The sequence below is a fragment of the Trachypithecus francoisi genome, unplaced genomic scaffold (assembly GCF_009764315.1).
Source record: "Trachypithecus francoisi isolate TF-2019V2 unplaced genomic scaffold, Tfra_2.0 Contig01554, whole genome shotgun sequence".
Classification (NCBI taxonomy): Eukaryota; Metazoa; Chordata; class Mammalia; order Primates; family Cercopithecidae; genus Trachypithecus; species Trachypithecus francoisi.
The window spans coordinates 2,119,215-2,695,930 of NW_022681439.1; the positions used below are offsets into that span (position 1 = coordinate 2,119,215).

Consider the following 576,716-nt stretch of genomic DNA (forward strand, 5'->3'; position numbering starts at 1 on the left):
TCTGCAAAAATCCAGGATAAGGAATCTATTTCCTCCCATGTCAGACCCCAAAGCCCTCAGATTGCACTTTGAGAAGCTCTGATTTAGGGGAGCAGGAGACTCCTGGAGGCCTGGTAAGTGTGCGGGTTTGGGGTTTCATAAGCACAGTGACAGGGCCCTGCAGCCTTTGTTCTAGCACGGACTGTAGGAGCAAGGATAAAGGGTAGGTGTCGGGGCCTGGCATGGTGGCTCACGCCTGTAATCCCGGTGCTTTGGGAGGCAGAGGTGGGAGAATTACTTAAGGCCAGGAATTTGAGACCAGCCTGGGCAATATAGTGAGACTCTGTCTCTACAAAAAATTAAAAAATGTGCTGGGTGCAATGTTATATGCCTGTAGTTCCAGCTACTCTGGAGGCTGAGATGGGAGGATCGCTTGAGCTCAGTAGGTTGAGGATGCAGTGAGCTGTGATTGCGCCACTGCATTCCAGCCTGGGCAACAGAGTGACCGGTCTATTTAAAAAAAAAAAAAAAAGGTAGGTGAAGGAGAGTGATGAGAGGAGATTGGCACATTTGGGGGATTTTGTGAGATTTTCTAGGAGTAAGGTTATTTTATTTTACTAGTGTCTGTAGATTTAGGGAAACAAGGGGGATGGAGTGTTCTTGGTCTGGGGCAAATCTCTGGGTCTGCCCCTTTGCTCCAGGAGGTACAACCAAATCCAGGAATAGTGGCTACGGATTCAACCTGTATTTCGGATTATTTGTGACAGAAAATGTTTTTGGAATTGGGGGTTATCTGTGCTCCTGTCCCTGTAGCTCTAGTGAATCAGGAAGTCAACTGAGCTCGGAGGGAAACCTCCTGTGATCAATCAAAGCACTTCTCAGGAATCTTCTGTGATGCCCGATTGGAAGACTTTTTGATCCTGGGGGAAAAGTCTAGGCTGAATCACTGTGTTCAAAGTTAAATGAAGTTGTCATTCTTTTTTTTGAGACAGAGTCTCACACTGTCGCCCAGGTTGGAGTGCAATGGCATGAGCTTGGCTCACTGCAACCTCTGCCTCCGAGGTTCAAGCAATTCTCCTCCCTCAGCCTCCCAAATAGCTGGGATTACAGGTGCCCACCACCACGCCCAGCTGACTTTTTTTGTATTTTTAGTAGAGACAGGGTTTCCCTATGTTGGCCAGGCTGGTCTTGGACTCCTGACCTCGTGATCTGCCCACCTCGGCCTCCCAAAGTGCTGGGGTTTCAGGCACGAGCCACCACAACCGGCCCAAAGTTGTCATTCTTAACATAGGAAGTTTAGCCAAGATAGTGGCCAACTGCAGTGGCTACTGTGGCATTCCAGCAGATTCCCTTTGTGGGCCTCATGCACCCATCACCTGGCTCCTGGGAACATTGGCTGCAAGTGGCTCAGAGCTGGGATTTGCTCTTGGTAATGGGGAACTGCTTCTTCCAAGGCTGTTTCCTCACTCCCTCCCAGGGGGTGGTTTGACACGGACCAGCTGGTGCAGGAATACAGAGGCCTGGTCCCTTGCCTCCATCTGGGGCAACTCTGAGGGCCATCCCAGCACCAGAGCCTGGTAGGCGTGGTTGAGGTCCAGGTTGTATCTGCATACTAAGTCAGCTCCCTTCTTCCTGTTTTCTTGGTGACATCATGATATGAAATCAGACAATGAAATTAGCAATATTAGGTTTCCAGGAAGGTAGCATTCCCCTGAGGGAGGAGGGTGGCTCTATGAGACAAGGCTGCTGAGAGCTGCAGAACCCCTCTCCTAAGCCTCCGCCGTGCAAGGCAGCTTAGCCCTGTGCTCAGGGACAAATAGAAAAGTCTGAGCCAATGCGTGTAACATCGAATGTATATATACCCATGCACAATTCAAATATAACCATGCACCCCAATGAGTAGGCATTTGTCTTTGTGTACATCTTCCCCAGATCTAGTTTCTGTTCCGTCCCGATCTGCTTAGTCTCACTTCCCTCTGGTTCTTGGCTGTCTGATCAGCAAAGAACCCCAGCTGCTTTCTCTGTCACCTTGCCTCCTAACACTGCCATCTGTCTCAGCCTCCCCAGCGAGGGCCAGACCTTGGTGAAGCCTCTGACGTCTGCCGTGGGGATAGCCATGACAGCTCCAAGCTGGGCGACCTGACCACATGCCATAGGGGACAGGACTTGGTTTCCCCAGTGGCTGCCCGGAGGAGGTGGGGAACGCCGCTGGGAAGTGTAGGAAATTTTAACATCCCGTGGGGTGAATTTTGACTAAGAAGGGACAGGAGACAGGAGAGAGCCAGGAAATACATGACTCACTTTGTCTGGCTCTCCTGGGCTGTGCAAGGTGCCATGGCCGCATGCGGACTGTCTTAGTTGGTTTGGCTGCTATAACAAAATACCATAGTCTGAGTGGCTCATAAACAATGGAAATCTATTTCTCAGCTCTGGAGGCCGGAATCCAGGATTGAGGTTCTGGCAGATCCAGCGTTTGTGACAGCCTGCTTCCTGGTTCACAGATGGCTGTCCTGTCACTGTGTTCTCACATGGCAGAAGGGGCCAATGAGCTCTCTGGGGTATCTTATAAGGACACGAATCCCATTCTTGAGGGCCCCTCCCTCATGACCTAATCACCTCCCGAAAGGCCTCTTCACACCATCACCTTGGGGCTTAAGATGTCAACACATATTTTGGGGGGACACAAGCATTTAGACAACTGTGTGGTCTTTCTGGAGACTTCCCGTGTGACTAAGCAACTGGCTGTGTTTTTTTGTGACCCTGCAGCCACCTCGGTAACACACAACTTTGTATTTGTTTCTGTCCTTCCCTGCCTCGCTTCCCTTCCCCCACCTCACTGCTAAGGTTCTGGGAATAAATTATAGCAATGAGTTGGTATGAGATTTGCTTCAGGCTCGACATGGTGGCTCGTGCCTATAATCCCAGCGCTTTGGGAGGCTGAGGAGGGAGGATAGCTTGAAGCCAAGAGTTCAAGACCAGCCTGGGCAACATAGTGGGACTCTGTCTCTACCAAAAGAGGTTGACATCAAGCTCTGCTTTTTCAGGAGCCTGGAGTAAGATGCCGTCTGAGAACCTTTGTGTGCATTTAAATAACATTCTATATTTGAGTGATATGTTTAGCATCCTAACGTGTATGAAATACCTACATGTGTGTGTCTTTTGAACTGAATGAATGTGTGTGCTAACATCTAAGTGAATGTGAAGAGATCTAATAGTTGTCCACAGCTGGGGGGTCAATACATGTGAAAATCAGGATATTAGCTATCTATTGCTGCGTCAAAAATTACCCAAAATATAGCAGCTGAAAACAACAAACATTATCTCACAGTTTATAAGTGGGTCAGGTCGCTGGGGGCAGCTTAGTTGGTGAATCGGTCTCAAGGTCCCTCATGGGGCCTGCGGTCAGGGGGTCATGGTGTTGGCCAGGGGCTCATGGTCCAAAGCAGGTGGGTCTGCTTCTCTGCTCACTCTCCTGGCTGTTGGCAAGCCTCACGTTGTTGCCATGTGAGTCTCTCCACAGGGCTGCCTTGTGACGTGGTGGTTGCCTTGCTCTAGAGAGAGAGACATGAACCCCAGAAGGAAACAATGTTCCTTTTATTTTTTTGAGCCGGGGTCTTGCTATGTTACCAGGCTGGTCTCAAACTCCTGGCCTCAAACAGTCCTCCCACTTCAGCCTCCCAAAGTGCTGAAATTATAGGCGTGAGGCACTGCCCAGCCAATAGTCCCTTTTTTAACTTCTAAATTTTAAAAACACTTCTTTTTAGAGACAAGATCTCACTCTGTCAACCAGGCTATAGTGCAGTGGTGTGATCATAGCTCACTGCAGCCTTGACTTCCTGGGCTCTAGGGATCTTCCTGCCCTAGCCTCCCGAGTAGCTGGGACTATAGGCACGTACCACTGTGCCCAGCTAATTTTAATTTTTTTTTTTTTTTTGTAGAGATAGGGTTCTCATTATATTGTCCTGGCCTGGTTTTGAACCCCTGGGCTCAAGCAATCCTCCCACCTCAGCCTCCCAAAATGTTGGGATTATAGGAGTGAGCCACTCTACCTGGCCATGGTCTTTTTATAACTGACTCTTGGAAGTGACATACCATCACTTCTGCCATATTCTCTTCTTTAGAAGTGAGTCAATAAACCCAGCCCACACTCAAGGGGAGATAATTACATAAGGGTGTGAATACCAGGAGGTGGAGACATCTGGGGGCTGTTTTAGAGGCTGCCTGCTACAGTTGGCATATTGTTCCAATTGTAACCTATACCAACAGTCCCTTATTAGTCTTGGAAAAATCCCTTGTTTCATCCCACAATCCTCTTGCATATATTTCAGAAATTGTTCTGCTTTAGCAGAATAGGTAAGTGGAAGGGCCTTATAAACTGTAAAGTACTCTATAAATTGTAGTTGTTACTGGCCGGGCACGGTGGCTCATGCTTGTAATCCCAGCATTTTGGGAAGCTGAGGCGGGTGAATCACCTGAGGTCAGGAGTTCAAGACCAGCCTGGCTGGTGGAACCCCGTCTCTACTTAAAATACAAAAATTAACTGGGCATGGTGGCACGTGCCTGTAACCCCAGCTACTCAAGAGGCTGAGGCAGGAGAATCGCTTGAATCTGGGAGGCAGAGGTTGCAGCGAGCCAAGATCACACCATTGCACTACAGCCTGGGTGACAGAGTGAGACTCCCTCCCAGAAAAAAAAAAAAAAAGTTGTAGTTGTTACTGAAGAAGGCTCATCAGTAGGGAAGAGTCTCTTTCCATAAATGTGGTTCACAGCAACCTAGTGGGCTTACTCTAATTTATGAAAGCAAAGTGCAATAAGCAGAACACTGTGTTTAAAAGATGCATATTCACTCCTCATTCATCCCTACCCTCAGGCTCAAATGCTGTAACCAGATATGGACCTGAGGCCATGCCAAAATGAAGGAAAAAACCATCTGGTCAATTTAATCAATCCAATAAAAGCCTCCTTTTAAACTAGTCCAAAGATTTGGAGCCCAGACCTCTAGGTAAATGACTCGCTGAATTTTCGGATTCGACTGATAAGATGATTTGGGGTTGTGTAGACACTACTTAAGAGAGCAAGGGTCAAGTAGCAAATAGAGAATCTAATTGGGCTTAAAACTTGGAGTCCTCGCCTTGAGCCAGGCTGAGCTCACCGCCCGGCTCCTAGGAGGGGCTCTGAGTCTGTGGGTGGAACCCGGAGAGTCAGAGCGGGGAGAACTGCGAAGAGCTCATTGTTTCATTTTTCTGGTCACTCATCAGGGGGCTGCTTTCTGTCTGTCACTGTCCTCTGATTCTTCCCACCTCCATTTTAGATGTCATGGGTGATGGATCACTTCCTGAGGTTGCCTCTTCCTTAATGCATCCGTTCGCTGTTCTCTGGGGAAACTGCTCTTCCCTGCTCTTCTCCATGGACAATTCCGTTTGGGCCAAGGCACCAACCCACACCACCCTGGGGGCTCCTCAGCTTATTGGGAGTTCCACCAACCTCTTCTCTTTCCCAGAATCACTTTATGGACCGAGACCAAAGACAGGCTCAGAGGCCCTGAAGGGAATCTTAGGGAGGGGAAGCTGGGATGATTAGGGGGAAACTGAAAAAGGGAGGGGGAAACATTAAGAGACCTCTCTGTAGGACATTAGCTCAAGGAGGCGATACATGCAAAATGCTTAGGACAGTAGCTGGTGCACAGTAAACACTCAAGGTCTGTTAGCTGTTGTGATCATTACTATCCTCATTATCATCTGCATTTCTCAGGGCAATTTATTGCTTTTCACTTTGTAATAGTGATCTCTGAAATCCAAATGGGATGAACCCAAAGCTCCCAGCCCTGGGCTTGACAGGAAGTTAGTACTTAACAAAAGTTCTCATTTCTCTCAGTATCTGTTCTTTCAGGTTTCTCTGTGTCTCCCGCAGTACCTGGTAGAAAATTGATGTGAATTCAATCTGTTGACTGAATAAAGAAGCTTCATTTTATTAGCTATGCCAACAAGCAGGCTGTTCAGAAAAGGTTCTCAGCGAAGAGTACTTTTTGCCCAGGAAAGGGCACTGTGGCTATGCATGTCACCATGTGGAGGGGCAGAAGGGGCAGAAGGGCTTGCTTACCCCCTAGGCTGCAAAGACAGGCTGCCATTTTCTCCTTGCCATGAAATGCAGGTGGGTGGGCTGTGCCTGGATTTTTCAGTGAGATCACCGTCCCCTGAATTGCATCTGCCCCTACCAACCCTCTCCTCTAATGATCTGTTCCCCAAAATATTGGCTCTGGATTTCACTTGGAGACTTCATAATACCTGGGGGGTAAGCAAGATCCTGACTCCTTTTCACTAAGGTGCCCTTCCCAGATCTTCTTCATGCCTGCTTCCTTCCTTCCTGCCCATGGAAAGGACTCACAGTTTTGATGACATTTATATTGATGTGCCTTGCTGTAGCCTCAAAGTTTCTTTATAGACATTAGACATTCTTTATAGACATTAGCACCACATTGTGACCCAGAGTTTTGTTTGCTCTTCTCCTGCGGTGCCTATGGACTTCTCAGTGCTTCTCCTGGGATCTATGAGCCTGTGTGTCCTGTATCCTATGAGAACCATGCTGTGTGGCTTCACACCATCCCTACAAAATAAATGCTAGAATGACTGCATTTTACAGATGAGAAAGTAGCCTCATAGCAGTGATCATTTTTGTTTGTGGCAGATGCATTAAGTGGTTACATGAACCCCCTCGCCCCCCCATCTCTTTTAACTACAAAAGCTGGGAAATCTAAATATTCCCTCTCCCAGCTTCCTTTGCAGCTAGAAGTGGTCTTCTGACAGTACTAGCCACTAAGGCCCAATTGGAACTCTCTGGGCATTTCAAGGACTCATAAAATGGACAGATGTTGCTGGAATGACTTCCCTTCTCCCGTCGGTCTGTCTTTCCTAAATATGGATGTGGCATCTAGAGCAGGGTCAGCTGTCCTAAGACTGTTAGGTGACAAAAACCAATTAGCAAATGAAGGCACAGTGCAAAGACAGAAAGGCCTGGAGTTCCTTGTGGCATCACTGAGGTCTAAACCAGTGCACATAACCACCTGCCTCGACGCACCTCTCTCTCCTCAAAGCTATGTGGCTGTCCTTGGGGAAGGAAGCGTGAGACCCCTCTTTAAGATAAGGGTTACAGAACTTCTTTGCTCTGCCTCATGGCATAGTGAAAGGAGTGGCTGAGCGGACAACTAGGAAATTTGCTTCCCTCTCACGACCGACTGAGAGTTTTGAACAAATTTCTAGGAAAAGCGCAAGGATGGGTCTGCTAGGAGCTGTCCGCCAGGGTGGTGCTGATATGCACATTATGCCACCTAGCTGTTGAGGAGCCAGGAGTTGTCCCTGAAACAGCCACAGTGAACTGCTGCTTGACTCCGCTGCACAGCAAACAGAGGTCAAGGTGTGTGTGTGTGTGTGTGTGTGTGTGTGTGTGTGTGTGTATGCATATGTGCATGTGTGTGATTTGCATGTAATGTGGCTATTTCTATCATTCCAGTGAAAAGCCATCCCTGACAACTGGGAGAGCTCATGGGCTATGGTCTTTCAAAACATTCTTCACTAAGGGGAGAGCTGAGTCTGGTGAGGATGCAGGGCTGGGGTTCAAGTCAGCTATAAAAGAGCCTGAACTCTCTCCTAGTCTCTTTGGTCCAGGGGGAGGGCTTGTCTGGGAAATGTGGAATACAACAAAGGAGTCTGTGTAGACAACTTGCCTAGTTTGGTGCTGATTTTTAGGTAAGTGAGAAGTAAAACCTGCAAGTGCTTCTTTCCTGAAGCATCTCAAGGAAATGTCCCACCGAGGCCTTCTTCTGGGACGTACTCTCCTAAGAGCATTTCTGAACTCAGGGACAGCCTTCAGGCCTTAATTTTTCTTCTGAGAATCCCAAGGGTTGGATGTTTGGCTCATGCTTCTTGGTGTCCTGTCTTGATACAACCTTGCCAAACAGGACATAGCCCATAATTTTTATTCCTTGCTTCCCATCTCTCAGTAAATGCACAATTCTAAGCATTTTGTTGTTGTTATTGTTGCTGATAGTAACTACTGAGAAACTGACATGGGTAAAAACAAAAACAAAAAACAAACATAGGTCAGTTGCTAAGTTACATGCTATCTTAAAAGCTTTTGAGAAATAGCTGGTACTGATCTTGGTTGAAATCTAAATGGAGCTTCTTTTGACTCTACTTAACCCCTTTCTGACCCTTTCACTGGTCCATCTATTGGAGTTTTTCATCCCTTGATTTCTCTTTTGATTTCTTGGACCGGTGCTTCTGTATCTCCCACTTTTCTGAGACCTCCCAGCCTCTCTCTTCTGCGGGACCTGGTAAGGGGAAGAGGGGCAGACACAGCAGGAGGGCTGTGCAGATGACAGTCTCAGAGAAAGTGCTCTGGTCTGGTTCACCTCCACCTGTGAGGAAGCTACCAGGTATTTATCCTGTCCTTCAAATCACACATCACTCAGGAAGGCTTCTTTGGAAATCCCTCTATCTCTATGACCTTAGAAGGAGCCCACTGCAATGTTTAATAGCCCTGGGATCAAATATATTTTTGTTTTTGTTTATTGAGCAAGCTCTGTTGCCCAAGGTGGAGTGCAGTGGCATGATCTCGGCTCACTGCAACCTCTGCCTCTGGGTTCCAGCAATTCTCCTGCCTCAGCCTCCCAAGTAGCTGAGATTACAGGCATGTGCCCCCACACCCAGCTAATTTTTGTATTTTTAGTAGAGACAGGGTTTCACCATATTGGCCAGGCTGGTCTTGAACTCCTGACCTCAAGTGATCCACCCCCCTCGGCCTCCCAAAGTGCTGGGATTACAGGCATGAGCCACTGTGCCCAGCCCAACTAAATTTTTTTCTAATATCCGACTTACTTAAATTGGGATCTGCTTTTCTTTGACCTGCAGAACTATTTCTTAGCTTTTCTCCTAATCTTCCCATTCCATGCAAACTCTTTATGAAGGCAAAGTAGTAATTCTCAAACCTCCTGCCCCAATATTATTTGGGGCTCAATACATATTTATTGAACGAATGAACAGTTTCCTTCTCATTCAATCTTGGGATGTAGGCAGAGGGAGTCCTGTGTTATGGACAGTGTGAGTGGCTAAGGAGGATATGGTGATACTATATCCTACTGGGAAGTGGAACTGCTCGGTCCTCAGCTCCTCACCCTGAGTCTTTTCTTGGAGTCCCATTCCAGGCTTACGGTTGGACAGGTCTTTCTACTGGAGAGCCCATGACTTGTGTTTGGTAATTTAAAGAGAAGGTCTTATGTAGCTATGCCTCTGGCTTTAACTCTGATTTGCCTTTTCCTACCTCCCTTTCCCAATTACCAAACTTTCCCCATCTTTCAGTTTTCCATTTAAACTCCCTCTTTTCTGTGAGGGCGATCTAAGGAGGCCAGCAAGAAGGCTGTCCCCTTTGGTGCTTAGAGTCAAGGTATGCAAGATCACTCGATTAACACTAAATTACTTGTATATTACATTACACCCTACCAGAATGTTTCTCTAGTTAGTTAAGAACTCACAGATGCCACAAAGGTAACTGGATTAATAGTATTTTGAACCATTCTGGATATCGGCATTAGACATCCGGAGGTTACAGACAAGAAGGATTTAGTATTGGTAAGAGATGCTGTCACAAGAAAAAAAGAGAAGGTTTTAGTAATAATTCAAGTACAAGCTCCCTGTCCTCTGTGGTCATTCACTCTGCTGTCTATGTCCCATTGGCTACCCAGGAACTCATCTGCTGTCTCCTTACCAGCCCCCACTGCTCTGCTTGACCCTTGGGTCCCAGGTTCTGTTCTAGTCACCACGTTATGTGTTCTTTTCTCTCAATCTACTCGTTTTCTGCAATGACAGGACTCTATTTCTTTTTGAAGGTGGGTTTCCTAACAGAAGTTGGTTCTCTGGCACACAGACAAGTTGTACTCTACCAGATATCTGTGGGGTGATCTTTCCAGCAGTCAGTTTGGGAACTTTAGCTTCGTAGAACTCCAGATTTAACAAAAGCTTCATTAGTGGGTGATTATCCACTTTACAAAGGATTTCTTTAAATAGCAAATTCCCAGAATGGGCTTAAAATAGATTTAATTTAACCCAAGTCCAATTTGTACACCCTGTTCAATAACATGCTGATTGTTAGAGATGAGGTGTACGTGTGCTTATTTATAGACTGCTTGTTTGTTTTTTTAAACCCCCTACTTCTTACCCAGTAGACCACACTCCCTCTTTCAAATTCATCAAGATTCACTTCTAGGAGAAGCCTATTTTCTAATGAAAAAGAGAATCAGCTTGGTCCCATCAATATTATTGTCCATGATCAGAGAGAGGGGATTTTCTTCACTAAAGACTACCCCAAGACACACAGCCTCTTCCATTTCTCTTTTCAGATCTCTGTCTCTTTCTCTGTCTCTCAGAACACACAATCAGCAATTGTAAAGTTCACACTTGACTTTAGTCTCAGTCTCTGGGTCCCTATTATCAAGGCAGTGCCCACACCACTAATGGGTTTTGGGATAACAGAAGGAAAGACTATGGCCTCATTGCCTGTACCTATCATTAAAACTAGACAAAGAGACCTTCCCTCCCTTCTGTTGAATCTCTATCTGAAATTCTGCAATACATATTGCATAGTTCAGTACACATGACATGTGGTTCTCACGCTATGGCTATGTCTGTGGGATTCTTGCTAATATGGTGGAAAATGAAGGTAATTTAAGAAGAAAATTCAGCTTATCTATACAATTATTGCTTGAATGTTTTACTTATCAATGGGATATTTTGGAGGACATGGAGTCCTCATCCATATGTAATTGTTAAAGAACTGTTTAAAGAAAAGGTTTAACAAATTTTTGCCATGGTCTCCTTAATGGTCTTCCTAAAGTTTCACCTCTTTCTCATGAAAATTTATCCTTTCTTAACTGTGTCTCAAACTTTAAAGTACACGTGAATCATCTGGGGAGCTTGTTAAAGTATAGATTCTGATTTAGTATGTTTGAAATAGGGCTTGAGGTTTTTAGAATTTCTAACAAGCTCCTGGGCGATACTGATGGTGTTGGTCTATGAACCTTGAGTAGCAAGGCTCTCTAAAGTGCCAGAGTGGTCAGTCTAAATGTGAATATGATCATGTCACTTCCCTGCCTTATTTATATTTTATGAGACAGGGTCTTACTCTATCACCCAGGCTGGAATTCAGTGGCACGATTACGGATCACTGCAGCCTCAACCTCCTGGGCTTGGTGATCCTCCCGCCTCAGCCTCCTGAGTAGCTAGGACTATAGATGTGTGCCACCATACCCGGCTAATGATTTTGTACTTTTTCAGAGATAAGGATTTGCCTTGTTGCCCAGGCTAGTCTTGAACTCCAGGACTCAAGTGATCTGCCCTTCCGGTTAAGGTAAAAATCCTTCAGTGACATACAAGGGTCTTTATAATCAGGTTCTGCCTGCCTTTCCAGTGTCATCCATGGCACATGCTGTTCCCAGAACTGCTCAAGCTCTTCTCTGTCTTTGCCTGTGTGTTAGTCCCCCTTGGCCTGGCAGATTTCCACTTACCCTGCTAGAGTCAACTCATACATCTCCTCCTCCAGGAAGCCTCATCTGTCACCTCAAGGTCTCTGTGCTTCCCCCTTGGAAGGAAGTACTTGCTGTGTACCTTGATCACATATTGCATGGCTGGAAAGTTTTGTCTACATTTTCTTCTTTCCATTAGACTTTCAGTTCCTGCCTTGGTCATATTCGCATAATCTCAGGACCTCCAGCTCCTAGCCCTGTTCCTGGCACACTGAATACATATTTGAGTGAGTGTGGAAATGAGCTTGTAATTTTGTCTTTTTGCTCCCTACATGGTGCTTGCTCAGCTAAGGTCAATCTGTCTCTGATTGTTGTTTGCTAAGCCCTCGTTCTCGGAAACCCATGTTCAAGCTTCTATCTGGGGAGATGAGTCTGAAGTATGGGAGTCGTGTCTAATTCCATGGCCTGAACATTACCAGCAGTTAGTTAATTCATTGCTGTTGTTTGGAAAATGTTAATTAATCAACATGATTCTCCTGGTGCTCAAGGGAAAAAGTCTAACTGCTTTAAAAGCAGCATTTACTGCTTCAGGTAAGTAAACTCTGCTAACTAAGGCAACGTTCTCAGCCCAAGCTGCCCATTAGAACCACTTGGGAATCTTTTTAAAAATACTGGTGCTTGGGTCCTATCCTCAGGAATTCTGATGTAATTGGTCTGGGGTAGGATCTGGCATCAATATTTTAAATATCTACCCAGAGGATCCATTGAGGTCGACTTTACCAAGGCAAGCATCATGACTAGCAATCATGACTCTTTCCTAGTAATCAGTTGCCATTTATCTGATGATGGATTATCCAACTATTGTTCCTCCTTAAAAAATCTTGATTTAAATTTCTTCTCGGCCGGGCGCGGTGGCTCAAGCCTGTAATCCCAGCACTTTGGGAGGCCGAGACGGGCGGATCACGAGGTCAGGAGATCGAGACCATCCTGGCTAACACGGTGAAACCCCGTCTCTACTAAAAATACAAAAACTAGCCGGGCGAGGTGGCGGGCGCCTGTAGTCCCAGCTACTCGGGAGGCTGAGGCAGGAGAATGGCGTAAACCTGGGAGACGGAGCTTGCAGTGAGCTGAGATCCGGCCACTGCACTCCAGTCCGGGAGACAGAGCGAGACTCCGCCTCAAAAAAAAAAAAAATTTCTTCTCGACATAATTAGCAAAGGTGATGAAGTTCTTACATCAATGTATTGACTAGCTCTCATGTACAGATATGCTTCTATGCAGTCTTTAATTTTACTAAGAGGTCTTTTGAACTAAAACCCTTGTGTATCACCCCAACCAGGTTCAAATCAGAGAGAAGGAGAATCACCTTTGGATGGCTTTCCATCAATCCTGGATTGCTGCTTAGCTCTAGAATGGACACAGCTGCTTAGCTCTAGAATGGACACTGCTGTGGGAAGAGTTCAGGTCAGGGCAGGTGTGCAACTTTTTAGCTTTCTCTGGGTCAGTTTGAATAGAGTAATTTCTTTGAAGAATTGTGCAGTCTTAGAACTTGCTACCCCCAGGTAGTAATTTCTGGATTAATTATTTTGAAATAAAGCTGCTACTGATTTTCCTTCATCGGTGCAGCGAATTAGCAATAGTACTAACAAATGCTTAGCTCACAGAAACGTGAAGAATCAGATGTGCTTTCACTGCGGCTCATTTTCCCTTTAGAGGGGATGGGCTTTGCAAGAGCATGGTCCAAGTGTGTCAGAGGAGACTGACGTGATTTTCCTGCTCCCCTCTTGTTGGGCAGATAGATGGGAACAGAGTCCTGGGAGCTACTGTCCCATAAAAGGGAGTTTGACAAACAGAGGCCAATAGCACTGTTGCGCATTCCCTAAGGCTATAGTGCTTTCTGGCGTTAAATTCATTGGCACAAAGGGGTCAGTAGGATAAACAGGGCATAGGCTGGTAAACTTATGGTCAATTGATAGTTTAATGTCACTCATAGTCCCCAGTCTAGTTCAAAGGAGGTGTTTTCTGGCTTATACACGGTCTCAGTAGATTTCCCACCCACCTCCAACCTATAAAGGTGTCTCCCAAATAAGATCAAAAGTTTAAAGTGTCTTTAACACAGGTTGGTAATGCCTTGATAATCCTAGAAAAAAGCTGAGAATGTAGTTTCCTGATTGGTTTATAAGAAAGCTTTATTATTATTATTATTTATAATTTATTTTTATTTTTTCAACAAGATCTTACTCTGTCACCCAGGCTGCAGTGGCACGAGCATAGCTCACTGCAGCCTTGAACTCCTGGGCTCAAGCAATCCTCCCACCTCAACCTCCCAAGTAGCTGGTAGCTGGGACTACAGGCACACACCACCATACTCAGTTCATTTTTTATTTTTTGGAGAAACAGGTCTTGCTATGTTGCCCAGGCTGGTTTTGAATTCCAGGGCTCAAGTGATCCTCCCACCTCGGCCTCCCAAAAGTTTGGGATTACAGGTGTGAGCCACCATGCCTGACCTAGGAAAGCTTTAAAAGCATCCCCACTAGAGAGAATTTCCTTGAAGGCAGGGAGCTGTTTGTTCTCTTTTTTGTATTCTTCCCTCTGCCTCTTCCCCATGTTGCCTTCCATATTATGGATACTCACAAATGACAGTAAATAAATGTCATGAAAGATTTTAAGTGCTTATTACAGCCAAGTGCTTATACTTTATATACAATCTCTAATTAAATCTTCCCAGTAACTCTGAGAGGTAAGTAATATCATCACCCAGTTTTACAGATGGGACTACTAGGGCTCAGTTAAGTCAAATAACTTGTTCAAGACCATGCAACAAGTAAGTGCAGAAACAAGATTCGATCCAAGTTTGTGTGCTTACAAATCTTTGATCTACAGCCTCTCAGGAACATGCTTGTTGAATTGCTTTGCACATCAATCTGGCTTTCTTGGTGATTAGGGGTCTAAATCTTCATCTCACATAACTGTTGTCGAGATACCCCAAAATGGTTCGAACCTTTCACACCCAGACTTGCCTTAGCAACACCAGCTGTCTACACATCGAGAGGAGCTTTTAGGCCAGGCATGGGGGCTCATGCCTATAATTCCAGCACTTTGGGAGGCTGAGGCAGGATGATTGCTTGAGCCAAGGAGTTCAAGACCAGCCTGGGCAATGTAGTGAGACCCTGTCTCTACAAAAAAATTAGAAAATTACCTGAAGGTGGTGATCTGTGATCCCACTACTTGGGAGGCTGAGGTAGGAGGATTGCATTAGCCAGGGAGTTCGAAGCTGCAGTGAGCTGTGATCGCACCACTGCACTCCAGCCTTGGTGACAGAGTGAGACCCAGTCTCAAAAAAAACAAAAACAAAAAACAAAACATTTATTGTGCAGCACAAATATGCATTTTACTGCAGCCTCCTCCAAGGCAAGTGGCATCACCTGTTTCCTGGAGTGGCCCTCATTTTTTCTGTATCAGTATTAATGCACCAGTCACATACAGTGAACGCTCTTGAAATATACCAAGGACTCCCTCAGTACCCTCTGTCACTGTAAACTGTGCTCTGGTACATTTTCTCAAGTGAGGCACTTCTGCCAACCTTAAATGTTAATTCTGCATCACTCTATAAAGGCGTGGCTACGAAGTCTACGAATTCTGCATCACTCTATAAAGGCGTGGCTACGAAGTCTACGAATTCTGCATCACTCTATAAAGGCGTGGCTACGAAGTCTACGAATTCTGCATCACTCTATAAAGGCGTGGCTACGAAGTCAAAATAGTGGGTCTTACTATTTTGCCCAGGCTGGTCAGGTAATGTGGGCTTCTTCCTTCCTGTGAATTATAGAATGTGACTTTAGGAAGAAGCTTAGAGTCTGAACAGAAGTAAATTTTGAGGTGCTTCTACCTCCCACCTGTCCTGTGCCTGATGGAGGAGAATGGCTGTTCTTGTCCTCTCCATGAGGGGGCGCTCATCCTCTCCAGAGGCCGTGGCTGCCATTGTTTGACAGCTCCAATTACTCCTTCCAAAAAATTTTAAAACTGTGAGGCGCATCACACACATCAAAGAGTGAGTAAAATGCGTGTGTACAGTTGGAGGATGATAGTATTATAGAACGAACGTTTGTATATATTCCTCACCATGTTAAGGCATAGAATGCAAGCAGGCCTTTGACGCCTGGCACGCACACCTGTTACATCCCCTGCCTTCCTTCCTCCCACCAAAGTCTCCCTTCCAAAGTTCTGGTGTTAATCATTCCTTGATTTTCTTTGCATTTTGCCTCTAATATATGAATCAAGTTATCTCATATGTTTCATGGCAGAGGTTACCATCATGGACTCAAGAGCCAAACTGCCTGGATTCCCATCTCAGCCCTATGACTGACTGGTCGTGCAATACTAGGAAAGTAATTTCTCCTCTCTGTGACTCAGTTTCCTCATCTGTGAAATTGGAGTAATAATAGTTCTTACCTGAAGGTTGCTGTGAAAAGTAAATGAGTTTATATTGCAAGACTTTATAATGGGACCTGTACGTAATAAACATCATGACAACAATAGTTATTGTTATTTATATTAAGCTGACATCTACCTTCCTGTAGATCATTACTTCTCAGGTATCTGTGGTGAAATACCTTTAAAAAATATTTCTAATCCATTGTGGACTGATAATTTTTAAAGTACAATAACATTGAATAATTAGAAAAGTGAAATCGGCTGGGCACGGTGGCTCACACCTGTAATCCCAGCACTTTGGGAGGCTGAGACAGGTGGTGCACCTGAGGCTGAGAGTTCAGGACCAACCTGGCCACCATGATGAAACCCCGTCTCTGCTAAAGATACAAAAAACTAGCCAGGTGTGGTGGCGTGTGCTTGTAACCTCAGCTACTTGGGAGGCTGAAGCACGAGAATCACTTGAATCCGGGAGGCAGAGGTTGCAGTGAGCTGAGATCACACCACTGCACTCCAGCCTGGGTGTCAAGAGTGAAACTTCATCAAAAAAAAAAAAGAAAGAAAAGAAAAGAAAAGAAAAAGAAAAGACAGAAAAGTGAAATAAAAACTCAGAACACAGAATTCAAACTCAATTTTTTTACTGTAAGAGCCAACAGAAATAAATTACGATGTCAAAATGTTATAAGTGTTTTTCAATGATTATTTCCAATTTCTGTACTTACTTTTCATGAACTGATAGCCAACAGCTTGTGGACATCCATCAGCTCACAGATACACTAGTTTCTGGTGTTAAGGAATCTTCCGTGTAGAGACTAAAGAACTGCAGAACTGAGTTCTGATTTTTCTGAGTCAGGAATAACACAAGAACAAACTTCTAATTTTCTGAACCCTTTTTTCCTCTTTTAGAGACAGGGTCTTCCTCTGTCAGCCAGGCTGGACTGCCGTTGTGCAATCATAGCTCACTGCAGCCTCAAACTCCTGGGCTCAAGCGTTTGATCCTCCTGCCTCAACCTCCCAACTAGCTGGGACTACAGGTGTGCACCACCATGCCTAATGAGTTTTTTATTTTTTATAGAGACAGGGTCTTACTATTTTGCCCAGGCTGGTCTTGAACTCTTGGCTTCAAGTGATCCTCTTGCCTTGACCTCCTAAAGTGTTGGGATTACAGGTGTGAACCACGGTGCCTGGTCTGATTTTCTCAGTCTTGAATTAGATTGTGAGCTCTTTGAAGCTATCTCCTGCAACCTCTCCTCTCTCCAGCAGTGCTTTGAGTCCTCTAAGTGTAGCGGGCTATGGAGGGTTCAGAAGACAGCTGTAGGGAGACCCATGAATGTTAGGAGTTGAACCACATGAAGTTGCCAACATTCTACTCGTTTTGATTTATTTTATTTTATTTATTATTATTATTATTAGTAGTAGTAGTAGTATTTGAGATGGCGACTTGCTCTGTTGCCCAGGCTGGAGAGAAATGGTGTGATCTTGGCTCACTGCAACCTCCACCTCCTGAGTTCAAGCAATTCTCCTGCCTCAGCCTCCCAAGTAGCTGAGATTATGGGCACACGCCACCACACCCAATTTTTGTATTTTTAATAGAGATGGGGTTTTGCCATGTTGGCCAGGCTGGTCTCAAACTCCTTTCCTCAGATGATCCTCCCACCTCAGCCTCCCAAAGTGCTGGGATTGCAGGCGTGAGCCACCGCACCCAGCCATTTTGACTTTAAAACAGGCAATTTCATATGTTCCAATGTGCTATTTAGGTTTCCAGGTCTGCCCTGTTTGACCTGGGGCTGTATATTGCACTCTCCGCACAGATCTGTGGACTAATACTCATTAGGGACTGAAGTCTTCCCATTTCTAGGAGCTCACAGAACCTCAAGTGCTGGATGGGGAAGGATGGCCTGGGGATCTCCTCCTGCCTGTGTCCTAGCTTTCAGTTGCTACCAGAATCCAAGACCGAAGAGTGGCCTGCCCTGACCTCAAGGTATCTGTCAAGGAAGATCCTGTTGTGCCATTTGAAATGGATAAAACCTGGCTGAACATAACCCTGTGGGTTGAAGTCAGGACTCCCGGGTTCTTACTTAAGCTCTGTTATGCATTTGTAGCCTGGGTCATTCAGCCTTCTAAATACCCAATTTCTACCGTGACCCAAATGCATCCACATTGGACTCAAATCAGGATTGAAATAGCCGGAAGTTCAGAGCTGCTTCTGAATTAGAAAGTCTATTTATTTTACTATGTGTTTTTAAATTAGTAATATTCATACAAGACTAGGGGTCAGAGGCTCTGCTCACCTGATGCGAAAATTACTATTTTTAATTCTGACAACTGTAGGGGGAAAAGAATCACAATGTCTGCTTGAATTTCCATCAAAAATAGTCAATCTGGTGATCCTGGATTAACATGCATGTTTTCCAGAAAGCCCCAAGAGATGAGTTTTATAGTCATTCGATCTGAAAGAAGGAACATGTCAGTTTCTGCCTGCCTGAAATCTGCCTTACAAGATTCATGCCTGCCACTGGCCCTCAAATTAAGGGACAGGCTGCCAGCGGTGGTCACAGGTTACTGATCCTGCGTTTGGAGATGTGGGCCAGAGAGGGGAGCATGGCCACTTAATGACAGTGACCTCTGCCTCTGTCTTTCATGTCCCCTTTCTGTGCACTGTTATGAGCTCAGTTGTGTTCCCCTAGAATTTGTATGTTGAATTCCCAGCACCCAGTACTGTGACTGTATTTGGTGATAAGGAATTTAAAGAGGTGATCAAGTCAAAATGAGACCATTAGGGTGGACCCTCCCAATGCGACTGTGACCATATGGGAAGAGGAGATGGTAGGGGCACAGCACAGAGGGCAGACTGTGTGATGAGGCATCAAGGGCCTCGGATGAAACCAAACCTCCCAATACTTTAATCTCAGACCGCCAGCCTCCAGAACTGTGAGACAATACATTTCTGTTGTTTAAGTCACCAAGTCTGTGGCAGCCCAAGAAAACTAATGTATGCACACAACATGCTTAGATGCATGCATATAGCCACAGCCATAAAGGCACACACATAGAGACACAAACAGAGATCACCCACAAAACAGCCACGCACACCTGTGCTCACTGCCATACGCACTGCCATGCACTCCGCTGCTAGCAGGAAGGAAGTATAAATAGAGATTGCTAAACTCAGTCTTAGCCTAGTTAGTGGATAATATCTCACCAAGGCTAAAAGATCGGGAAAACAAGCACAAAGAATAGTGCAATTCAGAAAAGGGGCAGGAGGGCTGAAGTGTGAGATGGGGGAGTGGCCCAGGGTGGTGCACAGGAGAGTGATGAGTGATAAGTGCTTTGGTTCAGGTGGTAGACAGTCTGCCTCTCAAAGTAGCTCTGTGACTTTGGGAGGCTGGGCGTGGTGGTTCATGCCAGTAAGCCCAGCACTTTGGGAGGCTGAGACAGGTGGATCACTTGAGGTCAGGAGTTCAAGACCAGCCTGACCAACATGGTGAAACCCTTTCTCTACTAAAATATACAAAAAAATTAGCTGAGTGTTGTGGCATGCACCTGTAATCCCAGTTACCCGGGAGGCTGAAGCAGGAGAATAGCTTGAACCTGGGAGGCAGAGGTTGCAGTGAGCTGAGATCATGCCACTGGGTTACAGAGCGAGACTCTGTGTTTAAAAAAAAAGAAAGAAAAAAGAAAAAAAAAAAAGCTCTGTGACTTTGGGGAAATCTCTTTACCTCTCTGGGTCTTGATTCTTCTATTTGTAATAATGAGAGGGTTGGAGGAGCAAAGCGGTTCTTGAACTTTAGCTTGCATTGGAATTACCTAGGATGCTCATTAAAACACCAAGTGTTGGGCCCCCTCCCTGGAATTTCTGACTAAATGTATCTGGGGTGGGGCTCAATGCATTTCCAATAAGTTCCTAGGTGATGCTGATGCTGCTGGTCTGGGGACTACATTCTGAGAACCACAGGACTAGAGGAACCCTCCGGGCTGTATTAGATCTGAAATCCTGTAATGATGAGCAGACGTCAAGACTAAATATAACAGTGACTGCGGTTCTTGACGAAGGCGATTTTGCCCTGCAGGGACCATTTGGCAATATCTGGAGACATTTTTGATTGTCACGCCTGGGGGGGAGGTACTACTGGTATCTAAGTAAATAGAGGCCAGGGATGCTGCTGAACATCCTACTGTGCATAGGACAGCCCCCTGTGATGAAGAATTAAATGATCTGGTTTAAAACATCAATAGTGCCCAGGTTAAGAAATGCTGCTTTAAATGATCCAATTCATCTAGATTTGAGTTTGCAAGAGATTGGTAGATGTTGGAATATACCGGGTGGAAAGATAGATGCTGACTTTTCATTGCTCTGAAGGGAAAGATCTATATAAACGACGCAAGATTCTTTGAGCTAGATTCCTCTTTCCAGAGTTTTTGCTCTTTGCTCCAGGACCTCACTCAAGGCTGGACAGGGTGATTATGGTGCTTGAGAAGTTTGTAGATTTCAGATCCCAGGGAAGCTTCCTGACCAAACATAAGGGCTGGCTCCCAGCAGGGCGCATTCGCAAAGCAACATCCGTCTAGGACCGGGAAGGCCGGCTGGGTTCGAACTGGACCGGGTGTTGATTGCATTGCGTTTCCTTTCTCCACTTGCTTCCAATCCATGGGCTAGAGAACGAGGGCAGCCCTTGTGGACTCTGATTCGAAGCTTCACATATCAACTCCCTACATTTGCAGAACATTGTAAACCAGAAAGACATGTGGGTGTGTGTGTGGGTGTGTGTGTGAGAGGGAGAGAGAGACAGAAATTTTGCATTTTGTGTGTGTGTGCATGTGTGTATGGTGAGAACCACGTATTCAAACCATTCCCTATTTCTGCACCTCATCCTGCCAATTACAGTCTGCTTGGTGGTGTGAAACTGACAGCCGGCAGCAGTGATGGAGACAGGAGGAACGGTGAACAAGGGCTTTGTGCATTCTCAGCTTCAGAGAGAATGTTCAGTGGGGCGGACAGGCATGTAACTGGCAGGTTTAGGAATCAGTAAAAACCAAGAACTGGAAGTCCTAATTTATCGTCTGTTTCAATACAAGGCTAGACACAGGCTATTTAATATAATGCATTGTTTACAAGTGGAAGAGAGTGGGAGTTATTGATGCATTACAAATGCAGGCAAATGCATCTCATAAGCCGAGGGGTAGGTAATAACAATTGCAGAAGACTAAATTTGACTTTAATCCCCTGAAGAATGGCATGCATACAGCTTAAAATGATAAAAGCTAGAGGGGGTGAGGAGAGTGGGAAAGAAAGGAGGGAGAAAAGGAGGCAGAGTGAGACAGAGAGGTTGAGAGACAGACAGAGAGAAGAAGAGAAATGCGAGCTGATTTTCTCCTGGGATTATCTATTTCTTGATTAGGAAATAGAGTGGAAATTGAGAGAAAAGATTTTTGAAGACCTTGTTTTGATAAACAGCGTCATGCTTGGCAGGGTGTTTTCGGTAGCAGGTCTGGTGTCTGCGTGGTCAAGCAGCTTGGAACGATTTACAGACCTGCCAATCCCTTAGATAATCCCAAAGGCAGAAATAGAAAACAAGTCCTCGTTTGATTAGTGCACGTAGCCTGGTCTGTGTCCTTCTCCTGGGGTCTTTAGAGCAATGGCTACAGTGACCGGCTGTACACAAGCTTGCCTTGTCTTTGGGGTTAAAATTCCCCGACTGTTGACACAGTGCACGATGCTTTGGGCAGAGTAGGTGTCCTGTGAATGGGGGCAGTGTGAACATGGGGTGATGCAGGCACTCACGAAGAAAGGATGTGTCTGGACTCCATATTTCAGTCTCAGCTGTGAAAGTGACTTCAGAGTAAGCAAAAGAGAGTCAGCTCCCCACCCATGCTGAAATCTCTCTGCATTATTTATTGACAAAGGTGTCCAAATACTGGGTGGAAAACCACATGATAGGGCACCTCCTACCCCTGGTGCAGCCCACTCCTTTGCGGAACGGGACTTAAGAATGATCACCACGTATTGGGTGTGTGGACACCGCTGTGCTGAAATCGCTATGTGGCTTATCTCTCTTTATGCTTATATCCAGCTTAGGAGGTATTAATCATTATTCCCTTCTAAAGGATGTAGAAACTAAGACACAGAGAGGTTTCACAGCCGGTAACTGGTGGAGGAAGGAAGGACTCAAACCCAGGCAGACTGACTCTGCAAGCTGTGCTCTTAATCATCAAGGTCGTTCTTCCTTGAGTTGACCTGAAGTTTGCCTCTCCCACCTCCCTGCGGGATCTCATTGCAGCGGTTAGTCCCATGCGATGGTGTGCCCAGTGCTGGATTTCCATTATCATCATAAGTCACATTTGCCTGGTTTCTGGATGTGTTTGCAGGGCACCATCTGCCTTCTCTGGTGATCCAGTGGCAAACAGAGGGAGAAAGGAGATTGGCACTAGAAGATCTTCCTGTGACAGCTTTCTAACGGTGACAGCCAAGTGCACCCAGCCTGGGTCATGGAGCACAGAAAGTCCCTGGTCATAACTGCATGAAGTCACTATTTGTGGATCACTCTGAGATAAACAAATGAACTCACTCCGGAGAATAAACAGTGGTCTGGGTGACCCCATCTGTGTGCTTAGGCTGGTTGAATTCTGAGGACAGCCAGTAATCTCACCTCTCTAGGCTAACCCCAACATAGCAGGCTCTGAGCAAACATTTGTCAACTATCTGATCTGACAGCATTCCGGCTGAGAGCAATGCTGCCAGTCCATGTCCTCAGAAGGGCTGAGCCTGGAGAGAGAACACATTTTTATTTAGAAGCTTGATCTTGACCATTTGTCCATGTCTTTGGGGTAAATAGATTTCACAGCCTGGAGTCCTATTCCCTTGCAACTGGCATATATTTTTGTGCTTTGTCTCTTATGTATGTTTGCCTAGGAGGCGTGATGGGGCCATTGCTCCCTCCTGGTTTCCTATGGGAACTTGTGGACAGGTCACCTTCTCAATCTAGGATAGAAGTGCTCCCAGGATATTTCAAAGTGAGAAGCTAAACTAGTCCAGACAAAATACATGGCATGCCCCAAACCAAATGGATTATTTCCTTCTCTTTCTGAGTGCCATTTCTACTGAATTTCTACGATAATTTTCGCAGTCACACAAGCTTGAAAAATCAGAGACATCTTTGTCCTCTCTTGTGACTCTCACATCCAATTAGTTGCCCAGTCCTAGTTACTCTGTCCCTGGAATGTCTCCCCCTAAAAAGGCGTGTAGGTAGTTCAGGTCTTTTTAACATTCATTTGATCAACTGTAACAAACTACTAACTGGTTTCCTTGCCCCCAGCTATCAATTCACTTTGGATGCTCCTGATCCTGCACACAGGCAGAGAAAGAGCTTCCTAGTGCAGTGGTTTTCAAACTGAGCCCTAGGAGCCCTAGGGTTTCCCTGCCGTTTTAAGGCCTTTTCAATAAGCGAGGGACCAGGGCTCAGGTCTGCAGGAGTCTCTTGGGGCCCTCACTGCAATTCAACCAGTGTCAACTTCTAATTCAATTTCTAATTTTTTTGAGATCTGAAAAAAAGACTTAAAAAGTCATAAAAAACTCTACTTTTTTTTTTTTTTTTAATCTCTTTTAGGAGTTTGATGTGAGATTCCACTTAAGGAAATGTGTTGCTAAGGATTTTAAAAACTGTTGTCCAAAATACAAGACCCTACTGAAGAAGCTATGAGATAAAGTCTTTGTCTTGACTTGAAAGCGCTCCAGGCAGGGTTTGGGGAGCCATTTGCTCATGGGAAAGTTACCTCCTTGGTTCTCAAAGACCCAGAGACTAATGGGGACTGGGAAATTTAGGTTTCTTACAAACCAGGGGTAGGGGATAGTCAAGAGTGAGGGGAGTTGAAGGAATGATGGGTCAAGTTGGTTCACGCTCCAGTGTTTGTTATCAAATCACTGGAAAGGTAAAACTGGAAATGGTTTGAGCTGAAGCTGAAATCTAACAGGAGAACCATTGAGATACCCCCATTGCACACCAGCAAAGGACATTTCTTCCTCTGCGGTTGCCAGGGTGATGTGCATCTTTGGTAGTCTACAGAAGGAGATGATTCCCTTGAATTCTTGCCTCATTTGTATCTTACAAGCAGAACCAGAGAACAAAAACTCAGTTCAAAGTAGAACACAAGAAGTGCAGCATTTGGGGTCCAGCTTTCCTTCTGGTCTCTGAAATGGAGTGTGTGAGGTTTCTTAAAACTGGACTCAGGTATGCTCTGCCTCCAGCTTCAGCTAAAGAGTCAGCTCTTCCTTTCAAAAAGGGACAACTGATCCCTTGAGAAAGTTGTGGCCTTTGTTTAGGAGTCTTTTCTGATTTTGTCTGTCATGCACAAGATCAACACTGAGGCTGGGTGAATACTTGGAGCAAATGAGTCGTTATATGTGAAAGGAAATCTAACATTTACCAAATGCATCCTTTATGCGGGGATTCAAAGCAGGTCAGTCTGATGGCAAAGTGTATGTTCTAGCCACCATAGCATGCCATGGAGATAATTTAGACACTGTGAATTGCATATGAGTGTTCAGTATTATTATTATTGTTCTCTTAGTGTTTGAGAGGGCATAAAACTACGGTTCTCAGAGAAGAATGAGGCTGTATTTTAAAAATGATTTTACTATGCCTTCTCCAAAAGAGATTTAAATTGGTTCAGAATAAAAAACACAGAGCTAATAACACTCTGAACCATTAACCCAAGAGTGAGATGACAAGAACCAAGTCATAAAAGGGAGCCAGGAAGTATTTCTAAATCAGAAAATGTAGGCTAGATAGCCACTTGTCCTGACTCCCAAGAGTCCACTGCTAGTATCTTTTCCAAAGTCTGTGTTCAGCAATATAACATTAAAAGTGGCAATGGTGGGGCTATTTACACCGTAGAAATTGGCAAATGTTTCAAACTGGGAGCTTCTTTCTCCAGGTGAACTGGTTGTTAGACATTTGCCAGCACACCATTTGGCTAACAAATGCTACTACAAGCTAGTATGATGTGCTTTTGGCATTTGGCTCTGCTGTCCAAGGGGTGCTGGCTCCCAACTCCCTGCATTCAAGGGGAATGGGTTCCATTGTGATTGCTGGTGGCAATGGTAATGCCATCACCCAGTTGGGTGAGTAGCTAAGATGAGAAGCATTGTTTCAGGGACTCTTTGCTTTCAAGGAACACTGACTCCAAACTTAATGGAGTTAACTTACATTAACTCCATTCAAGTTAATTTAAGCAAAAAGAGAAAGTCATCAGAAGGATACGAGTGTCTCTCAAAGAACCCAAAGATACATTCCTGGGTCCTAGGAATGGCTGGAACCAGCAATTAGAAAGCCCTCAGACAGGAAGACTATCTCTCCACTCTCTCTCTCCCTCTCTCTCTGACCAATGCATATTCTCATCTGCTTCTCTCTGGGTATCTGCTTCATTTTTGCTTTCTGCAGACTCCATTTCTCAGTTCTACTTCCATGTGGACCCGATGTAGTCTTCCCAGTCTTGATCAGTTTCCAGCTTAAGTACTCCCAGGAGGCCAGCTAGAACTCCTGTATTTCAATAATCTCTTCTTAAAAAGAATCTGATTGGCCCAGCTTGGATCAGGTAGTCATCCCTGATCCAACCAGCTGGGGTTGAGGGGATAAGGTCTCTTGCAAGGACACTGAGAGAAGGCTCCCTGAGATAGGGCAGGGCGAGGCAGAAAGATGGGTTGACTAAGTATCTGCGATTAGCATGCATTCATTTCCCTTGGTAGTAGCACCAATGCTAAAGGATGAGGATACCAAGTTCTGGAAGACATGACACACCATATTTGTTATTCTCCTCTGAATATGCATAATCATTTCCTTGGATGAAGAATGACTTGTATTAAATAAGAACTCTGTTCTTTTTTTTTTTTTTTTAGATGGAGTCTCACTCTGTTGCCCAGGCTGGAGTGCAATGGTGCGATCTCAGCTCACTGCAATCTCTGCCTCCCGAGTTTAAGCAATTCTCCTGCCTCAGCCTCCTGAATAGCTGGGATTACAGGTTTGGACCACCATGCCTGGGTAATTTTTGTATTTTTAGTAGAGACGGGGTTTTTCCATGTTGTCCAGGATCATCTAGAACTCCTGGCCTCAAGTGATCCACCCACCTTGGCCTCCCAAAGTGCTGAGATTACAGGCTGAACTCTGTTCTTAAGCTTTAATGTTCATGTTTCTGGTTATATAGTCTATATGAAAGGAAAGAGAATAATAGTGGGAAATGGGGAGAAGAAAGAGAACCACAGCAGTGAGGAACCATGGCCATGCGGAGAAAATACCAAACAGTCCTGTGGCTTGTGGCTTGAGCGCTGTCTCTAGCGGGTCAGCATGGAATTTGGCCAAAACAGATATAAGTCAGATTTAGGTCTCAAGCATTGACGCCTGATGCAGCATTTATTTATTTATTTAGAGACAGGGTCTCTGACGCACAGACTGGAGTGCACTGCTGCAACCTCAGTTCACTGCAATCTCAGCCTCCTGGGCTCAAGCTATTCTCCCACCTCAACCTCATGAATAGCAGGGGCTACAGGCATGCACCACCACACCCAGCTAATTTTTTGTATTTTTAGTAGAGGCAGGGTTTTGCCGCATTGCCCAGGCTAGTCTTGAACTCCTGAGCTCAAGCAATCCACTTGCCGCAGCCTCCCAAAGTGCTGGGATTACAGGTGTGAGCCACTGCACCTGGCCTGAGGGCAACATTTACGGATGAGGAGACTCTCATTGTGATTGTGCTATTTGCCCAGTTTTCCACACTGATAAAATAGGCACTAGTTTAAGGAGAAAGAATCTGGGCCACCTTGGGTGTGCTGTCTCCTAGGACTCTGAGCAGAGCACCTTTTCCTGGGGAATGGTGGGGGAGGTGTGGTTGTGCTTAGCGGTGTAAAGGTATTGGTGTGTGACATACGCCACTATGTTTGCAATACAGACATCACGATCATTGATGTAATTTATTGCACACTGCTTCAAATGCTGTTCATACATAATTTCTAATCCTTGCTACAATCTTGCAGCATGGATGCCTGTGTTACCATCTTCAGATAGACAGCTGGGGGTCTCCAGAGAGCCAGAGCTGCTCAGTTGGCACACGGGAGGGCCAGGAATGGGATCTCTCTCTCTCTGGCTTTAAAACCCATCCTCCTCCTTTTTAAATTTTTTTATTTTTATTTTTTTGCCACATGACACCCCCAGAAACAGAGTCAGACATGAGAAAAGGGATCAAATGCATAGCCATCCACAGAGTTCCTGAAAAAAGAAAAGAAGGATTGTTTTAAGGACTTATTTTCATTAGGATTTCATTCATGACTTATTTTCATTTCAGCTTCTATGTGGTGATGAATATTTACCTTATTTGAAGCTGCTGTTGTCAAAAGTTATCTGGAACAGGTAATGTGAGTCCTTTGGAGATCTCTCTTTGAAAATGAAAATAGAAACAACACACACTGGGGCCTATAGGAGGGAGGAGGGAGAAGATCAGGAAAAATAACTAATGGGAACTGGCCTTAACACCTGGGTGACAAAATCATCTGCACAATGAACCTCCATGATACAAGTTTACCTGTGTAACAAACCTGCACATGTATCCCTGAACTTAAAATAAAAGTTAGAAAAAACGAAAAAATGGAAAATATATGTACATATATACTTTGTATCTTTGAGTAATTGGTTCCTAATGACAATCATTTCTTTCCTCCAATTCAGTTCAGTGGACAGGACATGTCTAGGCAGGAGAGCGGCAGACAGGGTGAAGGGGGCACCAGGTGGAGGAGCCCTGGGAAGTGCAGTGGTGAACAAAACCACTTCCAGGGTCATTGGCTGCAGGAGCAAAGCAAAGCAGAGTGTTCATTGTGATGTGTCCTGGAGAATGATTTGCTGTGCATTTTCCTTTTTAGCCTATCTACTTCCCCTGTGAGTAGAACTGCAAGACACACCTTTTTGGATTTTGAAGAACAGAGAAGCCTTTTAGGTGCGTTGCCCAGAAAACCAAGAAAAAGCTCTGGTGGTTTGTTGCTCTGAACTTTGAAATCTTCGAAGTTGGATGTCCCCATATTCTCATGTGTGTGAGAGTCTAGGTATTCTGTATATATTGTTAAGATCACAGGAGAACCAATCTGTGTAATTTGGAAGCCATTTCAACCAGAGTCAGATATTTTAGGAAATATTAAAACTCCTCACTTGGAAATGAATTTTTTTGTATCACGTTTAAAAAATTGTAGTAAATAGATATAACATAAAATCCACCATTTTAATCATTTCTAAGTGTACAGGTCAGTGGCACTGAGTACATTCATGTGGTTGTGCAACCATCACCCCCACAATATCTCCAGAACTTTTTTCATCTACCCAAACTGAAACTTGGTATTTCTTTTTCTTTTCTTTTCTTTTTTTTTTTTTTTTTTTTTTGAGATGGAGTCTTGCTTTTTTGCCCAGGCTGGAGTGCAGTGGCACATCAGCTCACTGCAAGCTGCACCTCCCGGGTTCACGCCATTCTCCTGCCTCAGCCTCCAGAGTAGCTGGGACTACAGGCAGCCACCACCACGCCCGGCTAATTTTTTGTATTTTTAGTACAGATGGGGTTTCACCGTGTTAGCCAGGATAGTCTCGATCTCCTGACCTCGTGATCTGCTCACCTCAGCCTCCCAAAGTGCTGGAATTACAGGTGTGAGCCGAAACTTGGTATTTCTTACAATAACTCGTTTTCTTTCCTTCCCTACAACCCCTGACAACCCCCATTCTTTTTTTTTTTTGTGAGATGGAGTGTTGCTCTGTCACCCAGGCTGAAGTTTAGTTGCATGGTCTTGGTTCACTGCAATCTCTGCCTCCCAGACTCAAGAGAGTCTCCTGCCTCAGCCTCCTGAGTAGTGGGGATTACAGGAGCTCGCCACCACAGCTGACTAATTTTTGTAATTTCTTAGTGGAGATGGGGTTTCACTGTGTTGGCCAGGCTGGTATGGAACTCCTGACCTCAGGTGATCCACCCACCTTGGCCTCCCGAAGTCCTGGAATTACAGGTGTGAGCCACCGTGCCCAGCCCTTGGCAACTACCATTCTACTTTCTTTCTTTTTAAAAAAAATTTTTTTTGAGATGGGGTCTCGCTCTGGCCCCCAGGCTGGAGTGCAGTGGCAGGATGTCAGCTCATTGCAATCTCTGCCTCCCAGGTTCGAGCAATCCTCCCACCTCAGCCTCAGTAACTGGGACCACAGGGACGTGCCACCATGCCTGGCTAATTTTTGTGTGTTTTTGTAAAGATGGGGTTTTACCATTTTGCCCAGGCTGGTCTTGAACTCCTAAGTTCAAGTCATCTGTCCACCTCAGCCTCCCAAAGTGCTGGGATTACAGGCGTTGAGCCACTGTGCCTGGCCTACTCGCTCTATGTGTAAATCTGACTACTCTAAGTATCTCATGTGGTATTTGTCCTTTTGTGACTGGCTTATTTCACTCAATGTCCTTAAGGTTTCCCCATGATATAGCATGGCTCAGAATTTCCTTCCTTTTTAAGGCTGAATAATGTTCCACAGTATGTATCTGCCACATTCTGTTTATCCATTCATGCAAAAATTGTCCAACGATATGAACATTTAGGTTGTTTCCACCTGGAAATACATTTCCATTTTATTTATTTATTTATTTATTTATTTTATTTTATTTTATTTTTGAGACCAAGTCTTGGTCTGTCGCCCAGGCTGGAGTGCAGTGGCACGATCTCGGCTCACTGCAACCTCCACCTCCCAGGTTCAAGTGATTCTCCTGCCTCAGTCTCCTAAGCAGCTGGGATTACAGGCATGCGCCACCACACCCAGCTAATTTTTGTATTTTTAATAGAGACAGGGTTTCACCATGTTGGTCAGGCTGGTCTCGAACTCCTGACCTCATGATCTGCCTGCCTCGGCCTCCCAAAGTGCTGAGATTACAGACGTGAGCCACCACACCCAGCCTCAAAATGTTTTACCTGAGAACAAATACTAATTACTGATTCATAGAGACAACCGTTTTAAGTTTGCATATAGGACTGTCAAATATAGTTTGATAGCAATGCTGTTTCATAGATTGAGGATCCAAACACCCCATATAGGATTGTAATCAGGTTCCTCATATCCAGATATCATATCTAGATCCAAAGCAAGTTGGGATAAAACATTCTATTGGAATAGATTCTGTCATTTAAATATATTTGATTGCTAATTACAGATTCTGCCTACAGTAACCAACCCTCTGCCAATTACTAGAAAGTAAAAGGTGTGTTATGGCAAAAACAGGATTGATGATCTAGGATCACGTATCCTTGAAACTTACATGGTTTAATTGAGTCTTTGACGCAATTACTCTGCTATACCAGAGTCAGGCTGCAAGAATAACTGACTGTGGTCAGGGGCACATTTGCCAAGTGTGTTCTAACACAACAGAGGGTGTTTTCGCTGTGTTGGGAAAGAGAAACAATTTCCATTTGGATTTGCAAATTGCTATTCCTGTCTAAAGGAGCAAACTGATAACACTCCTAATCTCCTTTTAGGAATTTTGGGGAACACAGAGCTCACAGGCAGAGGTACTCAGAGAGAGACACAAAGCCACAATCATGTAGAAGAAAACGCCAACCCTGAAATGGTAAATTATTGACAGCTGGGCATTCGGCGGAGCGCACTGAAAGGAAAGTAGGCACTCTGCTGTAACCACAACAGATGCAGCCTGTTTCTAAAATCCAAGGCCAGGAGGCAGGTATTTTCTGCAATTAATAATAATGACACTGATATCAGGAAGTAACCATTCTGGCACAGACTGGCAAGGAACAAGAACAGCCTGGGACACAGAGATCGCAGAGGCTGGATAATGTGAGAAGAAAATGAGTCCCTATGGGATGAGACAAAGGCAACTCCTTGTCACATTTGACTAAGGGGTTTCACCAGTTCCTTAATGCCGGGAGACTGGAAGTTAATATCAGAAGAAACCTGTACATACTTCTTATTGTTGTTTGTAGGATTATGTTCACGCTAACTGCATAATGAGGCATGTGTAACTGTCATTCTATGGCGCACAGTCATTGATTGGCAACCAATGTTTCTGTTGTCTTCATACTGCCCTGAGTTAGGGAGCCTCTTCAGGGGTTCCCGGAGACTGATCTGTGAAGCAGCTGGAATATCTGACTTCTGCAGGCCCCATTCTGGTTCCTGAACATTGTCCTAAGGAAAGACATTCCTAGCATGAAGTGCTCCTGTCTGCGTGTGCTACGTGTGACTCAGCTCTTGTTTTCAGAGTTGATAGTAGATCTAAGTTTACTGCCTTGATCTATTTATAGGTTCTATTATCCTTTTTGGTTTTTCCAGTGCTTTCTTGATGCTCCCACAGATCTCAGGAGATGTAACACAGGAGTGGGGAGACATACACAGTACCAAGAACTGAGTTCTTCCTGTGGCTTTTCTCTGAATAGAAAGAGAAGGGAAAGAAAACAAGAAGAGAGAAGGCATAGAAACATGTTTTTTGGCCAGGTGCAGTGGCTCACACCTGTAATCCGAGCACTTTAGGAGGCTGAGGCAGGTGGATCATGAGGTCAGGAGTTCAAGAGCAGCCTGGCCAAGATGGTGAAACTCCATCTCTACTAAAAATACAAAAATTAGCCAGGTGTGGTGGTGGGCGCCTGTAATCCCAGCTATTTGAGAGGCTGAGGCAGGAGAATTGCTTGAACCCAGGAGGCAGAGGTTGCAGTGAGCCAAGATTGCACCACTGCACTCCAGCCTGGGCTACAGAATGAGATTCTGTCTCATAAACAAACAAACAGAAAAAAAGAAACTTTTTTTTTTTTTCCCTAGGGAGCTAGGCTAGTCATGATTAGACTAGTGATGGGAGCTGAAGAGAGGCCATTCGCACTGCCTGGATACAGCAGCCTGGGCGCAGGGCCAGAGGGCACCCATCTGGCTGCAGGCCCGCAGGTGCCCCGTGAGGTTCGTCCCTTCAAGCTCAGTAAAGCATGTATTCTTTTGAATTGTCTAGATTCTCCCTCCAACGTTTACAGACCCTGGTGCAGAGAAATTGCTTTGCTAAGAGGACATGGATTACTTTTCTCTGCAAATTCTTATTTTGGGGGAATGAGAAGGGAGGGCTTAGGAAAGATGGGTAAGGTTAGGCTTATGTTCTGCAGAGTGACTGCTAACTGCCTTTTAGTTTTAGTTGATGGCTCTGGGGCCTGGCTTCTGAGACATGGTATCACTCTAGTTCCTCAAGTTCAGAGTCACCACTGGTTTTCTGGATCACTTCGGATGGGCCCTTTCTCTTAGCCTCGGTTTTGACATTGGTAAACTGGAAAATTCCAGGCCATTTCTTTGTGTGTTCTTCACGAGGATATAGGACAACCATTAAGGCTGTGTTCTAGAAAATAAAATACTTACTTTGGGTAAGAGAGTCTAGATTTAATTTTCTGTGATGATTTCATAGATTCAAAAGGCAACTTGAGAACATTTTTGCTTTGGTCCCCTCTATTCTGTATGACAGAACTCCCATCCAGAGTCAAGTCTCCCCAACCCCACCCCGTGACACTTGGCTGTTTCCATCAGCCTTTGTTGAAATATCTTGTCAAGTCTAAATCTTAGACCTTTAGGTTCTTGTGCACACCATTCAAAAATGATTCTATGTAGATGTGACTGTAATTAAACCTGCTTTTCCTTTACAATGTTGTGAGATTGACATCTGAGCAGCATAAGTCCTTATTTTTCCCTTGTCAGATTATTTTCTTTATTCAGATAAAGCCTGTGTTCTATTTTGAATGCTGGGAGAATGGAGATTTTCTTTTTTCCTTTGGAGTTTGAAGTAATTAGAGCCACAAATGAATTTTTCACATTAGGAGGGATGTTTTGTCTTCCAATCTGCACCTGCTCAACCCCATTTCCAGTTATTTGGAGATTGTTGCACTAAAGAAGAGGAAATACTTATGCTGGGATGGAGGGAATCACTAATGGCTAATCAATAACTGTGGAGTTTTTCAAAACTCTAAAGAGACGGCACAGTGTTGGGATAAACAGTGGGATCATTGAGTGGTGGTTTCCCTGGTGTGGGGTTCCTGGAAAGATCCAGAATTGATCATCAAACATCTCCACTTACATGTCTCTTAGTCATTTAAAATTCAATAACAAATGTATTATTCTCCGTCACCTCTCGGCCTGCCCCCAAACTTACTTCTTCTGTATCTCTTCCAGGCTTTGTTAAGGTTGTTTAACATCCACCGTCTCAGAGCCCGAGAGTCCTAGTCTCTCCTTCCTCACCCTCTAGCATGGACACGGGTTGGCTTCTTACCATTCCTTTCCTCTCCTATTGCTCACAGTGCCCGGATTTCAATTTGTAGAATTACTCCTCTCCCACCTGCCTCCCTGGGTATTTGCTACGCAGTTGTAGCAGAATTTACCCCTAGTCCACTTGGTGGACCCTGATTAGTCCAAGGCTTTTGAACAAATCCTTTAATGGTTTCATCTCTCTTGCCATGGAAATTGTCTTAGAGGTTGGCCCACATCATTCATTGTGTGGCCCTCCCCTGGCCCTGAGATTGGTTCTGACTGGTCCAAACAGAGTAAATGCATGGCTTTTGTGTGATGGTCGGAGAAAGGAAAACTTGTTTTTTTGCTTTGAAGAAGGTGGTGCACAAATATGAGGTTGGTTGACAAGCTCAGCCCTTTGACTACCGTGAATAAACCCAGTAGGAGGACACAGCCCATCACTGAGGGAGGCAGAGCCTAGTGCATCACAGAGAAAAAGAGTCAGCGCCCAAGGTCCCTCTCAGTGAAGCACATCTGAAGCCCACTTTACTGCTGCACTCTTCCCATCACATGAGCAAACCAGTTTTCTTTATTGCTTATGCCAGTTTGTATTGAATGTTCTGGTAACCCAAAGTATCCTTGGCTAATATATACCCTCGGTCATTTACAACAACCTCCCGATTTTGCTTCTTTCGTAAATCTCAAGTTCAACCTGTCTCTACTATCCTTAGTGTCACTAGATAGTCACTATCTTATTTATTGGGACCCAACTTAATTTTAAATAACAGCTTTACCATTGAGAAACTTTCTAAGAATACAGAAGCCCAATAATTCAGAGATTAGAAAGCTGACTGAGGACCCCCCAAATGATCACGTACGGGAGTGTTTTATATCCCGCGGGCAGGTCTTCTGTAAAGAAGGCCCTTCCAGGGCTCATTCTATGCTGGCTTCCCAGCATCATCCTCCCTGCCCCTTGCTTCATGCCACATGCTGCAGTCACACTGTGTTTTTTGCAGTTTCTCAAGTCCCACATTCTTTTAAGACTTGTTATTTTTTTTTTTATTCTGTTGTATATTCTTATTCTCATGTCTGGAAAGAAGTCCCTCCCTCTTCCACTGAAAAGAGTGCCAGTCATCCTGCATCCCCTGTGGGACCTGGGAGGCTTCAGGCTGCCAAACTGGGACAGATGATGCAATTGATAGGGCTGAGTAGGACCAGGGATGAGACTAAGCTAACTCTAAGCATAGCCCAAGCTGTTGAGTCAATGCACAGATTGATAGACAGGTGTAGACAGGGCTTGAGAGCCATCAGCAATCTAGACAGGCCAGGGGTCAGAGCCAGAGGGTCTAGCAGAGTGATATGGTTTGGCTGTGTTCCCACCCAAATCGCATCTTGAACTGTAGCTCCTACAATTCCCACATGTTGTGGGGTGGACCAAGTGGGAGGTAACTGAATCATGGGGGTGGGTCTTTCCCATGCTATTCTCATGAGAGTGAATAAGTCTCACGAGGTCTGATGGTTTTATAAAGGGGAGTTTCCCTGCACAAGTTCTCTTCTCTTATCTGCCGCCATGTAAGTAGTGCCTTTCACCTTCCACCATGATTGTGAGGCCTCCCCAGCCACATGGAACTGTGAGTCCATTAAACCTCTCTCTTTTGTAAATTGTCTTTATCAGCAGTGTGAGAACAGACTAATACACAGAGTCAACAGAAGTCATTCAACAGAAGCCTAGTTAATGGTGCTGCTGTACAGGAGATGCAAAACAGAGCCTGAATCCCAAAATTTCATGCTACAGGTGGGCAGCCCTGGGCCCAGCATGGTTAATTCTAAACAGGAGGCCAGGAGATAGGAAGAGAATCCTCTTCTTGATTGAGGGAGTGATAGGAAGATGCTGAAATGCATTTCAGCAGTCATCTTAACCCAGGGGATGAAGGGGATGGCTCGGAAATCAGAATTGCATGGGGAAGACTGCTCAGTTTTATTTCTTATTTTCAAAAGGAGTTTGTGAGACCACTGCAGGTACCTCCCTCCAAGGAATCCTAGGATCTGGCGATGAGGAGATGGGAATATGGGATGTGTGTGGGGTTTTTTTCTTTTTTTCTTTTTTTTTTTTTTTGAGACGGAGTCTCGCTCTGTCGCCCAGGCTGGAGTGCAGTGGCCAGATCTCAGCTCACTGCAAGCTCCACCTCCTGGGTTCACGCCATTCTCCTGCCTCAGCCTCCCGAGTAGCTGGGACTACAGGCGCCCGCCACCTCGCCCGGCTAGTTTTTTGTATTTTTTAGTAGAGACGGGGTTTCACCGTGTTAGCCAGGATGGTCTCGATCTCCTGACCTCGTGATCCGCCCGTCTCGGCCTCCCAAAGTGCTGGGATTACAGGCGTGAGCCACCGCGCCCGGCCTTTTTCTTTTTTTCAAAGACAGGTTCTGAGGTTCTGGTTCTGTGACCTGGACTGGAGTACAATGATATAGTCATAGCTCACTGGAACCTCAAACTCCTAGGCTCAAGCAGTCCTCCCACCTCAGCTCCCCAAGTAGCTGGGACTGCAGGCACACACCACCATGCCTGGGAAAGTTTTGTTTTGTTTTGTTTTGTTTTGTTTTGTTTTGAGAAAGAGTCTTGCTCTGTCACCCAGGCTGGAGTGCAGTGGTGTGATCTCGGCTCACTGCAACTTCTGTCTCCTGGGTTCAAGTGATTCTCCTGCCTCAGCCTCCTGAGTAGCTGGGACTACAGGTGCCTGCCACCATGCCCAGCTACCTTTTTTGTATTTTTAGTAGAGACAGAGTTTCACCGTGTTAGCCAGGATGGTCTTGATCTTCTGACCTCGTGATCTGCCCACCTTGGCCTTCCAAAGTGCTGGGATTACAGGGGTGAGCCACCATGCCCAGCCAATGCCTGGGAAATTTTTAAATGTTTTGTAGAGACAGCATCTTGCTATGTTGCCCAGGTTGTTCTCAAACTCTGGGCCTGAAGTGATCCTCCCACCTCAGCCCCCCAAAGCGCTGGGATTACAGGTGGTGTGTGCCAACATGCCTGGCCAGGATGTGTATATTTTAAATAAGCTCATCAAGTAATTCTGATGTTGCCTCTACTGCCCTTTGTGCTCCAGGATTGCCCTGGGGGGAGATCTTGCATCCGCTTGTATCTTTTTTATTTATATTTTTATTTATTTTTTTGAGACAGGGTCTCACTCTCACTCATGCTGGAGCGCAGTGGCATGATCTTGGCTCACTGTAGCCTCAACTGGGCTTAGGTGATTCTCCTACCTTGGCCTCCCAAGTAGCTGGAACTATAGGTGTGAGCTACCACGCCTGGCTAATTTTTTGTATTTTTTGTAGAGATGGAGTTTTGATATGTTGCCCAGGCTGGTCACAAATTCCTGGGCTCCACAATTTGCCTGCCTTAGTCTCTCAAAGTGTTGGCATCACATGTGTGAGCCACTGTGCCCCGCCGGCTTGTGTCTTTAGCTCTTCTGTCCCCATCTCCTCCCTATACTCATCTAACTATGCTCAGTCACTGCCTTTGCTTGTGCTATTTCAGAATGTTCTTTTCCATCGTGCCCTTCTGGTTACCCCATGCATCCTGCTCCTCCTTCCTAGCATCCACTAAAGCATTCTACTCTTAATTCCATCTCCAAACTTTCTCTCCACGCTTAACCCTGGGTTAAACTCCACACTCCTTTTTGTCACCACAATAACTTGACACTCCCTTTCAGAACTCATACTTAGCCTCGTTGTTATTGTTTGTTTGCTTCCCTTCTGAAACCTTGAAGAGCCAAGACTATGCTTTGTCATCTTAGGAGCCATAGCTGTGCCTGCTGCATAGCAGGCTCAATGGCTGTGGAAGTGCATGGATACCCGTAAACAAATGGAATCAAATGGCACGAAGGCCAGAAGGGTGATTTGTAATCCGCAAGGTGCAGTAAAGGCGTACCACATTATTATTATTGCTAGTCAATAAGACAGAAACCTCTAAAAGTCTTCAAGTTCTACTTCCTCTTGGATACCTATCTTGATTCTTCTCCAGACAGAATCAATGACTCCATTCTTGGAACTCCCTCAGTGTGCTGCATTAGGCAGTTTTTTTCCAGGATGCTTTATGCAAATTACCATTTATAGCTCATGTGCCAGGCTCCCTCACTAGACAGGAAAGTCCTTTAGGAGAGGGATGGGATGCATTAATCCTGGGGACCCTTCTCAGAACGCTCTTAAGTGCTTTGAACATTAATATTAGCTGACTTCCTGCCCTCTTCCCTCCCCAGGGCAAATATCTTCATGTGCACCCACCTTCTCCCCTTCCAGTCTCAGATGAAGCAGCCAGCCTCCTGTCTTCTATTCTCCTGTGCCCTGGGAAGTTGAAGATGAGAGTGGATCCTGTGCTCTCTTTAATCACTGGCAGCTAATGTGTCCGTGCAACGGATAAATGCGAGAAGTCTCTTCGCCTCCCTGAAAGAGGCCTTCATGCTCATGCTGTCTTAGTAAAAAGGATGTGGAGAAACTGGGGACCCATTAGTAGAAGCAGGACAGAGAAGAGAAAAGGGGCTGTATTGAGAAGAGCACTTCCAGAGTAGCCAAGGGAACTGAGGAAGGATTTGCTGGCATCTGTGCAGCCCCAGAAGCATGCCTGACTGAGAAAGGACTGGGCCTGGGATTGGGTGGATTTAATTAGAATGGGTACAGCCTTGCTGGAGCAACCTCTGATGCCGACCTCTGTATCTGGCCTGAGATTTGGTGCTTGCCTACACTTAAGTACAGATACCTTGGTTTTTGATCCTGTCTGCTTGTCGGGAGGTAGTGCTGTTTTCCTCAAGTGTTAGGCCTGTGTGGCTACGGAGAACTGGTGACTGTCCAGGGAGGAGGCAGTGGCTGGAGGGGAAGGGCCCCATTCCCAAGGCCTTTGTCACAAATAGAACCCAGAGCCTCCGGGACGGCAGGGGAGGCAGGAGTTGGCCGGCGCTGCAGGGCATCACAGGACTCTGGGGCAGGAAGGAACCTTAGAGCCTACACAGTACACTGTTTAATGGATAAGAACACTTCCAGGTGAGACCCGGAGAGCTTAAGTGATTCACCCAAAGTCATTCAGAGAAGCAGGACCTCAAGAAAAGACCCGGGCTCAGCCCACAGCTTGAGCTTTGCCCACACCACTGCAGCCCGGATATCTGTGTAGACAAATGCACTTCATGGAGGTCAACTCAAGGGCCTCCCTCCATCCTCGAGGGCCAAGAGTCCACATATGGGTCAGGGGAGAAGCTTACTTGGACCAGGAAGACATGAGGGTGGGTGGGGGAGGGGGTCACCCTTTGCTCCAGTGGGTTAGTACTCATCTATCTTATCCAGCAATTTATTAGCTGTTTTATTACCATGGGCTAATTGTCTACTCATGATGAGTAGGGCTGCTTTCCTCCTCTCCTCTGCCTGCCCCTTCCCTCCTCCCTCAATCCCTCCTCCCTTCCTTGTTTTCCCCCTCCCTCTCTGCCTCCCTCCTGGTTTCTTTCTTGAACACCACTTTTGTGGTGGACATTGTGCACTGTGGCTCCAGAGTTGAAAAAGATCCATTTCTGTTCTCCAGGAACACACAGTAAAGAGGGGAGGAAATGAGCAGGGGGTTGGGTGCTGTTCGGGGATGAATCTTGTACTCAGGGGTAATACAAGAGACTTTCTAAGATAGCTCGGGAAAGAAAACGAGATGCCCTTAAGGCCACCTTCACCGTTCACTGTGAGAACCGCATCCATATGGTGCCTGCACACATGGATATATTTTCCTCTCTTCGTTGATGCCTCCTTGAATTTATTTATTTTTGTTTGACCTTCCTCAAACTTTCATCTACATTCATGCCTTTTAACAAACAACAAGCAAGCTGAAAGACCATGCACACAGACACTCCCATGTGGAATGACCACCCCATGCGAATACATGTGACCCCATAAACATTCAAGAGTACAGATGTACACAAAGGATGGTCTGGATATGTACGCAAGTTGATGCTTGCACCTAGATATGAGCAGAACTACATAAACACACATGTAAATGCATGTATGAAAAAAGCTGTATCAATATGTGCTGAAAGATTTTTGACTTGAGGAAAGTCATTTCAGTGCTTTGTTAAAACAATGACAACAAAACAGAATTGAGGCAGCTCGGCCAGCTTTCGAGTGATTTAGAACTCTGATTGCCTTGACTTTGATGGCAGAGTTCATTCAGAGAAAACACTTGGGGAAAAGCAGGGGACATCAAAAAAAGCAGTAGACACCTGGTTGATCCTCTCAGAGTACATGGCTTCATCTGGGGTCCCTTGGTGCTTTGTGCAAATCTCTGCTAGAAACCCTTCTCGGTGTTGCAACCACTGGTTCATCAAATCGTTTTTCCCACTAGACTGCAGGCTCCTTAGAGGCAACCTCAGTGTGGGAGTCATCTTGATGTTCTCAGCCCTGAGCGCAGTTCCTGACAGTAGAGGTTCAATAAATGTTTGTTGACCTAGAGGATTAATTGCTCTAACTAAAATGAGTAGACAGGGAGCACACAAGGCCACTCCTTAATGTTGGTGTTTTTCCCTCTGTGTTAGTCTGTTTTGCACTACTATAAAGGAATACCTGGGTGATTTATAAAGAAAAATGGTTTCTTTGACTCATGGTTCTGCAGGCTGCAGGCATCTGCTTGGCCTTCGGTGAGGACCTGGGGAAGCTTTTACTCATGGCAGAAGGCAAAGGGAGCCAGTGTGTCACATGGCGAGAGAAGGCACAGGAGGTGGGGGGAGGTGTCATGCTCTGTTAAACAACTGGCTCTCATTGATCTAATAGAGTGAAAACTCACTCATTTCCCTGAGGATGACACTAAGATGTACATGAAGCATCTGCCCCTGTGACCCAAACACCTCCCACTAGGTCCCATCTCCAATAGTAGAAATCAAATTATGACATGAGATTTGAAAGGGAGAAATTTCCAAACCATATCTCCCTCTCTCTCAGTGTGGAAGGTAGCGTGGTTGGGATCCCTGAGCCTTTATTTCAACCTCTGTTCCTCTAGAGTCTCTATTACTCTAGAGTCTGGGAAGCTAAGAATGACACTCCCGAACTCCCTTGCAGCTACATCTCTGGTTGTGACGTACATGATATCAACCAGCTACACTAGGGGGAGACTTGAATTTGGAGCTGAGAAGGGTAGGGGACTGGATTGCAGCAATGCGGGGTGGCTTTGGATTCATTGGTTGTAGTGGTAGCTTCCTGATTGGACTAGGAATTTCCTGATTGTGGCAGGAAACTTAGTGGTACAGTTCTGTGCTGTAATTTTGGGAGTTGCTTCTGGTAGCTTAGTGATATGGTTTGGCTGTGTCCTCACTCAAATCTTGTCTTGAATTGTTGTTCCCATAATCCCCATGTGTCATGAGAGGGACCCAGTGGGGGTAATTTAATCATGGGGGCAGTTACCTCCATGTTGTTCTTATGGTAGTGAGTTCTCGCGAGATCTGATGGTTTTATAAGGGGCTTCCCCACACACACTTCACTCTGCACTTCTCCTTCCTGCCATCATGTGAAGAAGGATGTATTTGCTTCACCTTCCCATGATTGTAAGTTTCTTGAGGCCTCCCCAGCCCTGCTGAACTGTGAGTCAATTAAACCTCTTGCCTTTATAAATTATGCAGTCTCAGGTAAGTTTTTATTAGCATTATGAGAATGGACTAATACACTCAGTGTAGAGTCTGTCTTCAATACAGTGAGCCATGCATATGATTCCTTGTTGTAAATCCCTTCCTGTTAAAACTGGGGAAAGTAGATTGTGCCTTTTATGAATTATCCTGATGAATACACAATCACAGGACAGGTGCCATCAGTGCCTGCATTTTAGGGAAGCCAGAGTGTTCATGTATCCATTAGCCTTCTTATTAGTGTGTCCATGTGGAAACGTTATAAGAGGTACAAAGACCACCCTCTTCTTACATAATACAATCTGCCTTATGCTATTGGAGCTTCATCAATGAGAAAGACCAGTTTGCTTAAAGTCTGGAATTGGAGAGACAGCAAGAAAGCTAGCAGCTAGGATGCAGCCCCAGTATGACGCAACAGAAAATGGCAGCCAGCCACACAGTAGGAGCCACAGCAGGCAGGCATGCAAGAGAGTGGTTTGGACTGAATGTTTCCTCCCAAATTCACTTCCTGAGGCCCTAGTTCCCAAGGTGGTGGTGTTTGAAGATGGGGACTCTGGGAGGTAATTGGGTATGGAGGAGGTCATAGGGTAGAACCCCCATGGTAGGACTGGTGTCCTCATAAAGACATGACCTAACCAGAGCTCACTTGCTGCCTCTGCTCTGTGAGGATACAGAGAGAAGATGACTGCCTACAAGCCAGGAAGCAACCCTCACCAGACATTGGATCTGCCGGCACGTTGATCTTGGACTTCCCAGCCTCCAGAATTGGGAGTAGCAAATGTTTCTCACAGTATAAGGAGAATATGGACAGAAAACAAACAGACAATTAAATATATAATACATCAGGTCATTTCACTGATAGTTTAATAATGTACTTTTGCCTCCATTTTTCAGGGAGTTTGAAAGGACCTTGTGGGCAAAGGTCTACCATTTTGTGAACCTTATAATGACCAGCACTAGATGCACAGTAAATAATAGATCCATGCTTGTTTGCTTATTACTTGAGGTTGGCTGAATTTGCATGGCAAGATAGAGGGATACAAAACTTAGGCTTTGTTTACACAAACCCAAATGCTATGGACAACTGGTCTCTCACTGGGGTGGAAGTCATATCTCTAAGATTCCTTCCAGCACCAAGATCTATGATTTTTTTTCTTGTGAAGCACCATGATTGTTTTAAAAATCAAATGGTACAAATATAAGCTGAACATATATAACATTTATTTCATCATGACTTGGTTAAGGAACAATATAAAAAGGAAAGAGAAGAAATGTTATTAAAGTCTTATAAGCACTATCCCAAATGGACTACTCTAAGATGCTCTATTATTCCATACTCTCCCCTTTAAAATGGATTTTCCCCCTACAAACCTGCATAAATATTGTTTTATAGCCATTTTCTTTGTGTATGTGTGTGTGTGTATATATATATATATATATAATTTAAAACTTTATTGCTTTAATACAAAATTGTATGTTTCTTCTAATTACAACCAAGCAAAATTATGTGTGCACATGGACAAGGGCCAGAAGAGAAAAAGCAAAAGGGAAATCAGTTATTGGGTGAAGGTTGTGAGGCTAAGGGTAGTTCTTTTTTTCTCCTTTAGATGTTTCTTCAGTGTGATTATGTAACATTTAAACAAGACTATACCATACTATTGATTAGGTTTGAAAAAATAATAAAATGTTTCTCCAACAGAAAAGAATTCAAAACACAGCAGTATGACCCAGAGAACCCTGACCCATATGTCAAAATGCTGCTGGCCTCAATGACGCCAGCTGGAAGGTGTCCTTGTGCGCCTCTGCACACCTAGAAGACACAGGAAGGATTTGCCATGTCTTAGTCTCCCAGATCCAAGGTCCTGGCATCAGAAGGGCCTCAGAATTCCTTAACCCTGTCCACACTCAGAGAAAGCCCTGGGCAGGGAGGCCCCCCACGGAGACCCAGGTGTCAGTCATTGTCATTCAGGAAACCTTCCTATCCCTGTTTGTGCTTCTCATTCGATTCTGCAGTCCTGACCCTATCATTTTGCTATCATTTTTCTTCCTCCTCCCCAAAGACTCAACACAAGGAGCCAGGGACTGTGAACCCGGAGAAACCCAGCTTCCAGTCTTGGTTCTGCCACTCACCCTCAGAGTGTCCTCTGAGCAAACCACAGAAGCTCCCAGGGTCCCAGTTTCTCATGTGTAAAAATGGGGATGTTACACCAAGTGATCTCTAAACCCTTTCATTTCTGGTATTCCAGGACTCTATGATTCTAAAAATGGAAGAAGACAGCCATGCATTTTGTTCAACCAGCAGAACTTCGGGGCTCAATCCAAGAATATTCTTGTTGTGGCTACCAGAGAGGCTCCAAACCCAGGAACTTGACTGAGGCACACAATCTGGTCTCTTCAAATCATCAGTGCCTCCTTTTCTTTTCTTTTCTTTTCTTTTTTTTTTTTTTGAGACAGGGTCTCACTCCGACACCCAAGCTGGAGTACAGTGGCTTCATCATAGCTCAATGCAGCCTTGGCCTCCTGGGCTCAGGCGATTCTCTCACCTCAACCTCCAAGTAGCTGGCATTACAGGCACATGCCACCATGCCTGACTAATTTTTACATTTTTTAGAGACAGGATTTTGTCATGTTGCCTAGGATGGTCTTGAACTTCTGGGCTCAACCCATCCTCCCACCACGGCCTCCTCCTTGCTTTAAAAATTTTTTTACACCTGTAATCCCAGCACTTTGGGAGGACAAGGCAGGTGGATCACTTGATGTCAGGAGTTCGAGACCAGTCTGGCCAACATGGTGAAACCCTGTCTCTACTAAAAATAAGAAAAATTAAAAATAGCCAGGTGTGGTGGTGGATGCCTCTAATCCCAGCTACCCAGGAGGCTGAGGCAGGAGAATTGCTTGAGCCTGGGAGGCAGAGGTTGCAGTGAGCTGAGGTCACAGCACTGCAATCTAGCGAAGGCAGCAAAGAGAAACTCAGTCTCAAAAAAAAAATTATTGTTTATTTTTATTCCTGTTTAAAAACAGAGTCTTGCTCCATCATCCAGGCTAGAATGCAATGGTGAAATCACAGCTTACTACAGCCTCAAATTCCTGGCCTCAAGTGATCCGCCTGTCTCAGCCTTCAGAGTGGTTGGAAATGCAGGCATCTGCCATCATGTCCAGCTAATTAAACAAAAAATTTTAAAGACAGGGTCTCCACTATGTTGCTCAGGCTGGTCTCGAACTTCTGGACTCAAGTGATCCTCCCGCCTCAGCCTCCCAAGGTGTTGGGGTTTCAGGCATAAGCCACTGCACCTGGACTTCCTTACAGCATTGCTAGATAAACTTAGACTTATCCAATTAAATAATTCTACTATTAATTCGCATAGCTAGGAACTTTGAACTTCTTATGTAAACATATACACAAGGCATCTGGCAATGCAAGTTTGTAAAGATGAGAAGGCAAAGACCTTAACTGGAGGTGCGGTGGGAGGGAAAGGGGAGGAGTAGTTGCCATGTATTGGGCATTTTTAATGGCAAGTTCCAGAAACCCAATTCAAAAGCAGACTTTATTGGTTTACATAGTGAAAAATTAATTTCCGTATTCAGCTTGACCAAGGGATTTTAGCGATATCGTTGGATCTGGATTGGCCTCTTTTCTTGGTTTCCTGATCTTGGTTCCTTTGTCACCTTCACTCTTGGGCAGTCCTCCAATCATGGCAGCCTCACTCCCCAAAGATAAACACATTTTTCCCAACCATCCCTGTTTTGGTTCCTTTGGTTAGTCACTTTTATAGTCTCTAAAATAAACAACAATATAAACAACCTTCTATCCCTGCTTCTTGATGAATCAGTATAAGTTTCTTTCCATGATGGAAGAAGATCAGACCATTCATTTTCTGCCTGGCTCAGCAGAGTTCTATCACGATGCTTGGTTTCTTCTTCTCTGGGACACTTGTGCAGCCTGTAAAAACATCCTTACACTTCATGTCTTATTTTGTCCACTGTATCCTGATTCTTCACTCTGTAAGGCAAGGAATCTTCTGCTCACATCCTTCCTTCTGCCTCGCCCCATTCCTGCCACTTCAAGGTTGGTACCTCCTTCATTGTATTCTGTAACCATCATAGATTTGCCCAGGATTTCTCTATATGTGGATTTGATAAGCAATAAGCAACTGTTAGGCCAGGTGTAGTGGCTCATGCCTGTAATCCCAGCACTTTGGGAGACTGAAGTGGGTGGATCACCTGAGGTCAGGAGTTCGAGAACAGCCTGACCAATATGGTAAAACCCCATCTCTACTAAAAATACAAATATGAGCCGGGTGTGGTGGTGCATACCTATAGTCCCAGCTACTTGGGAGGCTGAGGCAGGAGAATCGCTTGAACCCAGGTGATGGAGGTTGCATTGAGCCAAGATTATGCCACTGCACTCCAGCCTGGGCAACAGAGTGAGACTCCACCTCAAAAAAAAAAAAAAAAAAGGAAGTATTATTTATATTACTATAAGCATGTAAATGTTGTTTACTGATGTGCACATTACTACACTAGGGTTTATTCTCTGTAGGTCTAATGTTATCACTACTCTGGCTTTCAATGGAGATTGTGCCTAACATTTAGTTCAAATAGATTTTTTTTAATACTCTAGTAATTGCCTTTATCAAAGCCTCAACTTTTTCTAACTTTAAATCAAACTTTTCTTGTTGCTGTTAATTCCCAGAACCATCTTTCTGTTCTAATCTAGATCTCTACTCACTGCTCTCTGGAATTGGATTTGGTTGGTCTCCTGGATCCATGACTTATTTCTTATTTTGTACTCTTATGTTATGTGGGCTGTAATTTCAGGTAACTCCCTAAAAAAGGAATTATGAGAGGTAAACTTTGGACTCCTTGCCTACTTTGAAGTGTCCATTTTACCTTCATCCTGGATATAGAATTCTAAGTTGGAAATAATTTTCCTTTAGAGCTTGCTCCCTTGCATCCCTGATTCACTGATGCTGATAAGTCTGATGCCAAGCGGACTTCGTTCTCTTTTAGGAAGAAACCTGTTTTTTTTCCTATCTTTTCTGTATATGTTTACTATCTCTTTATCCCTGGTATTCTGAAATTTCATCATGCCATATCTAGGTAGAAGTCTTTTTTAATCCTTTGAGCCTTTAATTAGAGAAATCTTTGTTAAGTCTTTTTTCATCCTTTGAGCCTTTAGTTAGAGGAATCTCTGTTTAACAATCTGTGTCCTTCTTCAACTCTGGTATATTCTTTCATATTATTTCCTTGCTAGTTTCTTCCTCTCTGCATCTCTTTCCAAAATCCCTGTTAATCTGATGTTGGACTACATGGATTGATTCCTTGCTCTTAAAGTTTCTCTCATATTTTTAAAATATTTTTTTCTTATATGCTAAGAGATACTCTCAAATTTATCTTTCAATCCTTCCATTGCATTCTTTAAATTTCTGCAATTGTACAGCCACTCATGCCTCTGGTTCCATCTCATCCTGACTCTCCCCTGCTTTACATATATCTTCCTTGTCCACCCTGCAGGACTCAAATCCCAGGATCAAGCACTAAGACGGCTTTTAAGAATAACTTTTTAAAAAAATCTTAAATTTCTTTATTTTTAAAAAAATTAAGAACATCTCCATCCATTATGATGATTACTATAGAAAATAATAAATGTTAGCAAGGATGTGGAGAAATTGGAATGCTTGTGCACTGTTGGTGAGGATATAAAATGGTTCAGCCACCATGAAAACCAGCATGGTGGTTCCTCAAAAAGCTAAACATAGAATTACCATATGATCCTGCAATTCCACCACTGGGTATATACTCACAAGATTTGAAAGCAGGATCTTGAAGAGATATTTGGATGCCCATGTTAATAACAGCATTATTCATAACAGCTAAAGTGTGGGAGCAACCCAGCTGTCCATCAATGGGTGAATGAGTAAGCAAAGTGTGATGTATACATACAATAAAATATTATTCAGCCCTAAAGGGGAAGAAACTTCTGCAATAGGCTATAACATGGATGAACCTTAAGAACTTGCTGCTCAGTGAAAGAAGTCAGTCACAAAAAGACAAATACTATATGATTCCACTTAGATGAGACACTTAGAGTTGTCAAAATCACAGAGACAGAAAGCAACTGGAGGGAGGGGGGAATGGGAAGTTATCGTTTAAAGGATATAGAGTTTTGGTTTTACAAGACTAAAAGAGTTAAGGAAACGGGTGGTGGTGACGGTTGCAACAACATTGTGAATGTATTATCTGGGTGTGGTGGCATGCATTTGTAGTCCTAGCTACTTGAGAGGCTGTGATGGGAGGTTCACTTGAGTCCAGGAGTTTGAGGCTATGGTGAGCTGTAATCCTCCCACTGCACTTCAGCCTGGGTGACAGAGAGACCCCATCTCAAAAAAAAAAAAAACCTGCAAAACACATTATGAATATATTTTAAAACACTGAACTGGGGTCAGGCGCAGTGACTCATGCAATTCCAGCACTTTGTGGGGCCGAGGATGGGAGATTGCTTGAGGCCAGGAGTTTGAGACCAGCTTGGACAACACAGCGAGATCCCATCTCCAGAAAAAAAAAAAAATTAGTCAGTCCTGGCGATGCACACTTGGAGTCCCAGCTACTTGGGAGACTGAGGTGAGAGGATTGCTTTAGCTGGGAGGTGGAGGCTACAGTGAGCTATGATTGTGCCACTGCACTAGGAGACAGAGCAAGACCCTGTCTTAAAAACAACCAAGAAACTCCCAAAACACTGACCTGCACAACTGAACTGCACATTTAAAAATAGTTAAGAATATAAATTTTATGTTATGTGTATTTTATCACAATAAAAAATAAACAAAAGAGAAAATCAACTGTCCTCAATTTTTGGCTGGGAGAAGTTCCTGGTTGCGGCAGATTTGTGCGGTGTGGTAGGGAGGAGTTAGGGGTTGGGCGGTCTATATGCTCCATCTGCAGGCCTTCAATTACTCCTCAGCACCACTTCTCACACCAGTGCCCCACGGTACCTGCTATCTCAGAGTATAGAGTTTTTTCAGGTTCTGCAGCCCCTTCATTTATATTCCAGGATGACTTTCCCTCTTTTCCCTTTATTTGTCATCATTCTTCCATCTGCTTTATGTCTTCTAGCAGTCCATTAAAACTCTTCACCTACTGTTAGCTCTCCTGCCATTCTCTTGGCTCTTGTGGGTTTATACCTTTTAAATTCTTTTTATCATCTTTTTCATGGGATCTCGGGAGGAGGGATGATACCCATGTGTGCTTGGCAGCTCGCCCTGAACTGTCCAACCAGCAGAGTTGTTAATTTTGTGTCGAGTGGACGAGTCTCTGGATTTTCTATTGATTATGGATGTAGAGAGACTCTGAGTTTACTTTAAAATGCTCTAGTTTAGGGTTGGAAGGAAACTTACACTTTAATAAATAAATCCCCATGTCTTAATTCAGGGCTGGATGGAAACGTGGACTTGAATAAATAAATCCCACGTCTTTCTTACATCAGTCATGGTTCTACTGGAGAAGCATGGCCACTAGGTATGCAATTATTTATTATTAATTATAGGGATTTGGCCTTACCCAGTTGTGAGAGGTGACTGGAAAATTCTCTCTATAGCTGTTTTCTTAGTGCTTGATCCTGGGGTTTGAGTCCTGCAGGGAGGACAAGGAAGATATATGTAAAGCAGGGGAGAGTGAGGATGAGACGTAACCAGAGGCATGAGTTGGAGTCCTTAAGGATGGATTGAACCTGTGTCAGTTCTTGTTGCCCTTGGCCTTGATGGTGTGGGTGTCCTGCAGGAGGAGCTGGCACACTTGATCACAGAGGTAAATACACACTTGGTTCGGGACTTGTAGAAGATGAATGGGGATGTGAGAGAAGGGGAAGCAGCTTGTGGACTGATTGCTGTCTCACGGGATCCAACTTAGCCAGCAGGTGAGTGACAACGTGTGGGAGCTGCCTAATCCCCTGCACCTACCCGCTGAGGGTGAGAACCACATGGCTGCAGCCTTACCTCTACCCTCCCAATCTCCGAGACCTGCCCTAGCTGGGAATTTACAAGGAAACGAATTTTAGGAACCAGTTCCCTCTTCTCAAGTTGACACATTACAAATCCACCACACTTTTGGAATAGAAAAATTAGGCTCAGAGAGATGACATGAATTATACAAAGCTTGATAATTCTTTTAAAACTTGGACTAGAAACCAGGACTTTTGATTTCCAATTCAAATACCTTTAAAAAATGTAGGCCACTGCACTCCAGCCAGGCGACAGAGCAAGACTCCGTCTCAAAAAAAAAAAAAAAAAAAAAAAATGTAGGCCGGGCGCGGTGGCTCATGCCTGTAATCCCAGCACTTTGGGAGGCCGAGGCGGGCGGATCACAAGGTCAGGAGATCGAGACCATCCTGGCTAACACGGTGAAACCCCGTCTCTACTAAAAATACAAAAAACTAGCCGGGCGCGGTTGCGGGCGCCTGTAGTCCCAGCTACTCAGGAGGCTGAGGCAGGAGAATGGCGTGAACCCGGGAGGCGGAGCTTGCAGTGAGCTGAGATCCGGCCACTGCACTCCAGCCAGGGCGACAGAGCAAGACTCCGTCTCAAAAAAAAAAAAAATGTCTCCACCTTACTATAGACATAACACATTCTTATTAGAGAAAATTTGAATAACATAAGAAACTTAAAGTAAGATAAAAGATCACCCATAGTTTCATCATTTAAACTCAAATCGTTAACATGTTAGTGTATTCCCTTTCATTTTTTTCTCTGCTTATCTACCTGTATTTCCATAATTATATGACACATGCATACATATATATTTTCTTATGCATTAAAATCTTTATCAGCATAATCAATAATAATTTATTCAACCATTTGTCTAAAAATAGATGTTAAGGCTATCACTTTTTTTTTTTGCTAATACAAATAACGATGAGCATCCTTGTGTATATATTTTTACTCTTATTTTATCCTTATGATAGTCTTAAAATTGGAAGTATATACACTGAAATTGCTTTCATCAAAGATCATTCCACTTTAGCAGAAGTGCGTGAGAATATCTGTCTTCCTAAGCCTTGATGGCATTGTTCACTATCTTTTAAATATCGTTGTTATCAACTTTTATCTTATCATTGTTTCCATTTACATTGCTTTGATTACTTGGCAGTGTGAACATTTCATCAGAGTTTGTTCATCATTTATAGTTATTTTTGGGGAATTGTTTATCCACTTATCAATGGAGGGTCTTCATGGTTTTTTCATGTGTTATATTTTACTATGTTAAATATATCAATTCCCTGCCATTTTGTTGCAGATACTTTCTTTTTCTTAAGCAATTCAGTGCTCTGAGTCATAACCATGTGGAATAATGGGCTCCTGGGAACAGAAGCAACAGCTGCGTGGAGGGTGAGGACAAGCTGACATTTATAAATATTCTGGTCAAGAGTTCCAATTGGTGTTTGTTTGCTGAGGGTGCTAGTGTGAGGCCCGGCTGAGTCATGAGGTTGAACAGATAGTCCAAGAGCGGCTGAACAAGGCCAGGTGGGGAAGGGCACATGCCCTGGGGCTCCCCGAGAATTGGAGAAAGAGACTGATGAAGTGGGTGTGATGGGAACAGTTAGAGAAAATGACGTCTTGGAGTTTATAGGCAAGGACCGTCCTTAGGCTTTGGGAAAGCTTAAGTTCAGGTAACAGATGGACGCAATTCCATACCCTAGGACCAAGGAAGATGCTCAAAAATATAACTCTGACAAACGCATGTAAGAGGATTCTAAAAACTTAAAACTTGGAGGAAAGCAGCCCAAATGTTTTGCTTTTCAATGTCCGGGAGCTGGAGGAAATATGTTTGGATGTGGATTTTATTCTTGAATAACCAAAAATTCTCTATGTGTTGAATGGGAATTCATATTCTCAGCTACATAGCTCATCTATATCACATATCTCAGATGTGTTGCAACTATCTAAGTTAGGACACAGTGATTAAGGTGGAGGCGCTACCCTCCCCTACCTGAAAAAGGTTTTATTTGTTTTGGAGGGGGCTGCTAAGGAGGGAGGGAGGTTCTGATCAGATTTGGACTGTGGGAGAATAGGACAGAAAAGAGATGAAAGGAGATTTTAATAAGTGTTACTGTTTATTATGTAAATGTCTAATATTCCAAGAAACACGAGTAGGAACAGTATCTCCTCTTATTCTCTATTGCCGATTGAGTTGTGCAGTAAAGCAGATTCCAAAAGTCTCATGAAATATGGTAAGTAGGATTAGAAAACAAAATGGTTTGGCTTTTTCTTAAGATAAAAAGCATGTCTTTTTTTTTTTTTGAGACAGAGTCTTGCTCTGTCACCCAGGCTGGAGTGTAATGGCTCAATCATAGCTTACTACAGCCTCCAACGCCTGGCCTCAAACAATCCTCCTGCCTCAGCCTCCCAAAGAGCTAGAATTACAGGCATGAGCCACCAGGCCAGGCCCCAAAAGCAAGGATATTAGTCTGAATTTGACCTTCCATCTTGGTGTATAGAAAACTCAGATAGGATGGTATATATTTTTGTATTCTCACATGCCTTTGTGTGTTCATTTATTCGTGTCTATTTCATTCCAACAAGGGTGTGAGCTTTCCTGTGTTTGTCCTGCTGCTTCCTTTCCCTTCTCTTCTCCATCAGGTGAGCTTTTACTCATACTGCAAAAGCCAATTCAATTACCAGCTGCTCTGTGAAACCTTCCCCAGCTCACCCAGGCAGGATGAATTTCAGCCTTCCTCATGCTTCTATGGTTATCCCATTTAGACTGTTAACAATGTCTACTAGATGATAAGCTCCCTGAGGCCTCATTTATCTCTACGTCCTCAGCATCAGCCCAGGCCCACCATGTGTACAGCATGAAGCACAGGAAGCCCTCTGTGCGTGTCCTTCCCATTTTCCTCTCTCTGTCTTTCTGGCTTCGCTCTGCCTTCCCGCCCAGGACTCCCAGGGGCTTGGGCTCCTTCCTTAGCCTGTCTCCAGTGTGCATGCAACTGGCCTTGGCTGGGTGGATCCGTTGAATTCTCGGCGAAGTGTGGAGGAGTTCAGGGGGCCTGTGATCTGAACCAGCTGCTATCCGTCATCCACCTGACTGTCGCCCTCAGTCTGACTAGCTCCGGTGCCTCACTCTCAACCGCTCCCTGACTCAGGAATGGAAGAGATGCATTATCTATTGCTCCCCTGCCAAGCTCCCAACATCTGACATTTGTACAGTGCTTTTCAGTTTACAAGGCACTTCCAATCCATTATTTCAAGGGCTGTAAATAAGGCAACAAAGTGCTGCCGGAGTATTGGGAGCCAGTGATTAATTTCAGTTGGGGAATCCACCGAATGCCTCATGAGGAACTGCGTGCTGGGGGAGCCTCATTCAGCACGGGAGTCAGGCTGAAGGGCTCTGAATTCTGCCCCTTCCAAGGCCTTGTAAAGAGAACAGAAGCAGCAGAGGCCATGCACACATTTCCAGCATTTGCTTCAACTACCCTCTGGTGTCCTTTTCTCACTCACTGCGCCTTCATGCATCTCCCCCTGATCTCTGACATCCGTGGGTAATGCGCTGGGGTTTCTAATTCTTACCACAAGAGGCCCTGGCTGTGTCAACCTGTTTGGACATGCTCCTGTGATATGACCTGGCGTCCTCTGTGGGTCAAGACCCCATCATCCTTTTCTGTGATCGCGCTTTGTGACCACCACTCCTTTCCTTGGTGTTGCCACCGTAGAATCAGCTCACACAGATGACAGCTTTGAGCTCTAATATTCTACGATCATTGGTCTTCATAACTTTAGAAGCAACTGGGTTTCTTTGCTTAGTCACAGCAAAGGCTCCATGATATCAGACATACTGTTACACGCGGGGCGCACACAGGGTGATTCCGCAGTCACCATCAGTTTTCCTAGGAGGCGGGTTCACCAGGAGGCGCTTCATGAATGTGGATGGGCTGAAAGGTACTTTGGAACAAACAGCTTCCACAAAAGTGCCAGATTCTAATTGACATTGTTTTTCAAAGTGTTAGAAGATACATTGAATTTCAAGGCAAAGGGAAAAAAATTAGAATAGGAAGTAAAGAAAGGGAATTGACAGGCAGAAATGAAATGAGTCAATCTAATTTCAAAACCCGTCCTGAACCAAGGGTAAAATAACATATAGGGTTTGTGAAAAAAGGAAATCTAATATTTATAAGGGGTTCAACATCTAAGGGATAATAAATTGCACTTGAGAGGAAATGCTGCATTAGATAAATTTTATCTTGACACTGAACCCTTTAAAATGCCTGTAAAGCTTGTCTTATACATCTGTTCTAGCCCACATACCAGTCTGTCCCTGGTAGTAACTGAAGGGTTATTTTGCTGAGAAAAATCTCTTTGACTTAGAAGCTGGAAGAAAGAAGAGGGAAGCTCAGAGATTGGAATCTAAATGAGTAATAGAAAAATTTCAAATGCCACCATGGCAGGGAAAAGATGAACTCAAGTCTGTGATAATTGACACTTCTTACATTCAATTCTATTCTATCTTCCCTCCAAACACACTCTTAGCCTGGTTTAACATCATTTAAGTCCGTTTGGAATTACAGTGGAGAAAGCGACAAAGGAAATTGAATCAGTAAAGTGCATTGTTGGCTGAAATTACCTGTGGAGATGGGACACTGGGTGGTCCTGAGTCACTGTGGCCTAAGCTCCCATGGCTCTCGATAACAGGTGCTGATGGTGTGGGAAGGACAGTGTCTCCAGTTAGGAGTGTATAGGTTTGGGTGGGTAGGCTGTGTGATGGTTGATTTCTATGTGTCAAGTCAACTGGGCCAAGGGATGCCCAGATAGCTGGTAACACATTGTTTCTGGGCATGTCTGTTGAGGGTGCTTCTGGAAGAGATTATCATTTTACTCAGTAGATGGAGTAAAGAAGACCCACCCACTGGATATGGGTGGTCTGTATCCAGTCTATTATGGGCTAAAATAGAACAAAAAGGCAGAGGAAGGAGGAAATCACTTTCTCTTCTGGACCTGGGACGTCCATCTCTTCCTGCCCCTGGCTATCAGCACTTCTGGTTTGGGGGTTTTCACACTCAGACTGGGACTTACACCGTCAGCTTCCTGGTTCTCAGCCTTTGTGCTTGGACTAGAAGGATACTACTGGCTTTCTTAGGCCTCCAGCTTGCAGATGGCAAATCATGGGACTTTTTGGCTTCCGTGATTATGTGAATCAAGCCCTCATAATAAATCTTTCTATAGATCTATAGATATTCTATTGGTTCAGTTTCTCTGAAGCCCTGATGAATACAGGGAGTAAGGGACTAAATGCAGTACACATGGAGTGTGTTGTGTATGCATGCACGTCCATATGTGTGCATGTGCACGTGTGTGTGATGCAGAGTAATGGTTGGGATCTAATGGATGGATGAGCCACCCATTAGCAGGTGAGGTTCCTGCTGGGAGTTTCTGCTGGAGCGTCTACTCCCTTGGTTTTGTGATTCAGCTCCTTTAGTTGGTGATTTACCTCATTCATCAAAGCTTCACAAGGGACTTGTAAAACAGTGGCAAATAATCCTGACTATGACTTTAGAATAATCCAGGAAAAAGGTGGATATTGTCCAGCATTTGTTCAATATCAAAGGTAATATGTTTTATACAAATGCACTTTCATTTTACATATGAATAATCAGATGATTGTGATATTCTCATACCTTATAAATATTTAGTGATGAGCATTCAATTTGACATTATGAATGTTAAATAAACCTGGATTCAAATGCAGTTTCCACCACTTACCTTAGAAACTTTGAGTTCTTTGAACCTAGTTTTGTGATTTCAAAAATGGGGATTAAATCCACTTTGAAGGCTTGTTTTGAGGATTAAGTGAGAACATTTTGTAAAGGGCCTAGAACACAATAGGTGCTCATTAAATTCCTCTTTCTTTCTGCATCCTGGACACATTTGATTTTTTTTAAAGAAGAAAAATGTATTATACTAGATGTTTATTTCAAAAAGTAATTTATCCTTAGACCTTAAATGTTTGATCAAGGCACTAATTCCCAAATCTTAAAAATAAAAGTGACCATAAATATCATATCATTCTTTTAAAAATATTTTATTTGGAAATAACTGAAAACCTGTAGAGAAGTTGCAAGTATAGGAATAGTGTCTCTCTCTCTCTCTCTGTATATATGAATACATAAATTCATAAAATTTTTCTGAACCATTTGAGAATGAGTGGCATCCAATTTAGCCCTTATCCATTAATATTTCAGTGTTTATTTCCTAAGAATAGGGATATTCTTTTACTATAACATAGTAATCAAGTTCAGCAAATTTCACATTGATAGAATATTTTTAGTCAAATTTACCATCCTTATTCCAATTTCATTAATCAGTCCAATAATGTGCTTTATAAAACATTTCTCTTTCTGCCAATACAGGATGCAGTATAGGACTGGGCATTTCATTGCCATGTCACCTTTAATCTGGATGAATGGAAACTGTATCTTACCATTTTTATAATCATTGATCCGTGAGGTACCTGTACATGGCTAGCTAGTGCACTTATAATTCAATTAAGAGGGCACTGGAATAACCACCTACTATTTACCTGGACATTCAATGGCTTCTGTCTGTAGCAAAAATTATAGACTCATCTCTGGGTTTCTAGTCCACTGTAATATACCCTGTGATGGTGAATTTTCTGTGTCACCTTTACTGGGCCGTGGGATGCCCAAACATCTGGTTAAAATTCTTTCTGGGTGTGTCCATGGGGGCGTTTCCAAAAGAGGTCAGCATTTAAATTGGTAGACTGAGGAAAGCAGTTAGCCCTCCCCAGTGCATGAACATCATCCAGTCTGTTGAAGGCTTGGAACAAAAAGGATAACGAAGGTTAAATTCATTCTCTGACTGCATGAGCTGGAACATTCATTTCTTCTTGCCTTTGGCACTCCTAGTTCTCAGGCCCTCAGACTTGGACTGGAGTCTGCAGCATTAGGGCTTTGGCTCTCAGGAGGCCTTCAAACTGCGTCACTGACTTTGCTAGGTCTCCAGCTGCAGATGGCAGATCATGGGACTTCTCGGCCTCTATAATCATGTGAGACAATACCTTATCATCTCTCTTTCTCTCTCTCTCTAGATATATGTATCTCCTATTGGTTCTGTTGGTTCTGTCTCTCTGAAGAACCCTAATATATGCTCTAATTGTTATACACTATTCCTCGTATGGAGTCGGCAACTCATAGATGGAGGAACCATAAGCTTGGTGCAGGCAGCTCTGAGTGTGGATTCTAGTTCTACTACTTGTTGACTGCATGGCCTCTAGCAAGTTTAACTTCTTCTAACTTCTTGTAAATAAAGTTATAACCACTCAATAAATAATTGTGGAATGGATACATATATCCACTTCATAGACTTGTTGGGAGGACTGTGTGCAATAATTTGCCTAAATGAGCCCACAAAGGTGCTTGGCACACAGCACATTCTCAAAAATGATTACTCCTTTGCCTTGCTTCTGTCAACCACTATGGACTCCAATAGGCCGAAGAAGAGACCTGGAGCCAGCATGGGACATGAGGTTTACTGAAGACTTACACATAGGCTGTCCAGTGTGGCAGGCTGGATAGGAGAACTGCTACTGCTTGTAGAAAGCATACAGTTTATATAGCAATTTTCACTCAGCACGTTTTACCTAGCAACCTACATTTAACCCCCCCCAAAAAAGGCTTCCATCCCCTGCATGGCCTGCCTTCCAAGGGATGGACTGGGTGTTTGGATGCCTTTCATAGAGATAGTGAATCTCCAGGTTGGCCACTCCCAGATTCCTTAGCTGGGAACTCTGAACAGACACTCTTCTCAGACCATAGGGTCATTCTTAGGGTGTGCTTCAGTTGTTGCTGTCAGGTGCATCTGCCATACAGCTTCTTGCTAGAGTCAGATTATCTGCTTCCTTAAACCATGTGATATGGTTTGGCTGTGTCCCCACCCAAATCTCATCTTGAATTGTAGCTCTCATAATTCCTACATGTTGTGGGAGGGATGCAGTGGGAGATCATTGAATCCCGGGGTGGTTTCCCCCATACTGTTCTCGTGGTAATGAATAAGTCTCATGAGATCTGATGGTTTGATAAGGGGTTTCCCCTTTCACTTGGCTCTCATTCTCTCTTGCCTGCTGCCATGTAAGACATGATTTCCGCCCTTTGCCATGATTGTGAGGCCTCCCCAGTCATGTAGAACTGTGAGTCTATTAAACACCTTTTTCTTTATAAATCACCCAGTCTCAGGTATGTCTTTATCAGCAGCATGAAAATGGACTGATACGCTAGGGAATGACACGTTCATTCCCACTCCTCAACTTTGCTCATGTAGGCCATAGCTCAACCTTGTTCTCTCCTTTCTTTGCAGCCTACCCAAAGCCTGAATATTTGTTAAGATTCAGCTCTGTTTTTTTACATCCTTCATAAAGCCCTCATTAATTTCATAATTCTCTTTCTCTCTACCTTCTATATCGCTACAATATCATGGATTCAGCAAAGGTTTTAGAAATGCTTAATGAATGAAATCCTAGAATGAATACTGAATGAATGAATTCTAAAATTTGTGGGCCCCATTATGGCTATAGATGTAGAAAATTTCTCATATAAAGAAGGGAGGAAGTTGGGTGCAGTGGCTCATGTCTGGAATCCCAGTGCTTTGGAAGGTCAAGTTGGGAGGATTGCTTGAATGCAGGAGTTCAAGACCAGCTGGGGCAACCAATTAGCTGGGCATGGTGGTGTGTGCCTGTAGTCCTAGCTACTCAGGAGGCTGAGGCAGGAGGAGCGCTTGAGCCTAGGAGTTCAGGGCTGCAGTGAATTATGATCATGATTGCACCACTGCACTCCAGCCTGGGAGATAGAGCAAGACTCTGTCTTTAAAAACAAACAAAAACAAAAGAAGGCAAGCGCACTAATAGTTACCCAGTACTGCTCAGTGCCCTGTGGTCTCCCTACACTACTACGTGAATCTCCAGGACAACCCCCAGGTCTTCCTAGCTCCATTTTGCTTATAAGAAACTTGAGGAACAAAGTCACAGAGCTGGAAAATGCAGAGCTAGATTCTGAACCCAGGGCTGGTTCCATACTTTTTTTTACACTGTATTGCCACATATGCTGAAATTTATGTTGAAAAATATCGACTTTGATTCATGGAAGACAGGTACATGTTAAGTTTTAGAGAAGCTAGAAGGGTAGTGGGACTTGGCGCAGCCAACCTCTTGCTCAACATAAGTTAACTTTCGTCCCCCTGCACCAGGGGCCTGTGCTGACTCAGTGTGACTCAAAATGACAGTTTTATAAGCTTCTGAGGGAAAACTGGTTGACTTAATAGGTAGTTCAAAAACCTTTCACACACAAAGAGCCCAATAATTTCCCATTTTTAAAGTGTCAGTTGCAGTTATCAGTTAATGACCGGCAATGGCTGCTCAACAAATAGACATTTATGATGAGTGCTTCAATGTGGGAAGTTGGACAAAATGACCTCTCAGGGCCTTCCCAATGGATTTAATCAGTCTAATCAAACCTTTAGACAGAGTCTGAGCCCAGAGTGGAGCATTTATCTCCTGTTTTGAACTGTTTTACACTGTTTTGGGCAAATACATCTTATCTCCCCAACTGGTAGATTCTGGAAGGTCAGAGACTGTCAAATACTTTTCGTTAGTCCTTCACGGCACTGAGTACAGAGCCTCTCCCATAGCACTGGGTGCAGAGTTGAGCACATAGTAGGTACCCAATGAATACTAATTTATTAATTCAAAATCTCGTAACTCCAGATACTTGTAAAACAAGGACACTTAGGGTTGGGCCAGATCAACAGAGGACTTTAAGTAATGATCCTTAAGAACTATTATAAAATGGATTGTGTGTACTCCTCAGGGGAGCTTCAAAGGCAACGTTCCAACATTCCGTATTGTTGTTAAGAATAGACTTAAGTAAATTCATATATTTCTTTTCTTAATTCATTCTATTTTGGTCTCAACCTGACAATATGTGATAGAGAAATGTGCCTGTATTTGTCTCTAATAGAGTTTCTATTAGAATAATAGGGTTAAAAACACTAATCAGTATTGGCAGGTTCTAGAGATGTGTGACCCAACATCAGAATGTTCATACTGGGGCTACGGGAGACATCTAAGTAAAGAAGGCCAAGTGAAACTGGATCGTAGAATCATCCTCCTACAATACCCAATGAAATTAACAACAATAAAAAATAAAAATAAGTAAAACAAACAAAAAATTTTATTACTAGCAGCATTTTATTTATTGAGACAGAGTCCTGCTCTGTCACCCAGGCTGGAGTGCAGTGGTGCGATCTTGGCTCACTGCAACCTCCACCTCCTGGGTTCAATCAATTCTTGTGCTTCAGGCTGCTGAGTAGCTGGCATTACAGGCGCCTGCCCATGCCTGAGACCAGCCTGGGCAACATGGTGAAACCCCGTCTCTACTAAAAATACAAAAATTAGCCAGGTATGAGGGGGGTGCCTGTAATCCCAGCTACTCAAGAGGCTAAGGCAGGAGAATCATTTGAACTTGGGAGGTGGAGTTTGCAGTGAGCCGAGATTGCACCACTGCACTCTACTCTGGACAACAGAATGAGACTCTTGTCTCCAAAAAAAAGTTAAAAAATAAAAATAAAATAATCAGGAATTGAATGTCGTATAGAGTAGGTGAGACTGAGATTCAATTATATTTTTTTAGATACCCAGTTGATCCACCATGCCACGGCTATTGTATTTCAAGAATCTATATACCCTATGTTAAGCTTTGCTCCTAACACTTTTTCTATTTCATTTTTAAATTGTCTACACCAATGCCAGTACTACATTCTTTTCATTACTCTAGCTTTGTGCTTGGTGACAATATTGTTTGGGCTAGCTCAGCATCTTAAGCATCTTCAAGAGTGTCTTGGTTATTTTTGGGATTCTGCTCTTCCATAAAAATTTTAGAATTGGATTATCAAATATATCAAAAAGCACTGTTGGGATTTTGATTGGAATTGCATTAAGTATATATGTCAATGTACAATAGTGAGTCTTCCTAATCATAAACATGGTATGTCCTGCATTTAGTTGAAAATTTTCATTAAATTTTTCTCTATAAAGTTGTTGCCTATCTTTTGTAGATGTATTTTTGTCATTGTGAATGGTATTTTTTCTTAAATCATCTTTCTGTTGTTGATACATAAAAATATGATTGATTTTTACATTCATCTTTTATTCCACCCTCTTACTAATTCTAATAATTTATTTGAATTATCTCTAACTTTAAGGGGTTTTATATATGAATAATCATATTTCTGAATAAAGATAAATTTGTTTCCCCCAATCCCATTTTCTCCTTCATTTGCCTATAGTGGCTAGAACTCCCTAGTAAAACCTTTAATGGAAGCGGGGATATTGGGCATTTTTAACTTATTCATAATTTTCAAGACAAAGTATTTAACATTTCATCATTAGCCATGATGTTTATTGAAGGATTTTGGTAATGATATCCTTTATCCAGAAAATCAAGTCTGTTCTGTTTCTGTTTTTCCGAAAGACTTTATCTTTTATGCATTCATGCAATAAATATTTATTGAGTACTTGTCTAAGCACCAGGGATTCCTCTCCAAACAAAACAGACAAAAAGTCCTGCCCTCATAGAGCTTGCAGTGTGGTGGAGGAAAATACAATAAATAAATATAGTGTACTAGCAGGTGATAAATGCTATGGAAAAAACTGAAGCAAGGGAAGGGGGTGGAAGTGCTGGGGCTGGGAGATGCAGTTTCAAATAGGGTGGCAAGGGTAGGTCTTGAGAAGGCAAGAGCTATTAGAGCAAATGCTCGAAGTAGCCAGAGAAGCAGGTTAGGCACATATGCATCAGGAAAGCATTCCAGACAGAGGGATAGCAGGTGCAAAGATGGAGGTGAGAATGTGCATGACTTAAGAAATAGCAACAAGACTAGCATGCCTGGAACTGAAGAAATCAGGGAAAGAGTAGCAGGAGATGGAGTTAGAGAGGTAATAAGGAGACTGATGTAGGTTACATTTTATCAAACTCTGTTTTTGCATCTACGGGGTGATTATGTGATTTTTTTCCCCTTTAATTTTGCAATGTAGGGATTATGTTTTTAGATTTCCCAAGTTAAGTGTCTTTATATTCCTGGGAGAAGCCAAAGTTGCTCATGGCATGTGATCTTTTTTATAAACTGTATTTAGCTTAGTAATATTTTGTTTGGTATGTCTGCAGCTGTATTCACGAAAGAGCTTGGCCTATAATTATTTTTTTTAAATTTTCATTGTAAAACAACACGTAGGCCGGGCGTGGTGGCTCACGCCTATAATCCCAGCACTTTGGAAGGCTGAGGCAGGCGGATCATGAGGTCAGGAGATTGAGACCATCCTGGCTAACAAGGTGAAACCCCATCTCTACTAAAAATACAAAAAAATTAGCTGGGCATGGTGGCGGGCGCCTGTAGTCCCAACTACTTGGGAGGCTAAGGCAGGAGAATGGCGTGAACCCATGAAGCTGAGCTTGCAGTGAGTCAAGATTGTGCCATTGCACTCCAGCTTGGATGACAGAGTGAGACTCCGTCTCAAAAAAAAAAAAAAGAATCCATAAAATTTTAGCATTTTTAAGTGTACAGTTCAGTAGTATGAACTATATTCATATATTTTGCAATGATCTCCAGAACTGTTTTCATCTTGCAAAACTGAAACTTTCTATCCATTGAACAACAACTCCCTTTTTGTCCTTCTCTTAGTTCCTGGAAAACAACCATTCTATTTTCTGTTTCTATGAATTCGACTACTTTAGACACTTCATATTATGCTTGTTTCATAATGTCCTAGGGTTCATCCATGTTCTAGCATGTGTCAGGATTTCTTTCTTTTTAAAGACAGAATAATATTCTACTGTATGGATAGACCATATTTTCTTTGTTCATTCATCTGCCAATGGATGTTTGGGTTGCTTCTACCTTTTGGCTATTGTGACTAATGCTGCAATGAACACAGGTGTGCAAATTCTTCTTTGAGATCCTACTTTCAGTTATTTCGGCTTTGCATGCAGTAGTGGGATTGCTGGATCATGTGGTAATTCTATGTTTTATTTTTTGAGGAGCCTCCATATTGTTTTTCATAGTGGCTACACCATCTTACATTCTCACCAACAGTGCATGAGTGTTCCAATTTCTCCACATCCTTATCAACACTCATTACTTTCTGTTTTTTTAATAGTGACCATCCTAATGAATGTGAGATGATATCTCATTATGGTTTTAATTTACATTTCTCTAATGATTAGTGATGTTGAACGTCTTTTGATTTACTCATTGGCCATTTGGAGAATTATCTATTCAAATCCTTTGCCCATGTTTAAATAGGATTATTTGTTGTTCAGTTGTAGGAGTTCTTTATATATTCTGGGTATTAATGCCTTATCAGATATATGATTTGAAAATATCTTCTCCCATGCTGTATATAGAGAGAGATTCTGTTGATTGTTTCCCTTGATGTGTAGAAGTTTTTAAGTTTGGGGTAGTCCCATTTGTCCATTTTTGCTTTTATAGCCTGTGCTTTTGGTGTCATATTCAAGAAATCATTGCTAGATCCAATGTCATGAAGCCTTTCCCTTATGTTTTATTTTCTTTATTCTCCCATGTTTTTTTCTGGGAGTTTTATAGTTTTAGATCTTACTTTTAATCTATTTTGAGTTAATTTTTGTACATGGTGTAAGGTAAGGGCCCAACTTCATTCTATTGCATGTGGATATCCAGGGTTCCCAATGCCATTTGTTGAAGAAACTATTCTTTTCTCACTGAGTGGTCTTGGCACCCTTGTCAAAAATTGTTTAATCACACACACGAGGATTTATTTCAGGTCTTTTGATTCTGTTCCATTGTTCTATATGCCTGTCTTTATGCCAATAACATATATTTTGATTATGGTAGCTCTATTTTGGAATCAGGAAGAGTGAGGTCTCCAACTTTGCTCTTTTTTTTTTTTTTTTTGAGACAGAGTCTCGCTCTGTCGCCCAGGCTGGAGTGCAGTGGCACAATCTCAGCTCACTGCAAGCTCTGCCTCCTGGGTTCACGTCATTCTCCTGCCTCAGCCTCCTGAGTATTTGGGACTACAGGCGCCAGCCACCACGCTCAGCTAATTTTTTTGTATTTTAGTAGAGACAGGGTTTCACCGTGTTAGCCAGGGTAGTCTCGATCTCCTGACCTTGTGATCCGCCTGCCTCGGCCTCCCAAAGTGCTGGGATTACAGGCATGAGCCACCGCACCCAGCCCAACTTTGCTCTTTTTCAGAATTATTTTGCTTATTCAGGGTCATTTGAGATTCCGTGTGACTTTTAGAATAGATTTTTCTATTTCTACAAAAATGGCATTAGGATATTGATAGGAATATAATTTTCTTTTTAATATTGCCCTTATCTGACATAGATATCAAGGTCATACCAGACTTCATAGATAAGTTGGGAAGTCTTCACTCATTTTTAATAGAAATTATTAGTTTAGGTTCACCTCTGTGTATATCAATTTCTTTGTTTTCCTTTTTTCCTTTCATCTCAAACTTCCCCCACTAGTGTCATTTTCCTTATTCCTAAAATTTATATTTTAGAAATCTCTTTAATAGAGGACTGCTGCTATAAAGTATCTCTTTTTTGTTTATTTGAAAGTGTCTTTATTGTACTCTCATTCTTGAAAGATAGTTTTGCTGGGTATATAGTTCTAAGTTGACAGTTGTTTTAATCTATCTTCAATTAATCTGACAGTTGTTTTAATGTGTCTTTAATCTGACAGTTGTTTAATCAGCACTTTGAAGGTATCAATAGTTGCCAAATTTCAAATATGATATGATTCCAGTTTTGTAAACGTGTGTATAAAAACAGATTGGAAATAAACACCTGAACAATTAATTGTGAACATTCTGCCCAGTACATTTGGAGTGATCTATCAATAAATAAATTTAAACACAGAACTAAGACCAAACAACTGTAAGAGTTATGATAACAGAGCAGAACATCAGTATTATTATATACACTTCCAATTAAAAGAAGAAGAATAGAGCTTACAAAAATGAGAAGGTAGGGGGCGGTTCCAAGATGGCCGAATAGGAACAGCTCCAGCCTCCAGCTCCCAGCGTGAGTGACACAGAAGATGAGTGATTTTCAACGGAGGTACTGGGTTCATCTCACTGGGGCGTGTCAGACAGTGGGTGCAGGACAGTGGGTGCAGCCCACTGAGTGAGAGCCGAAGCAGGGCAAGGCATCACCTCACCCGGGAAGTAAAAGGGGGAAAGGAATTCCCGTTCCTAGCCAAGGGAAACCATGACACATAACACCTGGAATATCAGGTCACTCCCACCCTAATACTGTGCTTTACCAGGGGTCTTAGCAAACGGCACACCAGAAGATCGTACCCCACGCCTGGCTCAGAGAGTCCCATGCCCACGGAGCCTCCCTCATTGCTAGCACAGCAGTCTGAGATCTAACTGCAAGGCGGCAGCGAGGCTGGGGGAGGGGAACCCACCATTGCTGAGACTTGAGTAGGTAAACAAAGAGGCCGGGAAGCTCAAACTGGGTGGAGCCCACCGCAGCTCAAGGAGGCCTGCCTGCCTCTGTAGACTCCACCTCTGGGGACAGGGTGTAGTCAAACAAAAGGCAGCAGAAACATCTGCAGATTTAAATGTCCCTGTCTGACAGCTTTGAAGAGAGTAGTGGTTCTCCCAGCATGGAGTTTGAGATCTGAGAATGGACAGACTGCCTGCTCAAGTGGGTCCCTGACCCCCAAGTAGCCTAACTGCGAAACACACCCACTAGGGGCAGACTGACACCTCACACCTCGCACGGCCAAGTACCCCTCTGAGACGAAGCTTCCAGAGGAACGATCAGGCAGCAACATTTGCTGTTCAGCAGTATTCACTCTTCTCCAGCCTCCACTGCTGATACCCAGGCAAACAGGGTCTGGAGTGGAACTCCAGCAAACTCCAACAGACCTGCAGCTGAGGGTCCTGACTGTTAGAAGGAAAACTAACAAACAGAAAGGAAATCTACACCAAAACCTCATCTGCACATCACCATCATCAAAGACCAAAGGTAGATAAAACCACAAAGATGGGGGAAAAACAGAGCAGAAAAGCTGAAAATTCTAAAAATCAGGGCGCCTCTCCCCATCCAAAGGAATGCAGCTCCTTGCCAGCAATGGAACAAAGCTGGACAGAGAATGACTTTGACGAGTTGAGAGAAAAAGGCTTCAGATGATCAAGCTTCTCCGAACTAAAGGAAGAATGATGAACCCAGCACAAAGAAACTAAAAACCTTGAAAAAAGATTTGATGAATGGCTAACTAGAACAGCCAATGTAGAGAAGTCCTTAAATGACCTGATAGAGATGAAAACTATGACACGAGAACTACGTGACAAAGGCACAAGCTTCAGTAACCAACTTGATCAACTGGAAGAAAGGGTATCAGTGATTGAAGACCAAATGAATAAATGAAGCGAGAAGAGAAGTTTAGAGAAAACAGAGTAAAAAGAAATGAACAAAGCCTCCAAGAAATATGGGACTATATGAAAAGACCAAATCTATGTCTGATTGGTGTACCTGAAAGTGACGGGGAGAATAGAACCAAGTTGGAAAACACTCTGAAGGATATTATCCAGGAGAACTTCCCCAACCTAGCAGGGCAGGCCAACATTGAAATTCAGGAAATACAGAGAACGCCACAAAGATATTCCTCGAGAAGAGCAACTCCAAGACATATAATTGTCAGATTCACCAAAGTTGAAATGAAGGAAAAAATGTTAAGGACAGCCAGAGAGAAAGGTCGGGTTCATCTCACAGGGGCGAGAGAAAGGAAAGCACATCAGACTAACAGTGGATCTCTCTGCAGAAACCCTACAAGCCACAAGAGAGTGAGTGCCAATATTCAACAATTCTTAAAGAAAAGAATTTTCAACCCAGAATTTCATATCCAGCCCAACTACGTTTCATAAGTGAAGGAGAAATAAAATCCTTTACAGACAAGCAAATGCTGAGAGATTTTGTCACCACCAGGCCTACTCTACAAGAGCTCCTGAAGGAAGCACTAAACATGGAAAGGAACAACTGGTACCAGCCACTGCAAAAACATGCCAAAATGTAAAGACCATCGATGCTAGGAAGAAACTGCATCAACTAATGAGCAAAATAAACAGTTAACATCATAATGACAGGATGAAGTTCACACATAACAATATTAAACTTAAATGTAAATGGGCTAAATGCTCCAATTAAAAGATACAGACTGGCAAATTGGATAAAGAGTCAAGACCCATCAGTTTGCTATATTCAGGAGACCCAGCTCATATGCAGAGACACACATAGGCTCAAAAGAAAGGGATGGAGGAAGATCTACCAAGCAAATGGAAAACAAACAAACAAAAAAAGTCAGAGGTTGCAATCCTAGTCTCTGATAAAACAGACTTTAAACCAACAAAGACCAAAAGAGACAAAGAAAGCCATTACATAATGGTAAAGGGATCAATTCAACAAGAAGAGCTAACTGTCCTAAATATATATGTACCCAATACAGGAGCACCCAGATTCATAAAGCAAGTGCTTAGAGACTTACAAAGAGACTTAGACTCCCATACAATAATAATGGGAGACTTTAACACCCCACTGTCAACATTAGACAGATCAACGGGACAAAAAGTTAACAAGGATATCCAGGACTTGAACTCAGCTCTGCACCAAGTGGACCTAACAGACATCTACAGAACTCTCCACCCCAAATCAACAGAATATACATTCTTCTCAGCACCACATCTCTCTTATTCCAAAATTGACCACATAGTTGGAAGTAAAGCACTCCTCAGCAAATGTAAAAGAACAGAAATTATAACAAACCGTCTCTCAGACCACAGTGCCATCGAACTAGAACTCAGGATTAAGAAACTCGCTCAAAACCGCTCAACTACATGGAAACCGAACAACCTGCTCCTGAATGACTACTGGGTACATAACAAAATGAAGACAGAAATAAAGATGTTCTTTGAAACCAATGAGAACAAAGATACAACATACCAGAATCTCTGGGACATATTTAAAGCAGTGTGTAGAGGGAAATTTATAGCACTAAATGCCCACAAGAAAAAGCAGGAAAGATCTAAAATTGACACCCTAACATCACAATTAAAAGAACTAGAGAAGCAAGAGCAAACACATTCAAAAGCTAGCAGAAGGCAAGAAATAACTAAGATCAGAGCAGAACTGAAGGAGATAGAGACACAAAAAACCCTTGAAAAAATCAATGAATCCAGGAGCTGGTTTTTTGAAAAGATCAACAAAATTGATAGATCGCTAGCAAGACTAATAAAGAAGAAAAGAGAGAAGAATCAAATAGACGCAATAAAAAATGATAAAGGGGATATCACCACCGACCCCACAGAAATACAAACTGCCATCAGAGAATACTATAAACACCTCTACGCAAATACACTAGAAAACCTAGAAGAAATGGATAAATTCCTGGACACATACACTCTCCCAAGACTAAACCAGGAAGAAGTTGAATCCCTGAACAGACCAATAACTGGCTCTGAAATTGAGGCAATAATTAATAGCCTACCAACCAAAAAAAGCTCAGGACCAGATGGATTCACAGCCAAATTCTACCAGAGGTACAAGGAGAAGTGATACCATTCTTTCTGAAACTATTCCAATCAATAGAAAAAGAAGGAATCCTCCCTACCTCATTTTATGAGGCCAACATCATCCTGATACCAAAGCCTGGAAGAAACACAACAAAGAAAGAGAATTTTAGACCAATATCCCTGATGGACATCGATGCAAAAATCCTCAATAAAATACTGGCAAACCGAATCCAGCAGCACATCAAAAAGCTTATCCACTATGATCAAGTGGGCTTCATCCCTGGGATGCAAGGCTGGTTCAATAAACGTAATCCAGCATATAAATAGAACCAAAGACAAAAACCACATGATTATCTCAATAGATGCAGAAAAGGCCTTTGACAAAATTCAACAGCCCTGCATGCTAAAAACTCTCAATAAATTCAGTATTGAACGTATCTCAAAATAATAAGAGCTATTTATGACAAACCCACAGCCAATATCATACTGAATGGGCAAAAACTGGAAGCATTCCCTTTGAAAACTGGCACAAGACAGGGATGCCCTCTCTCACCACTCCTATTCAACATACTGTTGGAAGTTCTGGCCAGGGCAATCAGGCAGAAGAAGGAAATAAAGGGTATTCAATTAGGAAAAAGAGGAAGTCAAATTGTCCCTGTTTGCAGATGACATGACTGTATATTTAGAAAACCCCATCGTCTCAGCCCAAAATCTCCTTAAGCTGATAAGCACTTCAGCAAAGTCTCAGGATACAAAATCAATGTGCAAAAATCACAAGCATTCTTATACACCAATAACAGACAAACAGAGAGCCAAATCATGAGTGAACTCCCATTCATATTGCTTCAAAGAGAATAAAATACCTAGGAATCCAACTTACAAGGGATGTGAAGGGCCTCTTCAAGGAGAACTACAAACCACTGCCCAATGAAATAAAAGAGGACACAAACAAATGGAAGAACATTCCATGCTCATGGATAGGAAGAATCAATATTATGAAAATGGCCATATTGCCCAAGGTAATTTATAGATTCAATGCCATCCCCATTAAGCTACCAATGACTTTCTTCACAGAATTGGCAAGAACTACTTTAAAGTTCATATGGAACCCAAAAAGAGCCTGCCAAGACAATCCTAAGCCAAAAGAACAAAGCTGGAGGCATCACGTTACCTGACTTCAAACTATACTACAAGGTAAAACAGCATGGTACCGGTACCAAAACAGACATATAGACCAATGGAACAGAACAGAGCCCTCAGAAATAATACCACACATCTACAACCATCTGATCTTTGACAAACCTGACAAAAGCTAGAAATGGGGAAAGGATTCCCTATTTAATAAATGGTGCTGGGAAAACTGACTAGTCATAAGTAGAAAGCTGAAACTGGATCCCTTCCTTACACCTTATACAAAAATTAATTCAAGATGGATTAGAGACTTAAATGTTAGACCTAAAACCATAAAAACCCTAGGAGAAAACCTAGGCAATACCATTCAGGACATAGGCATGGGCAAGGACTTCATGTCTAAAACACCAAAAGCAATGGCAACAAAAGCCAAAATGGACAAATGGGATCTAATTAAACTAAAGAGCTTCTGCACAGCAAAAGAAACTGCCATCAGAGTGAACAGGCAACCTACAGAATGGGAGAAAATTTTTGCAATCTACTCATCTGACAAAGGGCTAATATCCAGAACCTACAAAGAACTCAAACAAATTTACAAGAAAAAAACAACCCCATCAAAAAGTGGGCAAAGCATATGAACAGACATTTCTCAAAAGAAGACATTTATGCAGCCAACAGACACATCAAAAAATGCTCATCATCACTGGCCATCAGAGAAATGCAAATCAAAACCACAATGAGATACCATCTCACACCAGTTAGAATGGCGATCATTAAAAAGTCAGGAAACAACAGCTGCTGGAGAGGTTGTGGAGAAATAGGAACACTTTTACACTGTTGGTGGGACTGTAAACTAGTTCAGCCAGTGTGGAAAACAGTGTGGTGATTCCTCAAGGATCTAGAACGAGAAATACCATTTGACCTAGCCATCCCATTACTGGGTATATAGCCCAAGGACTATAAAGCATGCTGCTATAAAGACACATGTACACGTATGTTTACTGCGGCACTATTCACAATAGCAAAGACTTGGAACCAACCCAAATGTCCATCAATGACAGACTGTATTAAGAAAATGTGGCACATATACACCAAGGAATACTATGCAGCCATAAGAAAGGACGAGTTCATGTCTTTTGTAGGGACATGGATGCAGCTGGAAACCATCATTCTTAGCCAACTATCGCAAGAACAGAAAACCAAACACCATATGTTCTCACTCATAGGTGGGAATTGAACAATGAGATCACTTGGACACAGGAACGGGAACATCACACATGGGGGCCTGTTGTGGGTAGGGGGAGTGGGGAGGGATAGCATTAGGAGATATACCTAATGTAAATGACGAGTTAATGGGTGCAGCACACCAACATGGCACATGTATACATATGTAACAAACCTGCACATTGTGCACATGTACCCTAGAACATAAAGTATAACAATAATAAAGAAATGAGAAGGTAAAAGGAAATATAAGAGTGCTAGTTCCTTATGTTTCATTACAGACAGTATTGATACTGTCTAAAATTAAAGCACGTACTATCTTAAACTAAATGACTCCAATCTTCTTTTACTTTAACCTTGGAGGGATATTTTATTAAATATTACCTCTGGTGGTAAAAAAAAAAATTTATCTAGATTTCAGCAATTTCTTTAGTTTCACTTTATTTGCTATTCCTTCTGTTAAAGTAAAATTAAATGCAATACTTTTCAATAAAAATAGAAGTCATATTATAATCCTATTTTTATAAAGGTGTTTCTCCAGCTGGTCTATATATGCATATATGCATGGAGAACTGCCTGGAATGAAGTGCACTTTAATATGAATAATAACTTATTTCACTGAGCATGGTGGCTCACGCCTGTAATCCCAACACTTTGGGAGGTCAAGGAGGGAGGATCCCTTAAGCCCAAGAGTTTGAGACCAGCCTGGGCAAAATGGCAAACCCCTGTCTCTATAAAAAAAATACAAAAATTATCCAGACATAGTGGCACATGCCTGGAGTCCCAGCTATCTGGGAGCCTGGAAGCCTGAGGTGAGAGGATTGCTTGAGCCCGGGAGGTGGAGGCTGTGGTGAGCTGAGATTGTGCCACCGCACTCTAACCTAGGTGAGAGAGCCAGACTCTGTCTCAAACAAACAAACAAACAAACAACAACAACAAAAAACTTTATGTGGTGGTCTTCAGGCTAAATTCTAAATTTTTATTTTGTATTTTCTATATTACTTCAATTCTTTATTATGGGTATGTATAATTTAAAAGTCAATATATTTTTGAATGCGGTGTCAGCAACAAATCAGGACAACTTGCTCCTTCTCATCTCCTCCTGTACCCTGATCTTAACCCTCGGTTTCATCTTTTCTCTTGCCCTGGAGACCAGTGAATGAATGTATGCACAGCCAGTGCTAGCTGTTGAATTTCTTGTCCTCGGAGTTCTGCCCTAGGATGGCTCGTCTGTCCTGGGGTGGCCTTATGGTCACATTTTCTTAATGAATCATGGCAGGTTAAAATTGCCATCCTTAGCAGAATCTAATGGTGGCAATTTTAACTGGCCATGATTATTCTTCTACATAAATCTTTGTTCATATCTTTGATTACTTTTTAGGATAAATACTTAGAAGTAAGGTCAAAGCGTATAACAGTCTTTCGAAAGCTCATAATATTACATGGTCAAATTGATTTTCAAAAAGCCTGTTCTAATTGATGCTTTCACTAGAGGTATTTATAAATATGCCTCTTCCATAACTCCCTTGTCAGCACTAATCATTTTTTGTTTGACATTTGTGACCATTTGATAAGCAAAAATGATATTTAATTGCTATTTTAATTAGCATTTTTATTATTAGTGAGGTTGAATGTTTTTCATATTAGTATTGAATTTAAAAAATTTCAGTGACATTTTATAAGTGAGCAGATGACATGATCATATTTATTTTTCAGCACTTAGGTTCAGGCAAGAGTGTTGAAAGTAGGTGGCTGCCTGAGGTCAGGAGTTCAAGATCAGCCTGACCAATATGGTAAAACCCTATCTCTACCAAAAATACAAAAATCAGCTGGGCATGGTGGTGGGCGTCTGTAGTCCCAGCTACTCGGGAGGCTGAGACAGGAGGCAGAGGTTGCAGTGAGCTGAGATTGTGCCACTGCACTACAGCCTGGGTGACAGAGCAAGACTCTGTCTCAAAAAAAAGAAAAGAAAAGAAAGTAGGTGGCTGGAAGGGCCCAAAGTCAGGAAGAAGTGAGAGGACCTTGGCGGCAGTCTTGGTGACATATGATGAGGTTCTGGACAGGGCAGGGTGGGGCTGGGGGGCAGTGGTGGGTAGAGGAGAGGGGCCTGGGGTTGGGGTGGTGGTGGAAGTAAGATCTGATAACATTCTCTCTTCATCTCTTTTTTCCTGCCTTCTTGATTTCCACTTTCTACTTTGAAAAATTAGCACAGCAATAACACTTTGCCCCAATTAATCTTGTGATGTTCCTAATCTATTTAAATTTGGGGGAGATTGTATCATTCTTCAGAGAGGTCAGTTTCTACATTTGCAATCTAGAAAATCAGTACTTCTGAGGAGAATCTGGCTGCAAGACTATGGATTTTGTTCCCCTATGACTCCCGTGTGGGGAAAAGTGGAAATGGATCCTTTAGAGGTAAATATTCTGAAGAAATACACCGACCTGCTGGCTTTTGCTAGTATTAGTTAGTCGCTTGGCTTTTACCTTGAAGTCTTTATATGTCATATTTTAAAAATAAAGAAATGAAACACACAGAGTCAGGTTTTAGCCAAAGCAAACCCTAATGAGAAACGACCAACCCTCTGTAATTCTGAGCTGAATTGTAATTCTTTGTTCTCTGTAGCCTTCAGATAAAAGGATTCATGTGGGATGGTAGATAGGGCGGTTTTAATTTGAATCAACTGGACGTACTGCTGGATTTTACACCAGCCTGCTGTGAGGCAAGTTCTTTGTTTTCGGCAATTATCAAACTAAGCCTAATTAAACTTGCTTTGCTTTGATGTACTGTAATGTTTTCCATAATTTCATATTCTGAACCATTTTCCTAAGTCCTGGTTTGAATCAACAGTATGGATTCATTCTGTATCTGTCATGTCATGATTTAGCATGTGTCTAATCAGGTTTTAAGAAGCTTAGCTTTGGTTGATATAATACAACATTATTATTATTGTGATTTTGCAATTTGGACCTGTGGAATTGTTTTAAAATACTACATGCTCTGGATATTTGTGGAAGGAAAGTGCAAACACTTCCAATCGTACCAATTAAATATCGATCTTAAACTATAGAAAACCATCTTCTATTTTGTAAAATTCCATTGATTTCCCTTTCGGTTGTGTTGCTCCTTAAGGAGATGTTCTTTTACAAAGCTAATTTGCCACAATTGATTCCATGTATATTTCTTTTGTGTAGATGTATTACACAAGGTGTTTCAGAGTCTCTTTTGTATCTGCAAGTTGTTCATTTCCCACCTGATCGTGCATCCATCCGTTAGATCTCTCTTGCTTTCTGGGTGCTAGACTACATGAAGTGAGTGTTTTTTAAACTACATTTTTCTCCACCATCAAATAGAAATAATTTAAAAATACATTTACTTCATTCAGCTAGCACCCTACTTGGAGTTCCTGTTAGTCACATACCCTTTGCTCCCTTTAAAAATGGGCTCAAATGTTTTCAGTATTTTAGCCTAATTTCCTGTGGCTTTTAACCTATCACTGGGAGTGGTGCAGGATACAAAACCAAATCAATTATGTTGCAGATTCCTCTTTCAGCTAAGATGTCAAGGGAACTTAGCTATGGAGACCCTTGTAAGCATTTTGAACAAAATAATGTCTCCTTTTGACACTGGCCATCAAGAATTGTTATTCCTAGGTGTTTCTATGAAAAATCTGGAAAACTGAGAGCTCGGTTATTATCAATATTATAAAAACTTTGTTTTGGTGGGCACCTTTTGATCACATTTTTACAAACTCTTTGTTGAAGTATAATATACATAGAGACACATACATATATTAGGTGTACAGTTCAATGAATTTTCACATGCTGTGCATATCCATTTAAACCAGCATTCAGATGAAGAACAAAAACATCACCAGTGCCTCGGGCCCCCTCACCTCATGCTCCTAACCAGGCACTGTTCTCCCTACCCTACTCCCAGAGTAACCACTTTCCTGACTTCTACCAAGACAGCTTAGCCCTGCCTGCTTTTGTGCACTCTGTGCATTAAGCATGAGTTACGCAGTATGCACCCCTTAATGTCCGGCGTCTTTTGTTCAACATTGTGTGTGTGAGAGTCATCTGTGTTGCTGAGTGTAGTTGTAAATTCTTCATTCGTATTTCTTTCTGATTTCCTATTGTATAAATATATCACAATTTACTTATTTATTTTACAGTTGAAGGGGAGCTTGACATGGTGGGGGCATGGGGAAAAGGTGCAGAGTGGAGGGGCCAAATGCCTTCACATTTTATACCTGGCACCAGGACTCTGTAAGCAGGAACTGTAAGCAAACTAAATAGACTCGGCCCTAACCTTTAAGTACTTGTTCGTTCTGGATAGTAAATACTTTGAGGACAGGGGCTGGCTTTGTTTCTCTTTCCCTTCTCCACTAACTCCATGACTCCTACAAGGGCACTCAAAGGAATGTTGGTATGATTCAAAATAGGTTGTCTAAATGGAGAAATAATAAAATGCAATTAAGAGAATGCAAAACATGAGGCATGAGAAAAAGCCCAGGACTTTCCAGATGAAAAAGAGACAGCTAATGGGCAGAGAAAGGGGAGAAGAAGTAACATAAAGCAGCACAGAACAATACTTATTTATCTTGCTATCATGTAAATGAGTCTAATTAAAGAGCATTTGTAGGGCACTAGTAAATCCTCTGATAAAATGCATAAATAAAACAGTACTTTGGTTTGCTATTTTCTTGTTCGCTGCACAGTAACTTCCCTTGGTCTCTCATTTTTGATCATTTTAGATATATTTTGTTCCATTCACATGATTTTTTCCCATCCCTGAAGCAGCAACTGAACTGAATAAACCAATAATTGTATAAAGTTGACATTCATCACAGTCATGTAAAGGTTTGGTATTTCAGCCAATTTTGCTTTCCTAGTTTTTTCCTTTGTATCACTGTGGATTCTGCATATTCTAGTTTGTGTGTGTGTGTGTGTGTGTGTGTGTGTGTAGAACACATAACTTCTATTATTTTTAAATTTAATGACTTCAAGTTGCTCCACCATCTCAATAATCAGTGTGTTAATATATTAATAATTGTTGCTATGTCCCAGAAAGTGGTAGTAAAAGCACTGTCGAGCTAATACCAGTGCAACACATAAATTATTCATTGAAATATATCATGCCTATTTGACTATATTGCTGTATTCTACTAGCAAAGTATCTCATGCTTTATTATAGACTCTCATTTTGATAAAAAAAAATAAGAAGGCCCATTCATTCTGGTGGATTCAAAGAGCTAATAATTTGGCTGCTCTAGAAATTGACCTCAAGGGAATGGGAATGAGTATAAAACCTGAAAGGGAGTCAGCGTAGGATTTGGTTTGCTTGCTTTCTGATCTATCCCTGCTTATTAGTCAGTGAGGACTGCCATAACAGGGTAACAGTTTGGTTGGTTTAAACAACAACTATCTATTGTCTTATGGTTCTGGTGGCTTGAAGTCCAAGATCAGGCTGTTGGCAGGGTTGATTTCTCCTGAGGCCTCTCTCTTTGCCATTTAGATAGTTGTCTTCTTCCTTCTCACACAGTCCTTCCTGTGTGTGTATCTGTGTCCTAATCTTCTCTTCTTAGAAAGACCCAGTCATATTGGTTTAGGATCCACCTGAATGACTTTGTTTTACTTTAATTACCTCTTTAAAGGCCCTATCTTTATACAAATACAGTCCCATTCCAAGGTAGTGGGAGTTATGGCTTAAACACATGCATTTTAAGGGGACCCTATTCATCCCGTAACACCCTGCCCCCCAAAACAATCTTTGACACTGTGACATGAGATCCTTGGAGCCAGCACATCTCACACGTCTTCTGGATTCTGATGATGCCTGTTCTGTGCTGGCTGCTGCTCTGGCCTTCCTCATCTCCTTGGGACTGCACAGCTCTACTGCCTGGAGATCACCAGTTGGAGGGGGCACTGCGCAGCCAGACGAACCAGTCTCTATCCCCACGCTTCTGGCCTTTCCCCTTCCTTAAGAACTTGGGGGAGATGCCACAGGGTGGGGCATGGGACTACATTTCTAGAGCAGCAGTCAAGAGCAGCCACATGACGCAACTCAGAAATGTCTCCATGGGGCAAACTTTGGCAAATGGAACTAGGATATGGGAAGGAGCTGGGTAAAGAAATTCTTGCTTCTTGCTTCGTCCCATAGCTGGTCCCCAGACACAACTTCTCTGTATAGCCTATCTAGACATGTGTGGCTCCATGGGTGTCGTCACAGCTTGTTATGAGGCCTGGCCAGTGCTGTAGCATGCAAGAGCTTGCATTGCTTTCCTTCCTTCCTGGACTCATTTCCTTCCTCTTGCACTCTCACTGCTCTGGGACTGCACCTGCCAAGTGAAGCATCAAAACTCAATCCTTGCCTCAGGCTCTGCTTTCTAGGGAATCAGGACTAAGACAATATTTTACCCATTATAGAAGTTTTGCCCTAACTACAGAGGTGGCAATAAAATTGAATAATAGCACATAGATAAGTATTATTCTTCAATATTTATTATAGAGCATTTAATCATTTTTCTCAAGTTATTGCTAGCAAGGGCAGGGCAATAAAGTCATGACAAACTGCAGTAAACATTGATAAATATCAACCCAGTAGCACTCCTAGACTGATATGGATTCAAGTGGACTCATCTGCAGGGCTAAATCACTTTTTATTTTAATGTTCATGAGCAAATGTGTTTAGACGTTAAACAAGATTATTTCTTAAACTGTTAACTTTATCTGTCACAAAGAATGTATTTTCTTCTTCTAGAAGATTCCACGTTGTCATCTATGAGGCCATTTCATAACGGAGGAGGTCCGGCAACAAAACTTCTTGAACTATTCAGAAAAAACTCATCAACAAATTTTATCATCTTCGACATCCCAAATGTTGAAATATAATGTCTATTTTGGAAAATTACTAAGTAGTACGAATATTTGACCACTTGAAAGAATTTTCTGCAAAGCCTAGTTTCCAGCAAGTCATTTCCCAATCCAGTGAATCCCTTAGATATGCAGTGTGTAGTAAGATCAGAGTCTACCTAGTTATAGGCAAATGAAGTTCCACTGAACAGAGTTAGACTTTTGTGCAAGCTCTAGGATGTATTGTCATTAATAAATGGGCAGGAAATAGCATTTCCAAATTCCTGACAGATATTAATATTCAGGATTCAAGAATGAGCAATTGGAATCCCTGGCAATACCCAGGAATTCTTCAAATCATAACTTATTCTGTAAGTTTTATAATACTTTATTTATGAATTTAAAAATAATGACTGATGATAACAATATATTGTGAATCTACTTGCAATAGAGTTATACAAAGGTTTTCCGTATAGAGAAGTCTATGCTATGTAATATATGCTTAGTTTATATTAACTGATACATCATGAAAATATTATGTTTAAATAACAGGTAAAAATGTTGTTTACTTGATATGAACAGTTGATAATAGGAAATACTACTAAAGCAGGTACCATTAGCATCAAATAAATGTAATTTAGTGTAAAATAGTGTAATCAAATAATCAAATGTAATCAAATAAAAATGATTCTAAAAATGGAAAGATACTACCAATATTCAATATTTAAAAGTTACCATTCTCCAGTGGAAATTTTAGAGAACAGTAAACATTCACTGCCCCATCCAATAGTTGGGATCTCTGTTTCCTGACAAACATTTTAGATGTAGACAGATTTCTTTCACTTTGTGTTGACATGGGTTGCATTGTGAAAAGTGCACCCAAAAACAGTTTCAAGTGGATCTTAGGGTTCATGCAGCTCCATTTAAGCTCCTTTCCTTTTTTATTTTTTTATTTTTGAGATGGAGTCTCGCTCCATCTCCCAAGTTGGAGTGCAGTGGTGCAATCTTGGCACTGCAACCTCCACCTCCTGGGTTCAGGTGATTCTCCTGCCTCAGCCTCCCAAGTAGCTGGGATTACAGGTGTGCCCCACCATGCCTGGCTAATTTTTTTTATTTTTAGTAGAGATGGGGTTTCACCATGTCGGCCAGGCTGGCCTCGAACTCCTGACCTCAAGTGATCTGCCCGACTTGGCCTCCCAAACTGCTGGCATTACAGGTGTGAGTCACCATGCTCAGCCTAATTTCCTTTTTTGTAATGATAAAAATATTTTGTTTTCTTGTCCTGACTTTGCTTTTGCTGTTGAAATCAACATTGCTTATGCTGACAGTTTTTAGATCAATTTCTAGTTTTATATTGAAGCATTCCATGACAGTATTCATGTCATATTCTCTTTGCATTTTTTTCTGGTAAAATGTTTATAAGAAATTATAGTCTACGGAGAATATTCAAATACTGGAAAACACCAGTAAATGTTACTAGGTAGTATTCAAATACTGTAACATTTGGTTACTAGTAAACTTTACTAGCAAGGAGTAAGTTTACCATCAAGGAGATCTTACCCTGATCTTACTAGCATGCAGCAGGATCGACTTAAATATCTATTTTACTTTCAAAACTTGTTATCTCTTGAAACGTCACTTAGAGGACTCATATAATATATTCCGTGCATAAAACTTAGTACTATTTATTTTATTTGTGCAATGATTTTCTGTTAGCAGCAGACTGGCCCCATGAACACTCACTTATGCCAGGGCAGCTATAAGCAAGACTGATGATGCTGCAGCCACCCACCTCCTGTGTGTCCACCTTGTTCTGGGCTCCACTTGCCAGCATTTCCTGCTGTTGCTTTTAGCTTAGTGTCAATGGATTCCTTCAAACTGATGCCACCGTCTGATGATTGTGATGCCACCATCTGATGATTGTGAAGCACTAATTCTCACAGGAGAATTGTATTTTCCCATTTTCTTGCCTTCTTGATTGATTTTTCTTGGGATTAAGAGAAATATAAATTTTCTGAGAAATGCTGGGAAGGAATCCCTGTGTGGAAATACTGGTAGGAGAAAATGGGCCTTCCATAAAATAGTCCTTTATCACTGCAGTGATGGCTAGTCCCACCTTGAATATCTTGAATGCAGATACTCTTGGAGACTAACTTGAGCCTAAATTGAGTCCCTCCTGGGAAGCAGACATATCCAGAGGCCCAGGAATTTTTAAATTTTTTTGGTCTAACCTTGTTACACATATTTTATTATTTTATTTGAATATTTTTTATTGTAGTTAAATATACATAACCTAAAATACACCACTTAAACCACTTTTAAGTGTTCAGTGACATCAAGTATATTCACACCATTATACAACCATCACCACCATCATTTCCAGAACTCTTTTCATCTTGCAAAACTGAAACTCTGTACCCATTATATAACAACTTCTCATCCCCCACAACTCCCCCAGCCAGCCCCTGGCAAACATATATACACATTGTCTTAGTCTATTCAGGCTGCTATAAAAAAAATACCAGGCCGGGCGCGGTGGCTCAAGCCTGTAATCCCAGCACTTTGGGAGGCCGAGACGGGCGGATCACGAGGTCAGGAGATCGAGACCATCCTGGCTAACACGGTGAAACCCCGTCTCTAGTAAAAATACAGAAAAAAAAAACTAGCCGGGCGAGGTGGCGGCGCCTGTAGTCCCAGCTACTCGGGAGGCTGAGGCAGGAGAATGGCGTGAACCCGGGAGGCGGAGCTTGCAGTGAGCCGAGATTGCGCCACTGCACTCCAGCCTGGGCGACAGAGCGAGACTCTGCCTCAAAAAAAAAAAAAATACCAGAGACTGGGTGGCTCATAAACAACAGACATTTCTTTCTCACAATTCTGGAGGCTGGGAAGTCTAAGATCAAGGCAACAGTGGATTTGGAGTCTGCTGAGGACCTGCTGTATTAGAGATGGCTGTTTTCTCACTGTAACCTCACATGGGGCAGAAGTTGAAAGAGATCTCTCTGGAGGGTTTGTTGTTGTTGTTGTTGTTTTTTAAGACAGAGTCTTGCTCTGTCACCCGGGCTGGAAGTACAGTGGTATGATCTTGGCTCACTGCAATATTTGCCGCTCAGGTTCAAGCAATTCTCCTGCCTCAGCCTTCTGAGTAGCTTGGACTATAGATGCTCACCACCACACCCAGCTAACTTTTGTATTTTTAGTAGAGACAGGGTTTCGCCATGTTGGCCAGGCTGGTCTTGAACTCCTGACCTCAGGTGATCCACATACCTTGGCCTCCCAAAGTGCTGGGATTACAGGTATGAGCTGCCATGCCTGGCCTTGGGGTCTCTTCTTATAAGGGCACTACTCTTTCATGAGGACTCTATCCTAATGAACTGGTTACCTCCCAAAGGCCCCACTTCCTACTGTTATTATCTTTCAGGTTAGGATTTCAACATTTACATTTTGGAGGAATACAAATATTCAGACCATAGCATGCAGAATTCATTCTTTAGCATATATGAGGTGTCTTCTGGCAATTCCTAGAAATAGCTGAGGACATTTTGAAAGGTATTTGAGGTTTTATAGTAGAGGGTGAGAGAAAGAGGCGAAAATAATATTACTATGAATGTGGTCATTCATCATCCCCAGTCTGATTTAGCTTGAGGAAACAGGTGTCCCCATAGCAAAATGTGACTCAGGAAGCAGAAAAAGAACATATCACACATAATGAATAACAGTGATCCTTGGCTCTTTTCTCCCTATGCTAATGGAAGAATTTATTCAGCAAGTGGCTATCACTTTTGGAGACCATCTCTATGCTATCACATGTTGTGGGTATAGAAATGCTAGAAGATTCCATTTGTATGTCTTCCATGTCCAGAGAAGGATTGACTGCTTCCTTCAAAGATTTGAGATGAGACTTGCAGCACTTTGCATCATTACAAGAAGTCTATGATAGTCTGGAAAGACTTTTAAGATAAGACTGTAAAATACTTGAGGACACTTGATCAAGATTTTCATGTAACTTCTTAAGAAAGCATTAGTGCCCATCAAGGATTATGTCAAATGGTCTACCACATTCTATAGCTTTGTTTAGCATTCGGTTATGAGAGTTAGTTTCAGGGCAGTTAACATAGTTTCTAGCCTCTGACTTCATTAGAACTACTATCAGATATGCTATACATAATGTAAGCAAGATAATGGAGACCTGTTTCAGGAATGATAGCATGATCACCTCAGACAATGGTTGAGATGTCACGTAAAAAGCTTGCCTCTGGTATAATTTCCTTAAGCAATTTCTCATAAGGCATTCATCATTGTTATTCCTCACCCTCCCATCCTTCAGGCTTCATCAACCTGAAGAGTAAAATAATCTGCAGAGGTGATACAGGATAAGCCAGGGTATTCAGTAGTAGATGGCTCAAGCCATTCAAGTGCATGATACTGTAGGCAAGCAGACAGAACTAACTACTGAACAAATGTCTCACCACTGCACATGTAACCCACACATGTAAGAAGGCAGAAAGGAAAGTAGTTAAACCCCACGGGCCAGCAGGTGGCTGCTTTTAACTCTCACTGCAGCAAGGGAAGGGGCTAGGGCTAGGGAGTGAGGGAAGTTTCATAGTAGGAGACAGGGCATAATTACAGGAAAAATGACTTCTGTGTGATGGTAGAGTCTTTCAGGCAGCATTTGGAATTAAAAGCCATTACATCATCTGAGGACGCTCAGAGATTGTGCAGAATGAGGACCAGTAATAGAGTCCTTTGCTGTTGGAGGGGAATTACTTCCACACCATTTCCTATATTTCGTGGTTTTGTGAAAGGCAGAGTCAGAAATCACTGAGAAATAAAAATGCTCTTAATGTTTTTGAGGCAGAAAGCAGGTAGAGAGAATTTTGAGCAGGTACAGACAGCATCTGGGAGCATTAGGAAAGCAGAAAGCTAGTGGACCACTGTAGGGCGGGCAGCAAAAGCATCTCTGTACCCTCAGCCATCAAGCCAGACCCAGAGAAGTCATCCTTGACTCTTTCCATTTCCTGCTGGCACCTCCAGAGTTTTTTCTCTTAAGAACAATGTTGCTATGAATATTTCCTACATGTTTCCTGGTGCATATAAGCAAGAATTTCATAAGTTAATGCCAAATTGTACTCAAAATTGGTTGAGCCAACATAACCTGATACAAAGCATGAATCTTGTTATTAGGAAAAAAACTGTAAAAGACACATTTGTAACAATTGGAGAAGTTTGAATACAGAATGAATATTGGGTAATACTATGTGATTATTGTTAATTTAAAACATGTGAATGGTGTCACAGTTAGTATGAACATGTCCTTTTTTATTCTTATTCTCTTAAGAGTAATTTAGAAGTGCCAAGATATCTACAGTTCATTTTCAAATGGCTCAGCAAAACTGTGACTATGTGGAGAAACCGCTAAAGAGAGAAAGGAGAGAGAGAGAAGATGAGAGAGAGCACCAATGTGACAAAATGTTGGAGGAAAATGTGTGTTTAAATTTTTTTCAGGATTAAAAACTGTGAAAAGAAAAAAATGGTTGAACCACTAAGGGTTGAAACCACTCTAGGTATTTCAAACAGAGGGACTTTAATACAAGAAATTGGTTTCAAAGATATTGGCTGGGTATGGTGGCTCATGCCTGTAATCCCAGCGCTTTGGGAGGATGAGTGTGGAAGGATCGCTTGAGGTCAGGAGTTTCAGACCAGCCTGGCCAACGTGGCGAAACCCCATCTCTACTAAAAATACAAAAATTAGTCAGGCATGCTGGCGCCTGCCTATAGTCCCAGCTACTCAGGAGGCTGAGACATGACAATCACTTAAACCTGAGAGGCAGATGTTGCAGTGAGCCAAGACTGCACAGTTGTGCACTGCAGTCTGGGTGACAGAGTGAGACTCCATCTCAAAAATAAATACATACACACATACATAAAAAATAAAAATAAACAAAAATATTAAGAAGGTTAGAAGAGTAAAAGGAAGGAAATGGGACTGGAGGATCCAAAAGGAAGAAGCTATGATCCTTGGAAATCAGAAGCTGTTAGTGCCCTTGAGCTCAGTTCCGGAGCCTGTGCTTACTGCAATTGGTTCCAGATCCATGGAAGAGATGCTGCCTCAGTCTGGGCAGGGACTGCTGAAAGAGGTGCTGTCTGCTCAGGCTGCTGGCTCTTAGCTGCCCCCTTCCATTGCCAGCTTCATCAGTAACTACCATCAAGAGTCAGAGCCAGCAGCAGAAAGCTTTCCTCTTCTCCTGCCTTCTAATATCCACGAGCGCCTTTTACTGCAGAAACTCACAGGAAACCACCAGGCAGGGCATCCTGGGAAATGCAGTTTGCAGAGTCCAAACCCTAGCAATGCAGAGAGTAGGGAAAGAGGATGTGGCACTCAGAGACACAGGGTAGCAGCAGATACATACTCCCACCAGCAGTGGGCAAGCGTGCTCTCTGCACCACATTTTGCTACGTCTGACTATTTATCTTTTGAATCTGGTTGGAGTTAAGTGCTTTGAGTGTGTATTTTGATAGTTTTAATTTGTATTTTGATTCATCCTTTATGTCCAGCTTATATGTTTCCTCTTTGGAGAAGCTACCTCTGACTATATCTAATGAACATCTCCTGCTGTACTCTGTCATTGTACTCTGGACTTCTTTGACATTGCACCTACCTCCATTAGAAATGATATGTTTGTGAGATTATTTGATTAATATCAGTCTACTCCACCAGCATGTAGATTCTACAAGGGCACAACGGGTCTCTTGTTTTCTGCTCTATTACTAGTACCCAGCAAACAGCCAGGCACATAGTAAGCATGCAATTTACACAGTGAATGGATGAATGAAGAGGGACCAACTATAACACCAACCTCATGTGATGCAAGAAGACAACCTGGATTGGGCTGAGAAGAGGAACATCCCCCAGTCACTCCTATTAAGAACTACATAAATTATATGGTGGTTAATGTCAGAACCCCAAGGGGTTATGCCATTCTTTATAACTTGATATATACACATATATATTTATAATTTGTTATAAGTACTATTTTTACTTTATTTCTTATGGACAGGGGTTTGCTCTTACCTCCAGGTTGGACAGCGGTGGCACAAAAATAGCTCACTGCAGCCTTGAACTCCCAGGCTCAAATGATCCTCCTGCCTCAGTCTCCTGAGTGGCTGAGACTACAGGCATATACTACCACATTCGGCTATTTTTGTATTTTTGTAGAGACAGGGTCTTTCTATTGTTGCCCAGGCTGGTCTTGAACTCCTGGGCTCAAGTGATTCTCCCGCCTTGGCCTCCCAAAGGGCTAGGATTACAGGCATAAGCCACTGTGCCTGGCCCAGTGTTAACTGTTAACAAAGTGCATGTAATTTCTTCAGAGGTAGACACTCGTTCACAATCAATGACTTATGAACTCTAGAACAAAAACAAGGTTTCCAGATAGTTGGGTAAAGAGAGCTACCTGAACTGACTGGTGCCAAGTGCATGGTGACTGACAGACCATCCTACTTTCTGGTTTGTCCAGGACTGAGGGGTTTCTCAGGACAAGGGACTTTCAGTGCTAAAACCAGGCAACTCCTGGGCAAACATGGGACTAAGCTGGTTTCCCTAGCCAAAAGACATTTGCAGTCACCATCTTGGGCCCCACCTAAGAAGTCCGGAAGGTCTCACCTGATATAGTACAGGATATACCCTTACATAAGCACATTAATTTTTACATAGAACCGGTGATGTTGTCAAAGATGGAGGCTAATTTTAAGAGGCCTAAGTTCACAGTGGGTAATGTCAGGTTTGTGTCTGTGCACATTTTGAAGGAATTTTTAAAATTGATCTTTTAATATTTGTAGGTGATGTGACTGAATCAATCAATAGTTTTTAATGAATAACACTAAGTATGTCAGAGGAGAAGTAAAAACTTCCCTAAAAAAAGAAATGCAGCCAATAATAAATAAATAAAGGATAAAGGATGGCCACAGAGAAGGTTTTGGCCAATTTGTGTGTGGGTGGCCCTGTAGTTGTGCATGCTCTTGGCAGGACACGGGTCTCTGTTATCGAGAGGCCAACCCCATCTCTAACACCAGATTGCTCGTGACACACAGCACTTATGCTCATTGGCATGTGCCAACATGGACCAAGGAGTCAGTAATGACTTGTTTCCAGAAAGCAGCTTCAGGCTCCGGAGTTGACCTCTTGCCTGCCAACTCCATTGGGCTGCATTTTGTGGTGGGAAAATCCAAGGCCTTTGGGAGACAATTTTGTGATGTTGCATTTATGGATTTTGTAGAGCATCCAGCTGACTTCATGGACAACGATTTATTAGTGTGGTAGCAAATACTGCAGTGTTCGGTGTTCTGTCCCCTTTGTGAAATTCTCTCTTCTATGGACTTCTGTTAACACCCCTCCTTCCTTCCTGGTGGTAGTTCTCCTTCTCTGGTTACTTGTTTGTTTTTTCGATTATATGCATTTTATTGTGGTGAGAAACACATCACATGAGATGCACTCTCAACAATCTTTTAAGTATACAGTAATGTATCGGTAACTATAATTTACGCAGTGTTACACAGCAGATCTCTAGAACATCTGCATTTTGCAGGACTGAAGCTCCATACCCACTGAACAGCAATCCCCATTTCTGTCTTTCCCAGCCCCTGACAGTCACCATCCTACTTTCCATGTGTCCTTTGGGCTTCATTTCGTCCCCAGGGGCCTGTCCTTGTCTTCGGGGCCACTGTGTCCCTGCTCGTCCTCTTCTCTCTGAACACATTCCTGCCAGGTAACCTTGTCATTGTATTGTTTCTAATAGGTTCAACAGTACAGGATTGGTTACATATGTTTTTTTTTAAGGGACTACTACGCATCATTTGATGAAAATCGCACTGTACGTTTGTTGACATAGAGATGTTCATGATATTGCTTAGTTAATAAACCATGTTATAACGTTGCATGTAAAATGTGATCCTATCTGTGTGAAAAATAGATAAATACACAGTGACGTCTGAATGAATGTTCACCCCAAATATTAACAGTATTTATCTCCAGGTGGTGGAATTATGTGTGACTTAAGCATTATTTCTATTTGTCAGCAATTTCGAGGTTTTCTACAACAAACATATTTTTAGTGTAGTGAAAAAAAAAATACAGGTTGTAAGAAAAAAGATTCTCTTAGGATATGGATCCCAGTCAGTCAGTTGACTGTGTACAACTCTGCAGTAAATACCCAACCAGGCCAGGTGCAGTGGCTCACGCCTGTAATCTCAGCAGTTTGGGAGGCTGAGAAGGGAAAATTGCTTGAGCTCAGTTCAAGACCAGCCAAGTACGTAACATATAGAGACCCCCATCTCTTAATTTTTTTTTTTTTAATTAGACTGGGTATGGTGGCTCAGGCCTGTAATCCCCGCACTTTGGGAGGCTGAAGTGGGCAGATCACTTGAGGTCAGGAGTTAGAGACCAGCCTGGCCAACATAGTGAAACTCCATCTCTACTAAAAATACAAAAACTTAGCCAGGCGTGGTTGCAGGTGTCTGTAATCCCAGCTACTTGGGAGGCTGAGACAGGAGAATTGTGTAAACCCAGGAGGTGGAGGTTGCAGTGAGCTGAGATTGTGCCACTGTACTTCAGCCTGGGCTACAGAGTGAGATGCTGTCTCAAATAAATACATAAATAAATAAAATGAGCCAGGCGTGGTGGCACACCTGTGGTCCCAGCTACTCGGGAGTCTGTGGTGGGAGGATTGCTTAAGCCTGGGAGGTTGAGGCCACAGTGAGCCATGACTGTGTCACTGCACTCCAGCCTAGGCTGGATGGAGATCTCTTCTAAATAAATAAATAATAAATAAATAAAAATCTCTGGCTTTTTAAAGGTCCTCACCACAAAAAAAAAAAAAGTATGTGAGGCAATGCATATGTTAAGTAGCTCAATTTAGCCTTTCCACAATGTTTACATATGTCAGAATATGGACACAATAAATATCTAAAATTTTTATGTGTCAAAATAAATAAATTACTTAGGAAAAAAAATCCCCTCTTTTGAATTAGAGCCATTGGGCTCCATGACGTTGGACTCATTACTTAACCTTTTTAAGTCTCAATTCCACGTCTCTGGAGTGGGTCTTAGACCAACTTTATTAGATCGTTTTGAGGATTCAGTGATTGGGCACCCAGGTCATAAATCTCTCCCCTCCCCTGGCCTCTGACGTCATTCTTCATGGAGGATAAGCCCTGAGAGTCCCCATCCTGTCAAGTAGTTTTGTTCTTTAAATGGCTGATTAACTCACAGGGGTAGTATCTTTTAATGCAAGTTCTCTACATGAAATGAGGTGCCAAGTTAACAACCCAGGAAAACAGAAGGCTTATGTTTTTCCACATAATAAACTGTGAAGAAATGAGTAGGGCAAGCTTTCCAGCCTCTCTATTAGAGCTACATGCCTATAAAATACAAAATGTACACACACATCTTTGAGCCACTGTGTTGCTCTGGCTAAGCAATGGAATGCTAACGATTATTCAGGAATTCTCTTGATCCTGTTTGATAGAGTTAAAAAAATTTTTTTTTCTGTAACCTGTAGCTAAACTTTAAAATAGCCAGGTCTTGGCTGAGTGTGGTGGCTCATGCCTATAATTCCAGCACGTTGGGAGGGCCAGGCGGGTGGATCACCTGTCAGGAGTTTGAGACCAGCCTGGCCAACATGGTGAAACCCTGTCTCTACTAAAAATACAAAAATTAGCCAGGCATGGTGGTGCACGCCTGTAATCCCAACTACTCAGGAGGCTGAGGCCAGAGAATCACTTGAGCCCAGGAGGTGGAGGTTGCAGTGAGCCGAGATATGGCATTGAACTCCAGCCTGGGCAACAGAGCAAGACTCTGTCTCAAAAAAAAAAACAACAACAACAACAAAAAACAGGCCTGTTCACTTTAGCACTTGCACAGAATCCTGTTACGTACCAAACACTGGGTATTGGGGGTTTGGAAGTAAGTGAGACAGATAAATAAATAAGACTCTCTTCTGTCTGGGTAGTCTCAGGGGATGATAGAAGCACAAGTAGCTCCCTCTAATAGTCTGTGGCAGAGACGGGGTAGAGGTTTGCTCAGAGGATTCCCATACAGAAGAGCGGGGCTGAGAAATGTCAAGGCCATCAACAGCAGCACAGGCCCCAATGAAGCTCCCAAGCAGGCTTCAAGAATACCATGCAGACAGGATGGGGAACAAAAGAATCCTTATTTCTCCAGAGTATTAGCCCCATTTCCCACCTCCCATTTGTGTGTCAAAGTTGCTGCCCAGCCAACACAGGGCTAGGGGACAGCTCTGTGGCCTTTGCGACTGTAAGAATTAAAGAAAGAGGAAAGAAACACAAAAAGCAGCTCAACAGTCAAAGAACAGGTTTATTTTGGAGAAATAAACCTGAGAGGGACTTCTGGCCCATTTCAGTCGGGAGCACATTCTCTTACAGACTAAGAGTATATATTGGTTTTATGGTGAGGGGGCTTATCACAAGCTTGGAATGTTTCTGTGTAGGGGAGAAGTTTATGATGGCGTTGGAATGTCTCTGGTCGGAGGGGAGGTTATTTTGGGGCTGACGTGTCTCTGGTTGGGGAGGAGTTCGGAATGTTTCTGATCGGAGATATTATTTGTGGTTTATGGTCATGATGACTTTAGCCATTAGGCTGATGCCCTTTGGATTTAGGTGGTTTTTCATCAAGGTGAACTTTAGAAGGCGGCGCTTGTCCAAGATGGCGATGCTCTTGCTCTGTCAGTGACTAAATGGCTTCACTTCCTCTGGGGCTCTTAGGACTAAAGAAAGGGCTGGCTTCCTCTGGAGTCCCTCACTCTATAAGACAGACACTATAGCGGAAAAATGAGCCAGGCAATGCCTCTGTCTTCCAAAACCTTAGAGTCTGGTAAAATCCTTCTTGCCTCTCTCCTACTTCAGGGATAACCAGCAATCCTCGACACTCGTTGGCTTGCAGCTGTACAACTCCAGTCTCTGCCTCCCTCCTCACATGGCCTTCTCCCCACCATGTCCTTCTATCATCCTCCTAGGAGGTTACCACTCATACTGGTAAAAAGGCCCACTCTGCTCCAGTGTGACCTCATCTTGACTAATTATGTCTGCAACAACCTTATTGCCAAACAAGGCCGCATTCTGATATGTGGGGATGAGGACTCCCACATATCCTTTTGGAACTGTAACAGGGAGATGAGGCAGTTATCTACAGCGCCTTCAGTCCCCGACTGCATGGGCCAATGGGAAAGTTCCCCTGAGGCCTTGGAAGGTTCACCGAAGAATCAGTGTGTAAAAGGCAGATTAACTGGAGAAAAGGCACACAAATGTATTGAATGTGTATATACGGAGCCTCCAGACTGAAGACCCAGAGACTGTCCATTTTTATTCTCAGGTTCAACAAAGTATGGACAGCTGTGTTTGTCTAGATTCTTCCTGGCCTCTCTGTGCAGCACTCCTTCCTTCTGGGTATGAGGCAAGGCCCTTTCTGCAATAGGGGCCTTATGACCTACCGTCAAACACTGTAGGTCAGATCATTTCTTTATGGCCAGTTTTTACATAGAAAGGCAGAGTCATACTTTTAGGTTTTATCGCTGGCTTTGGGGAAAAGGGTTTCTAATTTCTAAGACTTACCATCGGGAGGAGGGATTCTAGTTTCTGTGGCTAGCCTTGAGGGAGAGTGGGACTGAGAGACAGGAGAGAAGGACAAAGTCAGAAAAACTTTTGCTCCTGAGCCTGCTTCTGAGGCCTTCATTTTGGGATATTATTTTCTGAGCCGAACAGTACTACTGGAATCCATCGTACTGTCAGAGGCATTTGAACCAGAGCAACTCCATCTTGAATAGGGGCTGGGAAATACAAGGCTGAGACCTGCTGGGCTGCATTCCTGGGAGGTGTGGCATTCTTAGTCACAGGATGATACAGGAGGTCAGCACAAGACACAGGTCATAAAGACTCTGCTGATAAAACAGGATGCAATAAAGAAGCCGGCCCAAAGCCACCAAAACCAAGATGGTGACAAAAGTGACCTCTGGTCGTCCTCATTGCTCTTTATGCATTAATTATGATGCACTAGCTGCTCAAAGACACTCCCACCAATGCCATGACAGTTTACAAATGCCTTAGCAATGCCTGGAAATTACCTGATATGATCTACAAGGGGGAAGAACCCTCAGTTCCAGGAAATCCCTGCCCCTTTCCCAGAAAACTCATGAATAATCTACCCCGTTTAGCATATAATCAAGAAATAACCGTAAGTATGCTCAATCAAGCAGCCCATGCTGCTGCTCTCTGCCTGTGGAGTAGCCAATCTCTTGTTTCTTTATGTTTCTAGTAAACTTGCTTTCACTCTACTTTATGGACTTGCCCCAAATTCTTTCTTGTGTGAAATCTAAGAAGCCTCTCTTGGGGTCTAGATCAGGACCCTTTCTGGTAACAAAGGCATGTGGTGAAAAGAGCCTGGAGGTTGAGATGGCAAAGCCTGGGATCCTTCCTCACTCTTGGGCCTGTGTTCGCACCAGTGAAATGAGGTACTTGGGGTTTCTTGCCTTCTATCGTGTTCTGACAGTCTTGATGAACTCTGGTCCCACATTTGAACCAAGGCCTTGGCACATGCAGCAGAAATATTGCATTGAGCAATCTTTTTGTCTTGTGGACAGCAAATTGTGCTACTTTTGAAAAGTCACGGTGTTTATCAAGTTTGTCTTCCAGCCTTATCTCTCTCTATGCTTCCCCACACCACATACACATTTTAGTAACTCCTCTTCCAGTTGGAACCAGGAAGAATCATTTAGAACTGTTGATTACTCTTTAGGGTGAAGGAATTTAGCTTAATTATTCATTCCAGACATTTGAAAGTAAAACTCTCTTGAAGGAATTTAAAGCATCTGCAAGCAAAGAGGAATGTTCTTTATTTTAATTCAGGAGATTAGTCATTATTTCTAAAGTCACACTTTGATGATCATCAGGAAAGCATGAAGTTACTCCTGACTTAAGCCTACTGGGATGTATGGAGTTAGGTGAGGAGGGATGGTCTCTACCCACCGCCTGTATGGAGGTTGTGAGTTGCTGCACCTTTGGTGGCCTGGAGCCCAGACACCTGCTGTCAGGGAGAGGGGCAAGCAAGTGTGACAACTCTAGGGCCCAGAGCTCCTCTCACTTGGGCTTAGGATGGCTGGGCAGCCCTCTCTGTCTGAAGCCTCCCTTGCCTCAGTCCCTGTTCCTGTCTGAGCTTCGGAACAGAGTCGCTCCTTTCTCAACATCTCTAGATTCTCTGATTCCAGGAATGCAGACGGGGCCTTTCCTGGAAGTGCCCTCTTCCCCTACCCCATGCCACTGAAGCTGGGTAATGGTACTTGCAATTTCTGGGGAGACCACTCATGCAGCTTCCCAGTCCCAAGTTTCTGGGGTCTCAAGTCCCAGGACACTCAGGATACCACGGACAGGAAGCAGGGAGAAGCTGACTCTGCTGCTATGGACATCTCAGGAAAGAAGGCAGCCTAGGCAGGTGCAGAAGTGTCAGAGGCATTTGAACTAGAGCAACTCCATCTTGAACAGGAGCTGGGCAAAATGAGACTGAGACCTACTGGGCTGCATTCCCAGACGGTTAAGGCATTCTAAGTCACAGGATGAGACAGGAGGTCGGCACAAAATATAGGTCATAAAGACCTTGCTGATAAAACAGTTTGCAGTAAAGAAGCCAGTCAAAACCCACCAAAACCAAGATGGCGATGACAGTGACCTCTGGTGGTCCTCACTGCTACACACCCACCACTAGCACCATGACAGTTTACAAATGCCATGGCAACGTCAGGAAGTTATCCTATATGGTCTAGAAAGGGGAGGCATGAATAATCCACCCCTCGATTAGCATATTATTAAGAAATCACCATAAAAATGGTCAACCAGCAGTCCTCAGGGCTGCTCTTTCTATGGAGTAGGCGTTCTTTTATTCCCTTACTTTCTTAATCAACTTGCTTTTGCTTTGCACTGTGGACTTGCCCTGAATTCTTTCTTGCGCAAGAACCTTCTCTTGGGGTCTGGATTAGGACCCCTTTCCTGTAAGAGATGGAGCCTAGATTCTGAGCAACTCTGGAGGCGACACCGTATCAGAGCCAAATCCTGTACTTCCTAGGAGTAAGAGTTCTCGACATTGATGCTGACTGTACTTGCAATAAAGTGAGGAGATGACAATGATAAAAATGTGTGCTGACTGGAAAAATAATCCAATTCACAGCCATTTATGTTCCTATTGCTCTAGTTATGCCAAAATGCCATACGACATAATACTTATGCATATTTTTAAGTGTTTTAGATTAATGTGACTTATATTTTATATATATCTACTTAGCTTTGTTTCTATTTAATTTTTTTCTAGATTCATTGAAGTATAATTTACATACAATAACATTCCCCCAAGATATTGAGCATTTTTATTACTCAAAAATGTTTTCTCCAAGCCCCATCCCTAACCTCTGACTCAAGGCAACCACTGACCTGCTTTCTGTTACTTAAAGTTTTGCTGTTTCTAGCATATCATATAATTGGAATAATACAGTATTGAGTCTTTGTGTCCCACTTATTTAGTAGAAGGGTTTGAGACTTATCTATCCATGCTGTATGATTTAATATTTTGTTCCTTTTTATTGCTAAGTAGTAGTTCATTTTATGAATATAATACAATGTATTAATCCATTTATCAGTTGATGCATATTTGGGTTGCTTCCAGTTTTCAGTTCTATGAGTAATGCAGATGTACACATTGTCTCAGTTTATTTGGGCTTCTAAAACAAATACCAGAGACTGGGTGGCTTATCAACAACATTTATTTCTCACAGTTCTGGAGGCTGGAAGTCCAAGATCAAGGTGCTAGCAGATTTGCTGTCTGGTGAGAAGCCACTTTCTGCTTCACAGATGGTACCTTCTCACTATATCCTCACAAGGTGGGCAGACTGAGAGAGTCCCCTTGGATCTATTTCACCACATTGATCTCCCTCGTGAGAGTTCTGCTCTCATGACCTATTCACCTCTCGATAGCCCCCATTTCCTAATACCATCACCTTGATGGTTAGGATTTCAACATATGAATTTTGGGGAGACACAAACGAGTAATACAGACACAATGTATTTCTGCATTACTCAGGGAACCACAGACCATAGCATTCCATCCCTGACCCACCAAAATTCACACCCTTCTCACACGCACAATACATTCACCATAATACCCTCCAAAGTCTTTTTTTTTTTTTTTTGAGACGGAGTCTCGCTCTGTCTCCCAGGCTGGAGTGCAGTGGCCAGATCTCAGCTCACTGCAAGCTCCGCCTCCCGGGTTCCCGCCATTCTCCTGCCTCAGCCTCCCGAGTAGCTGGGACTACAGGCGCCACCACCACGCCCGGCTAATTTTTTGTATTTTTAGTAGAGACGGGGTTTCATGGTGTTAGCCAGGATGGTCTCGATCTCCTGACCTCGTGATCCGCCCGTCTCGGCCTCCCAAAGTGCTGGGATTACAGGCTTGAGCCACCGCGCCCGGCCCCAAAGTCTTAACTCATTCCAGCATCAACTGAAAACTCTGAAGTCCAGAGTCTCATTTAAACATCATCTAAAACAGATATGGGTAGGACTCAAGGTACAATTCATTTACAGGCAAGTTGCTCTGCAGTTGTGAACCCATGAAAGCAAACGTGTTACTGTTTGGACAAACGGAGGCAGGATGGCGCACTTCTGGGTTTTTCATCATCAACTTTTCCCGTGTGTGCGAAAATGCAGCCGGCGCCCAGGAAGGTGCAGACCAACCGGGCATGCGCCAGGTGATGTCAATCCGAAGAGACCAAGATTTCCCTGGTGGCACCTGTGGAGCCCCTCCCCCTCCCCGACACGTCCGTGCCCCGCCTATTGCCCGTCCACTCCCAGAAAAGCTGCTCCCGGCAGACGCGCGCGGGCTTCCTCAGCCCGCATTCTTGTCGGGACTGCATCAGGAACTCTGCCCAAGAGCTCTACTGGGCGACTCTCTCGGCCTCCTTTGCCGGAGGCCGATAGACTTCACCCCCAAACCTTTTTCCTTGGAGCTAGATGACCAAAGAATAAATTTGCAGTTTTGCTTTTAGCCTTGCCTACTCGCTAGTTCTTTTGTGCTCGCTCTGGTGGTCTTAGAAAAACAAATCAGTTACATGCTTCCAAAATACAATAGTGGGACAGGTACAGGATAGACATTCTCATCCAAAAAGGGAAAAATAGAAAAGAAGGGCTAATATGTTCCAAGTAAGTTCAAAACCTTAAGGCTCAGAAACAACCTTCTTTGACTGAAGCCTCTGCCCTCTAGGCCCACTGGGTTGGAGGGTTCCATTTCTGCAGGTTTGCTGGGCAGGGGTTGGGCTACCAAGTCTCCTGGAGGCCCTGTCCCCATGGCTTTGCTGGGCACAGCTCCAACCACAGTTGTCATGAGTTGGAGCCTCCTATCTTTGGCTATCCTGGGCTGGAATTATATGCTAGTAACTCTACCAGTCTGGGATGCCCCCCCTCCCCCACCCACAGAGCACTGCCTCAGTGGGGACTCTCTGAGGTGGCCCACCCTCATGGTGGCCTGGGTTGGGTACTCAATACTCTGAATGGCTTTTTCTTTCAAAATCTAGGTGAAATAGCCATGACCCATGCCTCATGCACCCTGTGTTCTGTAGAGATGGTGCCTTACTGAGGCTGCCATGGTTTCCTGTCTGTACTTTCTGAAAGGACAGCTACCACAGCGTATGCCACCCTTGGGCCCACTGGAGCCACACCTGGGGCAGTCAAGGAATGCTGTGTAGTATGCAGGGAGCAGAGCCTTGACATTGTTCTGAAACCCAGGCACTTGTGTTCTGGGCCTGTGACGAGAGGGGCAGCACCAATAATCTCCAAAATACTTTTTGGGTCATTCATTCATTGTCATCATGAATAGCACGTGGTTTCCACTGGGATACCAGATCTATACTAATTTCCTCATCCAACAGTCACTTGGTTACACTCTTGCTCTCTCGAACATGCTTTTTCATTCCTTACGATATGAATAGGCTGAGAATTTTCCAAAATTTAATGTTTTGCTTTCCTTTTGATTAAAAAGTAATCCATGTTTACATAGTTTATCTCTTGTTGTATTTTACTATAAGCAATGAAGAGAAACCAAGCAGCATCTTCAACATCTTACTTACAAATTTCATGAGGGAAGTCCCAGCCAGAGCAATCAGGCAAGAGAAAGAAATAAAGGACACCCAAATTGGAAAAGAGGGAGTCAAACTGTCTCTGCTTGCTGATGACATAATCTTAGAAAATCCTCAAGGCTTCTCCAATAGACTTCTACATTTGATAAACAAATTCAGTAAAGTCTCAGGTTACAAAATCAGCATACACAAATCAGTAGCACTACTAAAGCCACCAAGCTGATTATCAAATCAAGAACCCAATCCCCTTTACAATAGCTGCAAAAATAAAATAAAATACTTAGGAATATATTTAACCAAGGAGATGAAGGATTTCATTTTTCTTCCCTCCCTCCCTCTCTCCTTCCTTCCCTTCCTTTCCTTCTTCCCTCGCTGCCTCCCTCCCTCCCTTCCCTTCTTCCCTCTCTCCCTCCATTCCTTCGCTTCCTTCCTTCGCTTCCTTCCTTCTTTCCTTCCCCTTCCCTTCCCTTCTGTTCTCTCTTTTTCTTTCTTTCTGAGACAGTGTCTGGCTCTGTCACCCAGGCTGGAGTGTAATGGCATGATTTCAGCTGATTGCAAACTCCACCTCCTGGGCTCAAGCTATCCTCCCACCTCAGCCTCCTGAGTAGTTGGGACTATAGGTGTGTACCACCACACCTGGATAGTTTTTGTATTTTTTGTAGAGACAGGGTTTTGTCATGTTTCCCAGGCTGATCTAGAACTCCTAGGCTCAAGCAATCTGCCCCCTAGACCCCCCAAAGACTGGGATTACAGGCATGAGCCACAGACCTGGTGAGGTGAAGGATTTCTACATGGAGAACTACAAAACACTGCTGAAAGAAATCACATGTTCATGGATTGAAAGAATCAATATTGTGAAAATGACCACGCTACCCAAAGCAGTCTACACATTCAATGCACTTTCTATCAAAATGCCAATGTCATTTCTCATGGAATTAGAAAAAACAATGCTAAAGTTCATATGAAACTGAGAAAGTGCCCAAATAGCCAAAGCAATCCTAAGCAAAAAGAACAACTCTGGAGGCATCACATTACTCACCTTTATATTATACTATAAGGCTATAGCAGCCTAAGAGCATGGTACTGGTATAAAAGTTGATACACAGACCAATGGAACAGAATAGAGAACCAGAAATAAAGCGAAATGCTTACAACCAAGTGATCTTTGATAAAGCATGAAAAAAAAAAAAAAAACTGGGGAGAAGACTCTATTCAATAATGCTGCTGGGAAAATTGGATAGCCACATGTAGAAGAATATAAATGGATCCCTATCTCTCATTATACAAAAAAAAAAAAAAAAATCAACTCAAGATGGACTAAAAACTTAAATCTAAGACCTGAAATTATTTAAAAAATATAGAAGAAAACCTAGGAACAAAGCTCTTCTAGATATTAACAGGTAAATAATTTATGACGAAGACCCCAAAAGCAAAGGCAACAACAACAAAAAATAGACAAATCAGTTCTAATTAAACTAAGAAAAGCTTCTACACACAGCCAAAAGAAATAATCAGAGTAAACAGACAACCTATACAGTTGGAGAAAGTATTTGCAAACTATGCAACCAACAAAGGACTAGTATTCAGAATCTACAAGGAACTCAGATCAGAAAGAATAAAACAAATAATCTTGTTAAAAAGTAGGCAGGCTGGGTACAGTGGCTCATGCCTGTAATCCCAGCAGTTTGGAAGGCCAAGATGGGAGGATTGCTTGAGCTCAGGAATTCAAGGCCAGCCTGGGGAATACAGGTAGACACTATCGCTAAAAAAATAAAAATAAAAAAATTACTGGACATGGTGGCATGTGTTTGTGGTCTCAGTGACTTGGGAGGATCACTTGAGCCCAGGAGGTCAAGGTTGCAATGAGCTGTGACTGTGCCACTGCACTGTAGCCTGGGTGACAAAGTGAGACCCTATCTCAGAAAAAAAAAGAGGGGGTGGGGTGAGAGTGGGCAAATGACATGAATAGGCATTTCTCAAAAGAAGATGTGCAAATGGCCAAATAACGTTTTTAAAATGTTCAATATCACGAATCACTGGGGAAATGCTAGGCAGAACCACAGTGAGATACTGCCTCACCCCAGCCAGAATTGCCATTAAAGAAAAGTCAAAAAACAATAGATGGCATGGATGTGGTGAAAATGGAACACTTATACACTGCTGGTAGGAATGTAAATTAATACAACCTCTATGGAAAACAGTATGGAGGTTTCTCAAAGAACCATTCAATCTAGCAATCTCACTACAAGGTATGTACCCAAAGGGGAAAAATAATATATCATTACATCAAAAAGACACTAGCATGTATATGTTTATCGTAGCAGAATTCACAATTGCAAAAATATGGAATCAACCTAAGTGCCCATCAACTTATTAGTAAATAAAGAAAATGTGGTATATATTCCATGGAATACTACTCAGCTATTAAAAAAAAAAAAAAAGTGAAATAATGTCTTTGGCAGTAACTTGGATGGAACTAGAGACCATTATTCTAAGTGAAATAACTCAGGAATGGAAAACCAAATACTGTATGTTCTCACTTGTAAGTGGGAGTTAAGCTATGGGTATACAAAGCCAGACAGTGGTATAATGGACACTGGAGATTCAGAAGGGTGAAGGGTAGAAGGGAAGATGAGGAACGAAAAAACTACCTATTGGGTATAACTTACATTACTTGGGTGATGAGTTCACTAAAACTCCAGAATTCACTACTATATGATTCATCCATGTAACCAGAAACCACATGTACTCCTAAAGCTATTGAAAGAACCAAATTTAAATAAAAGAGTCAGATCACATGATGTATACGACTTCATAACTTCTTTGATATTTACCATTCATTTTTTTTCCCTCTCCATGTTTTTACTTTTGCTGGCTTAGTCATTGTTTTCTCTCCTTTTTAGCTAATTGTAAGCTTGGAAGTTGTATTATACTTTTAAGTTTTGAAAAATATATGAACCCATGTAATCACCACAATAAAGACACAGAACATTTCCATCACCACCTCCATCCCAAAAAGAAATTTCATCAGCCAAATATCCAATTTTATTGCTCACAAGTTCCACCTTTTACAAAACACTAGGACATGAACACAGTTCCACCAAATTCTTTGCCTCCTTATAACAAAGACTGCTTGTCCTCCAGTTTCCAATAATATGTCCTTCATTTCCATCTGAGACCTTGATATGGTTTGGCTCTATGTCTCCACCCAAATCTCATCTTTAATCATACTCACATAACTCCCATGTCTTGTGGGAGAGACCTGGTGGGAGATAACTGAATCATGGGGTGGTTTCTCCCATACTATTCTTGTGGTAGTGAATAAGTCTCATGAAATCTAATGGTTAAATAAGGGGAAACCCATTTTGCTTGGCTCTCATCTCCCTCTTACGCTGCCATGTAAGAAATATGCCTTTTGCCTTCCAACATGATTCTCTCTCTTGCCACCACCATGTAAGAAGTGCCTTTTGCCTTCTGCCATGATTATGGCAGGCCTCCCTAGCCACGTGGAACTGTGAGCCCATTCCCAGTCTTGGGTATGTCTTTATCAGCAGCATGAAAACTAACTAATACAAATCTCATCAGAATGGACTTCAGTGTCCACATTTCTACCAACATTCTGCCTAGGATTACTCAGGTGCCTCTGTGAAGATTGAGGCTCTCCCTACAGCTCTCCTCTTCCAAACCTTCACCAAAATCACATTTAAAGGTCTCTTCATGGCAATGTGGGCTTTTTCCAGCATGTACCTAAAAACTCTCCCAGCCTCTATCCATTCCCCAGTTACAAAGCTACTTCTACATTTCTAGGAATTTGTTACAACAGTACTGCATTTCTCAGTACCGATTTCTGTATCAGTCTGTTCAGGTTGCTATAACAAAATACCATGGACTGGGTGGCTTATAAATAACAAACGTATTTCTCACAGTTCCAGAGGCTGGAAAGTCCAGGATCAAGGTGCCAGCAGACATGGTGTCTGGTGAAAGCCTGCTTCCTCATAGATAGCTGTCTTCTGACTGTAACTTCTCATGGCAGAAGAGGTAAGAGATCTCTCTGGGGTCTCTTCTAAGAGTTCTATTCATGAGAACCCTATCCTTATGATCTAATCACCTTCCAAAGTCCCCACCTCCTAATAGTATCGCCTTTTGGGTTAGGATTTCAATACATGAATTTTGAGGGGACACAAACATTCGGACTATATCATGCATTCACATAAAAATCTTTGTGTTGCCGGGCATGGTGGCTCATGCCTATAACTCCAGCACTTTTGCGAGGCCGAGGCGGAAGGATTGCTTGAGCCCAGGAGTTTGAGACCAGCCTGGACAACAAGTCAAAACCCTGTCTCTACAAAAAATACAAAAATTAGCAGGTCATTGTGGTACGTGCCTGTTGTCCCAGTTACTCAGGAGGTTGAGGCGGGAGGATCACTTGAGCCCAGGGAGGTCGAGGCTGCAGTGAGCCATGATCGCAGCAGTGCTTTACAGCCTGGGCAACAGAGTGAGGTCCTGTTGTGAAAAAAATATCTTTGTGTGGGAATATGTTATCATTTCTGTTGGGTAGATATAGGACTGGCTTCTTGTGTAATGTGTGCATTACACACAGGGCTCAACTCAGAAAGACCCTGTGCTTGGTTTAATGTGACTGTCTTGAAATTCTCAGTAATTGTTGAATAAGGAGCCCCTTATTTTCATTTTATACTGGGCACACAAATTATACAGCCAGTCCTGGTTAAATACCCACCAGTGGGATTGTTGGGTGGTATGATAAATGTATATTTAACTTTATAAGATAATTTCAAACTGTTTTCCAAAGCGGTTGTACTATTTTGCATTCCCAACAATGTATGAGAATTCCAGTTGTTCTACATCCTCATCGGTTTCTGTTCTTTTCTACAACAGTTATATCTTCACACCTTTTAAAACTAGAGGGAGGATTAGTATGTTATGAGGGTCTTCATGCTTATCCATTAATAACCTTCTCGGCCCCTGTTCCTTTCCACATCACTTCTTTGGGCGTTGGTTGCCCTGTGTTAATAAAATGTTAAATAAACAGGTAGAAACAGCAATAGCAGAATTCAGAGGATCATGAAGTGATACAATGATGATTCCTTCTTTGTTCTCAAGCAATATTGTGTCTAGTCTCTACCATTGTAGGTTGGGAATTCAGGCAAATGTTTTCCAACCTAAAAGATGGAGAGAATTAAACTACTCTTTGCTAGGACTCACAGCAACTCTAGAAAAAAAAGCTACTTGAGTTCTCCTGTAAGATGTGTGTTTGCCATAAAGGCTGGTTTTCTTTTAATTTAATAAAAATAAACACAGAGTTGAAAAGACAGCCTCTTTTCAAGTGCAACTTCTCCATCAACAATGCAGCCAGCACCAGACTATGTTGACTCCATTCTTTGTGGCAGAATGATATTCATTAGAATAAAACCTTGCTGAACTTCAGATATTTCACATATAATTCTTCGCCTTTATCTAAAAGTCAGCTATCCTGCTCTTGAGGAAATTAGATTGATCTGACAGGCTGTGCTCTTCCAAAAATCCAAATTTGCTGCAGTCACACTGTGATTTGGTAGGTATTTCCATAAAGCAACCAAAATATAATTTATAAGATGAGCCATTTCTTCATAACAATAGATGGGGACTACATTTTCCTCTGTTTCATGTTATCTCTCAAAATACCATAGTGGAATAATTTGCATTCCTTGAGTGTCCTGATAAATATGACACTCTGGCTTGTACTTTTTGGACACACTGTAAGTACGGCAAGCTGTTATAAAGTAACAAAGAGTGAACTTAAGAAACATGCAGACCTACATAAACAAAATGCTAAAATTCACTGAGGTGAGGGAAAAAAAAGACTTGAGCAAGCAGACACACAGCACATTCACCAATAGGAAGACTAAAGATGTCCGTTTTCTCCAGCTTATGACATAGCTATAAGACGATTCCAATCAAAACCCCAAAGGATTTTTGGGGGAAATTGACAAATTCACTAAAAAGTCTATCAACAAGAATGAACAGGGAGGAAGGACCAAAATAATTTTGACAAAGCATATTAACAAAGGAATGCTTACCTCATTAGATGTCAAAATATTGTGCAGAAAGCGCTCAGTTTCATTTGGGAAATCCCTATCTTTCATCCTACTACCTAGGCTTAGGTAGAGACAACAAAAAATGTTTGAGCAGAAATGAGGTGAAATAGGAATATCTTTATTTTTTACTTTTGGACATCTCAATAAGGAAAAGTGAACCATAGCTGGCTTCTGACTGGGCTGAGATTTTTTTCCTGCAAGGGTAAGGTTCATTTGAATACTCTCCCTGTGTGGACGTCATACTGTCCTTTAGGATGGTCCTTACCGATTCCATGAAAGTGACATGGAGCTTTTAATACTAATAAAGGAGCTCAGTATCTTTCCATTAGTACATGCTTTATAATGCTAGGGTGTTCAGATTGGTTCCAAGAGCAGATGGATACTGAGCATTTAAATGACAGGAAAATAAGTGTATTGTTGATACCCAGAGTAATGGACAGACTCAGTGAATCATTAGAGCTGCTTCCACACGCATCCTTCATAATTTCTGGCTTCTCATTTTCATATTAACTGGAATGAATTTCTTCTAAAACATAATAGGAAAGGAGAGGGGGAAAATGGACTTACTGACGTAAGGGGAAACAATCCCCTCCCCAGAAGAATTGGGTAGCCTTTTAATTTAGAGTTCCAGTAGGCGAATACTGTTGATATTTCCCCAGGGTGACTGTGATTGGAATTTCCATTCCGTCTGATATCACATTTTTCATAGCTCTGTACCTGCGAGCGCCCTCGCCCCGCTTCACTCTCCATCCCATTGAGCTGGTCGGGTCCAGGGCTCTGTGCTCCAATCAAGGCTGAAGATAAGGAGTGATGGCTAGCTCTGGACAAGGATGACACAACACTATACCTTCAGTTATAAGAAATAAATGCAGCTAGACACACACTCAGAAAATACTTATTTTTATAACTATCCATAATATCTTTGTGACACCAGATCCTTACCCTCTCTGGGCCTCCACTCACCCCACCCCAACCTCATTTCCAGGCTCTACAGAAAATGCGAGGCAGGCTTCTTTCTGGCCCTCCTGCCAGGTTATCTGTATATTCTTGGGTGTATATAAGAATGCATATTTATCCATTTGACGTATATTTAACACATGGCTTCCGAGTGCAGGTATCCTAACATCTTGGTCAGGAATGATATCTTCCTCCGCCATAGCACTGATGTGGATGGATCCCAAATTCACATCTTCTGCCCTGACCTCCACTGTGTTTCAGACCTGAACAGCCTGCGGCCTAAGGAATATCAGTCCCACCCCATAGGAACCCAAATGTGAATGTTTCCAAAACCAAATTCATTATGTTTGCTGCTTCCTAGCTGCTTTCCCTCCTCTGCGGTCTACCTCAGTGAGACACTCAGCGAATCTCAGGGACACCTGCCCCCAGCTTTATAAGCCAGAAACCTGTGAATTATCCTAAACTCCTCTGTATGTATAAGCTTTTATATCCAAGTCACAAAGACCTGTGTATCATACCTGCTCAGTATTTCTCAATCCCATGCCCACTTCTCCATCTTTGTTGCCACTAGTTTCATCTGCAAACCCTTGTAATGTCTTATCTGGAATATATGACCAGCCACCTAACTCATCTTCTAGTTCTTGTTGTCCATCCTTTCAACTAGATAACTTCTTTTGTTTTATTTTTTAAGATGGAGTCTTACTCTATTGCCCAGACTGGAGTGCTCACTTCAACCTCCGCCTTCCGGGTTCAAGTATTTCTCGTGCCTCGGCCTCCCAAGTAGCTGGGATCACAGGCATGCGCCACCATGCCCTGCTAATTTTTTTTTTTTTTTTGTATTTTTAGTAGAGACAGGGTTTCACCATGTTGGTCAGGCTGGTCTCGAACTCCTGACCTCAATGACCCATCCTCCTCGGTCTCCCAAAGTGCTGGGATTACAGACGGGAACCATTGTGCTCAGTCCTGATATCAATCCTGCTTCCAGGATGGTTCCCCTAAAATAAAGTGATTTTATATCATTGCCCTATTAAAATCCTTCAGTGGCCCCATTATCAGCAGGGCAAAAGTCCCAACCCCTGGGCTTGCCATGCACATCTCACCCTGAGCGGGCTCTTGCCCACCTTCTCAGCTGTAGCTTCCCCCACTTTGCATTCACAACGTCCTTTCTGCACATGCAGAATTACCCACAGGTCCCCAAATCAGCCTTGCATTGTTTATACTTTACACTTGCATGTGTCCCCATTAAATGGAATGTCCTTGCCCTCACCTATCCGGTGAATTCCTGTCTACTCTTCACCTTCAGCTCAAACACCACAGCCTCTCAGAAGCCTTCTCTGCCCTTCCAAGACAGAATGTACTCTTCCTTCTCTTTGTCTACTAACACTTTGTCATTCAGGGTGCTGGTAGATGCAGAATGGGCATATGTGCAGCCAGGCAAGCAGGCTTTTTATCCTCTTTGCTGTCCTACTTCCTCCAACAGCCAGGCTGGAGGGGGCATTTGGCTAAGTTGGATAGGCACCTGGGAGCTTATCTACTGACCTTGGGGCCCCTGGTTCCCCAGTTGTGATCCAGCTTGGAGTAACATGACCTTGAGGATTATGCATTACACAAAGATGCGACTATTCCCAGCTTTTGCAGAAGGTAGGATACTGACTTACATACCACATTTACAGCTGCATCATCATGTGAGCTGACTCCAAAAATGAATTTTGACTTTATTTTTGGGTATGTTGCAAACCTCAAGAGGAACTAGTGGTCATTCTCTGGTTTTCAATCTGGGGTAAAATTCAAGCGTTTCCCCATCGCTACCTTGACAGGTCTATTATAATACTTACCCTGTTATATTTATCATTTTGCCGGTATTCCTTAAGAACATGGGCTCTTGCATATTAATTTTTATAGCCCCCAAAATTAGGTACACTGCCTGGCATGTTAAAGGATGTTCAACAAGTATTGTATTATATAATCGTAATAAATTAATGTGATTTTTCTTACCCCATCATTGACAGCCTTTACTATGTTGCTCTTGATATTAAAGTAGCCCTGAGGTTAGAACCATAAAGATTTCTCTTGGATTTCTAATATCTCCATATTACTTGGGTATCACCTCATCGTAACACGTCTTGTAGGAGACACTGAGAAAATGACAGAATCCATGCGTATCCGGCATATATGAAAATTCTGATTGGCCACTAGTTGATGTTGTAGTTACAAGTAAAAGCCACCAGATGGCTTAAGGAAATGAATTTATTTCCAATCGAGGTTTTAAGCTTGGAAATCTGGGACCAAAAAAAGCAGTGATTGGAAAGGAACTAAACGGCTCTCTGGTGAGCCCCACATAACTAACAAAACCCACTTATCAGTATCACCTGACTTCAGCAATGCGCTTGTAGAGGTTTGGCAACCTTCAAAGTGCAAACACTAAACGGTGTATTATCCTTCTACCTTCCAGTATCTACATGCTTTAAGATTACGGAATAATTACTGAAATTCAATTCAATTCCACAAATATTTATTGAGTTAAATTAAACCTTATGAGAGGCTTACAGAAGCATACGCAGCACGAAGCACAGCTTACTAAGCATGGAAAAATGTATGGTAGCCTGGAAGTAAAGATGAACTTCTTTCCTCTTTGTGTGCACTGGAGCTGGTTACCATTTCAAGGAGAAGTTCTGATGAAAAAATAATTGTGACCTAGAAAATTTCTGCATAATATCTGCAGGCAGAACGGGTAAAAGATGAAATAAAACAAAGCAAACCTAAACAGCTATATAGTGTTTATGAATCAAAATGTATTTTATATGGCATTTACATATGAAAACCAGAGTCGAAATTATCAGATTAGATTTGAGTTTTAATGAGGTGACTTAAAAATAAACCTATGTAGAAAAAGATGTGAGGGATACACCCCACTGGGAGGATATATTCAAGCGGCTCTTTTGTTTTTTTACTCTAGATGCTTTGTACTGGGAGAAATTTTTAGAATATGCCTATGTTTATTATTTTGGAATGTAAAGAGTGGAATGTAAACCTAGTTAAAGATATACGCACTCATTTATTTGACACATATACTAGGGGTAGGTACCCCTAGCTCAAAGATAGAGCCATGATTTAGAGATCCTGATTTTGAATTCTGTTAACATTGAGCCTTTTTAGTAAATTAAAAAATTAGGTCAAGCTGTAGTGCTTGCTTTAAAAAATATATACTAAAGAGGCCTTTACAAATACTCAATATCAGATCATTTTTAAACCTCTGATTAAAGATTGAAATCAGCTGGGCATGGTAGTGCATGCCTGTAGGCCCAGCACTTTGGGAGGCTGAGACGGGTGGATCACTTGAGGTCAGGAGTTCGAGACCAGCCTGACCGAAATGGTGAAACCCCCATCTCTACTAAAAATACAAAAATTAGCCAGGCATGGTGGCACGTGCCTGTAATCCCAGCTACTTGTGGGGCTGACGCAGGAGAATTGCTTGATCCCGGAAGGTGGAGGTTGCAGTGAGGTGGGATCATGCCACTGCAGTCTAGCCTGGGCTACACAGCCAGACTCCACCTCCAAAAACAAACAAACAAAAAAACAAGTTGAAGTCAGTATAAATGAATGCAGAAAACCTTCCTCCACAATGTGGAGGGCATAACACATTTTATAATTACTAGCTAGCAATTCAAAAATATTTATTTGCTAATGAGAATTTAAGAAAAGAAACTCAATAAATAGAGTACCAGCCCTCTTTTCAACATAACCTAAAATTGGATAATTAACTTTTTTTTTTTTTTTTTTGAGGCGGAGTCTCGCTCTGTCACCCGGACTGGAGCGCAGTGGCCAGATCTCAGCTCACTGCAAGCTCCGCCTCCCGGGTTTACGCCATTCTCCTGCCTCAGCCTCCTGAGTAGCTGGGACTACAGGCGCCCGCCACCTCGCCCGGCTAGTTTTTTTGTATTTTTAGTAGAGATGGGGTTTCACCGTGTTAGCCAGGATGGTCTCGATCTCCTGACCTCGTGATCCGCCCGTCTCGGCCTCCCAAAGTGCTGGGATTACAGGCTTGAGCCACCACGCCCGGCCGATTAACTTTTAAAAGCACTAATTTCTTCTGAAGGTGTAGAAAGAAAGTTTTCTTTGATAAAATAGAAATTTTTTCTTTCTTTTTGGGGCATGAATAAATTAAAGAAGACAAAATGTAGCTTAATGGGGTAACCCAATATTTGAGATTAAAATTAAAAAGTTGTACAGGTTAAGATAGCCTAATTACTTTTTCTTTTTACCAACCTACAGCTCATGTTTACACTATTTTTTGTTCAATACAACTGTTTACATCTGGGCACTGTGGCTCACACCTATAATCCCAGCACTTTGGGAGGCTGAGCAGGGAGGATCACTTGACCCCAGGAGTTTGAGAACAGCTTGGACAACATAATAAGACCCCCATCCCTATAAAAAATAAGATTATCTGGGCATGGTGGTGCACACTTATAGTCTCAGGTACTGGGGGGATGAGGTGGGAGGATCACTTGAGTCCTGGAGACAGAGATTGCAATAAGCTGAAATTGGATCAATGCAGTTCAGTCTGGGCAACAGAACAAGACTCTGTCTCAAAAAAAAAAAAAAAAAAACCAAAATAAACAAACAAAAACATGATTACATGTTCACTCTAGAAAATTTTAGAATATATTTTAAAATAGAAGAGAATAATTTTAACATTTTCAACACAAATAGAAATGTTTGAGGTGATAGCCCAATTACCCTGATTTGATTATTACAAATTATATACAAGTATTAAAATATCACATGAAACCCCAAAATACATACAACTATTATATATAAATAATTAATTTTACAAAAGAGAAAATTTGAAAGTAAAAAAAGTAATGGGAAAAATAAAAATTACTCTCAATCTCATTAGATAACCACTGCTGACATTTTGGGTTCTTTTCTTTTTTTTTTTTTTAGACAAGGGTTTCACTTTGTTGCCTAGGCTGGTAAGTACTGGCACAATCATGGCTCACTGTAGCCTCAAATTTCTGGGCTCAAGCAATCCTCCCACCTCAGCCTCCTGAGTAGCTGGGACTATAGGTGTGCACCACCATGCCTGGCCAACTTTATTTTTTCTAGAAGTGGAATCTTGCTATGTTGCCCTGGTTGGTCTTGAACTCCTGGCCCCAAGCAATCCTCCCATCTCAGCTTCCCAAATCACTGCATTACAGGCAGGAGTCACCACGCTTAGCTGGGTTATTTGCTTTCCTTTTGTTGCCCATCAATCTGAATATGATATTTATATAACTATGTTGAGGGAAATTTCACCTGTTTCCCTAAAGTGGGCAAAAAGGACCCAATGCTTAGGGCTGAGAGACATCAGTTACCCCAAGTCAAAAGAGATCTTCAAACAATTCTGGTCTAACTGCTCAGAGTTGATCGAGAAGTGGTCAAATCTCTCCAGTGTGTATAAGCAAAAGGCTGATGGCTGGGGAGCAGGAGGCGCATTGGAATCTCAAATGGCCTGCCCGCTCCTCCGAAGCCAAAGGAACTAGAATTGCCCACAGATGGGGCAGGTCTGCAAGAATGAGGAATCAGTATTTTTCCCCAGGGGAAACTTCTACTGAAACCCTGTACCCCGTAGGTCTGCTCTGTGCTTTTCTTAGCAGGGAAAAAGAGAATGGAGACGAAAGAGGAGTGGTCCCACTGCTTGGCAAGGTGAGCAGGTATAAGCTCCCCTGGAACTAAAGGACTGGAAGCTACGGTAGCTTAGCTCAATTTAGCTTGCCTCTATAATGCTCATGAACTCAGGATTCCTGGGGCGAGGGGTTTCAAGCAGCCAGACACTGTGGACCGTGCCTCTGGAGCAGAAGCTGCAGAACCTCTGGAGGAGGTTTCCTGGAGGTGGAGCTTCCATGTCAAGGTGCCATGCACGGGGAGACTCGCTTGGGTGTTCACACACCCCACGTGGACGGCTCCCATGCCAGTGGCTGTGAACCTGAGAAGCCAGCAGAGTAACCCACAGGGAAGCACACTGGTGGGCCAGTTAAGGAAAAGCCTGTTCCATTTCTTCCATCCCCCTTCCCAGGCCCCTATCCTAAAAGAGCTTGATCCCAGGGAGAAGAAAGAAGGAAAATTTGTGTCTTTTGGTAGGGAAGCTGGATCTATGCTGGGCTGGGAGTGGGGAAGGGTCGAGTATTAAGGCAGACCCGAGTGAAGTCTCTAAGTACAGACCAAACTGGACTGTGCTTCTCATCACTGGAAATGAGCAGGAAGCTTGGGGAACCCTCCATACATCTGGAAGGGGTGGGACAGGAGGTCTGATCTACTACACTAGAAGCTTGTTGATGTTTTCTTCTTTATACTTAAAGTGTTCTCAAAGAATTATATTATTTTCAAAATTAGAAAGCAAAAGATTTAATTAACTGGCTTATATGTCCTGAGTCCAGGCTATTTCATAAATGAATTATGAAACTTTATTTTTTTTTCTGAATTGAAAAATAAATGCTTATTATAAAAGAAAAAAATTAAGAAAAAAGTGAAAGTTATCTATATTTCTACCATCAGAGATAACTGCTGTTAAGAGCCTGGATATACTCTTTCAGGCTTTTTCTATTCTCTTTTACACACACACACACGTGTGCACGCACACTTAATAAGACCCTAAACTAACTGCATTTTGTTAAAGTAACATGTTGAAGGAAAAAAGTCTACTGTATGTGTACTCTGGGGGCAAACATGTCTCCAAGAAAGATATGATTAACAGATGGAGTTATTTTTGTGCAGGTAGTTAATTGAATTATCATTGATAAATATTAGTGAAATAAGTTATCTGATAATTAAGTTTTAAACGAATCAACATAAAGCAGTTTTAAATGAGATAATCCCATACCACTCACTGCTTCATTCATTCAACCCCCAGCTTACTGAGAGTCTACTGTGTGTCTAGCGGTATTGTTTTCTGCATTAAGAATCAGCCTAATTTATCAAAGCTGGATGACTTTGCAATACACCTTTAGACTCTGAGTGAAGTTGATGTACAACCTATTAACTGACAGATCTGCCAAATGCCCTCTCAGCTTAAAAAGTTGGTGATTCACGCCAGACACGGTGGCCCACATCTGTAACCTCAGCACTTTGGGAGGCCAACGCGGGAGGGTTGCTTGAGGCCTGGAGTTTGAGACCAGCCTGGGCAATGTAGTGAGACTCTGTCTCTTTAAATGAAATAAAATACCTGGTGAATCAAGGAATTTAGAGAATTTCTGATTTTTTCCTTGCTGCTGCCTCAATTTCACAGAAGAGAAAAACAGACAGAAAATAACTTGTCAAAGGTCACAGAACTGGTTAATCCAAAACTAGATTACAATCCAGGTCAACTCTTGGATACTCATTCACCTCACCATTTGTTCATTTACTGAACAAATGTTTCTTATGTCCTCCAATGGAAGTCCAGTGCTCTTGGCTTGTCATGTCTTTATAATAAAGACAATTATCATCATCATAGCTGATATTAGGCAGTATGTTAAGTGTATTCACTTGGATTACCATGTTTCATGATCACACATTTTTAGTAAGTAGTTAGAAAAGATAATGCTGACAAATAACAGTATTTACAAAACTCAATTCCACCTGCGTCCTTCGTGGGAGTGGAGAGGGGGAGGTCTCTGTATGTCTGAAACTTGTGTATGTATAAAGTGTAATTCCTATACTAACCAGAGAACACTTAGATAACAAAATAAGAGAATACGAATCCAATTCGCATAGAGGCCACTGGACATCCTGGAGAATGGATGAGGAAGACTTAGGGCCTTCAGTGACTCATGCACCCACCCAGCCAGCACTGAATGAATGCTTACTACTGGGATACAATAATAAGCAAAATATGGACAAAATTCCTTCCGCATAGAGCTTACTGTCCAGAGGAGGAGATGGATTTCAAACAATCACACGAATAATTGTGTATTATAATCCTAGCTAACATGCACCAAGGGCTTCCAATGTGTCCGGCGCTTTTCTAGGCACTTTCCCCACATTAACTCATTTAATCCTCGCAAAGAAAAGAACGAAAAGAAAAAACCTGTGAGGTTGGTGCTACTATTATTATCCCCAGTGATGTTTCTTTTTTTTTTTTTTCAGACCGAGTCTCACTGTTGCCAGGCTGGAGTGCAGTGGCACGATCTTGGCTCATTGCAACCTCTGCCTCCCAGGTTCAAGCGATCCTCCTGCCTCAGCCTCTCAAGTAGCTGGGACTACAGGCTCCTGCCACCACACGCAGCTAATTTTTGTATTTTTAGTAGAGACACGGTTTCACCACGTTGGCCAGGATGGTCTCTATCTCTTGACCTAGTGATCCACCCGCCTTGACCTCCCAAAGTGTTGGGATTACAGGTGTCAGCCACAGCGCCTGGCCCCCCAGTGATGTTTCTGATGAGAGCTCTGAAGGAAAGATTCATGGGGATAGGAAGTCATTTGTTGCGGGAGTCTAATCTAGCCTGGGGCGGAGGAAGACAGAGACAGAGACACCCTCTCTAACAAGGGTGATGAAGGTTGTCAAGGACTGCCCCATCTTCCGAGGTAGGCAGGGTACTCACCTAACAGCAGGGAGGTGCTGAAAGCCTATTGATTGGGGCACTGTGGAGTCATTAGTAGTAGGCAAGACAGTGAAAAAGGAATTAAGTACTTACTACTACCTCTATGCCAGTCTGTGCAGTGCCGAACCCTGCCCCTAAATTATTTTCTCACAGGAAGACTCAGAGAGAAAATGCACCAGGCTACCTGTGGGGGAGTCTGATTAAAGCAGGGGGACCCTGGACCCCAGGGAATGGCCGCAGCATGGAGTCAGCAGTGCCAGGCACTCTGATGGGCGCAGTGCAGGGACACTGGTGACAGCTGAGGCAAGCTCATCAGGCACACAGGAAGGATGTGTAGAGCTGTCTCTCACTGGACACCTCCAAAGGCCTTGGGCTTTTTTTCTAATTTTCAAAACATATTTTCTTTCTTTATGTATTTTGCAACATTTCCAAGGTAAACATTAGCTTCATGTACAGAAAAGAGTTCTTTAAGAACTGGCACTGAATTCATCACAAGAACGATCAAATGATAATGGGAAACAGACTTGCCTATTACCGAGGCTAATGAGCTGAAGTGAGGAGCTGCCTTTACAAAGTTCCCTCTCACGGAGCCCCCTGCCCTGCAGCTGACTCAAGCCATCATCACATACGTACATGTATAAGAAAGGGCACTGGCACAGTACAGCAGCTTTGCAACCTCTAAAACTATTTCAGTTTTAGTTCCCAGGAGTACGTGCATCTTCCACAGGTATTTGGTGCTTTGCACTATGGACTTTGATGGGTCAGTTTTGAAGTTTGATTAAGAACCCATTCTCTTGGAGATATATTTTACATAAATCTTGTAATATGCTAACTTTTCAAATTGTTAATGGTACTAAATATGCAAAGACATCATGTTGCATAGGCTCTACATGTCTGCATCATCATTTTTCAGCTTACACACTTGAAAGTTTTCCTGTACATTCTCCTACAGCAACTTTGATATTTTTTGGTTTCCAAATAGTCTGCTTGTCACCACCTGTGTGTACTGACTGCTGAGCACTGCTACCCCTCAAAATGTTGAGATTCCCCTGTGAGGGTTTTCGTTTCTGCTTTACCCTCTCCACAGCTTTTGATCTGATTCAATAACATGCTTGGTCTATGCAGAGGAATGACTAAATAATAATAATAATCAGAGCTTAATGTGACTTAGATTTAAAAAATGTTAAAGTTTTAGTTGTCATTTCTGAAAATCATAGATTATGGCAAAGAGAAGTTTTAAAATTATTTAGGTTCTGGAATCTAGATTTTGAGGGTCCAACAGATTCTATCAGATGCTGTCGAATATCCTGTATTTCCTAGCTCTTCCCATGGTTTCTGGTATGTTCCAAATTTCTTTATATTCAGCAATGATAGCTTTAACAGTGAGCTAAGTTTTAGTTTTGGATTCAGTGTGCAACCTGGAATGGGTGAAGGCAGCTGAGATCAATCACAGATTCTGGGGCTCTAGAGGCATGTTTATTGGGGGCCAGGATATTGGGTGTGGGTTCCACCAGAACAATAAATCTCAAAGTTTGCTGCCTGAACCAGCAGTGTTAGCATCACCTGGGAATTTGTCAGAAATGCCAAGTTTCAGGGCTAACTCAAACTACTGGATCAGAAACTCTAGGTTGGGGCCGGGCAATCTAGTTTAATAAACCCTCCATGTGATTCTGGTGTATGCTGATGTCTAAGAACCACTGAGCCACTCAAAACCATAGTGGCTTAAACATAGTAACAGTTCACTTTCTTACTGTCTTAGTCTATCGGGCTGCTATAACAGACTACCATAGACTGGGCAGTTTAGAAACAACAAGAGTTGAGAAGTTTAGCAGCCACTGAACTGCCTTTGCACCTTGGTTGAAAATCAACTGACTATGGATGTGTAAGGTTTTGTTTTGTTTTTTTGGACTATTTTGCTCCATTAATGTATTTGTGTCTTTTGTGGTCAACACCACACTTTCCTGGATATTGTAGCTTTATAGTAAATCTTGAACTCAGGAAGCCTCCTGCTGTCTTATGGAGGTGGAGGAGGGGAGGATGGGAAGACCTATGAGTACTGAGTCAGTGGAGAAATGTCCTAACAACTCTCCTGCACCCTGACCCCCAGTACAGAGGCCTCCAAATGGAGGTTTCTGGGCTCAAAATGCAGATATAAATTATAAGCATGGCTGGCCTGGGGTAAGGCCTGAGTCCTTGACTGCAACTTCCTTCAGAGACTGCAGTTCACTGCCTGTGCTCTACATCTGGTGTGAGTACGGCAGCTTTCCCCTCTAAGGTCTGCTAGGCAAAGCTTTGCAATTGCCATGGTCAGGCCTGATTTTGGCCTGGAACTGGACTTCTCAGTTTTTGGCTATAGTAGGTCCTCTGCATTTGCACTTGAGTTTTAGAATAAGCTTGCCAATTGTTGAATCTATAGATCATTTTGGAGAGAACCGGCATTTAAAAATACTGAGGCTTTGGATCCACCAACATAGTTAGCTCCACATTTAATTAGGTCTTTTACATTTCCCGAATAGCAATGTTTTACAGTTTTGACGTGCAGGTCTAACATATCTTTAGTCAGACACAAATTTTAAATATTTTTGATGATAATAAATAAGTAGTATTTTTAAAATATTGATTTCCATTTTTTGTCTTATAGAAATACGATTTTTGCATATAGATTTTGTAGCTGCAATGTTGCTAAACTAATATTAGCTCCAGATTTTCTGTAGAGACCATGACATTAACTTAAATTATGTGATATTAATTTAACTGACAGGCAGCACAGGTATTATAGGTGAAAAGCTGGTGACCACCCCCCTCCTTTTTTTTTTTTCCTACCACAAGATATTTGATAAAACTGTCAACTCAATACCTTAGCAGGCAGACTACCTGCTCTTTGAATCTGTATTAGCAGGGAAAATGGTTGGGAGTGAATCTCTGGGTGAGAAAGCACTGACTTCTTCCTGTCTCTTTAGCAAAGTACTTTGAGAAAGATGAACTCAGGTAAAAACCACTCATTTTGTTGAACAGAGCTGGAAGGAAATAAAGCTATGCTAAGATTGGAGTTCTCTGCCTGTAGTCTGCAATACAAATTGACTGAGTGGTGATTTCAAGCCTTCTAGTATTGATAAAGCCAAGAGCTATAACACTTCCGATAGCAGAAGATAAAACTGTGACCCAAGGCACTTCTCAAAGGCCATCAGCAAAGTGTTCTCTGCTGGACAATGGAAGCCAGACAAGCAGTAGGGATCATATTAAGGGCACTGCCTTCCTAACCATGCCTGCTGCTTTTGCTGGCTGCAAGTGTATAGCCATTAAGTTAGTAGGTACAGGAGATATGAGAGTCTCGTAAAAAAAAGATGAAGAGTAGTTAGGCATAAGAAATATGACTAATTGAGATCTGTATCTGTGGTTATTTGTAAAAGAACTATACAAGGAACAACTAGGTAAGAAATCCATTCAGTATCTTTTAAAAATTGGATTGACAAAGAAGCTATTAAGCCTAGCTTGCCAATGCCTGTGTCTATCTGACCCTACTAAAGTAACCCGCAGTCCCTCAAAGTGCACCAGTAAGAAACTGGATATAAAAAGATGTGTAGCCTGTCATTGAGCACACTCTTCAGCATGCCCTTCAGATGGAACCATGGATCATGGGTAAGAACCTCCCAGTGGGTAAAGACTGCACATGCTACTAAAGACCTTCAGATGCAACAAATGAGAGTTCCTCCTGGAAAACAGAACTGGCGTCTAACCAAGAATTTGCTTCACTACCTTTGCAGTCTAATCTCTCTTCACATTTGCTTAGACAAAGAACTACTATTTTGTCCTCACTCTTCTTCTAAATTAGTTTTCGTGCCCTACTTCAACACTGCATACTGGCTGTGTGGGGAAGGGAAAGGGGAATAAATAACAATTTACTCTGTAGCTCAATGGAGTTATATCAGACTTGTAAGGGACTGTTACATCTTTAGATCATGGATGCTGAGCTGGGATGCAGTAACTGCTTAGAACTTTGGGTTTTCTCTCTTCAAACAGGGTGTGTTCTATGTGTCACAAGGGTATCCATGGATATTTGAGGGGCCAGAGGAGTAGATTGTCACACAGTTGTCCAAAAAACACTCTTGTTTTATTATTAGAACTGCCAACTATCCAAATATTCGTTGGATCTATATCACTGTGCAAGAAAACCTCATCTCCCACCTTCCCAAGTTAGATGTGGCTGTCAGATCAACAGCAGCATTAGATTCTCATCGGAGGACAAACCCTATCGTGAACTGTGCATGTGAGGGATCTAGGCTGCACACACCTTCAGAGAAGCTCACTAATGCCTGATGATCTGAGGTGGAACAGTTTCACCCCCACACCATCCCCCATCTCCTCGTCCCCATCTGTGGAAAAACTGTCTTTCACGAAACTCGTCCCTGGTGCCAAAAAGGTTGGGAACTGCTGGATGAGGTGGAATGTCTGAAGAAAAGAAGTCCTGGTGCTGAAAAAGGCATGACTGAAGGCAAAAATGTTCAATCCTTTCCTCAGAAAACCAAAGAAACTCAACGTAGCTTTGCTTGCAGCTATTCTGCTAAATGAAAAACACTTGTTTTTGAAATAAGATGTATCTGCTCTTTAAAAATGCTTATTCTTTTCTAATTATAAAAGTAACAGCCATTGGAACACTTGAGAATGCCGTAACAACACAAAACCCTTAAAAAAGTTTAAAGACAAGGAAAATCAGTAGAATCCCACTATCCTGAACAACAAAAAAATTGTGTTTTTTTCCAGTTGTTCAGTGGGTGCGCAACTGGAAGTGCATGCATTTTCATACATACTACATGTATACACACACACACACTGCATTTGTTTTACTTTTTCATTTAACATCAAAATTGTCTCAGGTTTTTTTTTGTTTTTGTTTTTGTTTTGAGACAGGGTCTTGCTCTGCTGCCCGGGCTGGAGCACAGTGGTGTGATCACAGCTCACCGCAGCCTCTACCTCTCTGGCTCCCGTGTTCCTCCTGCCGCAGCCTCCCAAGTAGTTGGGACCACAGGTGTGCGCTGCCACACCACCATGCCCAGTTACTTAAAAACATTTTTTTTTTCAGTAAAGATGGTGTCTCGAACTCCTGGCCTCCAGCAATCCTCCTGCCTCAGCCTCCCAAAGTGTTGGGATTACAGGCATGAGCCATCATGCCAAATAAATATTTCTTCACACTAAACATTCTTCAGCTCTTAGTTGCAGAGTATTTCTAGCATGTGAAACTGCATACCATCAACCACAAAACACAGAAAAATCAGCATGTATCAAAAAGAAATAACTGAAAAACACAAAATATTGTCTTTGACAGAACGACTATTTTTTCAGACCGTTAACTGTGACCAGGCCTTCACAAGCCTAGAAAGGACTCCTGGGGGTGTTTTCATAAAAGGCCTGTGGAACCGACTTGGTATAGCCTCATAGCAATAACAAACAGTTTAGGGATGATTTTGCCCAGGGGAAATACAAATTACAAAATCAAAGCTAGAACCTTTTTAGTGTTGCATGCCTGGCAACACACTGCAACTTAGCACTGCTAAGCCTCCTGCCCTCCTTACAGTCCAGATCACATGAAAACAAAGTGTTAACTAAATCCATGCAGGAAGCTGGGTGAAAGCTTCCTTTCTCTGGGTGCTAATCTTAAGTTCCTTCCCTTATCTGAGACGACCTACCCATTTTGGCAGAACATATGTTAAACCAAAATCTCACACAGATTAACTCCCAAGTCACTCACCTGGCTCCAACTACTTTACATTTAGTTTGAGAATTTGTCACAGGAACAAACAAACGATTTGAGAAACAAGAACGATACACCACCACCATTAAGTCCACCTACACTGCCTTAATGGTGCTGTTGGTGCCTTGCTCTCGCATTTCGGCCCCTGCAAAATGGGCTTAAATATATTTGTAAATACATAACTTAATATTGAATTCATCTTCCCTATTCCGCGCACTTTGAGAACTGTGCTTAGTTTTCACTTTGGACGAACAGGAACCCTTCTGATGACCGTTATGACAATATCTCCAATAAAAACGGACAGTCTAGCTGGCTGCAAGGCAGGTCCTCTTCTGTCTTACTGGGCACTGCTGAACTGCGAGGTCGGGGCGACAGGGGAGGCACTTTAAAATCAAACCCCATCCCCAAGGGCTCGGCGCTGCTTTTTGGCCTCTACCGCTTCACGTACTTGGTGCGACAGGAGTGCACTAGTTCTCTGCCCGAGAACTTCGTCCCGAGAGCAGAACCTCTGGAACTCGCCGGGCCACACCCCCGTCCGGGGAAGGAACACGCCCCCGGTGACATCCTGTACGGTCCCGGCCTTGGGCAACCTCGATTACGGGCGGCCGCCAACTCCGCCAGCAGCGCCCCGCGCCCGCCCGCGCCCCTGCCGCCCCCCGGTTCCGGCCGCGGACCCCACTCTCTGCCGTTCCGGCGGCGGCTCAGCCGCCGGTAGGGCCGTCCCCGGCGACTGCCTCTCGGCTGGCGCCCTCCCATGCTCTCGGCCACCCGGAGGGCTCGCCAGCTCCTCCTCCTCCACAGTCTCTTTCCCGTCCCAAGGATGGGCAACTCGGCCTCGAACATCGTCAGCCCCCAGGAGGCCTTGCCGGGCCGGAAGGAACAGACCCCTGTAGCGGGTAAGCACGGGCCACACGGAGGGCGCGGGCGGCGATGCTGCGCATGCGCGCCCGTGCCCGGCGGCAGCGCGCCCTCCGTTGCCCAGAAGGAAGCCGCGGGCTGGCCTCTGGCGGGTCGCCGGGCGGGGGTCTGCGCAGGCGCGAAGGGGCGCCGGCCGTGGCCGGGGCGACGCTGAGGTCTAGTGACGCCCCTTTGTCTTTGTTTGGCTTCTCATCGTCTGGAGCTAAACTGGGCACTTCGAAGGAGCCTAGTGCGTCGGTCTCACTTACCCGAAGTGCATACCGTGGCGGCCCCAAGTTTTGGGCAGGAAATGTGCCGCTGGGGTCTGCCTTTGCTCGCGGGCGTCCGCGGCGCTGTGCCGGCATCCTCCTTTCTTGTCTCCTCTGCGCCGGCCGCCGGGACCCAGGGCACTTGCAGCGGGGCTGGTGCGAGTGTTGTCTCGGGAAACGCCGGAATGAGAGGAGACGATGAAAACCTTAAGTGTGGAGCTGCGTCTTAGGCCAGTGTTCGGGCTGCAAGAGTCATCCCTAGTGCCCCCTCGGGCCCTAGGTTGGCCGGGCTGTCGCCAGGGGCCAGGAGCTGCCGTGTGCTGGGTCGGCTTAAAGCGATACTTCTCAAACTTGGAAAACTTTCTAGTCGTTCTCACACCAGTACTTTGGGAAAATACAATAAGAGTGAAATACTAGAAAAATGTTCACGTGCTTCGATGCCATGTAATGGTAAACTGCTATAAAAGTTATCAAAATCTTTCAATTTCTGCTTTAGACAGCAGAAATTTCCCAGTACGAGAGCCACACTTTAGTATTTAGTGCAGCGCTTCTCAAAGTGCCTGCACCTGCAGCAGCAGCAGCAGCAGCAGCAGCAGCAGCATCACCTGGGGTGGCCTTGCCCCATTACTGAATTGGAGACCCTGGGGGTGGAGCCCAACAAGCGCTAAAACAAGCGCTCCAGGTGATTCTAATGTACCCTGAAGCTTGTAAACCACTGCCTTAGAGCTGTTGGAGGATTAAGTGATGTTTAATCTTCTACACGTGGCTCAATGCCAGAGAAATTCAGCCTTTAAAACATTTCCTAGGAAGTTTCTTTTTCTTTTCCTTCAAGAATTGTTGAGGATAGGAGGAGGTCATATTGAGAGTTTGTCATCTCGTAGAATAATCGGTATGAGATTAGAAAAGGTAGAGGTTTTTTGGATTAGAGGCAGTTTAGAAATTGTGTGACTGGCTTATTAATCGAATTAGCAGTTTCTGTTTCCTGGTTTCCCCATCATTTCACCTCCGACTCAGCAGTAAAAATTTATTTTTGATTCAAATGTAGAGATTGGGTTTTGAAACAAATCTAGATTAGTAAACATCTATACTTATATATATAAAATATAACCAGATTATCTAAACCTTATAAATGTATCTTAAAAATTTTTCATTCTTTTACGGGCAGGTATTTATAAGTGCATGTTTAAGGGCAATACTTTTCAAATGTGAAACTTCCTCAGCTTGTGCTATACTTGCCGTTCACACACTACCGTATCTTTGCTATGCCTCCCATACACCAAAAAAACCAAATAATCAAAAAACTCTTGTTCAGATTTCCAAACTGGTTCAAGGTCAAGATGGACCAAAATTTACTTTGACTTTATCTTAAGCAAAGCCTTCCCAGTTTCCCAATATGTAAATGACATTTTTGGTAAAAGATTAGCAAACATTTCAGAAATGAGGCAACAACTTTTTTCATATCCCCATCATAACTTTTAACTGCAAAACCTCAGGACCTGGTTCCTTTCCAGGCTCCGCTGTCTTCATATAGCTGTGAGTGTTTTTGGTACACCGACACATCTCTGTATCTGGGCCAGCAAACTTTTTTTTTTTTTTTTTTGGTGTAGGGCCAAGCCTACAGTGCATATGTCCTTATTGTTCATCTGTTGTAACTTTTTCCACAAAAAGTGTGTGAAATTTAGATTGTGAACGTTCCAGTCTCCACTCCTGAGCCTTGACAGGTTGCTGAAAGCCCTGACTGGCTCCAGAAATGGGCAGTGTTATCTCTTCAGTGGGTTTCAGTGGCTGTAAACTTGAAACTTAAGGATTTAGTATTGTTCTGAATTCACCTCCACTGCAACCTGCATCCTGTTTAACAACTCCTCCCTTGTCCACATTGCCTCCATCTATGTCTGTTGTTATTTGTACCCTGACTCTCAAAAGTTGCGTGACAAAAGCATCACCTTTTGACTTCAGAAGGCCTGTTTCTTTAGTGCCTTTAGATCAGCCTAGTATCAGGTGTGTACCATTACCAAATACTTGTGGTGTTAAGGATTATCATCTTAGCATTCATCCTACCATTTTTATATTCTTAAGGACAATTCCACCCTTTTACAAACTGTGGCCAAGTTTTCCACCTTGTGAGAAGGAGTCAAACCTGCAAACTTTTTCAATGTCTAATTTATCCCAGGCTACCTAAAATGGATCAAAACATGAACAGGCCTACTTGGGTGAGTGGTGAAAACTGAACCTGCCCTGGACCGCCTCATTTGCAGCCTTCTCTGTTCAGGTTAGGGGGCGTCTGGGCAGCGCTGGCTGGCTGGTAGGGCACACAGCAGTGTGTCTGCCCTATATGTGGAGATGGTCTCATTCTGCTTCAGTGCTTGACCACCAAGCAATACTCTGAGAACTTGGGACTGAGGGACAAGGGGAATTCATTCTTGTTGAACTGTATTGGTATTAATATCGTTCAAAATAGGCTGCAGGTAGAAGGCTCGTAATTAAAACCTCAGAGTGCCTTCCATTTTGTTAAGATGTGGGTTCCTTGCAGTCAGAACTGATCTTATTTCTGGTGAATTATTATAATTATTGTAAAAGTCCAATATGGTTTGATTCTGTGTCCTCACCTAAATCTCATTTCGAGTTATAATTCCCACGTGTTGGAGGAGGGGCCTGGTGGGAGGTGATTGAAACATGGGGAGTGGACTTTCCCCTTGCTGTTCTCGTGAAGGTGAATGAGTTCTCACGAGATCTGATTATTTAAAAGTGTGTAGCTTCCCCCTTTGCACGCTCTTTCTTTCTCCTGCTGCCTTGTGTGAAGAGGTGCCGGCTTCCCCTTCTGCCATGATTGTAAGTTTCCTGAGGCCTCCCTGGTCATGCTTTCTGTACAGCCTGTGAAACTGTGAGCCAATTAAACCTCTTTTCTTTATAAGTAACCCAGTCTCAGATAGTTCTTTATGGCAGTGTGAGAATGGACTAACACAAAGCCCAACTTTTATGTAGAACTTGTTTTTGCATATTGGAAACATTGCTAATCTGTGTTTGGGAATGAATCTTACCTTATAGAGTATCAGTGGGATCAGGTGTTTGGGATTTGGAGCTGTCGTTTAAAATAACTGACAAGTTCGATTCTATCTTGGCTTTCTTTCGTTTACATTCTTAGTGTTCATTGTATTTTTTTGGTACAGTGCTTTTTTGGGCACTAATAGATGTTAAAAACAGATGTAGAGCACCAACAGAAGGTATCCTTTTTTAAGAACTTTAAATAGAAAAAAACAGTAGAACAATGTATTAATCCAAAAGATGGCTCTTTGAAAAAAAATTGGAGTACACCAATAACATTTATAAACTGTTTTCTCAAGAAAAATAAGAAAGTACAAATATACAAAATAAGACTTGAGATCGTAAAAACAGATAATTGGAAGAATAATAGGAGACTACCTGAACTCTTTGAAAATAAATTTTAAAACTTTGATGAAAGTGATAATTTTTAGGAAAATATAATTAATCCTGATTGACCCGAGAACAGGTAGAAAATTTAAGCAGGTTGATTTTTATAGAAGAAATAAAGCTATTAAAGAGTTATCTCCTCCCAAAGCGTTATGTCCAGTTTCACCAAGAGTACCTACCGAATATTTAAAGAGCAGATAATTCCAGAGTAGGAATAAATTGCTATTTCCTTAACATGATAATGCATCTATTTCAACCCAAAAGCCCACTTTAGGCTTAATGAAGAAATATTGAGATTTCCACTGTTGTTCAGACCAAGACGAGGAGTGAGCACAGCCTAGTACCTTTTACCAGGTGTGCACTGTTAGCAATTTTTTTGGTGTTATCTTAGTTTTAATCCCACCTTTAAAAATAAATCATACCTTTTTTGTATTAAGGAAACTTCCACCTTTTTATTAAGTGTGATCTAGTCGTTGATTTATACTTTGTAAGAAGGTAAGATTCAAACCTTTAAACTTTTTATTGTTTTATGTCTCCCAGGCTACCTAAATTGGATTATAACGTGAACTGGCCTACTTTGAGTGATTGGTTATTATTTTACATTGTAGGTACAGCCAATGTGGTCAGACAAAGCAATTCGAGAAGTACAAAAAAGGAAAAAAGATCAGAAGTTCTTAAATACATAAGGGAATGTAGCATTTGATAAAGGTGGTATCTCAAGTCAGTGGGGAAAAGGGGAAATATTCAATAAATGATGTTGGGACAACTGGGTAGCCATATGGAAAAAAAGGTTGGCTCTCTACACTGTAAGACGGGATAAATTTTAATGTTTGATGGAATAAATTCCAGATACATAATAGCTCACACTTGTTAAGTGTCTTATATACCAGGCATTGTAGTAATTTACTAATACATTTAATCCTCACAGTAACCCAAAGAAGTAGTAACTATTATCACCACTGATAGATGTGGAAACTGAGACCCATAGATGTTAGGCAGTTTAAACAACGTACATTGCTAATAAGTAGTGGAGCTGGGGTATGAACCTATCAGTTTGGCTATAGAGTTTCTGGCCTTAACTCCTATACTCTTTTTCCATTTAGATAATTGTAAAAAATGAAACAAAGTATGAGAATAGAATGTTTTTATAATCCGGGTGTGAGGAAAGCCATGACCTAACCATGACTTGGAAATCAGAAAACGTAAAAGACTGATAAATTAGATGATATCACAGTAAAATCTTCTGCATGGCAAAAATCACCATAAGCAAAGCCAAAAGACAAGCTATGGTAAATAGTTGCAATTCATATCATAGATGAAGGACCAATCTTTTTAGTTATATAAGAAGCTTCTAGAAATAAGAAAAACACCAACATCCATTAGAAAGATAGACATCAGGTTATGAACAGACCTTTTACAGAAAAGTACAGTTGACTCTTAAGCATATAAAAAGATGCTCAGCTTCACTTATAATGAGAATGCAAATATCATTTTCATTTTTCAGATTGGGAAAAATCCAGAACTTTGACGATACACTGTGTTGGTAAATTTTTAAGGAAAAAGACACTCATACATTGCTGGCAAGAGTATAAATTGGCTCAACTCTTATGGAAGGCAGTTTGGTTGTATCTATGAAATTTACATACATATACCTTTTGACCCAGGAATTCAATTTCTGGGAATTTATCCTCTGAACGTAACTTCCATGCATGCCAAATGATGACTGTACCAGGTTATTCACTGCAGCTTTGTTTGCAGTAGCACAGGACTGGAAACAACCCAGATGCCTATCAATAGTGGCTAGTTAAATAAATTATGGTTCATTGTCACAATGGATACGCAGCTGTAAAAAAGAATGTGGAACATCTGTATGAATGGGTATGGAGGGATTGCCAAGATGTAGCGTTAAGTGAAAAAAGCAAGGTCTTAACAGTGTGTATATAGAGAGTATTCTAATTTTTCTGTGAACAGAAGGGAAAATAATATGTCTAGAGAAACTTTGAAAGGATAGCTAAGAAATTAATAGTTAGGGAGGGGGCTGTGTAATGAGATGAGAGTCGATGGAAGCATAGACTTTTTACTTAATACTTCTTTTGTAACTTGCTTCTTGTAATGTGACTGCATTTGTGAATTAACTCCACTTGGAAGATGATCTGTCTTGCTGTTTTTAGTCTAATTGACCACCTTTCTGTCATCTTTTGTCATACTTATTTCAAGTTTTTTTTTTCCCCAATTTTGCTCTCTTTTTCTTGTCAAGTACATCTTTTTTCTCCAACTTGCTTTTGTAATCAAAATCTACATTTTGGCGTGATTTAAAAATCTAAATTTAGAGAGTGAAATCGGAATAAGTTAATCCAAGTCATTTTACATTTCATAAATATTCATTTATATTGAAGCATCAATGGTGGTGGCATCATTTATACAAAGAACAGATCTTTGGGGACAAATTCCTTCCACTATTATGTAGAAAGCATTATGTGTATTTCTTTTATTGTGAGTGATGTACATTGATTTTTAAAAGAAAATGATAGAAAACAGTTTTCCTTTTAGAGAAGTTTTCCCCAATGTGTGATTAATTTCTGAATTGTAGGATACAGAACTGTTATTTCCCCTCTTTGCATCCTGCCCAGAGCTCTTTGATTTTACAAGCTGTTCCAGAACGTTTTGTGTTTCCCTGAAGTCCCTGGGATGAGGGTATTCAGTACCTCCCACAATGTGATCCTTACCTACTTTCCCAGTCTTTTTCTCCACTGTGTCCCCATAGAACCCCATCTCCTGCCTAATGTGTTTTACTGTTCTGCCTCTGTATTGCTCACACGACCATACCCATAGTGTGGATTGCACACTTGGATCTTTTTACTTATTCATTCATTAAATGTCTATTAAAGGCCTGCTTAGGAAAGACCTGTGTTGTCCATATATCCTTATCATCAAGGAAGCATCCTTGAAATTTTCCCTGCCCTAATTCCATTTCTCCCAGAAATCCATCCCTTTTCTCTCCAACTTAAGTGATCCCTTTCTTATCTACTGGACAAATAGCTATGTACTACTTTATGAATCCTTTCTATGGCATCTTGCATTGCTAATTAGATGTTTTATTGCACAGAACTTGCACAATCTGTCTCACCTCCCCACGTGGTAAGCTTACAGCACTTCCCCAAGAGTGCTGCCCACACCAGGCAGTCAATAGTGGTTTATGGACTTTGGGAAGAATATGGTTAATGCCTGAGAACAAAGACCAGAAATGTGGTCTTTTTGTGTGACCACGATGGTACAGAGAAGTTAACAGAGCTGCCACCATGGTCCATGGGGCATGTTCTGAGTTCTTTCAGTAGTGGTGATGGATTTTTGCTGATTTCTCTGAACTTTTCCCTGAGTTATTTTTGTGACTTTGGCCAGGATGAAGGGTGGGGAACCCCTCATCTTTAGATCTCTGAGTGGAGACTTGTTAGGCATCTGCAGCAGTGGTGGAGAAAAGGTCATCAAGCTCAGTGCAGTCCACGTGGGGCCTTGGCCTGCGACCCTCAGGCTCAGGAGTCACTGTGAGCCCCTGCCTTGGGTGGCGGGTGGAGGAGAGGAAGACAGCTGACCCAAGGAGTGGGAGGCTGGTTAGGTGAGGAGACATCAGCCTGGGGCATGGGTTTCATGAGTGTGAGTGGCCACCAGGCCCTCAGGAAGGACCAGAGTGGAGGCCTCTTTGCTAAGCTTGGTGTGGCTCCTGCATGGGTCCCAGCAGCCTGCCTGCCATTGATCACCCCTTACTCCTTGGCAGATGGCCAGGCCGCTTCCCGTGCAGCAGCAGCAGCAGCAGCTGACTGGCCCTGCCCTCCTGTGCTAGCTGACATCACCAACCCTCTGGGGATGTATGGAAGACTGAATTCTGCAAGGGATGCTTTCAGGGTGTTAGTGCATGATGAATGGAAGTTGTAGATCTTCTACAGGCTGCTCTTATCTTTCTCACATCATAAACTCCAAGTTTGAGAGCATCACAATATTCATTGATATGTGTAGCACTACATAGTGAACTGAGGGCAGGAACTGACTTATTCTTTGTGCCTGGAACACAGTAAGCTGATGATAAATACTTGTTGGAAGACTGTAGCATATAACCTGTTGAGTTCTTTGGGAGGCCAGGGTTCCTCTGAGCAGTATCATGCCAACAGACACACGCATGTTATGTATTATGGCACGTAATCGGTAAGGCCATAAGTATTTGAGTAATGGGGAGGAGTACAGTGCATTGAAGGATACAGGAAGCATCCGGGTTTGGGGGCTCAGGCCTGCCATTTGTGGTTATGTTATTGGTTTTTCCTATCACATCAGAAAACTTTATTTGCTGGATGGAATTTCTGCAGCCAAATGAAAATGTATGTGATAGGAGTGGATCGTGTTAGCCAAGTCAGATTTCTAATGAGGCCCTGAGTTGTTATAAGGTAGCAATTCCACTACTTCCACTGGTGTCTGTCTCCTTACCACATTTTAAGCTAAAAGAGGTTAAGAAGTCAGGAGGGTAAGAGTCTGGCCATGGCTTTGCTTTCTTCTCTTGCTTCCAACCACCCTTGTCTGAAATCTACATTTCACCTTGGGAAAGTTCTGCCTTTCTGTTTCCAAATACTTTTGAGATGCTGTAACCCTGAACTCAGATCTAAAACCAGACTTACCATTTGCTTCCAAAAGATTGACTGCATATTTTAATTTCCCAACCTCTCTCAATGGCACTGCTGTCCTCTCAAATCCCAGAAGCCGCAGTCAGGGTCATCTTTGAGCCTTACCTCTGCATTTGAGTTATCCTTCCTCCCATGAGTCCCGATGACTTCTTTCCTTCATTGGTCTCTGATCTGTCTTCACTTTCCCCTGCCTGAGCTGTTCAGAGCATTATCAACATCTACCTAAAATTTGAATTTCATTCTCTCACTGCTTAGGGAACAGCAGCGACTCTGACCTGTCCAATGACACTCTTCAGTGGTGGACACTTTCTGTGATTTGCTGCTGGCCTCAGTGTTCCAGCTCTCCACTCCACTTCCACCCTGAGGCTGGCTCCTGCTCTGAGCTCCTTCCTCCCAGGTTGCTGTGGTCTGAATGCATATGTGCCCCTACTGTAATTCACGTTAGAATCCTCACCTGCCAGGTGATGGGATTAGGAAGTGGGGGCTTTGGGAGGTGAAGTCATGAGGGTGGAACCTGCAGGAATGGGATTAGTGCCCTTATAAAAGAGACCCCAGAGAACTAACTAGTCTCTTCGGCTGTGTGAGGACACTGTGAGAAGGCACTTCCGTGAACCAGAATTTGGGCTCTCACCAGACACCGAACCTGCCAGCGCTTTGGTCTTGGACTTCCAGTCTCCAGTGCTGTGAGAAAGAAGTTTCTATTGTTGATAAGCTGCCAGGTTATGGTAAATTGTTACAGCAGCCTGACGGACTGAGACACAGGATGTTTTCTGTTTTTCTTGCAGCCTTGTCTAAAACATCTTGGGACTTTCAAGGCTAAAGTTGGCTTCTTCCACTTCTCTGCCGCCCCCTGGAGCTGTTTCAGCTTAGATTGCTCTTAGAGTTGGAGATGGAACTAGGGCTTTGGGACTCTGTTTTGTGCTTTCATTTCAGTGTCTCTCCTTGGGGAGGTGGAGGTAGAATCCCTTTGGTGCTTGGTGATAGTCGTTTTCCCTCCTGTGTTTTCTGAACTCCTAGCCTGGTTATGGAAGCTGCTGGCATGATCAGAGTTCTCAGATTCCAGCTGCTCTCTCCTGGATATCCTATCAAAATGCTCTCGCCGTTCAGTGAGATACTCAATGAATGACTTTGACTCATGATGCCAAATGCTTGATTTTTTCCTTCACCAGAGGCCTGCGTGTCCTCTGGGTTAGCTGGTACCTCTTCTGTAAGCTGGGCCTCTTATGAAAGGGGACATAGACTATTGCCCAATGTTTAAAAAAAACAAAAAGGTATGGTTACTTGTATTTCTGTAGGAATTTTGTATCCTTTCATGGAAGTGCTTCTATAGTGTTTCTCAGCAGGGTGTATTTCTGATCCACTAACTTGTTGAACAAGTGTATTAAATTTGCATCATAATACAGCAAAGGCTAGTAGTAATGAAACTGGAAGAAATGTGGTGACAATATATTTAGATGATTATATTATAATTACATTAAAGTATAACATTGAGGAGCATCGGATGTCTTCCCAGAGCATGTTTATAAAATGAATTCTTTCAAAGATGTTACCATTGGAAAGTAATATTACTGTTGAATTTTCCTTTAAAAAGTTTTCATGTTTTACCTTTGATTTAGAAAAATTAGTTTGCCATTAGATATTTTATACTTTGCGTAGGTCAAAAGTTATGTGCAAAATTAAAAAGCATTGTTCAGATGAGGGTACAGATTATTCTTTGGCCTGCTGAAAAGATCTGATATTTTAACAGATTGTACCCAAAAGAGAAGAGGCATGAAAATGAAATACTTTGGGGGAATTCATAGCTTTCCAGCTGGGGAAAATGAGACCTGAAGTAAAAAATGTTGAATGCACTGTCGTTAGCAGATGAAAAGAAAACCGCGTAAGAGTTTGCGGAATGGAATAGCCGGCTGCCACAGAGCCCCCGAGAAAGCACTGCGTTGCTGAGAACTCCATTGCCTTACCTCTTTCGGGGAGACGGTTTATAAAGAGCCACCTCATCTACCAGTGGGACTTCTGCTGGTCCCTGGGGTGTCTGGCTTACCATTCAGCATTCCTTGCACCCTGAGATGTGTGCATCAGCATGAAGGAGTGCTTCTCAGAGCCCCAGGGTGTCTGAGTGGTCCTGATAACAGGACGCTTAGGCAGTCTGTCCCTGACCAGCCAACCCATTTGACCCTCCTTGCTTAGGAATTGCTAGCATTTATTTTCTTTACTACTCATTTGGTATGCAGTCATATTATTTGAAGACTTCATAGATTGTCTTTTTATTGTTTAAGTTTATGATAGTGATTAATGTATTTCTCTTTTCTCTATAATGGCGTTGCAAATCTAATGAGAGCTTATTTACTTATGTGGATCCCTCCCACACCTACGCATGTCTGTTACATGATAACCGTTAGTTAAATGAACTAAAGAATGATTGAGCTTATACTCTGTGGTATTGTATTTGGAAGCTGTGTGTTCAATAAAACTCTTTTAGTATAAGTCAGGCCAATAGGTATTAATATTAATGAATCTCAATAAATGGAAGCTATGTTTTTACCTTCTAGCACAAACCATTCATCTTCAGAAATTTTGTTATGATTGTGTGTGTGCGTGTCCAATGGCTGACTTTCCAAGCAGTTATTAGAAGAGATCTGAGTTTTTAGTTTCTGCATTACGATTCATGTTCAATATTTATGGAAGAGGAGTCTTTCTACAAATATGTAAAAATATTGGTGAGTGAAGGAAATGGCTCCCAGTATGACAGAAGAAAATATCCTAGAGCGATCCACAGTTATCTTCAGTTTCCCCAAGGTTGTGTTTACATAAAAAAGACACTGTTTTATGTTCTAGCATCAAGAGATGATTTTATGATCTAACAGATTCCACGAAGAACTCTCGTAAGGTGGTTCTTAGTCCCGACATAACTGCTTCAGAGATCCCAGAGCAATATTGGTCTCTGGATTTATTGGTTTTGCTGCATTCTGTTAGCATCATTCATATTTTTCTCCCAAGGGTACCACTTTCCTCCCTTTTGCTAATACCAAGATATGGAAACTCATTTATGCCGTGGAGTGTGATGCTGGGAAATGAAGGCTTGCTTATTACCTCTCCACAGGACCTTTCGTGACCATACTTCGATGTCTGCCGCCTCAGTATAAATAGGCACATTCAGAAATGTGTTCTCTAGTGAAGGACATGTTGGCTTGGTGGAAAGCTCAGGGACTTCACGTTTGGACTGTGAGTTGGAGCTGCACGTCATGTGCTTACTGGCTGTGTGACCTTGGATAAATTTGCCTCAGTTTTCTCATTTGTAAAACAGACAGTGGCTATTTCTGGGAATAGATGAGATAATAGGGAAAGAGCCTAGAATGGTACCTGGCTCCTGCCAGATGCACAGAATGTTTGTTTTGCGGTGTGATGGGTCCAGTAGGGACACTTAGGGAACAGTGTACTGTCATGCTGTTGCCCTGTTTTGTAAGAGTGACTGATGGCTACGTGACATCACCACACTTCCTGCAAGAGCTGCGGTGTATGGCAGGCAGCTAAGCTGTAGGCGCACACGGCCTTTAGCTCCACTTGAGCTCCAACCTTCCTTTTCGGAGGACTGGCCTCTGGGTCCACCTGTGAAGCAGGAAGGTTGATTATTAAACCCATAGTCCTGTAACCTCTTGGGAAAAGATTCTCTCAAAATGACTCTTGATGGTCAACATGGGTATGCATTTATGCAGCTTCCATTCCCATTGCTTCCTGCAGGCAGTGTTGTTCCTGATTGCCCCAGTCTAGTTTATCACAAGGGAATTGCTTTGCAGGGCAGTGAGCTCCCTTTTGGCAGAAGAGTCAAACAGAGGCTGGGTTCCCTTACACACAGTGGTGGCTGGCTTTGGAGTGCCTCCCAGCTCTGGATTCTACTTTCCTAGTCTCCTGCCTTTCCGCAAGTGTCTCCACCCAGCTCTGACAGAGTGGGTAGCATCAGGAGAAGGGAGTGCAGGGATGAGTGTTGTGGGATCTCAACATTTAAGAGCAGACGATGGGGGATGGGGGAAGATCATACACTGGGGCCGGGTAGGGGGAGGGAGAACAGTAGAAAAAGAAAAGCTAATGCCTGCTGGGCTTAATCCGTAGGTGATGTGTTGATGGGTAAATGTGTGCCATGGTTTGCTGCACCTATGTAATAAACCTGCACATTCTGTACATGTATGTCAGAACTTAAGAGCAGAGGACAAGGAGCCTCCAGGTTCATGTGGAAAAAGTAGTTAGAAAAGCAAAGAGTACTCAGGAAACCAAGAGAAATGAGAACATCAGGAAGAAATGGATGGTTGGCCACAGTCATTGCATTTGGCAACCAAAAGCTTTTGCCAGCAGTGATGGGCGAAGACAGGGAGGGCAGGAGCCAGGCACCATGGCCAGGTGGGAAGTGTGGAGACCTACAGATCCTGGCTTCTCTTTCAACAGCTTGGCTGGAAATAAGGTAGCAAGTTCAAAAGGGGTAGGGTTTTTAAAGGTGGGAGAGACTAAAAAATGTGTGTATTCTAAAGGGGGAAGATGGGGAAGATGTTGAAGAAAATCTAAATTTTGTACTACTGTTTGTCATTTTATACACGAATTCTTTTTGACTACCTATCTCCCCCCTTTTTTTTTTTTTTTTTTTTGTAGAGACAGGGTCTCCCTATGTTGCCCAGGCTGGTCTTCAACTGCTGAGATCAAGTGATCCTCCCTCCTCAGTCTCCCTGAGTGTTGGGATTACAGCCATGAGCCACCAGGGTTGGACCCCTTTTGTTTTTTTAATTCATAGTTATTTTTCTGCTCTTTCTCTTCTCAGCCTCCCCCACTACCTCCCTCCTTCGCTTGCTTTCTGAGGCTTCTGACAGCTCATCTGTTAATGAGTTTTTTACAGTCCTGTCCTTCTGGAGGCCCTCAGTGCTGCATGGAATCTGGACCTGGCGACTTATTGTCCATTTAGGAGACTCTTGGTGTCCATTGGTCCAATTGACTCATCCTGGGCCGTATGTTAGCCCTCTGTAATTCTCTGCGTTGTTGCTACAGTATTTATGTGTCAAGATGTATCTCACAGCATCTTATTCACCCTAATATTAGTGACAATATTCACTAATATTTTCACTTCTGTGCTTAATTCCTTGAAGGTTTTGGGATTTAAGCCCAACCAATTTCTGTGGAGAGCAGTAGCATAGGAAATTAAACACACAAAATAAAAGTTTGATTTAGAACTGCTATAAAGCCAAATTGGGAAAATGTAGTCGCTGTTTTCCAGTAAGTACACAGTAACGGGTGTTTTGGATGGGGAGTGGTGAGTACTATAAAGATGTCTCTACAGTTTTGAAATTTCCTTTTCTGTTCTTTCTTTCCCTTTTCTTCCTCCTCCTTACCCTCCTCCTCCTCCCTTCCTCAGCCGGTTTGCTATCCAGTGTAATACCCATGGTGGAGCCCAGGATGGAAGCTGAAACGTGAGAGGTGTGTGTGGACGGTTGGTGTGGGCATATGTTCACATTCATAGGTGGAGCCTGGTGTGATGGAGGTGGGTCCTGTAGGCTCACTGGGGACCCTCGGCCCAGCCCCCTTCACATGGCTCCTGTGGTGCTGGACTGGCCACTGAGACTCTGCCCTCAGGTACCAGTGACCCCTGGGGTGGGTCATCTGACCCTGTCTGGACAGCGTCTCCTGCCTGCAGCTTGTGTGCCTGTTTTCCAGAGAATGGGAGCTGTAAACTGTGAAGCTCTAGGGCTGGCAGCCGCCATGGTGCTGCACCCTGGACAAGATCTGCTTCCAGCAGGAGAGGTTGGGGCCCATGGGAGGAGGCAGAAATGGTAGCTGGTCCCGGTGCCTCCAGGCTCCTGAGCTCTCGCCACGCCCCTGCCCTTCCCGTGGCTTCACTCTTCAGCATTGCCTTGGATTCTTTGACCAAAAACAACCAGTCCATCTCCCTGTTTCTCTTTACCTCTCTTTCCTGAAGCCACTCCAAGTTGGAATTTTTTCACCTGCAAGTGATTGAACATAGATGTCTTCTTATCCTTAACAAGGTTTGTCTCGAATGGAAAATAAACGAGGATCACATTTGGAGCCAGTGGTCCCTTGCTAGCTTTTCACACGAGCCACGCTTAGAAGCTGTGCTAGGGCCGCAGGCATGCTGGATGTTTGTGTTGTTCCAGTGTTCACTGCTGTGTCCTGAGACTCGGCCACTGGCAGGATCCTACCTGTGAGGTTCTGGGGACTGCTTCCCCATCCCGCAGAGTTTAGCGTTGCCCCCAGGCTCGCAGGTTTCAAGAACCAGGTGAGAGATAGCACCTGGCTCAGCGTATGATCTGGTACTTTTAAAAATTTTTTTAAGGCAGGGTCTCACTCTGTGGCCCAGGCTGGAGTGCAGTGGCACAATCTTGGCTCACTGTAGCCTCAACCTCCTGGGCTTAGGTGATCCTCCCATCTCAGCCTCCCAAGTAGCTGGGACTAACAGGCATGTGCCACCATGCCTGGCTAAGTATTTTTTGTAGAGACAGGGTCTCGCAATGTTGCCCAGGCTTGTCTCGAACTCATGGGCTCAAGCAGTCTGCCTGCCTAGGCCTCCCAAAGTGCTGGGCTTACAGGTGTGAGCCACCACATTCGACCATGTTTGTTCTAGAAAAATAAAGCTCTTTAATTACAGGAACATCACAGCTTACCACCTTTCTCACTAGCAGCCATAACGTGAGCTCCTGGTAGAAATGAATAGCTCCCTTATGAAACCTGACTGTTCTTAAGTGTCACATCATGAAGCTTTGGATCTCCTTCCTTCCCCGCAGTGTCCCTCCCTGCACAATTTAAGGAAAACCTTTCCTAGTCGTTCATATTTGGTGCTTGGGTGCTAAGCATTACAGGGCTCTTGGCTATCCAGCCATGCCCATGAGCCACAAAGTGTTTCCCCCTCAGCTGGGCGTGTTCTTTCATCAGAGCCAAGGTGAGAAGCCACTGTGGCCCCACAGAAGGATCACTGAGGGTGGGCTCAGGAATTCTGGGTTTTGGCTTGCTATTAATTTGCTGTGCAGCTTTGAGCAATTTACCTAACTTCTCTGGTCACAAATTCACTTACTAATGAAAAGTGCTTGAAAGCAAAGTTCCTGGAGGCTCTTCTTTCCTCCTGACCTGTGGTGATTTTAAGTGCTTTCCTGTGTTATGCTTAGCACTTTCTCTCTTCCTGTCAGAATTAATCTCCTTTCCTCGGAAGCTGATGGATTGGAACTCTAAGCCACACATCTTTCTTGCATGGTCTCGATTGCTGCTTTCCCCCCTCTTTTTCTGTTTTTCCCCTTGAGGCAAAGGCAGAGAAAGAAGATGGAGGCCTAGCAGCCTGGTTGCTAATACAGTTATGACATTCTTCTCAGGCTAGGGGAAGTTACTCTGGCAATTATGAATCCATATCCCTGCCTCGGAACTAACTTTATCCCCCCTTATTATTGTTTCATTTCAATGGGATGGCTTCTTGCAGATTTTTTTTTTAAGTCTTTTTTTTTTTTTTCCCTGAAATTTCCTACAGAGACCAACCCTGTTTTCTCTGAATATTTGAAAGTATAGTTGAAACTCAGGCAGTTTGGAAGCAGAACCATGCTGTGATTTCCTCCAGGAGCCGAGGTTCTTTGCACATGGACTGCACACGGGCCTTGTGCTTTGTGAACGGTCAGTTCTGTGCCAGCCTGCATCTGTCTCTTTTTTTTGTTGTTGTGTTTTTTAGAGAAGTTCTCACTCTGGAGTGGAGGCTGGAGTGCAGTCGTGCAATCCCAGCTTACTGCAATATGCAGCCTTGAACTCCTTGGCTCAAGCAATCCTCCCACCTCAGCCTCCCGAGTGGCTGGGACTGCAGGCTTGCATTACCATGCCTAGCTAATTTTTTTTTTTTTTAATTTCTAGTAGAGATGAGGTCTTGCTATGCTGCCCAGGCTAGTCTTGTGCTCCTGAACTCAAGCCATCCTCCTGCCTCGGCCTCCCAAAGTGCTGGGATTATAGGTGTGAGCCACTCTGCCTGGCCTTGGCAGCTTCATCTTCAGTGTGAAATTTATTTACAGGTTTTCTTCCTAAAGACTAGTCTTTCCTAATTACTACGTGCAGTGTCTTCCGTACTGCTGAAGGCTGTTGAGCCTTGACAGAGAAGTAGCAAATGGGAAACAGGCTGAGGTTGGATGCTGGGGAGATGCCTGGGCAGGATGTCACAATATGGATTAAAATGGAGGTGGGGCAGGGCAAGGCCAGAGGCTAAGCCAGCACAGCAAGGGGTAGCAGGCCTGTCTGGGCTGCACACAAGGTTCAGTTGGAGGGCTGTCCACAGCGACAGCAGGAAGGGGTTGATCAGGAGGCGTCATATAAGAACTAGGCAGACAGGGCAGTGGAGGATTCCATGTGGAGGGGCCTGCTCTGAGGCTGCTGGTGCTCCTTTGGTGGTCTAAAGCTGGCATCGTGTAGCTGACTTCCATAACCCACTTGGCATTTGGGCCTCCTGCTCCTTGGCTTAGTCCCTAGTTCCTTGCCATGGGAACGTGAAGCACTCCTTAACATTTCTCTAAATTCCGGAGTGTGTGTGTGACTAGGGGGGTTTGTGTTCTCACGATTACTTCTGCCTCAAGGTTCGGGCATCCCCAGATGCGCTCTCCTTTTCACACTGAATTGACTCCTTTATTTTCATTTATTTATTTATTTATTTATTTTGAGATGGAGTCTTACTCTGTCACCCACGCTGGAGTGCAGTGGGCGTGATCTTGGCTCACTGTAATCTCCGCCTCCCGGGTTCAAGCAGTTCTCCTGTCTTGGTCTCCCGAGTAGGTGGGCTTACAGGCACCCACCACCACTCCTGACAAATCTTTGTATTTTTAGTAGAGATGGGGTTTCACCATATTGGCCAGGCTGGTCTCGAACTCTGACCTCAGGTGATCTGCCTGCCTCAGCCTCCCAAAGTGCTGGGAGCTGGGATAAGTGTGAGCCACTGCACCTGGCCAACATAAAGGAAATTGAGGGGGTACCTGGATTTGAACTGGGGACCTCTTGATCTGCAGTCAGATGTTCTACCACTGAACTCTACCCCCTCTGCTGACTCCTGTCTAATTTTCTATCAAAACCTCACCCATGGCTTTGGTGGCTGATGCCTGCACCCCAGCACCGTGAGGGCCAAGGCAAGAGGATTGCTTGAAGCCCAGAGTTTGAGACTAGACTGGACAACAAAGTGAGACCCCCCCCAACTGTACAAAAATATATTTAAAAAATTTCCTGGATGTGGTGGTGTGCACCTGTAGTCCCAGCTACTTAGGAGGCTGAGGCAGGAAGATTGCTTGAGCACAGGAGGTCAAGACTGAGTGAGCTGTGATGGTGCCACTGCATTCCAGCCTGGGTGATGGTGTGAAACCCTGCTGCTAAAAAAACCAAAAAGCCAAACAAAACAAAGCAAACCCAACAAAACCTGACCCATAACACAGGTGAGAATGTCCTAGATTTTCTTGAAGACCGGAAGGAGTGATGGGGGAGGGGCCACACCACACACACCACGGAAGGGGGCCTGGGGGGCCTCTAACCCTGGTTACTCCTGCTGCCAAGATGGCCTCATTCACAGCTTCTCGTTGCTTGAGGGCGAAGCTGCCCACCTTCCTTCCCAGCCCTCCTTTCGCCCTCCTAGGAGAATGTATGTCATCTTTTCTCCCACAAAACAGATGGAGCACTTCTATTTGGCTTGGGTTCTCACTAACATCCGTGCGCTAAGGGTCTCGTCTTTTACTGCCAAATCTTACCAAGTTGTTTTCTCAAGCAAAGATGGGACTTGATAAACACTGACCTGGGATTCAATTGTGTTACCTTGGAGCTTGAACCGCATGTCGAACCAAATAGGCAAGAGGAGGTGGTGGCGGGGCTTGAGGGATCCCTCTCTGTGGTCTCCATTCCAGCGTGCTGTGACCCCCTTTGCCCATCACACGGCTGCGTTTTATTCCACCCGCTCCTCCTGTGAAGGGGACTGCGTTCACTCTATCACCTTATCCCTGGAGCACCGACCAAAGTGCCGTGAACAGAGTAGGAATTCAATCAATATTTACCGAACGACTAGATGTGCTCAGCACGGTGCTAATGGATGATTAGAAAAGTTAATAATCTCAGCTCTTAAGGAGTTTGTAGTCTAGTCAGGAAGCCAAAAATAACACAGATGAGAATAATTAAGCCTCCAAGCTGATGGCACTGACTGGGGGTGCATTTATCAAGAATTTGGAAGCACGTAACCATACTTACGTTCTTTGTTGCATACATAACATTTAAATTGTGACTCCCATCCAACTTATCACTCATTCAGATATGTTTCTTTTTCTGTGTTAAAAATATAAAGCCATATTTCCAGAGATTTTTAAAGGGCCCAAAAGATTATGAATTTGATCTTAACAGCAAATGACAATGTAGTTTTAACAAGTTACTTTGAATTAGTCGAATCTAAAACTCACTTTAGATTTGTTTTCTGGCTAATATTCTAATTGAGAGACATTTCCATGGAGGTATTAGGATAAAATACTGTTTTTAGATATGTGACATTTCCCTGTATCTTAGAAATCTCTTGGGTATCTCAAGAGAAATTTAATCCATCTGATTTTGATCCAAATATAATTTACTCACAATGATGGAGAAATGGTTGATATCCAGAGAAATCTATTGATGCACTTAAAGCTTTTCTCTGGGGAAATAACAAATCACATTTTTTTCCCGGGGTGAATCAGAAACCTACAATGTCTAATTTTTCTGCTTATTTAACAAAACCTGAGTTAAGTATCAAATTGGGCAGTTCCAAATCAGTTTTTGAGTTTTTGAGTCTTTTAAACTATGCAAAGGAAATTTTCTTCAAAGAGGTTTTCTTTTCTTATTCTGACAGTTTCATCTGCTATCCTGTTTTTTCCCCAAACAATGATTTTTGAAGATTTAAGGTAATAACACAATTTTGATGTCTGTAAATTAATGGTGTCTGTATTCATGATGTTTCAGACCTGTCAGAGCTTGGAAATAGCATTTAAATGTATTGCTTAATTTTAATTTTAAAATACTTTCTCTGAGAATTAGATCCCAGTCCTAAGTGATTACTTTGAATTTCAAAGAGGGGATTTAGGCCAAGGTACAGCTAAATTTTGTGCTCTTGAAAGACCTGAAATCCATTTACAAATAAAATTGAAGTCTTCGTATCAATATTACGTTTGGAAGTGAAATGTGCAAGGACTTGGGCAGTGTCACATCGTAAGAGGCTGTTGGGTGCCATCGGGAGTCGAGGCAGGGCCTGGCATTTCAGCGACCCTGCTACTCTGGATGCTGGATATGGAGTACCCTCTGACTTCTCCCTGTGACTTGTCCACGCTTCCAAGTTCTGACTTCTGGCCGCCTGAGGATGATGGTGTTCTAGCTCTTCTCTTTCACAGTAGGTTTTGCATTTCTGACCTGGGCCTTAGCCTCGTTCTTTATGGTTTGTCTTCTGGCCAGAGCCCTGGGCAGGGGCCCAGCTCCTGCTCTGCAGCCCTCTGCTGCCTGCAGCTAACAGCAGTGACCCCTGCCCGGCTCCACTGGCTCATGGGATCTGATGCCTGGATCATTGCAATAGTCTTCTGGTCTCTTCTTTTAGTTCATCAAATAGATCTTAACCATGTAAACCTTCCTAAATATTATTTCACATGAGGATTGGCTCAATTGTAGTGGGTAGGTATACAAACTGGAGACAGACTACCTGGGTTTAGTCCCAACCCTGAAATTTGTTACTCTATGACCTTGAGCAAGTTGCATGACCTTGGTCAAGCTAGTTAAGGTCTCTGTGCCTTAATTTTTCCTAGGCTGAAAAATGGGGTTGATGATAGCCTGATGAGATAGGTATTATTACTGTGAAGATTAAATGACACAAAAGGAGAAGTGTTTAGAACAGTGTGTGGCTATAGTAAGTGCTAAATAAAATTAGTTATTACATTTATTGCCCTATCCTTTTAGAATTTGCTGTTTTAGAATTTTAGAATGTTTTTAATCTTCAATACTCGCTATCTTTTTTAATAGAAGTAGGTCTCAAGTTTAGAGATAGCTATAGGCTTTGCGAATTCAATAACTTTCTTTTATTTAAAAAAATTTATTTTTGCAAATGATGCTGGTTCCCCTTTATATTTAATATAAAATTTCCTTTAAAAATCTAGGTAAAAAGTGAGTTTAAAACATATCGAGTAAATCATAAATTAATTGTACTGTAGTTTTAAATATGGCAAAAATCATGAACACAGTGCTCAAAGGCCTGAAGTTTGAGGAAAATCTGTGAGGAGTGGATGCTTCGGGCCTCTGGCGGCTCTTAGCTGGCCTGGGGCTCTTTCTGTCCTCTGTGGGCCTCTGTTTTAGTCAGACAGCCACTGATCACTGCCACACCCTGAGCATTCCTGCCTTTGGGCTTTTTCTTGAGAATATCCACTCTGTTCCTCGTTTCTGATTTCCACTCATCCTCACGGCTCTGTTTGAGATGAACATCATCTGTAAGGCCTCCCCAGTGCCTGCCTCCAGGCCCCCTTCTTCCTCCAAACTTTCTTGTGCTATTGTATGTGTTTGGCAGTCATTTCTTGGCACGTGATATCTAATAATTTCCATGGATCTGTCCTGTTTCTGCAACTGGAAGATGAGTGGAAGCTTTTTTAGATGGGGCAGTATTTTAGTTATCTCAATATTCCATTGAAGGCCCGATACAGTACCTTGGATGCTATGTTAATATTTTCTGTTCTGTGTCCATATTGAGGTATCATTTATGTATCACAAAATTCACCTCTTCTAAAGTAGTGGAGTTTCTTTTTAACAAGTTTGTACACTTGTGAAACCATCAATGCTGTCCAGTTTTAGAACACTGCCGTCACCCCCACAAGTTCTCTCCTGCCTCTTTGCAGTCAGTCTGCGCTCCTGCCTCCAGCTAACAATTGATCTGCTTTCTGTCTCTATAGTTCTCTTTTTGAAAAGAAACTTCATAGAAAAGGAATCATCCAACATGCAGTCTTTTCTATCTGGACTTTTCTACCTAGCGTAATGTTCCTGTGGTTCTTCCATGTTGTTGCACTTACTAGTAATTGTTTCATTTTATTCCTTAGTGGCAATAGACCGTGCTGCTGGGCATTCGGATTGTTTCCAGTTTTGAGGTATGATGAATAATTCTTCTATGAAGGTACAGGTCTTTTTGTGGACACATTTTCATTTCTCATGGATAGATTTTGGAGTGGAAATGACTGGTTCCTGTGATCAGTGTAACTTTTTAAGAAACTGCTAAACTGTTTACCATTTTATATTCCCACCGGCAGCATATGAGGATTCGCTTCTGTATATACTTGCCACGCTTGGTATTGTCTATCTTTATCCTAATAGCCTTTCTAGCGGGTGATGAGGCATGAACTGAGGATGACTCTTGGGTTTTTAGGTTGAGCAGTTGGATGTTGGTGCTACCGTTTAATGGAAGGTTGAAATAGGAATGAAGTTTTTTGAGAAAAAACCAAGAATTCTGGTTAGGCCAAATTGAGTTTGAGATGCCAATTAGCCTTTCAAGAAGTACTTTTAAGTAGGAAGTTGAATGTATGAGGTCACCTATGTTAATTTCAGCTTTGTGAATTCATTCAATAATGAAACCTGGGATGGTTGCTTTAAATTTTTGTACCCTAGAAATGAATCTGATGGTCTGGACAAGTCACATAATTTCGGATACCAGTTTCCTCATCCATAAAGTAATACCTATTTTCCTCCAAAGCTTAGGTGAGGAGTGAATGAGTTAAAGAGTGCATCTTACTGTGGTGGTTATTCTTTTTTTTTTTTTTTTTTTTTTTTGAGACGGAGTCTCGCTCTGTCGCCCAGGCTGAGTGCAGTGGCCAGATCTCAGCTCACTGCAAGCTCCGCCTCCCGGGTTCCCGCCATTCTCCTGCCTCAGCCTCCCAAGTAGCTGGGACTACAGGCGCCCGCCACTGCGCCCGGCTAGTTTTTTGTATTTTTTTAGTAGAGACGGGGTTTCACCGTATTAGCCAGGATGGTCTCGATCTCCTGACCTCGTGATCCGCCCGTCTCGGCCTCCCAAAGTGCTGGGATTACAGGCTTGAGCCACCGCGCCCGGCCGGTGGTTATTCTTAATACATGATTTCACCTTTCATTTATTTCATTTTTATGTCCATTGTGGCTTCTAACCTCATATTTCACACATAACAGGTACTCAGTAAATAGTGACTTAATGAGTCAATGAATGCAAGTCATGACTAGATAGTGGTGGAGAAGGAAGGAGGGAGAGGGAAAGGAGAGGAGAGGTGAGGTGAAGAGAGTTGGGCCAGTGAGAGGAGAGAGAGAGAGAGAGAGAGAGAGAGAGAGAATGGCTATAATTTGGATTGGCCTTAGGAAGGAGGGCCCTCAGAATTCCACACTGGAGCTTTGTGGAAAGGAAGTTTATCTTCTATGGCACCAGGGAGGCAACATGGAGAACATTATTTTGGGAGATGTTTCAATGATTAGACTTGTCACGTGTAAAGCATGGTTGTGTTTGCAAAGTGTCTTATCTTCCTACTAGACTTTAAGCGTCTTGAGGGTTGGAACCTTTCTGATGTGCCTCTGTGTTTCCCAGAGCTTTACTAATTTCAGCATACTATAAATACAATAAATACCTATGAAATGAGTATGTTTTTAGAACTTCTTTCTTAAGTGAAATGATATACATTTGGTTGGTTGGTGGATGACTCATGAACAGGTTGTTTCCTTCCTGTGTCCCTGGGAGAGCATGTCTGTGCTTCTGCCACAGCTCATGCATGGCCTGTATTTATAATTATTTGTTTGTACATCTGTCTGTCTTGAGCTCCATGATGGCAGGGGCTCCTTATCCCTTGGCTCATGCCCTGCAAGCAGTGGTCGTTCAGACAGTGCTGGAGAGAGTTGTTTGAGTGAATGGATGTGTCTAACACTTAAGGAATAGCGGGGAAAGGAGACCAGATCTGTGCTCTTTGGGGTTTCAGACTGTAGCTTTAAGGATCTAAATTTCCAGAGGGAAAGTAGGGAAATGGTCCATAACTCAGTTGTCTTCCATTTTCTGTCCTATGGGCTAGGTAGGTCTGTTCTTGATATGGTTGGTGGAGTGGCTGCCTGTCCCCGTCTTTAATCTCAGATGACAATATTAGCTTACGTTGTAAATATTCTGAGAGTGCCATACCCTCGAGGTTTCTTGTTAGGTTATTTCGTTAGGGAATGTTTTCCGAGATTGGCTTAAAGCAAAGGATTTTAAACTTTTTCTAAGAGAGACATGTTTATTTTAATTTTCATGGGTTTTGGCCGGGCGCGGTGGCTCAAGCCTGTAATCCCAGTACTTTGGGAGGCCGAGGCGGGCGGATCACGAGGTCAAGAGATCGAGACCATCCTGGCTAACACGGGGAAACCCCGTCTCTACTAAAAAAATACAAAAAGCTAGCCGGGCGAGGTGGCGGGCGCCTGTAGTCCCAGCTACTTGGGAGGCTGAGGCAGGAGAATGGCGTGAACCCGGGAGGCGGAGCTTGCAGTGAGCTGAGATCCGGCCACTGCACTCCAGCCGGGCGACAGAGCGAGACTCCGTCTCAAAAAAAAAAAAAAAAAAAAAAAAAAAATTTTCATGGGTTCTGCAAATGCAGTAGACTTTCTGACAAAATCTGTGGTAAACCTCATACATATAAATCACAGAAATGGAGGAATTAGGTAGGTGCAAAAGTAATTGCGGGTGTTGCCATTACTTTTAATGGCAAATACTTCAGTTAATGCAGGGGTGATCTAGAACCTCACCTGCTTATCATTTCTTTGTCCACTGTCAAAGCCCTGAAGCATCTGGGGGACTTTAGGGCTCCCTGGAAGGAAGTTTGAAAAACCCCAGGTGTAGAGGAAGTCTGTTCATTTTGACTTCCTGTTTCTTCCGCCACTCGCAAGAGACTTCTGGTAAGCCTGTTGAAAGACTTCCCGGTGCTGCCATTTGTAACCACCAACTGTGGGAACCCTAGTTCACTGTTGGTGGGGATGGATTTTGGTATAGCCGTTATGGAAAACAGGGTGAAGGTTCCTAAAGAAGTTAGAAATAGGACTTCCGTATGACCCAGTCATTCCTCTTCTGGGAATATACCAAAAGGAGATGAAATCAGTACCTTGTAAAGATGTCTGCCCTCCATTGTCTGCTGCAGCATTATTCACAATAGCTGAGATGTGGAAACAGATGTCTACCGAGGGAGGAGTTGGCCAGGCATGGTGGCTCACACCTGTAATCCCAGCATTTCTGGAGGCTGAAGTGGGCAGCTCACTTGAGGTCAGGAGTTTGAGACCAGCCCAGCCAACATGGTGAAACCTCATCTCTACTAAACATATAAAAATTAGCTGAGTGTGGTGGCTGCAAGCCTGCAGTCCCAGCTACTCTAGAGGCTGAGGCAGGAGAATTGCTTGAACCCGGGAGGATGAGGTTGCAGTAAGCTGAGATCACACTACTGTGCTCCAGCCTGGGCAACAGAGTGAGACTTCATCTCAAAAAAAAAAAAAAAAAAAAAAAAAGTCTATCAAGGGAGGAATAAGGACCATGTGGTATATGTATACAATGGCGTATTAGCCTTAAGAAAGAAGATCTTGCCATTTGCCACAGCATGGACAGACCTAAAGGATGTTATGCTAAGTGACATAAGCCACAGAGAAATATTACATAATCTCACTTATATGAAATATTTTTTAAAAAGATCTCAAATATTAATACACAGAGAATAAAGCAGCAGTTTCCATGGGTTGCAGGTAGGGAGAGGAATTGGGGAGATGTAGATCAAAGGATTAAAAAAAAAGCAGATATGTTGGACAAATGAGAGATCTAATGTACAACATGAGGACTAAAGTTATTAAAATTGTATTGTATTAGGGATTTTTGTTAAATAAGTAAATTTTAGCTGCTTTTGTCACACACATACACAGTAACCCTGAGATGATGGATTTGTTAGTCTGCTTCACTGTAGTAACCATTTTACTGTCTATATGTATCCCATAACATCACGTTGTAAAACTCAAATATACACAGTAAAATTTATTTTTTTTAAAAACAAAACTTCTAAGAATCACCTCCTTTTATGTTTCCCTTTTGTGTTCATTTTGACCTCCTCTTTGAGCTTGAATCAAAAGGTTTTGAGGCCACCAGTAAATCAGGTAAACAGTACAAACTGGAGGGAAAATGCCCCATATTTGTGAATTTGCCATTGCACATTCCCATGGACAGCGTCTGATGCGGGTGTAGAAAGCAGCATCCTGTCCAAGGACGTGGCTAGGAGGGGAAACCACAGCAGGTAGAAGATAGGTAGGTATTTGTCTTAGTCCGTTTTGTGTTGCTATAAAGGAATTTACTTGAGGCTGTGTAATTTATACAGAAAAGAAGTGTTCTTCGTTCACAGTTCTGCAGGCTGTATAAGAAATACGGCACTAGCATCTGCTGACCTCCGGTGAGGACCTTTGTGCTGCATCAAAACTTGGTGGAGAAGGTCAAAGGAGAAGCGAGCACCTGCGAAGAAGGACCAAACCCAAGGGGCGTCCTGGCTTTGTAACAACCTACTCTCAGGGAACAAGTCTATTTCTTTAGAAACAGTCTCATTTCATGAGAGTGAGAACTCACTTGATCCCTTGGGAATGGCACAAATCCGTTCCTGTGGGATATGCCCCTATGACCCAAATACCTCCCAGGAGGCCCCACCTCCCAATACCATCACACTGGGTATCAAATTTCAACTTGAGACTTGGTGAGAACAAGCAAACCACATCCAAACCACAGCCGCATGAAAGGAGATGAGTCAGATCTTGGGTTAGTACTGAAAAGGTCTGTGTGTGCCTGCTGGGATTCGTAGTGCACATAGAGAGCAAAGTGAGTCCTGGGAAGCAGAGACTGAACATGCAGAGGGGGCTAGGGCGTGTTAAAATTTGGAATTCCCTAGGGCCTGGCAGTGTGAGTTGGAAGACAAAAATGACTGGGTGCCTCTGGGAGGGCATAGCTGTCCAGGAGAGCAGAAGCTCTCAGAGCCAGAACCAAGGGAGCTGGCAGAGGGAGTGGTGTTTGGAAGGAACCAGGAATGCTGGAGTTGGCTGGGATGGAACCAAGAAGTCAAAACAGAGTAAGGCACTAGAGTTAGCTGGGCAGATTCCCGAAGCAGATTGAGGTGGATAAGCGTTTAGCTAATGTATAGTATTGCCTCTGTGTAAGAGGCTATAAAGGATTTTTGTGAGCTTACTTCGGGTTGTAACACCTGTAAATACTGGAGAGATGGACTGCAACTTTAAAAAAGTTGATAAAATTCACATACCATAAAACTTGTCATTTTATTATGTACAATCCAGTGGTTTTTCATGCATTCACTTTGTTGTGCAGACATCACCATTAAACCATAAAAATGTTTGGTTCACTCCAAAAAGAAACCCCATCGTCACTGGCAGTCACTTCCCGTTCTTCCTCTGCCCAGGCGCTGGCAACCAATAAGCTACGTTCTGTGTCGATGGACTTGTTTCTGCCGAACCTTTCATATATATGGAATCATACAATATGCGGACTTTTGTGTCTGGCTCTTTCATTTAGCGTACTTTTCCCAAGGCCCGTCCATGCTGTAGCATGTCAGTGCTTCCTTGCTTTGTGCTGTTGAGTAATATTCCAATGTATGGTCCAACAACCTTGTATCTCTTCACTAGCTGCTGGACATGGAGATTGTTTGCATTTTGGGTTATTCTGTGAACAGCACTTCTGCGGGCATTTGTGTATGCATTTTTGTCAAATGCTTTTCTGTGTGGAGATGATCATATGGGTTCTGTACATGGTTCTATTAGCATGGTATTTTACATCGATTGAGTTTCATATGTTGGACCGGTCTTGTATTCCTGGGATAAATCACACTTGGTCATGGCTTATAATCCTTTTTATATGTTGCTGTGTTCAGTCTGATAGTTTTTTATTCAGAATTTTTTCATCTATATTCATAAGGAATATTGGTCTGTAGTGTTTTAAATTTTTACTTAATGTTCATTATTCATTTTTAAAACCTGACAGAATTGTATATATGCTATAAAATATATTTTGAAATATGTATACATTGTAGAATAGCTAAATCAAGCCAATTATGTGCATTGCCTCACGTATTCTTTTTGTGATGTCCCATATTGCAGAGTCTTATTTTTTTTTTTTTTTTTTTTTTTTTTTTTTGAGACGGAGTCTCGCTCTGTCGCCCAGGCTGGAGTGCAGTGGCCGGATCTCAGCTCACTGCAAGCTCCGCCTCCCGGGTTTACGCCATTCTCTCGCCTCAGCCTCCCGAGTAGCTGGGACTACAGGCGCCCGCCATCTCGCCCGGCTAATTTTTTGTATTTTTTTAGTAGAGACGGGGTTTCACCGTGTTAGCCAGGATGGTCTCGATCTCCTGACCTCGTGATCCGCCCGTCTCGGCCTCCCAAAGTGCTGGGATTACAGGCTTGAGCCACCGCGCCCGGCCGAGTCTTATTTTTAAAGGCCAAATAGTATTCCATTTGCCATATGTATTTTCTTCGTTTATCTGTTGATGGACACTGAGGCTGATTTCATGTCTTGGCTATTATGAATAATGCTGCAGTGAACATGGGAGTGCAGATTGTCTTCAGTATACTGATTTCATTTTCTTTGGGTATATACTCAGAAGTGAGATTGCTGGATTATATGGCAGTTGTAGTTTTTTTTGAGGTGGAGTTTTGCTCTTGTCACCCAGGCTGGAGTGCAATGGTGTGATCTCGGCTCACTGCAACCTCCGCCTCCCAGGTTCAAGTGATTCTCCTGCCTCAGCCTCCCAAGTAGCTGGGATTAAAGGTGCATGCCACCACGCCCGGCTAACTTTTGTGTTTTTAGTAGAGATGGGGTTTTGCCATGTTGGCCAGGCTGGTCTCGAACTCCTGTCCTCAGGCAGTCTGCTTGCCTCAGCCTCCCAAAGTGTTGGGATTACAGGTGTGAGCCACTGTGCCCGGCCGGTAGTTCTATTTTTAATTTTTGAGGAACCTCCATACTGTTTTCCATAGTGGCTGTATTAATTCATATTCCTTTCAATGGTGTAGATGGTTCCCTCTTCTCCACATTCTTGCCAATACTTGTTTTTGTTGATCTTTTTCATAATAGCCATTCTAATAGATGTGAGGTAAAGGGTCTGTAGTAGTCTTGCAGTGTCTTTGCTGATATTCTGTATTTGTTTTCTTGTTCTTTATTTCATTTATCTCCACTCTAGTCTTTATTATTTCTTCATTATTTAGGAATGTTATTTAATTTCCATATATTTGTGATTTTTCCTTTCTTTTTTTTTTTTTGTCTGTATTGAGTTCTACTTTTATTTCATTGTGGTTGGAAAACACACTTTGACTCAATCATTTTAAATTTATTGAGGTTCATTTTATAACCTTAAACATGTTGTCTGCTGGAGGAAGTTCCATGTGTCATTAAGCATGTACATTCTGACCGGGCACGGTGGCTCATGCCTGTAATCCCAGCACTTTGGGAGGTCGAGGTGGGCAGATCACGAGGTCAAGAGATCGAGACCATCCTGGCCAACACAGTGAAACCCCATCTCTACTAAAAATACAAAAATTAGCTAGGCATGGTGGTGGCTGCCTTTAGTCCCAGCTACTTGGGAGGCTGAGGCAGGAGAATCGCTTGAACCTAGGAGGTGGAGGTTGCAGTGAGCTGAGATCGTGCCACTGCACTCAGCCTGGTGACAGAGTGAGACTCCCTCTCCAAAAAAAAAAAAATTCTGCTGTTGGGTATATTGCTCGGTAGATGTCTGTTGGTACTAGTTGATTTATAGTGTTGGTCAAGTTTTCTATTTCCTTGCTGATCTTTTTTCTAGCAGTTGTGGAATGAAAGGTATTGAAGTCTCCAACTATCATTGTTGAATTACCTATTTTTCCCTTCAATTATTTTAGATTTTGCTTTGTGTATTTTGGGGCTCTGTTCTTACGTATGTTTATATTGGTTGTCTCTTCTTGATGAATTAACCCTGTTAGCATTTTAAAATGTCCTTCTTTATCTCTAGTAGCAAGAGTTTTCTTAAAGTCTGTTTTGCCTGTTAGTATAACTATTCCAGCTCTCTCTGGGTTTCTGTTTGCATGGTATATAAACCTTTTTGTGTCTTTGAGTATAAAATGTGTCTTTTGTAGACAGCATATAGTTGAATTATGTTTTAAAATTTTAATCCATTCTACCAATCTGTGTCTTTTAATTGGAATGTTTAATTCATTTAAGTTTAATGCAATTACTGATGAGATAGGATTTATTTATGCTATTTGGCTATATTCAATGTATCTCTGTCTTTTTTGTTCTTCTATTACTGCCTTATTTTATGTTAAAATATTTTCTCAAGTAACATTTTAATTTCCTTGCCATTTATTTTCCTCTATATTGTTGAGTTATTTGCTTAGTGGTTGCCCTGGGGATTACAGTTAACATCTTAATTTATAACAATCTAATTCAGATTAATGCCAACTTAATAATATACAAAAACTTTGCTCCTATATAGCTCTGTTCTATTCCTTCTTTACTCTTATTGTCACATATTACCTCTTTATACATTGTGTGCTTTTCAACATAGGTTTATAACAACAGTTTTATGCTTTTGTCATTTAAATCAGACAGAAAAGAGTACATTTACCCCATTTTAAATATTTTAGAAATGTTTAAGAATATTAAAAAATATAAACTATATTGCATGTTTTTAAAATACATTTATTTGTATTTTAAAATAATTTGTATTTGTATTACTATTTGTAAAATATTCACTTCTGCAGTTACCTTTATACTTACTCCTATATTTCTTCATTGATTTGATTTACTGTCTAGTGTCTTTTCATTTCAGCTTGGTGGAAACGTTCCTGTATTTCTTGTAGAGCAAGTCTGCTAGTAATGAACTCTGTTTTTATCTGGAATGTCTTAATGTCTCCTTCATTTTCGAAGAATAGTTTTGCTGACATAGAATTCTTAGTTGACAGTTATTTTCCTTTCAGCTCTTTGACTATGTTATCCCACTGCTTTCTGGTCTCCATGGTTTTCAATGACAAATCGGCTGTTAATCTTACCGAGGATTCCTTGCACATGATGAGTCACTTCTCCCATGCTGCTTTCAAGAGTCTCTTTAGTCTTTGGCTACTAACAGGTTATTGGTTTTGAACTACAAATTCACTGTTAGCCTGCCCACGTTTCATCATCCCTATTTGAAAGGACAGCACAGGATGCTTTTGTCAGTGCTTTAGTTCAACCCTTATGATACCTCTGTAGCATTTTTTTGATCTACCAACTTTATGGCTTAGTAATATGTGGTTTTGTTTTTCACTGTCATTCAGAGTAATATTTATGTGATCTGTTCCCATAACTTATTCACTTAATAGGTTTGAACACCTGTATATGGAAGGCTCTATGCAAGACTTTATTTTCTTAGATAAGTGACACATAATCCTAATTGTGAGGATGACACATTTGATTGGCAAAGCACACATACTTAACTAATGACTATGCAGTTAGGATGAAGGTGTACTATGTGCATAAACATAGTAGTTTGGGAGCAGAGAGTAGGAAGTCACTGATTTTCATATTTGGTAGATGAGCATACTGAGGAGATTACATAGATTAGCAATTTGAGACCTTGAGTTATTTAAATTTGAAAGTGACAGAATCAAAGACTAGAAGTCACTCTTCTGGGTTCTTTCTATGAAACAATGATGATTCTAGAATGTGGCTATTTTCTATGTTCAAGCCTCACAGGTAAAAGTGATTTCTTAAACCAGGTAAGTGTGTGAACCACAGACTGGCTGTTTTGCTTCAAAAGGTGTTTATGGTAAAAATAAAAGCAAACAGTACTTATTTAATCTTATTATATTGTATTAATATGAATTAAGTAAACAAGTGACTATGTTAGAACCTGAGGTGTCAAAATATGAAAAGATACCTACTCTTATTAAATTTACCCTAGATGTTTTATTTTTCTTTTTTATTGTTATTTGTTTTGTCAGAAGAACTCCTCTCCTCCCTCCATCTGTAGTAAAATTTTGAATAGGTACAGTTTGTATTAGAGCCTCCTTAAAAATAAAGTTACAGATCAATCAAAACTATATTCATTCTCCATAGGATAAAGCATGACATTTCTGGGCATACAGTTTTAATTTTAATCTGCTTGCCTCCGTTTCTATTCTCCCATGAGTCTTTGCAGCAGGACAAGGAAAAGCAAGTCTTATAAAAAGAAATACAGTATGTGGTGCTTATTAAAGTTACATACATCTCTTCTCACAGGAGAAATGTGATTTATTGCAGGTTGTGCATATGTCGCATATGGACATTTCTAGGGAACAGATTCCTTATTGCTGAGCAGTGAATGGCTTCTAGTACTCCATTATTGCTCCGGGAACATGTTAGTAATAATTATGAAAGGTAGAATACCATGAAATCTGTAAGGTGATTTGGCAGAAGTCGATGCTGTTGGTGCCAGGATTTGGGTACCGTACCACGGTTTCCTGTTTTAAAATGTATTAATTGATCCGCAAAGGACATCTTTTGGAGACAAGAATTCAGACAGACTGGCACAGCCTGGACCTCCGCCAAGACTGCTCGGAAGGTTGCCATACTGGGAGCAAAAGAGTGAGAGAGAAAAAGAGGGAGAGAGAGAGGCAGAGGGAGAGCTGAGGAAAGAAAAAAAGGCAAGACTTGGCACAGCTCAGTCAAATCAGCTTCTTTTGTCTGCTTTCTCGGCTTGAGCTTCAGGAAAGAAAACCGTCCTGGGGTACAGAAAAACTCAGAACTTTTTGGTTTTCAAACTTAGAAGGCTTTTTAAGTCTCTTGGGCTATTTGAAAGTGTTGGTACATACAATGACGTTTAGTCACCAGTATTAAGGGAAATAAAAGCCTTTTTCAAAACGAAGCTTCCACAGTGTCCATGCATTTGGGAAATACCATATTTGATTTTTTGCATGTATGATTATACCATGAGAGACAGGATTAATATAGAAGATGGCAAGGCAAATTTCTAATAGAGGGAATATTAATTTTCTACAAAATAAAGTTTGTTCATCAACACAAACCTGCTTTCAAATCAAATCAGAAAGACATCCTTCGGAATGTGTTCAGAACGTAAGTTTTTAGATTTTATTTTATTTTATTTTTAGACATTTATAGATATTAACTTTTCAAGGAGCCTTTCTAAGATTTTCTGCAGCCCAGCCAGGAAGTCAGAGTAAAAGTTGTTTTATCCATGTGTTTAAGAAAACGTTTTCTTAAAGCAACAGCTTTTATTTCTGCTGCTTCATGCTGTCCTAAACTACATCCCCCAGCAATTAGTGACAACACTGAAGACCAGAAAGGCAAGCTGAAGACACCAGACTTCGCTTGAAGGGCAAACAAGAAATGTGAGCTTGGTCATTATTTTTTTGTGTGTCTTTGCTCTGAACCATTTTTGGGAGGTGGGTGGGGAGGTGTCTATGTCTAAGAGATGTATGCGATTAGTGAATTCTCATTGTGAGAAGGAAATGATGAAAGGTGATTTTTATGATGTTGGCAGAAATGGCTGGGAATGGTAGAGAATAGAAATTTAAATCTTTTGGAGAAGAAGTGGTGAGCTGTCTTTGCAATACTTGGAGAAAAATTCCTTAATTTTGGTTGATTAGATTTTATAATTAAACGATTCTGGTTCTCTCAAAATGTTTTAAGTAGAAGGAAAATTTAGAAAGTTTACCGATTTTCTTTTTAATACTACCTGGTGTTTTACTTAGATATATACTTTATATCTAATTTCTGAACAATAAATCCTTCCTATTAGGCCTGATTGTGGTTGGATTGTGATAGTTCTGTTCTTAAAAATCAGCATTATTGTAAGAGAGGTTAACTGTAAGGCATGTGTTACTGTGGACCACCCTCATTGTAAGTATTCTGTTTTTAAAGAGAGTTTGAGTTGTAGGATTAGGTTATGACTTCCTATAATCATGTATTTTCTTTTTATTTTATATGCTGAAAGAATACAGGAAAATTGTATCTGTTCACATAAGTACTCATCATTTTGGGCAGTATGAAAGACTGCCCCTGGATCTGTGCTTTTGTTTTGAGTATGTAATCATTGATTTGTTAATCCTTTGACAATAAAAACCTGTCTATAGCTTTCCATTATTGCGCGCCTTAAATGATCAATTGTTTCAGATGTTTTTTATAAAATTATAGTGACACATCAGCAATCCTGAAAATGGCATTTAATATATAAATATGATTGAAAAATATATGAAATCAGAGGAGTTTGAACAGTTAAGCTTAAGTATATTCTTCAACTTTTTAATTAATCAACATTTTGATTTTCAGTAAAATGAAATCACTTAACGTTTATGTGTGTTGCCAAAATGACAACCTTTGTTTAATAAGCTCCTTTATACACTACCTCGCTGATACTCCTAAAATGGACGCCAAGACATGAAAGACATGCTGATAGGCACTGGGAAGGAAATGTTTGCCTGACTGCAGTCTTCCTTTTTGAATTGATTACAGGATCATTCATGCCTATACTAAAAACAACAATATATGAAACAAAAAGAAAGTTCAGTAAATAAGTTTAAATGAGAGCTTCATTTCAATACTGACCGTCTTATTGCCGATTTAGATGTACTTCCATTTACTTCTTAAACATTTAACATAACTTCTTGCCTCTTAGGTTTACTAAATATATAACTTATTTAATTTTTTAAGGCCATTTTTTCTTGAAGTTAAAATAATTTTGCCAGCTGATTTCTTAACTTCTTTGCAGCGAACTCAGAACAAACTTATATCCAAACTATTTCATGTCCAATTATTTTCTAACAGTATGATCAAAAGTAGGTGAATTAAAAGACAAATATGTCAGAATATGCCTTAAGAAATGTTAAATTTTTCAATACTGGTAAAACTACATTTTACAGAGTGTATTAAACTTAAAATTTGATAAATATTAGTTATTATAGTCACTGAAGTTTCCTACCAGTAGATTCTCTCTGGCCTACTCATTACATAGCTTTAAAATGAAAGAAAATCTCCTATAAAGATGTTCCTTGTAAACCGGGTGTAATAGACATGTCTTTGTGCAAGCTTTTGTTTTTAAAAAATATAATTAAGAAGTTGCGTTGATTACATTTTTTTAAAAAGACATTTAGTTGTAGCATAATGCATGCTTTTTTTCTTTTAGACCTTTTGTACTGCAAACACATTGACATTTAGGTTATTAACTATTTCCACATTAGTATTAATATTTCAAATCTTATTTTAAAGTATATAAATACTAGTGGTTTGATTGTAAATGCACTCTATCTCAGCTCATATTTATTGTTGTTTGAATTGTATAATATTGCGAAGTAAAATTATTAAGGCAGAAATGCATTAATATTTAACTGCTACTTGATGCCTATTATTAAATTCCATTTTGATGTATGTACCTGAACATGCAAGCACATTATTCTACAAATTAATGCCAACTTCTCAGGGAGCGTTAGTCCAGTATTTTATAATTACTGACTCATTTATTCATTTAATTAACAAATGTTTATTGAGCACTCAAATATGCTAATATTTTATTGATAAAGTTATTTTGGGTAACGGGGATGGAAGAGGGAATAGATTTAAAATAAAGTTTAAACGCCTAGATAGAAAAAGGCAGTACTATAATGAGATTTATTTCAACAAAATATGTTCACTTTTCTTGCACAATACACATATTGTAGAGTGTGATTATAAAAAATCAGGAGATTAATTGTATTACACGTAGCTGTAAGAATCTTGTTTTATGACTATTTTGGTTGTTACATTTTATTGGCCAAAAAACTTGAGTTGTTCAAGTCTTCTGACAGACGTGTAAAATAAGCAATTCAAATCTGGGAGGAAGAAACTAAGATTGAGCCACTGCTCATATGCTGGATCTTACATATGTCAAAGCAGGTGTAATTGAACCTTCCAAGATGTGGCTACAATGTAAACAACAGTGGCCTGTTTATGTGGGATTTTTTCTTTCCTTTGTTTTCTGTGGTGAGACAAAGGAGGAAGATAAGGCCCAGCCCACATCCTGAGGCCAGCATGGCCCTTCGAAAGAAAGTTGGCTAGGGGTGGTGTGTTTTAAATGGACCGATCAGTTCACTTTCTATATTCTAGTGGTTTGCGTGTGTGTGAATGTGTGTGTGAGAGAGAGAGTGCATTTAACTCAGTGGCCTAACTTTATTCCATGCAGTTGTTCTCTGATACAAAAAGGAGGCATAGGTTCATCTTTGAAGAGGAGATAAAAGTCACGTGATCCGAGGAGATGTGCTTGTAGGCTGCTTTGGTCGCCCAGGCGTGAGGCAGAGCTGCTGGCCCATGGAATGGAGATGAGAAGTGTCTCGGCCGCGGGTATACACTGCTGAGGTTATTCAGCAGATGCTCCCAGAGGACTTGCTCTGTGCCAGGCAAAAGGTAGAATAGCTGCCCACAGGAATTCCTGATGTAGTTGGGTAGAGGAGAGGATAGGAATAATTGATGAAGGCGGATACCTTTTCAGGTTACCAAATACCTTCGCCTGTTATTCTGTGTAATCCAAGCAGCCATGCTGGGCACGGACTGGTACGCAATGGCCACTTAATAAATATGTATTCAAGAAATAAACTGAGTGGTGAACTAGAGTAGTATCTTCTTGAGTCTTATTTGACGAAGAGAGAGTTTTTTCCTTCATGGATGGGAAAACAAAAATTGCTCTGCTTTCTTTCTTGTTTCTCTGTTGCTGGTTATGGGTTTAGAGGGGTGCCGCAGAGGGCCACGTGATTTGTGACCATGTTAGGCTCTCTTGCGGTGGCCATTGGAGAAGATATAAAACAAGGACTGGCCTGGTGTGGGGTGGACCTGGACACTTGTTTCTCTCTGGCCAGCTGTCCGTTGTCTTGCATTCCCTGTGTCCTCATTTTCCCAAAGGATCCCATACTGTACCTTAGGACTTGGTGGTGTGGCCCGAGCATGCAGCCTGCCAGTGGAATGCCCAGTGAGTTTAAAGTGTTTCTTTTGAGGGCAGGACAAAGGCAGAGGAGATTGAGACAGAGAAGGTGGTGAGGGCAGTTGCGCAGAGCTGAGGGCGCTGCCCAGCAAGCAGCTTCAGTCCTGTTGTAGATGCAGCACCAGGGGGCTGTGAGGGAGCGAGGATGAGTGTGGGGTCCTGAGTTAGACTGCAGTATCAGCAACTGCAGGCGTTGAGAGGGCATAACGTGTTATTGGGGGGGCTGCCTGAGGGGATGTAAATGGGTTGCTGAGGCCAGTTCATGTCGAACAGCATCTTTCTGGGTCTTTCTCCAGGGAGATTCTGATGCCCAGGAGAGGGAGAGGCAGGAGTCAGGGTCATTGTGTCCAGTTCTGTGTCCAAGGCAGTGAGGAGCTGGAATTTAGTCTCTGCTTTGCTGCCCAAGCCCTGTGCCTTGATCTGCTGCAGGAAGGTCCCAAGTCCCCATTGTGCTTGTGGAGGTTCTGGGGTGCATACACGCTTGTGATTGGAATAGCAGGTATTGGGAGAAGGTCAAAGGTCTGTGACCAGGGAGGGTGATGTTCCAGTATCTGACCATGGAGTTGAGTCTAGGGGGTGAGGGGATGTGATCAGAAGTGTTCTAGAGAACATGGTGAAACAGGGAAGGATGAGTAAGTAGAAATTTAGATCAAGTGAAAGAAAAGATTCTGAGAGTACTGGAGTTAGGAGTTTATTCTGAAACTCATCAGGTTATGAATAATTGTACCACCTCTGCAAGGCTCAACTTAAAAGTTTGGCCATTATTTTATTTCTCAGACTATTTTATTTCTCCAAAAGCAAGCAGAAAGTGAAAAAAGTTACCTGTGTGTGTTCTGTATTTCACATTGTCAGAGGAGATGAACATTTTCTCCTCTTACAGTTAAGACTCTTAGTCCTATACAATTAGAATACCCCTTATGTATGAATCTGGAGATTTTGTGCAAAATGTTGAAGAATTAGTCCCTCTGGAGTGATGCCATTCTTTTATCCTTGTCTATCAATATCATTTGTATCTCTTTTCCTATTAGCCCTTCTAAATTATTGTACCTTATCTGAAAAGATCAACGTGTTCTCAAAGACCTAGGAGTGTTTCACCTCAGCTGTATTCATGGGAAAGCTGCCTTTGAAACAAATAGTCCTTTACCATCATGAGTTAGAGATAATGTTTCTCAGCATCTCCCCAACTTGAGTTTGAATTTTGACTCAATTTTTTGGTTGCGGGACTTTGGCCAAGTTATAGAAACCCGATTTCTTCATCTGTAGAACAGGGATCATGGTATTTCCCTCACAAGATTTTGGGAGGAGAAATAAGGAAATACATGCAAAGCTCTTAGCATAGTGTCTGGTATGTAGTAAATACTTAAAAAATTGTAGATATTATTAAAAAAATTTTTTTTTAATTTTTAGAAATTGATAAAATTTGCATAACGTGTATTTTACTGTCTTAACCATTTTTCAGTGGTATCAGGTACATTCACATTGTTATGCTACCATTGCCGTCATCAAGCCACAGAAGTCTTTTCATCTTGCAAAACCAAAATTCTGTACCCATGAACAATCACTTTCTATTCTTCCCTTCCCCAAACCCCCCAACAGAGTCGTGGCAACCACAATTCTGTTTTCTGTCTCTATGAATTTGACTACTTCAGGTACCTCGTATAAGTGGAATCATGCAGTGTTTGTCTTTTTGTGACTGGCTTCTTTCACTTAGCATAATGTCCTCAGGATTCATCCATGTTTTAGCACGTGTTAGAATTTCCTTCTTTTATAAGGCTGAATAATAGTCTATTGTATGGACAGACCTCATTTTCTTTCTCCGTTCATCTGCGGTGGAAACTGGGGTTGCTTCCACCTTTTGGCTATTGTGAATAATGGTGCTATGAACATGAGTGCACAGGTATCTCTTTGAGCTCCTGTTTCTAATTCTTTTGGGTGTATCCGCAAAAGTGGAATTCTGGGTTGACAGTTTCTTTTCTTCAGCACAGCTTCCGTTGTACCCCCTTCTTTTGCCTTTGTGGTTTCTGATGAGAAATGTGTCATTTGAATTGTTTTGACCTTCAGCTAAGATGTCCTTTTTCTCTCACTACTTTCACAATCTTGCTCTGTCCTTAGTTTTCAAGGGGTGTGTTATGTTGTGCCTTTTTGTGGATTTCTTTGGGTGTATGCTGTTTGGGGATCATTCACCTTCTCGAATATGTAGGTTTATGTCTTTTGCTAAATTGGGGAAGTTTTCAGGCGTTATTTCTTTGAGTACTTCTCCAGGTGTGCCCTTTTTCTCCTTTCCTTCCAAGACTTGGAGGATGTGAATGTTAAAACTTTGTTATAATTCTACCAGGGCTTGATACTGATTATTTTTTAAGTCTATTTTCTCTTTACTGTTCAGATTGGGTAATTTCTATTGTTCTTACCTTCAGATTCACCTATTCTTTCCTTTATCATCTTCATTCTGCTGTTTAGCTCACCTAGTGAGTTTTAATTTCAGTTATTGTATTTTATCTGCTGTGTCTTTACTGAGACTGTTTTTAAAATTTTTTTCCTGCCCATTTTTGATTGTTTGTTGAAACATGTTTATAATGGCTACTTTCAAATCCTTGTCAGATAATTCCAACATCTGTGCCATCTCAGTGTTGGCATCTGTTGACTAGCTTTTCTCATTTAAATTGAGATTTTCCTGGTTCTTGGTATGATAAATGATTTTGATTATATCCAGGCATGTTAGGTACTGTGCTATGAGACTGGATTTTATTTAAGCCTTCTGTGTTAACAAACCTTCTCCGACACTGTGCTAGCAGGGGAAAGGGGGGCACTCTCATTTTGTGAGGTGGGGGAGTAGGAGGGTACCTTATTATTGCTAGGTGAGAGTGGAATTCAGGCTACCTATAGTTGATGCTGTTATTTTTATTGATAGGTTTGTACTTAGTGCAGTAACCTGGACGGTGTCTGAGCTGTGTATTCCTTAAATTTAGTTTATGTTGTTGGTGCTACTTGTGTTTGATAACTTGTTTAATGATAGTTACATTCTCAAATTAGGGACTGAGGCTTCTTTAATCACTAGCTACCCAGAGATTAGTATGTGTTTGCCACTAGCACATTGAATAAAAGAGTATAAGAGATGACATTATAGTTTCTATTTTATTAATTTAGAAAATTTATTTTTAAAATGAGAGAATACCCTACCTGGGTAGGATGTCCATTTTTTTTTTTTTTTGGTATTAACATGCGAGGTTTTATCAGACTTTTGCAACTTATTTTTAGAAGAGGTCGATATATTAAAAATAGTCAGAAGAAGCAGATTTGACTGAAGGCTTTAAAAATGTCAGTGATAAAGTATTCTATTTCATTTGTGAATTCAAACCTGTAGCTTCAGGTCAGTAACACAGATCTTAAAGATGATGCATATAACTTTGGAATAATACATTGTCAGGGTTCTTACTGGTCATCTGTGCTGTAACATTGACAGTGTGAGATCCCAGTTGTGCATCCCTTACTAACTGGATAATCTTGGGAAAATCTCCAGAACTCTAAAGGTTGACTTTTCCTATAAGTGAAATGGCTGTCATAATACCAATATCAAAGGGTTGTTCAGAATATTAAATGAGATAATGTGCCTGAAAGCAATTTAGCTGATAGGTATCACAAACATGGGAGATAATTACCTAGTTTAGTTACTACAGACACATGAGGGTGATAGATAATGTACCTAATTCTGTATGCTTTTCAACTCTGCATTCCAATAGACTGTTATATATGTATATATTTAAAACGCTTTAAAATTATTTAAATATGGAAGACCTTCAAACATATAGCAAATTATTAAATACAATAAATACACATATACCCATTATCCAGAAGTGACAAATGCCATATTTATTTTCCTCAGATGTTAAAAAAACACATTAACGATATAACTAAAGCCTTATTCTCTCACTTCTGAAGTTGGTGTAGAACACTTTCATGTGCATTTTTGTGGAATTACTGCATATACATGTAGCCATAAACAATCTATTTTACATGTTTAAAAACTTAGAATATTTTATACTGTTGCTATCCTTTTGCAGTTGAAATTAGATATTTCTGAGCGTTATCTCTATTGCTAATGCAGGTATAAGGCTGTAGAGTGTCTCATTTTAGTGTAGCCATTCTTCTGTGGATGGGCATTTAGAGATCTACCTTGTGCTCCCCATGCTGTCATGACCCTCCTACACATCTAGGTGATCTCTAAGGGAGGACTTAGAAATGGAGCCCAGTTTCTGAATATTTCAGCTTTACTCGGTAATGCCACACCATTCTCCCAACCATTTGTACTGTGAACCCAAAAGTGTTTGAGACAGGTCTCAATCAATTTAGAAAGTTTATTTTGCCAAGGTTAAGGATGCATCTGTGATAGCCTCAGGACGTCCTGACATGTGCCCAGGGTGGTTGGGGTGCAGTTTGGTTTTATACCTTTTAGGGAGACATATAACACATCAATCAATACCTGCAAGTTGCACACTGGTTTGATCTGGAAGGGCAGGACAACTTGAAGCAGGGGCTTCTAGGGCATAGGTAGATTTAAAAATTTTGATTGGCAGCTGATTGAAAAAATTATCCTCAATAAGAAGGAATGTCTGGGTTATGATAAGGGGTTGTGAGGACCAAGGTTTTATCATGCAGATGAAACCTCCTGGTAGCAGGTTTCAGAGAGAATAGATTATTAATGTTTCTTATCAGACTTAAGGTCTGTGTTGATATTAATGCTGGTCTGCTTTTCCTGAATTCCAAAAGGGAGAAGGATATAATGAGGCATGTCTATCTCCCCTTCACATCATAGCCTGAACTGGTTTTTCAGGTTGACTTTGGAATGCCCTTGGCCAAGGGGAGAGGTCCATTCAGATGGTTGAGGGGGGCTTAGAATTTTATTTTTGGTTTACAGTACCCGTTTATATTCCTGTATTAGGGCATCAAAGTTCTTGTCTCACTGTATCTTCACCAACAGTTGGTAGTAACAGACTTTAAAATTTTTGTCAATCTCATGGGCAAGAAATATTTTGCTGTTATTTTTATAGCTGATTACTTAGTGAGATTGAGCATCTTTTTATATTGGCAATTTAGATTTCCTTTTCTGTGCATTCTCTATTCATATCCTTTGCACAGTATTCTTTTGAGTTGTTTTATTCTTACTAATTTGTTGCATATTAACTAATCCTTTGTTATGCTGATTGAAAATACCTTCTCAATCTTTTTTTTTTTTTTTTCATTTTCCTTATGGCAACTTTGGAAGTGAACTATGGAATATGTTTGAAAAATTAGAATGATTTTGTTTTTCATTTTCAAAAGTGATTTTAGTGATAATACATACTTACAACCCATGCTTTCCGATGAGGCAGAGAGGGCTAATGGGACTAATTTCTTAGAATGCTTCAGAATTTTATCTTCTTAATTAACATCTAGAGGAAAAAGTTTCTTATTTTCCATGTAGACTTTTGGTCAACTTGACATCTCAGGCAGATTCTTAGTTCCCAGGCATCAATCATTGAATTGAAGACTGTTGTGGAGTTTTACTCTGTTTTTTGCAGGGACTGCTATAGCACACCGATAATATAGGCACATTTCCATTGCATCTGCAACGTTACCAAATAGGAGTTCTAGGGCCCTTAGAAAGAATGTTCTGTTGATCCGATTATAATGCTTTCTATACAGTGAATAATCTCGGTGCAATAAGCACTTTCTCCTTCTCCTAACCAGTAGTCTTGCTAACAAAATAACTTAATTGAGAAATGCACACTGTTGGGGCAAGTGGATTGAGTTGTGGCTGAGGCTCCTTGTGTATCTTTTGTTGTGCAATCAAGTAGCACTTATTCACCGACTTTGCTCATGCTGTCCCGTCTAAACAAAACCCACCTAATCTCCCAAATCACTTTGCAAAACAAAAGAACACCCAGAAGATACAGAAACCAGGAGGACGGGGAGGCTGTGGAGTATTTTAGGCAGCACTCCCTCTTTCCCTGCTAGTCACCATGTATATGAAACTGCTTTGGTAATTATACATCTGTTTTAAAATTGGAATGGGAAAGGATACTCTCTTCACAATCCTATAGGAACCCTCCTTGGTTGTTCAGACATTTGCCACCACTGCGTGTCTGCTGATGGTTTGCCACAGTCATAGGTGAGGTTCTAGGCAGATATTAACAGCTGATAGAAGAGTGGGCTTGCAAACCCAAACGTGGAAGTCAGGCCTCGAGGTCTGGATCTCACAGACTTGCCTTTCTTAAGGAAGTGGCCATACGCTTTGCTAAGTCAATTCCAGTTGGCCTTGCTGTACTCATTTGCCATTTACTGCAGGGTGTGTGCCTCCTTTCAGCATGTAAGGAACCAGTGAAGTGACCTCTCATTGGCTAGCTTTGATGTTTTCTTCTTTCTCCACTTACTGAATTCTTCCCTGGAATCAGCATTTGGCTCCAGTCACCATCTCTGCACCATTCCTCTACTGTTTAAAAGTTTTAAGGAAAATTTTAATAAAGAGTGTATGAAAATGACTGTTGTGTAATTACAAACTCTGTTTTCTCTGTTATCTAAGTCAGTGCAACTCAGAGAGACTGGCAGACACACACACCACACACGTTTCAGGTGAGGAAGTAGAGACCCAGAGAAGTGAAGTGTCTAGCCTTGTTAGTAGCAATGCTAGGGCTCAAATCAAGTCCTCTGCTTCCAGATTTGTTGTGCTTCTCATGATTTCACATTTGTTCACTCTGTGATGGGACCACCAGGAGAACAGCAAGTTGCTACTTTTATAGTAGCCCCTCCATACACCCTTGGGACGGTGTCCTTAGGTCAGTCCTTCTGTCCACCACCTACACACCCACTCACCCACCCACCTATCCACCGACCCGTCCCCCCACCCACTTACCCCTCCACCTACCCCATCCATTCACCCTCCCACCCACCTACCTACCCACCTACCCCATCCATCCAGCCAGCCAGCAGTCAGTCCATTATTCATTTAGCCTCTGAGTCTCTCAGTGCTGAGTGATGAGGCCACATCATGGATAGAACACAGATAACTCCTGCCATCACCCAGCTGATGGTACAGTGGTGAAGGACTACAGACCAGTAAACGTGGCCAAGCGCAGTGACTGTTAGGACAGGAGAAAGGATCCTGCTTTTCCTCAGCTTCCTGTCTCTCTGCAACTCAGAGGGAGAATCAAAATTCATATTTTTTAGAGAACATGGATCTCTCAGAATATCAGAGTTTGATGAATGTTTTTTAAAATTGAACACTTTGAGTATAGAGCTCTGAAAAATAAATACTCTAGAGTTTTAGTGTCTTAGAGGTCGTTTAGTTTGCCTCCTTGTAACCAAACTGATGAGAATCTTTTTTGACCTCCTGAGAAGCAGGTGCTAGCATCTCTAGCCAGCAGTTTCCATGGTACTCGTCCTCAGTGCCTAGCAAAGAGGTACATAGTGAGGTATTCTGTGCATCTCTGACTCAGAACATTCCTACTTCATCTTCCACCTGGTTTCCTTCTAATGCTTTGCAATAACAGATCAGTGTAGATGAGTTTTGTTTAGCTATTTCTGGATGTAAGCATTTTAAAAAAAGGAAAAAGAAGCAAAAGAACCACAAAAACCCAACATGCTGTTTAAATAAAGAAAAATGAGTTTTACTTCCAAGAGAGCTTTTGCCATTTTCTTAATGCTTATTCTCCTTCTGAGAGGTCGTTATGGAACAGAGTGTGACTGAGTTTACCGTGGTAAGCTTATCTTGTCCAGGCCAGGGGATGAATTAGAGTGCTGAAAAAGGCCAGAGGAGCGGGCAGAACTGTACCTAAATTATCCCTGGATATTGCTAAGTGATTCTACTTTTTAAAAGACCTCCAGAGAGAGCATCCCTAATCCCCTTTGGTTTGCCTTTACAGTGTTTAATAACCTTTGCTGTCAGGAAATTCTTCCTCATATTTAACCCAACTGTCCCTTGCCACCAATCACTCCCATTTCTCTTGTTATCTTTGGTGGTGACAGAATATAGGGGTCATTGTCTTCTCAATAATATCCTTAATGTTTCTGAAGGGTATCAGGAAGGCCTCCCTAAGCCCAGACTTCTGCAAGTCAGAGAAATACAATTTTTTTCTCCTCTACACTCCCATTCTCAGTGGGTCCTATTTGGACATATAATTTCTGACATTTATTCTTAAGTCTCTGTTGCAAACATTCACATCAGGCCTGTCTGGAGATACCCATTGGTTCCATTTTCACTCACAGGGCAAGATCCTTTCATGATTTCCCTGGCTGTTGATTCAGTCACATTAACTCCTGTTTGTTGAGCTCTCACTAGGTGGGAGGTGCCACCCTAGTGGCTGGTGGGACTCCCACTGACTTGCACCTAGAAGGAGGATCCTGAATGTCACCTGCCAGTTACAGTCCTTGTGATAGTCTCTGGCTTAGAACCACTGGTTTCTCTTTTCCGCAAAGACATTTTTTTTTTTTCTGATTTATATTTTGGTACCTTTAGAGTTTACATTTACCCCATCCTCAGAAAGTTAAGGCACTATCATGTTATTCATGCCTTCTTTACTCTTGATTCATTTTATGAATGCCCCAAGGAAGTTTGCACATAGAAACTTTGGCCTGTGAGCGATTGGTGAGGCTGTTTCCCATTAGATTCTGGACGATCCTCACGAGGGGGTGTGATGGGTCTTTGCAGGTCTCCAGCACTTATCAGAAATGCCTGGCACATTTTAAACAAACTAATGACTGGTGGTTGGTTGTCAAATGAGTTGTTGGGAAATTTTTTTTTTAGTTCTCTGCCTCTCCCCTCCTTTCACCTCAACATAAAAGCAGCCCAGAGCTTCTGCCTGGCTGCCAGTGTAGGCAGCCCTCCCACCTCGGCTGCCAAGCTCCTAGCAGATGAAATAAAAATCTATTTATAACTGGTCTCTGATGGATTTCCTCCCTACCTGGGCCAGTGTTCCATCAGCAGGTGTACTGAACAGATGGAGAAGGGTTTTAAGTTTTTCAGTTCAATTAGATCAACTCTCTAGGTTCAGGCCAGCACATCCCCTTTCTCACTTAGTGTCTTCTTCTTGGCATTAAAATTGTTGAGCATAGCAAAACACAAATTAAGTCCAGGAGATAAAATGCATATAGTGCCTGCCTTTTAAAAAAAGCACTTTGGCACAGGAACCATATTTGACATCGTATGCTAAATCTGTCTTAACCCTTTTCTCCCTAATGCTTAATTTTAATGTGATTTAAATCAGTATTTGGAGTACTAAGATGCTAAAGAGCACAAATGCTTTCTCTTTTTCCTTTTCTTTTTCTTTCTTTCTTTTTTTTTTTTTTTGAGATGGGGTCTCACTCTGTCACCCAGGCTGGAGTACAGAGGTGCAATCTTGGCTCACTGCAACCTCCATCTCCCAGGCTCAAACGGTCCTCCCACCTCAGCCTCTCAATTAACTGGGACAACAGGTACACACCTACCACACTCAGCTAATTATTTGTATTTTTGGTAGAGACAAGGTTTTACCATGTTGCCCAGGCTGGTCTTGAATTCCTGAACTCAAGTGATCCACCCACCTTGGCCTCCCAAAGTGCTAGAGTTACAGGTATGCACCACTGTGCCCAGTCTTTTTTCTTATGATGTGTTTTTAGCATTGGAATTTAAGTGTTTTGAAAGTATATCACAGATTTTGAAGAAACTTTATCTCTGATAGTAGTTCAGTTTATATGATGAAGCATTTTAATGAGGAGATGAAGTCATTCAGTTCATGATAGTTATTTGATGTCTTTTTTTCAGTTTGTTGAACTGTCCAGGATAGCGATCAAGTGATACCACGCACTGGTCCAAAACCAGTCTGAATGTGGCCTTACCTAGCTCTGGGTTTTAAGACCGCTAGTCTGTGAAAGATCAGTTGCCATAGTTTTTGGTTTCCACTTATGTAAAGATTCATTATAATTACCAAATCCACCCTTAGTAGGCTGTATCATCTCTTGTTCCCCAGATCCCAGATTTTGGTCTGTCCCTGACTCTCAGATGGGAGGCCCACGCTGATGGCAGCCCCAGTTCATGCCCCACACAGACATTCCCTGAGCCTCTGCCCAGCGTTCCGACACAGCCTTCCACGAGGCTCATATCTGGATTCTTTGTCCATGCTAACACCATCACATTTAATTAATATCTTTGTGAAGCTGGGTTTGAAACAAAGGTTTGGCCTACTTCAGTGGATGTTTTGTTCCCTTAACTGGAACAGGTTTTCTTTGCTGGTTTTATTTTGCCCCATTCTTTATTATTTCTGGATATTTTCAAGAGTGTGGATTATCCAGATTTGTGGCTTATTCTCCAGCCTCCCTCCCATTTTGTCACCCACTAAGATGCGTATTGTGGTTGTCGGGGGCCAAAGGAAATTCCACCAAGTCAGCCTCACTACTGGCTGGAAGTGGGGTGCATGATTTAAGTTGGAGAAACAGTGCAAACAAGACCACCACTTCCTATTTGTGTCATTGTCTGGCAAGTGCCTTTGAAGATTTTCTCTCGTTTTCTGTACTTTTTCACAGACTCTCGTATTTGGAGGATCAGTTAAATATTACCTAGAAAGTCACTTCTGATCCTCCATCTCCTTGGCAGGATCTATGTCAAGTGCTTTGATTTTCACAGTAGTGATGGTGCTTTCTCTCAGGCTGGCTGACCTGTGCTGTCTTTGGTAAGTTATTCTATTGAGTTGTGGTGCTGTGATCTTTCTACCCATTACTTTCATCTGTGGATTCTCCTTTAACCTTTTGGGGTCATACAACACAAAATCTAATTTTGACACGTGGCAGCCTTTCACGTATGTGAAAAATGACCCTTCTGTAATCCACCAATCAGACAGGACGTGCATGGTTCAGTTACATGGTTTTTCTCCGAACCATCTCCCGTCTAGCAATTTCTTTATTGTGGAGTGGCATGCAAAAAGGAAAGTCACATTTTTATCTAGGTTCTGTCTGACAAGTGTGGAACCATCACCGATCTAGTTGGAGGTCAAGCAAGTGTGAGAACTTCCCGTGTGCTTGATTTGACCAAGTGTAGCATCTTAGTCTCCCAGTAGGACAAAAGGGTTTCTGTGGTATCTAGGGACGGGTTGGATCGACTTTGATCATTTGGACCCGGCTTTGGTCATTTCTTGGTACCCACTGCATGGCTGGCTGATGGCAGTGCATGAATGTGTGGAAAATGATGTCAAACAGGGCGCTGGATGACAAGTTCGGGCCTCCAGAGCACTTATGTGGGCTGTGAACATAAATCATTCCATTCAATCAAACCTCCACCCTTGCCCCCTCTCCCTCATTGAGTTGCTACACCACTGTGTTTTCTCTCGGGGCCACTTATTCTTGTCTTGTTTGTAAAAGCCAAAACAATAGGATGCTAGGTTCTCGGGGCAGATTAAAATAGATTCCCAGGTTAACTCTATTTATGATTTGTCTATCTCTTCCCCTCTCCACTCCTGCAGGGAGGGAATTATCATAGGGAGGGACCATCAGACAGTCTTTTTTGGGGATTTTTTCTTACATAGTATTAACACATTTATTTCCAAGAGGTTTTAAAGGCAAAACATATGAATGCCTAGGTATGTTGAGATCTTTCAGAACATAGAAAGAATGGAAATGTCCTTGTTCACATTATTAGGCTAGTATCACATGATAAGGGCAGTCAAAAGCCCAAAGGAAATTTTAGCAGATTTAGAGAGAACTTCTTTTGGTTCGCCTGGGTAACTGGCACCATGCTATGTGCTGTGAGATGGTCACACACACCATCTCATGTAGGCTTCACACAACCGCCCTGTGAGGCTCATGTTCTGTCATTAACAGAGGAGGACGGTGACACTCAAGTGGGGACCAGCTGGTCCTTGTGGTAGCCAAAGTCATAGCCACTTATTCCTACTGTTGGGTTTTGGTGGCTGCTCTTGGTCAGATTTACCAGAAGTTTGTCTTCTTTATTTTTCTTTTTAAGACTCAGTTCTTAATTCCATTTGTTAATCCTAATAGATAATGTCTTTGTTCTCTAATTTTGTAGTCAGCTCTGACACCCAAGTCCCAGCTTTTATCCATAGTCCTGCACTGCCTCCCTATTTTAAAAGAACAACTCACCACAATCAAGTAAGGTTTATTCCAGAAACAAAAGAATAGTTCTTAGGAAAGCTACTAGTGTAATACAGCCTGTTAATTCATTAGAGAAGAGACTGTGTGACCATCTTGATAGATACGCAAAAGCTATTTGATTTGATTCAACACCTACTTTTTCTTAAAGAAATAAAAGCTGTTGGTAAATGAGATATAGAAGGTTACCTCTCTTACATAATAGAGAATTTCTAGGAAAAGCCATTAACATTCTTACTAAAGTCATGGCCAGTTAAAAATGCCTGCGACATCACAATTCTTCCACCTTGTTTTGGAAATTGTAGCTGATGCCATTGAACAATATAAAGAAATAAGAAATTCAAATACTGGAAAAAGGCAAGAGCCATTATCGTCAGATGCTGTGACTACCTGGAATACTCAGGAAAGGATATTTCTTGAGCACGTACTATGTGCTAAGCTCCCTGTCTTGTAAAACTTATATTAGGGAAGACATTCAATAAAATATGCAACTCTAATGTGGTGATATAAATTATATGACAGAAAAAAACACAGAGAGCTATGGGAACCTGATAGCCATGGCTTTCTGAGCCCTGCAGGGGTGGGGTTGGAGAAGTTTTTCTCTTCTTCAAACTTGCCAAGTTCATGCTGGTCTCAAGGCCCATTGCTGCAGCCATTCCCTGTCTGAAGAGCTCTCACCCTTGAACTTTTATGGCTGCCTCCTTTGACTCAGGGGGTCTGGGCTCAATTGTCTCCTTTTCAGGAGAGGTCATTCCTGATCACCCCATCTAACACGGCTCCTTACCCCTGCTGGTCCCTAACAGTGTCACCCCTGCAGTGACCTCTGTTGGCTGCTTGCATATTCTCTGTCTGCATGCCATCACCTCACAGGTCTCCTCCAAGAGTGTAGGGCTTGTCAGTCTTGTTCACGGTTTTATCCTCAGGGTAGAGAACTGTGTCTTCCCCCAGTGGGTGCTCACTAAATAATTGTTGTGTGAATGTGCTGGAAGAGAGGAAGTGGAGACAGGAGATGGTGTTTGCAGACGGCCCCTTTGGGAGGAAGCCAAGGATGGAGTCTGGCCTGGGCTGGGGAGGCATGGCTTTGATGAAGACAGGTTTTGTTTGTTTGTTTGTTTTTGAGGTGTGTGTTTAAATGCTGAGCAAAAGGTTGATTTGGGAGATCTAGAAGAGGAGAGAAGGGAGGCTATATGGCAGACTGGGAAAAAGGGCACAGGCGTTAGCTTGAAAAAGTAGGGGAAACAGCCCTTCCTTGTCATGGGAGGGTAGGAGGAGGGGATTGTGCAGAACTGATGTTCATGGGTCTGGTGATGGGACATTGGGGGAGTTTTGTTCTTTGAATGATGCCATTGTGGACAGTGAGAAGTGGTGGGCTTGGAAATTTGAATAAAGTAGGTAATAAAATGTGTACTGGCCATGAAGAAGAAAGAATGAGACAGCAGACTGGGAAATGTGGGAGGCTTTTTGGGTACCCAGTTAAAGGTGAAAGACTGAATTTATGGTGATACCAATCTGTGAGTTCAGGAGATTCTCCATGGAAGCCTTAAGCAGCCCAGTATATGCATGTTTTTTTTTTTTGAAAATATTTATTTATTATTTATTGAGATATAATTCACATACTGTAAAATTCTCCATTTTATAATATACAATTCAGTGGTGTTTAGCATATTCACAAAATTGTGTGGCCATCACCACTGTCTAATTACAGAACATTTTTATTATCCCCCAAAGAAATTCCATACCCTTTAGCACTCACTCCTCATTCTCCTCTTCCCCCTGCCCTTGGCAGTTACTAGTTCACTTTTGTGTCTATGGATCTGTCTATTCCGGACCTTTCATATAGATAGAATCATGTAATAGGTGGTGCTGGTCGTTGGCATCTGGCTTCTTTTGCTTGGCATGATGTTTTCAAGGTTCATCTGTGTTGCAGCGTGTATCAGTATTTCATTCCTTTTTGTGACTGAATAATCCATTTTATTGACATACCATCTTTTGACATTTTGTTTATCATTCATCAGTTGATGGACATTTGGGTTCTTTTTACTATTGGGTTCTTTTGACTATTTGGCTATCTCAAATAATGCTGCTGTGAACATTGGTGGACAAGCTTTTGTGTGAATCTATGTTTTCAATTATCTGGGGGCCAGACCTAAGAGTGGAAGTCTTGGGCCATTTGGCAACCTATGTTTAACTTTTTGAAGAATGTCCAAACTGTTTTTCACAATAGCTGCGTCATTTCACATTGCCACCAGTAACGTGTGTGCATTCCGATTTCTCTACATCCTTGCCAACACTTGTTATTGTTTTTTTCTTTTAATTACAGCCATGCTAGTGGGTGTGAAGCGGTGTCTCATTCCAAGTGTGTGCATATTGAAGATGCACTTAGATGGATCAATGGTTGAGATTTTGCTAGAAGGCTCTATGGAAAAAGAGAGGCCTTATGTAGTTGAGGATGGTGGCAAGTGGATAATTGAAGCGACGGGTCAGGGATTAAATTAAAGAAATTTTCTGGGCCAAGGAAAGCAAACCACAAAAATGTACTACAGGGAAGAAAGGAAGCCTTAAATTAATGAAAGACTCAATATTGTAAAGATGTCAATTCTCTCAAAATCTCATTTGTAAGTGTAATATAATTCCAGCAGAAATCCCAATGAAAAATTTTTGAGGGATTTGCTAAAATGGTATTAAGTTCAACTGGAATGTTTAAATACATGAAAACACTCAAGATGTATTTGGGGGAAAAACAATAACAATGATAGGGACTTATTTACCAGATATTAAAACATACTATAAAATTAGTTATTAAACAGTGTAGTTTTAGCAATGGATTGCTGGAACAAAAGAAAAGTCCCAGGTTAACATGAACATGTATTATAAGATAAAGATGACTGCCTCGTCAGAAGTGAAAGGATAATTTTGTAAATGGCATTGGGCAACTCGATTACTATGTCAAAAATGTAGAGTTATGTCCCTGTTTCACATCTGACAGCACAATAATTTTGAAGTTAAATATTTGTGAAGAAAAATATATTCATAGAACACTAGAAGAGAGACTGCCAGTCATAGGGGTTAGATTTTGTGCAATGGAAGAGAGACCAGCCTCACAGCAAAGAGGCCATTGAAGACTTGGGCAGAGCTGGGAGTGATGCAGCCACAGCCAGGAACAGCAGGAGTTGCAGGGGCCACTAGAAGCTGGAGAAGGCAAGGAAAGGTCCTCTCCTAGCACCTTCAGAGGGAGCAGGGCCCCTCCAGCACCTTGATGTTTGGACTTCTGGCTTCCAGAACTAGGAGAAAATCAATTTCTGTGTCTAAGCCCCAGGTCTGTGGTAATTTGTTTCTGCAGCCCTAGGGAACAATGCAGTGACTCTCAGACAGGATTTGATGGAGAGAGTGGTCAGAACCAGCGGAGCTTTCTAAAAGATGGATGCCACGAGCTATGTTTGTCTAGTCTGGGCAGACAAGAGATTTCCATTCATGATTAAGGAGGGCCCACGGATCTGCGTGACGAATTTGAGGAGGGTACACTGGTCCCGCAGGGCAAGGACGTCATCTTAGTCACTGCCGTATCCCCAGCATTTAGAAGAGTTAGAACAGAACACAGTCCACACTCAATAACTCTTCAATGGATTAATAAATAGAAAACACACAAAAATGTTAAGCAGTATCCATTTTTAAAACAAGATATTAATTTTTGAATAAAACCGGGTTGTGGTGGGGACCACAGGACCAGAATAGTTGCCATTCCCTTCACCTCCCACTTCATTCACCTATGGTGGCTCGAGGGGACAGAGGTGCGAGATCATGGCTGGAACCACCGCTCTGACTTGGAGCTGCTGAAATGGTAGACTGGCGGTCTGCCCTCATGGTGCATGGTTTCAAGCTACGTGTCAGAAGAAAGCACCATCCTTGCAACTAATTACACTAAAACTCAAGTTAGATTATGGCAAGCTTGTCCAACCCATGGGCCACATGCGACCCAGGATGGCGCTGAGTGCAGCCTAACACATATTCATAAACTTTCTTAAAACATTGATTTTAAAAAAATTTTAAGTTCATTAGCTATCATTGGTGTATTTTATATGTGGCCCAAGACAATTCTTCCAGTATGGCCCAGGGAAGCCCAAAGATCGGACACCCCTGTACTATAGTATTAATGCAATGCTTGGTTCATTCTTTTCACATATTGAGTACAAAGTAATTCATTGGCCGGTCGCGGTGGCTCAAGCCTGTCATCCCAGCACTTTGGGAGGCCGAGACGGGCAGATCACGAGGTCAGGAGATCGAGACCATCCTGGCTAACACGGTGAAACCCCGTCTCTACTAAAAAATACAAAAAACTAGCCTGGCGAGGTGGCGGGTGCCTGTAGTCCCAGCTACTTGGGAGGCTGAGGCAGGAGAATGGCGTAAACCTGGGAGGTGGAGCTTGCAGCGAGTGGCGATCCGGCCACTGCACTCCAGCCTGGGCGACGGAGCGAGACTCTGTCTCAAAAAAAAAAAAAAAGTAATTCATTTGATGAGCAATCCTTGAGCACCTCCTGTGTGCTGAATGCCATGCTATGATCTGGGGTATGGAGAACAAAGAGGTGATCCTTACCCTTGAGGCTTATACAGGTTATTGTAGGCTGATAGCCATCTAGATAAGTAGACAAATCACCTGGATTTCGTGTGATAACATACATGTCATCGATAGACACCTAGGATGCCTCAGAAGCACGGAGCAGGGTCTGCCAACACACTGGGCATCGTAGATTTTACAAAAGATGGAGTTTTGGCCGGGCACTGTGGCTCATGCCTGTAATCTCAGCACTTTGGGAGGCTGAGGCAGGTGGATCACCTGAGGTCGAGAGTTTGAGACCAGCCTGACCAACATGGAGAAGCCCTGTCTCTACTAAAAATGCAAAATTAGTTGGGTGTGGTGGCATATGCCTGTAATCCTAGCTACTCGGGAGGTGAGTCAGGAGAATCACTTGAACCCGGGAAGCAGAGGTTGCAGTGAGCCAAGATCACGCCATTGCACTCCAGCCTGGCCACCAAGAGCAAAACTCCATCTCAAAAAAAAAAAAAAAATTTTATTTGGGCTGTATTGAGGCAGAGGCTCGGACATAGGTGAAATGGTTGGTTTTCTGTGTGGAATAATGTGAGGGGAGCTGAAAATGCATCCACCCAGAGCGACTTTGCAGGAGGATGCCCGAAATGCCACCTTGTATTTCTTGGCCTTACGCTTTCTAGGAGTCCTCTCCTAAAACTCAGATGCCTCTGTCAGATTCCTAGAGTCATTCTAAGTAGGCATGCCTACTTTGTTGACTTCCTAGGTTGATTTTTGAGGGAAGAGAAGTCACAGAGGATGGAACATGGGATGGGGGAGGAGAGGTTGGAGCAGAGCACGGGGCACTTAGAAGAATCGTGACGGTAGAGTTCCTAGAAGGGGCAACAAAGACAGCCTCAAAAATCCACAGCTGCGCCCTAGCCTGGGTCTGCCAGGTGGTCTGACCCAGCTCTCTGGTCAGCTGCAGGGTGCATAGAAGGGGGAGCAGGGCTGGTCTTGTCCCCACGGAAGTGTGAACTCAGGGCTCGTCTTTTGGGAGCAGAGAAAAATACTGGCTTGATATACATGTAAGTTTCTATGTGGGGTATTAGAATAATCTTAGCTGTTGGGACCATGTCTTTTACTAATCAAACAAAGTACCTTTTATATACATATATGTGTGTGTGTATATATATAGGGATAGTCTGTAATTTGATGGTACTGATGAGTGAAAACAATATGTGGACTTGCCCATTTACTGAAAGATCAAGCAAATACACTTCAGGCTCTTTTTGATGATAGCTGTGAGTATTACAGTATTACTTGCTAGTATTAACGTATTTTAATTTTCAAGAACTTGGACTCTGTTTCCTTTGAAGAACCAGTTAGGAAATGTTGTCAGAGAAACCCTAAATTTACCCTTATTTTCAGTCATGAATGAATCCCTGATTACTGTGATGAAGAAAAATCCTGGGTCTCTACTTCTTTGCCCAAATTAACTCAAATGTAACCTTCCTTCTTGATCAGGAGATGCTGAAGGTAGAACATAAACAAAAATATAAGAAACTGCTCATCACTCTGAGAGAGGTTTGATTTTCATCAGCCAGGAAAGATACACCAAATCAAAGGTGTTGATAGGATTTCAGTGTAAGTTTTTTTGCGATTTTTCTTTTCCCTGGGTGTTCATTCTCCCCTTGGGCTAATGCTGGTTGGCAGAGCTGGAGCATTCACCGTGTCTTTTCTGATTTCTCTTTCCCATGTTGGAGTAATGTTTTAACTTCATTGCCCATATAGCCTTGGCAGCTATAATCAGTCACTGGAGTACATCCTTGATTGTAGGAGAGACTTGATAATAATGACTCTTTTATTCATTTATTCCACAAACATCCCCTGGGTGTTAGCTGCGTGCAGTGAACCGTGGGAAGTGCTATGGGGAAGCACGCTACGTAAATCATGGCTCCAACTATGTGCAAAGGCCCCATGACATAAATAAGCACGGAAGACGTATCTGTCCCTCTGTATCTGCTTTCTAACCTCCCCGAGGAAATGCTAGAGGCCTGATCCGTCTCTCCCCTGTTTAGAGACTATCAGGGGCTCTCTTTCCCCCACCACAGAGTCCAAACTCAAGCCTAGTACCCAACGTTCTTCAGGACCTAACCCCAGGCTATCCTGGTGTCCTCATCTCCCACTGCCCACCCCACACCCTGGGCTCCAGCGTTTTGCTCTTCCCCAGTGTGCCATGTGCTTCTTGCCTCTGCTCCTGGCCTTGACACTTTCTGTTCTCTGAGGTCACCCGGCCTCATCTTCAATAGCTGGCGGACTTCTACACATCCCTCAAAACCAGCTCCTCTATTCCCTTCAATGTGACACTCTTTTGTAAGCTACCCCAACTCCTACCCAAGGCAGAAATGGTCTCTAGGCTTGTGCTGGAACATTGAGGATACAGGAGTTCTTTGGGAAGAGGACATTGGGAAGGCATATGGGAATATGGAATATGGGAAGACAACAATTCTTGGCTTTCCTGGTCTAGCCCGGGCTGGTCTGGCCCCCTCCAGATGATCTCCGCATTCATGAAGGCAGGTCCTGGAGACTCGGGAGGAGGGACCCCTCTCCTCTTAGGACCTGGAATACCCTGTGAGCAGGATGGATCTGGGGTATGCATTTTAGCCTTCTGTATATCTGCATAGACTTTTGTTCTGCCTTCTCATAGTTCATAGCTTGTGTCTACACAAGAACTCTCTAAACATGTGATAGTGAATTAAAGCCATTAACTCCATGGAGATCCTTTATCTTGGATATTGTTTCAGGTATACTTTAATATTGCTATATAATTTGTCCATAAAAGGCATATCTTCATAATGAAACATGAATGGGTCTTCATCAAAGACAGACGACTTTTGATGAACGAGATGATGGCAGAATACTGTAGGATCCTGCTAGTTGAGTCTTGTTGGAATCACATTCCTTAGCATCTAGAGGAGGTAACACAGGTCATGTGGATGTGCTTTCTGCTGGTGATTAAGTCCCAGACTTGGGAGTGGCTGGCAGCAGGCTGACGATTGAAGTCTGGGGTGATTCTAGCCCAGAAAAGCAACCAGGGCAAGGTATTTCTGTGTGTATTTGTTTCGTTGATCAACACTTGGGTTACCAAGATGATTAAAGCACAGCCTTACCCTTTGGGAGAGAAAACCATTCAAAGAAATGCTGTGACAAAAGAAACAAGCATCGAGTGATCGAGTACAGCATGAGCATGATTATTGGAGAGCACCAGGTTGTCAGTGAAGACGGTCATAAGGGAGGAGAAGAGATGAGGTGGAGGGGAGACGTTATAATCAGAGTACTGAGAATAATGCTGGGACTATCTCTCTGTGCGGTGGACAAAGGGACTACTTTAGTCAGGCTCCTGGCAGAAATGTACCTAAGAGGGATAATTGGAGAAAGTTGAAGGAAGACACTGTTTACAAAGGTGTGGTCAGGATTCAGAGAAACCATTAAGAGCTGGCAGAGAGCCCTGGAGCTTTACCATGCCTAGACCCAAAAGGGGGCAAGAAGAGAGCCATGATAAGCATTGAACCATGATGTAGGAGAGGGTTGCCCTGTAGGAACTGTGCCCTTCCTACACAATTGTGCCCTTCCTACACAAAGTAGAGGAACTCAGCCACTGCCAAACTGTGGAAAGAGGGCTGGGGGAAGAAATACCCAGTCTCCCATCCATGTATGCCATTGGCCAAGTCCAACACAAACCAGAGTTCAAGGGAGCCCATTGATACAGGTCATGCAACAGGATGGAGAGAGGTCCCAGCAGAGCACACAGAAACTGTCCTGCAGAAAGACCAAGTCCTGCAGTACACAGGCGAGAGTTGTACTCAGTCACGTTGAGGGCCCTGCTGAGCTTGGAAACAATGACTTTGTGATTGTACCAAATAGGAAGGATACGGGAGTCTCATTGGGTGAGCAGCAAGTGCTCTTTCTGTTATTTGGAAGAGGTGTCACTCTGAGACCTGTAATTTGCCATCCGTGTCTGGTTTCTGACACTGGCACCCCGGAACATGTACAAAAGGGTAGTGACACCACGAGTAAAGGACTCGCTCTTTGTGTATGGCTCAGTCACTTCCAAAATACAGCTAAAATGTGTTGGATTCTTATGTTTTATCCACCATTACCTCACGCCAATTCAGTTCAATTAAATTTGGATATTTGCTGAACATCTAGAATTTCCTGGAACTCTGCTGGATGTGCTCAGGATACCCAGATGAGAAGGCATGGAGTTAGAATACAGTAGGAGAGATGATCATGTAAACAAATCATATAATTAAAGCGAAGCATGGTGAATATAAAACGGGGTGGTGGAAGCTCTTAACTGACCTGCCCCTGCAGACTCACTGTGTTAATTTGGAAGCCTTGTTCTCTCTCCAAACGCTATGGCTGCTGGGCTGGCTAGCTTGCATGCTTTCAGCTAGTTGGCTATGTCTCTGTGCACCTGTACACGTCCATGATTTACCAAGAGTCTCCGGTGTGTGTTCCCAAATCATTTTATGTCAGTTGTGCTTGTAATTGAGTTTATACAATTTAATTACATTTTAAGTGAACCAGTGAAATATAGGTGCAAAATAAAAAGCTTTTGTTTGCGTTAAAATTAAGTCAAACATTTCAGAAAAAGTTAAAGGCTAGTCACTTAAAAAATGCCGTTGAAATGGGTACAGACAAGACAGCCCCTCATCCCTTGAACCTGGCAGTAAGGATGATCTTGACAACAAGTTTGTCGATGGTAGGCAAAAAATTAAGACTGTATCTTGATGGTTTCTCCCTTTTTCTGTGAGGGAAGAATGAGCAGTGAAATGATGGGGTGGGAGCCCGAGGACCGTGAAGACAGCTTGAAATAGATGACATGGGGAGGGGGAGGGAGAGGGAGCTGGCTAGGGCCTGGAGAAGGGCTTGTGGGCAGCACTGACGGTGCCTCCACCTGATGCTGGAGATTGTGATTTTTGTCGTGGCCCCCACCCACCTAAACAGCTATGCGACTTTCTCTTAACAGTACTTGGCAGGCTGATGTAGAAGTGCAAAAATAGTTGCTTAGCGCGATCCAGGGTGGGGATTTTGTGGGGCAGGTGTGGCAGGGGTTTAAGGGGAAACGAAAGTTGAGTTTGGGCAAGAATGATTTAAAAGTGAGTTAAGCCTTTTGGCCAGAATTGCCATTTTTCATTAATTTGCCTACATGATGAACATGAAGGGAAAGAGGAGAGGCACCTGCTGTATGTTTTCTTTCTCTCTCTCTCTCAGACAGAATCTTGCTCTATTTGTCTAGACTTGCATGCAATGGTATGATCATAGCTTACTGCAGCTTCAGACTCCTAGGCTCAAGCGATCCTCCCACTTCAGCCTCCCAAGTAGCTGGAACTACAGGTGCACGCCACCACACCCAGCTAATTTTTAATATTTTTTTTCATAGAAACAGGGTCTCATTATGTTGCCCAGACTGGTCTCAAACTCCTGGCCTCAAGTGATCCTCCCTCCTTGGGCTTCTAAAGTACTGGGGTTACAGGCGTGAGCCACTGTGTAAATGTTTTCTAGGACTTTTAGAAAACATGGGGTTGTGCCTTTGGCCATGTGCGTGTTTGTGGATCTACAAGAACAGTGGTCCTGTAGCTCTTCAGGGAAGGGGCACCACATGTCTGTCCATCACTATGGCAAAGCCGGAAGGGTCTGCCGAGGTACCCAGCATGCTGCTGGTGCTGTTGTAAGCAAGCAGAGGGCAAGACTCTCACCATGAGAACTGACGTCTATGTCTAGCATGTGAAGCATCCTAAGGACTCCTGAAACCCGTGAAGAGAAGGGCACCAGGCTCAGCGGGAGCACCCACCTGGAGAAGCATATTTGGTGAGGATCAGCAGAAAGGAGCCTGAGTGTGGAGGCTGTCCCCAAGTCATGGCATAAAAGTATCAAAAAGAAAGGACTTCTGGATCGTTTTTTAAAAAACAAAACTGTGCTGTCAATGATGAATTGTGCTCTGTGGTCTGATTAGGAATGTAAGTGGATCCAGAGTACAGTGGGGCTGAGGCAATGGAAGTATTTTTTTTTTTTTTAACTTTTAGGTTCAGGGATACATGTACATGTTTGTTGAATAGGTAAACTTGTGTCACAGGAGTTCATTGTACAGATTATTTTGTCACCCAGGTACTAAGCCTAGTACCCCAATAGTTATGTTTTTCTGCTCTTCTCCCTCCTCCTGCCGTCTACACTCAAGCAGGCCCCAGTGTCTGTTGTTGCCCTCTTTGTGCCCTTGTGTTCGCATCATTTAGCTCCCACTTCTAAGTAAAAACTTGAGGTGTTTGGTTTTCTGTTCCTGTGTTAGTTTGCTAAGGATAATGGCTGCCAGCTCCATCCATGTTCCTGCAAAAGACATGATCTCATTCTTTCTTATGGTAGCATAATATTCCATGGTGTATACGTACCACATTTTCTTTATCCATTCTGTCATTGGGCATTAGGTTGATTCTATATCTTTGCTATTGTGAATAGTGCTGCGGTGAACATGTATGTGCATGTGTGTCTATAGTAGAGTGATTTCTATTCCTTGGAGTATATACCCAATCATGGGACTGCTCTGTCAAATGGCAGTTCTGTTTTTAGCTCTTCGAGGAATTGCCACACTGCTTTACCCGGTGGTTGAACTAATTCCCACCAACAGTGTATAAGTGTTTCCTTCTCTTCACAATCTCGCCAGCATCTGTTATGTTTTGACTTTTTAGTGATAGCCATTCTTACTGGTGTGAGATGGTATCTCATTGTGGTTTTGATTTGCATTTCTCTCATCATCAGTGATGTCGAGCTTTTTTTTTTATATGATTCTTGGCTGCATATATGTTGTCTTTTGAAAAGTGTCTCTTCATGCCCTTTGTCCACTTTTTAATGGGGTTTTGTTTTTTCTTATAAATTTGTTTGAGTTTCTTATTAGATACTAGACCTTTGTCAAATGCATAGTTTGCAAAAATTTTTTCCCATTCTGTAGGTTGTCTGTTTACTCTGTTGATAGTTTCTTTTGCTGTGCAGAAGCTCTTTAGTTTAATTAGATCCCATTTGTCAATTTTTTCTTTTGTTGCCATTGCTTTTGGCATCTTCTTTATGAAATCTCTGCCCATTCCTATGTCCAGAACAGTATAGATTGTCTTCCAGAGTTTTTATAGTTTTGAGGTTTACATTGAAGTATTTAATCCATGTTGAGTTGACTTTTTCTATATGATGTAGTGAGTCCGGTTTCAATCTTCAGCATATGGCCAGCCAGTTATCCCGGCACCATTTATTGAATAGGAGTCCTTTCCTCATTGCTTGTTTTTGTTAGTTTTGTTGAAGATTAGATTGTTGTAGGTGTGCAACCTTATTTCTGGGCTCTCTATTCCAATCTATTGGTCTATGTTTTTGGTTTTTTTTTTCTTCTTCTTTTGAGATAGGGTCTGTCTCTGTCACCCAGGCTAGAGTGCAGTGGTGCAATTGCAGCTCACTGCAGCCTCAAGTGGAAGTCTTGATGAGATCAGGGAGGAGCAGTGAAGACAGTAGAAGTTCTGGGAGGCTGAGGTTGGGGAATGGCCCTTTGACCTGGGGATTGCAGAGGTTGAGGGGCTTCTGGTGTGGGTGGGGCTGCAGCCTTGGGTGGTGTAAGTGAAGTGGTAAAGACTACTGGATCAGAAGACATCTAGAAACATAGAGGCAAATGGGTTTCAAGACCTTCTTTGGGGACATTGAGACCACCCCAAACTGCCAAGATTTGGGATGGATAAGTGGACAGGGAGATCATGGGCAAAGCCATTGATAAATATGCTCCAAGAAGATTGGTAGGTGAGAGAGACTGAGGAGTGAGTGTGGTATAATGGCATGGGCCTCAAAGGACTTTTCACTAAGGAGAGGAGAATGGTGGTTTTCCCCTGTATGATTTCTTTAGGGCAAACCAGACCCCTTTTTCTGTAAGCACAAAATTTGTGCTTTTGATTGGCAGAATATGTGCTCCCATTTGAGGAGGCATCTGCCTGCTATCCGTGTGACTCTTATGAAAAATCTTAAAATGATTTTGGTGCCATAATTGGAGCGAGGACTCACTTCTTGCTCCTGTGATTCTACTTTGATATTAAATAAGTTTCCTTTATGAGACACCAGTCAGTAAATAGAACAGGATGTATGGTTAAATAGCTAAAATTATTGTCATCATTGCAATTATAATATGCCTTGCCATTTCAAACCAAATATCCGCTTATCTTTCCTGAAATTTTGCAAGAAATCTATTATTCAAGGATGCAGAGATGATGTTTTTGGTTGAGTTAAACATTTTTATGGATTAGATATGAATTCAGTAAAAATAATTGAATTAAATTGGGTGGTATGAATAATTCATGACATGTAATTTCACATCAGTTCTAGCTTAAAAATAAAGCTATTGGTTTATGTACTGGGAAGATGTATTTTATTATTTAGAAAGGTAGTGAACATTATTTTGGAATATAACTCACTTTATGATTAAATAGATATATTAAATTGTAAGATTGAAAGAAAGTACAAAATTCAAACTGAGATGCTTTGATACAATTCACCTCTTCCATCTTGATGACGCACTAGTTGATGCATGTCTGTCATTAGTGATTCCGCAAGTCATGTGATTGACTCCCAGATTTTGAGGATCAGTCCAGTAATTGTGCCGGAACATTCTAGGGGATGTGAAGCCTGCCAGGTGCCTCCTTTGGGGAGTAGGGGACAACTTTCTGGCTGGGTCATTCTTTCCAAAAACATGTACTGTCTGCTTCCTCTGTGTGTAGCCCAGCATACTGGGACATCCGTATGACTAAGGCTTGAGGAGTTACTTGCGGAGTGGCGTGGTGGCACAGATCAAAATTTTAGTAGAAAAGTGAACCCAGGTAGTCAAAGGCTTGACCCGAGCCTAGAAGGAGGAGTTAGGAGTTAGCTACGCAAAAGGAGAGGGGAGAGAAGGGGGACACTCAGGAGTGAGAATCACCTGTGCAGTGGTTCCAGGGCCAGAGGGAGTCAGTTTGGACCTGCTGGCTGCGACTAGAGGGAAGCAGCACACGGACTATGGTGGGAGATGAGGCTGAGAGCATTCAGGGCCAGGCTCATGAACTGGGCTAAGGAGCTTGAACCTTATCCTGCAGGTATAGCGGGAAGCACTGAGCAGCGCTGATGACAGAGATGTTCTGTGTTGGTGCCGCAGTCAGCCAAAAGTCTCTTTTGAAAGTTTTCCCTCTTAAACATTTGTAGTGGTGGTTCAAAATACAATTGGTCCACAAAGGTATTGCATAATAGAAGATGCAGTATCTTAACCTCTGCTGTCATTTGTTAATGACCAGAAGTTTGCTCACAGAAATTGATACCAATACCCACTGTTACTCACAACAATGCATCATCCTTTGTTAGGCTCCTAGTGCCTTTTGGCCATTTTACACTAAGACAAAACCACCAACTCCTTTAAAAGGCCTTGGTCACAGCTTGTACGATTTGAGATTAATCAAAGGCACTGAAGGTCAGAGTTTCCTATAGAACTCAGCCAACTTTTGGAGCAAGGCTCTGTACTTCTCCATCTTTAGAAGGAAAGCAAGGAAAACCATGGAAATCGTGCTACTTTCATTCTCTTCTTTGGAGCACTATCCCTGGATAAAAATTTAAGGTTCTTCTAATGAATACATTGTAACTAACACATGAATAAATACTGCCTGGTGAGACGAGTTGTATCTTAGGTCACAGTTGTTGAAGGCAGACGAGTGAAAGAAGATGATGGGCAGAACGGATGGCTCTAGCTGCTGCTTTTTTAAATACCATATTGTTTTTGTTAAGTGATACAAGCTTTCTGTGAATGAAGTAAAATAGTACCTGAAATGCAAAGGAGGTAAAAATCACCCCAAAATTCCATCCTCTAGAGCAGCAGTTCCCAGCCTCTGTGGCACCAGGGACTGGTTTTGTGGAAGAGAGTTTTTCCACAGACTGGGGCCAGGGGCAATGGTTTCAGGATGCAGCTATTCTACTTAAGATCATCAGGCATTAGTTAGATTTCCTTTCTTTCTTTCGTTCTTTCGTTCTTTCTTTTCTTTGTCTTGTTCTGTCGCTCAGGGTGGAGTGCAGTGGCGCGATCTCTGCTCATCACAACCTCTGCCTCCTGGGTTCAAGCAATTCTTGTTCCTCAGCCTCACAAGTAGATGGGATTATAGGCGCCTGCCACCACGCCCAGCTAATTTTTGTATTTTTTAGTAGAGATGGGATTTTGCCATGTTGGCCAGGCTGGTCTCGAACTCCTGAGCTCAAGTGATCCATTCGCCTTGGCCTCCCAAAGTGCTGGGATTACAGGCATGAGCCACCATGCCCAGCCTAAATTTTCATAAGGAGTGCACACATGCTTAGATCTCTTGCACGTGCAGTTCACAATAGGGTTCGCACTCCTATGAGAATCTAATGCCGCTACTGCTCTGTCAGGAGGGGGAGCTCAGGCAGTAATGCTCGCTCACCTGCCGCTCACCTCCTGCTGTGCGGCCCGGTTCCCAACAGGCCACAGACTGGTCCACTAGCTAGGGGTTGGGGACCTCTGCTCTAGAGTTAACTACAGATGATATTCTGGTGAACATACTGCCAGACATTACTCTAGAATTCATAACTTTGTATTCTTAGTCCTTCTTGCAAACTCTGGTGTGCTTGGTCCTCTCTGTAGGGTATCTGTTGAGATTGCCTAGAATTTTTTTTTCTTTACTCTTCACATTTCTTAATTTATGCCAAGTGTTCCATTATTGGAACGCTAAGCATGTGGGAGTTGTTTATATCCTACTCAAGGTCATCGCCAAGGTCTGATTGCAAAAATTCAAAAAATTGCAACCTCAGGCATAAATGGGTAGGGACTATGTTCAGTTTTGTTTCTTTTTACAGTGTGTGGCTTGTTTTGTAAACAAATGAATACATAAATAAAATATATATGGAGTACAAAGGCATGAAGGAGAAACAGATTCTGAGCTGTTTGTAACAATCCTTGTTTGGATAACCTACTTTTTGAATTTGGTTCAGAGATCCTGCTGGTGGTCATCTTACTGGTCAGCTTTGTCTCACTGAACTAGAGTCACCCAGATGAAATGAATGGAGGGTGATACATTAATGTTTTCCAGAGATCCTTCCTGTAGCTTACTGTTTAACATCAAATCAATCAATGAATATTTGATATTGGGATTAAGGTACCAGTTACATTTATGGATAAAAGAGAATTGGGTTACCTTAGCTAACTTCATGAAAATTCGAATGGTTGTGGTTAAGTAGAATAAATAGGTAATTTAAAAATGCCATAGTTTGAATAAGTACAAATAAAGGCATGCAGATATGAAAGCCTCATCCTTTTATCTTGATGGTGTTGTGGAACTTCAGGCATTTTTCTTTTTTCAGACCTCCAGAAAGAATGGATTTTTTATTGCCTTCACGTTGGATGGTTTCTTTGTGTACATGAATGTGCCACCAGGGCAGTCTTTTCTCCTGGGGCAGTGTTTCAAACTGGGGCAAGTTGTGGACCCACCTGTGACCCTGGTGCATTTCCAGAGAGGAGAACTGCAGATCTTGTGCATTCTCTGTGTCTCATTATATTTTTCAAGAGATCCTTAGAAAGCTTCTGTCTAGACCGGTCGCGGTGGCTCACACCTGTAATCCCAGCACTTGGGGAGGCCGAGGCGGGTGGATCACCCGAGATCAGGAGTTCGAGACCAGCCTGGCCAACATGATGAAACCCCATCTCTACTAAAAATTCAAAACATTAGCCAAGATGGTGGTGGAGGCCTGTAATCCCAGCTACTCAGGAGGCTGAGGCAGGAGAATTGCTTGAACCTGGGAGGTGGAGGTTGCGGTGAGCCGAGATTGCATCATAGCACTCCAGCCTGGGCAACAAGAGCAAAACTCTTTCTCAAAACAAACAAACAAACAAAAAAAAAAACAAAAAAAAAACAAAACAAAAAAAAGGTTTCTGTCTAAATTCCAATGATGATCAGAGGTGAGCATAAATACATTCAGGATCATGCACATTGCTGGATTTGCCATATCTGATTTTGACTGTTTCTAGGATATTCGAACTTCTGTGACTCCTATTAATGTATCATTCTCCTGGGGCATCACAGCTGAGGCTGGCGTAGGCTCACTAGTAGCTGAGCCTGGAAAACAAGCTACTCAGCACGCTCCTCTTAGCTTGGCTTTGTTGTGTGTGCACTTCATGAGGGTGATGCTGCCCATGTGATATTCCAGATGTAGGTGAGTCTCCAGAATGGACAGCAGCTACTGTAGTGTATCTTTTAAAGAGCGCGGAAGAGTTGCTTAAAACTTCTTTTTTATTCAACTCTTCATCAGAGGTACTCTTCGTGACCTCATCTATACATTCATGCAACAAATATTTACTAAATGTTTATGATGCAATGGACGTAGTAGAATGAATCATCAAAAGCTTGTTATTATATTTTAGATTGATTTTTTGCAGGACAGGAGTTTAGGAAGACATTCAGTCTCCTTGGTAAACTTGTGCATGCCTTTACTGTCAGCCCTACTTAAGCCTTTATGCTATATAATATGCTTTCTCTCTTAATTTTCTCACTAGTTTGCAAGCCCCTTGAAGGGTAAAGATGGTATCTCAACACTTCCCAGTTCTGTTTTACACACATAGAGGCAGTGGTGGCTAATTGACGATTCCATCATCCAGACTATCTTATCCCTCTAGCTTCTGACTGACAGAGACTCTTTTTTTTAACAGACGATCTGAAATGAGTTTGCTGTAGGTTCTTTCCTGTCTTGGACACCCCTGAGCATGACTGGTATTCTGCATGACTATCATTGGTAGTGGTGGTAGCATGGTATCGTAAAGGCAAGGATGTAAAGAGAAATAAACTCGGGCTTCAGGGTGAAAAGCTTTGGCTCTCCTACTTGGAAAATGTACTTGACCTGAAAAATGAGAATTGAAGTCCACATCTTTCAAGGTTATTCAGAAAGTTAAATGAAATAAAATAAATGTAAAGTGATGAGGTGAAAGAATTTCTTGGAATAATGACTTTCCTTGATTCATCCTTGAGCAGACACCTGTTCTCTTGCCCTGCAGCCTCTGATTCAGGGAAACTGAGAGCACCAAGCAGGACCTTGAGGAAGAGAAGGGGAAGACCAGCTCAGGAGGAGGCCTGATTCTCATGCAGGCTTAGAGCACAACATGCATGGGTTGGACTGTGCAGATCAGAAGGGGTAGGAATGCTGCTCTGACAGGTTTAGGTTTTCTCTCTTTATTCCTCCATCTGTGAGCCAGTGGAGGTTCAAAAAAGCAAATATACCAGTTATTAGGAAAAATAAAGACATTCTGTGTTTGTAAATGGCTGAGTTGAATCTGTGTCCAAACCTGGTTATACTTGTGCAAACTCTGTGTGTCTGGCTTGCACAGGGTTGACATTCAGCAAATAGTAGTTCCATTTCCCACATTTCTTTTGTGTGTCTCCATAATGATAAATATTAATACATACATATCTATATATAAAATCTGTGACCTATAATATATAGAGGCAACTTGGATATTAAAGTGTGTGTTTGTATGTGCACCTATCCCTATCCAGCCATATGCTAGCAGTACCTACATCCCTGGGGAGTAACTGGATAACCGGAGATACGGGTGGGATGTTGGAGAGGCTTTTCTGGTAATCTCAATGACTGGGAGTGCTACTGGCTTTATCAAGGACGCTAAACATTCATCAGAGTGTCAGGCAGTCCCTTATCCCCACCAATAGAGAATTGTTCTGCCCCAAATGCCAGTAGCACCTCCATTGAGAAATACTGTATATATTGACAGAGTGGAACATTTCTCAGCAGCTTTGTGAATTACAGACTGCTCATTATTCTATCATACAGGATAACAACTTTTCAGGGGAAGTTATCTTTAACTTCACCATGCCCCGACTAATGGTATTACTCGGTGAGAATGCTGACTGCATCTTGATCTCCACTGGGGGATTCTAGATATGTTAAGTTCTAACACATATGTGAATATTATTTCAAATCTTCGGGCATTGTGATCATTGTTCTCTTTCTGTTGGTGTGGATGAAATAAGAGTTGTTGCTGCTTGGATAGTTTCCCCTCAGACATTCTTTCATTGGGAAGCTATTAGACAAAAATGGTGTAGGCTTTGTGGACAAGACATTTCGCCGAAAAAAATAATCTTGGCGTCACTATGCATACACACAGACTGCACATACAAAGCAATTTTGGAGGGCTCTTTTAAAATTACATAGGGAAACCAACAGTGCCAGTAATAGCATGGGGCTCTATCTCTCACAGCGCTTTTGAAGGCATAGAAAGCAAATGACAATTCTGGCGGTGCTAAGATGTATTTTGTAGTGGCTGGAAAGAAACTGGCATTCTTAGAGGAGTCCAGCAAATTGTCTTTGAGCCTTTGAAGGCACACAGAAAGCTAATGACACCTCTGAGGAATAGCCTTCTCAGGTTTTAGATGCCACAGATGCTAAAGCCAGGATATAAAACCTTTCTTATAGGGCCTTTAAGAATCCTCAGTGTGCTTTTATTAGCAGGCTGAGTGTGTATATAGAGATGTTAATGGTCTGTGGAGCAAGCTCAGCTTGTTTTTGCAAACTACAGAACTATAAAAGTTATCAGAAAGGACACATTCTTGCTCATTCCTTTGTTTCTTTGCTTCTTATTTCTTTCTTTCTCTGTGGAATGTTAGGGCACTGATCGTGTGCCGGGTCCTGTGGGTACAAAGGTGAATCCGCTGTGGATTCTTCTCTCTGGAAGCTTGCCCTCCAGTATGGGAGAAATGTGCACGTTCATATCCACAGCGCACAGTATAGAAGGCAACGACAATGCAAATAGAGCCTAAATTAAATGGAAATTTAGCCGCAGAAGAAATTACTTCTGGCTAATAGGATCAAAGAAAGCTACATAGACAAAAGGGTGGAAATGGTATTTAACTATTTTCAAGGATATGTAGGATTTGGGCAGGTAGCAATTAGCTTGCAGGAAGAAAGAAAACGTATTGTAGGAGAGGGCAGCCCATGCCAGGACATGGCGTTCACAAAGGTTATGAGCATGAAGTGGGGATAGCTAAGTTTAGCAGGTTCGTAGGTGCGCACTCCTGACTGTTTAGAGAATGATCCTGGATTTAGTGCTCATTAATGAATGGTTCTAGCCTTCACACATTGATGAGCTACAGAAATCCCTAGGAAGCTTGTTAGAAATTTCTATTCCTGGGAACCTCTGTATACCCTGTGGTTAGAAGATCTCAGAGATCCTGCTGTCTCTCATTCCCTATGGCCAGTGTCCACCCTGCACCCAGTCACTGGGGACTCTGTTGCTGCCTGTTCCTGAGCTGAGAGGCAATGCTGGGATGCCAAGAACACACAGGAGGGAAATGGAGATCACTTTTCTCAGAAGTATAATCCCCAAATCTGCTCTTAAGCCAGTACAATAACATCTCATATTTTGTTTAATTTTCTTTTAATGGAAAAACCAGTTATACCAAATGAAAATAAATGACTGAAGAAGAACTGAATGATGTTTATAAGCCTTTTATATGATTTTTTAAATTGAGTTTTTGGTCTCCTAATTGATTAATAAAGGGAAAGACGAGAAGACTGACATGTGTTATCTTCTATCACAATTCAGATAGAGTGAAATTACTCCCACCTTGCCAATACAATTCTCAAGGTTGATTGCTATTTTTAATTTACCTGAACTGTGCTTTTCAGTGAAGTGATATTGGTCCTGATCATTCTGTAAATTGGAGATTTTGCCCAAGGAAGTTAATTCTCTCCTTTCACAAAACAAATTTGGACTTTCAGATGACTTATTTGACATTAGCAATGTTAGATTCATGCTCCACTGCAGCTCTGCCTGGCCACTCTCTGTTCTTTTTGTCACTGAATTCTCTGAAGCATGTTTGACTCTACCTAGGGGCCCCCCATCCCTAAGCCTGGGGTCTTAGGCAGTTTGGCTCCTTTAGCAGCATACCATAGGCTGGGTGGCTTCAACAACAAATTTATTTCCTCACCGTTCTAGAGGCTGGAGAAGCCCAAGATCAAGGCACTGGCAGATTTGGTGTCTGATGAGGGCTCTGCTTCCTGGTTTACAGATGTCACTTTCTTGCCGAGCAGAGAGAGAGAAAGCAGGCTCTCCTAGAAGGGCACTAATCCCATCCATGAGGGCTCCACCTGGAGTATTTAAAAGCCCAATGACAGTCCTGTGAGACATGTAATAGTAATAAGATACTAATGGCTGTTTATCAAATGCCCCTTATGTGCCAAGTACTGTGATAGGATCAGAAAGGTTGAACAGTTTACCCAAAGTCATAAAATAGGTGTTTAAAATAGTTGCAGAGTGGGTGAACAAAGATACGTTTTTTGCCTTTCAGTCTGGATGGACCCCATAATGCAGAAGAATGAGCCTTGACCATTTGCATACTGACGCTTGGGCTAGCAGGCCAGAAGGTTCTACAGTAGATCTGGCCTCATAGAAGTTGTATTTCACTTGTAATAAGCACCATATGGGGTCCTGTCTTAGAGCTGAGTCCTACAAGAGTGCCTAGAGTGCCTTTTAAAGGCCTGGAGCCATCCAACTCTTAGGGAAGGGAATCCGCATTGGACTTGGGTGCTCTGGGAAATGGTCTGGTTCCTGGATCCACTGTTGATGAGGTGTATACTTCAATCATGTTTTCCCATGGACTGTGGGGAAGGCGGAGAGGGTGGCTGGAGGCAGGGTTGGTTGGGGAGCGGGGGCTGCTGTTGGTTGGACATCAGTTACACAGAACTGCGTGCTGTAAATTCTGGCTCACTGAATCGTCACCACCACTCTGAGACTTGTATTATTAACATGTATTAGAAAGAGGACAGTCCACGAGGCACCCTGCCTCCTGGACTCCTCCGTCAGGAAGGTTCTTGGTTCAGGGCCAACCCCATCTTGGCTCCCGCCTCAGTGCTTCAGCAACAAGGACCAGGCCATGGGCACAAATAAGGTCTTAGGTCTCTCCTCTCTGGACATCCAGGAGAGAGATTTTAGAGACAGTTCCTACTGGCTTCATCACTCTTGGGTTTAAATCTGGGCTTTGCTGCCTAGCAGCCATGGGGCCCTTCCAGCGTGAACCTGTCCAGACCTCAGTTTTAGTGTACCTACAGTGGGGAACAAGGCCTACGTCACAGGTTATTGTCAGGCTTAAAGGAGGAGACGGACGCAAAGGTACTAAGCCTGTGGCCTGGCCCAGGGGAGGTGCTCAGGACGTGGTAGCGGCTGTTTCAGCTGTGGTACTTCGAGGCCGAACCTTCACAGGATATTATCCTGACCTGTCAGTTTACCTCTTGGGATCCTATGAGGTTTTCTTGTTGTTTGTTTGTTTTTTGAGATGGAGTCTCGCTCTCTCGCCCAGGCTGGAGTGCAGTGGCACAATCTCGGCTCACTGCGACCTCCGTCTCCTGGGTTCAAGTGATTCTCGTGCCTCAGTCTCCCGAGTAGCTGGGATTACAGGCACCCACCACCACACCTGGCTAATTTTTATATTTTTGGTAGAGAAGGGGTCTCACCATGTTGGCCAGCCTACTCTCCCAACTCCTGACCTCAGGCGATCTGCCCACCTCAGCCTCCCAAAGTGCTAGAATTACAGGTGTGAGCCACCGTGACCAGCCTGGATCCTATCTTAAAGGAATTTCTGTGGTGATAAATTATAAAATGCCTTTCCCGTGCCATCTGACCTCCTGTGTTCACTCTCTCCGCCTTTCTGTTGTTCCACTGGAGGTGTCATAATATTCCAGGTGCCCGTTGGTGGCTACTACCACGTAAGACAATGGGAAAAAAGAAGGCTCCCACTTCTGGGTGTTGACAGTTGGAAACACAGCACAACACTTGACGTTCTCAGTGCTGAGCTCCTGTGGAGGCAGCAGACGGACTACAGATACATGCCTCTCCTGCCCCACTAGCTGCTACGGAATGGGATTTCGGTTTATCCTTGTGTTGATGTTGCTCCCCAACTTGGTGACCATGTGGCACATCCATGCCTGTCTCACATACCAAGGTACTGCTGGCATGCGCTCCTGCTCCAGGACCCTTCGGCCAAGGGATTCGTCCTGCGGCACAGGCTCTCGTCCGAGTTTCCCCGTGGCCTGTGGTCATTTTGTGGACAGCAGACCAGGTATGACTGCATGCCTCGTATCAGAGCTCGGAAGCCTGGTGGTGACAGGAAACAGCCTGACTGCTTTAGAGAGGGATTAGTGAAATGTCTCGGAGGGCAGTCTTCTCCTGTGGCAGAACAGAGCAACTAGACCAAATGCTTGGTTGAATATATCTTTAATTCTTTGTTTAAACGTGCCATTGCATTTTCTGTTTAAATGTTGTTTTACAAGTTGTGTTCTGACTGCAGTGTAGGCTTCCTAAGAAATCAGTCCCAAAGAGCTCTTGCCCCGGAGTGTTCTGTAGCCTAGGTGGGCTGTAAAAGTTAGAGCTGTTGCTAAGGGAACCAACAGAGGAACGTGAATGTATACATCTCACAATTACATTCACATTTTGTGTAACATCTGACCTCAGCTTTACTTTAAGGTGAAGAGGAAGCTGGAGTAGGAACGATGCCAGTCAGAAATCAGTGAGAGAGACACCGTCATTTTAGAACTGGACACTTTGTCACCAGCATTTATATTGCACTCTTGTAATACACAATTCTCTATTTCTTTGTAAAAAGCCCTCGATAAGCAATACCTGCCATGGCAGCCCACTTTTCAGGCCATGCCCTCAGTGACACGGCGTTGCCTGTTTCATAGAGAGGCGGAGTGGTGAGAAAGTCATTCTGCACCTTCACCGTTGAAACCTAAATCTCTAAGGTGACAAAAGAAATCCCACCGTTTACTTGGCATGAGAGAGTTTTGCCAGTTCCATTCTACCTAAAATGCTCTTTTGCTCTGTTATATATGAGAGGAAGAAGTCGTTTTATTGTGCTGAAAAACAGCGGAAGTAATGTTACCAACGGGTAATATTAATGACTTCAATTCCTAATATTGGGATAATGACTAATGTGCCAGGTATTACATTAGGTATTTCAAATACATGACGACACTTAAATTTATACTATGGTCAGGCAAAGGTGTGATTCATGATCCCACGCATATAACATGCGCAGCAGCTGAATGTAAGATGAAAGCAACATTCTATGCATTTGCGTGTCCCCATGCTAAATATATTTAGGTTGACCCGTATGAGATTGCCATTTTTGTGAGCAAAGAGAGCCAAATATCGGCAGTTCCAAGTGGTTCAGCCTAGTGCATGTTTGCAAATACCCAGACTGGCAGAATTCTGGAATTTCGTTGAGACATCCCCGAAGTGTTTCACAGGCCTACAGACACGTGGGTCTTTACACAAAAGTGTAACGAAGCATGCGAAAAAGTAGAATTCCCAAATGCTTTATCTAATCATCACAGAGCTGAGAGCTGGAAGGATCCTTGGAGGCTGCCTGGTTGCACTGTGGTTGTTTAATAGCAATAGGCCCCATGAGGTGAGGGGACCTGCATGTCGGTGAGTTAGGGCTGAGTGTGAGGCTGGGGCGTAGGCCTGTGTGACATCTAGAACACTGTATTCTATTGATTTTAAATTTTAGGCCATCAAAGCAAGTAATACATGGGCTGTAACTTAGAAGTCAACTAAGTGATGAGGGCTTGTAGTCATGCTGGGCACAGGGGCTCCAGGCAGAGCAGAGCTCTGTGGTGCAGAGAGGCATGTTGGTGAAGGGAGCCAGGCATTCAGCCACAGGGTAAAGGAGGGTGTCCTTATCTATCTCAACTAGCTTCAGCGATCAGACTTTTGGGGACAAAGGGTTTGGTGTTCAAGGCCTACCGTTGCCTTTCCTCTCAGAAGACCTCGTTCGCGTTATGCGTCTTTGTTTGCCCTGAGCCCAGCAACCTCCGGGCTCCTCGTAGCCACCGTTCCTCTCTCAAGCACAAGAATCAAGTCCCACCTCATGAGCCCACAAGATCAAAAAGTGCAGATGCTCAGTAGCCCTATGGAACTCATATGTCTCGACGGGAGCTATGAACTTGTCCTCATTTTTAAATTTATAGCACTTTTAAAAATCACAAGTATGGGCCTGTACCTTGTAGTGTATCTCTTTTGACACAGTGGAAACCAGAGCCTTTCTGTCAAGGGGTACTGGATAGATTCAGGCCCACACCCTTCCAGAAGCTTCTGCAGTGACATCATTCCAGTTGCCTCTGAGGCGAGGCTGGAGCCCACTCGGGGGTTAGGGGTTCAATGTTGCGTCCCCTCCCTGCAGGACACGCTGCATTGCCATTGGGGGCTTCAGCTGTAGCTGTTTCTGGCCCTCTCTTTCCCCATTCTTGGTGTGTCTTTCTAAAATTAGAACTTGCATCTTCTTCCTTCCACATCCCTGTACTCAGTGTCCACCCTGCTGTCTGTCCAGCATGGACGGCAAATAGTCTGTCAAACACCTCTCTAGTCATTGTCCTCATGGGCCCAAAAAGATTGTTTGCCTCTTTACCGTATAGATAGATCAAATACATGTTTCTGTCGAATTCTGCAGTAACCTGTGATGTGCGTGGGCCTGAGACAAAAATTCACTCCCATGCTCAGATCCTTGTTGTGCTCTGAAGAGGGCACACATTTAACAGAACAAAGCTCGTCCGCTGCGCTGGGACCACGGGTGGCTCGCTCAGCAAATCATCATTGGAGCCTTCTTTATTTTGACACTAGTTTTCAAAAATAGCATGTCTGCTTTTATTTCTCGACTTAAAAAGCCTATTTCAAAAAATCGGTTTTCCGCATTTGTGTAATCACATACAGGAATGGTTTTATGGTTTTGTTTGACTTAGGAAAGTCTTGGTGCCTGCCAGTTTTCACGGCCATCATCTGAAGGGTCCTTTTCACATCCAGAAGTTGTTAACTGCCGTCTTTGAGAGCAAGCACAATAGGCTGCCTTAAATATACACCTGGAATCAGTATTTATTTCCTTATTCTGTGCCCTGTTTTGTTCCAAGATTGTGGTATACTGGGAAATAAGAGAACTCAATGAAAAGGCCTTCTAAAACAAACGAACTGACCATGAGCTTAGTAGGAATCAGTCATGGGATGTTGCAGCTAAAATAGCGAATGCCATGGTTTTCAAACTTGTCTGAAGTGGGAGAACCCACTTCCTAATGGCACTCTGATTTGGGACCTTGTACACAAAATGGGCAGTGGGAGTGGTGACTGGGGAGGTATAAGGAGCTTAGAGCCTGGATGGGTGCCTGCCCTGCGCCTTCCAGGCAACCCCCTGCACAGAAACTTGAAAACCATTATGTTAATAGATTAATGATATAGCTATAGGAATCCCTTAACTAAATATAAAGTTTTGTAACGGTAGAGGCATGTTTTTATACATTATTTTATTTGACCCCGAAGAAGAGACCGCAGAGACATTATCTCCAGTGTCTGTATTTTTCACAGAAGGAAACTGAAGATCAGGGAGATGAGGACCATGTTCGAGAGTACACAGGTAATATATAAGGCAGCAGGGATTGGAATGTGACTTAGTTTAGTGCTCATTTCAGTGGGTCACAGGCGTATATTGATGAAATAAGAGCCTTGGCTTTTTGGAACTGGTCAAACTCTTTCTGGATTGTTTTGTTCAGTGATGGGTGGTAAATTGGAGAATGTTGAGAGAGGCGTGACTGGGATGTATCCCTGTGCAGGACAGATAGAGGTGAAAGATTTTAAAATGGGTATCTCTTTGAGAGGTAATTCATTGGTGTGAGCTGGTTTCAGTAAAGGTGCTATCTACAGTAAAAGGTACTATCTACAGAAGAGCTTGAAGATGGGAGGCTGTGGGAGCCTCAGGACGTGGTATGGATGTCACAGTGAAGGGAGAAGGAGAAGAAAGGGAGGCCCAAGGCAGGGCAGAATCTTGCTTCAACTTCGATGTTGAGCATTCTGGCCCACGGGACACACACAGCCCACCAGTTTTCAAAATACAGCCTTTGTTCCTTTGCCAGGATAAGAAATCAGACGGCTGCTTTCATGTTTCTACTTCTCAAATATGTCAGTCTTTTCAGTGACATTCTTTTATTCAGTGTAGTGGGTAATCTGAATTGCAAGAATATTTCCTATTTTCCCATGGGACTAAATTAAGTTATTTGCATTTTGAATGGAATAAAAGACTCTGAACACATTTTTTTTTTTCCTTCCTGAATCTTCCTTGCAAAAAGAGGTTGCTCACTATTGATTTATTTCATAATTTTGTCTGGGTAAAAGCCACTTGCAAAAACACCACCTCTATCTTAGTACAACTGTGCTAGCACAGAACTAAGGCCAAAGGGTGGAAAATTCAGTGAGAGTGATTTGGATTCACTCTAGCAATGATAACAGCAGCAGCAGCAGCAGTAAGAGTCACAACAGCAGAGCTAGCTACCAGAAACAGGTGGCCTAGAGCTCCTTGTGCCCGGAAATGCACAGGTGGAGGCTGGGTGCTGTCAGTCCCAGTCCCTGAGGAGTAGGCCTCTGTGCTGGGTGTTACCTTAGGCCAGTCTGTTCTTTTGAGATCCAAGACTCTATTATTTTAAAGGCGTTCATTACTATCCCTTTAGAAGGATCAATTTGAATTTCTTGTATTGGAGTGGAAAATGCTGAAGAATACTGAGGTTTGAGTTTCTTCTGTTTTGTGAATTTTTCACTGTTGATATTTCATCAGAAAGAATCTGAGAATGTTATGATGTAAATTGGGCCAGATTTGCTAATATATTTTAAGAACATGTAATCTGTGAATAATAAAATAACTGATTTGAATATTGGAGTGATAAAACAATATTCTTAATTTAAAATGATTCTTGTTTTAAAAACAGCATTTTTTAAACCACGTCTCACCATCTTTATTTTTACTTATTTTTTGATAGTAAATTCGGGGGCGGGGGACAAGTGCAGTTTTGTTACGTGGATCTGTTGCGTAGTGGTGAAGCCTGGGCTTTAGTGTAGCCATCACCCAAACAGTGTACATTGTACCCATTAAGTAATTTCTCATCCCTCATCCTACTCCCACCCTCCCAAGTCTCCGATATCTGTTTTTCCATTCTCTGTGTCCATGCATACACATTATTTGGTTGCCACCTACACGTGAGAACATACAGTATTTGACCTTGTTTCTGAGTTACTTCACTTAAGGTAATGGCCTCCAGTTCCATTTATATTGCTTGATTTCATTCTTTTTTATGGCTGAGTAGTGGTTCACTGTATATGTATATACACCACGTTTTCTTTATCTAGTCATCTGTTGATGGACATTGAGGTTATTTCTATATCCTTGCTATTATGAATAGTGATGACTTTAAAAACAGTATTGTGGAGTCTTGGTGTGGCACAGGTGTTGCTCAAAGTGTCCCAGGTGTAAGAAGTAGAGAAGGATTGTTTTCCTGAGCGTTGTGTATAAAGTGCCCATATTTTATTTGTGTAGGGGAGAGACGATTTCTGTTCTTACCCATTGCGAGGTTCGTGGCTGAGGCATCTGTAACAAAAGATAGATGAACAGGAGAAAAGTATACACATTTATTTGATAAACGTTTTCTGCGACACGGGAGCCTTCCGAAATGAAGACCGAGGGAAACAGGGACACCTGTGTATTATATGTTTAGGTTTGATGAAGACAGGACAGGCATGGGGAAGTGTGGTGTGATTAGACAAAGAGAGAGTGAGCTAATGGTGATAAACAGGGGGACACTCAGCAAGACCTGTTGGTTCTGATTCTTCTCTGTGTCCCTGTGTGCTCAGAGATGAGGTTGTTCCTTCCTCAAGGTATAGGGAGGGCACTTCACCAACGAGGGTCTTAGGACCTGCCACAGGGGAGAAGGGCAAGAAAAGGGCACAGAGTAGCCTTCCTACTTCTGCTGTTTTCTTGAATGCCAAAGTGCCATATTTTGGAGTAGCGTGTCCTGAACCCCATCATTTGCACAGCTTCACAAGGATTTCCTATTTTTATTTTTGATTCATTTTCACATTTCAGGCATTTGCCATAAATGTTTAGCTTTACCTTGACCCTACCAGATTTGGAATTTGATGGTCTATAATAAATTCACGTTTTAGCATACCAAGGACCTGATATTACAAGCAAATGAACAAACATACAACCCGTACATGAACTGTTGTGTAATATGCATACTTTCTCAGTTTTTCTATTTTATAATTTGAATTTTTCTGCAGCGAAGATGGAGAGAGCACATTTTCTATCAGAAGTCACCAGTGCACAGGAAAAATGAGTCAAGATAACTAAGTAAAAAGAAACTTAATTCCTTTAAGAGAGAAGTATATTCTACTTTGCTTTAAAAAAAATAGGAATAGGGACATAACTCTATCTAATGGCTAAAAATAGAAATGAAGAGTGGTTGAGGATGAAAAAAAGAAGGAAAGAAAGATCACAGAAACACACACACGGAGACTTCACAATAGTAAAGAAAAAAATCAAAGACTCAGAGTGAGAGACAGACAAAATGAGCCATACACCTAAAGATGAATATATGCAAGGCAGGCAAATGGAAGTCCTTTTTGGGGGCTGTGCAGGTAATGATGTAACATAGGAAGAGGTGATGGGCAGATGCCGTGAGTTGTAGAGGGCCTGTTCTGTCCAAAGGCACTCAAATCCAACAAACCCTGCACTCACCAAAGGAAATCCATCTGTCGTCCACTGGCCACCAGCCTAGACCCCTGGGTTCTCAATACCCACAGAAATAGGAGTGGACGTTATATGGAGTGCTTACCCTGTGCCAGGCCTGGTTCTGTGTGCCTTGCCCTTCACGCCTTACAATCTTCACACCATCCTCTGGAGGCCCGTGCAACTGCCATTCTCCCATTTCAGAGGTGAGGAAGCAGACCTAGAGAAGTTTCCATGACTTGTGTGATAGCACACAGTTGATCAAGCATGAGCTGAGGTTTGAGCCCAAGGAGCCTGGCACCAGAAAGGAAAACCCACTCCAATGCACAAGACATGCATAGTCCCCCACGCAGGCCCAGCCGTCTCTCCTCCCGCTTCATCTAACCACATAGAAGTGCAGGGCTAGTTATGGCAGAGACAAAGAAACACACTCAGAGAACACACAGAAGCCTTAGAGCTAAGCGTGCATGGAGTCACATCCCAACCTTCTGACTTCTGCTGTGCATGTAATTTGTATCTTCATTTTAATGCAGTCAGTGCTGTTGTAGACCTCTGAAAGATACACAGATAAATGGGGCCAGAGTGAAGGAACTCACCCCTTGACGAATGCCTGCTTTTTTTTTAAATTTAGTTTGCTTTCTTGTTTTGACCTGGCATAAAATGCCCGTAAGAATTTGCTAGAAATAAAACTTGGCAGCAGGTTTTTTGCCAGGTGAAAATGGTGTTCTAGGATTACCGTGGTTGCATTGTGCCTAGCTGGTAGTAGGCACTCAGTCAGTGTTGATGCCTGGATCAGGAGATTTCGCAGTTGTTTAACAATCAGTCCTCTCCTTATTTTTAGGATTTGTTTTTTGAGATGGAGTTTCACTTGTGTCGCCCAGTCTGGAGTGCAATGGTGTGATCTTGGGTCACTGCAACCTCTGCCTCCTGGGTTCAAGCAATTCTCCTGCCTCAGGCTCCCGAGTAGCTGGGATTACAGGCATGCGCCACCACACCCAGCTAATTTTGTATTTTTAGTAGAGATGGGGTTTCTCCATGTTGGTCAGGCTGGACTTGAACTCCTGACCTCAGGTGATCCGCCCGTCTTGGCCTCCGAAGCTGCTGGGATTACAGGCGTGAGCCACCGCGCCTGGCCCTTATGTACGGTGTTTTCCTAGTTATCTCAGAAACTTCTCTAGGCCAACGAGGTAGGTAATAGGATTCCCATTTTCTAGGTGAGGAAACCAAGACCCAGAGGACTAACTGTCTGGACTGAGGTCTTAACAGCTGGCAAATGATGGAGACGGCACCTGAGGGCTTCTGCTTCTAACTTCATGCTCTGTCCTCTAGCTGCCCTGCCCTTCAGTGATTCAAATGGAAAGCCATGGCTCAATCTCTGGCTAGATGTGGTTTCCAGGGCTGTAGCCTTTCTGACAAAGGTGAAGGTCTGATTTTTCCCTTCTCCTGGAAGGAGAAATATTAAATATCTGCAGTGTCTAAATTTCTTTAACCTTCCTTCCAATCTTTAGTCTCTTTAGGAGGTTATTTAGAACTCTGATTTCTGTTTGTTTTTAATGTCCTCTGCAATTGAAAGAAGACATTGAGTATGATGCTTACATGTAGTAGATTTTTCCTGGACTGATAAGATCTGTTTTGTAAAGGAACTGCCAAAGTCAGTTGCGATAATAGCCATAATAGTTTTAAAGGGATGTTTGCCAATGCAGATTCACTTATTGCCTAGTTTTTGAAATTATTTTGAGTAAATATTAGAACATTTTAAACCATGTTTTTATTCCCAAAAATTTTAATTAAAAATTAAACATTCTTCAGAACAAAGAAAACACCTTCCCTTTCCCAATTCCCACCCTGATCCTTTATTTTTCTCCGTTTCCGCATAAATCCAGAGAACTTTGTTATATGGAGTAAGAGGTAGAATATTTCACTGGGGCATGCTTTGACTTCCCCAGTTCCCTCAATCAAAGAATTAAGCATGATTTTTATCAAAAGAGTGAGATGAAAGGAGGATTCCCAGCACCATCGTTTTGGTTTGTCCTCTTCTTTCGGGGGAAAGAGGAGCTGAAATGTGCTTAATTGTTTGCTGCGTTTCCTGTGCACATGTGCTTATCCCTCATATCACCCGAGACCGAGTGAAGAGGGAGTGTTTAGAAGAAAGAGAGGGAGGCTAATACCAGTTGAAAGTAAAATGCTGGCATCTTAATTTTAAGAGAACACAGAAAGCCAAATGCTTTCAGAAAAGGGTCCCTTCACGGAGTAATTTGCCTGGTATGGCATCCCAGTTTGTTGTATAATTTCAGCCCCGTTACTATGGTAACCTGCTTTAGTGTCGCAGCGATTGTTAATCAGGATTTGTCGTTATTCCCCTTTCATCACAAGGCTCTATATCCTTATGGATTAAATCACAGTTCTCATCGACAATGGCATAGATCAAACATTATTGCCAGACATAAAACCCCAGGTCGCTCCCTGTCATTTTCCCCGTTACCAGAAGCAGCAAATGCAAGCCAGAGTCTCACTTTTGCAAGGAAATCAGGGCTCCTTCTGGCTCCTCTGATATCTACCCTCATGACAGAATTCCAAGCAAGAGGGCCACTTTCGTTTCCAATCACCCTGTGCCCATGGGAAGGGCAAGCACCATTTCATGTCATTGCAAACCTGACTCTGCAGATACATATCCGGGCAAAAAGTTGTTTTAGTGTGACCTCTAATTCTTCCTCAAACCTTATTCTTACTCTTATTCTTGGAGCAGCCCACTTTTTCTTTCTTTCTCATCAGTTTTCTAGATTCTTGTCTGCTGCTTGTCTATAGGAAGACCGTGTCAAGAAGCAGGGGAGACCAAGACGCCACCCCAGTTGAGGATTTCGGTGGCGAATCACAGAGCCCTGTGAGGCTCGTGGGATGGTGGCTTGCTTTTCCCCTTTGTGAAGTCTGGTGGTAACAATACCCAGACAGGGAAGTGAGCAACCCTGTAGTGTAGTGACCGGATTTAGCAGGGCCGGATCGCCACCATCTTTAGGAAAGTCAGGTTAAAGGAGCATAGGGGCGGTGAAGTCCCGCGGTACCATGTTCTAGGTTAAGTGCACATCGCTAGTCGTGGTGTCTTCATATTGCTAATTGCTTTGTTTAGGAGCGAGAACTGTTAAACCACACTTGTTCATAGCCTCTGGAGCCAGTCTGCCTGGGTTCAGTGTTTGGCTCTGCCACCTCCTAGCTGTGTGACCTTGGCAAGTTTTTGAACCTCTCTGAGTTTCAGTGCCTAAAACCAGGGTAATAGTACTACCTACCTCAGAGTCCATGAGGATGACGTAAGTTAATATTTGTGAAGCACTTAGACTGGTGACTGGCACGCCATGAGTGTTGTATAGGTGTTTGTAAATAAATGAAAAAGAACCAACATTGCACGTACATGTATTCAAAATATATTCAAGATCAGATTATCCAAATACCAGTAAGGTGTTGAAAACAGCGCTTCCTCCCCCCTCCCCCTTTCCTCTCCCTGCTTTTTCTCCTTGATCTCTGCAATGTGCCCAACCCCCAAGTATAATTCTGATTGGCTAAATTAATTCTGCAGCATCCTGCTGTGAATAATTATGTTGATCCAGTGTGTATTCTGATGCCTTTTTTTTCCCTTTGCCTAAATTATAATGTGACAATTGCGGCTCACAGCTGGCTCATCAGAGGTGGGCAGTTGGGGGATTGGCACATCTGACTGTGCTTCTCTGTTAACTCTGTGCCTTGATTGCTTAAGACAAGACATATGTAAACCCCATGATTATTGCCATTTTTTGGACTTTGCAAGGAGTCTGCCTTCAAACATAAAGCTGCTGGGCTCGTTTTGGGGGAGGGGGCATGTAGGAGTCTCCTTTCCCCTCCCCCCGCCTCTCCCTGCTTTTCCTTTCAGACAATAAATAGCTGTCAGGCTTATGTCAAGGATGAAATTATAGGTGCACATGAGGCCTTGATTACATTGTTTTGGAGAGATTGCTATTAGCATACTGAAATGAAGTCTAATTTTTCACTGGCGGAGCTGAGTCAAACTCCCGGGACAGGCAGGGCCCATGCAGTGTGAGGCGAGAACCATCCGATTGGAGTACCTGTTCTAGGTGGGGATCAGCTTTTCCTTTCTTAAACAATAGGAATAAATTCATACGAAGAATAGCTTCGCTTTGGAAAAGAAAGACCAATTGATAAAGGATGGAGTAAGACATTTCGGTTAGATAAGGCTCTTTGTGAAACGACCCTGTATGATTTTCAAGTGTGTTTAATCCATGTTAAGTCAGCGTCTTGCATATTGATTAAGCCTGTGTTTTAGGCTGAAGAGTGCACCGTCTGATTTCGTAGGTTGCTTGCCACCTGCACAATTCATTTGATACTGTCCGGCCCCGCAAGCAGGCATCCTCTGAAGAGGGTGTTTGTGAGCACTCCATCCGCAGGGCGGGTGGCCTTCTCGTACTTTTGATGTTTATACATTCTGATGATGTGACCATGTGGCCTGTTCACTTTCAGAATCCTTCAATATAAAAATTATTCTAATGGTGCCTCCCGAATGATGGTGGATTAATAATTGTATGTGGCTTATTCTAACTGTCCTGGCTCACTGTGGTGAAAATTTAAAAATGACACACATACACACACAGATATACGTATACCCACTTCTGCGTGCGTGTGTGTGTGTGTGTAATGATTTTGGCATTGTAACTTGAAAGCTTATTCAGTATCATTGTTTCATCATTACTATATATTAAGGGAAAAAAATAAGGATTTGGTATGGGTGGAGAGGAGGGGAAGGTGTCCTCTAATTTGAAATCTGTAACAGTGGAGAAAATTTGTAAGCGGACCGTATTTTTATGTATTTGGAGTATATATTTTCAGTACCTACGACATGCAAGGCACTGTGCTGTAGTCACTGCAGATTCAGAGGTGAGTTAGAAATGGTTCCTGCTGTCCAGGAGTGTGTGGTTTGGACCAGAGCAAGACAAGCATGACCGCATAACCCTAGAGCAGCAAAGAATGGTGCGATCATAAAGGAAGAACCCATATTTGCTTTGGGGTTTTTCCCCCTAGCTATTTGGGTGATGTTAGGGTAAACTGAGGAAGGAGAGTGAAGATTTAATGGAGGCGGTTGTATTTGAAGTGTACTTTGCAGTGTGGAGAGAATTTTAAGCACATAAATAAAAGAAAGACATCTCCAGAAGGGGGAAACTGTAAGCAAAAGCACGGTGAGATCTGGTCTGGCCAGAGGTTCTCCCCCTGGGATGCTCTCCCATCAGTAGAGAACTGTGAGTAAAACAGCTGCTGCCTGAAATTCACAGACACAGGAAGCAGGTGAGTGGCGGCTGAGGGCTGAGGGCTGGGGATTTTGAGGAAATGAGGAGTGGCTGGATGTAGGTACAGGGGTATTTTGGGGGTGATGAAAATGTTCTAAAATGGAATGTGGTGGCAGTTGTACAACTTTGTGAATAGACTAAAAGTCATGGGATTGTATACTCTAAGTGGGTCAGTTGTATGGTATGTGAATTATATCTCAGTGATGGTGTTATTTAAAAAAAATACTGCTGCATACTGATGAAATCACACTTTCTGGGCATGGCGCTGGTCTGAGCCTCATTCGGAGCCCTGGGCTGGAGCAGAGGCTGGACATAGCGTTCAGGCTGGAAGGAGAAGTGGCGCTTTATCTTAGCCTGGAAGGGCTCGTTGAAAGCTTTGCAAAACCTACTTGCAAAAGGGAGCCATTGAAAGTTTTAAATAGGGTCTTGGCACATTCACATTGTTCTTTAAAAAGCTACTCATAGACGTGTAGTGGATGGTTTCTGGAAGCTGGGACGCCATCTGGAGCCTTGTTAGGTCACCGGCAGAGGCAAGGTGGCCCTTCCCAGATGCAGATGCGGGCTGGTTGCAGTGAGAGTGGAAATCAGGTGACAAATGTAAGGGACACAGAGAACAGAATGCCAGCAGGGCCTGGTGCTGCCTGTATATGGGGCAAATGGGAGAGAGGGTCTGAGGGGTCCTCAGGTTTGAGCCAGAGTAGATGAGAAGCAGCAGGCCTGGAAGAGGTGACGTGCTCAGTGTTGCATGTGTTGGATTCGAGGAACCAGCGATCTGTCCTGGAGCAAGATGGCAATGTGGCTCTGACCCCAGCAAAGGGGCTGGCTACCGAGCCTTAGGGAGTGTGCAGATGGGTGTGGAGGGTCAGCTTCCGCAGCGGCTCAGTCATCAGCTGTTGGCAGGAGGCCCCAGACCTTCACCACGTATGCCTCACCACTGCTGCCCTCATGTCCTCACAACGCGGCGGCTGACTTCCCCCAGGGAGAGTGGTCCAGGAGTGAGTGAAAGTCACAGTGTCTTTATAACCCTGCCTGAGAAGTGACACACTGTCTCTCCTATGGGTCACGCAGACCAACCCTGTACAGGGTAGAAGGGGTCACACAGGGCATGAGAACAGGAGGCAGGGGCCACGGGGGTTGTCCCGGGGACAGTCCACCACTTCTTGGCGCCCGGCACTGCTCTTGGCATGGCCATCTGCATGGAAAGACTGTAAGGAGAAGGGTCCTCAGCTACCAGCTCACAGGCAGGGAAGCCCATGCCGCCTGGAGGATTCCTGCATTCTCCTAACATCTGGGGCGCTCCCCCCGCCCATGAGCAGGACACCGTTTCTCTGGACTGTCCCTCCACGCGTTCACTGCCATTCGACTCTGAGCAGGGCAGAGACCCTGGACCACAACAACCGCCTTCCTCAGACTGTGATGCAAAACTCCAAAGAGAGGCAAAATGACTTTAGATGTACCGGAAAGGGAAGCGAGTCTCCCGTGGTTTGAGGTGTTGCTGCCAGTACCTGTGCACTTGGCCACAGTCCAGAGCGACTCCATTGTGGGCACAGCCGTGGGGCTGACATCAGACCCCAGCCTAGCAAAGCGAGCACTCGGAGGCAGTGGGCGGACAGGGCTCCTCTGGGCTCTGCAGCCGGAAGGGAGACGTCTTTTTAGATAACAGTTATAGATAATAGTCTATTTCTGGAAACACAAGGATGGATGGGATGAACCTTCTTAACTAGTGTGATCCATTCAGAAGTATGCTAAAATGTATCCCTTCATTTAATGTACCCTGTTTTAATTTTTAGGTCAGGGCTGAAGAGTTTTTCTTTTTTTTAAATGAGAAATGGAAACTGTTGTTTTTAAAATTAGGAACAGGAATTTACGCCAGGCACGGTGGCTCATGCCTGTAATCCCAGCACTTTGGAGGCTGGGGCAGGCAGATCATTTGAGGTCAAGAGTTCGAGACCAGCCTGGCCAACATAATGAAACCCCATCTCTACTAAAAAAACAAAAATTAGCCAGGCATGGTGGTGCACATCTGTAATCCCAGTGGCTTGGGAGTCTGAGGCAGGAGAATCTCTTGAACCTGGGAGGCAGAGATTGCAGTGAACTGAGATCGCACCGTTGTGCTTCAACCTGCGCAAGAGAGTGAGACTTTATCTCAAAAAAACAAAAACAAACAAATAAACCCAGGAATTTAGTTGTATTTAACAAGTAATCATTTTGGGAGGCCAAGGCAGGAAGATTGCTTGAGCACAGGAGGTCAAGGCTGCAGTGAGCCGAGATCGCATCACTGCTCTCCATCCTGAGTGACAGAGTGAGACCCTGTCTCAAAAAAAAAAATCATAACTTGTTAAGTTGAGAAGTAATTAAAGACATGCAGAACTGGAGAAGCTAGAACAACTCCGATGAGTCTGAATGAGGGGTGGAGGATCTGGTGAGTGTGTTTGTCTGTGGTAATTTTTTTTTTTTTTTTTTTGAGACAGAGTCTCGCTCTGTCACCTAGGCTGGAGAGCAATGGTGCAATCTTGACTTTACTGCAAACTCTGCCTCCCAGGTTCAAGTGATTCTCTTGCCTCAGCCTCCCAAGTAGCTGGGATTACAGGCACGTGTCACCACACCTGGCTAACTTTTTTTTTTTTTTTTTTGAGACGGAGTTTCGCCCTTGTCACCTGGGCTGGGGTGCAGTGGCGCAATCTCGGCTCACTGCAACTTCTGCCTCCTGGGTTCAAGCAATTCTTCTGCCTCAGCCTCCCGAGTATCTGGGATTACAGGTGCCCACCACCATGCCCAGCTAAGTTTTTGTATTTTTAGTAGAGATGGGGTTTCACTATGTTGTCCAGGCTGGTTTCAAACTCCCACTGGTCTCAAACTCCTGACCTCAGGGGATCCACCCACCTCGGCCTCCCAAAGTGCTGGAATTACAGGTGCGAGCCACCGTGGCTGGCTGACGAATTTCTTATCCAGCTTCTGTCCTGCTGCCCTCCCTGCCCAGGCCCCTCCAGTGCCTGTGCTGACTGAAGGGAGAAGTTCTCACCTTATCACGACTTACATCGCCACCTCTTGATACTTGCCAATTTCCCCTTTTTACAGAGAGGGAAGGGAAACGTTGGGCAGGCTAACGTTTTAACAACATTGTTTGGTTTTCACTGTATTAATTGTGTGTCTACCTTCTGTCTGTGGACAGTCACAGGCTGTCCATTTATGGTGGTGGTATGGAGTTCTCTTTGGAAAATAAATGCATATACATATAGTGTTTTCCATGAAATACATAAATAATAGCACAGTTGGCAGAAACCACAAAGGTCATGTGGAAAGGACTAATATTTGAGAAGCACTACTTTGTGGCACATGGGACAATATATTTGTGCTGTAGGCCCCAGCGCTCTGAGCTCCCTGTCAGTAGTGCTGTGGTGGGCACCATCACATCCTAGGAGTGTGGCTCCTGGCAGATCATTCAGCCTCAGTTTCTACATCTCTAAAATGGGATGACAACACCCATCCTCCCTTTGCCAGGAGTGTCGTGAGGCCCAAATGAGATGATGTTTGTGCAGCCTGTGTCACTTAAGGCTGCCAACACGCCCTTCTATCAACTGAGCTTCCCCAGCCCCCCCAAAAATTGGACTTCCTTATATGCAAGACAATAAGCTATTTTACATTTCTGTAGAAGTTTAGCAAATACGAAAAAAATGCATTTTAGAATAAGATGAAACAAACCATAGTTTAGTTTTGTCTTCTTGCTTTTCAGTTGATGCTAGTGATCTCCAAGCCTGACTACCTTTTCATAAAAGTGAACCCCTCAGTTTTCTAAAGCTTCCTCTGCATCTGCCCAGTTGTGTTCCCTTGCCTCAGCCTTTAGATTTATTAACCTAGGAATTGAGTCATGTTGGCTCATCTGTTTTACTTTGATTTTGTGAGGTGAGTCCCAGTTTTGGGCGTCCTGGCAAGCCTGTGTTGTGGGCTTTGTTCTGGGGGCTGGGGGCTGGGGAAGGGGCAGCCCACCCTTTCCTCTGCTCTGGGGAGGCTGAGAGAGGAAGATGGGATGGCACCAGTTAACGGAGTCATTTCTTTCTTCTGGTGGTGCAGCTGCCTTTGAATTCCTACCCTGTGGCCAGAAGGGGGAAGTGGAGGCAGAGAGAAGGTTAGGGCAGAGGCATTTGAGGCACAGGAATAACCTCTTCAGCACCCACGAGTGGGGGGCCCCAGGCTGCTGTCTGCTCTTGCCCTATCCCTCTCTGGGATGTTTTATGTATTTGTGGGACCGCGTGGGAGATGGTGACAGGGTCCCAGGCCACAAGGGAAGCCTCAGTCTGTAACACAGCAACTTTGTTGATGACAAAGAGGCGGAACTTTTAAAATGGAGCCCATAATGTTCATGCTAGTTCTCATAAGCAGGATTTTTTGTTATTGTTGTTGTTAGGGGAGCAGATTTTATAACAGTGAGGTGGTTTTATGTTTGTTTGTTTTTTGTGGGTTTTTTTTGCCAACTTTATCTGTCAGTTTACAAATAGTTGATGGTAAGTGCTGTTTTTTCCTACTGATTTTAGTTAAACCACCAAGGGAGGCTTTCTCATACTGGGATTGCAATTGCTCTGTTGGGTTGAGGGGAAAAGTGTCCTAATGACCCAGGAACACTTTAATAAAAAGGTTCGGTTGAAACTACAGGAATGCTGAGAGCTGACTGAAAATGCAGAGAAATTCTAAGCGGGTAATCTGCAATGAGGGAAAAGTACGGCGCCTTGTGGCTTCTAGGATGTCCTTTGTCCTACCTTCTCAGTTCTTTTCAAATTGAAGGAAGTAGGTGAGAGAGATGCTACTAATTACATCTATGAATAAAGTGACACAGTGCACCGGCTCTGAGCAGAGACCAACACAAATCGAGAGAGAAAATCAGTCTGTCATATTTGTACAAATATGTGCACTTCGATGATAATTACCATAGTCATTGTTTACTATTGCTACATTAATTATCTATTCTGTGATATTAAATACATAACTCTAAACATCATCCCCAAACAAATTACCTTTTATCAATTGAAACAAACCAATTAAAAATTTCAAAATGCAACCATGTAATCAACAGCTTACTACATGATAATTATGACCAAAATGCCAATTAATGTGTTAATATATGACCTCAAATCTACAGAAACAAACAACAAAAAAAGCAGCCTCACATAGCAATTATGGCCTAGTTTGATCGACAGATATCTGTGAGTTTGTTTTTCTGTCTGACTCGCTAATTTGACTTCTATGAAAACAGCCGGCCTGTTCTCTCCCGTGTCCTGAAACCATTGTGTGAAAAGTGCGCAAGATTTAAAAGCACAGCCTTTTCTGTTCAGCTCCTGCATGTCTCTTCGCTGCACTGCCCAGTCGCATCCCTTTCCAGCATTGTTTCTGCTGCCCTTAAACCTGTGGAGTGGGAAGCATGACGGGGATCTCTCATTTTATGTATCAGTAAGGTGTGGCGTGGACAGGACTGTGTCGCTGCCTGGACACCACTGGTGGTGTTGATTTTATGGAGCCCAGGCTGGTGTGTGCTTGTGTATGTCAGGTGGGCGGTGATGGGGGGTGGGGATGAGGCATGGTCATAATTCACAACATGTCCTCTACCTAGTTGGGATCCATAAATAAGGAGGTTATGGGAGGGAGGAACCATGCCTACTTGTGGAGGGTCTCAAGAAGGGCTTCCTGGGGAGGTGCAGTGAGCTGAAATCGCGCCACTGCACTCCAGCCTGGGTGACAGAGCAAGACTGTCTCAAAAGGGAAAAAAAAAAAAAAAAAAAAAAAAAAAAAAGAAGGGCTTCCTGGAGGAATCTGAGTCAGTGGAAAGGATTTAGACAGGTAGGGACTGGGAATAGAGAACATTCTAGCAGGAGAAAGGGCATTGAGTGCTTGTGTTGGGTCAGGGCACAAGTTTGGCTAAAATTTAGAATCTTGAAGGGAATCAATGGTGAGGTTATTTAGACTGGGAAGATGAACCTGCCAACCTTATTTCTTATTCTGCATGTGTCACTTGATGAGAAGGCCATGTCTCCACCCTTTAGGAAAGGCCAAGGTCATTTAAAAGGTTACCTGGCCTTTTTAAGTGACTTGAAATGTTTAGCACAGTTTTAGAATGTCAGTGTCTCACTACCTGACCCTTATTTCCTTGGTTTATGATGGCCAGTTCATTGTGAGTCTGTTTTATTCAAAAGAAAACTGGGGGTGCTTCTAAAATAGTTTGTTATTTCAGTGTGTACATACCTCCACTCTGAAACATGACTCCCTTAACTGCACAGGCAGGTTTATCACACGGAGTTGTGAACATATATTTGTGTGTGTATTGCAGTGGAAAATCCCCTTGAAAAATCAGCAAATTGGACTTCAGCTTGAAGAGTATAGACAGAGAACAAAACTCTGTGTGCAAATATATATATGTGTGTGTATCTAAAAACATAAATAAGCACACGTAGGCCAGGCTCGGTGGCTCACGCCTGTAATCCCAACACTTTGGGAGGCCGAGGTGGGCAGATCACGAGGTCAGGAGATCGAGACCATCCTGGCTAACATAGTGAAACCCCGTCTCCACTAAAAACACAAAAAATTAGCCAGGCGTGGTGGCGGGTGCCTGTAGTCCCAGCTACTCGGGAGGCTGAGACAGGAGAATGGTGGGAACCCGGGAGGCGGAGCTTGCAGTGAGCCCGAGATCACACCACTGCACTCCAGCCTGGGTGACAGAGCAAGACTCTGTCTAAAAACAAAAACAAACAAAAAAAAACACATGTGTACGTATGTATATATAAATAAAATTGAACTGAGTCATGAAAGTATAAATATGTCCAATGTAAAATCTACTAGAGAAGGAGTTTGTTTTCATGACTCAGAGGATGTGTAATAAAGAGGTATTTTTAAGACCGAGAGCTAGTGTGTGTCAGTTTCTTTTTGCCCAATTCCTTGTGTCCTTAGCAGGAAGATGAGTCACTGGATCTGAATCACAAGGCGATTAAGAGCCCCAGGAAAGGCTGATTTCAGGACGGATATTTAGAAGCCTCAGCTAAATCAGGTCTTGGGTATCTAGGTGGGTTGGGGAATCAGTGAAACAAGTATTTCTCTTCATCTCTTCATTTCTTTCGATTCTGTGGATCTCTTGTTCAGTACAGAAGTACTTTTTTTTTCCCCAAAAATCATATGAAGAAAGAGGAAGTGCTGCCCATTCTGAAGGAGGAGGTTAAAAATGAGTAAAGCACACCTCATGTTCACAGCAGCAGTGTTCACAGTAGCTCCACGTGCCTGTCGACAGGTGAATGGGTAGACAGATTGTGGTCTCTCTGTACAATGGAATAGTATTCAGCCTTAAAAAGGAAGGAAATTCTGTCGCTTGCTACAACAGGGGTGAACCTTGAGGACATCATGCTATGAGAAATAAGCCAGCCACAAAGAGACGAATACTATGTAATTCCACTTAGTTGAGGTTCCTAGAGTAGTCAAATTAATAGAGGCAGAAAGTAGAACGGTGATTTCCAAGGGGTGAGGAGAAGAGGGGATGAAGAGCTGCTGTTGAAAGGATGCAGAGTTTCAGTTTTGCAAGATGAAAAAGCGCTGGAGATTGACGGTACATCAGTGTGAATGTGCTTACCGCTACTGAGTGGTACACTTCGAAGTGGTTGCAATGGTAAACGTAGTGTTAGGTGTCTTTCACCACAATTACAAAAGTGAAATGAGTGAAGCTTATTGTTAAGGATAGACAGCAGATGGCTGAGAAATTGGCATGGCTGGACCGTTGTCTGGTGAGAGCATGTGGATGTGGCATGAGGTGGGGAAAGAAGGCACCTGTCTTTCTTCCAGTTAATTGTTCTTTCCCCCATGCCTTCCACCTTCCTTTCCCTCCTGATGACTCATCCTGTCTCCCTCTCACGTGCCTGCTGCAGACTTTCTTCCTTTTCCCTGCTGGTCCACCCGACCTATTTTTACTCCCTCACATTTGGTTGTCTTTATCCTCAGAAGAGAATGCTCACACCAGCGTCTTTCTTCAGCACAGCTTTCTAGCTTCTTTTTTTCCATTTTAAGATGGACAGCGGCATAAGATCAATGGGTGAGGTAGAGATCTAGCTGATCTTTTTTTGGCGGTAGTTAGGGGTGTTGACATTGGCCACTTCCCCAAGCGACAGCAGCAGTAGCACAGATGAGGGTGTTGCCCACCGTACGAGAAGCCCACGAAGTACGTTGGCTGCTCTTCCATGTTGCCCCCTTCAGAATGAATTGTGTGCTATTACGTTACCAAATATGTTCCAGCAGGAAGCCATGCAACAGCTTTAGAAAAAAATTCTAGAACCAGAACATGCAGTTGGTTTTCAAATCTCATATTCTCAATTTCAGTCCTTTTATTTAGAATCCAGGCTTTAGGATGTCTCTCTCTCTCTCTGATATCACTAATTAAAAATTATCCAAATGTTTAACATTATATAGAAATAAACGTAATGGTGTATTTGACAAAATTTGACAATTTTCATGTGGATATTCAATGCCTTGTGGTCAAAGTTTAAGCCGAAACGAATGTGGTCTTGGCTTCAGGAATCTGTACCATCATAGATGGCAGTGGAGAAGAGGAAAAATAGTCTGGGACCCTTAACCCATTTATAGATTGTATTTGTTGAAAGAAGAACGCAAGGGTGGCAAAGGCCTGATCTTGTTAAGGGTTGGGAAATGGTCAAATGCAGTCACTAAATCTGTATGGTGGACGTGTGCTTGTAAAACTTGCAGAAGAGTATCCATTAAAAATACTTATAGTTCTTACCCAGGTTACGGCAGGCTTACCACCCAATAAGGTAGCACCCAAATCTGCTTCAGTAAGATGGAAGCCGCAAGGACACGTTTGTGTTTTATAGGAACAATAAATTTCCATTTTAAATGAAACAATTCTACTTTTTTCTTGTGAAATAATGTTGAAGTATAGATCAAATATATCAATTGTTTGAAGATCATGTAAAGAAAATCACACATGTATTGAAAAAGATTTTTTTCTTGGAAATAGTGATCTATTGTTTTTATGGAAAAGGGAAGTATAGTTTTTAAATGTTCTTTAATATTGATTTACAGAAGCTTAACATTGCCTTTTTAAATACCATAGGTACAGTAAAATTTAATGTGAAAGCTAATTTTTAATAGTTTGATATATGTGTGTATATATTATATATATATGTTTTACTTTGCATTCGCATTTTAAGAGAACAAGCTTATTTTATGATTAACAGAATCGTTACAAAAATTTTTATTGTAAGCTTGCCAGAGTCCTAGATTTAAAAAGTTATATCCACACCACATGTAGTCTAATGACGACAGTAAGGGTAAAGAAATACTGAACTTTTTTTAGTAGGCTTGTGTCAGTAGGGATAGTGATGACATTCTGAAATTATTTTGTGCTTATTTAGGAGACAGTAAATGAGCAACTAAGTTAATCGATGTGTTGGACACCAACATTTTCACTGTGGAAGGAGGCATAAATATGAGGAATGTGAAGTACTGGATTTGAGTTGAAAGTATCAGTATGAGCTCATGTTAAAATACACACACACTCTCTTCTCACTGTTCTAGTTGCATCAACTCAAGAGCCTGGAAGCTGTGCCATCCCAGACATTATGGGCATCTCTCACATTCAAATCTTGGTTTCTAAATTTCTCTTTCCACTAGAAGAAACCATGAGAGAAATGGGGAGCCTCAGATCCTTGATTGCACCAAAAGCAAGGAAGTATGGGAGGAGAACTGAGGGTTTGCCAGGACACTGGCTGACAGGGTCTCTCACTAGTCAAACTCAGGATGGTTGGAACATCAAAAAGAATATTAATGATCAGGATTATAAGTACATTAAAAAAAAAAAACCCATGTGAATCCACAGTGATGAGAGTTGGGCAGGATCGGGGAGGGGGGAAAGCTCTGCTTTATAGGAAAATGCCAGATAACAAATGTAGAAGGAGTTAGAGAATTAGAAACTCATCATGTTGTGACCTTAATGTAACCAACTGATTCAGGATGGATGTGAAAACTATTGGGTGAGAGGTTGTTGATGTTAGCACCGTATTCTCTGTGCTTTTGCAGTTGAGAGATTGGTTGTGACCTTAATGAAGTGGTCAGGTTCACCGTCACTAATAGTGGGAGTCCTGATGTGATGGGGTAATGGGGATGCCCGACGCCCCTGGGAAGACTGGCTTGGACGCTGCCAAGGAGAATGTCACGAAGTACAGAGGCAAGTGCAGGAACTGTTTCAGATTAGGGAGACCAAGCAGAAATAACAGCCAGTTGCAATGAATGAAACTTGGTTGAATTCGGTATCAAAACAAGCAAAACGGCGGGAAAGGACATCTCTGAGACAATTGGGGAGATGTGAGTATGGACTGTATGTTGGATGATGGTATTGAATCAGCCTTCCCTTTTTTAAAGGTGTGACCGGATAGGAGAAGGTGTTTATTCTTGAGAGGTGTGTGTTGGATTACTTAGGGTGAAATTTCACGAGGTCTTAAGCACATTTTTGGATAGTTTGGTAAAAGGAAAGCGGGTGTGTATGTGTGTGTGTATGAGAGAGAAGATTTGAGAAGATGTTAATTCTTGGTGAATCTAGGTGAAGAGTTATGAGTATTCAGTGCTATATTGCTTGTTTCTGTAGGTTTGACATTTTTCAAAATAAAAAATAAAACTAAGTGACATAGAAATTAATCTCTTCATATGGACACATAGAGACATGATGCTAGGATGGCCTCTGGGAAATAGTTTCTGCAAGATAAGCATATTCTTCCTCCACTACCCCCTCCGGAGAAATGTGAATGCTGATTCACTTCTGTTGACCAGTGGTGATGGAATAGAATTTTCCAGTCAGGCAGTTGTACTTATTTTCTTCTGGTTCTGCATCGATAAGCTTTGTTCTTTAGAAATTAGATTCTTGACATAATCAAGTCTGTAATCAAAATAGACTTTCCATGGTAAGTAAAGTATCATGGGAACTCGTAACAATGCCTGCCATTTATGTGCTTGGCGCTGTGCTTTTATTTAGATAGTCTCCATTCTTCATCATCCCCACATTACCACAAGGAGACAGGCTCAGGATGCTGAGTGGCTTTCACAAGGCCACTTGGTGAATATGTCGTAGATTTGAATTTAAACCCAATTCCGTCTCACTCTGGTTTACCTACATATTCATCCTCCAGCATCATGCTGCCTGTATGCCTAGAAATAAACCATTTTACATAGTTTCTAATGGGATTACATTTTTTTTTAAGGAAAGGTAGTAAAGATCTAGTTATCACTCCCTTGATGTATGGTATTTGAGTTTAAGTGTGAAAAGAAGACACTAGCAATGGACTTGTACTGAGATTCAGGAACCCTGGGCTCTGCTTCCAGTTCTCTCACTGTCTAGTGGTGTGATTTGAGGGCCTTATTCTTCTCAGATATAATCATTGGTTGGTCTGGTTGATATCTCAGTTAATTTGAGAAACTAAAATAGCATGACATTTTCAAAGAATTTTGAAAAAGATCTCAGTGGCAGAAGCAAGTTCCGGGGCTGAGGATGCATGAGGAGGGCTTGGGATAGTCAGAGGTGGCTGGAGTGGGGGCTGCGTATTAGGGGTCTTTAGGCAATGTTAGGGGTTCCAACTTTGGAAGGGCCAATGAAAGTTCTCATAGGTTTTTTTTCACTCTAAAATATGTAACAATAGTTCTTTAATATCAAATATGAGAGTCAGAGTCAAATTCCCCTCATTTATACTTTGTTCAAATCAGGACCTAAAGAAGGTTCACACGTTGCAATTGTTGATAGGTCTCTCTCCCCCTCTCTCTGCCTGCCCTCTTCTCTCTCTCTCTCTCTCCCCATCTCCCTGTCTCTCTCCTCCCTTCCCTCTCTCCATCCCTCTTTCTTCTAATAACAGCTGTATTGACATCTAACTTACATACTGTACAATTCATCTGTTTAATGTGTACAGTTCAATGGTGTCTTATTCCATTGGGCTACTGTAACAATGCCATATACTGGGTGGCTTATAAGCAGCAGAGATATGTTTCTTACAGTTCTGGAGATGGAGAGTCCAAGATCAAGGAGCCAGCAGGTTCGGTGTCTGATGAGGGCCCACTTCCTGCTTCATAGAGGGCACCTTCTTACTGTGTTCTCACATGCTGGAAAGGACTCTTTTGTAAGGGCACTAATCCCATTCATCAGGGCCCCATCCTCACGACTAATACCTCCCTAAGGCTCCACCTCCTAATACTGTCACATTGTGGGGAAAGATGTCAACATCTGGACTTCAAGAGGATGTAAACATTGAGACCATAGCAAATGGGTGTTAACTGCAGTTACACAGTTGTGCAACGGTCACCACAGTCAATTTTAAAACATTTCCATTACCTCAGAAAGAGGCCCCATTCCTGTCACCAGACATTCCTCACTTCTTCCCAACACTCCCCCAGCCACAGGCACACGAATCTACTTCCTGTGTCTATAGATTAGTCAATTTTGGATACTTTGTGTAGGTGGGATCAGATAATATGTGGCCTTTTGGCTTGTTTTACTAGCATAAGTTGTCAGGGCTCATCTGTGTTATAGCATGCATCAGTGCTTCACTCCCTTTGATTACTGATCATCTTCCATTGCGTGGATGTATCCATAATTGTATGGAGACACCACATTTTATGTATTCATCAGTTGACGGATGTTTGGGTTGTTTCTACTTTTTGTCTATTGTGAATAGTGATGCTGTGAACATTTGTGTACAGTTTTTTTTTGTGTAGAGACATTTTCCTTTCTCTGCGGTATATATTTAGGAATGGAATTGCTGGGTCGTATGGTGACTGCATTTAACATTTTGAGGAACTCCCACACTGTTTTCTAAAGTAGGTGCACTATTTTACAGTCCCATCTGCAGAGGATTCCAGTTTCTCCACATCCTCTCCAACACTTGCTGTTGTCTGTGTTTTTGATTATAGCCACCCCACTGGGTGTGAAATGTTATCTCATTGTAATTTTGATTTGTATTTCACCAATAGCCTTTGGAGGGTTTCAGGGATGAAATGGCATGATCTGATTTAGATTTTAGAAACATCCCTCTGACTATATCATAGAAGATGGATGAGAGAGGTACAGGCAGATTACCAGATACTAGATGATGGATGGCAGCAGACAGGCCAAGCTAGTGGTAGTGAGAATGGTGAGAAGTGAGTGGATTACAGGGGAATCTAGAAATACTGTCCGTAGGAATTTGTGATTGGTCAGATGTGGGGATTGGGGAGTGCTGCAACTGGATTTCCTGCCTGGGCACCTGCATGAGGCCATCCATTGACAGAAGGGATAGAGCAGGGTGGGGAGTAGAGTGCTGTGTGCAGATCTGGAGGGGTTGAGTTTGTGGTTATTATCAAGAGAGGAGATCATGAGTGCTGTCTGTGCTGGAGGCAGACATTCATATATCAGAAATAGCTCCAGAATTGGGAGTGGCTGAGGTTGGCGACTGAGAGGAAACCAGGATATTTGAGCTTTCCTCTTATTTCTGGAACTTTGTGATGCTTTTTCCCTTTTAGAAAAATGTATAGAAGTACAGTTTTTTATTCAATATAGAATACAGTTAAAGAACAACATTTCCTTCAATTTATTGAAATTTCCTGCAGGGTAACATCTCTGTCGAAGCACTTTACAAAGCTTTCTAATAAAGTAAATTTTTTGTGTATTGCGGTGGGGAGAGGGGAGGGGATTGCCTCTTGTAAGGCATAATTTGATTGGCACTATCTCTTAAAAGTCTTCATTTCCAGCAAAAATCTTAACATGCTGTTTAGATTTAAATGGTGGGTGGACCATATGTCATGAAGAGGTGCAGTGATAGAAAACAGTCTCTAAATATCTAACGCATTTAAGTGGTTCCTACAGGTTTTTATGTTTCTGAGATACATGCCTAATTTTGGAATATTAATTCTTACTGGAATTTTGACTGTTAAGTTTGGAAGACAGTGCTTATAAAGTTTCCTTTGGTTTTCCCCAGGAAGATACTTTTATAACGTGAAATCTTTAAAACCCTGTAGAAAAGTGGTCTATATAATTCTTAGCAGGGTGTTGAGATCAAGTGCTTTTCTTCTTTTCATTCTTTGCATTTTGTCAATTGAAGGTGTGCAAAGAAGTCCATTTGAAATTTCCCTCGGGCCACTTAATTCAGCTTCATTACAGAGGAAGTGGGTTAAAAATGGTATCATACAGCCCCAACAGGTGATTAGAAATACAGATAGGATAGGGCCGGGCGCGGTGGCTCACGCCTGTAATCTCAGCACTTCGGGAGGCTGAGGTGGGCAGATCATGAGGTCAGGAGATCAGAACCATCCTGGCTAACACAGTGAAACTCTGTGTCTACTAAAAATACAAAAAAAATAGCTGGACATAGTGGCAGGCACCTGTAGTCCCAGCTACTCGGGAGGGCTGAGGCAGGAGAATTGGTTGAACCCGGGAGGCGGAGCTTGCAGTGAGCTGCGATTGCGCCACTGCACTCTGGACTGGGCGACAGAGCAAGATGCCATCTCAATAAATAAATAAATAAATAAATATAGAAAAATCTATAGATATAGAGATATTATAGATAGGTAGGAAGAATCCATGGTACATCCTTAAAACAATTTCATTTTTCCATTTCATGAATTTAGCAGGAGGGTCCTTTTCTCACTGCAACCTCTGCCTCCCAGGTTCAAGTGATTCTCCCTCAGCCTCCCGAGTAACTGGGATTACAGGCACCCACCACCACACCTGGTTAATTTTTGTATTTTTAGTAGAGATAGGGTTTCACCATCTTGGCCAGGCAGTTCTTGAACTCCTGATCTCATGATCCACACCCCTTGGCCTCCCAAAGTGCTGGCATTATAGGCGTGAGCCACTGCACCTGGCCGAGATTTCATTTTTTAAAAACGTAAATCCAAGAAGTCACTTGAGTTCCAAATAAATTTATAAATTCACTTATGTTCTAGAATAAATGGAAGTAATTATGACTGCATTAGTGCAGCATTAATTAACATAGCTAATTCTTTGTAATTAGGCCAAATAATAACACTAATAAAATGTAAATATCAAATGAATAAGGGGAGAGCCTCCCCTTCTCTTTTTAAAGCCACTATATTACAGTGTCAGATTATGAACACACAATATCATCAAGCTTCCAGACATCCACTTTCCAAATACGGTCTGTGTGAATTCTAATGAAAACGTGAACTCTGTGGTATAAATCTCCTTTGCCGCCTGGTTCAATGAGGGGCTGCCCAGCAAGGCAATCATTCCATTCCTCAGAGCATTGCTGAGAATATTTATATAATTAAATATCATCTGTTTCCCCATTTAATTCCTGGTGGCTTTCCCCCCACCCCCTGGCTGTTTCTGCTATTTCCTTGGGCAGGAATGGCCCAATAAAGTTGCTGCAGTGCTGATGGATTATCTTCATTAGGTACTAGGGTGATGAGCCCCCAAGCACGGCTGAATTTGGTTTACCACGTGCAAAGGCCCAGCCTCCCGCAGAAGCGCTAAGTAGGGCAGGTTTGGTGCAGCTTTAACTGGTTGGTGTGAAGAAGAAGAAAATAAAGTTCTTCTAGAAAACAATTTTGGGGAATGCTTTGGTCTCTTAGGAGAGCCTCGTTTTACACAATCTCAACACATGGTGATACTGAAAGTCCTTTTTGGTAAGAAGAGGTGGATGAAGTGAGAACGTGGTGTGCCGGAGAGAATGCAGGAGACCCAGGTTCTGCATCTGGGGGCAGAGCTGAAGCCAGGCTGACCTTCCTCGGGTCTCGGCATCTGCATCTGGGCAGGGATGGAACCAGACTGTGGCTCTCCAAGGCCCTTTCAGCTTTGGAGTGGGACCTTTGTGAATCCCACCCCACCGTGCCCCACCCCCCGATAGCCATGGGCCCTGGGCAAGTGGCCCCATCTCCCCCAGCCTCTTTGTCTTTACAATGGGAACGCATCATTTGTTTTGCCAACTTGCCACTTGTTACAGGCTGGTCAGGAGATCTGAACACGAGAGGCGCTGCACGGGCCTGTGTGGAGCCTGGCTCGCAGCGGGCACCTACAGGACGCTGCCCTCCGCTTCCCTCCTGTCCTAGATTCTGTGAGACACAGCCCGTGACACTTTGAAGCAGGGATGTAGAACTTCCGATGGGAGGTGAATTGAAAGAATAAACAAATTGACGGAGCTGGGCCTGAGACAGGGAAGTGGTCTGTGGTGGAACAGTGCTGGAGTTACTCCTACTGCTCTGAGCCAAGGCTCTTATTTATTTTTATTTTGGACAGGGTACTTGCAGAATCAAGGCTTTGGGGGTCTGGCGAGTGGTCAGACCCTTCATGAATGGGATCGGTGGCCTTATAAAAGGGACTCCAGAGATGTCTCTTTCTCTCCTTGCACCATGGGAGGACAAAATGGGAGTTTGGCCATCTGTAGCCCAGAAAAAGGTTCTCACCAGAACCTGACCACTACCACGAAGGTGTTCAACCTCCACTGAGTGCCAACTGTACTTCTCCTTTAATTCAAAGCCTCTGATTTCTGGGGGTGTCTGTTCTGATGGCACTGATGGGCACACCCTGTTGAGTGGGGCTGGTGATGGGTGGAGGACTGGTAGCCATCAGTGGGTGCTACCATGGGAGTCCAGGGGGCCTGTCAAACTGTGGCACAGGGGAAACCTGTAGCTGTGTGCCTTACTTACCATCTCATTTAGTGCTCATGATTCCCTAAGAGGTAGGCACTGAACCCATTCCTATTTGTAGATGGGGAAACTAGGGGTCACAGAGGTGAAGTGACTTGCCCAAGGCCACACAGGTCATCGGTGGGAGAACTCACTGGAGCCCTCACCCCCTCAGCCACGACAGTCATGTGTGAGGGTGGGTTCACGGAATATCATGGGGCCTGCTGTGGTCTTAAAGTTTGCATCCCTGCAAATTCCTAGGTTGAAATCCTAGCCCACAAATTCCTAGGTTAGTATTTGGAGAGGGGGCTCTGGGAGGTGATTTGTCACAAGAATGCGACCCTTATGAATGGGACCAAGAGTCTTAGTGCCCGCCTGAAAGGGACCTCTTTGCACCATGTGAGGACACAATGGGAGGCTGACCGACTGCAGTCCAGAAGCGGGCTGGCACCAGAACTTGTCCATGCTGACACCTTGGTCTTTGACTTCCAGCCTCATGAGAACCTCATGAGAACCTCAGAACCATAAGAAATACACTTGTGTTGTTCATAAGCCACCCAGTCTGTGGTAATTCGTTATAGCAGCTCCCACGGACTCAGACCACGCTGTAGGATTGGGAGAAGGTGTGCTGTGAATGTAGGGTAGACACCTCATGGTGGCCGGTCACCTTCCATGGCTTCTCTTCGTAAACGGCACCCACCTTATGGGCTGCTATGAGAAGGAAATGAGGCCAGTGTATGGACTGGCTCACCCACTGTTAGGGAGCTGCCAATGCTTGGCCCATTTCATCTGTCCAGAGGCTGTTCCTCACTCACATCAGCTAGTCATTCTGCCCTTCACCTTGGGAGGGCATCACACCTTGTGCCTTTTTAGAGAAAAATTCCTGTTTCTGCCCCACGCTGGAAAATCAGATAAAGCCGGCACATATCTGGAAGGTGCAAGAGGAAGTGTGAAATCAGCATGGCGTTGGGTGGAAACAGAATTCTACTGCACGATAATGACGGCTGAGATCAAAGGAGCGTCTGTTTATCGATAAGAGTAAAGGAAGGATAACGTGGCAGCCAGAGGTGTGATCAAAGGGGAGGGTGACTGGGGTAAGACCCTCCAACGGGGCCATTGGCCCTACCCAGATGGACGTTGGATGCTGGTGTGGCGGCAGACAGCTCTTGGGACAAGGGCACAGAGCAGTGTGGCACCTCTGCCCTTTGCCCTAGTCAGTGTTGTTGACTGCCGCTCGCCCACAGCTGAACATGCTGGGTGTCATCCAGAACCAGCCTTTCTGTCTCCATATTCTGAGCCCACTAAGGGACACTAATAATGCTGAGCCCACCCCTGGAAATGTAAGAAGAAATTCTCTTAGCCTGTCTTATCTTATACTTGATTCTTTAGGTCCTTCTCTTAAGTTTTTCTTTTCTGTTCTCCTCTTAATACGTCCTGCCTTTCTTTTTAAAACCACAACTTACACAGCTAGCCTTTTATCACAGAAGAGTACTTTTAAGTGGACCTAAAGAGAAAAGTAAGTCTAAGGTGTTAGCAGGTATCATTCTCACCAGTCCTGAACGATTGCCATTCACAGTTTAGTGTAATCCTAGTCTTATCCGTCCTGACCTCGTTTCTTGATTAAAATGTTCCTGTTAAATTTCCTATAAATCCCTCCTAGGTGAAAAGTCCCTCCATGGGCTGCCTATGGCCTGGGGCTGTCGTGTGTTTTGGCAGCAGATCCCTTCTCTTGGCTGCTGGCTGGGTTTCTCCAGGCTAATGCTGTTTGGTGCCAAGGCCCTCATTGGCTTCCTGAGCTTTTTAGAAGTTTTAGGCTGTGCTGGTTTTGACCCCTTCCTTCCTCTTTAGGACTCCCCAATAGGCCAAAGAAAAAATGAAATATTTGATAAGCGACCCAGTGTCACAGAGAATGGGAAAACTCTTGGGATTACATACTTGTACCCCAATCCTAATAGACTTTTTATGCTTACAGTTAATAATATACTGTATTTGAAAGCAGAGTATAATGCCTAGGACATAGAAGGACATTAAAAAATGTTCGTTTCCTTTGCCTGTAGAATAGTCATCCTCAACCCTGGGCTGCACATACAGATCACCTGAGCGGTGGCTCACGCCTGTAATCCCAGCACTTTGGGAGGCCGAGGTGGGTGGATCACGAGGTCAGGAGTTTGAGACCAGCCTGACCAACATGGTGAAACCCCATCTTTACTAAAAATACAAAAATGAGCCTGGTGTTGTCGCGGACCCCTGTAATCCCAGCTACTCAGGAGGCTGAGGCAGGAGAATCGCTTGAACCCAGGAGGTGGAGGTTGCAGTGAGTCGCAATCACGCCATTTGCACTCCAGCCTGGGCGACAGAGTGAAAAACCAAAACAACCATACTGATGTCCGGCCCCCAACTGAGGCCAATTAAATCAGACTCTTGGAGAGGGAAGTCTAGGTGTTAATACTTTAAAAAGGCTCCCCAGGTAGTTCTAATGTGCAGCCTAGCTTGAGAAGATCAGCTCTTAGAAGAATGCAGCTGGCCTTCTTTTTGCTTTATATGTTTTGAGCTGCTGGCTTCTAATTAGAGTTAATATCATTATAATATAATACCTTTGTTTTACATTAAACTTAATAAGAACAGCCACTCTGCTCTCCAACAATATAGCTACTTTCTCTGGTTTAAGTGCTTTTATTTATTATTATTTTTTTAAACTAAACAAAACCAAACAAAACTGGGTTTCCAATTAAAAACCCAAGCTCAGACCAGAACAGAACTTTTGAACTGCATTCAAACAAAATTTTAGATCACTGATTTCTAATGGCTTCCTGACAAATGGAGACTAAAGGCAGGCAAGGGGGCTAAGACCAGGCCGGATGGGGAGACGGGACAGCAGCATGTTTGTGCCTGGGTCATCTGCCAGGAAATGAGTGGCAGCCTGTGCCCAGGTGGCTTCAGTTTCCTGATGAAAAAGCCATGATGTCTCTGTAGACCGAGTCTGCGTCCTAACCCCCAACTGAGGACACATAGTCTTGTAGGTGGACATTGTAGCTGGAATCTGAGCCTCAGTTTCCCCATCTGCAAATTGGAGGCATTGCACAGTCCTTCTCGGGATTGCAGTGGGGGGTGAAAAGCTTGCTGACAAATAAATGCTTGCTGTGTGTCAAACACCACTCTCAGTTTTAAAACGTGTTAGATAACTCTGTGAGCTGTTACCTTATCACCTCTCTCTTACTGAGGAGGAAATCGAGGCACAGAGAAACCAAGCAAACTGTCCTGGGATTCCAGGTGGGTCCCTGGAATAGCTGGGATTTGAACCTGGTAGTGATTCCAGAGTCTGAGCAGAAAACATCTGTGTCCAGTGCACAAGGGGCCCCAGACCGTGTGGGCACAGGACGGCCCCTCAGGCAGTGAATGAAACCCAGGGCTGGTGAGGTCAAAGGGATGTGAGCAGTGGTGGTCCCAGCTTCACTCCGGAGAGCCGGGACATGGTCCCAGCTTCACTCCGGAGAGCCAGGACAGTCTCACACTGGGTATGAGGTGGGTGGGTGGGTACGCTGGTGGTGATGGTGTTGGTGACAGGCTTCTTGAGAAGTTTTGGAGCTTTTGGTTTCTCAAGTAGCAGGGGAGAGTGAGCTCAGAATGTTATTAATTAATGAAATTATCTGTAAAAGGTTGAAATGTACAGGAATGCATTTTGGCATAATGGTGTGTATGCGCATGTGTGTTTTTGCTTGTATGTGTTTGCCTAACTGCATGCACGTGTATGCATTTGTATGATAGTGTGTGCTTTGTGTGTGTGTCTGCATGTGTGTGCATGTGTATGCATTTGTGTGACTACATGTGTATTTACATGACTACATGTGTGTGCATTCATGTGTGTCTATGTGCATTTGTATGTGTGTGCATGTGTGTGTGTACATGTGCATTTGTATGGGGTTGTGTGTGTGTGTGTGCATGTGTGTGTTTGTGTGTTGGGGAATTATATGAAAAGTGACTTTGTCTCATTCTTCAGCTTTGCATTCTGTGGGCTGGGGATCTGCATTTTTCCCTCCAGTCCCTTGTATTACCCCAGCTCACTCATTCACTTGATCATACTTTTACAGCTCAGTGACGGTTTCACCATCTCAGCTGGGCCCTTGCTTCATGATGGTTTTGCCCATTTCTACATGTGTGGCCTCCCTGGCTCTCATCTGTCAGCAGAGCCCATGGACTTACCCCGGAATTGCAACCCTGGAAGCATGTTAGCATCATCTGGGACTGATGCCCCCATACCCCTAATTAAATCAGGCCCTGCGTTCCCACTCGGGAGCCAGGATGGGTCTAGTGTGTTCCTAGGGTTGAGAAACAACTGGCTGTATTCACCCAACCTGTGAGAAGAGGATGAGATGACATGGAGGAGTCAGTTTGCAAGAGCTGGAGCGAAGTGTCGAGCCAAATATCTTGGCTCTGGGTTAATTATGCCTTTTTCATTCTCCCCCTCTCCTCCTTTCCTCCTCTCCATTCTCTCCCAGCACTGCCTCCCCAGGTCCCCTCTCCCATGCCAGGAATTAAAATGTTTTGTCTGGAAACAAGTGGGCTTGACTAACATGGCCGGGCTCCCTCTGCAGCTGAGTTTTGCGTGTTCTGATGTCAGTGGTGTGAGCTTTAACATGGAGATTGGTGTCCAAAGGCAGCTGATATTGCTCTGTCCATTTCTATTGTACCGAAAATCACATGGAAACCAATCACGTAATGATCTCGGGAATGAAATATTCAATGCGCAATGTTATTAACATGTAAAAGACTTACGGGCAAATCACTTTTAAGTATGACAAGGCTTCAAATGTGTTTGGTTTGAGTATAGGGAGAAAGATTTTGGGGGGTTGTTTATCAGCAGCGCCATGAGGGAGGCTTATTTCTTCCCTTTAAATCTGGCTGAATATGCATGTGTGCGCCGCATGATAATAACAATCACGCCAGCCAGGAGATTAGCTGAGCTTTTGCTCTAGTAATTCTAGCATGCAAATTCAAAGGACTGCAGAGGAGGCAGGGGAGGAGCATGCTTGGCATCTTTTGCTCCCCTACATCCTCACCTTGGTGCTGTGTCTTAGTTTCATGTTAGGGACGGCTGAACTTGGAACCTCCACGATGTCGAAAGCCTGGAGAGTTGGCTCCCTGCGTGGATGCCAATCCACTTTCTCTCGTAGTGAGATATACGAACAGAAGAGTACACAAAACTTAATAATTATAGAAATCCATGTAACTCCCTCTACCCCTAAGGAAAAGCACATTGCCAGTACCCTAGAAGGCCCTGTACCCTGATGTTATTTAAGAAAATGGGCCATGGAAGACAGGCACATGGGTGGCCAGGAATGGAGAAGGTCTGTTAGGACTTGGGCATGGCACTTCTTGACTGTCTCCGATCTTCATGAGGCAGTAGGGTTTCTGGAACCCAACAGTTTGGGTTGCAATCTTATCTATGTTACTTACCAGCTTTGTGTCCTTAGGCAAGTCTCTATGCACCTTGTGCCTTAGTTTTCCTATCTGTAAAATGGGGATAATAAAAGTATCTACCTTGTAGGATAATTGTGAGCGTATCAACTGTGTTAATACATGTAAAATCATTAAAACAGCATCAGGCACATACATGTTAACTACTATTACTTTATTAATCCTCTTGGTTCTAAAACCTTGTGTTGTTTTATGTGTGGAATTCCCAGTCTTGTAAACAGTATCTCTCTCTCTAGATTACTGTATTATCCTGGTCTTCCACATCGCTGGTGTGGTATCATTCCTGGCCAACTCAGATGTAACTGGGCATCTCCAGCACAGCCACTGTTTTCTCCTTCCACTCCATGCAGCCTGGGACACAAATAATTTTTAAGAAAATTTTAGTGTATAAATGTGGTTTTTTGAAAGTAAGGAGGAGGGAAGTAGCATTGATTTAATATTTAAACAGCACCATTTAAACCTAGTAGCAAAACTCCTATATGATAATGACTTGTAGTCTGTTTTACAGATCAAGAAAATGAAGCTCAGAGAAGGGAAGCAACTGGCCCAATGTCACATAGCTAGTAAGTGACTCAGCTGGGATTCGACCACACTCCTGTTTTCAGAAGTGTCCATCCCTTGCAGTGATTTGAGCTCTCACAGCCCAACTAGGACATCTTGAACATGCTAAATATGTATCAGTACACCTGATGTATTGTTTTCAGTCACAGATAATTCCAGTTGATTTTCAGGCATGTATAGATATTCATGACATAAAGATGGAGTTGTTATTAATCAGTGTGAGGCACGGGCAGGACTTGAGGTGGAACCTAATAAGGGGAATGTTATAAGTACTTCTGCATTCATATGATCTTCCCCATAACCTTCTCTCATGCTGGCAGGACATCACACTCTTTTCACAACTGTTGGCACAGTTGTGAAAACCTTCTAGGACATCAGTGTGGTGATACGCAGAGACGGGGCCGACTCCTGCTCTGTGGCTGTGCTGGGTACTCCCTCCCCCCTTCACCAGTCTAATGGGCCAACTGAAGAATTTACACAATAGGAAAACTGGCCAAAGCGTTCGCATTGTTATCAACCTGCATTCCTTCATGAAGAAAGCACAATACTTGCCTTAACTGAGGGAAGTTGGCAGGAAGGGGTATTCAGCTGTGTGAGTATGTGCTCTGATTCTTGCCTGTTTCTCAGTTTCCCGTGTGTTACTGCCACTTTCATTTATTACTGTTTGCTGATTTTAGAACTATGTACCTTGCACCTTATATGAAATTAACTCAAAGTGGATCATAAACCTAGGTGTAAAGCATAACACCATCAAACTTCGTGAAGAAAACATTGGCAAAAATCATTGTGACCTTGTGTTAAGCAAGTGATTCTTAGATAAGACACAAAAACCAGAAGCCATAAAAAGAAAACGATAGATTGGACTTCATAAAATGAAAATGTTATTCAAAAACATTGTTCAGAAAAATGAAAAGACAACTCTTGCACATGTTCATTCCCAAGCATTTCATTTTGTCTGATGCTATTGTAAATGATACCTTAAAAACTGAAAAATGTCTAACCATTCATCAGTAGTACATAACATTTGTTTTGAATAATTTTATCTTTTAATAATGTGTTTTAATACATTTTGTATGTTGACCTTGTATTCTGAGACCTGTTAAGTTCACTTATTTGTTCTTGTAACTTTTTTGCCCTTTCCTTGGTATATTGGTATTTTCTTTCTTTCTTTTTTTTTTTTTTGAGACAGAGTTTCACTCTTGTCACCCGGGCTAGGGTGCAGTGATGCAATCTTGGCTCCCTGCTACTTCCACCTCCTGGGCTCAAGTGCCTGCCACTAGACCTGGCTATTTTTTTTTTTTTTTTTTAAGTAGAGACAAGATTTCACCATGTTAGTCAAGCTAGTCTCGGAACTCCTGACCTCAGGTGATCTGCCCACCTTGGCCTCCCAAAGTGCTGGGATTACAGATGTGAGCCACTGTGCCGGGCCTTCCTTTTATTTTCTATATAGACAGTGCTTGTCTCCCTCCAAATTCATATGTAGAAGCCTAACCTCCAATGTGATGATACCAGGAAGTGGGGCCTTGGGAGATGATGAAGTCATGACAGTGGAGTCCTTATGCATGGAGTTAGTGCCCTTATCAAAAAGACTCCAGAGAGCTGCCTTGCCCCTTCTGTGATGTGAGAACACGGTGAGAAGACAGCCATCTGTGAATTAGGAAGCAGGTCCTCAGCAGACACTGAATCTGCTGGCGCCTTAGTTCTGGACTTCCCAGCCTCCAGAACTGTGAGAAATAAATGACTCTTGACCCTCCATGTCTGTGAGTTCTGCATCAGTGGATTCAACCACACTTGAATCAAAGATACTGTTTAAAAAGCCACAAAAATACAGTGGATCAACCATTTGCAAAGTATTTACATTATATTAGGTATTTTAAGTCATCTAGAGATGATTTAAAGTATATGGGAGGATGTGCATAGGTTACAAGCTTATACTGTGCCATTTTATGTCAGGGACTTGGGCATCCTCAGATTTTGCTACCTATGGGGTTTTGGAACCAACCCCTTGCAAGAACTGAGGGACAACTAGACTGTTGTTTATGAGCCATCCATTTTTATGGTATTCTGTCCAAGCAGCCCGAGTAGGCTAAGACATTGATGATCATGTCTTCTGTGAAGAATGACAGCTTTATTTCTTCCTTTGCAATCTCAGTAGTTTTATGTTTATTTCCTTTTCTTACTTTATTGTGCTAGCTGGGATCTCCAGCATGATGTTGCATAGGAGTGGTGAGAGTTGATATCCTCCCCTTGCTCTTGATCCTAGGGGGAAGGCATTCAGTTTTTCACCATGAAGAATGATGCCAACTGTAGGTCTTTTGAGAGCACTGTCATTTTTACTTTTCTTTTTGGCACATGGATGGGAAGGCTAAAGACTTGCAACCGACTTTCTGCCTATACCTTTAGCGTTTTGCTGAATGGTAGAGAAAGAGAAGCTGGGCCATATGTAGTCTGATTAGAAAGCTGCTGGTTAGGAGTGAGTTTGAATGTTTTAGAAATACTTTTTGTCTTTTTCTTCTATGTGCCATTCCTCTTAGTCTGTTCTTATTCCTCTGCACTCCCTAGCCCTGAAAAAAAGTATTGACAGACCTAACATTTTAAGAGCGCTATCCCAATTTAAACTGTACTTTTTTGTTTTTAAAGAGAGCTTTAAGGAAATGAATAACTCTCTACATTTTCTTGTATTTGTAGCAGGAATTCTAATCAAATTTTCACCTTTTGGTTTCCGTGAGAGAAAACAAGGGTCTTACACCCTTGTTGATAAGACATCAAATAACTGTTATTACTGAGTAATATGTAAGAAGAAATATACTTTTTAATTTGTCAGCATTGCCCTTCCGTCAGTGACCAAGTTGCTGCACATTTGATAGCACAGGCGGCCACAGCAAACGACTGATACGGACTTACCCAGTTAATTACCTAAAGATAATATTACTGGAAAAAGCTAAATCATCAACTCAACCTTGTGAAACACTTTGAACATCATCTTTAAAATGTCTTTGCAATTTGTTTAGCTGGTAGTGGAATTTGTGCAAAGTATAAGTCATTGTAATAGCATTCTAATAATTCTGTTAACAATTACTTGAAATCGGAAAGTATTATTTCTGTTGTTTAGATTTGCCCATCCGTTTCTTGCGTAATGTTATACGCTATTTATGTGTCTCTTAATAGATGAGAGAATGCAGTATGTGAAGTCTGAAGTGTCTGAGGTAGGTAATGGAACCAGAGGAACTTAGGTTACGAGATGGGGGTATATAGGCAATATCCCATATATCGTAGTAATAACAAAACACAGAAACTACTATACTCACTCCTAGATTTCCACGGGGACTAGGAGGAGTCTCTGCTGTGGCTGGGGTCAGGGATAGCAGGGTGGCAGAGCTACAGATGCATGCTCCCTCCATGCCAATGTGTGGAAAGGGGGTGACAGGGACAAAGGCAGTGGGATCTGGGCATGGGAGTATGGGGTGCCATGTGTCACCCTGCTTGGGAGATGATACTGGGCTGCTACAGGAGCTCATGGATTCCAGAACAGCAAAGGAATGTCATGTAGGAGGCCTTGGGAGGTGCTGATGGGGTTGGAGGGGTGGCAAAGGCCAGAAGAGGTGGGGCTGGTAGGAAGGATATGGCTCCTGGGCTTCATCCTGGGGCTGTCTCTGAAGCCCGAGCAGAAGAGTCCAGCTGTGGTCAGTGGAGGCAGTGGGGCAGGGGAGGGGGAGGCAAAGGGGAGGCCGGTTTCTAGCTTGGAACTCTGGCTGATGGCAGAGTATTAGCAGGGAGGCAGAGGTTAGGCAGTATGCCAATTAGACCAGTAATGGAAGGGAATATTTGACCTAAAAATAAAAGATGGACTTAGAACTCAGTCTTAAGGGGGCAAAAGAAATGGCTCTACTTGGTCTTGTAAATACCAATTGGAAGTTGGAGTGAACTTCTAAGAAGCTAGGGCCCAAACTCTCACATGATAGGGAGAGTGGACTCACCAGAGACGGGAGAGGAGGCCAGGTCACTGGGCAGCAGGGACTCAGGTTGCCTGTAGCTCACCTGTCACTTACTCGGATCTTGGTTCGTTTGTTGGGTCATACATACTAAGAACCGATTATGTGCCATGCATAGGTGGTGCGTTACAAAGATGAAAGTCAGTCTTAAAGAGGTTATGTGTGATAAGGGGACAGATGGGACCAGTCATTCTCAATATGACACCGAGTGGAAATAACCACGACACAGATCGGAGCAAAGTGAGGAGGTGAAGCGGGGAGAGGGCGGGGAAGGAAGAACATTCGAGGTGGAGAGAAAGAGAAAGCATGTATAAAGACCATTTAAAATAGCACACTTCTGGAGGGTCACCTTTTTCTCACAGCAATCTGTCTCTTATGAGCCCTTTTTCTGTTCAAAGTCTTCCTTAATACAAACTGTTTTATTTAAAATCTTAGTGCTTTTGGTTCGACTCTATGATCTTTAGCTTTTCAGTGAGAAGGCAGTTAAATGCCAGGGCCCCTCTGAGCCGAAGGCTCTCCGTGTCTGCCTGCAGCCTTTGTTCTCTGCCATGTAAAAGATGAAAAATGGTGTCAGCAATATCACACCCAGTTACTGTGAAATCAAGGAATCACTCTGGTGAAGAATCTGGGGGTGAAGACCAGACAAATCGAAACGGCTTAGCTTCATGGTTTAACTTTGTCAAGTCAAAGAGGGCTCGTGTTTCAGTAGTCAGCCTCACCTTGCATCTGTACTGGGCCAAGTCTTCTTTCCCCGAATCCTGAACCCTGGAAGAATCGGCCTCCTCTGGCTGGTTGTAGGCATTGCCCATAAATCGAGACTACAACTGTTCTCCAGGCATCTCCCTGACACCTCAAACGTATGCTCAGCACTCCTTGGGCCCCATGCCCAGGAATCTTTCCGCTTGTCTCTTTTCTGGGCTTGCAGCCAGGTTCAACTTTTCAAGATGTTGTCTTCCAAATCCTGCCTTGATTAACTCAATCTGCATCCCCTTCTTTGTCACTGTTTTCTTGTCACTCTTTTGGTTTCTCCTGCAGTCATCTGTGTGCCTAGTCTGTCCCATCTTAGGCATTTGCAATTGCAAATGACTACATTAACATTTAATTCACACCAGGCAGCTTTTGTCTGCTGCCTAAAGACACACCTGGACTGCACGGAAGACTGAGGACCTGGGCTAGTGGTCCCAGGGTGCTGTGGGTTTGGTTGGCTGAGGTCAGCATCCACATTGAGGTGGGTGGGGCTGGGCAGATTTCTAAGACAAGACAAGACAAGATGTGAGGACTTGTGTCTACATGGGTGTCTTCTAGCTTGGAACTCTGGCTGATGGCAGAGTATTAGCGGAGGGGCAGAGGTTAGGGAATGTGCCAATTAAACCAGTAATGGAGGGAAGGTTTCGGGGAAGGAAGTGAGAAGCAGCCTTAGCTGTCTGCACATTCCAAACAGGGATTTGAGTATTTGTTCCTGGATATTTTGGTGAGGATGTGGAGAGGTAGGAGAGGGAACCTGCATCCAACTTTGTAAAGAGAGAGAAGATATGAAGGACACAGAGGAGCTTGCTGACAGCTAGAAAGGAGAAGGTGGGTTGAGCACATGGTGTGTAGGTGAGTGAAGGCATGGCTAGGAGTGAACTCGGGATGGTGGAGCCAGGAGGCTTCCCGGGAGCAAGTCTGTGTGTTTGGTGTCACGCAACCATGCTTTTCCCACAACTCTTCTGTCTTGGGTCTTGGGACATTGTCTTGGTTCTCTTGCTGTGCCCACTGGAGGCCTCTTCTCCCGTGCTTTCCCAGCTCACCTCGCCTCTGTGAGCTCAGGCCCCAGCCTACAGTCCTACGTCCTTCCCCCTCTCTCAGCTTCCTCCCCTGAGCGCATCTGGGTGCCCAGTCTCTGCTTTCACCCCTGTGGAGCAGACTCCCCAGCCTCTGTCTGCAGTCTTGTCCTCGCCTACCTTCCTGCTCCGTCTTTCATTGCTAGTTAAACATGTCTACTGCTATCCTCTGTCACCTCCGGCTCAGAGTGCTGCACTCAGACATCCAACTGGAGGAGTCCATGAGCTGGCCTCAGAGATGCCCTCTGACACTGAGTTTCTATGTCAAAAAACAAACTCCTCCCTTTCACGTCTTCAAATGGCGTTTTCTTCTGTCTTCTGTTGTCTGTCAATAGATCTCGTCTCCCCATACTGGCTGCCTTCAGCTTCCCTTCACAGCCTTGCTGATCTTGCCCCTTTCCCTCTTAATCCACACAACCATCACTTCCGAACTTAATTCTTACAGCCCCTGCCCTTCTCTGACTCATTTGTCCCTTGTGATCTACCCGAACATGATTTACCATCCACGTGTCTGGTTCTACTCTACCTGTCTAGCCCCTTTCGAAACCACAACTTTTTTTTTTGCACTCACCTTCCTCTACTCTGGCCGTGCCGGTCACTTCACCATCTTGGAGCACCCGGCACTCATGAGATGCCACGATGGTCACACTCTATCCCTTCCCCGAAACCTTCCCAGCCTGTCTCGGACATTCCATTGTTTTCTTTGACTTCCTCTAGAATCAATCATCTCTGCTACACAATTTAGCATGTAACCATATATGCTCAGTGTTCCCTTTTTCATGTTAGTCGTATCTCCCCAATTGGAACATACACTGTTATCAAGTCACAATGATCATTATTTTTGCATTCCGCAAAGTGTCAAGAATGTAACACACGATCAACAAGTGTTGGCTCATTGATAACTGAGATTCTAGATTAAAGACAAATTTTAGTCTGATGATCTTAAAACTAATTATGCTGGGTGGGAAATACCCTCACTTTGGGTATCGTTAAAATGACTGTCTTGAATCTCTAGTGAAGAGGATAATGTCTCCTTAACTTTTGTACCGACAGCCCCTAGCAAGCAGCCTTACGTACTGGCTAGTGTGTTGAATGAATACCTGACTTATTTCAGCTTTTCACTTTGAAAATGTTTCCATCCAGTTCCAAGGACTGCATTTCCATCCAGTCCTTGTACATAGGGAAGCATTGTCATTGAGGACCAAAGGGTCTTCAAAACCTGTGATGCCATTTTACTTTCTCCTTTTGTCTGGGTAGCCACAACTCTATTCACCATTTTTGATATTTATTTTAGGCTTTATCACTCCATCAAGTTGTTTATTTTTTATTCATTCCTTACAATAGATGTAGCAGAATGGTATCAGGCAGCAGCATTTTCTTCCATTCCATTTTATCTTTTATCAGCATTTAGTTCTCATGTATAGCTTTTCCTGAGTCATCAGTATTGGGCTAATGGACTGGAACGGCCCAAGTTGAATGGTAATTACTTACTCTGTTGCTGATAGCCCAGATGAGAATAGGACTTATTAGATCTGTAATAATGGAAATCTGTGTTTAATGCAGATCTTTCAAGCAGTTTGAAACGATCTCAAATTCATCTCTCTTTGCCATATGTTAAAATGTCACATTATGGTTTTAAAATTCAGGATGAGAACTGAAGTTTCAGGAGAGCCTGCCTGTGGAAAAGTTCTCAAATCTGTCCTTTTTAAAATCAGAAGCATTTATTCATCTCAAATCAAGCCTCCTCAGAGATGCCAGCTCTGTCTGGGCAGTCCCTGCAGGCAGGGTGGGACGAAGAAGAATAGGGCTTAGTTCACAAGGATCTAGGACAGAAGGGACTGAGGGGATGTGAGGATAGTGGCCTTTGGGTGGTGCCAGGAGTCTTCCCAGAGGCTTGGGTCATGGATTGAGTGAATTCATTCAAGTCAGGAGCTCCTTTGCTTCAGTCTTCATGGTGGGGTCACGCTTGTGTATCATTAGCTCATTTCCTGTTTCAGCAACAGAAGACTTTAGCTTTTCCACAAATACTGCTTTCTTCTTTCCCCTTTTCTTGTGAAGAATAAAGGTACAGAAATTTGACCCAAGAGACTTCTGTGCAAAGGCCATCCTGTTCAGATTCTAGACCAGACTCATGAAGTGAAATGGTGTACACAGGTCATATGACAATCAGTGCTGGAATGGGGGCTCAGGGCAGAACCGAGTCCCCACCCTGGGCTCCTTCCATCACTCTCAAAAGTATGTTACAACTGGAACTTCTGGTCAGCAGGATCATTGTGTTTTCGAGTTATTTTCAATAACCTGTATCTTCTTGTCTGGGAAATGGCCTACATAATTTAGCTTCCTCTTAGTAGAGTCTTGTCTGGAGACTTATTGATGGGGGCTATAACCTCACCCAGTTTCATAAATGAAGCAGGTTCATGATGGAGCTCCTGTTTTTCAATAGAGACCTTAGGATGAGAAATGGTTCTCAAGACTTGTTCAGTTTATTATGTGCTGTCTGCTCTTTGATTCAATGAGTCTCTTGTATCTTTGCAAATGGTAGGTGTTTTGAGTAGTAGTAGTATGGTGTTGAAAAAGTTGGTACTGGTGAAATGTTCCAACCTTGTACCTCCTGTGACTTGGAAGAGTCTTCACAGAATTCAGGACAGACAGGTGGTACTGATTCATTGGTGAGGGATTGGTTTATTTCCCACAGTTCTAAATTATGCACTTCAGCAACTCAATAAACCTGATGTAACTGGCAACACACTGATGGATAGGGTGGAGGATTAAGAATATGATTATTTGAATCAAGATGCTTATGGTATGGCATCGTAGAGTCTATTGCTTTTTTTTTTTTTTTTTGAGACAGAGTCTTGCTCTGTCGCCCGGGCTGGAGTACAGTGGCCAGATCTCAGCTCACTGCAAGCTCCGCCTCCCAGGTTTACGCCATTCTCCTGTCTCAGCCTCCCGAGTAGCTGGGACTACAGGCGCCCGCCACCTCGCCCGGCTAGTTTTTTGTATTTTTAGTGGAGACGGGGGTTTCACCGTGTTAGCCAGGATGGTCTCGATCTCCTGACCTCGTGATCTGCCTGTCTCGGCCTCCCAAAGTGCTGGGATTACAGGCTTGAGCCACCGCGCCCGGCCTAGAGTCTGTTGCTTTTTAAAAGAGTCTTGAGCTTTGATAACATTTTGTTGATAGACATTTTCTTTGAGTTCAGTGAGCTGGCTTCATGTGTGTGTTATTGTCCACCTCTTCTTTCGGAGGAAAGGGTTGTGTTTTAATACTTACCCTAATGGCTATAGAAGTCACTGTTTTATATGCTATATCAGAATTGACTTAAAAATTGCATGTAGGTATTTGCCACATGTTTTGGTGACAAGATGTATACCATTAAGGAAATTTAAGATCTTTTTGATCACAAAGTTCTCAGCTTCTATCTGGTTATTTGTTGATGTTTTATTTATTGGCGAACTTTTTCTAGCAGCAGGTCTATGGACAGCCCTGAAATTTCTCAAAACCAGTCTTGGAAAGAAGAAAAGCTGTGGATGCTTAGTTGAAAGTTCAAGTTACCTCCAAAACATTTGTTTCAACGGAATTTGTCTATCTGTAGTTGATGTAGAGCAGGATTTTAGGAACCAGGGAGTGTCTTCTTGGTCCTGTGTTAAGAAAACAAAAATAAAGTGACTTCACTAGAATCACTTGGAACCAGGTCAAGAACCTGGTCACCTCACTGCGGGGCTTATATCCTCCCTACCGCTTCACCTGCCTCTCTTTTTCCAGAACAAATATTTTACATCTGATCACTTCCTAATGAGTCCATCTATTCCTGAGACTGGCAAATTTGTGATTCTATCAGAGCAAGAAATCTTATTTGTAAAGAGGCTGCCTAATTATCCATGACATTTAAAATGTCTGCATTGTCCTTGAGCTAAGAGTGTGAAAATCGGGAGACCCAGGGGTGTATTCACTTTTTGGCTTAGTTTACCATACTCTGACGGTAAAAATCAAATGCATCTGAGCTGCTTAACATTAACATTCCAGGCCGGGCACGGTGGCTCACGTGTGTAATCTCAGCACTTTGGGAGGCCGAGGAGGGTGGATCGCTTGAGCCCAGGAGTTCAAGACCAGCCTGGGCAACACAGTGAGACCCTGTCTCTGCTTTAAAAAAAAATTTAAATTAACACAAAAACACAATAACATTCCAAGCAGGAAAGTAATTGAAAACAACTGCTATCATCCATATTGCTAATTTTGTAACGCAGAAACTACCACAGAGTTATAAGTGCAGTGATGAAGATATAATAGACATATTTTTATGTAAGAAAAATGAAAATTCACTTTAGCAACTGAAAGCTTAGATTGACTTTGCATAGACATCAGTGTCAGTAAGAGTCATTTTAGTAACTCAGATTTAGTTTCTTCAGTTGAAATTCAAAGTAACCCAGGTTCATAAGTAGGCTGTGATGTTGAAAGATCGGAAGCTCTCTATTTTGTCAGAGATCGGAACTAAGTTGAGATACTGTGGAATGTTTTACTAGATAAAGAGGCAGGGAAATAAAATAACTGTTGTTGCCTGTGATTTGAGAACTACAGGATGGCACCAGGATCTCAGACCTGCAGCCCAGTGAAGGGATTCCCTCATTAAGGCTCTTGTTCGTTTGTTTCTTGGTAATTTTGTTGGTTTTCTATTTTTGCTAGAGGAATGTTACTCTTAGGACTCATACCTGGGTGCAAATTTTTGATGCTCTGTTGGTTCATGAGCACTATAAAGAGTTAAAACCCCCTATTTCTCACTATCTCCCCCTTGGCAGAGTTCAGTTCACTGATGATTATGGTGAGTCAGTCAGTGCCCCATCCTATGTCACGGCATCCCACAGGACAACATTATCTTTTAATAATTGAATTATTTTTGCCTCAAGAAATGTGATAAGACAGGATCATCATCTGTGTTTTAACATATAGCAAAATTATCCAGTTTTTCTGAAGGAGCTGAAAATACTTGGATCTGCACGCTGAATAGGTACCAAGGACAGAAGGAAGACAGGATTCATCTTCTCTTTCTAATCATGGGACTCTGGGCTGTAAGGGTTGGTGTCTTCGTCTTTCCAGTAAAGGGGTGGGACTGAGCAATCTCCATGGTTACTTTCAGCTCTCAGAGTCGATCATTTATAATTATAATGCATGTTGCATCTGTGTATTTCAGTCATTCTGAACAGAAGGGTTTTTGTCTTGGCAAGGTTTTGTCTTGGAATGGCGTATATATTTTTGTGGAATGGATGCTTTCTCCCTGATGTCTGGCAAGGTCTTGTCTTGCTTTCTTCTTTGTTGACATTCCTGGTTTCTGGTCCAGGCCTGAATCTACCCAGCTGATGGGGCATATTAATTAGGAGCACAGGCTGTGGAGTTAAACAGACCTGGGTTTATGTTCCAGTTCCAAACCTCAGTTGATCTAGCTTTCTCATGTGTAAAATGGAGAGGGTGCTGACTTTGTGGGTTGAGGTAAGATATTCAATGAGAGGTTGAAGGTAAAGCACTTAGTTCAGGGCCTGATACCTTCCTGGTTTCCTACACCCCTCCCTCCCCCATGTAAAGGTTTTTATTTGCAGAAATGTCAACCCCGGAGTTGTTCTAAGTGGGAAAACTGTTTCCTCTACACTCACAAAACATTTCTGACACCAACTGTATAGATTTTCCACACCAAGCCATTCTCCAGTTCTCAGCAGACACCGAATGTCTAATAATTCAATTCAATTCTGGTATTAACGACCTGGATTTAGACCCCACAGGTTAAGGGGCTCAGTTCTTCAAGGCTGCCCCCAACTTCGGATGCCAATTGCAAGTCCCCAGGTTGTCACCTGCACTTCTCTCTGACTTGACTAAGGGGCTCGGCAGTCCACACAACCCCTCCTTAGGTTTGGTAATTTGCTGGAATGGCTCACAGGTCTCTGAATAACAGTATATTATGTTTACTGGTTTATTGTAAAGGAGACAACTCAGGACCAACCCAATGGAAGAGGTGCATAGGTCAAGTATGCAGAAGGGATGCAGAGCTTCCAGGCCCTTTGGAGTGCCACCCTCCCTCACAGCACCCTGATGTATTTACCAGCCTGGAAGCTCTAGGAACCCATTGTTTAGGGTTTTTATGAAGGCTCCATTATGTAGAGATCATTGATTAAATCGTTGGCCTCTTCCCTCCTCAGAGGTTGGAGAGTGGGGCTGAAACTTCCAATCCTCTAATGACCTAGTTGATTCTCTGGCAGCGAATCTCGAGCCACCTGGAGTTACCTCATTAGCATAACTCAGGTAAGGTTGAAAGGGGTTTGCTATGAATAACAAGATGCTCCCCTTACCCCCATCACTCAGAAATACCAAGGGTTTTAGGAGCGCTGTACCAGGAAACCAGAGGCAGAGACCAAATGCGTATTCCTTTTTGTGTCATAATTGTATGTATTTCACGGATTTTTGTCTAGTATCAGACACTGTTGGAAATTGTGTTTTAGTTTACTTCAGTTGAATGCATTGAAGAAATGTACAGGAAATCAGGTGTTTTTGGAAGACACTGGATTAAGAGCTGTACTAAAATGCTCCACCTGCTTCACTACTTCCAAATATTGTCACATTTTTGAAATTGGGAAATTCTGTTTTAGTTGACTTCCTGGACTTGACCTCTTGTGTATGACTTCTACCTTGATAACTTTCCACACCAGCCTTCCTCTCTGGGCTTCCCTATCAAATCCACCATTAACTGAACTCTAGGTACTATCCTGGAAACTGGAGATAGGTGAGAATGAGAAAGATGTGTCTGCAGCCCCCAGTAAATACTTGCCCGCAGATGGGAGGAGGGGACAGAACATAACCAGTAAGAAGATATATTATAATTTCAGATAGTGCTAAATGTTTCAAAGTAAACTTAAAGCAGAAGGCCTGGCAGGGAGCAGAAGGGGATGCTGTTATCTAGGGAGCAAGGGTTTGAGTAGAAACCTGCATGAAATCCAAAAGTGAAATATCTGCAGGAGAAGTGTTCCAGGCAGTAGGCCAGCAAGTGCAAACACCCTGTGGGGGTAACACTGTTGACATGATCAAAAGACAGCCTGCAGTATGGCTCAGGGAGTAAACAATGGGAGAGGAAATGAGGCGGGAGACCTGTCAGGGACGGGTTCTAGGGGCCCTGCAGGCCAAAGTGAAGACTGAAATGTATCCTAAATGTCATGGACAACCCTAGGAAACAGGAACTGTGGAAGCTGGGGATGATATGATTGTATTTATATTTAAGACAATTACTGAGGAGAATAGATGGGTGGAGAGGAGCCCAGAGAGAGGGCAAGAGTGGAGTCAGGAGGCAATTCACTAGCAGAGGGAATAGATGAACTTGCTGGGTCGTGATGGAGGTGGTGAGAAGTGGTCATGGTCCAGACATATTATAAAGGTCCAGCTGGTGGGACTTCCTGGGGTCACATAGAGGCGGTCTCACCAACAGTGTTAGTGCTCTGGAGACCACACTTCTACAGAAACTTGGGTCATGTACCTGCGTGGGAAAAACCTTTCTCCTCACCCCAAGTGCCTTGGCCCAACTGTGTGATTGGTGTGCATTTTGGGTGAGTGGGGGTGAGCAGGAGATTATGTAAGAAATTTTTTTTCTCCTCAAAATATAGACATATGGGTGAATTACAAGGTTGGGGCGGGGAGAGGATATAGTTCTCTTGGTACGTGACCCCATCTATAGCTCCCATCTGGAGCTCTTGGCTTAGCTCTGACTTCCTAACTTTTTGAGGCTTGGGAGTAGACAGGGAGGTGATTGAAGGGCTTCAGGGACTTGCTTGGTTTATCCTCTAAGCTGCAGCAGCTACATCAGGTTTCCTGGTTCCTGACCCCAATTCAAGATATTCCTTTATTTGACTTACAGAATGACTAAGAATCTGCAAAGTGAGAGATGAAGGTGCAGCCTGTTAAGGTCAAGGATATAAACTAAGCTGTGTGTATCAGTTACCTCTTGCTGAGTGATGCATCAGCATAAACCTAGCACCTTAAAACAACACACATCTATTCTCTAACAATTTCTGTGGGTCAGGAATCTGGACACAGCTCAGCTGAGTCCTCTACCTCAGGGTCTCTCACAAGGCTACACTCAAGGTGTTGGCTAAGGTGGAGAGCTTATCTGAAGGCTCAACTGGGGAGGGATCTGGTCCCAAGCTCACTTGTGTGGTTGTTGGCAGGATTCAGTTTATTTACTGACTGATTTTTTATTTTTTGTGGGTACATAGTGGGTATGTATGGGTTACATAAGATGTTGTGATACAGGCATGCAGTGTGTGATCATCACATCGTGGAGAATGGGGGAGGTTCAGGTTTCGAAGAGCTGTTGGACTCAGGGCCTCAGTTCCTTGCTGGCTGTCACCTGGAGGCCACACCCAGTTTTTTGTCACATGGGCTTTTCCAGCATGGCAGCCTGCTTCATCAAAGCACCAGACAGAGAGTCTCCTAGTCAGTGTTTTGTGACTTAATCACATAAGTGGCTCTCCTCAGTATTGCCATATTGGTGAGAGGCAAGTTACTCAAGGAGAATACTCTGCCTAAGTGTATCCAGCTGAACTCCTGTGTTTTCTGTTTTCCCTCTTTACATCAACATGTCTTTGAAGCAGATAATATTGTTTAGATTGAGTCTTTAAAATAGCACATTCCATGAGTCAACCAGCCACCTCACCTGCCTCTAACATTTTCCTTTATAGTCTCCACTGATGCTATAGGTGACCATGTTAGGAACCCTCATGTTGTAGCTTGGTTTATCTTAAATCTTGACTTTGTGTTTGCTCTTAGCTCTTTAGCTCTTGAGGACTGTTTGCCTTCCTAGACTTGGTACTCTCTTGACTTCTTCAGTCCCAGCCAGAAGAGTGTCATTTTAGGCCATTGTCACACTAGGATGTAGGAGGTGATAAAGACAGCTTAGTTACGCTTAGGACCAAGGCTGTGTGAGAACCAACAGAAGACAGGCCTGCAATGTGTCACCTGGTACTTATGGCCTCTGTTTGCCAGGGGCTAAGTGTGATAATGGGTCAGAAAGTAGAAGGTTTACAAATGCTACCTGGTACCTACTATTAAAAGCCAGGGCAGAATCCTACAACTAGGAAGTCATAACAGCACTTGGAAAGGCATGGCTTTTCCAAGCTATAGTCAAGGGCAGACCAAGGGTCTGGGAACTTGAAGAAGTGGTGATCAAGACAAAAATGGTTCAAAATATAGAAGTTCAGATTGTGTAGAATAGCAACATTAGTAAGCAGAGAGTAGAAGACAGGCTGATCTGTGGCTAGGTTATTTGTCCCCAGACTTTCTCTTTTCAATCTTTTTTTCCCACTCTACCCTGGAAGCCCAGGCCTAGATATAGAGGCATAGTGTCTTTTCTGCTAGCTGAAGAGGATGGTGTGGCTTTAGGGAGGCAAGCTGAGCTGGTGGTGGTGGTGGTGGTGGTGATGGTCTTGGTGGTGTTGCTGCTGGTGGTATTGGTAGTGGTGGTGTTGGTTTTGTTGGTGTAGGTGGTGTTGGTGTTGGTGGTGTTGGTCTTGGTGGTGGTATTGTTGGTGATGTTGGTGTTGGTAGTGGTATTTTTGTTGGTGTTATTGGTGGTGGTAGTGTTGATGGTCTTGGTGGTGGGCTGTTAGTGTTGATAGTGATGGTTTGTTGGTAAACTTAATAGTGTTGTTATTGTTGATGATGTTGGTAGAGGTGGTGGTGGTGTTGGCATTAGTGGTGGTTGTGGTGGTAGTGGTTGTGTTGATGGTGTTGATGGTGGTGAGCAGTTCCCTCACTGCTGTCTTACACAGCCAGCCTCTTAAATAATCCCCACTCTTACCCTCTAAGCCTCCCCTTAGGCAATTATAGACTCTAAGCCTCTTTCAAAGAAGCAGAAAGAATCAGTTTCCTGCCTGGGAACAGTAAACCTTGATAACTACTTTCCTTTCCCTCTAGATGTAAAAGGTTTGGCTGCTGTTATTCTTGGTGAAAATAGCAGAAAATCCCTCTCTTTCCAGACTGGGATTAAATGACTTGATTTACAATGAATTCTAGGGTTATTATCATTTTTAATACTTCTCTGATCAGTTTTTTTAGAAATTAGCAAGATACTTTTAAGGATGAAGGCATATTAAAAACAACTCTAAGGATCCCTTGTCTAATGCTTTCAGCTTAGCTTGTCCATCTCCCCATTTGTTTTCACTGGATCTACATAACAACTTTGGCAGACAGGTAGAGCAGCCATGACCCACATTTGGTGCATGAAGAGATCCAGATTCAGAAAAGTTAGTTTATATGTCAAAGGACACATAGTCATATAACTGACAACTGTATGCTACCAGGATTCATTTCTAGGTCTTCCCACTCCAAATCCAGCACTCACATTGTACAAAAACAAAACAAAACAAACCCTGATTTTATCACCTGACCTGTGAAAGGAAGGAAATCAAGGGTGAACAAAGGGAGAGAAAGTAAATGATGTTGAATAAAACATGAGAATAAACAGTTTGCATAGGTAGCCTTTTGATCTTTATTGCAGGGCTGAGACCTGGTTCTTAACTGTTCTTTCCTCATGCCTTCTGCTTTTGGTAAACATTCCCAACATTTACCATGAAATCCTCTCTCTCAAGGCTGAAGGGCTGCTGCTCCTTCTGCAGAGCCCCCACTGATCTCTCATCTCTGGAGATGGCTGTGCCCTTAGCGAACATGAATCCCCCTGTGGACAATTGGTGACTGAGGGACAGCTGGCTGCAAGGGCATTTCATCAGTAGGCATCACCACTGGGGCTTGGCAGTCATTAGAATTCATTATAAATGACTTTGAGTCCCAGGAATCTCATTTAGTTCTCACTCAGCAGCTGGAAGATGCTACCAGCTGTGGATCTAGGGTTTCCCCCAAAGATTTTTACCTAAGCATTGCGGGGAAGGGCAAATAGGCAAAACGATCTGATGATGAGTCGGTGGGGTAAGACGGATAACTCTGTTTCTGCCTTTCTACCTCAGAGTTAATGCCCTGAAGATGCCATTGGGGGAATCAGCTGTGGGAACAGCTTAGTGCTTAGTGCTTCTGGTGGGCCGAGGAACACTCAAGCGTGTCTTTGTGGGTCATTGTGAGAAGGTCAGGAACAGAAGAAGGACAGAACCAAAGAGACAGCAATGGAGAATAAAGTCACAGATGGTTTTCTGTGACCTTCAAGAGCCAGGCCCTGGTGGTGGTTTCTGCTTCAGCTACTGTGACACCTTTTGTGGAATCCTGGATGAGGCCTGAACTGACCATTCACTCAGTCCTCTGGACCTTTGAGTCCTGTGTTCCTATGGAAACCCACTCATCTTGCAAGGCTCAACTCTAATGCGAGGACCAAGTGCTTTTGTGTGGATCACCCTTTATGATTCTCACAATAGCTCCATAAGATAGGTGTAATTTCCATTCATTTTTTTTTTTTCAGAGAAGGAAAGCACAGCTCAGAGGGGTTATTGACGTGTGCAAAGGAGGAGTTCTGGGGTGGAGGGAGTGGAACCCATGGGAGCTGCACGCTCAGTTCCTTTGTCCCCTGACCATGGCCCTTTCCACACAATACCGCATTTGTTTTGTACCAGCGTGCCTCTTACTGATCATTACCGTGTTGGACCGGGACACAATGGCAAGATGAGCCAGGCTGACCTTCTGTGCTCCTGGCCTTTCTTCATGTGACCCTTTTCCTATCGTGTATTTACCTCTTCACTGAAAGAGATGCTTCCCTGTAACCTCACATTGCCATACTCTTCTCATCACTGTTCTAGGACAGGGGCTGGCAAACATTTTCTATAAAGGACCAGATGGTAAATATTTTAGGCTTTGCAGGCCATACGGTTCCTGTCACGACGACTCCACTCTGCCATTGTAGAGCGAAGGCAGCCATGGACAATATATAAATGAATGAGTGTGGCTATGTTCCCATTAAACTTTATTTAATGACACTCAAATTTGAATCTCATAGAATTTGCATGTGTCATGAAGTACTTCTAATTGTTGTTCAGCCATTAAAATATATGAAAACCACTCTAAGCTCATGGGCTGTACAAAAACAGGAGGCAGGCTGGATATGGGTAGCTGGCATGGTTTTGCCAACCGCCCTGTTCTTTAGCTAATTGCCAACCGCCCTGTCCTTTACCTTTGGTTAAAATCATCACAGTGTTAGTGCTTCTGAAAGCGCAGACAATTTAAACCTTTAACTGCAAGTGAAAGACTTTGTTGCCTTCTAAAGGGATTTGGGTTAGTGGTGGCTGTGATGTTTGGGGCGGGGAGAGTTCACACCAGGCAGACTAGCTGCCTCTGTCTAACATAAGGTTAGTCCTGCCGTGCTGCTATTGTTTTTTCAGTGGAAATGTTAGATTTAAAACCTCTATGTCATTTGTCTTTGAGCTCTGTATGGGGAAAAAGATCTTGCTTTGGTTTTTGTAAAAGTACCAGGCTTAGATCTTTTTGTGTGAGCTGTCATCAGCCATTCTGATTGTTGATCTTGTAAATTCATGCTTTTTAGTGTTGGCAGAGGGTTGCTTTTGTTTCTGTACAATTTCATGAAGTGTTTCTTTCAATTGGGACTTACTTTGAGCTTAACTGTAGCTACACGTTTCATCTCAACTAGATTTTAAAGACATGGGTACCTGGCAGCATAGTACAGAGGACTGTTATAGAATCTTTCCTCTGTGTGAGAGTGTCAGGAAAAGGTACGACCAGCCGCTGGCCGAGCCCCCTTTGACATTTGGTCTCCCGATGATCCACAGTGACTGAGCATGGCTTGAAACTTGGCCGGGGATCCCTGGAGTGTCCTGAAGGGTTTCCTTTTTACTCACTCTTGGATGTGTCCTAGAGTAAAAATTTTTGTATTCCACTCTTTGTGGAATTTGGAAAGAAGCACAGGAAAGGACATGGAGATTTAATGAGGAACTTGATTTTCACCAGGACTCAAGCTACCTTCCACTACCAGCTTCTGCCGCATGTTGTATGTTAGGAAGCTTACTAGGACTGCAGCAGCTAGAGTACTATGCAGGTGCCTGACTTACGCAGCCACCCTTCCAAAAATTGTTCCACAGCCCAAGGCAACGTTGACTTAATACGTTTCTCAACAAACTGAGGCCTGGAAACCTGAGAAATAAATAGGTCGACTATCCATATAAACGACTTCTTGGTTTATATTTCTTCCCAAAGTGTTTTGATTCCACTAAGCATTACCAGCAGGCAATAGGCATTTGCTATTCTTATTTTTAAATTAATCCTAGAAGGTCCTTTAAGTATATTTGGTAAACATCATGTAACCTGCCAGTAAGGACTCAGACTCTGGCCGTTTCTCTGTTCAGAGGTAGTTCTGTTGTATAACAGAAAGAACTATCAATTCTTTAATCTTGCAGTGATTATACATGTAGACTATAAATTCATGGAATTTAATTTAAATGAACAGGTTACTGCCGCAGAACTTTGAACATTATGCTCTGGGAAGGAAAATCTTTTCAATTTGCTTTACAGACTTTGAATATTTGTAAGTTCACCTTTTAAACAATTAGGGAATGTTTATATGTTGAGGATTTCTCACAAGATTAAAAAAATTACTTCGAAATAGTTGAAGACTCAAGAGAAGTTGCAAAAATCGTACATAGTTCCTATGTGCCTTTACACCAGCTTCCCCCAGTGTTAATATCTTACATAATCAGTGTGTTGTCAAAGCCAGGAAATGCAAATTGGTGTAATACTCTTAAATCCAGATCTTATTTGCATTTCACCAGTTATTGCATGCACTTTTTTTGGTGTAAGTTCTATGAAATTTTATCACATTCGTGGATTTGTGTAACCACAGTCTATAGAACTGTTCATCACTCTCCGAAGAAACTTCCTCATGTTATCATTTAACAGTCACATTCCTCTCATAAGGCTGTGTTCAGACTGTTTCGTTAGGATGTCAGAATAGCAACAAAAACAGAGGTAGATTTTGAGAAAGTATTTAGTTTTCAGTTGATTTCCACAATTATACATTTTGAGTGAGAGAAAAAGAATGGGAACCTATATTCGGGTTGTGAGCACTTTCACATTTATAGCTACAATCCATTTAAAGTTAATTGTTGTATAAGGTTTGACGTAAGAGTTGGAGTTTATTTTGTCCCATTTAGATATCAAGTTGTTCCAGCACCATTTGCTGAAAAGACTGTCCTTTCCTGATTGAATTATCTCAGCACCCTTGTCAAAATTAAATCCTGTCCTCCCTATCCTGTTCCACTCATTCGTAGAACTTATGCCAATACCACACTGTCTTGATTACTGTAACCTTATAATAAGCCCTGAAATCAGGTAGTGGAAGTCTTCCAAGTGATAGTTCCAAATTGTTTTTGCTATTTTGGGTGTTTGAATTTTTCATTTAAACTTTAGAGTCAATTCATCAATATCTACAAAACCCTTTCTGAGGTTTCCATCAGCTTTGTGCTGAACTACAGATTAATTTGGAAGATAATTGACATCTTGCAGATACAGAGCCTTTCAGTCTATGAACATGATGTATCCTTCCATTTATTTATATATCCTTTAATTTCTCTCAACAGTGTTTTATAGTTTCCAGGATACAGACCTTACTCACATTTTGTTAAAAATCTCCCTGGTTTTTCATGTTATATGTTGCTATTATGTAAAGTACTGCTTTTAAAAAGAAATTAACATTTCATTTGTTGCTACTGTGTAGAATTATAGCTTATTTTTGCATATTGACCTACATTTGGTGATCTTGGTAAACTTATTAGTACAAATAGCTTTTTTCCTTAGGATTTTTTACTTACACAATCATGTTGTCTCCATATGAAGAATTTTCCTTCTTTCATTTTTGTATGATTTTTATTTTTTTCTTGTCTTTTTTGAACTGACTAGGATCACACTACAATGTCAAATAGAAGTAGAGTGAGTGTAAACCCTAGCTTCCTTCCTAATTGAAGGCTGAGAACATTCAGTCTATTACCATTAAGCATGATGCTAGCTGTAGCTTTTTAGTAGATTTTTTTATTAGCTTATCTCCCTAGTTTACTAAAAAAAATTTTTTTAAGCACAAATAGGTGTTGAATTGTATCAAATGCTTTTTTGTAGCATTTGTTGACGTGATCAGATTTTTCTTTCTTTTTTAGCCAGTTAACGTGGTAAATGACATTAATTGAATTTTTTCAATGTTAAAACAACTTTGAATTCCTTGGATGAACCCCACTTGGCCATTATATATTCCTGAATTCAGTATTATTAAAGAACTTTCAACTCTATGTTCATAAAGGAGATTTGTCTCTAGTTTTCTTATGTCTTTGGTTTTGGCATCAGAGTAATGCGGGTCTTATAAAATGAGCTGGGAAAGGTTCCCTCTTCCTCTGTTTTTTTAAAGGACTTTACATAGGATTGATGCTGTCTCTTGCTTGAATGTATCAAGAATTTCTCAGTGAAAATCTGTGAGCCTGGAGTTTTCTATCTCAAATTTTCTATTTCTTGTGTTAGTTTTGGTAATTTGTATGTTTTGAGGTGTGTCTGTTATTAATTTGTTGCCTCTCAGCTCCAAATACATCTTTCTATGCAAGCTCTGTGATAAGCCAAGGAATGTCCTTGGTATTTCTTGTTTAATGTGAGCACGACATTAAGCATTCTCAGTAGAGGGCACTTTGCGGGCAGGGGGTTCATTGCTGGAGGAGGTCTCTCCTGCCTTTTCTGTTGTGGTCATGAGGACCTTGAGTTGAGCCTGCCGCAATCATGGCCCCAGAACTCAGTCTCTGCGACCTCTCACCCTCAGCCTGGTGGTAATGTTTCTGCTGCCCCCTCCACAGGGGACCAGAGCCCCTGGGCTGCCCCTGCCTGTGCTTCTGTCCGTGGCAGTGCCCAGCACCCCTGCAGGTGATTCCAAGGCCTCCTGCCCCCGTCAGTGCCTGGACACCCCCAGCACACTATGCTGCTAGTTCCTGACCATCTGCAGTCTAGAGGGTGATGTTGCCTGCCCAGCGTCTCCAGATCAGCTGTGGCCTGGCCAAGCCAGCAAACTTCTCAGCCGTCCAGTGGCTGAAGCACAGTTTCCCCAAGACATCTGAGTCCTTTCGTGTCTGTCTTCCTTGGGTGCTCTCAGTCCACGGTTGCCAGAGAGAGTTTAGATCATATAGTAACTATTTTATGATAGTATTCTTTATGTTAGACTTTCCATTAACCTACTGTATGGTTTGTATCTCCTGATTGGTTATCCAAAAATTTCTTGTAAGCACTTTCTGAGTTGAGACTTTTGTGACCTATGGTTTTTGTCATTTTCAAGAAGTGTAGGAGACATTGCTGTGTGTTCAATTGGTATTTTTTCCTCCTTTCTTTACTTACCCCGTCTTTATGTGTTTTTGCCTGGGACTTAACTAAAACGAGGGAGAGGGAAACCAGGGTGTAGTGAGACTGAAGTTCAGCAGTCAGTAAACTAGGACCATGACTGATGCGATCCGCTTCAGCATTGGTCTTCTGGTGTCTCATGACCGTGAGCAGAGATGTTTAGGATTTTATGAAACACTATGAGCATAAGCGTCCCATTCTTTTGCTGCTTAGAATAGAGGTCCTATAACCTTAAACTGCGTATGGATGAGGTATCCAGGCTAATAAATAACCTAGCTTAATAGCAGTGAGAATTTTAATGTTTAGATTTTATTTTATTTTTATAGCAAAAAGAAAAAAACATACTTTATTATAGATATCATTATGAATAGGAATAACCCCACCATCTTTTTACTTCTGTCTAGTCAGAGAAAAGAACCCCCAAACTCAACTAACCAACCAATCAACAAAACAAAACCCCACTGAAATACAGAATATTCTTCCCATTGCAGTTAGGCCTTTGGCATGAATTTAAATTTAGCCTCCCTGGGAATTTTGGAAAAACATTTTTCTTCATTGTTTTTGTAAACCCTATGAGGCAGAGATATAACTTCCCCAAACAAAACAGCAGGAAAAGCAAGTAACAATCCCCTGGATAATGCAAATGAATAAAAATTGCCAGAATTATTACAAAAGTGCTAAAAGCCCTTCTTTGATATCTTATACTCTATTCCTAGACTTTAGTGGTTCAGAAATGCCTGTTTTAGCAATGCCAGCACACTAGGGAACCAAGTTTGTGGAGAAAATAAATCACGTAGAGATAGTCTCCAACTTAGAAATGGGCCATGTTCTAGGGGTTGATTTGTAAATCAGTTAGACTGGAAGTACCTTTTTCCTGTGGAAATCGGCATTATAAAAGATTTTTTTTTTTTTTTTTTGCTTATGTCGTTAGTTTTCCTTTGGGAAAAAATTGCATTATTTTTCTTTTATTAGAATACATTACTGTATTAATTTTCTATCACTGTATAATCAATTATTCTAAAACTTAGCAGGTTAAAACAACAATCATTTACTATCCCATAGTTTTCTTAGGTCAAGAATGTGGGCATGGCTTAGCTGGGTGCCCCTGGATCAGTGTTCCTCACGAGGCTGCAGTCAGGGTATCAGCTGCATTGCGTTTTCTGGGGCTTGTTCACGGGGCTGTCAGCAAACCTGCGTTTTCTGCCACATGGGCCTCTTCATAGGGCTGCCTTATCCTCTTCATAGGGCTGCCTTATGATATATAGCAGCTGGTTTCCCCCACTGCAAGCCATCTAAGGAAACAAGAGAGCACTCAAGATGGAAGTCACAGTCTATCATCCACTCATGGAATCAACCCCCATCACTCCTGTTGTGTTTTATTGAGTATCAGTGAATCACTAAGTTCAGCCTACACTCAGGGAAAGGCATTAAGCTCCACTTCTTGACAGAAGCGTATCAGAATTTGTGGCTATACATTTAGAACCAGGGGAGGATCTGCTCTCAAGTTCACTGAGCCTTTCCAACCAGTGAACTGCAGAGTGGATCCTCCTCCCACCAAGCCTTCAGATGAGACCGCAGCCCAGCTAACATCTTGATTGCAGCTTTTTGGGACACCCTGAGCCACAACCACCCAGATTCCTATTCTAATATGAAATGAGACCACTTAATTTAGAGTGTACCTTGCAGTTGAACAGTGGTTGTTGTGCAACGAGGGATTTCCTCCTCTCCATGGGAGGAAAACTCATTTCTCAGTGATGAGTAGCACAAGGTGGAGATTTCTATCTATAGTTAGTAGCTGAACAACTTAAGCAAGGATGGGAAATATACTCTTTTCCCGTATCCTAACTTGCAACCAGCTTGATCAGTATGTAAGGGTGTGTTCTTGATGTTATAGGGTAAAAATTAGAATGCTTTTCTCACTGAAACACTATTCTGTAAATGGTGCTCAGGGTCCTTGGAAAGAGTTGTATCTGAGACTCATAGGTTGAGGAGGCCCTTGTGGGCAAGCTTACTACCATTTATAACAGCATGTTCATGGGAAAATGGATTCTAAATCTCAGACACCCGTCTCATAAACATGCTTTTGAAATGTAACTCATTTTTAAGTTGGGGGTTTGCCTGTATTATATTATGTTCTCCCCAGAAACCTTCTTAACAATAGTTTACATTTTGAGCTATCAGCCTTTTGGGAAGAAAAAGTGACAGAAAATAGAGATTACTATAATTTAGTCTTGGCACTAATAGCCTGGCAGACCTATCAAGACATAATTCTCCTCAAAATCAGATTTACTGCAAGGCCTGTGCTGAAGTCTTCTTTCAGTTGAGGTATGCCAAGTCACAGTCGTCTTCTACATTTCTAGAATTCTAGGGTCTTATTCAGGTGCTTCCAAAAACATCTGATCAGAATTAGCGCATGAGAAACATTTTGGGCCTGCCTTAAACCCCCTTCAGCACATGGCTTTATGAAGGCCAATGGCCCTTCCCGCTGAGAGAGACACTGTGCAGGCTCCAGAGTGGGTTCATTGTGAGGCTGCCTCCTCTGTCTCCCCTGTGTTTGACATTTTCAGACACAACTCTCATTCAGTAAAGCTGCATTCAGTCATTACAGAATCCATCAAAGAAGTGTCCGTTGCTAGAATGTGCAAGTGTTTATTGAGCATGTATGCAGGGATGATAACCAAGCAGACCTTGCTGCTGTCACTAATCTCCATCCCTTAGTGAAGTCAGGTACCCAGCAGGGTGTTTGCAGAGCCACTCCCATCTCCATTGACTTCCCTAGGTCAAGATGTTCACTTTCACCTCCATCTTTGATAGAAAGGCAAGTGTAAAAAAGCACCACCAAGTGCCTGTCTGTGTCATGTGTAGAACCAAAGTTGAAGATTTTGTTCATTATGTTTCTTAATATGAATATGTGCTGGGTTATCCAACTTCCCTTAATTAGCCACGGGACCAAGTCTGCTATCTCAGAATGACAGGTCCTTAGAAGAAAGTTTTAGAGTAGCTGATTTACATATGCTGTATCTCTGGTAAGGGCAGGATTTTTAAAAAAATTCTACCCACTTATTGAAAATCAATTGAGAGCTTCATAGTGAAAACTTGATACTTTAAGGGAAATATATAACATTCCAACTGCTTTTATAATTCAGAATGTGAACATCTAAAGTAGATTTTAAAATACTCTTCGGTTATGGAAGAAAAATTGCAAGAGAGAGAGGAACAGAAAGGATGAGAGGGAAGAGGGACGTAGCAATAATTCAAACAGCACCAAGTTCCAGAAAGGCAAAATACATGCTGCTGTATGAGTCTCACTCTCCCCCTCTCTCCTCCAAAATAAAAAAGGGTTGAACCCAGAAATACTTCATTTTTAAATAAGTAATCTTTTATTTCTATCCAAAATTTTGCATGGTTGATCCTCTTAAAATCCTTCCCCCCTTAAAAAGAAGATAATTAAGGCCAGGCGCAGTGGCTCATGCCTGTAATCCCAGTACTTTGGGAAGCCGAGGCAGGTGGATCACTTGAGGTCGGGAGTTTGAGACCAGCCTGGCCAACATGGTGAAACCGGTCTCTACTAAAATTACAAAAACTAGCCAGATGTGGTGGCAGCCGCCTGTAATTCCAGCTATTTGGGAGGCTGAGGCAAGTAAATGGCTTGAACCTGGGAGGTGGAGGTTGCAGTGAGCCGAGATCCTGCTACTGCACTCCTGCCTCCTCATTTCCACAGAGTGAGGAAAAAAAAAAAAAGACAATTAACATATTGCTCTGGGGACTGCAGCCCAATTTTGTAGAGGAAGTGGAGTGATATCTCTATCTTGAGGCCTTCTAGGGTACGTACATTACTTGGAATTGTAAAGCTGGGTTGCGGTTTTGCTACCATATAATACAAATGTAATCATCTTTGACATTTGTCCTGGGACTGGATACAGTTTAGGCATGAGGGTGATCAGAGTTGAGGGGCTGCTTACCTGCAGCTGCCAGCCACTCCTACATCCCAGCCTGGCCCTCAGCCCTGGGAAGAGGCTCCTGGGCTTCCAGGTGTTCACTGCGGGAGCAAAGACTGGGGATGTTTAAGACATTTCTTATTTCTATTTCTGAAAAAGTAATACATCACACAGAAGTTCAAAAAGTAACAAGAGTTTTTAAAAACAAATTATAGAATGCTGTACTGTTCTCTTGCACTTTGATTTTTCCCTCAATTAACTGTGTATCTGGTAGATAGTTTCATATCTGTAACTATAGTTACCCTATTCTTTATAAAGATGCAGATTATTGCATAGCATAGATTATTTTATGCAAAAGGTTAGGACCAGTGTTTTCACAAGCAATCTTGTGATGACTATCTTTGTGAGCAAAACCTGTGCTATGGAAGTTCAACTGGGATGAACCTTGTTAATGTTCCATGTTAATTTTCTATCTTTTGTTTGTTTTTTGAGTCTCTCTCTGTCGCCCAGGCTGGAGTGCAGTGGCACAATCTCGGCTCCTGGCAACCTCTGCCTCCCGGGTTCAAACAATTCTCCTGCCTCAGCCTCCTGAGTAGCTGGGACTACAGGTGCCCGCCACCACACCAGGCTGATTTTTTGTATTTTAGTAGAGATGGGGTTTCCCCATGTTGCCCAGTGTGGTCTTGAACTCCTGAGCTCAGGCAATTTGCCTACATTGGCCTCCCCAAGTGCTAGGATTACAGGTGTGAGCCACCACACCTGGCCTAATTTTCTATCTCTTTATCACTATATTATTTCCCATAAAATCTTCTTTTTCTTCTGACCCTCAGCAAGAGACAATAATTTAATAAATTGGAAGCCTGGTGTTTTTAATGGAGTCCAGCTGGCCTGAGCAAAACTGATATCTATGTTTATATCTACAATGATTCCTCTTTTCTACTTAAAGTTACATATTTAGCTGTCTCCTTCATCTCTAATATAAAAAGAGAATCAAGACAAGTTTGCTGTAAAGTTTGTAACGACACAGTTCATGCTCCATTTTTGATGGGGAGCTTCCATCAAGAAATAAAGCCAGAATTCGTTTTCACAAACGAATAACAGCAAGAAAGCCAATAGGCCTGACCTTACCCTGCAGCAGGCCTGCTTCGTAAAGCTGATGGCAGTGTTCGGGGGTGAAAGGTTAGTGCTGGTCTGGAACAGATTGCAAGGGGAAGTGTGGGCCCATCAGGCTCAGCTGAGCATGAGGCCTGATCATTTATCACTGTCAGAGGGGAGGGGAGGGGAGGGGAGGGGGGGGAAGGGAAGGGAAGGGGAGGGGAAGGGAAGGGAAGGGGAGGGGAAGGGGAGGGGGTAGGGAAGCCACCGAACCACTCCCACTCAGCTGCTCTCCGACAGCTGACAGTGCTTCCTGTAACCTCCAGGCATACGGTGTGCCTTCAAGGGACAGTGTGGTACATGCTTAAGGCCACTGACATGTTCACAAGGAAGAGAGATGTGCTGTGTACGGTGGAGCTTCTCTACAACCGTGCGCCAGCTTCTCTTCGTGCTGTTGTGTAGAACTGCTTGTAGAAACAGATTTAATGGTGTTTCAGAGGCACACGTTGGGCTCCAGAGTGACAGTATGACTTGGGTGATAGGATGAGCAAGTTCCTCGGTGGACCTCATGCCTTAATTACATCCACAGTACCTGGGGACTCTGTACAACACTGATGATTTTAATGTGGCAAAATCAGCATGGACAGATGCTGGAGAGGAAGGAAATAACTTTGCTGCTTCTATGGGTCAGGAAGCGAGGCCCTTACACATCTTTGAAGGACAGTGCCTTTTTTTAAAAAAAGTAGTTATTTATTTTTATTTTTTGAGACAGAGTCTCTCTGTGTCACCCAGGCTGGAGGGCAGTGGTGCAATCTTGACTCACCACAACCTCTGCCTCCTTAAGCCATTCTCCTGCCTCACCCTCCCGAGTAACTGGGATTACAGTGATGCACCACCATGCCTGGCTAATTTCTTTTTTTTTGTAGTAGAGACGGGATTTCACCGTGTTGACCAGGATGGTCTCGGTCTCTTGACCTCAAGTAATCCACCCACCTTGGCCTCCCAAAGTGCTGGGATTACAGGCATGAGCCACTGTGCCTGGCCAGGACAGTACCTTTTTAAACAAGAATAATAAGTATGATTTGTATATGACTCTTTATAGATATGTTTAACATTCATCTTCAAAATCTAAAATATGTTTTCGACTCAATAGGAAACACGTCTTAGTATAAAAGAAATTCCTTTTGGTCTACAGCCATGTATTTCAGTACACTTACTTTCCACGTTGTTATTCACAAGGATGTCACAGGCATCAGGCTGAAATATAGATTTTAATTCTTAAAATAACCTTATTTTCATTGTCATTTATATTCTCAAGATTATCTAATTTTGGTAGTCATTGGGAATTACTTGTGTTAATAGTGGTGGTGAGATTTCATAAAAGTCAGGTGGAAAATTTCCGTCAATTAATGTAATATTATATGCTTATCACAGATGCCTAAGTTAGACATGGTACTTAAATGTGGCAATTAATAAAAGTATTACAAAAGTGAAAATGGATTTCTTCTAAAAATGGAATTAATGATGATGGAGTACTTGTGTTGGGAACTCAGGCTAGTCTGGTGCTCGCCAGAGGTGCAGGATGCTTTAAGAGCTACAGGCAGCGCTGTCCACACAGAGGTTCATGTTGACGTGTCTGATCAGCAGCCCTAAGAAGTGGGTCAGGGCATTGCAGGTTGGCGAAGGCTGGAGAGACGTCCAGGGTTGTCTTTCTCCCTGTATAACCAGCAGTAAGCACTGTGCAAATACCAGCGTTCAGGAACCACATTCTAACTGTGATGGGATTTGGCTGGAATGCAGATCCCCAGGCCTTGATGGGGCAGATGTGAGTTCCCAGGTCTCTCGGCCAACGTCCATCGGCCCTTCCTACACATGCCCATCTGGGAGTTGATAAGCTTGCTCAGGAGCCCTCCCCAAGACAGGGATAATGACTTGGCCCTGACCAGAGAAGATGTCAGAGACCAGTACTACAGCTGGTTTGGTTTATTCTGGAAGTCCCTGAACAGCTTGAGTGTACATCACTTGGGACAGTTTCTTAGCTAGCAAACCAGGGAAGGTCAAGGTGCCCACAATCCTGGGAAGAAAAGGGCTCTGATGCACCCTCCTGTGATGAAGCAGGCAAGCAGCTGGTCGTGGGTTATTGTCATGGAAGAGAGGGTGACTGCTTTCTGTTTCCCTTTCCTACTCAAAGAAAACAGAGGAGTGGGACTTAGAAGAAAACATGTAGTGTTTTACAGCTTCCAAAATATACCCACTAGGGGCTAACTTTCCTTGTTTTCAAGTGTTGCTTTCAGTTTTTTTTCTTCTTTTGACAGTTTACTGATTAGCAAATAAATATTTGCTTAAGAAAAATTTGGGAATACATAAAAGTATAAAGAAGGAAGAAAAATCACCCATAAATCAGCATCTAAATCAGCCATGACTACCGTATCACCATGCTTCCTTCTGGTCATCTTCCTTGACTTTGTTCTTTGCTTGAGGAAGATACTTTATTTATTTTTTTGGATCTCACTTTTTCCCCACTCAACTCCATACATATTATTACTATTTCCTGATGCCAGGAAAAAGTTATTTATGGTCATACTTTAAAAGTTACCATATAATACTGTATCTTAGAACGGTGTCACAATTTTATTCTCCATTTATGGGATCATTCAGCTTATTTACAGCTTTTCGGTATTATCAACAGTTCTGTTGTAAACATCTTTGGAAATCTTTATCCCAGTTCTGATTATCTCCTACAGTAGCTATTTATAACTGCAGTGACTAGGTCGAAGGGTGGAAATGCTTTTGACATTCTTTGTGCAACAGGACAGCCATAGCTCACTGCGGCTTCTAACTACTGGCCTCAAATGTTTCTCTTGGCCCAGCCTCCCTAGTAGCTGGGACCACAGGTGCACACCACTATGCCTGCCTAACTTACTTACTTACTTACTTATTTATTATTTATTTATTTATTTATTTTTTGAGATGGAGTCTCGCTCTGTCGCCCAGGCTGGAGTGCAGTGGCCAGATCTCAGCTCACTGCAAGCTCTGCCTCCCGGGTTTACGCCATTCTCCTGCCTCAGCCTCCCGAGTAGCTGCGACTACAGGCGCCCGCCACCTCGCCCGGCTAGTTTTTTTGTATTTTTTAGTAGAGACGGAGTTTCACCGGGTTAGCCAGGATGGTCTCGATCTCCTGACCTCGTGATCCGCCCGTCTTGGCCTCCCAAAGTGCTGGGATTACAGGCTTGAGCCACCGCGCCCGGCCAACGTATTTATTTTTTGTAGAGTTGGGGGTCTCGCTATGTTGCCCAGGCTGGCTTTTGGCATTCTTGGTACCTATTGTTAGACTGCTTTCCGAATAGACTGTAGCGTTTCATGCTCCATGAGCAGTATAGGAGAAAACTTGTCTCACCGAAGCCTCGTCAGTGCTCAGCATTGTTTTTGCAAGTTTTGCCGTTTGCACGAATCAAAGCTAGTCTCTCTTGTGTGACTGAACGTCTATTGTGTATTTATATAATTAACAATTTATCTGCATAATATAAGTTCCCATCATTCCTCCCTTTTTCTTTGGTGATGCAACCTTTGTCTTTTGCAGAATCATGGATGCCTGCTTTGGGGAGCCTGGAGAGATGGTCTCCATGCTGGCTTCTAGGGCCACTGGCTTCCTCTTGCACTCTAATGGGGGATCCCTGTGATCACCTTTCTTCACTCCCCTGACAATCTGCAGCCTCAGGGAATGGTGGCATGGTAGGCTCATCTTAGGCCAGGTTTTTTTTTAAATTTTTTGAGACGTAGTCTCGCTCTGTCACCCAGGCTGGAGTACAATGGCGCCATCTTGGCCCACTGCAACCTCCACCTCTTGCGTTCAGGTAATTCTCCTGTCTCAGCCTCCCAAGTAGCTGGGACTACAAATGTACGCCACCATGCCCAGCTAATTTTTGTATTTTTAGTAGAGATGGTGTTTCACCATGTTGGCCAGGATGGTATCACTCTCTTGACTTTGTTATCTGCCCGCCAATTTTTTTAATGAATGAAAAGAGGCTTGTGGTTGGGACATCTCCATTCAGCTTTGCCATCGTAGGCTTGTGGTCACACTCGTGGGCTTGTGCACTGAGCAGACTTCAGGAAATGCAGCAGGCAAATCATCAGAAGGAAGAAGGCCTTCTATTTGCATAATACTTTATTCTTTTAAAAATGTTTCCTCATCCTTATTTCCTCACTCTTTGGGCTAAAAATCCTCTCTTAGGATTTTTCTTAATAAGCTGTTGATGAAATGGAGGTCCTTGAGTGTAGGGTCTATGAAATTTATCTTTGCCCCACAGCACTGTAACTCCTGGCACATATCAATGCAGAGAACATCCTTGCCAGTGAATGAAAACATGAGTCAAATGACCCAACGCTAGGTACCAGCTTATGCCTCACCAAGACGGGTCACTGTGCAGGCTGGGCTTTCAGCCTGGCCTGTTCTGCCTATCCTGTTCTGACATCTTGAAGCTCAGACTTGTTCCTCTGCAGAAAGAGCTGGGAGGTGTGGGGGTTGCCTGAGCTGTGCATCCACTCCCTTACCAGCCGGGAGGTGCATCTCTGGTTTTCTGCATCTGGAGCAAAGTGAGCGGAGAGATGGTAGTGGAGGGCGGGGTTGACTGTAGGGAGGTCAGCAGTCAGAGCAGGAGGATAAAATCCTGAATGACACATGATTTGTTTTTGGTGCCGAGATTTTTCACTGTTGTCCAATTGTCCTCTGTTTCTCCATCACATACCTTTTGTTTCAGGGGCAGCCCCCACTTGCATACAGTCCCTGGTCACCATGGGGGAGGGCAATGAGCTGCCTTCCCCTTCTCCTCCAGCTTTGAGAGTCAATCTCGCCTTCCGGGTACCCACAGCAGCTGCGGACATTTGCCTCATTCCCACCGTGACCTTCCTGGGGGACTCCCTGCCTTGCTGCTCCTCGTCACGGGTCCCAGCTGGCAGTTGTCGCTTGCCTTCCAGGTCAGGGAGGAGCGCTGGGACTTCCTGGGATACAGAATGAGTGGAGGCAATGCTTGGCAGGGAGGGGAGCAGCCCCTCCCAGTGACTCACTCATACCACGTTCGTCCCCATGCAGCCCCTCCTGACATAGAGAGCATGCCGCTATTGGAGACAAAACCCACTCTTGGTTTACTTGCACCTTAAAACACCATATTGCACACTGTAGGACCTGGGAGGGACAAACACAACAGAACCTCAGTTCTCCTGGACATGTGTGACTAGAGGTGTGACTCTGTCGTCTCTCAGAGCCCCTGCCCCAGATTTGAGTGACAGCCACCTCATCCTTAGCGTCTGTGAAGAGGACCTGGGCAGGATCAGGGCCCAGAATGCTCAGTGACCTTGAGGGGCCCGCTGCAGAGATGGGAGTGGCTGATCTGAGGCCAAGGCTTATGGGCCACATAGGGACCTTACTTAGTTCCTGTCTGACTTGTATCCTGAACCACCATGACTTTGTGACCTGGAGAAAGAGCCACAAAGAAACAGATAACAAGAGGGACTGTGAGATCATATTTTGTTGGGGGTTGAGAAATTTTTATTACCATATTACTGAGATAAATGCACTTTATTCCAGCCCCACCGTGACCCTCCTCTCTGCTGATTGGTGCAGTAGCAACTGGATTGGTCAGTAGAAACACTTGAGAAGTCAGTCCAGACCTCTCAGGAGCATGTGGTATGGGTTGGGTTGGCATGGGGTTAATAACATGACCCGATTAGCTTGTACTTCTTGCTGACCGGCAGCTCTGAGAGTTTAGTCTGATCCAAGACTCTTCCAGTCCTGAGATGATTTTGTGTCTAGTGGCTAACCAGGACCTCCAAGATGGCAGCTGCTGTTCCTGGAATCTCCAGTTAGGTGGTATCCCCTGGTCACCCAGTCCCCACTGCTTTCTGCACCCTCCTTACCCAGAGGATATGAATTGTAGGCATCCCTGGTTGAGCACAGGACACGGAGCTCATCCCTGATTGGTTTATGCCTGAATTTGCATGATTGTAGGTGCACTGTCAAGCAGTTTTACTGTGCCCTTTTCTAGGAAGAAAGTCAAACAATTTGAAGTACATGAGACATTCACAAAACAAAATAAAAAGCAATGTCAGTATCATCTTCTTAAGCTTTTGAACGTGTTCCGCAGATCCCCTTCAACATCCGGAAGCTGACTTTGACCCAGTCTTGGTCTAATTAACTGCTGCTCTGCAAGCCCTGGGCTCTCAAGATTTGTTTCTTGTCCTCATATCTTCTTGGCGGAGGACACATCACTGCCATCAGCAGAGGTTGTCCTCCCAGAGCATGTGGCTTTGGTGTGTGCCCCTGGGAGCAGAGAAGGGGCTGGGGCGTGTGCCCAACCCACCAGATGGGAGGCACCCACTGTGCTATGGCTGGGCAACAGATGTCCCTGTTGGAGACTCTTCTGTCTCCATTTCACACTCCACTGGTAATCAGTAGTTAGGACTCAATCAAGGAATGACTTTTCTGTTTAATAAATTTGTTTCTGTGGTGAAACATGCCATTGATTTTGAAACAAATTTGTAGATGGTGGGGTTAGGTTCTCAGGTTAGCCCACCCTCCCACAATTCTTACTGAACCTATACGAAGGGTTTAAAGGCTCTTTGGTTCTTCGGCCCCCAAATACTTGCCTTAGCAGAGTTTCAATGAGAAAATGTCTTTAGAAACTCCACCTTGGTTTCTAGGAATAGAGCTGTCATTTCTTGGTTGTAAAGAACTTGCTATTCTCTCATTATGGAATGGAAAGTAGCTCTCAGATTTCCCCTTATTCTTTTATCCCTAGAGCAATATATAGTGTGGGGGATTTTCAGAGGGTTTTTATTGCAGTGTAGAAATGAGAAGGAAAATGACTTCTTCCCCTGTGCCATCTTTGTTTTTTATCCATTTAAACCTGAATGGCAAAGTGATTTCATCACACGTGCCACCTCCAAGCGGTAAGAGACTGTATGGGTACTGTGTTGAGAAAAGATTCTGTGGTCACATTCAAGGATCAAGAAAGTATGCGGTGGTTGATTAGTGATGTCTGCCAGGAGCATGGTCGTGGAGAGGAGGTGACTAATGTGTATTTGCCATTCCTGAACCAGACCTGTTAGAAAGTAAAGTTCACACACAGGTGACAATACCAGCCTAACTGTTATATAGAGATTGTTATGTACTGGACACCGTTCTGAGTGCTTTTTGTATTTAATTTTCAAAACACCCCATGAGGTAAGTACAAATGAGGAAACTTACAATGAAGAAATTCTTACAGATGAGGACACAGAGGCATGAAGAGGTTGAGTGACTAAGCCAAGATCATATAGGTAGGAAGTGGGAGAGCTAAAAGTCCCAGGCTGTCTTGTTCTGGAGCCCCTGTTCTTAGCCACCAGTTCTGTCCTGTCTCCTGCTTGCGAGTGTTGTGCCTGCGGTTCACAGGACTGATGTAAGACTCAGCTGTATTTCAGAGGAAGGTGCAAACTCATGTTTACGGAACCTGTTATCTTTGGACCTCAGGCTCCGGAACTAAAGACAAGGCCCCCCGGGGACCTTATCAGTGAGGAGGAAATAGCAAGTGAACTTCCTCCACCTTCTCCAGTTTATGGAGCATTTCTGGTCTTTCCACCTCAGCCATCACTGCCAGTCTCTCAAATGAGACTAGGTAAATGGAAAAGGGAAGAGGGGTTGAGGTTTAAGGAGTGGAATAGAGGAGTTCCCTTGTCTCCAGGCCACCTGGCTGGGGGAACTATTTCTGAGGGGCCATTTTCAATGATCATTTTATGTAAGGAACACACACATGTACACATAAAGATATATAACAGTCATGTGCCACATAACAATGTTTTGGCCAACAAGGGATTATGTATATGATGGTGGTCCCTTAAGATTATAATGGAACTGAGAAACTTTTATCACCTAGTGACATTGTAATCATCATGACATCATAGCACAACACATTATTCATGTATTTTTGGTGATACTGGTGTAAACAAACCTACTGCACTGCTAGTCATAGAAAAGTTCAGCACATTTGATAATGTACAGTATATAATACTTGATAATGATCATAGATGATTGTATACTTTCAGTCATTATTTTAGAGTGTGCTCCTGCAGTAATAAAAAACTGTAAAATAGCCTGAGGCAGGTACTTCAGGAGGTGTCCAGAAGAAGACGTTGTTACCATAGGAGATGACAGCTCCAAGTGTGTTATTGCCCCTGAATACCTTCCAGTGGGACAAGATGTGATGGGTGGAAGACAGTGATATTAATGATTCTGATCATCCTTAGATGAATGTGTGCATTTGTGTCTTCGTTTTCAACAGAAAATTTAAAAAGTAAAAAATGAAAATTTTAAAAATAGGAAGAGCTTATAAAGATATAAAAATATTTTCGTATACTTGCAGAATGTGCTTGTGTTTTAAGCTAAGTGTTATTACAAGAGTCGAAAAGTAAAAAATAGTTTAAAAGTTTATAAAGTAAAAAGTTATAGTAGCTGAGGTTAATTTAGTATCGAAGAAAGAAAATTAAAAAAAAAATTAATGTAGCCTAAGTGCGTGATATTTATAAAGTCCATGGTAGTGTTCAGTAATGGCCTCGGCCTTCACACCCACTCACCGTTCATTGACTTACCCAGAGCAGCTTCCAGTCCTGCAAGTTCCATTTGTCATAAATACACTAGACAGGTGTATCTTTTTTTTACTCTTTTATACTGTGTTTTTACTGTACCTTTTCTGTGCTTATAGATCTCTAGATCACAAATACTTATTTGTGTTACAGTTGCATTACATTTGTATTAACCATTGTATTACAGTTGACTACAGTATTCAGTATAGTCACATGCTGTACAGGTCATGGCCTAGGGGCAATAGACTATACCACATAGCCATAGCCTAGGTGTGTAGTTGGCTCTACCATCTAGGTTTGTGTAAGTGCACTCTCTGTTGCACAATGACAAAATGACCTAACAACACATAGATTTCCCTGACTGTATCCCTGTTGTTAAGTGATGCATAACTGTGTATCTATATTTTTAACGTGTCAAGTAAGTTATCTTTCGTAATGGCTAAAGAGAGATTTTTTAGTACCATTTACCTCATTCGCTAATTTAAAAAATACTCATCAAATGCCTGTTCTGTGTCCATGCACTGAGAGAGGATTATGGAAATGGGGAGTCAAAGAGCTACGACCGCTGCCCTCCCTGAGCTTGCAGTCTATTGATAAATGCAGTCCCTGTCCAAACAATGGCATAAGCACAAAATGCTACTTGGGTGAGTGCTGCAGAGCAAAGGCCCTTGGTCCCAAGAGACCAGGGTGGCTGTGGTAGATGGATGAGGGGTGCTGGTGTTCTGACCGTGCAGGTGCTTTCAGGCCATGCCGAAGAGCTTTGACTTGGGCCTCAGAGTCATGGGGTGCCATGGAAGGGGAGGAGGCGTCGTGGAGTTTGTGTCACATGATTAGATGTTTTTCTCTTTGGAAAGATAATTGTGGCTACACTGGGAAAAATGAATTGGACATGGGATATAGAAGAGTTAGAAGGCAGACGTTGGAGTCCAGGAAAAGGGGTCATGATAGTTGGGGATAGGGAGGCTTGGGTAGTGAAAAAAGAAGTGAGGGGGATGCTGCAGGTATCTGGGAGGGGACAGTCGCTTGCTGTGGTGGCAGATTGGATGTGGGGAGTGAAGGGAAGAGAAGGGATAAGGACAGCTATAAAGCAGGAGCATGGCAGGCCCGTTCCCAAAGGTGGGGGATGCTGGCAGAGAAGCCGTTTTAGGGTGGGAGGACATCCTGTGTGGTGTTGCAGTGTTCAGAGGAGATATCAGATAGGGTGCACTTTGGATTGTGAGCACGTGGGTTTCGGCTGGGCCATTGACAGACCTCAATGGATTGTCCTGGGAAACCAACTGCTGTGGAAAAAATAGAAAAATCTATAATTTTGATTTTTTGAATTCAAACATTTTCACCCTAGACAATAAGAAAAGAATCTAACAATGACAAAGGAAATTAATGCAAATAAATGTCTTGCCTAGTCTTTCTATTTTCATTTTTATGTTCTTCTGCCATTCTTTTCCCGTAAATATTCACATTTTAATTAGTTGTCATTATAATCTACGTAGAAGATGTAACAGGGTTGTGTTTCCTTACCATTATCCCAAATATTTTGCCACATTTCTATATCTCTCTCAAGGCTGCATTTAAAATATGTTGGGTAATATTCCATTCATTTGATAAATCATAAATGGCAATTTTATAAGCAATTTCTCTACTTTTGGATATTTAGTTGATTTTAAGATTTTGTTAATACAGGTAATACTTTCATAAATATTATGTATGTCGCCTTTTTTTCTCTTGCATTTTTTTCTTAAGATAAATTCTTACAAGTGGGATTCGTGGGTTTAAAGAGTTTGAATAGATTTCTGACTTGTGATATGGGTCAAGGCAAATGTTTTCCAAACCACTGACAGGGCTGTGAGGCAAGAACCAAAGGGTAGATCTTTGATCTCCACATGGAAGCTTAGCATGTTTACTTGAATTCAGTAACCAGTGGTTCTAACCAGATCGGTGAATGCTTGACAAGGTCCTTCTGTTGCATATCTAGGACCTTCCATCACACATCTGCTAATCATGCCAGGTAGTGGCTGCAAAGCTCCATCAGGCCACTGAGCTCCCCACCTTGCCCTCAGAACCCTGGGCTAGCTCCTCCCCTTTCCCAGGCTTTCTGCTTGTCCGAATGCCACGATAACTTCAGAACTAGTGGAAGGCCCAGAAGGGAATTGAGGGAATTCCGAAGGGCTAGCTGAGCTAGTGAACCCTGTAAGCCTCAGGCTCTAAAAGATGTGCATCAGTACTGCAGAGGCTGCCTGTGGTTCCCATGGGTTTGGATGGGTGCTCAAGATCTTCCATGACCTGGTCTCAGTCTAAGAGATTTACTTGCCATTGCTTCTCAAAATAGCACCTCCACTCCACCAAGACAGATTATTCTGTGGCCCAGGAAGATGACTCCTGGCCCTCACTCAAGTTGCTCCCTCACCCTCGCCTTTGCAAACCTGACTTTTCCTTTGGACTCCAGGAGTGGCAGTGCCTTCGGGCAGCACATCTGACTTCCCACCCGGCAGCTCTCCTGCTACAATCTCCTGCACTCCTGCAGAACTCTCGTCCACATGGCAGGACTTAGCATATAATTATATGCCTTCTTTAATGTTTGTTTTTGCAATTGTTATTTCTTGAAGATAACTGTACTCTCCTTGAGGGCAGGAACCGTGTCATCCTTCCCTAGACCCCTCCAAGCCTGGCTTCGGTGCTGAGCCCTTTGCCTGAGCCCAGCCAATCCCGTGTGACCCATTACATCAAAGCGTCTGTGCCCATAGTGCAGTGGGAAGCGTCTTAGCTATCCTTGTCTTTTGTGTTTTCCACATAAGTGCTCATATTCAAAACTTGCTGAGGATATTATTTTAAAAATGCTCATAGATAGGGAATACTCATATTCTCTATTGATCACAGTTTGGGGGATTGTAAGATCTAATTAATGCTGGAAAACAATAACCTGGTCACTTATTACTTCTGAGTCCTTGATGTCTACTACGATGGGAAGGGTGACTGGTTAGAAGGACCTGGGGGGATAAGGAGCAGTTGGAGGCACTGGGATATCTCTCTGGCCCTTAAGAAGGCTGGTGTCTTTGGCCTGGGTGAACAGTGCTTGTATTATAGTGAAATGACATGTTCTGCTATTGTGTTTCTTGAAAAATTGGTTCCAGTGGTACCTTGCCCTTTTTACTTCTCACTTTAAATACCAAGTGCATCAGTGTTCTGGTTGTTAGGAGTCTTCAGGGGGACCCACCCGCAGTTCAGCCTGGAATTTGGAGCTTTCCTTGTTTTCTAGAGATGGCCTGGCACAAGAGGGACTCTGGCCGGATATCAGGAGCCTTCAGGCCGGGCTGGGTCTGTAGCCACCCATTGTCCAGCTCTGCACAAGCTCAGACCTCAGCCTACTCATTTATAAAATGACATACCTGAACTAGATGATCTCTAGGCCCTTCTGCAACAGAGATTAAAAACAAAACGATTGGCCGGGCGCGGTGGCTCAAGCCTGTAATCCCAGTACTTTGGGAGGCCGAGGCGGGCGGATCACGAGGTCAGGAGATCGAGACCATCCTGGCTAACATGGTGAAACCCCGTCTCTACTAAAAAAAATACAAAAAACTAGCCGGGCGAGGTGGCGGGCGCCTGTAGTCCCAGCTACTTGGGAGGCTGAGGCAGGAGAATGGCGTAAACCCGGGAGGCGGAGCTTGCAGTGAGCTGAGATCCGGCCACTGCACTCCAGCCCGGGCGACAGAGCGAGACTCCGTCTCAAAAAAAAAAATAAATAAATAAAAACGATTGAAGCCCTCTTCAGAGGGTAAGCTGGGGTGCATTTTTAACTCAAAGGAGAAATAGGCTCATTGACACATTTAATGACATGTGTTAGTATGTGTTAGAACTTTACACTTAAACTTGCATTTCTTTCTTTCTTTTTTTTTCTAGCCAAACATCATGTCAATGGCAACAGAACAGTCGAACCTTTCCCAGAGGGAACACAGATGGCTGTATTTGGTAAGATATCAACTCTGAAAGAAAACCCAAATTGTGTGCAAAGACTAGTGCCAAATTTCTTAGTTTTAGCAAGTGTCCTCAGGGCTTCAAAATCTGGGCTCTTCTAGATATTTACAAGTTGTTACAGCCAAGAAAACTATTGAGTTCCTAGTAATTTCTGGGGTTGGAAAAGCTTATTCTATAGAATTTAGTGTGCTTTATTTTCTCACGTTGACAACCAAATATCAAACTGAGTATGCTATTTCTTATGTCCACACTGTGAATTAACCTGCTAATTTAGGGTTTGAGTTTTTCTTTACTAGCAGGGATTTTTTTTTTTTTTTTTTCCCACATGGATATATCTCACTTTGTTAAAGACTGGGATTTAAGTAGTTTTGACTTGTTATTCCACAAAAGTCAGTCTAATTGAATGATCTCTTTCTTCTCCATCATGAATTAAGCACGCTCCTTAAGAGAAAACGTTAATTAAAAATGTTTTCAGCAAAGTCCAATCCCCAAGTGGTATACTTACAATGTATCATTGCGTGTTCCAGCAGAACTTCTCTGTTAAAATTCCAAACTGTTGGGTGAAGAGGGCCCTTTTTAATCCGTGTTTCCTTCCCTCCACGCCTCATGTCATCTAAACTTCCTTCAGAATATCTCTGCACATGGCCCTTTCTTTGCCTGCCTTCTTTTCTCCGTTCCTTTCCTTCCTTCCCTCCCCTTCCTTTGGGCCCCCCTCCCACCTCCCCTCCCCTTCTCTCTAGCAATGCTCTGGGGTTCACCCCTGTGTTACCCACTGAAAATGACAACCTCTGTCCTCTGGAATTTCAACTGGACATTCAGCTGCCTCCCCTGGTTCCTTCCCCTCCACCTTTAGACAAGTTCTGTGATGTCTCTCATCCTAAAAACGTGAAGTCCCCGATTTCACGCCTCCTGTAGGCTTCTGTCCTACTCTGGTCTTGATGGTAATCTCCTTTGAGGGTACAAAACTGCTTTGAAGCCCTGAAGTGCGTTTGAACTGGAAATTAGCCTCAGAACAACCTGGTCTGTAAATGAGCACATTCAAAATCGATTGTTCCCTTATTCCCAGAGATGGAACCAGAATTAGGCATCAGTGAGGATTAGCAGCTGGAGAGTTATAAACAGGGACCCAGTTCCACTTCAGTGTTGGTAAATCATGCTCTGTGTAGGCTATCACCTTTTAAAATATGCTGATCAGTGATTAGAAATCATTATGCTCAGAAATTTAAATGGAGAAGTTGATTTTGTAGAAGGCCTAGTGGACTCTCTAAAACATGTGCTAAAATGTTTGATTTGCTAACTTGCCTGTCCCAGCATGGTGTCTGTTATCATGGGACAGCAAATGTCACATGTATCAATGTTCAAAGGGTTCTTTTGATGATTTATTTATTTATTTTCCAGTCTCTCAGATTTGCCAACCCCAGGCATATGAGAAACTAGGTCTTATGTCATATCGGGAAACAGTAAATGACACGAACCCATTATTAGTGGGTTTCCCTCTGTTCTGATATTGCAGTAAAACTTTCTTGGCTGGGCGCGGTGGCTCAAGCCTGTAATCCCAGCACTTTGGGAGGCCGAGACGGGCGGATCACGAGGTCAGGAGATCGAGACCATCCTGGCTAACACGGTGAAACCCCGCCTCTACTAAAAATACAAAAACTAGCCGGGCGAGGTGGCGGCGCCTGTAGTCGCAGCTACTCGGGAGGCTGAGGCAGGAGAATGGCGTAAACCTGGGAGATGGAGCTTGCAGTGAGCTGAGATCTGGCCACTGCACTCCAGTCCAGGCGACAGAGCGAGACTCCGCCTCAAAAAAAAAAAAAAAAAAAAAAAACTTTCTTGAAGGGCAGACTCAGTACCAGATGGGCTGATGACATTGTTTGACTACAGAATTGGAAATAACAGGGAATAAGATTCTGTGGCAAGCCTTTTTTTTTTTTTTTTTTTTTTGCAGCAGGGGGTTGGGGTGGACAGGTTTGGTTTATAGCGGCTTACTCAACATCCTTACCCAAGGCCTTCATTGTTTGACTTTCAGCAACTTCCCTCTCTAAGGCTCCATTTTTCCATGAGGAGGCTGACGGGCGAGCTCTAAGGCCTCTGCAACTCTAGGCCCTTGGCCTTTACCTCTTATATATTCAGGACTGAAGGCTCTTGGAGCAGGAGGCAGCCCCTGGGAGGCCCACTGTGCATGGCCAGCATGTGTGATTTTAGAAGAGATGAATCATGTGCATAATTTCTACAAGTTAACAACATAGAAGAGGCAGAATTATACACATCATAAAATAGAATACGTTTGACATCTAAGAATTCTTACTTTAGAAGTGCAGTTTAGCTCTTCCAGATGCTTAAATTAAGGTCCTATTTTGGTTAAGTATATGCAAGCATTTCATATTAATGTCTTCAAAATGATTCTCACTTTCTATTGCTTGTCCCCCTGGCCTAGGGTGGAGTAGGGGATTTGGGTGGTTTTGAGGGTGGGTTTCTGCCATTCTGGGTTGTTTATCACTGCAATGGAAAGGTCAACTCAGCACAATGCTTGACTCTTGGGAATACATTGGGCATTTCATCCTGCCAGCCAGCCCCTTCCTTGCAAAGCTGATGGACTCATACTCCTCTTCCTAGCGAGGCCATGTGACTTATCCAGAGCCACTTGGCCACAGAGGTGGTTGGTGGAACTAGAGTTTGAGCCCAAGTCTAATTGACCCTGAATCCATGTTCTTGTCATGATATTCCCTGACTTTCTCTGCACTGGTTCAAGGAACCCTGGGAAGGCCTGATAGATTCAGAGACAACTTTCAGCTGGATCCATGCACAAAAGCATGATTTGCAGCCAAGCCCATTTAGCACATCAATTTGTATACTTGCATGCCTTCCCAGAGTGCTCTGAAGGAGTCTTGAGAAGTAGCCTTTGCTGGAAGAATACTGGTTGGAGCAACATCTCCTACTACTATCATGCTTTTCCATTTGACCGTAGTAGCATGTATTCATGCACAGGAGGATGTCTTACATTCCCTTGGCTGTGAGTTCGCCAAAACAGTGATGGCACTTGTACTTGTTCAAACCTACTCTTCAGCCTTGGAGGTCTTCATATTTTGTGATACAATAGTATCACCAATTACAATATCATTTTTTTTTTTTTTTGATATGTGTCTCACTCTGTTGCCTAGGCTGGAGTGCACTGGCACAATCTCAGCTCACTGCAGCCTCCACTTTCTGAGTTCAAGTGATTCTCCTGCCTCAGCCTCCCAAGTAGCTGGGATTACAGGCATGCATCACGACACCCACCTATTTTTTTTTTTTTTTTTGTATTTTTAGTAGAGATGGGTTTTTTTCCATGTTGGCTAGGCTGGTCTTGAATTCCTGACCTCAAGAGATCCTTCTGCTTCAGCCTCCCAAAGTGCTGGGATTACAGGCATGAGCCATTGCACCTGGCCACAATGTCATTATCTATTGGTTAATCATTTGAATATACCTTCCCTTTAGAATGCTACCAACATAAGAACTTTGCAATTTAATCCACTCTACAAATGACTATTGAACTGCCATGAAGCTTTTAGATTAGAATGTGAAATGTCAGGAAGGACAGATAGAGTGTGGGATAAAGGCATTCCAAGGTGAGAAATGCATGAATGGGTCATATCAAGGGATCAGAGAATAGATAGATGATTCCTTAGAAACTGTCCCTGGCATACAGTCTTCACAGATTTCCTTTTGTAGCCCAACAGTTAGTTTTTCTTCTGGTCTTGTTTTTCTGCCCCCACCATTCTTAGCTTCCTCTGTGGCTCTCCCTCTCCTCTGCCCTTTCAGACAATGAGAACAAAGGTAATAGGCTTGGTCCTCCTGGGGGCTTCTCCTGCCTGTGTGTGATGCTCTCTTTCAAGTCAGTGGGAGCCCTCTGCTTGCAAGCTGGAAGTGGAGCCACACATTTTGCAATTACTTCCTGTCTTTGTTCCTGGTGGCTGTGAGTGCCCTTTGGCTCTCACCCCTTTGATGTTTAGAGCGCCCGCCCTGTGTAGTGGGCATCATTGTGCTCCTTTATAAGCAGATAAACTGAGGCACTCAGAGATTAAAGAAATATGGCCGAGGCTTCCTCAGATATGAGAATATCTTTTGCCACCCTGCTGGGCCGGTCTTAGAAAGGTTTTCTCTGGCTGTCAATATGTTAATGAAAGTGACAGTCCGTTGACCATGGGCCACTCTGTCCACGTGAAGGGCCTGCTTCCAGCCTCAGTGGAGGTGTTTGTTCTCAGCACAGACCAGCTACTCATTGCCTTAAAAATACTCCACAGTCAAGAAGATGTAATTTCACAAGAAAATCAAAGCTTACTCATTGAAAAGACTGGAAAATGCAGGGCAGGGGATTCCAAGCTTAATTTGTGAAGATTTTTGGTACAATTAAAAAATACCTTATACAAAAAATTAGCTGGGCGTGGTGGCATGCACCTCTAATCATAGCTACTTGGGAGGCTGAGGCAGGAGAATTACTTGAACCCAGGAGGCGGAGGTTGCAGTGAGCTGAGATCGTGCCACTGCACTCCAGCCTGAGTAACAGAGCGAGGCTCTGTCTGAAAAAAAAAAAAAGTAAACTTTACTATCTTTGAACATAAATTTGTCATCCAAACTAGGATACATTTGAGAGTGAAAAGGGTGCTATGAACAATTATATTGAAATAATGAGGGATAAACCTGGAGGGTTTTAGGTAGCTAGGGTATAATGTGTCCCTGTAATGAGGTCGTATATTATAAAATATTGCACCAAGAATAGTAAATACACACCGAGTTAAGTAGAAATGGAAAAATAATGAACTTGGATAGACAAAATAAAGTGAACAAATGAAAAAAATTGCAATGACGTAGATTGGATTGTATATTATGTCACATCCACACTAGTAGTTTTGCTAACTTTGGAGATTATATTCTATAAATATTGTTGTATTCTTTCTGAATAATTTCAGTTTGAAAGTTAATTCATATTCATAAAACCTAGTTGATGATACTTCAGTAAGAGTAAGGGAAGGGATCTGATTTTACAGTTGCAGTTTTAATATTGTACTAATACTTTCCAGGCATGTAGGGTAATTATTTCTTCATTACTTGAGATATTCAGATGCTAGAGTGGTCATCCTTAACCAGTTCGGAAGTGGCTATGTAGCCTTTAAGACCCTTTCTTCTCAATTAGTGAGAATTGACTTTGTTTTGGAACATTGAAACATTAAAAAAAATTCTGCTAACTCAAAATTCTTTGAACTCATCATTATTTATTTTTTAATTTAAAATTTTTGTGGGTGCATAGTAGGTGTATATATTTACAGGGCATGAAATGTGTAGTAATCACATCATGGAAATGGGGTGTCCATCCCCTCAAGCATTTATCCTTTGTGTTACAAACAATCCAATTATACTCTTTTAGTTATTTTTAAATATACAGTTCTTACTATAGTTATCCTGTTGTACTATCAAATGCTAGGTCTTATTCATTCTTTCTCACTATTATGTTTTGCATCCATTAACCATCCCCATCTTCTCGCATACCCCTGCTACCTACCCTTCCCAGCCTTTGGTAACCATCATTCTACTCTCATCTCCATGAGTTTAATTGTTTTGATTTTTAGATCCCACAAATAAGTGAGAACACATGATGTCTGTCTTTTTGTGCCGGGCTTATTTCACTTAACAATGTTGTTGCAAGTGATAGGATCTCATTCTGTTTTATGGCTGAGGAGTACTCCATTGTGTACATGTACCACATTTTCTTTTTTTTTTCTTTTGAGACGGAGTCTCGCTCTCACCCAGGCCGGAGTACAGTGGCGTGATCTCGGCTCACTGCCACCTCTGCCTCCCGAGTTCAAACAATTCTCCTGCCTCAGCCTCCCGAGTAATTGGGATGACAGGTGCATGCCACCACGCCTGGCTAATTTTTTGTCTTTTTAGTAGAGATGGGGTTTCACCATGTTAGCCAGGATGGTCTCGATCTCCTGACCTCGTGATCCACCTGCATCAGCCTCCCCAGGTACCACATTTTCTTTACCATTCTTCTGTTGATAGACACTTAGGTTGCTTCCAAATCTTGGCTATTGTGAACAACTGCTGCAGCAAACCTGGGAGTGGAGAGGTCTCTTCGATACACTGATTTCCTCTCTTTTGGGTACATACCCAGCGGTGGGATTGCTGGATCTGAAGGTATGAACCTGTACCATTTAGGAACTCAGGTCCAGGCTATTTGGTGAAAGGTAAGATTCTGCAGTGAGAAACCTTCATGTTCAGAAATCGATACCAAGCAGCAACAGCAGAAGGACCTCTGCAAATTCTTTGGATTGTCATGAATTTTTAGGCTCCCAGTAACCTGCCGTCAATGTCTCTCTGACCTCAAACCACTGGAAAACGTGTTTTTTGGGTCAGATTCTCTGAAGATTTTTCGAACAAGTCGGGGGAGCAAAAGCCAAGCGGAGACCTTAGGAAAATGTGCTGGTTGCCACACGGCACATCTCCGTTGACAGCCTAAGGTGCCACGTGCTCACGGGGCCTTTTCTTGAACAGCTGTGTGGACGGACGGGTCCCGGAGCAGGGGCCTGCGGCTGACAGCGGCCCAGAGACGTGCCCCTCTCTGGGGTATTCACCTTCGGCCCCTCCAAGGAGGGTGACATCCACGTAAGAGGAACCGATCACAAGAAATTGTTTCCCCCCGGACGTGAATGGGAGGTGAGTTCTCAATCAGCCCTGGTTATTTGTCTGCCAGCCAAGAAAACATCATTGGAAGCAGCCGGCAGTATGTCAGACTTCAGAGGGAAGCGCCTCGGTGTCTCGTTGGCACACATCCAGCATGATGTTGGTAAACAACCGAGTCCCGGTGTGGTGTGTTTCTCCCTGAATCTTGACTGGAAACTACTGAAGCCCGTTCTGTGAGCTGTGGAGGGGCAACCACTCATTCCAGGAAAAAGGCCAGAAAGAATGACATTGTAATGTGTTTGTAATTAGCCAAACAATCTAAATTCACAAGATGGTCAGAACTGCAGGCTGCTAGCTGATGCAAAGTTCTTAAATGGCAGAGCACTTGGGGAGATAAAAATAGGCCTTCCTCCCTGGGTAATTTCAAGTCCCTTGAGGGGGCAATGGTCATTGGAGACATAGTTTAAGATGCATTTTATTTTATATATCCTGTGCATGATTGCAACTTTTATTTTCTTCTTGAGTGCAGAGCAGTCAGATAATATAGAGAAGGAGAAAGAGACCTTTGAAAACCTGTGTCGAAAATCTCTTTTGGTTTGGAAAGCATTGGCTGTTATGGTGCAGCCACGTTGACCTGGGCTGGTCCAGAAAAGAACAAGTTATGGAGTCACAGAGGAGGGTGGGTTTGGATGTTTAGAGCATGGAACGTGGACTATAGGTTGGAGGATGGCGCGGAATTCTTTGTAGAGGGGAGTAGGTTAGATAATGTTTCGTATAATAGCACTTCGCTGGTATAGACAGCACTTATCCATCAACTTCACCCATTTGGCTTGTAAGTAAGAACCAGAAAGTGAAGCCGTCCTCCCACAAAACGGTTATGGAGGGGTCTGTAAAGAATTCAGAATTGCCAGAGGTCACTGGAGTCCTATAATCCTGTTGACTCTAGACAAATTTTTTCCACCTTCTTAAGCCCCATCTCTCATCTGTGACATGACGAGAAAGCTGTTTACCTCCTAGGACTGTTGTCAGAGTGTCAGGAAATGATGCATCAAGCCCTTGGCATAGGGATGACAGACCAGCCGGACAGGTGCTCCCTGGCGGACCACCTGCTCTCCTCACTCTGGATGAGCTGTGATCAAGTCCCCGGGAGAGTGACGCCAACATCACCAGGCTCTGTGGGATCCATCACCTCTCCTCCGTAACACCAGATGAGCCCCGTAACCACCAGGCTCCGTGGGATCCATCACCTCTCCTCCGTAACACCAGATGAGCCCGTAACTCGGGGATTTGAAGGGTAACAGGCAGCATTAGTTGATAACTCACCTAATACTGGCTGGATACTGAGAAGCCCATGTTATTAAACTCTCTGTCAGCCTCACTCTCACCACTTGCCCAAGTGAGACCGGTTGTTTGCTTCTGTGTCAATACAGAGCTCTCGGAAAAGACTGTATTTCTCTTTTGGCCTCAACTGTAAAGCTGATCAGATGTGGCTAATTTTTTCACTCTTTGCAGTCGTGTACAGCGACCACCCACTTGACTGACCTTTTTGCCTTTAAGTTTTGACAACGCGAGAGAGATTTATTTTACAAATGTGGTGGACATTTCTTAAATTTCTACAGAGAAAATACATTCGACAGGATGTGCAGGAGAAATAAATATTTTCTAGTGCTTCTCCATTAATTAAATTTTTTAAGAAGAGAAACATAGGTATAGAGAACAACTAAAACTTAAAAAGTTACTCATTATTCAGTTTAACCCAACCAGCATTTTTAAGAAAAATACAGAGCACTCAAGGATCAAATGCAGATAATATAAAACATAATATTCTTTTTCTTGTTCTCACTCTCCCCAGCCATTTATCTTGGGCCTTGTTATGAAATGGATTAAAGGAAAATTAAAATATATGCAAGACACAGCCAGCTAACATGCATTAGAATTAGGTAAATATTAGGCCAAAGGAAAAGTAAGTGAAATGAAATACACAAAGAATGCATGTCGTAATCTTACATAATTAATAAAACTTGATCATAAATTTGGCTCTATGTTTCCTAGCAACAACATGAAGAAAAATCAGTTGGTTGCGTGATGGACTTCATTTTTAAAAAATTGTGGTAACATATACATAATATAAAATTTATCATTGTAACCATTTTTTAAGCATATGGTTCAGTGGTGTTAAGTACCTTCACATTGTGGTGCAGCCATCACCACCATCTAGCTCCAGAATTATTTTATCTTCCCAAAGGGAAGCTCCATAGCCACTAAGCTCTGTCTAGTCCTCCTTCCCCCAGCCCCGGTAACCCCTATTCTGCTTCCTGTCTCTCTAAATTTGACTACTCTAGGGACCTCCTATAGATAGAATCATATAGTAATTACCCTTTTATGAATGGCTGATTCTACTTAGTGTAATGTCTTCAAAGTGCATCCATGTTTCACTGTGGATGAAAATTTCCTTCTTATCCCATTGTATCTATAGACCACATTTGGTTTATCCATTCACCTGTCAATCAGTACCTGAGTTGCTTCCGCCTTTTGGCTGTTGTGGATAAGGCTGCGATGAACCTGAGTGTACAAATCTCTCTTCAAGTCCCTGCTTCCCATTCTTTTGGGTGTATACCCAGGGATGGAATTGCTGGAGCATATGGTAATTCCATGTTTAATTTTCTGAGGAGCTGCCATATCATTTTCCACAACAGCTATACTTTTACATTGCCACCAGCGAACCACAAGGGTTCCAATTTCTCTGCATCCTTGCCAACCCTTGTTATTTATTTATTTTTGAAAATTATAGCCATCCTAATGGGTGTGAAACGGTGATGGATTTCAGTTTTACTTACTGATTCTAAAAATGTACATGCTTGGGGGGATCACACATATTTTGGATTCTGGAACCAGGAAGAAATTTCTTTCAAGAGTACTTAGGACACTGTACTGCAAGGCATTCAGCAGCACTGCTGATGGCACCCTTGGAGTGAGCAGTGCGTGAGTCTCGTGGCTATTTGTCACACTGCTCTTCCCTTTGGGCTCGTGACCTTCTCCCAACAAGGGACGATTTGACCCTTGCATCCCTGCAGTTGCTAGCATGTTTGTCTGGTGGCTCTGGTTTAACCCAGAAGTTAGTTGTATTATATCTAAAACAAGCAATGGACCAGCTATCTTTTAGGAGATTTTCTGTCAATATCGTTTCTCTCAGTTGAGTTTTAAAAGATATTTGTTTTTTACTTTGCAATTGTGAAAGATTTCAAACAAAAATAGCTTAGTATAATGAAGCCTTGCTCGCTCAGCTTCCGCAGGTCTCAGTTACGGCTAAATATGCCTTGTCTACATCCCCGCTCCCTCCCCCTCCTCTATCCTAGCATATTTAAAGCAGGTCTCAGCTACCCTATCAACTCATCCATGAATATGTTGGTATATATCTCTAAAAGATAAGATGGATTTTTAATACCTAAAATATACTTTTTAAAATATCATCAGATCTCCAGTGAGTCCATTTCCCCTGTTGTCTCATAAATGTTTTTTAAAACTGTTTCTCTGAATCATGAGCCAGATAGCCTACACATTGCAATTGGTTGATATAAATAGTTTCTTTTCATCTGTAAGTTCACGCCTCTTTCTCTCTCTCTCTCTTTCCCTTGCTATTTATTTAAGAAATTAAATAATTCAGCCTGTCCTATTTCCTTCAGTCTTGACCAAATGATCGTGTTCGTTTGTCCTCTTGTATTTTCTACAAACCGAGAGTTAGAGGCCTCATCAGCATCCGTAAGTGGTGCTGTGTTTCATTCAGGAAGCATTTAATACCTGGTTCCTTTCCTTTTCTTCTCCTCTTCTCCTCTTCTCCTCTTCTCTTCTTCTCTCCTCTCTCCTCTCTCTTGTCTTGTCTTGTTTTCTTTTCTTTTCTTTCATTCAGAGACAGAATCTCACAATGTTGCCCAGGCTGGAGTGTAGTGGCGCAACCTCAGCTCACTGCAACCTCTGCCTCCCAGGTTCTCCTCAGCCTCCTGAGTAGCTGGGATTACAGGCGTCCACCACCACACCCAGCCAATTTTTGTATTTTTAGTAGAGATGGGGTTTCACCATGTTGACCAGGCTGGTGTCTAACTCCTGACCTCGGGTGATCCACCATTTTGGCCTCCCAAAGTGCTGGGATTACAGGTGTGAGCCACTGTGCCCGGCCCTGGTTCCTTTTCTTTTGGTGAAGTTAGCAACCCCTTGCTGATCATCGTCTCAATCCATTATTTCCTTGGAAACTGCAAATATTCTAATTCTAGCATTTTTTAAATTTGTGAGCTGAACTATTTCTATAAATAGAGACTTCTCTTTATCAACTATTTGGTTACTGTGAGATCCAGTTTGCTGAAGAAAGCAGGGTAAGTGGTGATTTTCCATACCTACCGTTTTGCTCCATGTATCTGACCATGGCTTTAAATGTATACTCCCAAGTCAAAGCATATGTTTGGATAGTGGTTTAAGTCAAAAGCCATTTAACAAAGGATAGAAACCTCCTTAATTTGACAGAATGACCATTTTCACTTGGGCATTTAACCAGATTATTGAAATTTGTAACCAGTTGGGTGAATACTTGAAAATAGAGCCACAGTACACAGATTGCCGCAACAGATTTGAGTAAAGTAAGAAGCAGGCACACTGTCAGGTGGCAGAAGGCAGGTTCTCAGGCAAAGCTCTCTCCACGGAGCAGCGATCTTCTCTGTCGTTCTTTCCCCAGATCTTGTGACCAGGGGACGTGCTGCAGTGCAGGTTTGAGTCCTGATCCTCAGTAGCTCAGGTTTAAAAAAGCAACTCCAGAGAGGGCCTGAGGGTTGGAGGAGGTCTTGCTTCTAGATGTGGAATGCCTTCAAAATGTTACAATGATAGAAATGGAGAAGCAGTCAAGACAGTACAAAGCCTGCTCAGGGATGCTGCCCACAGCGAAGATTAACAGCTGGGCCATTTCACCTGGAGCACTTTTTCACGCCTCTGATTAATAATCGTGAATGAGTTTGAGGGTAGCAGAAGACACTCCCCAGAGTAGATTTTCCATACTTCCAGTTCTCACAGAAGGTGTAGGTAAAACTGTCCGTGGTTATCACTGCCAAATGTTTGGGGATTCAAGAAGGGGAGATATTTACTGACCCACTCCTTTTTTAATCTCATACGTATCTCATGTATGTATTTTTGTAAGTGGTCTCAAATTCTTTTTTGGAACAATGTTGTGTATGAATAAGGTAAATAAAAATTAAACAATTCCCATGAATGAAATTTGTTAGGTCCAGTACAGTGTACACATTTTTTTTTTTTTTCCTGGTAGGCAATCAAAATCAAACAGTGCCAGTTCTATTTTTCCAGGAATAACTGGGAATGTTACCACTGAAAGCCTAGGAAGTGGGATTCGGTTAAAGCAACATGGTTGAACCGTGTGGAGAAATAGACATTTAGCTTGACATACCTTAGGCCCAAATAGTGTGAACAATGTTGCAAGAACCTGTGAACTTTCCCTAAATTCTTATGTAGAGTCTTAAAAGCCCATGATAATTGTATTATTATGTGTTCATAACCACTAGGTGTTATTAGGAGAAACACTTTTCATCATCCTGGGTCATCAGTGTTCCAGACTTAGACAAAGAATTATAGTTGACCAAGACCAAGTTTACTTGCTGAGCCCACTGACCTTGGGAGCAACAGTGGTGCCTGCAGATGGATGTCTTTCTGATGTAGGTCCCACCCTATATACTTCCAGATTTCAGCTGAGATTCCAACATTCATGGTAATATGGAAATCATCAGTGATACAGCATGGTAGACATTACCATGAACAAACTCAAAACGATCTTTCAAAAATATGCTTAGCATAAGCTGAGTGAACACATCCTCAGATGTGGCCTTCAAGAACCAAGCCTACTCAGGGTGAATCAGCGCTGTGTTTTGTAGGAAAAGAAATCTTATTTTCTTGGTCATATGTCTGTTCTCTCCTAAAACCCCTATACAGTCCTTTGAATCTCAACCATCTTTTAATGTGACGACCCTCTTCCAGTTTCCTGATTTCCATAATTCTGCCACTTGTCAGGTCAGGATGGAGCTGTTTCTAGTGGGAGTCTGCGTCCATCTTGCTTCCAGCACCCTCATATGGATTCAGTGCTTGGTGACATTCTTATTACCCTTTCTTCCACTAGCATTCTGTTTCCTCAGCATATGACCTTTGTCAGGGTGGCAGTGACACTCACATTGGGAAGCATGGAAGAGTTTTGATTCATCTCACAAGGACATTAAGGGAGGACTGGGGAGGGTCATCTGGGGAATTTCAGGAATGTGTTGACACTAGGAGCAGGAAGTGACAGCTACCTGAGGACAGATGAGCCCGGGAACCATTTCCCAGTTCCTTGCTCTTGGCTGAATAACTTGTGCCTGGCAGATGTGTCTTTGGCCGGGCCTAATGTTGACAGCTCTTCAGTACAGATACGCAGCGGGGTGGCCACATGATGGGGAAAGCCCACTGGCATGGAGTCTGTGGGGGGCTCTACTTTCCCATGGGCAGAAAATGAGAGCTGCCTTCCCAAGTGAATAGCCGGTGCATGCTGTAATCCTGCTGCCAACCCTAATACATAGGTCTGCAGTGACACATAAGAAATGACCAGGCCTCTGCACCAACTGAATGACAAATAGCTTTTCAATTGCCGTGAAGGTTTCGGTAACTCTATTGAAGTTTTTGTCCCCTTTTTTCTCTCATATAAGACGTGTTTACTCTACCTCGCAACGAAGAGGCTGTTAAACGCTTCTACCAGCACCACCCAGCTTTCCCATGTGTATATTAAGCTCCATATTATAAAAAAAAAAATATGTGTGTATGTGTGTGTGTGTGTATATATATATTTGTTCTTTACACTTAACTCTGAGATGAGAAAACTGAGGCTCAGAGACATTGACTTCCCCAGGGTAAGGCTACTAGTTAATGGCAGAACTAGTTAATGGTTTGGCACTGAGATTATTTATTCACATATTCATCAGATGGTTTATTTATTGCAACAGGAGACAAAAATATCTCTCAAGGAGCTTATACTCTAGTAGGATGGGACAGAAAATTAGATAAATATGTAAAGCATATGGCATGTCAGATTATGATAAGTGCTGTTGATTAAAATAAAGCAGGGGAAGAGAATAGGAAATGACAGGCTATGGTTGAGGGGTTATAATTTAAAATAATGTAGTCAGGGAAGGCATGAATGAAAAAGACCTGAGAGAAGTGAGAGAGGTTGTCTTGCAGAGATTTATGGAAAAAGTGTCCCAGGCAAAAGGAATGCAAGTGCAAAGGCCCTGAGGCAGGAGTGGCCTGGCTGAGGCCTGTGTGGCTGGCCTGTAATCAGCAAGGGAGGAGAAGGAGCAGCTGAGGTCAGAGACTAGGAGACCATGAAGGGCAATTCATGGGTAATTGTGGGGACTTTAACATTTATTTTGCATGCTATAGGAAGTCTAGAGGATTTAAGGCAGAGGTGTGATGTGACTTTTTTTTTTTTTTTTTTAAGTCACTTTGCCCTGTTGAAGATGGCATGTTATATTGGTGAGAGATGCAGCAGGAATACCACTTAGGAAGCTGTTGCCTCCTACTTTAGTACTTTTGGCTTGAACATAACTGCTTTTAATAAAAAAAAAATAATAATAAAGCTTTAGGCCTTGTAGACCTTTCTCAAATGCCATATTTTCATAGTTTTGTAAGGTTTTCTTTCCCTCTATTTTAAGAAGTTAAATAGCCCTTTTAAATAACACATTAGCTTGGCTATTATCAAAAATACAAAAGATGACAAGTGTTGTGAGGACTCTTACTGTTGGTGGGATTCTAAATTGGTACAGCCATTATGGAAAACAGTATGGAGATTTGTAAAAAAAATTTAAAACAGGACTGTTATTCAACAATTCTACTTCTTCATATCTAAAGGCAATGAAATCACTGTCTCAAAGAGATATTCATACTCTCATGTTCATTGAGGCAGTATTCACAACAGCCAAGATACAATGTCTATCAGTGGGTGCATGGGTTAAAACCTGCAGTACGTATCCACAATGGAATACCAGGCAGTCTTAAGAAAGAGGGAAATCCTGTCGTTTGCAACAATATGGATTAACCTGGAGGATTATGCTAAATGAAGCCAGGCATAGAAAGACAAATAGTGCACCATCTCACCTATATGTGGAATTTTTTGAGAAGTCAAACTCATCAAAGCAGAGAGTAGAATGATAGTTACCAGGGGCTGGAGAGATGTTGGTTGAAGGATACAAAGTTTCAATTAGACTTGAAGAATAAGTTCTGGAGATCTTGGTGATGATAGTTGATAATAATATATTGTACACTTGAAAATTGCCAAGAGAGTAGATTTTAAATGTTCTCACCACAAAACAATAAGTGTGTGAGGGGATAAGTATGTTACTTAGCGTAATTTACTTATTCCACAGTGTGTACATATATCAAGACATCACGTTGTACACTATAAATAAAATTGTATTTGTCAATTAAAAAGTAAATTTATAAAAAGTGACACTAGCAAAACACAGATATAAGTCCCTAGAGTGTATTTAGGTATTATTATCACTTTACTTATAGGTCAATATTACTTGCATTTTTAGAGTGCTTTGAATTAAACCACTCAGAATCATGTTGAAAGTGTGCATTGGATCTCATACAAAATGGGTCATTTCATGAGAGTTGAAGTTGAGAAGCACTTCAGATTGTACTTCTGGTATACTTGGAATGGAGCACACGTCAAAGGAACATTGTAATGTGATTTAGAATATGAAATCAGTGCTTGAAATAAGACTAAAAGGTATTAATGAAGTAAATCAGCGTTTCCATCTATCTTTTAACTCTTTTACCTCCACAGACCACTGGGATAGAATGTCAGATACTGGTTATCAGCCAAATTTGGGTTTCAGTCTGAAGACAGGTCAACAGAAATTATCCAAACTGTAGCACATAGAGAAAAACTATTTTTATGGAATGAACAGATCCTCAGTGATTGTGAGAGAATGCCAGGTGGTGTAATATATGTGCAATTGGAGTGTCACCAGAAGCCCAGACAGATACTGGGACAGAAAATGTATTTGAGGAAATAATGACCACAAATTTGATGAAAAATTGTAGGGGTGGAATTAAGATGAATGCCAAATGTAGAGGGTTAAAGGCAGGGGTCAAATCAAGACCATGGCACAAAAGGTTTTGGGTGGGGAGAAAGATTAATATAAAATGTGAAGACCCATCTTGCTCAAAGACCACCCCTGTTTCATTTCCCCACTCCCAATTCCTTTTAGAACAAATGGGTTTTGGTGACAGTGTGTTGAGATGGAACACACAGGCTTGGACTCACCTGGGTTCAAATCCCAGCTCTACGTCTCACTAGTTCTAGGTCCATGGCAAATCACTACAGTCTGCATCCTAGGATCATCATTTGTTCAGTGGAGATAATGATATCTCTTTGGCAAGGCAGGTCTAAATGGTATAGAATATATATGTTTTATAGGGTGGTGATGGGCACATCATAGCTAGGCCCTCAGCAGATAGTAGCTTCCTTCTCCCACCAAGCCAATTCTTCTTGTGGTTATCTGGTGTCACCATTCACTCACTTAGCTATAAACTGGATTAAGAAAATTACACTTTTTACAAAGGGCATCAAGAACTATGGAAATGATAGGATCATCTTTGCATTTTAGAATGATTGCTCCAGCCTCAGTGTGAAGAATGGCATGAGGGTGTGAGACAAGATTGGAAGAAACCAGGTTGGAGTCTCTTGCTAGTCCCCACATACCTCTTCATACCCTTCCCAAACAAACAACTGTATTCTCCTTTTCCACAAAAGACCTTGATTTTCCTATTTAAACCACAGCTTCAACTATTACCAGAAAAAATTATCTGGGTCCCCTTTTCTCAAGGGCAGAGAGGGCACACTCTTTAATGGGTTAGAGATGGGGGCTGGACCAGGTGGTAGTTTTGTGCATAGAGGCCAGTGAACAGAGCTGAGAGTCCCTCTACTGAAAGTCCCTGGATTCATCACCACCTCATTTCTAAGAGATTTGATTACTTCCCTGTCAGAGAGAGACACTCCTAATAGTACAGCTATGATCATATCATTCCTTTGCTGGGGAAATCTTGCTCACTAGAAAGATTCCTGCACTCCTTAGTCTGACATTTAAGGTCCTGTAGAACCTAATTTCAATCTACTCTACTAGCCTTTTTAAAATGCATACTACTACTAGGGCCAGGTGCGGTGGGCTCATGCCTATCATCCCAGTACTTTGGGAGGCTGAGACAGAGGATCACCTGAGGTCAGGAGTTCGAGACCAGCCTGGCCAACATGGCAAAACCCCGTCTGTACTGAAAATACAAAAATTAGCTGGGCATGGTGGCATGTGCCTGTAATCCCAGCTACTCTGGAGGCTGAGGGAGGAGAATTGCTTGAACCCGGAGATGGAGGTTCCAGTGAGCCGAGATCGCATCATTGCACTCCAGCCTGGGCGACAGAGTGAGACTCCAGCCTGGGCGACAGAGTGAGACTCTATCTCAAAAATAAGTAAATAAATACATACATACAACTTCTCACCCAACCTGTGTCGAGGACTTGTCGTCTCATGCCTTACTCTAACCACTTCACACTCGCCCACGTATTCAGTCGAACTGCTACTCTTCCTTGAAGTCTCTGTGACTTTCCTCAGTCCTTCCCCCTCAACCCTTCTTTGTGCCTTTGTTCATGGGATAAGGTTTGTCGCCTTGCGTTATGATTAGAGATTGAATGGATTACCCATCTCTGCCTGTGCTTTTGGATGATAGGAACTGGTCTTGGATTACCAGGGCCTAGTCTCAGATATAAGCCCTGAATATAAATACTTGTTAGATGAATCACAGTCTTCACGTTGTTGATAGAAGTGGGAAAAATTGTTGGTGTTCATTTATTTAATGTGCCCAGAGTTGAGTAAGAACTAATTTTAAAAGTTTAGGTTTGAATAGGGGAGCAAAAAGTCATAGAGAGGGACTTGAAGTCTCAAGGAAACTTCTGGAAACTCCTGTGGGCTTTAGCTGTTGATGGGCTGATGCTCTTTATGGTGACAGCTCTCGATTTGGTGTAGATGTCTCACCAGCCTAGTTTTCTGGGTACTCGTTGGATGAGTGACACTCCGGAGCCTCAGAGAGGAGGGACGCAGGGTGCAGGTGCTAGGTGAAGGGAACTAGTGTTTACTGACCATCTACCGGGTGCCAAGCCATGCTGAAAGGCAGAGATTTCCAAGAGAGGAGAATGGTTGGGAGATAGGAAAGTGTTAGAGGAAGTGTTCTATCCATGCCAGAAAGAAATAAGGTGTAAACGACTGTGTGGCATGCCATAGGAGAAATGGGAAGTGTTAAATTCCTCAGATTCACTGCACAGTAACTTGGGGAAGAGCTCATGATGCTAGTCGAGTTATTTCTTAGCCTCTGGACCTCATGGTTCCTGTTATGAGATTTGGCTAAGCTAGTGGCAGAGAACCCTAGCTTCTAGTGTTTTCTTCACCCCATTTCTACAGCAGGTGACTGATCAGGTGACTATGAGGGAGGGGTCACATGTGATGAAAACACTGAGTATCTCAAACCAGCTCCCTTGCCTAGGCCTCAGTTTTGAATGGGGTAGATGAAAGGCTTGACTTTTTGCTAATAGTTCTCCCAGCTCTGCTGTTCCTTCTGAGATGAAATGGACTGATCCAGGCTGATCCGCTGATGTTTTACTGCTTCTCGAGAATGCTAAGAACAGGGTCCCATTGTGGCTGCATATTGCTTCGGGGACCTTTCATGGACATTTCTTCATCTGGGACCTCTTTCCCACATCCATATATGTTATGTTTTCTCTTAGGATTAAGCTGGAGCTGAGAGCATTCTACTGTATTAATCAACACCTACTGCAATGTCATGGTCATTGGCTCATTGGAATTCCATAGATCTCCTACCCACCCTAGTAGGGAAAAGCAAATTGCAAAAACCGTAGAAAAGGCAGTGCCCATGAACAGACACATTTAGGAAATAGAAAATTACTAAAGGATGCCTCTTTGGCAAACTGGGTGCTATCTATCTATCTATCTATCTATCTGTCTGTCTGTCTGTCTGTCTATCTGTCTATCTGTCTATCTGTTTTTTTCTTATTCTTTTCTTTGCCCCAGGCCAGCTGATGTGCATATTTCTCAGGTCCTGTTAAAGCTCTACAGCTCATTCTCAGCCTGCCTGATCTCAGCCTTGCTCTCAGGTCCTCAGGAGGAGTTTGGTTCTCTTGGACCGTTGTGCTACTGGCTATTTAATCCTTTATCGTCACCATGTCCAGCTAGCGACCACATGCCTTCCAGCAGCTGGGAGAACTCTGCTGCTCCAGGGAGCTGGTTTGAGAAGCCCAGGCTTCCACGAGCAGAGGTCATTCTGTCTAGAGATCCATGGCTCACCTGTCCATCCCTGGGGAGCAGCTGTGGCTCCACTGTCCTTCAGAGATACAGACACAGTGGGGTACATTCTAAGGAGAGCAGATAGTAAGTGGATCCCAAAATGTGTCGAACGAGGAGCAGATGAAGGAGCTCGGCTTCTGCTTGGTGATGACGAGGCCCATGGAGTTACCAGAGTTGTCTTCAAGAGGTCAGAGTGTTGGCAGGTTGTCATGAGGAAGAGGGGCTAAATTTGTCCCTTGTGATCTCAAGGGAGAGGATTAAAGTGAAGGAAGAAACATTCCAGGGGTTTGATTCAATGTGGGAGTAGCTTTCAAGCTCTCATTAGATCTGTAGAGGGGAGTGGGCTACTTCAAGAGGCAGAGGGTAATTTGAGCTTTGACTGAACACCTGTTTGCTGTGATATGACAGGGGTCGTGAATATTTGCAGGGCATTGAGGTTAGATGAGAAGGAAGGTCCCTTCCAACCTTGGAATTCTGATTCTTGACCCCTCTTGGTAAATACAGACCTGGTGCACTTCAGAGAATATTCCTGGGGTCAAGGCTGAAATACAGCAATGTGTGTAAAGAACCTGGAGCTGCATTAATCACAGTGCAGAGGTACAGTGGAGTGTACACGTGCGTATGAGCACGTTTTAAATTAGGGAAGGGGCTGAAAAGAAAAATTAACCAAATTAAAGCAGCATTAGGAATGATGTGGACAGAAGGTAATTAGTTGCCATCAAATACTGAAAATATCAATCAGACGCTAATTACTATATGGTTTCTTTTATTAGCAGAAGGTATTTTCAAATTTTGTAGTTTTCAATCAAGAGTAGGGATAAGGAAGGTGTCTTGTGGAATTATTTAACATGATGTAGGTTTTCAGAAAAAGAGCACAGAAGATACATTGAAATGTTTACATTTTTGCCATGTGTTCATCTTTCTTGTTCCTAGCATCATAGAGCTGAAATCTGTCTTTGAATCTCCCTTCCCCTGCTCTCTTCTTTCCTGGATAGCTGACCGGAGGAGACTTACTCCAGGCCACCAAGTTGGTGTCTGGGAATATGTGTCCATGGTCAGGGTCTGGCTGTCTCTCATCCACTGAGCTGCCTTTCTAGAGTTGAGCTCAGGATATTTCTGGTCTCTGCCTATGTTCCACCTTCTGATCAAGGACCCACAGCTATCCAACTGTAGCTGGAGTTGAGGGTCCCTTTGTTGCCCTGGTCAGAGGTCTCATCAAGGTGTCACCCTTCTGCCTTTGAAGAGGCCAGGGAGCCATGGAGAGGAGCACCTTGGAAACACGCTGCACGTGGTGTGCTGTGTCCGTGCTCCTGACTCTACATGTACTTTATTGATATCAAGTAAATGCCCACTACAGAAAATGCAGCTCTAATAGGGTACTCCATAAAATTATGCTCCCTTCCCGAGATCCACATGAACTGCATGTCATCTATCAGGTGTCGCTGAATCTCTGTAATGAATAATGCGATACCACAGCCCCATCCTTCAAACCCTGTGTCTGCACAGGGAGGCTCTTGATTCAGCTGGCTTGCAGGCATCCACAGTGGGCCACAGAGACCAGCTTCTGAAGTTGTTTCCAGGGAAGTATAGCGGAAAGGACGTCAGCTTTGAATTCCAGGTCTCCCTGCATGGGAATCCAGAGTCTGCCTTGGTTCTGTGTCTTTGGGCAAGTGACCTAACCTCTCTGAGTCTCTGTTTTCTCATCCTTAAGTGGGGGCTAGTAGCATCTTCCTTGTAGTGTTATCACGGGATTCCACATGTACAGAGATACCCGTGTGTGGCTCATAGCAGGCATTTGGTGGATACAAACTCCTTTATTCCTTTCCCTTAACTTCCTTTTTCTTCATACTCTGTCCTAGAAAAGGATACCCACTTACTTGCTGTTTGTAGGGAAAATTTTATTTACCCACTGATCACAATTGTAGTGTCACAATTAAAGTTGAGGAGAAGAAAGAAAGAGGAAAAAAGGTTTTGATTCTCCTTATTTCATCCCACAGAGCCATCAGATCATTCTGTGGCCAACTGGAATGTTATAAATAATTCAGTTCTACTCATTTTTTAGATGACAGATTAAGGCTTCAGACATCCCGATGTGTGACCCAGAGACACGCACTCACCTGCCCTTGGATTATTTGCAGGTTTTGGGTGACAAAGACCTGGCGGGTGACACTGAGCAGGAGATGGTAAGAAGGTCAATATCTGAAGAAGCATTGAGCTTTTGCAAAGCTGTGGGTTCAGAAGTAGCCATTAGAGAGGGATCATCTGAGCTGGGTGATCACCAGAGGGTTCTGTGCTTGAGAAATGGAGAAACTGGCTCAGGAATTCTGCAGGCAGAGTCCAGAGAGGCTGCTATGAGGCTGCAGTATGGTACCTTTCATCTGAGGATGGGGGTCTGGCTCTGAGGCTGTACCACAGCATGCTGTGATTGTCAGAGATCAGGGTTACCAGAGGAGCAGCTGTGAACTCGGGTGGACTGAGAGGGGGTTTAGAGGGTGTGCCTGCATGTGTGGGGAGGGCAGAGGTGGCGCAGGCAGGGGAGCCTGAGAGAGGAGAGTGGACAGGAACACTTACTGAGCACCCCAGAGATGAAATCCCCTCAGTGACTGTCAATAATATTCTCTTTATTCCCAGTTTATAAATGAGGAAAAAAAGGGTTAGAGAATACAGAGTGCTTGCCCGAGGCCACACAGGTAGTGTTTCAGCACATAAGTCTGATGGGAATATGCCCCATTCAGCACTTCTGAATCCACGTCTAGGGTCTAGGAATTTGGAAGAGGAAAGGGAGAGGTGAAACGGGAGCTCTTTTTCTTCCTATGTTTAACTCTACGTTCCCTGCCCTCCCCGTATAATCATTGAATTTCCACTTTTGAAGCCTCAGTGGATGGGCTGAATTCTCCATAAACTGGCATTCTTATTTTTAGGAATCCCTCCATTATGAACTACACTACATTGATAAAGATGCTCTGTTAAAATTTCCAAGTGTTATAGTTTAATTCAGCAGATGTTTTCTACCTGAGGAGTCTCATATGTACAAGGTGCATGCTGGGCTGTGTGACAGTCTCCAGGGAGGTGGACCCCATGTTCAGAGTTCACTGCAGAGAGGGGGTTACAGGGAAGCCAGCAGTCATTCCATAGGGTAGACTATGTACATGCCTGAGTTAAGGGGGCTCGGACATTCTTTGGGGTTTCAAGAAGAGAGCTTTGTATCTGATTGACATTCTGGAAAGACTTAAGGGAGAAGGTTCTACCTGAAATGGCACTGGGTGGATGGGCAGGGTTTCCTCAGGTGGAGATGGGGGTGTAGGAAGTGACGTATGCACACGGTCAGGAGGGTGGCCGTAAGACAAAGGTTCAGGTTGGCTGAGGGTGGGATATGGGTGTTAGAATTTCAACAACTGCCCTTATTTTGTGGGTTAGAAAAGTAATGCATGCCCATTACAGAAAATTTGGAAAATATATGAAAATACAAAAGAAAAGCACAGGCAACCATTATTACAATATTCTATTGTGTTTTCTTCCAGACTATCCATCAGTCTGTATAAACATCTTTTAAAAACTTCTTTTGACAGTTGGAATGCATACTTCTTATAGAAATTTGGAATATACTGAAGAGCAAAAAGAAGAAAATAAAAATCACCTATAATCTTAGTCAATAAGATTCTTAAGACTCTTTAAGATTCTTGCATTTTACCTATTTGTGGGCTTGTTGTTGTTGTTGTTTTAATTGAGATGGAGTTTTGCTATCGTTGCCCAGGCTGGAGTACAATGGTATGATTTTGGCTCACTGCAACCTCCGCCTCCCAGGTTCAAGCAGTTCTCTTGCCTCAGCCTCCCAGGTAGCTGGGATTACTGGCATGTGGCACCACACCAGGCTAATTTTTGTATTTTTAGTAGAGATGGGGTTTCACCATGTTGGCCAGGCTGGTCTCAAACTCCTGACCTCAGGTGATCCATCCACCTTGGCCTCCTAAAGTGCTGGGATTACAGGCATGAGCCACCACACCCAGCCTGTTTTGTGGTTTTGAAGAATGAAGATGACAGTTTTGAAAATGCATGAGATTGAGACAGACTGGAAGGGATGAGAAAGACGGCAAGGAGGGAGCTGAGGTGGGCACACAGGGAGGAGGCTGCCGTCACCCTCCAGCTGGGAAAAGAAAGGACATAAAATTTGAAAGACTGGAAATGGTTTCGTTTGAAACGAGTAAGAGGGAAGCACAGAGGGGATTGCCAACTTTTCTGTGAAGGACCGGGAAAATGGTGATGCTGTGAAAACAGAGACAGAAGATAGTGACTTGGTAGTCACTTTGGTGGTAGCTATATTGAATTTCAGGTATCAGGGAGACTTCCAGGTGGAGATCCCGAGCAAGAGTTGGAAATGCCTGTCTTTTTTAAGCTTTCTCAGGTGGGTGGTTAGGGGTTCAACATCTCGATTTAAGAGTCATTTTCAGATGGATGATATGTGGTTTGAACTACATAGAAAAAGGCTGCTCTAAGAGTATAAAAAGGGCCGGGTGCGGTGGCTCATAGCCTGTAATCCCAACACTTTGGGAGGCTGAGGCAGGTGGATCACCTGAGGTCAGGAGTTCGAGACCAGCCTGGCCAACATGGTGAAACCCTGTCTCGACTCAAAATACAAAAATTAGCGGACATGGTGGCGGGCGCCTGTTGTCCCAGCTACATGGGAGGCTGAGGCAGGAGAATCACTTGAACCTGGGAGGCAGAGGTTGCAGTGATCCGAGATCGTGCCATTGCACTCTAGCCTGGGTGACAGAGCAAGCCTTTGTCTCAAAATAAAATAAAAGGGCAAAAAGGAAAGTGTAAAGTGTGTACTTCACAGAAAGCTAAAGTAGGCAAAGCCAGTTTGTTACTTTGAATGGTCAGCAGCTGTGTGACGGGACTGGGGACCGTGCACAGCCTGAGGGCGGAATGACTGCCACTCCTCCTATCCAGCCTAACCTTCTAGGATCCCAGGCGTGGAGGCTGCCTTGGAAATTGTTGTGTACGTGACTGTGTTCTGAGTGAAGTCTAAAAGCAGGGGAAAGAGCTGGAAGAGAGGGAGCATTTGGATAAGACGCTGAAGGAACATGCGGTAACTGCACATGTTCTAATGAGAGCCCAGCCTCCCTGTTGGTTTCCACTCTGACGAGACAGACTGCTCTTTCTACCCCATCTGTTGTTGGAGGGTTTGTTATTCAGTGGTACCCTTAGTAGGCAGAGGTGAAGAGTGGGGCATTCTAGTTAACAGGAGTGTGCTAGTTAGCAGAGAATGGGGTGTACTAGTTAGTAGAACTTGCCCTAGCCAATTTGCATAGTGATCCTGTAGGACATGTCAGATCAGGAAGACTGCCTTTCAAGAGTGCTGAAGCTGTAGTGGTTGGCCTCTTAGCTATTTTTAGAAAATCACATTTTAACAATCACAATCTCAGATCTTTACCAGTCAGGTCAAAATTTGCAGTGTCAATGTATTTTGGAAAAGAGCTGTATGAAAATTTGAACTTTCTTTAAAGTTCTTTCTGAAGATTTCATATGAGATCACAAATCTTAAGGGAAACTAAAATCTCACAATAAAAAATCTCATAGATATTCATGAGTAATGACAGATGAAAATTGTGAGTAGAAATGCAGGAATCTTAAGGTAATTCTAAATAAAAACAATCTAGTAGGATTATTGGAAAATTCTTGTCAAGTAATGATTTTGTAATGATTGTGCCAAAAATGTAAGTCTGATTCAGTGATACAGTTGTAATTTGATATATTCTTTCAGTCTCTTAGGTGGTTAAATCATGATGTAAGTTTGAATATTTTTTTTCCTTCAATTTAAAACTTTATTTCTACAGAATGTAAATGTCCTTCAGAAGTTCCTAGGGGAGGTGGTGGTGGTGGTGACAGGTAAATTCATTGCGCCTGTGACTTCCTAAGGCCAGTTTTCAGACCACTGTCATCAGTATCACCTTGGGTTAAATATTGTGTAAGGAACAATTTAGATATGTTCTGTAAAAGGCGCCTTTTACGCTTTAGTTCAGGTCCTCAGGGTTTACCTGTTTCTTCTTGTAGCCACTGCTGCAGCAGTGAACCCTGGGAACTCTAATCACCTTCATGTAAGTACAACTTGAAAGTGCTTCTCTCCTCTTGCCATCTGCCCAAGGTGACACACCCATGTGTGTGCAACTGTGAAAACAAGCCTATCAGCTCAAATTCTAAAGAATATGAATCATGTGAAGAAAGGTGGCAACAATATGAATAAATGAAATATAAATTCACTCGTGAAGTTAATTTTTTGAAACAAGCTGAAAACCATTTTAAAGTGTGTGCTTAGGATGTTCAAAGAGGTCAGAGAAGGAATAACAGGAGGATACGACAGAAAATAGGCACAATAAAACGAACTAAATATAAAACTTGGAATAAAATAGCTATTGAAATAATTTCATACATGGAACTCTTAGATTGAACCCAGTTGATGAAGGACTTAGTTCATAGTTCTAGTGAATAGTTCTGATGCAACTAGATCAGGGAAAAGAAGAATGTATCAATTAATCAGCAGTTAAATGACACAAAGGATAAGTTGAGATGTCCCAACTGACATGTAAAAGGAGTTCCAGAGAAATAGAATTGCAAGAATAGTGGAGAAGCAATTTGAGAATATAATAGCTGAAGACATTTTAGAAATAAAGATGTGAATCATATTGAAAGTATATTTTAAGCCCTAAGCAAGATAAATAAAAATTAATGACATCTAGATTTATAATAATTAAACCCCAGAATATTAATGAGAAAATGTTAATAACTATAGAAAGAGAAGACATTGCCTACAGAGAAATGAACATCAGACTGACAGGAGACTTATGAATGCCAATGATCTTGAGAAAATAATGGAGTAACATCTCCAAAGTATTGATGAAATTTATACCCAGCTAAACTTTCATTCAGTAGTATAGTCATAATAGAAATATTTCAGATATAAAAAAACAAGAGATTTTATAACTCATACACAGTTACTATGAAGCCTCTTAAAAATACTTCAACAAGGCTGGGCGCGGTGGCTCAAGCCTGTAATCCCAGCACTTTGGGAGGCCGAGACGGGCGGATCACGAGGTCAGGAGATCGAGACCATCCTGGCTAACACGGTGAAACCCCGTCTCTACTAAAAAATACAAAAAAAAAAACTAGCCGGGCGAGGTGGCGGCACCTGTAATCCCAGCTACCCAGGAGGCTGAGGCAGGAGAATGGCGTGAACCCGGGAGGCGGAGCTTGCCGTGAGCTGAGATCCGGCCACTGCACTCCAGCCTGGGTGACAGAGCAGGACTCAGTCTCAAAAAAAAAATAAAAATAAAAAATAAAAAAATAAAAAAACTTCAACAAGATGAAGAATTAATGTAAATGAATGACATAAAGTATAAGAAACAGTAATGAGTTCAAAGTGATTAATGTTGATCACTGAAACAATTGTAAGAAAACCATTTGTGTGTGTGTTAGAAAAAAATATAAAAAGACAAATCTTTACACTGTGGTAATGAGACAGAGATTGTTCAGTGTGAGGGGTTATGAGTTTGGGAGAAGGTCAGAAATTCTAACTTCAAACTTGGTTAGGAAAACGTGATAGTGAAGTGGGTATGTAACAGTTGTAAGGGTAAACACTAGAAGAACAATTTTTGTTTTCTTCTTGCCTCCAAATTGGCCAAGGGTCAAGAGCAGTCAGAAAAGACTGATAGAAGATAGAAAATGAGGGAAAGGAAATAAAAGGAGGAGGATGGTAAGGAGAAAACACAAAATGAGGTTATGGAAAGAAGTTTAAATAGCTAGAGTAAATATATTAAAATCATTAATTAAAGGAAGAGAATATCAAATTGGCTAAAAACCAAAATCCTGTTATATGTTGCTTGCAAGAAATGTACCTAAAATAATGACACATGGAAAGGTTAAAAATGAAGACTTGGAAAAGATATGCCTGGTAAATGAATACAAAAAAGGTAATGTAGGCATCTTAATATTAGAAAAAATAATTTTAAGAACAAAAGGCTTTAATAGCATTAAAAATATTAAACAATAACAGAATAATAGCAAGAAGATAAATAATAATAGACTTGTGTATGCTAATAGCATAGCCTAAACTGTGTATAAGAAAGATCGACAGAACTAAAAGAGAAACTGAAAAATTCGCAATCATAGGAGGACATTTTAATTGATCTCTAAGAATCAGATGGCTCAGTTTGCCAGAAAATTAAACATATATGGATGATTTAAGTAACAAATTGATAAGCTTTTACGTAAATGTCTGTAAAACCCTGTACCTAAATATAGAGAGGAATTTTATGCTTTTCAAGTACACATAGAATATTTACAAAAATTCGCCAGGTTGTAGGTGACAAAATAAGCCTCAACAAATTTCAAAATAATGAAGACCACATTTTCTTAACACAATGCGTTCAAATTGGAAATAAAATTGTAAAAGTAGTATATGAGACAGACCATATGTTTGAAAACAAAAATGTATACTTTTAAGTAATTCATGGGTTAAGGAAATGAAATGGAAATTACATTAGAATTCTCTACTCTTTCTGGCTGTATGGAAGACATACTAAAATCAGAGTGTTTTTATACACCAGTACTAAGTAATACAAAAGTATGGTAGAAAAACAGTATTTATAACAGCACCACAAATCATGGGGTACATAGAACTATATGTAATACAAATGTTTAAGATCTTTATTTATTTTTTTGCGATGGATTCTCACTGTGTCACTCAAGCTGGAGTGCAGTGGTGGAATCTCAGCTCACTGCAACCTCTGCCTCCTGAGTTCAAGTGATTCTTCTGCCTCAGCCTCCTGAGTAGCTGGGACTATAGGTGCATGCCACCACACCTGGCTAATTTTTGTATTTTTTAGTAGAGAAAATACTAAATATGTAGGCCAGGCTGGTCTTGAACTCCTTACCTCAGGTGATCTGGCTGCCTCGGCCTTCCAGTGTGCTGAGATTGCAGGCATGAGCCACCATGCCTGGCCACATGTTTAAGATTTTTATGGAGAAAATTATAACTTGGTATTAAAGGACATCCAAGAAGACTTGAACAAATGGAGAGCTATGTTATTGTTTTCATAGTAGTAAAGTGCTATGTGCATTTATACCTTGCATAAGTCCTCATTCTACCACGTTAGCTAACCCTCTAGCTGATAATGCAAACACTAACTGGGGGATTTTATTTATAAGGGCTCTAGAATAAAATACGAGTTATTCACACTAGCGTCACCTGTTAACTAGTATTCTGAACTAGTTAGTGCAGCTTTTCATTGTGTTGTGGTTGGTTTCATAAGTAGGTTGAGTTTTTCTCCTCTGCTAAGAGGAAACAGTACCGAAGTTCTTTTTCTTGTGACATTTGTATTATAAAAACTTGGTGTGGGGGTGGAGCACAAAGCTCCAGCCCCCTGAACCTCTGCCAGTTAAGATGGTGTTGGGTTAGGTTACGTCTGGTTACTGTCCTGGGAAAATCACTTTCATAGAGATGGGCTTCCAAGTGGTTTTAAATTTATCTTTCTATTGAAGTTTTTAGGTCAATTATATATGTTGACTAAATTTACAAATAAATTTGTGTGTCCAAAAAAATTACTAATATGACAAAATATTTCCAAATTCATCTGTAAGTTCAATGTAATTCTATTTAAAAATTCTAAAGGATATTTTATGGAATTTGACAAGCTGATATTAAAGCTGAATAGTAATAGGCCAAGAATAACAAAGAAAATTTTGAAGAAGTACAAGGTAAGAACACTTACTCTACTAGGTATTTTGACTCATTAAAATTAGCCTGATTACCACCCCCTGATATTTTCCTACAAATCTACTCCATTCACAAGGTTCCCCACTTAAGCCAGTAATCTTCGAGTCAACCATAACCCTCTCTTTCTCTCAAACTCTGTGTCAAATCTGTCAGGAAATCCTTTTGGCTCTATCTTCAAAATATATCCAGAATCTAATCATGACCCATGACTTCCTCTGCTACCACTTGGTCTAAACCACCATTATCTCTTACCTGGATTACAGCCATAGTTTCTTAACCATTCACTGCCTCTGTGCTTGGTTCACTCTAGTCTATTTTCAGCCGAGGACAGCCAGAGTGATCTTGTGTAAAACATAAGTTTTGTCATTTCCTCTCCTGCTCAAAACTCTACCGTGGCTACCCATTTTACTCAGAATAAAATCCAGAGTCCTTAGTGATCCCACAAGGCCCTACACATCTGGCTTATCTGATCCGTGTCCTGCTACTTCCTCCTTGTTTATTCCACTCAAGCCACACTGGCTTCCTTCCTGCGCCTTACAAATAGCAGGCACGTTCTTGTTGCCCCGTAAGACTGCTTTCTCTGCGCCTTGCCAGGGATATCTGAATGGGTGACCTCACTGCCTTCATGGCTTTGTTTGCAGCCACCTTCCCTCTGAGGCTCACCCTATTGAAAATTGTGCCCTCCCAGCCCTCCTGATCTCTCTGACCTGCTCTGCTTTTCTTTTCATTTTTTATAGCTCTTTCTACCTTCAAACTATGTCATCTACCTATTATTTTTAATGTTGTTAATCTTTTTCCTACCAGAGTATACACACCAAACAGGGTAGGCTCTTGTTTGCTTTGTTTACTCATTTATCCCAGGTGCTTAGAGCAATTCCTGTCATACAGTAGGCAGTGAATAAATATTTGTTGAATAAATGATGAAAAACAGGGTAGTATTGGTGTAGGAATAGACAAATGAATGGAACATAACAGAAAGCCCAGTAACGGGACTACTTACAATGATGTCATATAAAGGTAGCATTAGAGATAAGTGGGAGAAATAATGGATTATTTAATAGCCATTTATTTGGGATACTTGGTTATCAATATAGAAAAAATAAATTGAATCCCCACCTCACACCCTACGCAGAGATTCTTCCATATGGATTAATAACCTAAAATTAAGAGCAAAACTTTAAAGCTTCTGAAAATACAGGATATTATCTTTATAATCTTTATAGATGGATGTACTTATACAAGTTACAAAAAACACAAATGATAAAGGAAATGATAGAGAAATTTAACCACATTATAATTTAAAACATCTGTGTGATGACAGACATCATAAGTGAAGGTAAAAGCAAATCACATATGAGATAATATCTGTAAACATATAACTGGAAAAAATAGCATTCAAAACATAAAAATTGCAAAAAATCAAGAAAAGTATAAGAACCCAATAGAGAAATAGACAAAGGCACTTTATAAATGAGAGAACATGAGTGGCCCACATACTGTGTGAAGAGATGCTCAGCCTCACTGGTGATAAATGAGAGAACATGAGTGGCCCACCTACTGTGTGAAGAGATGCTCAGCCTCACTGGTGATTAGCTATGTATATAACAAATCACAGTGAAATATCTTTTTAATTTTTTTTAGGCGGAGTCTTCCTCTGTTGCCAGGCTGGAGTTCACCAGGCTGGAGTGCAGTGGTGCGATCTCGGCTCACTGCAACCTCTGCCTCCCAGGTTCAAGCAGTTCTCCTGCTTCAGCCTCCCGAGTAGCTGGGACTACAGGCGTGCGCCACCACACCCAGCTAATTTTTGTAATTTCAGTAGAGACAGGGATTCACCATATTGGCCAGGATGGTCTCAATCTCTTGACGTTTGATCAGCCTGCCTCGGCCTCCGAAACTGCTGGGATTACAGGCGTGAGCCACCATGCCCGGCCCAAAATATCATTTTAAGCCCATCCAATTGGCAAATATTGATATACTTCTAACACCAAATGCTTGCAAGGCTGTGGCGCAACAGAGATCCTCTACACTGCTTATAGGATGATTGCACCTGGCAAACTCTTTTTGCCTACTTGTCCCTGTAGCAAGGAGCCCAAAGTGCCCAGGCAATAGCTGTATCTTATAACTCAATGGACTCTTGCTGTATTCCTGGATGAAAGTGTACTGTTTTGGGGATTAGGACCTGTAACTCTACAGAGCCAAGAGTTGTGTGAACAAAAACTGCAAAGTCTCCTGATGGGTCCCTGAGATGGTAAATGAAGTCAATCCTGTTTCTCTCCTTTGCTTTCCAAACACATGTATTACTCATTTGGAGAACGTGGTGTGTCCCTACCTTTGGAGTCTTTGATTCAGTGTCCTCGAGTCTGGCACCCACCTGCACAGAGTTCGTTCTCTGAACTGGTGCTGTGGCTGTGCCTTGGGCCCATTCCAGTGCTTTTTCAGGATGGCAGTTCCTGGCGATGTACAGTATAATAAAACAGGTGGAAACCGGCTGTGGGCTCACTGCTGCATCTTCCTTGCTGCAAAGTGAGTTGCTTGGTCTGATGGATGTTATTTATGGGATAGAAGTTGGCCAAGACCCTGAAGGCAGGAAAGTCAAACCCATGCCGGGAATGTAAGTGTAAGAACACATCACTGGCCCTTTCATCATGGAAGGGGCCTGGGGTAATCCTTTGCCACCATAATGGTGGGTTGGTCCTCTCAAGGAGTGGTGCTGTGTAAGGCACTTGGTGACAGTCTCTGTTGCTGGCCATTTGGACATTTGGTGGTGGCCGTAGCTAGGTGGGCTTTGCTGAGCGGGTGTGCATGCTGTTGGGCCGTGTGTAACCTGTCTCTGCCATTGTGGCCAGTTTGTTCCTGCATCCATCACGCAGGTACTAGGGTGGCCAGTGAAGACACTGGCTGGCATCCCCTGGCTGGGCCCCTTTCCATGCTTTGTGGATGAATGCCTCTTTCATGGTAGATGCCCTCTGACTGGCATTATTATGTGGTACAGAGATCTTCATGCTGCATACTCACTCCCACATGTCCACCTGTGTCCCTCTACCCCGCATTTCCTAATTCCTCATCTTCCAGTCTTTGTGTTTCTGGCCTCTGACTAGTCAGTCAAGCCACTTGCAGTTGCCCTTGAGTCCACAGCTGTCCTGAGCTTGGGCTGTTCTTCCCTCTCTGAAGGAACCAGTTGGGAGGATTTTTTCCTTTACCCCTGTCTTTCCTGACCACTCTCAAGTAAGGCTGCAGTGTGGCTGCTCTGCATTTCCAGCCCGCACCTATGTAACGAGCCAACCATTCAACAGTCCCCCACACCCCTACCCCCCAAATCGGCCTTTCTCTTGTCCCCCAGCTGGTTTTACAGGATTGCCACACAGCTGTAGGTGTGAAGTGAGGGAGGGAGTTGGTGCAGCCTGGTGGGTACTGGGGGAGTCTGGCTCCGTATTCATGCAGCTCACGTGTGCCCTCTGGTCCTGCTTGTGCGTGATTCCAGATGTACAACTTCTTTTTTGTGATAGACTGTGGCTGCAGCCCCTTGACCTTATAATCTAGTGGGTCTGATGGGACTTACCTTTTGATGGGAAATTTCAGCCACATCATCCCCTGGTGTTCCATGGCTGTGCAGTCTGCAGTGTGCTTCATTGTCACCCATGTCATGATCTCGAAGTGCCTTTTCCCATTAAACTAGGCTTCTTGGTGAAATGGTTGATTCTGGGACTGGGATAGGAAGTGTACAAGGTGAGTCTAGGACGTCCTGTCAAACCAGAGAGCAAAGAAGCTATGAGACGACTGCGGACAAGGAGCCAATTTGAAGAAGGTCTCACTGGCCAAAGATATGACTACTGGAGCTTACATGAGAGCAATAATTGAAATCATCAAATATGTTTAAATGAATACCTTTATGATGATGTTTAAAAAACTCTTCGATTAGCCTGGGAGATAGCAAGTTCATCATCTTGAAGACACTATGTAAATGGATTAATCAAGCATTTATCTTCCCTGTCCCTTATGAATTGTACCACTGAGTAACAAAGTAGTAGCTGAGGGGAAGCTTTTCATTATAAGGTATGAAAACGAAACGATAGAATTAGAAGATCACTATTTTGCAACTCTCCAGGAATTAACATATCTAGGCATTGAGCATCCATGGATGCTAACTAGACATGAAAGAGACATCTAGGCATTCTGTGCTTTCTAATCAAAGACCATCATAGCCCCATCTCTAGTCTTGCCAAAGGATCAATTCTGAGTCTGATGAAGCCTCTGTCAACTTGCAGAAAGTTGTCCTCTGAGGATGGAGGCATGAATTGAATTGCACCATGAGGACACAGTCCTCAGAATCCACAGTGTGAGAAACTGAACAGGTCAACTAGACTGTGATCTTCGAGGGATAAGGTCAAAGGAAAAGAATGGAGACAATGTATTGATGAAAAGAACTTAAAGATGGCTGGGTGTGGTGGCTTATGCCTGTAATCCCTGGGTGTGGGAGGCTGAGGCGGGCAGATCACCTGAGGTCAGGAGTCCGAGACCAGCCTGGCCAACATGGCAAAACCCCATCTCTACTAAAAACACAAAAATTCGCTGGGCGCGTGGCATGTGCTTGTAATCCCAGCTACTAGGGAGGGTGCAGCAGAAGAATTGCTTGAACCCAGGATGTGGAGGTTGCAGTGAGCCGAGATCGCGCCACTGAACTCGTGACAACCCGGGTGACAGAGGGAGACTCCATCTTAAAAAAAAAAAAAAAAGAGCTTAAAGACCTATCAAATTTAAAAAATGAACAAGACTGTAATGTCAGGGGCGGACACTTAGGTGATAAAAGTGTAAGAAACATAGGAGGTGATTACTGTGAAAGTCAGATACCAGTTACTTTTTGGGCTGTAGGGTGTCTGTTGGGATTGGAGTGTAGCACACATGGAGGCATGTCCAGGGTAGACGGCAAACTTCTGATTCTTGACCCAGGTGGTGGTTGTCAGGGTGTTTGCCTAATAACAGGGCATTGAAATGTATGTTTGTTTTGTGTGTTTTTTTTTTTTTTTTTTTGCATCAGTTTTATTTTATAACAAAAGGCTAAAAAGAAGTATTTAAAGAAAATAGTGCATACTATATTTTATTTGCTGATATAATGATTACCAAATTATTGAAATGTATGAGTACTTTTGCTATAAATAAGCCTGTTTTCTTTGTTTAAACACACACACACACACACACACACACACACACAATTTTCACGCTCACACCTTCAAAGCCACATAATAGAATGTTTAGGTTAAACCTGCAGCCCCTAGTTGAAATGTTGCTTCATGGAGTTTTATCCTCCTAACAACCTGTGTCCTAAGTCACATTCCTCTCCAGAAATGTGGACATTGGCCGTATTCCAGTCCCTGAGACACTGTTTCAGCCACACGTGGCACCCCAGACCCTTGCCCACCTGCATCCTGGTCATTCATTCTCCTCATGGGGTCATTGCTTGATCCCTATTAAGCATTAAAAGTGGATTAAATATCTCTCTACTTACAGGTAATGTTTTGCTTGGTTTGGCCAAGAACATTTTAAGTTTTAAAAACCTGGGGCCACTGGAGTGGGACCATAGGCAAAGGTCAGGCCAAATGGCCTGTCACGAACCTTGTACATGAAGGTTGAAGGATTCTAGTGTTCTCTGGTGCCATCGCTGTTAGTCATTGTGCAGCACAGAAATATCTTATTCAACAAACTCTGCAGACTGCTGAACTTCAGGGGTGGATTGCCTTCTGCCTGGCGCTCTGCACAGATCCTGGGGCCCTCATGGTCATTGACGCACAGGGAAGCTTCTCCGCTCACTTACAGCTTGTGCTTCTCCAGAGAATCCTTGTCATCCTCCCCTCATCCCAGGGAGTACAACAAAGGAAAATGAATAGTGAATCCTTTTGCTGGAGACCTGTGGATACTTAATTTTTATAGATACTCAGTAAATATTTATTTATATTCACTAGCAGCAAGCAATTCACTTGTAAATGGAAAAAATGGGGTAGTAGTGTGTAACATAAGCATAAACAGATGCTTATGTTATTTCTTTGAATATTTTGCCTTTCTTTAAAAATGTAAATTTTTTAATCTTTAAAGTAATAGGAATCTATTACAGAAAAATACGAAGAATGAAGAAATATTCCTAAATTGTCACCACTGTAATACAGTCATGGTTATCACTTTAGTATACTTAGTATATTTTCTTCGAGTCTAATTTTGGTGTGAAATTCTTTAATAGTTGTAATAAAAATGCATTTGTGTTTTTTCCTTTTTACTTTAGCCTTAGATAATTATGATATCACAGACATTTCCATGTTGCAATATTATCACAACAATAATTTTTTACTGCATTAAATTTTATTATTTGGTCTTATATTTTTATGTTAACCTAGTTTGGGTTAACACATTTTAGCAAATAGAATATTTTTGTATAATGTATAATTTTATTCAAATTGCTTTTTGGGTTTTGTTGCTTTGGATCTTTAGAGTAGAATATTAAAGAGTGTCGAGAATTTCAGTGAACTTCTAATTTATCTTTTAGCTCTGTCATCAAATCTAGTAAATTAAGTGAGTGTAGGAGTGAGAGGTGTGTAGTGTATATGAATTTACCAGCTGTTGTTCCACTGAGGATCTCAGTTATATGTAACTTCGTAAAGCCATATAAAATTTGAGTGAGACAGTCATCTTTTTTTACATCTAGAAATAGGCCATAGAACACCAGTTGTACTGGACAGTTTAGAAACTTATGGTAGAAAATGAAGGTTTTGTATTTGGAGCCAAAGGAAGTGCACGGCAACGCTTTCGACGTGTGTGAGTGTGTGTGTGCTTGGGAGATGGGTTGTGATTTTCATCAGATATTCAAAGACATCCTGTGCTGCTGGTACAGACACAGTGTTTGCTAGTCGAATGGAATGCTACTTTTGTGAGTTTGTTTGTTGTTGTCATTCTCTCCCTGTCTCCCCTGCAAACCCTTCTCCTGCATTCATTATATCCAGAAATAAAACTCAGAAAAACTTACTTTTGGGTAAGCAGTGATTTATCACATGCAAGTTTATAGTGATTAAAAAAAATTGTAAAAACTAAACACATATGTGACACTGTTAATTGGAAATATGCATCAATGTATGTTAATTTTGAAAGTTTTCCCATTAAAATGAGTAACTTAGTGCTATACTTTGTTAAAATATTTTTTTTAAAAAAATATGTGACCAGGGAGCGGATCATTCAGTAAATTTTCTTTTTTTTTTTTTTTTTTTTTTGAGGCGGAGTCTCGCTCTGTCGCCCGGACTGGAGTGCAGTGGCCGGATCTCAGCTCACTGCAAGCTCCGCCTCCTGGGTTTCCGCCATTCTCCTGCCTCAGCCTCCCAAGTAGCTGGGACTACAGGCGCCCGCCACCTCGCCCGGCTAGTTTTTGTATTTTTAGTAGAGACGGGGTTTCACCGTATTAGCCAGGATGGTCCCGATCTCCTGACCTCGTGATCCGCCCGTCTCGGCCTCCCAAAGTGCTGGGATTACAGGCTTGAGCCACCGCGCCCGGCCGTAAATTTTCTATTAATTCAAGTTATGCATTGAATGTGGAAATATGAAAATAGTTACCCCCTTACCATGTTATTTGGAAATGTGTAGATTTACTAACTCCATTAAATTTGAGGCCTTCTAAGTTTTCGCACAGCTAAAGCAAAGAGATATTATATGCAAATAATCATAAATGAAATTATTTACCAATGTTAAGAACTCTCCTTCTTTAAAAGATAAAATCTTAGTCATTTTTGGTTATCAAATGACAGGAGCACCTTTTTTTTTTTTTTTTTTCCGTCTAACAGGTGTGTGACTGTGCAGTGACCACTTCGTTTTGAATAATCAGTATCTTTTTGTTTGTTTGTTTTTTAAGGAATGGGCTGTTTCTGGGGAGCTGAAAGGAAATTCTGGGTCTTGAAAGGAGTATATTCAACTCAAGTTGGTTTTGCAGGAGGCTATACTTCAAATCCTACTTATAAAGAAGTCTGCTCAGGTAGGAAGAATTTGCTTTGTTGTATTACTAGGAGAAACAAGGAAGGGCTTGTCGCTACTGTTGGGTGACAGGCTCTTTAAAATGGAAATATGTTTTTTTTTTTAAATGTTTCTTCAGTCTTTATTATTTTCATGAATATACTTGTGGGTCTCTCACTTTATATGTTTAGAAGATGATAATCTTCCTGTGGAATGTACCATTTAGCTTTTGCTGTGAAACAGCCACTCTAAAACATGGTGGCTTCAAACAGTCATTTTATTAGCTTGTAATTCTGATGATCAGCAGTTGAGGCTGGGCTCAGCTTTGTGGTTCTTCTGTTTGCCTCACCAGGGATTTGCTCATGTGGCTAAGGTCAACCTGTGGGTTGCCTGGGGGCTAGTTGGCCTAGGCTGCTTTACTCTTAGGCCTGGCAATTGGTGCTGGCTGCTGGTTAGCACTAACTGCCAGCTGGGGTGTGGGGATGATGGACCATATGTTTTCAGCACGCTGGTCTGAGCTAATTCACATGGTGGTGGATGCAGAGAACCTAAGAACAGCAAGAGAGGATGAGCCCCATTCTCTGTTTGTGTTACATTCACTTTTATACCATTGGCCAAAGCAAGTCATATGGTCTAGGCCAGAGACAATATGGGATCGCTCCCCAAAGGCAAGAATATAGGAGGTATCAAGAATCAGTACCATTATTGCAACAATCTGCCACATGAGACAAACATTTCATATACTGCTTGTGTTTTCTGGAAGGAAAAATATTGAAAGCCATGCTATAATGCAGGCATCAGCAAACTATTGACTCATAGGCCAAATCCCACTTGCTGCCTATCTATATAAGTAAATTTTTGTTGAAACACAGCTATTCTCATTACTATTATTATTGCATATTATCTATGAGTGTTTTCATGCTACAGTGACGGAGTTGAGTGCTCGCAACCAACTATGTGGTCTGCAAAGCCTAAAATATTTACTGTTGGGAGCTTTACAGGAGAAAAGTTTGCTGACCTCTACTTTAGGTTAACAGGATAGGCAGATGCCCTCATGACAAATTCTATCTTGAATACCAAATTACCTCTCTGGATTTGTTTCTGACCTTCAAGGATTTCCTTTCCTTTCCTGCCAGCTCAGGAAGCATTTGAAATGTTTTTCTAAAAAACTTATATTCACCATTTTTAGAGGTCTTAATAGGGAGGGAGTATCTGGAGCTATAGTCCACTATATAGATGGAAATGGGGTGTAAAATGTAAAGTTTTATCTTTTAAAATAAAGGCTTAAGTAAGTGTGGTTTGTGGAGGATGCATTCAGCCCTCTGAGGGCACCATGAATGATGGAGGGGAAAAGCTGGAGTGTGGGAGCTTGGTGAATAGTGAGCCTGTTGATGTGTTTGCTACAATACGAATTTTATTTTGAAATAACATTTGAGCTGTACAACAATGAAAATATTATAAAAATGTGCACATTCTTATTTTTTCTTGCTCTAGAGAAGGATTGAAATATTCTGATTGGTATGGAGAATGTGGTATAATGAACAAATATTTTAATGGTTAACCTATTTTTTTTTACTTCTGTTTCAAAATTAAACAAATGCTTATGCATAGCTATAAATAGACTCAAATGAATCCTGGAGATCACCCAGGTGTATCCTCTCGAGTCTTAGGAATGGAAATGAATAGATTCCTTCCTGTCATTCCAGACATGACTTAATGGCCTAAGAGAAAAAAGTTGCTAAGAAAACCCCCAAATATCTACTGCTTTATCCCTATTATCCTCAACCAGCAATATGTTAACAATCAGTTAGAATATTGCGATTGCTTGTTTGCTCGAACCCTTTTCAGTTCAGCTGTTTACGTTAATAACAACATGATAATTACCATGTGTTAAACTCATGCTATATGCCAGACACTCTAATAAGCACTTTCTCTGTCTTTGCTTTTCTCTAAGCAGTTCCATCAAGTATGTCAGTTTCTGTCTTTTACAGAGGGAGTGTTGAGGCTCAGAGAGGATAAATAACTTACCTAATGTCATACCTAGCAGGAATCCCTACCTCATTAGCTCTCAGCTCAAAGTCTATGCCATTGACCGTGGTGTAAGTCTCGCAGCTGTTATCATATCCCAGCCATTCTCCATTTATCCCTTTGCACTTCCTTCCACCAAGTCACAAATTCTCTTTCATATCTATCCTTCTGCTATATTTTTTATTATATTGGTGTGCTTTTTTTTTTTTTTTTTTTTTGAGACGGAGTCTTGCTCTGTCGCCCAGGCTGGAGTGCAGTGGCTGGATCTCAGCTCACTGCAAGCTCCGCCTCCCGGGTTCACGCCATTCTCTTGCCTCAGCCTCCCGAGCAGCTGGGACTACAGGCGCCCGCCACCTCGCCTGGCTAGTTTTTTGTATTTTTAGTAGAGACGGGGTTTCACCGTGTTGGCTAGGATGGTCTCGATCTCCTGACCTCGTGATCCGCCCGTCTCGGCCTCCCAAAGTGCTGGGATTACAGGCTTGAGCCACCACGCCCGGCCTATTGGTGTGCTTTTAAATGATTAAGGAGAATGCCCAGGAAATTCTTTTGTCTTCCTTATGTTTAGAAGGAAAAAGGGCAAAGTCAGTTCATGCAAACAGCTGGTGTGTTAGAGGCCTCTAGCAGTGGTGAAGTACAGAAACCATGGAGGCTGGTAAATAACTCGATTTGATATGAACACTACCTGCTAAGTTAACAGTAGCATTGGGAAGCATGGTTGTCATGGAAACTCATTCCTGATTGGAAAGGGATAGTTATAGGGTCTTACCCAGACACAGAAGGAGAGATGATTTCTTTCCCTAGGCTTTTTTTTTGTTCTGATCATAAAAGGGAAAAACAAAAAGGCAGAGAGGAGCTATGATAGAAAGGTCCCCCTGGCACAGAAGTGGTGGAGCCTTCAGGTCCCTGGGAATAACAGAGAAGGAGAACAAATAAGGTCCCTAGCTAGAGTAATTATGGTAACCAGCTAATTAAAGATTTTTGACCGAGGAGAGGGGTGGGGGAGACAAAGCAGGTTACACTGGCGGGCCTCCCCTCTGAAGCCTCTGGTGCTCAAAGCCTTGCTGAACAAGTCAGCCCTGGAGGGGTCTGGCTTGAAAGAAGGAAAGAAAAAACCCAAGGCTCTCTGGTAAGATGCATAGTAATTGCTGAGGTCCAGTGTGGGGGAAATACTAGTCTGTACTGTAGTATTTGCATTGATTTCAAAATTGCTTTCTCTTGTGCTTGCAATTAAGTTTATAAAACTTGGATCACAATCCGTGAATATTTTGTAAAGGTTTTTACTTTTATTTTGTCAAGAAAAGAAGCATAGGGACCTGGATTGTGTGCAAATTCCTTCTCTCATAAAGCAGTATGCTTGAGCTTGAGGTACCTTGTGGTTTCTTGGGGCAGATGCCAGAGATATGGGAGGAGGGGTTAACAGAATCCACAGGGTCAGCTTTACTACTGCTCCGTGCAACCTCTTATGTGATGACACACGTCAGAGCTTCCACAAACATTATCTCAGCACACAGGTGGGTGAACACAGGCTGAGGAACCATCAGCTCAAGTTTGCTACCCCTGCTGCGCCAGTGAGTCTGCACAGCCTCAACAGGGGAGAAGTGAGTGAGAGAGTGTGGATGTGAGAGTAGAAGCAGTGTGTGTCCAGAGAGGGTGTGGATTCATGTCCAAATGGCATTTCTATGTGGAAATTGATAGGCCAGTGACTCTGAACCCCAAACTGGAGTTGTGACTAGGCATATAGAAAAGATAACATGGCTTCTCATAGGAGCTGAGAGAGGACGTGTCCCCATCGTGGGCTCACTAATGGGGCTGTTCGTGGTGGGCAGTCTCCATTGCTTGGTGCCACTTGCACCTGACATCTGTAGAGAATACAAGGGGACAGTCTCTTAGGAATTTGGAATAAAGTCGCCCGTTGGGAATGGCGGTATAAAATCAGCCTGCACTGAATCACAGTGGAGATGGACAGTCACTGGGAAGAGAGATTGGTTTCTGGGTCAGTAGGATTTCAGAGTAACCTAATGGAAAGCCCTGACTATGTAAAAGGAACATACGGCCTTAGCAGGAGGTTGGTGAGCTAGGACAGCCTAGGAGAGGGGAAGTCCTAGCCACTCTCTTGGGTGTTCTGGCTAGACCCACAGAGCCTAATATCCTGGCACTTTTAAGTTGTGTCACTAACCTTATGTTCTGATCCATACTCTAAAACTTTCCAATCTTTTGTCCTCCTGTGGGGATTATTTACAGAAAGAAAATGCATTGAAATCAGGTTGGTCAGGCACGCAGTTCTAATTCTCACTTAGAATTCAATAAAATGCCACTCTGAGATATACATCTCAGTCTATTGTGAGTTTAGTCTGTACAGGTCATTCTCTCCAAATTGAGTTAACCTTGGGTTGAGTTATATGATGAAAACAGAGTTTTGGCCGGACCTCCATGACCTTCCAAGGCTTCACTTGCCTCCTGCATTCCCCTGGAGATTTCCCATCCCTTGCATGTGCCCATAATTTCATTTAAACCTGCTTTAAAAGTGAATGTACCTTTTAAGTAATCTATAATCTTCCCTTCCTCAGGTTCATTAAGCACTGAACCAATAGTGCACAGGCTGAGAAACTTTCCTCACCCAGAGGTTTTGGGCCTGAATTCTAACCCCCCTGAAAGCCACCCACCACCAGCTTCTGCACCAGGTACCCAGTCTTGGCTGGGACACAGGGTAGCATCTCTCATGGCCAGCAGACCTCTGTTGGGCCACTGTTCTGATGCATTTCTGATCTAAGAGATGTGCTGAGAAGTAATTCATGTCTTAGTGGCCACTGTTTTGTACCTAAAATGATATCCCAAAGATTAATCTGTCCATTTGTGTTTCCTACAAGCTCAGCATCTGGCTGGCACTAGAAAACCCAGAACCTGGACTGGAATAGCCATGAGGAGCCTAACTTGTATGTAGGGCTTACTTGAATAAATTAAATATGCCGCTTATTGGAAAGGTACCACATGCAAGGCATTGCACCAGGTCCTAGGAGAAGATTGGTTGTGATGTGAAGAATACTAGTTCCCGTCTTCCAGAATTTTCTCTATAGTCAAATGAAAGCTTGATCTTTCACATTTGTTTTAAGGAGTTGGGCTGACACTGGTTTTCTCTTTACACATGCACACACACACACCCCCTCAAACAGTTGTTATGCAAACCAACTGATTAACTGGCATGCTGTTGCTTTACTACATTGATTTTAGAAGTAATTGAGCTATTCAGATTCCTGAATGCTCAGATAGAGAATTATTCTTACATTTTATAATAACGACTGTACAGATGAAAATATGAAAAGACATTCTGCAATGGATAAGCATTCTGGGTTAATTTCAGTGCATTAGCCTAATATACAAATACCCCATTTCTGGCAAGAAAACCCAGGATGTTCATTCACTGGGTAATATCTTTTCATATTTTGCTTACAGATGTTCAGAACAATTCCATGTTTATTAGTCTATTCAAAAGCTTTTAGAAATCTGCACAGCCAAGTGGCACTGAATCCAGAAGCATGAAAGGAGCTGCACAACTTTTCCTCGTAAGATTTGCACAAGCACCACGGGAAATCTGAGGCCCAGACATTTCCTTATCAACAGAATACTCCAGTGGATTTTCAAGCGGGCTGTTCAACAGAGGTCTCGAGCAGGAGTCCAGGTGTGGGAAGAGCAGAGTGTGGGAGTCCTCATGTGACCCTCTAGGGGTGGTGATGCGACCAACTATATGGTCGGCAAAACCTAAAATATTTACTGTCGGGTGCTTACGTATCCTGCCCTGAGCCCATTTCCTCTCTTGTAGAATGGAGCAATGCTGCTTGATGAAACCAGTTGAGTTGTGATTGGATTCTTATTTGATTTGTTTTAAATCTGAGTATTCTAGAAAATCTAGGATATACACTTTCTAGCTCTTGGGCATGTTAAAGATGAACACGATGGATCGTGAAGCATTGCTTGGCAGGGCCTGGGCTAGCCTGCAGCAAGTATGCCTGGCACAGCACACGGAACCCATTTTCTTCTCTTCTTCATCTGTGTTCTTAGGAGGTCAGGTCATGTCACCCCCTTTTCCAAACGCATGTAATTATTTCCTTGATGCTTGAGAGCTTTAACTAAGCATGGAATCATAATTTCCTCACTAATGTAAAACAACTCAGTATACTTTTTTTTTTAAGTTTGACTTAATTTCTGAAGTGTTTGGGTGGAAGCGCATGTCTGTGTATCTTACATGAGATGAATGATCCCATTCTTCAAAGTAGGGATGAGTTCTGTTATTAGCAGATTTTATCAAGCAATGTAAAACTCATTCTAAATTCCTTGCAGACTGCATTAAATCTCTCTTTAGTGCATAGTCAGTCTTATTGTACTCATTTCAATGTCAGTCAAGGTAAATTACTAAGTTATTGACATACTCCTGAAAATGCGAGAATTCTGGTGTTCAGTTCTTGCTACAAGCAATTTGATCGCTTTTTATTCCTCTTATTTTAGGCATAAAATTGCACCTTAAACTTGTAGCAGGCAGGATAAAAATGCTTATCTCTCTCAAACCAAGAGGCAGAAAGCAGTCTTCAAGAGAGAGACCCTTGACTCATATACCCTTAGGACCAAAGATACCTGCTCACCCAATGCCGTCTTCCGCACACACCCATCCAGGCAGCTGTGCAAGACAGATTCGTTCAGTGAGTGGACCCATTGCCCGAGGAAAAATTATAGGTAATGAGAAAACAGCTGGTTTTGTTTATTCTAAACCTCAGTCACCAGAAAGAGCAAGCTTGGCTTCTTGACCAACAGCACCCCTCTGAAGGGTTGACATGGGAGGGGGGAGGGCATAGGTCATGGGGAGGTCAAGGCATTTGAGACCTGGAAGGGCTTCAACCATCTTCCAATACAGCAGCTTTCACACTGGGTGACCATGGAACCCTCAGGCTTTCAGAAAGGTTCCGCAGGAGCTCCAGAGGTAATGACGTTTGAACTAGATAACAGTCCAGCTGCTTGGAGAGCCCATGCACAGCTTTCAGCTGTATTATATGTTGATGTCCTGCCTAATCACCTTGTTTTGAGAAGTTATTAAGAATGTTGGGAAACCTCCAAGACAGATTTCTTTGTCGAGTGAGGGGACTGAGGCCGAGAGAGGTGAAGTGATTGGAGAGATTTTAGTGGAAGGGTTGAAAATGTGCTTGTCTTCTTAGATCACAGGGTGACTAGAACACCCAAAGGAAGTTTAGATCATACACCCATCCTGCCCCTCTCGGTGAGGTTGACAGTCAAGGATTCAGAGTAGGGGTGGCTTTGGAGTTGGAAATGTTAAGATTTGAAGAGGTTGTCATTTGGTTCCTGTTTATCGTTTCTGTTAGGCTGGATTTTTCCCCCAATATTGACTCCTGGGGTTTCCCAATAGATAGTTCTTGTGTCTGCTAAACGCTTTAAGTCCTGTCTGCAACGGCCAGCAGCAGAGCTGAGGTCGTGACAATAAAGAACGCCTGCAGGAGCCCAGGACTTAGGACTAAGAAAGAAAATCATTGAATGGGAGAGTGGTTTCCTTGCTCTCTCACCTCCCTCCCTTTCAAGCTTCTGCAAATTGGCTTCTCGGCCTGGGCTGGGGACTGCCCAGTCCTGCAGAATCAGGGCAAGCCATCTGCAAATTGATTTGTCCACCAAGCGTGGCCTGCAGACCTTACATATAATAACCTGGTATGCACCTGCTCCAGTTTTCAATATACAAGGGTGATAGCATTGCAATAAGTAAAACATGCACTCAGCCAGTGCTATTGAATTCAGAGCAACTTTTCACCATCACATAGGCCCTTCATCCACCAGTTCTAAAATTTGAGTGACTCTCTGGGGGCTCTCTGGCAGCATCTAGACAAAATCATGGTCTGTCCTACTCACGTAGGTATGAACCCTGTATCTGATGGGTAGTTCAAAGTTGAAACCGAAGAGACAGGTGCACATTTTGCTAGAGGTTTCCCGAGTTTGCCCAGATATTTAACTCGAGCATTAGACGCCAGAGAGGATGAGGAGTTTCTATAGCTTCAAATAACTAAAGTCTGGCAAGCAGCAAAACAGAGGGCCTCACAAATCCTGCTGTCCTCGAATGGTAAAAGGAGGCATTTAGTGCCTTTCCTTCCTCTTCAGGCCATTGGCTACACACTCCAATAATGATGTCAAGGTCTGTTCTTTGTCACTGAAGGGCAAGGGGTGAGTGAATTGGATGGTTTATGGACTCTCTAAAGACTGTTGCATGTGCTACATGTTCTTCATATGACCTTGATATTTTAATATTCTATAGCTTGTTTGGCTGTTCAACTCACCTCTCTCCTTGAACAGCTTACATCACTGCTGAGGAACAGGTGCAGTGGTCAAAGGTCAACAGACTGATGACTTTAAGTAGTTAAATGTGTCGATATTTCAGCCTTTCTGGTAGTAGTAAAATTCAAATAGGGCATTGAAGTAGAAAACAAATGGGAAGGAACAATAATGAAAACATCCTTTATACCCATTCAACACTGGAAATAGGTTATTCTCTCATTGTTTTAGGATTATATTCTCAAAGACTTAGAAGGGAAATTAAGAGGAATTCACTATAGCAAGCAGTTCTTAAAATGTAATTGCAAAAGCAGTGGATGAATGTGCCCACACTGATGTTTTCAAATCACATCTAATGGAGCCATAATGTAATATGAGAAAATGACCTTATAGGGGTCAGGGGGTTGAGCTTCTCTAGGAATTTTATGGGATATATTGGGTCTTAATTACTTCATAATGACGGACAGTTTTTAGAGCCTTAGAATAAAGGTTTCCTTTTTTTTCTAAGTTACATCACAAATAAATATCTGGGTCAATTACTGGCCCATCCATCTGCCAAGTGAAAATTGCGACAAGAGAGAAAGAAACACACGGTGGCTCATCATGGGAGTGAAGCACCCAGACGTGAGCGGAGCGGCTTGGGAAGAGGTCACTGTTGTTTGCTGGGGCTGTGCCTCCAATCTGCCGGGGGCTCCTCAGCCTGAGAGTCATTTACAAACCACTGAGGCCCCTCAGCTGCGGGAGAAGCTTTACTTAATAAATCCTGGCCTCTGAGGCGTGGAACTGTGAGGTCTCTCAGGGAATGCTGAGGGACAGAACTAATTTCAGTGTCTTCGTTCTTTGAAAATGGGAGCTAGCATCACGTCTCTGGCTGGAACGTTCTGATGAGGGTGACCACCTATCCACCACATGTTTTGAACCCTTTTATTTATAGTTGTTGCCTTCCCCTTTCTATCTTGATGTTTCCTCTCCTTCCTGCTCCCCCTGTCTTCTCTTTTTCGTCTTCTTTCCTTCAGTTGTTTTTTTTTTCCACTCTGGTTTATTGTTATAAGGCTTAAAAGAAGTCGCAGAAACTGGTGACTTAGCACATAGTACACATCTTAGGTTTAGAAGAACAGTTGAAAACATAATGCTCTCAATGGGTATTACAATAGTAGTTTATATCCATGACCACTTTGGATATTTGTAATCCACAACTCATTCTACCTACTTACCTCTGTCACAGGCCCATGAAATAGAGCAGCATCAGTGCTGCCCCTTACAAATGTGCCAGGGGTCAGGGGCACTTGGAAAGTTACTCAGTGTGCCACCTGGCTCATTAGAGGTTTTGTCAATCTGCTGGTAGGATTGAAAATAAAACAGGGTTTATATTTAAGACTGTCTCCTTCTAAGCCTTCTCTTCACTCATTTCCAATAAATGCATTTTCACATGTCTTTCTTGAGCACTTTAAGATAATTTAAAAATACTAGGCTGTGTTAGAACTGTGCTAGAGTTTTGAAAATGGCTTATGAAAGTAATCTACAGGCCTGGGACCGTTTAGATGGATGTGATCTACAGAAACGTGGGATTTCCTTTTCTTTAGCTGCATGGACTTTAGAGGTCATCTATTCCAGCGATTTTTTTTTTGAAACTTTTGTTAGGCATTAGAATCTTTTCTTCAGACAAAACTTTTGCACAGAAGACCATTAAAACAGTGTCCAAGATGCTCTGCTTGAGAGAGGGGGCTTCCCCCACCACTGTTCTCAATATTCTGCCCCTAGAGTGCTGCCTCAAAACCCACCAGGAGCTTAGTCTGTCAAGTAGTTGAGGACTAGGGCCAAGTGAACTCTGGGCTGAAACATGCAGTAAAATGAGAAGGCCTGCCACACCTCGCTCATCACTAGCCCACTGCAAGGCTGCACTTTGGATGCTCATGGAAACCCACAGGATGACTAAGGAGTCTGTGCAGAGGGAAGGGGCCTTTTAATTCTCTGTCTCCTTAGAGGTGCGCCCTGGCGGGCCAGGAGCCTCAGACAGAGATGTTTCTGTACAGGTTCCAGGTTTTGCAGCAAGGTCCCGGAGCATCCCGTTCTCCCAGTGACCAGTGCTCCTTCTGTTTTCAATTTCAGCCTGATTCCCTAAGTGAATTTCATGTAAAGCTGTCCCTTCCCCCCCGGTCCCAGCGGGTAAGGAGCTGCTGGCGACTGTCAATGCCTGTGCCCCTGTCAGCAGACCTGCTTGGCTCTGGAAGGATGAGTTGACAAAAAGCCATAGGTGCCTGAACTTGGGTGTCTTTGTGCACAAGAAAAAATAATCTGTCACCTTGTTTAAGGTGTGTTCGGTCGCGTTTGATAGTTTGAAAATGCTCTGGGGAAAAATCGTCCGTCTGGCTTCAAGAGTCAGGTTGTAAAATGGTGAAATCACATACTGGGGTCTGGAGTGGGCGGGGGAGGGGGCAGTGTGGGGGCATTGGGAGGGTGCTGGTTTCTTTTTTAAATAAAGCTTTAATGTTTTAATCTAATAAACTGTTTTTTGTTTAAAGAGCAGTTTAGGTTCCCAGCAACAGTGAGCAGAATGTAAAGACAATTCCCATCCCCCCATCCCCCCACCATGCCCACCGCCAACATCCCCACCAGAGTGGTGCATTTGGTACACCCCAGGGACCACACTGACATGTCCTCAGCAGCCATAGTTGGCGTTGAGTTCACTGTAGATGTTCTGACGTGTGTAATGAATGACCTGTGTCCACCGTGAAGTTCTTGTACAGAGTGATTTCACTGCCCTCAAATCCTCTGTGCTCAGCCTATTTCGCCCATCCTCCCCCAGCAACCCCTGGCAACCGCTGGTCTTTTCAGAGTCTTCATGCGTTTGCCTGTTTCAGAATGTCATCGAGTTGAAATCACACAGTCTCTGTCCTTTTCCGATTGGCTTCTTTCCATAATATGGACTGAAGTTTCCACCCTGTCTTTTCATGGCTCGGTAGGTCACTTCTTTTTAGTGCTGAATAATATTCCATACCTGGATGTACCCCAGTTTGCTTGTCTGTTCCCCTGCTGCAGAATATCTTGGATGTCTCCAGCTTTTGGCAGTTACGATGGAAGCTGCTATCAGCATAGGAAACTGGTTTTAAATGTTCAGTAGAGATGAAGGTAAGAGCTCTGGAGTGGGGGAGGCTTGGAGGCCTGGGTTGAAGTGCGGTTCTGCCAGAGAGGATTTCTGCTGGCTGGTATCAGGCAGCTGGGGACTTCATTCGTCAAAAGCACTTAACGTGGAAACTTACTTTTCTTTTCTGAGCCACATAAGTCACAAGAATTCAGACAGCACCTCTGTCTAGGTGGATGACTGGTAAAAACTTTCAACAGTACTTTTCTCTCTCCAGAGTGCTAGAGTTCAGATAGGCACGTGTTCGTGCTCCCCTTTCTCTGGGGCAGAAGTACATGTATTTCTGTGTCCCCGCGAGGTGAAGCTAGTCTCTGACCCCCCTGAGTCGCAACCCACTGGGAGTGTTTCTTATAAGATTCCTCACTTTGTGGGGACCTTGGGCTTCATCTCCTACCCTCCTTCTCCTGCCCCAAATGGCTGCCAAGGTGGGTCCAGAAGAAACTCTCAGAGCTCTGGAGTTTGCTTATCTTCTAGGCTTCTTATTCATTTCTTTCCTTCATACTAGCTCAGTGAAAAATGTTAAAATATTAAAAAAAAATATCGTATCCAACATTTAGTTAGACAGGAAGGTTGCTTAAGGTATTGATGTGCCCTATCTTGGCCAGGGCATTGCAAGGCGAGGTTAGTGCTCATAGACACACAAGGATTTTTTAGGAGGTGATGACACCGTTTCTGTCAGGGGTGATCAGGAATGGGCATGAACAGACAGAAGCATTCAAGTGACTTGAGAGGATCCTTAGGCAGCCTGGAAGTAAGAGGAAGATGATGGGCCTTCTCCAGCTCCACAAAAAAACAGTGTAATTAAATGTGGAATACCCTTACCCCAGGAACATTTGACCTCAGAGACCTTGGGTCTCAATGCATTGGACGGGGACAGCCCATGTATTCTGCTCTGTTTGTGTCCATAAACCTTCTTCATTTACTTTGTTTTTTGAGATGGAGTTTCGCTCTTGTCGCCCAGGCTGGAGTGCAATGGCGTAACCTCGGCTCACTGCAACCTCCACCTCCTGGGTTCAAGCGATTCTCCTGCCTCGGCCTCTGGAGTAGCTGGGATTATAGGCACCCACCACCGCGCCCAAGTATTTTTTTGTATTTTTAGTAGAGAGGGGTTTCACCATGTTGGCCAGGCTGGTCTCAAACGCCTGATCCCTGATCCAGGTGATTCATTTACTTTCAATTACGGTACTTCAATGGCCTCCCATTTGAGTATAGATGTTAAATAAATACAATTGTCTCTCAGTCTTGCTCAGACTAATTACTCAAGGCTTTGATGAGCAGCAGAGTCTCATTTAGAAGAGGACTTGCCCTGGCCCAAGAATTCACTCTCTTACCTAGGATGTAATTTTATTTTTCTGACAGGACGTGCTTGACGGCACTGATCTCTCCAGCCAGGTCAGCACGGCAGAGAGGTGAACAGCAGTATGTCTTGTTAAGAAGCAGGAGATGAGATCATGAGATTGCCACACACACGTTGATGGCCTTTACACATGAACTTGGAGATAGAAAATAATGGCTAATATGTTTTAGTCCTTTCCAAGTGCATGGCATAATTCTAAATTCTTTACATGTAACAGCTTCTTCAATTTTCATTACAGCTGGATAGGGAGGGGGTAGGCTAGTGTCCCTTTTTTTGAAATGAACACATGCAGGCATAGGGAGATTATCTGACTTGTCTACACCCCCGGAATTAGTAAGCAGCAGAGCCAGAATGGACGCAGGGTCAGTCTAGGTCAAGAGTCCTTGCTTTGAACTCCTATGCTGTGTCTCTCTCAAAGAGAACAAGAAGGTACAAGTCGCTACAGCGAAAAGAACTCCATTGTCAGTGAGACATACAGCACCCTTCCAACGTGACAAAGACAAAACACCTAGCTAAGACTCACTGGCTGATTGGAAAGCAGGGCCTGTTATTACATAAAGGCTCCTGTCCTACTAGGTGGGATTTTCCTTGAGGGTGGGGACTATGTATTTTCATCTCCCTACTCTTGTGACACCTGGAGCAGGCCTTGCTCTCAACAGGCTCCTGATCAATGCCCAGCTGTCAGGTCCCCTCATGCGTTAAATAAGGCCGTGCCTGAGGATCCCACTGGAAAGTCTTGGAAGGCTCTGGGACTCTTGTCAGCCCTGCGTCGTGCTTCCTGATTATATGAAGAGTCAGAATATATCATGAGAAAAGTCCAGTCTCTCCTAAGTTCTGAACAATAACTCCCTTCTCCCACGTGGCAACTCTTCCCTGATGGTTTAAAGAGCTGAGGTCTTGGCGAAACCAGGCTTTCCCTCAGATTGTTCAGCAGAGGACTCTGTCAGTTATCTTAGACCTTTTTAAGAAGCAGATATACAGCTGGGTGGGGAGGCTCATGCCTGTAATCCCAGCACTTTGGGAGGCCAAGGCGGGCAATCTCTTGTGGTCAGGAGTTTGAGACCAGCCTGGCCAACGTGGCGAAACCCTGTCTCTACTAAAAATACAAAAACTAGCCGGGCGTGGTGGTGCACGTCTGTAATTCCAGCTGCTTGGGAGGCTGAGGCAGGAGAATCACTTGAACCTGGAAGGTGGAGGTTGCAGTGAGTGGAGATCTCGCCACTGCACTCCAGCCTGGGTGACAGAGACTCCGTCCAAAAAAAAAAAAAAAAAAGCATCATCTTCTTTGTTCATCTGTTGCCTTTGACCTTGTCAGATCTAGTGAAATTCTCAGTGCCCTGAAAACAAATGGACTTAGATCTATGGCCACTCTTTGGCAAAGGTAAGGGAATTTTAAACTCCAGCATCTTTTGGACTGTAGCAAGGTGACACAATTTATCAGAGTTTCTGGAGTGCCCCAGAAGCTATATAAATGCACTTTTATCATTTCTGGAGTGTTCTGTAAATATCGAGCCTATAAAACAATGCAATTACAAGAAGAAGAGTTAACTCACAGGTTGGTGAAAGGAACACTGCTCATAATCAGAGTCAGGTGGTAAAGGACATACTTTGTGGTGAAGCCAGGTGTGTAGGGACCTATGGCATTCTCTCATCTGGAGTTGTCTGCTTCTCTCTCCCTGCTCCTGTGGGTGGGATTGGGATTCCTAAGTCACTTTCCCTCCCTTTCCCCATTCCCATTTCTTTTGAGTACTTCCTAGGTACAAAACATTTTTCTGGACATTTGGGAAAGCTCAGAAAATAATATGTTGCTATTCCACTCCAGGAAGGTAGACCGTCCTAGGAAACCCAGGACTAAGGGAAAGCAGTCCCGGCGTGCAGGGGAGAGATTCAGGGTGCTTTCCACCCTCTCCTGGACCTCAGCTTCCCTGCGTCTGGCTTTGCTTTTGTAGGCTGGGACCGCTGCTCCTCTTGGCTTCTTCCATGGCATTCGGTGCCACCCAGCTCGCTGGTGTTCCCGACTCGGGCCCTGCCTGCCTCACCCCATCTGTAGGCCCTCCCTGATGGGTGTTCTGCTGTTCACGGTCCTAATTTGGCACACGCCCTCTGAGGACCTCAACACAGACCCTCCAGAGAAGAGGCCTGGACCTGCGTCCCTGAGAATGCCTCAGAGGGAACAGTCCAGAAAAGAAAACACAACCAAGTCATTTCGGTTGGATGGGAAATAAACTCTGCAAGACAAAATTGATTCACAATAATGATACGATCTGTCAGAAGAAGTGGCAAAGAAAGGGAAGAAATGAGCTTCTGTGTGTGGGCGAGCCATTGATGCAGGAGGCTCTCCCTGCCATTTGGTCCAGTCACAGCAGAATAAAAGCTCCACTTCTGGATGAGGTATCACATGTGACAAGTATGCAAGAGCTTTTTAATACCACCACGCCTGGCCAGTGATGGGCACAGCATCCTGGTTAGTAATGAAATTGGAATGAGAAGCTGCAGGAGCCCGAGATGGATGGAACAGGGAAGGAGCAAAGTTTCCACAGAGGAGACAGAGGAGGAGGAAGCAGGGGACAGAATACCCCACGACTCTAGAGGCACACGTCCACAAGCGAGGCAGCACGCAGAGTCGAACAGGCACAGATGGACTGGTCACATAGCCTGGAGTTAGGGCAACAGATGGACAAGTCATTGCATAAATTGGCTACGCAGGGACCACAAATGCCTGCTAGGAAATCCAAGGACGTATCAGGTTGACCCAGTGACAACATACCTGGACAGAGGTAGACACAGGTGCCCCTGATCTGAAAGGGAAGTGAACAGCAGTGTGCACTGGTGGGGGTGGGGGGCGGGAAGCAAACGAGATTGAATAAGAAAAGGAAGGAAATTACATTGTGTGCGTGTGTGTGTGTTTAATGTCTTTTGTAGGAGGACTTTAATTCATCTTTGTAAGACCTGACTTTAATTATGTCACTTCTGAATGTTGTAATCGTATGACATTCGGAGCAGTGGGAGAGGAAAATAACATTTGGATCAAAATATATTTGATATATATTCAAAATACAGCTGAAATAAATTTTCTAAACACTGAATTTTTAGTTTAAGCACAAACTGAAAAACAATAACTTTCATGGAAATAGTTACTTGTAAAATGTTCAGCTTTCAGAATGAAGTGTAAAATACAAGATGGAGTTGTCATTTAAAAACCAAATAGTATTAAACTAAAACAAAAATAATTATTGCTAGATATTTTTAGGTTGCTGTAACAGTGTACCACAAAAAAACTATAGTCTGCTGTGATGGTATTGATTACCTTTTTATTTGATGGCAAAAATGGATGAATTGTCATGTCTTTTAAGTTGATATTTACTCAACATTTTAATATACATTTAGGATATGTATACATTTGTGTTAATTCTTTTTTAAAACTTGTAGAAATTAATCACCTATTATTTGAAAGTCACTATGCTAGGGACCAGATACAGTGGTGAACAGGATAAAATTGTTTCTGTCTTCATGAAGGGTATATAATCTGTTACTTTAAAAAAAAAAAAAAGACTTTTAAGGCCAGATGTGGTGCCTCATGCCTGTAATCCCAGCATTTTGGAGGCTGAGATGGGAGGATCACTTGAGGCCAGGAGTTTGAGACCAGGCTGGGCAAGAAAGCAAGAAATTCATTTCTTCAAAAATGCTATTTTAAAAACTTTAATTTTTAGAGCAATTTTAGGTTGAAGCAGAAAAAGTAAGCAGGAAGCACACAGAGTTCCGGCGTTACCACCTACCATACACACATACATTTTCTTGGCTATTAACATCTTATATTAGTGTAGTACATTTGTTATTGATGGGCCAATATTGATTTATTATTATTAACTAATGTCCATAGTTTACATTAGGGGTCACTTTTGGTGTTGTACATTCTGTAGGTTTGACAATTGTATAATACATGTATCCACCATTATAGAATCATGCAGAATAGTTCACTCCCTAAACGTTCTTTGTGCTCCACCTGTTCATCTCTCCACCCCCACAAACCCCTGGCAACCACTAGCTTTTAACTGCCGATAGTTCTGCCTTTTCCGGAATGTCACGCAGTTGTGTGATTCGAGAATGGTTGGAAGCACACAGTAAGCAGCATGTTTAGATAGGCCTTTTTCACTCAGCAATATGTGTTTAAGGGTACTCCATGCCTTTCTGGGACTGGATGGCTCATGTCTTTGCATCACTGAGTAATAATCCACTGTTTGAAGGTACCATAGGTTACTTTATCTATTCAGCTGTTGAAATAACTGCAGTTGCTTCCAGTTTTTGACAATTATGAACAAAGCTGCTATTAACGTTTGTGTACAGGTTTTTATGTGCACATAAGTTTTTAACTCATTTGGACAAATATTTAAGAATGTGACTGCTGGATCATATGGTTAGACTATGTTTAGCTTTGCAATAAACTGCCAAACTGTCTTCCAAAGTGGCTGTACCATTTTGCTACCAGCAATGAGTGAGAGTTCCTGTTGCTTTACATCCTTGCCAGCATTTGGTGGTGTTGGTGTTTTGGATTTTGGCTGTTCTCATAGGTGTATAGTAGTATCTCCTTATTGTTTTAATTTGCAGTTCCTTAGTGACATACGATGTGGAGCATGTTTTCATATACTTCCTTGCTGTTTTTACATCTTCTTGGTGAGGTGTCCATTCAGATCTTTTGTCCATTTTTTTTATTTGAGTTGTTATTTTCTTATTGTTGAGATTTAAGATTGTTTTGACCTTTATCAGATATGTGACGTGAGAATGTGTTCTCCCAGTCTGGGGCTTGCCTTTTCATTCTCTGAACAGTTTCTTTCCCTGGGCATCCATTACTTGTGAACTGTGTGGGCTGGGCACTGGTGGACCAGAGTAGTTCTGGGAAGGTGAGTTGCAGACCTGCACAGCAGGCTGTTAGTCCCAGTATTCTCCCAGAAAGTCAGTGTGGACTGTTGCATGCCCGAATCCTGGCACTCACACCTTCCTTGTTCACTTGCGTCTGTTGATCTTGATACTGGCTTGCACCTATGGTTTTGGCCTCTCCTTTTTTGCCGTGTTGATCATTTTGTGCCTCTGATGACTTTAGTAGCTGACTCTGGCCCTGGTCCCTTGACTTCATGTGAGTTCTGTTACCTGACTGTGGCCATCCACCCTCCCACATGGGTGCTGATTGTCTTGTTTGTGTACCGGCTTGGGCTTTGCAATGGACAGTTTATCCTGACCCCAGCCTGAGGCCTAGTGTCTAGAAAAATTATCATATTTTCAGTGATTGATTATAAAACCAGCATTAGATTGGGTGTTTCTCACTTTAATGTCTAAACTCAACATCTTTATTGCTGTCATCCCCAAACGAAGTTCCCTGCTGACTTTCCCATTTCTTCCCTAATGGCCTCACCATTCTCCCAGTAACTCAGACTGTCTACCACAGAGCCGTCTTGGATTTATCCTTCATCACCTGCAGACAGTCAGTAGCCTTGTTCTCAGACCCGAGTGTTTCAGTGCCTACCATTCATTCTATTAAAGGACTTGAGTTCTACCATGATAGGAAAAAAAGCTGCATCATTCCAGGAAGGTATGTGTGCACATTCAGACATTAGGTTAATGCCATATACATTTTTCTGAAAACCCTGCATCTCCCTATATGGCAGCCTCTAAGAGCCTTTGTGGTGCTAAAACCTGGAATCATTCTTTAGCTTTGTTTTTAAACACTGAAATCCTTCTTGAGTCTTCTCTCTTTTTTATTCCCACTGCCACCAGTGTGAAACTGGCCCTGGCTTCATGGCTGGCCCCTTGGGGCTTAGTGCTGGACTCGGTGCCTTGGGTCTTTCTGAAGGGAAGCCTGCTGGGGACAGGAATAGGGAAAGAGCTGAGTAGGACAATAAGGTGGAGAGAACCAGAAAGCTTTTCAACCCGTCTTTAGAGTGAGATCTTCACAGTGTGATTTTGTTATTCTGTTTGAAGTGAATTCTAGAGTAGCTGATGCTTTTAGAAATCAAATATAGATACAGAACACATTACAAAACTAAGATTTGGTCATTTTAAAAGCTTTGTTATTTGCTTTTTCATACTCTCCTTTCCTCCTCTTCACTCAAGTAAATAATGATTTGACCATAATTTTCTTTACTTAAAAATATTTTTTTCACAGACTTCAGATCTATGTGTCTACTTGTCATGAAAAGTATATTTTACTTTAATAAGCTAATGATTTATTTCAACAGAGGAAGCAGAGCCCTCCAAGTTTATATGGATTGATTACTGCAAAGCTTTGACTAGAGACCTGTTCTTTTAAAAGCCAGTCTTTTTGTGCAACTCAGGTGAATTTTAGATTGCCTTCTCAAACTCTACCTGTGTGTCATTAAGTCACTGCTAAGATTGTTTCCCCCTCATTTCCAATAGCTTCTGAGAACTCCAGCTATTAGCATGTAGCATTTCACCTCCTAAACTATTAGATTGTTTCTTTGATTGCCCAGAACAATCTTATCATTGAATGAAACTATTATAAATTATATGCACATAGTTTTAAATGATTGCAAGATATATTTGATTCCAGGTCTTTTCAGACGTTTAGCATTGAATCTTTTTCAAAATTTTCTCTTTTTACAACATTTCCAGCTATGTTTCAGCTTGTTTGTCAGAACGATCGCTGCCTGGGCTAAAGCCAGTGCCGCCAGGCAAAGCTGCTCCCAGTTGGGCCCAGGTGGGTGCAGCAGGGAGCTGGCTGTCGGGTGGGGCTGAGCTTCTGGGAGAGCAGGAGTGAGCAGGTGGGCATGACGAGGGACATGCTGAGGGGCCCAAGGTGAGGAAGGAAAAGAGCAAATGGCCTTCTGGTGCATGCGGTCATTAAGGTGAGATGACTAATTAGTGCGAAGCCTTGAGTCTTGATGAATGGGCCAGGGAGACAATCCTTTATATCAAGTCCAAGGAACTAACCTGAGAGCCCAAGGTGGAGTGCACTGGAAAGTCAGTTAAACAGATAGACAGTCCCACCTGCTGAGGAGATGGAAGCAAGGGCCAAACTGGTGGTGGTGGTGGATGGGGGTGGGGTGGCTGGGTTGGCCTAGGGCCCTCTACGGGATGGGGAGCTTGAAACCCATCTCTCAGTATGTGTAGCCAGTGGAGCTGCAGTGCAGCTGGGGTCTTGGTGAGTCCTAAGTGACTGTTCAGATCAGGTCATGATGAACTGAGGATTTTGTCTTTAATTCAGGAAGCAAAAGCATTGAGGGCTCTTGTTGACGTTTTACCTGCAGCTGATTTGATACCTGTCTGACTCGTCGGGTGGTGTTTTACCAAATTATGTCCTGGGGGAGGTCAGTCCATATTCCAGAAGTTAGATCAAATGCTCAGATGCCCTGTAGCTGGCTGGAGGAGGGCTGGGTCCTGGTACCACGTGATGGGGAGAGAAGAGGGAGGCAGAGGACACAGTCTGGCCTGGAGTAGACCTGGAGGCAAAGGCTGATCTTGGCTCTTGGAAGATCCTGGGTGGAGATTCACATAGGACAGGTGAGCCACAGGAGCTTCTGGGCTCAGTCAGCTCTGGGGTACTCACAAAGTGTGGTGGCTGCTGGAAATAGTGATCTATGCCTCTCATTCGAGTATTTCAGCTGGAAGGACCTTTGGAATCTTCTCTTCTCCCAGGATGGGAAACGGAAACTCAACAAAGTTGATGACTCAGCATTGTCAGGCAGCTAGCCTATAGCAGGGACTAGACCAGAACCCTGGCCTTTTCTCTTTTTCAGAATTCTTTTAGAAACAGTTCAATCGAGGTGTAATTGATCTGTATTAAAGTACATATTTTAAAGTGAACAATATACGTTTTGACATAGGTAGACACTATAAAGTCCTCACCACAGTCAAGATAATGAGCAGACCCATCACCCCAAAGTTACCTTGCATGCCTTCGTCATTCCTCCCTCCTGCCTTCCTCAACCCACAGCCCTGGTGCCCAGGCAACCTCTGATCTGCTTCCTGTCATGATGGATGTGTTTGCATTTTGTAGAATTTTTTTTCTGGAATTACACAGATTTCTTTTTGTGCCTGGCTTCTTTGATTCCTCCTGTTTTGAGATGCATCCATGTTCTCGGATCAGCAGTTCACATCTTTTTCCTGCTGAATGATATTCTGTTATCTGTCTGGATGAACCATCCTTTTACCTGGTTGATGAACATTCTGGTTGTTTTCAGTCTGGGATTGTTACAAATAATGCTGCCATAAATATTCATGTACCAATGTTTGTGTGGACGTGTCATTTAATTTCTCTTACATTAATACCTAGAAATGGAATGACCAGGACATGTGGTAGGTTTATGTTTAACTTTTTAAGAAATTTTCAAACTGTTTTCTGAAGTAGTTGTACCATTTGACATTCCCATCAGTGGTGTCCGAGAGCTGCAGTTTCTTCACTTGCTCATCAGCAGTTAGTATGGCCAGTCCTTTTACTTTGAGTGATTGTAACAGGTGTGTAGCAGTGTCCCACTGTGGTTTTCACTTCCATTTTCCTGATGGCCAGATTATATTATTTTTTCATGAACTTACTTGCCATGTGTACATCTTTCATAAATTGTCTGTTCAGATTTCTTATATATGCTTTTTATTGGGTTGATTGTTTTCTCATTGTAATTTTGAGAGCTCTTGATACATTCTAGAAACAAGTCCTTTATCAGACATACGATTTGCAAATACTGTATCTGAGTCTGACTTGTCTTAGCATTCTCTTAACAGTGTTTTTTTTGAAAAGTAGAAGTTCTAAATTTTGATGAGATCCAGTCTATCAGTTTATTTTTTTATGGATCAAACTTTTGTGTCATATCTAAGAAATATTTGTCTAACACAAAGATTTTCTCTTATTTTTTTCAGAAATTGTATAGTTTAAGATGTACATTTAAGTCTGCAATCCATTTTGTTAATTTTTTTATATATAGTGCAAGTCATTTGACACATGTGCAGTATAGCAAAAGGCACATTTTGGATCTGTGGATTAAGGTTACTTTATCCACAGATGGTGATAGAAGTCTTTTACCAGTACTGTCACATTTAAATGCAGAGGTCAACTGTACATTATATATGTACATCACTCAATAAACCCCTAAAATACATTGCCCAGTTTTCATAATACGTTTAATGAAAGAATAATAAGGTCATTAAGGGCAATCAGTGTTTTGTTATATTCCTGATTATATTCTTGATTATAGTTTGTTGCGTTTCTCGAACAAACATGGAGTAAGAAGTATGCCTCTTCCCCCTTTAATGCGAACCAATGTAGTCTCAGACTCCAGTTTAAAACCTTGTCAACAGCAATGATTGCACATTGTTTACCCCACCCGCTCCCGGTTGTAGTAATTATGGTACTTTAGATTTCCTGGAGAGGACGCAGTGCTTAATCATGTAATTATGTCTCTGGATGGCTATCCCAAACAATGTGGAGCACGGGCTCTGCCGTTCACCAGAACAGCCAAGAGAGAAGTTTGTTTGGGTTCTTATTGTGCAGACACAGTGGGAGGGGAGGCTGCAGTGGCTGGGGAGAGCAGCTCATGGAGGGAAGGAGTTGATTTTGGAAAGACAAAATGGGGTTGTGTAGGGATATGTGGCTTTTTCCCCCCCCAGTTCTTGTCCTTATAATTATTCCAGGAGGAGGGTCCTTAAAACCACTGCATTGACTGTGGTATATAGCTCAGTCTCTGCACCACAGTTCTCCAGGACTGGGGCTAGTGAATTTATCCTGGGGAATTCCTATGGGTCCTAGTATTTAGCCTTCCATTGTGCTTCTAGCCCAGAAGTGTGCTTGCTTTACAAAAGTCAGGAGAGAGATACAGGAAGGAGTGCCGGAATTGGAGTCTGAAAGTCTCCTACACCTGCTGGGGGATCAGGAATGAGCCATTTAGCATCTCCCAACACCAATTTCCCTATCTGCCAGGAGGGGAAGAATATCTGTTTGGTGTACTCAAGTGGATACACTGAGAGGACTTGCTCTCCATGTACATCATGGGCCAAAGGTCATGCATTCTTTCCTTTTATGTGGAAAAAATGACTTGCACGTGTTCGTTTGGGAGGCACCATGAGAACTGGCTTTATCTTCTCTAGGGACCTTCCCTAGCCGCGTCCCAGACCCTGAGGTGGGGTTGCCACATTCCCCTTGTGTTTCGCCCCTCATTGCACTTCCTGCGTCACGGCGATAGTTTTACTCCCTGCTGTAAGAGCGGGAATTTCTTCAGGGCCAAGACCTCTAATTTATGTTTATAACTCTAGTGCCATTTCATAAACATTTGATGAATAAACAACTAAATGAATACATATGAAGACGAGCAGGGCAGTCCTGGTGTTGAAGGAATTCGTAACCCGGCAGAGGAGATGGACACGTGTGTGAATAATTGCAGCACACCGTTCTAGCTGTAACAAGCAATTTATTCACTTTTAAACAAAATGGGAACACTTCATTCTCATCTAATAAAATTGCTTCTATTGGCACTCCAGACATTTGGGTAGAAAGTATGTTGCTGAAAAACGATTTCTAAAAAGAGTAGAGGAGATAAGGGGAGACTACACTCTTTTATTCCAGCCATTACTCATCTGCAGGGTTTCATTTTCCATGGCACCTGACCTTCTACTCCCCAGGTTAGAATGGGGCACTCATTATACATTTTCACGGCACCATCATTCTCTTTTCTGACACTAATGATTTGTTTCCCATCTGCCTCTTCTCTCCCCATCATCTAGACTAGTGCCTGGCACATAGTAAGACCTCAGTAAATTGCTGCTAATTGACTGACTATACAATAAAACAAGTTCACACCATAAAGACTTTTTAAAAAAATAACCCTGGCTTCAGAAATTTTTTGAAGAGGGGAAAGAGTTCTTTCCCCATCATGGGATTTCAGTATGGCCCGGTGGCCCCAGGTTTCTTTTGAGTGGGGCTACAGTCTGATTTTCTTAATAGAACATATTACGCCATTAAATGGATCTCCACACACCTGGAGGAGCTAACCTATTGAAGAGAATGATTTCCTGTTATCCTTCTGGAATTCAGGTACAATTTAACTTCTTGCCATTAAAACACAACTTGATAGCGGTAACCTTTTTCCACCTCTTGGGACGCTTATTTTTAGTTTTCTGGAGAAGATGCAGATTGGAACACAATGACTACAAATAGATAAGGCATAGCCCGCAAACCCATTTGCAGGTGCACTGTGTTTCCTTGCGCAGTCGTTTGTCTCCAGGTTTGAATGCTTTTCCAACGCCTTTATTGGCAGTTGAAAATAGAGTTCTAGCCAATGTCGATGGATTGTTACCACAAAATGCAATTTGCTGCTGCACGTTGTGCTCAGATAATGGGCAAGAGTAGAATTCATCCAAACAATTGTGCTCCAGCAATTGTGTTCAAAGGAATGATACCACAGAGTGAGCCATTCTCAGTTTTCTGAATCATTTAAATGGTTTCATTGTAACGCATCCCTTTGTCAACTATTCTTTAGTGGGAAAAGAAAGGCTTAAAGGAATTTCTTTTCTTAAAGAAACAGAACTTATAGCAGAATCAGAAATATGTCATGATACATAGGCCTACTTATGAAAGAAACAACGCGTGTTACCATTGATTACTCGATCACTTCTCTAGGGCTGGGGCAACACTGTTAATTCTTTGAATTTTCTGGCTGCACCAGGCCTAGGTTTGTGTGAACACCAGGGAAGTGTTACCTACAGAGAGCCGGCAGGGCATAGTGTCAAAAGCGTGGGATTCAGAGGCAGAAAATTTGGACAGCAGCTTTGCTGCTACCGCTTACTCTCTATGTGACTGTGGAAAAATGATCTCAGCTACCTTGAGGGTTTGTTATGAATGTCAAAGAAGATAATGTGCAATGGATAGCATGGTTTGAACAGTGACGGAAAACACTTTTTTTAGTTGCTGTAGAATAAATGTATTCCCGTATGAATTGAAAAACTTAGTCAAGTTTCACATGGGAGCTTCGGTCTTTCCTTAATGGAATATTATCAGGAAAATTTGTTTTATATATCTGTCTTTGAAAGTTTTACTTATATACCAGTTTCTGTTACAAATAATAAAATAAAGTTCTGCCTATTGGTAGCTATTTCTGTTTCAAGTTAATGCACAGAGCCACAAAATGCCATATAAAAGAAAGGCGACATGATGGCCTTTGGTTGAAGGCCACATTTCTATTCGTTTTCCATAGAAATTATGCGTGTCTGCTTTTGAAGAAGCATAGTGGAAAAAAAAAACTATCCTCTACTAGTTGCCTTATTCATGTAATAGAAATTCTGATCCAAGTTTAGTAAAAAAAAGAAAAAAGAGAGAGTTTTGCAGATGAAAGACTGACAGCTTGACACCAGTCATGCCGGGGTGCTCATAAGGACTGCTAGAGGAGGAAGGTCACCAGGAGCCAGCACAGGGCCACTGAAACCACGTCAGAGCAGCTGGAGTTCCACACATTATTGAGGGATGCAGGAGAGGGGAATTAAATGTTGTCCAGGTGGATGTACCTGAGGTTCTGTGATTTCATGAGCATTGATATGGATTATTGACACAATATTCATCATTAGCTCATTCACATAGGACCCTATGAAGAACTTAGGAAAGTTGTGATTCCAAGATCTTCGGGCTTTTCTTCAAAAGAAGACAGTTTGGAAGCCAGGCTGAAGGCACTGCAGTGTGGAATTTGCACCGCAGGAGAGAGGCACCCCGACACAATGGGAGCCAGGCGCCTTCCCCACAGCTTGGCTTTGCCACGGCAGAAACCAGAAACGCTGAGCTGGCAGGAAGCTCATTTTGTTCCTGGAAGAGGGCTTTATTTTATTTCAAACCCTCAGCTGCCTGGTGCACATTTTTGTTCTGGCAATAAATAACTTTAAGCTCATTCTATAGAAGAAAAATACAGGTTTTTATATGAAGAATTTTTAAGACTCAATAAGAAGTAAACAGCTTTTTTAAAGTGGGCAAAAGATTTGAAAAGACATGTCACCATATCTATCAATGATACACAGATGGCATATAACATCCAGTTTACAGGAAGCAAGGGGAATAGAGAAATACTTTCCATGATACCTACCATGGGGAAGCAAGCAGGCAAACCCAGAATTTGGGATACACTAAGGACAGCTGATCTGGCTTCTTAAATATATGAGTGTGTTTTTTAAAAAAGGGAGAGGACTTTCTCAATTATGTAACATTTAAAGTACATGACCAAATAGGATGTGTGAACCAAGGGATGGAAATTGACTAGGGGAAAAATAACTCTAAAAAGACTTTTTTAGGGTGACAATAATCAGGGGAACTTGAATATGGAGTGGGAATTAGATGGTGCTAATGAGTAACTGTTAATTTTGTTGGATGAGACAATGGTATTGCAGTTATGTATAGAAATATCATTTAGCAATTATGTATAAAAATATTGAGGGCTGAAATGATGTGAGATTTGCTTTAAAATACTATAAAATAAAGGAAAAAGGAAGAAAGAAGAAAGACTGAAGTACATGTGTTGAAATGTTAGTAACTTGCATCTGGAGAGCGGGTGGATAAATGGGATTTATTTTACTATTACTTTTGCTTTTGTATATGTTTGAAAACTTTCATAGTAAAAATTCTTTATAACGTCTTTCTAGAAATTATGCAGACTGTAAAATATAAGTAAATAGTGACATAATTTGAAGCATAGATTACTATGCAAGAAACACCTGCCCATAAATTCAATTAAAAATGGTTTTATCTCTACAAAAAATTCAGATTTATCAGGCAGTCAATTTGCATTACAAAGGGGACTGTTTCTTTTATAAAATAGTTTGCTGTTAGAATTCCATTAAATGATTTATTTAATTTCCACGGGCACTCTTTTTTTTTTTTTTTTTCCTCGAGATGGAGTTTTGCTCTTGTTGCCCAGGCTGGAGTGCAGTGGCGTGATCTTGGCTCACCTCAACCTCAGCCTCCCGGGTTCAAGCGATTCTCCTGCCTCAGCCTCCCAAGTAGCTGGGATTACAGTCTTGTGCTACCATGCCCAGCTAATTTTGTATTTTTAGTAAAGACAGAGTTGGTCAGGCTGGTCTCGAACTCCCAACCTCAGGTGACACACACGCCTCGGCCTCTCAAAGTGCTGGGATTACAGGCGTGAGCCATTGCACCTGGCCGGGTACTCTTTTTTAAAAAAATCTTCCAATTTAGCCGCTTTCTTTCCTCAGTCTTTTCTACGAACTCCAACCAGATGCTGGCTCCCTTCATGCCTCCAAAACTTTATGAAAGCTTATTTCCTCTATCTGGAGTTACTCCCTTCACTTTGTTCTTTGTAAAAGCTTATTAGTATTCTCCAGGAAAACTAAAGCAATAGGATGATCTATTGATCTATTGATCAATCTAGAGGTTGATGTATTATAAAGAATTGGCTCAGGATTGGCTCATATGATTATGGAGGCTGGCAAGTTCCAAGATCTAAGCTGGAGAACAAGAGAGCTGATGGCATAGTTCCAGTCCAAATGCCACCAGCCTTTAGATCCAGGAAGAGCCGATGTTTTAGTTAGAGTTCAAAGGCAGGAAAAAAATCAGTATCTCAGCTCAATCCATCAAGCCAGAGGAGTCCTTTCTCCTCAAGTGTTTTGTTCTATTCAGGCCTTCAGCTTACTGGGTGAGGACCATCCACATCAAGGAGGGCTGGCCGCTCTACCAGGGGTACGGATTCAAATGCTAATGTCATCCAGCAACGCCCTCACAGATACAGCCAGCGTAATATTTAGCCAAATGTCTTGGCACAGTCAAGTTGACACATAAAATTAACCCTCACTCTTACTCGCTCTTTAAGACCACCCTCAAACAAATTCTACAGCAAAGCCTCCAAGTGTCTATACTATATAGATTTTTGTGTTTATTTTTTATTCTAGGCTGTAAATTTCTTGAGGCAGAGAAATTTTTGTCGCATTCATCTTTCAATCACTAGACACTAGCCTAGGACCTGGCATAAAACAGGTATCAAGTAAATATCTGTTAAGTGAATGAATGAATGGGTGAATTATAACATCTGTAGCGAATTTAGGAGAAACTCCACAAGTTAGAAGGTATCATGTTTTAATGTTCTAAATTTAAATATGACTAGTAAGAGGGTGGGTTTTAAGATTGGTATAAGCAAGCAATCATGAAGAATGATGGTCTATGAAAAAGTAGACCCTGTAAGGGCAGCAAAATAGTTATTCAGTTAATTCTTAAAAGCAATTCACATGCAGTTTTGAGATTACAGATATGATAAAATTAGCATTCAGAAGGAACTATTTGAATTTTGTTTTAGTTTAAGTTATAGTGAGTTGTTTAATCAATTAGCATTTAAGTCGATTAACATTTAAAATAAAAAATGGTATTCTTCCTCTTTATTCTACCCTACCTGGAATTCCACATTAAACCTTCCCAGAATTCCATATTATTTTACCTTCTCCTTCTACTAGTAGCATCCGTATCTTGAAATAATACATTTATACCTCTATTCCTTACTTAGACATTAGTTACTTCTACCCCCTAATAGTCGTACAACTATGGATAAGTTATCTGATTTTGCTGGGCCATAATTTCATCTTTTGTAAAATGGGGAAAATAATTTTCTCTCCCACAACATTCTTGTAAGGATTAAATGAATTACTGTTCGTAAAGTACTTGGTATATAATGAGAGTCATGTAAGTTTTATAATCATTATGACAGTGATAATTATTAATACTACAGTTATCGATGATAGAAAGTTAGCTTATGCAACCTCCTACCATCTCACCGCTTCTCATTCTATATAATTGTATCAAAAATTTTCAGTCAATCAACACTGTTTATGTTATGCTAGTCTATGTTACGTTATTATGGCTATGTGAATGTGTTCTCAACTGAAGTCGATAAATATACTGTTAGGGCTACTTTTCAGGTAACACAAACTATTCCAGTTACCTCAAGCAGAACCTGGGAAAGAGAGTTGGAGGCTTACAGTCTGATCCTCGAGCCAACAGTGGGATTTGGCAGCTTCCTATCTGCGGATGAGATAGCAGCTACTCTAAGAGGCCTACCTGAGCCTAGAGGGAGGCAACTGCTTTAGAAGAGGTGAGGACAGGAGAGAACTGTACCCTGCAAGGGCCTGGTGAAGGAAGCCTCTGGGAACTAGGAAGGGAGAAACCGTTTCTTCCTCATCTGTCCCTCCGGCGCCCTCTACTGACAGGGGTTAGCATCAAGCCATCTGGCAAAGGACACAATTTACAAGGCCCAGTGCTATTATCACAGAGCAGGGAAAGAAGGGTAGTTTTGGAGCAGAATGAATTAATAACTGGCACTCCTGTTAAACGGAAACTTCTAACACGCTAGTGTAGTTAAATTCAGACACTGTGTAAAAGGCTTGGGTGTGTGTGGTGCCCAGGGGAGCATGTTCATTGTGTTCAAATGTTTGAAAACCAGCTGCCTGAGAGAGAAGGCATCATGAGTATGTGTTTCTCAGAGGGAACAAGACCAGGGACAGTTATGGGAAGGCAGATGTTGGCATCTCATGAGAATTTTGGATGCTTATCTCCAAATGTCACCATTATCCTGACACTAAGAGTGATGAAGCTGAGGCTAGGGTGATCCTCAGTCACGTTGTGGAAGTTCAACTGGGATAGGAGGCAGAAGTGGGTGATTCCCAAGGTCCATTCCAGTCTGGAGAAATTATGGACTTTTCAGACATAGCTGTGTTACCTAAAGTGAGTTGTGCTGTATATATAGAGGTCAGCCTACCAATTTATTTATGTATCCATGCGTTATCCATATGCCTGTTTATCCATCTGTCTCCCCATCCACCCATGTATCTACTCATCCACCCATTTATCCATGTATCCACTCATCCATCTGTGCACCCACCCACTCGCTCATCCATCCATGCATCCAACCATCATCCATTTACCCATCTATCCATCCACTCGTGTAACCATTCATCGACCCATCCACCCATCATCCATCCATCCATCCATCCACCCATCCACCCACTCACCTATTCAACCAACCAACCATCCGTCCACCCCCCATTCAACCAACCAACCATCTATCCATCCATCCAACCATTCATCTATCTTCTTTTGGGTTGCTTTAAAACCCAGTGAAGTTATTTCACTCAATTAAACTAATATTATTTGGACCAGTGTTTGTTGGTTGGCTTCCAAGGACTGTATATGATATTAATATTGGAATTAACCAAGGACATTACATGCAAATGCATTATTTTTATTCCATTTAGATATAATTCTTATTTGCTGCCTTTTATATTCCAGGTGTCCTTTTTTCTGAAAATTTTCATAATGTGACAAAGAAGATAAGAGTAATGTGAGCAAAGTTACTGAATAAAACCACATATGACCAAAGCATTGAAATGAGAAAACAGAACATGTTTTCATCCCAGTGATTCCAAGATAATTCCATACCATCAAGTTTGAAGTTTCAGAAATCTTAAGGAACAGCTCTCTAAGCAGAAGAGCTTAAATGATTATCTGGGTCTCTTATGACTCACTGTGTTTTATTTCCTTAGTTCAAGCCTTGTGTAAGGGTTAACAGTATGAGTTTACTGTTTTGCTAGGTGCATCTTCTTTTCTGACACATGGGAATTTTATAAGAGTTGGAGTTGTCAAACAGAAATGAAAGCACAAAAAGCATTTCCTCCGGACAGCCTATTTACTGTTCATTGGTGAAATAAGTAGTAAAGAGTCCAGGTCTTTCTCGGGTTCTGCTTGAAGTAATTGGAATTGTCATAGTAAATAGCACGAGGTGGAAGCAGGATTCAGACCTGAGTCTGTGCCCTTCACCACTATGCAATGGCATCTCCCAATGGATTAGGAAATGTGTAAGTACAAGGAGATGCCATGAGAAACTTGCAATTGGTCGACTCTGTCGCTTACAAACTGTGTGACACAAAACAGGAAACCTCAGTACAATCCTTGAAAAAAGCAGGGCCCAGAGGTTCCCATGAATTCCTCAACGTCACACAGAGTTGCCCATCTAGGGTTGGAAATGAAGCCTCTTGATCCACAGTCCGGAACTCGTTTGTTTGTTTTTAACCGACTTTTTTAGTTTTGTTGCATAGAAAATCATTAATTGCTCGTGAAAAGCGAAAATCCCACTGCTGAAAACCTGTCCTCTGGTTCTGGGGGTTTAAGTCCCTTCTGTCGCTCCAACACTGGCTGGTGTTTACACACGGGTGCCTGGGCAGGCCTCTCGCTCCATGTCTGGGCTTCCTGGTGGTCACTGCAGCTGTGGTCACTGTGGGGGAAACAGGCGACACATGTAGGGTGACCTCCACGATGGTGGCTACTCTGTTTCTTTATAGACATGTTACCTTTTTCTAATCAGCAGTCCACAGCAGTGGCTCCGCGACTATGCCTCCTGCAGCAGCTGTTTGGGGCTCAGTGGCCGAGCACATGGTCGCAGTAAGTGCACGCCACCCAGCAAGAGTTGGTTAATCATATATAATCCACCCAACAGTGGGCTGCCTTGTAATTGTTACAGGGCCCTTTCACTTTCTTGCAATTTCCTTTGTCTCAGCAGTTTTGGTTGCATCCTGAAAACTGTCAGGCTTCCTTGTTTCTGTAAGGACCTGACAATTCCGGCCTCACAATGCAGCTTAAATTGGACCAGCTGCTGCCTCAATGGAGCAGTCTGCCCATCTCCAAGGCATTAAGCCCAAAATTATTTCGAAAATTGAAGCCTTTGACTTGCTCTGGATTAATGTGATTAAGCAGGGCTTGCTTTAATTTGTAGCCATCTCGTCCTTTATTAATAACATCTCATCAATTGGAGCAGCATGCGTGTCTGCAAGACAACAGAAAGTTAGGTTGATTGCAGTTTGTAAGAGAAGGCTTTAATGTTTCAGGAGCAACTGATAGGAGGCTTCAGTTGTGGGGGCAGATTTAGATCTGCTTGTTGTTCTTAATTTTTTTTGGAAAACTAATAAGCAAATGAATCCACCCTCCCTCCCCCACTTTGTCCCCATCTCCCCGAGGTCTACATATGATTTATAATTCCCTTTAAGTAATAAAGAAAGGATCTTTTCTTCATCTGAATTTTATCAGCTGGTGAAATCTGGAAGAAATATCCTTCAGAGTGAAGAAAGGTAGAATTAAATGGATTTGATTTTTTTTCTCTGTGTAATTGAAAATTGAATGTATATTACTATTAAGATAATTATAAATAATCTGTTAGCTTTTCTAAATAAGAAAGTATATACCTCATTACTTGAGACCTAGATTTTAATAATAACAGCTCTGGATTATAGTGGAAGGAATTAGGACATGTTTTAAAAATGTCCTTAATAATTTTTAAGCTTAGTGACATTATTCTTATAAAATTTATCCTGGCAAACTTAAGACAGTAATAATCTAAGTCTCATATCTTTCTCTCCTTATAATAATTTAGCTAATGAAAGTACATGTCCAAGTATTTTTCTGAGGTTAAATCTGATCTTCCTTCTATATTATCAGAGCCAAAGAACACAGGTCTAGGAGTCAGTAACCCTGGAGCTACTCCACTTTTTCTCACCAAAGCGCTGTGTTTTCTTGGGAAGGTTACTCATCTTCTTTATGCCTCTTTCCATATTTATAAAATTAGGAAATTGAGGAGGAAACTTTCTAAAATCCCTTCTAGTTCTAGTCTGTATTTCCAACTTCTAATGTTTCCTACCCCCATTTACAAAGTGTGTTTTACTGGGTCTGGTTCCAATACAGTCACCTTGCTTTTTCTCTGAAAGTAGATAGTTTAAGTGGCAACATTTACTGATATTTGGGTCAAATCAGATGATTTCTGGAAGTCAAAGAGCCTCAACCCAATATCATTGTATATACTTAATTGCTTATCTTCCTTAAAAATAAACGGCTATCTAATTTATGGTTCTTTGGTTACTTATTGGCATGCAATTTTTTGTATTCAGATCTCTTTATAATTAGTGTGTGAGGTAATGCATATGCTTATTAGCTTGATTTAGCCATTCAACAATGTATACATATTTCTTTTTTTTTTTTTTTTTTGAGACGGAGTCTCACTCTGTCGCCCGGGCTGGGGTGCAGTGGCCGGATCTCAGCTCACAGCAAGCTCCGCCTCCCGGGTTCCCGCCATTCTCCTGCCTCAGCCTCCCCAGTAGCTGGGACTACAGGCGCCCGCCACCTCGCCCGGCTAGTGTTTTGTATTTTTTAGTAGAGACGGGGTTTCACCGTGTTAGCCAGGATGGTCTCGATCTCCTGATCTCGTGATCCGCCCGTCTCGGCCTCCCAAAGTGCTGGGATTACAGGCTTGAGCCACCGCGCCTGGCCAACAATGTATACATATTTCAAAAGTTCATGTTGTACATCATAAATATATACAATTTTTATTTGTCAATAAAAGCAAATTAAGAAAAAGAGCTCTTGACATAAGCAATAACAAATACCTATGAAGGAGCTGTAGGAGTAGTACCTATTATTATAGATAGCAGGGGTAAGTTGTAAACTTCTTTCCATTTTTTCCCTTCATTTTGCCCAGAATTTTGATATCTCCTGTAACGTTGATGCTCGCTGTCTTGTTAAATACTTTGTTATCACTTGAGTCGTTTATTTATTTATTCTACAGATATCACTTACAGAAATGATTTGTGGTGGTTCTTCCGGACTGAGAAGAGCCTGGGTTTCAGAGCTGGGTACAGCAGGGGTGGAGTTGCCACTTTGAGTGGAAGGAGTTCTGGAGTTCCTTCGGGTCTCTGGGCCATCTGCTCCATACATCCCTTTACAACACAAGAGGCAGCATACTTGCTCTTGACCTGGTTCTCTCACTGTGGGATTGGTCCACCTACTATCACAAGTAGACCCAGCAAATGTGCTGTGACTCACACAGGCACAGGTTGACTTCTTGTTCATGTAACAGCCAAAAGCACACCTCGGTGGGTGGTGTTCCTCACGTGGCAATTCAAGGGGTCAGGCAGCTCTCATTGTGTTGCTCTGCCATCTCCTATGACCCCATTGAAATCTATACCCAGCCCATCAGATGGACAGAGAGCACACGGAGTGGGCACACCTATGGCCTGCAAGCCTTGGCTCAGGTATGGCACACCTCATGTCTGCTTACATTCTTGGGAGACCTCAACCACATGGCCACACTAACTGCGAGAGAACCTAGGAAATGGAGTTTTTAGAGATGAGAGATAGAGCTCTACCTCCCTGTGATGACATGGTAACTCCCAGAAGAAAGTGCAGAAATGGTTAGTATTTGTGAGTACAATCCTTTTTTTTTTTTTTTTTTTTTTTTTTTTTTTGAGACGGAGTCTTGCTCTGTCACCCAGGCTGGAGTGCAGTGGCTGGATCTCAGCTCACTGAAAGCTCCGCCTCCCGGGTTCCCGCCATTCTCCTGCCTCAGCCTCCCAAGTAGCTGGGACTACAGGCGCCGCCACCTCGCCCAGCTAGTTTTTGTATTTTTAGTAGAGACGGGGTTTCACCGTGTTAGCCAGGATGGTCTTGATCTCCTGACCTCGTGATCCGTCCGTCTCGGCCTCCCAAAGTGCTGGGATTACAGGCTTGAGCCACCGCGCCCGGCAAGTACAACCCTTTACTGAACTTCAGAAGTTTTAGGCAGTCTTTTAAAGTTGATTTCAAAGGACCTAGGCATCTCTACATTCCCATCAGACTGATTTGACTTCTGGCTTGGTCTTGTCTTTCAAAGATTTTTGGAGCTGTAAGTCTTACTGGCACCGTGTAGGTAGTAGTCAGGGCAGTTCTGCTAGTCCCATCGAGCATGCTTAGTAACTGGAATAGATGTTTGCCTTACAGTAGAATTGAAAAAAAAATTGCCCTGTGATGGTTGAGTTATTTTTACAAAGGTCATTTAGGTCATTGATTATCTGGGCATCATGCAGTTGTTTTCTTGCTGTTTCCTACCATAATTTTTACCAGCCTCTGCTACTAAATGGCTGTGTGAGCTTGTGTATCTGCTGGAGCCTCTGTCTCTTCATTAGTGAAAGTAGGGAATGTAATTCTTACCTTGATGGATGGAGTGATGATTAAAGCATGCATCGCGTGTCTTCCGTGTAGCCACTCAACATAACTCTGCTAAGGAAATTAATTTAGAGTAGTAGCTGACTCTCCAGACATGTATAATGGGTGAAAATAGGGAGGAGTTTGGACATTCATTTTAGAAACACATCCTCCGAGTTTTCAGAAATCAGCAATATCAAAGCTAGTTCCCTTTGACAACTCAACTTTGTGTGAGAGATGACAACTCCCTTTGGCATCTCATCTTTGGGGCAGCCTTTTCTGATCCTACAAGTTTGAGTTCGATGTGTCATCCTCCCATCCTACTCCCCACACTCCTTCTCTGTATGACTGGTTTACGTCTCTGACTCTCCCATGATATCAAAAGCTTTTCTCCTCCGATGCATCCCCATGCCTGGCAAGGTTGAAATGCACAAAACTGCCATTTAAGTAGTTAAAAAATGGTTGAGTATGAACAGTTTCATATGGTTGAAACTAATACCTAGGGGACACAAGAGATTTTGTGAGCTATTGAGCAATGTTTGACACCTGAATATAGCGTCCATACTGCTCTTCTTTTGAGTCCCGTGCTATGTTTAGCATCTATTATGCCATCACTGACTTCGTATAGGCCGTGAATATGTATATATATATGATGTGATCCTGAGTATGCTTCTGGAGCTATTTCAAGTATCTATGACTCAGTTTGCATTAAATGTGGCAAATATGTTTCTTGAATAGTCTGTTGAATTGACCTGTAAAGACAACTAGGCCTGATATTTATTTTCCTTTTGGAAAACTTTTTTTTTTTTTAACTTACAATCCATTTTTAAAAATAGTTATTAAAGATAATTCAGCCTTGCTTTTTCTTCTTCGTGGGCCAACTTTGGAAAGTTATATTTTTCTAAGAAATTTTTGACATGAAGTTTTTGCAGTGTTTTTCTTATCTTGTTAAGCTTTACTGCATCTGTAGTTATGGCTGCCTTTTATTTGTGATATAATTTATTTGTGCTTTCTCTTTTTTTTTTTTCCCGATCAACTTCTTTGGCTTCATGAACCTTTCTATAGAATGTTTTATGCTCCATTAATTTTTGCTCCTCTCTTTTAGTTCCGTCCTCAAATACCTTTGTATCATTGTCATTCTCTTTTTAACTTGTTATTTTGTTGTTGTTTTTTGTTTTTACTTTTTGCTCCTTTCTCATAATATAATTAAAATTATAAATTTCCATTGCTGTATCCTAATCATTTTGATAGTAGCATTTCCATTATAATTCATTTTAAAGACTTTAACATTGAAATTGTGATTTTTCCTGTTTGGGTTATTTAATATTTAAAGTTACCTTTTTGATAGGGATGTCTGATAGTCTTAAGCTAGACAACTTAAAAAATATTTGTAACCCTCATACACTTCCGGTATGAAGGGAAAATAGTGTAGTCACTTTGGAAACCAGTTTGGCAGTTCCTTAAAAGGTTAAACATAGGGTTAGTATGTGACCCAGCAATTCTCCTCTTAGGTATATACCCAAGAGTGATGACAACCTGTGTCCGTACAAAAGCCTGTACACAAATGTTTATAGCAGCAGCATTTGACTATTCCTAATAGCCATAAAGTGGAAACAACCGAACGCCCACCAACGTCTGAATGGATAAATAAAATAAGATATACACACCCAACAGCGTGAACTCACGCACACAACAGCATAGCTGAGATTGAAGATGTGCTACATGGAAGAATCCACTCACAAAAAACCATAGAGTGTATGATTCCATTTATTTGAAATGTCCAGAATAGGGAAAGCTGTAGAGACAGAAATCAGACACATTAATCATTAGCTTGGACGGGGGAGAGGGTGGGGTTGGGAATGATAGCTAAAGTGTATGGAGTCTCTTTTTGGAGTGATAAAAATGTTTTAAAATTGATTGCAGTAATGATTACCCAACTGTGAATACACTAAAAACCACTGAGTTATATTTAAATAGGTGGATTGTATAGTATGTGAATTTCATCTCAGTAAAGCTGCTTGTTACCAAAGAAAAAAGCATTTTCTACCAAAATCACCAATACATTATGACAGCTCGAAACTACTTTAAATTTGTGTGTGCTGATTCTTCCTGTCTCTCAGCCCTCCCTCTCTGCCGCTCTCCTGGACTTCTCCCCACCACTGGAAATGTTGAATAACAAAGTTTGCCTTATTTATCAAAAAGGATCGATTTAATGAAAATGAGCGGAGAAGGCTGACATGAACATAATTTTCCAGTTCTCACCCTCCTAGGTGTAATCATCTAGAAACCCACCCGGATGGCACAGCCTTGACAATGCGGCAGTGCTTACTGACAAGCACACCCGACCTAGACAGTGTGATTTTACAAAATCAGAATCCTGAAACAATGCAAGTGCAGTGAACGCAGGAGCCAGTACACCATATATCACACACCTTAGAAAAATGCTATCCATAAGAAATGGTCTTTCAGAGATGATTTCCGGCATGTGCTACAGGGGAAAATGGTATCAAATCTACACAATGACCGGGTTCTATGGAGTGGCTCCTCTGTGGGGAATTTTACTTTGTTCTCTGTGCCGGAAACCTTGACCCCACCCTGTCTGTGAAGCAGCAGCCTGCTTTGTAAAGGGGCGCTGATCAAGACGAAGGCTATTATCGAGCTGGGATCCAAACATCTGAAGCTTATCACCAAGCACAATAGTGACGGCTTCTTAGCCACGTTTCTAATTATATTTTTTTTCCTGCTTTTTAGATAAAGGGACAAAGAAATATGGGGCTTACTTTGCAGGTTTTTCAGGCTGCTCTGAAGTGTTCTTTCGAAGGTGGAGGGATATAGTTTTGTGTAATAGCTGTGCTGGGAACCGAGTGGGTTCTTCCAGACTCTCCCCCCATGTACAATGGTGTGTGGATGACAGAGATGCATTGGGAGCTGAAATGATTCATTTGTCCTTTCTAATGAATAGTAATAATTCATAATTTGTACTAATCAAAAGCCTTTCATCCACAAAAGCCAACAAGCTTTATAAACATTCTCCTCTCACCAACCTCTACAGTAAGTACCTGACAAGGTAGGATTGTCCGTACTTTGCAGAAGGGCCAAGATGGAGAACACGGTGCAGAAATCATTACTAATGTGTCTGCGGCTTGCAATTTATGTTTTGAAAGTCACTTTGAACTTATTTTCATCAGCTATTTTGATCGCCCAGAAATATAATTTATACTGACCTCCATAATGGATATCTGCCAAGATGAAAACTACAAAAGTCATTGATCCAGATGTTTTCTGCTATTTGCAAACCCAGCGAAGCCATATTTGCCAGCATAGTTAACATTGTGGGGACATGGGGACGAGTGTCCATTCTCTGTCCCCTTGGTGTCCAGCCCTATTGTCTCTGTAGTCTCCAGTGACAGAGCAGCCTTAGTGGCACTGTGCTTGATGCAAATATACCATTACCTTTTCGTCTGTTCTCTGATCAGTCAGTGGCGGCGATATGAGCTGAGCATAAAGCAGGAAGAGTGGGGATGCCCTTGTATTCAGTATACCTCTGGACCTTATCACTACTAAGTGTCCCACACAGATTACTGCTAAGTAATCTTGAAAATATACTTTCCACTCTTATCAGTGCACCTGCTTGACACCAGATCTGTACTGTCGATCCTGGAATTCAGAATTCTCCATCAAAAACATCAAAAAGCGGGTTACTTTTATACCTCTCATCAGCTCTCCTCTATATACTGTGTTGAGGAAAAGACTTGCAGGTAATTAGCCTCCTTCCACCTCCCTCCACAAAAAACCCCCAAATTTAGAGACGAGTCCTAACCCTTAGAAAATGCATAGTGTTGCAGACTGCTTTTGAAGATAGAAGAGAAGAAAATTCCATTCTTAGCTTCAAGAGCTTCCTTAAACCTGGCCCAAAAGACTTTCCTGAAAGCCCAGCCAGTTCAGATGATAGGTGCAGACACATCATATTGCGTATATTCACATTACACACACACTCACCGTTCTCTTTGCTGGGGAAAGGTTTCTTGCAGAAGGTACCATTCCAATAAACCATGCAAGATGCATCCAGATGATCTCTTAGATTTCAGTGTCACACAGTGGATCCTACATTTTGTCACACAAAAATTGCACATCATTTTTAGCTGCCTTCAGAACCCTCTTCATATTTATTAGGAGGAGTATTGTGCTCCTGTCCAGCAACTAAAGCTGCTTTGTGTTGACTGCCAATGTGGGCTGACATGACTGCTTTCCCATACCGCAACAGCATCCCAAGCTCCAGTGAGGGTGAACTATAGAAGAAATGTCTTATCCAATGCTTTTCTTTTCTTTTTTTTTTTAATTTATTTTTTATTTCCGTAAGTTTTTGGGGAACAGGTGGTATTTGATTACACGAGTGCGTTCTTTAGCGGCGATTTGTGAGATTTTGTGGTACCCATCACCCAAGCACTATACACTGAACCCAATTTGTAGTCTTTTATCTCTCACCCCCTTCCTGCCCTTTCCCCCTGAGTCCCCAAAGTCCATTTTGTCATTCTTATGCCTTTGCATCCTCATAAGCTTAGCTCCCACTTATGAGTGAGAACATGCAATGTTTAGTTTTCCATTCCTGAGTTACTTCACTTAGAATAATAGTCTCCAATCTCATCCAGGTTGCTGTGGATGCCATTAATTCATTCCTTTTTATGGCTGAGTAGTATTCCATCATATATGTGTGTGTGTGTGTGTGTGTGTGTGTGTGTGTGTATATATATATATCTCACAGTTTCTTTATCTACTCATTGATTGATGGGCATTTGGGTTGGTTCTACGTTTTGCAATTGTGGATTGTGCTGCTGTAAACATGCATGTGCAAGTATCTTTTTTTGTATTATGACTTCTTTTCCTCTGGGTAGATAGCCAGTAGTGGGATTGCTGGATCAAACGGTAGTTCTACTTTTAGTTTTTTAAGGAATCTCCACATTGTTTTCCATAGTGGTTGTACTAGTTTACATTCTTGCCACTGCTTTTCTGCTTTTGTTGAGTGATACTTGGTTAATTAGGAAAACTGACTAAAGAGAGAACGAATCATTATTGTTATTACTTTTTTTTTTTTTTGAGACAGTTTCACTCTTGTTGCCCAGGATGGAGTGCAATGGTGCAATCTTGGCTCACTGCAACCTCCACCTCCCAGGTTCAAGCAGTTCTCCTGCTTCAGCCTCCCGAATAGCTGGGACTGTGGGTGCCTGCCACGACACCCAGCTAATTTTTTTGTATTTTTAGTAGAGACTGAGTTTCATCATGTTAGCCAGGCTGGTCTCGAACTCCTGACCTCAAGTGATCCTCCTGCCTTGGCCTCCCAAAGTGCTGCGATTACAGGCATGAGCCAACATGCCCAGCATAGAACAAATCATTTTTTGAAAAGGTTTACAGAAACCTTTTTTTAAAAAAAAACAAAAAGAAAACAAATAAATGTACATTATTGTACCAAACATTGGATTCGTGTCTCTCCTTTGACCAAGGGTCCCCTGCCTACTTGGAGTGGCTCCTTATCTTCCTTCTTTAGCACAGTGTGGAGGTAGGAGTGAAGATTCTGGAGCTATGTTATGGAGGTCTGGGTTCTGACTCTGCCCCTCAGTGGTGTTGTGATGATGGCTGTGCCATGTAACCTCTCTGTGCCTAATTGTCTTCATCTGTAAAATGGATATAATAAAAATAGCTCTTATTGGTTTGGTGGGAGAATTAGATGAGTTAGTATATGTAAACCGCTTAGAGTTGCACCTCATCCAGAACAAGCACTATTCGCCACTATTATTATCAAATGATCTCTAGTTTTGCATCTTTAAAATCTAGTGAGAATTTAAAGACATTCGTGTCTTTTTTTGAACACAGAATTTATCTAGATTTTCATGACTTCCTCCCCAATCTTTTTTTCTTTAAAAAAAAAAGCTGGGGCCGGGCGCGGTGGCTCAAGCCTGTAATCCCAGCACTTTGGGAGGCCGAGACGGGCGGATCACGAGGTCAGGAGATCGAGACCCTCCTGGCTAACACGGTGAAACCCCGTCTCTACTAAAAAAAAAAAGACTAGCCGGGCGAGGTGGCGGGCGCCTGTAGTCCAAGCTACTTGGGAGGCTGAGGCAGGAGAATGGTGTAAACCCGGGAGGCGGAGCTTGCAGTGAGCCGAGATCCGGCCACTGCACTCCAGCCTGAGCGACAGAGCGAGACTCCGTCTCAACAACAACAACAACAACAACAACAACAACAAAAAAAAAGCTGGAAAAATACACATAACATAAAAATTACCAACTTAGCCGTTTTTAAGTGTATTGTTCAGTAGTATGGAACCCATTCACTTTGTCGTGCAGTCATCACCACCATCCACTACTAGAGCTCTCTTCATCTTGTAAAACCAAAACTCTGTGACCATTCAATACCAATTCTGCATCCCCACCTTCTCCCAGCCCCTGACAACCACCCTTCCTAACCTTATGGGGTAGTCTTGCCTGCATTTAATTTGACAGTATTTTTAGCTGCCTTCTTTTATTGAGCTTTCTAAAGCATTTCACTTGTTTTTTTGTTTTTTGGTTTTGTTATTTTCAGTTGACACATAAAAATGGTACCTATTTATGGAGTACAGGGTGATATTTCTGTACATGTATATAATTGTAATGATCAAATCAGAATAATTAGCATATCTATCACCTCAAACATTTATCATTTCTTTGTGTTGGGAACCCTCAAATGCTGCTCTTCTAGCTGTCTGAAAATACATAATAAATAATTGTTAATTATAGTCCTTCTGTAGGGTTCTAGAGCAGTAGAACTTATTCTTCCCATCTCACTGTATTTTGTACCTGTTAACCAGTCTCTCCCTATATCCCCTTCCCCCTGCTCCTTCCCAGCATCTAGTAACCACTCTACTCTCTATACTTCTATAAGATCCACTTTTTTAGCTTCCATGTATGGGAGAGAACATGCGGTATTTATCTTCCTGTGCCTGGATTGTTTCACCTCATAAAATGTCCTCTAAGCTTATGTATGTTATCTTGAATGATAGTTTTGTTTTTTTTAAACAAAGTTAAAAATTAATTTTAATAGAAACAAAGCTGTATTTTTCTGCTTTTATTTCTGAATGTGTGACATTTAATTAAAATTTCTAAGTAGAAGATAAAGTGCAACTGGCCTAAACCAGTTTGGGAACAATCACAACGAATTGGGTAAGGGTACCCCCTCAGCTGGAGGGAGCTTCATGGTGCAGGCATGCCAGAGGGAGCTGTGGGGTTCTGATGCTGTGGGCATTGGCACCATGTCTGCCAGCAGGAAGGGTGTGGCTCAGTTCATCTAAGTCATCCCATCCATTCTAGGGTCTTCCTCCTGTGTTATGGTGCTTGTCATTTTCAACACCTGAAGCACCCTTACCTTACCTGTGTGTGTCTGAATAGTTCCCGGTTTTCAACATTGGTGTATGGTTTGGCTGTGTCTCCAGCCAGATCTCATCTCGAATTCCCATGTGTTGTGGGAGGGACCCTGTGGGAGGTCATTGAATCATGGGGGCAGGTCTTTCTAGTGTTGTTCTCATGATAGTGAGTAAGTCTCGTGAGATCTGATGGTTCTAAAACGGGAATTTCCCTGCACAAGCCCTCCTCTCTCTGCCTGCTGCCATCCGTGTAAGACATGACTTGCTCCTCCTTGCCTTCCACTGTGATTGTGAGGCCTCCCCAGCCATGTGGAACTGTGAGTACAATTAAACCTCTTTATTTTGTAAATTGCCCAATCTTGGGTATGTCTTTATCAGCAGCATGAAAACAGACTAATACAAACATCCAGTTAGATATACTGTCTCCATTAAACCAAAGCACCTGTCTGTGCCCCTCCCATGGCACCTAACACTTTCTATCCTGTGTTTTCAACGTTTGGGTGAGTTCCCCAAGAGCAGGCTCAGTGTATCACATGTCTTTGGATTTCTCCTATCATTGGCTTCCAGCCAAGATTGAAGGCTCGCGTGTATTGAACTCCTACCTTGTCAGGCTGGAACAGAGAGCATGAGCAGAGAAACTAAGTATCAGCACACTTTATAGTTAAAGCCTGTGTGTGTGCATGCACATGCGTGTATAATGTAATCTTTATAGCATGCCTTCTTGTCATTTTTATTATAACTGCTATGCCGACAAGAAAGTTGAGACTCAGAGAAGTTAAGTGATTCATCCAAATCAAATATGCTGGCTGCAGTGCCAATGCCCTTGGCACAGTTTCCCAGCTCTGCATTGTTGAAACATTTGGTGTGTTCCTCAGGGCATGTCTTGGAGCTCCTACATTAATTACTGGCTATCATCAGAGATCTACTAGTCAAGGCTAAAAGATTCCCAATATCAATCAAATTACAGCTTAATCTGCATCTATATGAAGCCATTGGTATCATTAATTTAGTAGTTACCATTAGCTTCCATGTTTATGGGGAGAGAGCATGAAATTATGGAATCAAACCTACTGGGCCCTGAATGACCTGAATTAAGCAAATAATTTGGCCTCATTGAGGCTTAGTTTTCTCATCTTTGAAATGTAAAACAGACATCATAATACATGGAGTTCCCATGAAGATTTAACAGGCATGCATTTTATGAGCTACAAAAGTGTTACACCAATCTAAGATATCATCATCATCCCACACTTACAGAGTAACTGGGAATCTCAAGTCAGGAAAAGTCCAGTGCAGAGTTGGGAATAATACAGAACGAGCTACCTGAAGTCCAGAGTTGGGGCTCTGGTGTTTGTTCCTGAGAGAGCCCCTTTGAGACATACACCGTTCTCATGCGATGGGCTTACTATTAGTGTCTTGGTCTGCTGAACTTTTGCTCAGGGACTTGTTTCCCTCATAAGTTAAAATAACGACAGGCAAAGGCATGTAGTCTAGGTGAATGCTCTCCTTTTTTGTTTCAGACCTGGATATCCTACAGGTGTGAAGTTGCCAAGAGTAAGGGAGACCCAGGGGTCAAGGGGACTATGGTAGAGCTTAGCGTTAAGAGTACTGGAGTCACCCTTCCCTCTGCAAAGTTGTCCCTGCGTTCTCAAGCTGGGTCAGGTGAACTCTGAGACTACCCTTCTCCTAGCAGTAACTGCTTCATCCTGGAGTTGCCATTTGCTTGTTTATTTGCCCTCCTAGGCTGTGAGCTCTTTGAGGTCAGGACCTGTCTTAATCATGTTTTGGCTGCATCCCTGAGAGTACTCAGAGCTCATGCTAGGGTTTAGTAAATACTTAGCGAACGAATCCCTCCTGTGGTTGTGATGTTATATTACGAGCCCCATACAGAAGTGAAAATGAGGCTGGAGTTGTAGTTGGTTTGGTCACCATTTTGATTGTACTGATATTGGATTGAAACAGACTAGTGTTTTTCAGGCTTTAAAAAATTATAGTCACCCTGAGCAGCCTTTTTAGACATTTCTCTCTTAATTGTCTCCCCCAACCCCCTTCCATTAAATTTAATACCACAGATATACTATGTGCCAGGCTAGGTACTGTGGCCCTTTAGAGGCCATAGCCATTTTCATATGATGTTTTTGTCCCCCCAGAACCAATATTTGCTCCCTTGAAGTAACACCACCCTTACTGGGAATACATGAAGTAGACTATTTGACTCAATTTGTAGAATCAGCTGGTTTGGTGCTGTGCAGATATTCTAAAGAGTTTCTATTTGATATGTACATAGTCGCTTGTAAAGTTACTAAGCCTCAGTTACTTGTCTTGTTGGCATGCTTTTAAGATAAAGCTATTGGATTGATTTTTTTGTGGCGGGGAGGGTGTAAAATAACTGATGCTTTTGGCACTGTCTAGGAGGCAAGGCCAAGATGTTCCTTGGACCACCGAAAGTATTTCAGTGTGGGTCTAAGTTATAAACACATCTGAAGGCTTGGTTCTTAGTTCTTTTGTTTTCAAAAATATTTAGACTAAAAATATGCTTACATTTATTATTAATAGTTAGAGCCATGCTTCCTGGGCAATTCTGCCACATCATTCCTATGTAAGATATTTATAAATAATGTACCATCCAAGTTGGGAGAATATGTTACTACCATATACACTTAAAAAGCAACTGTAATGTAGCTAATGTGCAAAACGAATAGGCAATTTTCGTTTTCTTTGGATGACGTGAGGTAGCTCTCTGGCAAAAATGGTGCAAGCAGCCACAGTGTTTGAAGTGGTGAGCTTCAATAGGAGTGCCATTTCTTTCTTTTTTTTTTTTTTTCCTTTTTTCTTTTTGAATTTGTTTATTTTTTATTTTATTTTTTTGAGATGGAGTATCACTCTGTTGCCAGGCTGGAGTGCAGTGGCACGATCTCAGCTCACTGCAACCTCTGCCTCCCAGGTTCAAGCCATTCTCCTGCCTCAGCCTCTGGAGTAGCTGGGACTACAGACATCCACCACCACTCCCAGATAATTTTTGTATTTTTAGTAGAGATGGGGTTTTACCATGTTGGCCAGGGTGGTCTCGATCTCTTGACCTCTTAATCTGTCCACGTCGGTCTCCCAGAGTGCTGGGATTACAGGCGTGAGCCACTGCGCCCAACCTTCTTTTCAATTTTTATGTGTACATAGTAGGTCTATGTATGGGGTATACAAGATGATAGGCATATTATCTTATGTATCAAGAGAGTGGGTATATGTATTTATGGGGTACATGAGCTGTTTTGATACAGGATGCCCAGTGTGTAGGAATCACATCATGGAGAATGGGATCTGCATCCCCTCGAGCATTTATCCTTTGTGTTTCAGACAATCCATTTATTTTCTTTTAGTTATTTTCAAATGTACAATTACGTTATTGACTATAGTCACCCTGTTGTGCCGTCAGTTGGTATGGAGTGCCTTTTCTCCTCTATCCCATGGAGAATTTAGAATAGTTTTTGAAGAATATGAAAAAAGATTGGACTTGATTTCAAAGACCCCTTCTGTTACCATGATTGTAGGGCCTCTCTAGTTGTCTTTTAACTCTAATGTGGAACACAGACACTTTTAGGAAAACCTACCCTTGACAGCTTACCCGGAGAAACCTATCTTTGCTTGGAGAGCAGTCCATGTTGTTCTGTTTATACTAACCTAGATCCTAAACATTTGAAAGCTTTGGCGTCTCATAGGGAAGTTCTGCAATGCCATGGTTGATCATTATTAGTATATGGAGATGTAAGAACTAGTAATAATGTCATAGATTTGATTACCACAGGTAAGTTCCCAAAGTGCTTTGTGCTTTCCCCTTTATGTCTGTTATTGCTCTTAACCATCCTCAAAGATTGATGCGACGGATATTAGTATGCCCATTTTATCAATGAGCAGCCTGTGGCTGTGGCTAAGGGCTAGCAGATTATGCCCTCAAACGTAGGTCTTCGGACTCCAAAGTCGGTGCTATTTACTTGCCCACAGTGCCCCATGGCTTCAGGCTTCTTCAAAGCCAATCATGGAGGAGTGAGCAGGTCCCTAGAAGCACTGCCTAGACTGTGAGTAGGAGGAGGCAGAAGTTGACTTAATAAAGGCATGGATTTCTAGCAATTAGGACATCCCAATAGTGGCATGAACTACTTTGAGAAGTAGAGAGTGCCCTGTCTTGAAATGGTCATCTGGAGGTCGGAGAGGGCTAAACTATATAGTATGCCATTTGGCTAGATGACCTTTCAGGTCCCTTACAATTCTGAGACTTTGTTAAAAAAAAAAAAAAAAAATCTTCTGTCCATTTCCTCCTTCGTAGTTTAGCCACATACATCAAATGCCCAAGTTCATGGTTTGTTTCCCAGCTTTGCATCAGAAGCACCCATAGGGCTTTGCGAGAATGCATATGCCGGCCTGCCCCAGCCCTCCTGTGTCATAATTCCACGGATGGGGTGGCAGGGGAGGTGTGAGAGCATGTTTCAGAGTTCCACAAGGAATTCTAAGGTGTTAAATTGTGAACCACTCTTCTTGTGTAGCCCACTGACCACAAGGTACACATAGACCCCTTTTTAAACTTGATGGTATAATTCAGTAACATCAAGGAATCGTAGTTTCTCAGTGTGCAATGCCCTTGTTAGTATTCAAAGGCCATTTAATTAACTGTATTGGTTCTCTTGGCTGCAAGGGTACCATGGTCCCTGCTTGACAGATGGGTTCTGCCCATATCTTATAATCCCTCCCTGTTTCATGGCAGAGTAGGAGTTCGGTGCGAATCTAGAAAATGGGCACGGGTCCTTTCATACCCTTCCTCTTCTGGAAAATCCAGCTTGAAGGGTTAGCACTGGGTGCGAAGGCCAGCCTCTGTAATCAGCAGGTTGGATACAGAAACTAGGGAGTGACTCACTGCTCTCCTTGTTACCTGCTTCTACCTACTGGTTTTCTTTGTACCAGTTAGAAATCTCCAGTGCACGAGGAATTAGTGGTTGCCATTGACTGCTTTCTTGAGAACTTTTCTTGATCAAGTAGTGAGCTATATTTATGGCACTCCTCTGAGAGCATAATCTCTGAAGGATATATCTGTATAAAATATACTCCATTGTGTCTCCCCATGACGGGCCAACCAAAAAAATTCACAATTGCTCCACCAGTATTTTTTTCTACTTTTCAATCAATAGGATGCTTTTTAAAGCTTATGTTTCTCGTCGGACACTTTATGTGACGAATGAGACAAAAGAAAAAAAAGCCAAGATAAAATGACAGTATAGACACTCCTCAAATCCTATAATGAACTCCACAGGGCATCCAATTTTGATGTATTACGATTTTTTTTTTTTAATAATGAGTACATTGTTGGAAATCACATTTTCTATCTGCAGGAGCTGGAGATGAAACCGAGCTGACATCTTACCTCTTTGTAGTTAATTAGCAAGAGAAAAGTAGTGTTTTGAATCTCATATGGGAAAAGGGGAGGTATTATTCACCCACCCTCACCCCTTTCTCCCTTCAAACACCTGGATCATTCTGTGTGCTCTTTGATTTGGTTGAACGGTTTGGATAAGTCTGGTTGGCAGGGAAAGGATGAGGGAGGTTGAAGAATGGTTATTATTTAATGAAAAAAAATTACTCCATCTCCGTCTCCTCTCCGTCTTGCTTATAGGATAAATAAACTAAGTTGAGTCTTTTTATTTTAAAGAGCAGTTTCTTGCCTGACTCGGACTCCAGGCAGTTCCCACGGCACAAGGGTGGTTTGTTGTCACCATCGTTACATTAGTCACGGTGGAATCCTCAATGCTCAGCACCGTGCATGGAGCTTAGCAGGCATTTGATCAGTATTTATTAATTAATAAATAAAACAGTGCTGGCCCGTACAGTAAAGTATTCTAGTTGCATTAGTTGTGTCTAATACCTTTCTCTGCATAGTAGCCACTTCTGCTTTAGGATTTGCAGGGAGGTTTCTGTAGAATTCGGTGGTTAGGGACAGAGGGTTGGAGCACAGTGTGCATGTGGGAGTCCATCTAGGGACGGGTCATTGGCAAGTAAATGGCACTGGGGTCCATACAGATGCCCCCTCCGGGGGAACGATAAGTAAGTGGTGGGAAGATCCAGCACAAGGGCTCCTCCAGCCCATACGTCTTTATTAACTTCACTCACGTGCCCAGCCCTGGGACCTGCAGAGGAGAGCCGCTGTCACTAAGCACACACTTGTAAGCGCTGAGCACTCGTGTGTTGCACCGCATGGGACTGATCCCAAGTGGAGTAAGACGGGGCGGCAGGGCCGGGTGTGGAGGGCGCACCACTGTTTGCATCTCCTCTCTGTGCCATTGCTGAACGCTGCCTGCTCCCTCCACCATTGGTCCTCTTCACAGCCACCCTGTAGGGTACCCCAGGGGAGGTGACTCAGTGGAAGAGCCTTGTTCTGACAAAGTCAGTCTCACAGAATCACACTGGCTGGGCTCTCTCCCTGCACAGTGCCTCTTCCTGGGGTCCCCAGCTCAGAGAAGCCTCCTGGAGGAAGCAAGACTCAAGGGGACCCTGAGAGCAGGCAGAACTTGGACTGTGGGTAGCCTGGGGCACTGCAGGCTGGGGACAGCAGGAGCTGGGGCGACCCTGAGGGCAGAGAGGGCTTGGCGGGCGAGCCCTAGAGCCTGGGGACAGCAGGAGCTGGCGGTGGGTGTGAGGGGTTAGCCTGGCCTGGGGAACGTGGGAGAAACCAGGTTGCTGTCATACCAGTGATGGGGGGCCCTGGTGGCCAGCCAAGGGCTCCTGTAGGCCCCAGGGAAGGGGACAGAGATGACAGGTGTGGAGAAGCAGCAGGGAGGAGAGCTTGTTGGCCTCTGGCTAGGCTTGGGGTTGTCTCAGTCCCTCGTGAACTCTGAGCCTTTGCTTTCCTGTCAGTAAAATGGTCATAGGAGCATTCACCCCAATGGCCAAGGGTGGCTGCAATGCTGACTTAAGTCTGTGGATCTAGAGGTTTTGGGGGCATGGGACACTGTCTGAAGGCAGAGTCTGAGGTTCCTGTCCCTGCAGGATTGCAGCAGGGGTGCACCATCCCTGTGGTGGGCCAGCTCAGCAGCTCCCATGGTAGCCAGGTACACGGGTAAGCTCATGAGCCACCTTGTGGCTTTGTAGCAACAAAGATGAGCTGCTGCTTCCATTTGGATTCCTGCTTTTGCTTGGGATGCCCTCCCCGCCCCACGAGTCATCCACCGTGGCCACCTCCTGTGTGTGCATCTGACATCCTGGTGTTCGTGTGACTGCTCAGGCGTGACTGCTTAGCGCCCACCAATGCTCTCCTCCAGGCGTCTGCATCTCTGAGCATCTTAGCCTGGGCCCCAGTCCAGCCTCCCCCACTTGATATTTGAATTATTTTGGACAAGATTTTCTACTTCTCTGTGTCTCCGTTTCCGCCTCCAAAAATGAGAATATTACTAGTACGTGTTCAGGATTTTACGAGGGTTAACTTCGTCCATACACATCAAGAACTTAGAACAATGTGTGATGTTTAATGAGTGCTGTATGCCAGTGGATAGCTGACTATTACTAGGGAGTCATCTACTGGACAGCGAAGAAAGGTCTGACATGTCTCTGTTCCCCCTGACTCCTCCTCAGCTGTACTGCAGATCTCCATAAAGGGTTCCTTTCCTGTTTCCTCCCCTTTCCTTCCCCTCATTTCCTGCCCCTCTTCCTTGTTGCCCTCTGGGGCTCCCATGTGTCTCCTGGTGACTGGGACACCAGGTGCTGGGACACAGGACAGCACAGGCTGAGAGCTGGCCACTCAAGGGTCTGCGGGGCTCTGGACCAGTGGTTCACAACCCTTCCTTACCATTAAGAATCATCTTGGGCCAGGCATGGTGGCTTATGCCTGTAATTTAAACACTTCGAGAGGCCGAGGTGGGAGGATCACCTGAAGTCAGGAGATTGAGACCAGCCTGGCCAACATGGCGAAACCCCATCTGTACTAAAAATACAAAAATTAGCCGGACATGGTGGCATGCACCTCTAATCTCAGTTACTTAGGAGGCTGAGGTAGGAGAATTGCTTGAACCTGGGAGGCAGAGGTTTCAGTGAACCGAGATTGTACTACTGCACTCCAACCTGGGCAAGAGAGTGAGACTACTCCATCTCTAAATAAATACATAAATAAAAACTTTAAAAAAAGAATCATTTTGGGAAACTTTTAGACATAGACTCCCTGACCAAGGGCATTGGGAACCAAGTCATAGTAGCAGTCAAATGATACTAGCAATGCTGCCATGAAGAAAGGTGATGCTGGCCGAGTTATTCTGCCTGTGCTGGGCCAGACTCTTCAGATGCCTCCCGTGGAGTTTTGAGCTAATTGCCATGACAGTCCCCTGAGGTGGGTGCTGTCAGTGTCCCCATTTTGCAGGTAAGGAAGTTAAAGCCCATAGAGGAAGGGGCTTTGCCAAGGTCACACAGCTGCTAAGTGACCAGGATGCCAACTTGGGCACTCTGGCTCCCAAGCTGAGTTCTTGAGCTCTCCACTCCATGCTCCTTTGGTCTGGGTGGTGCCCAGCCATCTGTCTAGACAGGCATCCTGCTGACTGCAACGTGGCAGTGTATGGCTGGTGGGGACGTGGGGGAACAGTGTGACCGACCTCCTTGCACAGGGCTCTCCTTGCACCGTGGTCTAGAGCAGAGCCCAGTGCATATCGGAGGGGCGCCCGCTCGGCTGTGCTGTTTTCCGGGAACCAGGCGTTTGTCCTCCCCTAACCCTCCCCACAGCAGCACACGGAGTCCACGAACCCTGAGCAATGGGCCCGGGGCCGGGGAGGGCGGGGCCGGGGCTGTGTGCACAGGTCTTGCCTGCGGGCCTCATTTCTGTGCCTCTGGTATGAGAAAAACCTGGATTGAATAGAAAGACCTTCCCCCGAACTGGGAGGTTGCTGAGAGACCAAAAGAACGACTTGGACAAGGCCAGCTTGGCGATAGATGAGTTTATTAGGACTTACATGCCGGGCACTCCTGGGTGGCAGGACAACTCTAGAGATACGTGCTGCTCCCATCTCCAAACTGCTTTTAAGCTAATTACCTGGCTCTTTGCCTACTGTGTTTGGGCGATGAGACTGCTTGTCTTGCTACATTCTCAGATACATTCCAGGGCATTGGGTTCTCAGGGACGTCTGCTCCTCAGCTGGGCACCATGGCCTCAGCTCCACCGGACTTCAAGGCTCAAGCAGTGGACGCACACCTTTAAGGAACCTACTGGGGGACCATCACACTGCACTGCCTCTCCCATTTCCTATTTCCTGTCCCCACCAAGCCTCCCCCGAAGGCACAGGCTCTGCTCTCATTCTTACTCCTTCCTTCTCACACAAAGACCTGGGGATCTACACAGACCATGTGGGATTGGGCTGCTGGCCCAGTCACCCTTGGAGGCCCCCTTGTTCCAGCTAGATGAGCCCTACCTGGGACCCCACGCAGGCCGAGCTGCTCTTGGTTCTGATGGCTCTGCTGGGCCTCCCTCCCAAATCTCTTGTACGTGAGACCTGCCTCCCAACTTGCGGTGTCATTCTCAACTCCAGTCTGAGTTGCACCTATGTTCGTTCCATGATGCTGGCCGCCTGTCCCAGCCTGTGGTCACTTGGCACCCCCTGGAGAGGTGGCCTTGTACTCTGGATCCGCAGCCCAGGCAGTAGTGGGAGCCTACTACTCCCACTACTGGGGATGCGCGTCTGCCCTTTCCCGGGTCTCAGGGACTCTGGGACAAAGGTTCTTGTCAGAGGAAGTCGTTGTCAGGGTGCCATGGGAAACAGCCTCGCCAGGGAGGCAAGATTCCAGCCTCAGCTCCTGTTCCTGGAGCCCCACTTCCGGAGGTGTCTTTCTGCCTGGATTAAACACTTGCTCATTAAACCTGGCTTAATAAGAAATTAGAAAAGAAAAATAATTAGAAAAATTCTGATTCTAAACCGGGTCATCGCATTTGAGAAATGAGATTTTTCCCTTTTGCCACTTCATCAAAAGAATGAGAATCTGGGCCTTTCTGGGGTGTGGATGAAGGCTGAGCTGCCGTCTCCAAGAGAGGAAGCCCAGTCCCCAGACCAGCAGTGTACACAACGAGGCTTCTAGAATGAGTGAATAAATTGGAGTTAGACACTTACAGAGATAAAATTCAGTTTGATAAGAAGGAGGCCTCCTTAAATAATGTGTTTTCTCCTAGAGTTGAGTCCTAATGGGGGAGACATCCATTGTGAGGAAACACAAAAAGTTAATAACAATAGAAACCTCGTGTTTGTGTATGGAGAGCTTTACACTTCCCAGATACTTTCCCACAGATGACCTCATTTCATCTTTATTTTGTCACAGAGATATTTTATTCCCATCTAAAAAAGTAGGACGCCCAGGATCACAGTCAAAAAGGTATTAAACTCTGTGTTGGAATGATGGTTTAAGCTACTTCTTCTGACTTCTATTCCAGTTTCTCCCCATGTCATCACGGCTGATTAGAGAATAATTATGATAATACAACTGAGAATTATATAAGATGTAGAGACTTACGTCCCATGTGCCAGGCACTAATCCCCCAGTTTGCAGGTGAAGAAACTGTGCATAGAGTGATTGGGTAGATAAAGACCCCCTAGCATGGCTGTGGGTCCCAAGGAAAGGCATGGCTCATTTGCCAGGGAGTTGTGGTGTGGACCAGCTTTGCCTCCTCTCCCAGACCCCACCAAGATCATGCAGCTGCCCAGCGGCAGAGCCAGGAGGCCATCCCCGACAATCTGCTCCTCACCACTACCTGCTGGCATCTCACCACAGCTCACTGCCTCTCTCTTCTCATTTACTGCGTGGGCCAGTTCCCTACTCTCTTGTTCTTGTCCCAGCAGCCCAACAGTAGCAAAATCTAAGTACCCTACCCCAGAAGAATCAAAGGTGACATTTTCTCCATGGACAGGAAGCTATGCGGGAGGACCGTAAACACTGACTTATCTTGGATTCTCTTTAAAGGCATCTGGTTCCATGGATGACTTAGCTTCCACATAGCTAGATGGCCCCAGAATGTCTGATTTTCCTGGCCCCAGGTCATGCTCTTATGTCTCCTCTTGGATTGGATGCTTCGTCTTGGAAGGAATGGCTGCCTTTAATCAACTCCTCTGCATTTGTCCATCTTCTTCTGGGGCTGTGGGTAAGGCAGTGGAGAGAGATGCTTAGAGAGGACATCCTCCTTTTCATTTTTTCTTTCAAAATATTTTTGAACAACAATGTTAAAGCCCCTGTAATGCTGCTGTGAATTGTTAACAAGCATGTTTGCACGTCACATCTGTCATGCTATTTGCACGATGCTATGTGAAGACACGGCTTGAAGTATTTTTAAGATCTGGCCTTTTATCTCTGGAAGCACAAGAAAGTATTTGCAGATTGGTCTCTGGAATGAAATTAGCCTAGCACGTTGGCTGGTTCCTGTAAAGTGTGGGTATTTCTGTAAGTGGTTCTGAGTCCCTTAATCCTTTTGATCATTTGCACTGTGTATTTTTACACAGGTTCTTTTACTTTGGAGAAATAAAGTAAAGAAACTTAAAGGTGAGTTTGGCAAGGGCATCAACTGTGCTGTTTGTCAAGGCAAATGAATCTTGAATTTGAATGGTAGTAGTTTCTCTTAAACAACTAAGCTTTTTTAAACCTCTCCACAAATAATGTCAGTGGCAGATTATGTCTGAAAGTGTTTGCTGGCAAGTGGAAATCTTTCCTGACCCCATATTGCTGTCATGAAAGAAAAGCCTAATCCCATAAAATATTCTTGACAGCCTCGTGTCAATTACCACACAGCTGTGATTTCTCATCTGGGTCACAGCCTGTGTGACATTTGCCATCACTTCATGGCTTCAGGTTTCTCCATTCAGAAGCTCAGGTCACAGTAGGAGGTTGAGCTTCATCTCTGGTTGAAACCTGGTTGGCTTATGACTGAATCCTCCTACCTCCTCACTGTTGTGTGGAAAAACTCGTAGGGAGACCTTGATTTCCTCTTCTGTTTAATGGGGACCCTATCTCTCTTGTAAAATCGTTGTGAGCAATGTTTGTATGCCTGTATTCACAGCACCATTATTTGCAGTGGCAAAAAGGTAGAGGCAACCGACATGTTCATTGATGGATGAATGGATAAACAAGCAAAATACACCCAATGGAATATTACTCAGCCCTAAAAAGGAAGAAAATTCAGACACATGCTACAATATGGATGAACCTTGAGGACATTATGCCAAGTTAAATAAGATAGTCACAGAAAGACAAATGCTCTATGATTCCACTTATAGGAGGTCCCTAGGGAAGTCAAATCCATAGAGACAAGAAAGTAGAAAGGGGGTTGCCAGGGTCCAGGGAGAGGGGGAATGGGGAGTTAGTATTTAATGGGTAGAGAATATCAGTTTTGCGAAATGAAAAGAGTTCTGGAACTGGATGATAGTGATGATTGCACAACATTGTGAAGGTACTTAATCTGATGGTAAATTTTATGTTATGTTCATTTTATCAAAATGGGAAAAAATTATGAGCATTAAATGGCATCAAGTAGATAAGTGGCTACCATATCATTGTTGTTCACTAAATAGTAAAGTAACAGCTTTCACTATGTGTAGGATAGTAAAATATGTGGTATTTTAATGGTTCTGTGAAACTTCATCTTACGAGTATACCACCTTTGTTCCGCTTTGTTTGGCTTGTGTATTTCTTATAGTATTCCACCATGGTAATAATGACAGTGATTTTTTTTTTGCATGTGTATATCTTTTCTATTATTTGAAGTTATACCTTTGAGATGGATTTCCTGGATCACTTAATCAAGGCAAATGAGCGTCTCTGTGGCTCTTGCTACATATACCCATGGGGTTTCAGAACAGATTTAGTGATTTTACCCTGTCACTAGCCAAGTAAGGGCACCATTTCATTGTACCCTCCACGGCACTAAGAGGCTTCTAAGCAGTTTTATTAAATATAATAAGAGATAATATGTTAGTGTTTTAATATGCATTTATTTACTTTCATTTTGATCACTAAAAATGTTGGCATTTTGCATGTCTCAATTTACATGTGTTTCTTCCTATGTGAAGAAACACATGTAAATTGTGAACAAATAGCCTGTTTACGTCTTTTGCTTATATTTCAGTGTGGTTTCAATGTTTTTCATGCCAAATATATCTATCATGTTGATAACATATTACCATTTTTAATATTCAGAGATTTTTAGTTCTTATATAGTTGAATCACTTATTTAAACATTTCAAATTACAAAATAATATGTTAAACTAGAACAAAAGTGGTTTTACTATCACATTATTATACTTACTGTATCTTTTCCTCAAACTCTCCACTGTCATTCTTTTCGTATCTTTTAGCATAAAATCTGTTTAGATGCTAACTTGAATGACTACAGTATTTGAATTAAATTATATGGACTAACCAATTAATAATAAAATATTAACATGATAATTAATAGCCCAGTATAAAAGGACATGCCAATTAGAGCAAAGAAGGAATTAAAATTGCTAATAACCATGAAATGTATGTTTTACTTCACTAATAATGTAAATTCATCCTAAATAAAACCATAGAATACTGTCTCCCAGCTATGAATTGCTAAGGATTAAAAATATTGTAATGGTGACTGAGACTGGTCCTCAAAAATGCTGCCAACAGAAAGAGAAAACTGGGTCAACTTTACTGAAAAGCAGTTTGGAACTAGGCATCAAGAATTTAAAAATGTTTAGAAACATTGATTTAGAAATTCCATTTATATAACTAAGGCTTGAGGCAGCTTCAGAAGCATGGAAAAATATTTACATTTATGGATAAAAATATATTTCAGTCTGATTGCCTGATGACAAGGAGTGATTGAATAAGTAGCTGGACAACCATCTGATGGAGAGTTGTGTATTCATTATAGATGGTGTTTTCTAAAAATTTTAGTGACATGGGGAAATATTCCCGATATAATGGTAAGAGAGGAAAGCATGCTGTAATGAATGCAATGGAAGAAAGTGTGTGTGTGTGCGCGCGCATGCGCGCGTGTGGGCGTGCACACATCTGGTAGGCACCCAGGAAGAGATTAATAAAATTTATTGATATTGCTGATATTGCTTATGTGGCAAGGGTATAGGTGATTTGTATTTTCTTTTTTCTTTCTTTCTTTCTTTCTTTTTTTTTTTTTTTTTTTTTTTTGAGACGGAGTCTCGCTGTGTCACCCAGGATGCCAGGATAGAGTGCAATGGTGTGATCTCAACTCACTGCAACCTCCACCTCCCAGGTTCAAGTGATTCTCCTGCCTCAGCCTCCTGAGTAGCTGGGATTACAGGCACCCACCACCATACCTGGCTAATTTTTGCATTTTTAGTGGAGACGGGGTTTCACCATGTTGGCCAGACTAGTCTTGAACTCCCAGCGTCAAGTGATCCACCCACCTTGGTCTCCCAAAAGTGCTAGGATTACAGGCTTGAGCTACTGCGCCTGGCCTGTATTTTCTTTTTTATACTTCCTCATATTTTCTAAGCTTCAATGTTATCTGCAAATACTGTTTCTACCATCAGAAGAAATTTAAATATTAATCAAAAGATCAAATTAAAGATAATGAATAGATTTCTTTTCTGGATTCATGTTCCAAATGTTCACCTTGCGCTCTTTCCTTTGATGTATCGGTTAGAGCCGTGGACCAGAAGTCAGAAGGTATGTTTTCTTTTTTCACGTTATGGCCCAGAAATTCACTAGCTGCGTGACCTTGGGCAAATCTAACTTACTTGTGTCATAGTTTTTCAGTTTGTACAATAAGGATTCCTACTTTCCCTACCTGCAGCATTGGACAGTTGTGAGAATTAAAGTGAGATGACCGATATATTTGAAGACACTTTTGCAGATTAAGGTGCCAGTTCAGGGGATTCCCAAAACCATTCGCATGTTTGATAATTTGCTAGAAGGACTTGCAGAACTCACTGAATGCTGTTATACTCATGGCTACAGTGTCTTACAGGGAAAGGTTGCAGCTCAAAATTAGCTAAAGAAAGAGGCTGGGAGGGCTCCAAATGCTTCTGTTCTCTTCTCTCCTGAAGTCAGGATATACTGACCTTCTGGTGTCTATGTGTAACAATATGCAGAATACCACCAACCAGAGAAGCTTGCCTGAGCTTCAATGTCCAGAGTTTTTATTGTGGCTCCATTGTGTAGGTGTGATTGATTGATTGATTTCCTGTGTGGTTGAACTCAGTCTCCAGGTGTTCTGATACCATGTGATCCAAAGCCCCCATCCGAATTCACATGGTTGGTCTTTGTAGCATGGCCAACTCTCACCCTAAGACAATAATTGGATGTAGCTGGTTCCATCCTGAGACCCAGTGTGCCCAGCATTGGATATGATACACATTATCTTCCAGAAGCTGAGGACAAAAGTCCAGACCTCTCTTTGGGCAAGGCCAAGTTCTTTTTTCTTTTGAGATCGAGTTTTGCTCTTTTTGCCCAGGCTGGAGTGCAGTGCTGCGATTGCAGCTCACTGCAACTTCCTTCTCCCAGGTTCAAGCAATTCTTGTGCCTCAGCCTCCGGAGTAGCTGGGATTACAGGCGTCTGGCACCACACCCAGTTAATTTTTTGTTTAGTAGAGACGAGGTTTCAACAGATTGGCCAGGCTAGTCTCGAACTCCTGACCTCAGGTAATGCACCCTTCTCATCCTCCCAGAGTTCTGGGATTACACTGAACCACCGTGCCCGGCTGGCCAAATTCTTTACTACACATAAGGTGACTGTGATAAAAAAATTTATATAGCCAAGTGATCTTAGTATGGAGGGATCTCTTGTTTGCCATGCTCTAAGACTGCAAAATAAGGAAGGACATGAATTTCACAGGTAAAAGCAGTACTGCAAATACCCACCCCTGATCCACCAAACCTTCAGGACCACCACTGAGAACAGGCCTACAGAGGATCCTGCAAAGAGGCATATGCCACCATCATTGTTTACCATGGATATGAATTAGGCTGCGAAAACACGTACCACCCTACTGGGTATTTAAATCTGACCCTTGTCCCAGTGTTAACAGCACAGCGAGTATGTCCCTCCGTTAACTTACCGATCTCATGTGAACGAATGATCATCCTGTTTTTTACAGGTTTCTCTCCCTGGCACCATCTCACTGTGGTGCAGCTGAGCTCACTACATAAAGCATGGAGTGATGATAAAAATAAATTGGCTCTTTCCCTTTGCAGAGTTTCAAATCTTGAGCGCTATGTCAGGGTGGATCCATAAGGTTTCCCAAGAGTGAGCTCAGAGACCTGAAAACCAATGTTTGTTTTTTCATGAACTTAAAACAATTTATCAGAGCACAATGTAGAAGTCATCGCGGCAAGCTTTCTGGAGGAGAACTGTATGCTTTTATGGAAAAAGAACCAGTAACAGAGCCTTGAGAGAGACTGTTAGCTAAAGTTTAATCATGCTTCCATTTTTCCTTCAGCGGGTAGAGTTTCAGCTTCAGAGGGTAGAGTTTCAGCTTTTGTCTGTTGGTTTTTTGTGAACAAAAAACTTGCAATAAATTGATGTTGTCAGTAAATTTCAGTTGTACGTTTTGTTTCTTCCAAGAAAAAACTGGCCATGCAGAAGTCGTCCGAGTGGTGTACCAGCCAGAACACATCAGTTTTGAGGAACTGCTCAAGGTCTTCTGGGAGAATCACGACCCGACCCAAGGTAGAGTGATGAGTGAGCCAGTATTTAATTATCTTACTAATTACAGCTGGGATAATTAGTGTTTGAGCTGCATGGAAGAGATGAACCTTGAAATCACACAGGAGCTCAAGAATATGATTGCAGACATTTATTGACGGAGGAGAGGAGGGGCTGGGGAGAAAAAGGGTGAGAGAATAAAGGCACAGCCACATTCGACGCCCCTGCCCCCCTTACAGCTGTCAGGGGTGGGAAAATTCCCACAGAGGAAGATGCCAGACAATAGCGATCCGTTCACCTCTGATTATTGCATTATTCCTCCTTAATGCAGTCTTTTGTCTACAAAATTAAAGTGTCTTTCCAGCAGCTCCAAAGTTTCCTGATTTATGGTTTCTTTATTTCTCTGAGTTTAGCCTTTCTCGTCTTTTGACGTTGTCAGGTTTGATTTAAAAAAAAAAAATGTCTGTGGTGATAAAGAACATACAGGTAAAATGCAGTATTCACTAGGTCCACAAATCTTGCTCGTTTAAATATTTCATTTGTCCTTTTTAGAATTTGTTATGTGGCGATATTAATGTATTTGGGCTATAAAAAATGGTGGCTAGAAATTTAATTCAAATGCATACACAAGCAAAATATTCCATGTTGGCAAATATCATTGTAATGTTCAATAATGAAGCTATTTCCAGGTCGCATCCCCGTAGGCTTACAGGCCCTGCTTTGCCAGTATGATGATCTGATATTATGCAGCTTATGAACTGAAAAGTCCTATGCAATAGATGTGACTTTTCACAAACCCTCTTCATTTGGCAATCAGTCTATTTCACAAAAGTATTTTCCATTTGGTGTCAGATTTTTGTGTAGTGGATATGCATTGTTATTTCTTGATGAGTGAAGTTTTTCTCCAAATATATATTGTGCTTCATGTTGGACTCTTAATATGCCTGTAGCAGCACAGGTTGGTGGGTCCTGCATGCTGGTTCTAAGAACCATCCCATTCCAGGGCGATTTGTCAGAGGGTGAAAGTCAGAGATGAGGCAAGAGCAGCAAAGTGACAAGCTGGAGCAGGGTGAGGCAGGTTCGGGATCCAGGCAGATCTATCAGGGCAGGTGGAGGCCTAGAGGTCTGGGCCTAGGAAGGAGGCCAGGGGCAGGATTTCCATGACAACAAAGTCTGGTTTGACATGGGGGAATGGGTACCTGGTGGAAGAGGGATGAGGTATGGGGCAGGGTAGGGAAAGAACCAGTAGGACAAGAACACTCTAATCAGAAGGTTCACTTGTCACCCTAGCTTGGGATACGGAACATCACATCATGTGGGAAGGCAGGTCCACGGGCCTAGATTGCTTTGACTCTGCAGGAAGCTCTGCAGTGAGGATCATAAATCAGGGTGGTGACAGCCAGTCACTTGTTCTGGTAAGTCATCAATCCAGATGGAGCAGACGTTCAGCCATTTGACTGTCAGAGTCAAGGGTCACAGGAAGATGATAAGACCTCCAAAATTATCAATAAAAACACATATCAGAGGTCCAGGCAAGGGCTGAAGTCATGGAGGTGACAGGTCTAGTCTGTGCCCTTTAATGTGGCCAACTGTAATGCCATGTCCTGATAGAATCTCTGTAGGCTTAGGCCTGGCAGAATTGTAAAGAAGGCTAAGTCTGTTGTCAGCTTCTCTTTCCATACCTCTCTTAAATGCTTTCATTTAATCACATCTTCATTGATTAATTAGGTTGCTAATACCGGCCCCTGAATCTTGGGGGGAATACTACTGTGATGAGGGTTTGGGCTGGGAGAACTCACCTCTCTGTTCATCACTTGCCCTTCCCTGGGCTCTGTGTTTGTAATGGTGGCATCTCTGGATTAAAAAATATTTTCCAGATCTTCACATCATAGGTGGCAATATGAAGACCGAAACGAGGCAAGGGCATGCCTAAGGTTGTAGCGTGACCCAGTCTCCCCCACTAAATTCAGAGAACCACTCATCAACAACCCCAGGGCAATCTTGACTGCCTCAGGACACCTTCAATCTATAGCCCCATCCTTCTGCCTCTCTTATGGACCATCTCCTTCCGCAGGTCAGTGGCCTCCCCAGAGATAAGGAAGAGGTAAGGAAGGGCAGGGGATGTTGGGTAGTTAAGGGAAGGGATAGAGATCCTCCATCAGGAACGTCTACTCCGCTGGCTTTGTTTTTCTTAATCTAGTTTGTTAGTTTCTATTACATGCAACAGTAGCAAAAATCCTTACTAATCTACCTATTCAATCCAAACAATCTTATGCTCATTATATTTGCCAGGTGCCCTTTCATTTTTTGTTTTTGTTTATTATTATTATTATTTTTTGAGACTGAGTCTTACTCTGTTGCCTAAGCTGGAGTACAGTGACGTGATCTCAGCTGACCGCAACCTCCACCTCCCAGGTTCAAGCAATTCCCCTGCCTCTGCCTCAGCCTCCCGAGTAGCTGGGATTTCAGGTGCACGCCACCATGCCCGGCTAATTTTTCATATTTGTAATAGAGTTGAGGTTTCACCATGTTGGCCAGGCTGGTCTTGAACTCTTGATCCACCCTCCTTGGCCTTCCAAAGTGCTGGGATTACAGGCATGAGCCACTGCACCTAGCCACCAGGTGTGCTAAATCACTAAGGCATCTGGGATACGCAGGAGTATCCAGCCTCTTGGTTAATGCACATGGAAAATATGTTCCTACAGGAAGAAAATAGTTAATTCCAATATGCTGAGATCAAGTGAGCTTATAGATAAATGCACATAAAACCACAGACTAAATGTTTTTTTTTTTGAGACGGAGTCTCGCTCTGTCGCCCAGGCTGGAGTGCAGTGGCCGGATCTCAGCTCACTGCAAGCTCCGCCTCCCGGGTTTACGCCATTCTCTCGCCTCAGCCTCCCGAGTAGCTGGGACTACAGGCGCCCGCCACCGCGCCCGGCTAGTTTTTTGTAGTTTTTAGTAGAGACGGGGTTTCACTGTGTTAGCCAGGATGGTCTCGATCTCCTGACCTCGTGATCCGCCCGTCTCGGCCTCCCAAAGTGCTGGGATTACAGGCTTGAGCCACCGCGCCCGGCCACCACAGACTAAATGTTAACATGAAATCATCAAAACAAGTATGTGTTAGCACTTGAACATTAAAAGCAAAAAACAAACAATAACAAACTCATAAGTTCAGGATAACTCTGGTATCAATGCAGTTGATATTCCCGGGGAACCCTGCAGGCCCAGAACAATGACACATGTCAAGTGTCATTTTTTCCATGGTCAGAATTTGAAGCCTGCTCCTTGAGGGATGGGCCAGAGGCAGGGGAGAGCGAGGCTAAAAATGAACGTGGCTGTCACTGACTCACCACATCTGACCACAGCTGCTTAAATCTCTACTCGAGGTCACATGGCAACCTGTCACATTTCACAGTAAAAGTTGATCTTGAAAAGAAAGCCACCACTGGAGAAGATGAGGATGGTGAAGACATGTAAGACTAACTATTCTTACTCAGAAAGTGGACATTTTCAAAGAAAGCAGCAGGTTGGAATTGGCAGTGACTCTGATCTGTGAGGAGTCGCCCACTCCGGATTCTTTTCAGAAACAAAAGTGATTACTAAAACTACTTGAGTAATGCTCTTGCCTGTGCCAGAACTGCTGATCAACAAAAAGACAAAACTTGAGTAGAAGTTGAAAAGGCATTGACCTTTGTGAAGACGTGCCCAGGAAACATGATTCTCCACAGAAATATGACTCAAGAGAAATGTATTTTAATTAGCATGTTGAAAGGTTTTAGTACCTTTTTGTAAAGTCATTAAGGACTTGAAGGGGCCACTTAAATTTTTTAGTTATAATTTACTGCATTTTGTAGGAGAAGCAGTATCTACACTGATATTTGCAAATGTGGAGATTCTTGCTGATGTCAATGGTCTTACTATAGTAGAAACAGCAATAGTTTATCCCCTTTCAGTTAAATCAGATCTTCATGGCATAGGCTAAACAGAGAACATTCAGCATGTTCTCTCCTGCTTCAAGGTGCTGAAACAGCTTTCATAGTATCTGCCCTAATGGACTAGATGAAGTCCCCCTAGGTTTTCTTCCCTTTTTTTTTTTTTTTTTTTTTGAAGATGGAGTCTTGCTCTGTCGCCCAGGCTGGAGTGCCGTGGTGCAATCTTGGCTCACTGCAACCTCTGCCTCCTGGGTTCAAGCAATTCTCCTGCCTCAGCCTCCTGAGTAGCTTGGATTACAGGTACCCACCACCATGGCCAGCTAATTTTTGTATTTTTAGTAGAGACGGGGTTTCACCATGTTGGTCAGGCTGGTCTCGAACTCCTGACCTCATGATCTGCCCGCCTTGGCCTCCCAAAGTGCTGGGATTACAGGCCATGAGGCGTGAGCCACTGTGCCTAGCCTTCTGCCATTTTGGAGGGAGCAAAGCTGGTAAGTGAGAGATTGGAAGGTGTAGGCTTTTTAAGGTATAGGTGAGGCCCGAGACCTGTTATTCCACAGCCACTAGGCAGTGAGTCTGAAGAGGATGCCACTCCATGGGTTAACCTAAGGAGGAGTGACAGACATGCTAGCATCATTACTCATGTGGCCAGTAAGTGGAATAGTCTCTTCTTGTAATTTACCAGTTACTGCAGAACCTCTACTTTTGCTGAAACATTTGAAGCCCACTGGTTAAGTCAGTAGGTTCTATTCTGGCCCTTCTTTCTTACTCCTGGGATGAAGATAGTTCCTTTAGGGTTCTGAGGATAGACTGGCAGGTGTGCATTCCTGGCCAGGGGGTACCCAGACTCCCACTGTCTTCAGGCAACATGGTAGGTGCCTGAGATTTAGAAGATTTGGGTTCTGGTCCCTGGTTGGCCCCTTCCGAACCCCATGACTTTGGCCAGGACACTTACCCAACCTGAACCTCCATTTTTCTCATCTACAAAAAAAGGGATAATAATGTCTATACTGCTGACTTAATGGGCTGATTTAGGAATTAAATAAAATAGTGTGAAAATCACATGAAAATGGTAAGGTGCCATGCCAGCAAGGTATTGTTGTTTTGTCTTTCTCAACACAATACAATTCCATCAGATTTTGATTTCACATTTACTCTTACATCTGTGTTGCCCTGTGATTCTTTCTCTGGGAAAGTATTTACCCTCCATCTACTACAGTGTGGATTTTCTACCCACCGAGATTCTCGTGTCTCCTGCGTTGGATGGAAAAAGTTCAGCATTGTTTATGTTGTCTTCTGGGACCTGCTGGTGCTGACAGTAGTGATGAGGCTGGTGGATCCTTGCTCAAAAGCCTCCTTAAGGTTGCTGACACAGTAATCTAAAGAACTGGATCAGGTTCCCAGCATTTCATGCCTGGTCTGTATCCTCCTAACTAGCATAGCCTGTGCATGAGACCTCCTAGTCCTGCGTAGGATGCAGGGCACAGACTGAGCGCCAAGGGCCAAGCCACAGGTGCACCAGGCAGACAGTCTTCAGTTTTGTGTGACTTCACCCACTAAATTTGATTTCTCAATTGCACCCCCTCTTGCTCTCCTCAGTCCTGGAGCAAGGGAGAGCAACATTTACTAAGCACCTCTTAGGGGCCAGTGTTAACGATAAATGTTTTATAATCCTAATTTCGTTTAATCCTGACCGTAACCCTGTGAGGTGAGGATCATTGTCTTTGCTTAGTAGAAGAGGAGCAATGAGGTTCCAAAGACTCACAGTCTTGCTTAATGTTGGTGGCAGTATTTGGATGCAGCTCTGTCTAAAACTCAGGTCTATGTTCTTTTTGCTACACTAGAGGAATCCAAGCTTCCTGACTAGGAAGACCTCATCTAAGGATGCACATTTTTTTGGTTTTTTTGAGACGTGGTCTTGCTCTGTCACCTAAACTGGAGTGCAATGGCACAATTGGCTTACTGCAACTTCTCCTTCCCAAGCTCAAGCCATTCTCCCACCTCAGCCTCCTGAGTAGCTGGGACTACAGGTGCACACCACCATGCTCAACTTACTTTTGTATTTTTAGTAGAGATGAATTTCACTATGTTGCCCAGGCTGGTCTTGAACTCCTGGGCTCAAGCGATCCACCTGCCTCAACCTTCCAAAGTCCTGGGATGACAGATGTGGCCACTGCGCCCAGCTCAGATGCGCATTTTTATGGATTCTCCAATGATAACAATTGTGCTTTTAGTATATTTAAAAAAGCAAATATATTAAAATGCTACTTTGGATTTAATTATACTTTAAATTGCATGCCTATTGTATTCACCCACTTCCATATCATGTACTTCTGGAAAATGGAAATATTGTACACATAATGCATTCTCCAGGCTCTAGATCTTGCCTGCTGCACAGTTGGATGTGTGGACCTTTTATGGCAACTCCAAGCCTTCCTAGAGGACTGTGGTCTGGAAACTGCTCCCATGTACTCCTTGGGGAACAGTGGCCTTTGCAGAGGCCTCTGGCTGAGACTGCTGGTTGACCCCAATATCAGGGTTACCCCACCTGTGTAGTTTAAGAATTTTAGCTGGTGTGCAGCCACCCATAAAGACAAAAGCCCTCAGACTCCTTAGAGCTAAGTATGGCCACATGTCTAAATTCTGACTATGGGGGCCTGAGTAGAAGTGATGGCGTGCAGCTTCTGGGTTTGTGGCCTTAGAGGAAGGGGCGTTCTTTTCCACTTCCTCCCTTCCCACAAGTTAGTGCGGGGCTGAAGTGGTGGGCCATCATGAAGCCCAGGGATGGAGCCTGACCCTCGTCCTGCTAGAGCTGCAAGACAGAGAAGCCAGAGTCACCATCCCAGGCTGGATCTTTAGGCAAGAACTCTTGTTTAAACTACTGCTATTTTGGTTCATTTTAGGCTGCTTTTTCTGCTTTTCTACAGCAGCTGAACCTGTATCTTGACTAATACAGCCTTCAACTATAAGCTAGTGATGAACTCCCAGTCACCCCTCTGAAAGCCTTAATTACAATGTTCCCTTAATTAAAACGTCTTTAATCAAACCTGTTGTTAAGAGGTATGGACCCTGGGGTCAGAGACGTCATGGCTGTGAACCAAGTCGGCCCGGCACTCGCTGTGTGGACAGGCCTCATTTCTCTCTGTATCCACCTGACCACCTAGGTCCTCCAGCAGTCTCCTCACTGGCCTGTATCATCCTTTCTCATTCCCTGCTCCATAATGCCCTGTTAAAAACACAAAACCGGGTGTGGCCCCTCTGACTTAAAGCACTTCGCTGATTGCCCAGTTTCTTTGGGATGAGATCCAGACTCTTTACAGTGGCCAGTGTGGCCTGGGATTACCTGATTGGCAGTTGCCTTTCCAACTGTGGCTCATACCACAGTTCTCCCCAGACTCCGCCCCATCCATGCTCACTGCGCTTCAGTTACTGTGGCCTTCATCTGTTCCATTCCTAGAAGACTTGAGCTCTTTCTTGCCTTGCACACTGCACCTACTGCTCAGCCTGTCCATAGCTCTTGGTCTGCCACCAACATCAAGCAAGATTGCAAGTCTTTGGAACCTCATTGCTTCTTTTCTGCTAAGCAGAGTCAGTAATCCCTACTTCATGGGGTTATAGTCAGGATTAAATAATTAGGATTATAAAATGTCTACCTCTAAGACTGGCCCCTAAGGGGTGCTTAGTGAATGTTGCTCTCCCTTGCTCCAGGATCGAGGAGAGCAAGAGCTATATGACCGGCTCCTTCTCCTTTAGGTCTCAGCTGAAGACGTCATCCTCAGAAAGGTCTTCCCTGCCCACCCTAATTAAAGTAGCACTCTTAGCCCTCACCCCCATGAACTTCTGTACCATCGTCCTCTCCTTCCTTCCTAACTCTCATCATGAGGTAGAATCATGTGTTTACTTGTTTATTGCTTATTCTCTGACTCCTCTAGAAGGTGGGCTTTGATTTAAACATTTTCTCATTGAACTAGTAAGTGAACCTCTGTTTCTGCCTCTGTAATAATTTATGCCTTCTCAGTGTGGGGGCGCACACGGGAGTGGAGCCTGCTGTGCAGAGCGTGGTGCCTGGTGCGGAATAAGCGCTGGCTCTAATAGCTGTCGTGCTCATGCCGCCTGTGGAAGGGCCGCTTCCACCAGCTGCTGTTTGTTTGTCTTGTTCTTTCGTGAATCCCAGTATTTCTCCGCTTGTTCTCTATCATTTTTCCTCAGCTCATGTTCTGATTACCCCTGATGGCTTCCTATTCTTGGTTCACACCCTTTATCCTCAATCAGCTCCTCTTCACCCCTTTCCACCTGCAGCACAGCTCCCAGTTGTCCTCAGAAGGCTTGGTCTGGTTTGCCCCCGTGGGCTGCACCATCCATGCTGTTGCGTTTCTTGGGGCCACACATCCTGGCCTTACCATGAGCTGGGGATCCTGTGGGGCTCCTCAGCCTGTGCTTGGAACTAGAGAGCCTCCAAGGACTCTTCTCTACTTGGTGTCCTTGGGTCTCACGTGCTCCCCTGCCAGACGTGTGCAGTCACCATGAAGCCCTGCTCCAGGCAAGTTTTTTCCAGGTGGTCCCAGGGAATCGGGTGGGATAGGTCCACTCCGTGTTCAGGAGGTTGGCTCCCGAGCCTCTTTCCAGGTGCGCTGTGGAGAAGCAGGTCCCCTGTGCTGTCTACTGGGAAACATTCATTGAAGGGAGACAAATCCTATTTTCCTTCTGTTCCCCATCAACTTGGCAGTAAAATACTGTCGTTCGTATATTTGAACTTGCCAGATTAATATCTGAACTTCCTTGTGCTGACCCTTTGAAGTTAGTTTTTTAAAATAAGTCACCAGTTTTGAAGGACTATCCTTTTTTAGACCATATACAAGGAATCTATCATCTGCAAATAATTAGACAGTGGGAATGATATTGTATTGCTAATGAGCAGATGTGCAGACTCGGAGTGGAGGAACAGCTGCACACATATAAAATGCAAAAGCCACCCAAACCCAGCATTATGAATTCTGAAAGGGATTTCATTCTTTTAAGAATTTCGGAAACAGAAAAATGAAACAAAGAATTTAACTGATATTTTTATTAATTGTTCTTCCAGTCACACTTTCCCTTGTGTCCCATTATCATAAGTGTTCATAGTATCTTTGCTGTTTGCAGAAGTGTTCTTTGCACTTTTAAATCCTGCTGTCATATAATACTGTAAAGCTGATATTTAATATTTTTCCTTTGCCTTTATAGTGTTACAAGAGTTTGGTGGCTGCGCTGAGTGACAGAGTCTCACTGGTGGGCTCTCCTGGGCTGTGCACGATGCTGAGTGCTCATGTGTACGTGATCCCATTTGATCCTTAAAGCAACCTGTGAACCTTAGACCCATTTTATAGAGGAACATGTAGGCCCAGAGAGGCGAAGTGATTTGGCACAAGCCACTTACTACATTGCTTGACAGAGGTGGAATTTGGACTTAAGGGCCAAACTCAAAAGCTGATATTCTTTCTGTTGGGTGGCACATGGCCCCACAGTGCTACACAATTCTATCAGAAAGCGGAAAACATGACCCACTACAGCTGGAAACAGCAGCACATTATCCGATGATTTTAAACTCTTTGTGATGTCCATTACAATTTTATAATCCTGTTAAGGATTTGCAAGATGAAGAAGTTCAAATAATCAGGCTTGTGAAAACTTTTAGCCAGCAAGAGTTTCACATATCTTAGATAGTAATGGTTAGGTCATTTAGAATTTGAATAAATTGCTGAAATGGTATGAAATCAATGAAAAGAAATGAAGTCAGAAGAATTACTAGACTTCACATAAAAGAGTACTGAATTAGGTCAGAGAAAAATCAGAGCTGATAACACTGGCAGCAACTAGGATTTCTAGGTTCCAGGAATGGCAGGCTGAGTTATTCAGACCAAATCGCCCACTGAAAGCAGCTCCACATGTTGAATAAAATATAACTATATATATACGTAAAGCATCACATCAGAGAGCTGACAGAACTATGAGGAATTACCAGGTTAAAATGGCAACACAGGAACCCAGACAGGTAAGCAGAGGATTAGATACATCTTTATTCGGAGCAAACTTGTTAATCCCAGAAAATGTGAGCTTTGAGAGCCTTATTAAGGACATCGAGGGAGTAAACGTAGAGGGAGTGACCAACACAATTTCAGCACTTGACCCAGTGGACGTGATAAGATGCTGTTCCCCACATCAGGGCTGGGGGGCGCCTGCTTCTGTCACACATGGAACATATTCCAGGCCATAAAAGGCTCAGTATGTTTCAGAGGGATTAAAATCATTTAGCTTTTGTTTCTCTTACCATAATTCAAGTATTGAGAAACTCCTCTTATGATAGAAAATTTAAAAATTTCTGGCCAGGTGTCATGGCTCACGTCTGTAATACCAGCATTTTGAGAGGCCAAGGAGGGAGGATCACTTGAATCCAGGAGTTCAGGACCAGTCTGGGTGACTTAGTGAGGTCTCTGTCTCTACGAAAAATTTAAAAAACAAAAAACAAAAAACTAGCTGGGCATGGTGGCACATCCCTGTAGTCCCAGCTACTCAGGAGACTGAGGTCGGAGGGTTGCTCGTGCCCAGGAGGTTGAGGCTGCAGTGAGCCATGATTGCGCCACCGCACACCAGCCTGGGCAACAGAGCAAGACCTTGCCTGAAAAAAAAAATCTGAATATCCTATTTATCACAGATAAATCATGATGGAAATTGGAAAACACTTTGAATCAAATGGTAATTAAAATACTATATGTTAAAATTGATAGGGCATAGGTAAAGCAGTTCTCAGAGGGACATATAGAGCCTTAAATTCATATATTAGAAGAGAAGAAAAGCTGAGCTAGTGTCCATCTCAAGAACTTAAGAAAATCAGCAACAAATTCAACCCAAACAGTGTAAAATAAAGAAATAATGAGAGCCGAAAGAAATGAAATGGGAAGCAAACAAACGTAAGATCAAAAAAGCTAAGAGTTGGTATTTCATGATGGCTACCAAATTAATAAAGCTCTGGGAAGTTGTTCAAGTAAAAAGTGAGAAGGCACAAATATACAACATTAGGAATAAAAAATTGGGATATCACTACAGATGTGGGAGATTTTACAGAAACCAGGAGGATATGATAAGCAACTTTATGTCAATACATTTGAAAAGTTAGATACATTCTTTAAAAATATAGTTTAATAAAACTGAATAAAAAAACCACTGGCTTCATCGGTGAGTTCTCCCAACATTTAAGGAAGAAATAATTACAGTTTTTCATAATGTTTTCAAGAGATTAGAGAGGGATGCAGTCCGTCTTACGATCCTTGCGTGATCTTGATACCAAAACTTAACTATGTAAGAAAAGTAAAGTATAGGACAATCTTACTTATGACTGTATTTGCAGAAATCCTATGCAAAGTATTAGCAAACTGAATTTAATAGTATATAGGAAAATAATACATCGTGACCAATTTTAGGTTCCTCCAAGGAACACAAGCTTCAGTATTAACCCATGTAATTAACCACCTTAGCAGGTATTTTAAAAACATGTATGATTATTGAAATAGATACGTAAAAAGTATTGAATGCAATTCAGTATTCGTATTAAAAACACATATAAAAGATGACTTTCTTATTCTGATAAAGAGTACGTGCAAAAGCCTACAGCAAACATTGCATTTAATAATGAAGCATTGAGAAGCTACAGAGAATGCCATCGCAACTTCTAATCAGCATTGGACTGGGGTCCTAGCTCATGCAATAAGTCAAGGAAAGGAATAAATGTATACTGATTGAAAAATCCACTAGATACCTGTTTACCTTTCCCCAGCCAGACACCATTCCTATTCTCCCTCGAAGTGGCCATGTGACCGAGTTCTAGCCAGTGGAATGAGGAAGACGTGATATATGCTGCTTCCAGACCTGGCTCAGAAAAACCTCCTGCATGATCTGTGAACTTTTCTCTCTAGATTCAGTCTGCCTGCTGAATGTGAATCCCAAGGGAAACCTTTGAAGCAACATACTGAAGGTGGTGAAGCTTCTGTCAGCCTCAGCCCCTGAAGGGTTCATGAAGCAGAACTCTTACCATCTCCTTTTTAGTAACTGTGCTTTGCATCATTGTGAAAGAAACTTCTATTATGTCCAGCCACTGGAATTTCAAGGTTTACTTATTTACCAGGAATTGGTACCTTGAAGTGGAGTGCTACCAAAAAATCTTCAAAACAAAACAAAAAAAGCCATGGCATTGGCTTAGTAGTTAGGCAGCTGGAAGATCTAATATTGGGTCTTGTTTATGGTTGGTAAACACGCCAATTCTCTCCAAGTTGTTTTATAAATTCAGTGCAAATCTAAATGAGATCCCAACAGTTTTGTTATTGTTGTCGTTGTTGTTTTTGTGGATCTTAAAAGCTAATCTTGACATTTATAGGGAAATGCAAAAGTCCAAGAAAAGCAGACACTTGCATAAGAACAAGAGGATGGGAGGACTTATTCTTCCAGATACAGAGGCTTTCTAAAGCTACAGCTATTAAGACATTGTGAATCTGATGTAGGGACAGATGAATAGAGAGTTCAGAAACACACCCACTCATGTCAAAGTATGACAAATGACACAGTTGGCATTTCATAGTCCTGGGGAAAGAATGGTTTTTAAATCAATAGTGATAAGATAATTTTCTTATAGGAAAAAAGTTAATTGCATTTCTACCTCACACCATACACAAAAATCAATTCCAAGTAGATTGAATACATAAATGTCAAAGGCAAACGTACGAAACTTCAAGTAGATAATATCTTCATGACCTTGGGTTTCGGAAGCATTTCCTAAACAAGGCACAAAAGCACTAACCATAAAGGAAAAATATTTGACAGATTTAACTATATCAAACTTACAACTTTGGTTCATCAAAAAGCATCATAAAATGCCAAGAACAAAAAAATGAAAAATAAAAAATAAAAAAATGCCAAGAACAGAGAGATTATATTTGATAAAGGATTAGTATTCAGAATATGTAAAAAATAGACTTAAATATATATGCAGTGTTTTTTTTTTTTTTTAGAAAAGACAGACTGCTGAGAAAAAAAAATGGGCAAAGGACTTGAATTATGGCAAAGAAACATATAAAATGATAATTAACATTATTAATCAGGAAAATGCAAATTAAGATCAAGCGAGATTCCATTACACACCAAACCGACTGACAAAAAGTGAAAATCTGACATTAGCAGACTTTAATGAATTGGCAAGCATTTAGAGCTCCAGGAATTCTTGTGCAGTCATGTGGTTTTGTAAATTGGTACAACTACTCTGGAAAAATAGTTCAGCATGTAGTTAAGTTGAAGACATGCAAACACTATACACCAACAATTCTATTTCTAGGTATGTACTCAAGAGAAACTCATGCATATGTATAAGAGAATACATGTCAAGAATGTTCTTTACAGCCCCAAGCTGGTAATGTTCATTAAGGGTAGAAAGTATAAATCCATTGTGGTGCATTCATACAATGGGATATTATGAAGCCATGAAAATGAAGAAAATGGAAAGACCTCATGATCATAATTGTAAGTGAAAGATTCAAACTATAATTCCACTTATATTAATTTTAAAAATAGGCTGTATTAGTCTGTTCTCATTCTGCTAATAAAGACATACCTGAGACTGGGTAATTTATGAAGAAAAAGAGGTTTAATGGACCCACAGTTCCACATGGCTGGGGAGGCCTCACAATTATGGCTGAAGGCGAAGGAGGAGCAAAGGCACATCTTATATGGTAGCAGACAAGAGAGTGTGTGTAGGAGAACTGACCTGTATAAAACCATCAGATCTCATGAGACTTATTCACTATCATGAGAACAGCATGGGAAAGACCCGCCCCCCCATGATTCAGTTACCTCCCACCAGGTCTTTTCCACGACACATGGGGATTATGGGAGCTACAGCTCAAGATGAGATTTGGGAGGGGACACAGTCAAACCATATCACAAGCCAAACTAAACTAGCTTTGTTCTGAATGTGTCTATGTGCTAAAGAAATTATTACAAAAACCAGGTGTGGTACAACTAGAGAGAGGGAAGGCATTGTCATCAATAGAGACACAGGGAAGACTCCCAAGGGTACTGGCTGTACTCTCTTGATGTTAGTGGTGGTGACACGAGTGTTCACTTTATAATCAATAATTATAGATAGAGTAATATTAGGCACTTAACTGTGCATGTCCATTTTATGTACTTTTGTACATTTATGTCTTATGTACTTTTCTGTAATTGAATCTAGAAACTATAAAGGTATAATATGTCGATCGCTACTTCTGCTAATGTGAACACTATCCATTATGGACTAGTTTTGTAAATGTGTGTGCACCTGTGTGCTTGGTACTGATTTCAGTGTAAACATGTTGTAAATCTCATGTAGTAGGGCACTTTGGCTGTAAAACTTTAATATTTGGACTTGCAATGATGACCTAAAAATTTTACTATTTTGAAAGTTTTCTAATATTTTCATTATTTGGCCAAACTTGGGATTTTAAAACATAAACAGACATGGAGTCCCAAAAGACATTCTAGGACACATAATAATGAAAAAGATTTTCTTTGGCCGCCATAAATAGCATTTCTGTTTTACACAAACAAAACTCACACTATGATAGCTTTTTACCTTTTATGAAGAAATCACCACATCTTTTCAAAATAATTTATGGCTATAGAAATAATGTGTACTCCTTACTGAAAACTGGGATCTTTCATTTTTCTTTTTGCTTTTAGATATGGAATAAATATTTGGCACCTCTGTTATAAAGCAACATTATTCCATCTCCCTTGAGATGCACTGCATGAAAAAATGCAAAGAACATTGTGCAGATGATAGATAGTGACCGTATTATGTGGCTGTTTTCCTTTTAAAAGAGAGCCACGTAATATCTTTCAGAGATCCCTATATTCCACTTAATTTTTTACCTAAATTATATATATTTACAAATGGAAATAATAGTGGTTAAGATCATGGACTTTGGAGTTAGATGGTTCCAGATGCAGCCCTGGCATTCAGCAGGCAACCAGCCTCTCTCTGAGTGTCAGTTTCACCTTTGAGAGGGGGTCAGTTTCACCTTGGCAGTGGGAAGGGGCCGGGAAATGGGTTTGCTAATGTGCTCCAAGTATTTGCAGAATTGGATGAATAAGGTAGTAAAGCACAGTGCCTGGCCATAGTGAGGACTCTAAGATTGTTAGCTACTTTGATGATCCTTCTCCCTCTCTCTCTCTCCTTCCTCCTCTTCTTCTCCCCCTCCCTCCCTCCCTTTTGATGAAAGGAGGGCTGTCCATTCATTTATTCAGTGTTTTAAATTAAAAATGAGCTGTCAGTTAAAATGGACAGGATTAAGCTCTCAGATAAAGTGAGAGAGTTATATTCATAGGGCTTGTCTCAAACACCTAAGGTAAAGGCAAGGTGCACCCAGAAGGGTCACCTGGATAATAAGAAGTGCCATCTTTCACTGTGAGGGATACAGGCTTATCTGCCTCGGGGAGGACACTATGGCATGTTTTTTCACGGAGACCCTATTTTCCAGCAGAAGGCAGGAGGCCACCCTGAAGCAGCACCTGGGTGAGCTCTCCCACCAATGCCAACACCCCTGGTGGTCTTCCTGTGCCACTGCAGCATGCAGGTGGCCTTTGGCACAGCAGATCATAAGGCAGGATCTGTTTTCTCTTAGCAGCAGTCTATAGAAGAGAAGAATGTGAGGGTCATGCTGGTAGGAGTCACTCTATTTTCAGCCAACATGGATAGTCCTGCTAATGAGATTGCTCCCGCGAAGCTTCCTAAGATAGAGATAGCGATTTCAGACCCTGAGGAGTCGGAGCTGACTTGTCCTGATGTTCACTATCAGCTGGTAACTCCTGCATATCAGTTCAACTCATAGCATGAACTTCCCTTTAAAGTTCTCATGTTCAGACACATTTCTCATGTCTCCAATCAGGACGGATAAAACAGGATTGGAACCCAAAGATGAGCTGAGGCTTAGGAGGCCCTCTAAGCAAAGGAGAAGTCATCATCTTATGCTTCATTATAGGTGGAGCATTTCTGTTTTCCACTGCTTCCTCCAGCTCTGCTGAGAGGGAGAGAAACCTCAGAGCAATCTCAGGGTTGCTTGTCCCTTTAAAATCTTCTTTGGAGAAACTGGATGGAGAAATCTCAAGCATTAGTAGATGCCAGGAGGTCAGTTCTCATCAAGAATGCCCCAAAGCCCAGTCCTCATTAATCAGTTTATAGAGTACTGTGGAAGAATTTTAAGCACAAGATGTTGTTTCTGAGCCAGTAATTCTCTTTCCACTCAACACTGAAAGCCCATTGCTTGCTTCCCTGGTCCATGAAGACAGCCAAATAGTGTCAATAATTTTTCCTCATAGTTTTTCAAAAGCCAAGTGGAGGGCACAGTGAACTTTGCAACACTTGTTGCATCTGTGGGAAAGGGGGCTCTGGGTCATTGGTTGGTGATTATGCTCACTCAGGGTTCCAGAGAATTCTGTAGCTCCTGGGAGTCTGATCTTTCCACACATCTCTGGTCCCCAACATGACTTGTCAAGATACCTGTGTGGTTACACGCCCAACCCACCAGCTTCAGGACCCACCAGGCCCCTTGTCAGACCCTGTCCTGCCTCTTCACAGTCCTCAGAACATTCCAAGCTTGTTCTTATTTCTGGGCCTTGGGCTGGGATGCCCTCTCCCCAGCAGGTACTCCACATCCAAAAGCGCTTTGTTCCATTGTCCTCGATTATTTTGCTGTAACTTCTCATGCATCCATTTTGGAAGGAGCAAGGGCTTTGGTGTCAGGGTGATCAAAGTTTAAATTGCAGGATGGCCATCTACCTGCTGTGTGACCTCAGGTGGGTCACTGAATGTCTCTGATCCATCATTTCCTTTTTGTCCAAGAGTGTTAAGAATATCTTCTCCACGGGGCACATGTGAGGATGAAACAAGGAATGATGGCAAAGACCTCGCACAGGGAAGTACAGTGTCAGGCTCGTGACTACTCTTCCCCTCCCTCCCTCGTCCTGGTTATTCCTTGAGACCAGGGATTATGACCTAATTCTTCTGTAGCCTCCAGAGTGTGGAGGCTACAGTCGGCACACATGAATTCTTTCTGCTGGAGAGAACATATTTATGTGCAGAAAAAGGAAGGACATATAGGGTTATTCTACCATTCATTAATATTTTTCTGTCCTATCTCAAAATATAATTTTGGTTAATCTTGCCCTCTGGAAAACAGCATTATAAAGCCTGTTTAGATCGATTTATGACAGTCAGATATTTCATTTGTTTTGTGATTCAATGAGTAGACAAGCAAGGCCACTTGTATTCCCAGTCGTTCCTGGGTGTTGGTTCTTTCTTCTGGGTTTTCAATCTATCGAACGTCCAGTCATCTTTCCCAGTGAAGCATCTTTCTCATCTGGGCTTCAGGCTTGAGGGTAACATGCTCATCCTCTTGAGAAGCTGGCATCAGGGCTTTGACACGGATGCTGCCTGGGTTGCAGCTGCTTTTGCAAGCAGTACCAGTTCCAAGTCCCTGAAGGCACCACGTTGCTCCGCAATCCTTACCTTTGTTCTACCTTCACCCTTGGCGCCCACCTGCTGGCAAGACAAGTCGCTTCCTGGATACAGCCTTTGAGACATGGGCCTTTCCCCACTGATCCCACGAACTTACTCCCTTTCTGAACCCCTGCATTTTTTTAGCCTTCACAGATATTCCTGTAATCCCTCTAATACTTGCTTATGCCTGCTGGTCTCTGTTTTCCCTGAGTATATTAGAAATGTGACTAGCTGGAACATGCTACAGGGTCCAATGCCTGAATCCCAGTGCCTGCTTCATTTTCACAACAACATGGTGGCATAGAGGGGATCTGTAGCAACCCTGTGGCTGTTTCACTCTGGGGCACTGTCACACTCAGATAGAAACTGACCGTCATCCACCCTTCAGCTGCTGAGACAGGCAGAAAATGCTCTTTGCTGACTTTAAGTTGCGGACTAGATGGGTAGATGACATTAGTCGTAGATGCAGGACTCCTGCTGCGTGCCAAGCACTGTGCCAGGAATTTACACAGACGTTGTCTCATTTCCTCATCCACCAAGGGAGGGATGATGAAACCTTCCACACAGGTGTCTCCTTAGGACCCAAGGAAATAATATGTATCATAGTGCGTTACATGTGACAATTGGAGTAGATCGTTGTTTAAATATTTCACGTAAGAGTATGTATTCATAGAACATCTAGTGTGATCCAAGACCTGTGATAAATCTACCTGAGTTCAAACGTATTTGTTGTAATTAAAACAGGCAAATCCAAACAGATACATTTCCTGCTTGTTTAAAGAAAATGCTGCAAACAAAAAATTAAAACAAGCACTTAGCAGGACATCAGGCACAGGGACCATATGAAAAGTGTTAAAATGCCTCGGCATTGTGCCCAGTTTGATGCTGGCGCTGTTGCCTGGCGACCAGGTAACCCTCTCTGTCTTCCGCTTTCCCAGGTATGCGCCAGGGGAACGACCATGGCACTCAGTACCGCTCGGCCATCTACCCGACTTCCGCCAAGCAAATGGAGGCGGCCCTGAGCTCCAAAGAGGACTACCAAAAGGTAGGGGTTGCTGGGCTCCTGGCCCCTGGCTTGAGCTACCATGACTAGGGCCAGGTTGTGATTTTAGAGGGGAGTCTGCTGCTTTTCAACTGGAATTGTGTTTTATTTGTGCATCTCTTAGAAATTTATGTCAGCCTCTAGGAGTGGAGCCATTGTGTCCAATACATGTGCTAAATGAGGTTTTAAGAGTAGGCCTGGGCCAGGGCCAGTGGCTTATGCCTGTAATCCCAGTACTTTGGGAGGCCGAAGCAGAAGGATGCTTGAGGCCAGGAGTTCGAGACCAGCCTGGGCAACATGAAGAAACTCCATCAATACAAAAAAATATAAAAATAACCTAGGCATGGTGGCCTGCACCTATAGTCCCAGCTACCTGGGAGGCTGAGGTGGGAGGATCATTTGAGCCTGGGAGGTCAAGGCTGCAGTGACCTCTGATTGCACCACTGCACTTCAGCCTGGGTGACAGAGCAAGACCCTATCTCAATGTAAAAAAGTAAAGAGTGGGCCCTTATGTGTTTGTCTTTAGAATCACTCATCTAGATGAAGATATAGCCTGTTAAAATAAGTATTTTTCCTCCTCTCTTTGTTTCTGTCTCTGTCTGAAACTCCCTCTTTTTTTCTTCCCTCTGTATTAGTTTTACAGGGCTGTTGTAACAAACAATCACAGCTTGGTTTGTTTAAACAGCAGATATTTATTTTCTCACAGTTCTGGAGGCTGGAAGTCCAAGATCAAGGTGTCAGCAGGGCTGGTTGCTTCTGAGTGCTGTGAGGGAAGGATCTGTTCCAGGCCTCTCTCACTGGCTTCTAGATGGCTGTCTTCTCCATGTTTATATTCACATCACCCTAGTTTTGTGTGTGTGTGTTTCTGTGTCCAAACTTGTTTTTACACAGTCTGTAGAGTCATATTGGCTTAGTGCTAACCCTCATGACCTCATTTAACTTAATTATCTCTGTAAAGACCCAGTTTCCAAGGAAGGTCACAATCCGAGGTTTTAGGACTCCAGCTTATCTTTTGGAGGGAGACATGATTCAACCTGTAACGCTTTCTCTCTCTGTCATAACAGTAAATTGAATTACAATAAAAGTAGTTCTGAGAAATATACACATGATATCACAAAACAATTATTTTCACGATTGTATACCATTTTTTAAAATCCTTCAATAGAGATTTAGTTGTTTTAAAAACAACTTGAGTTGCTTTAGTTTTTAGAACTTTGTGATAGTACTTAGATTTTATTTATCATTATATTTTCTGATGTGGATTTGCATTTGACAGTAGAGCTAGAAGCTACTATAAAGCTAATCTATGTTAGAATTATGTAAAAAGTCAGGTACGCAACAGCCCCCAGGAATGAGTGGGCTATCCCCTTATCCTGCATGGTGACAGAGAGATTGCAGAGACGAGGAGGCTGTTAACTAGAGTGTCCACTGATGAGCAAGTAGTAGGATGGGTGACTCATGGTCAGTTCGACTGTGATGAGCAGAGTCTGTCAAAGGCCTGAGGGAGGCGCTGAAAGAGCCCATTCCTTCCTCAGTCCCTCCCACATCCCTCCCAGGCTGTGATGTCTGCTTGGCTGGTCATGGTAGGCAGCCTGTGGGATGGCCCCCAGTGCTCTCTGTCCATGTGTAATTCATCTTCTTGAATATGGGCTGCATTTAGCAACTCACTTCTAATGAATGACAGCAGTGATGGGAGTGATGGGAGCACTCTGAGACTAGGTCATTAAAAGATTGTGGCTCCTATTGTGAAAGCTCTCTCTTACTGTCTGAGAGATGGTAGGGGAAGCCAGCTTCCATGTCATGAAGCAGCCCTGTGCAAAGGCTTACGTGACAAGGACAAAAGGCTGCCAAGAACCACATGAGTGAGCTTTGAAGACCCTCAACCCCAGTCGAGCCTTCAGATGAGACTGCAGCTCTGCCTGACAGTTTGATTACAGCCTCATGAAGGACCTCGAGCCAAAGGCACCCAGCCAAGCTGTGCCACAGAAGCTGTGAGATAATAAATGTATATATTTTGAAGGTGCTAAGTTTTAGAGTAATTTAAGTATACTTATATTTCCATTCTAAAAACCTTTTACCTATATATTCTTTCTCTTATCCCTTTTTCATAATTGCTTTTCTAACAGTGGTGGGCTAACCTGGCATTTATGGTGGTGGTTACACATGTAGGCTCTACCATCAAATTTTCTCAATTCACATGTCATCGGTGCAATTTATTATCAAGTACCTGCCACTTAGAAAGCCATATGTTCTATTTGACTCAAGCAGACCTATGAGGATACGGGAGACCCCATTATCTATCCCCATTTTCCAGATGCTCAAAGACAGACAGCAATGACCTTAGAATAACTGAAGTTAAAGAGAAGTAAGACTGGATGCAGGGAGCTGAGTTGGGCAGCTATTATAGGATTACAGTCCAGAAATGGTGGAAGCTTTGTCTAGGATGGTGGAAGTATGGGTGGGAGGGAGGGATATTTAGGAAGTACAAAGACTAGAACTTGGAACTTCACTGGAAGTGGGGAGTCAATAAGAGGGACAAGTCCAGGTCCAGGTCGTGGCTGCTGATTCTCACCAGGTTTCTGGCTGGTGATTTTCTGTACAAAAAGCAGAGGCAGATTTGTGGGGAAGGTGAAGTAAGTTGTGAAAGTGCAGAGTTTAAGATACCCAAGACATGGGCATCCAAGGGACTGTCGGGAGGAGCCATGGGCTGTTTCCGCCTTGCAGGGAGGATTGTTGGGACTGCTGACTGGGCAAATGCATGTGAAACACTGGGCCTAGCACACAGTAAATACCTCATAAACAGGAACCCTTATTATTATTGGGAGTTACCAACTTATATTTGGTAAATGAAACCCCAGTTGCTGATAAGATCACTTGGGAAAAGTAATGAGATAAAAGCAAAAGAAGCAGGGTGCAGTGACTCACGCCTGTAATCCCAGCACTTTGGGAGGCTGAAGCGGGTGGATCATGAGGTCAGGAGTTCGAGACCAACCTGACTAACATGGTGAAACCTCGTCTCTACTAAAAATACAAAAATTAGCCAGGCATGGTGACATGTACCTGTAATCCCAGCTACTCAGGAGGCTGAGGCAGGATAAACTGCTGAACCCAGGAAGCAGAGGTTGCAGTGAGCCAAGATTACACCTGGGCAACAGAGCGAGACTCCATTTAAAAAAACAAAAAACAAAAAGGCAGAAGAGAGGGCTTAGTACTCGAGGAACTAATTCCTCCACTTGAGTGGCAGGAGGGGAAATGTCCAACCAGGCAGGACCCTACACTGGGCACCACAGGAACCAACCCCAACCAAGATCTTAAAAAGTGGTTCAATTGTTTCATCCCACTGTATTTAGTTATAAAAGCGGTGTTTATAATTAGTACTAAAAGTCACATATGATAATGCCATCTATAAATTGCCTAATGCAATGATTTGTAGTCCTCTAGGATACCAACAGTAATACCAAGAGACTCTGGAAGCATATTAACTGCCCTCTAGAATACTGGAAATCTGATGATATCCTGGTGTTTGCAATGAAGATTTTCAGTTCAAGGCCAGTGCCTTCCATGTGATGGTGAAGAGGCTTAACACCGAATTTTCCAGTTTCTATCCCAATATAGTTTCTACCCTCCGTTTTGAAGGGAACCCAAGTTGATTTTAGATAAGTGATATCCATAGGAGGTAAAATTTAGGTATTATATAATTCATTAATGAGCTTCTATAATCATCCTTTCATTATTTTTGTAGTTTTTGGAAAGGTTAATCTCGTAGGCAGTTGTATTGACCAGATATTTTCTGGGTGTTCTGAACCTAAGCATATGGGAATTAAATACGTGTGTGTGTGTGTGTCTGTGTGTCTGCGTGTCTGCGTGTCTGCTTGGCTTTTAAAAGTAGGGTCTATTTTTTAAATAAAGATCAGGGACTCCTGTGCCTTTAGCGTCCGGATAGCCACTGCTGCTCAAATTACCGCATATAAACTGCTTAATCACCAACTCAGGGGACAAACGCTGTCACATCTCTTTTATGGTTCTGCATAAATAAAATTGACCCTAGATTCCACTGGGAGATGAGTTGAAAGTTCAGTGTTTTCATACCAGCTAATTGACTAAACCCCAGAGTGGTGACTAGACCAGTGCTTCCTTCCAATACCACTCTCCTTTCCGCCATGATGCTCTGGTCTCTTTTGCACTGTCCAGTGGAGGGCCTCTGGCTGTTGAGCACTTGAAATAGTGACTCACTGGCTCAGTTCCTCAGTGGCTAGTGCGACTGAGGAACTGAATCTTTTAATTAATTTAAATTTATATTTAAATGGCCACATGTGGCTGGTGGCTACCATATTAGAGAGCATAGCAGTTCATTAAGGGGTGAGCCTGTGCGTGTGTGCATGCATCCCCATGTGCATTGTAGAGGGGTGGGGCACGTCAGTCTGGATCCCTGGCCCTCTACTCTCACTATGGCTTATCTCAAGAGCACGGGACGGCCATGGAACATGGGATGGCCATGGAACATGGGACTTCCTGCCCATCAGAGTGCTGCACTGGGAACTGCCTGGAGACCACAGCATGAGGGTCAAGTTGTTTTCCTTTTCAGGAACCAAAGTGTCTCTTTGTGTACCCCAACCTGGTGAGCACTAGGGCTAACTGGACACCTGTGCCCAGGTGACCACTGTGATTTTTAGTTTAGCTTAGCTTAACTTAGCCTGGGTCCCCCAGAAAGCAGAGCCCAAGCCAGAGGCTTGTGTGTAAGGACTCACTGAGGTGTGTGGTTCCAGGGAGCAGGAGTAAGGGGCAGAGAGACTGGGGAGGAAAGTTATACAAGTTAGCCCCTGCCACTGGTAACTGGTTGTTTGAACGTTATGAAATGACTAGGCATTCAGGGGAAGATAAGGAAGCATGTTTCCATTGAATGCTATCACTCATAGTTTCATTCTGCACTTCTGGGCTGCACATGTGTGAGCTCAGGGTACTGTGTACCAGGGCAGGAGGCAAGAGACGAGGCACATGGCATTGAGTGTAAGATTGGGCAATGCAGGTGCACAAAAGCTGCACATAGTGAATGGGGTCCTTGCAGAACTGGGTACTGCGGCTGGCCTAGCAAGAGGCAGATGAGGCCACAGGGATCTAAAGTAATGCATTAGTGTCCTCCGGGTCCGCTGTCTCCAAAGGGTCCTTCTCACCCCAATCCAGGGAAGCCAGCTGACTGCAATGGCTCAGGAATGATTTGTCACGATAGAGTGACTTTCTGGCACCTCTGATAGAGGTGAGAAAGAAAAACACAGTTCAATTTTAGCAGAGTGCATTCTGCTACAGTCATATGGTGATATAATATGTACTTTCATATAGGTTATTTACCATAATTATATATAGTATGTATATCTGTATAATCTATAGCTATATAATAATAATAGTAATACTATTAGAACAGCAACAACAGTACCAACAGAGTACTTACTAAATGCTAATCAACCACTGTTTTAAGTCATATATAGATGAATGAAGTCATGCATAGATCTTAGATGTTTATCTGTATACGTATATATGTTTAGCTGTAGATGTGTATCTGTGTCTTTATATAAAGTTAAATGCATTCATGTATTTATGAGACTCTTTTAAGTTTTGAAACTTGAATGAATTTCTGACTGTTCATTCAGTTGATATAACTGATAATACAAACACACATTACAAAATCAACAATTTGCAATGCCTGTGAGAGGTGATGTTGTTAGCTTTGATACTATAAAGAGGTTGATCTATGCTTTAGCCTTTACCTTAAAAAGTTATCTGGTTTCTAATACATTCACAAAATGGGGAAAATTGCCAATCTAACCAATTGCTTTATCCACTGATGGAAGGAGGAGGAGGAAGCTGAAGAGGTGGCAACTGGACTGGGCTTTCCTGTGTTTTATATCTAGGGTAGCCTTGAACAAACTCCTGAAACCACAGAGGTGTTTAAGGTAGGGAAGGTCATTTCTTAACACTACTGGATTAGGGTCTAGATCTCTGTACTCTCATCAGAAACATTTAGTTTGATTTCTAAAAGTGGGGAAATTCTGTACATGACTCATTCTGTTCATTTTATATACACTGCTTTCCTCTTCAGAAGGCTTGATGTTTCTGGCCCCCATCACTACATTCGGGACATTTGTCTTCTTTGAGCCCTGATGGGGCCCCTACCACTAACTGTAATGTTGGCTTAGGTGACTACTTTAATAGTCTTCTTCACTAGCCTGCCCCCAGTGACCCCCTAGTAACCAGCTTCTTCAGCAACTTCTTTATATGTGAAGTTTGGAGTGACAGTATTGCTTACCACAGAGCAGCCATTTGAACATAAAATTAGCTGATTTGATCACAGGGACCAATTGTTGAGCTAATTAGATGTGCAGTACTGCTGAGGAGCCAGAAACCAAAAGTGATTTTCCATTGAAACTGTGGTTTTCTGCAAAGTTGGCTGGGTTGTGGATACCAGCCTCACCAGCAACTGTTAGAGTTTTGGCTGGAGAAGTTTGCTAATTTCTAATCAGATTAAAAGAGTCAGGAAAGACTTAAGGAGGAGGACAGAGTCTTAAGGAGTGAAACTTGAACTTCACGCTGGGTTTGCAGACCTTGAAAATGCTGGATTCTGCTTACAGAATTTGACAGCTGCTTCATGTCTTTGGCGAGCTGAAGACTTTGCATAAAATGTAGAGGGGTGTTTTTGCCTTCAAGGAGAAGACTTCATAATCTTTTCTTAGCCTCATTAAAAAAAAAAAAATTTTCCTCAAACCTTTGGTGGAATTATTTGCTTATAGCACTAATTGCAAGACATCATCTAACGTATTATTGTTTTTGGATTATCGAATATAGATAATTTACCTCCCAACCGAACCCATCACAAGAAACATTTCCCAGTATCCTAAACTGAATGTGGCCTCCAGTAGAGTGAGGGTGGTTCACATGTGATTCTTTCATCTTGAGAATGTGACTCCAGCTCATTGCGGAATTAAATCTTTTCCCACTGAGCGATTATGTTTCTTGGAATGTGAAAGACAGCAAATCTAAAGAGCATTCTCCTGGCCATATGACCTGGCTCCTTCTCCCAGCTCCTCTTCTCCCAGCTCCTCTTCTCCCAGCTCCTTCTCCCAGCGACTCCTCCCAGCTCCTTCTCTTCTCCCAGCTCCTTCTCCCAGTGACTCCTCCCAGCTCCTTCTCTTCTCCCAGCTCCTCTTCTCCCAGCTCCTTCTCCCAGCGACTCCTCCCAGCTCCTTCTCTTCTCCCAGCTCCTTCTCCCAGTGACTCCTCCCAGCTCCTTCTCTTCTCCCAGCTCCTTCTCCCAGCTCTTCAAGTTTTGTGAACAGTAAGCACAATGCTTTCTCTGGGTATTTCTCTCATGAAAAAGAGAAGAAAACCTTTTTCCCTTGCATATATTTTACAATATATTAAGTTGTAATAAGAATAAAATGTTTCTGGAGTCAATGTGAAATTATCCACTGTGTTTCAAATATAAAACAGTGTTTTAAAGGCTGTTTCTATCTGTCTCTCAATGTTTGTCCACCCATCCATCCATCCACCCACCTGTCCCTATCATCAATATATAGCTACAATCTTTAAATACTTGCCATAATTTTATCTTAAACTTCAACCAGCTAGCAATTTATTATCTATCATCTCTGTATTTGTTGATAGTTAATACAGGGTCATTTAAAAGAAAAGTTCCCAAAGTGAAAGGTAAAAAACAGTATGCATGTAATGAATGGACTCCAGCTAGCATTTTTTTTTTTTTTTTTTTTTTTTGAGACGGAGTCTCGTTCTGTCGCCCGGGCTGGAGTGCAGTGGCGGGATCTCAGCTCACTGCAAGCTCTGCCTCCCGGGTTCACGCCATTCTCCTGCCTGAGCCTCCAGAGTAGCTGGGACTACAGGCGCCCGCCACCTCGCCCGGCTAGATTTTTGTATTTTTTAGTAGAGACGGGGTTTCACTGTGTTAGCCAGGGTGGTCTCGATCTCCTGACCTCATGATCCACCCGTCTCGGCCTCCCAAAGTGCTGGGATTACAGGCTTGAGCCACCGTGCCCGGCCCCAGCTAGCATTTTTTAGAATAAAGGTTTAGTTTTGATTATTTAATTTTCTTCCCACTTAGATTGCAGCCAGATATTTGGTGACTCCCTGTGCTCTTCAGTTAAGCCCTGACAAATTGTGGTTTCACTGGTGTGTGTGTTTTGTTGCGGGGAGTAAGACAGTGTCATTGCCAAATAACCTACTTGGCCGGGGGGCGATGGCTCACGCCTATAATCCCAGCACTTTGGGAGGCCGAGGTGGGCGGATCACAAGGTCAAGAGATCAAGACCATCCTGGCTAACATGGTGAAACCCCGTCTCTACTAAAAATACAAAAATTAGCCGGATGTGGTGGTGGGTGTCTGCAGTCCCAGCTACTCGGGAGGCTGAGGCAGGAGAATGGCGTGAACCCAGGAGGCAGAGCTTGCAGTGAGCCGAGATCGCGCCACTGCACTCCAGCCTGGGCGAGACTCCATCTCAACAGTAACAACAAGAACAACAAAAAAACCTACTCACCTGTGCTACCAATGCAGTCATTGCTGCTTTTCTTTAGCAGAGTTTGAATACCATCTCTGTGGTTGGTTGTTGGGTTTTTTTTTTTTTTCAGTGTCATTGATGCTCTGAGTGTTAATGACACTCAAATTTAGGGTCTAAAACTACCCTCTGGACTCCAGATCCCCATAGCGAACTGTCTACTTGTTATCTCCACTTATTTGTCAACGTAATATTTCCTAAAATGAAGGTTTGATTCTTGCCATCCACTGTAAACAAGCCCCTGGCTTCCTCCTCCCTCCCCACTCATTGACCATCTTCCCCATCGGGTCATCATTTAACTTGCCTAACTAAGCAAGATCCTCAGAAGTCATCCCTGCCTCATTCCTTTCCCTCGCCTTTTCCCTCCAGTGAATCAGATGAACAGATTCTACCTCCAAAAGACATCCCCACTGTGTCTGCTTCTTTCATTTTCTCTCATGTTCACTCTCATGATTTAAGCCACCATTATCTGTTCCTGGACCACTGAACTTCTTACCTCTCCATGATTACAACCACCCACACAGGCAGCAGAGTGATCTTCCTCAGTGTTACTCAGGCCATTTCCCTTGCCTGTGTCAGCATCTTCCATGGGATCCCTACTGTATTCGGAATGAAATCTGAACTCCTTCGCACGGTCTCCCAGGTCCTTCAAACTCATGTTGCCGTCTTCCCATGAGGCATCTGTAACTTCTCATCAGAGAGCCTAATTATCACAGTATATCTAAGGTGTAACCTATAATTCTTAAAGTTCAGAACCTTTGAATAAGTCTCAAGAATTTCTTAGAGAACTGGGGACTCAGGACGAGAACCACAGGGACTCAGGAAATCTTACTGTTGTGCAGTGAACATCATAAAAGAATGGTTTTATATTTCTTTGTATTTCAAAGTTGATCCCTGCGTGGACTCACTATTGCCACACACAGACCAAATTCAGAGGCTGTGGACTTGCTGCCTGGTTGAGGTTATGCTGTATATTAAGAGGAAGGATTAACCATCATGTTCTTGACCCTGAAGCCTATCCTGCAAACTCTCTTGATGCCAAAGTTGCTATTATGATCATACAACAGTATCTGGTAGGATTGTCAGTGGGTGGTACATGAAACTGCCTTCCTCTCACTACTTTGACAAATCTCTGACTTTTTGTCCCTGTTTTAATATCCTATAGCTACCATGACAAATGACCACAAACCAAATGGCTTAAAACAACAAGGATTTATTCTCTCATGGTTCTAGAGGGCAGAAGCCCAAAGTCAGTTTCCCTGGACCCAAATAAGGGTACCAGCTGGGCTCTGCTCCCCCAGGCCTCCAGGGAAGGATCCCTGCCTGCATCTTCCAGCTTCTGGTGGTGCCACCATCCATGGCCTGTGGCTGCATCACTGAAGTCTCTGCCTGTGTGGCCACCTGCTTCATCCTCTTCTGTGCATCTGACCTCGTCCTGCATCTCTCTCATAGGGACACTTACAGTTGCATTTAGGGTCCACCCAAATAATCCAGAATAATCCCCCATCTCACGATCCTTATTTAATCACATCTGTGAAATCTCTGCCATATAAAATAACATTCACAGGTTTTAGGGGATTGGAACATGGACATTTTGGGGGAGACCATTTTTCAGATGACCACAGGCCCCATAAACCGGTCTCCAACCTGTCAGTGTCATGTGTCCACGCCAAAAGGGGAGACTGAAATTAGGGGTTCTTCCCCGGGCTGCTTAAGAGAAGTGGGCCTTGTTCAGTAGGTGGGAGCCCATCTGGCTTCCCTGAACTCCAGAACACACTCAAGTTTTCCAGCGAGGATGGGATTTGATTTCCTCTCTTGGGGCGTCTTTATATACTTTTGAAGAGAGGTGAAAATTTGCAAAAGTTTATCCCCTTTCATACATCTCTACTTTAAAAAACACCCAACTTTACTGCTGTACTACTTCTAAAATAAAGTGGCATATCAAAAATAACAATAGAAAAAAATAAATCCTAAGAGTTAGAAGGATATTTGGGAGAAGAAAAAACTGCGTGTGTGTGTGTGTGTGTGTGTGAGATCAAAATGCATTTGAATGTTTTGCAAGAGTGGTCTAGCACTTCCTTAGTCACTTACTCTCTTTGAGCCCTGACTTAATTTCTTTGATACCAATTTTTAAATGATCTAAGTGTGGATAACAAAATTTCCCAATAGGTTCATTATAAGAATTAAATGTGATATACACACACACAAGCTGGCATGCAGTAGTGACCCAATATACATTATTGAAGCTGAGCCCTTTCAGTTTTATGATCCAGAAAATAGTTTTAATTATACCAACCCAAATGAGAGAAATTAAATATACTCAATGAATATTTAGCCATGCTATAACCATCATAATGTAACTGAACCTGATAATTCCCCAGCAAGAGGTACATATAGATCCTTTATGTTTTCTTTTCAACATCCATAGGCTGACAATGCCTTTTTCTCCTTATTCTCCCCCCATGTTCCTCAGTAAATTAATTGCCTTATCAAATATTAATTATATACAGATTCATTGCCAGGCTTGCATTACAGTTGCTTTAAACAAAGCTGTCTTGAGGCAAGGTCTTTGAAGTTTGTGGTAATAAACCATCCCACATACAGTCACAGCAGCTCACATGTGACAAACACTCTTTTCTATGGAGAATTTCCTAGGAACTCTTCTCCCATTTTCTGCATTAAGGAAACTTGTAGGGGGCTTCCATTCAGCTGTGTGTCCCTAGTGCCTGGTGCTGTGCTTGGCACCTAGTGATTGTCAACAAATATCTGTTGACCTGAACTGAAGTGATGTAGCATATAAAGAAGACCATTTTGTTGCCCCTTGTTATGGACTGAATATCTGTGTCCCCCCAGATTCCTGTGTTGAAGCTTTTATCCCCCAGTGTGATGGTGTTTGGACATGGGGCCTTTGGGAGGTGATCAGGGTTAGATGAGGTCCTGAACGGGAGCTCCCATGATGGGACGACTGTCCTTATATGAAGAGGCACCAGCGAGCAGGCTCTTGAGTCCTCTCTTGCTGTGTGTCTTACTGCACACAGAAGTCATGTGAGCGCAAATAGAACTACCCGTAAGCCGTGAGAAGAGGTCTTGGAATAAAACTACCTTCCCAGCACCTTGATCTTGGATTTCCCAGCCCCCAGAACCGTAAGAAATAGAAGCCCGTTATTGAAGCCACCTAGTCTGTGCTATTTTGTTACAGCATCCCAAGCTGACAAGCAAGCCCTGTTTTGTGTGCTGTATTCCATGGAGGGGTGGGAAGAGGCACTGGCTTGGAGGAGAACACCTGACTGGAGCCCTGGTTCTGCCTCTAGTGACCGTGGCCTTGGACAGATCCCCGTGGCCCTACTTCTTCTTTTGTAAAATGGAGAAAATAAGAACAGTGGAATGTTATACAGTTTTTCACTGCTTTCTCCTGTATTTTGCTGGGTAAACTTCACAGTCACACACAGGCTAGGGCAGGATCTGTTCTCTGACTGGCCTATGAGGAAACTGAAGCTCAGAGGTGTTCATTCACATTTCCAACATGACCCCCATAGTAAATGTAGAGAGCTAGAGTCATTTGACTCTGAATTCCATAAGCTTTTCACCCATGCTGTGTGGAGATACATGCTAATCTGTCAGGCATTTTATGAATACAGTCATCCTTTGGTATCCAACGGGGATTGCTTCCAGGACCCCCTGCAGATAGAAAATCCGATGATGTTTAATCCCTTATATAACATGACATTTACATATAACCTACGCACAACCTCTCATGTACTTTAAATAATCTGTAGATTACTTATACCTAATACAATGCAAATGCTATTAATATATAAAAATAGTTATGCTGTATTCTCAAAATTTGTATTGTTGTATTTGTTTATTGATATATTTGTAGTAATTTTGATCTGTGGTTGGATGAATCCATGGATGCAGAATGCAAGGATATGGAGGGCCGACTGTATCAGGGTTTAATGGGTGACTGCAGAGGTAAGGCTGTCTACAGTGACTTCATCCTGCCTTTCCAGGGGTCCTCAAATTTCCAACCATAGTTACAATATAGGATCAGCGAATCTTCCTTTTTCTCATGAATTGAGAAAATGTCATGGTTATCACTGTCTTTGTTCCCAGGGAAATGGGTAAGTTGCCTGCTAGAAGCATCCCTTCTCGGTCTATTGTATTCTCTATGCTGCAATGTTTAAAACCCATCTGAGTACCAAAAGATTCTTGTTTTCACCAACACTGAAAAATCATTTATTTGCATTGGAAGACCCTGAATAGACACGGGTAAATGTCAGTTGATATTTTATGGTTTGGGGATTACATAGTTCTTCTTCGTCTTTAAAATTTTGTTTTATTTGTGCTGTTGTTTAAAGCATGAAGTTATGATTTAAAATGCCCTTGGAAAAACCCTGAATAATTCATTGACTTACCTTAGTCAAAAAGAAAAATTGCCCCTCCCCACTATATGCCTATCAATAAGGATAAAATTCCTCTTGGTCCCTTTCTGTAGCTTTGAGGTTAAAATTACGGGTGTTATTATGAACTCTAAATAAGAACTTGTGAAATAAATATTTTAAAAGTGCCCATTTCTGGGAGGCAGGCACGCATATTTCTGTGTATACAGCCATGTAGACGGCTAGATCTTAGGCGTAATGGTTTAGTTGAATGTGGGTGATTATTTTCATTTCCACTTATTACTGTGTGCTAGACTCCCTGTGTATGAGTACAGATTGCCCTTTCTTGCACTGTATTTAGAAATCTCTGTATTACCCTTGGGCATTTGTTCATTAATAGGGGGTGGGGAAAGGAAAAGCTTGTAATAATGGGCTTTACATATTAAACTGTGTGCATCCACATTCGGGCCAAATGGAAAATCTGGTTTGTATGACTGCCCTCTGCTGGCTGTAGGCCTTTGCTGCAGTGGTGGGATGTGAGTCCCTGGGTGGAGCCGTACAGATGCCGGCATCAGTCTTTTATTCACCTGCACTGAGTTCCATCCAAGTGCATCAGAAGCAGCCTAGGGATCCTACCTACTGCCCAGGTTGATGATGGAAGAAAGCATTCTTGTGAGGACCAAGGAGACGTTTTCATTTTAGTAGAAATACGGTAGAAGTATAGACACAAAATAATCCTGGCCAACCTAGGGTGACGTTTGAATGAATGAATTCAGATTTCTCCACGGGCCACACTCTTACTCATCTTTCAGTGGGAACAGGGGAATCTCTAGTGGCCCCCGTATGTGATGTCCGGACGCCTTGTGGAATGCAAGATGATTTTATGGTGTATCCAGATGAATCTTTTAAATCTCAATTATGTGTTTATAATATATATTAAGAAAACTGCAGTGAATGTTTGAAGCCCGCAATTTCATGAAGGTGATGGCTGAGGTGAAGAGCAGGAAATGGTACCTAAACACACAGCTGCCTTCCTTGCAGGGATGCCTCTTCTGCAAGTCTTTGGACGGAGAAAAACCACAGGGAGGTCTCCCATGACTTGGGCAGCAGTGGCTTTGTACTTGCTTTGTGTATGACCTTGCGTTGTTGACCTCTCTAAGCCTGGGTTTTCTTCTTTGTTAAACAGGATAATAGTGGCTACTTCTTAGGCAGTTATAAGGCTGACATGGTGTATATGTAAAGTGTCTGTCACAGAACAGGGGCCTGGGCAATGCCAGATTCTTCTTTTTCAGCTCTCCACCCCCCAGGACACTTCTCAGAGCCCGCCCCCCTCCATGTTCGCATCATGCTTGGCTTGCAGCTCGATTCCTCTGACCCTTATGAGAGTTTACACGTTTCGTCTCCCTCCGATGCTGAGTGGGACCCTCCCTTGCTTTGCATCTCTGGCAACATTCCATGAGCACTTCACACAAGGCAGGCACTCTGTGAATGTCAGGTGAATTAAACCCAAGTGCAAAATACTTGGAAGCAGCCTTTTCCCATTCTCCAACACATTTCAAGAATCTCACCTATCAGATTAGGACAGGGCCTGTATGTTTTTCTCCCCCTACCAGCCATTCGTGTGGTCTGGTAACAGCAACAGCATTAAGTGCCCGTCCATTGGGTGCAAGCAGGGAAGAAAAAAGGCTCCAGCGCCTACTGTCTGCCTTCTTGCCTGCGTTAATATCACCTCTTATCTTACCAACTAACATATGGGGGGGGGGGGTGTGTATACACACACACACATATTCGTTAATTTCCATGGAAGAGAAAGGGATGGCAGCAGAAACATTTTAAACACAGCATTTCAGCTAGGGTAGGGTCTATTTTGAAGACAACAAAAGGGCCTTTGTTGTTCTGGCAGGTAGATGGATAAGCCTGGCCCTGGTTCAGCCTCTATAAAGCGGCTCCGGAGTGATAGGATCAGAGAAACTACCAGGAGGAGGAGGGGGCGCAGGGGCCCTTTTATTTCTGCGGCGCCACGAGGGAAGCGGGGTTTGCCGTTTCCTACAGGGGCAGTGCGTTTGCCTTTCAAATGCCGGTCGATTGTGTCGCAGCCCCGCGTGGTCCCGAGCTCCCCGGCCTGCTCCTGCACGGCCGCGGGACGCCCGCTTGCATTTCCGCCACAGAGGCAATGTTCATTTAAGGCTTCCAGAGATCAGAGCTTTCATGTTTGCCACGAAAGCCAGAGAACCCGGAGCACCTCGGGAGCGGAGATGAAAGGCCATTTGTGTTTGTGCATGTGCATTTAGCGCTTAAAGGGCAGGAAAAAGAAAGAAAATAGATGGTCCCGCTTTGCACTTACTTCAAAATGTGCCTTACTCCCTCTGGTGGGACCATTTAACTCTAGCGCGCCGCCCCTCCCCCGTGCTCGCCGCCCCCGGCCGCCCCCAGCCTCAGCCCACGTGATGGCTGTTCAGGCCCCGCCGAGCCATCTTCCCGTTGCCATGGCAGCCGGCGCGGCGAGCCCGCCCATTGGCTGCAAGCGAGGAGGAAGAAAAGGCCCCAGTGTCCTAGGTCTAGTGCCCTGCGCCCCGTCCCCGTGCAGGCAGAGGCCTGGGCATGGTGCGTTGCAGGGCGGGCCGGGGCGCAGGGACCACCCCCCCGCACTGCGCGCCCCACCCAGCTGCCCAGAAACGGTCAGGGTCAATGTCATCAGCTTCTCTCTGGAGTGGGAAGCAGGTGAAGGACAAAAGCAAGGCTCAAAAAAGAAAGTGAGCCACCTTTTCCTTCACCCTGAACACCTCCCAGCTCTGTTTTCTTTGTAGTGTTTGGATTTGAAATCCGGCCTTTTGACCCTTTCTACTCACAGACACTGCATGTGAGGCCTGAGCCTGAGTTTAGTTGTCAGATTCCATTTACCTTGGCCATGCCCCGTGGCTCCAAAGCCGCGAGGACAGCACTCCATTGTGACGTCTACACCGGAGCCTGATTGCTTTGAAAAATCATCTTCCTCTTGCTGGGTTCACTGCTGAACTCGGGAGGCTATTGGAATCACCATCTGGCCTCAGAGCTGCGGGTGACTCTTGTCCTGACCCCATGGCCTAGTGAACTGATGACCCCAGCACCTGATCTTGCACCTGGCCAAACAAGTGTGGAGAAGTCTTGGCGGGGAACTGCAGCTACCTGCCTCGGGCTCTCTTCGGCTGGGGACTTGGGTTCCCTGCTGATGAGTGAGAGAGCCAGCCACAGCCTCCAATCCCCAGAGCTAGGGCACACACTGGGATTTGGCTGTGGATGGTCACCTGCCTCCCCCAGCATAGGACCAGTCAGCAGACTTGGGAGTGCAGAAAGAACTTTCACAAACATTCTCTCGTCTGCTTCTCATAGGGAGCTTGTGAGGCTGTCACTCTAATCCCTCTCCAGGAGAAGCAACTGGTAACTTGAGACCACATGGTACTACATGGGGGAGCCTGGTATGCACCCTCCCGCTCCCTGCCTCCAAGCTCTGTGCCTGCTCATTCCATTCTGTCACTGGGCCAGGTAGATTCCCTCTGGACATGTCACACCCTCACAGATTTATAGATAGGGAATGGGCTCTAGGAGGAAGATCACTCCTTCCTTTCTCCTCATTCCTTATCTTGCCAATATTACATTAAAAGAATGTGTCACCAGTGTTTAATTTCTCAAGATCAGGGGCTAATGGTTGAGGAACTTTTGTGGTTCCTTCTGGTGGCAGAAACACATTTGCAAACACAAAATCTTTTAGTAAAATAGCAAGATTTAGTAGGAAAGAAAAATAGTGTGAGAAAAAAAAGGACCTGATTTGAGGGATATTATTATGCCAGAGACACTTGGTTGACTTAAACACTAATATATGATTTTTACACATATTCACACAAGGGGTGCTGTGTGGTTTCAGGAATCCACAGAGCCTAACACCCGAGCACTTGTGATAGAAGAAAATTTTTAATCCTTTTTTTTTTTTTTTTCATTTTCATTTGTGTTTGGCTTCTTTACAAAGTCATCAGTGAAAATTGCTGTATGGTTATTTTTCCCTCGTGTTACAGACCAAACTCAGTGTCTGATGTAGAGTGGAATAAGTGAGGAAAAGAGACAGTATTGGGCAAACCAGTGAAATTATGGTCTTGTTTACATGAGTAGCCCTTACTGGGATTCAGCTTTTTGTTGCTGTGTGTAGCCTTTTGATGTTGATCCCAGAGTTGTAACTTACATGATAAATTACAAGTCTGTATTTATTCATACATTAGAGAGAGGTTATTTTTTACCATTGTTTGTGTGTATACACATTTGCTTGAAATCAGTGGATTTCTAGGCCAGATTTAGGCAATTGAACAACCTTTATAAGCAGTTAATTGTCTAGATCCAACGTTTGTTGCAAACACAGTCTGGAGCAAAATGGGAATTAACATCTTTACAAAGACAGGCGTAGAAATTCTAATCCAGTGCATTGTTTCCTTTCTCTGGTAGCAGGGCTAAGTCCTACCTGGCTGCAAGGCTGCTATTCACCAGTGTAGCCCAGAAAACAATGGTAAAGGTAAGACCAGCTAATCCAAGCCTTGTAAATGGTACAGGTTTCGCAATTCACATCACCTGTCTGCAAAGGTAAACTCACAAACCCCTCGTGAGGTGTGTGCACAGTCAAATGGGATCACATTGCTAGGCCAGCAGCTGTATAAGTCTATGTCACTTTTAAGAGGTATCCAAAAAGACTGTGTGCTACTAGGCTACAGAGAGCAGCATTAAGTCTGATATACATCGATCCATGTTCAAGCAGATTCCTCTCTGCCTCTGGAAGTTGGTTAATTTTTCTGGTTCTGATATTGAATATTGTTGCACTTTCCTTGATAGGGTCATCCAGTGAATGGTTTTTCCTCTTGAACCTCATACTCCCCCTCTCTCAGCAGTCAGTGCGTCCCTGGTCTTCCTCAGCCATGCCGGGGCTCACTGCAACCTCCTCTGCTCAACTCACCTGGGTGCAGCCATCTTCAAGAAAACGTTATTAAAGCATTATTAGTATGCAGCAAGGTGCCTTCTTTCTGCTAAATTAGTTTGTAAAGTGGTCTTCACAAACGCACACATTCTTTGTTATGACAGCAGGGGCTTCGTGTTTCTGATGCAAGACTAGGAAGACTTGGAAGTAGGGAGGTAAACTGGGTGGCCCAGGAAAGCAGGGGTTAGGGGAGTTGATAGAAGATACGAGAAATGAACCTAAGGGATGATCAAAGAGCAGCCGAAGAAAAAAATATCCTTAGGTGGGAGAAAAAGGCAAATAGGACGTGTGAGGAATTAGGCAGGAGTAGGAAAGAAAACTGTGAACCACTGTATGCACACCTGTGTGAAAGAGGAACCTAGAAAAGTGGGCCCCGAGAAAGCAATACTAGCAGAAAGCGAAAGGTGCTCTAGAATCATTGTGTTCTTCGTGTGGAGTGAAATAAGGCACGCACAGAAAGACAAATACCGCGTGATCTCACTTATATGTGGAATCTGAAGAAGTTGAAATCCTAAAGCAGGGAATAGAAAGGCCAGAGGCCAGGGTGGAGTGGGGAAGGGAGGAGGAGTTGTTGGTCAAAGGATGCAGAGTTTCAGATCCACAGGAGGAATAGGGTTTGAGATCTATTGCACAGCAGGGTGACTGTAGTCAATAATGTAGTGTATATTTCAGAATAACTAAGAGCGCATTTAACATGTCTCACCATAAAAAACGACAGGTAAGTGAGGGGATGGATGTGCTAACTGGCTTGATTTGATTATTCTACATTGTATTCATATATTAAAACATCACATTGCGCCCCATAAAGGTATACAGTTATGATTTGTCAATCAAAAATAATAAGAAATTTAAAGAAGAATTGTATAGAAAAACTGTTTTAGGATTGAGAAAATGCTGTGAAGAAGTCACAGAGAAATTCTCCAAGAAGTGCCACCTGTGTACTGAAAGCCCTTTTAATGGACTTTTGTGGTGCTTTGGTGATGCGTACAACTTTGAACAAATAATTTCCTGACCTGCTAAATCGAGCTAGCATCCCTTGCCCTGATCACTGTCTTTGGGGGTTTTTGTGAGGCACTAGGGAGCTGATGTGCAGGCAAAGATTATAATCCAGAAGATGCTCTACAAATGTAAGTAAGGTTTTGGCAGAATTGGGTTGTGGGGTGCAAGTGCCAGGCAAGTTTCCAGTCCTTGCCAAACTGCATTTTCTAACTGATGAAATATCTGGCATTTTATTCTTTTCCATTTTTTAATTCACTGGGTTTGTTCCCTTATTCTTATGAACTGAGATACCTTGATTGCAGAGATAAGTTGAGAGTGGCTGACCGATGAAAATTTTCATTGATCTTCTCTCTGGCCCCTGCCTTTCCCAGCCCCTTGGCTTTGGAATGAAAACTGTTAAGTCCGGGACACCCACCGAGTGGTGGTGTTAGAGCTGCAGTTTGTAAAACTCTTCCATTACCATCTCTTTATTTGAGCATGGAGACAGGCCCTTTCTGTAACTTTTCTGGCTAAATAACTTCTTCAGAAGGCAACTCATTTTTGAAATTAGACTGGACTTTGTTTCATGAGTTTACAAAACTTATGATTCAGGTCCACATTGCCTACTTTTAAATTGGGTCTCTTTAGATGTCAGCATGTACAACACAAGAACAATGAGTTCAGTGTCTGTCCTGTTCTTCATGGTCAGGATTTTTGTGTTTGTTTTATCCCCTGTAAACCAAGACATTTTCAATACAGGCTGTCTGACGACTAACAAGAGGGATCATAGGGACCCTATAGTCTGCCCTTCTAGGCTGTTCTCAGGCCCTATCCCACCCAGGCCTCTGTTCTCCATCTTCTTAAAATCTTCATCGATCCCCAAGTCAGCTGCCCTGGCTGGCTTGTGTGTGTCTGCGATGATAGAGCTATCAGCACTGCCATTTCCTGGCCCGTGTGGGCCCACGTGAGAATATGGGTGGCCAATAATGCTGTCACAGCCTGGGAAAGAGACAGCAAAGGGGAAGAGGCAGCCACTTGAGAGCCAGAGCCACCCATTCCCAGCAGAGCTCGGAGACCACAGTGCCACTCCTGCCCATTCCCAGCAGAGCTTGGTGCCATTCTCAGATCTCCCAAACTGACCCCAGGTGTCCATACTTTTATGGATTAATACCACCAGGGTGTTGAGCTAGATTTTGACAATCAAAAAAAAAAAAAAAAATGTGTATCCCAATTCCACGTACAGTGACAAGCCTATGAGCCATCAGATTAGGAATTACTATCTATCTGTCTGAGACAAAGTTTCACTCTGTCACCCAGGCTGGAGTGCAGTGGCCTGATCTTGGCTCACTGCAGCCTCCGCCTCCCAGGTTCAAGTGATTTTCATCCCTCAGCCTCCCGAGTCGCTGGGATTACAGGTATGTGCCACCACGCCCAGCTAATTTTTGTATTTTTTGGTAGAGAGAGGGGTTCGCCATGTTGGCCGGGATTGTTTTGAACTCCTGGCTTCAAGTGATCCGCCTGCCTCAGCCTCCCAAAGTGCTGGGATTACAGGCGTGAGCCACTGTGTCCTGCCAGATGGGAAGTGATTATACCCACTTTATAAAGTGGTGAGAATGGCATGTTTTGATTCAATTCAAAAGGTATTTACCAAGTACCTCCATATTCAAGGGAGGGATGTGGAAGCAGCCTATATACAGAATTAAAACCTGCAAAGGCATCAGCAAAGGGCGTCTCGCATCAGCTTCTCTGAGCACTTGGTCCCTACTTGTCTTCACAGAAAGAACAATTCTTATGTGGGAATCAAAATGCTATTTCTTTGAGAAAAAAGATGGCCCTGATAAGAAAGACAACAAACACGTTGATGCGGAAACAGCCTCCAACATGAAGTAAGATTTCCAACTGATCAGATCCTTAATTTAGATGCTAAGCAAGAGGTCGTCTATTTGTAGGGCTCTGTGGATTCTAGAGCCCCACCCGGACCTACTGAATTAGGGTCCTTAGGGGTGGGGCCAGGAAATGTGAACTGTTTAAAACTCCTGTATTAGGCAGTTCTTGCATTGCCATAAATACCTGAGACTGAGTAATTTATAAAGAAAAGAGGTTTAATTGGCTCATGATCCTGCAGGCTTTACAGGAAGCAGGGTGCTGGCATCTGCTCAGCTTCTTGGTAGACCTCAGGAAGCTTCTGATCATGGAGGAAGGTGAAGGGGGAACAGGCACATCACATGGTGAGAGCAGGAGCAAGGGAGAGAGAGCTGGGGGAAGGTGCCGTACATTTTGAAAGACCAGATCTCCTGTGCACTCAGAGTGAAAGCCAACTTATCACCAAAGAATGGCCCAAGCCATTCATGAAGGATCTGCCTTCATGATCCAAACACCTTCCACTAGGCCCCACCTCCTGGACTGGAGATTACATTTCAATATGAGATTTGGGTAGGGACATACATTTAAACCATATCAACTCAATCTAAATGATTTTCATACAGAGCTGGGCTTGGACATCTCAAGGTAGTAGACTAGTACTTAGTCTTGGGCATCAGACAGACTTCGGTACCTGTTTGAGCCTGGATAAGTAACTTACCCTCTCAGTCTGTTTCCTAATCTATAAAGTGGATCTAATCATATGAACCTCAGAGGTTGATGGTGTGACGTGAGTGAGATGACATGTGTCAAGCTCCCGACTTGCAGTGTTCTATCTGCCGCTCTATCTGCAATGGGCATGAATGGGCAGATGACTTGCCCAAGGGATGTGAACATTAAACAGTCAGCTGTTGATGAGGAAGGCATGGCTCAGGACAGTGCCAGCTAAGATACATTTAGAACTCTGTTTTCCATCAATACATTTCCTCACGTGACATTAGCTATGCCTCTTGGGTGGTGGGCTTCCAGCCCAAGGTTAGGGGCTTTGGGGAAGCTTAACAGTGAGGTCCTTATCTAGGAGTGTTTTGCCACTGCCATCTAAGCTGTGTGTGTCAGCTGGGTTCAAGGAATTAAAAATGTCTGATTAGTAATCAGCTGTGCAAAAGCAACACTTTTCATTCTTAAGTTCTGTTCTCCAGTGTATTGAGATTTTTCAGCTCTTTTGTTTCCATGGGTCTCGCAGGCATGGCCTTGAGCAGCAGTTCTCAGACTTTTTGGCCTCAGGACCTCTTTGCACTCAAAAATTATAAGGACCCCAACAAACTTTTGTTGGATATTTACCAGATTAAAAATTAAAACTGAGAAATTAAAAAAACCCAAGCACACATTCATTCCTTCATCCTTCAGAGTGATGATGTCATCACACTCCGTATAGCTTCCAGAAAACTTGACCTGCACTCATGAGAGAATAAGAGTGAACAGGGAAATACATCTTAGCATGACGATAAGAATAATTTTGACCTTGTGGATCCTGGAAAAGATTCTGGAGGTCCCCGGGGCCTCTGAGCCATAGAGACCTGCTGATCTTGATTGCGCAGGTTACCCCACCCTGTTCGTCTGCCTCACAGAGAAGCACAGAAGTCAAAGCTGAGGCCATTGTTATCACTGAGCAGCACAGCTGGGGCAGGGTCTTAGGGAAGGCGTCTGAGCCCAGCCCAGTTCCCTGGCCTTACAAACGAGGAACCTGAGCCCCAAAGAGGTAAAGCAATGCTCCCAAGCTCACACAGCGTGGGTGCCAAGCCCAGTTAATAACCCAGAGCTTCTGCCCACTGGACTTGCCCCTGCATCCCAATTGAGTGACTTAGGGACCGGGCTCTGGTGAAAGACACCTTGGTTCCAATCCCAGCCCTGCCACTGTGTGACTCTGGGCAAGTGTCTTAACTTCTCTGGCCTGAACTTTCTCGTACATAAAATGTGGATAATAAAAAATAGCTACTTCATAGGCTTGCTGGGAAAATTAAATGAGATAACGTGTGGAAAGGAACTGGCATCTCGCATAAGCATTATACACACACATACACACACATTTTAGCTTTACAACTAATTCTTAGGGGATACATTTGTAATTTTATAGCAGTCAGTACTTCTAGAAATCATGACCAGCTTTTCTTCATCTCTTGGTCTCCGTTGTTCCTTTTCCCAACAACCTTCAGGCTTGCTCAGCAGCATCACAGGGGAAAGGGATTCCAGGATCCGTGGTGAGAACATCGTCTCTATCTGCCTTCCCAACAGACTGAAGGCAGAGCTAAGATCGGATGTAATTAGTTTACATGTCAGACCCAACAATCCATGCTGTATGTCATGCAGGAGTGATCAGTGTTTTCAAGGTGGAATGAAACCTCATAATGAAGCAGTGAATAGTATTATTGCAGTTGAATAACCTGCAGCATGATGTATGATGATTAGAATTTGTTTCTGGCATATGGTTTTCTTTTTCTTGTTTTCCCCGCAAAATGGAGTGTCTGCTTCTGTAGCAGCATCCATTTGCAAACTGCGTTCCCAAACCACTCTTTAATTGTCTCCTACATCAGTTCGTGGGAGAGCTTAGTTGAGGGTAGGTAACCCAGTTCTCCTCATTCAACAAATGTAAACATAGCACTTCACATTTGTAAAGGGTTGGGGGTCCCTAGTGACCTGCACACACAAGTCAATAGATTTCTGCTGAAAAAATTTTAATATTAAAACATCATACATAAATTTGAAGACTTCATATGCAAACAGCAACAAAACCAAAAAATAACAAAGGACAGAGATTTTAAAATAATCTCTTATAAACAACTAGTTTTATCTACCCAACCAAATAAAATAATTTGCGCTCTGTGGGCTCTGCTACCTCAGATCCTGTGCAGACATATGTGGGTATCAATAATGAATGAATCAATTGATTCATCCTCAGTCTTGCTGAGTGTCTCTCTGGGAGTTACCACTTGTGGCTCTTGTTTACCCAAAGATCACTTTGAAGATAGAACATTCTATAGTCCCAGATAGCATCATCTTGCCTAGAATGACATATGGTCCATATCTCTAAGCCACAGGACTGGAGCTTCTCCCTCTTGCTGAGGAAGTTGCACGTATCACCCAAAAGATGCTGGCTTTGAGCTGAGAAGACCTGGATTCTCATGTTGTCCCTTGTACTAACAGCAGCGTGATTGTACTAACAGCAGTGTGATTGTACTGACAGCAGTGTGATTGTACTAACAGCAGTGTGATTGTACTGACAGCAGTGTGTACTGACAGCAGTGTGATTGTACTGACAGCAGTATGATTGAGGCAAATGCCTTCATTCTCTGGTCTTCCTTCACCCCATCTGTACAGTGATCTCTCAGCAGCTGTTCACCTCTAATGGTGGTCTGGAGAGTGGTGGCTGAATCCCTCCACCATCGGGCGTTCAAAGCCATCCATTTCCACTGAGGCAGGTGGATCACAAGATGAGGAGTTTGAGACCAGCCTGGCCAATATGGTGAAACCCTATCTCTACTAAAAATACAAAAATTAGGCATGGTGGTGGGCGCCTATAGTCCCAGCTACTGGGGAGGCTGAGGCAGGAGAATCGCTTGAACCTGGGAGGTGGAGGTTGCACCAATCCAGGATTGCGCCACTGTCACTCCAGCCTGGGTGACAGAGTGAGACTGCATCAAAAAAAAAAAGCCAGCCATTTCCAATGGCCTTGAGGTAAGGAGTATGTTGCATTAAATAAGGATCATTAAGGATCTGAATGAGCTAACTACTGTGAGTTTAAATGAATCTAGAACTTAATCTCAGGTTTGCATGTCAGGGATAGTTCAGTTCACTAACACATTCTCCATTACTGTGTGAGGTGGTGTGCAAGACCTCAGGTTCACTCTTGGGCCTGGGAATGACTACAGTGGACATATTTATTCTTCCTTAGTGTGTCAGATATCTATCACAGCGTAACAGCCTACCCCAATCATGGTGGTTTAAGAGAAAAATAATTACTCTTGTGATTCTGTGGGTTGGCTGTGTTGTTCTGTCGATTTTGCATGGACTCAGTCATGGGACAGCATTCAGTTGGTGGGTCACCTGGAGCTGGGCTCAGTTGGGATGATTGGGCTGTCTGGACCTCTCTCTCTCTTTCCATGGTCTTTCCCCCTCAAGGTTAGCCTGGCCTGGGTCTGGGTTGGCTCTAGAGATGGTGACGCCATGCGGAGCCCCAATTCCAAGTGCTTATCAAGCTTCTGCTTCCTCTACTGATGTTCCTTGGTTAAAACAAGTCATATATTCAAGCCCAAAGTTAATGTGGGGATGGGGACTGTCCTTCTTAGTGTAGATACCAGGAGGTGTGATTTGTGGAGGCTGTTAGTGTAATGGTCTTTCCACCTTAGCCTCAGTTTCCATGTCAGTTAGATGGGAATAGGTTACTAAGCATGTAAGGAGGGCCAGCCTGAGTTGAGGTGTTTCCCATGTCACATCCATTTCTGACTGAGTGTGTGATCATAGGATTCACATTCCTCATGAATAAAGACGTCTTGGACCAAGTGATCCAAGGGACCACCATTATCACCACATGACTTCAACACATACACACACACACACACACACACACACACACACACACTTCTGTTTCATCTCCCACGCAATGTAAAAATCAAATATGACTGGAAGAATCTTCAAAGTGGTAGAGGACTATACCAATGGGATGTATTATTACAAATAATAATTATGAAGAATTCTAATAAATATATTTTCCAAAAACTTATGAGAGGCTAAACATCTCTATTACATATTGCACATTTAAAAATAATTACATTGTGAGAAGTGCCTTATTCAGGTTTCCGTTTCTTTTCTGGTGTTTTAAGCTCACTCTAAAAAGGTTTGGCAAATCAAGATGTGTTTGCATGAAACTAAAGGCACTAGGAGGAGACTAAAAGGTCAAATCTACCTTTTAGTTGCAGCCTGTGTTCAAAATGGAGGCATTTCAGCTCACTGAAGTCTTTATTTAGTCTAATCACTTGGCAACCTACTCTAACCACTTGGAAACCTACAACCTACATACAGAATCATAGTTCAGCCATCCTTTCCTACCTTCCTAGTGTTTTTGTTTATTTGCTTGGCTCATCGTGTTGTGTTTATGTGTACATGTATGTGAGGGCCGCTCAACTGTGACCTCCTGTACAGTGTTCCGAATTTACCAAGTTCCCTAAGGATACCAGGCCATCCCTGGCCCTCTTTTCTCTTATATGTGGGCAAAGACTGAGTGACTTGGGGTCCTGACCTCAATAAATGTAGTCTTATTCTCACCCATTCCTTTGCTTATTCACTGAACCTAGTCCTGAAGTGATGGGACTGAAGATTCAGAATCAGCTCCCACCTCTGTGTGGATAACTTTGCCCTCAGGATGCATTTCATAGCCCTCCTCATGGCTTATAAGGTCCTCTCTAGTATGGCTGCTGGCTCCCCATTCTCCTAAGTGTAAACACCCTCCCCCACTCTGGGGACTGTCCATCCCATCATGCATCCACTGCACCTCAGCCTTCATAACTCACATGCTGATAGGGAAATAAACGAAGACCACCAAATGTGGTCTTGAATCAGAGCTTGCTACAGCCAGAGAGCCAGCCACTAGCACTTGCATACGGCAGAGACTCAAAGGCAAGCAGAAGAGAGAAAGCTCCAGAGTGGAAAAGAGGGAAAGCTTCAAGTATGTCTTGATTGGAGGCTGTTGGCCTGGGGAAGTTGCAGGTAGGCTAACAATAGCCTACCTGTAATAATAGGTTAGGGGTACATATTTGACTTTCTTGGGTTCTAGAATTGGAAGCCAGGACAAAAGTTAGGGAAACTGTCAGGGAAATGAATCAAGTCCTTGTCATTTGGGGCTGATTGCTAAAGGGGTTGTTGTTTGGCTTCCTGAACTAGTGACTGTAAACAGTAGGTTGGCTTCCTGGGCTGGTTGCTGCAGGTTGTGGGCCAAGGTTCTGCTTTTATATAGTCAGACTCGTGTCCATTTGTATCTTCAGCCTCTCATGATTCCCCCCCAACCGAAGGTGCTGCTGTTTCTTGTTCCCTGTCCTCGCAGACCCTCTTTCCACACTCCATCATTCTGGCAGAAGCCCCTTCCAGTGTGTTTTCACAGCACCTGCACTTTGATCACAGCACATGTCCCCTTTATATAGTCATTACTGGTTCATTTTCCCTTTTGGTCCAAACACTCCTTGAGGGCAGGGGTTCTATCTCGTTCATCACTGTATCTTCCCTAGTCCCTCGCACCATGTCTGGCTCCAGTCAGCTTATAGTAAATGTTGATTAAACAAATGATTGATGAATACCAAATACAGCCTGATAAATCTCCCCCTTTCCACCCTCTGGTCTGCATTTCTCCCTGCCTTACAGATATCTGCAACTGGATATCCCACTTGCATCTCAAAATTAACATGTCTAAAACCAAACCTTTGATCTTTCTCCCAAGCCATTCCTCCTTGTGATGTCCCCATTTGTAAAGTTCCACCATGTTCACAAACCCTGTACCTTGTCCCCTGCAGCTCTCAGTGGGTCCTCATCATCTTCATCTCTTCCATTTCTGTTCATTCCTTTTTATTCCCACCTCAGCCTTTGTTCTGGTTTGGACTCTGACCTCATCCTGCCGCCTGATCACTGGGTTCCAGCCTCACTCACCCTCTCAAATCCATCCTCCACCCCATCCCAAAGTTCCACTTTACTTATGCTTCTGCTTTGTGGGAAACCCTTCTGTGGCCTCACGGCCTCACATGTCTCAGCCTAGCATTCAGAGCTCTCAACCGTATGAAATAATCCTGTCCATAGTGCTCAGTACTCCTTGCCACGCACTTGACTTTTCAATCCAGTTGTCCTAGTTATCATTTCTAGGACATGCCTTTTCCTCCCCTCCTCTCTGCTGCCTTTACCACCTCCGCAGCCTAAACAAAGACTGAACATTCCCTTGTCTCCAATGGCAGTTATAGCTGCTTACTCTGTACGGTAGTGATTGATGCGGTTGTCTTCTTTCCCTTACTGAACTAAGGAAACATCCACCCTCGCTTGTCTTTGCCATTTGTAGAGTAGACACACAGTAAATATCTGTTGAACAAATGAATGACGCAGCTGGTCATTGCATCTAGAATAACCCTCACGTTAAGATGGGTTCATCCTTAGATGGATTTGGGATTGATGAATTCAAACCTGCAGTGAAGAGTTTGCTTGTAAATCATGAGACCTTGTAGACAGAGTAGCAGCCTAATGATGTGTCTGAACCGTCAGTGTTTCCTCAGTCCTTCCTTTTGTAGTTCTAGTAAATTGCTTTGTATTTGAATCCGTGCTAGGGCCGTCTCCCTGGATATTTTTGTTGTTGTTGAGGCCCACACCAGCAGCATGGCCAAATGCTTATTTCCCAAGTTATATCCAGAAATTATTGCCTTTTTTTTTTTTTTCTTGTTTTGACAGAGTCTTGCTCTGTCGTTCAGGTTAGAGTGCAGTGGCATGATCTCAGCTCACTGCAACCTCTGCCTCCTGGTTCAAGCAATTCTCCTGCCTCAGCCTTCTGAGTACCCGCGACTACAGGCACGCGCCACCACGCCTGGCTAATTTTTGTATTTTTAGTAGAGATGGGGCTTCACCATGTTGGCCAGGATGGTCTCCATCTCTTGACCTCATGATCCGCCTGCCTCGGCCTCCCAAAGTGCTGGGATTACAGGTGTGAGCCACCGTGCCTGGCCCTGGCTTTTCTTTAGTTGAAGTTCAGTTCATACTCCCAAGGCGTCTAAAATAGTTGTCTCCTTACTCATTAAAACTCGGCAGTTACATGTCACACTGGAAAGAGGGATAGGTTGGCGGAATTGGGGACCAACAGGTAGCTGGGATCTGCAGGGTCTTGGCAGGAGAAGGCTTGCTGGGGACAAGGCACATGGGTGTGCATAACGATCTCAGACCAGCATGGTGGAAAAGAGGGAAACAGCCGCCCTCTCTCTCACGAGATCTGAAAGAGCCTGCCAGCTTGGTATTTTGGTCCCTGGATTTATGTATCTGATGAAGATAAAACATTCAGAGAATGCTAGCCCCGTGTAGAACACCAGCCTAAAAGAATGGAATAAAAAGAATGCCAACAAAATTTGAATAATCATATGCGATACATCTATTCGTTCTGAAACATGATTAGATAATGCAAATTATACTTGATAATCATAAATTAAAACAATTACAAATAAAACAGAATACATTTATTGTTTAAATTGCTGAAGTTTATATTTAGAAATTGCTTTGGATAGCATCAACATTGACTCTGCTGGAGGATTAACCTTTGCTGTCATAGGTGCAAAGCAGCCATTTCGAATGGTTTTAATAGCAATCTGTGCTTCTGATGCAGTGAACTGGGTTTCTGCTCTGCCGTGCTCTTCCCCATTCTCTGTGGTTTTATCATCCTTGGTCTGCACACGTACTGTTCCCTTTGCCTAGAATATCTTTTCCTTTTTTATTCATTCTTCGGGATTTAATGAAAACCCTGACTCTTCTGTGAGGCCACCCCACATCCCTTTGATATTGCTTTTCTCCTCTGCTTCTGCATGGCATCTCACACGTTTGCTAATGTGCGCTCGTGACCTTGAACATCCCTTGAGCACAGGTCTCTGTTCCCCTCTGGAAGCCTCCCCTGGCTCCTGCCTCGATGATGAGGAAGACCCTGCCTGAGTTGATTTTGTTGCCTTCGTCCGCTCTATGCCTAGTATGGGGCCTGGTGCCCCTTGATTGGAAAGCAAGAAATATTTATATAATGAAATGTTCCTGACACAAGCTGGGGCTCTTTTAGTTCTAAGAAAACTGCCATCTCCCCATTACTGTTTTGGCCCCTCTTGCCCTGTGTCCTTGATGTCTGTGACTGGTCACTCCTGAGTTCTCTCTGTGAGGCTCACTGCTGCTAGCATGTCTGAGCCCAAGGGCATTGAGGGGCCTTCCCCTGCCACCCCCTTGTGTTACAGACACATATTCCAGAGAGGTGGACCCTCGCTGAAGGTCACACCTCTCTGGAAGTTCCCTTCCAGCTACCACTGAAGCTTGTAGCTTGGTTAAACAGGCCTCCCTACGTAGAAACGATGGACTCTTCTGAGTTGAGAGACTCGGATTGTACTTGAAACTTTGCATTCTCCAGCTGGGCCATTTGGGGCACTTCCTCTTTTTGTGTGAAATCATTAGCCACAATCCGGAGACCTACGAGTGCAATTTGGTCTGCAGTCTTCGTTTCTTTCCTTAAAGTTTGAATTCTGATGCTTCTCACAAAGACGCCTGCTTTGCAGATAGCTCTGGTCCCCACCGTCCATCCCGACAGTTACTGCATCTTTGGGAAACTTTGTGTTTCATACTCACAGCGCTTCTCAGCTTGCACTAGCCATGTTCCAAGCCTTCAGCCACTGCATGCAGCCAGCAGTTAGATTTCTGGACAAGAGAGCGCCAGCCAGATGCTTCTCCCTGCACTCGTTGATGGTTCTTGCTGGCTTCAGAAGGTATTTAGATCTGACACTGTGGATGAAAAGGCCCTATGAAGCCCTCCCTACTCTGACGTCCAGTGAATCTACTATTAAGATGGATTTTAGAGTTGAATGAGTCCAGGACCACCATTGCTGTCTCACTAAATTGGAACTCACTGGTCAGTAGCTATAATGTTTCAACTGGAACCAGAAAATAGCTCTCAAATGTGCAGAGTCAGTTTTGCTGGGCTTCAGGCTGAGTGGGCTCATAGCTGGTTGGCCCTGTATCTCTGGCCTGGGCATGGTGGCTCCTTGCCAAGGCCAGCAGCCCTCGATGGCGGCAGCACGGAGCAGACCGAGCCCCCAGCCGACTCACCCCTGAGGCCTCGCGCCTCCTCGCTTCACAGCAATGTGCCTTCCCTCTTCCAGTCCCCAGGGTTGGTTGCTTCAGGCTGTCTCAGCCCTGGGCACAGTCAGCTGTCAGGGAGGGGAAGTGGCAGGTCCGAGGCAGCCAGAGGGCTTCCCACTGCCAGCCCCGCCTGTGGCATTCCTGAAGGTGACAAGGAGGGTGTTTTTAAGCCACCCTCTGGCTGGGCGCGGTGGCTCAAGCCTGTAATCCCAGCACTTTGGGAGGCCGAGACGGGTGGATCACGAGGTCAGGAGATCGAGACCATCCTGGCTAACACAGTGAAACCCTGTCTCTACTAAAAATACAAAAAACTAGCCGGGCGCGGTGGCAGCGCCTGTAGTCCCAGCTACTTGGGAGGCTGAGGCAGGAGAATGGCGTGAACCCGGGAGGCGGAGCTTGCAGTGAGCTGAGATTCGGCCACCGCACTCCAGCCTGGGCGACAGAGCAAGACTCCATCTCAAAAAAAAAAAAAAAAAAGCCACCCTCCAAAACTCTTATTCCCCATGAATTCTCTGCAGCTGCTCCAGAACTGACTGTAAAGAGAACCTCGGTGAAGCTGCCTGTGCAGCCAGGAGGCTGTGAGTCAGACGACGTCCTGCCAAGTGCAACCTGAGATGCTTCGGTGGAAGCTTGTTCCTCGATGGTGACACCTTGTCTCCAAGCTCATCCATTTGAGTGAAAATTCATCTCTTTCCCTTCCTCATGCTTGTCTTTACCAAAAAACATCATGTCATGAATGATGGTTGTTTTGGTCTGAAAGAGACTTTTTTTTTTTTTTTTTTTTGAGACAGAGTGTTTCTCTGTTGTCAGGCTGGAGTGCAGTGGCGTGATTTTCACTCACTGCAACCTCTGCCTCCCGGGTTCAAGCGATTATCCTGCTCCAGCCTCCCTAGCAGCTGGGACCACAGGCGTGCGCCACTACGCCTAGCTAGTTTTTGTATTTTTAGTAGAGAGAGGGTTTCACCATGTTGACCAGGATGGTCTCGATCTCTTGACCTCATGATCCACCTGCCTCAGCCTCCCAAAATGCTGAGATTACAGGCGTGAGCCACTGTGCCCGGCTGAAAGTGACTTTTATTTGTATAGATTATCTCTGTAAAAATTGAAAGGTTTTTGTGAACGTCTGGTACTTATAAAATACTTTTGTAGGGGAGGATGGGAGATGATTAAACTACTTCCCCATTTAGACAGTGCCACCCGTAAGAAGACTTGTGGTCTGGTTTCGAAGATGGTTATCCACAGTGAGATGACTAGAAGACAGTACCTCTCAAACTTTCATGTTCACCAAAGTCATCTGGGGATCTTGGTAAAATGCAAATTTGGATACAGCAGGTCTGGATGAACCCGGACTGGTTTTCCTAATAAACTCCCAGAAGAGGTGTAGGTTTTAAGGCTATGAGGTGCTTCTCTGGACCCTGGCTGTCCGACGGCCACATTTAATGAGAAGAGAACACAGTTGTGTGGTTGTTGACTGTGTTGAGGATCACACTGACTTAGAAAGTTATGACTTTAATGTTCCTTAGTTGAATCACTAAGATTTCTATATAAAACAGCAGAAAATATGGGAGTTTGGAGAAGGGAGAAACGAGCTGGACGAAACAGATTCCTAATTCCCGATTCATCTTTGGGCATCAGCTATTTTGTGCGCTGGTGCCGATAAGCTGGAGCACACTTTGTGAACAGAGTTCTGTCCTAGCTGGACAGGATGGAGATGTTGTAGGGTTCAGTTAATGTAGTGAATTTTTCCTGAATCCTTAAATTCTCATATATAAAAACATGTAGCTAAGCAGACAGTACAATAATATAGAAAAGACTGTGTGTATATGTGTGTGTGTGTACCCCATGAGAAATGTTTTTGCTGGTATGTGAAAGAGAAAATCTAGTGTTTGGAAAGAGTTCTCCACTGTGCTTTGGGACTGCAAGTTTGGCTTAGGGCAGGGCAGCAGAGTTGAAGAGGAGGCAGGGGGCGCAGAATGAGGCCATCGTCCCTGCGCAGCATATCGGGTATTACTTTTATGTTGGTGAAAGAATGATCTGAGGAGCCTGCTTATCAATGTGGAGAAGATTGCAGCTGCAATTTGCTGGTTAGTCTCTGTTCTTTTAACGCTTTCCTGAAGTGCCATTTTGTCTCGGTAAAATGCTCCCTAAAAATACTCAAATATTTTTAGTTGTAGAGTACAAATCAGATTGAGCTGCACATTTCCCTGGTGAGCAAAAGTGATGAGTTTGTGTTCATTAACTCGAGGCCATCTGGTGCAGACACGCTGCCGTCTGTGAATCAAACGTGCATCAAACTCCAGGGATCAGAACGCGTGCCAGAGCCAGTGTTTTGGAGAGTCAACAACAACCAGGGGAGAAAGAGGCCCCGGCTATATGTTTCTTTTAAAAACTCGGCTCTGCCTTGCAGCGTATCAGAGCATCCCGTGCTGCCCAGCTGATGAGCCCGCTTGCAATCTCTCCATTGCCCATCTGAACTGTCTTTGGGGTGTGCACGGAACTGTTTTTGAGGTGTGTCTCTGGTTGAAGTCATCTTGCCCGATACCATCTTCATTTGGATGCGGGGAGAGGTGGAGAGAGCATTCCAGTGACTTTCTCTGCATTTTTCTGTAACCACAGGCCAGAGCCACAGACAGGCGTGTGCACACGTACACACACATTGTGAGACAAAAGAATTGTGAAGCAAAGCAGTGCTCAAAGTAGTTGACATGCTGCAGAACATTCTCGGGAGAACTGCCTTCTGCAAATAACCAATTTCTTGAGGAGAGAGTGCTTCTTGCAGTCTTGCCAATAAAAAGTCACTCAGCAGCAGCTAACTTTCTGTTTAGCGCGCTCACCAAAATATATATACATGAAAGAAATTGCTACACTGATCTGGTACTGATGACCACCAGGGCCCTCCATGGCGTGTATGGAGGAGGGACCTGGGAGGGTCTGGGAGCCTCCTTGGAGGTTCCTCCCACTTCGGCATCCATAAGTCTTGTATTTGGTACTGGGGGCCCATGTATCTGTGTTCGCAGTCGGTCCCCTGCAGAGCAGGACAGCTGATGTTTCTGTGATGAGATGCAATTTGCTGTGTAGCCTCTATACCGTCTTTCTAGCTATGTCTTCTCCTTTAGGTACCCAAGCATGTTTAGTGGAAGAAGAGAACACAGACTGGGCTGCAGATGGAGGGAAGATGAGAATAGGGACTCTCCCTCCCTGTCCCTGTACCTGCCCACCACCTCCTGCCTGCATCCTGAGATGCCCAGCAGAGGACAGGGTTCCACTTGGAAAGTTCTTTTGAATCTCACGCAAGACAGTAATAAACATAGAGGTAGAAACAACAAGACATTTTACCATGTCTTGTGTCATGTAGGAAACTTTACATTTCAGAAAATATAAAGAAAAAAAGATGAAGCAAAGGGCTTTAAGGATACAATGGACCTTATTATGGAAGAAAAGCAGTGCTGTCACGGAGCTAAAAATGAACTATTTTCTTTTTCCAGTGGGTTAACTTTTAAAAGTGCATGTTACGTAGTGCCCTGCATTGCAGTATATCTTATTATAACCTTACCAGCCCCAGCTCCTGTCACTGTTTGCCATGTTTGCTAATATGGTAATCATGAAATAGCACTTTGTTTTTTGAATCTTTGGTTAGCATCAGAGTTTTAATTTATTGTTTGCTTTTTGTTTGTAAGCCCTGAGTGAAGGTTTTCTTGCACTTAGGAAAGCCCATCTTCCAGTATGCAGACAAGTTAGCTCACGTCTTATTAAGCCATTAGTTGAATTATAATGCATTTGCTATAGCCTTGATCTCTAAATTGGTGGAATCCACATTGTTGGCAAGATTCAAGGGTAGCACACACCCTGAACACACAAATGCGAGGACACACAGCAAGAATGAGTAAGCAAGAGAATCAGGGGAGTTTCTAAGGAGCTTTCTGGAGGAACAGAATTTTATTTTAATTTTTGATTATGCAGTTTATGTTTATAGTGGAAAACAGATAAGAAGACAATAATAGCACCTTTGCTAACCATACTTGAAAACATGTTGATACATATGCTTCTGTTCCTTTCTCTATGGACATAAATACCTTAAACAATAGAATCAGTATATTCATGAAGTATTGATCAGAAAAATCAGAATGATTACAAATGCATTGGTGAAAATATTATCAGTGACAATATTTGTAACATGCCTTTTCACTGATTGATATTTCATGAATATCTTTTCATACCGGTTATGGAATCAAGATGTATATATATGTATATACCAGTTATATAATAAAATGTTATCTTATTACATTCTTACCACTACATAGTCTCCTTGAATGGATATACCATGGCTTATTTAACTGCTTTAGTGTTGTCTGACATTTGGGTTGCTTCCAACGTTTACTGCTCGTAAATGCTGCTGTGATGAGCATACTTGTAGCTGAATCTTTTCATGTATCTGTGGTTAGTTCCCTAGAATAAGTTCCCAGAAGAGGCATAGCTGCATATATGCATGTGCAGACTTTATGGCTTTTGATTTGTGTGTGTCAGTAGCATAATGTATTTTCTTCACTGGCATTTAGCATACCATTAACCTGTGGTAGTCCATAACTCTAGACTGTGTCAGGGCAGGGTTCTGTGCACCTCCTTTATCAACCTATGACACCACGATGCCCCCAGCCTTTCCAGTGCCGCCTCTTCCTGCCCAGACCAGTTCCTGGCCCAGAGGCCATGGCAGCTTGCATTGAGGTGCTAAGTATTGATGCATGTTTGCAAAGAGATGACAGCCATGGATGAACAGAGAGGAAGTAGGAGAAAGTCATTGTCAGAGACTCTTGATTTCTCATGCAAGCTTCATCACTGATAGATACAGCATTTGCCCAATAGTCCATCACTTCTTCGATTCTCAATTTCCAAACCAAAGCAAATGAAGTCATTAAAAAGAATGATGTATCTGAGGGCATTTCAAAATTCTAGAGATTTCTGAGGCATGTGTAAGGAACAGAAAACCTGGCTTGGGTGGCATGCCGTGTCAAAGGAAAAGAACTGCAGTGAGGTTGGAGGAGTGGACTCACCTGATGGATGCATCTGTTCAGTACACACATGACAGGGGAAGGCCTGGGCTGCAGAAGGACCGTCCCTCTGCGGGGTCAGGCAGTAAGGGTGGCTCTTGAAAAGTGGTAGCGTCTGAATGTCCTGGCTGCTGGGATCCTAGTAACTTCAGATGCCAGATGGGTGCCCTTGGAAGGCAGAGGATGGGTGGTGGTCTTGGGTGAGGGGCTGCAGAAGCAGGTGGGGGCCAGGGGTCTAGCCAGGAAGATGCCATATCAAGGAGGCCCAGCCATCAGAGGACCAAGGTTCAGGGTGGAACCTTGGAGGTTCCTTGGAAGTCTAGAGATAAGGAATGACTTCGTTCCATAGGTACCAGGCTCCTGGAGTCTCAGCCATAGGAAACTGGTATTCAGTAGAGCTGGGATTGAAGAAAGGGCCTGTTCACAAGGAATCCAGTAGCAGCCCAGGTCCTATGTGGTACCACAGTCAGAGTGGAACCAGCATCCCAGACTGCTGCACCATTGACCTGAAGCCTCTTCATGTATCTGGGGAGCTGGGACTAAGTGGTCTATGCTATGAGGGTTCGGCAGCCACAGCACCAGGGGGTGTGGACGTTTACTGCTGGTAACAGTAGTTGGCAGCCTTCTTTTTTGGCTTTTGTCTAGATCAAGCTTAGAGCGTCTATGTCGTTTTGCATTTGATTACTCAGTGGCACAGATTTTACAGGAAAGGCAGACCTTTAAAAAAGTTTGTTTTCTTCTTTTTGTTGTAAAGAAAAAAAGACAGAGATACAGAAAGCAATTTGAAGTAAAGTGTGGCTTCGTGATCTTATGTAAGCCAAACACCCTTGTTACCACATAACTTTGCTAGTCCCTCAAGAGCCCCTCCTCCATCTGCCCCACCCCAGTTACAGCTTTACAGCTCCTCACCCTTCCCAATTCTTGTAACAGCCACTTCTATCATTTCTTTATGGATTTGCCACCCAGATGTGTGCTGTGGACCGAATGCTATGTCCCACTCAAATTCCTTTGTTGAAATTTTCACCCACAAGGTGATGGGATTAGTAGGTGATGGTGATGCCTTTGAAAGGTGATTCAGTCGTGTGGGTGGAGCCCCCATAAATAGGATTAGTGCCCTTGTAAAGAGACCCTTTGCCCCTTCTGCTGTGTGCAGACACTGTAAGAAAGGAGGCAGTCCCTCGCCAGACATAGAATCTACCTTGATTCTGGACTTCCCAGCCTCCAGAATGTGAGAGATACATTCCCGTTGTTTATAAGCCACCCAGTCTATGGTATTTTGTTACAGCAGCCTGAACAGATGAACACAGTGTGCACCTTCCTTGCTGTTGTTTTTGAGCCTTGCCCATTAAAAAAAAAAAAAAAAAAAAAGATGATGTGTCTTTGAAGTCTCCTTTAAAACGTGCAGCTTCCCTTTTCTCCCTTCCTTTTTTCCTGTGGGTTTTTGATCTGCAGATCCCCACACACTGGAATGCTTGAGCAGTTCCTCTGTCTTTTGTATTTCCTGCACATTGGCAGCTGCATCCAGAGGTGTGGACCAGACTCAAGTCTATCTCTTGAACAAAGTAGTGGTGCTTTTCATCGGGAAACCTACGCTCTGTGGTTTTTGCTCCTTTTCATGTTAACATCCAGTGATGCCCAAGGCACAGATCCGTCACTTTACTGAGAGTTGCAAAATAGTATAATTTCAACTCTATAAATTTGTTTTCATTTATTAGTTGGGATAATTTTCTAAGAAGGAGCTTCCATGTCATTTTCCATTTGGGTATTCAGTGGCACAGATCTTACAGGAAAGTCAGAATAAATGCTTAATGCTTTCTCTCTGCCCACTTTTCAGGATATTGGCTTGGTTTCTTGTCATCCTTAAGACTGAACCAATCAGGTCTTTTCCAATAATATTGTGAACTCATGGATTTACACATATTTGATGGGTTTCAATTCATCGCAATTACTGTCTTTACTGAAACTCATATTTTCCCATCTTTGACCAGCTGGAGCTTCTTCTCGTTGGCTCTGGGGTTCTTTTACCATGACCTGACGAGCTTTCCTTTCTTCTTCACCATCTGGTATAGGCTCATGTTGTCTATTTCCTGCCCCAGACCTAGAATCCACCATTTCTCTAAGAAATCTGGTTTCTTTTAACCAGAAAAAAGTATTTCAACACCAGTTGGGGCAGCATGGATGCTTATTGCTATTGGTTTGGTCATTATTTCTAGTTTTTCCAGTGGACGCAGCATACAATGTGTAGTGTGTATGCTGGGGAGGGAGGGGTGTATCAAATACTGTGTGAGTTCAAACTGACATTTCAGACACAAATTCGGAGCTGTATAGTTTTCACTCAACTACTTTTATATTGCATTTGTATCTCCTTTCTTCTAAACCAAGAATCCTGGTTTTTTTTTTTTTTTTTTTTTGTCTTTGAAACGGAGTTTTGCTCTTGTTGTCCAGGCTGGAGTGCAGTGGTGTGGTCTTGGCTCACTGTAGCCTCAGTCTCCTGAGTAGCTGGGATTACAGGCGTGTGCCACCATGCCCGGCTAATTTTTGTATTATTATTATTAGTGGAGATGGGGTTTCACCATGTTGGCCAGGCTGATCTCAAATTCCTGACCTTGGGTGATCTGTCCACCTTGGCCTCCCAAAGTGTTGGGATTGCAGGTGTGAGCCACCACGCCTGGCAAATCTTGGTTCTTAAAGATACAGAATTAGAATATCCCATAATTATTACAGTAGTCTCAGTAATAATAATGAGAACGCTATACCGTCAATGATGATTACCAAAAACAGTGAAGCATTTTTTAATCCCTCTCTTCTCTTCTTTCCCCTCAATTTTTGTGGCTGTGTCATATTTGCATTATCAGATCACATAACCTAGGGGTTACCAACCCCCGGTTCCGGCCCATGGCCTGTTAGGAACCTGGTCACACAGAAGGAGGTGAGCTCGCATTACCGCCTGAGCTTCGCCTCCTGTCAGATCAGGACAGCATTAGATTCTCATAGGAGCGGGAACCCTCTTGTGAACTGCACATGTAGGGGATCTAGGTTGTACACTGCTTATGCCTGATGATCTGAAGTGAAACAGTTTGATCCCAGAAACATTCCCTTATTCCCCCACCCCCATCCCCAACCCCAGTCCATGGAAAAATTATCCATGGATTCATAGTCTCAAGTATGTGATGAACTTTTTCAATGTGTAGTTTTGATTTCTTTTAATTTCAGGAAAATTGTCTTGAGTTATATATTTTAACATTTTTCTGTCTCCTTGACTTGGTTTTCATTATCAGAAGCTGAGGTCCTCTTCTCCATTGATTGGATCTTCTTTGCCTGTCCTCAGTATTTGTCCCTTTCTCTGAGTTACTTCTTATCTTTTTTTCTTGATTTTAAAAAACATATCTTTTTCACCTCCCATTTCCTTTAAGCAGCTTTTGTTTTATATACTGGCTTTTATGTTCCTTCTAGTTTAGTTTTCATTTCTAACATTATGTTTTATATTATTTCAGGTCTTATATCATTTTTAAAGGCCTTTAATTCATTTTAAAGTAATATGCTGCATTTTTGATAGTTTTTTGGGTCCATCTTTTTGGCATGCATTCATTATCTGTAGGGATGCTCTTCTCCTTGTCTCCTCCTCTTCCTCCTCCTCCTCTTCATTCTCTTTCTAATCCGTCTTCAGCTTTGTAAGAGATTTGACCAGAGTGTTTACTGCCACGGAGAGGCTCCTTCTTTTACTCCTTCCGCTGCTGTCACCAAGCTCCTGTCCCCCAAGAGGAGGATGGTCTCAGACAGGGGCCCTTTTGCAAAGTTTGCCTGTGGTTGTGAACAGTGGTCTTGAGTTTGGGGGAGGAGAAGTAGATCATGTGGACTTTCTAACCTTACAGCACTGGTCCATCTTCTGTTGCATCCCACAGTGTTAAAACTGTGCAGCTGGTTCCCTGAGATGTCCTGTTTCTGTTTCCCTCCTCCACTTTTACCTGGTCAACCTCCTTCCTTTATCTTTGTTATTTCTGTCTGCTCAATTTTGATTCCACTCCTAGCAGTGAGGCCCTGGACATGTTCCTTGAGAGTTCCTAGGGACAGTGCAGCTCCATTCTCCTCACCCAGGCCTCGTCACACAGGCCATTGTGTGTGCTGCTGCTGCTGGAGTGAGCCAAGCTGCTCTCAGTGTTAGCCACTGTTCTCAAACTGGCCGTCTGTGCCTTCCAGGGAATGCTTGTTGGATATTTTGGTGTTTTGTGCCCGGGTCCACCAGATGCCCATTTGCTTCTCTGTTTTCTCTAGCAGAGATGCCCCTTCCTCAACAACAATAACAAAAAGGCATGCCTTGTGGGTGTGCGTGGTTTTCATTCACGGACTTGTATTTTGGAGTTATTGGGGATACCTTGTCACCTGGTTTTGTTGTAAATTTTGTCTGTGAGTTGTTGCTTATGCATTTAGTTTATCTGTGTGATTTTTCTGGGAGACATTGGAAGGATCTCATTGTAGCTGCCATCATCCCAGAGTCCCCCAGCAAGATTTTAAGCTGATGCGAGGCAGGGCCCCTTGCTGAACATCTGGCGGCACTTCACACATTGTTCTGTGTGCAACATGGATTCGATAAATGTATGTGGCATACACAAAACTGTCTACCTCTGGGTTAGAACTCCAGCCCCAAAGCAGGCACAACTCTGGGCTTTTGTGTATCACATCCTGTTTGCAGTTTATTTGGAAGATACTCATTTGGGCGACAGGGATGTGCTGTCTGGGTCAGATCTGGGAGGAGTCCACCATCTAGTAGGGGAGAGTGGCTCTCTGCTGCCTGTGTATGGAGATAATGAGTTGCAAATGTGGAACTGGCTTTAGAGTTCATGCCTGCCACTCCAGAGCAAGACCAGGGTGGAATGTACTTGGGTTAACCTGTGACACCCAGTACCTTTATCTCTTAAAGTGATTTATACAGCAGTCACTTGTCTGCTTCTTTGCCTAGGTCCCTAATTAAAGTAGTTTTCAACCCAATAAACAGCCTCACCTTGGCTAATAGAGTTGGACAACTCCTTGGTGGCCCCTCTCCATGCCCTCTTGGGCTCTGTAGCTCCAGGGTTAAGTTCCTGCCTTCAGCAGGGCCACCCACTGAAACATTTAATGAGGAGAGAGGAGAATTGTTTCTTGGAGACATAATTACCAGAGACACTTAATGCAACCTTTCCTGAGATAACAGGCCTTTTGAAATGCAATGTGTTGGGGGAAGATTTAGCCAAGCTCAGTGACTGCCTTAGCAGTTATGAGTCATGTTAATAATGCCTACATCTGCCTCCCTCAAAAGGCTCTAGGATCTGTCTCCAAAGTTTATTAAACTTTTGTTTGGGAGACTTGTGCTTGGGACTTAGGGTTCTAAGTCTTTTCTTTCATCGTTTTCGGCTGTAACTCATGTGGTTGTGGCCCAGGGTAAAATTTTGAAACAGGTAACTTCCCTGTGCCTTCTGCCATTACTGTAAGACCCATACGTACTGATTGTTAGGGGTGCAAGCCTGTCCTTGCATTTTACCGGTATTGTTGAAGGCTGCAAACTCCAGATGTAAACAGAAGCCACTGCTGGGAGAGCGTACTTGAGACACTGGAGGCCTCTTAGGATGCTTTGCCTTCTCAGGACTCCTATCTCCCAAAAACACAGCACAGCAAAGCCAAACACAGGAAGCACTTCTAATGAAAGACTTGTATTTAAATGTAAGGAGCCACCTACTTAAAGTAACTCTTAAGAAAACCACTTTGTTAAATAAATATGACTTTTGTAATGCAAAAAATATCTGCCTAACTTATTTGTTTTAAAATTTCAACTTTTTAACATTGCACTGTCATCCTTTCAAGTTGTGTGGGTTTTTTAAATTTTGTTTTTTCTTCCTTCCCGTTGTCTTCCCCCTCATTTCCTGGAAAGGGAAATCGTTTCCTTCTCATGATCTGCGTGACTTCCTTCCCTCCTCGCTCTTGTCGTTGTTTCCATCTTTTGTCCCCAAGGAAGCAGAGGAAAAATCCTGGACTTGGGAGTGAGAGAGACCCGGGTTCCCATTCCAACTTTGCCCTCACTTGCTGTGAGACTTTGGCAAGTTAGTTGGCTTCTCGGAGCCTCAGTTTTCCTCCCTGTAAAATGGATATACAAATCTCTGCACCACTGAGTTGCAGCAGGATTCATGTCATACTATATGCAGCATGCGTAGTGCCTGCCACAGTGCAGATGCTCAGAAAATATCGCCCTTACTTACGAGCACTCCTGCCAATGAAAACAGGACTTCTTGCCAAAAAGAAATACTTTGTGATTAGTGCTTGCTCCTGCCCCTGCCCCCATGAGCAAGCATCCTCCCTTTCTCCTCCTGCATTGTTGAGGACACATTTCTTGATACAAATTTAACTACGGCCACTAAATCAGAAATTCCCACCCAAAGTCATACCATAAGCAAAAAAAAAAAAAGTAGGCCTAGATCTTTAAGGCCGTGGGTGGTGGGACTGAGCGTGGGAGGGGAGGCCGCTGAGACATCTCTTTGCTCCATCCCCTTTCTGAGTTTCATAGGCCTCCACTGTTTTCTCTCCAAGCAGTCCCCCTAGAGTCCAGGGTCCACAGGGAGACACCTCCTCCCTTCTCCCCCACCAATTTCTCCCAAGAGAAAGGTAGTCTCAGATGAGGACCCTTTTGCAAATTGTTACTCTATAGTCTGAAAAATCAAGCTCGAGCTGCCTGCTGGTCCTGATTTCCTTCCTGGCCTTTAGTCCCTGCCATTTTCCTCTTAGTCGGTTTTCAAACACAACTCCCTGCGCCTCTGGGAGCTGCCCCTGACTTCCTCCCTCCCTCCTGGCCCCAGCTCTCCTGCTCTTGTTCCTGCCCCTGCCTCCCTCCCTAATACACTCAGCTGCTTAAATGTCATTTGTGAAATAACAGAAGGACATGCTGTTTTTGCAGCATCTTGGGGAACAATTTTTTTGATCCATTTGGTGTTAAGAACACTCATAAGAAATGTATTCAGTGACCCTCACCAGCCTCAGCCACTGGTGTGGTTCCCATTTGGTGGTTGGTGAGCAAAACATTCCCCCCTCCCGCGCCGAAATGCCCACTCTCCTAGCACTTTCATCCTTTCTCCTTAGGTTCCTTTGTCTTCCAGGCCCTTGGGTACTTGAAGCCCTGCAGTTCCTAGTGCATTTTCCAGCTGGGAGAGCTGTCCTGATCCAGCTCCTTCTCAGGCCTTTGAACCAAGTTCTTGGGCAACTGGCCAGAGAGGGAATATGGCCATATCAGGTATGCTTTTCCGGCCCATAAGATGAAAGGAAAGACTGGAAACACTGTTCTCTCTGTGACTCATCGGGCCAACCTGGCATGCGTGAGGAACCCATCAGACTGGGTGGGGTCCTGCCGTCCAAATTTACCTGCGTGGATATAGCACCTCCTGGAGGAACTAGGAAGTGGGAGTTCCCTTAGCACATGATCCATATCTTCCCTCCAGAGGCCCTACCGTGCCTGCAGCATGAGGATGTATATTCCCACCTTAGTAGTCCCCTTAGCCTGTAAAGCTCTTTAGGGCAGGATCCACATGTGCGTAACCTTTGGGGCCCCCCATGCTTAGAACTGTGCCTCACAGGTGCTAAATGTTTGCTGAAAGGAAGAACACACGGGTGGGAGGATGCTTGAGCCCAGGAGTTTGAGACCAACGTGGGCAATAAAGCAAGATGCAGTCACTGCACGCGCACACACGCACGCACGCACACACACACACACACACACACTAGCTGGTTGTGGTGGTGCGAGCCCACCTTTAGTCCCAGCTACTCAGGAGGCTGGGGTGGGAGGATGACTTGAGAGTCTGGGAGGTTGGGGTTGCAGTGAGCCTTGATGGCACCACTGCACTCCAGCCTGGGCTACAAAGTAAGACCCTGTAACAAAAAAACAAAACAAAAGAAGAACACATGTATTTACCTGAGGGTGGGAGTAGGGGGCAGAGAGAAGTGTTCCCTTTCTCTAGATCTTACCATGTTCTCTGCCAGAGAAGACGGTGCGCACACACTTAAATGATTATTTAAAAACCTAGAGACCCTTTGCTCATTACTCAGTGTCTAGATGAGCAATTATGCTATGAATTAGAATTGGAATTAGCTGCTTGTTCTGGCCAGAACACCTGATTGCAATATAGTAACCGAATTGTCCCTGCCCATATGAGTTATTCAGTCATTCGAACTGTGGTGCTTTGGATTTGGTTAGATTGTCATCCATGAACACCCAGATAGAATTGTTGCTGTTTTGCAGAATCATCGGCACAAGCTCCTGCAGCATCGAAGGTGTCAGAGCACCCTGACTGCAAAAGTAGATTGGGAGATGCTGTTGTGTCTCAAAATCATCCTTGGCGAATCTCCATCACACTTGGCCATTTTATCTTCCTGTTCACTTTCAGTGCCCAAGGAAGAGAATTGTGGGACCAATAGCAAAACCTTCCCCAGTTGCCTTCCAGCCATGGTGAGAATCTGGAGGAAACGAAAAATAGTCTAATTCTGATACACCAAAAAATATCAAGAGTTCCTGTTCTAACGAGTTATTTTGACATTCCACTTGACAGGAGGCTGACGATTTGTGGTTTGCAGCTTGAGTGACCTTCTTTAAAAGCATTCTGTATCTTCATTGACTTTGAACAGACCTTAACGGATGGGTGAATTTGGGCAGAGTTCATTCCCTCCGCAGATGGGCGTGCCAGATATCACGTGTACTGTCTTGGCCTGTGATCGAAATGCACAGTAGATATTACCACCCTCCGACTTTGTTTTGGGAAACCCCCGGATGTGGAAACATTGGCATTGTCAATTTCATGTGCGTGGGTCTTTTCCTAAACTGTGAATCCTTCCTCCCCAAAATATCATTCATTAATTGATCTTAAAAATCAGCTGGGAGTTAGGCTCCTTATTTAACACTGCTGTTTGCACCTCTCACTTACATAACACATTTGATATTCTCTTTATCTGCTTTGTCCCCACCTTTGAATATCTCGTGGAGGGTGAGCTTTGCCAAACAGACAGATAGGAAGCAAAATTAGAAGCTTTTCTCTGTGCTGACTTCTAAGGACCTTCCTGGTTTTCTGTGAAGCAACCAAAAAAAAAAAAAAGTCGAGACTGGAAGAAGCAAACTTTGAGCTAATTATCATCTTTTTTCCCCTCTGAGCTCAGAGTACTGTTCTTAATTTCCTGACCAGCTTGTACCCCTCCCCCGCTCCCTCTGAGCATCTGTGGTGGTTTCCAATGGAGCCGCATTCCTGCTGCTCTGAACTTCCAACATACCATACCAGTTGGTTTGCCAAACAGTGAACTGCCAGCCATCTGCCATCCAAAGTCAGAATTTACATTGTTTCATCTTAAAATAACGCCTCCGGAATAGCAAACCACTCTATGCATCAGGTTTTAAAATTGACAATCAGCCAGAATTAAAAACAAATACCAAATGGGCATAAAAAAAGAACGTTGTTTGGGGGAAGGGACTAGCATTTGATGGAGAGTTTGTTTTTCAGCCTTTTTACCTGATTCTCCACCAAAATAGCCATGCCATTTAATTTTATCTGCAACAGCAGGAACTACTTATAGACTGAGAACATTAACTTTTTACTTGCCTGATTCTAGATGGAGGAGCAGTTGTCCCGGTCTCGGGGAGAAGGGATCACCTCCTAATCCCAGCCTGTAGGGAAGGGAGACTTGTCTTCGCCTCCTCTCATCAGGCCTCCTGGTGCTCAGATGAGAAAGCGAAGACACTTGGAGGTAGAACACCCTGGCCAAGGGTCACATGCTGGGTAAGGGAGGAATGTGATGCTGTCAAGTCAGGACTCCTGGCTCCAGGCTTCTTCTTCTGCTCTCCATCCCTCCCTGCCTCTGCGCACCTGCCTTGACTAGTCACTGGGGCTGCGGGACGACCTGCATCCCCCTTCAGTCCTTAGTACCAAGCTGAGCAACCTTGCCTGCCTCATTCCCCTGCTCCTTCAGGACAGATAGGCAAGACTGGGGATACCTGGGGGCCTGTGATGTTTACTGGTCTTGTGGCCTGTCGAAGGGGAAGAGCAGCCATTGTATCTGGATGGCTTTCCAGAGCAGATGGGCTCGGAGGAGACTGATTTTTTGAAAGAGAAAAAGAGAAGAGGCTTCATGTTTCGTTTAGGGAAACTGTTCCAGGCAAAGGCAGCTTGGGGAAAAGTGTGAAGTTATGAGTGGGCAGAGGAAGCAGAGGGCTCTGAATTTATACCAAAGACACCTGCCTACAGTTTGGAACTCTGTGCCACAGGCAAGATCGTCTGAGCTCGGAAGATGCAAGGGCCCTAGGCTGGGCAGGGCGCTGGGTGGCCCTGAGCCAGGCCTTGTGCAGTCTCTCTGGAATTTTCTTTGAGCCGGCAGTGGGGACAGTGGCAACCATTACCCTGACAGACATTCCAGAGTCCAGGCACGCTGCCTGCTCAGCTGGGTCTTGATGTGAGGGTCAGCGATGGGAACTGTGGTTATCTTTTGGTCTGGTGTGGTTTTTGGCCAGACAGTGGCATCTCCCCTTGGAAGCCTTCTTTCACCCCCAGCATCATCCATGCTCCTGCATCCCCTGCTTGTCCCTGTAACAGCACCTGCTACACTGGCCAGGCTTCGTTGCTGGGGACATCTGTCCATCCTGCTAGACTCCTCGTGGTCAGCGGCTGTCTTCACTGATCTTTTGGTTCTGAGCACCATTAGTATGTGCTCAGCTAATATCATGAGTGAATCAGTAAATTGCTGAGAATACGCAGGACATAACTAGTTGTGCCGACCACCAGACCCAGGGCTGCCAGCCCATGGTGTTGCATCTGTAAAAAGCCGCTTTGGGTTGACCTGAAGTCTTATGATTTTGTTGTGTTCCAGTTGGGCCTTATAATTAAGTAGTCTCCCCTTCTCCGCGCTTTCACTTTTTGTGGTTTCAGTTACCTGTGGTCAGGTAACTGCAGCCCAAAAATGTTGAATGGAAAAGTCCAGAAATAAACAATGCAAACATTTTAAATTGCTTGCCATTCTGAGCAGCTTGATGGAATCACACAGTGTCCCACTCCATCTGTCCTGAGACCTGACTCATCCCTTTGTCTAGTGGATCCACGCTGTCTACACTGCCTGCCTTTTAGTCACTTAAAGCCATCTTCGTGATCACATCAACAGATCACAAGAAGATGGGTGAGTAAGAGCAATAAGATATTTTGAGAAAGAAGGAGAGACCACAGTCACATAACTTTTATTACAATATATTGGGATAATTGTTCTGCTTTATTATTGTTGCTGATAATCTCTTACTGTGTGTAATTTATAAATAAAACTTTATAACAGGTAGGTACGTATATGGAGAAACATAGTATACATGAGGTCCCATATCCTCTGAGGTTGTAAGCATCTGCCGGGGGTCTTGGAACATATCCCTCATGGATAAGGTGGGCTTCTGTATTAGCCAGTTATGGAGAACATCCTCGTGTGCCAGTCACTGTATCAGGCATGTACTGTATGTTCTTATCTCAGATCATTTAATTTAGTTTATTAGCAATGACCCTATGAAGGGATGAGCCAACCAAGGCACAGAGGTGTTGGCTGTCCCCACGTCACACTGCGAGTGAGTAGCAGAGGCAGACAGGAACTTGCAAGGGCTCTGATCGCAGACATCCCACTGCTCTGTCTCTGGCGCTGGCTGGGCCCCACTGGCATGTTGTGCTCAGCACTGGAGCCAGTCTGATGTACCTTCACCCATAGCACACGTGGAAGAGGGTGACTAGGATGAGGCAAGCCTCATGGGGAAGGTGTTCTGGTTTGCCTGAGAAACCCAAGTGAGGGGGGAAGCTGTTTTTAAGACTCTGCTCATTTGTCCGTGGCAGAGAGAGGGTGTGCTCACTCACTTCAGGTGACAGGAGGGGACTTGTGGGTGAAGATGGCAATGGGGCCAATGCTGGCCCATCAGGAAGGGTTTCCAAGCAAGTGGAGCTGCCCGACGGTAGAATTCCCTGCCCCGCCAACAAGTGAGTGTCCCGCCACAGCAGAGCCAGGCACAGCAGAATGATCATGAGTCATGAAGCCCTGGGAAGAAAGGGTACCTCACTGATCCAGATCGTGGGACAAGTGTACCTTCACACATCCACTCTGACTACAAATTTGGTTCATTCCATACTGTGATGATATATTTTTGAAGCTGAAAACACTTGCAATGTATTTTTACAGAGTGAGTCATTTTAAGGCCTCCCCATGCCCAGCCTTGTAAATCTGATTAGGAGAATCCAAATTTATTTTAAAATGAAACAAAACACGACTAAAATGTGCAAATAAGATGGAGTGCAACACCATCATTCGATTTGCTAAAAGGTGTCTTCCTTTGCAAAATCAGAAGATGAAAGGGTGACTCCTTCCTGGGGCTGAGAGTGTTGATCTGTGGAAACCCTGGGGCCGAGGTTGTTGGCCACAGGCAGCAGAGGGGCCGAGAGGCGACTGCGCTCATGGCCAACACCAGAGTGGGGTGGTCCCAGTCCTGGTTGCCTCTAGTGAGGGAATCTCTAGATGCGAGTTTAAAACCCTGCCTAGCCCTCTGGCCAAATGCTGTTTTCAAGATGCACTGTTCCATAATGAAAGAACAAAGCTCTTTTATTAATATAAAGCAGTTGTAAAACAGTTTGTATCTGATCCTGAGTTAAAGGCATTACTAAGGGAACCACATGGGGACAGAGCGAATGTCACTTCTTCCATTAAGTTTCATAGTGTTTGCTGCCCGCCCATGCTTGTATCTGGCTGTCACTTTTCCCTTCTGCCTGGGAGATGGGTCAGTAAACTCTAAAGGGCCTTTTGCTGATCTAACAGCCAGAACATCAAGCAAAGGCTTCTCCCCTAGTGATCTCCAAGAGCTTAGCAAGAAAATGAAATTCTTGTGGTTCTAGGGCACAGCTGTGATCACCAGGGACCAACACCCACAAGTGTGTTGAAATAGGCCTGAAGTCCAAAAGCTAAAAGAATAAGTATTAGAATCCAAGCTCAGGATTCACAATGAGTTTGAGATAAACTCTACATTCAGTTTTTGGAGAAAAAGAGTTATATTAAGTAGTGACTGAGTATTTAAGGATGAAGTATTAAGTTTCAAAACTGTTCAATATTTTTGTTAAGTATTAAAAACTAAAATGACCTTTTAAATACTGTTGAATTATGGCCCCTTTCATAGAGTTCTTTAAAAAAAAAAAAAAAAAGAAGAAGAAGAAGAAGGAAGAAGGAAAAGAAGAAGAAGAAGAAGAAGAAGAAGGAGGAGGAGGAAGGAGGAGGAGGAGGAGGAAGGAAGGAAGGAGGGAGGGAGGGAGGGAAGGAAGGAAGGAAGGAAGGAGAAATTATCTGTCTCCTCAGCTAAGAAATAATCTATTCATCCATTCTAGACAGCTTGTTTGAACATAGCATGATCATGGCACTACTGCCCCCTAATGGTTGAGTGCTTTAATTGCAGACAAAGTACCCAAAGAAATCGAACACTGAAATTTCAAAAGGAAATGTAATTACAGCAAACAAAATGCCACTTACAGAGACTGATTTTAGTAAGTTACTGTCACACCCAGTGAAGACTTTGTCATCTTTTGACCTTGTCTTTTGACTTGTGGTGCTTCGTGCATTAAAACTCCATCAGAGATTAAGAAAAAGTAATATAAAAGGAGGACAGAAATGTACAATATATTAAAATTTGATTTTAGGATGAAAACTTAAAAATGAGGCATTGGTTAAAATAATTATTAATATGGGATAGGCAATGTTCATTAATAGTCATTCTATTTGTGCATTATTGATGGCATAAGAATTTATTTAACTTAATTAGGGCCAGTTAATCCAAAAAATGTTTTTTAAAAACAGTCACAGAAACAAAAATATATATGAGAATTATTCACCAATTTTCTGGGTTTAAAAGCACTATTATATAACTTATAGCAGATAAAAGAGGAACAACCATTCATTCATTCTCCTATGTGGTTATGAGACCATGAGTTCATAACCACAAGGCAAGGTTCTAACATCAAATCCTTGATGGACACTTGACATACATGTTCTATTCATGTTGAAGAAGAAACTTGATGCTGAATATTCAGTAGTAGTGTTGTCTTTACAAACTTTTGTTTTGCCATCATTTTTGCTTTCTGGTTTATAATAACCAACATTTGTCTCGTGTTTTGCAGCTGCAAAATGCTTCCACATGGCATTTTCATTCCCTCAACCATGGTTCATTAGTTCCTTTGTTTTATGGATTTGGAAGCCATTATGTTCAGAGAAATGAAATGACTTGGTCAAGATCAAATAACCAGTAAGTGGCAAAGGAAGGATATGAACTTAGATTTTCTACCTCTGGATTCCATGCTTCTCCCACTACCAGAGCACTGCTTCCTGTGAGAAGTATGGTCCCTCCAAAGGGCAATCCTTGTTATACATGGTGGCATAGCGTACGGGTGGCCAGTGAATAAATAGCAAGTTAGGCAGAGAATGACCCGGTGCCTGAGGCTTCCAAGGAAAGAGATTTCACACAAACTGTAAAATCTACTTGTCCTTTAATGTAATGTTGGTTGTCGTTTAATCATTTATTCATCCAACGGTAATTGCTGGCAGAGCAGCAGCCATGTCCCTTGAACTGTGAGCACAGGGAGCAAAGTCCTGGCCATGGCCTTGAGGAGCAACATTTTGATGAATTGTAAAACACCTCTCCCTTGGGCCAACCACTTTGCTCTCCTGTACTTGCCACCTCCAGGCCATGTTATGTACCTGGAATATCAGGCTGTCACAGTGAATGACAAGGAGGAAGCCCTGCTTTATCAAAGATGCCCCATGGCATTCACTGGAGAGGGTCAGCTCCTGCCCGGCCATGTGGATTTGTCCTCCTTCCAGATGAGTCAGTCAGCATGGGGACATTCATCTCAGCAGATAAGTGCCAGTGTTGCCATGGAGAAAAAAGGCGCCGGCGTTTTGTTCTGGGATGTGCTGTCACACACGCTCGTGGGCTGGTCATGAGAAGATGTGTCTGAAGTGTGATCCAAGTCTGCTCGCCACAATTCAAATCCACCCTTTGCAAATGATTCTTACCCTGGACACATCCGAATCCCCTGGGGACATTTTCAGACCATGCTAACCCACTGCACCCCTGCTGCAACCCTGATGAAGGTTCAGAACCCTCACTGTCATTATAGATGATTAGAAAAAAGCTTAATTCTTTGATTATTTTTAGGATATGTTATTTTGGAACAAGATTAGGAAGGACATAAGTACCAAAAGGCATTTGAAAACCAGAAGGGAAGTAATGAGCCATCCCAGCCTCTAGAGATGGCGCAGCTTTAAGACTAGGAATACCTCTATATTATGGGAGAAGTTGCTTCCTGAGCACGCTGTCATGCTGGACATGGGGAGAGTGTCCTCAGTCCCCAAACCTCTGCCGGCCAGCCCTTCGTTCCCTGGCTTCCCTGACCCCACATAGAACTCATGCAAAGTTGACACAAGCTTTTTCTCTCAGGGTTCCCACACTTCGGGGGTGACACACTTGTTTACCTCTCCTTCTCAGCGTTCTCTTTTATGTTCTTGCGTAAAAGTAAACAGCAGCAAAGAGAAACATTCTTACTAGTTAGGAAGGAAGAAGAGAGATTGGTCATCAAGCCAAGATGGTGTTTGGATCCCTTAGTATGGCATGCAAGGCTGTATAGTTTTCCAGACTCCTTTCCCTCCACCTACCACCTGTTAGCTACCAGAAGCTCCTTTGTTTGCCTCAATACCTCTGCCTGCCTTCTCAGTGATCGGTGATGTCACAGTTCCTACCATGCAAGCATAACCACGTCTGCCTTCTCCACTGTGCCTAAGAGGAAGGACCATGGCACACCCATCTTTGTGTCCTCAGACTCCATGTCCTGCAGGACTTGGGACATGGTTGGCTTAGCAACACTTGCTAAAGGTTTGCCCAAGTTTGGTTCTCCGACTCTGTGATTCTGTGGGATTTCCAGAAGTCTTTCCCTATCATCCTACACATGAGATTGAATGCTAGATCAAAGAGCCCCAGGCAGAACGAACTTGTTGATGCCATATAATCTCGAGCATTTACAGCAGTTGTCATTGCCACCTCATGACAATTGAGTCTGGGATGATAGAGCAGTGTTGGCAGCACTGGGGCCTCTGGAAGGGCATTGTCAGCTCTTCTCACCAGGCAGGGCCTTCCCACCTTTTGCCTCTACACTACTCGGGGCTTTCGTGCTGGGTGTCATTGGCCCTGCTGGGCAGCCATTGCCATAGGAGCCAGAGGGGTCCAATTGGGAATTAAGAAATAAACGATAACAATCACGGGCCTCATTGAGCGGAACGTGCTCAGAGTCATTTTCCAAGGGAACTCCATGGAGATTACTTTCAGAATGCTCACAAATAAGAGAAACAGATTCCTTCTGCATGTGAAGTGTATTGCAGTTGTGAAATGCTTGTGCATATATGACTTTATTTTATTTTATTTCCCTTCAGTAATGTTACGAGTAAATAGGGCATGTGCTATTTTCCCTATTTCTAGATAAAAGAATTCAACCTCAGGGAATCTGACTTATACAACTACTGTGTTCCTAGTGACAGTAACTATCCAATTGAAATGAATCTCCTCCCACCTCCCTCCCTCTCTCTCTTTCTGAACAAAGGGGGTTAGCTTACAATTAGACAAAACTAAGATATGAAAAAACCATAATGAGTAACAGTGAGTGATGTGAAACAGACTAGAGGTGCCCCAGGAATTTGCAATGGGAGGTTGGAATGGTTAGGGAATAATAATTAAAATAATAGCTACCATTTTTGAAGGTTTAAAAGTTAAGATAGACAACTAAAACCAATCTAGAAACTCCAATAAAGCTAAAAATAGGATTTCCTATATAGGTTTAAGGGTGTGCTAAGCACTTTGCTAAGTTGTTGTTATTAATATTATTATTATTTGAGACGGAGTCTTGGTCTGTCACCCAGGATGGAGTGCAATGGTGCAATCTCGGCTCATTGCAACCTCTGCCTCTGAGGTTCAAGAGATTCTCCTGCCTCAGCCTCCCAAGTAGCTGGGACCACAGGCATGCACCAGCACACCCAGCTAATTTTAAAAATACTTTTATAGACATGGGATCTCACTGTGTTGCTCAGGTTTGTCTCTGACTCCTGGGCTCAAGTGATCCTCCCGCCTTGGCCTCCCAAAGTGCTGGGATGACAGGCATGAGCTACCTTGCCCAGCTACTGACTGGTGCTTTTGACACAGCACTAAGTTGCTGCCTTTGTGGGCCCCATGGAGGAAGCAGGGCAGGAACTGGCCCTGGAAGGGGGTCAGGGTTGGCTTGCATGGGGGCCAGAGGCAGCGGATTCCAGGAAGGAAGCCAGCGTGACTGAAGGCACAGGGGGCAGCACAAAATGGACATCGCAGTGAGGATGCATGCCGGGAAGCTGGGGAGATCAAGTGGGACATGTGAGAACGGGCCAGACTTTGACCGCACTTTGGATCCAGCAGAGGAGCTGAGGTAGGGTGGGCCGTGGAGCCCCTGGAGGGCTCTGAGCAGGTACAGGCGGTGAGAAGTGAGGTGTCTGTAAAGACCTCTGAAGTGAAGCGTTGGCTGTGGGGTCAGTGTCATGGCTGTGGGCTTTTGGAACCCATGAAAAGACTGTGAGCTGGACCCAAGGGCAGATGCATGTCTCACTGCAACGCTTGCCCTCCCCAGCTCACCGCACACCCAGTTTCCTGGCTTCCATGCAAACTCAGGAAACACCAGTGGAGACATTGTCCCCTGCCATTAGGCTGATTGATCGAGAAGTCAAGCCGCCTTATGTTCAGTGCAGTGAGCTGATGGGCTTTTGTTCTTCAGGCCAAATTCCTAGGCTCCGTTTGGTCCCAGAACACTTTGCCTGCAGAGTTTATGAGAAGCAAGTACAGAAGTAAACTCATGGAATGTAATTTGGAGATTATGGACAGAGATACTAGAGGAGAAATTTGTGATTCTCCTAAATCCAAGGGCTGGTGGTATTGGATGGGTTGGCTGCCCCAGCGGGAGTGGGGAGACCCCTGTGTGGACCTTGGTGCTGTATGGGAATGGTGATAAGAATAACCACCAACCTAGCACATCCTGCAGGCCAGACCCTAGGCTGGTACCGTGCACATGAGTCCCACAAGAATTCTGTGAGGAAGGTCTTATGAGTCCAATATTGCAGAACAACAAATTAAGTCTCAGAAGTATTTTACAGATTGCCCAAGGTCTTAGAGCTAGTACCTGACGAGTGAAATTACAGTGTAAGCCTTCCCTGTGTCCCACCTATATTAGCAGGAGGTAGGTGGTCCGGGTCTTTGCTTTGAACCATTCAAAGTCTGGCCATTTAGCATGCCTTTCCCCCTCAGTGTTGCTTTTGAAATCCGGTGTGTGCATTTGAACAGACAGAAAACCTTTGGGATCGACTTGTTGGAGATAGTTTGGATGTTTTGTCCCCTCCAAATCTCATGTTGACCTGTGACCTCCAATGTCAGAGATGGGGCCTCGTAGGAGACATTGGCTCAAGGAGGCAGATTCTTCATAAATGACTTGGTGCTGTCCTCATGGTAATAAGGGAGTTCTCACCCAGTTCATGCAAGAGATGGTTGCTTAAAAGAGTTTGAAACCTCTTCCTTTCTCTCTTGCTCCCTCTCTCACTATGTGATACGCCTGCTTCCCCTTCACCTTCTGCCATGATTGTCAGCTTCCTGAGGCATCACCAGAAGCCGAACAGATGCTGGTGCTATGCTTGTACAGCCTGCAGAACCATGAACCAAATAAACCTATTTCCTTTGTAAATTACCCAGCCTCAGGTATTCCTTTATAGCAGCGCAGATGGACTAGCACACTTGTACAGACACAAATCTGCTCCCGCTCTTCCTACTTATTCCTATCTTTTTTGCATCTTCCATCCTCCCCATCTGCAAAACATTTAGGGAGAACCAAGGCTGGCATCTCCTGGGTAGCAGTCTGATTATCCGGCTTAGCCTGGTCAGGAGCTGTTGGCATCACACACCACATAAGGACGGCCAGTATGGATCTTTGGCCCTGAAGGTAGATGAAGAACCTTCATATCGGAGGCATGACCACAATTTCATTTGCAGAACTGAATTCATATGCTTATGCTTCTATCTTCATGCCCCTAGTGGAATGATGTTTGTGGAGCCAGTGGTTCTGTGGGTGCCTCGAGAAGAACAGGGGCAGGGCTGGCCGCACCTTGTCAACAGCTGATCAACAGCTTTCAACTTATCAACCAGCCAGGGAGTCAAGGATTCGAGGGAGATGCTCGCTAACCAGCAGCAAGTCCCTGGGCATTGGCTTGTCCAGAACGGCAGTTCCTGGGTAAATAATGAGACCACATCACCAATGGAAATGGGAAAACACACAGGTACACCATCCTGGTGCCTACAGCACCTCGAAGACCAACAACTTGCTTTGGGGGTTGAAACCAAGTGGTTGGGACTTGACAGAAATGCCTGATCATGGTCATGTCTTTCCTCTGTAACTTTGGTTGCCCTGACTGGGCGGCTCTGAAGGAGGGAATTCCCCCCACCCCACTTCTTTGCACTGGAATGGAATTGAGTATTAGGTCAATACAATCAGTGCTACTTTGGAGGTTTCTGTGTAGACTTTCAGATGGGGGAGGAAAACGTGATTACTACCTTGAGTTCCTATTAATCACTCTGTTCCCCTCCCCAGTCAGGTTCAGGACTTTCCTCTGAAGGGCCTGGGAAAGATTGCGTCTTCCTGCAGCTTGATTTGGTTCAGCTTCTCCTAGCGAATTCCCTTTCTGGGTGGCCGACTCACATTTCTGACAGTCTGAGCTGCTGCTCCTTGTTGCTTAGGAGATGGATAATGTATTCCTTTAGCTAAGTCCCTTGGGAAACATTAGCACCACTTGTACATGGGCGATCACATGTCCCTTAGGGCGTTGATGTTTCCGACAAGTTTCTTGAGGCTTCCCTATCCCTGGCTTCTACAATGCAGCCAGGAACAGAAAAGCCATTTGACTCACTTAATCGCAAGGCGTCTTTAGGACTGCACCTGTATTTTTAATCAAGTGCAGATGCAGAAAATACCTAATTAGAAGTAGGATAGCACCGTCTTAAGGTCATGGGCTCTGCTGTGATATTATCTGGGCGTGGATCTTGGGCATGACACGTTGCTTCTCTGCCTTGCCTCAGTTTCCCAATCTCTACAATAAGGATAATGATAGGACCTGCCTCATGGGATTTGGTAAATAGTAAATAACTTATTCCAGGTAAAGCTCTTAGAATAGTACCTGACACACAGTAAGTGCTTAATAAATAGTGGCCTCTATTCAGCACAGTGAACCCCAAGGGAATCCTATTTTGAACTTTTTTGGAGTGTTTGAACCAGTTTTAGTGGGTCTAGTTCAACTCTTACAACTACAGATGTTCAGTGGCCACATGCAATGAACGGAGATATGCTAAGTACTGAATATATAAAGACAACTATAGAAAGTTTGGTTTTATACAGAGATTTTAGTCTAGTGAAGGCGAGTATGCCTGGGCGTAGCCACAATCATAGATGCACAGGTGCCTTTTTTACTGTATCATTGCACTGAAGTCAGGCAACAAGAGAGCTTGTGTGAACCCCGTTTTAAAAAGGGTATAAGCGGGGAAGGGATCAAAAGGACAACGTTAGCCCAGATTCTTTTATTGTGTGACTTTGGGTAAGCCACTCAAGCTTTCTAGATCTGACTCAGGTTCCTCATCTGAGAAATGGGGCTGCAAAGTTATGCACTAACTTCTAGCAGTAATTCATGTTATACAGCTGGGTAGGAGATAGTGCTCTGTCTCACTGAACGTAATGATCACAAGTTTTCCTTGGAATGATTTGCCTGCTGTACAGGTGGACCTAACCAGAGGGTGAAAACCAGGCCAGTTCGCCTGTGTGGCTTAACATTAATTCTATTTGACATTCTTGCCTGGCAAAATCCCAAACCAGAAGGTGGCCTGAATCCCCTTTAAGGAGGTTTCTGCCAGCATCTACGTGGGACCTCTGATTTGAGGCACAGTTTGCTTTATAAAGAACCAGATTCTCTGATATTACTAGTAGCAGTCTTTTTCCATTAGCAGATCAGCCAGCGTATTACATAGCAGTGACTGACTCGGCTAGAAGGCGGAACTTCTCTTGTAGCCATATCCTTTGGGTGGGTGGATGGGAGAGCCAGAGGCATCTAGGAGGGTTGAGGTAAGGAGTAGAGATATTTTTACCCAGAAGTGTATTCTGCAGTTTCCACTTTTTGTTTTGTCTCTGCCTAGTGGGATGTAATAGCAAAATGGCTCGTGGAGACTGCTAGAAGCCCGTGGTCCAGAGCTTGGGACCGAGTGGTCTGTGTCTTTCACAGCACTGCAGCTTCAGCCTCGAAAATCAGATTGGAACCCTGCTGGGTTCGCAGGGCAAACACCCTCTGGCAAGTGACTCTTTGAGAGGAGAGCTGTGAACAGCCAAGTGCTGGGTGTGGAAGGAAGTGGGTCTCCAGGGCAGCCGCCTGGGATCCACACCTCACCAGGAGGAAGCTCCCTGGCAGTGCAGCACCTGTGGTCCAGGAGGGGCTCTGCTTGAGCTCAGGTGATGGCAGCAGGTGTGTGACTTCCACACTGGGAGCCCTGGTCCCAGAGCAGAAGCTTCTAATCAGCGACACCTGCTCCAGGCAAACGGCCCCAGGTGGCCAGGCCAGCAGATGTCTTTATCAGTAGCTGAATACTGGCAGAGGAGCTCTGCGGACTCCTGAGAGCACAGGGCGGAAGCAGAGAGAAAGGGCTGTGGATGGGGATCAGGGACCCTGGATTCTAGTCTCAGCTCTGCCACAGGCTGGCTGTGTGGTTCTCCCCCCAGGCCTTGACACAGAAAGCTGACATTTGAGTTGGATCATCTCTCAGTCCCTGTGGTGCCAGCAGCCTGTGTTGCTTCTGGATTCTGAGGGGCCACAGGGAAAAGCAGTTGCCCACTGAGAGACCCATTTGGCGGGCAGCTGCCCCAGGACATCTTTAGGGAGCCCCACAGTCTGGCCCCACGGCACCCTGGAAACTAGGAGGGCTGGTGGCTAACACGCCGGTGAGCATTCTCAGTCTCTGTGAGCCACTGAGGCGTTTCCTATCGGAGTGACATCTCCTACCGGAGTGGCATCTCCAGTGACCTTGCTGAGTTGGTGACTTTGCCAGTGAACAGGCTGGGTGAGACTAGGCTCACTGGGGCCATCAGAACCCAAGCTGGCTTCATCTCCCGGCCAGGAGAGAGCCTCAGCACATGGGCTCCTAACATCCCCCTCAGCAGCTGCATGTCCCTTCTTCACAGAGACCATTCACCAGCCAGCTGTTCTCAACATGTGATCCCCACTGGCACCACCTGGGAACTTGTTAAAAATGCAGATTCTTGGGCTCCGCCCCAGAACTTCTGGCTCAGATACCCTGGGGGTGAGTCCCAGCAATCTACGTTTAAAAATCCCTGCAAGTGATCTGAGGCACACTAAAATGTGCGTGCCACTGCATTGGACTAACCACGTGTGTTCCTCTCTTATTAAAACACCAACTTAGCAATAAAGGAGCCCTTAAAAATTACCCACAGCCCCTACTGCCCCATCACAGCACCTGTTGTCATCTCTTTTCCGGGCTTGGTCCATTTGCGTGCATATTTTTTTACACAGACATGCTTGTGTTGTACTTTTTTTCACTTTAACATTATTAGTGGGTTTTTTCCATTGCTTCATAACCTTCGTATCTGTCATTTTCGTTGACTGCGGAACACCTCCTTAATGTACTTGCTCTACGGCCTGGCTGCCCTGTCCGTAAGCATTTGGTGGCTTGCCACTTTTCATTTTGGGAAAAGTCACCACTCTGCCCAGGGGAGGTCACGTTTTGGGGTATTCCACTGCCCAATGCCGGACCTTCCCTGTAAGCCCTCAACATGAAGTGATCCAAAGAAGATTGCTTAACAAAGAAAAAAAAAATCCAGCCAGCCCAGAACAGATACCGAATCTGCAGGGATGGATCATCACTGAACGTTCCCTGCCCTCCCGAGTGTTCTGAACCCGACGCTCTTCTCGTTTCACTCGCAGGTGGCATCAGCAGAGGGGGAGCCCGGGCTGAGGTTGGGCTAGAGCCTGTGGCCTCGCCCCATGCCAGGCCCGCCGTCTGGTCATTTCCTGAGCATCCTGGTCTCTCCGCAGGAAGTCTGGTCCTTCCTCTCATGCCCCCTCCACCTTCCCCTTCTTCCCCTCTGGCACCCTGGTCTCCTCCCAAGACACTCAGTTTGGCCAGCGCACCCTCTAGTGGTAGCCCCTTTGTTTTGACAAGACCTATGATGCTTCTTGGGCCACATAAATAACACTAAGATTATTTCGTTAGGATAAATTCCTAAGTGTGGGATGGCCAGGCCTAGGGTAACCCTCAGGGTTTCTTTTAGGCTGTGAGCTCTTCTGCCAGTGGCAGTCTGCAAGTGTGCTCCATCAGTGGGTCCATGTTGCTTTGGGGATAAAATTAGAACTTCATGACACAGCAAACTAGGTTCATCATTATTGGCTCATGGACCACAGACTCAGCTCAGATGCCTAGAAGGGGCAGGTTAGTGACTTAAGTACTGATTGGGCCAGATGATGCGAGAGGGCAGGCCTACAATAAGCTAGAGAGAATACCCAACCTAAACGCAGTCAATCAACAACAGAAAGTTCTAGTGAAAGATAAATGGTGGAGAGTGTTGGTGTCCATCTTGTTCTTGGTTTATGTCTTTAGCCTCAGCTTCATCTACTATACGTCTCCCCCTATACATCCCAGTCATACCTGAATGGGCCCTGCTGTCTCTTGCCTGTTTTTTGTTTTGTCTGCCTTTTCATATGCTGTTTCCTCTGCCTAAATATTTATTTCCTCTTTATCTCTCTGGATGATTCCTACTCATGGTTTAAGATTCAGCCAGAAGGGTCACCTCCTTTGGAAGCTTTTTCCAGGACAAGCCCTGCTGTGTTAGGAGGAGGGCTGGCATTTGGGTGGACAACTGGAGAGGGCCCTCCCTGCACTGCATTTGGTGGCATGAGGCCACGGGGATGAAGGCTCCTCCCTTTTGAGAGCATGATTACAATTCACTTTTCAAACTTCTTTCTTTAAGGCTATCTATCCCAAGGGACCTATGAGAAATGCTGATGGCGTGCCTTCTTTTCCTGGACAGTTACCCTGATTAGCCCAAAGTGGACTCTGGACTCTTCTAGGGACAGTCCAAGATAGAAATATGCAGTTACATTTAGTAATTTCTTTCCTTTTCTAGACTGAGGGCTATTTTTTCATCTTTATGTCTCTGGAAACCAGTAATATGCTTGGCGCACAATAAGTATTTAATACATTATTTTTGGATGGATGGGTAGAAGACTAGAGAGATGGGCGGAAGGAGGGAGATGCATGGACACATGGATGGATGGATGGATGGATGGATGGACGGATGGACAGACGGACGGATGGACAGATGGGTGGATGGATGGAGGGACGGATGGAGAGATGGATGGATGGAATGGAATGCTGACTGGCGGGATGGATGGATGGATGGATGGATAGAAGACTGGATAGATGGATGGAAGGAGGAAGATGCTTGGACACATGGATGGATGGATGGATGGATAGAAGACTGGAGAGATGGGTGGAAGGAGGGAGATGCATGGACACATGGATGGATGGACGGACAGACGGACGGACAGATGGGTGGATGGATGGAGGGATGGATGGAGAGATGGATGCAATGGAATGCTGACTGGCAGGATGGATGGATGGATGGAGGACTGGAGAGATGGATGGAAGGAGGGAGACGCATGGACACATGGATGGATGGATGGATGGATGGATGGACAGACGGACAGACGGATGGGTGGATGGATGGAGGGATGGATGGAGAGATGGATGCAATGGAATGCTGGCTGGCGGGATGGATGGATGGATGGATGGCCGGCGGGAGGGAGGGATGGAGGGATGGATGGGTGGAAAGATGGATGGATGAACAGATGCATAGATGGATGGGTTGATGGATAGAAAATGGATGGATGGAATAATAAATGGAAGGCTAGATGGATGGAGAGATGGATTGATGAATATCCTATATCTGTTCCTATGCCTCTCTGGCTCCTGAAGAGAAACCTGGGCAGTGCCTTCCCCAGTGGTCTCTCCCAAACCTTTCCCCTCTGTAACCCTCGATCTAACACAGCCTTTTCTCCTTTTTCTTCTTCGCACCCCCAACTCTCCCATGTTCCTCTTTTTAGCTTTACCCTGATCCCAGTATTTTTCTCTCCTTTCTTTTCTGTTTGATCAACCCTATTCCTAATATAAACCAGTCCATTCCGTATCTCCTCTTGCTTGTTTCACCCTGAGTAAATAGCCAGGAAGTTTTTTGTTTAGGGCTAATTCCCAGGACCTCAGGAAGGACATGGCCTGAAGAGCAGAATCCCCAGAACATTTCAGGGGAAGAGCTGGGAGGAAAGGACTTATGAGGCCTAGATGTTGGAGCTGGGTATGCCCTGCTGGCCCCACCCCAGTGAGTTTCCATCACCTTTCATAATAGAGTCAAATCCATCTGCTGTCCTGGAGACTAGGCTAGTTGAGGTAGGAACGAACACACATGCCCACAAACCTTGTGGGTGGGGCTCTGAGTTCTGGCATTCTTTCAGGAGCTGCTAGATTGACCCACAGGATTGAGCACTTTCCCCTACTGCCCACATGTCAGGGGTAATATGTGCTGCTCCATTGACAGTGTTAAAGCAGAATCAGGGCAGACCCTCAGGAAGCTGATGAGACCTTGGCTTCCGTGGAGATCTAGGAGCTGTAACATTGACACTTGAAGTCACTGTCATCTTTAGGGACTGGAAAAATCACCCTGGGTGATCTGTTCCCTGCCCCACCTCAGGTACCTGCCACTCTTGGGACCCTAGGGGATTAGAGGCATGTCAGGAGCAGACTCCCAGAGGCCAAATCATGAGTAGTACCTATCAGAAGAAGTAATATGTGATTTGGAGAAGAGTAATGCTAAGCCATTTCTTCCTGGATGGTACAAGGTTCTCCTGCCCAGTGCAGGTGAGGAAACTGAGGCCCAGTGAAGTTAAGTGGCTTTCTAGAAGCTGTACTTCTCCCAGTGACCACTGGACTGGGCAAGGCTGTTGCAGCTGCAGGCCTTTGGCTGTGGTTGAGCTGCAGTTCTTTGTGTTGGCTTCAGCAGATGGGGCCGCTGGCTTCCGTCTTCTGGCTGCTTTTCCAAGGCCTCCAGCAGGCCCAGCAGCCCAGGAGCCTTCAGGCTTGAAGATGGCTCTACTCTCAGAGACCCTCCTGCACTGTGGCTCTCTTGGTTCTTTAGGAGAAGAGGCCCTAGCCATGATCGTGGTCTTCATCTCCCAACCCACACCGGTGTTGAAGAGACACCTGTACCCAGAGTCTCCCTTGAACTGCATTTGGTGGAAAAGTCCCTCTGTAGCAGCTGGTGTTGGGGCTCATCTTGACCTGCAAGGAGGCAGGCTTTGAGTACCCTATTTGCAGAACGGCCAGAGGCTGTCATTCTACACCTGCCTCTCATTTGGAGACCTGAACTAGAGTCATAAAGGTGGTACCAGGAGAGGGCTTTGCCAAGGCACCTCATGAAAACCTGGCCAATGAGTGTTTAGGGTCCACTAACTACAGTTACTGAGGCGAGCACCTTCTCTCTGTGTTCAGAGTTAGCAGATGACAAAGGACTCAAATGGGCTAAAGGTCATTCAGGGGCAAGAATGGCATTTCTGGACTCTTCTCCTTAGTCATGGAAGGACAAGGCTGTGCTGGGAAGAGGTTCCATTCTGCCACTAACTAGCTGGTGGTGCAGCTTGAAATCACCCAGTCTCTGCCCCTGACAGTTCCTGGTTCACCTTAGATCATACTCTTCACTCTCCCCCGACAGCTACCTTTCAGATCTTCATCTTCCTGAATGTGGTTTCCTCTTTGGAACTTTCATCTTCTCCATTGGTGCTGGATGTGAGAGGAGAATCCCTGGACCATCATTTTTGAAAAGGGCAAGAGGTAGGGGCTTCCCTGAAGCTCGGAAACAGGCATGAGAGAATGCTGTGTTCACCCACCTGACCCTTGGGTAAACACCTGAGTCTCAGGATCATAGATCCAGTTGATGGCAGAGTCAGGACTGTCCCGTGAAGGGTGCCAGCCAACTCTGCTGCCATCTGGAAGGGCAAGAAGGCTGCAGGGGCAGAGGGCGATGTGCAGGCTTCCACAGGAACTCCTGTGTGAGATGGGGGTCGCAGGTGGTGGCAGGAGAGGACTTTGCCAGAGCATCTGAATGTCAGCATGCAAAGTGGGGTGCATGGGGTCCTGCAATAAGAAGAGGTTCCGGTTCACCTTGCACAGGGTCAGTTTCAAAATGTGTGTGTCGTGTGTTTCTGTGTGTGAAGGAGAGTGTGGCCTATTCTAACTCAAGCAGCTTCTGGGCTCTTGTGAAGTAGTTTCAATTTCGTTCTTGTGGCTTAAAAGGTTGCTGGAACACTTCAGCAAAATTGTAGCTCCTTAATTTAGCTGCCTGTCATTTTTTTTTTTTTTTCCAGGTGGTTTCAGGTTGACAGTGAGTTTGACATTTGTAAAAATGTTTTGGAAACCATATTAGACACCTTGAAATAAACAGGAATTTCAAGTACTTTATTCTGGGAAGTGGGATTGGAATTATTCTTCCGGCTACCCCAAATCAGATCGCTTTCCTTTCCTTAATCTACATGGACAAAGCCCAGTGCTGCGTTGTGAAATTGTAGGGTGCTTTGAGCACATGGCCTTTGTGAATTTCCTTCCTGCTCACTGTCACCTTCATTTTGGGGACTTCTGCTTCACTTGAGCACAGCTAAAGAAAGAGCATTTTTGTTTTATTTGTGAGAGCATCAAAGGCTGTTAGGGATGGGAAGAATATCCAGGACCTTCCTCATATGCTCACCCCCACTGCTTTCCCAGGGGCTCAGAGGGTTAGAGCTGCAGCCACATTCACATTCTGATGCCTGCAGAGCTGAGAGTCACCCCGAAATCCGTGACTCTAGAGCCCGCTTGCTCCATGAAGCCACACAGTAAAATACTGTGACATTTACAGTTTTCCGTTTCAGGCCAGCTATGTGCCCAGAGCTTGTACCTTAAATTAGAAGAGCCTGACGGGTGACGTATAGGACTTTGCCACCTGGACAACTACGCAATGATTCCTCCTGCGCCCTTAGAGATGGGGAGAAATGGCAACCACCTGCCTTGAAATAGGAACATCTCCCTGTACCCCAGCCTGCTTGCTCTGATGCCTTCAAATCCATTCAGAGACACTGCCAGACACTCTGCCTGTGCTAGCAATGCAGAGAATGAGAAGTCAGAGCTCCTGCCCTTGAGCAGATACCAACAGAACAGTGTGAGTGAAGCCCTGATGGTGGTCTGGGCCACACGAAGCCTCTTGAGTGGCTCCGCAGGATGGCAGGATGGCCTTCTCCTGGTGGAGAACAGGGAGGATGTCCAGGTCACAGTTTCTCAACTCTGGCTGCTCATTGGAATAATCAGTGGAGGTTTGAAAACTCTTTCACCCCCATTCTGACATTGAGCTGGTCTCAACAGGGACACAGGCATGAGTAGGTATTTCCAGAAGCTTCCAGGTGTTTTCAGGATGCAGCCAGGGCTGAGAACCATTGCACTAGGTGGAAGGACTCAGATTTGAGTCCTATTTGGGGAATTGTTAAAGAAAAAATAAAATGGCCAGTCATAGTGGTTCATGCCTGTAATCCTAGCAGTTTGAGAGGCTGAGGTGGGCAGATCCCTTGAGGACAGGAGTTTGAGACCAGCTTGGACAACAGAGCAAAACTCTCAGTCTCCAAAAAAACAATTAGCTGGGTGTTGTAGCACATACCTGCAGCCCCAGCTGCTCAGGAGGCTGAGCCAGGAGGATCACTTGAACCAAGGAGGCTGAGGCTACAGTAAGCCATGATTGGGCCACTGCACTCCAGCCTGGGTGACAGAGCAAAACCCTGTCTCCAAAAAAGGAAAAATGAAATGATTCCGGGGTCTGCTGCATAGGCTCTTGCAGTGGAGAAGAGAATTCAGGCTCAACTTCGAATGCAAAGGACAAGTGGGAGTTCAGAGGTAAAAGGAGCAAGAGATGGAGGCCAGTGAATGAAAACTACAGCGGAAACACCAGGAGTAAGGGGGATTGTGGCTAAAGTGACCTCACAGGATTCCTGCTAATGGCAGGCCAGGGTGATCAGACCACCTGGGGGATGGCAGCAGATGGGGAACTCCATTCGATATTGAGGTTGGGGGGTTCAGGTTAGACCAGCTTAACAGGATTCTTGCTAAAATTGGACAATGCAGGGACAAAGGTAGAAGCCTAGAAGTTAGGACCTGGTTGAGGAGAGCGTTCAAAGGAATCTGAGCAGAGTTTAGTCAAGTGAGACTGTCAGAATGGCAGGTGGCACATTGTGGGGGGAAGCCTGTGGCACATGTGGGGCAGAGGGCAGGGCTGAAAGATGGGACAGGATGGGTTTGACCTTAATGATTGGGGCAGGAGGGGCAGAGGAGTGAGAAGATCACGTCTGTGGTCTTAAAAGATTACTCTGTTGTAAGTAGATTAGGAGGGCCTGGCTGCCAGAGTTCAGTGGGGGACACGTGGCCTTTGAGGTTCTGGTTAGGCAGTCCAGGTGGAGATTTCCAAGAGGCAGTGAAGTCATGGTCTAAGGCCAGGGCGGAGGTGGAAGAGCTGCCAGTGTCATAGCCACTTTCACCTGGTTTCTGCAGCTGTGGGAGTGAACTGTGAATGTTGTCACTCACCTGGTGTGGAGTGGGGGGCCGTGTTCCTAAAAGAGCAGATGAAGGACAGAACAGAGACAGTGTGGAGAGAGCAGAGGAAGAGGAACCTGCCTGGGTGACAAAGAGTGCATAGTGACAGAGGAGGACAATACGAGATCAACCAGGAAGGAAAAAGGTGGCTTTCTGGAGATGGTGCCCCTTCCTTCGTCATAACCCGTTCCTTCAGAACCTGTCTGTGAGTATTTCAGGGCAGGAGGAGTGGATGACAGTCTCGTCAATACCGCTTAAAATTTCAGAACATAGGGGCCATTCAAGTGCCTGTGTGCCATTGCCTGCTTATTAAAATGAATTATAAACAAATATATATTGAGTTTCTTTTAATTCTCATGCAGTTCTGTGAGATATGTATTCCAGTTTACAAATGGAAGCTGGACCTCAGAGAGGGGAAATGATTCTCCCAAAATTCTGTAACCAAGTGGAAGAAACACTGGAATCTAGGTCTGATTCCAGACTTTTCCACTGTCCCATATTAGGTTCACACCAAATAATTTTCTCTGATCGAACATTAGGAAGATGTTGAAAACACCTAAGGAATGGGGTGGGGTGATGAATAGATACACCTGAAGCAGGAGGGAAGGGAAGGTTTTTATATGATAATGTTCACTGGAGCATCATTGACATCACAGACAAAGCTGTCTAACAACAGAGGAAGGGTATTTCAAGGCCGTGAACATTCAAATCTGTGTTTGTAAAGGCGATATATGGTCTACTCTACTGGTTCTCAAACTTCAGCATGAGCTGCAAGCACCCTCAGAGTGTGCCAAGACACAATTGTTGGACTCCACCTGGAGCTTCTGATTCAGCAGGACTGGGGCCCCAAAATGTGCGTGTCTAACAAGCTCCCAGGTGATGCTGCTGATCCCAGGATCACACTTTGAAAACCACTTGTCTCATTTAGCCTGCACAGGTGATGGGTTCTACTTCCAAAAATGAGGGATGAATGCATTTGGCTTTAGATTGCTGAACTGGGTTGGATTCCTCCTCTGGGAAAAATGGGATCCGAACCCTTTCCGGAGACTCTTCTTCAGAGTGGATTATTAAAAAATAAAATAAAATAATATCCAAGAGTCTACAGAAAAATTAGCCCCAAAGGCATGGGGGCGGCTGAATGGCAGCTGGTAGAGCAGTGTCTGTCAAATATTGATGTGCGTGCAAAACACTTGGGGTCATCTTGAAATACAGATTCCAGCTCAGCAGGTCTAGGGTGGGGCCTGAGCTTCTGTATTTCTGACAAGCTCCAGAGGCGCCTGCTGCCTGCTACCTGCACAGCTCGACCACACTTCCAGTAGTGAGGCTAGAGGATCTGTGATTGCACTGGTACATGTGACAGATCATTGAGATTTAACCCCTCTCCGCCTCCTGAATAACATGATTGATGTCTCAAAATCTCTATTTGAACAGTTCTATAATGTTCAAGGAAGCAGGTAAAACAGCAAATGTGTGAGTAGTTGTCATTTTAGGGGTGAAGGGAATTTTTTCTTCCCCCTTGAAGGTTTGAGTCTGCTGAAATGAACAGAAATCAACAGGAGAAAAGGCATCCACATGTATTAATGTGCAATTGTGCACGGGAGCCATACGAAATATGAGACTCTAAGAAGGGTCAGGGAGTTGAGGCTTAAAGACCCTCTTCGTGGGGGAAAGAGATGTTGGCAGTTTTGAGGGGGTGGTAAATGATTCTTAGGGGAAATGAAAGAGCCCAAAGAACAGACAGTGGCCTGAATCAGAGTTCCTCTTAGTGCTAGTGGATTGTGGAAGGCGAGGGGTGAAAATTCATTGTGAGCAAAGGTTGTCTTATTATGCAGATAAAGTCTCCCAAGTAATCTCTCGGAGCTGCTCTTGGATGAATGCAGAGAAAGCCTGTCTGGACATGGTGACGACTTTTAGTCTTTTCTCCTGTAGTTAATCTTTCCTCGTTATTCGATGAGATTCCTAGGGAGGGGCTGTTAAGACAGTTGGATTTTAGGGGGGAAGAAGTCTGTTTCTTCTTCACTTGTGGGGAGAAAAAGGTGGTTGAGAAAGTCCTTGGTTCTGAGGCAGCTTCTAAGGCCTTCCAATGTCCTGTCATTACAAATGCTTGGCATGCCAAAGCCCCGTATTTTAGGGTGTATTGTTCTCTGAGCCCCGGCATCATAGTACTACACGGGAGGGAAAAAGTTTGTTTTCCACCTTCTAGGTTCTGCAGTGCAACCATTGTAACAAAAGACAATTAAGTAAATTTACAAACAGAAGTGTATTAACATGTACATCTCATGTGTACATGGGAGAAACTCAGGGATGAGTAACTCAAAGAGGTGGCTGGAATTTGTGCTTCAATACCCTCTTCAGCTGAAATGAAGAAAGAAGGTTATGGGGGAGGCAAGTTATGGGAAGGTGACCAGGAAAATTCCGGAAAGCAAGTGTAAGGTTTGTGATGCAGACTTAAGACTGTGCCCTCTCCCTCGATAAGGGTCTTATGATTTCAGGTCACCCCCGTCTTCCTGGTACAGAAAGGGAGATGCTCTTAGAAGGGCAGATTTTCTCTGTAGATGTAAAATTTCCCTTACGAAAGGGTAACTTCTCTGTTTTCAGAGCTTCTCCTGTGTCTGCAGTTTCTCAAAATAATCAGCTCAAAATAATCCTTATGCCAAAGAGGCATATTTCAGAGTGGCATATTCTGGTCTCCTACGTTAGCTTTGAGAAATCCTGCAAGATGGGAGACATCCGATCTCTCACTCTTCTGATGCTAAACCTGAAGCTTCAGGAGGCCAAGGAACCTGCTCAGAATCCCAACTTCTTCTCATTACCTCAGACTCCAAAGAACACACCCAGTCCAACCCCTTCTTTTTTAAGTGGAGCTAATATCATATTTAATGAGAGCAGGGTTTCTCAGTGACTTTTGACATTTGGAGCCAGATAATTCCATGTTGGGAGAGGGGGAGCCGTTCTGCGCTTGATGGGATCTTCAGCAGCATCCCTGGTGTTACCCACTAGATGCCATTAGCTTGGTGCCTCCCCTGCACCCCACGCCTGCCACTGCCGCCCTGATTGTGGCAACTAAAGATGTCCCCTGGACATTACCAAATGTCCCCTGGAAAGAGCTTGTCTCCAGTTGAGAATCACTGAACTAGGGCCCTGGAAGTATGGAGAATCGCCTGCAGTTGAGACACTTATGCCTAGTGTTCCATTATTGGAACGCTAAGGTTGTGGGAGTTATGTGTATCCTACTGCTCAAGGTCATCGCCACGGTCTGATTTTTCACACACAAAAATTCGCAACCTCCGGCATAAATGGGTTAAAACACTCACCCACTCCTGGGCCCCCGCACAGGCAGTCCAATCAGTGTTTCTCTGCGGAAAAGGACCCTGGCATTTGTATTTTTTAAAGTTTCCTGGGTGGCTTGAAATAAGCTGTAGCCAGGCTTGAGAACCACTGGAGTTGTCTTCTGAATGGAGGAGTGATAGACTTCTAGAGGAAGAAGTTTAGATGATTTTTGAGGCACGGTGAGAAGCTTGGATAAAACACTGCCATTATAGTGTGAGGCAGAGTTCAACTGAAGTACTCACTTCCCTTTGCAACATTTTTTAAATGTAGCTGTTACGCTCTAAATGCCCTGTGAAATTAATTTGTCATTGTTATGTTCTCCCATCCAATTACAAGTTTCTTGTTACTACTTCAGTAATCAAATTATTCTTTTAACAAAAAATGAGGCTGGGGAGTTGTTATGAGAACCACTGACAGATTTCCTTCCGGAAACATCTCTTCTCCTGCCCGCCCGCCAGGGAGCAGGCCCCGCCTCCTGCCCTTGCCCTGGAGGGTGGAGGGAACCGTGCCACCCTGTGTCCAGTCCTGTCCTTATGGACCTTCCTCCACACCCTGGTGCTGTACTCTTTTTCAGAAGCTTGCTTGCTTGCTTTTTTTTTTCAAAAGTCTTTTTTTTTTTTTTTTTCCAGAAGCTTGCTTTTTTTTTTTTTTTTCTTTTTTAGAAGTCTCAGAAGACTTCAGTGGTCCCATTGTATACAACCACACACTGTTGCCTGAAATCCAAGGTCATTCACAGCATCTTCCATGGTGCACGGAGCTGAGCTCAGGCCCGACCGGTCAGGTTCTGCTTTTGACTCACCCGAGCCTGTTCCCTGCATGGCTCACAGAGCCCTGCCTTCTGCAGGTACCAGGTCAGACACTGTTTCTGCCTCACCGGAGCCCACTCTCCACGTGTCTCACAGAGGCCTGCCTTCTGCAGGTGCAGCACTGTTGCCACCTATGCCACCTTCCCTGTGAGATCTGACATCCCCTCTCTGTATTCCTGGTGATCCAGCCTGTGCCAGTCTCTCTACCTTGAGGAATGCTCTGTACCTATATGTTCAGGCCCAGCACAGGGTCTGCTCTGAGGGGATGGGGCCTCCATGGGGCAGGCAGCCCTGAGAGGAGGGGTCCCTGTGTGGTCACATGTGCGTGGCTTTGTGTTTCCTCTGCAAAATGGGCAGCCTGGCAATTATCTGGTAGTGAGTGCATCCAGGGAAGATGACCAAACTGGAGTCGCCAGTTGAGAACCACTTACCTAGGCTCCATGTCTAGCCCAGGCACCCCTGCGAGGGCCACTGGCACCTGCCTCTGGGTCTTCCTCCCCACTCCCGCCCCTGTCCCTGCCCACCACAGGAAGCCAGGGGCATCCTGTGCACATTTCTGACTGGAGAGGAAGCAAAATGAAGACTTCCAGTGAAATCATGTGTCTGCCCATCATCACTTGATGATTTGGGGCATTTTTTCGAGGTTTATGAAGGCAGAGTAAAAACCACAGCAGGAAAACGAGACTGTGCACTGGCCTGGTGGGTCACAGGCACCACATTGTTTCTATGTGTATTACCTCATTTAACCCTGATGAGGGAGACAGGCACTGGCTCCATTCCAAAGGCAAAGACCTTAAGGATGTTAAACTACATGTTAAAACAGCACAAGGTGCTGTGCTGTGAGTTTTTAGGGAGAAACTTACCTATTCTCAAAGGTACTTCATGTTCTGGCATTGCAAAAAGTAAAAAGAGGGAGAAATATCTCCCAGACTTACTTGTCAATATCTCACTCTATTGGAAGAACACTTTAATAGAAATACTAACCTCGTTGGCGTTAGCTTTTGTATTTTCCCCTTAAATCTTTACGTCATTTGTCACACACCCCAACTGAATCTGGTTTGAAAGGAGGTTTATTTCTCATTGCTGCACCTGCCGAAGACCTGGACTCAAGGTCTGCTCTGGCCCCTGACGCACTCAATGCTCTTGGCAACTTGAGTCAGAGTTTCTTCATCTGAAAATGGGCACAAGTCTTCAGACTGGCCCTGGATAGGGGAGGCACTGTAATGCGTATGAAATGTCTAGTGCACTCTCTGGGACTTAGCAAGCTATGGTGGGCATCTGTGGCATTCTCTGATTGAACCAAAATCCTCATTTTAATTAAAACTATGAAAATATTATTCATCACTTATGGATAACTGTGGACATTTTACTGCTAATGAACCCAAGAGTTCTTGCCAGAGGTCACATAAAGCCAACAGTCAGGTGACAAGATGAGGACACTGGGTGAGTTCCCTGGGCCACACACTGGCCATGTGACCCAAGGCTGAGCATGGGCTAGGAGTCAGTTCTTCTACACAAGCACGCCTCACAGCTCTGCCACCCGCTGTCCCAGCCTGCCCTGCCGGTGGGTCCAAGAAGAGCAATTCATGTTGTTATTTGTTTGTGGCTTCATTTGTCCCACGTGAAGGGCAGGGACAGAATTATGAGTGAGCAGACGGTGGTGTCTTTTAAATACTGCCTTTCACTTCCTAAGGACGTTTCTTCACGGTGCTGATCATGCAGTGAACATTTCCTGACCTATGGAAGTGTCAGAAATGGTTCTGGATGGAACATGTCTCTAAATTTCCAAAATGTGGTATTTTAGACTTAAACTTTAGACTCTCAGATTTGAAAGAACTCACTGCCTGACCATACAGTGCTCAGAAAATGAGGTCAGAAGGTTTGGTGAACCTCAGCCTCCCCCCACTGGCTTCTTAGTGGAAGGCTCACCTCTGACAAGAGGAGCCCTTGAGAATGGAGCTTTCTGTGTGACAATGAACGTGGACTTGAAACCCGCTAGACTAGGTCAGGAGCATATGAAGGTGTCTGGACTGGCCAGACTCAAGTGGACGGACAGCCATCATCTCTTAAATTTTAGGAGCTTAAATGCCAGATCTTCTTTAAACATTGAGCAACGCTTACATGCTCTGAATCAGCCTGAAACGGGATGGCTAGAAGGAGTCATAGAGGCTGACTCCTCCATGTGCAGTCCAGGAGAGGGAAGGTGGCTTCCCTTAGCCGACGTGGCTGGTCAGTGTCAAGGCTGGGTGCTGAGTCCAGTGCAGCCCTCTCCCTACTGGTTCCTCCCTCCAACCTGCTCCTGCCCAGAGCTGCTCCTTCCACCCTTCCTCTATCTCTCAAGATCTGGCCAGTGATGCTCTTTGTGTTGTCAGGAAATGTGCCCGGCACTCAAGCATACCCTGTCATTAACCCGAATCTGGTGGCTAAGGATGTCTTTGTGAATACACCTCATCCTGTCATCGGCCTGTGACCATCACTTGGCCTCTCGGCCCTCATTTTTTTTTTTTTTAATCTATGATATCGGGAGGGCCAAATTAGCTGATCACTAAGGCGCTTTCCCATACTAAAAAATAGAAAAGATCTGCTGTTCCTGATCCCTGAGTTATGCTGCGAGAACAGAACCACTTTGTCCACTGCTGCTCCTTGAGCTTAGGGAGATTGTAGGGAGAACAGAAAGCAGCCCCCATGCCCCGTGCTTCTCTTCAGTGTAAGAAGAAGAGATGAGCCCCTTCTGTTTTCAGAGTGGGTGCAGCACCAGGGTTTTTTTTTTTCCCTGCCATTGGTTGGGCACATTTTACTGCATTATTCTTCCATCAAATTTTCCATAACAGAGTCTTCAGACTCGAACCCAAAGTTATTACAGCAAATCCTGCTGGAAAGCTGAGAGGGATTTTTTTACTTTTAGGGAAAACGGGCCTATATTCTAGGCAATAAGGATGCCATCCTGAAGGAAATTGGCACAGACATTCTATGCCTGACAAAGCGTCCACATGTGACGGTAGTTGCTGGGCACCGTGTAGGCATGGTGTTGTGACTGGTGCCCAGGTATTGCAGCTGGACGGCTACCTGGCAGCCATATCAACATGGGATACCTAGTTGTATGGCTAGCCTGGAAGTCTTCTGTGCATGTGCTTATAGCACGGGAAATGTGGGCCATCAGGACTGCCTAGCATCCAGATGTCTTATATAGTTTATGATCTGCACATGGGCAGCTTGTGCCCAAAGTAATGGAGTCAGCACGTGCGTGTTATACAGGTACAGTTACATGGCCAATAGGTGAGCAGGCATTGAGTTGAGTTGAGACAGTTTTCTGACTATCCCTTGTGCACCACGTGTGCATATCTACATGGTCACTATTCAGGCTTCTTGCATGTACATGCATAGGGTTGGCATGAAGATACTATGTGTATAACTGTATGGTCTGCAGGCACGGGATACATGGTGATCACACAGCCATCCCCCAGGCCTTGTGTGGTGTAAGCTTTCTGCAATCTGTGGCCAAGTAGAGGGCAGATGGAAGAGACTCTAAGAGACAACACGACCAGTGCTAGCATTGGGTCTCTGGAGAGCGACAGGAACTATTAGTTAGACGGCATCTGCATCTTGTATATTTGTAATGACATTTAAATATTTTACCAGTCTCTTCATCTTCCTCATTGTGATGAGTTTTTCTCATTGATCTTTCAAAACCAAAAGGGGCCATTCAGTGTTTTTATTGTAGCGAAACCAAAGTTAATACTGTGCATCTGTACTTTTGGCAGCCAGAACCCTGTGGTCCCCAACAATGATAGTTTGTATTTTCAAATACACTGTAGCACTGTCCCAGACCCTGCCACACAGGGTGTCTGTCAAGCCATAAACAAAGCTCCCTAGTCATGCCACTCCGTCTCTTCTTTACACAGTCCAATAAAGGGAATTAATGTTATATTAACGGTGAAAATCTGCTTATCACCATAGGATTTACAAAATGATTGCATACATTTTCTCATTTGACTAGCTCATTTTTAGTTCTGACAGCCCTTTTCTCTATGTCATCTCACTTGATTCCCTGAGCAGCTCTGTCAGATTGACAGAATTCTCACCTCCATTTCACAGATGGGGAAACCAAGGCTCAGAACAGCTGTGGAACTTACCTGCAGTCACAGCCACTGAGAGAAAGCACTGAACCCACGGCCAGGCCTCTGCTGTGCTCAGTAAACAGGCCCTGGTTCCGCTCGGCACTTGGTCCCAGCGGATTGTATCAGCTGCTTTCTAAACACTTTGGTTAGCAAGACACCGGGAGGCCCAAATGGGAAGGAGTTGGCATGTTCCACCTCCACCCAATATCATGATGGCTGCTTGTCTGCCTCGGATTCAGATTGCTTTCAAGATTGTCCATACTTATTGATTGTAAATCAGTGACCTACAGTTATATTTCAGTTCAGTTCAATCCACATATGAACCGAGTCTCTAGCATGTTTACGACATTGCCTTTGACACTTGGGTATGTGAGCAGTAGGACCTATAAAAATGATTTCAACTCAGTCCCTGCCCCGTAGTTGGCTTCCAACCAAGTGGCAGAAGCCAACACACACAGTCACCTGTATGGAAGCACAGCAAGAAAGATGAACTCAGGATGGTTTAGGAACACGCCGGAGGGAGCGTTGGAGCCTAGCTTTTGGTGGTTGGGGGGAAGACTTTCCAGAGCATGGTCCTATTTAAGAGTGCGCCTTGAAAGATGCGTAGGATTGTTTTAACAAGCAGTGGAAGCGTGTGTGTGTGCATACATGCACATATATTGCAAAAGGCTGCAGTGGGTAAGGGAGAGACAGTGCTTTATAGGGAGAAGGGACGACCTAAACACTTATGATTCTGGGAACCACCGTGTTCACTGAGGGGATCATAGGATGTGTGTAGAAAGAGGGAGGGAGTGGAGGTACTGAGGCTGGAAAGTTTGGTTGAGGGTTGAGGCCAAAATATGGAAGAAACATTTAGCTGTATTTTTGAGCAGGAGAATGACATGGCCACAGATGTACTTTAGAAAAATCAGTCTAGCAGAGGCCAGATGGATGGAGTCGAGGCAGCAGGCACTGGTGTTCGAGGAGTTTGAAGGCTCTTGCAGGAGTCCAGGCAGCATCATAAATGAGTCATCTCAGCTTAGCATGAGAAAGGTTTTTGTCACCAGTCCTCTGTTTATAATGAAATACTGAGAATGTCTGCACGTCCACTGACCCTGGGCTCATGCTAGCTACAGAAAGTACCTTTCAGCACGAAACAATAGGAAACCCTCCCTGAAGTCCAGTGAAACATGCCCACGTCCTCGAAGCTACAGATGTCCCATCTTCTGTGGGTTTCAGAGGCACATACCTTTAATAAAAATACAAAGTGGTGCTCCTAGGCACGCAGCCCCCCCTTCTGTACAAAAGCTAAAATCAGAAATGGCAATTCACAAAGATTCCACTTTCTGCCAGTCTTTGCACGGCCCTCCAAGTGCAGCCAAGCCCAAGTGGGCAGTCTCTTGTCTAGCACTTGGTATGGCCCCATTTCTGTTGGAATTGCCCATCTCTAAAGTAGCTCCCTCCCCTCTCCCCTTCCCACAAGGGCCCTTAGAGGCACCTTTTCATCTCTCAGGCCTGATCCCCCTCCTTCTTTGCCTGTGTGGAGTTGTTTATTCTTGCTTACTGGGGCCACTTTCCCTGCTGCTGCTGTTATTGATGATCTCTGTCCTTGGTACAAGGCCAGGCCTCCAGGAAGAAGCAGTTCCTGCACTCAGCCAGTGCTGCCGTTCTCAGGTGCACCCATCTCTTCCTCTCCAACGTCCTCTCCCCTCCTTACTTCTTTTTTATTTACTCATTCAGCGGCAAGAGCTACGAAGGAATATGTAGCATTTTAATAACATCTCATTTTCCTCTATTTGGGGGGCTTCAGTATGATAAAAGTCTATATCATCAAAGGAAAATACCACTGTCGAAGAAAACCAGAGAAATGTTATGGCAAAAATGAGATAGAAAATGGATTTTTGAAGATTCTGCTCTAAGAACTTGGATTGAGATCCCGTGAAAGTGTGTCCTGGCTATTAAACCCCTTGGGAATGATTACAGATCATTTTAGATTTCCTTAAAATACAAGGACTTCCAATGTGGATTGAAGACAATTTCTCAATCAGAACTTTCTAGAAGGATGACATATGTGTGGCTGTTGAATAATCTTGTCTCTTTACCCAAGGGAACTGCCCTTAGAAATGTTTCCACTACCTTCTCTTCTATTTCTGTTTTTCCTCCCGTAAGACCATACCTTGATTTGGAACCTCAAGATTGTTAAGTGAATGAAATTGCCCAAGCCCAGTGAAGCCGATGGTCTGGGGTATGGTCCTTATGCGAGATCTCTTGAGTAAAGCCTTCCCTGAGCCTCCCAGCCGTAATTATTCAGTTTGACATCCATGCTCCAAGGCATGACCTCTTGGGTGCCCATGCCATCAGTCGGCTTCCAAACGGTGAATATTCAGAGTGTCGCTGAGGACTGGGCTCTATGCTTTTATACTCCGGGAACCTAGATATGGATTGTTCTCCATCTCCAGACAGCTTAGAGGAGAGACTGTGTCCCGTTCATCCTTGTAGTGACATTTGTGCCTTTGTTTTAGCAACTCCATAGGGACTCCATGATCTGCAGGTGTGGGCTTCACCTTTGTCTCCCGGCTTGACCTTCTACCGGAATGTATATTTGCCTGGTCCTGTTTCATTTGTGTGAGCCATGTCTAATGCTTGTGGAACAAAGTAGAGGTATGAACAAACCAATGGGCAAATATGGAAACTTCTGCCTTTGGATCATACTCCTCAAAGGCCTTAGTATTGACCCTGGTACTTCGTAGGAGCTCAGGAAATGTTGCTTAGGTTGAGCTCATTTGAAATGAAAGCAGCCAGAGAACGAACCTGTTATCCTGCAGGGAGTTCATTGAGCCGAAGTGGGAGTCCTGGCAGAGGAAGAGGTCTGCAGAACCCAGAACGAGTAGAGCTCTGGAGTACGAGCCTTGCGGAGCCTGTGCTCTTTTCTGGGAGTGTTCGCTGGTTCAGGCTTCAGGATGCTTCTCAGAGATCTTTGGAGGGCAGGGGCCACATGTGTCATGGGTCTTTATCCGTGATGGTAGCTAAGGGAGGGCCTGGCACCTAACAGGTGATCTCTGCGTTGGAACTGGAAGGCTCTCTGCCAGTGAAAATCATTTTGTGTTCTACCTTATTCGTACTCACTCTCATGCTCTCCATTTCCATTTAAAAAATATTTCACATGGAACATGAAGGTTTTCTTGGAATATTCAATATCTGGATTGGAGCTTTCTTTGAAGAACATTCTGTTTTCTCATAGTCTCATAGGCTTTAGAACTTTTTATTCCTGTCATTTACATTACAGAAAAAAAACAAAAAAAGGAAGGAAAGTAAGGAAGTAAGCTTATTATAACAGCTTGTTGCAGGGAAAAGTGGGTGGAGGCCCCTCTTCCCTATCTTGTTAACATGAAAAGCCTTGAACTTGGGCTATAACATCACCAGTATAAAAGGTGGCATTGACTCAGCACAAGTAAAGAAGATTGGCTTTAATCAGAGCAAACTGACAAATTTGTAAATTTGTGTAAAAATCTACTTTGGAGTCTATTAAAATTTGGGACCCCACTATCCAGTTGACTAATTACAATGGTAACATTCATCAACTCCCAAGAACTCCCCAGTAGCCTTTCCAACTCTAAGAAGTTAAGTTCTTTTCACTCAGTCCAGGGATTCCTCTTAGAAAATTCCTGTTTGAACAGTTCTGGGGTAAGCCATTCCATTATCAGAGACCTCTGATTTGGGGGAAACTTATCGTCATAGTGAAAGGGCTGGATTCTGCCTTTATGTAATTCCACCCGCTGGTCCTAGCTCGGCTTTAGAGCAGGGCAGGGCGGCTCCTCTGGTCCCTTGTCAAGAAAGACCTTCTTTGAGACCAGCAGCAAAGATGCTCTGCAGCCTTCGTTGTGGAAGTCTGAGCACTGTTTTCTCCTGCAGGGGTCCCTCAGAAGGTTTGACTACTGGGATTGCCTTTGCCCTGAGATGGACTTGTCAGTGCCAGCAGAAAAGCAGAGTGCCCAGAACTGGACAGTGGCAGGTGCCCCATGCTCTGTGCTGGGGAGATGCTGCCTGCTGCCAGCAATTCCAGCACCAGCTGCTTAGCCAAAAATAAGTTCTCAGCTGCTAAGGCCTGATCTTTCCGCTCTCCTTCTTCTGGAAGCTGAGAGTCCAGCGGTCTGCCAGCTGGAACCGGGAGGCTGGGGGTTTGTTTCTGTTCAGATGAAAAGAAAAACAGTACAAGGTTTTTCATTTCTTTTTTAACCTTATTATGTCAAAAGAGTTGTCCTGTTCTTAAGAGCAAAAAATATCACCATTGCTTCTGAATTTGCTTTTAAAATAGCATTAGGAGTGGTGGGGCTGCATTGAGCCTCTCCCAGCTTCCTGGCAGAAGCCCCTATCGAGAGAGGCAGGTGCGGCTTCCACTTGAGTGGAGGGATGGCTCTGGGAAAAAGCCCGAGGACTGGGTTCGGCTCAGCAAATCTGCCAGCCTTTGGATTGATAAACTGCCTATTTGCACAGAGGACAGGAGCAGCTGCTTCAACCATGGAATTTTCCAAAGGCTGCAAAACTTTAAAGATAGAGCTTGAAGTTATTCATTCCTTTACTTAGCAAATATTTATCAGCACCTGCTGTGTGCCAGGTTCTGTGCTGGGTGCAGAGGTTAACAGAGGACAATCTGTATCCTCAGATCTGGCACTGCCTAGGGGGAGAAATGGACAAGAGAGTAAATGAGCATGGTCTACTGTAGTAAGTATCCATAGGTGATATGGTTTGGATGTTTGTCTCCTCCACAACTCATGTTGAAATGTAACCTCCAGTGTTGGAGGTGGGCCTGGTGCCACATGTAGAATCAGAGGACAGATCCCTCCTGAATGACTTAGTGCCATCTCCTTGGTGATGAGTGAGTTGCCACTCAGTTCACATGAGGGTGTGGTGCCTCTTCGGTCTCTTTTGCTCCTGCTCTGGCTATGTGATGTGCCTGTTACTGCTTTGCCTTCAGCCAAAAGTAAAAACTCCCTGACGCCTCACCAGAAGCCGAGCAGATGCCGGCACCGTGCTTGTACAGCCAGCAGAACCACAAGCCAATTCAACCTCTTTTCTTTACAAATTACCCAGCCTCGGGTATGTATTTATAGCAACGCAAAAATGGCCTAACACAATAGGCTTCCCCGCAGTGCTACATAGGAGGGTGCAATGGACGGTGGTGGGGGTGGTTATGGGGGCAGCTGTAGCATTGATTATTACTGTTATTGCTGTCATTAATAAACCACAAGGATGTGCAGCACAGGTGAAAGACAGCAGCTGTGCTTCAGATGGGTGGTCTCAGGGGCAGCGTGGGACTTGTCACAAAGCAGGAGCTTTTGGAGCTACTTTGGAAGAATAAGATGAGGCATGGAAGTGAGGCCTTTCCCAACAAGGGGCAGGTAATGTGGGAAGGCATGAGGGTTAAAATGAACATGGATTGTTTAGGGTCCAGCAGCCATTTCAGTGTCTCTAAAGCTGTGTGTGTGTGTGAGGGTGGGGGGGGAGGGTGATAGACCATTGTCCTAGAAATGGGGAATCTTTGAAAAGCTCTAAGCTGCAGAGACAGAGTCAGACTTGCATGTTATGTGATCACTCTGGAAGAATTGTGGAGGCCAGGCTGGACTGGGATGGGACTGGGGCAGGGAGAGGGGCTAAGAGTGGGAAATGATAAGGGCCTGGGTTACAGTGGAGAGGGTGGAGGGGAGGAGACAAGAAAAAAGTAAATCAGAGAGAAGGTCAGGAGGACTCCATGGCCTATGACCTATTCAGGCTGTGTGTGTGTGTGTGTGGTGTATAGTGTGCAGTGTGTAGTGTATAGTGTATAGGGAAAGATACATGATGGATGAATGAGAGCTGGAGCTGGGAATATCAGCCTCTTCACTCCCCATGTGACTGCGGGGAGGAGAAGCAGGAGTGGGAACAAATGTGAGAAAGGACAGAGAGAGATGTTGTTCCATGCTGACTTGGGATGGTGCACCTGCTTTCTGGGGCTGCTGCCTGGAGGCTATAACCATCTGACTGAGAGATGTAGGGCATGGAGGCTGTTAGCCTCTCAGGGGAGTCCAGTTGCTGAGGTGGTGGCAGGAGGAGAAGGATAATGGGCAGTGTTAGACAGGAAGGCTGAACCCTAACATCTGTGGTCAGTTGATTTTTGACAAGAGTGCCAAGGCCATTCAGTGGGGAAAGGACAGACTTTTCTACAGATGGTGTTGGGACAACTGGATCTCCAGGTTTATGAGTGAATGTAACTGTAAAAGATTGAAGCTGGATCCTTACCTCACACCATCCACAGTGATTAACTCAAAATGGATCAAAGACCTAAACATAAGAGTTAACATGATAAATCCATCTCAGGAAAACATAGAGGAAAATCTTCACTGGATTTGCAATGGATTTAATGCAGATCTGTGATGGAGTTGGTACCGGTGTCTTGGATATGACACCAAAAGCACAGACAACACAAGAAAAAAAGATTGGACTTCATCAAATTTAAAAACTTCTACACAGAGGACACTATCAAGAAAATAAAAAAACAACCCACAGAGTCAGAGAAAATGTTAGCAAATCATACATCTGATAAGGGATTAATGTCCAGAAAATATTTTTAAAACCCATACCACTTAACAACCACAAAGAAAGTAACCCACTTGAAAAATGGGCAAGGGACTTGAGTAGACATTTCTCCAAAGAAGAAATGCAAATGCCCAATAAGCACATGAAAGGATCCTCAGAATCATGAGTCACTGAGACAATGCAAATCAAAACTACAGTGAGAAAGCACTTCAGACCATTAGGATGGCTATGATCAAAACAAAACAAAGCAAAAACAAAACAGAGAATAATAAGTGTTGGTGAGGATGTGGAGACATTGGAACCTTTGCGCATTGCTGGTGGGAATAGTAAATGGTACAGCCACTGTGGAAATAGTTGGACAGTTCCTCAAGAAGTTAAACACAGAATGGCTCTATCCTGCAATAATTCCACGCCTATGTATATATCCAGCAGAATGAAAGTAGGAACTCAAACCTGTATGCCCATGTTCTTAGCAGCATTATTTACAATAGCCAAAAAGTGGAAGCAACTTAAGTGCCCATCACCAGATGAATAGATGAACAAAATGTGATTTATAGATACACAATGGACTACAGCCTGAAAAAGGAAGAAAATTCTGACACGTGCTACAAATGGGTGAACTTTGAGGACATCAAGCTAAATAAAATAAGCCAGTCACAAAAAGACAAATACTGTATGATTCCTCTTATATGAGGACCAAGAGTAGTCAAATTCATAGAGACAGAAAGTGGAATAGAGGTTCCCCAGGGCTGGAGAAAGGGGGAGTTACTGTCTAATGGGTATAGAATTTCTGTTTGGGATGATGACAATTTTTGAAAATGGATGATGGTGATGATTACACAACACTGTGAATGTACTTAATGCATTTAATTGTACACTTACAATGCCTAAAATAGTAAATATTACGTTACATATAGTTTACCATCATAGAAAAAAGTGTACAGGAAGGCAGGCAGACCCTAAGCGTGGGGTTCCCATAGCTCTCCTAGTGCATTTCGATCTTGAACGGTGCTGAGGGTTCCTGCCCACTCCCTGTGGGATTCCCATCACCCAGGCTGTGCCACGCGTTCATCCCCTCCCACCTCTAAACATTTGGCTATGAAGGCATTGCTCCCAAACTGGACAGAAGCTCTCTGGGGGGCTGAGCCAACCCCTGGAGGGACCCCGACCGCCTATTCCAGCTCCTGCCTGGGCAGGGGAAAGAGAACCATGACAGGCCTCTGATGCTGAGCGCCAAATGCGGTTCTTCCTCGACAGCCAGCAGCTGCTTTCTGACCTGGAAGTCTTTCCTCCACTTGCAGCTCCCACTCACCCACAGTTTTCCCCAGAGAGGGGAGCCCTGAGGCTGCATTTTGTGCATTATCACTCCAGTGACGCAAGCATCCAGTGCCCCCATAGCCCAAGATGCCCACTGGAGGCAACTGGGAGCCCAGGCGCTCCGTAGCACGCCTTTCCAACACTGGCTGCTAGCTCGGGGAGAGGGATGGGGAGAAGTGAAGGAGTATCCACAGTGGCAAGAAACTGTCCCAACACAGAGGCAGTCACAGTAGCACTGGGAAATAACCTTTGCGTGGAAGGTTTAGTTGCAGATGGCCAAGCTGTTCTCAAAAGGATAGTGCAGGGATACTTTTGCATGGTATTTGCAGTTATTTGCTTTGCAATATGGAATCAGGAGATTTTCCAGCCTTGAGGTTTAAACACAAAATTGTATTTTGCCTGTACTGAACAGTGCCAACATGGGTGATGACCCTGATTCTCCTGCTATTTGGAGGCATTTACTTCCGAGAAGCATATAGCATGCCTACCATTGAACCTGTGGCCAGAGGAGTGTCTGAAAACTGGAAGAGAAAACAGCTTCTAAGCAACCAGAAGTATGTAGCCAAGTTCATGCACAAAAGCCAGGACGCTTGACACCTGTCCTGGCTCTGGATTTAGGTACTCACACATATGAAGCTTGAGATTCTTGTTTATCAGCCCCCACAAATTAGAAGCCACAGATTAAAATGTCCCAGGGCTGGCTTGGAGAAGGCCCTCCAAAGGTACCAGAGAAGCTTCCGGAAACTTGGCACCTGAGACTAAAGAAACAGCTTTCAGCAGAGTGGGAGGCAGATGGGAAGGCTTCAGAAGCAAGGTGCCTCCCTGAGTGATGTCCCAGGAGAAAAATGACATCAACCCGGCCAGCGAGAAAAAGCCCCTGTTGTGCTGTGTGGGAAGGCGGGCGCCAGGCCTCACACGGCTCCACATGCTCGTGCCATACTTGCTGGAAGCTGGGATATTGGGGTCCTGCTCCAGGGCCACAGGAAGGGAGGGGTTCATAGGTCCTGGATGGCTAGGCCCTGGCTGGGACTCAAGAGCCCGGGCGAAGGGATCGCCACTGGGGCTCTGGAGGTGCTCGCTGGGGAAGGCAGGCCATCAGACGTCCCGTGGGGAAAACATTCCCCAACAGTCTCCAGCCTGTGCCTCATGTGTGCCTGTGGCCCACAGAGACTGGCTCATGGGTGCTTTGCACAACCGTGGGCTCTACTGAGGCCTTACAAAGTTGAAACTGGTTGTGATACACACGTGGGAAGATGTAGCAGCAGTGCTGGTGGCTTCCAGGCTCAGGCTGAGGCAGATGGGCGGGATGTGAGTCCTGGCTCTGCACGCCCGGGCTGTGTTCCTGCTGAGTCGCCTCGCCTCTTCAGGACCTAGGCTTCCCATCTGGTGCACAGGGATGAGACTGCACCGCTCGCAGAGGGTTGTTTGAGGATTAAAGAGAATACAGTAATAAAATAGCCACGACCCATGAGCATATAAGAGATGGCAACGACGTCATTAAAATGTGGGGGCGGGGGACTGTCACTCACTCTAGGAAAGATTTCTTATAACATGTCATTATATATCAACATAAAAGGCTTTTATTTTGTGTTGATGAAGTAAACTTCAGAAAGTACTTCAAAGGATCCAGGGGGTGCCCTCCACATGTCCCAGTGCGTCACCTCGGCCCCTGGTCCACATGGAGAGGTCACCTCGTTCCCCCACAGTGCCGGGAAAGTGAGGTGGTGCTGCTCTTCCTCCACCAACAGCAAGGCAGGGACCTTCCCCGGGGGCATCTGGGCTCCTACCTCCAGGGAAGGGTCCCCCTGGAATCTTTCCTTTTCTGAGAATACTAGATGCCTTTCTCCCCAGCCCCGTGACAAACGACAGTCAAGCTTGCTGCCAGGGAGGCAGGGATGTGACAATCCCGTCACCCCTTCCCCCCACCCCCCGTGAGGAGGGGCAGGCGGGTGTGGGATCCATCACGCCCGCCCACGTGGATGGCTTCAAAGTGAACAGTTGGCATTCCTGTGGGGCGGCCTCACTCCTGCAATAGGCCATCCCGGGCGGCCGCTCCCTCCCTCACCTACGATCTGCTGTCAGCAGCTGCTTCTGACAGGTGCGCAGGCTCTCCATGGCAGATGGTGACCAAAATGGGCTTGCTGGCAGGCTGTGCCGCCGCGCCGCCCTCCCTCGCACACACTGATGTGTACACAAACACAGCCCAGCCCTCCGTGCCTTCTCATGGCACCTGCCTGGGGTTTCAGGGGCAGCCAGAGGGCTTATTCCAGAGTGGCAGGCCCACTTCCCTCAGGCCACCCACCTTGCTGAGACCCTTCCATTTTTGGCCTCTAGACTGTGGATCTGGCGTGTCCCGCTTCCCAAGCACGGCATCCTCCCCAGTCTCCTTGCTGGTGTGTGTGGTAAGCGGCACAGCTGTGCACCCACCACTCCCCATGATGGCTTTGGGCTTGGCCCGGACAGAGCCCACGAAGGCTGAGCTGCCTTAGGCCACAGTCACAGGCTCCAGATGCGGGGGGGCTGGGCCACTCTGTGCTCCCTCCCATCTGTTTCCCGGAGTGTGGTCTTGTGGATGTCAGACAGGAGAGACTCGTGGGCACTGCTCCGCTGTCCATGGGAGCCCAAGTGCACTGGAAGCCTGTTCTCTTCACAAAATAGCAAGACATGTCCACGCCACAGTGACTATGTGCCAGGTCACAGAGCTCAGCCTCCCTCCGGGAGAGAGTGCCTCCCCTCTATCAACCCTGTGCCTAAGTGGAAAGCTGCAGCTGCAGGATCAGGGCATTGCCAGGCCACCCAGCTCTGCCACCCAGCGCCCTGCCGGAGCACCCGCCCCGCCCTCTGTGTTTGGGCAGCTCATTCCAAACAACCACCCAGCCAAGGCAGCCAGATGAGGGGACATCTGGCGCGAGATGGTCGCCAAGTCATTGCTGTTCCATCATGGCAGAAGGAAGATGAGCTCTCTGCCAGATTCTTAAAGAGAGAGAGAGAATAAAATGTGAGTTCCATGCCCGGCATTTTTTTTTCTTCTTTTTACCCTGACACCTCAGCTGTCATTTTCCTTCCTCTGGAACTTGGACTACTAAGGACCCCATATCCATAACTATTTAGTGCAGACCTTTACCACTGGATGCTGATGAGAGCGCCAGAGTGAGTGATGGGAGTGGCAGCAGAGAGGTAAGGTTTGGAGATGATCTTGGAGGGAGAATGCATACACATGCATGTGCTCACACACACAATCACACACACGCATGTTCACACCCCCCCACGTGCTCACACATAATATACATACATGCTCACACACCCCCATGTACTCACACACATAATCACACACCCCCACGTACTCACACACACACCCCCACGTACTCACAGACATAATCTCACACATGCTTACACACCCCCACGTGCTCACATCACACATGCTCACACACCCATGTGCTCACACATGTAATCACACATGCTCACACACGTGTTCACACACATCAATGTCCTCACACATATACTCATACACAGTATTCACACTTGTTCACATACACACCGTACTCACAGTGCGCACACACACATGCTCACACATGCTCACACCCTTGTACTCACATAATCACACACATGCTCACACACCCATGTGCTCACACATATAATCACAGACACGTGCTCACACCCATGTGCTCACATATGTAATCACACACACGCTCACACATAACAGACACGTGCTCACACGTCCATGTACTCACACATATGCTCACATAGTTTTCACACATGTTCACATACATACCATACAGTGCACACACACACATGCTCACATGTGCTCGCACACACATGTGATGGATCACGAGGGAGAGAGGGGACTGAAATTGGCTATTCACCATGTGTCCTCCAGGGTAGGGCTAACTGCAGTGAGTGCACTTTCCGTGAGCTAATGGGGCCAGAACCCGTGAGTGGGAACTAAAGAGCTTATTTCCTGCTCTTTCCCAGTAAGGGGAGAAGTGTGAGTGACTCTCCCTGTATCCAACTCCCAGGCTGACACGCTTGTGTTGGGCAGTGGCAGGAGAGTGTGTGTTCACAGCAGTGGTCTCGCAGAAAGTCTAGTGTGGTGGGCTGAGGGAGGTCTCCTGTAGTCACGGCATCTTGTGGGCTGTGTGACCTTGGGCGAGTTCCTTAACCTCTCTGAACCTGTGTTCTTCATCTGGAAAATGAGACCATTAGCTTCTTGAAGAATGGGACCTTTCAGCTAACACTTCTACACGATGGTAGTGTCACTTTCATTTTAGAGATAAGCAAATTCAAGTACAGAACGGCTAAGTGACTTGAGCAAGGTCATGCAGGAAAGTGGGGTGTCCTTGCAGGTAGTGAAAGCAAAGAAGGGGAGACGGGTGTGGGGCATGTTCACGAATAGGCAAGCTGGGAGTTACATCTGGGCTGCTGGTGCAGACAGGAATAGGGGCCACAGAATCCTGGGTGTATTGGAGGTGGAGGCATCTCCTTGGTGCTGGCCAGTCTGTTGCTGTCTTTTCCCTCCTGGCATAAATTAAATGGACAACCTGCTCTCAAACACAAAAGGTGGGTTTTCACAGATAGGCCACATCTCCCCTGCTCTGTGCTTGTTCCTTTGGTTTCTCTGAAGAGTACAGTTTTCCTTATCTCTGAAAAATCATGTTGTTTGGGCCACTTTCCAGGCCCCGGGAACCAAGATGAGACCCGTGCTAGGATGGCCCTGAGTCTTGCCTTGTCAGACGTGATCTTTTCTTTTTCGAAGAAGGCCTCACTCTCTCAACCAGGCTAGAGTGCAGTGGCATGATCTCAGCTCCCTGTGACCTCAACCTTCTGGGCTCATGTAATCTTCCCAGCTCAGTCTCCCAAATAGCTGAGGCCACAGATGTGTGTCACCTCACTTGGCTAATTTTTTTATTTTTTTGTAGAGATGAGGTTCCCTGTGTTACCCAGGCTGATCTTGAACTCTGGGACTCAAGTGATCTTCCTGCCTCGGCCTTCTGAAGTGCTGGGAGTATAGTCACAAGCCACCATGCCCGGCCTAGACTCTGTGACATTTTCTTTGTGTTCTTGCAAATGTGGTAAACAAGAACTGGCATCTCACAACCAGAGGTGGATGTGAAACGCCCACGTTCTCACTATCAGACTTTCATCAGCTCCCCTGGATCCTGGACAGGGTGAGGTAGATTTTAGGGTCATGACATGAGTCAGCAAGGGCAGGTGGAGGGTTGTGGCAGCAGTCCAGGCAAAGGTGGGTGATGGCTGAGCCTTGGAGGTGGCGATGAGGGTGGAGGTGGATTCGTGAACCATTCTGGATGAACTGTCAAGCTTTGCTTTACAGTTAGGACTTACTATGGACGTTGGATGGGGAAAGTTGATGATGGCAATGAAATGTGTAGCCCGGAGGACAGGTAGCAAATGATGCTGTGTGCCAAGAGAGGAAACGGCGAAGACCAACTGCTTTGGGAAAGGAAGGCTAACGACTCCGGGTTTGCACAGGCTGTGTTTGAATTTCTGGGGTGGGGTGGTGAGTAGCGGCATTCCATAGGCAAGAGAAGAGAAGATTCTGGATCCCAGGAAGTGGTGGGGCACAGAGCAGGAGTTGTCGTTGGTCTAAACACCCCAGCACCTGGAGTATAATAGGATAGCTTACGTTTTAATCAAAATTCTTGCTTGTTCTTTACATTTTTATTGTGATGCCTATTCTATCTGGCAAGCACATTCTGAAACCTGATAAAGTATCAATTCTGAGAATTTCATTAGGGATCACATCAATCTTAGCTACGCTGGTGATACACACAATCTTTGAGTGGGTTAATAGGATTGCAAAGAAGAACCAATAGGTATAAACTTCTTAGACTTTCGATTAAAAAATTGACAAGCTTCGACACCAAATCCTAATTTTGTTTCAAGGGTAATCACGAGACCAGGACCACTCGCAGGACAACTATGTCACCACAGACAGAACAGGCTCACTGGCTGGAAACACAGGCCGGGGAGAAAGGGTCGCATCCCTGGGACGCAATGTGCAAAATCAAGCTTCTCAGCTTCATTCATTAGCACCACTCTGACTTGACATCTGCGTGGTGACATTTAAAGAGGAACATGGGCCGGGCGCGGTGGCTCATGCTTGTGATCCCAGCACTTTGGGAGGCTGAGACGGGCAGGTCACTTAAGCCCAGGAGTTTAAGACCAGCCTGGGCAATGTGGTGAAACCCTGTCTCTACCAAAAATTTTTAAAAAAGAAATTAGCCAGGCCTGGTGGCACATACCTGTAGCCCCAGCTACCCAAGAGGCTGAGGCAGAGGGATCGCTTGAACCCAGAATCAAGGCTGCAGTGAGCCGTGAGCATGTCATTACAATCCAGCCTGGGCGACAGAGCAACACCCTATTTCTTTTTTTCTTTTTTTTTTTTTTTTTTTGAGATGGAGTCTCGCTCTGTCGCCCAGGCTGGAGTCCAGTGGCCGGATCTCAGCTCACTGCAAGCTCCGCCTCCCGGGTTTACGCCATTCTCCTGCCTCAGCCTCCCGAGTAGCTGGGACTACAGGCGCCCGCCATCTCGCCCGGCTAGTTTTTTTTGTATTTTTTAATACAGATGGGGTTTCACCGTGTTAGCCAGGATGGTCTCGATCTCCTGACCTCGTGATCCGCCCGCCTCGGCCTCCCAAAGTGCTGGGATTACAGGCTTGAGCCACCGCGCCCGGCCAACACCCTATTTCTAAATAAATAAGGAATAGAGGAATAGGTCATTAAAAAATCCAGGTTTTAATTTTTAAAATTTGTTTAAATGTGAGGGGCACAAGTGCAGTTCTGTTGCATGCATACATTGTGGAGTGGTGAAGTTTGAGCTTTTTATAGTGTTACCATACCCAAATAATGTACATTGTACCCATCAAGTAATTTCTCATCCTTCACTCCACCACCCTCCCACCCTTCCGAGTCTCCAGTAACTATTATATTCTTGCATATTTAGCTCCCATCTGTAAATGAGAACATGCAATATTTGACCTTCTGTGTCTGAGTTATTTAACTTAGGATAATGGCCTCCAGTTCTCTCCACGTTGCTGCAAAAGACGTTATGTTCTTCTTTTTTATGGCTGAGTAGTATTCCATGGTACATATACACCACATTTTCCTTTTCCAGTCTTCTGTTGATGGACACTTAGGTTGATTCCATAGCTTTGCTACAGTGACTAGTGCTGTAATACTCATCTGAGTGCAGGTGTCTTTTTCATGTAATGATTTCCTTGGGCAGATGCCCCGCAGGGGATTGCTGGATTGAGTGGCAGTTCTATTTTAGTTCTTTGAGAAATCTCCGTACTGTTTTCCGTAGAGGTTATGCTCATTTACATTCCACCGGCAGCGTGTAAGCATTCCTTTTCTCTGCACCCCTACCAGCATCTGGTTTTTTTTTTTTTTTTTTTTGACTTTTAATAATAGCCATTCTGACTGGTATAAGATGATATCTCATTGTGCCTTTGATTTGCATTTCTCTGATGACTAGTGACGATGAGCAGTTTTTCATATGCTTGTGGGCCATTTGTTTTTAAATGAAGTTCATCTCTCCCCTCATGAGAAAGGAGATCATGTGAGGTCTCTTGTCACATGGGGACATGGAATTCTTTTTAGTTAAGATAGCAGCTTTGGTGAGTGGTTGAGAAGCATGGCTCCAGGGGCAGGCTGCCTGGGTTGAAATACTGCTTCTCCTCTCCTTTGCTAAGCACTCTTCTTACCAAATGCAGCAGATAATACTGTGTTCTTAGAGGGGACGTGATGAGGATAACGTCAGACAGCATGTGTAGAGCACGCAGGGCAGCGTGGCACAGGGTGAATGCGTAAGTGGCGTCAGCTCCTAGGCCCTCCCTGCCCGCCTCAACATGCACATGCTTGTCCTTGTCTCCCAGAAACACAGGACTTTCACTTGGGTCAGTTTAATAGACTCAATCAAGATATTTCTTCACAGAAGCTGGGCACAGCAGCCCGTGCCTAATATCAATGCTTTGGAAGGCTGAGGTGGGAGGATCACTTAAGGCTAGGAGTTCGAGACCAGCCTGGGCAATATAGTGAGACCCTGTCTCTACGGAAAATAAAAAGAATTAGCCTGGCATGGGTGGCACATGCCTCTAGTCCCAGCTACTTGGGAGGCTGAGGCAGGAGGATCGCTGGAGCCCAAGAATTTGAGGCAGCAGTGAGGTATCGTGGTGTCACTGCACTCCACCCTGGGTCACAGATACAGAGCAAGACCTTCTCTTTCTATTTTTTTAAAAAAGAGATTTCTTCATAGAGTAAGTCAAAGGAAAAAGCTGATCCTCCGAGGCCTGTGTCCAGGGTCTTCCCATAGTGCTCTCCCATGGTTCCATCCATTGCTGTGGGTTTGTGACATGGAGTATGCATGTGTGGCAGGGACACTTGACCAGGAGCCACCAATACATATGGGAAGTCTGGCCACAGGCTAGGTCTTCAAAGGACCAAATATCTGGGTGGCCTATGAAAAACCCAAGTCACTTGTTTGGGGGTGCTGGTGGAGGACAGGAAAGGGGTGGAACAGGATGCAGGTGGCCAGGCCCTTGACGCTCCCACTTCTCTGGGCATAACCCCCCACCTCATAATTCCCACAGTGTGACATTCCGTCATGTCGCAAAAATAACCAACACAGTTTTGAGCAGTGCTCCTGAAATAGAATCCATGTGATGTATTATTTCAAATATATGATTTCATCTGTTCCTCAAAACAGCACTGAGAGGTAGATATCTTATCCCCTATCCCCCTTTTACAGAAGGGAAGGCCAAGCCTCAAGGTCAGCTCCTCAAGGTCATGCTGTTTGGCAGAACCAGGAGAAGAGCCCAGGCCCCTCCTGTCCCTAACCTCTATGCAAACATGATCTCCTGGAGAACTCCTGGAGATATTCTAAGGAGTGTTTGATACTTAGAGATGCACAGTGCTGCTTTCAGTGTAGAGTGCCATTTTTGTAACTGCAGTTAACATGGATTTTTATTGTCTTAACTGGAAAGCATGCCAATTATATGCAAATTTGAATTGTATAATTAGCTTATGTTCTTGAGGGAGTTCCAGTTCTTCCACTGGTTCTGAGCCTGACGAAAAGGAAAATTATGCTTTGGCAAAGAACACCTATGGCCTATTTTGGATTCTCCTCCCCCACACCCATTTTTCCTTTCTCCCTCCCTCCTTCTCGTCCTTTCTTCCTCCTTTCAAAAAAATCCTGACTGTACTTCATTGCTAAGCAGCTTAAACAGCCCGAATGAGACCCCTCCATCTGACCTCCGCGCAGGTTTTACTTTTCCTCTTTGTTGTTCTCTTGGCAATTAGAAGAACCAAAGAGGCCAGAGTCCTCCGATGATGCCTGCTTGGAAGTTGAGATGCTGTTGCTGAAACTGCTAGAATGCCAGGCATGCTATCACCTGCAGCTTTGAGACGTCACGCTGACAGTATCACAGGAAAACAGCCTTTTGTGGGCCGTCCTCTATGTGTTCACACCATGTCGTTTTTAAGCTTTAGAGGAAACTGACAAAAGCTTCTTTTCTCTCTGTCTTGAGCTTCACCGCGTATTCTTAACCATGTGGAGCAGGGAGCTAACGCATCACAGCCAACTGTATCTGGAGTGCATTTGCTCATATAGCCCTTATTTTATTTTTTAGTCTTATTTTTAGTTTCCTTTGAATATAATAATAATAAAAAACCCAGTCATTGAATTTTTAGCCTCAGCCAATATAGTGTGAGGTTAGACATATTGCAGCCCAAGGGAGAATTTCTGCTTGCAAGCTGGTCAGCCTCTTTGCAGCTGACAGATGTAACCTGCCCTAGGGCAAGAGAAAGTCTCAAGGGAGCTTTTCATTTCTTAATATTGAAATGAGCACAACTTGTATTGTCTTAATCAGTGAATTAAAAAAAATAAAGTTACTAAGTCTCATTTTTTAAACGTGGCATAAGAGGATTTTAAGAAATTGCAATTGCTTTTTAAGTTGCTATTGAAAGTCAATTTTCTCTGTGTTCAGGCAGATTCTGCCAGCAACTCCTAACTAGGTAGTCATATTGCAGTTAAGCAAAACATACCCGGGGTGGTGAACAGCCCTGTTCTGTGGACACCACCCCTGGGAAGGGAAAGGGTGTGTGTCGTCCACAGAGTGGTTTTACTTTGTCCTTGAACTTGATTTTCATCACGTTTCATAAACTCAGAATACAGGAGTACTCATTTAAAATTACAGCAGAAATCTTCTAATGCAAACTGCGTTCTTTCAGAATATATGATACTTTAGGCAAGGGCTGTATTGAGCATTTTTTTCACTATTCATAAAGAAGGGATTCGTGAATGATGGTGAATGGACTTTATAGTCATAATGAAAATGTTTCCATTGTTAATCTGAACAAATAGATTTTATATGAAAAATCTGATGTATTGCAGCTAGTCATTCTTATGTATTTCTTAATTTAATCCAAATTTAAACCACATTTCTTTAAAAGTTCCTCAATTACAAGGGCCACAGGCTAGTCAATTCTGGTTCCCTGGTACTTTGTATAATACCCAAATAGGGACACAGTTAATGTGTCCCGAACCAAACTGAAAAAGTTGCTTTCAGAGCTACATGGATATGAATGTGAATCTACAGATATTATATGGAATATAAACTCTCGAACATGATGTTCCAGGTGTAGAACGAAGATGCTCAAGGGGAGCATCCCAGAATCTCGGGAGAGGGGTTATGCATTTGAAGCCAAAGCATAACTTCGGAATATTTAGAGAACCCTCAGCATTCAACAATACAAGCAAATCAACTGATTAACAAATGGACACGAGATTCGAACAGACACTTACCAAAGAAGTCCCTTCACCTGCAGGATGCCTTTGTGTACACAAGGCAAGTAGGGACATTAAAAGGCGCCCAACATCATCAGTCATGAGCGAAATGCAGATGAAAGCCACATTGAGATGCTATTGTACACCAGTTAGAATGACCACATCAAAAAATCATGACAATACCAAGTGCTGGGGATGACACAGAGCAATGGGAACCCTCACGCACTGTAGGGGACTGGGGTGGAGAGCGCAAAGTGGTGTGATCAGTTTGGAAAACCACTGGAGATTTCCCGTCGAGTTTAGTATACTTTTACCTCCTGGGACCCAGCAATCCCACTCCGAGATTTTTACCTAAGAGAAATAAGAGCACACAAAAACCCACCCCCAAACGTTTACAGCAGCTTTGTTCCTAATAGCCAGAAACTGGAAACAACCCAGGTGGCCTTCAGTCGGGCCACGGAAAGCTGGTTGAGAAATGCATGTGCCCCGGAAGGCTGTGATCTCACCTGTGGCTGCCGTGAAGCCCCATGCAGGTGCTTCACGTGTCCGTGTGAAGAGATCACCGAACAGGCTGTGTGTGAGCAACGTGGCTGTTTATTTCACCTGGATGCAGGCAGGTTGAGTCCGAGTGGTGGATTATCATTAGTTCTGATAGGTCTTGGGATAGGCGGTGGAGTTAAGAGCCGTGTTTTGGGGGCAGGGGGTGGATCTCACAAAGTCCATTCTCAAGGGTGGGGAGAATTATAAAGAACTTTCTGAAGGGTGGGGGAGATGACAAAGTACATTGACGAGTTAGGGTGGGGCAGAAAGAAATCACCGTGGTGGAATGGCGTCAGTCAAGGCCGTTGTCACTTCTGTGGATCTTCAGTTGCCTCAGGATGTGTATGTCCAGGTCACCCGGGATATGATGGCTTAGCTTGGGCTCAGAGGCCTGACAAAGAGAAGGCCGAGTGGAGAACCGTGGGGGTCTTGAAGGTTCCTGTGCTCCAGCACACACAGCCCTCAGCAAAGGTGGGAGTCTGGTGCTTCCAGGCCTGTGAGGAACTCGGTACCTAATCCTTGGGTGATCATTTGCTAACCAAGCTGCGACCTCAATGGCCACACCTGAAGGAGAATACAGACTTTACAGACTTTACAGAGTTAGTCCAAGAAAGTCACTGAACAACGGAACAGCAGCAGCAGCACCACCACATTGTGGGGCAGGGACATCTGATTTCCAGAGTTGCCACATTATTTAAAATGTCCCGTTTTCAAGAAAAAAGTATGCAACAAAGAAACATGATGGTATCTGTTACTAGACTTTAAATCCGCTGTTATAAATGTGCACCAGGAACTAAAGGAAACTGAAACAATTAAAGGAAAATGTTAGAGTAATGCCTCAACAGATAAAGAATATCAGTAAGGAGACAGATATTTAAAAAAAAAAAAAAAAAGAACTAAGTAGAAATTCAAAGATACAATAACCTTTAAAACATCACCAGAAGGGCTGAGTTGGCAGAAGAAAGAATGAAAGTGGAAGATAAGTCAATTGATATTATCCAGTCTGAGGAACAGAATTTAAAATGGGGGGAAAAACGGTGATGGTTGCATAACTTTGAACATATTTTAAAAACAACTGAATTGTAAGGTTTGAAAGGATAGACCAGGCACAGTGACTTAACACCTGTGATCATAGTGTTTTGGGAGGCTGAGGCAGGAGGATTGTTTGAGCCCAGGAGTTTGAGACAAACCCAGGCAACATAGCGAGACCCCATCTCTGCAAAAAATAGAATAAAAAAACTAGCCGGGTGTGGTGGCGTGCTCCTGTAGTCCCAGCTACTTGCGAGGTTGAGACGAGAGAATCGCTCGAGCCTAGGAATTTGAGGCTGCAATGAGCCGTGATCGTGCCACTGCACTCCAGCCTGGGTGGCAGAACGAGACCCTGTCTCTGAAAAAAAAAAAAAAAAAATGAATCTTATGTGAACTACCTCTCAATATAAAATGATTATCTAAGGGGTGGGGACAGGGGGAAGAACACAGTTTAGAAAGGGCTCTGGAAGACAGCCCTGAGAGAGACGTGTAACTGAACAGGAGGCATCCTGCTGACTTAGCTTTCTCATTTTACAGCGGAAGAAACTGAGGCCCAGATGAGTGAAACAGACTTCCACTGCTTCTCATGTAACAGACACAAATGCCTCCAACCATTCTGCAGGCGGTGTGACTGACCGTCTCAGTTTGCCACAACTTTCCTAGTGTTAGCACTGAAAGTTCTGCATCCTGAGAAACCCCCAGCCCCTGTGGCCAAGACACTTGGCCACTCTGTCACAATTCTGCAGTGAGACCATTCCTTCCAGCGGCTCTGAATTGCTGTGATTCTTCTGTGAATGAGAAACAATGGTATTCAGAGGAGTCCCATTGCCCACTGAATTCAGTGCTCTAAACTTAAGCATCTGGTGTGATGCTTGAAGTTCTTTTCTATTCAGCCTTTTGGAATGAAGGCTCTTCCCTTTTAAGAAAATCTGCATTTCATCCCCAAGGTGAAACCCGCTGTCCTTGGCTTTCCCTGAAAAATGAAAAGTGGTTTTCTTTGTGTACTAAATGCTAAGCATATAACAAAAACAGAAGTTGTAGTTAATTGATTGCAGATATGAAAAAGCAGATTATAACCCCTCAGAGATCTATACAAAGACAGGGACAGAGAGAGAGAGAAGATCCATGTCTTCTGAAACGGAAAGCTATGAAAAGAAAACTCATAGAGGAAAAGTCATTTGACTTATTTTTCAAAACCAGCAGACCTCAAAGGAAAGCCCAGATCAAGAGGAACCAGCAGTCCTTGAATGCATGATGGGTGGAAACCATCCTGCAGGTGGAGGGTACACTGTCCGAGTCAGAGCAAATGGGTGGTGGCACATTTCAACTACAGGACCCTGAGTTTCATGCTCTGGCCCCAGGAGGGGGCAGCTTAGCCCTGCTGCTTTTCAGGCCAGGGCTACAACCAACCCTGCCCAGCCTGGTGTGTCCCCACCATTCAAAACATGCAGGAGAGAAGGAAGGACCCATTCCCCTTGCATCTGGGAAATTATGCTTGGAATTTGTGAGGTGTGGGCAGGTGAAGGATGACAGGGAAGTAATGGGAAAACACATGATGGCCACCCACTTCCTCTGGGTCCCCGCTTGAGCTCTGTCAGCCTTACAGACCTCGCTGCATGCAAGCAGGTGAGCCTCAGAGGCACCTGCTGTCTTTGCCTGGGTTCAGGTGGTTCCTTCAGTCTCCTGAAGTGGCCCCTTGTACCACTGTGATTGCAGGCCGTGGAAGATCAGAGGGTGTGCAGCTGGGTCTCCAGAGACGAGTGTGCAGAAATAGGCCATAGCTTGATGCCTCCAGCAGCCTCTCCATCCACCTGTGCTTCCATCTTTTCCTGTGGTTGAGCCCCAGGGTCCTGTCTGCTGGGTCCCCCTCGCCCTGGCCTAGCCCACCTTTCCAGTTTATCCTTGATTTCACCTGGCTTGCTCTCCCTGCACTCTCCTCTGGACCTGTCAGCACCCTCACATACACCTCATTACCCACCCCCGACCTCCATGCATTTGGTCACGGAGTTTCCTCTGCTTGCAGTGGGCCCTTCACACCCCACTCCTGCCTGCTGTCAAATTCCCAGTTCAGCGCCTACCTCCTCCTGCATTTTTCCAGCAGGATTAACCTTTCCTTCCTCCATGCCCTCAAAGCACTGTTTGCGCCTCCATTTCCGCACATCCCCTCTGCCTCGTGTGGTGGATTTTCACTAGCCTGTGCGTCCTCTCTCCTCCAAGGGAATTCTGACCGTCGGGGGAGCAGCAGTCCTCATCACTCCCTGGGGTGTGGCTGCAGGCATGAGGGAACTTCTCCTGCCTGAGCCTGCTTCCCCAGCACCTGGTACGGCACCTGCTCGTGCTGGGCACTGCAGACACGTTGTGGGAATTGCCTGTACACTTTTCTGAGAGCCCATCAAGGGCAGGGCTTGCCCTGTTCATCCCTGTGTTCCTCGTGGCTAGCCTAGTCCTTGACACACAGCCAGTGCACAATAACAATTGTCAAGATTCATTCATGAAGTGAAGTTGGGGAGTTTAAAAGCTTGTTCACAGAGAAATCTGCTCACTTCTGCCGAACTGTGCTAACTTCCCAGCCCTTCGGTATCACACCCCATGCCTGGGAAAGCCCAGGAAAACCAATGCGTGAAAGAAAAGGTTCCGTCGGGCAGTGCTGCTCCAGTGTCCTAATGTGAGGGCCCAGGGTGATGGAACCATCACTGTCTGGAACATGGCTGGTCACTGTGGCAAAAGGGACAAGTAGGGACGCTTCTGCTAGTGCTTTATAGCTTCTGCCTGGAGACCACCCATGTGACTTTCACTCGCAGCTCACTGGCCAAAGCAAGTCCCATGGGCGACCTGACTCCAAAAGGAGGGTGAGGGAGTTGGAGACCACTCGTGCAGTTGGCCACACTTGCCTGCAAGAGCAGAGCTGCTTATACTCTAACCTCGCATGGGATTCAGCAGGTCTGGGGAAGAGCCCAGACTTTGCATTTCTTGCAAACTTCAGGCTGTCTGAGGAGCAAGGGCAGAGCTGTGGGGCCAACAAGCTGAAACAAACGTTCCTTCCTCTCCTTCTCCATCCTCCCCTCCTCTGCAGAGACACAGCTCAGCTTGTAGCTCTGTCGTTCCACATTGCAACACAAGAGAAATATCCTTGGCAATCTGAAGACACTGATGTACCTCAAGGGTGCAGAGGACACCGAGGAATAGATAATGAAAGCCATTAGCTGTGTGACAAACTCGCAGAGTATGGGAAAGGACGGAGCACAGGAGCACTGCAGCTGTGCTGAGAAGCCCCATCGGTCCAGCTAGAGGCCGTGCATTTGCATAAGCAGGTCTCTTAATGGACCAGGTTCGATCTAATTGTGTCACCTCTTTCTCTCCTTTCCCTCCCAATGAGTTCACAAAGCTGGGAGGGTCAGTGAGCTCTGATGGGGGCTTGTAAAGGCTTCAGCCCCTTTGAATGGCTCCTTGTCATTGTCACACTGTGGTGGCCTGGGTTTGTCCTCCTTGAGTGTGCCAGCAGTGATTGATGACTCACGGGGACAATTCCATTGTCCCAGAGCCTGGAGCTCCTGTTGCTCCAGGGTCCTCTTTGGTGTTGAAGAGAAGCACTCAGCCCCTTCTCAGAAGACACACACACGCTCACACTCCATACAGGCTTAGTAAGCCCAGCCAGTCAGTGCCCAGTCAGCTGTCCCCCTTCCTTGTGGCTGAACCGCAGGGAGAGGGGGTGCTTCTGCTCTGCACCACTGAGCCAGAGATGCAGGAGCCTCTGCCCAGCTCAGAATAGATGATGTTTTCTTATTAGTGGTTTCATTTAAAAGCCATGCCAGTCATTTCACATTTTTTTCCAGAAGTTTTGATTGACAGCTATCTGGTCAACCTATGCTCCCTATGGACTGAAATAGCTGACTGGGGCATTGTCTGGGCATATTAAAGCGGCATGGGTGTGTGTGTGTGTGTGTGGTGTGTGTGTGTGTGTGTGTGTACACGCACGTGTGCACACGCAGGACAGAAGCATAGCATGGAATTTCATGGAGTGGATGTAGAAGGAATTGAAGTGGTCTCGGTGCAGAAGGTGAGGGTAGGAACCAAGTGCCTGGTACAGGCGTCCTGCTGCCACTAGAGGGCGGAGTGAGTCTAGAATCCACATGCCCGCATCCTGCCTGCCAGTTTGCCCCTCAAGCAGCTCAGCTGGTTCCCAGACAGCAGCTTCAGGTTGACCTCTTAGAAGTCCGACCCTCATTTCCGATGGACTCAGAGTCATAAATTAGATTTCTGTTCTAGGAAACTAATTTCATACCACTACAATACTTTAAAAAGTGATCACAAAATGAAATACACATGTGCATTTTACAAAGAATTACATGAAAACCTAACACTTAAAGCTAAATTCCTTTGGTGGGTGTAGGGGATGTTGATTGCTTGGATCAGACATAATGAGGCTTGCAGTCTGATGAGGTATGAACTGCAAGTACCGTCTTTCTTTCCTGTGACTTTCCCTTTAGCAAGCACAGCCATTCCTCCTTGCCACAAGGGCCTTCAAACTGTGATGGAAATGAGGGTCATCTGTCTTGGAAATAGGCACTGCTGAGTGGATCTGCCTGCCCATTTCCGGAGCCCTGTGCATGGCGACTGCTGGGGGATGGGCAGTTGCAGTGGTGACTTTGGGTTGGCGGCTCCGTCCACAGGATCTAATCATGGTTGGATGGACCCCAGAGGGCCATAGAATCCTTTGAAATTGTGAGCAAATATTTGATTGTGAGTTTTTTTGGGTAGAGCGTCCAAAGCTTTCACTGGAGTCTCAAAGGAATCCATGGTCCCCAAGAGACACTGTTCACATTCAGTTTCCTTTCTAGTGATACTTTTTCTAAAAAGTGTCTATAGGTCAGTTTTTCTAAGTCCTTCTAAGGACTTCTAGAGATAGTAGTGATAGTTGTACGACAAGCTGAATGTACTTAGCTGTACACTTACAAATGGCTAAGATGGTACATTTTATGTTGTGTATTTTACCACACACACACACACACACACACACACACACAAAAGAACACCAAAAAGGAGACTCACTTGAGCCTGAGAGGTCGAAGCTGCAGTGAGCCATGATGACGCGACTGCACTCCAGCCTGGATGACAGAGTGAGACCCTGTCTCCAAAAACAAAACAAAAACATGGTGTCCCTAGGTCAGTCCTCCTAAGGGGGGTGGGGGGGTGAATGCATACACACGGCATCCTCGTGTGCACAAACACAGGGGTGCGCATGCAGGCCCCTCCCTGCCACGCATGTGCCCACAGTTGCACAGGCATCAGCATCTCTAGAGCCAGCCCCCTCCAGTCCCTCCTGGCCCCGCTCTGTAGAATTCCTCTACAAGGTCCTTGTGGATTTGTATCATCCCTTTGCACCTCTCACGTGTCTCAGGACAGAATACACAGCATTCCAGGGGCTTCCTTACCCCACAGCCCCAAATTCCGGGGACAGCATGGATGTGGGAGGGGGCATGGAATCCAGACCTGGATTCTTGTCCCAGACCCACTACTCACCCTTGTGGATTTGAGCAAGGCCTGTGAATTTGAATAAGGTCCCTAACTGCTTTGGGTTTCCTTGGGTAAAGTAGAATAACGGCCCACCCTGCAGAATGACTCGTCTGATGACATGAGACAGAGAAAGGGAGGCACCCTGTAATCCGCCTCTGCCCCATTAAAGGGGCCCTGCAAACTACTCCTGACATTAATTAGAAAATTGATACTGAACCGGGTGCTTAAAATGCAAATGCTGCTTTCCTGGCACTCTGAGTATGTCTCCTGTCATCTCTTGGAATCGGGAAGTTACTTGGGAAGTTGGTGGCACTTGGTATTTAGAGGGTATATCTCCGTTTGGGTGGAGGGCAGGCAGGCAAGTCTAGCTCTCTTGCTATCAGGTGACCTGGGACAGCTCTCTGTTAGCTTTCTGTCTTGATAATGGCATCACGGCCACTGGGATCAGTTGGGTGGGGCAAGAGAAAGAATGGCCAAGCCACACACTTGGGGCAAGTCCTTCTGCTGTCACGTTCCTTTTGCAGTTCTCTAGAGAAGTGCAGGGTCAGCGCCGGAGGCTGCCGATATAACAGGCTGGAGCATAACGAGGTGTCTGTTGTCGGTGTGCTTGTCATGTTCCAAGATGTGTATTATTTGACAGCTAAAGAAACAATGAAAAGCAACAAAATATGGCATGTACATATGGTGGAATAGTATGCAGCCTTGAAAAAGAAAGGGCATTCTGACGCATGCCACCTCCCGGAGGAAGCTCAAAGACATTAAGTGAAATATGCCAGTCACAAAAAGACATACTGTGGGATTCCACATATATGAGGGAGCTGGAGGAGTCAAATTCAGAGAGACAGAAAGCAGAATGGGGGCTGCCCAGGGCTGGGGAGTAGGGGAACAGGGAGGTTTTATGCAGAGTTTCAGTTCAGAAAGATGAAAAAGTTCTAATGATAGTTGTACAACAATGTGAATATACTTAACACAACTGTACACTTAAAAATGGCTAAGATAGTACATTTTATGTGTATTTTACCACAACTTAAAAAAAAAAAATCACTTGAGCCTGAGAGGTCAAAGCTACACTGAGCCATGATCACGCCACTGCACTCCAGCCTGGGTGACAGAGTGAGATCCCGTCTCCAAAAACAAAACCACAGAACCACCACCAAAAACCAAAGAGATGGCCTGTGAAATAAACATCACATGTTTTGAGTCCCAGGGACATGAGCTGGATAGGGAGAGTCTGACTGACATTCGGGCTGATCCATGTCTAGAGCTCCTTTGGATATTTTATAAACTATTAGGCTCCTGGGGCAGGGCGGCATTCTTGTCTAGCCACGTGTGGGAGGAGTCCAGAGCCAGGGTTCAGGGCTGGCCTCGGCTGCTGACCGGTGGCCGTGGACATGCCTCCCCTCTCCCCAGGCTTCCCTGTCCTCAGCTGAGAAACAGGAATAAGAACCCTCCGTTTTAGTCAATGGAAGGCTCATGTGAGGCCCTTCGGAAACACTGTGGTTCTGGATAAACACAGGGTCTTGGTCTCCATTCTGGGCTCTGGATCTCAATGCCTTTCTAACCTTGCCCACTGGTGCCCACTGCCTCCTGTGCTGCCAGGAGCCATCCTGCATTTCCCAGGGTGGTATGAGAGCGTGTCACCTCCGTGCAATAGGCTGAGACACTCGGGCGCTTGGAGAATCTCAGTGATCCTAATCATAAGCTAATAAAGCAGGCTGCAGTCAGTGGAGTGATCACATGTTCATTACATTTATTACAAGAAAGGCTGTTTACCGGCCGCCTTAGAAGGACGGATGGGACCTGCTGTGCCCGGCTGGCAGGCCTTCTGTAGGGAGTGACCCGGCTGCTGCTTGTGCATCTGTGGTGTTCCTAAGAGTCACTGGAGCTGGAGACTGAGCGGAGGTGGATGGGGCCAAGGGGATAGGGGCTCCATCACAACCTGTGGACGCCCACCCGCCTTCCTGCCCCAGAGATCTGCTCAGCTGCAGAAGTATGGGCTCTGTGGGCAATGTGGATAGGGGCTACTTAAGGAGGGCAGGATGGGCAGGCTAGCTTTCACCCCTGGGTGGGGATTTTTGGGAAATGGAGCCAGCACTCTGCAGTTGTTAAAACATACCAGGCAGACTGAGTGTAGTGGCTCACACCTGTAATCCCAGCACTTTGGGAGGCCAAGATGAGAGGATCGCTTGAGGCCAGGAATTTGAGAGCAGCCTGGACAACATACAGTGAGACACTGTCTCTACAAAAGAAATTAAAGTGAGCCAGACATGGTGGTGTACACACCTGTAGTCCCAGCTTTTCTGGAGGGGCTGAGGTAGAAGGATCGCTTGAGCCCAGAAGGTAGGACCTGCCATCAACCATGATTGTGCCAGTGTACTCCAGCCTGGGTGACAGAGCAAGACCCTGTCTCAACAACAGAAAAGCCAGGCAGAGCATGGTGCACTTTCTGTGCCCTCTCTGGGTTCCTCGTCCCAGCACAGTGAACTAGGTAAGGGCCCATTGCACAGGCAGAAAGCTGAGTCCAGGGAGAAAATGACGACAGAAGGCAGGCACAGGAGGCTTCCTGGGGCCATTGAGGAAGAGTCTGTGAGAAAAGCACAAATGACCAATTCTGTTAGGTGACCTTCTGGAAATTCCCTGGGCCAGGTGTCGCCCCACATGTGTTACTGTGTGCAATCCTGCTGACCTCCTCCTAAAAGGTCAGCAAGACAGAAAAGAAAAAAAAAGCCACAAGCAAAAGTCAAGATACTTGGAGTCAGTAAGAGAAAAACTGGGGGGAGCTAGGCTCAGGTCGTTCCTCCCCTGAAGTGGAACATAGAAGGGGCATGTGGGACTGGCTCCTGGTGTAGCCCTGGGGGTACCTGGCCCCACAGGCTGGAGTAGGGAGTTGGGCCGGGGCTACCCTGGGCAGAAGCAGGCGCTGGGGTTGAGCACCAAGAGCACCTCTTTCTAGGCTTTTGAGCCAGTCTAGGCAGTTATTTCAACCAGGCAAGTCTGTCATGACCTGAACTCATTCTCCATCCCCAAAAGTGGCTCCATAGGGCCTGGAGGATGAGCACAGTCCTGTGAGGGCACCTGGGTCCTGAGGCCGGAGCACCACTGCCCTGCCTCCCTCCATCCAGCACAGTCCTTCTGGTGACACCCCACTGTCACGGTGCAGCCTCCTTACTGGAAGGCGCCTAAAGATTCGGTAGGTGATGTGAACAGTTGTGTCTGCAGTCACGAATGGTCCACCGTTTTTATGGGTCCTCCCTGTGGATGGTGGGAGAGCGGTGAGGCCATCAGGCTGCGTATTATGTGGGTCCCTACCCTCTTCCTCCTCTCCAGCTCTCCTCTCTTTCCTGCTCCTGAGGGCCAATGAGAGGGAGTAAAACCAAGATGAAGATCTAAGGCCTTCCATCTGCTCCAGTTCATTAAGGAAAAGTAGATGCCCACAGCACTGGTGTGTCAGCCATGATCAGTAACACGCTACCTAGAAACCCCTGTCCCAACACTGACTGGGACACCTGGTGTGTGGCGATACTGCAGGAAGAGGGCTCGGGAGACTGGCGTGCACCCACGCTGACACCTGCATAGCTTGGCCCCGGGGCCAGGTTGACCAGTGGACTTGCAGGGGGCCCAGAGGGACCATCTGTAACCCAGAGATGACAGCCTTCATCCCCCACGTCCCCGTGCTCCTGCACCACCCCACTCTCCCGGCAGAAGAGCAAATGGGCTTTTTCAGGAGCCACAGATGACAGGGTGGCATCCTTCTGTGCTCCTCCCTGCAAGGACACAGTGCCACAGTGCCACCATCTAAAGACTGAACCCACCCATGGAACTGGCCAGGGCTCTGGGACGTGGGAAGTGGCTGCCTGAGCTCCGTAGTCCCCTTCTTCCGCCCAGCGTTCCTTCCCAGGCCCCAGAGGAGGTGCTTGGGCTTGAGGTAGCAACAGGGACCCAGGTGGAATCCAGAAGTCGAGAGAATCTCTGAGAGATCCCTAGAATCCATAGTTCATTTTCTCATTCATTCATTCATTCATTGCACACGGTGCAAGAAGCCCGGAGAGACACAGACAGTCCTGGGGCGTGGAAGTGGCTTGGAGAACAGAAGGGCTGTTGTCATGCAGCTGTCATCAGCGCTGTCCGGCATTGCGATGCCAGGAGAACACAGCATGTGGGGCAGCTTCTGCCTTCAAGAATCGGGCAGTTTTCACAGAGGTGGGGACATTTGGTCTGGGTCCTGAGAGATGGGTAGGAGTTCCTGCCATGGGAAAGAGGAAAGGACATTCCATGGAGATCAAGTGCAAGGGAATGGAACATTCAGGAAATAGGTAAATATCAACAACACCAAAGAAAATAGTGCCCAGAGGGTAAAGGAAAGGCTGAAAAGGTAGACTAGGGTGAGGGAGACAATGCTGAGGGGTGAATCAGGGAGAAGGGCCTGGGGTGGAGCGGAATGGGGAGAAGGCCCAGGGTGGAGTGGGACCGGGAGAAGGACTCGGGATGGAACGGGATGGGGGAGAAGGGCCTGGGATGGAGAGGGACAGGAAGAAGGGCGGGGTGGAGTGGGATCAGGGAGGCCCACCCAGGGGGAGGGCGAAAGAGCAGGGCGGCTGCCAAGCCCACTGAAGTCAAGAGGTGAATCAGAACAGTGGTGGAGGGAGACCCCACGGAATGCATGGAGTTGTCCGAGGGGAGTGACTTGCTCGTGAGGCCGCGGACGAAGGAGGACCAGGAAGATACTAGATGTGACCTGTCGTGGTCCCTTTCCCCTTCCTTCGCACCCAGTGTCTTTTTCGTCCTTTCCCCCAGTTTTGGCAGCCGGTGGAGGGTGGGGGGAGCGCTGGGAAGGACAGCCGAAGCCTGCAGGTTGACACCACGCTCATCGCAGGCCGGTGGCCACCACCTCTGTCCGCCGCCCGACAGGACCGGCCCACGAGGTCCCAGCCCGAGGACCGTGCGGAGGCGCTGGCAGCCCGGTGGGCTGCGGGCTCCCTGCTCGCCTCAGAGGCTTTTCTTAGGGAAATGTCTGCCATCTCGTGGCTAAGGCTGGTACTGCCGGGGCCCGCCAGCAAACCCCCCTGCCAGGCTCCCCAAGGGCGCCCCTGGGCCTGTCGGCGGCTGCGAGGGGAGGCGGAGGGGAGCGGGGCAGCGGTGCCGGCCTCCCTGTATGAACCCACGTCCTCCCACGCTGTGCTCAGAGAATCTTCTGGAGACAGCAGCTGTGCCTGGGAGGCCGTCCTTGTGCTTAGGAGGACAGGGAAGAGGGTGGAGCTCAGACACAGGCCGGCTGGAAGGTCTGCACAGGGGCGGCTGTAGAACACGGACGGCTCCGGACACAGGCGCAGCTCCGGGCTGGGAGCGAGGCCCCTCAGCAGGCCGTGTCTGCCGTGGAGTGGGTGGGCCTCTGAGGACCCTCACACCTGTGGGCAAGAGCACACCCGGGCACTGGGCCGAGTAAGCCTGTGAATCCCGCTCGCATTGTGAATCCAGAGCCCTTGGGATCCGATTTTTTATTTGCTATTTGGATACAGCTGCGAGAGATGAGAGATTATTTCACATCTCTCAGTTCTCCGAACTTGCCTTGGACCAGGAATGTCAGGCCCTCACTGCGCCTTTTTCTCGGCTCCAAGCTCTCTGGTGCTGCCTGGAGCAGATGGCACCCCCCACAGACGTCGTCCTTACTGTCGTCACCAGAATATTCCATTTCCACAGCCACCTGGCATCCCAAAGCCTCCCTTCAGTGGGCAGCTCCTTCACAGGCAAATGCTACGATCGCTCAAGTCACACCGCGGGCACATGCTCCCTTTCCAAGGAGGTCACTGCTAACTCTAAACCTACCCGTTAGTTAGCCAACCCCACATGCTCATTCTTAGAGAGGTTCTGTTCGCTGAAAACAGTCTGGAGCCAAATGCAGTGTGAGCTGGGGCCCAGTCATGGAAACAGAAAGCTCCATTCCATCAAGCTGGATAGGTTCTACAAAAGGAATTCGGTGTTACAGAATCGTTAGCAGGGATGTGAAGGTCAGGGAAAAGCACCCCAAGATTTTGGGATACCAAGATGTTACTGAAATTGCCAGAAGTCATTGCTGATGGCATTCCACGGACTCTCTGGAGAGGGCCGGGAGGAGCTGGCAGAGTCTCGGGTCTGCTTCCTGCAGAGTCCTGCGCTCATCCTCACAGCTGCGCTCTGCAAAGAATAGCATCTCCTTTTATGTAGCCTGCCAAATTTCGTGTGAGTTTCTCTCATTGGTGGAATCTGAAGCAGGGCCTTGCTGGCAGCAGAATCTGGGGAATGCAGTCTGCGAGCTTTCCGCCTGTGTGGTACCAGGGTGAGCTGAGAATGTCAGGGACCAAGGCACAGTGTCTGCCACACACTTTTAAATATGGGTGACAATAATAGGACTTCCTTCCCGTGGCTCTGGTGAGGCTAAAAGTAACATGTGTGAAGTCTTTGCACAGATCATGGCATATGGCAGACCCTCAATAATTGCTAGTTTACAAAAAATTGTCAAAACTATATTAGAATGGCTCCTTATTCCTGACCCCTGCAAGAAAACTGACTGCCTCTGAGCTAGCTGGTCCAACCCACCTGCCTTGATGGGGACCCTGCCCCTTATCGTTCTGGACCTGCTGGGCCTCGAGATCCTGGATCGGCCTTAGGCTGGCTCAGACGGCGACACAGAGATACAGGAAATAAGTGATATTTCTCAAGAAAAACCTGAAGCAGTGAATCCTGCTGTATATTAATATTGGATGCACTGTGCTTGGCAGACTTGAAGACCATCTCACATGGACCAGCGGACAGTCAGAGTGTGGTTGGTCCCCTCGTAAAAACACAAGTCCTGGCTCTGCTTTGCAGCTCTGTACCAAGTGGAGGCAGTGAGAGCGGGTTGAGCCTCTGTGGCCCTGTGCTCACATGCTCTGAGCAGCCTGCAACAGGAAAGAATTAGGGCACAACTGAAATCCAAAGGGGAAAAGAAGCAGGCTGAAGTCCACGGGGAGCAGTGTCTATTTCTTAGTCTGTCTCCTGCCCCAAATAGTCCCTCTCTCCTCTCCCAGCTTGTGTTGATGCGTGTCTATCCCTGGCACCAGATGTCACCGGGACGTAAACTAGGACGCAGAGGGTGGTGATGAGCCACAGGCCACGTCCTGCCCTGACTCCCCAGGATCCCTGGCCTGCAGTTCAGAGCACAGACCCCAGGTGACACCCTGCTCACCAGGACGTGCCAGCAGGGTCCTGCTCCCCAGGGCCACAGTGAGTGGGGGGACCCTCTGTCTAGCCTGGGAGTGGGCTGGGGTCCTGTTCCTGAGCTGGTGGGCAGATAGGATAGCGCCAGGTAGAGTTGCAGCCATTCCTTCTGTCCCTGCTCCATCCCTACCCTGTCCTGTCCACCCGTTTCATTCTCTCCCACTGCAGCCCTGCTGAGCCCTCTCGGGGACATCCATTTGTCCTCGGGGACAGGCAGGGAGCCATGCTTACCTGCTCTTTCCCCTGGGAGAGCTTTGGGGCAAGTTTCAAACAGACCCACAGCGTCCAAACCAGGGCCCCCAACTTGCACCTGGGACAGCAGGGATGTGGGGGTACAGTGTAAATTACAGATTTAAAAATCTGATATCAACCTGATTTCAGTTTCCAGTCAACTGAGGCACAGCAAGGTAAGTCCCTGCCCAGCATCACTCCACTTGCAATGCACAGAGCCCAGCCCAAAGGGACACACTTCTTGTCCCGAGCCACGCGTCCGCTCCCTGCAGCCCTGGCCCCTCAGTGCCACCCCTCGCAGGAGCTCTCTCTCTAGCGTGGGAGCTGATGGTGCCTTTCTGTGTCCCCACAGGTTCTTTCAGAGCACGGCTTTGGTCCCATCACTACCGACATCCGGGAAGGACAGACTTTCTACTACGCAGAAGACTACCACCAGCAGTACCTGAGCAAGAATCCCAACGGCTACTGCGGCCTTGGGGGCACCGGCGTGTCCTGCCCAATGGGTATTAAGAAATAATTTCTCCCCACATGGTGGGCCTTTGCGGGTCCAGTAAAAATGCTTTCAACAAATTGGGCAGTGTTTGTGTGATTCACAATCATGGCATTTGAAGTGCACAAAGTACAAAGGAATTTATAAAGATAGTTTTCTGAAGTATAATCTACAGGAGGCGCAATGGCAAGTTGATAAAATGTGATTTATCTCCTAATAAGTTACGGTGGGAGCAGAGCTGTGCAGTTTCCTGCGTCATCTGGGGTCTGAGTGAAGACAGCGGGGATGCTGTGTTCACCCTTCTTGGTAGAAGCTAAGGCATGAGCTGAGAGGTTGCTGGACAGGGTGGGGGACCCCAGAAGTCCTTTATCTGTGCTCTCTGCCCACCAGTGCCTTGCAAGTTGCAAACGTGTATAGCCTCAATGACTCATTCACTGAAATCCTTCGCTTTACCAAATCTAGACATGCATAGAGGCTTTCTCTTCCTTTTCAGCCCTCTCTGTGCAGAGAAGAGATGTGAGTCTGCTTGATGAATTCTAATGCTTTGCTTAGAGCTATGAGAAATGTTTGTTTTAATAAAAACCTGCAGTCCAATAATGCAAACTGCCTGACATCTCCTCTGTGTTGGACTTGCTTAGGTAGGATATTTTTAAGTGCTGTAAGATGAGCTTAACGGCTCTAAACAGCTTGGGAGGGAAAAAGCCTCAGAGCCATTTACCCCCAAATGGGAACAATTTGGATTGAAATTTTTGGTAAACATGCACACCTCTAGCTCCTTGCAACCTGAGTAATAATAATTGTTCTCCAGGTGCCTGTCACATCCCTCACATCATAGACTATTCTAGTTAGAGCAGACCCCTTCAACCCCTGCCCTTAAGAACCTTTATATTCCAGACAAGGAGACGGGGGCATGAGCAATACACATGTAAACAAATGACGCAATAAGATGACGTCAGGTTCTGATGAGGGATGTGAAGACGATGAATGGGATGAGACAGTAAGTTGCGTCTGGGGACTGTGAGATTGCGTTCAGGGCTGTTTTAGCGAGGTTGGTCAGGGAGGCCTCCGTGAGGTGGGTGAGACTTGATGTATTAGTCCATTCTCGCATTGTTATGAAGAAATGCCCGAGACTGGGCAATTGATAAAGAAGAGAGGTGTGATTGGCTCACAGTTCCACAGGCTGTACAGGAAGCATGATTCTGGCATCTGCTCGGTTTCTGGGTAGGCCTCAGGAAACTTACAGTCATGATGGAAGCAGGAAGGGGAACAAGTGGGGGTACATTTACTTTTAAATGACCAGATCTCAGGAGAACTCCCTCAGGAGAACAGCACTGAGGGATGGTGCTAAACCCTGAGAAGCTGCCCCCATGGTCTGGTCCCCTCCCATCAGGCCCCACCTCCAATACCAGGGATTACAATTCAACAGGAGATTTGGGTGGGAACACGGATCCAAACCATATCCCTTGAGAACCAAATGAACTAAATCAGCAGTCACCAGCCTTTTTGGCACCAAGGGCCCGTCTCATGAAAGACGATTTTTCCTCAAGTGGGTGGTGGGAGGAAGGGGGATGGTTTTGGAATGATTCCAGCACATTACACTTATTGTGCACTTTATTTCTATTATTATTACATTGTAACATATATAAAGAAATAATTATACAACTCACCATCACATAGAATCAGTGGGAGCCTGAGCTTGTTTTCCTGCAACTAGATGGTCCCATCTGGGGGTGATGGGAGACAGTGAAAGATCATCAGGCATTAGATTCTCATGAGGAGCGTCAACCTAGATCCCTCGCATGTACAGTTCACAATAGGGTTCATGCTCCTATGAGAATCTAATGCCACCACTGATCTGACAGCAGGTGGAGCTCAGGCAGTAATGTGAGCAATAGGGAGTGGCTGAAAAGACAGATGAAGCTTTGCTTGCTTGCCTGCCACTCACCTCCTACTGTGAGACCTGGTTCCTAACAGGCATGGGCCAGTCAGTACCAGTCCATGGCCCAGTGGTTGGGGACTCCTGAACTAAATAATTCAAGATCTAAAGGAGGCAGCATGTTGGGAATACACTAGTGGAAGTGGAAGCTGTTCCATCAGTAGAGAGAACTCTCACTGAGGCAGGTGGAACCAGGTCACGGAGAGCCTTCGATAGGATGAGATAATGGGCTTTTTAGTTTATTCTATGTAATTGGACCCCATTGGAGGTTTTTACACACTTTCTCCCTCATTTATTTTTAACCAGAGCAACTGGATGGCTGAGGGTGTGATTTGCTTGCAAGAAGGCGGATGTGAGGTGGAGGTAATGGGATGAATCATGCAGTTTTGGCCACACAAATTTGAGATGCTCCTCGGATGTCCCAGTGCGGATATGGAGCAGGGGAATTGATTGCATGGATCTGGATCTTGGAAGGGATCAGAGGAGGAGAGATTTCAGAATTCCCAGCATATACATGGCATTTGAGGCCATGGGACCAGCTGAGATCATTTAGGGAGAGACTGGAGAGAAAGAGAAAAGGTTTGACCACTGAGTGCCGGGTGTTCTGACCTGCAGAGGTCTGGGAAAGAAGGAGCAAAGGAATTGGAGAAGTGACCCCTGAGATAGGCACAGGCAGCGAGTGTGTCCTATAAGCAGGCTGTTTCTAGAGTCTGGGGAAAAGCTTAGACCAACTTCCATGTTCAAAGCAGAGCAAAGTAAAAACTGACGGGGCATCCAGCCCTTTGAGGAGGGATCTTGCAGTGTTTCAAGTGGCACATACCTTGAATCTTGCCCTAAGCCTTCCCCAGAAGGAACCGGGATCTTTTACCAAGGTGACTCAGCACTGGTGAAATGGAAATAGCTCAGTCCTTGTAGCAGTTATTAGCCACTGCTCCTACGCGTGAATAGGCCAAGGTCCACTGCAGAGTGGGGCTTATGAAGACCAGGTGACAGATGGGGTCTTGCTGTGAGTCTGTCTCTCAGTGGGTTCGGTGGGTCTGAACAACAAGCCTGAAGTTATTTCCCCACTCCCAGAATGCATAGTGTGTATTAGCCATGATTCCAGCTTTTGCAGCTTGATCTTTCAACATCCATTCACCCCATGCGCATATGCCCCTGACCTCCTGCCTGCCTCCTCACCCCTGCTTCTCACTAAAAGGAGTCTTTCTCTTAGGGGTGCAGGTTTGCTTTGCTTTGCTTTGCTTTGCTTTGCTTTGCTTTGGTTTTTGAGATAGAGTTTTGCTCTTGTTGCCCAGGCTGGAGTGCAATGGTGCAATTTCGGCTCACTGCAACCTCCACCTCCCAGGTTCAAGCAATTCTCCTGCCTCAGCCTCCCGAGTAGCTGGGATTACAGGCATGCGCCACCATGCCCAGCTAATTTTGTATTTTTAATAGAGACGAGGTTTCTCCATGTTGGTCAGGCTAGTCTCGAACTCCCGATCTCAGATGATTCACCCACCTTGGCCTCCCAAAGTTCTGGGATTACAGGTGTGAGCCACTGCACCCGGCAGGGGTGCAGTTTTTTCAATACAAACCGATTGATCCAGAGTTCACAGCCCAACCACCTCCTCTGTCTGACTCTCACACTCGAGGCCGCTCTCCGGCTTTCCCAGTCACCCCAGGCCAAGTGCTTGACAACTAGGGACAGCCCCTGTGCTCCCGAGCTGCTGAAATTATTCACACACGCCTGTCCATTCTGCCATTCCTTCCCATGAAAACCACAGTAGAGGCTCTGTCCACAGTTTCCACGCCCACCCTCCAGTTCTTCCCCTTCTCTTGGGACCTGTGAGTAGTAAAACTCCTCTTTTATCAGCAGCCATCTCTAGAGCTGTTGGCTTTATTAGACCTAAATAACAATAAAACCTATTAAAACATTGTGAGATAGATATACCTAATAACTGACAAAATCCCCATTTTAGCTCCCTGATCCATGGAGTAAAGTCTCTTGTACTCCCCCACTCCCAATATAGTGAATAAAACAATACCTTTTCTTTGGGAGAATTTCAAATTTTGGTGGCAGCAGTGGCAAACCCAAATGATACAGGGGTGGGGGTTGCTGCCTAACCCTATGTTGTCACCCTGTTTGGCAGATGAAATACTGTTTCTGTCTCGCAGTATTGTGTCATGCTTAGGTTTCATTCACATGTTCTCAATGTCTTCTTGAAATTCATTATGCAAAATATTGAGCTGGGCCTGGGCACGGTGGCTCACACCTATAATCCTAGCACTTTGGGAGGCCGAGGCAGGCGGATCACCTGAGGTTGGGAGTTCGAGACCAGCCTGGCCAACATAGTGAAACCGTATCTCTACTAAGAATACAAAAAATTAGCTGGACTTGGTGACGTGTGTCTGTAATCCCAGCTACTCGGGAGGCTGAGGCAGGAGAATCACTTGAACCCGGGAGGCGGAGGTAACAGTGAGCCAAGATTGAACCACTGCAGTCCAGCCTTGGCAACAAGAATGAGACTCTGTCTCAAGAAAAATAAATAAAAATTGAACTGGACAGTTCACTTAGGGACATGTTGCTTGTTTAACGTCTTAGAGCTTCTGTTATGACGGCCATGACATGTCATTCTACTGCCCCTGGTGACCCTCCCACCCCCAACTTGTAGCAGAGAGTACTGGTAGATAGTCATGCTCTTTCCTGCCAAGCCCAGGCACACTTTCAGAATTCCTGTACACCAAGGACCTTGGGCGGGCACTGCCAAGCAATCAGACTTGGTTTTCAGGTGAAACCCAGAGCTTTCCTTCCAGGTGAAACCAGAATTGCTGACTAAAGCTTTGGATGTAATGTCTCAGCCAGGGGTAAGTTCACCGAAGAGACGTCATCTAAAGAACAGCATATCATGATGTTAGCCACAGCATGGTGATCAGAGAGAGCCTGGGACAAATGCTTTGCTGAATTCCAGAAATTCCACAGAGGCTGGTGGAGCGATCAGCTGGAGTTAAGTCAGGCAGACCTGAGGGGAAATGCTAGCTCTGCCTCTTGTAGATTGAGTGATGCTGCAGAAGTCACATGATCATTCTGAGGCTTAGTTTCTTTGTGTGTAAAATGGCGATAATCACACCCATGTTGTAGGGCTTGGGGAAGATTAAATACTATACATACACATATATATGTGTGTGTGTGTATGTGTATGTATGTATGTATATATACACTTTGTACGGAGCCTGAGATACAGTGAGTGTTCTCTACATGGTAGATATTATTACTGTCTTCTTATAAAGAAGAAAAGGGGATTATTTGCTGAGACCTTTAAAAAAATCTCATTCGCTTTTGTGAGTCCACCCTGTCCCCAGAATGCTGAGTGACATTTTCCAGACATTATTAGTTTGTCTGAAGAGTTTATGAAATTTCCAGGGAGCAGTATTTTTTAACCATATGTTGACTCTGAGATGTCCTTTTTGCCCCCCAAGTTTTAAATATTTCCATCAGAGAACAGGCTACACATTCTTTGAATGTGCTCTGAGTTCCAACTGAGACATTGGGACACTGGGATGCCAAGAACGTGTCTGCCTGATGTCGGCAGTGAGCTCGAGGCAAATGTCTCTGGACTCCCACTGGCCACTTAGTCTGTGCATCTTCACAGAAGAGGACATCGCTGTGGGCCCCGCTCCTCCCTTGCTGTACAGCGGCTTTTCTGCGACCAAGTGGCTCCCTTGGAGGTGGTAGCAAAAGGAAAAGCTCTGGACGGAGCTTCCCCAGCTCCTTGATAATCTGTAAAAATCTCCGGCGCTTCAGAGGAGTTCATTGCTGACATTAGGAGCTGCTTCTCATCAGTCTTTATTCGTTCAGCCATTAGTTAATTAATTCTCTCAACATGAATCTATTCAGTTCCGGCTGTGTGCCAGGGTCTGTGCTGGATGCCGGGGGCATCCTGTCAGCCATACATGGTTGCCGGCCTCAATAAAACTGTTCTAGTGGAGAAATCAGATATGAAACGAGCAGTGTCACAACTCCATAATTACAAACAGTGGATGTGCTCTCGGGGAAAATCATAGTGTGCTGTGAAAGAGTAAAAATGAGGGGATCCGATCAAAGCTGAGGGAGCTGCATTTGGGCTGAATTCTGAAATTCCATGAGAAGTAACATGCAAAGCGGGTGTGAAGATACAATTGAGAGAGGGACACATTCCAGGCAGAGGCATGTACAGAGGCCCTGGGGTGGAGCCTTTGAAAGAAGGAATCTAAGAGCTGTGGTGATAGTGCCATGTGTGTTAATGCTGCTTTTGTTTTTACAAAGACTTAACTTTTTAGGGCAGTTTTAGGTTCACAGCAAAATGGAGAGGAAGATACAGAAATTTCCATATGCCCCCCCATGCCCTCCCCAACTATCACCATCCCCCACCAGAGTGGTACATTTGTTACCATTGACGAGCCACATTGCCACGTCATTATCACCCAGAGTCTGCAGTTTATATTCGGGTTTGGTCTTGGTGTTATACAGTCTGTGGGTTTGGACTCTATACGCTGTTAGAGTATCATAGAGAATAGTTTCCCTGACCAAAAAATCCTCTGTGCTCCATCCACCTGTTCATCCCTGTCTCCCTCCTGACCCCGGCAACCACGGATCTTTTTACTGTCTTTATACTTTTGCCTTTTCCAGAATGTCAAATAGTTGGAATCACACAGTAACCTTTTCAGATTGGCTTTTTTCACTTAGTAAATATGCCTTTAAGTTTCCATCGTGTCTTTTCATGACTCACTAGCACGTTTCTTTTTAGTGCTGAATAATATCCCATTGTCTGGATGTAGCACCATTCATTTATCCATTCACCTACTGATGGGTGTCTTGGTTGTTTCTAAGTTTTAGAAAGTATGAATGATGCTGCTCTACACATCTGTGTGCAGGTTTTTGTGTGGACATAAGTTTTCAACGTCTTTGGATAAATACCAAGAAGTGTGATTGCTGCACTGCACAGTGAGAGGTATGTTTAGTTTTGTAAGAAGTTGCCAAACTGTCTTCCAAAGTGGCTGGGCCATTTTGCATTCTCACTAGCAATGAATGAGCGTTCCTGTGGCGTCACATCATCACCAGCCTTTGCTGGTGTCAGTGTTCCGGATTTCCGTCATGTTCATAGGTGTGTAGTGACGTCTCGTTGTTTTAGTTCACATTTCCCTGGTGACCCATGATGCGGAACATGTTTTCATGTGCTTATTTGTGTCTACAGATCTTCGTTGGTGAGGTGTCCATCACAGTCTTTGGCCCAATGATTAATTTTTCACAGCTGACCAGTGTGATGAGGGGTGCTGGGCATGAAGGTTGGTGATGCCCACACAGTGAGTTTCTGTCTTTTTGAGCACCCACATTTGAACTAGGCAACCTGGCTGCATGAAACTCTTAGCTTTTTTTCTCCACTTTTTCAGCCATTTTTTAGGGTCACATGTTGGGGCCCCTGGTTTTTACTGTTGATGATTATTTTAAAACTGCAATGACCTCACTGTTGGATTTTATTTTTTTAAACACAAGGGCTGGGGGTGGTGGCTCACACCTGTAATCCCAGCACTTTGGGAAGCTGAGGCAGGCAGATCACTTGAGGCCAGGAGTTCAAGACTAGCCTGGCCAACATGGCGAAACCCCGTCTGTACTAAAAATACAAAAATTAGCCCAGCATGGTGGTGCATGCCTGTAATCCCAGCTACTCGGGAGGCTGAAGCACAAAAATCGCTTGCACCAGGAGGTGGAGATTGTAGTGAGCTGAGATTGCACCACTGAACTCCAGCCTGGGTGACAGAGTGAGACCCTGTCTCGAAAAACAAAAAAATGTAATGTACACAAAAAACTACATACAAAGTATATAATTTGATAAATTTTTGATATATGTATATAGCCATGAAATCATAGCCACAATCAAGATAATAAATATATCCACCACTGCAAAAATATCCTCACACCTCTTATTCCTGGACCTGCTTCCCCTATTCCATATTCAGGACCCAGTCCTAAGGCAATCCACTTTCTGCCATTGAAGATTAGTTTGCATTTCTGAAATTGGACTCAGCATTTACTCTTCCTTCATCTGGCTTCCTACTCAAGGATTTTGAGATTCATCGATGTTGCCGTGTGTGTCATTGGTTCATTCCTCTTCGTTGCTACGTAGTATTCCATCGCATGGATGTACCACAGTGAGGTTATCCATGTATCTGTTGATGGACATTTGGGTTGTTTATTCCATCGCATGGATGTACCACAGTGAGGTTATCCATGTATCTGTTGATGCACATTTGGGTTGTTTATTCCATCGCATGGATGTACCACAGTGAGGTTATCCATGTATCTGTTGATGCACATTTGGGTTGTTTATTCCATCGCATGGATGTACCACAGTGAGGTTATCCATGTATCTGTTGATGGACATTTGGGTTGTTTTCAGTTTGTGATTGTAACACATAAACATGCTATGGAATTCATGTGTGAATCTTTGTATGGACACATGATTTCGTTTCTCCTGGCTATATACCCAACAGTCCAATGGCTAGGTCACGTGACAGGCGCATGTTTAACAATTTAATAAACTGCCAGACGGTTTTCCAAAGTGATTGTAACATTTTACGTTATCACCAGCAGCTATGAGAGTTCCGGTTCTGCTACGTCATCCTCAACGCTTGCCATGGTCAGTCGTTTTGAGTTTAGATATTCCAACAGGTGTGCAGTGGGATCTCACTATGGTTTCAATTTGCATTTCCCTAACAAATGATCCTGAGCCTCTTTTATGTGCTGTTTTGCCATCTGGATATCTTATTTGGTGACACATCTAGTAAAATCTTTTGCTCATTTTGGGGAGTTGTTACCTTAGTATTGAGTTTTGACAGTGCTTTTTATATTCTAGATACAAGTCCTTTATTAGATATCCATTTTGCAAAGTCTGTAACTTGTCTTTTTATTTTTTTAACATTATCTTTCAAAAACAGAAGTTCTCAATGTTGATGAAGCTCAGTTTATCAAGTTTTTCCTTTACGTATTGTGTTTTTGGTATTGTGTCTAAGACATCTTTGCCTAAGATGAGAAGTTGTATGGTTTAAGGTTTTACACTTAGGCCTGTGGGCCATTTCGAGTTTGTTTTTGTACACAGTGTAAAGTATGAATTAAAGTTTGGTTTATTTTTTGCATATAGATATTCAATTATTCCAGCAACATTTGTTGATAGGCTATTGGTATGGTCTAAACGTTTGTATCCTCTGCAAATTCGTATGTTGAGATCCTAATCCCCAAGGTGATTGTGTTAGGAGGTGGGGTGTTTGGGGATCTGATTAAGTCACAAGGGCAGAGCCTTCATGAATGTGATTAATGCCCTTATAAAAGAGGCTCAGAGACCTGCCTTGTCCGTTCCACATTGGGAGGATGCAGCGAGAAGACTGTCTGTGAGTCTGTGAGGAAGCAGCGCCCTGGCCAGACACCAGATCTGCTGCCACCTGGATCCTGGACTTCCCAGCCTCCAGAACTGTGAGAAATACGTTTGTGTTGTTTAGAAGCGTCCAGATTATGGTATTTCATCATAGCAGCCTGAGTGGACTCAGACAACCATCCCGTCTCAACTGAATCAGTGTTGCACATTTGTTGAAAATCAATCATCCATATATGTATGGATCTATTTCTGGACTGTCTATTCTGTCTCACTGATCTATTAGTCTACCTTTGTGCCATTGCTATACAGTTTTGATTGCTAAAGATTATAAGTTTTAGAATCAGCTAGTGTAAACAGTGAAAATCACTGAGAGTTCAGAAGTTAAAATTGGACTGTGGTTTCAAATAAGGCGCTTAATGGTCCTTTTCCATCATTTGGCATGAATATCCCCTACATATCTCTGAAGGTTGATTTTGTTCTTTATTTTAATAATAACGTTGTGAACAGCTTGAACCTGACAGTTGCACAGGAAGTGGGTTTCTCAGCAGCCATTGGTAGGGCCTTGTGACCCCCTGAGAGTGAGCAGCTCTGGGAACAGAACAGACATGAGTGTCTGGGAGGGGACATAGGAAGGATCTACATACAAATTGAAGATCCCATTTCTATAAATTTTCTATACAATTGTATATTTTAATATATAATTAAAATATTGATTTTAAGTCTGTCTCTGGAAACATAAGCTTTAATAGTTTACATCTTCACTTAATCACTTATGAAATCATTTTATAACCCTTAATAAAATTAGATAGTGTAACTTCTCAAACTTGGTTCTCTTATAAAGTTGCTTTTGGTTATCCAAGGTCTTTTGCATTTCCATATGAATGTTAGAATCAGTTTGTCAGTTTTCTACAAAAAGAATTCTGCTGGGATTTCAAATAGGATTGCATTGAATCAGAATCAATTTGGAAAGAATTTACAGTTTAACAGTCTTAGGTCTTCTAATCCATGGGCACAATATCGATCTCCATTTAATTAATTAAATTAAATTTATTTGATTTCTCTTAATAATGCTTGATAGTTTTCAGCATCCAGGTCTTGCACATCTTTTGTTACATATATCCCCAAGTATTTCCTATTTGTATGGCATTGTTATAGTATTGTTTTTAAAATTTCAGTTTCCAATTGTTCATTTGCTAGTTTATGCAAATCTGAAGGGTTTTTGTGCATTGATTCTGTATATTGCCACCATGCTGAACTCACCTATCAATTCTAGTTTCTTTTTTGTTTTTTGTAGATTCCATGGGATTTTCTACGTAGATATGATGTCTGCAAATAGACAGTTTTACTTCTCGTTTCCAGTCTGTGTACCTTTTCTCCCTTCCCCCTTACCACTTTGCACTTTATCTCCAGTACAATTTTAATGTAAGTGGTGAGAAGGGAAATACTTATCTGTTCTGATCTTAGGCTTGTATTAGTCTGTTTTCACACTGCTGATAAAGACATACCTGAGACTGGGTAATATAAAGGAAAAGAGGTTTAATGGACTCAAGTTCCATGTTGCTGGGGAGGCCTCACAATCATGGCAGAAGGCAAAAGGCACATCTTACATGGCGGCAGACAAGAGAGAATGAGAGCCAAGTGAAAGGGGAAATTCCTTATAAAACCATCAGATCTCATGAGACTTATTCACTCCATGAGAACAGTATAGGGAAACTGCCCCCATAAATCAGTTATCTCCCACTGAGTCCCTCCCATGACGTGGGAATTATGGGAGCTACAATGCAAGATGAGATTTGGGTGGGGACACAGACAAACTATGTCAGTCTTTTACCATTAAATACGATGTTAACTGTAGATTTTTCACAGAAGCTGTTTGTCAGTTTTCCTTCTCTTCCTAGTCTGCAGAAAGTTTTTTTTATCAGGAATGGATTCAGATTTTGTCAACTGTTTTTTGCATCCAGAAAATGATCAGACAGACATTCCTCATTCATCTGTAAATATTGTGAATTACTTTGACTGATTTTTGGATCTTAATTCAACCTTGTATTCCTGGAGCAAACCTACTTGGTCATGATTTCTGTCCCTTTTATACAATGTTGGATTTGATTTGTTAAAATTTTCTTAATTTTTGCATCTTTTTTCATGAAGAATATTCATCTATAGTTTTCTTGTAATGTCTTTACCTGGTTTGGGTAATGCTTGCTTAATAGAATCAGCTGGGAGGTATCCTTCAGTTTTATGGAAAAGTTAGAATTGTTAATATTCTCTTATTATTTTTGTTATTATGTTATTATTTCTTCCTTAAGTGCTTGGTAGGACTTGCCAGTGAAGCCCTCTGGGTCTTTGGTTTTTTATGCAGGAAGATTTTTAATTGCGTATTTAATTTGTTTAATAGATACAGGGCTATTTGGGTTATCTATCCTGAATAAGCCTTGGTAGATTCTGTTTTTTTAAGTAATTTTTTAAGTAATTTCATGTAATGTATTTGCATAATATTTCCTTATCTTAATATCCGTAAAATTCATAGTGATCTTACCTCTCTCATTCCTGACATTGACAATTTATCTTTTTCCTGGTCAGTCATTCTACAGGTTTATCAATTTTATTGCCTTTTGAATAAACCAACTTTTACTGATTTTTCTGTAAAATTTTCTATTCAATTTTATATTTAATTGATTTCTGCCCTGATCTTCATTATTTCCTTTCTCCTGCTTACTTTAGCTTTACTTTTCTCTCCATTTTACTACTGTCTACTTGGAAGCTCAGGACATTGACTTGAGACCATTATTCTTTTATAATACAGGTATTTAGTGCTATAAATTTCCCTGCCTTACATGGGACCCTACAAATTTTGATACGTTGTGTTTTCATTTCTGCTTAGTTCAAAATACTTTTAAATTGTTCTTTTGAGTTCTTCTTTGACTTATGGATTATTTAGAATGTGTTATTTAGTTTCCTAATATTGGAAGATTTTCCAGAGATCTATTATCAATTTCTAATTTAATTCCATTGTTATCAAAAAACATTGTATGTCTTGAATGCTTTTGAGTTTATTGAGACTTCTTGTATGAACCAGAATAGGATCTATTGTGGTAAATGTTTCATGTATGCTTGAGAAGAATATATATTTTGCCATCATTAGGTGAAGTATACTATAAATGTCAACTAAGTCAAGTTGGTTGATTGTGTTGTTCAAGACTTCTGTATCCTTACTGATGTTCTATCTACTGGTTTTATCAATGAGACAGAGGTATTTAAATCCCCAACTTTAATTGTGGGTGTATCTATTTCTTCATATAGTATTGCTAGTTTTTGCTTCATATATTTGGAAGTTCTGTCACTAGATGCAGAAATGTTCAATATTTTTATATCATCTTGATGATTGACCCTCTTAGATTATAAAATGACCTTCTTTATTGCTAGTGATATTCTTTGTTCTGAAATCCACCTTGTCTTATATTAATATAGCCACTCCAGCTTTCTTTAGATGAGTGTACACAGGACATATAATTTTCTATTATTTTTACTTTGAATCAACTTGTATCTTGTTATTTAAAGTGAGTTTGTACAGCATATAGTTGAGTTGTGGGGTTTTTTTGTTTTGTTTTGTTTTGTTTTTTAGCCAATCTGACAGTCTCTGACTTTAAGTGGTGTTTTAGACTATTTACATTTCATGTGATGATTTATATGGTTAGGTTTAAAGCTTCTATGTATCTATTTGTTTTCTTCATGTCCTATTTATTCTTCATTCGTTTTTTAATGTTTTTCTGTCTTCTTTTAGGATAATGAATTTTTTAATGATTCTGTTTTATCTCCGTTGTTGGCATATTAGCCATATCTATTCTGTTATTTTAGTGGTTGCATTAAGATTTACAGTGTACATCTTCAACTTAACACCATCTACTACAATTGATATTACATCACTTACTTTATACTATAAATACCTTAAAATAGTATATTTCCATTTCTCTCCACCTGATCATTATGCTGTTGTTATCATGTATTATTCTATACATGGTATAAACTCCATAATACAATTTTGTTATTTTTTGCTTTAAATATCCAATTACTTTTTAAATATATTTAAATAATAATTATTAAATAATTATAAAATCAAAGATATATAATTAAATAATAATTATAAAAATTATTTTATATTTACTCACAGTTAGCATTTCTAGTGCTCATTTTCTCTTGGTTGGTTCATATTTCCATCTGGTATCATCTTCCTTCTACTTGGAAGACTTTCTTTAAGATTTCTTAGAGTGTACTTTTGCTGGTGATTAATTCTTTCAGCTTTCGTATGTCTGAAAAAGTCTTTATTTGGCCTTTGTTTACAAGGCATAGTTTTGTTGGATATAAAATTTTATGTTGACATCTGTTTTCTTTCAGTAATTTAAAGATGTTGCTCCATTGTCTTTATTTTTTTTTTTGGCTTGTATCGTTTCTAGTTAAAAATCTGCTGTCATTCTTATTTTTGTTCCCCTGTATATGGTGCATACAATTTTTTTAACCCATTTGGCTGCTTTAGTTATTTTCTCTTAATCACTGGTTTTAAGTAATTTTGATGATTAAAGTGGGTAGAATTGTGTTACCACAAAATAATACATCCAAGTCCTAACCCCTGGTACCGGTGAATGTGACCTGATTACAAATATGGTTTTTCCAGGTGTAATCAAGTTTAGATGCAGTTATACCAGATTAGAATGGGCCCTAATCCAGTGACTGGTATCTCTATAAGGTGAGGGAAAGTTGAACACAGATACACAGAGAGGAGAACGTTGTCTGGAGACAAAGGCACACAAAGAGAATGCCACATGATGATGGCAGTAAAGATGGGACTGATGCTTCAAGCCAGGGAACACCGCGGATTAGTGGCAGCCACCAGAATCTACAAAGAGGCAAGGAAGGCTCCTCCCCTAGGGCCTCCCTGGCGACACCCTGATTTCAGGCTTTGGCCTCCAGAACTGTGAGAGAATAAATTGATTTTAAGCCACACCGTTTTGTTGCAGCAGACCCAGGAAAGAAATGCAACTGTGATGTGCCCGGACGTCACGTTTGTGTTTCTTGTGCTTGGATTTTATTGAGCTTCTTGAATCTGCAGATTTGTCGTTTTCATCAAGCTTACAAACCACCATGAAATCCTCAAATATTTTTCAGCCCTCCCCAGCTTCTCTGGGGACTCCGATGGAATGTCCCACAAATACTCTGATCATTTTTTTCAGCTTTTTAAATACATCTCTAAATTTTATTTGGGATATTTTCAATTGTTCCATTGCGGTATTTTCAAGTGCACCAACCTTTTCTTTCACAATGTTTAATCTGCTCTTCATCCCAGCCAGTGTATTTTTCATCTCAGACATTGTGGTTTTCAGCTCTTGATTTTTTCTTCTCTTCATGTTTGATTGAAGGCTTTAATATATCATCTCTATCTCCACTAAAATGTCCAATCGTTCCTCTAGCTTCTTGAATGTGTTTAATGCCTTTGTTATCACTGTTTAAGTGTCCTTGTCTATTAATTCTATTTTCTTTATTATTTCTGGCTTTCGTTGATTGACTCATTGTTCTCATTATGGGATTTATTTTATCACTTCTTTGCATGCCTGGTAATTTTTGATTGGATAACAGAGACATTGTGAATTTTGCTTTTTGGGGTGCTGGATATTTTTGTATTCCTCTAAGTATTCCTAGGTGTTACTCTGTGATACAGTTAAGTTACTTGGAAACAATTTAGTTCTTTCAGGACTTGTTTTTAAATTTTCTGACATGGGACCAGAGCAGCATTTAGTCTAAGACTAACAGCCCACTGAGAAGCACTGTATTCTATGCCCTGTGAATTGTGAAAATTTCCACTTAGGGTGGTGGAAACAGGAACTATTCCTAGCTTGTTCCTTAACCCTTTTGGATGACTATTTCCTTAGTCTCAGAACATGGAAGAATCACGTAGCCAAGGCCTGTTCATCCACTAGGTAGAATAGGCCTAGTGCCTAGGGCCTACAATACTTCCAGGGACTCATGAAAATATTTTAATTTATTTTATGATTGAAAAAAAGTCTAAGAAAATGTTTTAATACATGCTAAGATATTCATCTTTATGGCAATATAATTGGAACATGCAGATATGTGGAGGAAGTGGTACAGGAAGGCGAAGTTGACTGGGGCCCACAGAAACATAATGCAACCTTGCATGTGGGTGGGGGAGAGCATATTGGCTATGAGCTGGGGGTGAGCATCATCTCTCAACAGATAGTAATGAAACGGTGTAATTGGGTGAGCTCCCAAATAGAGCTAATTTCCTGGGAAACAAACCAAAAGCAAGGTCTGGGCTCTGGGTTTGACCCATAATGGACTGGCAAGAGAGAAAAGAGGAACAAGGTGGCCAGAGAGAGAAAGGCCATCAACAAGACTATGTGGGTGGAGTGCAGAGCGGGGCACTTAAAGTTGGCACAGGACAAGTTCACTTGCATTTCTCAGCCTGAGTTTCCTTGTCTCTACAAAGGAGTTAGTGCTAACTGCCTTGCAGGGAGGCTGTGAGAATTCAAGGAGATACATGTGAAAGTTTTGTGGGAAGGACAATATTTTCTGCAAGTGTCTGTTATTAGAGAAACAAGAAGGATCCAAGTAATGGAAACCAAGATTACAGAGGATAACAGAGAGGGGCGTGTCAGAGTCACAGAAGGCAGAAGGACAGAACTAGGACACATCCTTGGGACCACTTGATCCAGCATTCCCAGAGGAAGAAATCAAGGTGTCGAAGGCATCAGGAGCATTGTGAAGTGATGGAGACTGTAGACAGTGATATGGTTTGGGTGTGTCCCCACCCAAATCTCACCTTGAATTGTAATAATCCCCATGTGTCGAGGGCAGGAACAGGTGGAGACAATTGAATCATGGGGACAGTTTCCCCCATGCTATTCTTGTGATAGTGAGTTCTAATGAGATCTGGTGGTTTTATAAGGGGCTTCCCCCTTCACTCGGCACCCATTCTCTCTCCTGCTGCCCTGTGAAGAGGTGCCTTCCGCCATGATTGTAAGTTTCCTGAAGCCTCTCCTGCCATGCAGACAGTTATAAACCTCTCTTCTTTACGGATGACTCTGTTTGGGGTATGTCTTCATAGCAGCGTGAGAATGGACTAATACAAACAGGAACTTACCCACCACCCATACCACCATGAAGAGTCTGGAAAACAATGTTTCGAAGATTTCAGCCACTATGATCCTGGGAGAGGTGAAGAGGGCCAGGATGCTGCTGAGTATCAATCCGGCATCCAGCACACGATGTTAAACACGAATGACAATAATAGGACTTCCCATCCATTTGTTAATGACAGCACTTTGATGTCCCTAGCCCAATGTACTGCAGGTGATAAGCCCTCAGAATCTGCTAACTCACAAAGACAGTTTTCTCAGAATCTAGTTAGAATGACAGACTCATTTTTTTTTTTTTTTGAGACATAATTTCACTCTGTCACCCAGGCTGGAGTAGAGTGGCACAATCTCGGCTCACTGCAACCTCTGCCTCCTATGTTCAAGCAATCCTCCCACCTCAGCCTCCCAGGTAGCTGGGACTACAGGCATACATCACCACACCTGGCTAATTTTTGTATTTTTTTTTTTTTTGTAGAGATGGAATTTCACCATATTTCCCAGGCTGGTCTTCAATTCCTGGGCTCAAGTGATCTTCTTTTCTTGACCTCCCAGAGTGCTGAGATTACAGGCATGAGCCACTGTGCCTGACCCTCATCTCATTTCTGATCCCTAATTGGGGAACTGTCTGATTTGATCAGACAGTTTCAGCCATGACAGGATCCTTGTCCTTATTATCTGTACTCAGGATCATCTGCCTCCTTTATTCCAGCTCAGAGGGTAAATGGAGACTCGGAATTTCATCCAAGTGCTCGGAAAAAAAAAGAAAACAGTGAATTACAAGAACAAGCTCAATTCGAGACTACAGTTCACATTCTTAGAAGGCTGCAGTTCTTCAGTCTAAACAGAATCAGGCAGAGTCTAACCAATTCCTGTATGAAGGCTTAAGGCCAGGACCTGCCCTTATAACCCTCCGTCCCAGATGGAGTTAATGAGACAGGAGTTCAGTCTTTGTCACCTTGTGCTCAAATACCCTGGCTGGCTTGTAACAAGAAAGAATTAGGGCATAGCTCAGATACAAAAGTGGAAAAAGAAACAGGCTATAATCCATGGGGAAGACTTTCTATTTCTTAATCTGTCTCCTGTCCCAAATAGCTCAGCTCTCCTCTCCCAACTCGTGTTTATGTGTTAAATGTCTTTCTCTTGTAGCAGATGCCACCAGACTGACAGTCCCTAAACTAGGTCAGAGAGACTGATGAATTCACAAAGTCCCTCAGGCTACATCATCCGTGTCCTCGCTCCGTCTCCAGTTCCCTGGCCTGCTTTCCCTGGCATTTTAGGGTGGCCCCTGTTTCCAGAACCACAAAGGCCTAGGGGGTTCTCTGTCCAGCTCCAGGATTCCTGATTTGCAGATTATCAGCCCTCATAGCTGGAAGGAGGGAGGGAGGTGGGGCTTGACTGTCCCCAGCCCTTTGTGCCCCTCCCATATCCTGAGTCCTCTCATCTTCGTTCCACTCTGGCACTAATGGAATAAAGTCAGAGGACAGTTAGCCACTTGAAACAGCAGCCAGAAAACCACACTTCTCTTCTAGAACTTTCAACGTGTTGGGACCCATTTCAAACAAACAGAATCCAAGTAAGGGCTCCCCGCTCCGTGTGCAGTTGTAACAGTGTTGGTATAGCAAGTAGAGAATAGGTTTTTTGTTGTTGTTGTTTGAAATAGGATAAAAGGAACCTTATTTCGAATTCCAGGGCACAAAGACCAAGAGAAATAACGACTCTCCCAGTGTAACACAGGAAGGAACAGAGTCCAGGGTGTTAAAAGAAAAACTTCAATGGAATTATATTTAAAAGAGTTTAATTGAGCAATGAACGATTTGCGAATCGGGCAGCCCTCAGAATCACAGAGAGACTCCAGGAATGCCTCATGGTCAGAACAAATTTATAGACCAAAAAAAAAGGTGAGGGGAAGTGACCTATAGAAATCTGTAGTGGGATACAGAAACAGCTGGATTGGTTACAGGTTGGCATTTGCTTTGTTTGAACATAATGTGAACACTCAGCAGTGAATGAATGGTTGAAGTGTGGCTGCTGGGATTGACCAAGACTCAGCTATTGTTACAGATGCATACTCCTAAGTTAGGGTTTCAATCTTGCCTGCCTAGGTTAGTTTGTCCACAATGACTCAAATATAGAAGTACAGAGTCCTTCGCAGGCCATATTTAGTTTGCTTTAACAAGGGTTGGACTGCAGCCTTGCACTTGCTTCCTCCTTCAATGCACAACAACAAAAAAAAACCCTAGATCCATTTTTTTCTTTTCCACAAGATGTCCTCTAAGAAAATAGGTGGGTCATACTTATGACTGATATTTGAAAGGGAAAATGTTACATTTTACGAAAGATTACTGTCATGACTATTGAAGCAAAAGTCCTGATGGATACTATAGACTCGGGAGTAGATGATTTTTCTTTCCAATGGGCATTTTTAAAATAATATTTGGATTTTCACTCCTGGGTAGGATGCTATAAATTATGGCAGGCCAGCGCTCCCATCCAGAAAAAAAGCTGAATCAGTTTTTTTAAATCATAGGAATTTTTTAAAAGCATAGGAAAACTGTGGGACCAATGAAGACTAAATCAACTGAAATTTCAGGAAAGCATCACTATTATGAAATGAGCTGTCACCGCCAACAGGTTTTTGTCCCTCCTGTCCCCCGGGCGACGTTTGTCAATCCTGTCTCTAGGCTGAGAATCAGACTTGGTCCAGAAGGAAAGAGATCACCTGCAGAGTCAGAGAGAAGCCAGTAAGGCTTTTAGGAGTGGAGCTATGTGGGTCTGGAGGAGAAACTAGAAACTAGAGAGACCCAAGTGCCCAATTTCAAGCTGTATGGGCGTCTGGACAGCTAGACTATTATCTAAATGTCAAAGGGAAAAAACCTTGCAGCCTCCAATGCTGAGGGAACAAAGACCCATCAATGGAGGAATGTGCGTCAGGATCACCAGTCACCTGCTTCTCAAGACAGGCACCAGGATGAAGCTGCGTGGGGGGAAACGCTGGGAATCCTGAATCTCCTGCAGATCTTCAAGGTGAAGGTGTTTGACACCTGCCAGTCTCTCTGTGAGGAGGTTGCAAGGGCATGCCCAGAAAATAAGCATCATGACAGGAAGACTGAGTTTATCTGAGGTTTGACTGCAAAACCAGCCGTAACCCAGCTAAATTCTGATTGGATTGAGATGATCATTCCTTGAACTTATCTGCACAGTAGAGCACAGAGGGCTCTGCTATGGTGGAAGACATGTGGAACCTCCATTCTTGTTCTCTTTCTCAGTACACAGTGTTGAGTATTTAAATGTATTAAATTTCATTAAGATTAAACATTTAAAAATTACTAACTATACAAAGAAGTGGAAAAAATACAACTCTACAATCTGGACATTAACATTGCCTGTATGGATTTAAAAAGAAAACCAACCATATGTGTATTTTTAAAATAAGAGCACAAAAAGTAAAATACAGGAAAGAAATGATGTAAATGCTAACCAAGAGAAAGCTGGTGAAGCAAAGTAGACTTTAAGTCATGAATGGAGGCAGAATCACATAGGATTCAGATATTGGAGGTAGCAGACAGGAGCTCTAGAATAACCATAATTAATATGTTAAATAAAACGGAGGCAAGGTGGACAGAATGAATGAAAAGATTCAGAATTTCAAAAAAATTGTAAATTACAAAGAGTCAATAAAATTTGTAGAATTCAAAAAAAAGTTTGAAATTAATAATGAAATGGGTAGTTTCAACAGCAGATTAGACACAGCAGAATACAAAATTTTTAAACTGGAAGAGAAATCAAGTGCCCAGAGACAAAAAAAGAAAACATACATGGCATAAGAGATACATGGGACACATTCATAATGTTTATCACATAATACTATATATGTGTATATATGTACTCTATATATAGTAGCATAGTTTCAGAAAGAGAAGAAAAACACAAGACAAAATCAATAGTTTAGAAATACCAAATTAGTATTTTTCAAAACTTATGATTATTGATCCCCATGTTTAAAAAACTCAGAACCTCAAGCAAGAGAGACACAAGCAAAACCACAAGTAGGCAAATCCTAGTAAAACTGTTGAAAAATGAAGAGAAAATCTTAAAAGCATCCAGAAGCAAAAAAAAAAGACACGTTACCTTCCAAAAAACAACAATAGAAATGACAGCTGACTTCCCAACAGAAATGATGAAAGCTGGAAGTAATTTAATAACAACTTTGAAATGATGAAAGAAAAATAAGACACAATCTAGAATCTTAACTCAGTAAAATATCCTTCAAAAAATATAGTGAAATAGAAACATTTTGAAGCAAATGAAAACTGAAGGCATTTGTTGCCAACAGGCCTGCGTTAAAAGAATAATAAAAGACAGTTATTCTGGCAGAAGAAAAATGATCCAGGATGGAACCATAACATGCAGGATGAAAAGGAAAACAAAAAGAGAAAATGTGTGGTAAATATAAATGAATATTTATTGTACAATGCAATAACTGTCTCATGAAATTTAAAATATATATAGAATTAAAATGCATAACAACAAAAACACAAAAGGTGGGGGTTGGTAAATAGAAGCCAAAGATTCTAGGTTTTTGCCAATATCAGAGAAGTGGTTAAAAAATTATAAAGCATAACTAAATGGATAGATGGAAAATATGGATTAATAAAAATTATTTGACTACTCCAAAAGAAATCAAGAAAAGACAGGAACAAAAAATATACGGGCCAAATAGAAAATGAAGAGTACATTTATATATAAACCACATTATATCAATATTGCTGATAAGTAGGATATTTCCAGACTAAATAAAAAACTCAAATCTATTCTTCTTACAGGAGTCATAATTAAAATATAGAAGCACAGAAAGGTTGAGAGTAAATGATATATACACACACACACACACACACCACATGAACACTAACCCAAAAAAGCAGACGTAGCTGTACTAATATTAGACACACTGTCTTTTAGGTCAAGATGCGTTGCTATAAAGATATTCTTTTTATTATAAAAAGTACCTATCTTACCAATATTACAATCCTAAATCTGTATGCTCTTACTAACAGCTTCAAAATATATAAAACAAAACATTTAAGAACCAAGGCCGGGCACAGTGGTTCACACCTGTGATCCCAGCACTTTGGGAGGCCAAGGCGGGCAGAGTCCAGGAGTTCGAGACCAGCCTGGCCAACATGGTGAAACTCCGTCTTTATTAAAAATACAAAATCTAGCTAGGCAAGGTGGCAGGCGCCTGTAATCCCAGCTACTCGGGAGGCTGAGGCAGAAGAATCGTTTGAACCTGGAAGGCGGAAGTTTTATAGTGAGCCAAAATTCTGCCATTGTGCCATTGCACTCCAGCCTGGGTGACAGAGTGAGGCTCAGTCTCAAAAATAAATAAAATAAGATAAAATAAAATAAAATAACCAAAAGATAGTCAACTTCACAATTATAGTGGGAGACTTCAATACAACTCTCTGAATAGCTGATAGAACAATGAATTCAGAGGATCAGTGAGCATATAGGAGACCTGAACAACACAATTAGAAAGCTTGATGTAATTGGCATAGGATCACACCCAAAAATGCCATAAAACATGTATCCTAAATAACCATGTACTGAGCCATAAAAAAGCATCAGTAAATATCAAATGATTGACATCATTCAGAGTATGTTATCTGACTATCATGGAATGAAGGTAGAAATTAATAACAAAATGATAAGAAAAACACCCCCCCTAAAAATTCAGCAATGCAGTTTAACATAATTCAGAGGTCTAAGATGAAATAAAAATAGAAACTAGAAAATAATTGAGTAATGTTATTAACGCATATCAAGACTTGTAGGATGGAGGTAAAGTGGTGCTTAGAGGGAATGATCTAGCCTTAAATGTGTATATTCGAGTAAGTTTCCATCTTAGAAAGCTAGAAAAGGAAGAGCAAATTTAACATAAGGAAAGAAGAAAAAAGACCATAAAAGCAGAAATCGGTTAAATCTTTTTAAAAATGTAAAACAAAGTAAATCAACAGAGTCAAAAGTTTGAAGAATTTATAAAATTATTTGCTGCATGTATGATCAATCATAAAGTAAATAAAAAAATTTGCCAATAACAGGAATGGAAAGAACAGAGCTATAGATCCTACAGATATCTAAATATAAGAGAATTTTATGAACAATTTTATTACAATAAATTTGATGAGCTGGAAAAATGGACAAATGTCTCAAAAAGGACAATTTACCAAACCTGACAGCAGAGAAAACAGAAAGCCTGAACTGACCTCTAGCTATTAAAGAAATTAATTCTGAGTATAAATAAGGACCTTCACATAAAATAGCCCCTAAGTTTAAATGGTTTCATTGGTGAATTCTTCCAAATGCCGAGGGAAGAAAGAACAGCAGTCTTGTGCAAACTCTTCCAGGAAATAGAAAAAGAGGAAACATTTCTTATGAGGCTAGTATAACCTTAGTTCTAAAATATGGCAAATATATTACAAGAATGAAAAATAGTGTCTGAAATTGTACCTAATTTAAAAACATAGCTATAAAACCACAGTAATCAAGTCAGTGTAGTGCTGGCACAGGGATAGAAATATGGATCAATGGAACAGAATTGAGATTTATGAAATTTATGGTTAATCCATTTTTGACAAAGATACAATAGGGAAAAAGATAGTCTTTTCAACAAATAGTTCTGGGACAATTGAATAGCCACATGCAAAAAACAAACAAACAAAATCACCAAGAAAACAAAAACAAGAAGTGAGCTTAGGCCCTTAACTCAATTGGTATGGTTGGATTACATGTGCCATTTTGCCATTTTTTGTCTGTAGGTCTTTCTTTTGTTCTCCTATTTCCCCTTACTGCTTTATTTTGTGTTAAATAGATATTTTAGTATACCATTGAAAAGCATCTCTTGTGTTTTTAGCTATATAATTTAAAGTTATTTTCTTTTCTTTCTTTTTTTTTTTTTTGAGACAGAGTCTCGCTCTGTCTCCCAGGCTGAAGTGCAATGGTGCGATCTTGGTTCACTGCAACCTCCGCCTCCTGGATTCAAACAATTCCCCTGCCTCAGTCTCCCAAGTAGCTGGGACTACAGACATGTGCCACCACACCTGGCTGATTTTTGTATTTTCAGTAGAGACAGGGCTTCACCATGTTGGCCAGTCTGGTCTCAAACTCCTGACCTCAAGTGATCCACCCGCCTTGGCCTCCTAAAGTGCTGGGATTACAAGCGTGAGCCACCATGCCCAGCCTAGTTATTTTCTTAGCAGTTGTGGTAGAGATTACAATACATATCTTAAACCACAGTCAGCTTTATCTTGATACTAACTTAGTTCTGATAAAAGATAGAAACATTGCTCCAGTATAGCTGTATTCCCCACTCTTTGTGCTATTATTATCATATAGATGGTCCTGTAGATATGCCATGGGAGCAACAATACAAGGTAATAATTATTTCTTTATCTAATTCTATGTATTTTAAAGAAGGCAACACACAAGATAAAGTATATTTAGAGAGTCTCTTATAGTAACTCAAATATTTATTATTTATGATACTTTTTTCTGTGCCTTTTTTTTTCAGTTTGAAGAATATGTCTTACTATTTATATTTTTGGAGAGATAGGATCTTGCTATGTTGCCCAGGCTGGCTTCAAACTGCTGGCCTCAAGCAATCCTTTCCCTTCAGCCTCCCAAAGTATTTACTATTTCTTATAAGGCTGAATTGCTGCCAACAATTGGTTTTAGTCTTTATCTAGGAATGTCTTTATTTTGCCTTCATTTTTGTTTTCTTTTATGTTTCTCTGTGTTTTGTCTGTTTCTTTTTCCTGCCCCTTATGGGTTACTTGAATGTTTTTTAGATATCTGTAGCATTTTTGAATACACCTTAGTATAGATTTTAATTGGTTACTCTAAGTGTTATGTAATTCCTTATGCTCTATTGGTCTTGACATTTTACCAGTTCAAGTGAAGTATAGAAAACGTACCTCCATTTAAGATTCATTACCCTCTCCATTTGTAATATAATTATCTTAAATATTTTATCTTTATACAGTGGGAACATCAGACAATATTATAACTTTGCCTTCAGTGATGAAACACAAGTTAGAAAACCAGAGGCTGGGTGTGGTGGTTTACACCTGTAATCCCGGCACTTTGGGAGGCTAAGGTGGGCAGATCACTTGAGATCAGGAGTTTGAGAATAACCTGGCCAACATGGTGAAACTCGTCTCTACTAAATACGGAAATTAACTGGGCATGGTGGCACATGCCTGTAGTCCCAGCTACTCAGGAGACTGAGGCAGGAGAACCGCTTGAACCCTGGCGGTGGAGGCTGCAGTGAGCCAAGATCGCACCACTGCACTCCAGCCTGGGCAACAGAGCAAGACTCCATCTCAAAAAAAAAATAATGATAAATAAATGAAAAGAAAGAAAGAAGAGAAAAAGGAAAAACAGAGAGGAGGAGTAAAGTCTTTTATTTATTTATTTACTTTGGAGATGGGGTCTCATTCTGTTGCCCAGGCTGGGGTGCAGGGACACTATCATGGCTCACTGCAGCCTCAACCTCCCAGTCCCAAGCAGTCCTCCCATCTCTGCCTCCTGAGTAGCTAGGACTACAGGTGTGCACGACCTTATCTGGCTAATTTATTTTTATTTTTTTGTAGAGTCATGCTGTGTTGCCAGGGCTGGTCTCAAACTCCTGGGCTCAAGCGATCCTCCCTCCTCAGCCTCCCAAAGTGGTGAGATTATAGATGTGAGTTACCACGTCTGGCCTTTATACTTATTTTTACTTTTTTCATTATTCTTTCTTTTTTTCTGATGTTACAAAATGTATTCGTTTATTTATTTTTGAGACAGGATCTTGCTTTGTCACTCAGGCGGGAGTGTAGTGGCGTGATCTTGGCTCCTCACTGTAGCCTCGACCTCCTGGGCTTAGGTGATTCTCCTGCCTCAACCTCACAAGTAGCTGGGACCACAGGTACATGCCATCATGCCTGGCTAATTGATGTATTTTTTTTTAGTAGAGATAGGATTTTACCATGTTGGTAGACTGGTCTCACAAATTTTTTTTTTTTTTAATTTCTTTCTATTTTCTTAGGCATTCTTTTTGGATAGGTCTAGTGGTAACACATTCTTTTAGTTTTCCTTTATTTGAACGTGTCTTGATTTCTCTTTTATTCCTGAAGGATATTTTTGCTGGATATGGAACTTCACATTGACATTATTTTTGTTTCAGCTTTTGAAAAATGTGCTACTTCCTTCTGGCTTCCATGATTTCTGATAAGAAATCTACAATGTTTGAATCTTTGTTCGGCTGTAGATAATGTGCTATTCCGCTCTCGCCTCTTTAAAGATTTTTTATTTGAATTTAGTTTCCAGAAGCTCTATATTAGGTTGTGTCTTGGCATGGATTTCTTTGGATTTATACTATTTGGGATTCACTCAGTTTCTCAAATATGTAGATTTATGTATTTTGCCAAATTGGGGACTTTTTCAGCCATTATTTCTTTAAATGCCTTTTCAGCCTTCTCCTCTTTTTCTTTTCTATATTTTTAGATTGCCCATTTTCTTGTAGTTTGGCTAGAGAGAGAAGACTTTTCCTGGGGCTTTTCTGGCTTGTTGTTGTTGGTGTTCTCAGGTTGCTGATGTCTCCAGCACTCAGTGTGGGATATATGAAACAACAGGGGAATTCATGGAACTTACCACTTTCTTATTCCTCAGGTCCTGAGATACCTAGGTGACCTGCCTTTTCTCTCCACCTTTCAGAGTCTTTTTATACTTGTCCTATTTATAATGTTCAGAGATTTTTGCTGTACTTATCTAAAATAGGGAGAGGTGTATCTACTTCATTTTGTCCAGCACCAGAAGTCTATTTTGCCTCATCTTTGAAGGATAGCTTGGGCAAGTACGGAATTCTCAGTTGGTAATTGTTTTTTCCTTCAGTGCTTTTGAATATGTTCTTTATTGCGTGGCCTCCATTGTTTCAGGTGAGAAGTGAGCTATTAATCATGATGATGGCTCCCTAGAAATATAAATATAGTCTATTTTTTTCTTGTTACTTTTGAAGTTTTTTTTCTCTTTGACTTTCAATCACTTAACTATAATGGGTTGAGGTGTGAATATAGTTGTATTTATTTTATATGGAGGTATTTTGCATGTATTCTGATATTTTTCATCAAAATGGGAAAGTTTGGGGCCATATTTATTAAAATATTTTCTCTGTACTTTTCTCTTTCCTCCTTTCCTGAGACTTCCATTATACATACGTGGCTTTGTCTCACAGGTCTCTGAATCTCTGTTTATTTCATTCAATAGCATTTTCTTTGTTTTTAAGATGGGACACTTTCTATTGATCTGTCTTCACGCACATTAGTTCTTTTGCCATCTAGAACTTGCTGTTGAACTCATCTGGTGAATTTCTATGTCGATTGTTCATTTCAAGTGCAGAATTTACATTTGGATCTTTCTCATACAACATCTATCTCCTTACTGGAATTCTCTATATGTTAATTCATTTTTGTTCTACTTTAATTCTTTAAAAATGGTCTCCTTTAGCAATTTAAATATAACAGTTGCTTTTAAGTTTTCTTCTGCTAAATCCAACATCTGCAGATACTAAAACACTATTAACTTTTTTTCATGAGTATGGATCACATTTTGCTGTTTCTTTGCATATGTTATAAATTTTTTTGGATAAAAGCTACACATTTTAAATATAAGTTGAACATCCCTAATCTGAAATCTGAACTCCTCCAAAATCCAAATGTTTTTAAGCACTGACATGATGCCACAGTAGAATATTCCACACCTTACCTCGTGGTTGCCATCAAAAACACAGTTAAAACTTTGTTTCATGCACCAAATTTTAGAAAATATTATATAAAATTCCCTTCAGCCTATGTATATAAGGTATATAGAAACATACATAAATTTTGTGTTAAGACTGACTTGGGTCCCATCCCCATGATATTTCATTTTGCATATGCAAATATTCCACGATCCAAAACAATCCAAAATCTGAAACACTTCTAGTCTCAAACATTTTACATAAGGGATACTCTATTTATTTATTGTAACAACTCTAGATGCTTGTTTTCCCCCCAGAAAATTGTTACAATGGTCATTTTGGAGTTTTTGTATGTTTCTTTATTTTCTTTATTTTTTGTTTAGTAATCTGCCCAGGCTCAATTGGTGAAATCGATTTTCCTTATGATGTGTAGACTCTGATGTCTCTGCTTCTTCATTTTTCAGCCTGACTTCCTCTGGGTTGATCTTGTGTCTGTGTAGCATGGTGGCCAAGCAGTTGATTAGGTAAGGCTGGGCTCAAACAGCTTTATCTAGTAAGGCTTCCATCATTTGCCAATTCATCTATGTCTGATTAGCAAAGTGCATTCGAAGTTCAGCCATTTTAAAGTCTTCCCTAGCTTTTACTTTCTAGCAAGCCCCTTCATGTCTCCTCTGTGCATAAACACAGCCCCAGGGTCAGCCAGGAATGTGTGGATAGCTCAGCCTCTCTCTGGTCTTTGGGGTACATATGTGCAGCTTAATTGAAGAATATGTTTGTCCCAATCGTTACCAGACCTCAAGCTAGTAGAGCCTTTGGACTTCCCTGCTAATCTACCACCAAGATTTTTCATTCCTCTAAGAATCTATTGAGTCTCCTTTCACTGTGGCAGGGAATCTTCCAGTTCTTACAGTTCTGTCTCAGCAGAACTTTCGTGTCAACCAAGCTGGGAGGTATGGAAACAGCCACAGGGCAAGATTCCCACAGTTCGTACCTGAAGCTCAGCAAATTTTCAAGCAAAGCTACTTCTCAGATTATTATATGCCTTTGATTTCCAGAGTGCTAAGATGGTTTTGTTAATTTTGCCCAGCTTTACAATTGCTTTTTAGGAAGAAAATTTGCTGAGTTCATCACTAAGCCATAGCCAGAAGTTATTCTCCTTTAAAATTTTAGTATAATTAAATTTTAAACAAATTTCACACAGTTTTCACATGGCTTTTATTTAATGAAATGACCATTGGGAGCTGATTCCACTCTCCCGTTACAACACAGCATTTGAAATGTTGACGCAGTCATTAAATGCCTCCTCAGGAGAGATTTAATTCGATATAATACTGTATTCAGTATTTTGTGGTCACAATTCCAGAGAGCCAGAGCTGTGAAATTATAAGAGCTACCCTTCTCCAAAGAGCATAGGGGAACCCATCTGGGTTATTTATTGCTGTGTAACAAACTACCGTTAAGTTTAGCAACTTACAAAAGCCACATGTTTATTACTTCAGTTTCTGCAGGTGAGAAATCTGGGCATAGCTCAGATTTCATGGTGTCTCACAGGCTGCAATCCAAGTGTCACCCCATTGCTGGGTGAGATCTCATCTGGAGCCTTAACTGGAGGAAGGATCTGTTTCCAAACTCATGTGGTTGCTGGCCAAATTTCAGTTTCTCAAGGGCTATTGGACTGAGTGGCTCAGTTCCTAGGTGGCTGTGGGCTGGATGCTGCCCTCAGTTTCTTGCCAAGTGGCCTCCTCCACCTGGAAACTTGCTTTAATAACAGCCAGCAAGGGAGTGGGTCTGACAGCGAGATGGAAGCCAGAATCCTTAGTATTTTAATCATTGAGAAGTGCGATCACCTCCATGTGGAGTATGCTATTGATTAGAAGCAAGGTACTCAGGGGAAGAGGAAGGTGTACAGTAGTGAATACAAGTAGGTGGGCATAACTGGAAGCCATTTGAGAGGCTCCTTACTATACCGTCTCATTAAAACATGAGCAGAAGAAAGATACTGAGTTTAACTCATACATTTATTTTTAAAAATGAAAAAATAAGCAGACTAATATTTCTATTGACAATGATGGCACATCAGAAAATATGACTATAAAATACATGGAAGCCATCGCCAAATATATGCAAATGATATCAAATAAACTTTTTAAATGAAAAAAGCTATTAAAGAACAGCACAAATCAGAGTTAGAAATGAGATAATATGCCAGAAGGAGAAATCAAAAAGAGATCTGACAGCGATAAGGAAATATTTAAAATGAGAAAACCACTAATGTAATGAGGACTAAACTAGAAGTAACATAAGCAAAATGCCTCTGTGGATTGTACTATATGGATAATAGGGAATACAAAGATAGAAACAGAAAAGAAGTCTGAAAAAAGATTAATTTTTTCCAAGTAATTGATTGATACAGTAGATAATAAATATCTAACATATGTATAATAGATTTTCCTAAAGAAAGAAAGCAATAGGCAAAGGATGATTACTGAAAGTTATATTTGTTAAAAACATCCTGAAATAAAGGAAAGCTTTCAGCTATGTATTGAAAGGGCACTCTACTGAGCTGGAAAAATCAATCCAAAATGCCCAAAATTGAGACATATTTAAATATGGTAGTCCTCAGACATTTTCCTTTAGGATGTCTATACAATCTTAAAAATTCTTGATAATCCCAAAGATCTTATATTTACATGGGTTACATATATTAATATTTATCATATTAGAAAACTAACACTGAGAAAGTTAAAAATGTATTTATTAATTGATTTTAAAATAATAAACCGATTGATAATATAAATAAAATACTTTATGAAAATAATTTTATTTTCCAAAACACAAAAAAATAGAACCGTGGCATGTTTTAAATTTTTTCAAATTATTTTAAAGACTGGCTTAATAGAAGACAGCTGGATTCTTCAATGTGCTTCTGCACTCGATCTGTGGCACTATGTCATTTGGTTGAAGTATATGAAGGAAATCTGGCCTTTCACAGATATGTAGTTTGGAAAGAGAGGACTATTTTAACAGCCCTTTCAGATAGTTGTGGATATTTCTTGATACTATTCCAAAATTTGAAAAGTGGTCATTTTTAAAGGTCGGTTGCAGTATGGAATCTGTAGCCAAATCAGTGAGCTTTCCATACTCTGTTATATTAATATTTATCAGGCTTTTTGTGGATCTTTTACTCATGCATTATTTTATAGCATCAAACAGGCATTATTTGGAAAATGCTGGTTCACTGCTATGCAAATTTACCAAATGTTCACACAGTTTGTGATACAATATTAACAAATCAGATTCATCAGTATCATCACCAATCTTATTACAAAAACCTTTAAGTCAAAAATCAACTCAAGATAGATCAAAGACTTAAATATAAGACCTGAAACTATAAAACATTTTAGAAGACAACATTGGAAAATCTCTTCTAGAATCAGCCTAAGCGAAGAATTCATGATTAAGACCCCTAAAGCAAATGCAATGAAATAAAAATAAATAAATTGACCTAATTAAACTAAAAAGCTTCCATGCAGCGAAAGAACTAATCAGCAGAATAAACAGACAACCCACAGAATGGGAGAAAATATTTGCAAACTACACATCTGACAAAGGACTAGTATCCAGAATTTACAAGGATCTCAAATCACCAAGGAAAAAACAAATAATCCAATTAAAAAGCGAGCAGAGGACATGAATAGACATTTCTCAAAAGAAGACATACAAATGGCCAACAAACATATGAAAAAATGCTCAACATCACTAATCATCAGGGAAATGCAAATTAAAACTGCAATGAGATACCACCTTACTCCTGCAAGAATGACCATTATTAAAAACATCCTTCGTTTTATGGATGTTGGTGTGGATGTGGGGAAAGGGAATGTTCTACACTGCTGGTGGAAATGTAAATTAGTACAACCACTATGGAAAACAGTATGGAGATTCCTTAAAAAGCTAAAAGTAGATCTACCATTCAATCCAGCAATCCCACTACTGGGTATCTACCCAGAGGAAAAGAAGTCATTCTATGAAAGACACTTGTACACACATGTTTATAGCAGCACAATTCACAATTGCAAAGATGTGGAACCAACCTAAGTGCCCATCAACTAATGCGTGGATAAAGAAAATGTGGTACATATACACCATGGACTACTAATCAGCCATTAAAAGGAACGAAACAATATATTTTGCAGCAACTTGGATGGAGCTGGAGGCCATTATTCTAAGTGAAGTAACGCAGGAGTGGAAAACTAAAAACCATATGTTCTGACTTATAAGTGGGAGCTAGGCTATGAGTATGCAAAGGCATACAGAGTGATATTAATATCATGGACTTTAGAGACTCGGGGGCGGTGGGAGGGGGACCAGGGATACAAAACTGCACATTAGATACAGTGTACAGTGTGGAGGATGCACCAAAATCTCAGAATATATAATCTATTTAGCAAAAAAAGCCACTTGTACCCCAAAAGCTATTGAAATTTTTTAAAACACAAACCTTTAAGTTTGGGAAGCTGTCAAGCTCATGGTTCTGGCTATGAATACCAAGCTTTCTGAAATTTAAAATGTGCCTGAAAGTTCAGTGTTATCATTGGCAGTAAATATTTTTTAAATGACAGGATTACTTGTATTAATTTTCAATAAATGCTTGCCAAATATCCACATTGAAATAATGACAGTTTGTCTATAAATTGTTCTTTGAAGAAAAAATAGTGTTTTTTGAAAAACATGCCAAGTTCAGCTTGCACCTCAAACAATTTCACACACACTTTTCCTTGAGCTAATCATCACACTTCAGGCGTGGAGCAGAAATGCTTGATGTGTAATTTTCATTTCTTCACATAGAGTATTCAAAAATTGTATACTCGAGCATTGATATTTAATACAATTAATCATTTTTAGTATTTCATCAAGGATATTTGTAAGTAAAATGCATCTTTTAGTACCGTGAGTGGTTGGTAGTGAGGAATTCAATAACTAACAGTATAATTTGTTACTAGAGCCTTGATTCATGATCAGACTATTTCTTTTGGACTGTCACTGCAAATATCAACAAAATTTAAAAGGGCAAATGTAACATTATGAAGATAGTTTTTAATCTAATGAGTCCACTGAAAGGTTCAGGAAACCCCATGTGTTGTTCATGGTTCACACTTTGAGAGCCACCGTTTCAATATAACTACTTGGCTTAAAGAAAAAGAAAAAAATCCTTTGAACATCCAGGCTAAAAGGTCGTATCATTCCTAAGAAAAAGAAAATGAGTTTGACCTTGGACTTTTTGACAGAAGTGCTTTAGGCTAGAAGAAAACAGAATCCTATACTTTATAGGAAGAAAATCTATGCCAAGTATTTTATATCCAGCCAAACTGACCTCAAATTCTAAAGGCCACATTCAACTTCATGAACATACCAGAGCTCAGAAAATTTTGTTGCCATAAACCTTTTCTAAGGAATCCACTGCAGAACAAACTTGAGCCTGCCAAAATGATTTGAGAGGTATTATATAAGGATGGATAGTGGGCATATGATATACTTGCAGTAGAATTAAGACCATAAGATAGAGTGAAGAAGGCAATGTAGTATATAATAGTGTTATGTTTTGACAATATAGCTAAAGGACAATGATAAAAAATTCAGAGGAAATAGGAACAGTACTGTGATGCTTAATTTTATGCCTCAACTTGATTGGGCTAAGAGATGCCCAGATAGCTGTTAAAACATTATTTGGACGCACATCTGAGAAGGTGTTTCCAGAGGAGATGATCATTTGAATCTGTAGACTGAATAAAGAAGACCAGACCTCACCAATATGGGTGGGCATCATCCAGTCTGTTGGGGACACAGATAGCACAAAAAGGTTGAGGAAGGACATGTTTGCTTCCTGTTTGAACTGGGACGTCCATCCTCAGACATCAGTACTCCTGGTTCTCAGGCCTTCAGACTAGGACTTATACTATTATTGCCTTCCTTCCTTTCCCTGCCCTCCAGTTTCTTAGGCCTTTGGACTTGGATTGAATTACACCACTGGCTTTCCTGGTTCTCCACCTTGCACATGGCAGATTGTGAGATTTCTTGGCACCTATAATCAAATGAGCCAATTCCTATAATAAATCTATCTATCTATATCTATATCTACATCTGTCCTCTTACTGGTTCTGTTTCTCTGGACAACCCTAAGACTAGTATATAAAAAATAGAACAAACTTTCAGACTGAGAAAAAAGACATGCAAGGCGAATGCCTGAGAGATAAGTGTTATGATATATTGATATTCAACATCTTAACATGATTAAATTGAGAAGTCATGGAAAGAACAAATGAGAGTTCATGTTTACTGCTACAATATGCAATGAAGATATGTTATTAATATTCTTGCATATTTTAAAACATCTCTCCCATACCTATAGAAATCAAGTGGACTCAAAAATTGAGTAAGGATGTGGAAAAACCAGCATTATCAGTGAGCTAGAACAAATAAATATATATTGAAGTTGTAAAATCCAATAATGAAAAATTTGCCTTCTTTCTGAGTGCACGTTGAACGTTATTGTATTAGTCCATTCTCACATGGCTATAAAGAGCTGCTCAAGACTGGGTAATTTATAAAGAAAGAGGCTTAATTGACTCACAGTTCCACATGGCTTGGGAGGCCTCAGGAAACTTACAATCATGGCAGAAGGGGAAGCAAACAGGTCCTTCTTCACACGGCGGCAGGAGAGAGAAGTGCAGAGTGAAGTGGGGAAAAAGTCCCTTAAAAACCATCAGATCTTGTGAGAACTCACTTACCATTATGAGAACACCATGGGGGGAACCTCCCTCATGCTTCAGCTGTCTCCCACCAGGTCCCTTCCATGATGCGTGGGGAAGATTATGGGAACTACAGTTTAAGATGAGATTTGGGTGGAGACACAGCCAAACCATATCAATTATGAAATGAATATATTTGGGGCCACAATAAAAACCTCACTAAATTAAAAAATTAGAAGTAATACCCACAGCATTCTCCAACCACAATAGGATAAAGCTAGAAATTAATAACAATACAATAATAAAATAAAATCCTTTTAAAATCTGTGAATTCAGAAGGATCTTATTAAACCACCACTGCGTCAGAGTGGAAATACAGATCCAAATTGCAGAATGTCTTTGAAATGTCAATAATGAGCTAAAACGAAACAGCCAGGATGGGTAGATAGCAAACCCATCTCTGCTCCAGGATGACAGTGTGTCATATGAGGCACTAATCCCTGCTGAATGAATTGCAGCCAGGCCCCAGCACCGTCTGCTTCTTTTACTCTAGCATTCTGTCTTGCTTCAGTGACACCAGTGATTACACTGTCTGTTGTCTCGAGACCAAATGTCTTTCTCATCATGTGTGTTGGGGACGTGGGCAATGATTCACATAAGGGCCAGTAGTTCCTGCCCTGGTACCAGCATTGGCCTCAGCTATGTCCATGGCTCAGTCAAGTATACAGAGCATGAGGAAAGCAGGGGTTAGGGCTCTGCCTCCTTTCTTCTCTGTCACTGATCAGGCTCATGACCTTGATCCTGTGCAATAACGCCTGTCCTTCCATTCTCTTTGTGATCATCCCACCATAGCAACTCAGATTTTAAAAATATCCGTCAAGGAGATCCCAGCCTGCATTTTGAAAGCTTGCGGAGCAGATGGCTTTGCTCCCTTTGGAAAAGTCAGAAGCCAAGGCCAGCGTTTAGTTAGAAAGGGTGTGTTATCCCCAAATATGTCATACTTTCTAGGTTAGCTTGGAAGGGGTCAAGAGGAATCCATCAGAAGAACATTCTGATGCTCATATTTTAAACTTGGCTGGAGGCAGATGTACAAGCATCCTTTGGAATGGAAGGGTTGGCAAAGTCCTTTCCTGCAGCAGAAGAGGCAGCGTTAGCTTCGTGCTTCAACAAGAAAAAGCAGAGAGGCAGGTGGCACCCCAGGGAGTTCCAGACAAGGGATTGACACAAAACCAGGGGAGAAACACATTTTCTGAGGAATAAGGACTCTATATAGAGCTGAGACCCTGAACATCGCCCTCCCCAAGCCACATGTAAGCTGCTCCTTTTAGGCATGCAGGCTTGTCCCAACATTATAACAACACTTAGATACAACAGATACCTGTTGGACAAATAGAGAAACACCCGGAATGCAAGTACACATCACAAAACCACGTGAGGATGTAGAGAAGGTGGCCATCTGCAAGCCAAGGGGAGAAGCCTAGGTAGAAACCAGCCCTGCTGACACCTTGACCTCAGACTTTCAGTCTCTAGCACTGTGAGAATGTGAATTTCTGTCGTTGAATCCTGCCCACCTGTGGTATTTTGTTATGGCACCCCTAGCAAAAGAATACAAGTCACGGTTATTTTTCAGATTCGGAAATACAGGACCCTTCTTTGCCTCCACGCCTTTGCAGTTCTGGTTCTCTGCCTTAGACACATCCCTTGTCCACTCGGGAAACTGTGTAGCCTTCATGTCTTCTGTAAATCCCTCCTGGACCACATCAGGCAACTGTCCAAGCACCTGAAACCATACACCTGTAAAGCACTAATCACAGTGAAAAGAAAATACTTGTTTATATGACTATCTCCCTCATTAAACTGTCAAATTCTCAAAAACGGAGACTGTCTTGTGTTGGCATGCAGCTGCACTGAATGATATTAATCCTCGTCTTTTGTTCATACACAGTTGTCACTGGTTCATACATGGTTTTAAAAAGAAATTAGGTATTTTTATTTTATTCAATTTTTTTTTTTTTTTTTTTTTTTTTTTTTTGAGACAGTCTCACTCTTCTCCCAGGCTGGAGTACTATGGCTCGACCTCGGCTTGCTGCAACCTCTGCTTCCCAGGCTAAAGTGATCCTCCCACCTCAGCCTTCTGAGTAGCTGAGATTACAGGCATGCACCACCACGCCTGGCTAATTTTTTGTGTTTTTTTGTAAAGATGGGTTTTCGCCATATTGCCCAGGCTAGTCTCAAACTCTGGGCTCAAGGGATTCGCCTGCCTGGGCCTTCCAAAGTGCTGGGATTACAGGCATGAGCCACTGCACCACCTGGCCTTATGTTTAATAATTCAATAGGCAACCATGAACCAATTACCTAAACAATAGCTGAAATGTAATATCTAAATATATTATTACCACCAACAACCATCCTCAATCTTTATCCCATAATAAACACCATCCTGAGTCTTATATTCATGGCTTACTTGCCCTTGATATCCTTTTATGTGATTGAATTACTATGGATATCTACAGGCATATAGATACCTATATCTATAGATATCTATATGTAGTAATTATATATAATATACATTTATTTCTAGGAATATATCTATTTCTAGAACAAATAGGAGTCTATTTTAAATGTTTTAATATTATAAGATCGGTATCATTCTGTATGTAATCTTTTAATTTTAATTAACCTTCCATTGCTAAAATTCATCTATATTGTTGCATATGGCTGATTCTTTTGTTATTGTATGAGTAGACATCACTTTAGTCCTCTAGCACTCAATTATTAGGCGTTTGTTTTGTTTAGGTCTTGCTCTGAATAGCCCTGCTATAGACTTTCTTGCACATGTTGCCTTGTGTATGTTGTAAACATGTATATGTTTACATGTGTAAGAGTTTCTCTTGGGTATTGTGGTAGGCAGAGTTTTGCCTGACCCAAAGATGGAACTGTCCAATTCCCAGAACCTATTAATATGTTAGCTTACATGGCCAAGGGGAACTAAGCTTGCAGATGAAATTAAGGTTTCTCATCAGTTGATTCTGAGATGGAGAGGGTATCTGGATTATCTAAATGGGACCAATGTAAGTACAAAAATTCCTTATGAGTGAAAAATGGAGGCAGAAAAGAGGACCAGGGAGAGATCAGCATGAGAAGAACTTGGCCTGATGCTGACTTTGAAGATGGAGGAAGGGACCATGGACCAAGGAATGCGGAACATCTCTGAAACCTGGAAAAGACAAGAAAATGGAATGTCCCTTACTGCCTCCTGCCAGCACTTTGATTTGAGCCCAGTGAGAGGTGTTTTGGACTTCTGACCACAACCGTAGAGTAATAAATTCATCTTGTTTTATGTCACTGAGTTTGTGGCGATTTGTTAGAGTAGCCATGGGAAACTCATACAGGTGGATAATAACAAGTAGAGCTCCTGTCAGAGGCGCATATATTCCCATCTGTAGTAGATACAGACAATGTGGTTTCCAATTATTTGCCCTCTTAATAGCAGACTTCGAAAGTTCCTGTTGGCTCACATGCTGCCAATGTTCAATGTATCAATATTTGTAGTGTTATCTTTTCTGGAATGTTATAGAGTCATCTCATTGTGGTCTTCATTTGCATTTTCTAGATAATTAACAAGTCTGGCACATTTTTACATTTTCATTGGCCACTGAAGATCCTCTTTGTTCAAGGTGTTTGTTCGGCCCTTGTGCCTTGTGCTCATTTCTTGGTTGATTGTCTCTCCTTTTCCTTATTGATGTGTGGACGTGTTAAATACATTCTCAGATCAATGCAGTTTTCAGTTGCAGGTGTTGCAAATATCTTTTCCTATTCTCGCACCTGTGCCTTCTCATTCAGACTTTCTTCATTTTCACGTTTAGTTAGTGCTGGGAATCCACACGTGGCTCCCCGGTTCTGGGGCGCTCTTAGGGATGTTCAGCAAAACAAAGTGAGGAACTTCTATGAAGCTCCAGCTGCACTCACAGCTCAGGCAGCCAAGGGCTGGTAACCTGGGAAACGATGGGAAGGACAGGGAGTGCCCCCTTCACAGCCTCATCCTTCCAGGGAGCAGGCTATGGGGGACAGTATCATAACATGGTGCCTTTCTTTTACCCCTGACACAGCTGCTTAACTGGCAGGGGTATAATGTAGGGCACAGAGGTTTTGTGGATGATGTTAGCACTGTTTATGGAAAATTACGTGTTGGCTCAGGAATAAAAAGACTTTGAGCTCTGGGGAGATAATCACAAAGAGCAGGGGCTGCTGAAAATCATGGATGCTTTTCCAGAATAGGAGGGTTCCCAAACTGATGGGATTCAATCCCAGACTCAGGCCCTCTTCAGAAAGAAAGCAACAGCATTCCCACATGGTGACTGTTCCGGGCTCCGGCCCCAGCTCCAGTTCCTCTTTCCCCTCCTCAAACAGAAGAATGACTTAATAGAGAAATTGAGAACATAAATCATGAATACCCAGCCCTATAGATAAAGAGGGATGATCTCATGCTAATTCTCAAGAAAAATAGGAAAAGGCCAGGCACGGTGCTTACACCTGTAATCCCAGCACTTTGCAAGGCTGAGACGGGCGGATCACTTGAGCCCAGGAGTTCAAGGCCAGCCTGGGCAACATGGCAAGACCCCATCTCTACAATAAATACAACAAATTAGTCAGGTGTGGTGGTGCATGCCTGTGCTCCCAGCTACTCGGGAGGCTGAGGTAGGAGAATGACTTGAGCCCAGGAGGTCAAGGCTGCAGTGAGCTATGATCACATGACTTCACTTGAATCCTGGGCAACAGAACAAGACCCTGCCTCAAAAATAAAAACTAATAAAAATAGGAAAAGATATTCTATCTTTTGTATTTTGGAGTTAAAGGCTGAGCTGGTTAGAATGGTTAGAACTAACCTGAGTTCATAAATCAACCGCAAAAACAAAAATGTATGAAAACAACAAAAAAAATGAATACACTTTAGCATTAGCTTATATATATATATCAATATTTCTAAATCTCTCTACATATGAGTAGGGAGATACAGATATAGATAAAATACACATATATATGTATAATTAAATAAAACAAAATTTTGTTGGATGTACTCCAGGAAATAGAAAATTTTAGCTGCTTTATTTTATCATCTTTACCCAAAGAAATTAAAGCTGCCCTTATAATACATAAGTTTATAAAAGAAAAAAAGAAATGAAAAGGAAATGGAGAGAGACATAAAAAGTAAGAAAATAGAAATGATGAAGTTAAAACCAAACAAGAAACAGCAAAATAAGAACCCAATACCTTGTAAGTGACAATGTGGGCTGATGTAAGCTATTCATGCAGAATGCAGAAGACATGGGCCAGGCATGGTGATTCATGTCTGTAATCCCAGCACTTTGGGAGGCTGAGGTGGGCAGATCACCTGAGGTCGAGGGTTCAAGACCAGCCTGGCCAACATGGCGAAACCCCGTCTCTACTAAAACTACAAAAATTAGCCGAGCCTGGTGGTTCAAGAATTGCTTGAACCCTGGAAGTGGAGGTTCAAACAATTCTAACCCGGGACATGGAGGTTGTAGTGAGCCGAGATCATGCCACTGCACTCCAGCCTGGGAGACAGAGCAAGACTGCACCTCAAACAAACCAACCAACCAACAAAAAAGAAGAAGAATGCAGCAGACATTCATGCACGATTCAATGCGGAATTGCAGGAATAAGATGAAAGACACAGGGGACGGACAACTTACACCCAGCGTGTGAGTAACCAGTATACCTGAAGTAATGAAAAGGAAAAAAATCGGAACTGAAAAGCCTTTCAAATCCATAACAGAAGGAATAAAGACAATTTTCTTGAAACAAATATTTAAACTACAGAGTAAAAGAATTTTATATAAGAACTTACTCTTCCAGGCAGGATGGAAAAGTTTTGCAGGAAATTAAAGCACTTACCCAAAATAACCAGAAAACTCAAATAAAATGCAAAAACCTTATGTTTAAGGGCATAAAGAACTGCTACAGCAAGCCTAGGAATTTTAAAATAAGAAGAAAGCAGAAATTGAGGCAGAGTCAGTATTTGGAGATACGATGGGCTACAACTTCCAAGAACTGATGAAAGACATCAACTCATCAACTGAAAGAATTTTGTGTGTCACCAGCAAGGTAAATACAAGAGAACCACACCTAGGAATACCGTGTTCAAACTGCTGAAAACTAAATAGAAGGGAAAAAAGTCTCAGAAACAGCAAAACAATGCGTACTACCATCAGAGGAGTAACAGTGAAGTCAGCAGACCTTTTAACTTATGCTTAAATTCCAGTGTTGAAAATTGGTCACATGGTCTTGCCTAGATGCAAAGGGGACATTATGAAATGCAATGTCTGGATGGGCAGACACACTTTCTTCCCTCCCTGCCTGCCTCCCTCCCTCCCTCCCTCCCTCCCTCCCTTCCTTCCTTCCTTCCTTCCTTCCTTCCTTCCTTCCTTCGGTAGTCTCCCTCTGTCACCAGGCTGGAGTGCAGCGACACAATCTTGGCTCACTGCAACCTCCACCTCCCAGGTTCAAGCAATTCTCCTGCCTCAGCCTCCCAAGTAGCTGGAATTACAGGTGTGTGCCACCATGCCCAGCTTATTTTTGTATTTTTAGTAGAGACGGGTTTCACCATGTTGGTCAGGATGGTCTCAATCTCTTGACCTTGTGATCCACCCATCTCAGCCTCCCAAAGTGCTGGGATTACAGGCGGGAGCCACCATGCCCAGGCAGGCAGAGACACTTTCTAGTATCCTTCTACAACATGGAAGGGAGGCATGATTTTTGTGGACAGTTAACCACTTCCACCACATTGCTCCCTACCCTTCATTGATGCATTCCTACTGCTTTGGTGAAAGACGCATCTTTAGACCTTCTTGTGGGACATAGAGAGGGATGAGTGAGCAGATTAACATAATGAATCTGCCCCAACTTCTCATCTCCCTAATAATTTGTATCCCTTTCTCATCAGTGTAAGAAGAAATTTCTGACGTGACTGCATCATTTAATGTAGACCACTTTTAAATGCAAGGCTTAACTAACCAATGAAGCAAAATATTAGAGCCACTCCCAGCTGTTCGTTAGTTTATTGAATTCAGAATATGCCATAAACTAATTATATGGATTAATCCAGTACACTCCAATGCTATGTTTTTCCCCCTTGTTTTAGTGCTTTTATACTTTATTTCAACTATATTTTGCAGGTGCGTTCTGATGTCTTAGCGAAATTTTAGCATCCTTTTGTTGTTTAATGTTCCCCAGATCCAATTTTTGTACTTTTTTTCCTGTGGGATACTGTGAAATTGAGTTGTATTTATAATCCTGGAGGCCATGAGAGTTGGTGGGTTGAGTTTTGAAGATTAGCATCCTTCTATAAAGTAACTGCTTCATATGAGATCATTCTAAGACTCTCAAGCAGGAAATGGCCAGAGTTTTCAGAGGAGATGAAAGGATTTTTTGCTGGTGAGTGAGACTCAGTGGGATTTGTGTGTTCAAGGTACTTGAATACTGTATTAATCGTGCCTTTTTGTGTTTTGTATTTTTGATGTTTTTGTATTTTGATGTTTGATATTTGGGACCTTGTGGATCCTAGAGTGTCTGCCCATCCCAGGGCTGGACAATTCCTAGACAGGGTAAAAGACTCACCTGCAAGTGCACTTTTCATATGCAACCCAACCAATGCAAAGTGACTACCCACCAAATACCTCTTTTATTTAGGTCTCTCTCCCCTAATCACCAGAGCCAGGCACCAGGCAACTGGCAGCAATCCCTATCCTCCAGAGCCTGCTGAATTATCCAGCCAATCCTTAGCCTGCAGAGTCTGCCTCACCTATTCCTTCCTACAAAGCCCACAGTAAAGACTCTGCCTACATGCTCTTCCCTGCTCCTTCTGCCTCTGGTGCTTCCCCATGTGGTTCTGCATGCTGCTCTTCCCAGAAACTGTGAGTAACAAACTCTCTTTTCAATGGCAGTTGTCTTCTGATCTGTTGGCTTTCCCACACATAAATAATAATAATGTGGCCGGGCCCGGTGGCTCAAGCCTGTCATCCCAGCACTTCGGGAGGCCGAGACGGGCGGATCACGAGGTCAGGAGATCGAGACCATCCTGGCGAACACGGTGAAACCCCGTCTCTACTAAAAAAAAATACAAAAAATTAGCCGGGCGAGGTGGCGGGCGCCTGTAGTCCCGGCTACTCGGGAGGCTGAGGCAGGAGAATGGCGTGAACCCGGGAGGCGGAGCTTGCAGTTTGAGCTGAGATCCGGCCACTGCACTCCAGTCCGGGCGACAGAGCGAGACTCCGTCTCAAAAAAAAATAAAATAAAAATAATAATAATAATAATAATAATGCTTCCATTTTATAACAGATATATGAAAATCTATCCAAATCTCCCTATTTTGAGTCTCAGATGTCTAATCTTTCCCCCAACCCTACCTTTCACATGGGAGACCTAGAAAGGCTGTGAATTCTATTTATATTGTATTCATGCAATCAATAGGATTAAATTTTGGGCCCAAGTTTTTGCTACACTGGTTCTACAGCTACAAGAGAAGAGATTTAAGCCAAAATTAAAATAAAATAAAATAAACCTGAGCTTGCTATTTTCTTCAGTTAAGCTCTATTCTAAACAATTAGCTGACAGTTCTTGGGTTAACAACAGCAAATCCATGTGGGTCTGCAGCAACCTCAATTCTTGCCTCCTCAGAAGAAAGAATTTGACTGAGGGGCATAAGGCAGAGGCAGAAACTAAGGCAAGTTTTTGAGCAGTAGTGGAAGCTTGTCAAAAAATTTTAGAGCAGGAAAGAAAGGAAGTAAAGTACACTTGGAAGAGGCCAAGCAGGCAACTGGAGAGATTCAAGTGTGCTGTTTGACCTTTGACTTGGGGTTTTATACGTTGGCAGGCTTGAGGCGTCTGCATATCTTTCTCCCTGATTCTTCCCTGGGGGTGGGCTCTCCACATGCCCAGTGGCCTGCCAGAACTTGGGAGGTGGGCATGCACAGTGTGTTGACTAAAGTTGTGTGCATGTTCACTTGAGGCCTTTTTCCCTTATCAGTCGGGTGTTTCTGGAGGAAGGTCATATACCAGTTAAACTCTGCCATTTTGCCTCTTAGGGCACATGCTTGAGCCACTAACCAAGCTCCCGAGATCTTACTGGGAAGCTGCTGATCACCAGCTTCAGGTGTTTTCTATCTACTGTGAGCCTGCCGTTCCCTGGTGCCAGCTGTGACCAATTATTGTTTTAACGAGACAGCTTAACAACTGCTGACCATCACCTGACGGTCACCTGCACTCCTTGTTGAGGGATGGGGCCCTCTCCTGCTCTGCTCATGTCTGCCTCACTACCTACTCTAGCACTTGTCTTCCTTGTTCCCACTGTAATGGCCAATAGCAGCAACCTCTTGAGCTACCAAAAGCTTGCCTTAAATAGCTATTTTTACCAACTATCTGTATGCCACTTTCAAGTGGAAACAAAGACATCCAGGTCAGATGCCAAATAAAAACCAAACCAGATATCCAGTCCTAGAATACCCAGGTCAGCAAAAAAAGGACATAACTCAAGAAACAGACCTATACTTATACTAATTTAGACCAACTGATTTAGACCAAGATGCCAAGGCAATCCAGTGAAAAGTAAGGCCTTTTCAATTCAGTTGGCTGTGTATATGAAACAAATGAATCCTGACCCATATCACACCATACACAGAAATTATTTCGAGATGGATGATGGAATTAAATGTTAGAGCTAAAATAATAAAGCTTGTAAAAGAAAACAATACAATATCAATATTGGAATAGGTGAAAATTTCTTAGGATTCAGCATGTACTAACCATGAAATAAATAATTGATCAAATGGGTTTAATAAAAATTAAAACAATTTTTTAAAACTCTTCACACTGTATACTTAGGATCAGAATATTTCTCTTTGTGCAAATTTCAATTTTTTAAAAAACCTACTTTGAGTTATCACTTCCTATAGAATTAGCAAAAATCTGAAAGTTTGACAACTATTTTGTGATGGAGGCAGAGAAGCACCCCCACTAAACACACACATGCACACACACATACATGCACATACAAGTACACACACACACAGTACACACACAAGTGCATACACACACACACAAGTACCTGCACACATGCACACAGTACATCTGCACGCAGACACATGTACATGCACACACGTACACATGCATGTACACACACCCCCTCTCACAGGAGCTTGGTGGAGTGGTCTGGTCATTTCAGCTCTTCTATCTGCCTACTGGCCTGAGCTGAAGGCACAAGACTGTGGCTTCTCCTAGCCTCAGCCTTCTGAACTCCAAGCCCAGGGAATCATCACTGCTCTTATTTCATAGACAAGAGGAAATCCTTTTTAAATCTACCTTTCTTGGGGGCACTACCCCATCTGCGTGTAGCCACCATTCTGTGCTTCCCAACTGCCAAAATTCTTGTGGCCGCTGCAGCTTTAGACTAAAACAGACTGCAGGTATGTACTAATTCTTCCTGCTAAAGCATTTAGGTGCTTCCTCACCTAAATGCTTTCTAGACTCAGATGGTGGACAAGCTATCCTGTTCTGAGAAAGCTGATGGAGGCCAGGCTAAAGGAACTCTCTTTACATCATCTTTTCTTTCTTCTCAAATGCATATGCACAAAGGTTGATGCTTTTCCTGTGTTTTTGTTGTTGTTGTACATAGCTCATGGAATTCCGCTTAAGGCAAACTCATATAAAATGCTCTCATTTTTAAAAAATACCCTGTAGCTTTTTCATTCTGTCTCTTCAAAAATATGCCAAATTGCCTCAGTAAAGAATGCCATTTTATATGTCGCGCCTGATTGAAAAATTTCTGCTCAAGGATGATTGCATAAAGAATGGACAGTCCTCCCTCTCGTCCAGATGGCCTGAAAGATGCCCTTGGTGTCCATCAGACTGTCAGACTGCTGTTTACTGGGGCAGTTCCCAGGGTTTCTGCTCTTCTTTCGAGTCTGCACCACCGACATCCTTTTAAGCTTCAGTTGGAGCTCCTGATGCTTGCAAGCAAAGGTACCTTGATTGCTGCGTCTCACTAGCTGTGTGTTCATTTTCCACCCCAACACTAGGACATTTCTGCTTCAATGACTTCTGATCCTGAATCTTAGAGTTGTTGCTCATAATCTCTGAGAGCCAAAAGCAACTTTTACTGGGGACTCAGGACCAGATGGTGGCTGAGGGAGCAAGCAGGGTGAAGGACAAGGATCTTTCTGGAAACCAAATCTGCAGGTCTCCGGGATGAGCTACCAATGAAGCGGGAAAGAGTTCAACATGTTTCCTATCTCATGAACCATCTACCCTTTTGGAGGATAAAAGCTGCCTTGGAAAGATGCCTGTTTGCAAGGAGGAAAGAACAAGCTTCCTGCTTCCCAGGTCCCCGGCACAATCCCCCTGGTGGAAAGGCACTCCCTCCAAACTCTTGGAGAGGACTCAGGCTGAAAGTGGCAAGCTACTTCCGAGTTCCAGGTGACCCATAGACTGTGACGTTTGGGTCTTAGCTGTCTTTTAAGTACTGCTCTAGTTCTATGATTGGTTCAGGCACAACTCATCGTCTGAGAGCCACTCATTGCAACCTGGAATTGCCCTATACCTTAGTGCACACACTGAGAAGGACGCTTGACTTTTGAGACAACATGGTGTTTAATCACCAGAATAATAGAAGCATCACAAAACACAGTAACAGGATGGCCCAGGGTGAGAGAAGCAAAGCATACACAGAGTCTGGCTCGTACTTCTAAGGCTTCCCTGCCAGCACAGTCTTCCTCTCCATCCAAAGCAGATAATTGGACACCTCTGTGTACACTCCAGGCATGTTCTTCTGGCCACAGCCCACACCCCAGCTGATAATACCCAGCTGGTACCATGTGCTTTGGTTGTTTTTCTGGCAAACCAGAGGCCCCCTACTGTCACCCTAGGAAAGAAAGGTTGTTTGGGAGGGGAAGGGGCAGGAACAAGTTATTCCTATAGGCTACTGAGGTGCAGCCCGCTGGCATGAGACAAAAAGCGCTTATGGCACCTTTTGATGGGCAGAATTTTTTTTTAAGAGTCGAGGTCTTGCTCTGTTGCCTAGGCTGAAGTGCAGTGGTGCAATCATAGCTCACTGCAGTTTTGAACTTCTGGGCTCAAGCCATCTTCCTGCCTTGGCTTCTGAAAGGGCTGGGATACAGCCTTTGGGACAATAGTTTCGATTAGTCTCTCCAACCATATAGCTATGCTCTGGGACTGCTGGAAAAGAAAACAAACAATTTGGTCATCAAGGACTCTCAGTCATCACCATCTAGTCTTATACATTAGTTTTATTATTATTTTTGAGACAGACTCTCACTCTGTCGCCCAGGCTGGGGTACAGTGGTGCAATCTCAGCTCACTGCAACCTCTGCCTGCTGGGTTCAAGCGATTCTCCTACCTCAGCCTCCCAACTAGCTGGGACTACATGCAAATGCCACCATACCTGGCTAATTTTTGTATTTTTAGTAGAGAAGGAGTTTCACCATGTTGGCCAGGCTGATCTTGAACTCCTGACTGCAGGTGATCTACCCACCTCAGCCTCCCAAAGTGCTGGGATTACAGGCGTGAGCCACCGCGCCCGGCTCGTGCATTAATTTTAATACAACAAGGGCTGGTTTTATAATCTATTTTACCTTTAAGCACTTTTGTATGTTTTTTTCAAAATTCTTCACATTTTCCCCCTGCCTTTTCACGCCAAATCCATTTTCAGCCAACCCATTTTTCTCTTTCTGTATTGTTCACAATAATAAAAAGTAAAAAACACCAACCAGGCCAGGCGCGGTGGCTCACGCCTGTAATCTCAGCACTTTGCGGGGCCGAGACGGGCGGATCACGAGGTCAGGAGATCGAGACCATCCTGGCTAACACGGTGAAACCTCGTCTCTACTAAAAATACAAAAAATTAGCCGGGCGTGGTGGCAGGCACCTGTAGTCCCAGCTACTCAGGAGGCTGAGGCAGGAGAATGGCGTGAACCCGGGAGGCAGAGCTTGTAGTGAGCCGAGATTGCGCCCCTGCTCTCCAGCCTGGGCAACAGAGCTAGACTCCGTATCAAAAAAAAAAAAACACCAACAAAAAATCCATTGCACCTCATAATAGGACACTGGACGAATAACAAATATTGTATCAAAATGTTATCTTGTGGCACAAAACACTGAATTATGAACAACTTGCAGATCCTAAAACATCCTGGAAAAGATTGCCAAAGAGCACAAATAAATGGAGCAGGCGTAATTAATGTGAAAATTGAGGAATATGGTAACTCTCATGGTTTTCCAGGTTTCCCCAAATCTTTCGGACCTTTGAAAAAATTCTATTAAAAATTAATGTATAGTGCTCATTTCGGCAATATCCTAACCCTGGAACAACACAGAGAAGATTAGCATGGCTCCTGCGCAAGGATGACATGCAAATTCATGAAGAGTCCCATATGTTTACATCACACACCAGGGCCTGTTGGGGAGGGAGTGGGGGCCAAGGGGAGGGAGAACATTCATACAAATTCCTACTGCATGCTGGGCTTAAAACCTAGGTGACAGGTTGGTGGGTGCAGCCAACCACCATGGCACATGTATAGCTATGGAACAAACCTGTACATTTATCCCAGAACTTAAAAGAAAATAAAAAGAAATGTATAATGATAAAAAGCTGGAAAACTCAGATAGGGAAAAAGACCATGAAGAATATCCATAACTACATAAATAAGTGCATTTATATGTAAACACACACTATATGATGAGCAGACTTTTTTTTCCATATACGATTTTATACACGATTGTGTATGAAAGGAATATTTCAGGAAGAATATCCCTAGAACTGCCTTTGGCAAGTGGACTGAGAACGAGTGTAAGAGGTAAACTTCCTCTTCGCTGTGCAGCCCTCTTACTACTTGGACTTCCCTTATCATGTATTCAAAGAAATACATGAAATCAACAATCCTTCTAATTCCACCCATGCAGAGGCAACTCCTATTGCCACCTTCAGATGTAACTTTCCACACCCTTGTCTATCAATGTGCACCCATCAGATTTTGCAGAGATAGGATCAGGATTTCATATTGTTTCACAGCTTATAAGGCTTTATTTTCAAAAATGTTAGGTGACACACAAAACGTTGAAAAAAATCACCACTCGATGTGTTGCAAGTCCAAATACAAAACATTAAAACAAATAACTCCCTTGCCAAGGCTGGATATGGGTTTATTTTATGTTTTTAACCAGGTTGCTATTATGAAGAAATTGCTGTGTTCATCAACTTACTTTGAACAAAGCTGTTCTTTACCAAATGCCCTGAAGTCACTGGAAAGTCACACGACCTTGCTTTAAAATGAAGAATTATAATTGTTTTTCTGAAGATGAGGGAGCTGCGCGAAGGATGTCAGGTACAACAATGGTACAGTTTGGATCTTAAATTTCTGAAGCCACATAGACCTTCATTCAAACTCCAGTGTGAATATTCAGTTGAATGAATCTGAACAGTTTCTTAAGCAGTTTAAGGCTCAGTTTTTACATCGATGGTAAAAGTTACATCTCTCCTGCAGGACGGCTCTGTGAATGGAAGGAAACAGCTAAATCCAGGTCTTTATACGTGGCAAGCATTGACTCAGTGGTAACTCCTGCTATTTTTGTGATTTTTAGACCAGGCAGATCTGGGCATGACTAGAGTAGGTTTTTCCTGGGACACAGAAGGCAGTTCTAATCTCAGAAGGCGGGATGCCTTCGTTAGAATTCTGGGCCTGTAATTCACTTTGCTGGGGTGTCCTCAGCAAGACTTTCAGCTTCTCTGATCCTCATTTTTCTTATCTGAAAGAGGCCTGTCTCGCAGAGCTAATTCCCAATACTTCTGTGTATTTGTGGCAGCCGTGTGTATGCTGTTGAGAACTGGATGGGAGTGAAAGAGAGTGATTAAGACAACAGTCTATATAGCATCTCCTATTACCCATTCGCTCAGTGCTTCATGTGCATTACCTCACTGAATTCTTGCAACAGCCCAAAAGGGTAGGAACTCTAACTATTCCCGTTATAGATGAGGACATCTGAAAAGGCACAGGCACAGGGGACGTCTCTTGCCGAGGTCACACAGGCAGTTCAAGTAGGGGAGTCAGGAGGGAGACTGGGTCGTCTGACTTCAGAGCCTGCACCCCTAACCACTATCCCTCATTGCCTCCCTTTGGTTACAGAGGACCTGTTCTTAAAAGATCTTACAGACGATCCGGACTGGGTTGAATGGTATCATCCCAAAATTCATGTCCACCCAGAACCTCAGAATGTGACCTCATTTGGAAATAGAGTCTTGGCAGATATAATTAGTTAAATTAAGATGAGGTCATAGTGGATTGAAATAGACCCTAATCCAGTGACCCAGCAGAAGTAATTCCTCCGACTGCCCCAGAACCCATCGGGGGCAGGGGGGTCGGGGCTTCACTCTCCACGCCCGCTAGCTCACAGCCCAGCCTGACTGCCCAGGTCACAATAGGGAATGGGTGGAGCCGCCACAGTCCAGACAAAGCAGCCGGGGTCACCCTGAGCCCTGTGAGGTGTGGAGGTCAGGATGGAGCTGGGGGTGAGAGGCTCGGAGTGGGAGGGCTCCCTAGCCAGCTGTGCTCCTATAAGAGGCAGTGTCTCAGCTTCATGAACGTGTCAGGACAAAATAGCTGGAAGCACACTCTAGGAAGAGCCTTGGGGAGTGAGAAAGACTCAGGCTGCTGCTCCAAACCACTCAAGTGAAACAGCAGAGAGGGCACAGGCTGTTGGACCTTAGCAGTGTCCCTTAGCTTTGTGCCTCTGATGACTCCCCTGTAAAATGTGGATGATGATAGCGCAGCACTATATGGTTGAGAAGAGTAATGAGCACAGGATGTGGCAAATACCATGCCCACGGTTTTAATTCTCCCATTCCATCTGTATTAATGTCTTCCTGCAAAGGAAGGCACCTTGACCAACAGTTTCTATGAACAAGACATGTCCAAAGTACAGATCCATGCCTGGATCAGCTGCAGGGTGGCTTTTGGTGGTGCAGTTCTTTCATTCCTTTGTTCATGAAGTTATCCAGAGCTCTTTGGAGCACTTTCTACTTGCTGGGCTTGGAGGACAATGCAAAGATGAACAATAGATGTTCTCTGTCTCGTTGAAGCTCATAATCACCTGGGAGAGACACACTGGCAGAGAGACTACCTTAATACAATGGGCTAAGAGTATCATTGGCAGCCAGGTGAGGGGCACAGTGCGTGGTGGGTGGGAGAAGAGGCCATAGGGAAAATTGTCTATAGGAAATAAGGTTTGTCTGGAGTAAGCCAATTCCCAAAGGGAAAGGCCTGGGGGGAAGGGCAGGAAGGCATACATTACAGTTTAAGCGATGGTCCCCCAAATTCCTGTGTTGATGTTCTAACCCCCAGATCTCAGCATGTGACTTTATTTGGAAGTAGGTCCTTGCAGATGTAATTGATTGAGAGGGGTCATGCTAGAGTAGGACGGGCCCCCAGTCCAATATGACTGGTGATCTTATAGAAAGGGGCCATTTGGACACACTCACCCACACAGGGAGAGTCCCATGTGAAGACTGGAGTTGTGCTGCCACAAGCCAAGAATGTACCAGAAGCCTGGAGAGAGAAGTGGAATAGATCCTTCCTAGCACCTTCAGAGGGATCCCGGTCCTGCTAACACTGGGATTTTGGACTTCTGGCCTCCAGAGCTCCTGACAATATTTCTGTTGTTCTAAGCCACACAGTTGTGGAACTTTGTTACAGCAACCCTGAAACTCAAGCAGCATTCTACCTGAGCAAAAAAATATGTGCAAAGGTACAGAGGTGTACGGGAACTGCAGGAACTTCTGAGTTAAATCAGAATTGTTGTTTTGTGGTTCAAAAATAGGAGAATATTGACAAATTTGCATGGTTCAAGTTAAGCTATCAAGTTGGAATAATGTACCAGGTTGCGTGGTAGGTGGAGGTGGGGGTCAATTTACTGAATAAAGCTCAAATCTGAATAAGCCATCTTCCCTCCTATGTGGCCAATGAATTGTTCTGATGAGAACTCACCGTGGACATGACAGGTATATGAAGAATAGCTAGCATTACTAATTAATGGCAAGGAGCTATGGTTGTACACATTTTCCAAAATTCTATACATAAGGGAAGTTTGCAAACATTTTCCAAAATTCTATCCATATTCTATTTTAGGGAAAATGACTATGGGACTTTCTTTCTCCAGCTGTTTTGAGGCTTTACATTTTATCTTAAAACCTCTTGGAACTATCCCATCGGAATAACTGAAAGACGGATAAAACATTAGGCAGTTCGTTCATTTTATTGTATATGGAGTTTTGTCAGAACCAGCATTTACTGTATTTCTCATACCTGTAAGCAAAGCATTAGAATCAGCAACCTAATGCTTTGCTTTTCTCTGCCAAGCGGGGTCCTAAAAATGGGAGAGAAAGCGTGTATTTGGGATCAGTAGAGCACAACATCTCATCACTGCTCTAAGTGTTTGCAAACTTTTGGGCACTGGAGGGCACATGCATATGAGATGGAACAGGGCATAGATAAAAGAATTCCTGCATTACCTACCGTCCTGCCCAAAGAAACCACACAAATTCCATGGCAGTCCCAGACTTCAGAAAGAGAGAACACAGCAAGCACCTGCATTATCTTCATTTAGACCCCAAATCACCCAAAAATTGGCTAGCACACTAGTAGATGAGTTCACATTTTAATCAAAACAGGATTGCATAGAAACATACATCCACATGAAAACCAGTACCCAATGTTCATGGTGGCTTTCTTCTTAATTGCTAAAAACTGGTAACAACCTCAATGTCCATCATCAGAGGAAGGAATGAACAAACTGTGATGCATCCACACAACAGCAGTGCTACACAGCAGCAAAGAGGAACAGCTGACTGACATGGACAGCAACTCGGAGCTCAGGAGCATCGCGCCGAGTTGGAGAAGCCAGACACGAGCCACCGCACACCGTATGATTCCGTGGCATTCTGGGAAAGTCAAAACTCCAAGCTTAGAGAACGCATCAGTTGTTGCCAGGGTTTGGGATTCCAGGAAGAGGATGGATTACTGAGAAGCACAGGGGAATGTTTTGGCGTGACGAAAATGTTCTGTGTCTTTTTTTTTTTTGAAATGGAATTTCGCTCTTGTCACCCAGGCTGGAGTGCAATGGCGTGATCTCGGCTCACTGCAAACTCCACCTCCCAGGTTCAAGCAATTCTCCAGCCTCAGCCTCCTGAATAACTGAGATTACAGGCACATGCCTCCCCGCCCAGCTAATTTTTTGTATTTTGAGTAGAGACGGGGTTTCACCATGTTGGTCAGGCTGGTCTCAAACACCCACCTCAGCCTCCCAAAGTGCTGGGATTACAGGCATGAGGCACTGCATCTGGCCAAGCTTCTATGTCTTAATTGTGGTACTGGTCACAGCCATTTGCATTCATCAGAATTCACAGAACCATCCATCTTGAAGTGGTGAATTTGCTGAATAGAAATTATACATCAAAGACCAGACGTTCAAAAATGCCTTTGCGATTTGTGAGCTTCAACACTCACCCAGTGGGAACCACAAAAGCATTGCCCAGTTTGTCGAAAGCATTGCTGTTGTAACTTCAACACGTGGGGAGAAGTTATGTTCTCATACTGTCTTGGTCTGCTCAGGCCACCGTTACAAAACGCCATAGACTCGGTGGATTAATCAACACACATTTATTTTCCACAGCGGAGGCTGGAAATCCAAGACCCAGGTTCCTGGGGAGGGCTTTCTTCCTAGCCTGCAGGTGACCAGCATCTGCTGTGTCCTCCTGTGACTCTTCCTCAGTTCCTGTGCCAGAGGAGTCAGGGGGGCAAGTGGGCATCCATCTTATAAGTGTCCTCATAAGGACACCATCCTATCGGCCAGGGCCCCACCCTATACCTCAGTTAACCTTAATGACTTCCTTGGCGGCCCCCTCTCCAGTTGCAGCCAGGGTTAGAGCTTCAGCGTGCAAAGTGAAGGGCCACACAAATCTTTGTCCATAACTGATGCCCAGTGGACAGGACACTTGGGTGCCCTGAGGCTGCAGGAGCTGAGGGTGATCTTGTTCAGGTACTTCTGGTGGTAACTGCTGTGTGGGAAAAAGTCTGTTCCTCCTGGCTGGTGTCAGAAGTAACCAGGCTGAAGCTGTGCTCTGAAAGAACCTGTGCAGGGAGAGAAAGGTCCTGTCTGAGACTGACCCCAAAGCTCTCCCAGGGGAAAGAGCAGGTAAGCCTGGCTCCCTGAAGGTTCAGAGGGAGAATGGGCTTCCCTGAGAGGGCTCATCAGGGCCACAGTGGGAGGGAATGAAAGGGGTGGACAGGGTAGGGATGGGGCAGGGATAGGAGGAAGAGCTGCAACTCCACCTGGCACTACCCCCTCTGCCCACCAGTTCACAAATGGGACCCCGGCTCCCTCCCAGGCTGAACAGAGGGTCCCCCTAATTTGCTGTGGCTCTGGAGAGCAGGGGCCCTGCTGGGACATCCTGGCAAGCAGGGGGTCACTCAGGGTCTGTGCTCTGAGCTCCAGGCAAGGGAGCCTGGGGAGTCAGGGCAGGACAGGACATGGCCTGAGGGCCTGTGGCTCATCACCGCCCTCTGCGTCCTAGTTTACGTTCCGGTGGCATCTGCTGCCAGGGAAAGCCACGTGTCAACACAAGCTGCGGGAGGAGTGGGGAGCTATTTGGGGCAGGAGACAGACTAAGAAATAGACATTGCTCCCCGTGGATTTCAGCCCATTTCTTTTCCCCTTTGGGTTTCAGCTGTGCCCTAATTCTTCCCCTGTACGGGGACAGTTGGATCTTTGCAGGCAATGCAAGAGAGGCGCAACTCCAGATGTAGCGACTCCACTTTGGACAGGGGTGCCAGGTGGGGGCCCCAGACTTGTGTCCAGGAGGGCATTGTCTGTGTGCCGCAGTCCACCGGCCTCTTGGAGATGAAATCCCCATGCCAGCCAAGAGGGGCACGCGATGCCGACTTAGAGTTCAGCATCACTCCACTTCTCCACTCGCCATCACTCCTCACCTTCTCCTGGGCCCTGCCCTGATTTTCCAAATCTCCCTCTGGCCTTCTGCAGTGGAAATGAGGAGGTCGATGACTCCGAAACCAGCAGGTCTGGGGCATTAAGGAAGATGGCCCTAAGCATATCAATTAGGAAGGGCTCCAGAAGGAAACACGATTCTACTCTAAAAGTGCAAATGAAGGCATTTTAATGAAGAGACTGAAAGTTGTGGGCATTGTAAAGGGATTCAGCGAAGGAGAACAAGGGGTCCAGAGTTGAACAGCAGCAGTAAGCCATAGGGGAAGATACTGTCATTGGAATCCAGTGAGGACCACAAGCATAAAGGAGGGACTACTCCGTGGGAACTGAGTCCAGAATGGACCCAGCCAGCGGCAGAACAATGGCCCAAACAGGAAAGCGACGGGGAAGAAATACCCCAGCCCTCTCCCTTCCTGCCCTGGTACTTTCTGTTGGTACTTGCTGAGGTCAAGCCAAGTGGCATTTAGGATCCCAGGTAACTCAGTCCCTAGGAGCCAGCCTCCCAGGACCGAGGGAAGTACGGCACATGGATCTGTACTGGGGAAATGGGAGACAAATGGAAAATAATGGCTCAGCATCATCTAGCACATTCTCACAGAGGACAGAGTTGACAGCTATGAGCTATTTTTATTTTAGGGCTGATAAAGACACCACACGACCCATTAGTAAGCCTTATCATGTACAATATACTATACCCAGGACTTTACAAGTGTTATCTTGCTTAATCCTCATAGTAACCACATGAGGGAATTACTCCTTTTGTTTTCCACATTTAGCAGGTCAATATGCCAGATATTATATACTGATTTTTAGCACCATTGCTGCCTTATCTAAGTCTCCCAGATATTGTAGAGGCTGAGAGTCTAAGAGCTATGTTTCTCAGGATCCCAGCAGGCTTCCAATTTAGATTCTCCGCCAAGCTTCAGGAGGCAGAGGAAAGGGAGCAATCATTTTCCCATGGCAGCTGTGCGCAGGCTCGCAGAATTCAGCAGACGGCAGTCATGAGGTTTTGCCATTAACTATGAGTCTTCTCCTGCAAATCATCCTGATACTGAAGCTAACTATATCATTTGCAGGGGGTTCCAATGATTCCTGTAGTTTACTGAGCTCTTGAAAAGAAGCAACTGTTTTTCCTGACCTTGACACTCAGGCACTTTTGATGGTTCTAGAAGTATTCATTTTCATGTATTAAATACCTTTCTGTTTGACATACCTGAGTGTTTTCTATTTTCCTGAAAGAATCCTGACTGATACAGTATTTGGTACTGAAAGTGGTTCCAGGAAATACAACTGCAAAGATGGAGGGAAATCTAAGATGTGTTGTTAGGCATGATTAGCTTGAAGCCAATAATGACCTCCTGGCTAGTGGAAAATGGGTTTCTGATAGTCCATGGCATGCAGTGTCTTAAGTTATGACCTGTCATTCATGGAATCAATTGCCTATTAAAAGAGACCAAGCACCTTTTTGATAGAATACTCTGGTGGAAGAGATAAGGACAAGGGTTAAAGTTACTGAACGGAAAATTTACAGAAAAAATACAGAACAAAATACCCCAACAATCTCAAGGCTTTAAAATTTCACCTCAGAGGCATAACTCAAAAGCACTGCAGAAGCATCAAAGAAGCTTGTACAACTGCCCCTGAAGGAATCTCTTATCGTAGCAGAAACTGCAGGATTGTTCCTGCAGGTGGCAGAATTACAACCTAACTTGAATTCACAGCCTCTTTAGGTGCTTATGTGAAAGGTGATTAATTGGGAAGGACTGTGACTAGGAGTATTGCATTGGGAAACTTGGGTGTATTAAGATGAATCAACATACTTCACAACCTTAAAGTCCACTGAGCTTCCCTTCCTTTCCTTTCTGGGACCTTAGTCCTTTCTTGCTTGAAGACTTTGTAAAGACTCATCTGAAGAAAGTACTTTCCCAGGGAATGCTGATTCTCCCATAGCCCACTATCCCCAATCACCTCTCACAGCAGTCAGTAGAGCCATGCCAGTAGAATTTATATAAATCAGTTCAAATCCGACCCAGGAGAATATAGAAAACACACTGAAAGAACTGCAACATTCTCCTAATGTATACTTGTAGAAACCTGATTATGTGCAAGAATGGATTCTAAGGGACTTAGAATTTGATTTGACTGGGCCAAATTTATCAGTCTAGGTGCACTTAAGAGAAATTCTGAATTCGTAGCACCATAGTTTATAATAACAAAAAATTAGAAACACATAATTGCTAAATTCATAAATGGAAAAGAAACCAATCTAAATGCTCATTATCAGAGACCTGAATACATTTTGGTATAGCCAAACAACAGAATGTCATTAGAGCAGCTGGAAGTGGCTCTATTTGGTCGAAGGACTAAAACCTTGGACCAAAAAAAAATGGCCTACATTAAACAGAATTGCTTTCCAGAATATAAAAGAAGGAATCCAAAGACTCAGATAAGAATGCCAGAATGGATTTATTAATTTTGACCTGCTCCCCCATCCTCTAACTCTAGTTTATGAGATTCCTGAGGATGCTTTGTTATCCTTTTTTATTAGGCATCGAAAAATACATTTCCAAGGTGAGCACCAGCATCCTTGGAAGGCCCTGCTGTGGCCATTGTCTGTAGGGTGGGTGTGATGTAGCACGTACCCATCTGGTGGAAAATTGGTTACATTTGACCCCTTCCCTCATGGAGTAGTCAGCAATTTTTCATCACAGTAGTAGACATTTATTCTGTCTATGGATGTGTCTCCCAGGCCCAAAAGGCCTTTGCTGCCTCATCACACAAAACTTACTAAATGCCTGGTTATTCATCACTATGGTTTTGCATTTGGCATTACTTCTTACAAACTGATTAAAATGCAACAGATTAAAATGCAACAGAACTGAAGCAATGCACTTGGTGCCCATGGGACTCACGGATCTTCCCATAGGTCCCACCACCCAGAAGCAGCATGCCTGATAGAACAGTGGAATGGCCCCATGAAGGTCATGCAACTGAGCCTGTTGAGATCTCATGACATGTGAGGCTGGAGTGCTCTTTTACAAAGTACCGTGTCTATTATGAAGCACATTCAATAGGAGCTGATTCTTGTGTAGCCAGAAAACTTGGATTTGGGAACCAAGGATAAGAATGGGACTGGCTTCATTTACTGTTGCACTTAACGATCCACACCCAATAACGTTTTGCTTCTTGCCACCGCAACTTTGAGCTCTGGAGGTTTCGAGATGTTAGTTCCCAAGGGAAGAATGCCTCTACCAGGGAATGCGATGGGTTTATTGCGTGGAGAGTTGAGACTGCCACCTGGACATTTGGAGTTCATTATACCACTAAGCCAATAGGCAAAGGAGGAGGTTCGTGTACTGGCTGAGAAAACTGACCCCAAATAGCAAAGAACAGAGATTTGCTACACACATGGGGACAAGGGGGAATATGTCTGAAATCCATCACATCCTCTGAAGATGGTCTTTCTTTCTATTTCATTGTCCAAAGGGAGAAATCAGTGGGAAACCATAGCAACCCCATCCAGGAAAAACCATCGAGAGTTCAGAAATGAATGTGTGGTCACCCCAACAAATAAAGAACCACAATCAGCTGAGGTTCAGATTGGAAGAAGGCCAGCTGTGGTCTCAGGATCAGTTGCAGACTTGAGAACAATTGCAGCTGCCTGGATTTTCATGTTTGTTTTATGTATTTGTATATGCCAATTTCCCTTTTTTCCTTCTTTTCCCCAAGTGTTCACATTGGTTACATTTATTACTGATCTTTAGGATATGAGATTGTGGTGGCCATGGAGGTGTTCCGCCCAGATCTACTTCAAAAGAACCTGCTGTGGGAAGCATAGTTGATGACGGCCTTCAGCTACTGCTCCTCCAGATCCATCACAGCTGTCAGACCAACACTGCACTTCTACGGAGTGCACCCAGCCAATGGCTGAGAGTGGCAGGGGTCAATTTTTCTTGGGCCATTACTGCTCTCAACCTGGTACCCAGGCTCATGAACTGTCATCAGCCTGCTCCAGACTTTCTCAGACCTGCAATGGGGTCTGAAGATGCTCTGCCTCCTCCTGTTCCCAAGATCCTTTACCCTTGCCAGGCTTTTCCACCAATAAATCTCTTTCACATATAATTCAGTCTTGGCATCGGCTCTTGGAGGACCCAAACTGACAGGGATGTGAAGCTGAGATTGTGATTAAACAATCTCACTCAAAGATGGATATGATGATTTCATGAGACTTTTCAGAGAGGATCAGAGTGTTCTGTTTGTGTAGAGAATAGTCGTGTTGTGTTAGGAGCATGCTGTTGTTACTATTCTGGATTCTAGAAATTTTAATAAAGAAGGTTGTGTGCATACGCTGACAGCCAAAGTGGTGGGCCTGCTAGATCGTGTCTCAGTAAGCACTCAAAATCCAGTTCCCCTCTCCTAATTCCATTTTTTCTGTGTCATGTTGCAACTGCCTTACTCTAGAATTCTGGATGTGATTTTTGGGTCCAATGAGATGCACTTACTAATATCTGCAATGTACAATGCAGGCAGTAGCAGCGCCAGCTAAAGCTGAGCTCTGGTAGAGTCGGATTGGATTTTTACAGTGACCTAACTCTTCAGTGTGATATTTCCTCCTGGTCATCAGCTACAGGCTCTGAGACAGCCTGAGGGAGAGACAGTAGCCATGTTTCCCACGACCTCCCAACCGCTGGCTGGCACACCAGCCTCCTGGCCTTAGGTCACAGCCACAATGATGTGACCTTATAAAATCCCTGGCAGGCTAGAGGAGCAGCCCTGCAACCAAGCCTGCTCGTAAGATAAGGGTTTCTGTTTACTAACCTAGAGCTGCTCTATTCTTTCATCCTTGTTCCCCTTTCAACTGTCTCTTGCAAGTACTAGTTTTGCCATTAAATATGCATTTTGTTTTGCAAAATGAGAAGAGCTTATGAATACTTCAAATTTTCTCCCTCTGTTTCACTCCTTTCCATTTCTTTCTAAAATTACGGTAAAATATTAAATATACAAAAAGGATATAAACAATAATACCATAAAATAAAACACTACAGAGTTGAAGCTCTCTGACGATCTCTCCATTTCTTCTAGCCATAACGAATATCCTGAACTTTGCATTTCTTTTCCCTTTGCAGTTGCTTATTTTTTCTACATCTGAATAGGTCCTTACACGTTTTTAAAATTTATAGAAATATCACACTGAATACATTTTTCTGTAACTTGCCTTTGTGCTGCATTGTGAGATTAAGCTATGTTGATCTGCTTCACTCTAGCTGATGTACGTAATCACCCTCTAATGACATTCTGTTGTTTGACTGTACCAAACTTTATTCAGGTCTCTGATAATGAACATTTAGATTGGTTTGTTTTCTATTTATGAATTTAGCAAGTATGTGTTTCTAATTTTTTGTTATTATAAACTATGGTGCTATGAATATTCCTGTATATGCCACCTTCAAATTTTTAAAATTTTAAGTGTTTTAAAATACCATCATGTCAGGATACATTCTAAGAAATGTATCACTAGGCAATTTCATTGCTAGGCACACATCAATGTATGCAAACCTAGATGGCACAGCCTACTACACACCTAGGCCATATGGTGTGGTGTCTTGCTCTGACCACCATCATATATGTAGTTCATCATTGACCGAAATGGCATTCTGTGGCACCTCTGTATTAATTTTTTTTTAGTGGAAAACCATTTTTTAAAATATGTTTTACATGAATGATAGTTTTTAGTGTCAACAATTTCAATATCGCAGTTATTTTTTCTCAGCACATTGGTAGTGGTATTCCATCTTTCAGCTTCCCTTGCTGCTGTTGAGAAGTCTGTGGATTTGATGCTCCTCTGTAAGTAATCCATTTTTTCCTCACATGTGCTGATTTTGAGATTTTCTCTGCCTTTATTGTTCTGCCATTTCACTAAAATGTGTTTAGAGATATGTAAATTCTGCTTGGACTCTGTTGTGCTTCCAGACTTGGAAGATCAATGTCTTTCATTCATTATGGAACATTCTTGGTCACAGACTCATTGAACGTTTCCTTTTCTCCGCGATTTCTATTCTTTGCTTCTGAAACTTCCGTAGTCATGTTAGTCCCTTTAACTCCATCTGCCTTGTTTCAATACTTCTCTCTCACGTTTTCCCACATTGCCTTTTAGCATCCTGAGTCATGTTCAGATCCATCTACTAGTTTACGGATTATATTTTTATTTCCATAAATTCCATTGGATTCTTTTTCAATGCTGCCTGGCCATTTTTTGATGGCATTTTGTTTTCAGTCTCATTTTAAGTTTCTTCCTTTTAAAAAATATGTTATACATAATTATTTATATTTACTGTCTAATACTTTAAATATCTGAACTCTAGGTGTGTAATCTTTCCTGTTCTTTTTCATGATGGTTTGTTTTCTGTTTATGAATTTAGCAATTGTGTGTTTTGTACTCATATTTGGCTGGACTTAATTCATGGGAATCTGTGAGAGACTGTAAAAATATCAGTGGTTGCCAGGGTATAGATGAACAAATGAAGCACTGAGGATTTTTAGGCAGGGAAGCTACTCTGTGTGATTACTGCAATGGTGGCCACATGTCATTATACACTCATCAAAACCCATAGCATGTGCAATGCAAACAGTGAATCCTAATGTAAACTCTAGATTCTAGTTAGTCATAATGCATCAATATTGGCTCATTAATTGTAATGTGCCACACCAATGCAAGATATTAAAATAGGAGAAATTGGGAGATGGGGCCTACGAGAATCCATTGTATAATACTTTCTGCTCAATTTTTTTTATAAACCTGTAACTGTCAAAAGCCTATTCATTTTTTAAAATGTAGAGATAAAAAAGCTAAAATTAAAAAATTAATCTTTGTGACTTTGACTTAAACAGGGAACCCTATCTCAGGGTCATGAGAGAAAAGAACCAAGTGTCTCCTTCCGTGAACTGAAGCGTATCAAGAAGAGTGGCGTTTTACTGGCCACTTTGTTTTGCCATCTAATGTTGGGTGTGTGTTGTGTTCTATTAAACTTCAAAGAGGGAAGTGCTGCGTTTCCTGTTGTTCCCAGTAGCCTGAGAGATGGGACTATGACACTGTGATGGTTAATTTAATGTGTCCAACTTGGTCAGGCTCTGGTGCTCAGTTGTTTGGTTGAACAGCAGTCTAGATGTTGCTCTGAAGGCTATTTTTAGACGTGATTAACATTTGAATCAGTAGACCCTGAGGAAAGCAGATTGCCCTCCATATGTGAGTTGGCCTCAACCAATCAGATGAAGGTCTTAGGAGAAAGGATTTAAGTCCCCCAAATAAGAAATTTTGCCCCTAGATGGCCTTCGGACTCGATGCTACAACATCAACTCTTCCCTGGGTCTCCAGTTTACCTGCCTTCCCCACAGATTTTAAACTTGACAATCACACGGGCCAGTTCTTTAAAATAAATCCCTATCTCTTTACATATATGTAATGAAAGGAAACTATCCATAAATAAATGATACGTATTTAGAAGTAAAACAATATGTATTTTTATATACTTATGTGTATATAAAATTATGTATGTATACAGACATGTGCATACATACATAGGTATGTATACAGACACATGTACATACATAAGTATATGTATACATGTATGTATACATGTTCAGCTGGCCCTCCATATCCATGGGTTCTGCATCTGTGGATTCAACCAACCTCAGATCAAAAATATTTGGAAAAAACAGGGATGGTTGTATCTGTACTGAACATGCACAAACTTTTTAAAAATTATTATCCTTAAACAATACAGTATAACAACAATTTACATAGCATTGACATTGTATTAGGCACTGTAAGTAATCTAGAGAAGATTTAAAATATGTGGAAGGATTGCATAGGTTACATACAAATTCTGTTTTATATGAGGAACTTGAGCATCCGTGGATTTTCGTATCCAAGAAGAGTCCTGGAACCAATTTCCCACAGATACCAAGGAAGAACTGCATTTATATAATGAAACTAATTACTAATTGTGAGGGACCCTATGAGAAGAGGCACAAATTTGGCTGTGACATATACATTAGACGTCATGAAGCACCCACACCATCTACATTCCTGTATCTTTCCAGTGCCTATTTCACAAAGTATCTGAATGAATGAATGAGCAGATGAATGTCTTTCTCTTTTATGGGGCCACATACGATTGTCTCCTTTGTAGCTATGCCAGGTAGACATAACCAAGAAAGGAACCCCCAGAAAACTACCACTAGTCCCTGACTGTCCTTCATGGCACCAATCTTTAAATAAACGTGGTCTCTTAGTTTTCTAAAAACAAATTCTTATCGTTTGTATTTCAGTCTGGCCACACAAGCTATTTTGTTTCCACTCAGTGAAAAGATGTGCTTGCTTTCTCATCCTGGAATGTTTATCCTTTCTCACTGGATGGATGAAGACTCTGGTGACTGGCAGTGGGCTTCACTCAGTGACCCACATATGTGGAGAGGGCAGATGTTGCCACTTCCTCTAATCCACCTCATTATCCTAACTTTTTATTTGGATAAATAAGGAGAGAGAAATAATGGTGTGGTCTGTAAGTAGCAAGCCATCATCTCCCCATGTTCAAGTCCAAACCGGATGAAAGATGCCTGATCCTAACTCTACCAGAGACTTTCTTTCATGGATGGCCCAGGAGACGAAAGCATTTGCACCTCAGGTGGGGGTTCCCTGTGTGTGCGTCCGTATCATGCACTGAACTGACGGAATTAGAGTGGGGCAATGACGAGGTAATATTGTGTTCCACGAGATAAATAAGTTATTAAGCATTACAGAATGTTGGTTTGATGAAAGACCTTACAGTTCATCTAATGGAATCTCTTTTTCATGGATAAGGAAACTGAGGTCAAGAAACATAAGTGATTTCCCAAGGTTGAGTTTCCAACCCTTTCCTGAAACCGTCCTTCTTTGTTGGAGGTTACTCTTTTCCTCCGGGATTCCCCCATGCACTGCGCGTGCCTCTTTTTAGCATTGTGTTTAACATTCCTTCATTAGACTGTGAGATTTGGAAGAATTGAGTCCATGTCTAACTTCTGGGGGCCGGTGTATGCTACCCCATAGCAGATGCTCCACAGATGCTTGTGTGAGAATGGACAGGAGGAGAGGAGAGAGAAGAAAAAGAAGGAAAAAGGGTGGGTCCAAAGCTTAGCAATTAGGTTTATCACCGGTAAACATGGTGGCCAGCAGCATTTGAGACCCTAGTCCTAGCAAGAAAAGGTACTGAGGAACACACACCAGCGAGCTTCTCGTGGATCCTGAGATTATGGTGTAGGCTTTCCCCTCCTTTTCTGTCTCCTCCTGGATCCATGGAATAAACTGAGCCACAGACACAAACATACCAGGTCTCCCCCTGGAGCCAGACCTTATGCCCCAACTGAAGACACCCACTTGGAAGAGTCTTTGGGTTCCATAAATAGCACAAACCAGAGGTGCCCCACTGTCTCCCTGGGAATGAGAAAAGGAAGAACAGTCTGCTATCAATGGTACATCCAGAAAGAACATGGAGGGGAAAATGGGAGGGTCCCAGTGGTGTAGGCTAGCCCCCGCCCTGTTTGGGAACCTAGAAAGTGATGGGGTACCTGGAGGGAGGAGGGGGCTGGGCAGGGGTGAGTACCTTACAGATACCATTGGTGCCTGGTTCCTTCCAAGCACAAATCATGTTCCTGGAGAGCTGGTTTACCCTCTTGGCACATTCTTTCTGGCTAATCTGCACCACTCTCAGCTTTTCCAGGTGCATGTTTAGGTCATCATGTTGGTCTGACAAAGGGAGAAAGCCGGTGTGAGAGTGAGCACTACATCAGCTGCCAACAGTGACCAGCCCACACGCGATCAGCATGAAAGCCTGGGAGGCCACCAGCATCCAGCAGATCACAAATTCACAGGGCGTGGAGGCCTGGGATGACTTCAGCCTCCTCTCCAACAGTCTCAACAAGAAGTTCCTCCAGTAAATGTGTGCTTCCTGTGGGAAGTTCACTTTCTCCAGAAGCAGCCCACAAAAGCCCCAGCCTCAGCCCCTGCCAGGGGAACTTGGAATGAAGGTCCTCCCTGGCCCCACCATCCCTTCACAGCCAGGCTTTGTCCTGAGGATCAGAGCAGCCCACCCTCTGAATTGGTGTTGGCCAGTGTCTTCACCAAGCCAAATGGAGAAACCAAGAAGAAGACACACCTGGTCATGCCACTTTGTAGGAAGGAATTGACCACAATACCAGGGGAACTCTTGGCCTTCTCCCCACCACACTCTCACCATCCCAGAGATCTTCTCTGGCCAGGCAGCCTGGTGCCCTGCAGGGAAAGGGGTGGAGTCATCCATAATGGAGCTTGGTTGGAGAATCAGTGGCTCAGAGCTATCTCAAGATGGCGTTTTACATGGGGTGGCCAACAGATGGGGAGATGGCCATTGTGAAACAGCCACAAGTGGGATGATCCAAACTGGCTTATCATGCTTTTGACTCCACAAAAATTATCACTGGTCTCATATTTTGAGATTCTTCTATGTCCTAGGCTTTTACTGGGTACCTCATTTAATTTAATCCCCATAACTTATTTGAGGAGGCGTTCCTGGCGTTCTGTAGATGAGAAAACTAAAGGTGAGGAAGGTGAAGGAGCTCAAGAGAGACAAAGCCACAATTCAGACCCAAGCATTCCCACACCCAAAGCATCATGCTCTCTAGCCCATGGCACCCTACATTTGGGCTTTCTATGGGTTCTGAAAAGAGGGCACGTACCATACCCATTTGTCGTTACCCACTCTGCCATCCAACACCGGTCCCAGGTCCTCTCCTCCTGCTGCAGGCAGACAGGCATTTTGAAATTGCTGAATTGCACTGGTGTGGCAAGTAGAAGCAGAGAGAGGTCACTGTCGAGCTGGGGTGGTTTGTAATCTTTGTGAATAATGACCTTCTGCACTTGCTTTCTCTCTGAGTGGATGTTGCTGAATGTTCTCGTTCCCATTACCACAGTGACATTTACCACGGCCATGTCTAATCTAAAGAATGAATATAAAAGCACCCGTGCTAACAAGGGTGATAGTGCGATTCACATTCATAGACACATTTGTAAACAGTGAGTTGACAACTAACGAAGGAGAAGTCCAGTGCGATGGGTGAGCTACCGTGGTCTGGAGCATGGCTAGGATTAGATAGATAGAAACCAGGAGCCCAAACTCTGACAAATCTCTGAACCAGTGGGTTGACAGTCCAGGGAAACTCTCCTGACCAAAAGAAGAGGAACGAATCCCTCTGAGAGATGAGATTGTAAGCTCCTTGATGACAGGGACCTACGCAGTCTTGTCAACTCCTATGTCCCCAGCTCTTGAAACAGCACATAGTAGGTGCTCAATGGGAAGGTGTTCAATCAATGACTCCAGTGTGTTGTCTTCATACACAGATGACAGGCAGGAGAGAGTGTACTGATGTACTGGGTGCCTAGCTCTGACTAGCTGCCCACATTTGGATATGGTTGGCTAAATAAAGAGGAGAGAGTGGTTGTACGGCAGAGACTCGGGGGCACAAAGCCAGTGCAACATTCTGCACGTCGAACCTAGGGCTTCATAGGGCTGTGCACAGGCCTGCTGAGCTGCCCAGCCCAGACAATACATTGACAAGACGGGATGTAGATGAAGACACTTACAGGGTTCTTGGGAAGCAATGTGCGGCCGTCAGAACCCACCACTGATGTATGATTGAGCCTCCACAGAGGTGTTTCCGAGACATCTGGATACTCACTTGCCACGGAAACTCACCATTCTGGACTTGAAGCCGTTCATGAAATGGTAACCAGGACGAGTTTGGAAAAGCAGGCCTGTAGCCACATTGAACGTTTTCTGAAGGAGAAAGGAAAGAGCCATTTGTACATGAGAAGCATGGAGAGATCCCTATCCCTTATTCCCGGAATCTTCCCAAGTAAGAACAGTGCTGAAAGCTGAGTGAGGTAGCGCAAACAGGCCGAGGAGGGGGAGAGCTCAGAAAACACCAGCAACCTGCACCTTGTTCCGTATCTATTCTTCACAACTGCAGAGAGCCGGGAGACCTGGGGAAGTCTGGGCAGTGCTCTGTCAGAGGTGTATGGGCTTAGGGTGGCCACGGAGATGCACCAAAGATACACAGGGTCCACTCAGGAGATGGAAACTGTGCAGTGATTTGAACAAGGAAAGTCTAACAGGAAGAATCACAAACTCTAACTGGGGAGTGACTGCAAAGCATCAGGAGCACTCTAAGATATGGCAGGGCAGGAGGAGAGTATCTGAGGAGGAGCCAAACTTGGCAGGGGAGCCTCTCCCCCTCCCCAGGAGTGGGACTCACAACACATTGGAGAAGGTGTCTGCAACCCAGCGGAAGGCAGAGACATTTGCCGGCTTGCCCCAGGCCAGAGCTGATCCCCTTGCTAGAGAAGCAGAATGCACCCCTCTGGAGTGCAGGCGGACTGGTGCAGCACACAGATGCCTGCAGGGGGCTTGTCAAGAGCCTGCCCACTGGCTGGGGAGTGCAAGGCCTGGGTGTGTGTGTCCGCCTTGGGACAGCTGCCGTGAAAAGGTGTAGAAGGCTCAGGGGATTTCGATGCTGATCCAAGAAAAAGTTATGATCACGAGCTGGTGGCAGCACACACAGTTTCATTTGGGAAATGCTTTGGGAGGTTGCGTGCAGGGGAAGCCCTTGACGGCCTGAGACTATCTGGAGGTTAAGGAGACACCATCCAGAAGAGGAAGAGGACAAGGGGACTTCTGAGGAAAGAGGACTCTGACAGGGGGTTACCCGTCTAGGTGATGTGGTTCACTGGCACAGTGGGGAGTCTCTGGGTCAGAGAGCTCTCAGGGGCAGCAACGGCTGCGGGCCTTTCCTAGCCATAGACTGCATATCACCTGTGGCAAGCAGATGTTGGGTGCAGTTTCACAGGGTATGCAAAGCAGACAAGCTCTAGATGGCTAAATATCTGTGTATTTGGACTATGTTCAAAAACAGCTGGATGTGTAAAACATTGAGTTTAGGACCAGCAGGCTTTTGAGCTAACGAGGAGAAGCTTGCCATGAACAAATTGACAAGCTAAGGGCCATCCTTGGCTCATTTATAGAACAGGTCACTGAACAGAAGACAGGGCTGGAGCTCACTGAGAGAAGGATGGCAGAGTCAAGCACCACCAGGTGTTCCCCACATGCTGGTGGCAACCACGCCATAGGAGCAAGAAGCAGCAAACAGAAGCATGCTGGAGAGGCCCAGGAAGAAAGGCCCCTTCCGCCTACAGTGTCCTTCCAGCGCCTACTGCTGAGAAAGCTTAATGTTGGGCTTGCTACAAAGAACCACGTCTTACAGGGTCCCGCTGCATTATTGGCGACCCAATTTACAGGGATCCAAAGAAGGCCTGTAGGGGGTTGGGGGACACAAAAGACATGTAGAGTAAAGGACATGGTCACTGTGGCCACCAGTCTCCAGCAAATATACATGCCCTGAAGGACTCCTGGAAATAGCCCAGGAAAATGAGAAGCAAATAGAGATTTCACAGGCATAATAAATATGTGTTCTTTTTTTAAAGGAACAGGGATGGGAAAAAACAGCAACATTTACTAGATGAAACTCTAAACAGGAAAATATTACCCAGAACAAATAAAAAAATCTGAGTAGATATGTTGCCATAAATCATAAAAATAAAACCTTATAAAGCAATCACCTATGTGAAAGAAGATTATAAATTAGAAACTCAAGGAAGAGGTTGTAAGAAAATATGAGGAGAAAGTGAGAAAACAGGAGGAGATGGGGCATGAGCTGGCAGATGTTGGGCTAGAAAAGGAAGAATAAAATACAGAAAATTCTTTGGACAGCATAGTAAGGGATAAGGAGTGTGTAAATTAGAGAAGCGATGAAAATTAACTAAAAACAGAGTTTAAAAGAGATTTTTGTGAGAATGCAATTTTCAGTTTTGGGGAGATAAATATCCAGATAGCAACTGCTAGGTCACGTGGTCAGTGCACGCTCAACCTTTTACGAAACTGCCCAGTTGCTTTCCACATGGCTGCAGCATTTTGCATTCCCATCAACAATGGGTAAGAGTTCCTGCTGGGTGCAGTGGCTCAAGCCTGTAATCCCAACACTTTGGGAGGCCTGTGGTCAGGAGTTTGAAACAAGGCTGACCAACACGGTGAAATGCCATCTCTACTAAAAATACAAAAATTAGCTGGGCATGGTGGCATGGGCCTGTGGTCCCAGCTACTTGGGAGGCTGAGGCAGGAGGCAGGAGAATCACTTGAACCCGGGAGGCAGAGGTTGCAGTGAGCCAAGATCGCACCACTGCACTCCAGTCTGGGAGACAGAGCAAGACTCCGTCTCAAAAAAAAAAAAAAAAAAAAAAAAAAAAAGGTGGCTAGGAGTTCCTATCACTTGACATCCTTGCCAACACTTGGTACTATCAGAAGTTTTTATTTTAGCCATTGTAGCAGACACACAGCAATATTTCTTGTGGAATTGTTCACAATCCTCCAAACTGGAAATACCCAAATATCCCTCTATGGGTGAATGGATAAGTGAACTGTAATCTACCCACATGATGGAATACCACCCAGGAATAAAAAGGAACTATGGGTGCATGCAACAACAGAGGAATCTCAAAAGCATTACGCTAAGTCAGAGAACACAGGCTGAGAAAGTCACGTACTGTGTAGGGTTATATTTGTATGGCATTCTGGACAAGGCAAAACTCTAGGCATGGATAACAGGTACAGTGGCTGCCAGGAGTTCGGGGTAGGGGAGGGTGAGTACAAAGGAGCAGATAGAGGGGATTCTTGGGAGTACTAAAAATTTCAATATCTTGTCTATAGTGAGGGTAACATGAATCTACGCATGTGTAAAAGCCCATAGAATGGTACCCCAAAACATAAATGTTACTCTTTATAAAAATAATGAGAAAAAATGATAGCTAGAGAATACAGGCAATGATTGTTCTTGAATTTTAAATGACACATAAAAATAGGAATAGATGAGCATCTCGCTAACATGATAAAGTGTATCTTGGCCTGAAAGTGAGTAGCATGCTGACTGGGGAAAAGCTAGAAGCCTCCCCATGGAGTCAAGAACAACACAGATGTCCACTACCTCTGCTACTTGTTACCATTGTACAGGCGGCTAGGAGGAGATGGTGATAGATTTTGAGCAGAGGAAGCCCAGAGGATCCCTCTGCCACCATGTTAAATGATGGCTGGAGGGGATGGGAACAGGCACACGGGAGGAGAGTGAGACAGGGCTTCTATCTAGAAGAGTCTATGAGGGGCCGGGTGCAGTGGCTCACGCCTGTCATCCCAGCACTTTGAGAGGCCATGGTGGGCAGATCACTTAAGGCCAGGAGTTCAAGACCAGCCTGGCCAACATGGTGAAAACCCGTCTCTACTAAAAATACAAAAATCAGCCAATCATGGTGGTGGGCACCTGTAGTCCCAGCTACTTGAGAGACTGAGGCAGGAGAATTGCTTGAACCCGAGAGGCAGAGGTTGCAGTGAGTCGAGATCATGCCATTGCACTCTAGCCTGGGAGACAGAGCAAGATTCTGTCTGAAAAAAAAGAGTCTCTTGAGTGGGCCAGGGATAGTTGGAGGGTTACTTAAAAATGGAATACTTTCTGAGAAATATGTGGTTAAAGGCAAGCATCATAGAGTGAACTTATACACAGCTAGATGGTGTAGCCTGCTCACGCCTAGGCTGTATGGCATAGCCTATTGTTCCTAGACTACACACCCATACAGCAAGTTACTGTACTGAATATTGTAGGTAACTATAACACGATGGTATTTGTGTATCTGAATGTAGAGAAGGTACAGTAAAAATATGATATAAAAGATACTATAGTGCACTCATCCAGGACACTTACCATGAATGGAGCTTGCAGGACTGGAGTTGCTCTGGATGAGTCAGTGAGTAAGCAGTGAGTGAATGTGAAGGCCTAGGACATGACTCTACACGGCTGTAGACTTTGTAAACACTGTACACTTAGGCTACATTAAATTTATAAAGAATAGTTTTTCTTTCTTCATTAATAAATTCATCTTAGCTTCTGTAACTTTTTTTTACCTATAAACTTTTACTTTTTAATCTCTTAAAATTATTTTGTCATAACATAGCTTAAAACCCACCTTGTACACTGTAAAAATATTTTCTTTCTGGCCAGGTTTGGTGGCTTACACCTGTAATCCCAGCACTTTAGGAGACCGAGGTGGGTAGATCATGAGGTCAGGAGTTTGAGACCAGCCTGGCCAATATGGTGAAACTTTGTCTCTACTAAAAATACAAAAATTAGCCGGGTGTGGTGACGTGCACCTGTAGTCCCAGCTACTCAGGAGACTGAGGCAGGAGAATCACTTGAACCCAGGGGCAGAGGTTGCAGTGAGCCGAGATCATGCCACTGCACTCCAGCCTGGGTGACAGAGTGAGACTCCATCACAAAAAAAAAAAAAAAAAAACAACTTTATGTCCTTATTTCATGAGCTTTTTTATTTTTAAAACAATTATCTTTTACTTTTTAAACATTTTTTAAAGAAATTAAGACACAAACACACACATTAGCTCTTCATAGACATACACAGAGGTCAGGATCATCGATATCATGGTCTTCCACCTCTACCTCTTGTCCCACTGGGAGATCTTCACGGGCAAGAACATGCCTGGAGCTGTCATCTCCTATGATAACAATACCTTCTTCTGGATACCTCCTGAAGGACCTGTCTCAGGCTGTTTTATAGTTAATTATTTTTTAATAAGAAGGAGCATACTCTAAAATTACGAAAAAAATATATAGTGTAATAAATACACAAATCAGTAACATAATCGCCTCTTATCATTATCAAGTATCATTCGATGTGCCTAATTGTAGGTGCTGGACTTTTATACAACTGGCAGTGTGGGAGGTTTGCTAAAACCAGCGGTGCCACTGACACATGAGTGACGAGTTGTGCTCCGGTGAGAGCTACCGTGTCACTAGGGGACAGGAATTTTTCACCTCCATTGTAATCTTGTGGGACCACTGTCATATATGCGGTTTGTCATTGCCCCAAACGTTGTTATGCATCCCCTGACTGTATTTAAAGTTGAGGGATGTGATCTTGCCCTGGCTCCTCCAGGATACTTATCTGGGGTCCCACATGGTTTTTTCCCCCCAAGAATCTGCTCTGAAAGGTCATTTCTCTACCTCTGTGCTCCTAGGACATCACCTATGAACTTGTTTAAAGTTCATTTTAAGTATAATATTTACCAACTGTTTTTGTAAAAAAGTTATTTAAATACTAAGGATATTTGAACATCTTTTTTTCTGAAATTAAAACCTGTTTTTCAGTGAATAATACTCAGCTCACCCAATGTATCAATTTCTTCTGTTTTGATGTTTGGAAGTTAAAATTCGTTGCTTGATTAAATCTTTTCCTTTTTCATTTCTTCTTATGGTTTAAATGCTTGGAAAGTCATTCTCTTTTCTAAGAGATTATTGAAGAAGCTTCTTTTGAAGGAGTCTGTCCATGTCCATCTGTCATGATTGCCATCGTTTGCTCTAATAATCTTCTCTTTGAGAGAAGAAGCATTAGTGATGTTACAGCATTCAAATGTAAATTCAATAAACATAGGTTGCCAAGGACACCAAGTTTATGACAATAAATTAGTAGAGATTTATGTTAGAAGATGTCACTGTGCAGCATTAGAATGCTGTAACATCATTAGGAGAATTTATTTAGGGCTCATCTCTTGTTAATTCAGGGTGGATATTTCTCATCCCATCTCTTGCCCCAGATTTTCGTTTCACGTTTTGCAATTCCAGACTTGAAATTTAAACCAGAGTAGAAAGGGTGTTCCCCATTTATCACAGCTCCGCTCTTGATCTCATTTTCTCCCCATTCTCTCTGCATTTTCCTCTCCCCATCTCTGTAGAGTTTCTCGAATTCCCAAGTGAACACATATCCACGGAGGATGCAAGCCCACGGTGAGCTCTACACCCAGCTTAGCATGAGTGTGTAGCAATAGCTCTTGTTACAGATGCCTGGCTGGTTTCAATTTTGATTGTTACACTGAAACTGAGTGGTAGTCATTCTCCACCAATACAAAAATAGACAAATGTTTGTTTTTACATTGAAGGTTTAAACCAAATCTGAATTCAGTGCCCAAATTCTTCATCAAAGAGTTTATTTAATTCTCAGGTTTATTTAATTCTCAGCCACCAGGTTTAAGAACGCATGGTTGCAGTGGTAGAATTGTTTAACAATCTTGGTCATAGCACTAAGGAAAACCCCACAGTTAGTAGCATTTAAACAGAGAGTAAACGTTCACTTTATGTTTAGTGCTGACAATGCTTAAAATTCAATAAACACAGATTGCCCAGGACACCAAATTTATGGCAATAAATTAGTAATATTTATGTCAGAAGATGTCACTTTGCAGAAGCTGGCACTGTCTTTTTTTGCTCTTGCCACCCTGTGAGGATATTGCATTTTACTCTGAGTTGGCTGTTCTCAGTCCTCCTGTTTCCCCAGGTTGATCCCCAAGTGAAACAGAGATTGCATTGGTCCATGTTGCCTGGAGCTGTTCTCTTCCCCACTGAAGCTGCAACTTCTTCCTCAAGCCCCTGCAGCTCCAAAAATCCCCCATATTCCAACACACAGAGGAGGACCCTGTCCTTCCTCTTCCTGTGACCCTCCCTCCGTCAGCCCCCTTGGCATCTCTCCTTGGGACTGTGGGGCAGTCTCCTCACCCTCATGTTAGCCCCGACCCCTCGACCCCCTCCTCCCACCTCCCACACGGCCACCTCCGTTCCCTGGCTAGCATGTGGGGGCGATCTTGCTGATTTTCTCCTTAAACCCTTCCACAGTCCCTTCCCATGTCCACAAACAAGACAAAGTCACATTGCTCAGTGGATAGGAAAAAAACAAACTGTTTCCTCCTACTCTATACACCCCCCACTCTCAATAGTTCATTTTTGACGCCAGGTAGATGGGTGTTTTTCACACACTAAGCAATTTTCCATGGGGCCCCAGCTGGGCCTCATACAATTCAACTCAATCTGATAGAGACCAGAGTTAGTGCAGACCCCACAGGGTAAATGGGCTCAGTCCCACAGATGCCCCCCCAACTAACTTCAGACAACAATCACAAATAGTAGGTTTCCAGGTCACAACTTCTGACTTGACTACAAATTGGGGATTCCCACAACCCCATCCTCAGGTTTGCTGACTCATTAGAGCAGCTCACAGAACACGGGAAAAACCGTTTACTTACTAGTGCTCATTTATTTCAAAGGATATTTTAAATAGTGCAAATGAACAGCCAGGTGAAGAGATGCCCAGGGCAAGGTATGGGGGAGGGGACGTGCTGCTTCCATGCCCTCTCTGGGCATGCCACCTTCCCCGTGTTCAGAAATCTGGAAGTGCTCCAAATTCTTGCCTTTGGGGGTTTTGTGGACGCTTTTTTGCATAGTCGTGATTGATTAAATCATTGGCCATTCGTGGTCAACTCAGCATTCAGCCCCTCTCTGACTCAGCATTCAGCCCCTCTCTGACTCAGCATTCAGCCCCTCTCTGAAACCCCAAAGCATCTTGAAAACATGTCAACAGGGGCACTTTCCATGTTGTATGAATTATCTGTTGACATGTCTGTCTCCATGACTAGACTATAAATGCCTTGAGGCTGTAAATCATATTGTGCCTTCTCTGTATTGCTAACATTTAACACAGTCTTTGAATATGTTAAGTTTCAGTAAATGTTTATTGAATAAATGAGTGAACAAAAAAGCTATACGTTTCCTGAATGTTTTGAGCGCTTTATCATTTCAGCTTATGCAACCTTTTGGAGTCGTTAATGACAGAGGTTTACCACCCATAATTTTCAGTTTCTATTTATCCCAGTTTTAAGCTTTTTAGATCCTCAAACTATGCTCAGAACAACGCGTTTAGGGGATTGAATCAGAAAGTCTTAGTTCTGCTGGCACAATATCTTGGAAACCTCTTTGATTCTCTCTCAGGAATTGGTTGAATCTGGGTAGTGATTAAGAGCTATCAATTATTCATTATTCACTCACTCATCTATTCATCTCAGAAATATTTATTGAAAATCTACCAGGCATAAGGTTGTATATTATCTTAGTGGCAAATTTGAGCTTCAAACCCAGGTCTTCTCAATCCTAGTTCAATGCTATTCCTTCCACATAGACCATCTGTCAATCAGGCCCAGCCCCTTCCTCAAGGACCCTGCAGGGCAAGACATTATAATAGTAATTGCTAACACCCATTGTAGCCCAGGCACTGTGCTATGTTCTTGATCTTATACATATTAACTCCTTTAATCTTCACTTATAAGATGGATTCTATTATTAAATCTATCTCACAGAAGTAATGGAGGCCCAGAGAGGCAGGCAAGTTCCTCGGGGGCATACTGTCAGTAAGTGCTTGAACCCGGAATGGAAGCCAGGCAGTCTGATTCTAGAGTCAGACCATATATAGTTTGCATCCATGCCCCCACTCAAATCTCATGTTGAACTGTAATCCCAGAGTTGAAGGTGGGCCTGAAGGGAGGGCATTTGATCATGGGGGTGGATTTCTCATGAGTGGATGTTATGCCCAGACCCTTTGTTCCCCGAAAAAGACCACAGAGTCCAGAGTCAAAGCCAAGCGGCAAGGATCTTTAATGCAAGTTCGAACTTGGTCCCTCCGTTCCACAACATACAGAGGGCCCAGAACAATGCGTGCGCTTGCCTTTTATAGCCTAATGTAAACAGGACTTGTAAAGTTGCAGAGGAACGAGGGAATTCTCTAGGTTGCAGCATTACAATTGGTTAACATTTTAAGTTTATACATTTAGCAGTTTTTTTATTGGTTCCCGTGCTCTCACAAACGGCTGTTTTCTTATCGGGGATTTTCCAGGTGGTGTCCTTCTAAAGTTGAGATATATGTAGTCTTTGAATTGAAAGATATATGGTAGGGAGACATATGGTGGGATGAGCCCAGGAAGTTGAGGGATATATGGAGGGGAGACATATGTGGGATATGTTTATACTGGGCTCAGGAAGTTGAGAGATATATGGCAAGCACTAGTAATTAGAACAGAAAAAGAACAAGACAGGGACTTTCACATTGCTTGTCTATACAACATCTGAATCTATAGATAACATTATCGGCTAGGTCCGGCATCAACTTTTAACTAGGCTCAAGGCGCCACCCGGGCTGTCTGCCTGTAGGGTCAACTTCTAACTAGGCTCAAGGCGCGCCGCCCGGCTGCCTGCCTGTAGATTTCATTTGGTCTCTTTCATTCCTCCCTTTCTCAAGTACCTCTAGAGCCAATCTTGGGTCTTATAAGTCTGATTCTGTTTCAGCATCTACAGGTTGGTATTGGGCTCTGAGGACCATGAGCTGTATGGTGTCAAACCTCTCTCTGACAAACCGCAAAATTCTGCTAACAACACAAGGTCCTACGGTAAACAGAAATAGTAGACTTAGTAGAGGTCCAATGAAGGGGGCCAACAGAGAAAACATATAAGAATTCCACCATTGATTTGCAGCTGAGGCAAACTGCTGTTTTCTCATTTCTGTGCTTAACTTGCGTAGCTGTTGGACCCTGTTCTCTACAAGCCCTGATTCATTTATGTAGAAGCAACAGTCCTCTTTCAGGAACATACATGTACCACCTTTTTCAGCAGTAAGTCTAGGGCCCTCCGGTTCTGTAAGGTCACCTGAGCTAGGGATGTGAGCTGTCGTTGAAGGGAGGCAAGGGACTCAGCTGATTCCTCCATAGCCACGGCAAATTGTTGGTACAATTTGTTGCTTTCTATGAGGGTGTGACCTAGGGCTCCCCCTGCCAGTCCGGCCGCAATGAGGGATGATGTGAGGGAGATTCCTACAATGAGGGGGAGAATATTGCTCGTGTAGGTCTCAGTTTAGGGATTGGGTGAATGGCAGTACTAGTCCAGTTACCGTGTACCCCAGGAACTCGCCGGCAGTTAGTAGAGTTAGTCGGGGAACTAGTGTGACAGGAAGACACAGTAGGCTGGCAACAGAGGGACTAGGTAGATTCTTAGATAATGTTCCATTGCACCAAAAGAATATGCCCTGCGGGGCTCTTAGGGAGGCACTAGGGGGCGTCACAGTGATGCTACAGAGGCTGGAGTTAGTGCCTGAAAAACAGTAGGGAAACTTTTCTGACTAGGGTTTTGGTACAGTGGCACATTAAGAATGGGGGCGTCCGTGAGATTCTGAAAGTCCCTAGTTTGGGTGGAGGATTCCCAGGGCAGAGGGACAGCGGTTAGTGGTGGATGCCCTAGGGTGGCACACAGAAAGCAGCCAGACAAGCTGTGAAGTCCCGTAAGGTTGGCAAGCTCTAATCCTTCTTGTAATATTTCCAGCCAGGAGAAAGGGCGTAATTCTTGTGTTAGTCTGTCTTCCTGTCGCTGGATATCCCCATGGACTAGGGGCAGTATTTGAACTAGGCCACGCCACAGATAGAGTGACTACTAGGCCATGTGGAGGAAGAGGAATAGTATACAGCCCCATGTTGAGGCGTGGTCCAGCGGGGGTCCCAAGGGTCCTTAACTATCCAAGTATAGATACCGCCTCTACCCTGTTGGTAAAATTCCACCCGGATTGCTTGTTCCACCCTCTGACTGAGTGCATCTTACAGTAATTGTAGGGGCAGCCTGCGTTTTGGTGCCACCAATAGTGTTTACAATTGTGTTTAGTCTGATCAAACTCAAAGCATATCATTGGTGCCACTGGTTTGGCTATCTGAAAACCAGTAAAATTCAGCAAAATTGGGGCACTGCACCCTGAGGAGGGACAATCAGCACTGGCCAATAATTTCCCGGGCTTATGAGGTTGCCCTGGGTGGGTTTGGTTTTCATAAAGCCAGAATCTCCAAACAAAGGGATTAGAAACTGGTTTTGTGTTAGCCCCCACGGCCATTAGGGCGACTAACATTAGGGTTAGACTACCTAGCTGCATGTTTGTAGTGAGCTACGCTGCCGGCGCAGGTGAGTTTTAAGGGTTTTCTTAGCTTTGTCCACAGTCCACGTGGTCGGTGCTTCAGTCGCTATCGTGATGGGTCCGAGAAGGTCGGAGGCTGGGTCCACCGCTTGACGTGGGTGTAGTGGATCCACGACGCGATGCCTTCTACCTTTAGGGCAGTGGGTGTGGTTAGGAGTACTTGAAGCGGTCCCTTCCACCGGGGTTCTAAGGTTTCTTGCCGGTGTCGCTTGACTAGGACCCAGTCTCCCGGCTGGTACGGGTGGGGTGTCGGTGGGGGTCCGGTTTCATATAATTCCTGCAGCTTAGGCCAGATTTCCTGATGAATTTTCTGCAAGGCTTGTAGGGAAAACAAGAGTTCAGATACATTTTCAGTTTCAGATTTGAGCAGATCATCTTTTAGGCTGGGAACTAGGGGTGGGGGTCTGCCATACATGATTTCATAAGGGGTAAGGCCCAGTCTGTAGGGGGTATTACGGCCCGGAACAGAGCGTAGGGGAGAAGGACCACCCAATTAGCGCCAGTCTCCATAGTTAATTTAGTTAAGGTCTCCTTTAAGGTCCGATTCATCCTTTCTACCTGTCCTGAACTCTGGGGCCTGTATGCGCAATGTAATTTCCAATTAGCCCCAAGAATGGAAGCCAAATCCTGACTCACCTTAGCAACGAAGGCCGTCCATTATCTGACCCTATCTGGATGGGAAAGCCATACCTGGGGAGGATATCTTCCAGAATTTTTTTCGCTACAACCTGAGCGGTTTCTCTTTTGGTTGGAAATGCTTCAGTCCACCCTGAAAAGGTATCTACAAAGACAAGTAAGTACCGATATCCGTATTTTCCTGGCTTTACCTCAGTGAAATCTACTTCCCAGTAGATACCGGGCCTGGTTCCCCTGAGCCTTGTTCCCGCAGCAACCTGGGATTGGGGATAGGCGTTGCTAAGCTGGCAGACTTTGCAACTCATCACGATGCTGCTGGCCGTTTCCGCTATCGTCTGATCTTGAGCTTGGAGCGTCTAATCAGGTCCATCATCCGCCGGGCACCCAGATGGGTGGATCGGTGGATGTGTTCTAACACTTGCTGTCCTAATTTTTCTGGTAGGATAATATGGTCTTTAGTATCAGTCCACCACCCATTCTGGATCTGTTTCAGGGGAAGTTTGTCGATCCACTGGAGATCTTGTTCTGAATATCAGGGTAATACGGCAGGTCTCAGGGGCCCGGATCAGGGAGCTGGAGTGCAAGGAGTTGACTGGGAGCCTTTGCCACACTCCTTGCAGTTTGATCTGCCAGAAATTTGCCTTGAGCAGTTGGAGTGGTTGGCTTCTGGTGCCCTGGGCAATGTACAATAGCCAATTTTTCTGGTTTCCATAGGGCTGTTAGCAGGGCTAGGATCTCTTGCTTATTTTTTATTTCTTTTCCCTCAGCCGTTAGCAACCCTCGCTCCCTGTAAATGGCCCCATGTATGTGTGCCGTAGCGAAAGCGTACCGGCTATCTGTGTATACCGTCAGTTTTCTCCCTGCCCCTAAGGTAAGAGCTTGGGTGAGCGCTATCAGTTCGGCCCTCTGGCCGATGTCCCCGGGGGCAGGGGTTCCGCCCAGATTACCTCAGTCTCTGAAGTCACCGCTGCTCCAGCATACCTCTGGCCTTGGTGTATGAAGCTACTCCCATCGTGAACCAAACGAGGTCGGCGTCAGGAAGTGGGCGGTCCTGCAGGTCCTCTCGAACTCCGTGCACCTGGGCTAATATCTCGGTGCAATTATGGAGCGGCGCGTCCAGGTCCGGTTGGGCAGCAGCGAGGCAGGGTTTAAGGTCGTTGGGGGCAGGAAAAATTCTGAGGGGATTTAATAGTAGTCCCTGGTAGTGGGTGAGCCGGCGTTGCTTATCCATCGGTTAGGCGGCTGTTTGAGTACACCTTCGATGGCATGTGGGGTAACGACCCGTAATTCTTGTCCCAAGACAAGTTTATCAGCATCTTGTACCATCAGGGCCGTGGCTGCGATCACTCGGAGGCAAGGGGGCCACCCGCAGCCACTGGGTCTAACTTCTTTGACAGGTAGGCGACTGGCCTCCGCCAGGGGCCTAAGTTCTGAGTTAACACCGCCTTGGCGACGCCCTCACTCTCGTCCACGTATAAGTGGAAGGGCTTAGTGACATCAGGCAGTCCCAGTGCAGGCGCAGAGAGTAGGGCGGTTTTAATCTGTTGGAAAGCCGACTCGGCTTCTTCTGTCCAATTAAATGGCTGCTGTCCCCGCGTTGCCTGATATAAGGGCTTAGCCAGCTCTGCAAACCCAGGTATCCATAGTCTACAAAATCCTGCCGACCCCAGGAATTCCCTTACTTGTCGGGTGGATTGTGGCCTGGGGATCTGCAGAACAGTCTGTTTCCGGGCGTCTGTTAACCAGCGCTGCCCTCCTTTTAGCAGGTACCCCAGATACGTTACTTCTGGTTTACAGATTTGGGCTTTCTTTGCCGAGGCCCGATAGCCTAGACTCCCTAGAGCTTGTAAGAGACTTTTGGTCCCTTGGAGGCAAGCTTCTCGGGTCTCGGCAGCGATCAGGAGGTCATCAACATACTGTAATAAGTTATTTCAGGGTGTTTGCGTCGGTACTCACCCAGGTCTTCATGGAGAGCCTCATCGAACAGGGTAGAGAGTTTTTGAATCCCTGCGGCAGTCTGGTCCATGTCAGTTGGCCACTTATGCCCCTTTCAGGGTCAGTCCGCTCGAAGGCGAAAAGCTTTTGGCTCTGAGGGGCTAAAGGCAAACTGAAGAAGGCATCCTTCAAATCTAAAACAGTGTACCATTGGTGTTTGGGGTTTAGAGTACTCAGGAGGGTATATGGGTTGGGCACAGTTGGATGTATGTCCATAACTCTCTTATTGACTTCTCTTAAGTCCTGTACAGGTCTGTACTCCCCGCTATTAGGTTTCCGTACCGGCAGCAAGGGAGTGTTCCAGGGTGAGTGACAGGGCCGAAGGACCGCTTGGTCGAGGAGCCTACGGATGTGGGGCGTGATTCCTTCTTTGGCCTCTAAGGGCATTTGGTATTGACGCACCCGAACGGGGTCTGCCCCAGGCTTGAGTTCCACAAACAAGGCAGGACGGTGCTTTGCTAGTCCTAAACCTCCCGTTTCTGCCCAGGCTCCTGGAAATTGTTGAAGCCAGGTTGCTATGTCCTGGTCAGGGGCCGCCTGCTCCTGGTGGAGCCGGTATTCATCTTCTAAGGTTATGGTCAGGACGGGCACGGGCTGATTTTGGGAATCGGTCACGATGGGCCCCTCAGGAGGAAATGGATCTGTGCTCCCATTTTAATTAGCAGGTCTCTCCCTAGTAGAGGACAGGGGCTCTCAGGGATAACCAGGAAGGAGTGGGTTATATTCTTGGCTCCAAGATTTACTGTTCTTTGGTCGTCCAGGGGTACTTTTTAATTCCTGTGGCCCCTTGTACCCACGAGGACTTGGAGGATAATTTTCCCTCAGTTTTAACTAGGACTGAGTGTTGTGCTCCCGTATCGACCAAGAACTGAACTGGGGACCCCTCCACTTGCAAGGTTACCCTGGGTTCGGGAGGGGGACCGAACCCCGTCTTCCCTAGTCCTCATTCTGAGTGACTAGTACGGGTGTAGACCTAGGGGGTCCCCGTCCTTGCTGTTTCTTTTTGGGACAGTCTCTTGCCCAGTGGCCAGCTTGTTTCAGTAGGCACATGGGTCTTTGCTCAGGTTGTTATATCTGGGGGACCGCTTAGGTTGGGTGTTCTCTGGCTGTAGATGCTCTTTTTGTACAACCGCTGCCAGGACCTTGGTCATTTTTTCCTCTGGAGTATCTCTATTATTGTAAATCCGCTGGGCTATCTGAAGGAGGTCCTGAAGCTGTTTTCCCTCCAAGTCCTCTAATTTCTGGAGTTTTTTTTCTAATATCGGGGTTGCCTGATTTACAAAAGACATTACGACGGCTGCTTGGCTTCCGGGAGCCTCTGGGTCCATAGGAGTGTATTGCCTAAAGGCCTCCATTAATCTTTCTAGGTAGCTAGCTGGGCTTTCTGTCTTTCCCTGCAGAACAGAGTATACTTTAGCCAAATTGGTGGGCTTGCGAGCAGCCGCCCGGAGACCTGCCATTAGAGTCTGGCGATAAAGGTGTAGCCGTCCCCTACCTTCTGCCGTGTTGTAGTCCCACGCCGGTCTGGACAGAGAAAAGTCGCATTTATAAGGTCGGGGTTGGCAGTCGGTTGACCGTCGTCCCCCGGGACCAGCTTTCTAGCTTCTACCGTATTCTCTCTCGCTCCTCCGTCGTGAACAAGATTCGGAGGAGCTGCTGACAATCATCCCAAGTGGGCTGGTGGGTAAACATAATACTATCCAGTAAAGCCATTAAATCTTTGGGGTTGTCTGAAAACCGAGCACTCTGGGTCTTCCAATTATATAGATCACTGGTGGAAATGGCCAGTACTGGAGCCTAGGACTTCCCGTGTCGTCTGGGGGCCCTATTTCCCGAAGGGGTAACGCCACTGGGAGTCAGGCGGCTGGGGAGGGGGAACTCGCAAAGTACGCCCTCGCGTACGCCCCGCCGGCCCTTCGGAGTTGCTTTCACTTTCAGCGGGTACAGGCACGCTGACCGCTTCCCATTCACCTGCTCCCTCCTGCGGCTCCTCCCGGGGGGCTGGGACCCGGGGACCGGAGGGGTATGGAGGGGGTTCTGTGGACAGAAGGTCCTCGCTATCTGGTAGAACAGGATGAGGGGGGCAGTCGGTTGCTTGGATTTTAGCGGTCGAGCAACCAGTGCCTTACAGGGTTCAGAGGCTAATTGGAAAGGGGACAGCCAAGGGGGCGGGTTCCCAGCTATATCCTGCCATATGAGGATATATGGGATATGATCTGGGTGATTAGCACGCCCAGGCTGAAAACCTTGGACTTTACCCTAGTGATGACAGGGAGACAAAACGTCCCTTCGGGTGGCCCACCCTACGTTAAGGGCGGGCCACTCGGAGCGGCACAGAGTAATTAGCTTTCCCTTCCTGATGTCCATACCAAGATCATGGCCCCTTGCCCTAACATCCTTGAAATTACTTGTAAGGAGAGATAGGGGAGTGCTCTGGGTATTACCCATCTTGAACAATAGCGCCTGGAGTGGCGTCTGCAACAGGTCCTGCAAGGGAAAAGTGAATTGCTGGAACAGGTCCTGCAAGGGAAAAGTGAGTTGCTGGAATATCAACAACAAGTTTACGTCAGTCGCCGGCGCGCCCAGAAATCTGGGTCAGAACAAGTTCAGACAAGAATACGTCAGTCGCAAGCGCGCACCAGAAATCTGGGTCAAAATAAGTGCAAACAAGAACCAGATGAGAGCCGGGGGACGTCTCCCACCAGTCTCCGCTGGCTGTCCTATAGCGCGTCCGCCAGGACGTATGCCAGCTTCAGACCTCGCGAGTCACAGATTCAGGCGGACTTAGAAAGCCGCGAATTCAGACAGGCTAACAGCCTCAGGCGGACTTAAAGAGCCGCGAATTCAGACAGGCTAACAGCCTCAGGCGGACTTAAAGAGCCGCAGTTCAGAACGGACACAGACAGACAAGACGAAGATGGGCAAACACAGACGAGCCGGCTCACCTATTAGCAGATCGATCCTAGTAGATCCGTTGACCAGGGGTCTGGTGGGCTTGAGGAATCCCGGACGAGCCCCCAGATGTTATGCCCAGACCCTTTGTTCCCCGAAAAAGACCACCAGAGTCCAGAGTCAAAGCCAAGCGGCAAGGATCTTTAATGCAAGTTCGAACTTGGTCCCTCCGTTCCACAACATACAGGAGGGCCCAGAACAATGCGTGCACTTGCCTTTTATAGCCTAATGTAAACAGGACTTGTAAAGTTGCAGAGGAACGAGGGAATTCTCTAGGTTGCAGCATTACAATTGGTTAACATTTTAAGTTTATACATTTAGCAGTTTTTTTTTATGGTTCCCGTGCTCTCACAAACGGCTGTTTTCTTATCGGGGATTTTCCAGGTGGTGTCCTTCTAAAGTTGAGATATATGGTAGTCTTTGAATTGAAAGATATATGGTAGGGAGACATATGGTGGGATGAGCCCAGGAAGTTGAGGGATATATGGAGGGGAGACATATGGTGGGATATGTTTATACTGGGCTCAGGAAGTTGAGAGATATATGGCAAGCACTAGTAATTAGAACAGAAAAAGAACAAGACAGGGACTTTCACATTGCTTGTCTATACAACATCTGAAATCTATAGATAACATTATCGGCTAGGTCCGGCATCAACTTTTAACTAGGCTCAAGGCGCCGCCCGGGCTGTCTGCCTGTAGGGTCAACTTCTAACTAGGCTCAAGCGCCGCCGCCCGGGCTGCCTGCCTGTAGATTTCATTTGGTCTCTTTCAGTTTCCCATCATCCCCTTGGTGGTGCTCTCGCGATAGTGAGTGAGTTCTTGTGAGATCCGGTTGTTTAAAAGTGTGTAGTACCTTCCCCTTCTCTCCTTCTTGCTCCTGCTGATGTGCCTGTTCCCCTTTTGCCTTCTGCCATCATTGGAATCTTCTTGAGGCCTCCCCAGAAGCAGATACCACTTTGCTTGCTGTACAGTGTGCAGAATTATGAAACCTCCTTTCCTATAAATCACCCAGTCTCAGCCCAGCCTCAGGTATTTCTTCATAGCAGTGCACAGTTCTGCCTACTCACATGCCGTTGCTCCTTCTGGCCACTATAACGCTAGATTCATGTTTCAGTGTTGCTTCTCTGGACACAGCTGAAAGAAGCAAGCTCCCCATTCTAACTTACATTTTATATGCTTTATTTTCAATAGCCCCCATGGGAAATCATCACTTTTTTGCCTTATGCATAGAAAAACCTTGGAGATTTTTCCATCAAGGATTTCCACTGTCTGGACATTTTCCATGGATGAACCAGGAAAATAGTTTCCAGGCCCTGACATGCATTCTCTACACTATGGCCCTTATGAAAAGATATTGGCCATAGTTCCACCACCATTCTTTTTGATGATTTGGACCCTTTATTAATATATTTAGATATTTTCAATATGCCTCAGTCATTTTAAAATAAAATCAGGTCTCTAGTTTGAGTTTCAATATATAATCTTTTCTTTGATATATTTAGATATTTTCAGTACACCTCAGTCGTTTTAAAATAAAATCGGGTCTGTAGTTTGAGTTTCAATATATAATCTTTTGTTTGAATTGTAAAATAACTTTACAGTGACATTTAAGGAAAGATGGCTTATAAATACATTATGCACACAATATACATATACACCCATCCCAGGTGCATACTGAAATTAACCATAATATATTTTATTTTATTTTATTTTTTTGAGACCGAGTTTGGCTCTTGTTGCCCAGGCTGGAGTGCAATGGCACAATCCCAGCTCACTGCAACCTCTGCCTCCCAGGTTCAAGCAATTCTCCTGCCTCAGCCCCCTAAGTAGCTGGGATTACAGGTGCCCACCACTGCACCCGGCTAACTTTTTTAATATTTTTAGTAGAGACAGGGTTTCACCATGTTGGTTAGGCTGGTCTCAAACTCCTGACCTCAAGTGATCCACTTGCCTCTGCCTCCCAAAGTGCTGGGATTACAGGTGTGAGCCACTGCGCTCGGCCAAAATACATTTTTAAAAAAGAAAAAAAAAATTATCTGTGTTGAAATTAGAAGAACCAAACTCTTTCTGCAAACTTTGTATGTTTTCATTATAATTTTACCAGGATGAAAGGAGACCCAGAAAAGGCACAGACATGTAGCATTGCTATTCTAGAGTTCCTTGAAATGCAGAGGACTGGGAACGACATGAAAAAAAGTCCACAGAGTCCCACCACGGCCTACAGCTTAGAGGACAAAAGCCTGTGGCCCAAGCAGATGATGGGAAGGACAGGGAGCTCCCCTTGGAAGCCACTTGACCTCTGTTGGGACAGGCTGGATAGAACAGGCTGCCTGTATGATACCTCTCCTCCTGCTCTTGACATAGCTTCTTCAAGGTCATGGGCAAGATGAGGAGGCAACTAAGTTTCCCAGGCAGGACTAGAGCTGTCTTTGCACAGAAAAATACGTATCTGGCTCAGGAAATTAAAAAGGCTTTGAGTTTCAAGAAAATCACCACAAAGAGGGAAGAACCTCTTGAAATCCAAGGATACCCCTACACATGAAAAGATTCCATCCAAGCTGATAGAACTTCACTCCTTTCTTGGCCCCCTTCTGAAGGAAAGTATTCCAATACTGTATTCCTTGATTGTGACTGATCGGGACCCCAACTCCCTCGCCACTGTCCCCAGGCAGGCTGAACAGAGACGATGAATTGCCAGCATACAGCCCTCCAGGTACAGAGAGAAGATCACGACTAGGCTCATGTCAAAAGGGAAAGACAGCAGTGGGTTTCTATCTAGATCACGTGGACCAAAAGGCAGATCTCCTAGAACTGGCCCCGAGTTAAAAACAAACAAGCTGAAAAATACGAAAATCGTGCAAAACTATTACAAAAAAAGAAACAAAATATACAACATAAACATGAATAATACATTTGTTTGGCTAGTATCAGGGGAAAAATAGCTTAGAACTGTTTTATGCAAGGATGTTGAAGAAAAGACGAAACACTATAAAACAGAAGCTCGTAAGAGGAAAGAATAAAATAAGAAGGAGCTGGCAGGAACAGATAAAAAATAAGGGGTAATAACAGAATTGAAAAATTAGACCAGACACAGTAGCTCAATCCTGTAATCCCAGGACTTTGAGAGGCGGAATAGATCACTTGAGGTCAGGAATTCGAGACCAGCCTGGCCAACAGGGTGAAACCCCAACTCTACTAAAAACAGGAAAATTAGCGGGCCGTGGTGGTGGGCGCCTGTAATCCCAGATACTCAGGAAGTTGAGGCAGGAGAATCGCTTAAACTAGGAGGCGGAGGTTGCAGTGAGCCGAGATCACGCCACGGCACTCCAGCCTGGGAGACAGAGCAAGGCTCCATCTCAAAAAAGAAAAAAAGAAAAGAAAAATTAAAACCAAAATAGATGGAATATGAAATTTGGACAACCTTGTTGCTGAGAATAATTACAAAGTGTAAAATATGTACCATCCCTTGGTCAAAAGCACTGAAGAGTTAAGTTAATGAAGAGTTACTGGGCCAGTTTATAGCAAAAGAAGGAAATCCAGAGAGGTGAGCCAGGCAATAGGAATGCCCTGGGGGCAACTTGGCAGTTTGTGACTCTAGGACTAGTCAATGGTGAGGGGCGTCCTAAGTTCCCGTGGCTTTGGTTAGGAGCTTAATGGTCTGCACCCTAGGAGTCTGGGCACATCACAAGTAAACTGGGCTACAAGTGTACACGTGGAATAATATTTCATCTCCTCAAGAGCTGCTGCAATATACTAGGCAGTAACAACACATGGCCCAGAGGCTTCACCTACATGGCACGTGACAGCTTGAGCACCTTGGATATGACGGGCAGAGGGGGGCAGAGGTGAAGTGGCAAGCATTGATGCAGTATTTTTCCTATTTTATTTTATTATTTTTTGAGATAGGGTCTTACTCTGTCACCCAGATGGAGTGCAGTGGCATGACTGCGGCTCACTGCAACCTCTGCCTCCCAGCTTCAAGCGATTCTCCTGTCTCAGCCTCCTAAATAGCTGGGATTACAGGTGCCACCACCACACCCAGCTAATTTTTTTTTTTTTTTTGGTATTTTTATTAGAGACGGGGTTTCACCATGTTGGCCAGGCTGGTCTCGAACTCCTGACCTCATGATCCACCCACTTCGGCCTTCCAAAATGCTGGGATTATAGGCATAAGCCATGGCGCCTGGCCCGTTCATGACTTTTATAAAACTGTGTGAATTCAGACTGTGTGGTGCAACACAGAGATCAATAAATATGCCAATGAAATAAACAGCATCTACCAACAGCCTGATAGATACAGTGAGACCTGATTTTTGACAAAGGTGGCGGCTGGAGAACAAATGTTCCCAGATGAGCTGGGTCGGTAGGATATCCAGGTGGAAAAAAATTCATCCCAATCCTTTTATTGTGTATGAAAATTGATACCAAATGGATTCTAAGTCTAAATGTAAAATATAAAATATGAAACTTCTAGAGAATAACATAGGAAAATATCTTTACTAATCCAGAATGGGGAAAAATTAATTTAAGAAGTAAAGTCATGAAAGCTCTAGAATAATAAAAGCTAATGTATTTTGAGTATGTACAAAGTTTCAGGCACAGTTCTCAGAGCTTTGTGCAAATCTCATTTTCACAACAACCTTAATATGGCCATTTTGCAGATGAGGAAATTGAAATGCAGAAACATTAAGTAACTCATCCTAAGGTCACATAGCAGGTACGTGGAAGAAATATAATTAGAACACAATCTTACTTCAGAGCTCACTCTATGCTGTCCAATATGCTGGGTTCATATTCTTGGGATGAAAAAGCCCTTCCAATAACATGAAATAAAAGCCAAGAATCATAAGTAAAAATACTGACAAGTTTTTTACACACATTTTAAATTTGTTTGGTCCAAAATAAAATCTCAAGAGAACTGAAGAAGTAGGAAGATTTTGCAGCACTTATAAGAGACAAAGGTCTAATGTCATTAAAATGCAAAACAGTCCGCAAATCAACTTTAAAAACTCACCCAGATAAGAAAAATGGGAAAACTCTAGGAACAGGTAATTCTCAAAAGAATAAATATAAAATGTTCTGAATCAGGCTGGGAGTTGGGGCAAGAGTGATCTTATGGCTAGATCCATCTCAAAAATGCCAGATTCAACAAAATTAAACTTAAGCCAGCCACTTTCTTTACTGTAAAATATATCAGAGCCTTTTATAGGTGGTTATCCACAGTGATTCTACATGAAAATTATCAAATGGAACATTTCCAAATCATGTCTAGCATAGAACTTTTTCCTCTGCAGCTTTTCCCAGGACTGAGGCTCTGCAGAACAAACTTTGCATTAACTCATCTACTCCACATAATAGCCCTATCATGCTCTCCATGTTATGAGATTATATAATCTGATACTGGCATTCTAAATTAAATAAGGTCTTATTCCACCACTACTTTGCTGCCCCCGCCCCAAGGGTGTTGGACCTGGAAGGATTGTTAATGATTTTACAAAGAGGAAGGTGGAGATGAGAAGCAAAGTCAGTTGCTAAATCGTTCCTCCAGTTCCGTTCCCCTGAACTTCCAGAACTCTGGGTCCAGACCCTGGGGAATCATTTTAGACGGCATCTTTGCAGAACCAATGCATGGACTTGGATTGATCAATTATAATCTCTTCATTTCCTGAGTCACTGGCCCTAACTCAGCATCCTTTGGGCCTCTAAGTTAACTCTCCAGGAGCCAGGTAAGAGATGGCATCCCTTCCCCCAACCTCTGCTCCTGGAGGGCCTGGCACAGACCTGGATCGTCCTGGGCATGTCCCTTGAGTGCCAAAAGCAGGGGAATTAGAAGCTGGAACATCTTCTTGTCATTGCAGTCCAAAATTGCCCCACCTTTGCCTCCAGCCAGAGCTGATAACATGCCAGCCACAGTGGTTTCTGGCAGGGGCGTCACAATGCAGGGCAGAGTAGGGCTGGTGACTTCACAGTGAGCCCTGGGCTCAGGGAGGGGCAGGAGACGCAGGTCAGCCTGGGTGAGCAGAGTCTGCATGTCCTGTCCTTCCCTGTCTCGCGTCCCCTCTGCAGCAGGGGCTAACAGGGCACCCTGGAAGGGCCAGGCTGGGTGAGCAGCTGTCGGCATGTTCCCCTCCTGCCTTTGATGCTGCGCTTTTACTCCAGTGTCTGCCTTGGTGTTAAAGAGCTCTAGGTCTTTGGGTGATTTTTTATGTTCTCTGGAACCAAGTTACAAAAAACCTGAAATGCCTTGTTAGGACATTTGGATCTTACCCATGAGGTCAGATGGGGAGGAAGGGATAGAATTAAAGAGGGTCATGTGGTAACATTTGCATTAAAAGATGATCCATCTCTACTAAAAAAAAAAAAAAAAAAAAAAAAAAGGCAGGCATGGTGGTGGGTGCCTGTGGTTTCAGCTACTCTGGAGGCCAAGGCAAGAGGATGCTTGAGCCCAGGAGGTCGAAGCAGTAGTGAGCTGTCATTGCTCCACTGCTCCAGCCTGGCCGACAGAACAAAATCCTGTCAAGAAAAAAAAAAAAAAAGATGACTCTTGGTGTAACGTGGAAAATACCTTGGAGAGGATGAAACTAGAAGAGAGTATCCATGTAGGAAGTGGCTCCAGTCATACAGACGGGACATGACAGGGGCCTAAAGTAGGAAAGACATGGTGGACCTGCAGAGAAACACAGGCAACGAGGCGGAGCAGAGAGGCACTGTGGTTGATGGGCTCTGTGGGATGAGCAGGCAGCTACAAGCCCAATCTGAAAGCCTGGGGTGGAAGGATAAGCTGGGGAGTCATCAGCCTACTGAAGTCCAGGGGTGGGTGAGGTCCCCAGGGAGAGCATCTGCAGAGAGGAGTGCAGAAGGCCCAGGCTGGACCCTGAAGAACCCTCAGCATCTACACAGAGGAGGCAGAGCTGGAAAAGGAGGCTGGCAATTGCCAGAAGAGCTGGAGGAAACCCAGGAGAGGGAGTTGCTGTGGAAAATGGAAAATGGGCCAAGAACGCTCCAAGGAGAGGGGCCTCTGATTACAGATAATCCCTCCCCTCTGCTCCTCCTACAGCCTCAAGGATCTGATACCATCGGTTACGTGCCCTCTCCCTCATCCTCCACTTCTCCTACTCTTCCACATCCTTCTCATCAACCTTTGAAGGTGCTTTAGTCATGCCACCTTAAATCCTTCAAAATAAACAGCTCCCCAATCCCCTCCCTGTCAGTGACTTACCTACAGCCACCTCCCCATCTCCTCTCATTCACAACCACAGTCTTTGTCACTCAAAGAAGAAATGAATGAAGTACCTGCTGCCTGAAACAGCAGCTATCTACAAGGCTCCAAGTCATCCAAGAGGCCCCCAGTTATTTCCAAGGGTCACTCCCGCCTTCCTTCAGGTGTCTTCCCAGTCGCCCTGTCAGTGAGACCTGCCCAATCACCCTGCAGTAAACAGCAGCCACCCCTCCCAGCCTGCTCTCCCCATGCCCTTCTCTGCTTCATTTTTTCCCCTAGCGCTTGTCACCCTCTGACATCATCTATGCCTTCAGTACTTATTTGCTTTCTGTCTCTCTCACTAGACTATAACCTGGATGAGGGTGAGAGCTTTTTCCTTTTTATGTACTCCCTTGTCTCATTTTTAGAATGCTGCTTGGAACATATTAGGCACTGATAAATAGTCGGAATGAATGAATGCATGCATGCCTGGCTGCATGCCCTGAGAAGAGAAGGCTTCGTCTCCCACTCAAGCTAGGGGCTGACCCTGAGGTGTTCCGGACCTGGCTTCACCCTAATGAGTTGCATTCTCTTGACCAAGTCATTTAAAGTCTGAGTCTCCTCCCCTCTTGTGGGTTTTTTGAGAAAATTAAGGAAAATCGTGTGATCATTCAATAGGATTGTATATAAAAGCACACCATGACAGCAGCAGGTCCTCTGAGACTGGCAACCTGGATTGGAATCCAGGTGTGATGCTCAGTGCCCTGTGATGCTGGCTGTATCCTCCATGAAATGAGGCAGGGGCTGACTTCATCCAGTTCTCAGGATTGTTCTGAAATGCAAACCCATCAGCATGCAGGAAAGCATCCGAACCAATCAACACCCGGCCCCTCCAGCACCCCAGTGACTCACTTGGAATTGGACAAGATTAGACGGGAATGGCCTCTGAGATCCCATGTGCCTGAGCCAAGTCTGTGGCCATGATCTATCACTGGCTGAAAATGCCAACTTGGTGGTTAAAGTTGTAACCTGGGTTGCAGAACATCAACGCCACCATCACAGCAAACTAGTTATGGACGCCTTACTGTGCCGTCGTCACTGTGACTGCGGAGGTCAGCCTATTCTTATCCCCCATGTAGTGGTAAGGAAAGTGAAGCTCTGCGAGGCTAAATGACCTGTGCAAAGCCCCTAGTGGAGATGGCAGAAGCAGAATTTGAAGCAAGGTACGTCTGATTCCAGAACCCACTCTCTAAAGCAGCAGGCAGACCACCTCCTAAACAATGCACGCAACCTAAATAGAAGAACAGCTTCTCAGAGCAGCGAGTGGCTGCGTGAACATCAGAGAGGACACAAGAAGCATCCTCCCAAAGCCTCTGACCTTCTTCTCTGCTGGAGATCCCTCATGCCTGTGAGGTCCTTATGTCTGTAAGGTCCTAGTCTAACAATGACGGTGGGTTTCATCTGCTCACCGGGTGATAGATGCCCAAACTGCTACACTGAAAGAGATTCCAAGGCCAACTTTTGGCTCAATTGTGATCCATCGGCCAAGACCAACATGAGAGCTGGGGAGGGGGAGGAGGTAGAGTGTGGCCGTTGTTCCAGACCTCTGCCTGCCTGTGCCGGGGGACTTGCCTGTGCTTGTGTGATTTTGTAGGTTTCCACACATGCTGTTCAGCAAACTGCTGTACATGGAGGAATCGTGAGGCTTCAGCCAGACCTTTCCCACCAGCCTGAACAGAAAACCCTGCAGCAAAGGCACTGAGGAGTGGAATGGGCACTGCGACATGGCTTGTGATCAAAACACAGCTGATTGTCTCCTGTTAAAGCCATTCAGAGGCCGGGCGCGGTAGCTCATGCCTGTAATCCCAGCACTTTGGGAGGATGAGGTGGGTGGATCACCTGAGGTCAAGAGTTCGAGACCACCCTGGCCAACATGGTAAAACCCCGTCTCTACTAAAAATACAAATATTAGCCAGACATGGTGGTGCGCGCCTGTAGTGCCAGCTACTTGCGAGGCTGAGGAAGGAGAATTGCTTGAACCCAGGAGATGAAGGTTGCAGTGAGCTGAGATCATGCCACTGCACACCAGCCTGGGGGACAAAGCAAGACTCTGTCTCAAAAAAATAAATAAATAAATAAATAAGCCATTCAGAGGTCATGATGTGTGCTGTCCAGATAAAACTTGGACTTGGAGCTTTTCTGGTTATTCTCAGGTAATAGTCCTACAGTCACTTGGGTCCGAATTCAGGGGGATTTATGCATTAGAATATCCAAGCCCTTGTCACATTCTCAACACAGAATCTGACTCAGTGCTCAGCCTCCTCGCTACCTGGGTCCAGTTAGGAACATGGCCCCTTTCTCACCTCCTGCTCTGCTCACCTGCCCCCAACAGGTGAAAGTTTAGGGGAAGGCACAGGTCCAGGTGAACCCACATATCAGCTCACTGTTCCTTGGGCCTGGCAGATATTGAAGGCTGGCTCTTATGTGGTGTCTTCATGGGCTCTTCCATGGTTCCCTGCTGGGTGGCTTTCTCCTGAAGTCCCCAGGTCAGGGTGGGGCTCTCTCTATGCCGTGTTGCTTTCTGCTCTTTGTCATCCCCTGAGCACCTGGTGATACACCCCAGACTCTTTCTTACAGATTTCTTTGCCCCCTCCAGGGAGCCTCATGGGATGAATCCTAAGACCACCCCTGGGCATATCTCTCTCTG

At 43.6% G+C, this 576,716-nt stretch overlaps 2 protein-coding genes, 4 long non-coding RNA genes and 1 other non-coding gene across 13 annotated transcripts; 4 read left to right on the top strand and 3 right to left on the bottom strand.

Moving 5' to 3' along the window:
- Window positions 1-26,951: 26,951 nt before the first annotated feature.
- Window positions 26,952-118,015, bottom strand: LOC117063247. Its single transcript, XR_004428831.1, has 4 exons — window positions 117,323-118,015; window positions 48,362-48,433; window positions 27,276-27,378; window positions 26,952-27,174 (listed from the first exon to the last, which is right to left on the bottom strand). It is a non-coding gene; the product is annotated as an uncharacterized LOC117063247 (long non-coding RNA).
- On the top strand, window positions 27,250-31,847 carry LOC117063253. The gene is made up of 3 exons (XR_004428836.1): window positions 27,250-27,315; window positions 27,822-27,895; window positions 31,732-31,847. It is a non-coding gene; the product is annotated as an uncharacterized LOC117063253 (long non-coding RNA).
- MSRA (methionine sulfoxide reductase A) lies at window positions 115,495-484,753 on the top strand. Of its 4 annotated transcripts, XM_033176850.1 has the most exons (7): window positions 148,632-149,503; window positions 149,704-149,778; window positions 262,368-262,436; window positions 299,188-299,307; window positions 358,064-358,168; window positions 376,576-376,682; window positions 484,013-484,750. In XM_033176850.1, the coding sequence occupies exons 3-7, from the start codon at window positions 262,424-262,426 to the stop codon at window positions 484,175-484,177; spliced, it is 510 nt and encodes a 169-aa protein (XP_033032741.1). In that variant the 5' UTR covers window positions 148,632-149,503; window positions 149,704-149,778; window positions 262,368-262,423; the 3' UTR covers window positions 484,178-484,750. The 4 variants fall into 4 exon arrangements, with proteins under 4 accessions (XP_033032737.1, XP_033032738.1, XP_033032741.1 ...); XM_033176846.1 differs by lacking the exons at window positions 148,632-149,503; window positions 149,704-149,778 and adding an exon at window positions 115,495-117,052 and having other exon boundaries at window positions 484,013-484,753; XM_033176849.1 differs by lacking the exon at window positions 149,704-149,778.
- On the top strand, window positions 392,172-397,442 carry LOC117063238. 3 transcript variants are annotated; one of them, XR_004428828.1, is made up of 4 exons: window positions 392,172-392,828; window positions 392,986-393,071; window positions 394,090-394,221; window positions 397,365-397,442. It is a non-coding gene; the product is annotated as an uncharacterized LOC117063238 (long non-coding RNA). The 3 variants fall into 3 exon arrangements; XR_004428829.1 differs by lacking the exon at window positions 397,365-397,442 and adding an exon at window positions 394,524-396,806 and having other exon boundaries at window positions 394,087-394,221; XR_004428827.1 differs by lacking the exon at window positions 397,365-397,442 and adding an exon at window positions 394,524-396,806.
- A 46,750-nt stretch (window positions 484,754-531,503) lies between the features above and the next one.
- LOC117063578 lies at window positions 531,504-531,605 on the top strand. The gene has a single exon (XR_004428994.1). It is a non-coding gene; the product is annotated as a U6 spliceosomal RNA (small nuclear RNA).
- Window positions 531,606-537,659: 6,054 nt separating this feature from the next.
- On the bottom strand, window positions 537,660-549,053 carry LOC117063216 (serine protease-like protein 51). Of its 2 annotated transcripts, none has more exons than XM_033176851.1 (4): window positions 548,971-549,053; window positions 547,860-548,002; window positions 547,608-547,690; window positions 537,660-538,366 (listed from the first exon to the last, which is right to left on the bottom strand). In XM_033176851.1, the coding sequence occupies exons 1-4, from the start codon at window positions 549,047-549,049 to the stop codon at window positions 538,195-538,197; spliced, it is 477 nt and encodes a 158-aa protein (XP_033032742.1). In that variant the 5' UTR covers window positions 549,050-549,053; the 3' UTR covers window positions 537,660-538,194. The 2 variants fall into 2 exon arrangements, with proteins under 2 accessions (XP_033032742.1, XP_033032746.1); XM_033176855.1 differs by having other exon boundaries at window positions 547,585-547,690.
- Window positions 549,054-549,139: 86 nt separating this feature from the next.
- LOC117063244 lies at window positions 549,140-572,680 on the bottom strand. The gene is made up of 3 exons (XR_004428830.1): window positions 572,593-572,680; window positions 549,987-550,067; window positions 549,140-549,230 (listed from the first exon to the last, which is right to left on the bottom strand). It is a non-coding gene; the product is annotated as an uncharacterized LOC117063244 (long non-coding RNA).
- Window positions 572,681-576,716: the final 4,036 nt, after the last annotated feature.

Excerpts from the sequence above, each read along its gene's own strand:
- MSRA (XM_033176846.1), top strand. The coding sequence starts at position 116,911 with ATGCTCTCGGCCACCCGGAGGGCTCGCCAGCTCCTCCTCCTCCACAGT. Across the intron at positions 299,308-358,063 it reads TTATAAAGAAGTCTGCTCAG|AAAAAACTGGCCATGCAGAA; the intron begins GTAGGAAGAATT and ends GTTTCTTCCAAG. Across the intron at positions 358,169-376,575 it reads GAATCACGACCCGACCCAAG|GTATGCGCCAGGGGAACGAC; the intron begins GTAGAGTGATGA and ends CCGCTTTCCCAG.
- LOC117063216 (XM_033176851.1), bottom strand. The coding sequence starts at position 549,049 with ATGCCTGTCTGCCTGCAGCAGGAGGAGAGGACCTGGGACCGGTGTTGG. Across the intron at positions 548,003-548,970 it reads GGTAACGACAAATGGGTATG|ACCAACATGATGACCTAAAC; the intron begins GTACGTGCCCTC and ends TCCCTTTGTCAG. Across the intron at positions 547,691-547,859 it reads GCACCAATGGTATCTGTAAG|GGAGACAGTGGGGCACCTCT; the intron begins GTACTCACCCCT and ends TCTCATTCCCAG.